The 576716-nt window shown below is 38.1% G+C and overlaps 10 protein-coding genes, 1 long non-coding RNA gene and 1 pseudogene across 33 annotated transcripts; 4 read left to right on the top strand and 8 right to left on the bottom strand.

Moving 5' to 3' along the window:
- Nucleotides 1-6388: 6388 nt before the first annotated feature.
- On the top strand, nt 6389-280197 carry MAGI3 (membrane associated guanylate kinase, WW and PDZ domain containing 3). Of its 5 annotated transcripts, none has more exons than XM_032623693.1 (21): nt 6389-7230; nt 173476-173592; nt 190029-190148; nt 198400-198609; nt 204614-204791; nt 206150-206229; nt 219202-219259; nt 223481-223575; nt 229101-229289; nt 231829-232434; nt 233654-233685; nt 235968-236124; nt 237454-237545; nt 246747-246939; nt 249279-249467; nt 254551-254736; nt 264317-264419; nt 265184-265310; nt 266249-266392; nt 272921-273059; nt 274581-280197. In XM_032623693.1, exons 1-21 carry the CDS (start codon nt 6915-6917, stop codon nt 275678-275680), a joined length of 4431 nt encoding a protein of 1476 aa, XP_032479584.1. In that variant the 5' UTR covers nt 6389-6914; the 3' UTR covers nt 275681-280197. The 5 variants fall into 5 exon arrangements, with proteins under 5 accessions (XP_032479584.1, XP_032479593.1, XP_032479612.1 ...); XM_032623702.1 differs by having other exon boundaries at nt 204617-204791; XM_032623721.1 differs by lacking the exon at nt 274581-280197 and adding an exon at nt 273870-274294.
- On the bottom strand, nt 101069-117227 carry LOC116749426. The gene is made up of 3 exons (XR_004348606.1): nt 116996-117227; nt 103950-103954; nt 101069-101079 (listed from the first exon to the last, which is right to left on the bottom strand). It is a non-coding gene; the product is annotated as an uncharacterized LOC116749426 (long non-coding RNA).
- LOC116749417 (amidophosphoribosyltransferase-like) lies at nt 160689-162245 on the bottom strand. Its single transcript, XM_032623755.1, is given in 3 exon segments — nt 160689-161579; nt 161582-161617; nt 161619-162245. Coding segments are annotated over 3 exon segments (1554 nt in total).
- Nucleotides 279522-354020, bottom strand: PHTF1 (putative homeodomain transcription factor 1). 2 transcript variants are annotated; one of them, XM_032623737.1, is made up of 20 exons: nt 353495-353992; nt 353111-353185; nt 352422-352478; nt 331894-331963; nt 331261-331419; nt 325438-325594; nt 324114-324248; nt 322762-322921; nt 321711-321884; nt 321534-321623; nt 320587-320616; nt 319344-319565; nt 316086-316214; nt 315421-315693; nt 314511-314642; nt 313910-313996; nt 287443-287598; nt 286377-286472; nt 285326-285451; nt 279522-284787 (listed from the first exon to the last, which is right to left on the bottom strand). In XM_032623737.1, the coding sequence occupies exons 2-20, from the start codon at nt 353153-353155 to the stop codon at nt 284767-284769; spliced, it is 2319 nt and encodes a 772-aa protein (XP_032479628.1). In that variant the 5' UTR covers nt 353156-353185; nt 353495-353992; the 3' UTR covers nt 279522-284766. The 2 variants fall into 2 exon arrangements, with proteins under 2 accessions (XP_032479628.1, XP_032479632.1); XM_032623741.1 differs by lacking the exon at nt 320587-320616 and having other exon boundaries at nt 284246-284787; nt 353495-354020.
- LOC116749420 lies at nt 288883-289447 on the bottom strand (annotated as a pseudogene).
- A 2010-nt stretch (nt 354021-356030) lies between the features above and the next one.
- RSBN1 (round spermatid basic protein 1) lies at nt 356031-400210 on the bottom strand. Of its 2 annotated transcripts, XM_032648745.1 has the most exons (8): nt 397916-400210; nt 386562-386787; nt 384907-385024; nt 369957-370094; nt 369500-369642; nt 362681-362848; nt 361300-361408; nt 356038-360658 (listed from the first exon to the last, which is right to left on the bottom strand). In XM_032648745.1, exons 1-8 carry the CDS (start codon nt 398619-398621, stop codon nt 360185-360187), a joined length of 2082 nt encoding a protein of 693 aa, XP_032504636.1. In that variant the 5' UTR covers nt 398622-400210; the 3' UTR covers nt 356038-360184. The 2 variants fall into 2 exon arrangements, with proteins under 2 accessions (XP_032504627.1, XP_032504636.1); XM_032648736.1 differs by lacking the exon at nt 384907-385024 and having other exon boundaries at nt 356031-360658; nt 386114-386787.
- A 50-nt stretch (nt 400211-400260) lies between these two features.
- On the bottom strand, nt 400261-450777 carry PTPN22 (protein tyrosine phosphatase non-receptor type 22). 5 transcript variants are annotated; one of them, XM_032638502.1, is made up of 21 exons: nt 450574-450777; nt 437542-437650; nt 437200-437276; nt 436976-437071; nt 436515-436553; nt 435291-435362; nt 435115-435174; nt 434366-434508; nt 433801-433867; nt 432995-433072; nt 430364-430450; nt 420399-420475; nt 419434-420251; nt 417666-417749; nt 417471-417517; nt 415543-415570; nt 412292-412375; nt 411934-412049; nt 409496-409526; nt 405342-405419; nt 400261-400962 (listed from the first exon to the last, which is right to left on the bottom strand). In XM_032638502.1, exons 1-21 carry the CDS (start codon nt 450658-450660, stop codon nt 400898-400900), a joined length of 2343 nt encoding a protein of 780 aa, XP_032494393.1. In that variant the 5' UTR covers nt 450661-450777; the 3' UTR covers nt 400261-400897. The 5 variants fall into 5 exon arrangements, with proteins under 5 accessions (XP_032494393.1, XP_032494382.1, XP_032494410.1 ...); XM_032638491.1 differs by having other exon boundaries at nt 417408-417517; XM_032638519.1 differs by lacking the exons at nt 437200-437276; nt 437542-437650; nt 450574-450777 and adding an exon at nt 436050-436239 and having other exon boundaries at nt 417408-417517; nt 436976-437053.
- A 17259-nt stretch (nt 450778-468036) lies between these two features.
- On the bottom strand, nt 468037-476522 carry BCL2L15 (BCL2 like 15). The gene is made up of 5 exons (XM_032613384.1): nt 476304-476522; nt 475519-475675; nt 475077-475198; nt 470681-470905; nt 468037-470041 (listed from the first exon to the last, which is right to left on the bottom strand). Exons 2-5 carry the CDS (start codon nt 475643-475645, stop codon nt 470024-470026), a joined length of 492 nt encoding a protein of 163 aa, XP_032469275.1. The 5' UTR covers nt 475646-475675; nt 476304-476522; the 3' UTR covers nt 468037-470023.
- Nucleotides 476523-480897: 4375 nt separating this feature from the next.
- Nucleotides 480898-491766, bottom strand: AP4B1 (adaptor related protein complex 4 subunit beta 1). Of its 10 annotated transcripts, none has more exons than XM_032648829.1 (11): nt 491644-491766; nt 490451-490640; nt 487942-488166; nt 487176-487306; nt 486420-486567; nt 485377-485877; nt 484271-484350; nt 483275-483378; nt 482327-482534; nt 481697-481978; nt 480898-481435 (listed from the first exon to the last, which is right to left on the bottom strand). In XM_032648829.1, the coding sequence occupies exons 2-11, from the start codon at nt 490561-490563 to the stop codon at nt 481008-481010; spliced, it is 2220 nt and encodes a 739-aa protein (XP_032504720.1). In that variant the 5' UTR covers nt 490564-490640; nt 491644-491766; the 3' UTR covers nt 480898-481007. The 10 variants fall into 10 exon arrangements, with proteins under 10 accessions (XP_032504720.1, XP_032504693.1, XP_032504701.1 ...); XM_032648802.1 differs by having other exon boundaries at nt 484271-484354; nt 485381-485877; nt 491644-491765; XM_032648810.1 differs by lacking the exon at nt 491644-491766 and adding an exon at nt 490961-491010 and having other exon boundaries at nt 484271-484354; nt 485381-485877.
- DCLRE1B (DNA cross-link repair 1B) lies at nt 491257-498791 on the top strand. The gene is made up of 4 exons (XM_032648869.1): nt 491257-491664; nt 492284-492449; nt 492934-493116; nt 495469-498791. Exons 1-4 carry the CDS (start codon nt 491476-491478, stop codon nt 496548-496550), a joined length of 1620 nt encoding a protein of 539 aa, XP_032504760.1. The 5' UTR covers nt 491257-491475; the 3' UTR covers nt 496551-498791.
- An 8551-nt stretch (nt 498792-507342) lies between these two features.
- Nucleotides 507343-554665, top strand: HIPK1 (homeodomain interacting protein kinase 1). 4 transcript variants are annotated; one of them, XM_032621743.1, is made up of 17 exons: nt 507740-507952; nt 517985-519062; nt 526302-526425; nt 532559-532678; nt 533459-533545; nt 534295-534479; nt 534821-534983; nt 535850-536075; nt 539882-540003; nt 540950-541084; nt 543711-543853; nt 544260-544442; nt 544934-545140; nt 546729-546970; nt 548650-548780; nt 549865-550356; nt 550567-554665. In XM_032621743.1, exons 2-16 carry the CDS (start codon nt 517987-517989, stop codon nt 550351-550353), a joined length of 3633 nt encoding a protein of 1210 aa, XP_032477634.1. In that variant the 5' UTR covers nt 507740-507952; nt 517985-517986; the 3' UTR covers nt 550354-550356; nt 550567-554665. The 4 variants fall into 4 exon arrangements, with proteins under 4 accessions (XP_032477632.1, XP_032477641.1, XP_032477637.1 ...); XM_032621741.1 differs by lacking the exon at nt 507740-507952 and adding an exon at nt 507343-507553 and having other exon boundaries at nt 549865-554665; XM_032621750.1 differs by having other exon boundaries at nt 507737-507952; nt 550129-554665.
- Nucleotides 554666-555312: 647 nt separating this feature from the next.
- OLFML3 (olfactomedin like 3) lies at nt 555313-559379 on the top strand. The gene is made up of 3 exons (XM_032621756.1): nt 555313-556788; nt 557493-557778; nt 558091-559379. Exons 1-3 carry the CDS (start codon nt 556675-556677, stop codon nt 558909-558911), a joined length of 1221 nt encoding a protein of 406 aa, XP_032477647.1. The 5' UTR covers nt 555313-556674; the 3' UTR covers nt 558912-559379.
- Nucleotides 559380-576716: the final 17337 nt, after the last annotated feature.

The following is a 576716-nucleotide window of genomic DNA, read 5'->3' on the forward strand; positions in this document are numbered from 1 at the left end:
TGCAGCATGTGGGATCTTCCCGGACTGGGGCACGAACCCGTGTCCCCTGCATCGGCAGGTGGACTCTCAACCACTGCGCCACCAGGGAAGCCCCAGCATTTATTGTTTGCAGATTTTTTGATGATGGCCATTCTGATTGGTGTGAGGTGATACCTCATTGTAGTTTTTATTTGCGTTTCTCTAATGATTAGTGATGTTGAGCATCTTTTCATGTGTTTGTTGGCAATCTGTATATCTTCTTTGGAGGGGTTCGGGACACAATACCCCAATATATGGCAATTTGGCATATTGAATATTTTAAGCTGAAGGAGTTTGAAGAAACTGGCAGAAGCAGGAAGTTCTCGCTGTCCCCCTGGCCTTCATCCTTGAAACAGCTCATCTGACCCTCAGGTGAGAGGTGCCCTCCCTATGCCTGCAGAAAAGAAACATCCTCGTATCCAAGATGGACAGATAATAGGAAAGAATCTGAGCAGACAGGCCTTGCTAAATTCCGCCAGTTTACTACACTTAGCTCATCCTCTTTGCCCTATCATATTTTCCCACGACTTGCCACTGTTCATCAATAGCATAAAAACACTCAGGCTTACCATTTCTTCTGGTCTTCATTTCTGAATATTACAAAACTTATATTACATAAATTTGTATACTTTTCTCCTATTTCTTTTTAAAGATTTTTTTGATGTGGACCATTTTTAAAGTCTTTATTGAATTTGTTACAATATTGCTTCTGTTTTACGTTTTGGTTTTTTGGCACGTGGGATCTTAGCTCCCCGACCGGGTATTGAACCCGCACCCCCTGCATTGGAAGGCGAAGTCGTAACCACTGGACCACTAGGGAAGTCCTCTATATTTTTCTCCTATTAATCTGTCTTTGCCAGTTTAATTTTCAGATCCAGCCAGGGACCCTAAGAGGGTTGAGGAAAACGTTTTCCTCCCCTACACTGTCTTCTTCCCCGTGAAAGGAGGGACCTTGTACATCTGTTCATTGCTGTAAACCAGCACCTGAAACAATGCCTGTGCATAACAGGTACTTGAAGGAATGAACGAATGAATGAATGAGTGGTCACTAAAGATAAAGGGCCCAGCCCGATGGGGGTTACACAAATGAATCAGAAAGGGACCCTGCCCTCAAGGATCTTGAGGTCTACTGGAAAACACATAGCGACAACATGCTGTTGGTTTTGGAGAAGGATGAGATGACATCCAAATGACACCCAGCTGTGGGAATTCAAGGCTGGTCTTGAGCAGGAGGTTGTATTTAAGCTGTAATATAAAAGATGGTTTACTTTGGTATTTTCTGTTTCATTCAGTGTTCTCTTTGTCCTGCTTTGTCTGGCAAACTTGACACTTGACTGCTTAACTAACCCCCCTTTCAAAGCATGTGGGCACTGCACTTGGTTCTGAATGTTCCTGTTCTGTGAATCTGGGCTGGATGCATTTGGTCATTTGCAGGTAAGCGCACTTATGGGCAAAAATGCACATTTATGTATGAAACATAGTGATACAGATTTTAACAATAAGTTAGTTTGTCTAACTGAAAGAAAATTTTCCATGTATTTGCTTTCATAAGTGAGCATATATATAGCATTAGCATACAAATTAGCCCATAGGCCTCGGCAAATAAAAATGCTAATCAAATATAAAGATACAATAGGATAATTAATCCCAAATTCAGTTAGGCTATTCATGTTAGGCTGCATTACATATATAATTTCCACAATACAGGTCAGTATGAACATTTTCTAAGGCAGTGAAAGATTTTGTGGATCAGAATTTTTAAAATTCAAGATGATTTTATTATCATCTGGGGGAATAAGAACAGGATAAATGTTCCTGTATTCTGTATAGAAGGCAAATATTTGTTTTATCTTTCCACTCCACTTCTCCCCTACCCTCTGCCACCTTAATACTTAAGAAAGACTTCATTCTTAAATATGATGATTTGATTGACTGTTACTAGAGATTCAGGTTTCCATGAAAGAAATAGTGAGAATATAAAAATAAATAAAAATTTCTCTCTACACCTGCCTCGCTTTGGCACAGTGCCACACACGACTCCAGGGGCACTATTCACAGAGACTCTGATGTGAGTGATTTCCCTGGAGCTGTCAGCACACAAACCTCAATATGATGCATCTCTGCTTGTACAAAGGAGTAACTAAGCATGGGTCATCTGAGAAAATTTGAGAATTTATACTTGCCATTCTGAAGTTTTCCACTTACAGGGTATACTTAACTCTCATTAGGAACAGTCGGCAATATTATAAAACAAAACTTTCCACCTTGTCAAACAGTGTATGTGTCTGTGAGTGTATGTAAATTAGAAGCAAATCGAGCAATCTCTCCCCTTCATATTTGCTAAAAGACCTCCTCCCCGCCAAACTGTGTTCAGGTATTGTGCAGCCATACAGCTTACGAGACACTGGATCCCCCTCTGAGCACTAGAGGGGCAAACTGGATAAAAGTATTTCATTACCCTTTGCATCTTTAGTTTAGGAAAGGGCATTTGGGCAAGTCCAGCCAATGAGCTGGAGGGAAAGTGTTGCTGGGGCCTTTGGGGAAAGGTTTCCTTGATCTACTAAAATGAAATGAGGAAGGGAGAGACACTCCTTTCAGTCATTGGATATTGTTATTGGGAGCCACTGTAGCCATCTTGGGACCTAATTCATGTGTTCTGCATATTGAAACACACCTATCTTTATCTCCATAGATTAGATGGATAGAGGTAGCCCAAAGAAACCTTGGAGATCATCATATTCAACTGTATCATTTATTGTTGTTAAACCAGGTTCCATATTATTTAGCTTATTAATATTCCCCTATGGAAATCACAACTATCAAGCCAACCATTAGGTTTGGGAAACAATGATAAATACGGATATGATCTGATTATTTGGTTAGGTGCCATTTTAGAGATAGACATTTGCAATATGACTCCTTTAATTATGTAGTAATTTCCAGAATCGTATCCTACCAGAATTAATTCACTGGGGTGGGCAGCTTATTTCTAGACTATTTTAAAACTGAACCTAAGCTTACTAAGATGAGTGAGTTGAATATTTACAGAGTTATAAAGGTGATTTAGCAATGCCTTTGGCCTTGTCACAAATATTACTATTTAGCACAAACTAAAGTCACTTGAGTGTTCGTTTATATGACCACATGTTAAGTGCTTGCTTGACTCAAATAGCGCCATTCAGTTCTCACAACTCAGGTGAGTACTCTTATTATAACCATTTTGTGGATAAGGAAACCGAGGCTAGGTAAGATTAAAGTTTACTCAAGATCACAGAGCTAGTAAGTAGAAAAGCTGAGATTTCCAGTCTGACTCCAGAGCTCAAGCTCCTGATCACTGCAGTTTTGTTAAGAGTTAATATAATGGGCTTCCCTGGTGGCACAGTGGTTAAGAATCCGCCTACCAATGCAGGGGACATGGGCTCAAGCCCTGCTCCAGAAAGATCTCACATGCCACGGAGCAACTAAGCCTGTGCACCACAACTACTGAGCGTGCGCTCTAGAGCCCGTGAGCCACAACTATTGAGCCCACATGCCACAACTACTGGAGCCCACATGCCTAGAGCCCGTGCTCCGCAATGAGAGAAGCCACGGCAATGAGAAGCCCGTGCACCGCAATGAAGAGTAGCCCCCGTTCATCACAACTAGAGAAAGCCTGCGCGCAGCAACGAAGACCCAATGCAGCCAAAAATACATAAATAAAATAAATTAAAAAAAAGAGTCAATATAACTTATTCTTGGTTAAGGCATGTGGCAGACACTGTTGGGGTGCCTACTTAACAACTATTCCCTCTTTCTCCTCTGAAACAGAACTCCTATTTTGCTTGGGCGTGACTCATAATTAATGAACTGTGGCAATACCATTTTCTTTTGTCAGTGACTGGTCTCCAATGGGCACGTGACCATTTTCTGGCCAATAAGGGAGATTCTATGGAGTGGGGGGCAGTCTGGGAAAGATTTTTCTCCTTCATAAAAATGGGAGCAGTGGTGCCTTTTCCTCCCTTCCTGCTTGTACAATGACCTCTGAGGATGTGATTTCTGGAGCTGTGGCAGCCGCATTGCAATCTAGAGATGACAAGCCTGGAGATAAAAGCCAACATGAACATGATGTTAGAGAGCAGGCACAAAAAGAGCTTGGGTCCTTAATGATATGATTGTGCTGCTGAACTAATCCCGAGACTACTTTCATCTGAACCTCATGTTAAAAGATGTAATAAATAACCCCATGCTTTAAGCTACTGTTAGATGTTCTGTTCCTCGTGGCCAAAGGTATCCTGATGGATAAAATCTGGGCAGGGAAGGTGTTTTCCCAGAACTGCTGCAAAAATAAATGAGGTGGAGGTTATCACGACTTCACCCAGGAATCTGTTAACGTAGGTAGTAGTTCAGAAAAAAATACTCCAGCTTTGCCTCAGATCTGGGTAAATCTGAGCAATCCACATGATGTCTGTGCTAGGTGTTTTCCCTTTTTCTCTCCAGATGGGCTGCTTCCTCTTCTCTGTGTGATTGACTGATAGGGACTGCTTCAAAAGGCTCTCTTGCCCTCTGGCTCCTGGTTGGATTTGGTTATTGGGATGTACCAGCAGGAGGATGGAGGAGGGAGGTGAGAGATCAATCCTCCAGCTTTGTCCTTGGGTGATTACTTAGGCTGACTGCATCCCTGACTGAAGGTCACAGGCTCCTGTCAGGCTGCCCTTTCTGTGATGAGTTTTGGTAACTGTTCCCTCCCCTTGCTTCTATAGCTCTAGGTGCTTATAGCCCCAGGGTTCCACATTTCTCTTGTGGTTTCCCACACCCTGTCTACATCTTTGAAAGTACTGTTTGTTTCCTGCCTAGGCCCTGACTGATACAATGGTGTGAACAAAATCACTGCTGCTGTTGAAGCTTGGGCCAATTTATCTGAGATGTGGTGAGATACTGTGGAGTTATTCATAGTTTAAATAAGGGCTTTCCCCAACCATTAAAAGGAGACAGGACACTACATAAATAAGTGTCATACTGCAAAAGTGAAAGTATCATAGCTCAGAGAAAACACTTTCCACCTGAGGACAAGGTATCAGAGAAGGCGACCTGGAAGAGATGGCATTTGGGCTGAGGATGGATAGAATTGTTTTAAATACAAAGACACGGGAGAGTGTGAGCCAAGTCAGGGAGGAGAGAAAGCTCAAGAACTGTTTGTGAAAAATTAGTGTTGGAAGGGATCTAAGATGTCCTTTATTCACTGTTAGTTCTCGCTCCACCTCCTTTACAGGTGAGTTAAACTTGAAACTGAGATTTGGTGAAGGTCAAACAACAAGTAAGCAGCATTCCAGGACTCCAGCCCAGGTCTGCTAGCTACTAGGCTAGTTTCTAATCCACCTCTACCCTACCCCACCCCGCCTCATCTCAAGCAGTCTTACTTGTCAGTCTCTCCTGTTAGACTGTGACCTCCTAGAAAGCAGGGCCTCCGTTTTCTTCATCCCTGAACCCCAGTATCTAGCACAATGTCTGATAAAGTCATCCTACTCCTCCTCAGCCACTAAAGGGTAAGAAGTACCCACCCCCTGTCAGGCACTACACTGATGTTTTATAGGTACCTCATGTAATCTTCACAACTTGGAAGGGTATAATTATCTCCACTTATCAGCCGAGGATACCGTGGCTCAGAGAGGTTGTCTAATATGCGTGAGGTCACACAGCAGCAGTATGCAGGACTCTATTTTACCTTCCATCAACCAGATTCCGGAGTCCTTGCCTCAATGGGCGTTCAATAACTTCCGTTGAAGAAATGAACGAACGAGAAACATCTACTCATTGTAAGTGGTCGGCTGTAACTGGCCACCCCGAGGATCCGCCACCTCTGCCTTGGGACTCAGCACTTCGTCTCCCCTTCAAAGTACACCCGCTTTTCTCTGTGCCCGGTGCAGGCTTCCAAGCTCCTCCCCTCACTCCGCCCGGCTTGCCAGCCACGCCTCCACCTCGGGATGTTCGGTTGCTCTTCCTATCCGAGTTTTTTCCTGGCTCCGGCCGCCGCACAGAGGGCCTCTCTCAGCCCTGCAATCTGGAGCTGGTCCCTCTCCCCAGCCCCTCCTCTCTCCCTCCCTCACTCTTCAAACTTCTTTTTTCCACCCTCTTTAAACTTCAGTCATCCTAGTGCCCGCCTCCTCCACTCTCACTAACCAATAGGTGGTTCTCGTTCTCGTCAAGGGTCCGCCTCTTGCCCGTCGGGGGCCAATCCCCGGCGAGGGAGTCGAGTGCGGGGCTCGTTCCCAAGCGCCTGGCCCATGACGGCAGCGCGCCGGGCGCCGCGCGGCGGGAGGGGGCGGGGCTCTGGATGAGGGATGGGCGAGGGCGGGGGGAAGGGAAGAGGGAGGAGGAGGAGGTTGCGGCGGGTTTGAAAGCGGCAGTTTCCTGGCAGCTTGGGCAGGCGTTGGTCTCAGCGCTCCAGCTCCGCAGCGGCCACGATCGATCCAGCTACGGGTATACGCGCGCTTCTGCGCGCCCCCGACGGATTTTTCCCGTTCCGGCTCTTCCCCCTTTACCTCCCCGCCCCCCTGCTTCTGCCTTTCCCGCCGCTCCGGCGCGGAGCCCGGGGGCCAGCGGTCGGCTGTGACCCCGCCCGAAACCCCTCTGGAGCCGCCCGGGGACAATCCCCTTCTCTTTTCTTCAGCCTAACCCGGCTGGCCCTCGCGGACCCCGGCCAGCCCCGGGGAGCGCCGCCGGGCGGGGCGTCCGAGGGGCGTCTCGGGGCTTGGAACGGCCCGGCCCCCAGCGGGCTGTGGTCGGGGGGGGGCGCCGGAGCGGCGAGGCCCCCCTCTCCGGGCTGCGCGGGCCACCCGGGGCCCCCAGGGTGAGAGGGGGCCGGAGCGGCGCCCCCGGCGCCCGCGCGGGGTCTCCCCCATGGTGCAGCGGGGTTCGGGATGTCGAAGACGCTGAAGAAGAAGAAGCACTGGCTCAGCAAGGTGCAGGAGTGCGCGGTGTCCTGGGCCGGGCCCCCGGGCGACTTGGGCGCTGAGATCCGGGGCGGCGCGGAGCGCGGCGAGTTTCCCTACCTGGGGCGGCTCCGCGAGGAGCCAGGCGGGGGCACCTGCTGCGTCGTCTCGGGCAAGGCGCCCAGCCCGGGGGATGTGCTGCTGGAGGTGAACGGGACGCCTGTCAGCGGGCTCACCAACAGGGACACCCTGGCTGTCATCCGCCACTTCCGCGAACCCATCCGTCTCAAGACTGTGAAGCCAGGTACGCCAGCCCTGCCTTTCTGTCGCGGGGTGGGGGGAGTCCGGGGTGGGCGTCTGTGGAGCGGCGGCCCCACCCCACCGCTTGTCGTCCGGGGTAATCTTAGACCTCCTGGGTGTGCCGGGCTCCCTGTCGAGGGGGAGGGGTGGCGGTGGTGATTCCCATTTTGCCGGTAGGAAAACTGAGCTCTGGCTTGGCGGGGCTGCTCTGCTAGCTGTCACAGGATTGCCACCAGAAGCTGGGTTTCCTTAATTTGTAGCTCCATCACCCACCGCAGTTTTTGACTAGAGGAAAAAACCAGCCTTTTTCTGCTCTCCTTTGTGGAAGAGGTCCTCAGGATTGTAGCATTTTCTTTGGAACAGTCTTAGCGCATTTTGTAATAGGGGAAAAGATCTTTACTACTAAAGGTACTTGGTGCCAAGGTTACCACCTAGTGTACCTGGGAGAGCTTAGCTGCTTCAGTGTTTCTTGCACACTAGTAATACCTCCGAGCTGACAGCCTAACTTGTCAGCCCAGGTGGTTCAGGTGTCTGGGTACCGATGGTGTGCAATATGCGATTTGTGGCAGAATGGTGTGTTCTTGCAGGGAGCTGTTGAATAGTCTGGGTTTCCAAAGAAGACCTAGGTGCCTCCTAGGAGTAAAATCTTTTGTGAATCTTTGATTTTACGGAATTTTGTTGAAGTGGTGGGTTGCAAAGGCCCCTGTTGCCCAGGTGTCTTTTATGCCAGTAAAATCTGCTGCAGAGCTCGTTACGTTTATGGCATACTTGCCAGTTTCAAAGCATTGATCAGACTGCGCACAGTGATATCTGATAGGAGGTAATAGCCCTCACGTGTTTGTTGTTGACAGCATCGCTGGTGGTTTCACCATTGGCAGAATGTGATTGTTTCCTGAGATGTTTGTAGGGGAGAGAATTATGACTACAACGTTAATAGAAATCAAACTATTTTTTCTGAATGTGTTCTACTGAATATAAAGTGCATCAAAATATAATGGTCTGCTTAATTATGATTTGGGCTAGAAAAATCAGTCCATCTCTACACTGCAAAATGCTAGAAAATTCTGGAGAAAAATTTAACATGTTGTCTCCCTCACATTTTTTTTTTTCTTTATCAGCAGCTCCCTTTAGAAATATCTCTTTAGTAGTCCTTAGGCTTAATGGGAACTGATGGTTGTGCTGCAATATCCATATGTGTGTGTATTGTGGATGTATACACACACACACTCACGTGTCCCTGCAATCTTAAGATTTTCTGCATATGGTCTATTCCATCACATTCATTTTAAGCTTATGGGTTTATGTGAGGTTTTCTTTTTATTATTAATTTAAAAAACTTTGGCAGACTTCAAACATCTTTTTCTGTATATATATATATATATATATATATATATTTTGAATTAAAAAATTCTTTCTTAATTCAAACTTTTAGAGCCATATGTGAAGGGTAGAGGAAAGGCTTTGGGGGCTATAATTCAGCCAGTCAGTCACTCTCTGTAATATGCAAAATACTGTATATACAGCATTACTGGTCTAAGTGCAATTTAGTTCAAATCCCACAAGTTAGGGAGTAATGAGAACATTTGCATCATTGCTTTGTGTTTTGTTTTGATTAGTTGGGAGCATATATGAGAGTATAACTTATTTTCAAAAATAGTTTAAAAGATGATAGAGGAGGAAGTTGATATATTCTCAAGTTATTGTGATTCTTTTAGAAGACTGGGAAAATGTGTCTTTCATTGATATTAGTCTGGTCCGCATGTTATTCATTTTCTCAGCCTTTATATAAAATTTAAGAAAATACTTTAAAGTTTAGAGTGTATTCAGTGATGTTACTTAACTGTGTTTAAAAAAAAAAAAGCCCCAAAATGTAGTTGACATTTTTGTAGTAATAAAAATTTTCCCTCTTGCATACTGTCCTATTTTAAATGTTTAGCCAAAATAAAGTGTACTGGGTATAGCACATTTTGTAATCAATAATAAAAGTTCTGAATAGTACACCTATTTTTTAAAGATACACTCTGCTTCAGTAATTCCTAAAGGATACCACTATATGTCATCTGAGACTAATATTCTTGTTTCTAAGCAAGTTGTTGATTTCTTTGAAAAATAGCATTCTTTGTTTCTTAATAGCCTCATGTTAGGCATTATATTAAATTGTTTCTTAAATGGCTTTACATAAACAACATTTGCTATAAAGTAGCAAGATTTTTGCAGGTTTAAGCACATGACTTTAAATATTAGAAACTAAGAACTTGAAGAGGTTATTTGTAAAACTTTGAGTGTGATTATAAACAGCATATATATTATCTCCAGAGGAGACAGAGATTTTATCCTGTTGGGATTAAATTTGAAAAGTATGAAAATACAGAGTAAGGGAATTTAAAAAGGAACTTGCTCTGCACATTGGAGGTTTTTTCCCTCTCCTTTTATCTAAACTTTGTGAGAGAAATGGATTTTTCAATTTAATAAGGTATTTTAAAGTGTACTTATTAGCACTCTGTCTCTTGTCTTGATTAATAACTCTTTATTAAATTATAGTTATAACATGCCATTTAGAAACTAGCACAGTGCAAGAGTAGATTCAGCCATTTCTGTAAGATGTATTATTAGTGGGTAGTGACCTCCTATTGTCTTCTGACAGAGTCCACGGTGGAAGGATGAGCTGGACTGTAGGACATGACTGGTGTAGCGCCGTTTCTTTCTTGATTTCTCCTTTCATCTAGTAGATGTTAAAGGTAGCTCAGCCAAAGCCAGTACCCTCACCCAGATGATTTAACAAGGGTTCTTTCTGGTAGTGACTATCTTTCGCTTTGACTTGGGGTTTTATTTATTTATTTTCTTTTGTTCTAATCTTTAATGGAGATTTGAAAGTAACTCTTTAAAATATGGTTCCTAATCTGAGCCTTTTGTGAGAGAATTAGGAAATTTCTCATTGAATTCTTATTATTAATGTAGTACTCAGCATTCAGTACTTTCCTGCTCCACCTAATTCTTGGCTCAAATTGTCACCTGTTTCTTAATTACAACCTTGTCATTTATTTTTCTGCAAGAGAAAAGTTTTCACTTGAATTTGAACTTTGTATGTTCCCTGTAGTAAAGGAAAATGAACTTTGGACCTCTGGTGGAATTGTTTCATGATATAGTCCTGTGACCAGGATTAGTTTCTTTGATTTTACTTCAGAGTATATTTTTAAACAATTTCTATTCTGATTAATGATAGAAGCAGTTAATTTTATTCTAAAATTCCCCAAACTATGATCGTGCAGAGTTTTATGGAATATTTGCTTCATATACCTTAAACACACATTTTCAGTGGTTGTAAATTACGTGGACTTTATTCCAGAGATTAAGTATTGACACAGTAAGTATATGAAGTCCTTGTCTACTGCTTTATGCACATAGTGCATTTTCTACCCTGTCTGATACTATATCTAGAGATAAAAATCACGAGGAACAATCTTTCAGTTTGTTTAAACAAAAGCTAATTTGAATCTTGTTTAATGTTAGTTAAATGTAGGTAAAAGTCTTCACCACTGACTGAGGCATCCAGTTTATAAGGGAATTTTGTTAAAATGAGCACATTCCTAGAAATACTTTCCCCATTGGTGGAGAAACATTACAAAATGCTTTCAAGTAAGGATTTTTTTTTTTAACGTCTTTATTTAGGTAAGGATGTTTATGTTATGCCAATAATGAATAACTCTACCCCTTTATTCTCTTAACTTTTGGATCTTTTTATTACTCTTTTTGGTTTAGCGGGTTATTTGGGACTTGTGGTGAGTTCTTTTTAGGTGGTTGTAACATTTAAAGAAGGGAAGGGTGAGAGAAATTGCTAGCCTCGGAGGTTTGCAATACAAAAAAATTCTCGATACCTTTTCTTAAACAATAGAAACAAGAGACTGGGTGAGGCAGCCCCTTTGCTAGGGAAAATAGTATCAAATTTTGATAAACCTTAAATTTGAAACTTTCCTGCTTTTTGAAAGTTTGGTAACAATTTTTGGGGTCTCAAGTTGGTTTTAATAACTCAAGGTTTGGGTTCTGGACTCTATTCATTGGCACCTTCAATTCAGATGACTATTGGGCTTATACCACAGTGGCAGAACAAACAAACTCTTAACATTTGGCTCTTTTACTTTTCAAATCATTTTTATTTTATTCAGTTTAATGCTGAAACTGATTTTGATGGAACATAACTCTGTGTTCCTGAGGAATATAAATTGTTTTCCTTCTGAGATCTTGGGATGTACTTCATAAAACCTCTTGTTATGAGACACATTTCAGTGTTTTTTTCTTTTTTTCCTGGTCTTTATACATACACACACACACGCATATATGGTAAAACAAATCTCCTTCATTTGTTCAAGTATCTGATTTATGAAGTCAGTGCATAATCTCAGGTGAATAGTTTCATATAATGTGTTTACTATATAACCCCTAAGTGCTCGTAAATTTTGTGGGCACTTAGTGTTTGGGGAGTGTGTTGCAGGAGAACTTCATTTTTATGAACCACTTCAATATTACCCACCAGTTTCAAACTCTGCCAATTTCCAAGTCAGTTTTTGGTTGGTTTTGATTCGACAAAGGATAACTTTTGGTGTTGAAGACTAGAACTGTGTCTTCTATAATTAGTTTTGTTTCTCTTCTAAAATTTTGAGAAATAATCTCCTTGCAATACTACATTTTGGTAGGGAGAATGAATGCCATTAATTTAAAACTGTTCTTAAGGGTAAGATTTTCAGTAGCTTGGAGGCTGGTGTCGTGAGAGATTTGTTTGTGGGGTAAGAGAGGCAAGTTCGTTGCTCTTCTCCTTGAACAAATATTATTCGGAATGTTTTCCCAAAAGTGTTTATTTTACTTTATAAAGAGAAAAAATAAAAGTTCTATTACTGGCGCACATTCATTCCCTTCTCATTTAGTGGTGAACCCACTGTGAGAGCTAGCACCGGTGATATAAAAACATAAAATATAAAAATGAGTCAGAAATGGCCTCTGTTTTCAGGAAGCTCTCGATTTATTGGGAGCTTCATGATTCATTGGTAAGCAATACCTGTAGTAAGGATTTTACCTTTTCCACTTTTCTCCCAGTACTTAAACAAAACTCTTTAGGTAAGTTTTAGTATGAATTTTGGCAGAAACTGGGATAATTAATTGGCTGTTCAGCATGCTGTTCTAAAAAGTGGTGTGGAGTTGCATCTTGGAGAGAAAGGGTGCTCAAGTCATGACAAAAAGAGGGAAATCAAATATAAACAAAATTATCTTTTGAAAAGTTCTCAAGCTTAAATTGCCCTTAAAATACATTGTATCTGTGTTCTATTTACAGTGTATTTTACAATACAGTTTTGTATTTTATACATTGTGTTTGTATTGTACCATTTTTAGGCTGAGTCTTACATGCCTGCTTTTCCACCTGTGCTGGAACCAATTGCTATATTTTTGTTGAACACCAGATGAAGTAGTTTGCTTGCATTAAAGAGATATATTTTATAAAAAATACCTATCTTTTAGTTCGGAGAAATTATCCTCACCTGGGTATGCATAGTGAGTTATAGAAGTTAAATGTGTACATGAAGTGAAAGAAAGGGTACATTCTTTTTAATGTCTTGTTAGAGTCTTTACCACCAGCGCTTATTTTCTGACTTGGATAGTTGGGGAGGGGGTTATGAAGAGTTTTGAACTCAGCCTGGCTTTGAAAGATGGATATCTTGGTTGAGTGGAATTAAGATCCTCTCAGTAGTAGGTAAGAAGCAGAGGAGGAGCAAAACACGGGGCGAGAATGTTCAGTACAGAAAGGTCTATGGTATAGTCCATATCAGGAGTTTTTGTGTGTGTTTCATGTGTGTAAAAGCACAAAACCCACATTATAGAATAATTGGAAAATACAGGGAAAATCATATTGTTTAAATGTGTAGGTAGTTCCGTTATGAATTGTCTCCTATAAGTTTTTTTTTTTTAATTGAAATGTTTTTTCTTCTATAAATAATGCTGGTAAGGAGCTTAATGCTATTGAGAGACTCAGTAAGGAATATAGAGGGTTAAACTTTTCCGTTATAGTTTATTTGGGGTTTGGGGTTTTTAATATTGTGTAATGGGAATTGGAAAGATATTTTGCTTCAGATTTAATAATTAGGATGCATTCTGTTTAGCAGCTTTCCTTCTTCCCGTCTTGGGTATGCAATATGAACAGTAACTGATCTACTTAATTAAAAATTTCTGGCATCTTAGGCCCTTTGCTGTATTTATTTGCAGAGAATTTAAAACACATAATTATTTTTCTTGCTTCAGGGAAGTTTGTGAGAGGTAACCCTGTATCTCATTGTTGTTCTGATTGGGAATTACCTGTGACTGTGAAAAATGGGATTTTACTATACATGATGACATTTAACAGAAGTAGTTTTATGAAATGAAAATACTCCAAAAGGGAGAAAAAATAAGCATTTATTAATAAATGCTCTATTTCTGAACTTAAATAGAACTGTGTTAAATTGGCTTTGTTTTTTATAGCTTAGATTTCAGCAGGAAGAGAAAGAAATTTCGATTCATGTCAGTTTCTGTATTGTTAAGGATTCTGTACTGAGAATCCTGACAGAAACACTTCTTAGGCTAAGAAGAAATGTATTGGCTTATGTGCATGAAAACCCAGGCATTGGACAGTAAGAGCTAAACTCATGTTCTCAAGGACTGTTTCTTGACTTTCTTTCCTCCAGGTTGGCCTCTTTCTGAGCTCCACTCTGGGTAGCAGGAAAGGTGGCTCTCAACCCCCCAAGTCATACAAAGTCCTTAAAGCTTCTCATCTTTTTTTCTGGACTCCAATAACAAATCACATCTTATGTTGAGACTTTGATTGGCCTTGTGCTCATCACAGACCCATTGTGGAGAGAGGGCCATGGGTATCCTGATTGGTCAGGCCTTGGTGACATGTCCGCTTTTGCAGCTGGGTATGGAAAGTATAGTGTGATTAATAACTGTACCAGAACTCCAAGAGATAAGGGAGGGGTAGTTCCTCAAAAGATGGATGCTGGGGAGACAGCACTGCAGGAAATGGCCTCTTTTAAAACATTTAATCTCTCCTACTTTGAAGCCAACAACAGTACACGGTTGTCATAAAGCTCTCATTTTTAAAGACCAGATATTGGCTGTAGACTGCAACTGAGGCATTTATTTTACTCAAATATTTATCATTTTTGGTATATTTTTATCAATTATGATCATTTTTGATGTTTTTATCTAAAAACTGCTTTCTTTAAATGCAGGCTCTTTAAAAAATTGAGATGTTGCTACCTTAATGTGCATAATTTAAAAGTGCAGCTTGGGTTTTTCTTCAGTTTTCTTTGAATTTTTTATATCAAATAAGATTTTCTAAATCAATGCTGCTTGCTCTTAGGTAGATAGAATACTTTGGAGAATCATTTAATTATCTTTGACATTGAGAAAATTAGTCCAGTTAATGCAGTTTTTTTGTTTGTTTGTTTGTTTTTTGCGGTATGCGGGCCTCTCACTGTTGTGGCCTCTCCCGTTGCGGAGCACAGGCTCCGGACGTGCAGGCTTAGCGGCCATGGCTCACAGGCCCAGCCGCTCCGCGGCATGTGGGGTCTCCCCGGACCGGGGCACAAACCCGTGTCCCCTGCATCGGCAGGCGGACTCTCAACCACTGCGCCACCAGGGAAGCCCCGTTAATGCCGTTTTTAAAACTTAATGTTGTACCATTTTGAAAGTGAAACCCTAAACCAGTTGCTTTCTAAGATGTTTTGCTTTTAAAACAATGGTCTTTTTTAAACATAAATTAAGACTGAATTATTATTGTGTTATTTCTAAGGGCTCCCCAATATTACCTTTTAAGCGTGATCTCATAGAAGTTATACATAAAGGAACTACTTCACTGACTCTTAAATTTGAAACACTGCTTAAGAGTGAAATATGAGTCTGTTTAATCACCAAAAAAGTTACTTGTACTTGTAGGATAAAGTCTAACCCACCTTTGTTAAGTTTTTTCCTGCCTCCACAGAGGTACTTAGAGTAGAGGTGGAGGGTTGAAAGAGAGGGGCGGGTACTCTGAATATCTTTTCTCGCTATTTTTATAGTCTAATTATGGTATTAATGTCTTCAACTTTGCCATAAAAACAATTTTAACATCCTTCACTTTATGTATGACATATACAGTAGGAGTTTTGCAGTTTTGCCAAGTGTTGTCTGATAGTTGAACCTTTAGTGAATGTTAAATGTTGGGAGGTTATTGGTAAGTACACTTACTGTGCAGAAAAACAAACATCCATGGAATTGGGTGTGATTTGTCAATAAGAATCGTAGCAGGGGCTTTGATTTTTAGGTTGGTTTATGTCCCTCTTGGAGTATCTTTAGACGATATTTGGAAAATTTCAGTTCCTACTTCAGAAGCTTGTTAGGACCAGAGTTCTCCAATATTAATTCCATATATTAAGTCATAAAATCTGTTAAACTAATATAGTCTTCCTCACAGAGCCTCTGTAGCTTTTGGCAGAACACTTTGTAAAATATTATTAATTTTAGCTAAGGATACTATTCACTGATTTCAGTGTTTGATTTAAGTTGGAATGTACATGCTAATGATTCAGTTCCCTCTGAATAGAGTTAGATTTGCTAACTAGAGCTATCTCACAATGTAATGCTGATAAGTGAAGTGACACATCAACCTCCCTTTGGTGGCAACTCTAAGTTGACAACCTTGCTGTAAGTCTAATAGGAATATTCTGACTTGGGGACTTGTCATGATAATGCTAGCTGCCATTTATTGAGTAACCATCATATGTCAGGGTGTTATACACCCATCTCATTTGGTTTATAAGAATGTGTGTGTTGGCATACATGCATTCCTGTAAAAAGTTCATGTATTGTTACTTTCCATGAGCTGGGGATTATCATCTCCCTTTTACACATGAGAAAACTGAGGTTTGGAAAGATCAGCATGTAGAAGGTCAGACAGACTCACAGGAGGACTATGAACTGAAACAGTTTTGAGTCTTCCTTCTTTGCATTCCAGATAGAATATTATTTCATTATATCTGAAAAATCTCTCTTACTTCCCTTTTCTCTATTAAAAGGAAAAACCCCACAGTTCTAAATTGTTTGAGTGGGTGTTAAATGCAGTAAAACACTGGGCAAGTACTTAAAAGCTTCATTGCTTGGTTCTGTTTCTAAACAAAGTTGTGGCAGTGCAGATTAATCTTTACAGTTCAACTGCGTGGTAAAGCAGTTGTTCCCAAGAATTACTAATCAAACAAAATCTGTTTGATAGCCTTAATTCTGGCTGTCTTTGTCAGAAAATACTTTCAGCAGGTATATGTAAAAGCTCAGATACTTTTAGGATTAATATACTTGTGAAAATTGTGTACTTGAAACTAGAAAGGATATCTTGTTCTTGTGTTTCCTGTTCACTTGCTCTAAAATTCACTCCCCAGGAAGGTGTGTGTTAGCACACTTATCTTGAGACAAGTAGCCTAGAAAATGTTCTGAGGAATGTAAGAATGTGTTTTGGAATTAGGAATTTTTAATAAGTATTTAGACTCTGTTCAAAGTATACTTGGCTTAAATAAAACTTAGCCAAGCTAGACAGAAGAATAACTCATGGTATTCAAGTCAATCTCTCTTCTTTCAGCCTTCAAGTACTGCACAGTAAGGTGGTTCCTTTGAAGAGGTAGTTAAAGCAGGCTGTGGAATACGGGCACCTCTTATTCTTCAAGTGTTTGTGCTTTATGTTTTCTAGTTGGGTTTAAAGTCAGTCACTCAACTGGAAGGAATCATAGCAATCCAGCCAGTACCCTTTGTCTACAGATAAATAAGTTGAGGTTTAGCAATGGCAGGTGACTCTGCTCAGCACGAAGCTGGCAGAGCAGGGACTAGAACTCAGGCTCCTTTTATTGTTTTGGTTTCTGGCTGAAGAATTTCTGGAAGAAATTTGTGAAAAAAAAAAAAAAAAGAATTAGCCTGGTTAAACATTTTCTGTCTCTTTATGAAATCTGCATTCTTTTGGAATTAAGTATAGCATTCTGACTCAGTTTGTTAGGCCATCAGCATGCATCAGTGTCATTAGAGAGAGTGGTAACCCAGAAGTTGGAGCGCAGGAGAGAATTGTAACCGTTACGTGCCTCAGGTTTTCAGGGCGTTTTTAGCCTTCCATAATGCTGTAGCTTATGGCTAAGATTTAAATAGTCAGAAAATTGTTAGCTGGTGTAACAGCTGAATACTTAAGTACTTTTTGCTGTTAGTTGTTTTAGCTTTGAAAAATTTTTCTTATCAGGAGGATTCTTCACAGTGCTTTCAGGAGAGTCCTTCTGAATGGGTGCTGCTGTGTGGTAGACTGCAGTTCCTGTCCCATCCTTGCCTCTCCCTGGAGGGGTGATGAATTCCTCTGATTTAGAGCCAGCTGTGCTTTGATCTTTTTCCTCCCCTTGACTGACTAGGGGATGCAGTGTGGGGGGAGATGAGTTTTAGGGCCAGGGACTGCTCAGGGATGTGGTGGATGAACCATCAGGGGCACTTCTGGTTCAGGGTCCTTGAGCTTGTCTGGCTGTAATGAAAGTTGACATAACTGCCACAACCGAGGAACTGTGCTCCTGCTGGGTACAGGGCAGGTAGATGTCTCAGGTTATGGCGAACTGGCCACAGCAGAGGAGAAGGTATCACCTGTGTGAGACAAAACTGAAGAAAGGGGCTTGAGGTGGCCGTTCTGGGGAGACTGATGGGAATGGTGACATCTTGCTTGGGCCCTTTTTATGTCTGTGAAAAAACAGCATGAGTGCAGACATGAAAAAAAACCTTTCTGTATACAGTCAATCCCCCATGTACTCCTTTGCAGTATCAGTCAGGGTTCAGTGCAGGAAACAGAAGGGATGCAATGCAGGGAATTTGTTGCTTGGGGAATCTTTGGAGGAGCTGGAGGGCTGGGCTCTAGGCCAGGCCTCTGAGAATGACTTCCAGGACACCTTGGAAGAACTCGCCATGGGAATTGCCACCTCTGCCACAGTCAGGAAAGTGGCAATCAGGAGGTTACCACTGAAACCACGGCAAGGAAATACCGCTGTCGCTGTGATCAAGGGGATCACAGCAGCCACTGCTGTTGCCATCATAACCGCTTGAAGTTTGAAATTTAGCATCTGGCCACTGCTGTGACAACTTCTCCTTGATGCCTATGAACTAGTGATTAGATGCCGGAATGATCAATCTGGCACTACTGCTTCTGCCACTGTCCCTCAACACCCTCGAAGCTGGAGACTAGAGACTGACATGTCTGTGACCTTCTTTGCTAGCTGAGAGCAGCTAAAAGCTACAGGCTGACAGGGCTCTGCCTCGCTGCTGTCTTCCGTATTTTGTGTCCTGCATCTTAAGGGTAGAATCAAATTCTCATCCTGGATACGAGCTGTAAAGGAGCCTGGAAAATATAGTTTTCAATTTCCCAACCTCTGCATTTCAGGAAGGCATTCTGTAAGGTGGTGGATGCCCAGTGCGTTTTATTAAATATAGTATGTTAAATACAATATAGCCCTTTCTTGATAACTCACTGTCATTTCTGTGAGCTTCTCTTTCTGAAATGGCCTGTAGGTGGAATGATCTAGGGCCGATGGATTTTTAACATCTGTAGTGATCTTTGTACGAGGTTAGCTTGTGTCTGTCCTACCTGCCATCTCTGCTCCTGCGACGTGTTTTATATCACTTGATCTCAACCTCCCCTTGCAAGCCACAGGCATCCAGGACAGGGAAGGCACCTCAGCTGATGCAACCAATTCAGAGGCTGGTCAGCAACGTTAAGATTTCTGTGGCCTAAAAGGATGAATGGGACCAGTAAGAATCTTTCCTGGGGATTTGAACTAAGACAAAAAGGAAAGAATTTTCAATTGGGGTTGGAACCTCAGCTGAGAGGTTTTGCAGTGACGTACTGGAGTTGGCTGTACTGTTTCGTGAGATTGATTGTTAAATTTTCAGGAATTTTGTGAGTTGGTAGTCCCACACAGCCATTAAAAAAAAATAAGTTGTATAAAATTATAATTAACTAAATTATATTTAAAACAGGTGCTACTCAAAGTTAATCATTTTCTTATGATTTTTCAGCTTCAGTGGTATAATTGACAGAATGTAGTATTTTTAAGGTGAACAGTGTGATGGTTTGATATGCGTATATATTATGAAAGGATTCTCACAACTGAGTTAATTAACACATCCATCACCTCACATATTTACCTTTTTGTGTGTATGTGGGTGAGAATACTTAAATTCTACTCTCTTAGCAAATTTCAGTTATACAATATAGTATTAATCAGCTTTCGTCACCATGTTATACATTAGATCCTCACACCGTATTTATCTTAAAACTGAAAGTTTGTACCTATTTACCAACCTCTGCCCACTTCCCCCATCCCCCAGGCGCTGGCAGTCACCATTCTACTGTTTCTTTGAGTTCAACTATTTTTTTTTAAGACTCCGCCTCATTTCCTTATTATTTCACTATATTTTACTACCATCTGTGCTCTCTACTTTCTTTATGTCTATTCTATCTGTATGGCAGAAATATTAATACTGTAAAATGGTTTGCCACTGCATGTACCTTCCCAGCCGTTTGCACTGTTGTCACTGCTGTGGTGGGAGTTGTTAGGATTTACCAAACACACCACTGATTGTGTGGGGGGCAGGCAGAGTCAAGGTTGGAAAGGCTACACTGAACCGTGTACACACTAAAATTATGGGAGAAGAAAGTATGAGTACTCAGAAAAAACTGACACCTGATGTAAGGCTGAGTGGTGTTAATAGCAGAGCACTAGAGGAAGGGCCACAGACTCCTCTTCCCAAGGTCCAGAATCATTCTGGAATCATCATACGGCTCCAGTCACCAAGAGATCCAACCCTATTTTATTCCCTGTTCTTGGAATTATGTGAAATTGTGCGCTTCTGTATGTTACCAACCTTAATAGAACATTTCTGAAATTTTATTTCATTAGAATAAGGTTGAAAACTCCATTAAGGTGTGACTATTATAAATATGTGTATTCATATAAATATATAAAAAAATATATAGTCTGTGGTATTTTTCATGTGTAAACAACGCACAGACTATTGTATTTGCTTGTATATGGGGTGGCTTGTTATTGTGTAAATGTCCTAAGCCTCAAGGCCAGAATCCCAGGACATAGGTGGTATCTTTCTCTATTTGTGTAGCTCCTGCCTGTGCCTTCAGGAACTGTTAAGATGCCAGCTGTATATCTGGACTGTCTGTGTCTGTAACTCATAGCCTCAATCTCCTCAGCTGCCTTTGATCAGCTGCTCTCTGCTCATTGTTCCAGTTTTGTTTTCTCTTTGCTCTGATTGCTTCTCCCACGCTTCTCTGCTTTCCAAAGAAAAAATGGACCTTGTATAGATCCTGCCAGCCAATTGCAGTGCTCCTTAACTTCTCCCTGGTGGATTATCCAATCTCAGGGGGTCAGGTGTGAACCTACGGTGATATTCTTCTATCTTCTGTTATGTTTGTCCTTGTTGCTCTTTACCCCTAGAACATGTGTGTATAAGGGTTGTTGTTTTTTTTCTCTCCCCTACTTCTGGATTTGGAAATATTCCAGAAGGCTGGTCTCTAGATAGATAATATTTTACTGTTTATTTGATATCCTTGTTTTAGAGGTTCAAATTGGACTGCTTTTAGTAAACCAAACTCTATCTTTTAAAAAAATCATTAAGAAAAACAGTAGCTGGAAATAGATCTTTGAAAGGCCAATAGATTATCTTTTGGGATAATCTCTTACTGAATGAAAGAATAAAAAATCGTGGGGCTCCCCTGGTGGCGCAGTGGTTGAGAGTCCGCCTGCCGATGCAGGGGACACAGGTTCGTGCCCTGGTCTGGGAAGATCCCACATGCTGCGGAGGGCTGGGCCCGTGAGCCATGGCCGCTGAGCCTGTGCGTCCGGGGCCTGTGCTCCGCAACGGGAGAGGCCACAACAGTGAGAGGCCCGCGTACCGCAAAAAAAAAAAAAAAAAAAAAATTGTGTAATTGTAGCATATTAATCCACTGTCAAAGTGTTGTAATGCAGATGAGAATTTCATCAGCACTTTTAAGTTATTAAGGAACCTCTTATTGTAAGTAAACAATATAGACATATTTTATTACTACAAAAATACTAAATGGGAATATGTATGTTTTTTCTTATTATCTGCAGTTTGCAAACTTTTCACCTTCTAAGATACTGTTTTTCTCCATCGCGGTCACTGGTAGTGATTGAAGAAGAGGCATCCGTGCAAATTATATTCAAAGCTCACAGCTCTTCTGTGATCATTTTCTAACTTTGGGGGCCTGACTAGATGAGGGGACATGATCATAATTTCTTCTTTGTGCTTATGTGGAGCCCCCTCTCTTTAAGCAGTGGTAGAGCCTCACCGAGATATTCATACGTATACTGCCCAGAATGATTTTCCTGAAAGAACAGTTGTTCTAGAGTGTAGTCTGTGTGTACCACTTAGTTCCTTTCTTGCCCAGAGTTTTTTTTTGTTGTTGTTGTACGCGGGCCTTTCACTGATGTGGCCTCTCCCGTTGCGGAGCACAGGCTCTGGACGCACAGGCTCAGCGGCCATGGCTCACGGGCCCAGCCGCTCCGCGGCATGTGGGATCTTCCCGGACCGGGGCACGAACCCATGTCCCCTGCATCAGCAGGCGGACCCTCAACCACTGCGCCACCAGGGAAGCCCTTGCCCAGAGTTTTTACATCAAGTTGTTTTAGGAATCTTTTCACCAGGGGGAACAAGAGTACCTGTTTGTTGTTGTTTATTTATTTGTTTTTTAAAATAATGTAACTAAATAGAAATACAGGATTTGATACATGTAATTTTACTTTATATATCACAGTTTAGGACTAATTGTTTTATTGTATTAATAGATATAATAGGAGGTAGAGGAGAAATTATAATACCCAATCCATCTTTTGGTCAAATAAATCCAAATGGACTTTTAGTGAAGTTTAATGGAATTTCATTATTACTTTATTCATGATACTTGTTTATAATAGGTTTAGAATATTTACGATTTGGGATCACTGACCTAATTATTTTTCTTGTACTTATGAAGTCATTAATTCACCTGTAGCGATAACACAGTCCTGGAGAATTGGTACCAGAAAGAATATGGCCCTTCTTATTAAGTATCATACTTCAGAAATATACTTGTGTCTACCTTAAAGATAAATAATACTGTGACAAGTTGAAAGTTTGTAACTTTAGGTAATAATGCAGCATATACCTAGAGGTGTATGTTAGGTGTTGAATTGTGTGCCCCCCAAAGTGTGCAGTCCTAACACCCAGCACTACCGTTTGCAGACATAATTAGTTAAGATGAAATCCTCCTGAGTAGGGTGGGCCCTTGAGAACAGAAGGGACACAGGAGCATGAGGGGAGATCACCATATGACTATGGAGGTGGATTGAAGGGCTACGGCTATAAGATGAGTGCCAAGGGTGGATGGCCACCAGCAGACACTGGGAATAGGCAAAGAGGGATACTACCCAGAGTCTAAGAGCATGGCCCTGCTGACACCTTGATTTTGGACGTCTAGCCTCCAGAACCATGAGAATAAATTTCTGTTGTTTCAAGCCACCTAGTTTGTGGTACTTTTGTAATAACTAGCCACCCTAGGAAACTAATATATACATACCTATATATATTGTAATGACGAATATATCCATGTTGTTATTTAGGAAACATCTCAGTTCATTAAAATTATCATCTTCTTTATAATATATTAAATTGTGGATTAATATGCTATGGGTAGCCAAATATTATTTATTCTTAAAACAATGAATATGATAGATAACAAAAGCTTATTATTGTATAAATTCCCTAAGGCTCAAGGGCTACAATATTATAGTGAAAGTGATGTCTCTTTCTTAGAACAGTTCCCCTGCTCATGCTCTCTACTCAACACCATCACTCCAGTTTAACTTGTCTTTAGGTGTACTTCTAAGAAAGGTGACCTGCAGATGTTATACTTTTATTATGAACAGGTGAGAGCTAGACCTCTCTTTTAATGCTTTAGCTAAGGTAGGAAAGGAAAGGAGACTGGCTTATTTTCTTTTAAACAGCTTAAAAAATTGTTTTTAAATGAGAGGAATTTTCTTGGACTGCTGTAGAGTAGTGGCAGGGGAATGAAGTGCATAGATTTGAGATGTTTTGAAGGAGGAAGTAATAGAACTTGCTGATTGTTTACAGGTGAGGGAGGAAGAGGACTTCAGGCTAACTTCTAGTTTTTTCCTTTGAGCAACTGGTACTGTTTCCAGGAATAGGAAACAGGAGTTTGGGAGGATTGATCAGGTATTTTTCTGTGGAGTAGGTATATCCACCACCTAGATCATTTTCTTAACTTTTTACTCTTCTTGCTTAATTATATATTTATCTATGACATATCATATTTTTATGCGTTTCAAAGGAAATTGCAGTCATTAATATATTTCCCCAAGGAAGACTTTTAAATGTCCATTTTCCTCATTTTACAGACGACAGTTCTGAGGCTTGGAGAAAAGTGATAAGTTCAGGGATATGTAGCTAATTACTGATGGATCTAGGATTAGAATGCAGGTTATCATTAGTCTAGGGCTATGATTTGATTATATTTTAACTTATAAATAAGAATAAAAGTGAATTTTGGAAACTAGATATGTTTTGCTGCTAACTGGTTGTGCTAAAAACACTTGGACCCAAACTTCAAAGACAAAATGCAGACAATGTGGTACTACTACTGCATTTGATTGGATTACAAAGTTAGCTTAGCACTTAGAACTTGCTGGAAAGTACAGTATGATGTTGTAGGATTGAGAACATTTTCAGATATTTGGTCTAGGAATGTAGCTTGGGGTTCTTTCAAGCATTAATCCTCTTGTTGGCAAGGCCTTTGCATTTAATTAGCAAATGTTCCTCACATGCCTACTATGCACTAAGCCCCATGCCAGGCCGAGAAATGGGAGGGAATCATTCAGTTCCTTTCTTTCAAGGAATTTAGCCTTTGACTTCTGTTTCAGTTTCCTAAAACCTCTCTCCATCTTTTGCTGTATGTTTGTTTAAAAAAGTAATAAAAGCTGAAGTTCAAAAAGATAGAGAAGCTTATTCAATCTAGGTAAATCTTCAGCCTCTGTGGTAAAAATTATATGCGTATGGACATAGGCTGCAGATTTTTCATTTGCTTTGTTTGAGTATCTTATTTTCTAAGGGGTAGGAATATGCCCTTTTAGTTTTTGTCTTATGTTATTAACTAGCTCGGTTATCCATGAAGTCAGTACCAAACCTGGAAGTAAATAATGATTTGAGTTGGTTCTGAAATAGGAGACATGCTTGTCTTTAAAAGTCAAACTAATTATTCTATATTGATGTTACTTTTATGCTTTCTTGTAAAATAAACACTTTCGCTATTTATTGACTTCTGGTCATTTGGATTTTAAGGAAATTAACCCAAGAGACCATTGTGTTCTTTCCTTGCTATGGTTTTTCTGTGTTCTAACATTTGATATCTTCCAACAACTTTCTCAACTCTTTACAAACTCTTTGCAAACTTATTTTGTTAGTACCCAATGTGGATACTCCATTATAGCCAAACTAAAGTATTTGCCATACTTGTTCAAATTCCAGTCCTAAACTTACTTCCTTCAGAGATTTTTCTAGGATCATTCTATGACCATTTTTATTTCTATGCTTTGCAACCCCAGGACACTTAAATAGTTCTGTACTTTGCCATTATACATTATTAATTTTAGAGCTCTTTAGTAATTTAGACTCTACCCAGCAGGTTATGGTGGTAGAATTGGTCTATTACCAATGTTGAGAAAATTCACATTAATGAATGAAACACTTTCTAGCCTGGAAGACAACTCTGTACCTTTGAAGAGGTTCATCTTGATGGAAAGGTTCAAGAGGAATACATGGTTAACTCTCCCAGATTTGACTTGGAGAAAGAGAAATGGGTGGAGTTTAGCTCCTTGTTAGTATGAATTAGAAAAGTATAGGGGGGAGAAGAAGCCAAAATTGATATCCATTTGAACTTATTTGGGATACATGTCTCAACTAGGAATTGACTTTTTTTTTTTTTTGTGGTACGCGGGCCTCTCACTGCTGTGGCCTCTCCCGTTGCGGAGCACAGGCTCCTGGACGCGCAGGCTCAGCGGCCATGGCTCACGGGCCTCGCTGCTCCGCGGCATGTGGGATCCTCCCAGACCAGGGCACGAACCCATGTCCCCTGCCTCGGCAGGCGGACTCTCAACCACTGCGCCACCAGGGAAGCCCCGGAATTGACTTTTTAAAACCTTCTCTTTTTAAAAAAACATAGCATGAGGGACTTCCCTGGTGGTCCAGTGGTTAAGACTCCGTGCTTCGAGCACAGGGGGCGCGGGTTTGATCCCTGGTCAGGGAACTAAGATGCTGTCCCACTGCCGCCTCCCCCCGCCAAAAAAAATAACATAGCAGGAGCATAAAATGACTTTACCCAGTTGAATTAAGCAAGTTATGCGTCTTTTTTTTTTTTTTAAACTTAAGCTTTGGAAACAAAGTCCAATAAGAGAGAGATGTGACGTTGTTATTTATACAGGTCCCCATAAACTGAATATGTACATAGTTTCATAAAGTATAAGATTATCATATATGAATTTTTTTCTTTGACATCTCTAATTTATCCCTGTGAAATATTTATGAATTTTTTACACTTAACACAGTAAGGCTGGCTAGTTTGGTCATAATCAGTACCAGTTTGGTCAAAATCAAGTAGGATGTCTGGGATAAGACTTCAATAACAGCATCATTTGCATTAGGGAGAGATAGGGCTTAGGGCTAGACATAGGTAAGATTATGAAGTGGAATTAGCATTTGATAACCCCCTCCCTTTTTTTTCTCCTATCCCATCCTCATTTTTACATCTTGATATTATTTTCCCGTGTCTGTACACTGTCTCCTGACTATCTGGTCTCAGCACCTTCTCCCTGGTTGGCACTCACCACCACTTGGCATTCTTCCATTATGTAACAGGTGTCAGGAAAGTTATCTGATTAACCTCTGTACTAAGTTATACTAAACTGATGTGAGGAATTATCACTGCTAAACCTGCTTGGGATTATTTCCCCCTTAACCTCCTGTATGACTCAAAATGACAGAATTTCAAGTGATGCTGTAAGAACCTTTCCTCAAATTACTCCATTAAACTTATCCTGCCTAATTTAACTGAATCTGGAAAGTGTAAGGAAGGTATCTGTGGTTCCTAGCTCCCTTTTATCACCTCATTTCTCAGGCAGTTCAACTTCTTTTGCCTGAGGGTTACCTCCCTCGTCTGTCTTACCAGATTGCTTTCTGTAACAGTATTTTGTTGTTCAAAATAAATTAATTGAGGGAGTTCCCTGTATTTTTTGAGATTCTTTGTAAGAATTGAAATGTAAGTCAGCTTCATCTTTTCTGAGTAACAACCCTCTTGTGGGGTTGCCAGACCTCTTTTTACAAAGAGGTCTGGTGCTTGGGTTTTGATTATTAGATCTAAATTTGAATCCCAGCCCTGCCACAATTCTGTACTCAAAAGTTCCATAGAGTTTAAAGAATAACTGGGATATTAACAAATATCCCAGCTGACAAAAAACAGCTGCTAATCATTTACCACCCAGAAGCAATCACAATAATCACTTTTTCTTTTTCTTTTACTGTTTTAAACTTTGTCTATGACATTCTTAGACATGGGTTACTTGGTCAAAAAATGTGAACATTTTTGGGGATCTTGATAACTGTCAGGTTGTGTCTTTCTGGTTCTGGAGCTAATACTTTCTCATCATACGGTATTATCTCAGTATCTGGAGTTTTATTTTCTGTTCAGACAAATGTCAGATCTTTTAGCTAAAAAGAGATTCTTTCCTCTTTTGGTTCCAAAAGTCATCCATTATTTTGGATTATTTGCTAAATTATTAACTATACGGGAAAACTCCAGCCCTCACCTCACAGCAGTATCTGTGTTATTGATAAATGATCATGATATACCAGGCTGTTAGCCCTTCCTAGGTAGTTAAATGGCTCAGAGAGGATGCCTAGTACTTGCTGGTGATTGGTTGTATTCTGTCTTCTACACCTAAAATTTTGCCACAGGTAACTGCTTGGATCAACACAAAGTATGGTCCCTTTTTCCATATGTAGACATCTCTAATTTGCATCTCTGGAACTCAAGCCCTCCTTTAGATAGCCAGATATATCTTGTTGCAGAAGTAATCTTGGCTATAGAAGCAGGTGTTGATATTTCCATTTTTAAAAATGGAATCAGTCTTAAATTTTAAGACAGTAAGTAAATTGACAACGAAAACCAAACCTGGGTAAGCTACCAATAAATTGCCAAAGTGTTTAAAAGCCCGAAGTTGACAAATATAAAACCGTAATATATAATTTGTATAATATATAACTCTCAAACTTAATCTCCTCTTTGTTGAGTGGTAATGTTTCAGTATTAAAGCTGAGCTCTTTGGGCACATTGACCTTAATCTACTACTGAAAGCAGTAGGCTTTTAAGTGGACACATACACAGCCTCCATCTTAGTATCAACAAAATGCCTTATTTTTAAATTGTTGTTTTTAAACCTTAGTTTTCACTAGCTACTTCTGATAGTATAATTAGGCGTCTCTATTGTATCTTTTGTCAGAAGGCTAATTTGTGCATAAGGCTGGTTTTCATGTGTATCCTTGTACATTTGTGAATTACTGCCTTTGATTACTTTTCCATAATCTATTCTAACCTCAAGTAAGTATCTAAAAGTGATGTTTTGAGTCACAATGGTTCTTGAAAAACTGATGAGTTAAATGAGCTATAAATTTTGTTGGGAATTAAGCAAAACTGGCTTCTTTGAAGGGAATTGATTTATTCGTTGCTTTCCTCTCTGAAACGAGCAAAAATTAATTTTTAAAGAATGAAGTTGAATGTTCTATTCTATTTAATATATACATAAAAATAAAAATATATTTACCGTTTCATAGTCATAATAGTTCTACGAATTAACTTGTTTCAATCCAAGTTAACATATGTTACTAAGGCAGATTCAAATAAATGGTGCTTATGTTTAAGACACTACCAGGTGCTATAATTAAGACTTATGAGTTTCTTTCATATTTCTAACACTAATTCCAATTGTTATGTGAAATTTGATATATCATTTTCTTAATGAGATGACATTATTATTAGGATTAAGTTTTCCAGTACTTGGGTAAAGGTGTTATTAGGCCAAATAATGAAAATCTGAAGCAAATCTTTGGTGTTTTCAGAAAATAGAACAATTTTTAATCCTAGATCCTCTTCCCTATTATGTTTTTAGGTCATTTTCTTCTAAATCCTTAGTTAGTAGGCTTTTTAGAAACACAAGTAATACTAATAGCCAGAGTATGTAATTATAATTCAAGCAGTCTTTCTGCCAAAAGGAGAAAGGAATTTTGGGGGTTTCTGAGTTATCTAGGCCGTTGCTTTCCAGATTGATTAAAATTAACAGAAAGTATTCGAATACTGTGTGGATGAATTTTTATAAACCATGCCCCTCACCCCCACACAGGTACCTGATGGGACACCTAACACTGTCTGGTTGGTTCTTTTGGGAACTTTGTATATACCAGCAATAGCTGAGAATGAATAGTTTCTCCTTGTTCCCTAACTTTCCTGCCACAATTCAAATCCTTTTCACTTTATGCTGAGACTGTTTACAATGGCTGAGATCCTCCTTTCCCTCTGCTTTCTATTTCACACCTTCACCATCACATCCTATATTCCAGCACCCATAAATAGAAGTGTTATAGAAAAACCTTTAAGACGGTAAATTATACTGTAGGTACAACGTTTATTACAGTGCATTTGTCAAACACTTATTATTATTGCTGCATCATCATTTTGCTGGAAGAAATTAATGTTGGCAGATGAAGCTATTATATAACCATTTAAATATTTTGTAAAACATTTGGCTTAACTAATACTGTACTTTTGTTTGATTTTTATCATAAATTATACAATTTGCATGATAATGAAAAATAAATGTAGACTATAGGGGGCACATTGTTACGAAACATTAGTCATACACATAATATAGGGAGCTTTTGCTTTTATTTTTAACTTCTGCAGTAGTTTTATTAATCAAGGAGTCATATGACTGGAAGTCTCAATTGAGGAGTCATCTATGCAATCTCTTAAAATCCTTACGGATGGGGAGGAATTTCAGACTTCTCCAGGTTAAATCACATTGTTAGTACTCAGTCTGGGGAGGAGAGAAGGGGAGAAATAAGGCCTTTTAATCTTCTAGACGATCAAAACTGTTGGGAGTTCTGAATGGTTGTTTCCTTTCAACTTAATATTTATTGAGCAATTGCTCTGGGAATGTGCTTGGTAAAGGCAAGTGGACCAAAAGGATGGGACTTTAGACATCATTGGTGGAGAGAAAGTCTAGAGCTATTTGGGGCCAGGAGAGTAGGGTACAGGGATAGGTCGAAGGAAACACATGAGGTTTTTGACAAAAAAAAGATTGGGCATGTCCTAAGGTGAGACTTGAAACTGTTATTTGAAGAGTGGTTAAAGAAATCTTTTAGTTTGGGAAGAGAATGAGTCTATTAGTTTCCTACTGTTGCTGTAACAAATTAACACAAATTTAGTAGCACAAAAGAACACAGGTTTATTAACTTACAGTCCTGGAGGTCAGAAGTCTAAATGTGTACACAAGGCTGTATTCCTTCTGGAGGCTCTAGGGAAGAATCTATTTTCTTGCCTTTTTCAAGCTTCTAGAGTTTGCCTGCATTCCTGGGTTCGTGGCCCCTTCCTCCATCTTTAAAGTACATCATCACTTCAGCTTCTGCTTCCTTTGTCAAATCTGCTTCTTTCTCTCTGATCCTCCTACTTCCCTCTCATAGGGACCCTTGTGGTTACTTTGGGCTCAACAGGATAATCCAGGCCAATCTCTTCATCTCAAGATCTTTAACTTAATCACATCTGCAAAGTCTCTTCGCCATGTGAGATAATACTCTGTTAGGTTTTGGAGATTAGGACATAGACATCTTTGGGGTAACCAGTATTCAGCCTACCACAACAGTCATGGGAGACTTGATAACTATATTCAAATATTTGAAGGGCTGACATGTGGAAGCTGGAAGAAGGATTAGGCCTTTTCTGTGTGGTCCCAAGGGATAGAATTAGAATTTGTGGGTGGAAATTACAGAGAGACAGATTTGTACCCACTGTAAGAGAACTTTGTAACAGAGCTGTTAGGATGGAGTGGGCAGTCTCAGAAGGCAGCATGTCCCAGACACTGGCAGTGTTGAGCAGAAGATGAAAGATCTCTTACAGGAATTGCTGCAGGTAGAATCTAAGCTTTGGCCGAATCTAGACAAGCTTTAGACCTTTGGTAGCCCTGAGATTGAGTGATTGTCTTTGCACAGTCCAGTGCTGTCAGCATTTATATATGAAACATGGTCTCTGCCTTAGCAATTCAACTTCGAGTCCATTAGTTGCTTTACTGCTTTATTGTCACTCCTTCAACACTGCAGCAAGCCCTAAAAGAGAGATTGAAAATAAGGGCTATAGATTTAGGAACTCACTGCTAAGACAGTAACCCAGTTCTGTTTGGGAAAATTTCTTGTGGATTAAATATGTTTCACTTATTTTAATAACTCCAGTTCTTTCATTCAGGTGGAAAACAAATCATTCTTAAAAAAAAACAGAATAGATGGCATTCCTAAAAACTTATATGGAAAGGAATTTGAATTTTTAATCCTGCAGTTTTCGAAATAAGAGATAAATTTTTAGAAATCATTGGTCTCATGTGAAGACTCTAGGTGAGGAATGTAGTAAGATGGAGTCAGTTTATCCGTGTTGAATATTTTATGGTTTCAATTGGAAGATCTAGTAGGTCACTTTCAGGTACACCCAAAAGCTATACTGCTGCTCAGGGAATCTAAGATAAAGGTCTGTATACTGGGGAGTAGCTTTTATGCTGGTCGTCAATGAAGATAACGTTGGGGGACCTGAGAAAGTTTGTGTACTTTTTGTTCTTTTAGACATCTCGTGTGTTTTGTACCAAATTTGTTTCCTTCATACATTTTTTTAAATGAGTGATATAGATTAAAACTTTTGGGAGGAGGGCTACTGCATTTGCTTTGAGGGGTGTTTTTGCTGGAACTGAGCTAAATTGAGCCTACTTTAGCTAGTCTGGCATAGTGCAGCATCATGGCATTTACCTTTTTTTCCTGAGGTGATTGTGCCTCGTGTTTTCTAACTAACGATCTTGTGACTGTACTAAGGATCCATAAAAGATTTCCATGGTTTCTGTAGCTTCCCCCTTATATTTCAGACCTGTCCCAGATGGTAAATATGTTTAAGGATCCTGTTAGATAAACCAAATGTTCAGTTAAAAATTCTGGGCCATTACATATGACAGGGAAAGGGAGGTAACCCTATCAGAGGGTTTGACGGGTATAAATCATTAAATTATAGCATTGGAAAGGGCTCTGAGAAATTCTTATCTAACCCTCTACTTTAAAGAGACAAATGACCTAAATTGCTGGAGTAGTTTCCTCAAGATGCACAATCTAAAACAAGGTTTCATAAATTCTGGATTTCAGGGCCTTCAAGAACCCTCTGAAGCGACATGCAAAACTTCTGTGAATGTGTCTTTTTAATGACACAAGGGTCCATAGACTTCTATTAATTCATTCATGAATTATTCCCTCCCCCCTTTCTATTCTTTAATAAGTATTATGTGTCAGGTTTGTACTAGGCATTGGGTCTTACTCTTAATATAACATATAATTCTTTCTTTTTTTAACATCTTTATTGGAGTATAATTGCTTTACAGTGTTGTGTTAGTTTCTGCTGTATAACAAAGTGAATCAGCTATACATATACCTATATCCCCATATCTCTTCCCTCTTGTGTCTCCCTCCCTCACACCCTCCCTATCCCACCCTTCTAGGTGGTCACAAAGCACCAAGCTGATCTCCCTGTGCTATGTGGCTGCTTCCCACTAGCTATCTATTTTACATTTGGTAGTGTATATATGTCCATGCCACTCTTTCACTTCGTCCCAGCTTACCCTTCCCCCTCCCTGTGTCCTCAACTCCATTCTCTACATCTGCATCTTTATTTCTGTCCTGCCCCTAGGTTCTTCAGAACCTTTTTTAATTTTTTTAGATTCCATATATATGTGTTAGCATACAGTATTTGTTTTTCTCTTTCTGACTTACTTCACTCTGTATGACAGACTCTAGGTCCATCCACATCACTACAAATAATCAGTTTTGTTTCTTTTTATGGCTGAGTAATATTCCATTGTATATATGTGCCACATCTTCTTTATCCATTCATCTGTTGATGGACACTTAGGTTGCTTGCATGTCCTGGCTATTGTAAATAGAGCTGCAATGAACACTGTGGTGCGTGACTCTTTTTGAATTATGGTTTTCTCAGGGCATATGCCCAGTAGTGGGATTGCTGTGTCAAATGGTAGTTCTATTTTTAGTTTTTTAAGGAACCTCCATATTGTTCTCCTTAGTGGCTGTATCAATTTACATTCCCACCAACACACACTTGGCTTTTTTTTTGTTTGTTTTGTTTTTTGTTTTTTGTTTTTTGTGGTACGCGGGCCTCTCACTGTTGTGGCCTCTCCCGTTGCGGAGCACAGGCTCCGGATGCGCAGGCTCAGCGGCCATGGCTCACGGGCCCAGCTGCTCCGCGGCATGTGGGATCTTCCCGGACTGGGGCACGAACCCGTGTCCCCTGCATCGGCAGGCGGACTCGCAACCACTGCGCCACCAGGGAAGCCCCACACTTGGCTTTTTGATTTATCTGTAGCCTATAGGAAGTAACCAACCTTAAAACAGGTAAGGAACTGTAGTATTATTATAATAATGGATGCCAATAATTGTTGTAGTTAAATAAATCTCACAGGCAGTTCTGATTATTTTAGGAAAGACCTCAGAAATGGACAGTATCTGTGTGCAGTAAACCAGATATAAGGGATTATTGCTCTGTAATTACTCCTGGTCCTTTGCTTTGTGGCGTGTGTCTGGTGTCCTCCTGTCTTGTTTTCTTGTTGTACTCTACTGCCTGTAACTAACTACCTTGGCTTTTTTTTTGTTGTTGTTGTTAATCTATATGTGTTTGGCTTTGGCCTTGCTTACCGATTGTCTGATTTGGTGCATTTGGTGACCTGGTTGCTGGACTGTGTGCTTCCTTAGAAGTCGTTGCTCTTGGAATTGTCCCTCCTACCAGAAGTGTGAACTGACTTTACAGCTGTAGATAAAACGTGACCTGCCCAATTCTCTCTTTACCCTTTTTATTGTCTGTAGGGAGTGAACTTAGCAATTATTGTTTTTTGATTAATTGAAATTTTTATTGAGAGAACTATAAGTTTACATATAGATTTAAGAAACAATAGAGAGGTCCCATGTACCTCTTTCCCAGCTTTCCCCAGTGGTAGCATCTTGTACAACTATAGTGCAGTATCACAATTAGGATATCAGTGTCGATCCAATCCATCAATCTCATCAGATTTCCCCAGTTTTACTTGTACTCATGTGTGTGTGAGCGTGTGTATTTAGTTCTATACAATTTTATCATTTCTGTGGGTTTGTATATCCACCACCATAGATAAGATACAGAACAGTTCCATCACAGGGATCCCTCCAATTGCCCTTTTGTAAACATACTCACCTCCTTCTGGCCCCTCCCTCTTCCTAACCCCACAACCATGACTATTTTCCATTTCTATAATTTTGTCATTTCAAAATGTTACATTAATGCAATTTGAAACTTTTGGGGGTTGGCTTTTTTCATTCAGCGTAATTTCCCGGATATTCATCCACGTTGTTGCATGTATTGATAATTCATTGCTGAGTAAGTAGTCCATGGTTTGTATGTACCACAGTTTGTTTAACCATTCACCTGTTGAAGAACATCTGGACTCATTCTAGTTTTTGGCTGTTGTGAATAAAGCAGGTATGAACATTCATGTACAAGTTTTAGTGGGAACATAAATGAAAATGTTATACTGGCCTCATAAAATGAGGTGGGAAATGTTTCTTCCTCTTCTGTTTTCTAGAACAGGGGTCCCCAACCACCGGAATCTAATACCTGATGATCTGATCTAATAATAGTAGAAATAAAGTGCACAGTAAATGTAATGAACTTGAATCATCCTGAAACCATCCCCCGCCATCTGTGGAAAAATTGTCTTCCACGAAACTGGTCCCTGGTGCCAAAAAGGTTGGGGACTGCTGTCTAGAGTACATTGACAAATTGTATAAAATTGGTTTTAATTTTTTCTTTAATATTTAATAAAATTCTCTAGTGAAATCGTCTAACCCTGGATATTTCTTTTTCTTTTTCTTTTTACAGCTTTTAAATTACCAATTCCATTTCCTTAATGTGTATAGGACTCTTCAGATTATCTATGTCATCTTAGTTGAGTGGTTTTGAGGAATTATTCATTTCTTCTAAATTGTTGAATTTATGAGTGTAAAGTTCTTCATAATATTTCCTTATATCCTTTTAATGGCTGCAGGATCTGTAGTGTTATCTCCTGTTTAATTCCTGATATTGGTGATTTGTGTCTTCTCTCTTTTTATTTTTATTAGTCTTCATAGGTAGAGGTTCATCAGTTTCAATGATTTTTTTCCCCCAAAGAATGTTTTTTGTTTATTTTCTCTATTGGCTGTTTCCAATGTCATTGATTTTTGCTTTTATCTTTATTTCCTTCCTGCTGCTTGCTTGCTTTGGGCTTATTTTTATTTTTTCTAGTTTCTTGGGGTAATAACTTAGATCATTGACTTTTTAAAAAAAAATATTTGTTTATTTATTTGGCTGTGCCGGGTCTTCCTTGTGGCATGTGGGATCTTTTAGTTGTGGCATGTGAGCTCTTAGTTGAGGCATGTGGGATTTAGTTCCCTAACCAGGGATTGAACCTGGGCCCCCTGAATTGGGAGTGCAGAGTCTTAGCCACTGGACACCAGGGAAGTCCCTAGATTATTGATTTGAGACCTCTCCTTGTTTTGTTTTGCTTTAACTTTTTACTTTATATTGGAGTGTAGCTGATTAACAATGTTGTGATAGTTTCAGTGCACAGCAAAGCGACTCAGCCATACATATACATGTACCAATTCTCCCCCAAACTCCTCCCATCCAGGCTGCCACATAACTTTGAGCAGAGTTCCCTGCGCTAGTACAGTAGGTCCTTGTTGGTTATCCATTTTAAATATAGTAGTGTGTACATGTCGACTCCCTAACTATTCCTCCCCCCACCCTTCCCCACTGGTAACCGTAAGTTCGTTCTCTAAGTCTGTGTGTAACCTCGTCTTTTTTTTTTTTTTTTTTTGTGCGATACACGGGCCTCTCACTGTTGTGACCTCTCCCGTTGCGGAGCGCAGGCTCCGGACGCGCAGGCTCAGCGGCCATGGCTCACGGGCCCAGCCGCTCCGCGGCATGTGGGATCCTCCTGGACCGGAGCACGAACCCATGTCCCCTGCATCCGCAGGTGGACTCTCAACCACTGCGCCACCAGGGAAGCCCCTCGTCTTGTTTTTGATGTAAATATTTAGTGCTACACATTTTCCTGTCAGTACTGCTTTAGCTGTATCTCACATATTTTGGGATATTGTATTTTCATTTTGTTTTGTATATTTATTTTATTTTAATTTTTTTGATTTATTTTTATTGGGGTATAGTTTTACAATGTCGTGTTATTTTCTGCTGTACAGCGAAGTGGAATTCTCCGCAATATACAGCAGATTCTTATTAGTTATCTGTTTTATACACATCAGTGTATACATGTCAATCCCAATCTCCCAAATCATGCCACCCCCCACCCCCCACCTCCCGCTTTCCCCCTTTGGTGTCCATACATTTGTTCTCTACGTCTCTGTCTCTATTTCTGCCTTGCAAACCAGTTCATCCACATATATGCGTTAATATACAATATTTGTTTTTCTCATTCTGACTTACTTCACTCTGTATGGCAGTCTCTAGGTCCATCTACGTCTCTACAAATGACCCAGTTTCATTTTGTTTTATATATTTTAAAAAGTTCCATTGACACTTCATTTTTAACAAATGGATTATTTAGATTATTTCAAAGTGTGTTGCTTAATTTTCACGTTTAGAGATTATCCTGTTGTTTTTCTGTTACTGATTTGTAATTTGATTCTATATGGTCAGAGAACACACTGTAGATGATTTTAATTTTCAAATATTTGTCAAAATTTATAGCCTCTTGGTGAATGTACCATGTACCATGCATGGGTGCTTGAAAAAAAATGTGTAATCTGCTGTTGTTGGATGAGGTGTTCTATTTGTTTAAGTCAGTTAGATCCTGATTAATTTTGGTTGTTCAGATCTGCTACAGCCTTGCTGATTTTCTTTCTGGTAGTTCTGTCAGTTGCTGAGGGTGGGATATTGAAGTTTCCAACTATAATTGTGGATTTTTCTCTTTCATTTTCAGATCTGTCAGGTTTTGCTTCCTGTATTTTGAAGCTCTGTTTTTTGTTACATGCACATTTAGGATCATTATGTTTTCCTGGTAGATTGATATTTTTATCTTTTTAAAAAATGTATTTATTTAATTTATTTATTCTTGGCTGCATTGGGTCTTTGTTGCTGCGCGTGGGCTTTCTCTAGTTGCAGTGAGCGGGGGCTACTCTTTGTTGTGGTGTGCAGGCTTCTCATTATGGTGGCTTCCCTTGTTGTGGAACACAGGCTCTAGGTGCACGGGCTTCAGTAGTTGTGGCACGCGGGCTTCAGTAGTTGTGGCTTGTGGGCTCTAGAGTGCAGCGTCAGTAGTTGTGGTGCACGGGCTTAGTTGCTTCGCAGCGTGTGGGATCTTCCCGGACCAGGGCTTGAACTCGTGTCCCCTGCATTGGCAGGCAGATTCTTAACCACTGTGCCACCAGGGAAGTCCCGATATTTTAATCTTTACGTAATATCCCTCTTTGTCTTCTGAAATTTTCATTGCTCTGAAAGTCTCCATCAGATATTGATACAGTCATTACTGCTTTTTAAAAAAATTAATGTTTTGGGCTTCCCTGGTGGTGCAGTGAGAGCAACCACTACAAAAATACATATATATGTATTCAGTCTCCTGGTATGAACATTTTACCAATTTTGAGTAAAGTGTGAATAATATGTTACACTTGTTAGGAAAGTGTGAAAACCTGACTTCCATTTAGGTTCCTTTACCTTCCTCATGTTTAAATATTAGACACCAGATGGCATTACAATTTTTGTTTCAATCCTCAAATATGATGTAGAAAACCCATGAGAAGGATAGTCTATTGTATGTACTCATATTTCTGCTCTTTCTGTTATTCTTTCTTCTTTATGCTCCAAGATTCCATTATTTCCTTTTTTATCATTTCCTTTCTGTTTTGAGAACAACTTTTAGCCCTTCTTTAAGGGTATATCTGCTCGTGACAAATTCTTTTAGAAAATCTTCTTTCTTTGATGATGTCATTTTTCCATTTCATTCCTGAGGGATAGTTTCTCTGGATATAGAATTTGTGGTTGACAGCTCTTTTCTTTGGTGCTTGATAAATGATGTGTGTTCTTTCCTTTTGGTCTCCGTGGTTTTAGATGAGAAATCCACTGTCATTCAAACTGGTGTTCCTCTTTAGATAATGCATGTTTTTCTCTTGCTGCTTTCCAGATGTTTTCTTTGTCTTTAGTTTGCAGAAGGTTAATTATGATTTGTTTTGCCATGTATTTCCTTTGGTTTATCCTGTTTGGTGTTTGCTCAGTTTCTTGCATCTGCACATTTGTTTGGTTTGCCAGTTTGAGGGCGTTTTTGGCCATTATTTCCTTGAATACTCTTTCAGTTCTATTCTCTTTTCTCCTCTCCTTCTGGGACTCTGCTGATACAAATGTTGGTTCTTTAAGAGTCCTGTAGGTTCCTGAGGGTTTGTTCAGTTGTGTTCAGTCTATTTTCTCTGTTCCTGAGATTGGTTAAATTCTACTCTTCCTTTTTTCAAGTTTACTGATTCTATCCTCTGTCATTTCCACTGTGCTATTGAGCCTATCCAGAGAGTATTTCTTTCTTTCTTTCTTTTTTTTTGTTTTTTAGAGAAGTTTTACAATTACAGAAAAATTGAGTGAAAGTACAGAGTACCCATATACCAGAGAGTACTTATTTCTATCAATGTATTTTTTTGGTTCTGTGATTTCCATTTAGTTCCTTTTTATAAGTTCTATTTTTTTACTCATTATAATTTTTAAAAATTGAGGTATAATTGACACATAATGTTATGTTAATTTCAGGTATACAGTATAATGATTCTATAATGATTCTATATGTGTATACATTGCGAAATGATCACCACAATAAGTCTAGTTAACGTCTGTCATCTTACATTGTTACAAAAAAATTCTTTTTCTTGTATGAGACCTTTAAGATCTACTCTCTTAACAGCTTTCACCTTTCAAATATGCAATACAGTATTATTAACTACAGTCCCCATACTATACATTACATCCCCATGACTTATTTATTTTATAACTGGAAGTTTGTACCTTTTGACCCCCTTTGCCCATTTCTCTGATCCCCAACCCTTCTTCTGGCAAGCACAAATCTGATCTCTGTTTCTAGGAACTTGGTGTTTTTGTTTTCAGATTCCACATACAAGTGAGATCATAAGTATTTGTCTTTGTCTGACTTAATTCACTTAGCATAATGCCCTTGAGGTTCATCTGTGTTACCACAAATGGTAAGATATCATGCTTTTTTATGACTTAATAATATTCCATTGTATATATATGCCACATTTTCTTTATCCATTCATCATTAATTGATACTTAAGTTGTTCCCATATCTTGGCTGTTGTAAATAATGCTGCAGTGAACATGGGGGTACATATATCTTTTTGAATTAGCATTTTTCTTTTCTTCAGATAAATACCCAGAAGTGGAATTGCTGGAGTACATGGTAGTTCTATTTATTTTATATTTTTATATATATATATATATATATAATGTAAATAAATAAATATTTAGTATAATTATTTACCTGTATATATATTTGTTGAGGTTTTTGCTTTTCATTTGTTTCAATAGAATATGAAATTGATTACTGAAGCATTTTTATGACCACTGCTTTACCTTTCCTGTCAGATAATTCCAACATCTGATTCACCTTTGTATGGATGGCACTTTATTGTCTTTTCTCATTTGAGTTGTGATGTTCTTGTTTTTGGAATGACGGGTTTTTTTTTTTTTTTTATTGCATTCTGGCCTTTTTGTCTATTGTGTTGGATATTCTGAGTCCTATTTAAGTCTTTTGTTTTAACAGGTAGTTATCCTGTTAAGGTTTAGAATGGCATCCTGCTTCCTTTTGTGGGCTGTGATCCCAGTGATAGCTTAATTTTTAGAACCTTTGTGGTGTTATTTTGTTCTGCTTAGTTTATCTGGTACCACTGGAGCTCCCACTGGTTCCTGCTGGTGCTGCTAGAGGAGGTGGAAAGACTTTCTCTAGGCTGGGCTACCTCATGTCTCTATGGAAGAGGGGCGTTTCAGGCCTGTGGGGCCAAAGACTGCCCCCCAGGCTGGTCACTTCTTGTGGTGAAATTTTTCTTGCCAGTGCCATTTGGACATCCAGTTATCTCTCAGTAGGACAGGGAAGTCTCAGGTTTTTAGAAGGAGATTGCTTCCCCAGACTGCTTCTTCTTAGTGGGACTCCCAGTCATACCCCTTTGCTTTTGGTGGCGGGGCTTATCAGGCACTGTTGGAGAGATTCTTGTTCAGTCCTGGAGAGGAATGAGCCTGCTGGTCTGCCTTCTATGCTAGATTGGGTATTGGGACATGTCAGGACTGGGTTGCTGTCTTCTGTTGGGTGGGGGGCACATCAGATACCCTGCCTCTGTGTTGTTTCTCTAGTCTCAGGATCCCAAACCCATATGCCTTCCTTTTACCACCTTCCAAAGTCTCTTTGGGTTGTCTTTTCCACTATTTTTAGGGTTTATAGTTGTACTTACAGGGGAGGAGCAGGGAGAAACTGGTCTAGGCCATCTTGTCTGGACTGAAAGTCCTAATTATGTTTTAAAATGTTTAAAAATTTAAATTTACGTTTACTTTAACAGAGAATACCTTTTGTTTGAAGATATCTTACTTCTTATATACTGGCTTCAACAATGACCTTATGTGATCATATAAAGGTTGATTTTGTGTACATTACTTTTACTTTGCCAACCAGGAATATATATATGGGTATTTCTACAGTGAATCAAAATTGGGTGAATAAAATTTTTGTTTTTTGAATGGGTAAACTGCCGTTGTGTTCAATCAACTCCATTTATTGAAAAGCTTTTCCCCACCACACTTGCAATATAATTTTTCTTATAAATCAGATATCTAGGAGTGAGTCTTTTTCTGAACACACTATACCAGCGCTGACAGTAGACATATAATGCAAGTCACAAATGTGAGACATACGTGTAACTATAAGTTTTTTGTAGCCACATTAAAAAAGGTAAAAAGAAACTGATGAAATTTATTTTAATAATATATTTTATTTAACTAAGTATATAAAAATGTTAACAAGTAATCAATATGAAATTATTGAAGTACTTTACATTTTTTGGTACTGTGTCTTTGATATCTGGCATATATTTTACATTTACAGCAGATCTCAATTCAGACACAAAATTGTCATCAGAAATACTTGATCTGTACCTAGGTTTCAGAAAATTTACAGTTGAAAAAGTAGATTCACATACCTCAGTTAGTCCAAACCGTGGTTAAAAGTTTTCCAGTAACTGCTCAGTTATCAGTTCTTGAATTTAAATTCATTAAAATAAAAGAAATTCAAAATTTAACTCCTGAATTGCACTAGCCACATTTCAGGTGCTCAGTAGTCATATGTGTCTGGTGGCTACTGTATTGGACAGTACAGCTCTATTCAGTTCTGTTTTTCTATTGTCTGTCCTCGCTCCAGTAACATATTGTCTTAATTTACTATAACTGTATAATAAGTCTTGATATCTGGTGGTATAATGTCTTCCAACTTTATTCTTGGCTATTATTAATCCTTCAAACTGGCATGTGAATTTTAGAATCACCTTGTCAACTTCCAGTAGCATTTTTTTCCCCACAGTTCCTGCCATTCTCAATGTTATCTGCATATATGATGACAAGAAAAATGAAGCCATATTGAGATATGGAGGTTGGCTAGTTAGTTGCCTTGGTCCTTTTCCTAGCTAAGCAACTGGTTCTGAAACATCAGCATCACTGTTCCTGCCAATTCATTATCTGCACCTCTGCAAATTATAAAATATAATATGAAGTGACATGGGCTTTTCAAGATCATTGTGAATATCAGTTATTCAAGTCATAAATCAGATATGACTTTAAAAATATAATACAGAATATGAAAAAAAAATAAATTTATGTCCTCTTATTTTATTAGAGAGTGGAACCTAATGAGGTGTTAGGACCAGAGAAGAGGTTGGAGTAGTTTGCTGGTACTGGAAATTACACACTTCTCTATACTATTTCTAGTACTAAGCACAGGGCCTGACATATAGTAGGCATTCAAATATTTGAATAAATAAATGGAGACAATATACTTTGAACTCTCCAATCAGTTGTGGAGCCATTATACTTATTGACAAGCTAGGCCCTCTACTACTGCAAACTGACCTTTTTTCATTAAAATGGCTGAGTAATATTATACAAGGTAATATATGGCATTTAAGCTTTGTGGCATTTCTTTAATATGTGAAAAGAGGTGTTTGGGGACATAATTATAATAGAATTACTATATAATTTGGTGTAACTCATGAAGCATGATGTATGATGAGAAAGTGAATTGCTCTGATTTGAATAGAACACTATTAAAGTAAATCATCTCATGTGTTTTAAACAGGTCCCAAATTGTAGTCACACAAGACCAGTTATCTGGCTAATTGTTCTAATCCAAACATTGCCACATTTGAATCTTTGATTTCATCACCACCCCTGTGAACTAACTTATTAAATTCTTATATCAAAGAAATTTTTCTATTGGAATAGAGTATCCTAAAGTAATTTCCACACAGTTCTTTTAAGTTAGAAAATGTTTTAAAACTCAATGTGGCTATGGTATTAGGTTGAGCAGTCAAGAAAACATCCACTGGGTTTCAGGTTGAGCAGTCAAGAAAGCATTCATTGGATTTCTTTTTCTGACAATATGACTGCCTGAATCTTCAAGTTATAAAACATTTAAAACATGCTTGTTTAAAAAAAAGAAAAAGCATGACAACAGAAAGTCATTTTAAATGAATGGATGAGTTTGCAAAAAGGAGCAAACAGTATATCAGGAAAGTTAAGATGGCTTTGAAGCCACTGGATACCTGGGGAACATATACAGACCTAGGTGACCTATAGCTTTATAGCATAGAGAGGCTGGGGAGTAAGATGTGGGCTTCCACAGGTTGAGAAGCCAGACTGGAGGCTACTTTAGGGAAAGGGCAAGCCAGTATAAAGCAAAAAAAAAAAAAGTACTTACCGTGCAGAAGTAGGCAGAGAAAATGTTCTCCCTGGCTTTGGCTCTGAATAGAGGTTAAAAGCAAAAAAATTCTCCCCTGAGAATTTGTGGCTGCTTATTCGCCCTCATATGTGCACTTGGAGTTAAATTAATGCTGTTTGCATGATCTGAGAAAGCCTACACAAGAATTATTTTAACACAGACCTGGGTCTTTAATGCTCCAGGTGCTTGGCAGAACCATCCTTAAGTCCTATCTGGAAGTAAACATCTTAAACCCAGTTGCAAAGCATTGCCACAGAGATACATAAAATCCAAGCACACAATCAGAACTTACTGTCATAACAAGCCACCATGAGTGAGGGTCAGTAAGAACACCATACCAAAAGACCAAACCCAATAGACTTCAGTTATTGGAATATAAGTGTGGTTTTTGAAAGGAGTATTTTAGTATTATTAAAGAAATAAAAGGAGAAATTGAAAACATCATAAGGAGCAAGTGATTTTTATTGACCAGGCAGTTTTGAAAATGAACCAAATAGAAATTATAGAAATGTAAAATGAAAAACAAATTTTTAAAAATCAATAGTAAGGTTAAATAGGAGATTAGACACAGCAGAAGATGAGTAGAAGGTAGTTCTGAAGCTAATACACAGTAGGCAGCATAGAGGCAGAGGGATGGAAATTGTGATAAAAAGTATAAGAGACATAGGGAATAAATTAAAGATGATAGAGGGAGAATGGGGAAGAGACAATATTTGACGTGATTAATGGCTGAAATTTTTCTAGAAAAAAGATCCTAATCTTCACATTTTAGAAGCCCCCCAAATACAAAGAAATCCATACCTGGACACATGGACTCATTGTAGTGAAATGCAGAACAGTAAAGGCAAAGACAAAGGTCTAATAATAGAAACCTGATACAGGGAAAAAATCAAAATGCTGAAAGAAAATAAGGGCCAGTCGAGAATTGTATTTCTAGTGAAACAATCTTTCAAACATGAAGGCAAAATATATTTTCAGATAAACAAAAACAGGGAGTTTACCTGTTTACTTAAAACCTCTCTCCTCCAAATAACTTTGAATGATTTACTTCTGATCTTAGAAGGAAGGTTTGACGTGTAAGAAAGAGCATGATGAAGTAAAATGGTAGATATGGGGATAAATCTGAATGTACATTAATGATGTAAAACAAAAATATTTAATTTGTGGAGTTTAAAAGACCTCAATAATATCAGAGTTGTTAAATACCGTGTTACAATTTGATGTAAATGGGAAGGAGATAACTAGATTTAAAACCTCTTCAGGCCCTTGTATTGTTTGAGAACAAGCTAAAAGATGGAATTTCTGTAAATATGAAAGTTAAAAATGAAAGCTTAACATTTAAAAGAATGAAAACAGTAGATGTCTTCTAAATGAGGAAAGAAAAAATATGAAAAAAGAGCTAATTAGTTTAACAAAAGGCAAGAAAAAGAAAAAAGAAACAAAATGTGAGAAAAATAAAGAGCACAAAGTAAAGTGGTAGAAATAAACCCAAATATCAGTAATCAAATTAAGTATTAATGGACTCAATTCTTAACTTAAAAGACACAGGTCAAACTGAAAAGGAAAACAAAATCTAGCTACATGCTGTTGATAAGAGAACACTTGAAGGATAAGGACAGAAAAAAGTTGAAGGTAAACAATGGAAAAAATAGGGAAGTACTAACCAAAATATTTTTTGGGTAGTGATGATATTGACAGACTGAATAGATTTTATGGCAAAATATTATTAGCATCTGAGAGGGGCTCTATATAATGATAAAATGTAGATTGTACTAGGATGCTATTTCTAAGTTTGTATGAACCTTATAGCTTAACTCCAAACTCTAAAGAAAAAAAAAATTGAATGAACTACCAGAAAATTTGGACAAATACATCATCATAGTAGGAAATTCTCATATACCTCTCTCGGTAACTCTTAGATTCAGAAAACAAAAGTAAATAAAGTTATAGAAGATGGAACATAATTAACAAATTTGATTTGGTGAATGTGTATGGAACCCTGTTCCCAACAATTGCAAAATATACTTTTTTATTTTCTGCACATATTGAATATTCATGAAAATTGACCATGCTTTAGGCCAGGGGTTTGCAAACTTTTGGTAATGGGCACATAGTATGTATTTTCTGCTTTGTGGGTCATATGGTCTTTCTTGCAACTATTCAGCTCTGCTATTATAGATTGAAAGCAACTGTAGACAGTATGCAAACACATGAGTGTGACTATATTCCAATAAAGTTTTATTTATAAATACAGGTGACTAGCTGGATTTGGCCTATAGGTCTTAGTTTGCCAGCTTCTGCTCAAGGCCATAAAAGTCTCAATAAATTTCCCTATCATGCAGACTACATTTTCTAACTGAAGTGCAATGAAGTTGGAAAAATCAATGATCTCCTCTCCACACCAACATATTCAATGCATATGTATAGGGGGAAAAGTCTTCTTAACTCCTTGATGAAAAGAAATCAAAATGGAAATTTAGAAAGTACTTAGCACTGAATATTAATGAAACTACTATAAATTAAAGTTTGTAGAATGCAGCTAAAGTGGTGTTCACAGGAAGATTTATAACCTTAAAGGAGTATAAGAAGAAAGGCTGAAAATTAATGTGCCAGTAATAAGCATGTGACATAATAAATTAAAAAAACAAAGAAAATTAGAATAAATTCAAGCAAGGTAGAAGGAACGATATAATAAAGACAAAAGCAGAAGTCAATGAATGAGATAAAACCCAGCAAATCCAAAGTTGTTTTTCAAAGAAGACATTAATAAAAAAATATTAGGAATGAAAAATGGGATATAATGATGCTACAGATATTAAAGAAATAAGAGAGTTCTGTGAACATTTTTATGCTACAGAATTTGAAAATTTAGATGAAATGAACAAGTTCCTAGAAGAATGCAGCTTATCAAAATTGACTGAAGATATTAAAAAAACAACAGTTTGAGTAAAGAAATTAGGTCAGCAATATGAGATCTTCCTAAAAGAAAATAGGCTCAGACAGTGTTTCAAACATTAAAGTAATGATAATTCTAGTGGCATACAAACTTAGTAGAAACAAAAATAAAAACCTCTTCTATGAGATTAGTATATTCTGAATACTAAAACCAAATAAGGACAATGTGAGAGGAAAATTACTGGACCATTTCATTTATGAATGTACATTCAGAATTCCCAAACAAAATATTAGCAAACTAAGCAATGGTATAAAAGAAAGATAAGTCCAGCTTGTTCATGACTAGCCAAGAATACAAAGGTATTGTAGCATCTCAACAGATATAGAGAAAGCATTTGATAAAATTCACCAGTATCCATTCAGGGTAAAAATTCTTAACAAATGTGGAATGGAAGGAAACTTTCTTAACCTGTTGTAATTCACTAAAAACCTACAGCAAGACACTCAATATTGAAATAGAGGCACTTAAAAAAAAAATCAGAGACATAACAAAGATGCTCATCACCACTGCTTCTACTATATATTGGAAGTTATAAATTATTTATAAAGTATAAATGTATAAATTAGTTATGAGTTAGGAAAAATATCTTTTTCAGTTGGAAATTCTAGCCAACTTGATGAGACAAGACAGAGAATGAAAGGTCTAAGAATTGGAAAGGAGGAAACAAAACGGTCATTATTTGTAGATGATAGCATTGTCTACATAGAAAATTCCAAGGAGTTTGCAGAAAAATTATTAGTTTAAGTTGTTAGTTGTAAAGTAACAACTGGAAATGAATAGCATTTAAATAAGCCAGAGAGGAGATTGATTGAAGATGGCGGAGTAGCAGGATGTGCTCTCACTCCCTCTTGCAAGAACACCGGAATCACAACTAACTGCTGAACAGTCATCAACAAGAAGACACTGGAATTCACCAAAAAATGTACCCAACATCCAAAGACAAAGGAGAAGCCACAGTGAGATGGTGCGAGGGGCGCAATCACAATAAAATCAAATCCCATAACTGCTGGGTGGGTGCCTCACAAATTGGAGAACACTTATACCACAGAAGTCCACCCACTGGAGTGAAGGTTCTGAGCCCCACGTCAGGCTTCCGAACCTGGGGTTCCGGCAACTGGAGGAGGAATTCCTAGAGAATCAGATTTTGAAGGCTAGCGGGATTTGATTGCAGGACATCGACAGGACTAGGGGAAACAGAGACTCCACTCTTGGAGGGCACACACAAAGTAGTGTGCACCTCAGGACCCAGGGGAAGCAGCAGTGACCCCATAGGAGACTGAACCAGACCTACCTGCTGGTGTTGGAGGGTATCCTTCAGAGGCGGGGGATGGTTCTGTCTCACTGTGAGGACAGGGACACTGGTGGCAGAAGTTCTGGGAAGTACACCTTGGCATGAGCCCTCCCAGAGTCTGCCATTAGCCCCACCATAGAGCCCAGGTAGGCTCCAGTTTTGGGTCGCCTGAGGCCAAACAACCAACAGGGAGGGAACCCAGTCCCACCCATCATCAGTCAAGCAGATTAAAGTTTTACTGAGCTCTGCCCACCAGAGCAACAGCCAGCTCTACCATCACCAGTCCTTCCCATCAGGAAACTTGCACAAGCCTCTTAGACAGCCTCATCCACCAGAGGGCAGACAGCAGAAGCAAGAAGAACTATAATCCTGCAGCCTATGTAACAAAAACCATATTCACAGAAGGATAAACAAGATGAAAAGGCAGAGGGCTATGTACCAGATGAAGGAACAAGATAAAACGTCAGAAAACAACTAAACGAAGTGGAGATAGGCAACCTTCCAGAAAAAGAATTCAGAATAATGATAGTGAAGATGATCCAGGACCTTGGAAAAAGAATGGAGGCAAAGATCGAGAAGATGCAAGAAATGTTTAACAAAGACCTAGAAGAATTAAAGAACAAACAAACAGAGATGAACAGAACAATAACTGAAATGAAAAATACACTAGAAGGAATCAACAGCAGAATAACTGAGGCAGAAGAACAGATAAGTGACCTGGAAGATGGAATGGTGGAATTCACTGCTGTGGAACAGAATAAAGAAAAAAGAATGTAAAGAAATGAAGACAGCCTAAGAGTACTCTGGGACAACATTAAACACAACAACATTCGCATTATAGGGGTCCCAGAAGTAGAAGAGAGAGAGAAAGAACCTGAGAAAATATTTGAGGAGATTATAGTTGAAAACTTCCCTAACATGGGAAAGGAAATAGCCACCCAAGTCCAGGAAGTGCGGAGAGTCCCATACAGGATAAACCCAAGGAGAAACACGCCGAGACACATAGTAATCAAACTGGCAAAAATTAAAGACAAAGAAAAATTATTGAAAGCAGCAAGGGAAGAATGACAACATACAAGGGAACTCCCATAAGGTTAACAGCTGATTTCTCAGCAGAAACTCTACAAGCCAGAAGGCAGTGGCATGATATACTTAAAGTAATGAAAGGGAAGAATCTACAGCCAAGATTACTTTACCTGGCAAGGATCTCATTCAGATTCGATGGAGAAATCAAAAGCTTTACAGATAAGCAAAAGCTAAGAGAATTCAGCACCATCAAACCAGCTCTACAACAAATGCTAAAGGAACTTCTCTAAGTGGGAAACACAAGAGAAGCAAAGGACTTACAAAAACAAACTCAATACAATTAAGAAAATGGTCATAGGAACATACATTTCAATAATTACCTTAAGCGTGAATGCATTAAATGCTCAAACCAAAAGACACAGGCCTGCTGAATGGATACAAAAACAAGACCCATATATATGCTGTCTACAAGAGACCCATTTCAGACCTAGGAACACACACAGACTGAAAGTGAGGGGATGGAAAAAGATATTCCATGTAAATGGAAATCAAAAGAAAGCTGGAGTAACAATACTCATATCAGATAAAATAGACTTTAAAATAAAGAATGTTACAAGAGACAAGGAAGGACACTACATAATGATCAAGGGATCAATCCAAGAAGAAGATATAACAATTATAAATATATATGCACCCAACATAGGAGCACCTCAATACATAAGGCAACTGCTAACAGCTCTAAAAGAGGAAATCGACAGTAACACAGTAATAGTGGGGGACTTTAACACCTCACTTACACCAATGGACAGATCTTCCAAACAGAAAATTAATAAGGAAACACAAGCTTTAAATGACACAATAGATCCGATAGATTTAATTGATATTTATTGGACATTCCATCCAAAAACAGCAGACTACACTTTCTTAAGTGCACGCAGAACATTCTCCATGATAGATCACATCTTGGGTCACAAATCAAGCCTCAGTAAACTTAAGAAAATTGAAATCATATCAAGCATCTTTTCTGACCACAATGCTATGAGATTAGAAATGAATTACAGGCAAAGAAAAGTAAAAAACACAAACACATGGAGGCTAAACCATATGTTACTAGATAACCAAGAAATCACTGAAGAAATCAAAGAGGAAATCAAAAAATACCTAGAGACAAACGACAAAACGTGACATTCCAAAACCTATGGGATGCAGCAAAAGCAGTTCTAAGAGGGAAGTTTATAGCTATACAAACCTACCTCAAGAAACAAGAACAGTCTCAAATACACAATCTAACCTTACATCTAAGGGAACTAGAGAAAGAAAAACAAAACCTGATGTTAGCAGAAGGAAAGAAATCATAAATATCAGAGCAGAAAAGAATGAAATAGAAAAAAAGAAAAAAATAGCAAAGGTCAATAAAACGCAAAGCTGGTTCTTTGAGAAGATAAATAAAATTGATAACCCATTAGCCAGACTCATCAAGAAAAAGAGGGAGAGGATTCAAATCCATAAAATTAGGAATGAAAAAGGAAAAGTTACAACAGACAGTGCAGAAATACAAAGCATCCTAAAAGACTGCTACAAGCAACTCTATGCTAATAAAGTGGACAACCTGGAGGAAATGGACAAATTTTTAGAAAGGTATAACCTTCCAAGACTGAACCAGGAAAAAATAGAAAATATGAACAGACCAATCAGAAGTAATGAAATTGAAACTGGGATTAAAAATCTTCCAACAAACAAAAGCACAGGACCAGATGGCTTCACAGGTGAATTCTATCAAACATTTAGAGAAGAGCTGACACCTATCCTTCTCAAACTCTTCCAAAAAATTGCAGAGGAAGGAACACTCTGAAACTCATTCTGTGCAGCCACCATCACCCTGATACCAAAACCAGACAAAGATGTTCCAAAAAAAGAAAATTACAGACCAGTATCACTGATGAATATACATGCAAAAATCCTCAGCAGAATACTAGCAAACAGAATCCAACAGCACATTAAAAGGATCATACACCATGATCAAGTGGGATTTATCACAAGGATGCAAGGATTCTTCAATGTATGCAAATCAGTCAATGTGTTACACCATATTAGCAAACTGAAAAATAAAAACCATATGATCATCTCAGTAGATGCAGAAAAACTTTTTGACAAAACTCAACACCCATTTATGATAAAAACTCTCCAGAAAGTGGGCATAGAGGGAACCTACCTCTATATAATAAAGGCCATATATGACAAACCCACAGCAAACATCATTCTCAATGGTGAAAAACTGAAAGCATTTCCTCTAAGATCAGGAACGAGTCAAGGCTGTCCACTCTCACCACTATTATTCAACATAGTTTTCGAAGTCCTGGCCACGGCAATCAGAGAAGAAAAAGAAATGAAACAAATACAAATTGGCAAAAAAGAAGTAAAACTGTCACTTTGTAGTATAGACTTCAGACTATACTACAAAGCTACAGTAATCAAGACAATATGGTACTGGCACAAAAACAGAAATATAGACCAATGGAACAAGATAGAAAGCCCAGAGATAAACGCACGCACCTATGGTCAACTAATCTATTACAAAGGAGGCAGGAATATACAATGGAGAAAATACAGTCTCTTCAATAAGTGGTGCTGGGAAAACTTGACAGCTACATGTGAAAGGATGAAATTAGAACACTCCCTAACACCATACACAAAAATAAACTCAAAATGGATTAGAGACCTAAATGAAGACTGGACACTATAAAACTCTTAGAGGAAAACCTAGGAAGAACACTCTTTGACATAAATCACAGCAAGACCTTTTTGCATCCACCTCCTGGAGTAATGGAAATAGAAACAAAAATAAACAAATGGGACCTAATGAAATTTAAAAGCTTTTGCACAGCAAAGGAAACCATAAACAAGACGAAAAGACAACCCTCAGAATCAGAGAAAATATTTGTAAACGAATCAACAGACAAAGGATTAATCTCCAAAATATATAAACAGCTCATGCAACTGAATATTAAAAAAACAAACAACCCAATACAAAAATGGGCAGAAGACCTAAATAGACATTTCTCCAAAGAAGGCATACAGATGGCCAAGAAGCACATGAAATGCTGCTCAACATCACTGGTTATTAGAGAAATGCAAATCAAAACTACAGTGAGGTATCACCTCATACCAGTTAGAATGGGCATCATCAGAAAATCTATAAACAACAAATGCTGGATAGGGTGTGGAGAAAAGGGAACCAACCCTCTTGCACTGTTCTTGGGAATGTAAATTGATACAGCCAGTATGGAGAACACTATGGAGGTTCCTTAAAAAACTAAAAATAGAATTACCATATGACCCAGCAATCCCACTACTGGGCATATACCCAGAGAAAACCATAATTCAAAAAGACGCATGCATCCCAATGTTCCTTGCAGCACTATTTACAGTAGTCAGGTCATGGTAGCAACCTAAATGCCCATCGACAGATGAATGGGTAAAGAAGATGTGGTACATATATACAATGGAATATTACTCAGCCATGAAAAGGAACGAAATTGGGTCATTTGTAGAGACATGGATGGATCTAAAGACTGTCATACAGAGTGAAGTAAGTGAGAAAGAGAAAAATAAATATTATATATTAACGCATATATGTGGAACCTAGAATAATGGTACAGATGAACCGGTTTGCAGGGCAGAAAGTGAGACACAGATGTAGAGAACAAATGTATGGACACCAAGGGGTGAAAGTGGTGGTGGATGGTGGTGGTGGTGTGCTGAATTGGGAGATTGGGATTGACATGTATACATTGATGTGCATAAAATGGATGACTAGTAAAAAAAAGTAATGACGTACTTGAAAAAGAAAAAAGCCAGAAACCAAAAAAAAATGTTTTAAATATAACATTTATAATTCCACAAAAAGAAATGTAGATATAAGTTAAACTGAAATGTATAAGACCTTCACAGAGACGGTAAGATTTTATTGAATGAAAATAAAAAGTCATAAATAAGTAGATCGTGTTTATGGATAGGGAGACTGCATAACATATTTAAGTCAGTTCCTCACAAATTGATTTAAAAATTCATGTAGTTTCATTCAAAATTCCAGTAGTTTTTAAAATGAAATTTTAAAACTTATGTTAGGATTTGCAAAGGACAAGTTATCCTAGAAATATGAAGAACATATTGGGGCAAGGGCTTGGTCTACACTGTGTAATTTAATAGTTACTGTCGATAGTTTGTAATTTGACAGTATGGTAGTAGTATAGCGATAGATAAATAGACCAATGAAGCAGAATAGAGGAACAGAAATAGACCTTGGTGGGAAGTTAATATATATATGTCAGAGTGACATTGCACATTAGGGGGAAAAGGATAAACTATTCACTATTTATTGCTGGAATCATTGGTTATCTATATTGGAAGAAATGAAATGGGATCTCAACCTCATACTCTATACAAATCAAGTTCAGGCAGATTAAAGGCTTAATAAAAATAGCTAACACTTATGTAGTGTTAAGTATATACTTGACCTTGTTCTAGCACTTTACATACATTTACTTCTTTAATCACCACATTTACCTTTAATGGTAGGGGCTATTATTATCTCCTTTTTTTATACGAGGAAACTGAGGCGAGCACAGAGAGATCAAGAAATTTTGCCAGGGTCACAGTAGCAGAGTTACATTTGAACCCAAGTAAGTCTGGCTCTGTTGTGTGCGTTTTTTTTGTTGTTGTTGTTGTTTTGCGGTACGTGGGTCTCTCACTGCTGTGGCCTCTCCCATTGCGGAGCACAGGCTCCGGACGCGCAGGCTCAGCGGCCATGGCTCACGGGCCCAGCCGCTCCGCGGCATGTGGGATCTTCCCGGACTGGGACACGAACCCGTGTCCCCTGCGTCGGCAGGAGGACTCTCAACCATTGCGCCACCAGGGAAGCCCTGTTGTCTGCGTTTGTAAACACTATGCTGTAGTGTTCCTTTCACTTAAATGTGCAGGACAGAATTCTAAATTTTTCAATATAGAGGCACGTCTTTATGACCTCAGGATAGGGAAGGATTTTTTCAGGAATAATTTTATGTTTATCATAAAGGAACAAAATCAAAAAATTTGGCTACCTTAAAATTAAGAATTTCCGTTTGTCAGGAGATATCACAAAGAAAGTGGGAAGCGAAGTGGAAGAAGAAATTTGTAATTCGTCTAACAAGAAAGGATTGTATAACCATAAACAAAGAATTCCTGTAGTACTACAATGTGTGAGTTTTGTTGCTCCATATTTTCTTCCATGATTGGAATGTCTTTTGATCATAGTGGCTATAAAATGGTATATTTGTGGTTTTAATTTGCAATCTTTGATTTTTAGGATAAGCATCAATTCCTGTGTTAGTGGCCATTTGTATTTTTTTCTTTAAAGAAAAGCCAGTAGGAGATAGGGCATGGGGCTGACCAGTTGGCACTCTGGGGAGTAGGTTTTACCTCCAGGTACTCCTGGGTCTGTAAATTTTATCAGAGAAGCACCCATAATCACATCTGCTTCTCTGGCTGATTTTTGATTTCTAGGATATTTTTCATCTTCCTTTCAGACTGTACTCTTAAATCATTTGATAGAACACTGAATTTACTGGTACAGTTCCTAACATTTGAAAGGATTAACATTTGATTTATTCTCTGTAAATCCACAGCTATTCGGAAATAACCTAAAACTTCAGGATTTACTTCACAGAAATGATTTCCTTCTAATGTATGCTCTTTTTAAAGGAATTCAGAATCCTGTTACATAAGAGGCTATACAGCATTAATCCCATGCATTGATATTTAGTGACCAGTTATACTTCAAAAGAAAAAGTTTAAAATTTCCCTAATTTTCAAAGTAATATATAATCATGTAAAAAAATTTTGGGAAATACAAGCATGTAGGTGATAATAAACTACAATTTAGACAACTGTGACTTAACACTTCTGGCATATTCCTTTGTAGTCTTTGGTTTTTCTATCTTTATGTATATAGTTGAGAAGAATAGTCACATTTTAAAAAAAGAACTTTAATTTCTAATGCTAAAAAAAAGTAGTAATCATGATTATTTAGAAATTTAATCACATGGAAGTTGAGTCAAAATTTGTGGTCCAATTTTATCTTTTTTGTGTGGTCTAATTTTAATTACTGTATGTCTCCCTATTTTATCTTTGGTTTTCCTGGGCAGTGATTTTTTTTTTTTTCTTTAAAGTTATGACCACTTTAAATCCTTTTGAGAAATGAACTGAGAGCGTATGCCAGTTGTCAGTTTATTGCCTCTAACTCCAAATCCACCTTCATCACACTGGTTTGTTATCCTGAAACCTTTCTCCTTTTGCCAACTGGCATATTATTAAGTTTTGTCAGTTGAGGTTGCTGGAGGGAACACAGCAGGAGGAAGGGCCTTTTCTTCCTGGTTCCCTGATGCTTTCCCCCTTCTTGCTCTTTAGCCCTCAGCCTACATGGGGCTGGGGTTGGGGGGAGCAGCAGCAGTAAGCTCACATCCTAGGGAGTCTTAGCATCGTCCCCCTGGTGGCCCTGTGCCCTAGTGGGTTATTTCTTACTTGCCAGTGAAAACCTGTGGCACTTCTGTCATCGAGAGGGGGCTAAAGCTGCACAGTCTCCAAAGAGGTTTGAATTTCAGCCAGTGAGTGGGGGGACTGCAGGGGAGGAGTTAGAGGATTGTCCTGTGCATTATAGATGTTCAGCATTATGCCTGGCCTCTCCTTAATAGATGCTGGTAGCAGACACTATCTCCTGAGCCATGACTATCAAAGATGTCTCCAGGTATTGCCAAATGTCCCTCTGGGGACAAAATCACCCCTGGTTGAGAACCCCAGGTATAGTAGGACACTTTTCCTTCCATGATGTTTTCTTCTCTTGATTTTGGGCATATCACTTCTCTTGGTTTCCTTTCTTTATACTTACTGCTCCTTTTCACTCTGCCTTGCTGGTTCCTCTCTCCCTGGCTTCTTAATGTCCACACCTCTCTCCTGAGCTCCACACTCATCTATCCAATGATTATTAGACATCTTCACTCAGATCTACAGTAGACAGTTTGAACTTAGTATGTCTACAGTTGAACTCCTGATCTCTGCCATCCTCCCATGGTCTCCATCTGCAGCCATCCTCATTTCATTTGATGGCAGTCCCTGTTGTCAAGCCAAAACCTTACAGTCTTGTGTGACTTACTTGTTTCTCTCAAGCCTCACGTGCAATCCGTGAGGAAGTCCTGTTGGCTCTACCTTTCCAATTTATTCAGCATCTGACCTTTTCTTACTGTCTCCACTGCTGTCATCATCATCTCTTGCTCAGTTTTCTGCGGAAGCCTGGTACCTGGTCTCCAAACTTCTGCCCTTCTGTCCTTAATCTCTCATCACAGCACCTGGGTGACCTTTTAAAATGTTAAATCGTATCATTCCTCTCTTCGGAGCTCTGCAGGGGCTCCTGCCTTTTATTCAGAATAAAAGCCAAGGTACCTGGCACATAATAGGTGCTCCAAAAATATTTGTCGAATGAATGAAGTACTAAATCAAATCCATTCAAATGCATTTTTTCTCCTTCCTCTTGCTGATGCTTTATACTTTTGACTACTACTCCCTGTTTCTTGAACTCTCTCTTCCTTCAGAGGCAGTTATTCTGTCTTCTTCATGGCTCCACTTCTGTATGTACAGTCATATAAATCTCTGTTAAAATCCTTGGCCCTCTTTTCCTTTCTGTACGCTTCATTCTTTCTTGATGATTTTAGTCACACCAGTGGCTAAACTTGCACTTCTATGATGATTCTTCTCAATTGCATAGTAAGATAACCAAGAAGTCTTCTTTAAAATGTTTATCCCTGCTGAGTTTGAGCTTCATGAAAGCAGGGACTGGATCTTTCTGGTCAACTACTTTATTTCCACGGTCAAATATGGCTCCTGGTACATTGTGGTCATTCAGTATACGTTTGTTGAATGAATGAACTTTAAATCTGTTTTTCATGGTACTTTTTATAGGACATCTTCGACTGGATGTCTTTATATCAATATGTAACATTTAGCATGCCCAACCAAACTTACTATTTTCCCACAATAAACCTACTCCCTCTCCTTTCCACTTTGCCTTTTCAGTAAAGGGTAAAAGGGTACTCCCATCCACACCATTGTTAAAACTAAAAATTTAGGTTTTTTTCTCTTTTTTTTTTTAGATTTCTCCCACTTGCTTTTTTAGCAAAGCTAATCAGTTTGCCAAATCCTGAAGATTCTTTTTTTAAAAACAGCTTTATCAAGGTATGAATTATATACCATAAAATTCACCTGTTTTAAGGGTACAATTCAGTAAATTTTAGTGTATTTATAGAATTGTACAGCCATCACCACAATCTAATTTTATAACAGTTTCACCACTTTGAAAGAAAACATCATACCCATTTATAGTCACTCCCCATTCCCACCCCCCGTCCTAGGCAACCATTAATCTACTTTTTGTCTCTATATTTGCCTAATTTTTAAAAAGTATTTCATATAAATGGAATAATACAATATATGTTTTTTTTCTATCTGGTGTCTTTCACTGAGCATACTGTTTTTCAAGGTTCATTCATGTTGTAGCTTGTATCGGTACTTTATTCCTTTTTATTGCTGAGTAGCATTCCATTGTATGGGTAGTTCAGATATTTCTAATCCGGTCACCAGCTGATTGGTATTTGGGATGTTTCTAGTTTTTGGCTGTTATGAGTAATACTGATGTGAACACTTGTGTGGGGGTCTTTGTGTGGACATAAATTTTCGTTTCTCTTGGGTAGATAACTAAGAGTAGAAATGCTGGGTCATGTTGTAAATCTATGTTGCAGTTTTTAAAGAAAATACCAAACTAATTTCCAAAGTGGCTGTGCCGTTTGATATTGCTACAAGCACAGGTTCCAGTTTCTTTACAGTCTTGCTGATACTTGATATTGTCTTTTTTAGTATAGCCATTGTAGAGGGTGAAAAATGGTATTTCATTTGGTTTTTATTTGTATTTGATATGACTTGTATTTGATTAGATAGGTGTTTGATAAGACTAATGATGTTGAGCATCTTTTCATGTGCTTATTAGCCATTTGTATGTCTTCCTTTGCCCATCTTAAAATTGAGTTGTCTTTTCATTACTGAGTTGTAGGAGTTCTATGTATTCTAGATGCAAGTGTCTTACCAGATATGATTTGCAAATATTTTCTCTCAGTCTGTGGGTGGTTTTTTCACTATCTTCTTTTTTAAAAACTTGAGATATGATTCACATACTGTGATAGTCACCTCTTTAATGTGCACAATTCAGTGGTTTTTAGTATATTCAGAATGTTGTTCATTCATCACCACTATGTAATTCCAGAATATTTTCGTCACCCCAAAAAAGAAACCTAATATCCATTAGCAGTCACTCCCCATTTCTCATTCCCTCTAGCATCTGGCAGCCACTTATCTTCTTCCTATCTCTATGGATTTGCCTGGTCTGCCTTTATACTTCCTTGAATACTGTCTTTTGATGCACAAAAGTTTAAAATTTTGATTAAGGTCAGTTTACCATACTTTTGGTGTCATACTTTTGATGTCATACTTAAGAAGTGTCATGCTTTTAGTGTCATACTTAAGAAGTCCTTGCCTAACTCAAGATCACAAAGATTTACTCCTATATTTTCTTCTAAGATTTTTATAATTTAGGTCTTACGTTTAGGTTTGTGGTCCATTTTGAGTTAATTTTTTTGTGTGATGTGAGACAGAGATCCAGATTCATCTTTTTCCATATGGATATCCAATTCTCCCAGCATTATTTATTAAAAAGTATATATTTTTGGACTTCAGTGTGTCACTTACAGCCAACATATAGTTAAAATCTTGATTTTTGTCCAAATGACAATATCTGCCTAAAATCTTTTGATTCTTCCTCAGAAATCCTTGACTTTTCTCCTTGTGTTCTCCTTGTTTATTCTCCCACTGCCTTTGTCCTTGTCCAGAATGGCAAAGGCCTCTCAGATGTTTTCTTAGTTGGTGTGGATTCCCTTCCACCATTTCCAGATCTATTCTTTATACCGATTGCTTCACTCAGTTAATTTACTGGCCTGGCCCATGTGGACCTTTGAGTTTGCAAACCCTGGCATAAAATGTCATGTTCTGACTCCTATAACATTCCTATTCATTATTTTATTCACTAGGTATTTAGTGTCTGCTAAGTGACATGCACTGTTCTAGGCACTAAAGATAGAGTAGTCTATCTGTAAGCTTTTGATGATTAACTCAGCACTCTTAAAATGTAGTAGCAAAAAAACCCCACCATTCATTTAGGTCATGATTGTGTGGGTTGACAGTTTGTACTGGGTTCACTGTGTGGTTCTTTTGGTCTTGGCTGGGCTCAGTCATGCATTTGCTGTCAGCAAGACAGTTTTGCTTCTGGGGATTCGTTGACCATCATCTAAGGCAAGAGTTGGATATCTGTGGCCCCTAAGCTAAGACTGGTGTTTATATTTTTGAACAGTTTTAAAATAAAAAATATGTGACTGAGATTATATAGGGCTCTCAATGCCCAAAGTTTTTACTATCTGTCCCTTTACGGAAAAAGTTTGCTGATCCCTGGTCTAAGACAATAGGTGTTGACTGGGCTGTGTGTCTCTCATCATCAAATAGACTAGACTAGACTTTTCACATGGTAGCAACAGGCTTCCCAAAAAGAGTAGAAGCATACAAGGCTTTCAAGTCTTAAATTTAGAACTAGCACAACTTGCCTCTGCTATATTCTGTTGGCAAAAGCAAGTCACAAAGACATCTAAAATTCAGCAGATGGAATAAAGGACTCCATTTTTTTAATGAGAGGAGCTGTAGAATCACATTTCAAGAGGCATGGATAAAAGGGGGAGACAAACTATGTCCATTTTTGCTGTCTGTCACAAGGTGTGGACAAACAGACAAAAAGCTTCCTGCCTTGTGGAGTGTACGTTCTATCAATAGCAGTAAATTCTCATGTTTCATTATACCCCCAAAATACGCCTTTTAATTCAGCCACACTGCCTTAGTTGCGTGTCCCTGAATACTAATTGATTTCTCACTTCCCTGTACTTTCAGTCCTGCTTTATAAATGTTTATGGAATGAAAGAATATTGTGACTTTCTTCCCTCATTTGCTTGGTTAACTCCAGTCTCCTAAAAGTCTGCTCACCTCTCGGAGGCATTTCCTGTCAGTATGCTGTTTCTGTGTTCACTAACATACTCTGTTATAGCATTGGTTCATGCTGAATTGTGATTAGTAATTTTGTGTCTCCTTACTTAATAAGGTGTTTGAAGACTAGGGTTGGTGTCTTTGGTGTTTTATTGATATATTTCTATTTCCATTCAACAGATACTTATTGTATTCCTACTGTGTGCCAAGCACTGTGCTGAGTGCTAGAAGCAAACAAAACAGACAAGGAAAATTCTTGCACTCATGTAGTATAGGTAGTATTTTTAATAATACGGCTTTTTAGCAAGATTAGTATATTATGTTTTGTTTTTTTCCATCATGTCTCCGAACCATTTTTCCATCCATACATTTTCTGTGTTTTATTTTTGCGAGATTTAATCTTTAAGGCATTTACTGCATCACTTTTGATTTTTATAGTTGCATCTTTAGTTGTTATGCAATATGTGTGTTTTGAAAACTAAGTGTACTAAATCTTTATGTTGAAATTCACATACTATTTTGATTAGTAGTTCACTCTCATCTTGGTTATTCACTTTTTAATTTTTTTTTAAAAAATGAATTTATTTATTTATTTTTGGCTGCATTGGGTCTTTGTTGCTGTGTGCGGGCTTTCTCTAGTTGCGGCGAGTGGTGGCTACTCTTCATTGTGCTGTGCAGGCTTCTCATTGCAATGGCTTCTCCTGTTGCAGAGCATGGGCTCTAGGTGTGCAGGCTTCAGTAGTTGTGGCACATGGGCTCAGTAGTTGTGGCTCACAGGCTCTAGAGCACAGGCTCAGTAGTTGTGGTGCACGGGCTTAGTTGCTCCGCGGCATGTGGGATCTTCCCAGACCAGGGCTCGAACCCGTGTCCCCTGCATTGGCATGCGGATTCTTAACCACTGCACCACCAGGGAAGCCCACCTTTTTTATTTTTGATATTCAGTCTCCAAGGACAGTATGTCTTACACATTTTAGAATGCAGGTTTGAGATTCTGAATTATTTTTCCTCAATGAAAGTTAGATTTTAGTGTTTAGTATAGTGCCAAATACATAAGGGGCATTTGTTCATGTTAATAGCCTCTTTGGTTTTCTGTTTCATTGAATTTTACCCAAGATAATTATTCTTGACTGACTTTTAAATGGCTAAATAAATTCTTGACCTTCAGTATAATAATTATAATAACTTTTTTTCATTATAAGTCACAATGATACCCACTTTTTCTTTTCCCTCCCCATTTGGTTCTTAAAAATATTAATGTGTAAATTTGGAAGTGTCTCTATTATACAATTGCTAACCTATTTGAAGTATTTTGAAAATGTGCATATGAATTTTATAAATTAATGCCTCCAGGGCTTCCTTGGTGGCGCAGTGGTTGGGAGTCCACCTGCCGATGCAGGGGACGCAGTTTCATGCCCTGGTCCGGGGCGGGGGGTGGGGGGGGGGATCCCGCGTGCTGCGGAGCGGCTGGGCCCGTGAGCCATGGCCTCTGGGCCTGCGCGTCCGGAGCCCGTGCTCCGCAACGGGAGAGGCCACGGCAGTGAGAGACCCACATACCGCAAAAAAAAAAAAAAAAAATTAATGCCTCCAGAAATGAAATTAAGGCCAATTTAAAGAAGGGATTCATTACGTTAAAAGCATTAATAATATGTTCTTCTTAAGAGGTTGTTGGATAGTCATATTACCTATTTATTCTTTCATTTTTGGTTCAGTCATTCATCCATTTAATAAACATTTTTTGAGTGCTTACTATATGTGAGTTACTGTGCAAGATGCAAAGATACAAAGAAGAATTAAACAGAAGATGTGTGGAGGGAGGTCTTTATTTCATATTTAAATCTAAGAGTTGGAATATTATAGAAGGCTAGAATATAAACATCTGGTAGAAAAGGGAGATCAAAAAAGAACTTCATGGAATTTTAACCTTTTCTAGCATCTTTCCTGACCATCCTGTAAAATATAGCAAAAGATATTCTGGATTGAAAGCATAAGACTATAGATCTTTCATAAATGAAGAATTTTTCGAAATGCTAATAGCATTTAGTTATTATTCTAAATCTTTGTCTTATATTTGTTGCAGTTTGTGAGGATTCAATTAAATGTTTGCAAATAAAGGTTGTTGAAAATATGCATATAAACATATGCATCTTATGAAAGTTGGTGTTATGAGCTTTCTCAGCTATTCAAAATGATGAATAATTGTTAGAATTATTATAGAGTAATATAAATTACTTTCATTGCAGATTTAGAGAACTTATAGTTTGATCAGAAAAGGGCTGAAAAACAATCATTTTCCTCTCTTTAACCTCTTTATAATTCCAGTGTGTTGTGTAAGACATATAGTTTATAGAAGTCAAATCACATAATTGCCTTCTATATTATATTTTGTTATGTGTAGAAGGCCAAACCAAGACATAAACACATTAGCAGGATAAAAGTAGACGATTTCTCTAAAGGCTATTTGGTTTATAAGAATGGTGAAGAGGCTACACAGCAGCTCATATATTTACAAGCCTAAGTGATTTTTATTCTGTGTTTTTATTTACACATGACTAATAAATCTGTGGATCAGCAAGAAGGTTTAATATTCAATATTCAAAAATTGAAAGTGGGGCTATTTTGGCGTTTTTTTTCATTTAGTTAAAATGGAAAGGGTATTATTTAACCATCGATCTGGGTAATATTAATAGTTCATAGAGAATGTGAAATGATCCTTTTTCCCCTTTGGTACTCTTTTACTTTAATAAACAAACATCACTTTTTTTTTTTTTTTTTAGCGGTTCGCAGGCCTCTCACTGTCGCGGCCTCTCCCATTGCGGAGCACAGGCTCCGGACGCGCAGGCTCAGCGGCCATGGCTCACGGGCCCAGCCGCTCCGCGGCATGTGGGATCTTCCCAGACCGGGGCACGAACTCGTGTTCCCTGCATGTCAGGCGGACTCTCAACCACTGCGCCACCAGGGAAGCCCTAAAGACTTTTATAATCTGTCCTTTGTTTAACTCTCCAGCCCCTTTTGTCACTTCCTAATGATTAGCCCCAACTGTACTGAATTACTTATAGTTCCTGAAATAATATCTTGTTTTCTCTTCCCTCCGTGCCTTTGCACATACTGTTCCCTCTACTTGGAATGTTTTGCTGTTGCCCCCTCCCTTTCTTACTGCCTGGCAAGCTGTTTTCAGCATGTTCACAGATCATTTCCGGGAGTCAGTTCACGACATCTCCTCCTGTCTTTGCTTCCATAGTATCCTATGTAAGCCTCCAAGATTACTACACTGTGTTGTTTGTCACCTCACTTGACTATGAGCTCTGTGAGAACACAAACGGACTCTTTCCCCTCTCTTTCTTCAGGCTTTGCACAGAATTGAATGAATTCAATTGCCACAATGATTTTGCAAGAACTTGTTAGTATCTCCATTTTATAGTTCAGAAAACTGAAGTTAATTTGCCCAGTGATACAGTTAGTAAGTGGTGGAGCCAGGATTTGACTTAGGCCTGTTTGACTCCGCAGTCTCTGATTATTTCATTTTGCCATGCTGCTTCCTCAACCATACAAATGTTAATAATTGATGATGGGCAGTAGTGTAATGTAGTGTAAAAAACATGGACTTGGACATCAGACGGATCTCGGTTTGCATTCTAGTTTGCCATTTAGCCAACTGTTGGTAAGTTTCATAATCTCTATTTTCCCTTTTGTAAAATGTGGCTAATGGCATTACCTACTTTAGAGGATTGCTGTGAGAATTAAATGAAATATATGAAGATGGTTTTGTGTAATGCTGGGCATGTGATCTACTTTATAGGTGGTAGTTGTTTCAGGTAAGATATATAGCTATGAGCAAAAGAAAGATTGACTAGCAAATGCTTAAACAAACAAACAAAAAATTTAAATGGCTTCCCATAGTACAAAGTCTGGAGATCGTCTTCAGTGACTTAAGTTTCTTGTCTTTTTCATAGTCGCAGGATATCTGTGAAGTCTCAGGTATCATGTCAAAAGCTGGAGAAAGTGAGAAGGCATGGGCTCCAATAATAGCTTAACTGCTGTTCTAACCACAGTCTTGCCATTATCCAAGCTGTGAGAGAGACTGGGAAAGTGGAGAATGGGATTGCTGTGATTAGACCAGCAATCATTCTTCATCTAGGGATGAGAACATTGCTTCCTTGTATAAAATTAGAGAAGTATCTTCCCCAGTGGTTGTGGTGAGCTGCTGCTGCTGTGTGACATAGCCCTGTCACAAGGTACGCTTATCACTTCATTAGTCCAGAGCAGCTAACAAGTAAGCATTGTGCATTGTTTTAATCCATATCAAGGAAAAGCTAAGAGTAGACTAGCTGTGTCCTTATTATCTCATTATTTAGGGGCCAGCATTTTGCAAAACTAGCTTTTCAGCCATTTTCCTATCTCATTGGCTTAAGAATGCTTACAGAATTTGCTACTGCTTCTGACTGCCCCCTCACCCCCCAGCTGACACATCAAACCACCACCACCAGGTAGACAACAACAAAACCTCATAACATCACTGGCGTCCCTCTGATAGTTTGATGGCTGCTGCTTTTTTTGAGAGAGACTCAAAGTTCTAGCTTCAACCTCCCAAAGTTCATGCTATTCTTAAAGCCACTACTTCTCCCCTAGTGTCTCATGTTTGGGATTTCCCCTGACACCCTCCTCGGATTCAGTGAGAACAGTGGGATCTCCTGTACTTTTGCCTCCTACCACCCAGCTTCCTGCTGTTGGAATCTTTCACAGTTATTAGACCTCTTTCCACCTGCTCACTCTGTTGATTTTTGGCTGTTTGGGAGGGAAAAGGGAAGCAGAACTGTGCAGCTCAGCTCTTGCTGCTTTGCCAGTGATTGGGAGGATATGGTACTCAAATGCTCATTTGGGTTCTGGAATGAATTTGGCTATAAAAACAGTGGTGTGAAAGATGTTAGGGTTGTATTCTATTTTTAGTTTTCTAGTTCAGTTACATTTTGTCTTTTGAGGAATGAGATCTCTCTACCATTATACATTATTCCAATAGGGAAATATTTTATGACTTCCAGCCAATTTAAAAACAAACATTTGGAATAGAATATATATCACGAGTTGAATGACCTATGCTTGGGTGTCACCTTTCTGTACCTTGGTAGCATGCTGAACTAACACTCATTCAAAGTGAAAAAGCAGGAGGAGAAGCTAAGGACATAGATAATTCATAGACTGGTTAATTATTCCCCCTATAATAAAAAGTAAGGTATACAGAAAATCTGAGCAGAAAGAAGTATGTTCTTTCCTGTGGATACTTCATACATTTTTTTTTCATTTTAATATTTATGTTTTGAAGCTTCAGTTATTTTTCCATTAAGTCTTCATTCAGAGAGCTTACAGATGTGTATGTAAAGAATAATATCTGATTATTGCATGACTTTTACTGAGTTTCATTCTTGGGCTTGACTATGTTGTTTTACCAATCGAAGTTAATGCCAGATTTTCTGGAACTTAGATTCACTGGATGGTTTTCAGTTATTCAGAAGCCACTGATAATTTAGTACAATAATAAACAGAATGATGATTTTCAAGTTTGGATTCCAAATACTGAGAGGCATATATGCTTTACTGTGACAACTTTTAGAAAAGGTTTTGAAGTCGATGAAGAAAAGACAGAAGATATGTTGAGAAACAGATGTTGTATGACTAAAGTACCCAGCTGTGTGCTAACAAAATGAATCTCATGCCTATTAGTTAACAATTCTTTGGCAGTCAGAGGCATATGTAAAGGCAGTAAATGCAGCATGGGGAAATAAAAAAGGTTAAAAACATTTTCTAAGCTTAAAATGTTGGCAGTGTCTAGTCTACCATCTGTATTGCTGAAGAGTTGATTTTGTTGTGGGTAAGTCATACCAAGGTCACTTCTAAAAAAAACAATTGGTTAACCCATTAGTCTTCATTTTCAGATGTTAGCGTTACGTGTCTTAGGACTTGAATTAGTGAGAAAATATTATTTCAGTAAAATAAATTCCATTTGATGTATATAAATCTAAATGCTTTTATGTTAGCACTTTGTTATGAAACAGATTTTTTTTTCAGTTCTTGTTTGAATTCTTTCTCATCAAACCTATTAATTATTTAAAAGTTTTCTATTGAAATGCTTCTTTGCCCAATTTAGATATATGACCATTTAACTACATAGTATAGTGTTATTGACCCTTACCATCGTGGTCTTCTCTGAGAAGAGGCAGAGCTTTCTCATCCTACAAGTCTTTCTTCTTTGATTGAGTAGATGGTAAACTCTTTAGGGTGGCCTATTTAGGCTAAAGGTTCACTCTTAGGTACTTAAAATGATATTCCATTCTATTTTCCCTTATAGGACCCCAAATTAAGAATTGTATACCCGTAGAGTATTTCTGTATAGTACATCAGCTCTTTGTAATTAGTTTCTTTTGGTTCAGGAATTATCTTCCTCAGTACTCAGAGATGTTGCAGACCACACATGGGATTTTCTTAGAGATATAATGAAATACCTTAGAACTTTACAGAAATCAAGGTCAGTATAATTTGTCTGAAAATAAAAATGAAAAATATAATTAAACATTATTAATGTGTGGGTCTGATTAAATTAAGCTGCATAAAATTGATAAGATTTGGTATTCATATTCCTATATTAATAGTCTGCAATAAATTGAAAACACTTCTACTTTGATTTAAAAACTAAATGAAGATAGAAGTTCTTATAATACTATGGATCAGGAAAGAGATTCTTTCACTAGAGTAGTCAAGTTTCTTTATATATAACTTAATTTTAAACTGAAACCTAGGATCCAAGGGCCTTGGCATCCTACATAATTTATAACATTGTTCTGGTTATCATGTCTGCAAAAATTTTTGCTCATTGGCTGGTCTTATTTTTGCTTATATTGCTCTGGTTTTGATTAGAGTGGAAAATATTTTATGCACATAATGTAACTTATGCCTCATTTGGTACTGAAAATCTTTCTTTTGGTTAAATACCAATCTGGCAGTACCGTATGAAGCTTAGGTAGGAAGTGGACAGAGAGGGAGGGCTGTATACAGTGAAAAGAGTGAATGATGAAAAGGAAAGAGTTAGAGGAAAGTTGTAGTCATTATTGGCATTTAGAGACTTACTACAGGGCCCTCTAGATACTCCATTAATTCATACAGTAACTTTGTGAACTGGGGTCTTACAAAGGACAATAGAAAGGAAGCTTCTTATAACTGTTACTGTCTCTGTAATTATATTTCTCAAAATAAAGGAAACATTAATTGAATTTCTGTAACATTTTAGGAAATATATTTACTTGATTAAAAACAATTTAAAAATTATCATTAAAGGTAAATTTTCATACTTAAAATCTATCATGTCATCAGTAAAAGAGGCAACCCTAGCACATGGAAGGCATTTGAGTTTTTATAAAATTCTGTAGTTGTTCATTTTTTTTAAGGAAGAGGTTTAATAATATTTGTTGAAAACCTTCATTATAACCATCACCACTAGATTGTGTTCAATCTTCTTAATTTTTACCCCAGTCATTTCAAATTTTCCATTATCTTAAGAATGGGGGTAGAAGGAAATTTTATATAAGGACTCATTTTTGTTAAGCAAAGGAAGACTATGAATATCACTTGACTTATTAGTGAGCTTATACTGTGTATGTCAGTGGGTAGTGTGAGTTTTGAGATGTTCCTTCATTCTGTGGGTCTTAGTTTCCTCATCTAGAAAGTAAAGGGCATGATATAATAGATGAGTTCTAAACTGTGTATTTAAGAGACAGTAAATTTATTATTCAATTCAAATCCTGTAGTGTGGTATTCAAGGCCTTTCATGGCTAGAAATCTTTAGTTATATTTTATTTAATTTACTTTCACAAATCCTACTGTATAGTATTCACCATTCTCCAGACTTATAAATCCTATCTGTTGGCTCCTAGCTAATCTCCACCCTTATTCCCATTTACAGTTCTTCCTGTATTTTCTATCATGGTCAGTGGGATCACTGTTTACCTTGTCATCCTATGTAATAGGCACTGTGCTAAGTGCTTTACATGCATTCTTTTCTAATTCAGTCCTCATGACAACCATATGATATGTAGGCACTATTGTTATCTCCATTCTGCAGAGGAAATAGAAACCTATAGTGTTGAAGTCATTGCCCAACATACACAGCTAGAATGAGACAGAGCCAAATCTTTAACCCAGGAGTGTGTTTTCAAAGCCTATGCAAACCTTAACCTATAGGTGGTATTGCTTACTCTATATGCAGTCACCCAAGTCCTACTGATTTTACCACCTAAATAAGACTTGAGAGTCTTTCTTCATCTGCCCTTCCCCGCCATTACTTTAGACTCTTTGTCATCCTTATCTAGACTATTGTGTTAATCTCCTAGTCTAACTCAGTAGATGGTTCAGATCATTTAATAGTTTCCCTGTTACCTATAGGTTAAACTGTAAGATCCTCAACATTTATAATCCATCCCCACATTCTCTTACCTGCCTACTTCCATCTTGTATTACATTATAAATCCCTTGAGTGTGGGGACTAGTATCTTTGTATTCCTTATAATATTGTGAACATAATAACTGCTCAGCCAATAGTTGTTGACTTAATGAATGAGGTAGGCAGGCTCTTGGCTTGACAATTAAGTATACTTTTCTAGAATTAAAATGAATTACTCTGTGTAGTAGGAATAAGAAAATTATTTTAGTATATTAATAATTTACACATTCTTATTTTATGGTAGTAATGTCATACATTCCTCCAATAATATTAATTTGAATTAATATGATTTTAAGCTATTAAAGGATTTGTTCTGAGTTCCTGTAGAATTGTCTTTTTTTTTTTTCCCCAGAAGGGAATTAATAGAATTGAGACATAGCAAGAGCAGAAATACTAGGTTTTGGACATCCGTTGTGGTACAAAATAAAAAATTAGCAGTCACTGACTCCTTGTTAGAAATTTGACTCCTAGTCAAAGATTTATAAACTTTACCTTGTGTAGATAAGTCTGTAATCATAATCATTTATGATGCTCAGAATATACCAATGATTCATGAGCCACTCTAAGGGAATCATGTAAATGGTATAAATCCATACTTGGTTTTGTTTTAATTTGCAACTTTTCTTCTTAGAGTCTTTTTTTTTTTTTTTTTAAATTTATTTTATTTATATTTGGTTGTGCTGGATCTTCGTCACTGCGCGCAGGCTTTCTTTAGTTGAGGCGAGCGGGGGCTACTTTTCATTGTGGTGCGCGTGTTTCTCATTGTGGTGGCTTCTCCTGCTGTGGAGCGCAAGCTCTAGGCGCATGGGCTTCAGTAGTTGTGGCACGCGGGCTCAGTAGTTGTGGCACATGGGCTTAGTTGCTGCGCGGCATGTGGGATCTTCCCGGACCAGGGCTCGAACCCATGTCCCCTGCATTGGCAGGCGGACTCTCAACCACTGCGCCACCAGGGAAGCCCTTTAGAGTCTTTTTTAATCTAAAGTTTTGATGGGTACATTGAAACATGGTAAAAATTATTGACAGTTGTGAAATTTTTAACAAAAATGTTTATATCATAAAAACAAGTTTCTTAGACTTATTAGAAGGGTAAGATTTCATGACAGATGAAATATTTAAGATATGCTTCATTTAATATATCAGTACGTTTCACTAGCTACATATTTTGTGCTAATTCACATACAGTGTGCTAGTTCACATACAGTAAAATTTACTGTTTTGTAGTGTACAAATCAGTGGATTTTAGTATATTTATGAAGTTGCCCAACTATTACCAGTCTGTAATTACAGAACATTTTTTATCACCCCAGAAGAAATCCATGCTTGTTAGCAGTCACTTCCTTTTCTTCTCCACCTAGCCCCTGGCAACCACTAATCTACTTTCTGTCTCTATGGATTTACCTATTCTGGAGATTTCATATGGATTTATACAATATGTGGCCTTTTGTGTCTGGGCTTCTTTCATTTAGCATGTTTTCAAGGTTCATACATGCTGTTCAGTTTCATTCCTTTTTATAGCAGAATAATATTCCATTGTGTGAATATACCACATTGTGTTCATCCATTCATCAATTGATGGACCTTTGAACTGTTTCCACTTTTTGACTATTTTGAATAATGCTGTTATGAACATTTGTATACAAATTTTTATGTGAATATATGTTTCCCACCCCTTGGGTATATACTTGGCAGCAGAATTGCTAAGTAATATGTAACTCTACGTTTAATCATTTGAGAAACTGCCAGTTTTCCAAAGTGGCTACATCTTACATACCCACCAGCAGTGTATGAGGAGTCAAAATTCTTCACATTCTCACCAACACTTGTTATTATTTGTCTTTTTGATTATAGCCATTCTAGTGGGTGAGAAATGAGCTCTAAGATAAGTGAGTTTCCTTGTAAATTAGATGAAGGAAATAATTATTTTCCAGTTTACAGAAAAGTAACTAAACTTTAATTTTTCCTTCTATAAATGTTATTAAATAATTAAACCTACTATTAATTACTTACACTAGCTCTAGATACACAAAATTATGTACTCTAAAAAAATTACACGTGTAAATGTTTCATAAGTGTTTCTGGTACTCCATCACCTATATAAGTTTGGGAACTACTACTTTTATATATTTAAGGCATAAGTACATAAGCTCATAGAACGTTGCTTTTTCTTTTATTGTTCATGTTGATTTTGAAAGAGCAATTCTCTAGTCAGTGTGTTCACATTGATTCTAATAGGATTAGAAGTGTAATTTAAATAATATTTTAAGCCTTTCCTTTCAAATATGTGCAAATGGTGCATTTTAGTAGGATCACATAAGTGGGTAGTGGAAGTTTAAATGACAAAAAATGAAAACAAGCTATAATAGGAATATGTCTTGTGCTAGTTTTGATAGTGTTCACTATATTTTAAGTAGACAGATACTTATAAAGAAGTAGCACATAATGCTCTGAATCATTTTCTTCAGTTCGGCTTGTTTAGAGCCAAGAAGCTTCTTTCAAGGCAGTAGTGCGCAGAGAAGGCTATTAGAGTCTCTTGAATGGTTCTCAATGCTGAAAGTCATACCCGGGTTTTTTGTTGATTTTTTTTCTATATGAGCATATACAGCTAATTTGACCAATTTTTCAAATATTTCTTGAGGATGTATATAAGCATAGGGGTAAGTTTTAGTATTAGAATAGGCCTTCCCTTGGGACTTCACTGGTGGCACAGTGGTTAAGAATCCACCTGCCAATGCAGGGGACACAGGTTCGATCCCTGGTCTGGGAAGATTCCCACATGCCACGGAGCATCTAAGCCGTGCACCACAGCTACTGAGTCTGCACTCTAGAGCCCATGAGCCACAACTACTGAGCCCGCGTGCCACAACTACTGAAACCCACGCACCTAGAGCCCGTGCTCCACAACAAGAGAAGCCACCGCAGTGAGAAGCTCATACACCACAACGAAGAGTAGCCCCCACTTGCCACAACTAGGGAAAGCCCGTGCGCAGCAACAAAGACCGAACGCAGCCAAAATAAATAAATAAATAAAATAAAGATAGGCCTTCCCTTGTGAGTAGAGTAACATGATTACTCTGGTAAAGAACCTTTCTTTACCTGAGCTACTGCTTGGGAGTTGAAGTAACTGGGAGATCTCAACCTATTCTTCTTTAACATTACTTATCGCCAGTATTCCTCAAGCTGTAAGAGCTGAATTGCCAGATATCCTTCTATATAATGAGTAGGAAGAGTTGTGTTTGTTGATAATCTGCATATGGTAATACATCTGTATCTTTTCCTCATCTGTTGGTAGGGATGATGTCTTGCAAACTAATATCCTAGCCCTTTGGCTCCTGTGACATGCCTGCTCAGAGTAATAGTGACGTTTCTTCATATGGGCAACGCTAGTTTCTTTTAAAGTAATAATTTATGGTATTATGACCCAAATGCATGTTTTAATGTTACACTAGTTGCTTAAAAGAAAAAAACATTTTGCAATATCAGGTGGCAATAATATGATATACTAGATGGTAAAGTATCAGTGCTGATGACATAGATCCCTAGGTAGGCTGAACAAAATGGATCAAAGGGGTGATCATAATTGATGATGAGAGTGACATCACAGTGGAACCATGGGTAATGCATGAGTCCTGCATTCCCTTGTTCGGTCTTACTTTGGGTCAGGAAATAAATCCTTTGTAAATGTTGTCTTACATTTGGAGGGTGTGTGCAGGCTTCAATTCTGAAGTCATATAATGTTAACAAGATAATTCATCTAGCAGATTTTGGGGGCTGTATCTTTATTTTTCATCATTGTAGCATTTTGGGGTTATAATTTCTAAACAATTGGAAAGGATATCCATCCAGAATAACCTGGAAATTCTGGGTAAAGTATCTGCAAATATATTATTTTTTTCAATCAATTCAGTTAATATCTACATTCAACTTGCTGAATTTTTTTTCAACACTTCGAAATTATTTAGCATCTTTATTCTCTTCCTAAACAATACAAGTCTTTTAATATACTTTACTCATTGTACACCCCCATGTACAAATCATTATTAGAATATTAACTTAAAAAAAAACCTAACAAACATAGACTGTAGTTTTACAATTTATCAACACCTGTGTTTACCACTGTTTCCCTGTGGGTTCACTTTTCTTCTTCCTGTATTATATCTTTAATACTTCATTCAGTGAGGATCTACAAACCCCTTGTATCTTTGTATGTCTGAAATATCTTTATTTTGCTGTGACTATTGAAGGATAGTTTATCTGGGTATGAAGCTGTACATTGACAGTTTTCCTTCTTCCTTTGAAAATTTGTCTTTTCTCATCTGTTCTTATTGGTGGAGAGTCCATGATCAACCCACTTGTCATTCTTTTGTAAAAATCCATCTTTTCTCTCTAGGAACTTCTTTCACTTTGTATTCTGCAATTTTACAATAAAGTATGTAGGGATGGGTTTATTTTTATTCATGCTGTTTGGTACTTATAGTGTCTTTTCAGTCTCAGGGATCATCTTTCCTCGCTGAATTTTTTTTTTAAAGAAGAATGCATCTGCATAAGTGAAATTGGTCTAACATTTGTGTTAGGGGAGGCAATTCTTATTAAGTTTTGTTATCAGGATTATGTCAGTCTATAGAATGAACTGATAAACTTTCTATAAGGATTATGTGTTATTTTAGGCTTTAACCTCTGAAAGTGATCTCATGTTAAATGACTCTGACAGTATATAGATAACTGACTGTTTTTTCCAGTCTCTGGCTTCAGGTCTCTTCAGATAGTCTTCATTTTTTTTTAATGATTTTTGATAATATATGTTCTTCTAGAAAATAGTCACATCTCTGTGGATTTTTAAATTTTGTACACAGTATTACATTTTTAAAAAATTCTTTTTTTCCACATATGCAATTATGTTACTTTTTCATTTATGATGCTCCATAAGCCTCACTTTTTGATACTAAGTGTTCCTAAAAGTGTTATAATGAAGATCACTGCAGGAACAATGTTATACCTGAGATTTGTGTCCCTCATAAAGAAATAGACATCAATTAAGGAGGGTTTTTCTGAGGTGGAGGTGGGCAGTACAGTCTCGCAGGGATATTCCTTTGGGGAAATACAGCATGAGCAGAAGAAAATAACCCCAAATATTAATAGTTTTCTCTGTATGATAGGATTGTGAGTGGTTTTTATTCTCTAGCATTTTCTTCTCGATTTTTGTATATTTTCTACAGAGAAGATAAGCATATAGTAGAGATAAACCTAATCTGAAATGCCATGGCAGTGTGTCTGTATGTACACATTCGGTTTTTTCTTTCTGCCCATCACCTGCCATCCCCAGTTCCCCAACCGGCTGAGCAAGAATGAGGAATGGATGGATAATAAATGTTTCTTCATGATTACCTCCTTAGCTCTCAACAGCAATTATAAAGTATTCCATTTCACAGAAATAGCCAATTACAGACATACTGAAATGACCACTGTTTTGCTTTGGAGGGATAGTCTCTGCTTATAGAGGGCAGAGAGAACACAGCAGTAGAAGTGTAAACTGTTGATCCCTCTTTTTCCTGTGAAGGGAGGACCTTGCTTATTTCTTCTAACTTCCCCTTCCAGGAAGGGGAAGGAATGAGAGAGAGAGCAAGGTGAATGGAGTATATTTAGCACTAACTGCAGTAATGTTCCTATCCTGGAGTTCTAGTATAATTTTTAGGAAGTCAAGGTATGTAGCCATAAGGGTATTCTATTTGGGAATTAAGATGCAGTGAAGTCATTTGGCATTAATTCATTTTTGGAGTTTTGAGACAATTGACTACCTCATTGCAGAACTTTTAATCTGAAATCTGTTGTGAAGACTGATGACCTCTCTAAATAAAAGATCTCTCTGTAACTATTCCATTAGGACATCAGATTTAGCCAAGTATTGATGCGTTAATTCTGTTGGATTAGTTTCTATGCATACACGTACACACACACTGAAATGTCATTGTTCCACGAACATTTTATTTTTAATTATTTAACCTCTTTTTATATACTATTAAGGAAAATTATGATGGAAATGCAATACTGTGAGCTTGCATGGACAACAAAAGTGTTCTCTTTTTTTTTTAATCTTTAAGAGTATGTCAAAGCCTTTTGTGGTGACTTATGATTCAGGGCAGTCTCTTAGAAGCAACTACTTTAATATTTTACAGTGACAAAAGGAGAGTCACAAACACAGTAGTTGTGTTGTATAATTTTTTCCTCTGTTGATTTGAGTAGGATTAAACAACCTCTAGGGCAAACCATCTATTTAGCAAAAAGTAAGGAGATTAAAGTAAGATGAGGGAGAAACGGAAAATAGGACAAAAGAAAAACCCAAGATTGGAAAGAGTCAATGGAGAAATCTTACTCAAGGACATGAAGGGGTTTTCTTCCTCACTACCCCCAAAGATTATGGCCAAAATTCTTACTTTGATTATTCATTTTCATGCAAGTGAAAGTGGAATCAACAGATGATTGGCAAATTGATACATTCTGCCTTGCATGCACAGTCAGGACCTTATAAGTAGGCAATTGCATGTTATAAATTATAAGTATATAAGCATAAGTATAGGTGTACGTTACGGGTTTCTTACAGGTAGGCAACCCAGCCTTGCTTGAATATTACCTGGTGCTCTCCTATGTTTATAGGATATGAGTGGAGCCAACAGTTGATTGATGAATTGAAAATGCTAAAGTAGGGAATTACCAATTGATATATATATATATCCTATAAGCATTTTGTTTTTAATTTAAAGCATATATTATACATTAATTTAAAATCTTTTGAAGTAAAGTCCAGCTTTTTTCATTGAGTATGGGTCTACTGACTGGAGACTGCTGTCATCTTTCTTCCATATATAACCTAGAATGCCTATCTACTATTTCCAGTTCCAAGTTCCATAAAGTAGAATAAGAACTTAGACATCTGCATATCAAACTTGTATGGAATCCCACTTGATTTTTTATTTTTATAATTTCTCTTTTTGTAATTTTTAGAGACTTACCTCTCCAAAGACTTCAAAGTTTTATCAAAACATTTATGTTGGTTTTCATAGAAACACCTTTTTTTGTATTCACATTTCACAATATTTAATTAAATATCATGTAATCACAACTGTCATAAAAGGGATAAGAATGAATACAGCATAATATTTTAAGTTGGGAAAACAGAATGTGACAGTATATTGCTAATGGAATAGTCTATCTGACTCAAGCATTTAGCTTGTTGTGGGCAACTGTGTTTTAAGAAGAAATGTAGAGCTAACCGATAAATACAGTGGAGACCATCCCACTTGGGAAGTGTCTTCTGTGTATGATTTTGTGTGTGTGAGTGTGTGTGTGTGTGTGTGTGTGTGTGTGTGTATTTTGGCCACACACTGAGTGGTATATGGGATCTTAGTTCCCTGACCAGGGATTGAACCCACGTCCCCTGCATTGGAAGCGCACAGTCTTAACCACTGGACCACCAGGGAAGTCCTATATTCTTTAGGGACAGTTAGCTGTGATAGGTCCATATGGTTAAGACCTTTAACAACAATCTTTGATGAGGAGAGTTGTTAAGGAGCTAAATATACACGTGTTAAGAAGACAAGAGAGCAGCAGGCAGTCTGATTTCAGAGTTCATACTTAACCACTGTGCTGTCTACAGCGTCCCCTTCTGTCCAGGATACATCAAGTAGACAAGGAAATGATGCATAGAAAATAATGTAATAATTTTGACTTATTCTCTATGTTAAATGAACTAAAAAAAGAGTTTACCATCTTTTCAAATATCTCTGGAAGAATCACTAAAACTGATCTTCTCTTAGGATAGCAGTATGTTACCGAACAGAAATTATGCAAACCACTTATGCAGACAAAATCCAAATAGAATTATGAATTAATAACAACACTTTTAAAAAACCCACTTAGTTGATAATTGTTATTTGGGAGGAATATTTTCTTATTTTAGATTAGGTATCAGAGTCTTCTTCCTTGTGGGGGGTGGTTTAGCCCAGGCTTTATTTAGCCTGTCCAGTTCCTGAAGAGAAGGGAGGATAACTACCTTTTACCCAGAGGCAAGAGTTTAGCTCTGGAGTCAAACTAACAAGTAATGTCCAGCCCACACATTTTTATTTTACTTAGTAGCTGTGAGACTGTGGGCAAGTTGTGTAACCTTTCTTGTCTCAGTTACATCTGACAAAATAGGAATTAGTGTCTGTCACACAATTTCTGTGAGGATTAAATTAATTAATTCATGTGAAGTTCTTTGAACAGTGCCTGATATAATGAAGTGCTCAATAAATGATAGCTGCTATTATCCTTATCATCACTGAAGAAGGAGAATAATGAGGTTGTTGTTGAAAATGTGCCCAGAGAGATGACCTTCAGATATGCAGTATTGGCGATTAAGTACAGAAATAGACAAGAAGTAGGAGAACCAGGGAAGGCATGAGTGAAGAATTAAGGTGTTGTCTAGGATAGTTGTCATAGTTTGGGGCTCTACCTCTTGTTCATTAAAAGATAAATACTGTATCAAAGTAGAAATGAAAAATAAGCTGAAAAGAAATAATAAAAATGACAAGAAAAATTAATAGGTTAGAGCATAGGAATGTAGTGGGATAAATATGAGAATGACCATTAAACATTTTTTCCAGCTTTATTGAGGTATAATTGAGAAAAATTGTATATATTAATGGTATACCAAATGATGTTTTGATATATATATTGTGAAGTGATTACCACAATCAAGCTCATTAACATATCCATTACCTCACATGGTTATACTTGTGTTTGCGCACGCGTGTGCGTGTACATGCGTGTGGTGAAAACATTTGAGATTTACTCTCAACAAATTTCAAATACACAGTATAGTATTATTAACTGTAGTCACCATGCTATACATTAGATTTCCAGAACTTATTCATCCTGCATAACTGAAACTTTGCACCCTTTGACCAACATTCCCTCATTCCCCAGCCCCTGGGCAGGGTACTTTTTGAAAAATCCCAATAAATACAGAAACCTGTAGCCAATCTAATTGAGAAAGAAAAGAAGAGGGAAATGGTTTTTAAAACAGAAAAGGAATGACATAATTTGGGAAGAGATCTTAAAAATTATGAGACTGAAGGGTTTCATAGTAATATATTTGGAAATCCTGGTGAAATCTAAAATTTCCTAGCAAATATAAATTATAAAAATCGACTAGAGAAGTAAAAGAATCTGATGATGTCACACCTCTGTTTGAAATTCCCTTAAATAATTTCCCATTGTTCTGAAGATAAAGATACAAACATTCAACTTGCCTTCAAGTCGTGTGTGATGTGACCTCTCCCTGCTTCTCCGCCCTTGCCCTTACTCTTTGGCTCAGGGACTCTAGCCATACTGATTTCCTTTCTGTTTATCTACCAAACCCTGTCCTCCTTCACACAGGACCTTTTCACGTCCTGTTTGTTTTACCTGGAATGCCGTTACCTTGTTTTGAACAGTTAATTTCTATTTTTCTTTAGGTTTCAACTCAAAATTTCACATCTGTGGGGAAACTGTCCCTTAATCTTCACAGACTAGGTTTGTGTCCCCAAGCCATATGTTCTCATGGTTTCCTATATCTTTTCTTCATACTTAACACTGTTAACCATGATTTCTGATTATTTATGTCTCTTTCTCCCCAACTAGACTATATTCTCTTTCAGGGTAGCTTTGAAGGCTCTTTTGCACACACTGGAACTTCAGTGCCTAGCCCATAGATGGGTACTCAATAGATCGTTGCCAAATGAATAAATACCTGCATAGTCAAATAACTTTTCCATTTCTTCTTATGAGAATTACAAACCTACTCTCTCAAAAGAAAACAGATGAAAAATCTAAATGGTTTTATGGACACATTCTTCCAAGCTTTCTAGGAAATAGTTTTCTATATTAAACTGTTTCATAGTGTACATGTATACATATGGAAAGCTATATAGTCCATTTTGTCCCAATATCAAATTTGACAGAGTACCAAAAGGTAGTATTATAGACCTAATTCAGTCATGGTAAAAGCTAATATAAAGTTCTAGCAAATCAGATTCAACAGGATATTAAAAAGCAATATGTCATAATCAGATAGAATTTATCCACTGAATAAAAAAATGGTGAGTGAATATGAGGTCAAATGTGAAAAACCACATGGTTGTCTTAACCAATGCCAGAAAAGAGTTTGATAAAACTCAGTATTCCTTCTTTATTAAGTTAATAGGATGAAGACTACTTTAGTTGGGAAAAAAAAAATTTCTATCCAAATTAATAGCCAATATCATGCTATATGATGAAATGCTAGAGACATTTCTGTGAAAATAGAATAAGACAAATACTCACTAATACCACCATTAGTTAACCTTTTTTTTGTTACTGTTGCCAAGATCTAGACAATGTAATAAAACATAACAGAAATAAAAGCAGGATTTAAGGATACAGCAACCATTACAGGCATACCTCATTTTATTGTGCTTTGCTTTATTGCACTTCACAGATATTGCAGTTTTTACAAATTAGAGGTTAGTGGCAACTCTTCGTTGTCAGATGATGCCTAGCATTTTTAGCAATAAAGTATTTTTAAATTACGGTATATGTACATTTTTTGAAGACGTAATGCTGTTGCATTTAATAGACTACAGTATAGTGTAAACCTACTTTTATATGCACTGGGAAATTAAAAAAAATTGTGACTCATCTTATTGAGATTTTCACTTTATTGCAGTGGTCTGGAACCAAACTGCAATATCTCTGAGTTATGTTTGTATTTGCACAGGGTGGTTATACCTAGAAATCAAAGAAACCAAAGAGAAAATGAAAACTTATTAGAATTAATAGATATGAATTAATATGAATGTTAACATAGGATAAAAGATAAGGTTAGTGACTTTTCTATAACATAATAAATTAGATAATGTAGTAGAAAAATTCTCCATTTACTATAACATCAGGGAACACCTTAACGAAAAAAAAATAAGGCAAATAAATGAGGAGAATTATAAAATTCTACTGAAAGCAAAGAACATTTTAATGGAAATCATACCATGATCATGAATGGGGTAACAGAATAAAGATGTGAGTGCTTTCAAAAGTGGTTAATATTCACTGTGCTAAAACCCCAAAATACTTCTTTTGATATTTGACCAGAAAATTTAAGTTTACCTGGAAAAATAAGCAAATGATGAAGACAGAATTTTCAATGAATAGTAATTAGAAGAAAATAGCATTACCAAATACATATGTTTTGTAAAATAATAATTTAAACAGTATAATACTAAAGAACAGACAAACATAACTGAGTAAGCCTAGAAACAGATTTCATTGTATGTAAGAAATTAATGCATGCTTTAAAAAAGAAACTTAAAAATCAGGCAGTTAGCTTCGTAAAACAGAATATATATGAAGGGCCAATAAGCATATGAAAAGCTGATCAATATCATTAATCATCAGGTGAATGCAAATTAAAACTACAATTAGATACTACCTCCATACACTCATTAGAATGGCTAAAGAGCCTGGTAATGTCAAGTGATGACAAGGATGTAGAACTCTTCATAAATTATGGTGGAAATGTAAAATGTTACAACTGCTTTGGAAAACTGTTCAGTAGTTTCTTTTAAAAAGTCAGACATACACCTAACAATACAGTCCATCTATTCCATTCCTAGTTATTTACCCAAGAGAAATGAAAATATATGCTTACTCAAAGACTGGTCCACAAATATGCATATCAGCTTTACCCACATCAGCCCCTATTACTAAGATATGTTTTTTGCTCACAACACTTGTGATACCAAATGTAGGTTTTCCACATCAAGCAATTCTCTAATTCTCTGTGGACACCAGATGAGTATGCTACAGTTTAATTCAATTCTGACACTAACTATTTAAAGTTAGCGCAGACCCCCAGGTTAAGGGTTCAGTCTCACAGAACTGCCCCCTACTTCAGATGCCACATGTAGTGGGTCCCCAGGTTACCCACACATCTGTCCAACTTGGCTGCAAATTGGGGGTTGTTGACCCCCTCCTCAGGTTAGATAATTTGCTATATAATGGCTTACAAAGCTCAGGGAAACACTTTACTATTACTGGTTTATTATAAAGGCTATTTTAATGAATACAAATGAACAGCCAGATGAAGAGGTACATATGGCAAAATCTGGAAAGGACCCAAGTGTAGGAGCTTCTGACCCCAGGGAGTTTGGGTTCTTTACCAACCCAGAAACTCTCCAGACCCTGTCATTTAGGGGTTTTGTGAAGGTTCCATTTTGTAAGCATGACTGATTATATCATTGGCTGTTGGTGATTGCACTCAGCCTCTAGCCCCTAAAGGTAAGGGGTGGGGCTGAAAGTTCCATGGTTGGTCACATGGTTGGTTCCTCTGACAACCAGCCCCCATCCTATAGCTGCCAAGGGACCCATGACAGTCATCTCATTAACATAAACTCAAGTGTGGTTGAAAGGGGCTTATGACTAACAAAAGATGGGCCTCTCACCCTTGTCAGTCAGGAAATTCCAAGGGTTTTAGGAGCTCTCTGCAGAACTGGGAGTTATACACACACACACACACACACACACACACACACACACACACACACGAACAGAAATGTCCATATATTTTAAAAAATTAAGATATAATTGACATATAACATTGTATTAGTTTCAGGTGTACAACATAATGATTTGGTATTTGTATATATTGTAAAATGATCACAATAAGTCTAATTAACATCTATCACCACACATAGAATTTTTTTTTCTTGTGATGAGAACTTGTAAAATTTATTCTTTTAGCAATACAGTATTTTATAACTGCAAGTTTGTGTTTTTGACCCCCTTCCCCCATTTTGCCCACCGCTACACCCCATCTCTGGCAATCACCAGTCTGTTCTCAGTATCTGTGATGTTAATGTGATCTGTGATCTTGATGTTTGGTTTTGTTTATATTCCACATATACGTGAGATCATACAGTATTTGTCTTTCTCTCTCTGACTTATTTTACTTAACGTAATGCCCTCAAAGTCCATTCCTATTGTCACAAATGGCAAGGTTCCCTTCTTTTTTATGGCTGAATAATATTCCATTGTGTGTGTGTGTGTGTGTGTGTGTGTGTATACACACACACACACACACACACACACACACACACACCACATTTTCTTTATCCATTCATCCCTTGATGGACACTTAGGTTGCTTCCATGTCTTGAAAATATGTATTTCTTATACCACAGTATCACAGCCCCAAACTGAAAACAACCCAAATGTCCATCAACAGGTAAATGGATTACAAAATGTGGTCTGTCTCTATAGGGGATATACCACTACTCAGTAATAAAAGGGAGTGATCCACTGATAACATGCAGCAGTATAAATAAATCTCAAAATCATTATGTTGAATGAAAGATGGAAGACATTAAAGACTTAATACAATAAGATTCCATTTATGTAAAATTTTAAGAACTGCAAACTAATCTATAGTGAAAGAGAGAGTAGATCAATGCTTGCCTGGGGGCTGAAAAGGAATGTAAGAAATCTTTTGGGGGGGGGGGTCAAGGAAATGATCTGTATCCTGATTGTGGCAGTAGTTTCATAGGTATATACATCTGTCAAAACTCTTTGAATTGTACACTTCAAATGTATGCAGTTTATTATGTATCTATGTTTGTATTGTACATATATGTTATACTATATGTATGTTTGTTTATATGTTTCTCTCATCTACTACATTCAGCTTTTCAGAACATCTTGTTGGCTGTACTTTCAGAAAGTATCCAGAACTCAATGACTTCTCGTTATTTCCACTGCCACACTACTAGTCTAAGTTATCATGATCTTTTGTTTAGATAGTTGTTCTAGACTTTTAACTAGTCATGCGATGCTGCACCTGGCTTCAGTTTCTCAGGTTCTAGAGTCATCCTGTTAAGTCAGAGGTCAGATCACGTCACTATCCTGCTTAATACCTTGTATGATGTACATCTTATTTAGAGTAAGTCTATCCTACTGGAGTCCTTACAATGGCCTCTAAGAACTTACATGATCTGGCTTCCTAATACCTCTCTGACCTCATCTCCTGCTGTTCTCTGCCTCATGCATTCCAACTGCATTACCTTCCTTGCCTTTCCTTGAACATTCTGGGCATGCCCTTACTTCAGGGTCTTTCACCTTGCTGTTACCTTCCCTGTGATATTCTCCCCCCCCCGCCCACATCTACGTGGCCTATCTCCTTCACATCTTTACTTACATGTTACATTCCCTGACTACTGTTTTTAAGTCACTGCCAGCTTTGAACCTCCTCCACATCTCCCTTTCCTGCCTTATTTTCTCCATAGCACTTACTACCGCTAACATACTATGTTTTACTTACTACCTATTTCTTTTGTTTATTGTCTTCCTCTATCTCCTCTCTCATAGGTAAGTTCTATGAGGTCAGAGAATTTTATACATCCTCCCACCCCAGCTATTTTCACATGGTAGATGCTCAGTATATATTTGTGGAATGAATGAAATGCTTTTACTTGTTCTCCATGTAAATCAAGCTGAAAATCAAACTCACTGAATAGGCGAAGACAGGGATAAGCTTCTGAAACAGGTTATTGTAATACTTCTGTTCCTTGCATTGTCCAGTAGATATTCTTCTTCTAAAATATGGAACTTAAAGAAATTGATAAATTAGAGAATTCATTTGATATGTAGTACTTGCTGTTTCCTTGTTTGTAAAAGGAGGTAGATAGACTGAATGATCCCTAGAGTTACTTTTTCTTTTCAAAGTCTGTGACTCTTTTAAATGGAACTCCTGTGGTTTCAGGATGCTGAGAAACTCTTCTTTTGATTCTCTTTATAGATAGGGATATGAATGCCTTTATTTACTTCAGTCCTTATTCCTTTTTAAAAATCCCTGTAGCTCTGGCACCCAGAGTTTGGCAAGGAAGAGGTTAATACTAGAAAAAGGGTGGCAATTCATGGGACCAGAGTTCATCTTAACAGCTGGTTTGGGAGGAGAAAAAAAACAGTTTCAAATTACTAAGAGTGGCCAGAATGTAATCCGAGTAGGAATCTGGACATACATTTCTTTTGTCCACTAATTGAGGTATTTAATGGGGGTTATGCCCCAGAAATTGGTTTCAAGTTATGAATGTAAGTCAGGAGAGAAAGTAGAATTTGATATACTATATTTTATAGATAACAATGGCTTTGTCCTATAAACAGGTGGATTAAAAGAATGTTAATGGCATTTGAAAAAAAGATGCAGAATATACAACTCTTCTTCCTTTGGGCTGTATCTTAAAAAGAAAATTGTGCTTAAAAGAAAGTGTTCTTTTACTGAAAAGTGAGTAAAAGAAAAAATATGGTAAGATGTTTTCATTATCTAAAAATGCAGTTCTTTTTATGGTTTTAAATTTCAAGGTAGTATTGAAAGTTGGTTTACAACTGTTAGGTTTTACCTCTGCTTGCTTTTTTTTTTTTTTAACACCTTTATTGGAGTATAATTGCTTTACAATGGTGTGTTAGTTTCTGCTTTATAAAAAAGTGAATCAGCTATACATATACATATATCCCCATATCTCCTCCCCCTTGCGTCTCTCTTCCACGCTCCCTATCCCACCCCCCTAGGTGGACACAAAGCCGAGAGCTGATCTCCCTGTGCTATGTGGCTGCTTCCCTCTAGCTATCTATTTTACCTTTGGTAGTGTATATATGTCCATGCCACTCTCTCCCTTCGTCCCATCTTACCCTTCCCCCTCCCCGTGTCCTCAAGTCCATTCTCTATGTCTGCATCTTCATTCCTGTCCTGCCCCTAGGTCCTTCAGAACCTTTATTTATTTATTTTTTTTAGATTCCATATATATGTGTTAGCATATGGTATTTGTTTTTCTCTTTCTGACTCATTTCACTCTGTATGATAGACTCGAGATCCATCCACCTCACTACAAATAACTCAATTTCATTTCTTTTTATGGCTGAGTAGTATTCCATTGTATATATGTGCCACATCTTCTTTATCCGTTCATCTGTCAGTGGACACTTAGCCTGCTTCCATGACCTGGCTATTGTAAATAGAGCTACAATGAACGTTGTGGTACATGACTCTTTTTGAATTATGGTTTTCTCAGGGTATATGCCCAGTAGTGGGATTGCTGGGTCATACAGTGGTTCTATTTTAAGTTTTTTAAGGAACCTCCGTACTGTTCTCCACAGTGGCTGTATCAATTTACAGTCCCACCAACAGTGCAAGAGGGTTCCCTTTTCTCCACACCCTCTCCAGCATTTATTGTTTGTAGATTTTCTGATGATGCCCATTCTAACTGGTGTGAGGTGATACCTCATTGTAGTTTTGATTTGCATTTTTCTAATAATCAGTGATGTTGAGCAGCTTTTCATGTGCTTCTTGGCCATCTGTATGTCTTCTTTGGAGAAATGTCTGTTTAGGTCTTCTGCCCATTTTTGGATTGGGTTGTTTGTTTTTTGAATATTAAGCTGCATGAGCTGCTTGGAAATTTTGGAGATTAAATCCTTTCTCAGTTGCCTCATTTGCAAATATTTTCTCCCATTCTGAGAGAATTCTTTTCATTCTTTTCATCTTGTTTATGGTTTCCTTTGCTGTGCAAAAGCTTTTAAGTTCATTAAGTCCCATTTGTTTATTTTTGTTTTTATTTCCATTTCTCTAGGAGGTGGATCCAAAAGGATCTTGCTGTGATTTATGTCATAGAGTGTTCTGCCTATATTTTCCTCTAAGTTTTGTAGTGTCAGGCCTTACATTTAGGTCTTTAATCCATATTGAGTTTATTTTTGTGTATGGTGTTAGGGAGTGTTCTAATTTCATTCTTTTACATGCAGCTGTCCAGTTTTCCCAGCACTACTTATTGAAAAGGCTGTCTTTGCTCCACTTTATATTCTTGCCTCCTGTATCAAAATTAAGGTGACCATATGTGCATGGGTTTATCTCTGGGATTTCTATCCTCTTCCAATGATCTATATTTCTGTTTTTGAGCCAGTACCATACTGTCTTGATTACTGCAGTTTTGTAGTATAGTCTGAAGCCCGGGAGTCTGATTCCTCCAGCTCTGTTTTTCCTTCTCAAGATTGCTTTGGCTATTCGGGATCTTTTGTGTTTCCATACAAATTGTGAAATTTTTTGTTCTAAGTCTGTGAAAAATGCCATTGGTAGTTTGATAGGGATTGCATTGAATCTGTAGATTGAATTATGATTTGAATTATGGTAGTATACTCATTTTCACAATATTGATTCTTCCAATCCAGGAAGATGGTATATCTCTCCATCTGTTTGTATCATCTTTAATTTCTTTCATCAGTGTCTTACAGTTTTCTGCATACAGGTCTTTTGTCTCCTTAGGTAGGTTTATTCCTAGATATTTTATTCTTTTTGTTGCAATGGTAAATGGGAGTGTTTCCTTAATTTCTCTTTCAGATTTTTCATCATTAGTGTATAGGAATGCAAGAGATTTCTATGCATTAATTTTGTATCCTGCTACTTTACCAAATTCATTGATTAGCTCTAGTAGTTTTCTGGTAGCATCTTGAGGATTCTCTATATATAGTATCATGTCATCTGCAAACAATGACAGCTTTACTTCTTCTTTTCCGATTTGGATTCCTTTTATTTCTTTTTCTTCCCTGATTGCTGTGGCTAAAACTTCCAAAACTGTGTTGAATAATAGTGGTGAGAGGGCTTCCCTGGTGGCGCAGTGGTTGAGAATCTGCCTGCTAGCATGGGGGACATGGGTTCGAGCCCTGGTCTGGGAGGATCCCACATGCCGCGGAGCGGCTGGGCCCGTGAGCCACAACTACTGAGCCTGCGCGTCTGAAGCCTGTGCTCTGCAACAAGAGAGGTCATGATAGTGAGAGGCCTGCGCACTGCAATGAAGAGTGCCCCCCGCTTGCCACAACTAGAGACAGCTGTTGCACAGAAACGAAGACCCAACACAGCAAAAATAAATAAATTAATTAATAAACTCCTACCCCCAACATCTTTTTAAAAAAAAAAAAAAGCCCACAGTCATCTTGATAATACTGTATGGGACCTCTGATTCTTTCATTCTTTAAAAGAATAATAGTGGTGAGAGTGGACATCCTTGTCTTGTTCCTGATCTTAGAGGAAATGCTTTCAGTTTTTCACCATTGAGAATGATGTTTGCTGTGTGTTTGTCATATATGACCTTTATTATGTTGTGGTAAGTTCCCTCTATGCCTACATTCTGGAGGGTTTTTTTTTTTTTTTGTCATAAATGGGTGTTGAATTTTGTCAAAAGCTTTTTCTGCATCTATTGGAATGATCATATGGTTCTTCTCCTTCAATTTGTTAATATGGTTTATCACAGCGATTTGCGTATATTGAAGAATCCTTGCATTCCTGGGATAAACCCAACTTGTTCATGGTGTATGATCCTTTTAATGTGCTGTTGGATTCTGTTTGTTAGTATTTTGTTGAGGATTTTTGTATCTATGTTTATCAGTGATGTTGGCCTGTAGTTTTCTTTTTTTTGTGACATCTTTGTCTGGTTTTGGTATCAGGGTGATGGTGGCCTCATAGAATGTGTTTGGGAGCGTTCCTCCCTCTGCTATATTTTGGAAGAGTTTGAGGAGGATAAGTGTTAGCTGTTCTCTAAATGTTTGATAGAATTTGCCTGTGAAGCCATCTGGTCCTGTGCTTTTGTTTGTTGGAAGATTTTTAATCACAGTCTCAATTTCAGTGCTTGTGATTGGTCTGTTTATATTTTCTATTTCTTCCTGGTTCAGTCTCGGAAGGTTGTGCATTTCTAAGAATTTGTCCATTTCTTCCAGTTTGTCTATTCTATTGGCATATAGTTGCTTGTAGTAATCTCTCATGATCCTTTGTATTTCTGCAGCGTCCGTTGTTATTTCTCCGTTTTCGTTTCTAATTCTATTGATTTGAATCTTCTCCCTTTTTTTTTTTTTGATGAGTCTGGCTAATGGTTTATCAATTTTGTTTATCTTCTCAAAGAACCATCTTTTAGTTTTATTGACCTTTGCTATTGTTTCCTTCATTTATTTTCCATTTATTTCTGATCTGATCTTTATGATTTCTTTCCTTCTGCCAACTTTGGCGTTTTTTGTTCTTCTTTCTCTGATTGCTTTAGGTGTAAGTTTAGGTTGTTTATTTTAGATGTTTCTTGTTTCTTGAGGTAGGATTGTATTGCTATAAACTTCCCTCTTAGAACTGCTTTTGTTACATCCCCATAGATTTTGGGTTGTCGTGTTTTCATTGTCATTTGTTTCTAGGTATTTTTTGATTTCTTCAGTGATCTCTTGGTTATTTAGTAGCGTATTGTTTAGCCTCCACGTGTTTGTATTTTTTACAGATTTATTCCTCTAAGTGATATTTAGTGTCATAGCATTGTGGTCGGAAAAGATACTTGATATGATTTCAATTTTCTTAAATTTACCAAGGCTTGATTTGTGACCAAAGATATGATCTATACTGGAGAATGTTCCATGAGCACTTGAGAAGAAAGTGTATCTTTTTTTGGATAGGATGTCCTATAAATATCAATTAAGTTCCTGTTGTTTAATGTATCGTTTAAAGCTTATGTTTCCTTATGTATTTTCATTTTGGATGATCTGTCCATTGGTGAAAGTGGGGTGTTAAAGTCTCCTACTATGTTTGTGTTACTGTTGATTTCCCCTTTTATGGCCGTTAGCATTTGCCTTATGTATTGAGGTGCTCCTAATTTGGGTGCATAAATATTTACAATTGTCATATCTTCTTCTTGGATTGATCCCTTGATCCTTATATAGTGTCCTTCTTTGTCTCTTGTAATAGTCTTTATTTTAAAGTCTATTTTGTCTGACATGAGAATTGCTACTCCAGCTTTCTTTTGATTTCCATTTGCATGGAATATCTTTGTCCATCCCCTCACTTTCAGTCTGTATGTGTCCCTAGGTCTGAAGTTGGTTTCACGTAGACAGCATATATATGGGTCTTGTTTTTGTGTTTTTTGTATCCATTCATCCAGTCTATGTCTTTTGGGTGGAGCATTTAATCCATTTACAGTTAAGGTAGTTATCGATATGTATGTTCTTATGACCATTTTCTTAATTGTTTGGGTTTGTTATTGTAGGTCTTTTCTTTCTCTAGTGTTTCCTGCCTGGAGAGGTTCCTTAGCATTTGTTGTAGAGCTGGTTTGGTGGTGCTGAATTCTCTTAGCTTTTGCTTGTCTGTAAAGGTTTTAATTTCTGCATCGAATCTGAATGAGATCCTTGCTGGGTAGAGTAATCTTGGTTGTTGGTTTTTCCTTTTCATCCCTTTAAATATGTCCTGCCACTCCCTTCTGGCTTGCAGAGTTTCTGCTGAAAAATCAGCTGTTACCCTTATGGGGATTCCCTTGTATGTTAATTGTTGCTTTTCCCTTGTTGCTTTTAATATTTTTTCTTTGTATTTAAGTTTTGATAGTTTGTTTAGTATGTGTTTTGGCGCGTTTCTCCTTGGATTATCCTGTATTGCACTCTCTGCGCTTCCTGGATTTGATTGACTCTTTCCTTACCCATATTAGGGAAGTTTTCAACTATAATCTCTTCAAATAGTTTCTCAGTCCCTTTTTTTCTCTTCTTCTGGGACCCCTATAATTCAATTGTTGGTGCATTTAATGTTGTCCCAGAGGTGCCTGAGATTGTTCTCAATTCTTTTCCATCTTTTTTGTTTATTGTGCTCTGTGGTAGTTTTTTCCACTATTTTATCTTCCAGGTCACTTATGCATTCTTCTGCTTTAGTTATTCTGCTGTTGGTTCCTTCTAGAGAATTTTTAATTTCATTTATTGTGTTGTTTATCACTGTTTGCTTGCTCTTTAGTTCTTCTAATTCTCCTTGTTAAACGTTTCTTGTATTTTCTCCATTGTATTTCCAAGATTTTGGATCATCTTTACTATCATTACTCTGAATTCTTTATCAGACTGCCTATTTCCTCTTCAGTTTTTTCATCTGGTGGGTTTTTACCTTGCTCCTTCGACTGCTGTGTGTTTCTCTGTCTTCTCATTTTGCTTAACTTACTGTGTTTTGGGTCTCCTTTTCGCAGGCTGCAGGTTAGTAGTTCCTGTTGTTTCTGGTGTCTGTTCCCAGTGGGTAAGGTTGGTTCAGTGGGTTGTGTAGGTTTGCTTGTGGAGGGGGCTGTTGCCTGTGTTCTAGTGGATGAGGCGGATCTTGCCTTTCTGATGGGCAGGACCACATCTGGTGGTGTGTTTTGGGGTGTCTGTGACCTGATTATGATTTTAGGCAGCCTCTCTGCTAATGGGTGGTGTTGTGTTCCTGTCTTGCTAGTTGTTTGGCATGGGGTGTCCAGCACTGGAGCTTGCTGGTCGTTGAGTGGAGCTGAGTCTTAGCTTTGAGATGGAGATCTCTGGGAAAGCTTTCGCCATTTGATATTACGTGGAGCTGGGAGGTCTCTCGTGGATCAATGTCCTGAAGTCAGCTCTCCCACCTCAGAGGCACAGGCCTGACACCTGGACAGAGCACCAGGACCCTGTCAGCCGCTTGGCTGTTTCACGATTAAGGGGCTTAATCTCTCAGGGCCGTCCTGCTTCTGTGTCTTCCTCCTGCAGCATCCTCCAGAGCCAGGGCCTTGGCTGTTTCTGCAACAAGTGCATGGGCAATCCGACAAGAAGACCAGTCTTCACTTGGGGGGTGAGATGGGGGGCGAGCAGAGCCCTAGAAACTGTTCCCAAGCTCCTCTCGACCTTTTTTTTTAATCCAGGATACAAATTCCTCCCCTGTCAGCAAATCAACTGTCAAATTATTTCCCTTCTGCTTGCTTTTGAAGATGTAATAAATAGTTTCGTATGCTTATACTTACATCCATTCTTGTTTCACTAATTTGGGGAAGCATGGAATGCTGGTGTTAATGATGGGTTTTAGTTAATGCATCACTTTTTATGAATAGGCTTCATAGGATTTATATTGCTTTCCCATTAAGAGTTCAAAAGAACATTTGAACATTTTAGTATACTAATATAGTTTGATTGAAAACACCTAGATAGTTGTAACAGCTACTATGTTGAAAATTAAAACCATAATAATGAGAATACCACTTATTCACAGTCAGTAGAGCACATGCTATAGTTCTCTTTTTTTTTTTTTGTGGTACGCGGGCCTCTCACTCTTGTGGCCTCTCCCATTGCGGAGCACAGGCTCCAGACGCACAGGCTCAGCGGCCATGGCTCATGGGCCTAGCTGCTCTGCGGCATGTCGTATCTTCCCGGACCGGGGCACGAACCTGCGTCCCCTGCATCGGCAGGCGGAGTCTCAACCACTGCACCACCAGGGAAGCCCCATGCTATAGTTCTTGTTTTCTAGTAGTACAGATGGTTTTGAGCTGATTTTTTCAAAGGCTTTCCAAGCCCTCTTGCAGTTATTGGATTGTGTTTGCTGAAATTTGGCTTTATAGCGTGCAGTCATGAGTTAAGGGAGGAGAAAGAGCCTGACCAGCCCCTACATTATTCTGAGTTATAATTGTTTTCAATGGAACTAAACCAACTGATGTTGAGAGAGATCAAAATTTGGCTGCTTTTCATTTGCTTGATATTTGTAAACAGGTTTTTCTTTAGGGAAAAGAGTTTGGAGAAGGGCAGAGATATTCTCTTTTTTCATACATGTGCAATTTCCTATTTGACCCATGCAAATTAAACATATTAATACTGGTAGACTGTTTGAGTCTGAGACCATATGATAGTGATAGATTGATATACAGACATTTCTATTCCTTGTTCAGTAAGGAAGTGGAGCAGACCTGTACATCTCTCATCTTGTCTTCAGCAAGAAGTACATGGTAACTTTCATGGATTCCCTTTTGTTGATTAAATAGCCAATGTTTACTGAGTACCTGTTAAGTTCCTGGGCCCTGTTCTTGGTGATAGAAATGCAGTAGTGAATGGATAGTAGTTTCTACTCTTAAGAAGATTGTGGGGGGTGGGGTAGATAGATCATAAACATGTACATGTATAGTTTTAATTATGCGTAAGATAAAATCGATAAATGTGGAGAAGATAAAATAGATATTAGTCAATTGTGACGGCATGGGGTATGGTGAGAGCTGTTTAGCTAGAGTCAGAGAAGCCTTCACCAAAGAGGTGATATTTGGATTGCGACCTGAAGGATGAGAGGAGGAAACCATGGGAGGACCTGCTCTAAGAGCATTGTCTGTAGAAAGAACCACAAGGTGACAGTAAATCTGGTGTGTTCAGGAATAGAAAGGAGGCCACTGGGGCTGAAGAACAGTGAGCCAAGGAAGGAAGGGCAAGAAGAGATAAGGGTGAATAACAGTGGTGAGAGTGGACACCCTTGTCTTGTTCCTGATATTAGAGGAAATGCTTTCAGTTTTTCACCATTGAGAATGATGTTTGCTGTGGATTTGTCCTATATGGCCTTTATTATGTTGAGGTAGGTTCCCTCTATGCCCACTCTCTGGAGAGTTTTTATCATAAATGGGTGTTGAATTTTGTCAAAAGCTTTTCCTGCATCTATTGAGAGGATCATATGGTTTTTATTCTTCATTGTTAATATGGTGTATCACATTTATTGATTTGCATATTTTGAAGAATCCTTGCATTCCTGGGATAAATCCCACTTGATCCTGGTGTATGATCCTTTTAATGTGTGGTTGCATTCTGTTTGCTGGTATTTTATTGAGGATTTTTGTGTCGATGTTCATCAGTGATATTGGCCTGCAACTTTCTTTTTTTGTGATATCTTTGGTTTTGGTATCAGGGTGATGGTGGCCTCGTAGAATGAGCTTGGTTGTGAAGACATTGCACATATTCAAAATTGGAAAAGTCCTCTACTATATAACTGCTCATCAACTGCCATTCATATACCTGATACACATACATCAAATAAATACTGCTCTCCGATTTCAAATACATCTCTTAACAGGCCATGGCTTATCATTACTTCTGGTTCTTGCATTTTCATTGTCAAAAGGCAATAGTTTTGAAAACTTTGTTTTTGTTGAAGAAAGGATGACCACTTTCAATTGAAAAGCATTTTCATTTTTTAGATTTATAAGCTCCAATTAAAATGATCAATCCAGTGAATTTTTTCATTTCTACATCATCTGTTTCCTTCTATACACCTTTGTATAAATACCTGCCTTCAGCCTTTATACACCTATGATCTTTTTTTTTTTATTTATTTTTGGCTGCATTGGGTCTTCATTGACGTGTGCGTGCTTCTCATTGCGGTGGCTTCTCTTGTTGCAGAGCACGGGCTCTAGGTGCACAGGCTTCAGTAGTTGTGGCTCTTGGGCTCTAGAGCGCAGGCTCAGTAGTTGTGGTGCATGGGCTTAGTTGCTCCGCGGCATGTGGGATCATCCCGGACCAGGGATCGATCCCGTGTCCCCTACATTGGCAGGCAGATTCTTAGCCGCTGTGCCACCAGGGAAGCCCACCTATGATCTTTATCAAGTAAATTTTGCTGCACAGACATCATAAAATGTGAAAGAATACTGTCACACATCCTTTTAGGTAAATGGGGTAGTCCAGGCTCTTTTATTTATGTATTTATTTCATTGAAGTATACTTGATTTACAATGTTGTGTTAATGTCTACTGTATAGCAAAGTGATGCATATATATACATTCTTTTTCATATTCTTTTCCATTATGGTTTATCACAGGATACTGAATATAGTTCCCTGTGCTATACAGTATGACCTTGATGCAGGTTCTTGCTGTAATGTATTGCACAATGAAGTCCTTCTTGTTTAATTGACTATGAATCCCATATTTTCTTTTTGTCCTTAAAAAATATATTGTATGCTCATTGCTTCTTAGATTTGAGAAAATTGATTTAAGACATTGTCATCTGAAGAATCATAATCTGAAATTTTACTAGTATCTGCCTGTTCACATTCACCATCTGATAACTGAAGTATCTTTCTCTGTTAGTTTTCTTCTCTTTGCCATTATGGGTGGAAAGCAAAATATTATGAATTCTCAACTTTACCAGCTTAAAAGTTTGTTAGAATGTGTGCAGTAAAGTGTTTCCAGTCTTACTTTCTCTAAAATTCCCTGTGGATGTCATAATTGTATATTAAACAAACACGTATATCTACACAGTTGCATAAGATTGAACTAAAAATTTAGCATGAAAAGAAAAAATAAAGCCAAGAAGAAATACAAGGATGGTATCTCCAGACTTCTTTTTGAAAGATGAGTTAATGCTTTGGGTAATGCAATAGGAAAACTGAAGGATGGTACAGCAGTGCATCATTCTTCCAGTCAATTCCATTATGCTTCCATTCTCTGACTTTTATTTTTATTTTTTAATATAGTTGGAAATAATTGACAAGTAATGATGAAATAATTTTCAGGATGATGAACTATCAGGAGATTTCAAGATAAAGGAAAAACAAGGTCACTGAGGCCACATAATATCTTAGATTTATGAAAGGGTCCACTGGGACCTATATGGTAGTTGCAAGATAAAATGACTTTTATTGTTTTTTTCTTTTTTAAAGTAAAACTTCTCTTTGTTCTTTGGAAGGCATCTAAAAAAAGGTCATAAAATATCAATCCTTACAAATAGAACTGTTCAAAAAAGATGCTTGAAAACAAAACTTGGATCTAGTAGATCCTGATGTTATTAACAAGGATTAAGTTTGAAATGCTTACTAGACATCCTAGTGGAGCTGTGTACTAGTGGTTGTCTCTCTGAGTCTGGGGCTCTGGGAAGAGAACCAGGCTAGAGATTTCAGTCGCAGAGTCATCAACACATATATGGTATTTGAAGCATTGGGTCTAGATGGGACCGCCTGGGAAAGGAGTATAAATTGAAAAGAGGAAAGAGCCAAGAATAGACATCTGTGGCACCCTAGGCTTGAGAAGCCTGGTGACGGAAAAAGTTACGGAGAGTGTGCAAATAGTGAGGTAGGAGCCTGTGGTATCATTTAGAGACGAGTGTTTTCAGTAATCAGTTGGGTCAAAGGACACTGAGAGGATTTTTGTTTTTTGATTTTGTTTTGTTCAAATGAGATCGGAGAGGTTTGACTATTGGCTTTTTTAAAAATAGGGGTCATTGATGACCTTGAGAGAGATGTTTCATTGAAGTGGTAGAGCCAAAAACCTATTTGAAATGGATTGAATTGAGAAAGTAGAAATAAAAAGTAGAGGCAGCTTTTTCAGTAGATTTTGTTGTAAAGAAGAAGAAGAGAAATGGTAGTTGGTGGGGGTTTCTTTTTAATACACTTTAGGGGATTGAGAGGAATTGGTATGTAGAGTACCTAGAATTGGGGGTGTGAGCCTGGGAGATGTTGGTACCTTAAATCAACATATTGAGGCTCTATATTAATATTTTCATATTAATACACTCTAGCAAGGAGCAGAGCAGCCCTTGCTCAGTCCCCCACCACCACCTTCGCCCCTTTCTTTTTTGATGCTAAAAAATTCTGCTAAGATTTTTACTTACCTTTTGCCTGTTAGAGGCAAAAACACTGAATATTGGCTTGCCTCTCTGACTTTGTGATGCAAATCAAAGGGAAAAATTAAAACCTTTGTTAATCAAATCCCAATTTTCTGGGATACAGTTAATACTTTAAGTGACATTTACCTGCTAGCTAGATTTCCTTATCTTTTGGGACTTGTTGAATTGTAGTAATTGCTATCTAAATGAATGATAAGATGAATTGAAATAGCATTTTATTTAGAATAGTGTAAAGTTCAAATTTAGCTATTTTTTCTTGCATAAATGTTGCTTAGGATTATGAAGAACAAAAGTTCTGAAATATATTTTATGTTTCGTGAAATAAATAGTTAAAATGGAGGAAAAGTCTTGTAAACCTTTACTGTAGAAACTGATTTACTAAATATCTATTGAATCGACCAGTTAGAACTTATGCTTAAAATACTAGTTTGAATATTATTGTTTCATTAAAAAATAATTTTTCTCTAGAGAGTGTTACGGTTATATCTAGTGATGTTGACTCTGAAGTTGACTTACTTCACAACTTTTCTTCTTTATCTGCTTTAGATTTGGAATATGATTTTAACAAAATATTTAATTTTGGGGGGTATGTAGTTGTGCCAACTTTATTATTTTATGGTTTAAGGGAATCAAAATATTTTCTTTACAACTTTTCATTTTAATATCTTATTTTACTTATTCTGCATTAAAATCTTAATCCTCTGTGTTACATGTGATAGCTCAATATTGTAAGCCTGCTTAGACAAAGACTTTCTGGAACAATTCTAAGTGATATTCCGGGAACTCAATGGAAGTTAAACAATACAGATATCTTTTGGCTCTTGAAATTTTCATGGTTGGCTTCCACTTATATGAGGTTGTTGGATGCAGAAATTATTTAGCATCATCATCAGAAGTCCCTTCAGACTAATTTCGAAACCTAGTTTCTAAAACTCTCCAAAGAAGCAAGATCTCAAAATTTCTTAACATTGACTGAAGATTCTTTGGTGTTAATGGTAAAATCCTCAATTAAAGTTACTTGAGGTAATGTTTACCAAACTATTACTTTACATGTTTATGCTCATAAATTTTGTATTTTAACATTTACTTTTAGCCTGTTAGACTGAAGATACAGCTTCTTTGATTCTCCCCTTTTCCCTCTCATTACAATACTGACTTCTTTCTTTCTTAATTTCGCCACGAGTTTAGGGAGAAAAGCCTTCCTGCAACACATCTCTAGTGTCTTGCCATGTTATAACATGGGCTGTAAACGCATTAGGGTTTGGTCCCTGCCCAAGACCTGGTCAATTTCATGTCTTCAGTGATCTTGAGCTAGTTACAGTTTTCCTAATAAATCCTCTGAAGCTCCCGGGCCGTTTCTCATAGTTTTATTATTCCTTTTACCTGTAATACTGTCTCCCAACTTGTCTGTCTAGCAAATTCCTATTTATTCTTTACATTTCTGCTGATAGTTCACCTCCTCTGTTATGTGTTTCCCTTGGGCAGACTTTGGTGCTACATTTCATTTCATTTGTTTATTTTTGGCCGCGCTGCATGGCTTGCGGGATCTTAGTTCCTGACCAGGGATCGAACCCGTGCTCTCTGCAGTGGAAGTGTGGAGTCCTAACCACTGGAGTGCCATGGAATTCCTGGTGCTACCTTTTAAATGTTCCTACTGTACTTTACAGATGCTTCCACTGTAGAAATCATCAATGTAGTTGTTGCACACTTGTTGTCTCTTTAGACCTGCAGAGTTCAATACAGTCACTACAAGCCGCAAGTGCTATTGAGCACTTAAAATGTGGCTACTGCGACTGAGGAACTGAGTATTCTTTTTAAAAATTTATTTTATTGAAGTATAGTTGATTTACAATGTTGTGTTAATTTCTGCTGCACAGCAAAGTGATGCATATATATACATTCTTTTTCATATTCTTTTCCATTATGGTTTATTACAGGATATTGAATATAGTTCCTTGTGCTATGCAATAGGACCTTGTTTATTGGGAACTGAATTTTTAATTTTATTTAGTATAAATTAAATGTAAATAGCCGCATGTGGCTAGTGGCTACTCTCTTGGACAACATAGTTCACAGCTTTTGTAGTGTGCCAATAGGATGAAAAAGGGAAGATGTGGGTAAAGATCAGTGTTTCCAATGAAAGTTTAGCTTCTGAGTTGAGATGTGCTGTGTGAATTATACTCTGAGTTCTGAAGACATAGTACCAAAAAAAAAAGAATGTAAACTTGTCACTAATAATTTTTTAATAATGATTATCTATTGAAATGGTATAGTTTAAATATAGTGGGTTAAACTAAACATATTATTTAAAATAATTTCACCTGTTTCATTTTAGTTTTTTTAAGTGTCCACCAGAAAGTTTACAGTTCTACGTTTGGCTCATCTTTGTGGCTCACATTATATTTCTCTTGGGACAGTGCTGCTCTGACAGTGAGCGCCTTGCAGGTGAGGAACTTATCTTTTCATTTTTATCACAACTATTACCACACCTTCTATATAGTAAGTGCTTAATAACTAGTTGTTGAATGAATGAAATAAGTAGTCTCTAGAAACTGTAACCATGAGCCTTTTGAGGAACTGAAGCTTTAGATTAAGGCAAGTGATTTTGCAAGTCTTTAGGTGTATGTCTGTTTCATAGTGTATTTTGATATATGATTGACACAGGATAAACACACACCTGCACATAGAAGGGAAAGACTTGAGACCTAGGAAGACAACAGTAATAACACGTGTTCTGAGTACTTTCTTTAATGGAATCATTAAGTCCTTATAACAGCATCTGTGAGCCAGGTTCTATTAATAATCCCGATTTACAGGAAGCTGAGGCAGAAAAATTAAGTAACTTGCTCTAAGACACGAAAATATTAACTGGTGGACCCATGCTATGAATCCTGGCAGTGTGGCTTCATAGTTTGTACTTTTCACCACTATGCTAAAGACATGTGAAGTCATACAATTATGGTCATTCATGATTATTTAATTGTTCTTAAAGTATGAAAGGGTTTATATGAATGAATCCTGGGCAGCATTGGATTTGGGGGACTTATGGTGTTTACGCTCCTTTGCTTTCCTGAAATGAAGAAAATTTGTTTAGGAATTGAAGTCTGCCTTTTAATTACTTTAAGGTTTATTAAAGTTCAGCAATCAAAGTCTTTGTTTTTGTCCATTCAGTATGAACTCTTATATTGTATTTTTAGTGACATTTTTTTCAGCTCACAGAAAAGCATAAAAGTGTTGTCACTGGTAGGGTATAAGTGAAAATTATCATTTGGCTTCTGGGAAACAAGAAAACACAATGGTCACTTATATATGGGTCCCAGGAATCAACTGCTCAAGTGACAGATTTATAGTACTTCTAGGAGGAAGCAAAAAAGCAAGGATATGTTTATTTTCCCTGAGCTTTCTATTAACGTTTCCCACTGAAAATTTTATTTCATATCGATTGAAAATCCAGTATGCTATTATTCTGAATAAATCTTATCAAATGAATAGTCATAAAGCAGCAGTTCATGGGAAAAGGGAATGTTCAAGGGAAAAGATATGGTTTTTTTTTTTTTCATTTTTAACTTGCTGCCACAAATTCCCATATATGCTGAGTTTGAGGGGTTTTTTTCTTTTTCCTTATTCACATGATTGTTTTCAGTAGTAACATACCTTTTGAGAATTCATACATTTGTAAGGGTATTTTGGAAAACTTAGCTTGAAAAATATGCTGTCAAGACTCAGATAGATTCTAGGTAATAAAATGAATTTACTTGTAGGCATTACCATTTTGCATGAATAAAATAGGTTTATTTCTCTTGCATGCATGAGTCTGGGTTGACAGGCTGTTGAGTTGGGCAGCTCTGTTCCACACTGTCATCCGGGGACCTCATTCTTTTCATCTTGTTCTACCACCACATAAGGAAGTTGTTGCTCTTGTCTACAAAGATGAATCTGAATTACTACCCCCACATTCACATTCTAGTCTGTGGGACAAGGGAGAAAACAAGTGGAAGGTGACCAGCTTTTAAAAAATATGTGACCTGGAAGTTACATACAACATTTCATGCCCATATCCTGTTGGCCAGAACTTAGTCACATGGACACATCTATATGCATATGAGGCCAGGAAATGTAGGTGGTATATTTTCAAAAGAAAGAGAAGAATGAGTATTGGAAGAGTATCTGCCATGTGAATAATTCCCATTTATTCAGCACCTACTGTATGCTAGACATTGTGCAAGGTGCTTAGTCTGTGTTATCTCATTCAGTCCTCATGACTGAGATGCAGAGAGGTTAAATATCTCAGGCTAGGTCATCCAGAAAGTAAGTAGAAGACCTGGAATTTGAATTCAAGGTCTGTCAGACTCTCAAAGATCATGTGGTTTCTACCACACATGCCTGAGAGATTAATTAGATTAGTTAGAAGAAGGGATCAAGATTTTTGACCCAAACAACTGGGAAGATTGTGCTGTCATTAACAAAGACAAGAAAATCAAACGATTTCTAGTGGGTTGATCAGGAATTTACCTAAGGGCATTTTGAGTTTAAGATACCTGTTTATATCCAAGTGAAGATTGGGAGTAGGCAGTTGTATATGGGAGCCTTGAATTCAGGGTAAATGGTTTGGCTGAAGACATTAATCTGGTAGGTGCCAGTTTAGAAATGATAGTTAAAACAATTAAGGGAATGAGTATAGATAAAGAGGTTCAAAGACTTTGCCCTGGGCCATTCCATCCTTAAAAGATTTGGGAGATGAAGAGGAATTAGAAAAGATGACTTTCATAGATGAATTTTTATTCCTCTCATTAGATTTCTCAGGGTGTCTTTGTCTCTGTCTTTTGCACACAAAAGCAGAATGTCCCACTCTGTACTCCCTAATGTAACTTTTTTTTCCTAATGTAACTTTTGAATCCAGTAGCAAACCTTTTATCATCCTAAGAATCATGGATATGTTTAGCCATTGTCTTTGAGGTTGGAAGCATCACCAGAAGTAACTGGCCCAAGAAAGTCAGGAAGAAGAGGCTCCATTCTCAATATACTACTATTTCATAGAATCAGAATCTGAAAGTGGGCTCTTAACCTACTGATTGATACCCGGTTTTGTATTGTCACTACCTTCATCCATATTACTTAAGTAATATACATCTTATCTCCTCTTTCCTTTTCTGGCACTGTTCTTTCTGATTGCTTGCTTGTTTTTATTTTGTTTTTAATTTTCCTAGTTTCCTGCAGTAATTTTCTATTTAGTAACGCATATTACTTTCTAGAAGTGTGCATCTCAACACAGAATATACAAGGGTTCAGATACACTTTTTAGAGGATCTGTACTTACTTTATCCCCCAAAGCTTATAAGCTTGTAAGCCTACTTAGGTCTGCCTTTGTAGTTCACCATCTAAATCTGTTTCTATATATCTTGATTGTTTAGGTAGAGGCGTTATTCTAAAATAATGAACACCACACACTGAAAGAAACAAATGGATGAGTTTCACAATAGATAAATTCAATTATGTTAGCAATTTAAATCACTTTATAAAACTTGGAGTTTTGAACTAATGAGGAATATAGGTTTTTGAAAAAGAGAAACAAACTTCTATCCTGATCATTAAGTCTTTCATTTAGTGCACCTGAAGCTGGTGGCATGCACTTTGTTATTGTTATTTGGCAAATTCCTCAATTTTATAATATATATAACCCAAATCTCTCATTCCTATTTTTTTCCAGAATGAACCCAGCGTTTTCAATAGAATCCCATTAATCACCTGTACAATAAACTTAATTCTATATTTATATTAGTTTTCAGTTGCTGCTGTAACAAATCACCACAAATGTAGTGGCTTAACACAGATTTATTATCTTTCAGTTTTATAGTTCAAAAGTCCAACACAGGTCTCACTGGACTAAAATCAAGGTGTCACAGGGCTGCCTTCCTTTCTGGAGCGTCTAGGAGAAAACTCATTTCCTTGCTATTCAGGTGTTGGCAGAATTCAGCCTCTTGAATTTGTGGGACTGAGATCTCATTTTCTTGCTGGATGTCAGATGAGGGCTATTCCCAGTTTCTAGAAACCGCCCACATTCCTTGGCTCATGGCCACCTTCCTTCATTTTCAAAGCCAGCAACAGTAGGTTGAGTTGCTCTTAGGGTTTGAAAATCTCCTCCTTCTTCAGTTTCATTTCTCTCTTAAAGTTCTCTGCTTTTACGGACTCATGTGATTAAATTGGGCCCATTGGGATAATCCAGGATAATCTCAACATCTCAAGGTTCATACTCTCTCTCTTTTTTTTTTTTTTTTTTTTTTGCGGTTCGCGGGCCTCTCACCGTTGTGGCCTCTCCCGTTGCGGAGCACAGGCTCCGGACGCGCAGGCGCAGTGGCCATGGCTCACAGGCCTAGCCGCTTCGCGGCATGTGGGATCTTCCCGGACCGGGGCATGAACCCGTGTCCCCTGCATCGGCAGGCGGACTCTCAACCACTGCGCCACCAGGGAAGCCCCTCAAGGTTCATACTCTTAATCACATCCGCAAGATCCCTTTTGTCATGTAAAGTAGCATATTCCCAGGTTGATGGAGGAGGGGGAGTTAGGGCATGAACATCTCGGGGGAGGGGGAAAATTATTCTGCCTATTACACCATTTCTAATATTTATATATTTCTAAATAGAAAAGAAAGTATAATTTGGCTTTCAGCAGTAACAGTTTAGACAAACTCTTTCTCATTTCTCTTTTTCCCCCCTCATCTCCTTTAATATGATTTCGATCCTTTGAAATTTAGTTTAGAATTTGAAAAGAGATTAATCTATGTGACAGGTACTAAATCTCAATATAACTTATTTTATCTAAGTCACAATATTTCCAATTCTCTATTTATTTAACTGTGATACTCAGGAGACAGGAGAGAAAGGCTTTAATATTGGCAGTGACAGTGATGGTGATTATGATGCTGAACCTTTGAAGGTCTCAGTTTCCTTTTCATACTTACGAAAGCTCTCTTGTAGTCTTTTGAAAATTATCTTAATTGCTAAGATGTATGAGAATTTCACTTTGAGTTCAGGTTATTCTACCCATTTTTTAACCTTATTCTTATTCTCTAACTGAATCTTGTAATTTATATGGAAAAGAATATATATTTGTGAATTGACAGCATGGTTATAAACGTGAAGCCTTTTCTGAATTGCTTTGTCAGTGTCAGAAACAAGAATATCTAGGATCTTTTTCTCATACTTTCCTTACCCTTTTAAAAGATTATTGGAAAAGTTAACTGTGCCTCATATTTTACATATGGGAATGCCACTTTAATATGAAAGCAAGCTGATACTGATATTTACATATGAGAGCTGTCCGTAGTAACTGACTTCTGATGTTATTTCTTCTTAGGGAAGTTTAGATAAATTCTATTGTACTACTAAATAAAAGTATCAGCGCCACAAAGCTCTGTTTTTTGAAAGATATCTAAAAGATCTAAAGGCATGAAATGAATATTGTTGGGGTTGGGGTGGACTTGGAATGTATTTATTTTTCTCCAACTTTTTATTTTGAAAAAATCAAACCTCACCATAGTTGGAAGAATAGTACAGCAAACTCTGTATGACCTTCACCTATATTCACTGATAGTTAATATTTTGATGCATTTGTGCACATGCTCTTTTTTTTCTCTCTAACGTGTGTGTGTATGTATATCTGTATCTAGATATAGGTACAGATTTTTTTCTTTCTGAATCATTCAGAGTTGTTTGCAGATGTTTCACTTTCAAATAGTTCAGTATGTATCTCACTCAGGAAGTTTAACATTGATGCAATACTATTATATATTATATAGTTCATATTTTAATTTCCCCAGTTTTCAGATTCTGAAGTAGCAAATAATTTTAAAAGGGCATTTATTACTTTGCAAATTGGAAAATCACTTTGAAAAATCTGTAGTTTTAAAGATTTATCGTGTGGGAACCATGGCAAATTCTAAAAGAATGTGCTGGAGTACAGTTCTAAGCCAGAGAGAATTCAAGATATGAATTTTCAATAGAGTTTTGGGCATCAAAACTATCCATAAATGATGTGAGATCCTAAACTCTGTACTTTTGATGTTTTCTTATAATTTACATATTTTATTGAGAAGATAAAAACCGGAGGTCTCTGAAGTCTTGAGATGTGGAGTAGGTTTCTTGTCAAGTTATCTTCTAACTCTAAAGTTCTATGTCTTTCAATAATTTAATAGATATTAACTGTCTATTAAACATGTAACATTGTGCTGGGTACTCTAGGAAATGTAAAGGTAACCCTTGATCTCTAAGAATTCAAGGAAAGTAAGAAGTTACACACAAAGAAGTGAATGAAAGTAAACTGTATATGAAGAACAGTAAGATATATATATATTAACAAAATGCAATGAAAATTCAGAAACAGAAGAAACTGAGCTGGATGGTAGGAAGAGAACAGATAGGTTTCACTGAGTTGTAAATATTTGTTAACAGAAATTCACGGTTTCTACAATAATTTCCTGTTTGTATAAAAATTTTAACTGGAACTAACAGCATTAATAAGCATAAGACTGTGTAACTCAGTTAGATTAACTGAACAAAAATAGGGGGAAACTCATGTGTATGCAAATAAAAGTGACCATCACAGTTTTTAATGAAAAGAATACATTATAATAAGTTTAAGTATGGAAAAATAGAAATTAAAAAGAAAACTATCATCTATAGCCACCTCATTCAAAGATAATCCTACTGACATTTCACTCTATTTTCCTTTCATAATTTTTTCTGTGTTGTCTATTTATATTTGATCTTGCCACATATAAATTGTAGTATTCTGCTTCAAATTATATAACAATCCTTTTTTAATGACTACATAATACTACATTGAGTGGTTGTGGCATATATTTACTAAAGCATTCCCTTATTGTGGAACAAAAGAATTCATTCTATGTAAGAGTAAACAACTGCAGAAATAGTAAAGTTATGATAAATAGAGAACAAACGTTGCCTTGAAAGGATCTACCTTAATTTTTTATCCTGATAATTCATCACACCAAATGTTTTACTTGTTATTTCTCTTGCTAATTTGTGGCTATTTTAACTGACCTCTATTAAATGATTTAAGCTTTTCATTAGATCTTGTCTAGAAAAGTCAATGCTTCATAGACTATTGGGAAGGATTATTTTGTATATAATTTCAAATATTTATAAATTATTTATTAAAATGGCAAAAGGCATAAGGAGCAAATGAAAAAGAAAAGTTGTTGGTATACTGGCAAAATTAGAAGAATTTTATTACAACTAGTAAAAATCTAGAAAAATTAAAACTTTGTTTTGTATTTAATTGGTAGCTCATACATATGGTGCTAAACAGAAGAAAGTCTCTTACCCTCATCACTTCTCAGTTCCCTTTTTAGTAAGTGGTTATTATTACTGGATTCTTGTGTTCTTGTCTCTTGCCTCTTTAAAGTCTTTTCTCCACAGAGACTTTGCAACTATTTCTTTTCAAAACATTAACTGATTGTCTCGTGTCCCTGCTTAGAACTCTCCAATGGCTTCTCATAACACTTTGGATAAAATATAGAGTTCTTACCATGGCTTACAAATCCCTACATGGTCTGCCCTGGTTACTTCTCTGACCATAGCTGCTACCACTTTCTCCATGCTTTCTGAGTTTCAGCCTTAACTTCCTTGAATATACAAAGAACACTCTAGCCTGAGGTCCTCTCCTGTTATTTTCCCTCTGCCAGAAACACCCTCCATATATGCACATGATTGTCCATATATAAACTCTTCCCTTGAGAGATTGGTTAAAGATGGCAGAGTAGAAGGACGTGCTCTCACTCCCTCTTGTGAGAGCACCAGAATCACAACTAACCGTTGAATAGTCATCAACAGGAAGACACTGAGACTCACCAAAAAAGATACCCCACATCCAAAGACAAAGGAGAAGCCACAATGAGATGGTAGGAGGGGCGTAATCACAATAAAATCAAATCCTGTAATTGCTGGGTGGGTGACTCACAAACTGGAGAACACTTATACCACAGAAGTCCACCCACTGGAGTGAAGGTTCTGAGACCCACATCAGGCTTCCCAACCTGGGGGTTGACAATGGGAGGAGGAATTCCTAGAGAATCAGACTTTGAAGGCTAGTGGGATTTGATTGCAGGACTTTGACAATACTGGGGGAAACAGAGACTCCACTCTTGGAGGGCACACATGAAGTAGTGTGCACATCAGTACACAGGGGAAGGAGCAGTGACCCCAGGGGAGACTGAACCAGACCTACCTGCTAGTGTTGGAGGGGCTCCAGCAGAGGTGGGGGGTGGCTGTGTCTGACCGTGAGGACAAGGACACTGGCAGCAGAAGTTCTGGGAAGCACTCCTTGGCGTGAGCCCTCCCAGAGTCTGCCATCAGCCCCACCAAAGAGCCAAGGTAGGCTCCAGTGTTGGGTCGCCCCAGGCCAAACAACCAACAGGGAGGGAACCCAGCCCCACCCATCAGCAGACAAGTGGATTAAAGTTTTACTGAGCTCTGCCCACCAGAGCAACAGCCAGCTCTACCCACCGCCAGTCCCTCCCATGAGAAAACTTGCACAAGCCTCTTAGCTATCCTCATCCACCCGAGGGCACACAGCAGAATCGAGAAGAACTACAATCCTGCAGCTTGTGGAACAAAAACCACATTCACAGAAAGACAAGATGAAATGGCAGAGGTCTATGTACCAGATAAAGGAACAAGATAAAATGCCAGAAAACAACTAAATGAAGTGGAGAGAGACAGCCTTCCAGAAAAAGAATTCAGAATAATGATAGTGAAGATGATCCAGGACCTCGGAAAAAGCATGGAGGCAAAGATCGAGAAGATGCAAGAAATGTTTAATAAAGACCTAGAAGAATTAAAGAACAAACAGAGATGAACAGAACAATAACTGAAATGAAAAATGCACTGGAAGGAATCAACAGCAGAATAACTGAGGCAGAAGAACGGATAAGTGACCTGGAAGACAGAATGATGGAATTCACTGCTGCAGAACAGAATAAAGAAAAAAGAATGAAAAGAAATGAAGACAGCCTAAGAGACCTCTGGGACAACATTAAACACAACAACATTCACATTATAGGGGTCTAGAAGGAGAAGAGAGAGAGAAAGGACCCGATAAAATATGTGAAGACATTATAGTCAAAAACTTCCCTAACGTGGGAGGGGAAATAGCCACCCAAGTCCAGGAAGCGCAGTGAGTTCCATAAAGGATAAACCCAAGGAGAAACTCACCGAGACACATAGTAATCAAATTGGCAAAAATAAAGACAAAGAAAAATTATTGAAAGCAGCAAGGGAAAAACAACAAATAACATACAAGGGAACTCCCATAAGGTTAACAGCTAATTTCTCAGCAGAAACTCTACAAGCCAGAAGGGAGTGGCATGACATACTTAAAGTGATGAAAGGGAAGAACATACAACCAAGATTACTCTACCTGACAAGGATCTCATTCAGATTCGATGGAGAAATCAGAAGCTTTACAGACAAGCAAAAGCTAAGAGAATTCAGCACTGCCAAACTAGCTCTACAACAAATGCTAAAAGAACTTCTCTAACTGGGAAACATAAGAGAAGAAAAGGACCTACAAAAACAAACCAAAACAGTTAAGAAAATGGTACTAGGAACATACATATCGATAATTGCCTTAAACGTGAATGGGTTAAATGCTCCAACCAAAAGACAGAGGCTCGCTGAATGGCTACAAAAACAAGACCCATATATATGGTGTCTACAAGAGACCCACTTCAGACCTAGGGACAGATACAGACTGAAAGTGAGGGGGTGGAAAAAGATATTCCATGCAAATGGAAATCAAAAGAGAGCTGGAGTAGCAATACTCATATTAGATAAACTAGACTTTAAAATAAAGAATGTTACAAGAGAAAAGGAAGGACACTGCGTAAGGATCAAGGGATCAATCCAAGAATATATACCAATTATAAATATATATGCACTCAACATAGGAGCACCTCAATACATAAGGCACTGCTAACAGCTCTAAAAGAGGAAATCGACTGTAACACAATAATAGTGGGGGACTTTTACACCTCACACCAATGGACAGATCATCCAATCAGAAAATTAATAAGGAAACAACCTTTAAATGACACAATGGACCAGGTAGATTTAATTCATATTTATACGACATTCCATCCAGAAACAGCAGATTACACTCTCTTCTCAAGTGTACATGGAACATTCTCCAGGATAGATCACATCTTGGGTCACAAATCAATCCTCGGTAATTTTAAGAAAACTGAAATTATATCAAGCATCTTTTCCAACCACAATGCTATGAGCTTAGAAGTAAATTACAGGGGGAAAAAATGTAAAAAACACAAACACATGGAGGCTAAACAATATGTTACTAAATAACCAAGAGATCAATGAAGAAATCAAAGAGGAAATAAAAAAATACCTAGAGACGAATGACAATGAAAACACAACAATCCAAAACCTATGGGATACAGCAAAAGCAGTTCTAAGAGGGAAGTTTATAGCAATACAAGCCTACCTCAAGAAACAAGAAAAATGTCAGATAAAAAATCTAACCTTACACCTAAAGGAACTAGATAAAGAAGAACAAACAAAACCCAAAGTTACCAGAAGGAAAGAAATCATAAAGATCAGAGCAGAAATAAATGAAATAGAAACAAAGACCACTGTAGCAAAGTTCGATAAAACTAAAAGCTGGTTCTTTGAGAAGATAAACAAAATTGATAAACCATTAGCCAGACTCATCAAGAAAAAGGGGGAGAGGACTCAAATCAATAAAATTAGAAATGAAAAAGGAGAAGTTACAACAGACACTGCAGAAATACAAAGCATCCTAAGAGACTACTACAAGCAACTCTATGCCAATATAATGGACAACCTGGAAGAAATGGACAAATTCTTAGAAAGGTATAACCTTCCAAGACTGAACCAGGAAGAAATAGAAAATATGGACAGACCAATCACAAGTAATGAAATTGAAACTGTGAAGAATAATCTTCCAGCAAACAAAAGTCCAGACCAGATGGCTTCACAGGAGAATTCTATCAAACATTAAGAGAAGAGCAAATACCCATCCTTCTCAAACTCTTCCAAAAAATTGCAAAGGAAAAAACACTCTGAAACTCATTCTACAAGGCCACCATCACCCTGATACCAAAACCAGACAAAGATAGTACAAAAAAAGAAAATTACAGACCAGTATCACTGATGAATATAGATGCAAAAATCCTCAACAAAATACTAGCAAACAGATTCCAACAGCACATTAAAAGATTCATACACCATGATCAAGTGGGGTTTATCCCAGGGATGCAAGGATTCTTCAATATACGCAAATCAATCAGTGTGATGCACCATATTAACAAATTGAAGAATAAAAACCATATGATCATCTCAATAGATGAAGAAAAAGCTTCTGACAAAATTCAACACCCATTTATGATAAAAACTTTCCAGAATGTAGACATAGATGGAACCTACCTCAACATAATAAAGACCATATATGAAAACCCCACAGTAATTATCATTCTCAATGGCGAAGAACTGAAAGCATTTCCTCTAATGTCAGGAACAAAACAAGGATGTGCACTCTCACCACTCTTTTTCAACATAGTTTTAGAAGTTTTAGCCACGGCAATCAGAGAAGAAAAAGAAATAAAAGGAATCCAAATCAGAAAAGAAGAAGTAAAACTGTCACTGTTTGCAGATGACATGATACTACACATAGAGAATCCTAAAAATGCCACCAGAAAACTACTAGAGGTAATCAATGAATTTGGTAAAGTTGCAAGATACAAAATTAATGCACAGAAATCTCTTGCATTCCTATACACTAATGATGAAAAATCTGAAAGAGAAATTAAGGAAACACTCCCATTTACCATTGCAACAAAAAGAATAAAATACCTAGGAATAAACCTACCTAGGGAGACAAAAGACATGTATGCAGAAAACTATAAGACACTGATGAAAGAAATTAAAGATGATACCAACAGATGGAGAGATATACCATGTTTTTGGATTGGAAGAATCAATATTGTGAAAATGACTATACCTCCCAAAGCAATCTACAGATTCAATGCAATCCCTATCAAATTACCAATGGCATTTTTTACAGAACTAGAACAAAAAATCTTAAAATTTGTATGGAGACACAAAAGACAACAAATAGCCAAAGCTGTCTTGAGGGAAAAAAATGGAGCTGGAGGAATCAGACTCCCTGACTTCAGACTATACTACAAAGCTACAGTAATGAAGACAATATGGTACTGGCAGAAAAACAGAAATATAGATCAATGGAACAGGATAGAGAGCCCAGAGATAATCCCACACACCTATGGTAAACTAATCTGTGACAAAGGAGGCAAGGATATACATCGGAGAAAAGACAGTCTCTTTAGTAAGCCACAAGAACTGGATAGCTACATGTAAAGGAATGAAACTAGAACACTCCCTAACACCATACAAAAAAATAAACTCAAAATGGATTCGAGCCCTAAATGTAAGACTGGCCGCTATTAAACACTTAGAGGAAAACATAGGAAGAACACTCTTTGACATAAATCATAGAAAGATCTTTTTTGATTCACCTCCTAGAATAATGGAAATAAAAACAAAAATAAATGGGACCTAATGAAACTTAAAAGCTTTTGCACAGCAAAGGAAACCATAAACAAGACCAAAAAAAGCCCTCAGAATGGGAGAAAATGTTTGCAAACCAATCAGTGGACAAAGGATTAATCTCCAAAATATATAAACAGCTCATGCAGCTCAATATCAAAAAAGCAAATAACCCAATAAAGAAATGGGCAGAAGACCTAAATAGATATTTCTCCAAAGAAGATATACAGATGGCCAAGAGGCACGTGAAAAGCTGCTCAACATCACTAATTATTAGAGAAATGCAAATCAAAACTACAATGAGGTATCACCTCACACCAGTTAGAATGGGCATCATCAGAAAATCTACAAACAGCAAATGCTGGATAGGGTGTGGAGAAAAGGGAACCCTCTTGCACTGTTGGTGGGAATTGTAAATTGATACAGCCACTATGGAGAACAGTATGGAGGTTCCTTAAAAAAACTATAAATAGAATTACCGTGTGACCCAGCAATCTCACTACTGAGTACATACCCTGAGAAAACCATAATTCAAAAAGACCCATGCAGCCCAATATTCACTGCAGCACTGTTTACAATAGCCAGGTTATGGAAGCAACCTAACTGCCCGTTGACAGAGAAATGGATAAAGAAAATGTGGTACATATATGCAATGGAATATTACTCAGCCATAAAATGGAACCAAATTGTGTCATTTGTAGAGACGTGGATGGATACAGAGACTGTCAGAGTGAAGTAAATCAGAAAGAGAGAGAAATATCGTATATTAACGCATATATGTGGAACCTAGAAAAATGGTACAGATGAACCAGTTTGTAATCAAATTGACAAAGACAAAGTATTAAAAGCAACAAGGGAAAAATGACAAATAACATACAAGGGAACTCCCATAAGGTTAACAGCTGATTTCCCAGCAGAAACTCTACAAGCCAGAAGGGAGTGGCACGATATTTTTAAAGTGATGAAAGGGAAGAACCTACAACCAAGATTACTGTAACCAGCAAGGATCTAATTCAGACTTGACAAAGAAATCAAAAGCTTTCCAGACAAGCAAAAACTAAGAGAATTCAGCACCACCAAACCAGCTCTACAACCAATGCTAAAGGAACTTCTCCAAGTGGGAAACACAAGTGAAGAAAAGGACCTACAGAAAGAAACCAAAACAGTTAAGAAAATGGTAAAAGGAACATACATATCGATAATTACCTTAAATGTGAATGGATTAAATGCTCCAACCAAAAGACACAGCATCGCTGAATGGATATAAAAATAAGACCCATATATATTCTGTGTACAAGAGACCCACTTCAGACCTAGGGACAGATACAGACTGAAAGTGAGGGGATGGAAAAAGATATTCCATGCAAACAGAAATCATATGAAAGCTGGAGTAGCAATGCTCATCTCAGATAAAATAGACTTTAAAGTAAAGAATGTTATAGGAGACAAGGAAGGACGCTACACAAGGATCAAGGGATCAATCCAAGAAGAACATATAACAATTGTAAATATTTATGCACCTAAATAGGAGCACCTCAATACATAAGGCAAATGCTAACAGCTATAAAAGAGGAAATTGACAGTAACACAGTGATAGTGGGGACTTTAACACCTCACTTACACCAACAGACAGATCATCCAGACAGAAAATTAATAAGGAAACACAAGCTTTAAGTGACACAATAGACCAGTTAGATTTAATTGATATTTATAGGGCATTCTATCAGAAAACAGCAGATTACACTCTCTTCTCAGGTGCATATGGAACATTCTCCAGGATAGATCACATCTTGGGTCACAAATCAATCCTCGGTAAATTTAAGAAAATTGAAATCATATCAAGCATCTTTTCTGACCACAATGCTATGAGCTTAGAAATAAATTATAGGGGAAAAAAACATGAAAAACACAAACACATGGAGGCTAAACAATACATTACTAAATAACCAAGAGTTCACTGAAGAAATCAAAGAGGAAATCAAAAAATACCTAGAGATGAATGACAACGAAACCACAATGATTCAAAACTTATGTAATGCAGCAAAAGCAGTTCTAAGAGGGAAGTTTATAGCAATACAAGCCTACCTCAAGAAACAAGAAAAATCTCAAATAAACAATCTAACCTTACACCGAAGGGAGCTAGAGAAAGAAGAACAAACAAAACCCAAAGGTAGTAGAAGGAAAGAAATCCTAAATATCAGAGCAGAAATAAATGAAAGAGAAGCAACGAAAACAATAGCAAAGATCAGTAAATCTAAAAGCTGTTTTTTTGAGAAGATAAACAAAATTGATAAACCTTTAGCCAGACTGATCAAGAAAAAAAGGGAGAAGACTCAAATCAGTAGAATTAGAAATGAAAAAGGAGAAGTAACAACTGACACTGCAGAGATACAAAAGACCATGAGAGATTACTACAGGCAACTCTATGCCAATATAATGGACAACCTGGAAGAAATGGACAAATTCTTAGAAAGGTATAACCTTCCACGACTGAACCAGGAAGAAATAGAAAATATGAACAGACCAATCACAAGTAATGAAACTGAAACTGTGATTAAAAATCTTCCAACAAACAGAAGTCCAGGGCTAGATGGCTTCACAAGTGAATTCTTTCAAACATTTAGAGAAGAGCTAACACCCATCCTTCTCAAATTCTTCCAAAAAATTGCAGAGGAAGGAACACTCCCAAACTCATTCTACAAGGCCACCATCACCCTGATACCATATCCAGACAAGGATACTACAAAAAAAAGAAAATTACAGACCGATATCATTGATGAATATAGGTGAAAAAAAATAAAGTTTTGCTGGGTCTGCAATCATCTGAAGGCTTTATTGGGGTTGGGAGTTCTGCATTTAGGATGGCTCATTTCTCATGGCTGGAAAATTTATGCCAGCTGTTGGCAGGAGGCCTCAGTTCTTCACTAGATGGTTCTCTCTATAGGGCTGCTGAGTGTTCATCTGGCTTTCCCCAGAACAGGTGACACCAGAGAGAGAAAGGGGGAAATCACAAATTATGTTATGATTTAGCTTTAGAAATTATACTCTGTCATTTTCGTAATATTTCAATGGTCACACAGATCAACAAGGGAACACAAGCAACAAGGGAAAAATGACAAATAACATACAAGGGAACTCCCATAAGGTTAACAGCTGATTTCCCAGCAGAAACTCTACAAGCCAGAAGGGAGTGGCACGATATTTTTAAAGTGATGAAAGGGAAGAACCTACAACCAAGATTACTGTAACCAGCAAGGATCTAATTCAGACTTGACAAAGAAATCAAAAGCTTTCCAGACAAGCAAAAACTAAGAGAATTCAGCACCACCAAACCAGCTCTACAACCAATGCTAAAGGAACTTCTCCAAGTGGGAAACACAAGTGAAGAAAAGGACCTACAGAAAGAAACCAAAACAGTTAAGAAAATGGTAAAAGGAACATACATATCGATAATTACCTTAAATGTGAATGGATTAAATGCTCCAACCAAAAGACACAGCATCGCTGAATGGATATAAAAATAAGACCCATATATATTCTGTGTACAAGAGACCCACTTCAGACCTAGGGACAGATACAGACTGAAAGTGAGGGGATGGAAAAAGATATTCCATGCAAACAGAAATCATATGAAAGCTGGAGTAGCAATGCTCATCTCAGATAAAATAGACTTTAAAGTAAAGAATGTTATAGGAGACAAGGAAGGACGCTACACAAGGATCAAGGGATCAATCCAAGAAGAACATATAACAATTGTAAATATTTATGCACCTAAATAGGAGCACCTCAATACATAAGGCAAATGCTAACAGCTATAAAAGAGGAAATTGACAGTAACACAGTGATAGTGGGGACTTTAACACCTCACTTACACCAACAGACAGATCATCCAGACAGAAAATTAATAAGGAAACACAAGCTTTAAGTGACACAATAGACCAGTTAGATTTAATTGATATTTATAGGGCATTCTATCAGAAAACAGCAGATTACACTCTCTTCTCAGGTGCATATGGAACATTCTCCAGGATAGATCACATCTTGGGTCACAAATCAATCCTCGGTAAATTTAAGAAAATTGAAATCATATCAAGCATCTTTTCTGACCACAATGCTATGAGCTTAGAAATAAATTATAGGGGAAAAAAACATGAAAAACACAAACACATGGAGGCTAAACAATACATTACTAAATAACCAAGAGTTCACTGAAGAAATCAAAGAGGAAATCAAAAAATACCTAGAGATGAATGACAACGAAACCACAATGATTCAAAACTTATGTAATGCAGCAAAAGCAGTTCTAAGAGGGAAGTTTATAGCAATACAAGCCTACCTCAAGAAACAAGAAAAATCTCAAATAAACAATCTAACCTTACACCGAAGGGAGCTAGAGAAAGAAGAACAAACAAAACCCAAAGGTAGTAGAAGGAAAGAAATCCTAAATATCAGAGCAGAAATAAATGAAAGAGAAGCAACGAAAACAATAGCAAAGATCAGTAAATCTAAAAGCTGTTTTTTTGAGAAGATAAACAAAATTGATAAACCTTTAGCCAGACTGATCAAGAAAAAAAGGGAGAAGACTCAAATCAGTAGAATTAGAAATGAAAAAGGAGAAGTAACAACTGACACTGCAGAGATACAAAAGACCATGAGAGATTACTACAGGCAACTCTATGCCAATATAATGGACAACCTGGAAGAAATGGACAAATTCTTAGAAAGGTATAACCTTCCACGACTGAACCAGGAAGAAATAGAAAATATGAACAGACCAATCACAAGTAATGAAACTGAAACTGTGATTAAAAATCTTCCAACAAACAGAAGTCCAGGGCTAGATGGCTTCACAAGTGAATTCTTTCAAACATTTAGAGAAGAGCTAACACCCATCCTTCTCAAATTCTTCCAAAAAATTGCAGAGGAAGGAACACTCCCAAACTCATTCTACAAGGCCACCATCACCCTGATACCATATCCAGACAAGGATACTACAAAAAAAAGAAAATTACAGACCGATATCATTGATGAATATAGGTGAAAAAAAATAAAGTTTTGCTGGGTCTGCAATCATCTGAAGGCTTTATTGGGGTTGGGAGTTCTGCATTTAGGATGGCTCATTTCTCATGGCTGGAAAATTTATGCCAGCTGTTGGCAGGAGGCCTCAGTTCTTCACTAGATGGTTCTCTCTATAGGGCTGCTGAGTGTTCATCTGGCTTTCCCCAGAACAGGTGACACCAGAGAGAGAAAGGGGGAAATCACAAATTATGTTATGATTTAGCTTTAGAAATTATACTCTGTCATTTTCGTAATATTTCAATGGTCACACAGATCAGCCCTATTTAATGTAGGGTTGAGGAACACTTCACACATTGAATACTAAAAGGCAGTAATCATTGGGGGGCCATCTTGGTGGGATTTGTAATAAGTGTATTTAAGTTTTGCTATTATTATAGATGGCCAGAAAATATTTGATTGAATGCACAGGGGGCATAAATATTAATTTTATTGATGTTGTTGTTAATGTTTGCATGGTATGTCTTTCATCCTTTAATTTTTAGCTTCTCTATATCTTATTATTTAAGGTGGTCTTTTGTTAGCAGCATATATTTTTGTTTTTAATTCAGTGAGATTATCTGTGTTTTAATTGAATATTTAGTCCATTTACATTTAATATGATAACATATATTTCAGTTTAAATTTTTAAATTATTTTTTATTTGTTCTACTTGGTCTCGGCCATTTTCTTTCCTTTCTTGTCTCCTTTTGGATTATTTTTTTATTCCATTTTATCCTGTAAACCTGTTATATATTCTTTCACTATTTTAGTGACTTCCTAGAGGTTACAACATGCATTTTTGATTTATAAAAGTCTAATATCAGTGCCTGCTTTTACCATTTCCTGGACAATGCAAGCACCTTGGAATACTTTGACTGCATTTATCACTCTTCTGCCTTTGTGCTGTTCTTATAGTGAATTTAGATTCTCTGTATATTTGAAACTCCACAAGACATAATTTTTATTGTTTTATATAATTGTTGAGATTTGCCCATATTTTTATTCTTTCCATTGATCTACATTCTCATTGTATTTCCTTGCTTCTCTTTAGGCCTATTTTTCTTTTGCTAGAAGAACTCCCTTTAGTGCAATTCTGCTGATCATAAATTCCTTTGATTTTTATTTGTTCAGAAGTTCCTTTTTTTTTTTTTTTTTTTTTTTTGCATTACGCGGGCCTCTCCTGTTGCGGAGCACAGGCTCCGGATGCGCAGGCTCAGCGGCCATGGCTCACGGGCCCAGCCGCTCTGTGGCATGCAGGATCTTCCCGGACCGGGGCACGAACCCATGTCCCCTGCATCGGCAGGCAGACTCTCAACCACTGTGCCACCAGGGAAGCCCTCTCCTCCATTTTTGAAGAGTATTTTTACTGAGTATAGAATTTAGGTAGGGCATTATTTTATTTCGACTCTTTAAAGATTTTACTTGGTTGTTTTCTGACTTCCACTTTCTGATGAGAAGTAGAAATTGAGTTGCTCTTTTGAAGGTAATACTCTGCTGCTTTTAAGAGTTTCTCCAACTCTTTTTAGCAATTTAAACATGGTATGCCTAAAAGTATGGTTTTCTTTGTATTGTTAGTCGTTTTTGATGTCCATATTGCTTCTTGAATCCATAGCTTGATGTCTAGTTTGGGGAAATTCTCAGCTGTTGTGTATCTTCATATATTGCTTCTGTTACAGTCCCTCCTCTTCTCTGGGACTACAGTCTTATCTGTTAGAACTTTTTACCCTGTCTCACATGCTCATACACTCATTGCCATATTTTCTAACCTTTTTTTCACCCTGTGAATTTTTTTCTGATTTTGCTTCCAGTTCACTGATTTTTTTCTCCTGTTCTGTTGAACCTGCTTGTGAACCCAGTCATTAAGTTCTTAATTTTATTTACTGTCTTTCTCATTTCTAGAGTTTTCATTTGAGTATTCCTTCCAACTTTTTATTTTAAAATATTTTCAAAGTTTGAAAATTTAAATAAGAGAACAATCAATACTTGTATACTCTCTCTCTGAATTTATCAGTTGAGTACATTTTGCCACATTTGTTTTATCTCTGTATATAAATTTTTCCCCCCGACCATTTGAGACTAAATTGCAGGCAATGTGACTATTCTTCCCTAAATATTTTATGACTCTTTTTTCCTAAAAACTTTAGCAGATATTTCACAAGAACAAGGACTTTTACTACATAAATGTAATATAATTATCACACTCTAGAATTTAATACAGATATAACATTTATATAATACAGAGTCCATATTTAAATTTTTCCAAATGTCCCAATAAAATCCTTTATAGCTGGCCGACCCCTGATCAAGGATCACACATTGCATTTAGTTGTTATGTTTCTTTAGTCTCCTTTAAATTAGAATAGTTTCCTATCTTTTTGGGGGTGGGAGGTATGATAAAGTTGGTCTTCCTTGGAATTGACACCTTTAGGTTATAGGCTAGGTGTTTTGCAAAATATTCCTTGATTTGGATTCATCTGTTTCCTCATGATTAATTTTGTATTAAACATTTTTAGCAAGAATACATCAGCAAGTCAGGATGGTGATGTTAGGTTTGATCATTTGATTAAGGTGAAAATGCTCATAAAAAATTACATTCTCTAAATTAGTAATAGTTCCTACATGTTAAATGAGGTATCAAAGTATCTTTCTCTAAAATATAAAACCTGGCAAACACTCAAATCATTTTCTAGTACTAGAGTATTTCAAAGGGAAGGATTCGTTAAGTACTGTTCACATTTTGTGTCTGAGTCACTGATAACTCACTTAACATGTCCACAAGCAACTCAATTTTAGTTAGGGTCTTTTCTCCTTTGAATTTTGATTGCTCACCTAAGGCTCTTCAGTGAGAGCCAATGTGAGTACTTTTTATACTTCATACAAATTAAATGGTTTTGTTAATAATGGTTTAAACTAGCTAGATTTTGTTTACAGTAATTCCCATACATACGAACCTTCAAGTTGTGAACTTTTAAAGATGCAAACGTGTGTTCGCATGTCCAGTCACATAAGTTAGTTCACGTGTCTGGCGTACATTGTCACATGCGTGCATCCTCTACAAGTGGTTGTGCATTTGTATACTTTACTGTACAGTACTGTATAGAGTACAGTAGTACAGTATCTTTACTTCAAGCTAGGTCTGCAAGAGGACGACTTCACTGAACTCCTTGCTGTACAACACGAGGAGCTAATTAATGAAGCCCTGACGGAATTAGAGGCCCAGAGAAAGGACGAAGAGAGACAAGAGGAAGAAGTAACTAAAGAACTGAAGAGATTCACAACGCAGGAAATGGCAAGGGGATTTTCTTTATTTGAGGAGGCACTGTTAGTTGTTGAGGCACAGGACCCTAACGTAGAATGGTACACAAAGGTTGCAGCAGCCATTTAGAATGCAATCTGGTGCTACCATGTCATCTATGACGAGAAAAAAAGAGCTACCGCCCAGACATCACTGGATCGTTTTTTCAAGACTGTAGATAGAATTGAATCCAGCAAGGGCCCAGAACCTGTGCCATCAACGTCAGGTGTGAGTGAAATTGCAGTTTGCCCTCTGTCTCCTATTGCTGACGTTCCTTCAGCTCTCCCATCTCGCACCTCCTCTCCCTCCTCCATTCAGTAACTCTTTTTGTCTGTGCACTCAATGCCAGCCCCTGTATGCTAGCTGTTGTATTGTACTACTGTAGTTTTCAAGGTACTGTGCTGTAAGATTAAAAATGTTTTATTTTTTGTTTGTTTTTTATGTATTATTTGTGTGAAAAGTATTATAAACCTATTACAGTATAGTACTATATAGCTGATTGTGTTAGTTGGCTACCTAGGCTAACTTTGTTGGACTTACAGACAAATTGGACTTATGAATGTGCTCTTGAAACAGAACTCATTTGTATGTAAGGGACTTACTACTGGTTTTTGTTATTTTTAAGAATGACTGATTTTAGTCTCCTGTGCTAGCTTAAATATATCCTCAAAGTAAGGCCATACATTAAATACCAACAGAAACCATGACAAGACATTTATGTTGGAAAGAATCTTCATAGTTTTTTGTTAGTACTCTAATTATTCCATGTTTTCATAGGACTTAAGTCTTATAAAGTACCTCTTGGACTATATTATCTGTAGGCAGATGCTCCATTTACTTAAGGAGATGCAAAACAATTGGAGCCAGTGTAACTGCTAGTGATTAGAAACAATAATAAATGCACAGACTAAGAAAATCATAGAGGATCTAAATATTTTTAGAACCCATTTGCCAGGCTCTCATATAAATGTAACACTTAATAGAGCAAGCCCCACATACTGTTTTAGAATTCAAGATTTCAAGATATTTAGCTTGTAGGTTTACAAAGAATGTGATGTTTTGTTTTGGTTTAGTTTTTGAAGGTACTGTACCTTTCTTTTAATGCTAGCTTATAATGCATATTTGAACTTGTAATTCCTAAGTCTGTGAAAGTAAGATATACATATTAGGAATTAAATCTAGGGCTACAATTTGTGTTTGTATTAGGGATATAAAGACTATTATCTCTAGGAGCTTACAGACTAACATAAGAAACAGGTGTAAACAAATACTTATAATGAAGTATCTATAATAATGCATCATAGGAAATATAGAAATACAACAGAGAGCTCAGCTAACTCTGCCATATTAAAATGGAGCTGTATTATGACTACGTATTCAAAACAGCTGACACCATTAGACTGCTGTGATTATAGAAGTCTGTCTTTGGTGAATAGTTGTGCTATCCTATAACATGCCTAGGTTTTCTTGAATATGCTAGATAAACCCGACTCATGATTTTGAAGCTTTTAGTGGTTAAAATCTTTTTGTCAACTTTTAATTTTATTTGTTTACCTTTACCTGATACTTATTTTAGCCTCGTAGTCTGATAAAGAAATTTTGCTTTAATTTGCTACTTTTTTTTCCTGTTAATGCTTTTTGTGATTTTAAAGTATTTCACCTTTAATATTGAACAATAAACATATTTTCAGGTATATATTATACTTCGATTAGTACTTCAATTTAAAATTTGCAGAAATTTGTCTTTGCCAAGGGTAAGGTTTCTGGTCAATATAAACAGAGCTGTCTTGTGTCTTTGTTCCAGAAAGGTCTCATGTTTTTGAGTGTGAGGTTTGAATTAGGAATTGGTTGTGCCAGTTAACGGATGGATGGATAAATGCTTTTGACAGCTAACTGACTATGAGGTCCTACATGTGTTTGTTAAATGTGACTGTCTACTCTGAGTAAATTGTTAAATGTGACTGTCTACTCTGAGTAAATCAGTAAGCAGGTTACTCTCTAACCCCACGTAAGGATCTGCAAAATCTCTTAGAATTTCACAGGAGCCGATCCCTGCCTTGATAGAATAGGCATTGGTAATCAGTTTCTTGTGTATTTTTCTAGCCTATTGTTTGCTTTATCTGTTTATTATCTGTTCATTTCTTACTATTATCCTTACTGCATTTTATTAGAGATTCTTTTACCCTTTTTTTTTTGTTGTTGTTGTTGTGGTACTCTCACTGCTGTGGCCTCTCCCGCTCCAGAGCACAGGCTCTGGACGCGCAGGCCCAGCGGCCATGGCTCACGGGTCCAGCCGCTCCGCGGCTTGTGGGATCCTCCCAGACTGGGGCACGAACCCGCGTCCCCTGCATCGGCAGGCAGACTCTCAACCACTGCGCCACCAGGGAAGCCCTACCCTATTTTTTTTTTATCACACTGAACCAATGTTCAGTTGTTTAAATTTTCAATATGTCTAAATGTTTGTGTTTATAGTTTTCCAAATTTTTGCTCAGTCTTGGGATAGTACTGATCACCAGAGGAAACCTGACCCTTAATGAGCAAATACATTTGCAAGCTGTACACTTTCTTTAAAATTAATTTTTATCTAGGCCAGATTACTCTTCAAGGTATGTGATCTATTGCCTGGGGCTTCTTAGATCTCTTATAAAATGTGTTATATCACCTGACATGAATATTATCTAGGTAAAACAGTATAATTAGAGCTTAATTGATTGAACCAGATTCAAGAAAACAGTACTAAATTTTAATTTTCTCAATACTGTAAATGTCTTTTTCAATCTTCAGCTTGGTTAACTTCTATAATTTGCAGTTACCCCAGTTATTACCAAATATATGCGCTAGAATTCCTTAAAATAGATCTTGAGTATCATTTTCACTGTAGTTTTTTCCCTGTACATAATTTATTTATATATTTGCAATATGCATGTATATGTATTTTATATATATATATATATATATATATATATATATGCTATTTTTCCATGACTTTAAGGTCAGAAGCTATATTTTCCTTATCTTTTTTTTTTTTTTTGTGGTACGCGGGCCTCTCACTGTTGTGGCCTCTCCCGTTGCGGAGCACAGGCTCCGAACGCGCAGGCTCAGCGGCCATGGCTCACGGGCCCAGCTGCTACGCGGCATGTGGGATCTTCCCAGATTGGGACACCAACCCGTGTCCCCTGCATCGGCAGGCGGACTCTCAACCACTGCGCCACCAGGGAAGCCCCCAATCTTTGTATTTCTAATACTTGGCATAAAAAAGATATTCATTGGAGGAAAGGGAAAAAGCAAATGAATAATCTTCAGGTACTAAGACTATCAGTTAAATTACTGAGTCTGATTTTCATTCTCTTATGTATTTGCTTAGTTTGGTTATTTCAGCAGGAATATGAAAAATATAGATGACTCAGAATGAAATGAATAGAAACTTCTGGAAAGTGGAATGGTAAGGTCTAGAGAAGTATTAAGTATCTCATCATTGGAAATAAGCAAGCAGAGGTTAGATTATTGTTTGGCAGTGGTGTTGCAGAGGAGAGTCCCTGTAATGGATAGAAAGTTCAAGGTGACATATCTAGTATCTTTTTTACTTCAAGTTTTGGTGGAAAATCTATTTACTTTAATAATTATAATGTCAAGATTTTTCAATGTAGTAACTAGAGAGTCAAAAGAACAAGGTGTGAAAAAAAAGGGGGTGGTTCTTAACAAAGTACAATTTAAACAGGATTTCTCATATTTTATGTGGAAGGGAAATTTCTCATATTTTATTTTATAATTTGATATTTAAGTCAGAATTGTCATCTAGAGAACCTTCTTTATTAAACAGGAAATCTAGAAGCTGGACGGGGGGAAAAAAGAATTTTGGCTATATGAAAGTTTAAATTTATATGGCAAAACAGAACATAAACAGAATTAATAGTCCACAGCAAATTTGGAAAATAAAGTATTTGCAACAGAGGTGTCAGATAAAAGGGCTTGTGTCGGTAACATGCAGAAAGCTCTTACAGTTTGATAAGACAAACTACCAAATAGAAAAATGGGCAAAGAATATGAATAGGCAATTTTAGAAGAGCATATTCAGATGGTCAATAATATTTCAAAGGATGGTCAGACTTATTAGTAGTCAATGAAAGGCAAATTAAAATAATGTGAAACTATCACTTTACATCCATAAGACTGGCAAAAATTAAAATGATCAAAAACACTTGTTACTTGGGATGGGGATGTGGAAGTTTATTTGAACACTGCTGATAGAAATATGAGTTGTTATTGCCTTTTTTGGAAGGTAATCTGGCAATATCTATTAAGATTGAAAATAGACATATTATGCCTTAATGATTTCACTTAAGGCAATCTGTCCCTAAGAATTAAAGCACTGATATGTACAAGGATGTTTATTTCAGCACTGTTTATAGTATCAGAAATTGCAAACTAAATAATATCTATTAATAGTGGAATGGGTAAATAAATTATAGTATATCGCAACATAGAATAAATATTGTGTTGCCATCAAAAACAGCATTGTATGAGCCAACTTTGAGGGACTTTCTGTGAGGTATTGTCGAATGAAGAAAGAAATATGTACAGAAGTATATATTAATATATCCTATTCTTTTGTAGCACAATGACCAGAAAACCTTTGTGTGGGTTTATGTATGAGTATGTGTACCTACGCATGTATATATTCATATAGTATTAGCGTATGACAACATATTGGAATGCATACTAGAGGGTTAGCATGTTTGGGCGGAGTGATAGATAATAAGGCAGCAGGAATAGGAAGAAGAAGGAAGTGGGGTGCATTACCAGGCAATTAAATGTGAAACTGGAACTCAAGGAGGGAGTCAAGATTCAAGATCTAAATTTGAGAATCCACTATAGAGGTAACATTAGATGCCAGCAGAGACCATGGCTAATCTCTTAGCATTTATCAGTGGTTTTTTGCCATGTATTTTATCACTGTCTGCTTTGCCTTAGGAAGACAAGAGCTCAGCAATAGGTTTTATAATATTTTCTGCTTCAGTTGGCTTATATAAGGATGTATTAATTGATGCTTGTAAGAAGCTTTTACTTTTTTATTATTTTTTGTAAAGTGGGATTTAGTTTCTTGCCTTTTAAGAAAAGAGGTTTTAATGCAATGAAGCAAAACTTCACAAGGATGCTTTTATTTATTCAACAAATATTTACTGAGCCCTGTTTTGTGTCAGGCATTGTTATAGGCCCTACAATGGTAAGACATACAAGGTCCCTGTTGTAATATATATATAATTCAGGTCACATAAATACTATAAAGAAAGGGGTAAAAAGAGGGAAGGGGAGGGGAGGAGAGGTGACTATGTAAGATAGGGTAGTCAGGAAAGGTTTTTCTCTGAGAAGGTGAATTAGACAAAAGATCTGAATGAAATCGAGAATCTGGCCAAGTGGAAATATGGGAGAAGAGCATTCAGCCATACAGAAGTCAGAATTTGGCTTGGCGTGTTCTAGGACCCAGAAGACCAGAGGGACTAAAGCGTAGAGAGGGAGAGGGAGGCTTGTAAATAGATGAGTTTGGACACAGTTACTCATGTAAAGAGACTGGATCTTAATCTGGTTGTGATGGGAGTGACTGGGAGGTTATGAGCATTGGAGGCTGGGCTCGTTTGGATGTGGGAAAGCTCACTCTGGCTGCCCTGTGGAAAGTTGACTCTAGGAGATAAGAGCAAAGAAGACTATTGCACTCACATAGGCAAGAGATGGTGATGTCTGTACTTCCATTACTAATGGAAGTATTACTATCTCGCTAATAGTGAGCAAGGGGTCAGATTTCAGATATATTTTGAAGGTAGAGGGAATGGAACTTGAAAATCATGAAAGGCCTGATATATTTTGAGTCCACTTTGGAATCACAGGAAATAAATATTTTAGAATTTGAATATACTTTAGTATCCTTACCCTTAATAAAGTAAAACCCTTTAGGGTATTAAAAAGCAAAGCAGATGCATTAAAAGAGGGGCAGTGATTAAAACTCCTCTTTCCTGTAAATCTCAAAGCACTCACAAGTCGCCTCCAAACTTCATAGTCTTTTTTTTTTGATAATGGTTGTAGATCACTGTCCAGTGTTTGCCATTCATATTCTTTCAGAACCTGCTTTGACCCTCAATTTTGTTGTTTTCTTGTAATGGCAGTGTTAGGGCAACCAAAACCACTTATTATTTATTTACCATGTGCAAGGTATTGATTTAAGTGTTTTTCATATATTAAATTCTTTCATTCTCAAATAATCCTATGAAGTAGCTACTATTATTGTTCCTCTTTTACATATGGGGAAAGAAGTAGCATATGTGTACTTTAATTGGCATCAGATAAACTTAGCACCTAAGCCTTTCCATCATATTATATTTTATGGTATTCCCCAATCCTACTTGTGAGGGGATAGCATTTATATTTTCTTACTTCACTAGTCTTTTTTTATTCTCATATCTTATTACATGGTGCTAAAAAACTGTAACTAGAAGATTTGAGAGCCAGGTGACATCTTATAATGATGTCAACTGTAAATTTTGCCTCTTTCTATTATACTTCCAGCTTTGGATATCATAATGATTTTTTTTTTCCTCAAACTACCCAAATGTCTTAGAAGTTACCATGTTTTTGAATGTAAACAGTGTCTCTCAGATGACATCTCACATCCAGAAGTTACATAAAAATCTTTCAACAGATAATGTCTGGATTTTTGGTTCACAAGATACAGTCACCCTACTGCTTTGTTTTTATATTCCCAGTGCCCAGCACAGTACTTAGCACACAGCAGATGTTTAGTAAATGTTAAGTGAATGACTGAATGAAGAGAAAAATGTGGTATCATTTTTATCTGCTAAAGTAAGAAAGGTTTGTTCTATGAGACAGGAAAATAGGACTACTTACTGTCCCAGTCACCCCAGTGGAAAGACAGAGTTCCTATCTCCCAATAGTTATTTACCTGTCAGCCTTACTGAAGGATCCTGGCTCTTTTGGACCAATTAATACTTCCCCAAAATAAGATATTATGACTGGCCAACCCTAGGCCATGGAGGCAGATTCCCTTACTAGAAGGAAAGGTATAGGGAGCTTGAGCAAACCAAAATGGTACCTTTCATAGGCCACTTCAAAGATTAATTAGAATTTAAATTTCCAAGCAAGTCTCCTCTCTTATAACCCCTCCTAATTTATGAAAAAGTTCAAATTTAAAAAAAAGAAAAGAAACATGGTGTGTAAACATGGGAATGTACATCTTAGTATTTTTGTTACGGGGAAAAGAAAGAGACTCTGTGAAGTGATTGAAAGGCGTAAATCTTAAGGGCAAGCACCCCACTTTCCAAGTGAGGGTCTTAATCTGTCTGGTCAGATGGCTAGAATCCAAGCTGTTTTTGCAGGCCTGGCTCATTTTCCCACTGTTTTCCTCACAGACCCAAAGGTCCATTAAAATAGTAAATAAATGCACCTTGAAGCTATCACAACTCACCTTATTTAGTTGTACTTGCTTAGGGCAGTTATCACAGTTCCTTGTCAGCCAGGCTGTTTCAGATAGCTATGGGGGAGGTGTGAGAAAGACAGAAAAGAGTTGGATAGAGAACCGTGTGGGAAGCGGGAGAGTGTGAGTGCTGGTGAGTTTCCCCTCCCTTCATCACTGATAAACATCTCAGTGTTAACTCCCTGTCCCTTTAAATGTATCTGTATCACATTTTGCTGCGTGCAGAAAGTAGTCCCTAATGGAAGAATGGAGTCAGAGCCAGAGGAACCATCTAAGCTTTATTGATCTGTGCTTCTCCTACATCACTCCTCCCCGCTGTGAAAATGATTGATGTTTTAAAAAAAACCTTCAGGACCTTTGCTGGATGTTGCCATTGCTGTTTTAAAATAGGAAAACACTTATGCATAGGTTATGTGGAGAGAATATTTTTCTTGATTTTTTTCCACCTAAAAATGAGTGGGAAGAAATTACACAAAGTGAGTAGATTATGGTATTATTTATTAAATAATTCCATTTTCCCTTAAGCAAACCCAACATTAAGCAAGAGGGTCTTTGTGAGGACTTTCCTCTGACGTTTGGGTATTTACTAACACTCTTTGATATAAGGTTTTTTCTTAAGTTACCATTTTGAGATCTAGAAATTTTTTCCCAACACAAAACAGCAACAAACTACATATACAAAGGAAAAACAAGCCAACCCCCCCCAAAACCCCAAAACCCAAAATCTGCTATTTAAAAAACCCTTAAAATGAGCAACTATCAACTCCGTGGTTATTTTTGCCTTCTTCTTATGAATTCTCTCAGCTGAAATCACAATAAAGTTTCAATTTAAGTCGTCACTAATGAACAGTATTCAGTGATCTTCATGCAAATTATGTCATTTTTGTACACATGCAGTTTCTGTTTGTGAGAATGAGTGAAAATAATTCTTTTTTTTTTTTACATCTTTATTAGAGTATAATTGCTTTACAATGGTGTGCTAGTTTCTGCTTCATAACAAAGTGAATCAGTCACACACACACATATGTTCCCATATCCCTTCCCCCTCGCGTCTCCCTCCCTCCCACCCTCCCTATCCCACCCCTCTAGATGGTCACAAAGCACCGAGCTGATCTCCCCGTGCTATGCGGCTGCTTCCCACTAGCTATCTATTTTACATTTAGTAGTGTATATATGTCCATGCCACTCTCTCACTTTGTCACAGCTTACCCTTCCCCCTCCCGATATCCTCAAGTCCATTCTCTAGTAGGTCTGTGTCTATTCCTGTCTTACCCCTGGGTTCTTCATGACATTTTTTTCTTAGATTCCATGTATATGTGTTAGCATACAGTATTTGTCCTTCTCTTTCTGACTTACTTCACTCTGTATGACAGACTCTAGGTCCATCCACCTCACTACAAATAACTCATTTTCCTTTCTTTTTATGGCTGAGTAATATTCCATTGTATGTATGTGCCACATCTTCTTCATCCATTCATCCGATGATGGACACTTAGGTTGCTTCCACCTCCTGGCTGTTGTAAATAGAGCTGCAATGAACATTTTGGTACATTACTCTTTTTGAATTATGGTTTTCTCAGGGTATATGCCCAGTAGTGGGATTGCTGGGTCATATAGTAGTTCTATTTTTAGTTTTTTGAGGAACCTCCATACTGTTCTCCATAGTGGCTGTACCAATTCACATTCCCATCAGCAGTGCAAAAGTGTTCCCTTTTCTCCACACCTTCTCCAGCATTTATTGTTTCTAGATTTTTTGATGATGGCCATTCTGACTGGTGTGAGATGATATCTCATTGTAGTTTTGATTTGCATTTCTCTAATGATTAATGATGTTGAGCATTCTTTCATGTGTTTGTGGCAGTCTGTATATCTTCTTTGGAGAAATGTCTATTTAGGTCTTCTGCCCAGTTTTGGATTGGGTTGTTTGTTTTTTTGTTATTGAGCTGCATGAGCTGCTTGTAAATTTTGGAGATTACTTACTCCTTTGTCAGTTGCTTCATTTGCAAATATTTTCTCCCATTCTGAGGGTTGTCTTTTTGTCTTGTTTATGGTTTCCTTTGCTGTGCAAAAGCTTTGAAGTTTCATTAGGTCCCATTTGTTTATTTTTGTTTTTATTTCCATTTCTCTAGGAGTTGGGTCAAAAAGGGTCTTGCTGTGATTTATGTCATAGAGTGTTCTGCCTATGTTTTCCTCTAAGAGTTTGATAGTTTCTGGCCTTACATTTAGGCCTTTAATCCATTTTGAGCTTATTTTTGTGTATGGTGTTAGGGAGTGATCTAATCTCATACTTTTACATGTACCTGTCCAGTTTTCCCAGCACCACTTATTGAAGAGGCTGTTGTTTCTCCACTGTACATTCCTGCCTCCTTTAACAAAGATAAGGTGACCATATGTGCGTGGATTTATCTCTGGGCTTTCTATCCTGTTCCATTGTTCTATATTTCTTTTTTTGTGCCAGTACCATATTGTCTTGATTATTGTAGCTTTGTAGTATAATCTGAAGTCAGTGAGCCTGATTCCTCCAGCTCCGTTTTTCATTGTCAAGATTGCTTTGGCTATTTGGGGTCTTTTGTGTTTCCATACAAATTGTGAAATTTTTTGTGCTAGTTCTCTGAAAAATGCCAGTGGTAGTTTGATAGGGATTGCATTGAATCTGTAGATTGCTTTGTGTAGTAGAGTCATTTTCACAATGTTGATTCTTCCAATCCAATAACATGGCATATCTCACCATATATTTGTATCATCTTTAATTACTTTCATCAATGTCTTATAATTTACTGCATACAGGTCTTTTGTCTCCTTAGTACGTTTATTCATAGATATTTTATTCTTTTTGTTGCAATTGTAAATGGGAGTGTTTTCTTGATTTCACTTTCAGATTTTTCATCATTAGTGTATAGGAATGCCAGAGATTTCTGTGCATTAATTTTGTATCCTGCTACTTTACCAAATTCATTGATTAGCTCTAGTAGTTTTCTGGTAGCATCTTTAGGATTCTCTATGTATAGTATCATTTCATCTGCAAACAGTGACAGCTTTACTTCTTCTTATCTGATTTGGATTCCTTTTATTTCCTTTTCTTCTCTGATTGCTGTGGCTATAACTTCCAAAACTATGTTGAATAAGAGTGGTGAGAGTGGGCAGCCTTGTCTTGTTCCTGATCTTAGTGGAAATGCTTTCAGGTTTTCACCGTTGAGGATGATGTTGGCTGTGGGTTTGTCATATATGGCCTTTATTATGTTGAGGAAAGTTCCCTCCATGCCTACTTTCTGGAAGGTTTTTATCATAAACGCATGTTGAATTTTGTCGAAAGCTTTCTCTGCGTCTATTGAGATGACCATATGGCTTTTCTCCTTCAAATTGTTAACATGGTGTATGGTATTATGTGTATGGTATTATGTGGTAACATGGTGTATGGTATATTGATTGATTTGCGTATATTGAAGAATCCTTGCATTCCTGGAATAAACCCCACTTGATCATGGTGTATGATCCTTTTAATGTGCTGTTGGATTCTGTTTGCCAGTATTTTGTTGAGGATTTTTGTATCTATGTTCATCAGTGATATTGGCCTGTAGTTTTCTTTCTTTGTGACATCCTTGTCTGGTTTTGGTATTAGGGTGATGGTGCCCTCGTAGAATGAGTTTGGGAGTGTTCCTCCCTCTGCTATATTTTGGAAGAGTTTGAGAAGGATAGGTGTTAACTCTTCTCTAAATGTTTTATAGAATTCACTTGTGAAGCCTTCTGGTCCTGGGCTTTTGTTTGTTGGAAGATTTTTAATCACAGTTTCAATTTCAGTGCTTGTGATTGGGCTGTTTATATTTTCTGTATCTTCCTGATTCAGTCTTGGCAGTTTGTGCTTTTCTAAGAATTTGACCATTTCTTCCAGGTTGTCCATTTTATTGGCATACAGTTGCTTGTAGTAATCTCTCATGATCTTTTGTATTTCTGTAGTGTCAGTTGTTACTTCTCCTTTTTCATTTCTAACTCTACTGATTTGAGTCTTCTCCCTTTTTTTCTTGATGAGTCTGGCTAATGGTTTATCAATTTTGTTTATCTTCTCAAAGAACCAGCTTTTAGTTTTATTGATCTTTGCTATCGTTTCCTTCATTTATTTTCCATTTATTTCTGATCTGATCTTTATGATTTCTTTCCTTCTGCTAACTTTGGGGGTTTTTTGTTCTTCTTTCTCTAATTGCTTTAGGTGCAAGGTTAGGTTGTTTATTTGAGATGTTTCCTGTTTCTTGAGGTAGGATTGTATTGCTATAAACTTCCCTCTTAGAACTGCTTTTGCTGCATCCCATAGGTTTTGGGTCGTCGTGTCCCCATTGTCATTTATTTCTAGGTATTTTTTGATTTCCTCTTTGATTTCTTCAGTGATCACTTCATTATTAAGTAGTGTACTTTTTAGCCTCCATGTGTTTGTATTTTTTACAGATCTTTTCCTGTAATTGATATCTAGTCTCATAGCATTGTGGTCGGAAAAGATACTTGATACAATTTCAATTTTCTTAAATTTACCAAGGCTTGATTTGTGACCCAAGATATGATCTATCCTGGAGAATGTTCCATGAGCACTTGAGAAAAATGTGTATTCTGTTGTTTTTGGATGGAATGTCCTATAAACATCAGTTAAGTCCATCTTGTTTAATGTATCATTTAAAGCTTGTGTTTCCTTATTTATTTTCATTTTGGATGATCTGTCCATTGGTGAAAGTGGGGTGTTAAAGTCCTCTACTATGAATGTGTTACTGTCGATTTCCCCTTTTATGGTTGTTAGTATTTGCGTTACGTATTGAGGTGCTCCTGTGTTAGGTGCATAAATATTTACAATTGTTATATGTTCTTCTTGGATCGATCCCTTGATCATTATGTAGTGTCCTTCTTTTTCTCTTCTAATAGTCTTTATTTTAAAGTCTATTTTGTCTGATACGAGAATTGCTGCTCCAGCTTTCTTTTGGTTTCCATTGCATGGAATATCTTTTTCCATCCCCTCACTTTCAGTCTGTATGTGTCTCTAGGTCTGAAGTAGGTCTCTTGTAGACAGCATATATATGGGTCTTGTTTTTGTTTCCATTCAGCCAGTCTGTATCGTTTGGTTGGAGCATTTAATCCATTTACATTTAAGGTAATTATTGATATGTGTGTTCCTCTTCCTATTTTCTTAATTGTTTTGGGTTTGTCATTGTAGGTCTTTTCTTTCTCTTGTGTTTCTTGCCTAGAGAAGATCCTTTAACATTTGTTATAAAGCTGGTTTGGTGGTGCTGAACTCTCTCAGCTTTTGCTTGTCTGTAAAGGTTTTAATTTCTCCATCAAATGTGAATGAGATCCTTGCTGGGTAGAGTAATCTTGGTTGTAGTTTTTTCTCCTTCATCACTTTAAATATGTCCTGCCAGTCCCTTCTGGCTTGCAGAGTTTCTGCTGAAAGATCAGCTGTTAACCTTATGGGGATTCCTTGTGTGTTATTTGTTGTTTTTCCCTTGCTGCTTTTAATATGTTTTTTTGTATTTAATTTTTGACAGTTTGATTAATATGTGTTTTGGCGTGTTTCTCCTTGGATTTATCCTGTATGGGACTCTCTGTGCTTCCTGGATTTGATTAACTATTTCCTTTCCCATATTAGGGAAGTTTGCAACTATAATCTCTTCAAATAGTTTCTCAGTCCCTTTCCTTTTCTCTTCTTCTTCTGGAACCCCTATAATTTGAATGTTGGTATGTTTAATGTTTCCCAGAGGTCTCTGAGACTGTCCTCAGTTCTTTTCATTCTTTTTTCTTTATTTTGCTCTGCAGTAGTTATTTCCACTATTTTATCTTCCAGGTCACTTATCCGTTCTTCTGCCTCAGTTATTCTGCTATTGATCCCTTTTAGAGTATTTTTAATTTTGTTTATTGTGTTGTTCATCGTTGCTTGTTTCAACTTTAGTTCTTCTAGGTCCTTGCTAAATGTTTCTTGCATTTTGTCTATTCTATTTCCAAGATTTTGGATCATCTTTACTATCATTATTCTGAATTCTTTTTCATGTAGACTGCCTATTTCCTCTTCATTTGTTAGGTCTGGTGGGATTTTATCTTGCTCCTTCATCTGCTGTGTGTTTTTCTATCTTCTCATTTTGTTTATCTTACTGTGTTTGGGGTCTCCTTTTTGCAGGCTGCAGGTTCGTAGTTCCCGTTGTTCTTGGTGTCTGTCCCCAGTGGCTAAAGTTGGTTCAGTGGGTTGTGTAGGCTTCCTGGTGGAGGGGACTAGTGCCTGTGTTCTGGTGGTTGAGGCTGGATCTTGTCTTTCTGGTGGGCATGTCCACATCTGGTCGTGTGTTTTGGGGTGTCTGTGGACTTATTATGATATTACACAGCCTCTCTGCTAATGGGTGGGGTTGTGTTCCTGTCTTGCTAGTTGTTTGGCATAGGGTGTCCAGCACTGTAGCTTGCTGGTCGGTGAGTGAAGCTTGATGTTGGTGTTGAGATGGAGATCTCTCGGAGATTCTTGACGTTTGATATTAGGTGGAGCTGGGAGGTCTCTTGTGGACCATTGTCTTGAAGTTGGCTCTCCCACCTCAGAGGCACAGCATTGACTCCTGGCTGCAGCACCAAGAGCCTTTCATCCACATGGCTCAGAATAAAAGGGAGAAAATGTAGGAAGAAAGAAAGAGGATAAAAGAAAATAAAGTAAGAAAAAATAAAGTTATTAAAGTAGAAAATAATTATTAAGAAAAAAAAAATTTTTTAAGTGAAAAAAAAAACACCAAAAGTGGACGGATAGAACCCTAGGACAAATGGTGGAAGCAAAGCTATGCAGAAAAATTCTCACACAGAAGCATACACATACACACTCACAAAAGTAGGAAAAGGGGAAAAAATCATAAATCTTGCTCTCAAAGTCCACCTCCTCAATTTGGGATGATTCGTTGTCTATTCATGTATTCCACAGATGCAGGGTACATCAAGTTGATTGTGGAGCTTTAATTCGCTGCTCCTGAGGCTGCTGGGAGAGATTTCCCTTTCTCTTCTTTGTTTGAACAGCTCTCAGGGCTCAGCTTTGGATTTGGCCCCGCCTGTGCATGTAGGTCGCTGGAGGGCGTCTGTTCTTCGCTCAGACAGGCCGGCGTTAAAGCAGCCGCTCATTTGGGGTCTCTGGCTCACTCAGGCTGGGGGGAGGGAGGGGTACGGAGTGCGGGGCGAGCCTGTGGCGGCAGAGGCCAGCGTGACATTGCACCAGCCTGAGGCGTGCCGTGCGTTCTCCCGGGGAAGTTGTACCTGTATCCCGGGACCCTGGCAGTGGCGGGCTGCACAGGCTTTCTGGAAGGGAGGTGTGGATAGTGACCTGTGCTCACACACAGGCTTTTTGGTGGCAGCAGCAGCAGCATTAGTGTCTTATGCCTGTCTCTGGGGTACGTGCTGTTAGCAGCAGCTCGCGCCTGTCTCTGGAGCTCTTTTAAGTAGCGCTCTTAATCCCCTCTCCTCGCGCACCAGGAAACAAAGAGGGAAGAAAAGGTCTCTTGCCTCTTCGGCAGGTCCAGACTTTTCCTTGGACTCCCTCCTGGCTAGCCATGGTGCACTAACCCCCTGAGGGCTGTGTTCACGCCGCCAACCCCAGTCCAATCCCTGTAAAGCCGAAGCCTCAGCTCGCAGCCCCGCCCACCCCGGTGGGTGAGCAGACAAGCCTCTCGGCCTGGTGAGTGCTGGTCGGCACCGATCCTCTGTGGGGGAATCTCTCCGCTTTGCCCTCCGCACCCCTGTTGCTGTGTTCTCCTCCGTGGCTCCTAAGCTTCCCCCCTCCGCCACCCGCAGTCTCTGCCCGTGAAGGGGCTTCTAGTGTGTGGAAACCTTTCCTCCTTCACAGCTCCCTCCCACTGGTGCAGGTCCCATCCCTATTTTGTCTCTGTTTATTCTTTTTTTCTTCTGCCCTACCCAGGTACGTGGGGGGTTTCTTGCCTTTTGGGTGGTCTGAGGTCTTCTGCCAGCGTTCAGTAGGTGTTCTGTAGGAGTTGTTCCACGTGTAGGTGTATTTCTGATGTGTCTGTGGGGAGGAAGGTGATCTCTGCGTCTTGCTCTTCTGCCATCTTCCCCCTCCGAAAATAATTCTTAAGAAAATAATTCTTCAAAGCTTGCCTATGAATAGTATTTTCTATATCTTTATCAATTACAGTACTTATTTTGTCTTAAGAAATTTAAAAAATGCAATTATGAAGTTTTTTTTAAAAACCAAGTATCTGTAAACCATACCTCCTGCATATTGTTAGTATTATAACTGCTACTTAGGTAATAGAAACTTAGTAAGTATTTGATAACTTACCTCTAAACATTACACAGAAGAGCAATAAGCTAAGATAAACAGAGATATAAAATAAACTTATTCCTAGGCCTTGACTAACTTGTTTTCTTTTATATTTGCGATGATATGCATTTCAAATTTGTAAATGTGCACATGAATCAAATCACAAATATCTGGTCTTTTCAGTATCATTCTTGCATCTATTCCTTCTGCTAATAACTTTGTCTTTCTCTAAGACTAAAAATAAACTTTAATTGTGATCTCTCCCTGAAGCGTTTCCAGTTTTTACTGTTTTGTTTCCATGCTTTTGCCAGCTTATCTTTCTAAACCCGCAGTCTTGGTCATGTCACACCCCTGCTTCAATGTCTCCAACATCTCTAATTGTGTAAAGGCAAAATTCTAAGCCCTAGCATGACATATAAGTCCCTCAGCATTATGGCCTCAGCCTAATTTACTGGTTTTGTAATCTTCACTGTGATCCTCCGCCAGTCATGAAACCATATCAAACTGCTTGCTGTTTCCAAACTTGCCTTCCTGATTCCATCTTCACATGCGTTGTTTGCCCTGAGTGTTGTTCTCTTATTTTGCCCCTCAAACGTCCTTTGATTTCTCTAGGTCTCTGCATCGTTGTAACGTGTGTCTAGATCTCTGTTATAACATTAATATATTACATTATGATTAATTGTTTATGTCTTTCCCACTAGATTAGGGCCTTTTAAAGTGTGAACTAGTCATTATTTTTGTAACCTTCCTTTCTGTGCCCATTGTGGTGCCTGTCATGCAGGGATGTTTCCTATGCCTTTGGATGTTGAATTGGGTACAGCTATAGGGCGTAAACACTTCTTTCCCGAACGAATGTTTTCAGCTGTAAAAAGGTCCGAGGAATATAGTGTCTCCTTTCCATCACATTCTTTCAAAGTATGACCTGTGCAGAATATTCTGGTAATTTAGTTGTAGGTGTGGGGGAGGTATCCTTAGAGTATGATCTATAAAACCTTGTTAAAATTTGCCTGGTAATGAATATTTAAAACTGAGTTACTAAGTTTTACAGGAGAGTGCTCATATATGGACACAAGTTGGGAAAGAATGCAGGAGTAGTCATTTTTTAATTGTCCACACTCTTAAATATGTCTAACTTTGGTCTTATCCAGGTTATTTGTGTGTTTTGTTGTTGCTTAAATAGATAATAGTGGTCAGTTCAGAGTACCAAATGTTGGTTACTTGGAAGCTTGTTAGTTGAAGCAGCTGGACTTCTTCCCTTCTAAGCATGTGTGCACACTTAGAGGGAGAAGAAAAAACCAGTTTTGCTTTATATCATCTGGTTTGTTTTTTCCCTTCTTTCAGCCAGCAACAAATCAGTTTCAAATTTAAGCATAAGTATGACTGAACTTCAGTATTTGCTATGCAAATGTTATAGGTGTGTACTTTTCATTTTACGTCTCTAGGTGATTAGTTTGTAAGATTTTGATTCATGAAATGGCAGATGTCTTCCCTGCCTCCACAAGGTAATTAATTACAGGTTGATTACGTTTTTATATCTGCATAAAAATTTGCCTATTATTGCATAAAAATTTGGCATATCACTACATTGAATAATTGTATTTGTCAGGCAAATATTTATAGTAATATTTACCCCCACTCACAAAAGAAGACCAAAACATCTTGACTTCAGTAAAATCAAGTTAAATTGAATTACACAAATAGTATTGAAGAAGAAAGGGAAGCCACCCACAGCATGCGGCCTGAAGGAGGTACTGAAGAGCTCCAAGGGTAGTCTTACCCTGTTGCCATGGACATGAGAACTAGTTGTCTTCAGTACCTATCACAGGGCCTGGCCTAGACTGGGCACTCAATACATGTTTAAATGAATGGATGTCTGAGAGTTTAGATTATTTTAATGGCAAAAATACTGTTCCCACTTAACATCAGTTTTTGCTAAACTGTAGGAATGTTATCTTATCTGAAGTCAAGTTAGAATAGTTTTGTTTTACTATAGTTGTTTTGCTCTAAATATTTTAGTTTTAGGCCTCTAAAACCTATTATCAGAATTTATAATTGTATTAAGTAGTAACAGGAAGTGGAGTGAAAATAAGTTGGTAAGAAAGTCATGTATTAACTTTCTAGGCAAACTTGAGCTGGTCCTTCATCTTCTCTGTGCCTCAGTTTCTATATAGAATTAAAGGATTGAATCAAAAATCTGAAAGATTTCTTATTGTAGTTATAAGTGGCTAGATAGTAGTTTTATGAAAATTAATAAGAAAGGATATTTAATGAAGCTGATATTGGGCTATAATTTAAATGGTTTTGACCCAACAGAAGTTGAAATAACTGAGGAAAAAAGTCACCTTTCAGGAACATTGCTCTCAGGTGGGAGCAAATTGGAGCTGTAAAAGTATTAATAGCATGATTACAGTGAAGTGTAAACTACTTTTTTACATGTTAGTTGGAATTAATGAATTACAAGCATGGAAGAAGATTGAATTACTTGAAATGTATTAGGGAAGTTGAGATGAATAGGGAAAGCATGACTTGTAAAATTATAATAGAATCATTGCAAGTTATTATCTCCATTACACCTTCCCCCAAATGCCCTCACATAACTAGAGTAGAGGTTGAAATTCCTGGCTTTGCTTTGTAATTTTAAAAATAAAAAAGTTTCTCCTTTAGTCTTTATTTCTCTTCAAATTTGAAGATCACTTAGTACTTTAAGGGGGAAGAGACAGTAACTTTAATTTGGAAAGACTTAAATGGCAGGAAAAAAATCCCACATTTAAAAACAATAAAATAATTATTCGTAAAGTAAGACAGAATGGATAAAAATGCTTCATGTATATTTGTGGGACTAAGGGAATCATAAAGAAAAAAACTTTGTCTTATATGTCAAGTGTTAGATTTCTAAATCAAAGTTATGCTATGTCTTGCAGATGTTTAAGCACATTAATCTCTCATTCTGAAAAGTAAAAGACTTAAAAATGAAACGTTAACATCTCTATTTGGCTTTAATCGTAAATTGCAGGCCTTGAAGAGAGCATAATTAACTCTATTACTGCAGCAAACACTTAAAGATATAAATACCTTTGAGTGTTCAGTTTGAAAAGATGGAGAAAGGAGATTGGTTCAAGATGGCAGAGTAGAAGGACGTGTGCTCACTCCCTCTTGCGAGAGCATCAGAATCACAACTAACTGCTGAACAGTCATCGACAGGAAGATGCTGGAACTCACCAAAAACGATACCCCACATCCAGAGACAAAGGAGAAGCTTCAATGAGATGGTAGGAGCGGTGCAATCACGATAAAATCAAATCCCATAACCGCTGGGTGGGTGACTCACAAACTGGAGAACAATTACACCACAGAAGTCCACCCACTGGAGTGAAGGTTCTGAGCCCCACATCAGGCTTCCCAACCTGAGGGTCTGGCAACGGGAGCGGGAATCCCCAGAGAATCGGACTTTGAAGGCCAGCAGGATTTGATTGCAGGACTTCAACAGGACTGGGGGAAGCAGAGACTCCAAGCTTGCAGGGCACACACAAAGTAATGTGCACACCAGGCCCCAGGGGAAAGGAGCAGAGACTCCATAGGAGACTGAAACAGACCTACCTGTTAGTGTTGGAGGGTCTCCTGCAGAGGCGGGGGGCGGCTGTGGCTCACCATGGGGAGAAGGACACTGGCAGCAGAAGTTCTGGGAAGTACCACTGGCCTGGGCCCTCCTGGAGTCTGCCATTAGCCCCACTGTAGGCTCCAGTGCTGAGTCGCCTCAGGCCAAACAACAAACAGGGAGGGAACACAGCCCCACCCATCAGCAGACAAGTGGATTAAAGTTTTACTGAGCTCTGCCCACCAGAGCAACACCCAGCTCTACCTGCCACCAGTCCCTACCATCAGGAAGCTTGCACAAGCCTCTTAGGTAGCCTCATCTACCAGAGGGCAGACAGCAGAAGCAAGAGGAACTACAATCCTGCAGCCTGTGGAACTAAAACCACGTTCACAGAAAGATAGAAAAGATGAAAAGGCAGAGGGCTATGTACCAGATAAAGGAACAAGATAAAATGCCAGAAAAACAACTAAATGAAGTGGAGATAGGCAACCTTTCAGAAAAAGAATTCAGAATAATGATAGTGAAGATGATCCAGGACCTCGGAAAAAGAATGGAGGCAAGGATTGAGAAGATACAAGAAATGTTTTAAAAAGACCTACGGGAATTAAAGAACAAACACACAGAGATGAACAATACAATAACTGAAATGAAAAATACACAAGAAGGAATCAATAGCAGAATAACTGAGGCAGAAGAATGGGTAAGTGACCCAGAAGACAGAATGGTAGAATTCACTGCTGAGGAAGAGAATAAAGAAAGAAGAATGAAAAGAAATGAAGACAGCCTAAGAGACCTCTGGGATAACGTTAAAGGCACCAACATTCACATTATAGGTGTCCCAGAAGGAGAATAGAGAGAGAAAGGACTTGAGAAAATACTTGAAGAGATTATAGTTGAAAACTTTCCTAACTTGGGAAAGGAAATAGCCAGCCAAGTTAAGGAAGCACAGAGAGTCCCAGGCAGGATAAACCCAAGGAGAAACATGCCGAGACACAAAGTAATCAAACTGACAAAAATTAAAGACAAAGAAAAGGTATTAAAAGCCACAAGGGAAAAATGACAAATAACGTACAAGGGATCTCCCATAAGGTTAACAGCTGATTTCTCTGCAGAAATTCTGCAAGCTAGAAGGGAGTGAAGCAATATATTTAAAGTGATGAAAGGGAAGAACCTGCAACCAAGATTATTCTACTTAGCAAGGACCTCATTCAGATTCGCTGGAGAAATCAAACGCTTTACAGACAAGCAAAAGCTAAGAGAATTCAGCACCACCAAACCAGCTCTACAACAAATGCTAAAGGAACTTCTCCAACTGGGAAACACAAGTGAAGAAAAGGACCTACAAAAACAAACCCAAAACAATCAAGAAAATAGTAATAGGAACATACATTTTGATAATTACCTTAATTGTGAATGGATTAAATGCTCCAACCAAAACACACAGCCTCGCTGAGTCAATATAAAAACGAGACCCATATATATGCTGTCTACAAGAGACCTGCTTCAGACCTAGGGACACATACAGGCTGAAAGTGAGGGGATGGAAAAAGATATTCTATGCAAATGGAAATCAAAAGAAAGATGGAGTAGCAGTACTCATATCAGATAAAATAGACTTTAAAATAAAGAATGTTACAAGAGACACGAAAGGACACTACATAACGATCAAGGGATCAATCCAAGAAAAAGATATAGCAATTATAAATATATATGCACCCAACATAGAAGCACCTCAATACATAAGGCATATGCTAACAGCCATAAAAGGGGAAATTGACAGTAACAGAATAACAGTGGGGGGCTTTAACACCTCACTTACACCACTGGAGAGATCATGCAGACAGAAAATTAATAAGGAAACACAAACTTTAAGTGACATAACAGACCAGTTAGATTTAATTGATATTATAGGACATTCCATCCCACAACAGCAGATTATACCTCTCAAGTGCACACGGAACATTCTCCAGGATAGATCATGTCTTGGGTCACAAATCAAGCCTTGGTAAATTTAAGAAAATTGAAATCATAAGAAGCATCTTTTCCGACCACAATGCTATGAGCTTAGAAATAAATTACAAGGGGAAAAAAACGTAAAAAACACAAACACATGGAGGCTAAACAATACGCTACTAAATAATCAACAGATCACTGAAGAAATCAAAGAGAAAATCAGAAAATACCTAGAAACAAATGACAACGAAAACCCGTTGACCCAAAACCTATGGGATGCAGCAAAGGCAGTTCTAAGAGAGAAGTTTATAGGAATACAATCCTACCTCAAGAAACAAGAACAATCTCAAATACACGATCTAACCTTACACCTAAAGTAACTAGAGAAAGAAGAACAAAAAAACCCCCAAAGTTAGCAGAAGGAAAGAAATCATAAAGATCAGAGCAGAAATAAATAGAAACAAAGAAAACGATAACAAAGATCAATAAAACTAAAAGCTGGTTCTTTGAGAAGATAAACAAAATTGATACGCCTTTCGCAATACTCATCAAGAAAAAGAGGGTGAGGAATCAAACCAATAAAATTAGAAATGAAAAAGGAGAAGGTACAGAGGACACCACAGAAATACAAAGCATCATAAGAGTCTACTACAAGCAACTATATGCTAAAATGGACAACCTGGTAGAAATGGACAAATTTTTAGAAAGGTATAATCTTCCAAAACTGAACCAGGAAGAAATAGAAAATATGAACAGACCAATCACAAGTAATGAAATTGAAACTGGGATTAAAAATCTTCCAACAAACAAAAGTCCAGGGTCAGATGGCTTCACGAGTGAATTCTATCAAACATTTAGAGAAGAGCTAACACTCACCCTTCTCAAACTCTTCCAAAAAATTGCAGAGGAAGGAACACTCCCCACCTCATTATACAAGGCCACCATCACCCTGATACTAAAACCAGACAGAGATACTACAAAAAAAGAAAATTACAGACCAATATCACTGATGAATATAGATACAAAAAATCCTCAACAAAATACTGGCAAACAGAATGCAACAACACATTAAAAGGATCATACACCTTGATCAAGTGGGATCTCAGGGATGCAAGGATTCTTCAGTATATGCAAATCAGTCAACGTGATACACCAGATTAACAAATTGAAGAATAAAAACCATATGATCATCTCAGTAGATGTGGAAAAAGCTTTTGACAAAATTCAGCACCCATTTATGGTAAAAACTCTCCAGAAAGTGGGCATCAAGGGAATGTACCTCAACATACTAAAGGCCATATGTGACAAACCCACAGCAAACATCATTCTCAGTGGTTAAAAACTGAAAACATTTCATCTAAGATCAAGAACAAGACAATGTTGTCCACTCTCACCACTGTTATTCAACATAGTTTTGGAAGTCCTAGCCACGGCAATCAGGGAAGAAAAAGAAAGAAAAGGAATACAAATTGGAAAAGAAGTAAAACTGTCACTGTTTGCAGATGACATGATACTATGCATAGAGAATCCTAAAGATGCCACCAGAAAACTACTAGAGCTAATCAATGAATTTGGTAAAGTTGCAGGATACAAAATTAATGTACAGAAATCTCTTGCATTCCTATACACTAACAACAAAATATCAGAAAGACAAATTAAGGGAACAATCCCATACAGCATTGCAACAAAAAGAATAAGATACCTAGGAATAAACCTACCTAAGGAGGTAAAAGACCTGTACTCAGAAAACTATAAGACACGTATGAAAGAAATTAAAGATGATACAAACAGATGGAGAGATATATCATGTTCTTGGATCGGAAGAATCAATATTGTGAAAATGACTATACTACACAAAGCAACCTACAGATTCATTGCAATCCCTGTCAAATTACCAATGGCATTTTTTACAGAACTAGAACAAAAAATCTTAAAATTTGTATGGAAACACAAAAGACCCTGAATACCCAAAGCAATCTTGAGAAAAAAAAAAAAAAAAAAAAAAAAAACGGAGCTGGAGGAAGCAGAGTCCCTGACTTCAGACTATACTACAAAGCTACAGTAATCAAGACAATATGGTACTGGCACAAAAAAACAGAAATATAGCTGAATGGAATAGGATAGAAAGCCCAGAGATAAACGCATGCACCTATGGTCAACTAATGTATGACAAAGGAGGCAAGGATATACAATGGAGAAAAGCCAGTCTCTTCAATAAGTGGTACTGGGAAAACTGGCCAGCTACATGTAAAAGAATGAAATTAGAACACTCCCTAACACCATACATAAAAGTAAACTCAAAATGGATTAAAGACCTAAATGTAAGGCCAAACACTATAAAACTCTTAGAGGAAAACTTAGGTAGAACACTCTGTGACATAAATCCCAGCAAGATCTTTTTTCAGCCACCTCCTAGTGTAATGGAAATAAAAGCAAAAATAGAGAAATGGGACCTAATGAAACTTAAAAGCTTTTGCACAGCAAAGGAAACCATAAGGAAGATGAAAAGACAACCCTCAGAATAGGAGAAAATATTTGCAAATGAAGCAACTGACAGAGGATTAATCTCCAAAATTTACAAGGAGCTCATGCTGCTCAATATCAAAAAAACAAACAGCCCAATCCAAAAAAATGGGCAGAAGACCTAAATAGACATTTCTCCAAAGAAGATATACAAATTGCCAACAAACACATGAAAGGGTGCTCAACATCACTAATTATTAGAGAAATGCAAATCAAAACTACAATGAGGTATCACCTCACACCAGTTAGAATGGCCATCATCAGAAAATCTACAAACAATAAATGCTGGAGAGGGTGTGGAGAAAAGGGAACTCTCTTGCACTGTTGGTGGGAATGTAAATTGATACAGCCACTATGGAGAAGAGTATGGAAACTCTTTAAAAACTACAAATAGAACTACCATATGACCCAGCAATCCCACTACTGGGTATATACCCAGAGAAAACCATAATTTAAAAAGACACATGCATCCCAGTGTTCATTGCAGCACTGTTTACAGAAGTCATAGAAGCAACCTAAATGCCAGGTCATAGAAGCAACCTAAATGCCCATCGACAGATGAATGGATAAAGAAGATGTGGTACATATATACAATGGAATATTACTCAGCTATGAAAAGGAATGAAATTGGGTCATTTGTAGAGATGTGGCTGGACCTAGAGACTGTCATACAGAGTGAAGTAAGTCAGAAAGGGAAAAACAAGTATCGTATATTAACACATATATGTGGAACCTAGAAAAATGGTACAGATGAACCAGTTTGCAAGGCAGAAATAGAGACACAGATGTTGTGAACAAATCTATGGATACCAAGGGGGTAAAGAGGGCAGTAGGGGGTGGGATGAATTGGGAGATTGGGATTGTCATATATACACTAGTATGTATAAAATAGATAACTAATAAGAACCTGCTGTATAGCACAGGGAGCTCCACTGTACAGTAGAAACTAACACAACATTGTAAAACAACTATACCCCAATTAAAAAAAAAAAATCTTAAAAAAAAGAAAATGATGGAGAGAACTACTCTCTACTAAGCCATCCATAGCTCTGTGTTCTTCTTATTCTGTCTCCTTAGAAAATTATGATTGTTATATTTGTAAGGAAGTGGAATAAAAAATATTCTTTGGGGGGCATAATGTTTAAGATATTTAAAGCCTGTTCTTTTTATTCTGTCCTCTTCAGAGTAGTCTGTTTAATGATGATGTAAAGCATTGGTACTCTTGTAGCTCTCTTAAACCACAGATCCAAATTCAAAACACTTACCTCCAGGATATGAAATATGGCAAAGAATAATGCTAAAATGTAAAATTTGAAGAACAAGTAAGAGAGGAATTTTCTTACTGTAATAAATTCTGACATCTAGTAGTTCTGGGTTAGTGCCCTAATTGCCAACGTTTGCCTGCTATTTTTAAGCATATATTATGTATCTTTATAAGTAAATCTGATGTGGATACAGTGGAGCTTTTCAGATAGATGTTGATTGGGGTCTCTGAATAAAAGTTTCTCTTCTATAGAACTGCACAGTGGCAAAATGAAAGTATGAAAAGGAGAAAACCATTTTTTCAGTAAAAGTGGCAAAGAAAATTGTGAAGTCACTGCAGCATACTCCGAAAGGCCACTGATGTTTATCATTTTGTTGTGATATTTGACTGATAAGAGTAATGTTTGGGACATGACATTTGTTGAAATGGGATCTGTAAAGTGGTAGTAGCATGGCTCGATGTGGAGTTTTGATTAAAAAGGAGAGAATGAAACCTAGAAAATAAATTTTACTGTCTCCTCTCAAATGTTTGTCTAAAATTAGTCAAGAACTTCATTACGTTAAGAAACAGTTAAATTTCACAGCCTAGCTAAAGCTGTTTTTTATTTATATATGACCTCCAAAAGTGACTTGACATTTTTCAAATGCGTTCTCTGTGATAGCGTGCCCAGCCTTTTTCATGATTATCTCACTATCTCATTTAATCCTTAAAACAACGCTATGGAGTAGGTAATATCTTCATTTATAGGTAAGGAAGTGAGGGACCAGAGTTAAGAAAATTGCTCAAGGTCACTTACCCAGCTATAAGTAAACGACAGAGGCAGGACTTAAATCAAATTTTGTCTGATTCCTCCCATTTTTCTGTACTTTACTAGATGAGTGTGAAACAGAAATTTGATCCTTCTAATGCCCTTTCTCATAACCCTTTAATGGTTCCTCATTGCCTGCCCCGAAGATTTCCCTCTCCTGTCATATCCTTCCGTACCTCCAGAATTGACCACTTTCTCTTCTGTGCCCCAAATCTATCTTACTGGCTTCTGTAATGACACCAGTAGCACACCTCCAGCATTGCTCCTGGAGTACAAAGACCACATTTTTCTGTCGCTAGTGATGGTTTACTCATGTTGACTGAATAAGTGAATGAATGAAGTTTTAGATTTATGGCTGTTGTTTTTATTCACTGTGTTTTGCTGTCTTACAATATGGCTTTATAAACTCAATAGTAGTAATTTATTTTTTATGTAAGCAGCAGCTTTCCAGTGAACATTATGATTGGCCTTATGCTTAATTTTAGTTTTGTAGTTGGGAAAAGCAGAGTAGTTAATATCATACCAGAAAGAAATTTTGCTTTGTTTTTCCTTACATGTCTAAATATAGTACAATAAAAGTCTAATTATTTAATTAATCTCTTCAGCTTGGCTGTTGATTAGATATTTAAGCATTTCACCCATAATCAGGATAGCAAATCTCCTAACACCCATCCCATTCCTATTTTATAAGTTACCTCCATTCATACAGTGATTTAAAGTTTTGACAAAGTACCTAATCTTTCTGTAGCTAGTAGAATTATTTCAAGGTGAAATTGCTGTGAAACTTGTTACGTCAAATACATTTTCCTGTGATAAATAAAAATCAGTATTGTGTATTGTCTCTAAAGGGATCTTAATTTAACCTTTTTTTTTTTTTTTTTTCGCGGTACGCGGGCCTCTCACTGTTGTGGCCTCTCCCGTTGTGGAGCACAGGCTCCGGACGCGCAGGCTCAGCGGCCATGGCTCACGGGCCCAGCCGCTCCGCGGCATGTGGGATCTTCCCGGACCAGGGCACCAACCCGTGTCCCCTGCATCAGCAGGCGGACTCCCAACCACTGTGCCACCAGGGAAGCCCAATTTAACCATTTTAATTTTAAAAGTAATTATATTTATTTAGAATGTTATCTAATGTATTTATATAAAATACGCCTATTCTAAGGGAATGAATGTCTAAGAATTCTTGTCAGTGCTTGTATGTAAATGGAAATATATAATGGAGGAAGCAGCTAAACAATTTTTGAATATATACTCTCTCCAAATTTTATTTCTTCAGAGGAATGAATAATAGTTTGTTTCCTCCATTATTATGAGCTACACATCATGATAGGAGAAAAAAAGGGGGAGTATTGATGCTTTCTGACATAACCCTAATCCTTATTTATGTAAACAGAAAGAAAAGCCTCAGGAATTTTTCTTTTTTTTTTGCGGTACGTGGGCCTCTCACTGTTGTGGCCTCTCCCATTGTGGAGCACAGGCTCCAGACGCGCAGGCTCAGCGGCCGTGGCTCACGGGCCTAGCCGCTCCGCAGCATGTGGGATCTTCCCGGACCAGGGCACGAACCCGTGTCCCCTGCATCGGCAGGCGGACTCTCAACCACTGTGCCACCAGGGAAGCCCAGGAATTTTTCTTTTAAAATGTAATCTTTGAGCTCCGGAAACCTGTTGTAAAGGTGTGTCTTTTGTGCTTTCTATGAACTTTTTGAGGGTAGGGTGAGGTGAAAATGAGATTTCTTAAGAATAATTCCATTACTTTGGAGGCTTGAGACCTGGTTCATAGCTTAAAGTATGATTGAATTTCTCATAATTAATTATCTTTTGCTTCCGTATCCCATGAGGGAAGCCTATATTAACCATTGGATAGAAGTAATTATTGTAAAATACAGTCCAAAGTAAAAATCTTGATGGCTTAAATTTCTTTTTGTTATTCCTTTTTATGGAAAAGTTTATGTTTGATAGTGTTCATTACCCCAAAATAATGAGGCTACTATCTGATGTTGCATGCCTGTGGCAGGGTCTCCAAGACCACTTGCAGGTTTGGTGATATGCTAGGACTCATAAGACCTAGCATAGTGTCCTACTTATAGCTATGATTTCCTACTGCAAAAGGAAAAAAAGCACATGGTACAAAGCCTGAGGAAAGCAGGCTCAAGCTCCCTGTGGAGTCACATAGGATGCCCTTAATTCCTCCACTATTGAGTTATGACAACACGTGTGAACTATTGTGTACCAGGGAAGTTCATTAGAGATTCAGTGCCCGGTTTTTATGGGGGCTGGTCACATAGGCATCCTCTGCCTAGCACGTACCAGATATTCCAAACTCCCAGAGGGAAAGCGGATATTCAGCATGAACCACATTGTATTCACAAACAGTGAGACATTCTTATCGGGGAATAGTGGTTACTGTCTCAAAATCCAAGTTCCCAGACGTGAGCCTAGGTCCAGTCTTGAAGTAAGCCTTTCTAAGGATAGCAGTCTCAGGTCTGCTGTGTTAACTCTTTTCTGCACACACACAATATAACTTGAGTGGTTATGTGTAAAGTTTATCTATCATAATTATTATTGCTTTGGAAGATAATAATAAATTCATGCCTGTTTTATGATAGCTAATACCTATGGTTTGAAATAAATATAAACATAGTTCAGACTTTAATGCTTCAAGCATTTCAACTTTTAGATCTGTTGTTGTATTTTTAATAGAAATAAAAATTACATGTTACAAAATGGTCACAATATGAATGAATATATTGAGACTTTATTATTCTCAATTCCTCATGTGTAAGTTCCATACACATGTTTAAGTTTAGCAGACATTTGAGTGCCTGTCGTGTACCTATTTTAGGTATTAGAGATATAGGAAAGAACCATCAGGCATGGTTCCTGCCCTGAAGAAGCCCATATTCTAGCAAAGGTGATAGAAAGGTAAACAAATAAATATACGGAATGTTATTTTGTTTATCAGATTGTATTTCATAAGAGGTTTTAAAATATATTTCCTTATGCTATTTATGTATCTGTGTATTCTTGTGGACACTACTGTGCAGACATAAAGCTTTTTTTTTTTTTTTAACTTTTCTAGTGTCCTCTTCTGAGTTCTGGATTTTTGTGTTAGAGAAGGAGGGGCTATGTTTTATTATATAGTTTTGAGCTGTGATAAAACACTGTACTGGAACCTATTTATGCTCTGCCTGGTTACCAACATTTTAGTAACTAATAATTTTAGTAATTTTAGTTTAAGAAAAACTTTGCATTTAGTGCTAATCTTAATGTCCAGTTCTAGTAGTAATCACATTTTGATTTTATACAAAATTTTATATGAAAACAAGTCAAATGTCACTGTTTTCTGTTTCAACCATGTCATCTGCCTTTTATTCCACCTCTACTCCTGCATTACCAAGTTTTAGTCAATTTTGCTTTCTTTCATGTCATTTCCCTTTTTGATTTCACCACCTTAACATAATAGGCTTAGAATTAATTTGTCTTCCAGTCTGTGTTCCTCTAAGATGGTTGTTCCAGTCTGTCTTCTAACTGGATGTCAGATTCTTCTGTCATGTCTGTAGCTCCACAAAAGGACACAAGATGGGAAACCAGGAAGCTTGGACTTGGACTTTACTAACTCTTTTTTTCCTTTACGTTAAATTCCTGCAGTGCCATACGTTCATTTTTTTGGTTTATTTTATGTTTCTTTTTAGTTACTTGTGTGCTTATCTTCACCTTCTTAGAGGCTGTTTTTGTTTGCTTTTAACCACATAGCTACAACTAGTTGTGACTTTGTGTAAATTACTTAACCTCTCAATGCCTCAGGCTACTCATCTATAAAATAGGGGTAATAATACTAAGTACTACAGTGAGACACAGGTGTCTTGTGCAGATTGAGTTAATAAATGTAAATATTTTAGAATGATGTCCTTCCCATATTAATTACTCAATAAATGTTAGCTATTTATTCCCAACTTTTTTTTATTAAGTTCAAACCTAAAAAGTGGGAAAAGAAGAGTCAATGATTATTTTTATCTTTCGCTTAGACTAATTTTTAACCAATGCCAAATTTGCTTTCTCTCTCTTTTGTGTGTGTGTATGTGTGATTTTTTTAGGTAAATTACTTAAAAGCAAGTGGCACGCATCATGCTTCTCATGATACTTCAGCATATATCTCCTAAAAATAAGGACATTTTCTTGCATAATCACAATAGCATTTTTATACTCAAGAAATGTAAGATGAAAAAAGTACTTAATATACAGGCTATGTTCAGATTTCCCCAGTTGCTCCAAAAATGTCCTTTTTAGTGTTTTTCTTTTCCTTTTCTTTCACTCATTCTTTTTGAAAATCTAGGGTCCAAACAAGAATCACATTTGCTTTACTAGTCCTGACTCTTCAGACTGTTAATTTGAAGCAGTCTTCCTGCCCTTTTTCTCTCTTTTCTTTTTCTTCTTTTTTTTTTCTTTTCATGACACTGACATTTTTGAAGAGTCAGGGGCAATTGCTTTGTAAAATGTTCTTTTGAAAACTGCATGTAGAGATTAAAAGATAGCAGATTTTGTTATATGTTCTCTATAGTTTTCACTTAACTATTATAGTTCAAAGTTTTGAGAAGATAAATGAATAATGGAGATCATTTGAGTAATGTGGAAGATTATTAAAAATAAAATATTTTGAGTAGAATATCCCAGAAGATAAGATTCATTAGATTTATAAAGGAAAAGAAATAAGATTAGACCAAGAAGGTTGTTTTATTTGATGAAGGCTTTAAGTTGTTCTATTGCATTTTGTTTATTCTTCAGTGTTTATTGAGCTTTTGTTTTCATTACATTGTCCCTGTTCTCCTAAATGCTCGCAGTTTAGGGAGTGAGACAGACAAGTAATAGACTGTTATAGTGCAGTTTGATAAAGCATATGGGTGTGTATATTTGATACAATTATTACAGGGCCCTAAGGAATTAAATACTATCTAACTAATAACTAAGGCAATTAAGAGTTGGGTGATCAGGAGATCTCCAAAGAAATGACATCTATGCACAGACATGAATGTAGATGTAAAGGTTATATAAGAAATAGCCAGACCAGGGGTTGGAGGAAGAGTGTTCATTTAGAAAAACTGACATTTGAGGAATATAAGAATTACAGTGGTGATGGAGTATGGAGAGGGAACCTCAGAGGAATTGAGGCTGGAAATGAGGCTGAAGAGGAAAGCTGGACACTCTATAAACCTCATTAAGGGATGTGAATGCTATTCTGAGTTCAGTTGGAAACCATTAAGATTATGTATGAAAGCAGAGGTGTGATGTAATCAGCTTTGTACAGTACATTGGAGAACAGGGCTGGTAGCAGGAGTCCAGTTAAGTAAGCCATTGGCGTCACCAGGCAAAAGATGATGGCGACCTGGATTAGGACAGTGGTCATTAAAATGGAGAGAATTGAATGAGTTTGAGAAATATTTGGAAGATGAAATCAATAATATTTGGTGAATGAGGGGAAGGTATAGTGTATTAGTTAAAGAAACCAGACTCTAGAGCCAAAACACCTGGGTTCAAATCCTAATTCTGCCACTTAGTAGCTTTGTGAACTTTGTCAAATTACTAAACTTCTCTGTCTGATTTCCTCATTTGTAAAATGAGAAGAAACACAATACTTATCTCATAGGATTGTGTGAGGATTAAATGAATTAATTTATGTACAGAGCATAGAATGGTGCCAGGTACATAGTTAGTAATATGTGTTAACTACTATAATAATTATTGTTGCAATTTTTTAGTAGTATTATTATTAATTTGATATGTCATTGAAGGGTGAGAAGAACCAGGATTGATGCCTAGGTTTCTAATTTGGCTGCTGAGGCAAATTATGGTATATATTTTTATAGGGGAGGAGGGATGATGAGGAATTCCCATTTGGGCTTGCTGTTTTTGAGGAACGTTGGGGACACCTGGGTGAAAACACTTAGTAGGCAGAAGAGTTTGCAAGTAGGGGAAAAGATATGAGTTGGGATATCCTTTGGGGAATAATGAGAATATAAGTGATCATTTAGAGAAGTTGTGGGAGTTGATGAGAGCACCCCAGTGAAGAGCATGTTCAATAGAGAGGAAAGGGCATAAAGACTGTGTTATCTTTAAGAATGTATTATTTAGGCCATAAGCCAAGGTGTAAAACTTGGTGCCAAGTGGAGGGTTTAAAAGGCTTTCAGCATTCAGTACAACTTCATTTACATTAACTTGGGCTTCAGAGGACTTTGAGCTGAGGTGAAGTGGCAGTCAGGTGGAAGAAAATTCTTCCTCTGTTGAGAAAAATCTAGAACTGTAGAGAAGTTGATTTGCCTAAGGTAAGGAAGATGTTTCTGACTGCTGTTTTGCTTCTGACTGAGGGAAATAAAAGATATGAGATTGACTCCTAATTGGCACAATGACAGAAAACATAGAATTTGTTTTTATGTCTTTTTGTGAATTATGTGCCCTATTGAAGTACATATTGCTAAGATTAGTTAATTCTGTGTTTACTAAAGAACTCTCTATTTTTTCAACTTTTTGTTATGAAAATTTTCAAACCTACAAAAAAACTTGAAAGGAATAGGACAATGAATACCCATGTAATGTTACCATCACCTAGAATTCAATACTCACCTTTGAGTGAATGTAGATGTTTAGCCAAACCATTTCAAAGTAAATTGCAAACTTTATGATGCTTCATTCCTGATATTTAGCATGTATTTCCTATTATACCTTGTAATATTATACCTTTCAATACCATTATCACACGTAAGAAAATTAACAATAATTTCTTAATATCACTTACTATTCAGGCCATATTGAGCGTAGCTGATTATCTCAATGTTTCATAGACTTTTTTTTTTTTTTCCCTTCCTAAAAAGAATCCAGTCAAGGTTCACGTGTTACCTTTGGGTGTTATACCTCTTTAGTCTCTTTTATTCTAGAACTTTTTCTTTTTTTTGGAGGGAAACATTTACTTTTTTAAGAAACCAGAATGTTCTAAATTCTATATTTGTCTGATTGTTTCCTCATAGCATCACTTATCTTGTTCCTTTATTCTTTGTAATTCCTGTAAACTGGAAAGTAGGTCTAAAGGCTTGGTGTAATCAGACAAAAATTTTTGGCAAGAATATGTCATAGGTGGTACTATATACTTCATACTGTATTGTATCGGAGGATGTCACACTGTTAGCAATACTAAGTTTGATATTTCCTATGTAATAATATAATTTTCCCATTTAAATTAGTAAGTAATCTGTGAGGTAATTATTTCATTGATAATCTGTCATTCCTTCTATACCTATTAGCTGGCATTCTTAGGTAAAGAACTTTTCCTCTTCTGCTGGAGATAAACAGTTCTTGCCCCAAAAGGCAGGATAAATGCTTAATTCTTTACTTTTAATGAGAAGTTTTGAGGACAGGAAGTTTGGTGTTATAGTCCCCTCCACTGGTTACAGATGAAATCCCTTTTTTCTCTATTTTTAGAGCAGTATTATGGACTCACAGATTTTTGTCTATTCAATTTGTTACAATCAGTTATAACTGTTATTCTTTTTAATGCTTAACTTCTCTCAAATGGCTGGTGAGAGACTCTCAAAGTTGGCTCTAGTACCCTTTTGACAGCCCTTCATTATTTTTTCCCTTACTTTCTAGAAAAACATAATGACCTAGGCTCACTTATATTTTCCCTGTCCCAGATCTGGAACGAGTCATTTCTCCAAGAAGCCTTGGTTCCTTTTAATGGAGAAGGGGATTTAGAAAGCAAGATACAAGCATTAGAGATGTTCATTCTGTTGGAATGTCATTGCCTCTAATGGATATAATTAGGATGTGTATATATACACATATTCTAACTATGTTTATATATGCATATATATTTTTAAGTTATGGCTTCATGTTGATATCTATACAAATTTAGCACTACAATTTTAAAATTGTAGCTTTTGCCTTCTATTGCACATCTTGGTTTCTAATGACATTTACATAATTACCTATTTGTTTTATCCTATAGTGCAAATAAAATAGGTTCAAAATTATAAAAACTAATATTAATATCACAACCATAACGTGAAGTTTAAGATTCCTTTGCAGTTTTTATTATCCTTAGACTATATCCCAGTAAGGATGCTAGTCAGAGTACTGTGTTCACAAGTGACTTGAAATATTTTTTTGTCTTCATGTGGTTATATTACCAATTTGATAGGCGATTAAGTTCATTTATTTCCATTTGTTTTCAATGTTAAGATTTAGATTTTTAAATTTAGTTTTATTCTCTTGAATGTACTTGTATGGTTCAAAAATCAAACTGTATAAAAATGTATACTTTTGTTTTGATTTTCTATGTCGACCCCTTACCTCAGTCCTTTCACCACGTCCATCATAGGTAACTATTTTTATTAATTTCTGGTTTTGCCTCCCACTGTTTATGTTTGTTATTATATAATTGTCCCCATTTTTTCTTCCACACTGTTTGTATCATTTTGTACCCCACAGGGACATAGCTAGTATATTTGAGCTTAGAGCAGGTAATTTTTTAATACATCCCTCTTTTATATGATAAAATTATTTTCAGAAATGACCATGAAATAAAATATAATGATAGAAACAAAATATATACATTAAATATTTCCTTTTATTGAACATTTGAATAGACAATCATACTGGTAAAAATAAATTTTAAAATAAAGAGTACATAACAGAAAATTTTGCTAAAATATCTCCACCAGAAAATTCATCTTGAATTTTTATTATATTTGGTTAAAAATAAAAGAAACTCCTGAAGTTTTTCTTTTTGTACAAAGTCAAGAGAAAATGATGGAATGATAGTGAACAGTAACACTATTTGATCTGCTAGTTAATAACCAGGCATTCAAATAAACATTGCCCTTTTGGTTTCTTCTAATAATGTAAGAGCAGCATCTTTTGTTGTCTCTCCTAGGTTTCTTCAAAATTTGATTCTTTTTTCTATGTAAGTGTCCATTTCCTTATGTTTTATTGTTGTATAATGAACGACCTTAACCACAGTTTCCGTGCATTGTTCTTTAAATAACTGTTTTTAAAGCTCTGTGTTTTACTAGTCATTGTTCAAGGCTAATTCTGGCTGTCTGCAAGTATTTTTGTGTCTGATTAACTCATCTAAAACTTCCCACCAGAAAAAAAGATAACCTAGAAAAGAGAAATAGCATACAGCTGTCATTGTTTATTTTGAATCTATTGCTTAAATGCAGGAGTATGTAGTGTAACACAGGGGCTAGAGGCAAAGTGTGCTCAAATGGAGTTTGAACCATTTCAAAACATTACAGACTTAACTTCTGAAATGAATGTGTAGAACTGAGTCCATGTATATCAGGGGCCAAACTGGGAGTTCTCCAAATTAACTTCCATGTATAGTTCAGTGTTTAAGAAATAAGTAATAAAAGTGTCGAATTTGAAGCTTACACACATGTTATTAAAACTCAACAACAACCGCAACAATTATTTGGAATTTGGAACAATGAGAGATTTTTTTCAGAGAGCATTTTATTGCTGACATTTAGAAAAATTGCCATCACATGATGATAAGGAACAGATCAAGCTTTAGTTTTAGTTCATAAATTCTCTGTGGACAGTGTACTTCCTTATTGTGGGCATCTGGCATGGTCTGTTTACATCACCCCCCCTCTTGGTATACTACTGCACCCACCAACAATTTATACAAAAGCCTGTTTCTTTACAACCTCACCAACGGTGTTGAATGTTTCATTAGTCTGATGAGTGAGAAGAGGTATCTATGTTGTTTTAATTAGCATTTATCATATTATGAGTGAAGTTGAATATCTCTTTCTATGTTTACAGGTCATTGCATTTCTTTTTCTGTGAACTGTCTAGTCATTAATTTTTGCCATTTTTTTCTAGTAGTTTTTCCTCCTTCCTTTTCAATTTGTAGAAGAAGAAGTTACATTTTAACAAAAGTTGTCTTGGAAAAAGAAAAAGGAGAAAGCAGGGCACTATCACTGACTAAATTAACTATACTTTTGGGAAGCCTTAATATATAACATTATATTAACAGAAATCCCTGTTTCCCCCTTTGAGGTGGCTGATGCATATTGCAGCCATATTGAGGAACTAAAACAACCTCCTATGTTTAATCTGATAAATCTATGACTGGTGAAGCAATGTTTTTCAAACTGGACTCAGCAGTTTTATCTATTTTTGTACATTTGAATTCCTCATAAAATTTCTTTGAAGGTGGAATTCTGTTCTTACAACATTTTTTTAAACCTCTGCTATAAAGTAAGAGTTGTTATTTTAAATTTTATAATATAGCATTGTTCAATGACAGATATATAATTATAACCCAAACAATTAGTAATCATTAATTTAACAAATAAAATCAGTTAAATTGGTTCTTCACTGAATTGACTAGGTAATTTAATTAAAATTATTATCACATAAATATACCCTTACTGCTTAAAGATCATTCATACTTTGTAAGAAAAATTATGTACAGTATGTCATTTTTGTAGAGTCAACTATGAATCATTTTGTATCTCAGTTTTTCATTAAATTTTTACATTATAAATGCACACAGCTGCCCAGAAATAGAACTGAACATTAAACTTTATTTCCATGTCTGCGGATTCCCTTTCAGTCAGTATTAATATGTATATCTTTGTCTTTATATTTATAAACAAAATATACCTATGTTTTTGTGTTTGGGAGTTTTCTAGTTTTGTTTTGAATTGTAAAAATAGTAACAACATTTACGAAAAAACTTAGGACAGAGTAACCCATGATCTTATTACTAGCAAGTGTTTAATTTTTTGCCAATTTTTCTTATTTTTTAAGATCTTGTCTAAAATCCTCACATCTGACTCTTTAAAAGCCCTTGATAACTAAGAATACTTTTTAATGGTGCTTTTTGTCATCTACTAGTCCCTCTTTTAAGTAGGATAGTCTTCTTAAGAGCAGCAAAAGTGCTCTGTGGTTTTAGTTTTATTTTTTTTTAATTTTTGAATTTTTTGGTATTAATTTTAGATTTAAAATTTAACAAAGTATATTATATGAAGTTTACTGAGGTTAAGGTACAAAATGAATCATATTTTTTCTTGAGAGTTTAATCCTAACTGTGTATTATAAAACTGCCTCATAAAGAGTGGCATAGACATATATACACTACCAAATGTAAAATAGATAGCTAGTGGGAAGCAGCTGCATAGCACAGGGAGATCAGCTCAGTGCTTTGTGACCGCCTAGAGGGTCACATGGGGATGATATGGGGATATATGTATACGTATAGCTGATTCACTTTGTTATACAGCAGAAACTAACACACCATTGTAAAGCAATTATACTCCAATAAAGATGTTAAAAAAAAAGTGCCTCATAATATCAGTAACAAGGTGATATAATCATATAATATATGAAGGTGTATGTTTTTAAAGAGCTACAAAGAATTGATGTTAGTCTTGAACTTACCACAAACTTTTTCCAACCTGATTGTGATTAATTTATATTTCTCTATGAGGCAGTAATTTCTGACTTTTCACCGTGAAAAATAAGGTAGTTTGGATTGTGCCTGCTTTCTGTATCTGTTGGTCTTGTTACCTTGCCTGTGTCTCTTATTTCTTTCTCATGTGTCATTTGTTTATTTTTTCACAGTAATAATATTATATAGTATTTGCCTACAGCAGCTCTAAATTACAAGGCTTTCTTTAGCTTCAGTCATAGAGCTCTGGATTACTCCTTCCATTGTTTGCTGAAGAAAAGATAGAGGAAACAAAAATTCTTTTTAAACCACCACTACCACCACAATTCTGAAAAGACTTTTCGTTGTCAAGCAGATGGAGCACAGATATCACTTCATGTCTTTCACCATGGAGTTATCATCTTAATCTCTCTTGATTTTGACTCTTTAAATAATATCTAGTCTTTCTTTTGGGAAACTTAGAGATTGCACCTCCACCCCAAAACCTACAGAATTTAAATTTGTGTTTTTATGATGCTGTTGTTTTTCTTTTCCTTCTTTTTTTTTTTTCCCTTCTTTTTTTTTTTTTGAGACATGGTAAACCTTTCAATTTCCAATTTCATTCCTTTAAAAATTTTCAGTTTTCTTCAGCTGCACTCCTTGTTTATTAATTGTTTAGTTCATTCTTTTTTTTCCTTCAAGGACTCTTATCATTTGAAGTTTGGATTACAGCACTCTGCAAATCTGTGATCATTCATTTCCTATCTTGCTTAATTTCTTATTATCAGTGTATGTTTCTTGAGTTGCCTCCTATTTCACCAATCCAATTTTCTGCTGCATTGATTCTTCTATTACTGCTTCTACTGCCAGTATTAATGGGTTTGTGGCTAAATTTATTCTGTGCTGGTCTTGGTATCCTCCAGCTGTTTTCCTTGTCTTCGTAGTCCACAGTGTTGCCAGAATGATCCATCGAAAAAGAAGTCTGGCTATGTCATTCCCCTGGTAAAAATTTTAGTCACTTCTTCACTAGAGTCATGTTCTGACCCTTCAGTGACATAAGTAAAACCTTCTGTTACCTGAGCTTTCTGCATCTCTCTCTAGTCTTATAATCCAGCACTACCCTGCCACTGTGCATTCTCTTCCCCTTGCCTGGAACGCCCACCGTGGTCCTGATCCCATGCACCCCATCCATACTCCCAGCCTAGATTAACTGGTTTTCCCCACTAAACACAATTATTATTTTTTCTTAGCTACATACTCTCATGCACCTTGTACATGCTTTCTCACTGGTTTTAGCAGTTATTTGCTTATACTTGTCTGTGACACCCTAACACCAGGGCAGGTACTATATTATGGTTTCTATAGCTTCAACACTAGTGTAGTGCCTGATGTTTTGTATTACTATCCTTCTGTCTTTTGGTTTTATTTTCTTTAAGGGAGAGGCTGGCCTCTATCATATAATCTTTCTATTCTTTTTTCTTTTTCACGGGAAATATTTTTAGTGGAGTCAGGCTATTTAATTGCTTTTTTCCAGTCTGTGTTTTCATATACATAATTTACTAATCCTTAAGATGTGGTCTTACAGTAACTTGTCCTAAATCACATTATCCTTGGGTCAGGGTTCAGGAACCAGTTCTGTGAGTGACCTGTTAAACACTCAGTCACTATTCATTTCATTAATCAAATTACAGGCTTAGGTCAACCAGGACTGACTTCTCTAGCCTAATTGTTCGGTCCCAAGCCTGGGGTGGTGCTCCAGTTTTGACAATATGTTCCTAGTTATGCAGCCCTGAAGTCGGAAAGCCAGTTGTACAGTCAGAGTGGTCTTCCTCTCCTGTTTCTTTTGTTTTTGTTTTTTTGTTTGTTTACCTCTAAGATTATGTTGTGCTTTAATTCTTAAACACTTGAGAAAAAGGAAAAAAATAAGCTTTATAGAGTTCTAAAAAATGGTATGCTTTTGTTGTTGTTGTCTTTAGCCTCTCAAACAATATAGAAAATTACAAAGCTGAGGGTAAAATACTTCAACATCTTGCTACTCAGAGATAAGCATATTTTAGAATATATTTTTGCATAAATATATGTAAGAAAAGTGTACCAATTTCATAAATGACATTTTGCACTAAATGCTCCCTTCTACAACTCCCTCTATTTTGCTCAACAACATGTTTAAACTCCATCATACCTCAGTAATTGAAGATATATTTCATCATTTATAATTTACTTACCAGTTACCTATAGTTGGACATTTAAATTCCTTATAAATAATGCTGTGATAAACATTCATCTTTTATGTTTTTTTACATTTTTGTGTGAATATAACTTCAGTAGAGCTCTTCTGCCAGAAGACATGCAAGTATATGTTGATAGATATTGCCATAATGCCTTTCAGAAAAGTTGTTCCAACTTACATCACCCCACATCTCTACCAAGGCCAGATATTTGTTGTGAGCTAAAGACTCCCAATTTACAGCTCTAAATTCAGATCTCTTGATATTTTCACATGGTATCTGTTTCACTGGCATCTCAAATAACATACCCCAAACCTTACCCTGATTTTCTGCCTCAAATCCCAAACTTGTTTCTTCCCCTTTCTTTTTAAAAAATTTTTTAAATTAATTTATGTTTTGGGCTGTGTTGGGTCTTCATTGCTGCGTGCGGGTTTTCTCTAATTGAGGCAAGCAGGGGCTGCTCTTTGCTGCGGTGCGCGGGCTTCTCATTGCGGGGGCTTCTCTTGTTGTGGAGTACCGGCTCTAGGCATGTGGGCTTCAGTAGTTGCAGCACGTGCGCTTGGTAGTTGTGGCTCGCGGGCTCTAGAGCACAGGCTCAGTAGTTGTGGCGCATGGGCTTAGTTGCTCCGCGGCATGTGGGATCTTCCTGGACCAGGGTTTGAACCTGTGTCCCTGCATTGGCAGGTGGATCCTTAACCTGCCAACCGTGCCACCAGGGAAGTCCATTTCTTCCCCTTTCTATGTCTTTTATTCAAATGGAACTTAAAGTTCCTGGTTATTCAAGTTAGAAGCCTGGAGTGATCTTTTCTGTTGTCTCTTTTCCCCTGAATCTTCCTGTCAAATATATTACTAAGGCTAATGGATTCTATTCACAATTTCATGAATATCCAAATAGGAGGAGGCCCTGTAGTTAAGCTTAAGCTATCCCACAATTTTTTAAAAGACACTTTAAAAAAATAACATATCCTTTTGATTAGGCAGTATGAATGTAAACTTTTAGGGATAAAATCAGATTTCTACCTCTAAAATTTAATTTAATTACACATATATTTAAAATGAAATTTAGAAATACTACTTTTCCCACTATTTCTTGTAAAAAGTTTGTGCAAACTCTTCAACTTACACCTTTGGTATTGTGTCAACACTGGAATGAGTTACCTAACACAGTTTCGTAGTTCACCTCCTCCTCTCTTCCATCTAAATTGTTTGAGATATTGTAGTTTTTAAATCTGTGTATAGTGCTGTCCTAGCCACAAGTAAAATTAGAGCAAAAATTTTTCCCTTCACTTTTGTTGTTGACATATACTTATGGTCTTGTAACCTAAGTATGGACTGAATTGCTTTTTTCCAGAAGTGATCATTGAGGGAATTCCCTGGTGGTCCAGTGGTTAGGACTCTGCACTTTCACTGTCAAGGGCCTGGGTTCATTCCCTAGTTGGGGAACTAAGATCCCACAAGTTGCGCGGCAGAGCCAAAAAATAAAAAAATAAAGGCACCTCTTCCCTTAAACAAACAAACAAACAACCTATCGTTGAAAGATTGCTTGACAGTGACATCTGCCACATGCAGTTGTGTAGTACCCCAAGGAATAATTACTAAATCTTCTCATTTTATTTGCTCCCTGCCCGCCCCCACCGTCACGTCTCCCCAGCAATTGTGTCAGATTGTCTCTTAAACAGTTGTTGGTTCAGGGTAACATGCTTTCTTCCAGACAGTACTTTGTATTTTTTCAAAATAAAATAACTTATAAATCATTTTGTAATCTGAGACTTTGTAAGGTTCAAATATAAGACAACTTCCTCTTGTAAGGACAGTGTTTGGTATTGAAAAACTTTACTTATATATGGGCATATACAGTGAATCTCAAATCCATCTGCTCCTCCGTTCCCATTACTGATCTACTGATCTAAATCATCTCTCACCTGGACAGTGGCCCTCACTTTTTTTTTTTTAAATGTACTCATTACATATATTTGTCACCAACGCATCACAAGGAAGTCACAAAAAGTAGGCTTAGTTTAGTTCACAATATAGATCCTGTGAAAACACATTTCTCATTTGCTCTGCAGTTTACAATACCTATAAAAATTTAAAGCAGTTAAACAACATTTGAGATTACACTGGTATAAAATTGTAGTTCACACTTCAGAAACTTGTGAAATAAAAGGCCATGATGGAGAAAGAGTAAGAAATTTGTAGAATTACCAAACTGTCACAGTACCATTTTCCTTTATAAAAGCATCTCAATAAAACAAAATAAAAACTATGGAAAACACGAAAGTCAAATCAGAGATTTTGGTTTAGTACTTTCCCTGAGTCTCTTGTTTTTAAAAAAATCAAAGTAAGGCTGGTTCAAAACTGACCCATAATGTCTTGCCTCCTCCATATGCTGCCATGAGGAATACATTTAAGGCAAGAGGCTATACACACAAATGGTCCCAGGGCTTTATTCAGATGCCAGTTTGCTTGTGGTACCACTACAGGGTTATCTGACCCACTGCTGCCTTCCGCACATGGGCTTAAAGAGCTGTCAACATTTTCTCTTGGCCTGCCATGATACAACACATGAGACTAAATACCAAATGAAGACAAAATATTATGGTTATTAATAAATATTACAATTATAGGTGGATTTGGACACTAGGTACACCAAATCATGGTAATAACACAGAAACAAACACTTCTATGTTTTAAAAATCTTACATAAACAAGGGTTGAGGGCAAGTCATTTTAAAGTTTTAAATCTCAGATGTTAAAAAACAAACAAACAAACAAAAATCTTTAAAAAAATCTCATTCATTAGATACCAATAAAACAAAGTAGAAAAAGTGATACGTTGATGCTCGGAATTAGATGAGCATGCTAAGTGAAAAAAGTTGTTGTCTCCTTGTTCCGTAAAATTGGCCCCTACAATGTTTCTACTTGATCATCTCATTGCATACACAGTATATTTGCAAGTGATCAAGCACTTCATTAAAAAAGCGTATAATCAAATTAAGGATAAAAGGTTTGTTAGAATCTAAAAAATTATTTTTTTACCTCAAATGTACCAGGTTACTTGCTGGGCTTCTACTATAAGGGCAGTACGTAGTATGGATCATACTTTCTAGTCAAATGTAGGAAAATATTTTGCACAGCCATGTTTTTACAGTCATTCTCAGAGCATCTCAAAGATAGGTTGCAAATTACTGCTGTATGTCTCCCTCTTGAAATCTCAATTGCAGACCAATGGCCAACATGTCAAAAGCTAATAATCATGAACTGTCTTAAAACTGAGGGGTGGAATGATGGCTCTAACCACCAAAATAACTGCTGCAAGTTATTTAATTTAGTAATATAAGCACCTCATTGCACAGGTGGGGAAAGTGAGGCACAAAAAGGTGTTTCTTCTGTCTTTTGTTTTTTTAAAGAGAACTCTTGATGCTAGGTAACTTTGGGATATAATGGATTCAAGGTTTGCATGAAATGTTATACTTAACTCACATGTCCTGTTTGCATCACAACACCTTAGTCTAACCTCTTGCAAACTCTTTAAAGCATGGACCTGGCAAATGCCACTGACCTCCTGCCTTCTCTGACCAGGTGAAAAAGGCTAGCCAATGCTTGAGCAAAAAAAAAAAAGAATACGACATATTGTTGTATTATATGTAATTAGCAAGGTTCAATTATGAAAATATTCCATAACTGAATTTCCATAACTCTCAAACATTCCACAAAATTCTCTAAGAACCTGTGGGAGAGTAGAGTACCTGGCAATCCTCTCTTAAACAGAAATGTACCGATTTGTTGCATTACTGTTGATGATCTGAAGTTAAATGTATATGATTTCTAAAAATAAAAGTACTGAACTACTAAATAAAACTGAAAGGATCATCCAAGTTCCTAGATAATACCAAAATATTTATCTAGGATTACTAAAGAAATCATAGCACTTTGGTACCCTTTTCAGAAAAAAATCTCAAAACTTATAACACAAGCATGTGGCATTTCACACTGTACTAACAGTAAATGGAGGTGTAACCACTATAACTTCTCCACTAACTTTGTGTTTTGAAACATCGTGTCTGCCCCTAGCACCTACCATTCCAGTTCCACAGGGTATTTTCCAGTCAGACAAGCTGTACAATGATCGTTCTTTTCAAAACATTCCAGACCATTCCCATTTTCTCGAACCATAATATCTTGCCTTTTCACTTTCTGTTTTTTAAATGTTATCCCTTCTTGTACAGATGAAACCAGTTCTTCTACTGACAGATACACAGCACTGTTTGCTCCTAGATGATCTGAGATATGCTCAAATTCTGGTTTATTGGCAATAAGCTCTTCTTCTGTTGGTATGTTTATTCGCATGAAGCATGGATATCTAATTGGTGGTGAAGCTACGCGAATGTGTACCGCTTTTGCACCAGATTCTTTGAGCAATTTGATTATGGGTGAAATGGTATTGCCTCTCACAATTGAATCATCTACAAGAACAATTCTTTTGCCTTTAAAGTTGTCTGACAATACTCCAAATTTTTTCGCAACACCAAGTTGTCTTAACCTCATGTTTGGCTGAATGAATGTTCTTCCTACATACCGGTTTTTACATAGCACCTCCACATACGGAAGCCCACCCTTTGCTGCATAACCAAGGGCAGCAGGCGTAGCAGATTCCGGGACAGTGCTAAGTAAATCCGCATCCACAGGGGCTTCAATTGCTAGCTGCAGACCACAATGGTATCTTACTGTGTAAACCATTTGGTCTTCAAATATACTATCTGGTCCTGCAAAATAAACATATTCAAAGATACAGAAAGCCATTGGGTTTCCTTCAGACCTTGGTATAATATCAAGAGTTTGGAAATTATGTCTGGATATTTCCACAATTTCTCCAGGCAAGATTTCACGGTAATATCTTGCACCAATAGATAAAAAGCTACAAGATTCTGAAGACACCACCCATCCTTCTGTTTCTGAAGATTTTTTTTTTCTTTGTCATTTATATCAGATACAGGAATAAGAACAACCAATGCACAGAGGACGATTTCCATAATGATCTCGTACTGCATAAATCACATCTCTGTGCATTATAATAAGAGAGTATGCCGTGGGTGCTTCCTTCATTAAGTTTTTAATCCTTGCCACCCAGTCTGGGGTGTCATCTTGTTCCTGGGGAGGGGTATACTCCAGTAACTGGGTGATCATTTCGCTATCAGAACTTGTTGACAGACCAATACCGTGACGCAGAAGCTTTTTCCTTAAGCCAGCAGCATTTACCAATTCGCCATTATGCGCCACAGCTATTTTCCCATGAAGTGTTTCAACAACAAAGGGCGGGCAATTTTCTAATTCACAGTTTCCTGTAGTGGCGTACCTCGTGTGTCCAATTCCAAGATTTGAAGTATATAATTTCTTCAAATTGTCTTCAGTAAAGACGTGATTTACAAGACCCATTCCCTTGTGTGTTTTGAATGTTGGTATCGAATTCCCATCACTGGTCACAATACCAGCACTCTCCTGACCCCAGTGCTGCAGCCCCACGAGTCCCAGAGTGATCACATGCGGCACATCTAGCTGCGTGGGCCACTCTCCTGAGGCGATGCATCCGAACATGCCACGTTCCTCTCGGATCCCCAACTCCTCCAGCTCCATGTCACCGCCGAAAGCACGTGGAGGGATCCGCCGCTGCAGCAGGGGTCTAAGCACCAACCAGTTGTTCGTTCGGCCTGTAAGCCTCAGAAGCATGGGCCAGCTGCAGCTGCTTCCTAACCAGCGGCTCGACCCGGCCCTCACATTTTAACTACATGCCCATAGCTATTCTTGGCTCCCTCCTCTGTTTATTCTACACACAGAGACGTTAACTTTTTAATATGCCAGTCTAATTTTGTTACCTTGCTTAAACTCATTAATGCTCTTTCTTGACTACTTTTCCTATTTACCTGGGTACCACTTACTGTTACCATTAGCGCATAAACTCTCCAGCTTGATGTAGAGGCATATAGCCTCTGTTTAGTTTTTCTGATGTCCGAGGAGGTGTAGGGGGTTAGTGCCAAAGGCAGCTACTTTTTGGGAGTTTTGTCACTATTTCTGTCTGAACGCTTCTATCTCCTCTCCTAGGGATTGGGAACAGCAACTTATATACCTTTTGTTTTGTAGATCAACATATACATTCAACATGTATCAATATTTTGTACTCAGAGTCTGCAAAATGTGCTATGCTTATGAGCTAGGGTGTTGTATGTCAGTTTCGGGCATTTTCTTAGTGTAGTCTAAATTGTTTTGTATTCTTTGGAGTTGATATTTGAATGGACAGAGATTAACTCTTTTTTTCCTTCTATTTTTGATTATTTCTCCTCATTTTGTTCTGTATTAGAGAGCCTTTTGTAAAAGTGACTTATATTGTCATGTTGCCCAGAAGACTCCCTTTCAGTTCTTAAACCTAAATTCAGACTATCAAGCTAGTAAGACCATTTGGTACCCTTGATTGTGGTTCTTACTTTGCAGTTTCTTAGTTCTCACTAATTGATATTGGAATTTATAGAAATTCCCATTGTCTTTTGAAATAGATTCTTTCCTTGCTATTGGTTTAGTTTAGGGGTACAGATTCCTTCCTTCTTCCCTCCCTCCCTCCCTCCCTCCCTCCCTCCCTCCCTCCCTCTCCCTCCCTCCCTCCCTTCCTTCCTTCCATCTCACCCTTCCTCCCTCCCATCCCTCTTTCTTCCCTGCCCTCCCTCTTTTTTTTTTCTGTTTTTCTGTTTTGCTGGTATTCTTTTGTTTGTTAAGACCCTTTAATGGGAAATGGGAGACTGGAGATCTTCTGACACTTTCATTTATGTTGACATTTTCTGAAAGGTCCTGATTCACTCAGACTTATAGTTGAGGTGAGTCGGGAGGGAAATGGTTTTTAGTGGAGGAATCTGAATAGGAGGATATACATAGAAATGGCCATTTATCTCTAAAAATGTTTCTTTGAAATTTTGACATTTTTTGTAAGGATGATAAAGAAATCCTTTTAAATATGTTCCTGATGAAACATAGAGATTAGAAATGAAGATGGGAAATAACAAATTATTTTTTAACGAATGTTGACTCTCCCTGGAGTCAGATCAGTTTTGATGTGTAATATAGTTTTTAGGACCTTTAAACTATCTACTTTGGAAAATTTCTAAGGCTTGGGATAAATTTCTATTTTTAAAAGATATCAGAGAAAAAGAAGCTATTAACTTCCTTTTTTAATAGTGGTTAATTATATCAGCCTACTGCCTGAACCTAGAGGTTGAGATTATTTACATAATGATGCATCTTAAAATGCAGTCTGAATTCTGTAATAGTCATTTTTTTTTCCACTCAGACTTCTAATCAAGCACATCTGTATTCCCTTTCAGCTATCTTTTTATTAGCTGCTACAATGAAATATCAGTAACAGATCTTCGACCTCAAGTCCTGGACATTCTGCTGAAGCATATAACTTTGATTTGCAGAAAACCCAGTTTTCTGTTTTCAGGGAAAATGACAAGGCACAATAGACCCTCTTGTCAAAAGGATGAAGCATTAATACTATGATTCAGATTTCGGTGTGCCATCCAGCACTGGTTGTCTGGCATTCTGACAGGTTTGCTAATGATTCCTGATGTGAGTGCCACAAAGAAAAAATTGTAAATAGACTCAGGATAGCATTTTAGAAAAACTGTTTTTAAGAACTAAATCTACATGATCCCATCAAATAAAAGCTTTGTAAAGAAAAAGACCCACTTTTGATGATTTCTTATTTTTTCTACTGTTTTCTGCTAGGAAGGTTCATCTTACTTTGCTCTTTCTGATGTATGACTTTTAAAGGGAAAATTGTGGTGATTTTGTTGTGTCTTTTCTAGAATTGTGATTTTCATCTTACTTTTCAAATGTAGATTTTAATATTCTATAGCTTATTTATCAATTGAGAGTTTCAGTTAAAAGCAAAATGGTTGGAATTTAACCTCGGTATGGGGAAAATACTACTTATTAAAAACAAATGATTAAAGGAAAGCCTAGACAAATAGTATCAGCTTTTACATAGAACTTTTGCAAGTTTTTTGTCATAATGCTCCACTGGGTCAGGCTTCCTTTTCCACGAATGACCTTTGAAGGGCAAAGGTTTTGAAAATGTGGTTTCTAGTTGTTAAAAGTTTTTTCTCATTATAGTAATAGATGATCACTATAGAAAATTTGAAAATACAAAAACCATGAAGATAAAAGTTTTTTTAAATCACCCAATAATTATACCTGCAATAATGTTTTAAGTATTGCTAATGTTTAAGTATGAGTTTATGTATGACTCTTACATTTTAAAAATTTGCATATCCTCAGGTATGTTACAATTTGGGGGTCACACTGAATATTCTGTTTTGTGACCTGCTTTTTTCACTTAAAATACCTTGTGAGCGTTTGACCACATTGTTATAATCAAAACTTACTTTTAACAGTGCTGTTTAATGAAGGGATTTCTGTGACGATTACAGTAAAAGTGTTTGTCGGAGATGAATTCCATTTAAAACTGTCAGTATAGCAATCACATTATCAGGTATCATTTTGGTGTGTTTAAGAGAGTGTTTACTCAGAGCTGTGCTAGGTATTTTGGAGGGTAGATACAGAGATGAACGAACCATAGTTCCTGGCTTCACACAGGCTTAAGATCCAGTGAGGGAGGCCAACATGTACCTCATTGTTTGTAGTAAGAACGAGCTGGGAGGAGAGATGAAAACAGAAGTTCCTTAATGTGGACTTCAGAGTTCTGCCTGGGTGTTGGCTTCAAAGAGCAGGTGAACAGGTGGTCAATGTGCAGGCCTTTTGCCCTAACAGTATTTATGTGTATATAACACTGTGGGTCTCCAGGTGGAGTAGACACAAAACTGAAACCAGCAGGGGAAAGAGTTGGGTGTGGAGGTTAGAGGGTAGGGCAGGGTGTTAGCAGGACTGGGGTAGTTGCCTCAGAAGTAAGAACAAATATAGATACAACAGCATTCTCTGGGGCACCAACTTTTTATAATATTTATAACTTGAATTCCTGGCCACGCATCAGATTTTTTTAGAGAAATGATTGTTACTTGCAAATACATTCTACACAGAAATACTTGCTTTATTTAAGCAAATAAAAACCATAAAAAACTTTCAAAATGGGTTTTATTTACACATAATTTGAATATAATGAAGCAATTTCAATGCTGCATTAATACTGAATTCTACATGTAGTAAACAGTGTTAGGCTTTTAGGGATGGGTATATTTAGTTTGGTGTAGTTCAGGGATTTTTCAGATTACCCAGACCAAAGAGTTCTTACTTTATCTATGCTTCCAGTTCTTCTGATGGTAAATGCATTAAAAATAATAATCAAGGAAGGGAGGGAAGGAAGAAAGGACGGAGAGAAAGGAGGGAGGGAGAAAACATTTCTAGGGTGTGCTGGGAAAGGACCAGATGTGCAGCAGCAGACTTGGCCTTAAACTGCCAGTGATGTAGGACCCAGGGCAGTAGATGAAATCTGACCAATGTGTTTATGATAGCTGCTTCTAGGAGTCAGTGGAGAATGGACACTCATTTTAATCTGTACTACTCCCTAATTTGTAATAGAGACAAAGAATGTGACCTCCAGCAGACAAAGACAAATACTGTATCTTCTCATTTACATGTGGAATGTAATAGAGATAGAAATAGAAACTCATATTCTCATAGAAATAAAGAGCAGAATGGTGCATTTTCTTCAGGGGCTAGGTGTGGGGGAAATGGGGAGATGTTGGTCAAAGGGTACAAACATACAGCTCTAAGGTGGATGAGTTCTGGGGTTTTAATGTACAGCGTGATGACTGTCATACCAGATTATATACATGAAAGATGTTAGAGTAGGTCTTAAGTGCTATCTCCACACATACATAAAATGGTAATTATGTGAAAGGATGGGGTTACAAACTGACCTTAACTATGGTAATTGTTTAACAATATATACATGTATCAAATCATTGCATGCATAGCTTAAACTTATGTGTATATTTTATGTCAATAATATCTTAAAAGCCTGAGGGGAAAAAAAAAAAAAGAACGTGACCTCTGTTAGCAGGAGACTTTCTCCTGACTGGTGAGGTGGCAGCAGGATTCTGCGGAAGACAGCAACACCGCTTGATCGCTTCAGTCTGTGTTTCTTCACACTGTAACTCAGAAGAATACTGAAAACTGGCCAGTTTTAAACACTAAGTGGCTCAAGAGATTCCAGAAGATTTAGCGCTTTTCAAATTTGGGACAGAATAAGAATCTAGTTATATAAATTATTTAAAAAATTCATTAGGTTCCACTTGCCTATAATGAGAGTGGAACACTTAAAGAGTTATGTTGATAGGGGTTGTCTAAGTTTATAACCTTGAATATCCTCTTACACCTTGAATATCCTCTTACAGATAAAAGACTGAATAGAAATAACAAGGTGGCATTTGAACACAAATATGAAATATAGATGTGACCAGTAAGAATATATCCATAGTTGCTAGCTTATAGCAATTATGGAGGTCCTTGGTGTCATACCTGAGTTAGTTGAAGTTCTTTTAAATTATTGTCACAAGGTTCTACTCAACCCACTGGCCCTTGGAACTCTTGTCTCAGCTTGTGTGAACTCTTCCTCACTTCCTAAGAACCAGCTATACTGGATTTCTCTCAGTTCCTGTCAGCACTGTGTTCTTTCCCACCTCAAGTAAGTGCCTTCGCATGTACCACTCCCTCTACCAATCCCCCCACCTTTTTTTTTTTTTTTTGTCTAGTTGGCTTCTATTTATCCTTCAGGTTTCAGCTCCAGTGTGATTACTCAGTGACGGCTTCCTAGACTCCCTAGACTTAGGATCCAGATTATAGATTCCCACAGTGCTCTATGCTTCTCTTTCATAATGCTCTCGAGTTTGAAATTTCTTTCTCAGTGTTCATCTTCCCTGTGAGACTTTTAGTTCAGTTGGGTGCACTCTCATTCACTGCTTTACCCGCAAGAGCCTACTATTCAGGACTCAGTACATCTTTTTTTACACGATAGACGTAACTTTCATAGAAGGGTGGGCTCTTATGAAAGATGGTGTTCTAAGCTTGTTTTCTTGTAAGCTTAAGCAAGAGAAGAAATTCATGGAAAGGAGGGAGGGAAGGAGGGAAGAAGAGAGGGAGGTATTCTAGTACAGTGCTTAGTGCAGGTTCTGGAGCCGGATTAACTGGGTTCAGATCCCAGGTCTGCTACTTTCAGTGATACAACCTTGGCCGAGTTACTTAACCTCTCTATACCTCAGCTCCTTACCTAGAAAATGGGAATAATAATATCTACCTTAAAGGTTTTCATGAGAAATGAGTGAAAACATATAGCATATATGTACAATATAATAATTATTATTATAAAATAGCAGTCCTAGTCATCAGTGTTCTGATGAACAGAATTTGAGGAATTGGCATAAAAGCTGTAATTAAAACTTACTTTTAAAGACGTAGAGCTTGCTGTGTCAATGAAGAATTTACTGTAGCATTTTGACAGAGTCCAAATAAAGTTAATTTCATTGTTTAAGGAACAGTTTAAAATAAAGTTTTGTATAGGGCTTCCCTGGTGGTGCAGTGGTTGAGAGTCCGCCTGCCGATGCAGGGGACACGGGTTCGTGTCCCGGTCCGGGAAGATCCCACATGCCGTGGAGTGGCTGAGCCCGTGAGCCATGGCCGCTGAGCCTGTGCGTCCGGAGCCTGTGCTCCGCAACGGGAGAGGCCACAACAGTGAGAGGCCCGCGTACCGCAAAAAAAAAAAAAAAAAAAAAAAATATATATATATATATATATATATAGTTTTGTATATACAAAGAATACTGTATCAGTTAAGTGAGTATTCTAAAATTTCCTGCATTAGATGATGTAGAGGGTGAAAAGAACAATTAAAGATACAAAATTAAGCTGACTCATTTGTTCTGTGTGCTAGATCCTGGGACTAAATCTGTAAAAACAAACCATGACCTTGGTCCTAAGATAGCTGACAAACTTTTATGTTTAACAACTGTATAAGATATGTTAAATAACTTTTGTGCCATAGAATATATTTTACTTTGAAATGTGTAGATACTGATTATCTAGAAAAGCCTTGTTCAAATACCATTTACAGTTTCACAAACAAGTGGACTGCAGTTTGGTTTATTTTGTCTTAGGGAACTCCTGCCTTGAACCAAGGAGCCAGTTTGGAGTTAAGCTTATATATATCTTTTTCACTAGTTTCATGGAGCTCAGGATGTAGAGGAAGCAATAAAATGCAATGCTCTTCTGAGTCTAGGTCTAATGGGAAATGACTAGTTAGTAACATCAGTTGTGTTGAACTAGTTAGATTGAACAGTTTGCTGGGGAACTTCACCAGGCTATTTACAGTCATCATAGTAAGGAAGAAAAGTGGGACGTGATTATGCCTGTACTTTGCCTTTGAGGAAAACAGATTTTTTTTTTTTAAGTTTATGACATCTATAGGTGTGGTTCCAAGACTAGAGATTTCTAAAAAAAAAGTTATGTGACGAAATTCTTATGGGTACAAAGAATGTTCTGAGCAGCTCAGGATTTTTAAAAGATGTATGTGATTGATAATTGGATGGAATGCAATCACATTTGTACAGTGCTAAGTAGACTGTAAAAAATAAACATTGAAGAATTTCCTTTACTATCGGCTAAAGCTCAGAAGGAGTTTAGATACTTCATAGAGCTCAAAGAGCTTTTAAGGTTGTGTTTGAAGCGAGAGCAGTGAGAAGGAAGAGGTAGACTTACTGTGAGAAGACGTTATTGGTAGCAGTTTACAGGCAGAAATCAGTTCTGTACCATTCTTACTTTGCTTCCATAGTCTTGAACTGGAAGAATTACTTTTCCAACAGTAAAAGATAAAACAAACAACCTCAAATGAGGGAAATTAAATTTTAAAAAGATAAGATCATAAGAGTATTATTCACTTTAAATGAAATTAAGTTTTCAAGACTCAGCTGAATTGCCCCCCAGGAGTTAAAGGGACTCTCAGGTATGATCTCAGGGTTATTGTCAATATTCTTTGTGAAATCGTGGAGAATGTGGGAAGTACCAGGAGACTGAGGCAAGACAAATGTCGCAGTTTCCAAAAAGGCATAGATTGAGAAAAACGCAAATCCACTTCCCTAAGTTTAAACTGCGACATTGGAAGAGATTGTAAAAGATAAAACTAATAAAATATTGAAAGTGTTTAGAAAAGAAAGGGGTGGTCTCCATGAATCAACGTGAATGTATAAGAACAAGACATGCCAAACTGACCTTATGTTTTTCTTCTTTTCAATTGTATAATTACTACTGGATTAGACAATAGTAAAGACATGTCATATCTTGACTTTGGCAAGTGGTTGACAAAGTCTCCTAGACTACCCTTACAGAAAAGACAATGAAATGTTGGCAATTCGGTTGGTTTACAGCTGCTTGCATGACCACACCTATGCCAGCATGCCACAATGTTTACCTAAATAATAACCAGTGATTCTATATACTGATTCCTTAAAGAGAAATGGTAGTGAATATTAATTGGCATACACTCAGAAAGCATGAATTTGAGTTATGAGTTCTTTTGACTGAGGATTTGTATATTGAAACTTGAGTGTCTGAATTTATTCATATGATTGAGATTTCAGTTATAGACTTTTCCCCTCCTGAGCTGTGTATGTAAGATTTACAGATCTCTTTTTAAGTTTCATAAATCAACTCGATTTATAAATCACTTAAAAGTCAAAGAATAATCTTAACACTTAAAAACAAAGGCTGGCTGGGTAAGAATGCAATTATGAAGAATCTTTTTTCTTATTTGTTTAACAACTGCATTAACCCCAAGTAGATGTTTTCATACTCTTGAAATGTCAAGTTTCTGTGAGACTCTCCTTAAGCAAAAGCTGGAAGTTCATATACAATTCAATAATATAGATAATCTCAGTGGTGTCTCTGTGAGCTAATGTTTCTGTTGGCCTTCTGGTAATTCCACAGCCATCTCCCTATTCAGGATATTTGTACTTTTTTTTTTTTTTAAATAAATTCCCTGGAACCACATTGAAGTGGAAAGCATAATATTCTGTCCCCTTACGAAAGTTGTTTTTGGTTTCTTGAAGCAAAGAAGTCCATGATGACTGCTGTATCCAATATATTCTGTCGTTAATTATTATTAATCTTAAAGAATGCCAATCCATATAATTTGTTAATCTTTTATAGTTGACATTTCATTGATATTTGTAATATTTTGTCCCCAGCCTCGGAAAAGTGTGATGATTTCTTTGAATAGTTGCGCACTTTAAATATCCCATTTATGAAATTGTACTTCACCCTCTTCTTTGCAACTGTTCATCTCAGCATTGCATCCAGAATCCCCATAGAAGTTGAGCGTGAAGATAGAGTGCAGTTCCCGTCCTGATAAATCTAGGTGTTATTCTTTAAATCTAATTCTTTCCGCTTTAATGATTCTCTGTCTTAAGGTCTCGTGCGCCCTTGAAACAGGAATTGAGTTGTTTACCTTCATTTTCCCTTAAAAGAGCCCCCCTCATGTAGTAATTTGTGATCTATGATTTTTATTATGGCTTTGTCTTGTTGTTTTTATAGATTAAAATCCAGTGTGGGTTTTTAGCATTGTATAGTTATCCCTGTGAGTTATGCCGTATTTTATAGTAAAGCTTCAAATTAAAAAATTTGACAAACCTTGAATTAAAAAAGTGTTGATTTAGATTGTCTTCTTTAATAAAACAGGCGTTAGCCTTTATCCAGATTAAAACTGATTTTGAAAATACATTGGATAGCAGGTTTTTGTGGAGCCTATATAGCTTATTTCAAATAGAAAAAAATGATGCATTCTCGGTCTAGTCAAAAACCCTAACCAAACTTCTGCAAGCATCGCTTAGTACTTTCGAGCACCTATGTAACAGTCCACAAAAGCTTTTGTATACTGATTATTACAATGCGTTTGAAACACTCCTTATCTGATTCTTAAAATACATAATGAACTCATTGGGTATGATTTTGTTCACTAAGCAATGAGACTGTACAGTATTAATTATGAATTGGGTTTTTCTTCTACCCAGCAATGAACAAGTTCCATAATATAAATAAAAAATGAAATAATATGATTCCATTTAAATTGGTGTTGGGTTGGTGGGGCCCCGAAGTGCCTGGCAGAAGCAGCCTCTGGGACCACACATTGTTCTGTGTTATTCCTGTAAATATCTTTCAGGTTTTCTTCTTTGATCACAAGATTCTCCCCTTCCTCAGCATCTATTTTTGACAATGCAAAACAGGGACTTTTTGGTTTATGTTTATTAGTTTAGGATCTGAATGTTATCTCTAAACTTTAGAAGCTCTCTGATTTCCTGCTTATTTTAATACTCTCTCATATAGGTTATGTTTATTTATATATGTGAGAAAAGACCAAAAGGAGGGATTAGAAATGCTGTGTTACAGAATAATAGTTAAAAGAATGAACTGATCTGTAGTAACCTTTGATTTATCTAATCTGGTCATAACTATGCTGTTTCAAATAAAATAAAGAGTATATTTTAATCAACTATTCATTTCTTATTCAATAAGATAATCTATTTTGATTTAGCATTGCTCTTTTCTAATTATCTGAAACCTTGTCTAATGAAAAGTGTTTGGATTGCTTTGATGTTCATTTTAAGCTCAACCCTTATTATAAATTCACTGCAATCAGATTTCTGCAGTCCTCTATTTTTCTGCTTAATATTCTTTGAGACCCCTAATATCCCTCTTTTTAATCTCCCATTTTCCCCACAAATAAGAAAAAACAACCTTTCACTCCTATTTACTCACATTGTATCTAGGAGTCAAGCAAGTGGACGGAAAATGCCTGTTCAATCTAGTGATAGGCAGAAGGGTTTGCGTAGGACCCATTTGGTCTGTTAGAGATGATAAAGATGGCCAGTGTGGGTGGAACGTAGTTTGAGAGGGTGAAGGGTGAGTGAGTTTGGGTCAGAGATGGCCAGAGCTGAAACATGTAGGGCTTTTTAAGGCCTGTTTAGAAGTTTGAATTATATTCCAAGAGCAGCAAGAAGTCATTTGTGGCTCTAAACAGAATAGTGATTATCTGATTTATGTTTAAAAATCTCATTCTGGCTTCTTTGTGAATGGTGGGAGCAGGAAGGAGCCAAGAATGGATGCAGGGAAACCGATTAGAAGGCTGTTACAGAATTCCAGGCGAGAAATGATGGTGGCTTAGCTTAGATGGTGGCAGTAGAAGTGGAAGGAAGTGGGCAGTTATGGGATATGTTTTGGAGGTAGAACTGACAAAAGTTGCTAATAAATTGTGTTGAGGGATAGAAGTAAAAAGGAGAAATTGAGGATGACTTCTAGGTTTGGGGTTTGTTCTGTTGGATTGGTGGTGGTAATTTTCCAAGACAGGAAGAACGAGAGGAGAAGAAAATAATGGGAGAGGATAGAATTAAGAGTTCTGTTTTGGTCATCTGAAATTTGAGGTGCTTATTTGACTTCCAAATATATCTGCAATATATAGAGAGTTTGATGAGTTTGGAGCCTGGTGGAGATCGGTCAGGGTTAGAGACGTGATAAGAATTTGGCACTTACCAGGGTATAGATCGTATTTAAAGTCATTGGATATTTGTCATGTTCTGTGACTTATATGTCCTCCCTCTCCTTCCATGTAAAATTATGCCTACGTTGTATCTTAAAGTTGTGTATTTTAATTATAGTACGTATAATAGTTTGGTACAGTTATCTTGTTTTGGATAAAATATTCTGATTTCTTTTTCCTATTTATGGCTAAATGGTTTAAGGGTATTCATTAACTAGCATTGATATTTAACTGGAGATCTAACAGTTATGTGTTTTGTCTTGTGTGTTTTTTTTGTAGGCAAAGTCATTAATAAAGATTTGCGACATTACCTGAGTCTTCAGTTTCAGAAAGGATCAGTGGACCACAAACTGCAGCAAGTGATTAGAGATAATCTCTATTTGAGAACTATTCCATGTAAGTATGAGATGGAATAAAAGAAATGCAGCCAAAATATCTTTATTTAACTAATCAAATGTCTAGAAATAATTCACTAGAGTATCTCATATGAAATTGTGGAGACTAAGTTGGGGCATTGGAATGAAACAAAAATTGGATAAAGAGAAAAATTTTCAGAAGACTTTTTTTTTTTTTTTGCGGTACGTGGGTCTCTCACTGTTGTGGCCTCTCCCGCTGCGGAGCACAGGCTCCGGACGCGCAGGCCCAGCGGCCATGGCTCACGGGCTCAGCCACTCCACGGCATGTGGGATCCCCCCGGACGGGGGCACGAACCCATGTCCCCTGCATCAGCAGGCGGACTCTCAACCACTGCGCCACCAGGGAGGCCCTTCAGAAGACTTTTAAGTGCTTTGTTTTAAAAATAGAAAAACTAGAAGATTCTATATTTTGACTTTTTAAAAAGCCATTAGACTTTAAGATTTTAAGAATATAAATGTACATGTTGCTAACTAGATGTTTTTCCTATAAATCAATTTCTAAAGCCTATGCAGTAAGAAGACTATTTTGCTCTCAATGCCTGTACACTGAGAACAAATATTTTTTATTAATTATTAGGATACTGCTAATTTTAAAATCTGCCTCTTCCCCAAAGGAAAAAAGGAGGAAGCATGCAGTGCCACCTTTGTGGTAATCCGCTTTGAATTTTTATCTAGATGTTGGTGTATCTCTTCTAGTCTTAATAGTTTTCATAGGACCTGATTGTTGTTGTAATGATAGTTTTGGCTTTTCATTGTTTTTTTTAACACACAACAAATCATGTATGCTTGGTTTAACTAGCGTAGGTCTGGGGAAGAATAAAAGCAGTAAACAATAAAAGGGAATAAAAGGACATTCTGGTTTGTTTTACTTTTCAGTATATTTGTAATTCCTTGTGGATACTAGCTTTTATAAGGCCTCTGGAATTCTTGATTTCTTTTTCTTGTTATTTAATCTCACACAATGTCCAGTTCATCACCAAACCTTCCTGATTATGCTTCTTACATACCTATCTCTCTGCACTACCATAGACCCTCACTCTTTCTTACTTGGATTTTAAAAAACAACCACCACAACAACAAGTAGCATTATGTAGTTGCAAAGAGCTAAGTAAAACTGACTTCAAAATCTTGATTCTGACGTTTTACTAGTTGGTTTACTTGGGCAGGTTACTTAATCTTCTTAAGCTTCAGAATCTCCATGTATAAAATGGGAATCATAAGGCTCACCTGATATCATTATTAGAATTAAAGTGAGAACATAAATGTAAACCACTTGGTCTAGAGTAGGTACTCAAGCAGTGTGTGGCCCCTTGCCCCATTCTAACTGTATCCCCTGACTCCAGTGTCACCTCAGTCTAGTCCATCTTTAAAGTGCACGTCTGATTCTTTTCCATTTGTAGTTTATCCTTCAAAACGTCCTGTTGACTGCAAGTCTAGACTCCTTAACATGGTATAAAGTATTTGTTTTAAAATCTGACTACTTATCTATGATTTCCTCCCATAAATCTACCTTGTCACATTTCAGAATTGCAATTCCTGCCTTCTTTTCTTTGCATTTGCCTGATAAATCTTTGTCCATCTTTTTATTCTTTTATCTTTCTGAATCTCTTTGTTTTACAAATAGTGTTGAACTTTGTAGCCAGTGTGAAAATATATTTATTGATTAGATCGATATCTTTAGTCTCAGTTTTGTCATGTTTTTCTATTTTGTAGCCAATGTGAAACTTTATATTTATTGATGTGATTGATATCTTTAGTCCCAGTTTGGTCATGTTTTTTTCTATTTTACCCATGTACAAGTATTTTATATAAAAAGCCTTTCACTATGTAGTCTATTTTATTTGAGCTCTCTTTTTAGGAAGATTTGTATCTTTATTCTACTGGTTATCTCTGTACCTTTATATAATACTCTGTGTTTCTCATCCCTTTTTTTTTGTTCCTACTATGAGTAATATTAAAATTATCTAGTCATTTCTTCTTCCTCCTTACCTCTCCCTCTCCCATCATCTGACTTGAAGTAATATCTTTTTATTCCCAACACATATAAGGTAATCAGCGAGCTCATTCTGCTTTGCATATGCTTTCCTCATTCTGACCGTTTTTTTGATGCTTGATCTGTATCTATATTGGCAATGCAAGCAACCATTATGTATTGTACTCTCTCCTTTATAATCATCGTTTATTCTCCATTCTTTGGGTAGATACATATTTAATCAAGCTACCAACCCTTATGTTGTTGTTTCTTCAATAATTCTGGTTGTCTAAAGCTTGTTGTCTACCAGATTTCCATGAAAGGTTCACAGGATCATTATAGCCGTTTCTCTGTGGCCTTTATACTTTAAAGTTTGTTTGGATGGATATGAAATTTTTGGCTCATAATTTCTTTCCCAGACTATCTTAATTATCTAATTGTTTTCTGGCATAAAGCATTGCTCTTAAAAAAGTCTGAAAACAATCTGATTTTTATCCCCTTATAAGGAACTTGGTATTTTGCCTGCATGGGGTGTCTCAGGGTAGCATTTTTAGTTTCATAGCTCTAGAGCTCCCTCCCTCCTTGTTAAAGCAAGGTAATAAAAATATGTACTTGTACTTTTTGCTGCCCTCTGCCGCTTTTACGTGATCTTCTTTTTAACTTACCTCTACTGTCCTAGTTTTGCAGTTTCTCCCCAGTGTGAGGTTTTGCCTTAGAAAGGAGCTCTACGATTTATTTGTTTTAATTCATAGTTTCCAAACAGCTACAGCTACTTCAGATCCTAACAGGAACTCCTAACTTAAAATTGAACTGCCCAGAACACTTCCAAGAATCTAGAAGCCCTGATGCATCAGTAGCAGTTAGCAAACTGAATGGTCACATCTCGTCTCTAAATGTAATTCTTTACTAAAAGATGCCAGATTGGGACTTCCCTGGTGGTCCAGTGGTTAAGAATCCACCAGCCAATGCAGGGGACACGGGTTCAAGCCCTGGTCCGGGAAGAACCCACATGCCGCGGAGCAACTGAGCCTGTGTGCCACAACTACTGAGCCTGCGCTCTAGAGCCTGTGAGCCACAACTCCCGAAGCCCATGTGCCTAGAGCCCATGCTCTGCAACAAGAGAAGCCACCACAATGAGAAGCCTGCACACCACAACAAAGAGTAGCCCCTGCTCGCCACAACTAGAGAAAGCCCATACACAGCAACAAAGACCTAACGCAGCCAAAAATACATAAATAAAAATAAATTAATTATAAAAAAATAAATTAAAAAAAAAGATGCCAGTTCTTCCTGGAGAAAATTCTGATTCTCTGTCTGGGGCAAGGAAAGTACAAGGTGAACTTGGAATAGCCAATTGTATCAGAAAGTATGCTTAAAAAATTTGGGGGACATATCAGAAGAACATAAAGGAAAAAAAGCCACCTAGGTGGGGTGCCCACTGACAAAATCTGAGACAATTTAAACAACAAAATTAATAAGAGAGAAAGAGAGACTTCTACTGTTGTCAGACATTGCACTATAGATAAAACACAACTGTGACCCCTAAGAGAAGAGGAAAGGAGACTGCACACAGAGGAGTCCTGTAATTTCCTCAGCTTTCTTCCTGGAGGCACTTTTGAGGCTACAGCACAGTAAGGAAGAGCCCAGGCAGAGTTTAGCAGACTCTGAGTTGAGGGGACATATGAAATATGAGTTCAAGAAGTCTGAGGTGTTTGGAATTTGTAAGACAGGGTGTCAGAGAGGAAAGAACTATGAAGAAAAGGAGTTCAGGCAAACTGCATAGGTGCCTCCTTGGGTCTATTGCTGAATACTAAGCTGAGAATGTGTAGGATGAGACTTCACATAGCAGGGCAGAGAACTCTCTGTGAGCTGTAAGAGTAACAATACCAGAGCTTATACAGGACCAAGAGAAATTTGAGTTCTAACCAGATTGAGTGGAGAGACCCCGTAAGGGTCATGGCTTACTAGTAGGGTTAAAATGACCATAGATTAAGCTCCTTGAGGCCCATTTTAACAAAATTAAATTTAAAAAGTCCCAAAAGGATCAAGTGAATATGCATGTAACTTAACTGTTAGTAACAATAAAGGAAAGGAGGGAGGGGGGGAAAAGGGAATAATCCACACTCTTTAAAGGAAGTCAACAAAATCTGGACACTGAATAACATAATATTCACAATGTCCAGTGTCTAATAAAAAAGTACTAGGCATACAAAAAAACAAGGAAATGTGACCCATAAGAGAAAAGTGAGCTGATTAAAGAAAAGAATAATAATTTTAAAAAAACCAGAAGGGACACAGATAATGACCATACCAAGAATTTTAAAGTTATCGTAAATATGCTCAAGGATTTAAAGGACAATATGAACAGAATAAAGAGAAAACAAGATGTATACTTTTAAAAAGAACTTAATGGAACTTCAGAAATTCACTGGATGGGCTTAACAGCAGATTAGGAACTGCAAAAGAAAAGATCAGTGAACTTGAAGACTTAGCAATATAAACTAATCAAACAAACATGGAGAGGAAAAAAAGTAAAACAGTGAACTTTTTAAAAGCAACCAAATAGTGAGAGAGACAGAGAGACTTCTACCTTTGCAACGAAGGACTAACTGGTACTGGATTTACCGTCTTATCATAAACAACCAGAAATTGGGCAAGATATCTATAACAGCTGTTTTCAGACATTAGATTATAAGCAGAACAGGACTGTGATCTGCTCATACTGACCTATGGCACACTATCAAGCCAAAGTGGGGGAAGCAGAAAAAATATTTGAAGAAATAGTGGAAATATTTGAAATATTGAAATATTTGCAAATTCAATGGAAACTATAAACCCATAGATCAAAGAATCTCAACAAACCCCAAGAAGAAGAAACCTTTAAAAAAAAAAAAAAAAGATCAACGTACATAATAATCTAATTGCGGAAAATCAGTGATAAAGAGAAAATGTGAAAGGCAGACAGAAAAAGAGGTACATGCTGGGAATATAGAATGACTGCAGAGTTATTAACAGAAACAGTACAAACTGGAAGTCAGTCAAATGTCATCTTTAAGATGCTGGAAAGAAAAAATGCCAACTATATAAAGTAAAAATATCCTTAAAAATAAAGAGAAATAAAGAAATTTTTGAGACAAAAAAGGATGAGGGAATTTTTCTCTAGCAGACTTGTACTATAAGAAATAGTAAAGGAAATTCTTTAGGTGGAATGGAAATGATACCAGAATGAGAACTAAAAGGAAAATAGAAAAAACTTCATAATTATAGTTCAAGATTTCAATACCCACTTTAGAAAAAGTAAGCAAAAAATCAACAAGATTATAACATGAATAACACTTTCAACCAACTTGACCTAATTGTTATTTGTTAGAGCATACTACCCAATAACATAAGGATATACATTCTTTTCTAGTGCACGTGGAACATTTACAAATATAGACCATATTCTGGACCATAAAACAAGACTCAGTAAATTTAAGAGGATTTAAATCATACAAAATATGTTCTCTGATCATAATGGAATTAAATTAGAAATCATTTATAGAAACATAACTGGAAAATCTCCAAATATTTGGAAATTAAATAGCACACTTCTAACTAACTTGTGAGTGAAAGAATAAGCCACAAGGAAAATTACACAGTATCACACATATCAATACAACATATCAATTTGTGGGACGTTGCTAGAGCAGTACTTAGAGGGAAATTTATAGTATTAAAAACTTATATTAGAAAATAATAAAGATCTCAATCAATGATCTAAATTTCTACCCTAAGAAGAGCAAAGTAAACCCAAATTAAGTAGCAGGAAGGAAATAATAAAGATAAGAGCAGAAATCAATAAAATAGAAAAGAGAAATGATAGAGAAAAATCTGTGAAATCCAAAGCTGCTTCTTTCAGATTAATAAAAGTGATAAACAACAATGTTGAGAATGGGAAAGGTGGCATCACTGAAAATCCTACAGATGTTAAGTGGATAATAAGGAATATGCTAAACAACTTTATACCAATAAACTCAACAACTCAGATGAAATGGATAAATTCCTTGGAAGACAAAAACTATCAATGCTCACTCAAGAAAAACTAGATGAACTGAACAGCCCTCTATCTATTAAAGAAATTAAATTTGTAGTTTGTAACTTGCCCAAAGGGAAAACTTCAGGCCCAGATGGTACTGGTGAATTGTTCCAAATATTTAAAGAAGAAATAATGCCAATTCTACATAACCTTTTCTGAAAATTACAACAGTTCCCAACCTCACTCTGATCTGAGCATTATCCTGATTCTAAAGTGAGATAAAAACTAGATCAAAATTTTTCATGAACACAGACTCAAAATCTTTTAAATATTTTAGCAAATCAATATATAGCAATAGAGAAAAAAGATAACACACTATGACCAAATGGAATTTGTCCGAGGAATGCAAGGTTGGTATAACATTTGAAGATTAATATAGTAACAGACTAGAAAAGACATGTGATCTTCTCAATAGGTGCTGAAAAAACATTTGACAAAGTCCAACACTAGTTCATGATAGAATCTCTCAGAACACTAGTCTGCCTGTTTATTACTCACTGCCTCTTGGCTTCAAATCTGCTCTTTTTGCCTGCTTAAGATACTGTCACATTTTTCCCTTACCACCTGACACAATGTTAAGCTTCCTCCGTAGAGTGTGCAGGAACGATACTAGAAAGAAGAGGCTTCTTTTCCTGGTTCCAGTGTGTCTTTTTCTTTTTGCTTCTGCCTGCAAAAAGATACTCAGTAAGTTTTAGCAGCACTCTACCAGTCAGCTACCTAGTGGCAAGTTCAGTAGTGCACCTGGGCAGGTGTGGGGAGGGGGATGAGGGGGAGGGGTGGGGGTGGGGGGAGTCCCAGCAGCAAGTTCAGGAACACCCTCATAGGTGGCTTCATGAGTTCCACCAATGCACCAGCTGAATTCCTCCCAGTTTCCTGATGAGTTCTGTGGGGACCCCAGCAGGCTTCCCAGATTTCAGCAATATCTCTTTGTAAGTGTTTTCCAGTGGGTTTCTAGCAAGCCTAGCCAGTGTCCCAGCTGGTTTTCTAGTAAGTCCAAAACACCCCCTACATCATCCCTACCACTCAAGGCAGCTTGTTGGTGAATTTTATTGGTACTCCAGCAGACAGTTCCCTGCCCACCAGCCTCAGCCTACTGATTGTGAACCAGCCCTGTCCCAAGGCAACCCAGTAAACTTCTCTACCATCCAGTGGGCTGCTACACACCTTCTCCAGCAAGGTCTGAATCCCAGACTTTGAGAGCATCTCTTCGAGGATGGTACTCTTTAGAGTTCTCTTTTATTCCCTCTTAGTTAATTCTTTATAAATAGTTGATAGTTCTTTACATTAAGCTGTCCTTGTTCAAGTTACCATCTAGTTTCTTGCTCCTCTTTGGACCCTGGCTGATACAGAATTGGTACTGGTGGTAGTTCCAGGAGACAAACCCTCCAAGAAGGGATTTTAGGATTGGTTTTGGTTGTGTACTTGGGCTTGAGCCCAGAGCCAGATTCCTTCCAGTGGGAAGTAGGTTGCTGGTAATTCGTGACAAGTGGCATCACAATTTAATCATAGTATAACCTGTGGCTGATGGTGATGAAGTACCAGCTGAGCCAAGTACCTTGGGACCCAACTGACTGCTACACTTGACCGTCATAACAGTAATAATGGCTATAAACACTGAGGTATGGGATGGATTCTCCTGAGTGCACCAAGCAGTTAAAGAGAGAAAATGACAATATAAAATCAAATGGTTTATTATTATTAGAAACTAATATAACAAGATTTTAATAACACTTTTAAATGATCTCAACCCGATACAGCCATTTGCTAACAGAAAACCTTAAAATAAGGGAACATTAACACAAAGTAAATGCCAAATAAAAATCATCGAAAAATTTGAAAAGTAATACCATACATACTTAATATTTGAATTTTTCACTCCTGAAAGAAATGAAAATTTAAAGCACACAAAGTATCAATTGCATTATCTGATGGTCTTAATTTTTGTTTGGTAACAAATATTCAGACATAGAAAAAAATATATTTCATTTTGCATTGACATTCATAGAATTGTTGAGTATATCCAAAAGCATCTTCAAATTGGGTGTTAGCCATTGGTCATTCATATAAGCTTGTTTCCTTTTTTTTTGTTCACGACCCACTGTTCTTTTTTTTTTTTATCATCTTTATTGGAGTATAACTGCTTTACAATATTGTGTTAGTTTCTGCTGTGTAACAAAGTGAATCAGCTATACATATACATATATCCCCATTATCTCCTCCCTCTTGCTTCTCCTTCCCACCCTCCCTATCCCACCCCTCTAGGTGGACACAAAGCACCGAGCTGATCTCCCTATGCTATGCGGCTGCTTCCCACTAGCTATCTATTTTACATATGGTAGTGTATATATGTCCATGCCTCTCTCTCACTTTGTCCCAGCTTACCCTTCTTCCTCCCCATGCCCTCATGTCCGTTCTCTACATCTGCGTCTTTATTCCTGTCCTGCCCCTAGGTTCCTCAGAACCATTTTTTTTTTTTAGATTCCATATATATGTGTTAGCATACGGTATTTGTTTTTCTCTTTCTGACTTACTTCACTCTGTATGACAGTCTCTAGGTCCATCCACCTCACTACAAATAACTCAATTTTGTTTCCTTTTATGGCCGAGTAATATTCCATTGTATATATGTGCCATATCTTCTTTATCCATTCATCCAATGATGGACACTTAGGTTGCTTCCATGTCCTGGCTATTGTAAATAGAGCTGCAATGAACATTGTGGTACACGACTCCTTTTGAATTATGGTTTTCTCAAGGTATATGCCCAGTAGTGGGATTGCTGGGTCGTATGGTAGTTCTATTTGTAGTTTTTTAAGGAACCTCCATACTGTTCTCCATAGTGGCTGTATCAATTTACATTCCCACCAACAGTGTGAGAGGGTTCTCTTTTCTCCACACCCTCTCCATAATTTACTGTTTGTAGACTTTTTGATGCTGGTCATTCTGACCCATGTGAGGTGATACCTCATTGTAGTTTTGATTTGCATTTCTCTAATGATTAATGATGTTGAGCATCCTTTCATGTGTTTGTTGGCAATTTGTATATCTTCTTTGGAGAAATGTTTATTTAGGTCTTCTGCCCATTTTTGGATCGGGTTGTTTGTTTTTTTTGATATTGAGCTGCATGAGCTGCTTGTATATTTTGGAGATTAATCCTTTGTCAGTTGCTTCATTTGCAAATATTTTCTCCCATTCTGAGGGTTGTCTTTTTGTCTTGTTTATGGTTTCCTTTGCTGTGCAAAAGCTTTGAAGTTTCATTAGGTCCATTTGTTTATTTTTGTTTTTATTTCTATTTCTCTAGGATTGTTTCCTTTTTTAATGATGAAAATATTTTTTCTTGCCCTGATTTTGTTTTTGCCATTGAAATCTATATTGCTTTTACTTCAGATTTTAAACCAGTTTCTGATTTCAGGTTGAAGTGTTCTGCAACAACATTCACTTCTTGCATTTCTTCTCTTCGAGTATTTACAAAGCACTGAAACTCACAGCTAATATCAAATGGTGAAAAATTCAGGAGAACTTTGTTGGATAGTGTTCAGGTGACATTCAGATCTCCCAACCAATGTCAAAAACATTACACAGAATCATATAATGAAACTGACAATTTAAGGTCTTATCTAGCCTTCAAAACTTGTAATATTTTTGGAACATCACTCACAGGATTTATATAAATATATATAAACTTATTAACATTATATTTGCAAGAACAACCCACCATTAGCAGCAGAGCCCTGACTACACACTTGCTGCATGGGAACAGCTGCAGGTATGACTGACTGAGTAGATTGTGACTGCTGCTCTCCTCCAGGCTTCTGCCCTAGTCCCTGAAAATATCGGCTTTAACATTTGATTCTACTTTTCAGTGTTTCTTGCTCTTACTTTCAGTCGAAACCAGTAACATCTCTATCTCAAATTATTACGCTTTAATTCTCACAGCAGAACTGTAATACCTTTTGTTCCCTCATTTTCCCCATCAACTGATTTTTCTTGGGATTTAGAAAAAGCAGATTTGCCGAGAAGCTCCAGAAAGGAATTCCTACATGGAAACTATAATGTAAATCAACTATAGCTCTCATATATTGTTGGTGGGAATGCAAAGTAGTGCATCTACTTTGGGACTTTTTCTTATAAAGTTAAACATACACTTATCATATGACCCAGCAATTCTACTTCTAGGTATTAACCTAACATAAATTTAAATATAAATCTACCCAAAGACTTGTAAATTTACAGCTTTATTTATAGTACTGTCTTAAATCTGGAAACAACCCAAATGTCCACCAATGGTGAATGCATAATCAAATTTTGGTATATCTATACAGTGGAATACACCTCAGTGATAAAAGGATATTTAACAACAAACTGGATGAATCTCAAAAGTGTCATACAGAATGAAAGAAGCCAGACACAAACCACTACTGAAATCAAATTAATGTATGATTTCATTTATATGAGATTCTGTTAAAGGCAAAACTATCGTGACGACAGATCAGTGGCTGCCACAGGGTGGGAGACTGCAAAAGGGCACAAGGAGACTTTTGGGGGCAGTGGTTCCCAAAATTCATAGAACTGTACTGTTAGAATTAGTGACTTTTATTATAGGTAAATTATATCATGATAAAGTGGCCAAATAAACTCCCCCAATTATATTCTTTTATATTATCAACAATTAGAAAATGAAAATTTACAAAAAGATATCATGTATAGCATAAAAATATTTGAAATACCTAGAAATTAATCTAAATAAGTATAAAGTGTAAAGATCTCTATAAGGTCAAATTAAGGGACATTAAGGAAGATCTAAATATATTGAGATCTAAATATATTGAAGATCTAAACATATTGGCATTCTTGTTCATGGATTAAAGACTCGATATGGTGAAGATATCAGGTCTCCTCAAATTGATTAATAGATTCCGTAAAAATCCCAGCATTTTTGGCCTGATTCCAGAAGTTATATAGAAAGGCTATGAATAGAAAAAACAAGGTAAGTGGAATTGCTCTGCTATATCTCAAGATTTATCGTGGCAGTATAATAATTACAACACTGATAATGGTGCAGGAATGGTCAGTGGATAAACGGGATGTAATAGAAAGCCCAGTGATAGACACCCAGTCTTATATGGGTGTTTCTATATAAGATTCCCGTGACAGAAGTGCCATGGCTGATCAGGGAGGAAAATAATTGACTTTTCAATAAATCTTGTTGAACAACATTTGGAAAGAAAAGGAAATTGGACTACTACCTCCCATCAAGTCCAAAAAAAAATGTTTTAGTACATTAAAGTATAGATATGAAAGGCATATGAAAGGCAAGGCTGTAATGCTTTTCAAAAAGAATATGGAATATCTCCATGGCCTTGGAAAGGATTTCTTCAACAAGACACAAAAGCCATTAGCTATAAAGGAAAGGACTGATAAATTTGACTACATTAAAATGAAAAACTTCTGTCATCAAAGGGCCATTTATAAAAAAAAAAATGAAAAGAAATCACAGAGTGGGAGAAGATACTGTCTGTTCTGCAACATTTGTTTCAATAATGCAGGTAAGTTCATATGTGATTGGTAAGTAGGTAGGAGAATGATGTCGACTGAACCAAGGTAATATTGGTTCTTATTTCATTTGCCCCAGCGAATGTTTTGTATCATCAAGTAAACACAGAATATACAAACATAGCTGAATGTTGTATCTACTATGTACGATGCCTATTCACCTCAATTTCGCCTCTTTTCTCAATTTGAACTTGTGCTTTATCTTAAAATTGTTGATTGCACCTTTTGCCTTATCTTCGTTATTCAGTAGCCTCAACCCTCCATGTACCCCTTTCTGTCAAGCTACCTTTTCCTTTCATTTCTTTTTTTTCTTATTGTTTTTAAAGACAAAGTATTTTATTTACTCTAGTATTTTTTTATTAGGAATATAACATATCTTTTAAACTGTACTAATATTTTTCATTGGGATTATTACTGATTTTACCAAGTGCTCTGTTTACAAAGTTGCAATAAGTTTTCAGAGATCAACCCTATCCTGTTTTCTCCATAATCTTCTCTTATTTTTGGTGCATGATTTTGCAGAAAGCACTCTCTGAAGAAAGCATATTTCACATTTTAGCAGAAATACCTCATCTGCAACACATATACCTGGGAAAAGGTGCAGTGCTTCAATACTGACACAATTATTTCACATTTTAACCTCTCTACAATTGGAATACATCTTACAATACATGAAATCTTTCAATTATAATTGCCAGTTTTTTTTTTACTTTTTAGGGATAAAATAATGGTGCATTTTAGAAGCTGTTGATTACTTAGATTTGATGAAGTAATGTAGTATCCAGAATGTAAAGAACTACAATTTTAAAAAGGCAGGCAACCCAGTAGAGAAATGGCAAAAGACTTGAACAGCCACTTCACAACAGAAGAAATCTCTGTGGCTAGTAAATATATGAAAAAGAATGTTTAATCTCATAAGGCAGCTGCACATTAAATACAGAGTGAGATGCCTTTACATACTTAGCATGTTGGCAGAAGTTTAAAAACCTGATGACAAATATTGATGTGGACACAAAAGGATGCATATGATTTCCTTCATATGAAGTTACAAAACAGGCAACACTAAGCTGTGTTGCTCAGAAATGCATTACTTAGTTGGTAAAAACATTTTTAAAAGGAAAGGAAATCATCACAAATGTCAAGATGGTGGTGACTTTGGGGGTGGAGGGAGGGAGAGATTTATGATTAGAGGCACACAAGGGGGCTTTTGGCACCCTGGTAATGTTCTGTTTCTTCACCTGGATGAGTTTGCTTTATTATTACTTGTTAAACTTTATACATATATATGTTTTATGTGCTTTTCTGTATATTTCAGAATAAAGCAAAAAGGAGGGAGGGATCAGTTATATCAAAGGTTGTTGATTGGCCAAGTAACATGAGGACTGAGACTTGACCATTGGGTTAAGCAAAGTGGAGACTGCTGATGCACATAACAAATTGTCTCAGTGGGAGTGGTTGGGGCAGTGATCTGATTGGAATGGGCCCACGAGAGAATGAGAGGAGAGGAATTGGAGACTGAGTAAGCAGAACTTGGAGGAATTTTTATGTAAAAAGGAGAAATATAGTGTTGACTGGAGGGGATGTACAAAGCTTTACATTAAACATATAGAGTATCAGGAGAATAGAAAGGTAAATTTTCTGGAATGCTGATGGCAATGTGGTAGGGTAGGGGAAGGTAGAGAATTTTTTATGTGTACGAGAGTACATGTTTTGAGGGGGAAGAAGTGAAAATTTATAATACGTTTGTAAAAAGAATGAACATTAAAGCTACTTTGTGAATCTTGGAAATATATATGTTGGAATCACACATAACATTTTATGTCTGTTAATGGAAAGAATCATGAACACCATCTTGCTCAATGCCACATTGCAGAAAGAGAACAAAGCCCAGAGGGATTAAGTGCTTGCTTGAAATTGTACCATTAATAATCATCCCAGACTAAAACGCAGAGTTGCTCCTGCCCCTCGGGTCAGTGCTTTTTTAAATAGTATTATCTATAATATGGTTTGCTCTTAAATTGGGTTTTATGTAGTCATTATGTTTTATAGTAGAGTTTATTTAGATAATATTTAAATTAGCCTCTGCTGCATAACAGACTACCCTAGAACTTAATGGCTTAAAACAACCATCATGTATTATTTCTCATGATTTCATGGGTTGGCTGAGCTCAGCTGGGCCCACTCATGTTGCTGTAGTCACTGGAGGCTCAGCTGGGGTTGGAAGGGCTAAACTGGCCTTACTGACGTGCCTGGGGCCTTGGTGCTGTTTGTTGGTTGGGACTCTCGGCTGGACATGTGTACATGGTGGTGGGACTATTCCAAGGAGGCAAAGATGGAAATCTAGACTCCTGAACTTGCACAGCATCACGTTAAATTATTCAGAGCAAGCTATAGTCCAGTCCAGATACAAGAGGTGAGGCAACAGGCCCCATCTCTTGATGGGAGGAGGTGCAAAATATGTGGCCATGTTTTTCCATCTATCACAGCTGCTAATCATAAATTTAATTGCTGAATTTATTTTCTAATGTTAACTTTTACTTAATATGGAACTAAAAGCTGTTGATTTGGGGAATCTAACAATGTAATTTTAGTCAGTATATGAGAAACAAAAATTTGATAATGAAAAAATGTTAAGAAAAAGGGAAGTTATGTTTTCCTAATTAATTTCATATCCTGTGTGATGTAAGACAAAGAAATGCTCAATTTTATAAAAAGCTGGGTAAAAATAAGGGAAAAATTCATTGATTACAGTCTTTATTGCTTAGAATGTTGGCTTAATCATTATTTTCTGAGATCATCACCATTAATATTTTATCATCATCATTGTGGGTTTTTTTCACATGTTACAAAATGTAATAGAATGTAATGCCACTAAAAAGTAAAAGCAGGGCTTCCCTGGTGGCGCAGTGGTTGAGAGTCCGCCTGCCGATGCAGGGGACACGGGTTCGTGCCCCGGTCTGGGAAGATCCCACATGCCGCGGAGCGGCTGGGCCCGTGAGCCATGGCCGCTGAGCCTGCGCGTCCGGAGCCTGTCCTCCGCAACGGGAGAGGCCACAACGGTGAGAGGCCCGCGTAACGCATAAAAAAAAAAAAAAAAAAAAAAAAAGTAAAAGCAATTAATAGTTTCCCGTGAATTTATAATAATGTTAACATATTGCCAGGCCCTGTGCTAATTACGTTTGTAAAATTTCACTTAATTTATTTGACAGCTCTCTATATTGAGTACCTACTGTGGTTCTTACATGGTGCCAAGACTTGGGGCTATTGCTCTGAACCAAGTAGACGTGGTCCCTGCATATTGCCATACCCTAGATGGGAATCAAGGAAGGTTCTCTAAAGAAGCTTTCTAGGCCAGGACCTGAAGGATGAGTAGGAGTTAGCTGAGGTAAGAGAGAAAGGGAATACGAAGTCTTCCAAGGAAAAGAATGGCTTGGACAAAGGCCTTGGAGTTAAGCGAGTGCAAGGAAGATTAAAAGAACTGGGGGAAAAAAAAATCTATTATGACTAAAGCCTAGAATGTGAAAGGCGTGAGGCAAGAAAGAAGCTGAAGAGGTAGCGTCTGGATTTTATGCCAGGATCATGGGAACCATTGATGGGTTTGGAGGTTTTTCGCTCAAGATTGTTTCAGAAAAGTCACTGGCTGCAGTTTGGGTAAGGGGTGTAGCCAGGGAGAAGAAAGGGTTGACCCTGGGAGGCCACAATACAGGCCATAGATAATGATATGAATTAAGTGAGTGTGAGAATGAAGACAAGTATATAAATCCTACAGGTATTTAGGAGATGGAATCAACCAAATTTGGTGACTGGATGTAGAGCAGAGGGAATAACCCAAGGTGACTGACAGATTTCTGGCTTGGAGTGCTATTAGCAAATAGGGAGCATAAATAGAGGAATAGGCTTGGGAAGGCATCCTTGGCAGGACAATATCCCAACCCTATTTCCAGGCTAAGTACCTGGATCTCTTTTTTGTATTCTCTAGTATTTGAAATATTTCCAATATCAGTTGAAAAAAATATTGATTCTTGTTCAGTGAAATTCAGTAAAATATAGCAATGCTGCCATAACCTGAATTTATATCTTGGACCTGAAAAACATTTTACTTTGGCATTAATTCCTTAATAGATAGAAATTTAGTGCTCTGTTGCTGTAGTGAATTTCATTAAGCAATTTACTGCTTAATGTTTTGAAATTACTTGAAGAGAATAATGGCTAAGAAGCAATATGTGAATTCCTATCTTAAGCCCTAAGCCCTTTATTCACTAGTCTAAAATAATTTCATAATTAATACTTGTTCAAGTTTTTTAAATGGAGCTCAGTAAAGAGTTTTTAAAAGTTGTTTTTCTTTTTTTATTGTCCTTTAGTAAGTAGAATGTTAGTTTACATTTATGCTAAGGAAGTAAAAATATGTAAGGTAGCTACATGAAAATGAAGCCTATCCTTGGTGGACTTATCTCTCCTTCAAATGTTAAGTAATAATAATTGAGGTTTAAAAGAAGAATTAACTGTTGTGTCTTGGAAAGTTAAGTTTTCTTGGACACTAACATTTTAATCTTTGTAATTTTGAATTTCATAGCCATCTGTAGCTTTTATTAAAGTATATTTACTCATCCTACATTATTTATTGTCCTACTTTCACCTAGGAATGTTAATTTGCCTAAAATTCTCTGATCATCACTCTAGAAGATACAATATATTCAATAGTCTGTTTCCCATGTGTTCTCTATAAAGTGAATTTTCTATTATTCTCAATGTTTTATAAGTTTAAAAGCACTTTACAACCTATTTTTTTCTTGTTTTTTTTTTTTTTCCTTAGGCACTACAAGGGCCCCCAGGGATGGGGAAGTACCAGGGGTGGACTATAATTTCATTTCTGTTGAACAGTTCAAAGCACTGGAAGAGAGTGGAGCATTATTAGAAAGTGGAACGTATGATGGTATGTCCTCAAATATTGACAACAGCAACCCAGAAAACTATCTGATTGATTGGAATTATTTCAGAGGGAATTTGGTCAGTAAAATACCATTTTTTAAAAGTTTTTTCTATCAGTCTTTGGGAGATTTTTCTTTTGATTAGGCTATTTGTAATTTACTAATTAAAATGGGATTAAACAATAAGCAAACACATTCTATATTATAAAGTTGATTGTGAACAATATACTAAAATCATTCAAGCTGGCCAGTATGCATATTTCAGTGGTAATTCACATTCATCATATGAACTCAACAAGTATTTGTGAGTTCTATTTGTGGTTGGAAATAAAAATACTGTACAATTTTTAAAATCTATTTATACCTTGCCTCTCTTGGAGAAAAGAGAATATAGATTTGAGGAGGAAAATAACAAAGACAGAAAAATTGGTTTTCTTTTCATAACTCTTTACTCACTTGATTCTAGGAAGTACTGATTTAAGATCAATTTCAACTTTTAAATGATTCTTTGTTAGATCTTTTTATTTTTTATCTAACTCTTCCCTGGCAAGCTTATGTACTCCCAGAGCATCCGGTACTTTTCCATCATTGCTTTATCAGCTATTATAATTGCCTTTTTCAAAAGCTCTGTGAAAGCAGATATCATGTCTTTCTTACTCAATATTATCTTCAATGCCTAGAGATGGTGTTCAATAAGTATCTAACCATGAATTCAGCATATCCAAATATGCCTTTGTGCTCTATCCAAAAGAATAATTTCTCTCTTTAGCTGTACCAAGAGCTCAAAACAGAGGAGTCTTCATTTACTTCTTTCTTTTTCTCACAGTTTTCATCTAGTGTGTTACCAAATCTAGTCATTTCTTCCTTTGTAGCAGCTTTTGCACTGCCTTCTTTTTTTTTTTTGATTTACAATGTTGTGTTAGTTTCAGGTGTACTTCTTTTTTTAACATCTTTATTGGAGTATAATTGCTTTACAATGGTGTGTTAGTTTCTGCTTTATAACAAAGTGAATCAGTAATACATATACATATGTTCCCATATCTCTTCCCTCTTGCGTCTCCCTCCCTCCCACCCTCCCTATCCCACGCCTCTAAGTGGTCACAAACCACCGAGCTGATCTCCCTGTGCTGTGTGGCTGCTTCCCACTAGCTATCTATTTTATGTTTGGTAGTGTATATATGTCCATGCCTCTCTCTCACTTTGTCACAGCTTACCCTTCCCCCTCCCCATATCCTCAAGTCCATTCTCTAGTAGGTCTGTGTCTTTATTTCCATCTTACCCCTAGGTTCTTCATGATCTTTTTTTTTTTTTTCTTAGATTCCATATATATGTGTTAGCATACAGTATATGTTTTTCTCTTTCTGACTTACTTCACTCTGTATGACAGACTCTAGGTCCATCCACCTCACTACAAATATCTCAATTTCATTTCTTTTTATGGCTGAGTAATATGCCATTATATATATGTGCCACATCTTCTTTACCCATTCATCCGATGCTGGACACTTAGGTTGCTTCCATGTCCTGGCACATGATTCTTTCTGAATTATAGTTTTCTCAGGGTATATGCCCAGTAGTGGGATTGCTGGGTCATATGGTAATTCTATTTGTAGTTGTTTAAGGAACCTTCATACTGTTCTCCGTAGTGGCTGTATCAATTTACATTCCCACCAACAGTGCAAGAGTGTTCCCTTTTCTCCACACCCTCTCCAGCATTTATTGTTTCTAGATTTTTTGATGATGGCCATTCTGACTGGTGTGAGATGATATCTCATTGTAGTTTTGATTTGCATTTCTCTAATGATTAATGATGTTGAGCATTCTTTCATGTGTTTGTTGGCAGTCTGTATATCTTCTTTGGAGTAATGTCTATTTAGGTGTTCTGCCCATTTTTGGATTGGGTTGTTTGTTTTTTTGTTATTGAGCTGCATGAACTGCTTGTAAATCTTGGAGATTAATCCTTTGTCAGTTGCTTCATTTGCAAATATTTTCTCCCATTCTGAGGGTTGTCTTTTTGTCTTGTTTATGGTTTCCTTTGCTGTGCAAAAGCTTTGAAGTTTCATTAGGTCCCATTTGTTTATTTTTGTTCTTATTCCCATTTCTCTAGGAGGTGGGTCAAAAAGGATCTTGCTGTCATTTATGTCATATAGTGTTCTACCTGTGTTTTCCTCTAAGAGTTTGATAGTTTCTGGCCTTACATTTAGGTCTTTAATCCATTTTGAGTTTATTTTTGTGTATGGCGTTAGGAAGTATTCTAATTTCATTCTTTTACATATACCTGTCCAGTTTTCCCAGCACCACTTATTGAAGAGGCTGTCCTTTCTCCACTGTATATTCTTGTCTTCTTTATCAAAGATAAGGTGACCATATGTGTGTGGGTTTATCTCTGAGCTTTCTATCCTGTTCCATTGATCTATATTTCTGTTTTTGTGCCAGTACCATACTGTCTTGATTACTGTAGCTTTGTTGTATAGTCTGAAGTCAGGGAGCCTGATTCCTCCAGCTCCATTTTTCGTTCTCACGATTGCTTTGGCAATTTGGGGTCTTTTGTGTTTCCATACAAATTGTGAAATTTTTTGTTCTAGTTCTGTGAAAAATGCCAGTGGTAGTTTGATAGGGATTGCATTGAATCTGTAGATTGCTTTGGGTAGTAGAGTCATTTTCACAATGTTGATTCTTCCAATCCAAGAACATGGTATATCTCTCCATCTCTTTGTATCATCTTTAATTTCTTTCATCTTATAATTTTCTGCATACAGGTTTTTTTTGTCTCCTTAGGTACGTTTATTCCTAGATATTTTATTCTTTTTGTTGCAATGGTAAATGGGAGTGTTTTCTTAATTTCACTTTCAGATTTTTCATCATTAGTGTATAGGAATGCAAGAGATTTCTGCGCCTTAATTTTATATCCTGCTACTTTACCAAATTCATTGATTAGCTCTAGTAGTTTCCTGGTAGCATCTTTAGGATTCTCTATGTATAGTATCATTTCATCTGCAAACAGTGACATCTTTACTTCTTCTTTTCCGATTTGGATTCCTTTTATTTCTTTTTATTCTCTGATTGCTGTGGCTAAAACTGTCAAAACCATGTTGAATAAGAGTTGTGAGAGTGGGCAACCTTGTCTTGTTCCTGATCTTAGTGGAAATGCTTTCAGTTTTTCACCATAGAGGATGATGTAGGCTGTGGGTTTGTCATATATGGCCTTTATTATGTTGAGGAAAGTTCCCTCTATGCCTACTTTCTGCAGGTTTATATCATTAATGAGTGTTGAATTTTGTCAGAAGCTTTTTCTGCATCTATTGAGATGATCATATGGTTTTTCTTCTTCAATTTGTTAACATGGTGTATCACGTTGATTTATTTGCGTATATTGAAGAATCCTTGCATTCCTGGAATAAACCCCACTTGATCATGGTGTATGATCCTTTTAATGTGCTGTTGGATTCTGTTTGCTAGTATTTTGTTGAGGATTTTTGCATCTATGTTTATCAGTGATATTGGCCTGTAGTTTTCTACTGCCTTTCTTTTTACTATCATCACCTCATTGTAGGCTCACTGGACTAGCTCATGCTGGCTGTCGCAGTTGATCTCATTTGTTCCAGTGTCTTCCCTCTCACCAGTCCCCCCCTGCTCGTTGCTACTATGCTAGTCCTCCTCAAGTGCAGTTCTGGTCATATATCTCTCCTTCAGAATCTTTAATGATTTCCTTTTGCCTGCTAAGTTTGACCCAGCCACCCTTTCTGGGCCTAGCTCCCATGACTCATTCATTCATTTATTAATTTATTTGATCCTTCTTTCATACTATGTGCCAAGCACTATCAGCGGGGCTAGAGATGCTGTGCTGAGCAATATTGAAATGATACTGCCTTCATAAATCCTGTATCTTAGTGGGAAGGCAGTCAAAAAACAAACAAAATAACCCAATCGAGATGTTATGAAGGAAAGGAAACAAAAACAAGGGATATAAAGGAAATAATAGGAATATCTTATTTAGATAAGATGGCCAGTGGAGACTTTTCAGAGGAAATGACAGCCGCTTATTTTTTATTTTTATGCAAATAGCCTGCTCTCCTTCACCTCCCTCCTACAGGCAACCATTCTGATGTGTTTAATGTATATGTTTTTGTTTGCATGTGTTCTTACAAAACGTATATTGTGTCTTGTGTACATGTATTTATTATTTACATCTGGGCCATGTTCTAAATGTATCTCATTAGTTATTAACTGTTTTCACGTATTACTACTGTGTTTCTTAGATTCATCCATGGTGCTGTACTGTATTTGCATGTAATTCATTGTTTTTTAACTGCTGCACAGTACTCCATGTCGTGAATCCACTACTTAACGATTCTCCTAGTGACAGACTTCCAGATTGCCTGCAACTCCTCATCACCACAGATAAATCTGCAACATCCTCACACACGTCTTCTTACAGACCTGTGTGAGAATGTCTGTGGAATATGTATCCAATTGTTGGGTTATAAGGTACACCTATAGTTAATGTGATAAAGTAGCTCTGGGTAGCTCTGCAGTCTCTATTCCCGTCAGCAGTGCCATAGGGATTTGGTTCTGTAGCAGATGTAGTAATGACTCCACATACTCCTCAACACTTGGCATCATCCAGCTTTATAATGTTGTCAATCTGATGGTTGTAGAAGTGGTATCTCATTTTAATTTTAGTTTCTCTGGTAGTCAGAGAGTTTAAGCATCTTTTCATATGCTTGTTAGTTTTCTTGGACTGATGCAAATTGTCTATTCATTTGCTTTGTCCATTTTTTAAAAAGTGGGATCTCAATCACATTCCAGTTTATAGACATTCCTTAGTTATTTAGATATTAATCCCTTATTGCATATAGATATTTTCTCCCATTCTGTCACCTAATAACCTTGTTCTGTGTTTCTTCATTAAACAGAAATCCTTAACTTTTGTCTATCAAATTTATCACTGTTTTCCTTATGATTTATACTTTGAAGTTTCGTTTAAGAAGTCGTTCTCTGCCCTTAGATCACAAAGATATTCCTCTACATTTGCTTCTGTTACGAACATGAACAGTCATCCACCCTTTCACAACCATAAGATTGACAGAAATTTTAAAGACTGATAATTGTGGGAAATGGAAACCCCCATACACAGCTGAAGAGAGTATATAATGATACAGTCCCTTTGGAGAGCATCTTGGCAATAGCTAGTAAATTCAAAGATGCACCTGACTCTGACCTAGCAGTTCCCTTTCTGGATGCCTACTATAGAAAAACCCTTGTCAATGTACATATGCAGACATGTACCCGAATAGTCATTATAGTGTTGTTTGAAACAATAAGGGAATGCAACCAACTCTCTTTTAGTAGAGGAATTAATAAAATACCTTTTAATTTGTTCATAAAAATGGACTATTGTATAACAGGTGACTAGAATCTACATGTATCAACAGGAATAAGTCTTAGAAATACAGTTGTATAAAATGAAGATTGCAAAAGGATATGGACAGTATACTGTCTAGAAAAAAAGATACGTAATGTCATAAACACTCCATGAAGCTTTTATTAAAGCAGTAGTATTTATATATTATGTATGCATATACATATGTCCTAGATGTACATAATATGCAGGGAAATGACATATACCAACATAAGGATAACTCAGGGAGAAAGTGGGAAGAACAGAGACAGGAAATTAGGCCGTTAATTATATATGTGACTGTATATGTGTGTCATTAAAGAGGGGAAAAGGGGAGACCTGAAAGGAATCTGGCAAAAGTTAGTATCTGGGGATGTGTAAATAAATAAATAAATAAGTTTCTAATACTATTCTAACACTATTGTATATGATTTTATATAGGTTTAAAATATGTAATGGTTGACTGTTCTATTGTAAAAATGAAAACCCTTCAGAAAATAAAAAAGAGAAAAAGAAAAATCTCCAAAACAGCTTCAAAAAGATGAAAAACTTTTTCTGTGAATAACTATAGTCAAGGTTCACAAACCTTGTAATTCTTTACCTTCCAGTGTCTGAAATCTTGATATTTACCAACAATTCAAGAAAAATAGATCCAATTTACTTGTAAGCAATGCTAGTTTTCTTTTTTAATCTAAGTCAATAATTTTTTTAAAATAAGGAAACTGCCAGAATTTATTATGAAGTTCTAAGTTCTTATCAGTGATTATGGATATAGCAATCACAATATCCTGAATTTCTCTAATTTTCACCCTAGGGTCATATAATAATTACTAAGTATACACTGTAAAATGTGTTTCTAGTACTCCCTGTAAAACTAACATCCTTAGAAAAACTGGAAAAAAAAAAGTAAAAGTGGACTTTTAACTTCTTCATGGTACATCAAAATTTCTTGGATGATTATTGGACATCATACAGGAAAAAATGAGATCCTAGAGCATCCTATTCCCCAACCAAACCTCTGTTTGTAGCATTTCTGTGCCGTCTGTCCCAGAGAAATGTGAACTGACTTTTTCATTGGTCGTTGCTTTACTTATGGGCCAGAAAGTTTGCAGAGATCCTCTTAGTCTGTTTTAGTATGAAACTTTCCATCCATCTGCATGACAGGAGTAACTCCATTTCAAACGTGGATTTGGAAGCAAGGAAGTAGTTGAGTGGGGAGAGGCAAGATATGGTTGAAAAGTCTTATTATTTTGATTCCATTGTCTTGAGTATTTTAATGACAGTTACCTCCCAAAGTCAAATTTGCAAAGAATTTATCTTAATACTTTCCCCCTCAAAGCAAGCACGACTTAAGGTAAACCATGTTACTTGTAGATTTGCCTCACTGATGTGGTGAACAACCTATGTTGTTTTTTTTTTCATCTTGGAAAAATAATCCATTATATACCCCATTAATTTACTGTATATGAATGAGCATCTTAATTACCTCCTTAGGAGCCAAGGAATTTGGAGACTTTTTTTAAAATAAAAGAAGAAGATGATGAGCATTTTATTCCCTGTCCATGTTTATCTTTCTATAACATCAGCATAGTGGTTGATATATAAGGTCAAAACTAGCAGGAGCCACAAACTTTTAAGGTAGCTAGACCCACTGGACATTTTCCATCGTACGTGGCTGCCTATTGGGGACTACATGGAAAACTGAGCAGATATTCAGTTGTTTTCATTCTATTCTGGGACATTCATTTTTACTGCAAAAATTACTGATTTACAAAGGCACAGACCTACTAGAGAATGGACTTGAGGATATGGGGAGGGGGAAGGGTAAGCTGTGACAAAACAAAAGAGAGGCATGGACATATATACACTACCAAATGTAAGGTAGATAGCTAGTGGGAAGCAGCTGCATAGCACAGGGAGATCAGCTCGGTACTTTGTGACCGCCTGGAGGAGTGGGAGGGAGGGAGGGAGACACAAGAGGGAAGAGATATGGGAACATATGTATATGTATAACTGATTCACTTTGTTATAAAGCAGAAACTAACACACCATTGTAAAGCAATTATACTCCAATTAAAAAAAAAAGAATCTTAAATTTTGGTTAGAAAAAAAATAGTTATTGATAAATAATAAAAAGGAAATATAGAACTAGACAAAAAAAATTACTGATTTACAAGACAACATATTAAAGTATTTCTTGCTTTCCTGAGTATAAGCCAATATTGAGTTATGCTAATAAATTCTCTGTTTATTCAATAAATTGCCAGATAAAATAACATAATTAAAATGCTCAGAAAAACTTTTAAAAAATTAACTTTTACATAAGCAGCCTACATTTCAGAACAGACTGGTTGGTTCTTAGCTTTATCCTTTGCCTTTATGTTTCCTTATTTTACCAAAATAGTTCATTATGTTACATATCAGAACAAAATTATTTGAATTAGTTTTCTCCTCCTTTACTCCCACTTTTTATGCCGGTTAGTCTTACACAATAGCATTGATGCATTTAAATTCAGAAATTAGGCCCTAATATAGAACTCATGCAAAGCAAGCCCTGTAGGAATAACTAACCTACATACGTAAAGTCAACCTCCTGGCCTTAGTACAAATAGTCTTAAAGTGTTAGATAATGTTAGATAGTATATAGTGTTAGGGCACTTGAGAAATAAGTTCTTCCTGGTCTTTCTACCTCCTCCTCTCCCAAGAAAAAGTGCTTTGGCCTCCTTTTGGCCAACGGTGGGTGTTCAAAAACTTCCGTATAAGATAACAGGGCAGAGACATACACTAGATCATTTTGTTCTGACTCTCAATTCAGCATTCAGCACTTTCAGCAGCTGTTATTTTGTCCACTTCAGGAAACTTCTATGGAACTCCCAAGCCTCCAGCAGAACCCAGCCCTTTCCAGCCAGATCCAGTTGATCAGGTCCTCTTTGATAATGAGTTTGACACAGAATCCCAAAGAAAACGAACTACATCTGTCAGCAAGATGGAAAGAATGGACAGTTCTCTTCCTGAAGAGGAAGAAGATGAAGACAAGGAAGCTGTTAACGGTAGTGGAAATGCAGGTTCGTCAATAGATGAACAACTTCTGGCTGATCCTTAAGGTTGACTTTAATATGACACTGAATTGGAGTAGTAAAATTTTCCACAAAGCACATGCAGAGAAAGTGATGGGATTCTCAGGGTTTTTTTTTTTAAGGTTTTGCATGAAACAGTGTATTTCTGTTGACTGTCTTGTAAGCTGAAGTGAGTTGCTCCAAGTGGCAGTTTTGATAAATCAGTTATAAACTATCATTAGTATTGATAATAATACAATATGCCATTACCCTGCTGCCTAAAAGATTTGAGATTCATTTCTGGTGCTTGAATATGGGAATCTTGTTGGCCTAAGTCCTTACTTTACAGAATTTGAACAAAATGTAGACGTGTTAAGATATAGCCTTCAACCAAAACAAAGATTTAGAAGTATGCTAATAAATATTATCTGAAAGGTTTGTTAGCAATATTTTGAGTTTAAATTCTGAATCACTCAAAGAAAATTTCCAAACTTGACTGTCATATTTTTCATTAAATGCAAAACCAACAGAAATTTAGTGGTGGAGAATCTTCTCCTTTTGGGTACCCCTAAATAGTGTAGTGATTGCTTAGGACAGCAGTCCCCAATCTTTTTGGTACCAGGGACTGGTTTCATGGAAGACAATTTTTTCACAGACTGGGGCGGAGTGGGGGGATGGTTTCGGGATGGTTCAAGTACTTTGATTTATTATGGGCTCTGTGCAGTCAGACCTCTCTGCTAATGATAATTTGTATTTGCAGCTGCTCCCCAGTGCTAGCATCACCGCCTCAGCTCCACCTCAGGTCATCAGGCATTGGATTCTCATAAGGAGCGCTACAACCTAGATCCCCCTCATGTGCAGTTCACAGTAGGGTTCGCGCTCCTAAGAGAATCTAATGCCACTGCTGATCTGACAGGAAGCGGAGTTCAGGCGATAATGCGAGCGATGGGGAGCGGCTGTAAATACAGATGAAGCTTCGATCACTCACCTGCCCCTCACCTCCTGCTGTGCGGCCCAGTTCCTAACAGGCCACGGACTGGTACCAGTCTGAGCCCCGGGGGTTGGAGGTTGAGACCCCTGGCTTAGGAGATTCTTATACTGCTAATTAAGAGTATAAATAGGAAACCACAGAATCACAGCAGAACTGATTTCAGTGCTATTTATGATAATAATTCCATTCAAAACACTAGAATATAAGCTTCATAAGGGTTGGAATTTTTGCTTGTTTTGTTCATTGTGGTATTTCTTGAGCCATAAACCATGTTTAGCACATAGTAGAAGCTAAAAGAATATTTTCGTTGTACTAATAAATGAAAAAATTTGATTATATCTTCAAATTTGCAGAATCCATTACCATATCATTTTCCCAAAGTATCCTGTTGCTTTCCTTTATCAGTTATTAAAATTTGCTATTATCTGTTGTTTTAATACATTCATTGCTTGTGTCCCCCTCCAGAGTGTGAGTCCTGTTCTATGGTCCTAACATTTCACACGGTTGTGTTGCAGATACGCTCAATGAATTATACCAATATATTTTGGTGAAAACGGGTCTAAAAAGGTTTAGGTGAATTCACATCTAATTCTTTAGAGTTGTTAAGGGAAGTCATCATATCCTAGAGACTTCTGATTTTGATGTCAGCTTTACTCTCCCACAAAATTATGTTAACATTTTTAAATGCTTAAGACTGGGATTAGAAACCATGACTCTGTCCTCAAATGGGAATTTATATGTTCTTAATTTGAAGGAAAAGAAAATGCCCTTTTTTTAAACTTCCTAATGCAGAGCCTTTCAGTGAGCACTGCAGTTCCCTTAGAGGTAAACCCATCTGTAAGCTCCATAGTTTATGTTTGTCATGTAAGACAGCTGTTAAACCAGGTGTTCCAGACTCTTCACTGTTAATATTTAAAGGGAGTGTATCCAAGAGTGTGTGGGAGGCAGTTTGTACACTCCTTCTTGTGTGTAGGGACCATAGGACTCTTCCACTGGAGCATATATTTCTTTGTAACAGAATATATGCAGAATATTTTAAGGAAAAAGCAATAGAAGACATGGCTAAAAGCCCTTGGTCTTTTCTGAGTAAGTACTAACCGTGCTTGTTAACTTATTCAAAGTTGCTTTGTGTATTGCTTTGGGGGACTAGAATCCCTGCCTTGAAATATCAGTAAATTGCTGGGGATGGAAGTAGGAGAGGACAGGTGGAGGTTTATTTGTATATACCAATATGTATATTATTTTATATCTTGATGAGAATTAACGTAAGAATGCTAATATGCTGCAATAGGATGACACATGTTATATAATAATGCTAAAAGTTTTCCCAAGAGTTGGTGTTATATAAAAAACATTTTCAAATCATTGGCTATTAAGCAAACTCCTTTATGCAGTCTCTTGAAACTATATTCAGAAAAGTATTATTGCTCATATAGTTGCTTCTACTTTCCTCCAGTATATATATCCCAAGAATGTAACCCCATTCCAGATTGACTTATACATTGGGTGCCTTTTAATTTCTATCACTTTTTCTGCATAGAGAATAAATCATGTGTTTCATTCATATTATTCATTTAGCAAATATTTATTGAGCACCTGCTAGGCTACTAAGTGCTAGGCATTGTTGTAAAAGCTGGACATAAAGCAGTGAACAAAACAGACAAAATTCCCTGTCTTCATGAACCTTACCTTCTGGTGGGAAAGACAGAATTATCCAACATAAATGAATAACATATAGTATGTTAGATGGTGCTAAGGAGAAAAAGCAGAGGAGGGGAAGGATAAAAAGTAGCGGTGGCCAAGGTTTGCAATTTTAGATAGAGTGTTAGAGAAGACCTTACCAAGAAGGGGACATTGCAAGAAGTGAGGTAGTGCTCAAAATATCCTGGGGAAGAACATTCCAGCCAGAGGGAGTTAGAAGTACAAATGCCCTGAGGTGGGAGCATCCCTAGATTATTCAGACAACAGCAAGGAAACCAGCGTGGTTGGATACAATGTGGACAATCCATTATATGTGGTTGGGGCAGAGTGCTGGAAGGGAATAGACTAGAATAGTAACAATGAAGTCCATCAGATAATGATGGGGGTGGTGTGGTGGAAATGTGTATTATAATAGGATCTTATAGATCATTGGAAGAATTTTGCTTTTTATTCTGAGATGAGATTTAAGTAGAAGAGTACCATGATAAAACAGCTTTTAACTTAACAGGCTCATTCTGGCTACTGTATTGAGAAAAGGCAGTAGGAGGGCATGGACATAAACAGGGGTACCAGTTAGGAGGTTATTGCAGTAATTTAAGTGAAAAATGGTGGCTTAGACCCAGTGAAGGCATGAGAGGTAAGAAGTGGCCTGAGCCAATAACATTTGCCAACAGACTGGATATAAGGTATGAGAGAGCAGAGCCAGAGGTCACTCCAAGGGTTTTAACTTGAGTATCTGCAAGAATGGAGTTGCATGTATTGAGATGAGACAGGTAAAAGGAGTCAGTTTGGGTTGGGAATGGGAGCTATGGTTGGGATATTTAAGTTTGAGATGTTCATTAGATATCCAAATGGAAATGTGCTTGAAGTTGGATTTAAAAGTCTGTGTTCTGGTCTGAAAATCCATATTTGGACACCATCAGCATATAGCTTATATAACAGTGACACAGTGAGATCACCAAGAGAGTGAGTGTAGAAAGAGAAAAGATCCAAGCACTGAACCTTGGGCAGGCACTCTAATATATGGGGATCATGGAGACAGAAAAGAGGTAGAAGGAGCACCAGGAGAGTGTAGTGTCCTGAATGCCAGGGGAAGAGACTGTTTCAAGAAAGAGAGGTCCATCATGTCAGATGCTACTGATAGCTCAAGTAAGATGGGCACTGAGAATTGATCATTGGATGTAGCTATGTGGAAATGACTGGTGATCTTGCTAAGAACAGTTTTATTGATGAGAGATCAAAAGCCTTGTTGGAACGAGTTCCAGTGGCAAATGGAAGAGTGGAAGTGGAGGTAGCAAGTATAAACTCTTTCAAGGAGGTTTGGTGTAAAAAGGAGAGAAATGGGACGGGGTTGCTAGAGGGGAAAGAGAATTGCTTAATTTCCTTTTAAAGAATGGAGAAATAACTTGTTTGTTTGTCTTGAATTTCTGTCTTTAAAAATGGCAAAAGTTTCAACTATCCCCAAAGAAAGTCCTCTGAGGCACATTTTGGATAAGGAATCTGATTACAGCTATGAACCAATGGGTGAGAGGAAGATGATATTTTATTGTAACAATGTGTGGCCACAGTACCTGTTAGGATATACACAGGGGGTTTAGGCAGGGTTATCTTGGGACCCTGTGCCCCATATACTGCTACCCTTCCTATTAGTTATGTCATTTATGGTCTCCTGTGTCGTTGGTATATGTAAAACCCTAAGACTAAACTTGAGGGTTTATTCAGGATCTTCTGTTTGTTCTTTGGGTTTTTGGTTGTATTTTGTTAAAAAAAAAAAAAAAAAAGATGGATGTGACCTACTACGTAAGAAAGATTGGTGGTGAGAGAGAGAGAGAGGGAATTGCTATAGGCAAGAGGGGATGGAGATATCTGCTTAGAAACACAGTTCTTCCACTGTAACAGAAGGTAGAGTAAAATGGGCACAGTTGCTATGTAGATATAATGGTGGGAATTTGTGGAAGTTCTGTTTGCTTCTGTTTTCTCAGTGATATAGGAAACAAGGTCATCAAATGAGATTAGGGATAAGGCAGAAGTAGGAGAAGATTTAAGGAGAAGGAAGGTATGAAATTGTTATCTAGGAGAGTCAGAGCGAATGGACTAAAGAAATGCCCTATGATTGTCATACATCATTAAATGCCCTCTTGAGGCTACTGATCATGAGTTAAAAGTGAAGTAGTTACTATCGCCTGCGTTCAGCTACATATACTGGCAAGGAGTATGTGGAGAGTAAGATTTAAGCAGAATTATAGTTCAGCCAGTCAAGTGTGGTGAAGTAAAGTAGGGAAAAAGGAATCGGGAGTATTTACAAAGGAGTGATTATAGTGGTTGATCATGGAATTTAAGTTGGGTAAGTAGGGCAGTGAGGACATAGCTAGGGGATGGATGGGGGTGAGGAACAGTGAAAGGCAGTAAGTAGTAGGATTAGTGGATTATAGAACTTGGTTGGATAAAGGATGGTTGGAGTGGAAGTACTATAAAGAATGATATATAATGATATCTAAGGCCTCTTCTAAGAGTCTCTGATACTGAAGCATTGCCCAAAGTTTGGAGTTATTACAGTTATATTATCTTTTAAGTTCTAGAAACAACTTTTAAGTGCATGAATTGTGAACTCCCTAGAGAGTTATCAAATTTTAGTATTCTTACCTACTTTGTGGACTTTGGAACTCTAAAAGGATTTTAATATTACCAACAGAGAATTATATTTAACAACAGTAAGTCTTTTGAGTTTAATTTTTAAAAATTTGTATTATTTTAAAGGCCTGTGTTAAATGTGCACAAGGCAGCTTGATAAAGCAGTTAAGAACATGGACCCTTTAAATTCAAATCCTAGCTTTGCTGTTTATTAGCTGTGTAACCTTGATTAAAATAACTTATTAACCTTGCTGGGCCTTAGTTTCCTCTGCTATAAAATGGCAATAGTAATAATGTATACTGACAGGGTTGCTGTGAGAATGAATTATGGGTTAATATATGTAAAGTGCTGAACATAGAGCCTGGCACATAAAAGGACTGTATAGGTGCTGCTGTGGCCATTGTTTTAGTATAATATTGATTGATCTGTATTTAGTATATACGGAATTGATTCTATTGTTGTTTTTTTGCTTCTTTCCCTGACTAGCATCAGAGGTGCTGTACAGGGTTAATGTCACTTAGCAAATGAAAAGAAAATCAGTGTGTTTATTTGTTTTTTCAAAAGTTATAGCAGAATGTGGACATAGTAGACAAGGAAATTTGCAATATATATTTGGCATTTTGTTAGAATTAAGGCTGTTTGAAGAGAATGTAACTTTACCTACTTTTCATGCTGTTCTGTTGGAATAGCAGAAAACAGAGAGAGGCATTCTGAGTCGTCTGATTGGATAAAGACTGTCCCAAGTTACAACCAAACAAATAGTTCCATGGACTTTAGAAATTATATGATGAGAGACGAGAATCTGGAACCGCTCCCCAAAAACTGGGAAATGGCCTACACTGATACGGGGATGATCTACTTCATTGAGTAAGCACATGTCTGTATCTTTTCTAATGTGCCTTGCCACTGTGAGACTTGCCTTTAAATTTTCTTAACCTCATTTCACAAGCCTTGCATTTCTTTTTTCTTTCTTTAAAAATATTTTTCATACAAGTTACAATTGATTCATAATCTGATTGTTTCCCTGGATGATATTTCATTTTTATTTGATTTGGATAAAGGAATATTGTATTTGACGTCTGGTTTTATAAAAAACAGGAGGATTAAAAACAGATTTATCACTAATAATGAAAAATGCAAGGAATAAAGAATATTTTGCTTTGCCTTTTTTTTTTTTTAACCTTTCGAGTAGAGTGTCCAACTTAATGAGCATTTCACAAATTACCATCATTTGGAAGGGGGCCATATTTATTAACTGAGCTAAATATTTTCAGACCTAGAGATCAACGTAGAGGTTAGTGAATTAATCTCAAATTGGAAACACAAGAAAAGATCCTTTGATCACATTGTTATTCTCCCACTGCTTTGATAATAACTTTATGTTTTATTGTCTTCATATATATTTTCTTCCAGGATATTTCTTTCTTTAAGATCCTCATATTTCAGATACTTAAAACTATAACACTGTCTACTCAGCAGTGTGATGGCTTTGTTTTAGCATTAGTATTTACTGCATGGTGACCTGGGTCTGACCTGCTCCGGGTCTTAGTTGCAGCACGTGCGCTCTTAGTTGCAGCATGCAGGATCTAGTTCCTTGACTAGGGATCGAACCCAGGCCCACTGCATTGGGAATGCGGAGTCTTAACCACTGGACCACCAGAGAACTCCCAGAAACAGACACTTTAAAACATTTTATTTTATTTAACTCTTTTATTTTTAAAGCGTCCCAGTGAGGGCAGAGACTCTATCTGATTGTTTGTTCATCTCTATATTCTCGGTCCTCAGCACAATGCCCACACATCACAGGCACCTAAGAAATATAGTGTTTTTGGAGGGAGAGAGGAAGGAATTCAGCCAGCAAGTAAACAGGGTTTTCAGGGCAGCTCTTTTGGCTAAGATAATGCACAGTATGGAGCCATGTGCCCACCCGCTGAAACATTTTTGACTGCTTAGATAAGAATCTGTTATTATGCACTTAACATTTTATCCCTTCTTTAGAGTCTTCATTCTCAAATTAGTGCCTGTAGCATTACCTTTCCTCTGTGGCAGTTTTGAAGTAATAGACTGAGAACAACAGGACTATTGAATCAGAGGTTTACAAATGAAGCCTGTAGGAAATAAATGTTCAAACATCATATACCTTTTATTCACTTTTCATCTTTGCTTTTGAAATACTTTTCTCCCTCTTTATTTTACTGTTTCTAATTGAAATCTTTGTTCAACAGCCACAATTCCAAGACAACCACCTGGTTGGATCCTCGTCTTTGTAAGAAAGCCAAAGCCCCTGAAGACTGTGAAGATGGAGGTAGAGATTCAGAAACCTTTTATACCATACTTATTCTCTTTATCCCTTCTTGCTCTTCTTGCTTAGATAATAAGTCTTCCAAAATCCTAAACAAACCATAATGTGCATAAGCACATAAGGAGTGGGTGGATATCATAATCAGCTGATTCTGGTCATTATGTCATTGCATCTAATTTTGTGAGAGTCTTTATTTCTCTTTTCTTGAGAAGTATACAATTAAATCCTTTTTAAAAAAAAAACTTAATAGAAATGAATTTGCCACTTTTTAAACTTTGTTTTAAAACAAACTTTTAAAATTCTGAATAAATAGTTTAATAAGTTAGGTGCATTCTCAACCACAGGGTAGCCTCATCATGCCTGCTAATCTCAAAAATATATTTAATTTAGTATCACTAGGATAGATATGCCAGTATTTATAATCCTTTGCCATTTACAGCAGCAATAAAAACTCAGTGAAAGTCTTTAATATACCTCTCACCCACACACAATTTTTACTGCTTGGTAGAAAAATTATCTCTCTGAGAATCATTAGATAAAAATGCTTGTCTGTCTTGTATGTTATAGGTTCTATTTAATGGTATAGTCTTACAAATAAGTATAGAATTTACCCCAACCAAAATGTTTGCTGTGCCTTCTTGAATATAGCGTGTAGATGAATAAAATTTGCATTGATTTTGTATGACTCATCAGAAATTATTTACTTTGGTTAAAAAAAAATGAATAGATTAGAATGAAAGTCAGATAGTCCTCCTATAGATTGATTCCAGTCTATGAAAAAAATTTAAGCAGAATTGATACATATTTTGTTCAGCATGATAGAATTTTTCTAGGACTAAACAATTGGAAAATGAAATATTTAAAATTTATTTGTAATGATATTTTAAAAAAGATACCTTGGAGCAAATCTACTGAAAGATGTGCAAGTCCTCTACACTAAAAACTACAAAACATCACTGAAATAAATTAATCAAGACCTAAAATAATTGAAGAGATATACTGTGCTCATTGATATACTATGTAGATAGGATAACACATATTGTTAATGATGTTCATTCTTCCTAAATTGATATCTAGATTCAATACAATCCCAATCAAAATTCTAAAAGTCTGTTTTTAAGAAACCGACAAACTGATTCTAAAATATACATGGAAATGCTGTACAAAGACTCTAGTTGGCCAAACAGACTTTTAAAAGGACAAAGATAAAGGACTTAGGCTGCCAGATTTGAAGACGTACTATAAAGCTACAGTAATCAGGAGTGTCTTCCATCCATAGGCTAGAACATGGATCAGTGGAACGGCATAAGAGAATCCAGAAATAGATGCACACATATGTGATCACTTAATTTGCAGACAAGGTGCCAAGTCAGTTCAGTGAGGGGAGGAAAATCTCTAACAAATGGTGCTGGAACAATTGGATATTCATAAAGAGAAATGAACTTCAACTATATCCTTACTCCATGTACAAAAAATAATTTGCGATGGCTCAAAGCTAGAACCCTAAAGCTTTTGGAAGAAAATTTAGGAGAATATCTTCATGATTTTGAAATTAGCAAAGATGGAGAAAAACAATAACCCGTGTGTATTGCTGGGCAGAATGTAAAACAGTGCAACTGCTTTGAAAAGCAGTTTGGCAGTTTCTTAAAAGGTTAAATATAAACTTACCATATCACCCAGCACTTCCACTCCTAGATATCTACCCAAGAGGAATGAAAACATGTCCACACAAACACTTGAATGTAAATATTCATAGTAGTGCTATTCATAATAGCTAAAAAGTAGAAACAACTCAGATGTCCATCAGTGAATGGATAAATAAAATGTGGTGTAATCATACAATGGAATATTGTTCAGCAATACAAAGAAATGAAATACTATGCATACTACAATACGAATGAACCTCAAAAAATGTTATGCCAAGTGAAAGAAACTTGACATGCAAGTATTGCATGATTTCATTCATATGAAATGTCCAGAATAGGCAAATCTATAGAGCCAAAGTAGATTAGTGGTTGCCCAGTGCTAAGGAAGGGAATAGAGATTAATTGTAAACAGCACAAGGGATCTTATTGGGGTGATGGAAATTTCCCAAAACTGGATTGCGGTGATGGTTGCACGACTCAGTAAATTATTAAAAATCAATGAATTGTACATTTTTTCAAGCAGAACAATTTTATGTGATATGTAAATTATATCTCAATAAAGTTGCTTTTTAAAGTGGCCAAAGAGGACTTCCTTGGTGGCACAGGGGTTAAGGATCTGCCTGCCAATGCAGGGGACACGGGTTTGAGCCCTGGTCCAGGACTATCCCACGTGCTGCGGAGCAACTAAGCCCAGGTACCACAACTACTGAGCCTGCGCTCTAGAGCCCGTGAGCCACAACTATTGAGCCCGCGTGCCACAACTACTTTAGCCCGCGCACCTAGAGCCCGTGCTCTGCAACAAGAGAAGCCACTGCTATGAGAAGTCCACGCACCACAACGAAGAGTAGACCCTGCTCACCGCAACTAGAGAAAGCCCACGCACAGCAATGAAGACCCCATGCAGCCAAAAATAAATAAATAAAAATAAAATAAAATGGCCAAAGAACTTGAACAGACATTTCACAAAAGAAGATAAAGAATAGCCAGTTAAGAACATGAAAAGGTGTGTACATCATCTATACCTCAGTTTTTTAAAAAGCATAAAAAGGTGCTTATCATTAATCGTCTCTACAGTGTGATGTCATTCACACCCCCTAAAAGGGCTAAAGTCAAATACACTGACAATACCAATGATCGGTGAGATTGTAGAGCAACTGGATCTTTTACTTGTTGGTGGGGATGTAAAATTATGTGAACACTCTGGAGAGATGTTGGCAGTTACCTATGAGGTGTTATGTCAAGAGAAATGAAAACACATGTTCCCCAGAAGACTACCTGAATGATCATGACAGCCTTATTCATAATAGCTCCAACCTGGAAACATCCCAAATATTCATCAACAGGAGAATGGATAAACATTCTCCTGTTGTGGTATATTCATGCAATGAAATACTACTCATCAATAAAAAGAAAAAGCTGTTGATGACACTCAACAACATGGATGAGCCTCAGAAACATGTTGTATGAAAGAAGCCAGACACAAAAGAATGGATACTTAATTATCCATTATTTAAAGCCTAAAACCAGGAAAACTCATCTATGCTGATAGAAGTCAGAAAATGATGGGGGTGGAGGGGAGAATGGTGAATTGAAATAATTCTCTGGAATGATGGATATATTCTCCACCTTGTTTGGGGTGACGGTTATATAGGCACATGCAATTGCCAAAACTCATTTTTTATACTTGAACAAGCACTTAAATCAATATTTTAATCATTGAATGAGCACTTAAGATCTGTGCGTTTTGTTGAATGTAAATTATACCTCGAAATAATTTTTAAAATAATTTTTTATACTTCCCTTGTCTATAAGGCTCTTCATAGTAAGTTTCTTATGGTGAAGTCACCCATTGTGAAGGTAAACTAGAATATGTAATACTATAGAATTGGACTTTTTTTTTACATCTTTATTGGAGTATAATTGCTTTACAATGGTGTATTAGTTTCTGCTTCATAACAAAGTGAATCAGTTATACATATACATAAGTCCATAGAATTGGACTTTTTAAAGATTGTGAATGTGGTATTAGTCTTCTCAGGCATGTCTCTTTTGCTAGGCTCCATTCCTTTCCCTCCTGACTAATTGTTTCAGCTCAATTCTCTGCCTTTTCCTGTTTCCCTTGTAGAATGTATTTATTTTCATAGCCTTAACTATCAATTTACTGTAGCTGGGCTCCTTATCTAAACCTCTAGTATTGTCCTCTGTTCTGAATGCTATTTCTGTATTTCCCATTACATTTGAGACTTTCTTTTTGATTGCCCTACTAGCACTTCAGATAAACATATTTAAAACTGAATTTAGCATCTTTCCCCCATAGTCACCCCATTCCTCTTTCTGTCATAGGTACCACCCTCATAATCATCTGGGCCAAAATCCTTTGAGTCACTTTTGCTTCTTCCTCTCTGTTTGCTCTATTCCCTATATAGTTTCCAATCCCTGCTGCTCTTTCTTTTTTCTATATTTTGCCAATATATTATTATGAAAATTTTCCAACATAGAAAAACTGAAAGAGTTTTTCAGTGAATACATGCATTATAATGAACATTTTGCTCTGTTTGCTTTTTCACATAGCTACCTATGCCTCTATCTATTCATGCTTTTTTTTTGTATCTTCCTCTCCCTTCCTCTGACTACCACACGCTTGGATTTTTCTTGGTCTTTTTTTCCTACAGTTCTCCTCCAGTGTATCTTTTATGCCAGTGGTCTGTAAAATGGTAGTGTTCCAACTATCTGTTCGGGTACAGGAAGAAAATGTCAGAACTTTTCATAATGTTTCTATTGGGAAAAAATAAATTAAGCTTCTCTACTGTTTTATATACAGATTGGTAATGGCATTCTACCTCTTCTATATGTCAGATTATCATGTACACTCCCCAGAGTGTCTTGAGGGAAGAACATGGGTGGCACCCTTACTCTTGCCAAGAGCCCTGTAAAGTTTTGCAGTTACTTGTGCACAGTTAAGTGGATTTATAGACTATGTTATACGGTTTTTAATCTACACAAAATTAAAATGTGGCTTAAAAGGATGTCTACAAAGACACTGCTGATTGAAGATAATACAAATATGCAAGCCCAAGCTAACAGTGAGAAAATGCAGAGCTGACACTTCTCATACTTTTTAAAACCACATTGAGGTAAACTAGAGATAATTGTTTACTTAGTTTTCATCTCCTTTTTATTTTTTATTTATTTATTTTGGCTGTGCCCCGTGGCACGTGGGATCTTAGTTCCCCAACCAGGAACGGAACCCATGCCCACTGCATTGGAAGCATGGAGTCTTAATCACTGGACCGCCAGGGAAGTCTCCCATCTCCTTTTTAAACTTCTGTTTTGTGTATGCTTTATTATGTAAATACATGTTAGTAGAGTAGTATGTATATGTTTATGAATATATATATATAAATCTCTTGGAAGTACATTGTCACATTTCTTTACTGATAAGACTACACGATCAAAAAACTTTAGCTACATTGTCCATTAATCTTGCTAAAATATAACTGCCTTCATACCTCTCCCTTGCTCAGGTTAATGGCCATTATAGTTAATGGCTCCCTACTGTCAGCAGAATAAAGTCGAGACTCCATGGGGAAGTATTGAAGATCTTTTGTAATTGAACTATATTCTATATTTCTCTCTCACAGTATTATCATGCCGTAAGTATGACACATTTTTCTCTTTGCCTTTGCCACAGGCCCATTTCTTCTGCCAGGAACCAGCCTTTTTCCCTGTGTCCACCTAGCTCATACCTACTTATCCTTTTAAGCTCGGATGTAAAGTATAATTTTTTGTAGCCTCCTCTGTCATTCTCTTCCAGGTCAGGATTAGGTGTTCTCTCCTCTGTGCTCAACAGTACCACTGGATATTTCTATTGTAGCACTTACTACTACATTGCATTGTTACTAGGTGCCTACACTCTATAGGAGCAAGGATTTTGTCTTATCTATATATCCCTTCAGTAGAGACTTAAATGTTTGGATGTAAGGAAGGAAGGAGGAAAAGAAAGAAAGGAAAAGAAGGAAAGAAGCTACTCTATGCACCAGATTATTTTGGTCATCCTTCTTGAAAATAATGTTTAATCTCTTTAAGGTTCTGAGGGAAGAAATAAATAACAATTTTGTCTTGGGACTTTCCTGGTGGTCCAGTGGTTAGGACTCCGTGCTTCCAATGCAGAGGGCGAGGGTTCAATCCCTGGTCAGGGAACTAGTATCCCAAATGCCTCATGGCCAAAAAAAGTTAAAAAAAAAAAAAAGAATTCTGTCTTCATTCACTAGTGAGCAGTCAATAGAGAAATAAGACACAGGAAACAGAGATGAGGTTAGAATACCATCTGCTGAGTAAACATAGCTTTAGCTCTGCACCTCTATTGGGCTTACTAATATTTCACCCCTACAGGAGGCAGACTTAAGCTCTCAGTCTCTGGTCTCTGTGTTCAGCTGTTTGACCCCTCCCACAAGGCAGACATGGTGAAAAGAGCAGATTGCACCCTCTCTGCAGGCAGGCTAGCATCCAGAACAGCAAGAGAACCCAAGAGGCCCTGAGCCAAGCACGTAGAATTCATTCTGTAAAACCCAACAGTCAGATAAGACATTCTTTCTTCCTTGGAGGACAAAGTAAAGGGGCTCAGAGAAACTGGAAATGTTTCTCTGGGTGAGTGTGTTCCACTAATGCTCTTTACATTCTGGGTGACCATATGTCTTGGTTGGCCAAGGACTAATCCAGCTTATTCCTGCTGTCCCAGCATAATTAATAACAGTGTCCCCTTTTACTCTCAAAAGTGTAGAATACATTATATGGTCATCTTAATTATATCCTTCTTAAGATAGAGCGACCAAAATTGCACTCAGTATTTAAGGATGTTCAAAACATTTTAATCTAAGAGTTACTCTCCCACCCCCATTACTGGGTGTGCCTTTCTAACGTCACCTGTACTTCACTATGGGGACCCCAAAATTTGGAACCTTCAACGTATTTGTTTTATGCTCGGCCAACCTTTATCACTTTTGCTGTATATTTTGTCTCCTCCCTCAATAGGGGAGAAATAGCCCCACAATAGGCTATTTCCAGACTAGACTGTATCTGACTTACATTGGTAATTTCCACAATACTTTGCACAGAGTAGATGTTCAAAAGGGGATAGTAATAACAATATTTTAAATGTCAGTTTTTATAGTTTAAGATATTGTTTGCATTCTGCTGAACTTTTAAGATCTTCTAGAAAAACCTCACAGTTTCTAAAACTTGCCCTTTTCTCCCCAGTCTTGTGATATTCAGAACCTGTGTTTTTATACCATACCTGATGGTTTAATCAATGTACATATTTATCTTCCACTTAAAATAATTGTTTTAGGGCTTCCCTGGTGGCGCAGTGGTTGAGAGTCCGCCTGCCGATGCAGGGGACACAGGTTCGTGCCCCGGTCTGGGAAGATCCCACATGCCGTGGAGCAGCTGGGCCCGTGAGCCATGGCTGCTGAGCCTGCGCGTCCGGAGCCTGTGCTCCACAACAGGAGAGGCCACAGCAGTGAGGGGCCCGCGTACTGCAAAAAAAAAAAAAAAAAAAAAAATTGTTTTAGTTAAATTTAAATGGTTTTATCTTAAAAATTCAACATCAGGAATCCATTTTACTCTTAACCCACTCCTTTTCTCTTAAGATGAAAGAAAGATTAAATTTTTTACTAAAGACATTTTTACTAAAATATATTGAATGTCGATATCATTTTTCGAATTTAGAGAATGGTAAAAGAAAATTATCAACTGAATAGAGCTCCACAATGAGAAAACAATTGTAATTCATATATTTAAATAAGAAAAATCCTATTTGGAGAAGAGGAAAGATAAATTCATGGGCTTTAGAAACAATCAACTGCTTGATATGCCAGAACTAGTTTTGCCTTTTGAGTCAGCTTTTGGGGGGAATGCTTTAGCTTCTAACACAGAAAAATACGGTTAGATCTTTCCTATCTCAAAAGTAAATAAACACGTTTTCTCTTGACCCTACTTCTCCACAGTTCTCACACTATGTTTTTTACAACCAAGTTTCCAAAAAAAAGACAAAGAAAAAAAAAAGGCTCTCTTCTTAAGGGCTCCACCTTTTATTTTACTCTTTAATACTGCAATATGCTGAATTTTGCCCCTTACCTTTCTAGTTAAACTGGTTTTCTTAAGGTTACCAATAACCTCCAGCCTGATTGCCAAACTTAGTGGACTCTTTTTAGCCCTTATCTTGAGTCCTTACAGCTTTATAAAGCATTTGTTAGCGTTGACCATGCTCTCCTCTTCTGTCTTCTTTGACATCATTCCCCCTGACTATTCTCACTGTCTCTGCTCCTTAAATTGTTAATGCTCCTAAGCTTCTATTCTCCATCTTTTTCTATTCACAATTTATCTAGGTAATCATGTCCACTGCCATGGCTTTAGCTACAATGTCTTCCAAATCCTTATCTTCCTACATTTCTCATTTGAGGGCCGGGTTCATATTTCCAAGAGATTGTTGGATATCTCTATAAGGATGTTGCATAGCCCCTCAAATGTAACACCTTCCAAACTGAGTTAAATATTCTCTATACCTGAGCTTCCTACCATCACCAAATGACATTACATCCTCCCAGTTCCGTGAGCCTTAAACTGGCTATCATCCTCAACTTTATCCTCACCCTGTCTTCTTCAGTGCAGTTAAGTACCAAGTTCTATCAATTCTAACTTTAAAAAACCTGCCATCTCTTAAGTGTCCAATGGTGCTAGGCACTTTTCCCATATTATCTGTCTCCTAAATGCCTCTAAATCCAAATTAATACCTCTTTCCTCTTCCCACAGCTATTTTCATCATTGGTATCCAGTAAATATTTGATAATATATCATCTTCATGCCTGAAGAGCCATTAACCTTGGGATCATCTTGGCTTCCTCCTCTCTCTTCCTCCTTCAGTCTTAGTGTTAGTCATGGAGTTCTGTTGCTTTGACTTCCTTGTCTCTATTATCCATTCCTTCTCTGTATTCCCACTACCGGTGTCTTAGCTCCAACCTTCATAATTTCTTACCTAAGCTATTAATGATTTTCTTGTTTGTCTGCTTTTATTCTCACTCCACTCCATCTATTTCATCCTTTATTACTGCTGCCCATAATCTTTCCCAAATATAAATGTAATCATGTCTCAGTCCAGCTTAGTCAGTTTCATCATCATCAAAATAAAGACCAAACTTCTTAACCTGGCACTCCAGAAATGTGTTTTGGTGCTTGCTTATAAGACAAGCCCCCTTGCATACATCCTTCACTCTAACCCTATCAAATTATTTGTAATTACTGAAAATTGCCAGCCATTCTTAATACCTCAGTGCCCTTTGATCTATGGAATGGCCTCCCTCTCCCCAATCCCAACTCATCCTTTACGACTGCTCAAACATCACCCTCTTTTAGAAGGCTTTTCTGATAGCTGCTTTACCAAGCAATTGGTGTCATTCCTCTGCTCTCCCCAAAAGCTTGCGTTTACCTTCATTATATCATTTCTCTCTTCTGTCTTCATTTTTAGACTATGAACTCTTTGATGTCAAGAACTATACTGTTTCTAATTTTTATTTTTGCATAAAGAAGGAGAGAGGAGGAAGAGAAGGAAGGGAGGGGAAAAGAGAAGGAAAAGGGGAAGAAATTCAGTAAATGAATCGACCCACTGGATGGTGTATAAAATTGCTAGGTATTTTAGTCTTGCTTGTATTACCTTTATTTAAGTAGGCAAGTAATAACCACTTCTTTATCTGCATGAATCTGCCCTGCATAAACCTAGCTAATGTTATCATGTATGAGGGTTTAAAGTGATTGCTAAAAGTAATCTGGAAGATAAATTACCAATTTGTTTACTCTCCTAAAGAAAGGGCTATACTTTATCTGTTAGTTGCTAATTTCTTTAAGTACTAGCTAAAATGCTGACTCAACTTCCACGTCAACACTGAAATATATTTATTTTGCTGTTTTATTTTTATTAGGCATTAATACATCCTTTTTAGTGAATTTTTCAGATAGCAAATGGAAAGTTTCAACTATCTCTATAGTTGCTTCAATTCTCCAAAATTCTCAAAGACAAAGCATAAATCCAGGGCTTCCCTGGTGGCGCAGTGGTTAAGAATCCACCTGCCAATGCAGGGGACACGGGTTCGAGCCCTGGTCCGGGAAGATCCCACATGCGACAGAGCAACTAAGCCCGTGCACCACAACTACTGAGCCTGCGCTCTAGAGCCCGTGAGCCACAACTACTGAAGCCCGTGCACCTAGAGCCCATGCTCTGCAACAAGAGAAGCCACCGCAATGAGAAGCCCGTGCAACCGCAGCAAAGAGTGGCCCCCGCTCACTGCAACTAGAGAAAACCCGCACACAGCAACAAACCCAATGCAGCCAAAAATAAATAAATAAATGTTTTTTTTTTAAAAGCATAAATCCAGTTGTGGTGCAGTTGCAGAAGTCACCCTTACACAGCACAACTGAGTTCCTATGTTATTTCAAGAAAATTTCTATTAAAGAAAAATAGCTCATGAAAGATCCTCAATGATAATGCTTTGGTAATATTATTATAGAGCATTTTTTTACAGATATAATCCAATAGATATAATCCATGTTATACGCATGTAACAGTTGCTTAGTGTCGACTTAAAGGAAAACATACATGAGAGTTATGAGTTTAAGCTTTGTTCAGGGTCTTACTGAGGCCCATAGCCCAGGAGACAGCGCCTCAGGGGCTCTGAGAACTGCTTCAAGAGGTAGGAGAGGAGCCAGGATATACATGAGTTTTTAGCTGGGAAATTCATGCAGTCAAGCATACATCTTAGCAGAAGACCGCTAATCACAAAGAACAGACATCTCTAGCTAATGGTCTTAGTACTTTCTATATATGGGAAGATGCAAGGATCTGGGATCATTGAAATTCTTCCTGCGATATGCATCTAATTATCCAGGGGCCCCCGTTTGTCCAAAGCACAGCGTGCCTCATCCTGTTTTGTTTGATTTTCATCCTGAATTCCTTTCAGGATGCACTGTCCTGGGTGACTACAGTGGGTTGCATCTTAACCCCTTGATGCTCTTTGTCCTTTTTTTCTTCACGTGGGTCATAAAATATTGTACCTACTTAACTGATGATTGTTTCCTAGCTGTGGAGGCTCAAAGTGAGCTAAAGTGTATCCCATTCTTTTCAGTTGTTTTGACCTGTTTCATATAGTAGTTACTTTTCAACTATTCTCATCTTTTCCACCTCAGACATTTCAACCAGGTCCTTCAAAGGAAAACCACAAAAACTCACCAAGCTTCAAAACCATCAATTAATATATATACATAGGCAGGAAAAATATGCTGGAGAAAAGGGGTGGAGGTGATTCAGAGCCTTTCATCAAGAGGCTAGTCATTTATTCTCTCCTTTTGTTCTGAATGTGGAATAATACTGTTTATTAGAGCATAACAGTTTGTATTGTTTATCAGGTTCATTATAATGGAATTTTTATTTACAAAGTCGATATACTACAGCTTAATGATATAAAATGAATAAGTACTTTGTTATTTTCTAAGCCTGTTTGGTGTCTAGCATATGTCATTTGTATGTGTGTGCACATGTGTACATGTTTTTCAGCATAGCAGAAAAAGTCTAAAAGAAATTGAAAATAAAAGGGTGGTCAGGGTGGTCCTCATAGTGTACAACTATAGGTTTTTTAAAAAATTCCTTCTTGGACTTCCCTGGTGGCGCAGTGGTTGAGAGTCTGCCTGCCGATGCAGGGGACCGTGCCCGGTCTGGGAAGATCCCACATGCCGCAGAGCGGCTGGGCCCGTGAGCCATGGCCGCTGAGCCTGCGCGTCCGGAGCCTGTGCTCCGCAACGGGAGAGGCCACAACAGTGAGAGGCCCGCGTAACGAAAAAGAAAAAAAAAAATCCTTCTTGCTGGGCTCCTGTGCATAATTGATAGCAATAAAATCCACCTGGTAGGAACACTCCTGCCAACTTAATCCATGTCTGACTAATAAAATGATTCTTCAGCAGCCTTACCTTGGAAAACAGAGTGGGAGGGAAAGGGGATTCTTTCTTTTTTTTTTTTTTTTTTATTTTCCCCATAGTATTTTTTTTTTTTTTTTTTTTAAACATCTTTATTGGGGGGGGATTCTTTCTTGACAGGGCCAGTTTACGTTGCAAAGACCAGACTTTTTTTTTTTTTTTTTGTGGTACGCGGGCCTCTCACTGTTTTGGCCTCTCCCGTTGCGGAGCACAGGCTCTGGACGCGAACGCTCAGCGGCCATGGCTCACGGGCCCAGCCACTCCGTGGCATGTGGGATCTTCCCGGACCGGGGCACGAACCCGTGTCCCCTGCATTGGCAGGCGGACTCTCAACCACTGCGCCACCAGGGAAGCCCCAGACTTTTTTTTAACTATCAGAAATTCAACTACTTTCAGTTTTTCTGGTTATATTTTATTGGTCAGTTTACTTGCAATAACACATAATAATCCCACGTAAGGTATTTCTTTGTAACCATACATAAATATAGAGTCTACACAAGGCACTGTGTAGTTAAATAAATTTTCCTTCAGATACTTAGATCAAGCTCTTGCAAGGGACAGTAAGTATTTTCTTAGATTTTAAGCAAATCTAGATTGCCCACTTGAAATGGCAAAAATCCGAGGCTGGACTTTCCCAGGGGGAGAAGTGGGTCAGAATGTGATAACAGAAATAATTGACAAATCCTTTGTCTGATAGTGAACAAGTTAACATGCAGCTGCTGCTTGTATTGAACTACAGGGTGTGTCTCACGTCATTGTTATCAGGCTTTTTAAATGAAAGAAATATACCAGGTGATTTCTTAAATAATTAGCATTTTATGGCTTCTGATTCGAATAAACACCTTTTTTTTTTTTTTTTTTTTTTTTTTTTTGCGGTACGTGGGCCTCTCACTGTTGTGGTCTCTCCCGTTGCGGAGCACAGGCTCTGGACGCGCAGGCTCAGCGGCCATGGCTCACGGGCCCAGCCGCTCCACGGCACGTGGGATCCTCCCAGACCCGGGCACGAACCCGTGTCTCCTGCATCGGCAGGCGGACTCTCAACCACTGCGCCACCAGGGAAGCCCCTCGAATAAACACCTTTGAGTTTAATGTCTTCTTTTCTTCTGTGCTTCTGATTACTTGCCGAGATACTCACTAGCTATTGAAGAAACCACTCAAACTGTGTTTGTTCTTTGAAAGTGAGCCCTCAGTTTTCCGTCTGTCTCCCAAATTTTAGTGTAATGAAATAAAAGACACAAATTCATTCTGTAAATTCTTTTCTTGTTGGTTATGAAACTGGCATTTCACTCAATTCTGTTTTTTTTATTTGCAGAACTTCCTTATGGCTGGGAGAAAATTGAAGACCCTCAGTATGGGACCTACTATGTTGAGTAAGTTTGTTACCTCAGTTAATGTTCTCCCAAATGTTTTCCTTTCATTACACAACTTTAGGGAATGAATGAAATACTTTATGCTTCTGCAATCCAGCTTTCAGGTTTTGCCACTAGGGGAATGAGAAGGTAGGGACAGTGGGCATTTACTTCACTGACTAGGCTCCCTAGAAGTTGGCTTTGAAGTAAGTATAGAGAGACAGGGGGAAGTTGTCCAGATGAGTAATGGCTAGAGATGTTATCAGTACTACTGTGGCCTCTAAAGAGAGAAGTAGTAGATAGAAGACTGAAATAAGGTGAACTATTAAGGTCACTTTCAACACTATACTTGCATGTTTCTGAAAGCAATGAAAGGACTTTAAGGGCATTGTATCATAATGATCCAAACCTTTGAAGTATATCATTAAAACTGTTCTCTCTTTCAAGGAGTTAATTAAGGAAAACTTAGTATTCTCTTTGGGGGGGTGAAAGTTGCTTCTCACACAGCTGTTATGGTTAACTTTAACATAAATCTGTGTTGGAGTAGAGGATCAAACACCTGCCTATATTAGCCAGAGAAATTAGGATAACATCAACATCTAATTTTTTTTCCCTTTTCTTCACTTATCTAATTGCTGCATTATTATGATCGTTGGGATTGCTTTCTCTCCAGATGGTATAGATAGAATTTTGACCTCAGGCATCTAGTACCAGGCAAATAATTGCATCAGAAAGGTTACTATTTACCTGGGAACTAGGAGTCTGCACCAACTGCCAAGGTAGTAAAGGCAAAATATTATTACCTGGAAAAATAGCAAACATGAGAATCTTCTAGTTTTATGATTGCTAATTAACTTTTCATCACTTGTTGGCACAAACCAGTGCCACTTCCCTAGTGCAAGTAACTCTGAGTCCTGTTATAATGCTAGTCTTTATCCTAGTGTGTCGGTTGTTACTCGAGTCACTGTGGTTAGAGGGATTTTTGGAATGATTTCTTAAAATCTAACTTGTACCCTAAGAAAATGAGTCATTTTGACCCTCCGATATGTAACTTAACAGTGTCAATATTTTGGTTCCATTGAAAGGTTATGTTAATTTTATTTCCATTGTGTTATTTCATATCTTTCTAATACTGTGATGTGAAAGGTTCACAGCAGCTCATTATTTTTTTTCTAAAGCATATTTAATTAGAAGAAAAAAACTAACCATTTTTCTAGTCAAAGAAATATTTGAAGGCTAGCTGAAAAGGAATTGTGAGATTTTTTCCCCCTAAGAGTTAGTCTACTTAAATTGGGCTTCAATCAGTCATTATTTGCCATTAACACTACTGAACATTTCTGAGATAATAATTCTCATTCTCTTAGTATCCATTCCAAGTGAATTTGAGTACACGGTCAAGAGGTGAAAGACATTTGCCTGTTATAAAATCTTGGGCTAAATGATCAGGTTCTCGTTAAGCAAGGATACACTAATATTGAAGCAACTTTAGGGCAAATCCTGAAGTGACCTGCTCTCAGCTGCATGGAGGTATGTGAAATAGCCTGATTAGAAGCAACAGCAGTGGCAGCAATGTGATTTTGTATGATTGCTCCCAGACGAGCTCATTTTACCGGAGGGTAATTTATTAGATTAAGAGCGAGCAGGCTGTACTCAAGATGCACATTAGTATGGAATCAGCTGAGCTCTGGAGTGTGGCTTGATTCCCAGATTAGTTAGGCTTTGAATCTCGACTATAGTAATCTGCAGTGAGTTTACTGATGGAGATAAAAAGCTGTTAACTTGAATGGCTACTCTTTGGCTCTCTTAGTTTGTCAAACCAGATGGCACAATGATTGCTCTTGGCAGGAGCCTTATAGTAGTAACACCAACTGCAATGGCAGGGTTTTTTTTTGGTAAGTATTTATTTTAGAAGATGAGATTCTGAAATGGATTAATTTATTTTTGAAAATAAAATTGTTCCCAAAATTTAATGGTAGGCCTTCCATAAGAATGCTTATATATTTAGAAATGTTGTCTTAACGTATTGCTTTAACTGTCTTGATGCAGTCAGGTGACAAAGTCAAAATATGTCTGCTTTTAATATCTTAACCGTTTGTGAAGGATAATGATTTTGTTTGTTGAGGTGAATTCTTAAAATTCTTATATTTCAAATTATTTATTATATATTTAATTAAGCTTGTTTGCTACCCATGTTTAATTTTTCTGATAATCTGTCATATTCTCCTCTCTTACTTCCTATAGCTGGTTTTATAGAAGACAAAATTTGTTATCTTAATAATATTATGGGTATAAGTAACTAAATGAAAAGGAGAGTTTTTTACTGTTTTGTTTTTTGGGTGACATTTTAATCTAGATAGTCTAAGGTTACAGATGCAGTTACTCCCTTCACTAATATCTTACATTATTTGTCAAAGAATTTTCAGGAAAGGGATTACTCATTCGCATACTTCTACTCTCTTCTACCACATATAACGAAGAGTATACTACCACTGTTTATGTTCTAATACTTGGGTGGCAAAGTGAGTCATTCTAGCTGATGACATTAAAGTGAGCCAGGATTCTTTCCAAACAGGTTTATTCTTTCCTAAGTGTCAGTTTCTAGTTTTATTTTATCAAGACTATGTAAATTATCAGTACCTAAGAGATAACTTTTAAAATGGTACCTAACTTAACACCAAAGTCTTCATTTCACAGTAACTCAGTTGATAAGGTCCCCCTTCATAGTAAGAAGCAGAAGCATACCTGAGTTTTTGTGAAATCGGAACCCGAAGGGTGTCAAGTAGAACTTGCCGTATTTAGAGCTCTGAAACTAAATACCTACATCTGTTGCAGGGTTAATAATGTACTAGAAGCCTAAAAGGCATAGAGAAGCATACTCAGAAGCTAGCATACCTTGCCATAGGGTGGTTTTTTTTCCCTGCTGCCCCCTCCTCCATCACCATTAATGTTCACAAATGGTAAAGAAAATATCCAAGTCATATGACTATTTACATATAGATTTTGTAACAGCCTATCTAAAGAAAATCATAATCTGAAATTCTCATGATTTGTTGTTTAATTGTTGGTATTTACTAATGTCACTTCTCGTTAAAATGGATTCTACTAGAAAATGCATTTCATTTGGCTAAAATATATTTGTACTATAGAAGTACTAGAATATAATCCCCCCTTGCTTCTGTATTAGACCTATTTGCGGTCTTAAACATCTTTTGTACAATAGTTGCATTCTTAACCAAGTTACACTTAACTGACTTGCCAGAATAACCTATGCTCAGTTCCCTCTGTAAAGAGGGTAAGAGTATGCTCTTACCCTTAGTATATTGAATACTATCGGCTAATGGCCTACCTCTAGTCTCCCCATGCTTTTCTGCTTTCCCCCACAGACTTGTATGCTTTCAGGGGTCAGTTGTGATTGCTCCTAAATCATAAAAAACAGTTAAACTTTTGTTATAGTTATGTAACTAATTATTATATAATTTTGAAGAAATTTAACTGTGAGAGTTGTTCTGTGATACAGTTTGATAAAAGCAAGTCACTTGGGCTTCCCTGGTGGTGCAGTGGTTGAGAGTCCGCCTGCTAATGCAGGGGACACGGGTTCGTGACCCGGTCTGGGAAGATCCCACATGCCGCGGAGCGGCTGGGCCTGTGAGCCATGGCCACTGGGCCTGCGCGTCCGGAGCCTGTGCTCCGCAATGGGAGAGGCCACAACAGTGAGAGGCCCGTGTGCTGCAAAAAAAAAAAAAAAAAAAGAGAAAAAAAAGCAAGTCACTTGCTTAGTTGCTGCTAAATTGATGTGGGTGAGTCAGTTGGAAAAATAATAGTAAAATTCTAGAAGGCTTCTACACTCAGATTTCTTCAAATGTGTCTTTACAGCTGCTTCACTTTAGAGAACCTTAAAACCCTCCTACCATTAACTGCCTTAAAAAAAATTAACTGATTAATTACCAACAGTTCGAGTATATCATATATGAGGGCTTCTACTGTAGTTTTGAAAACTGTTATTAGCTATATTAGAAACGTTTATAAAGAAGCTATAGTGAATACTTCAGCAGCTTTGACTTCTAGGCATCTTCTGCGGGCCCTTCTTTAGTTGCCAGAAGGCTCTTCCTCTGTGACCTGTCAGCATATCTGGGTTCCATAGCGTAAAGGGTACATATTTATCCCTTAACCTATGATAGTCTATTTAAAAATATGTAATTCTTTCATATTAAACTGAAATGCATGTTTTTCTACATTTTACAGTCACCTTAACCAGAAAACCCAGTTTGAAAATCCAGTGGAGGAAGCCAAAAGGAAAAAGCAGTTAGGACAGGCTGATACTGGGTCTTCAAAACCAGGTAGAACTTTTACCTCTATCTTCTCTTCTAAGAATAACTTGTGAAACTTATATGCTGAAATAATAAAAGTGAGTTTGAACTTTTTACTGTCGGGGCTTTGAAATTCAACAGAGAATGTCTAATTTCCGTCATTGTAAAGGTATGAATAATCTTAATAAAACATCTGGACAGTTTGAGAATCCTGAGGCTTTTCTCATGCTGCTTATATAGAAAGTATGAAATTGTTGGCAGAAGGGACTGAATAGCTTTGTTATGGGTGCAAGGTTTTAATTTGAAGATTGGATTGTTTCCTGGTGTTTAAGGCCAAGCCAGTATTAGATCTTTAATTCATTCTGAGCTTCTCTCAAGTTAATTGCTTAGATCTAACGTCAGTAACCATTCAGGATTATTCATTAACTGATATGAACAAATACTAAGTAAATCCACTGTATTATTGCCTACATCATTGATTCTCAAGTGGGATGGTAGGGTATTAGTAATATCAGGACCATTTGGGGAACATTTTAAAAATACATAGGTCCTGAGATTTTGATGAACCTAGCCATGTGTATTTTGAAAAAGATGCCCAGAAATTTCTTACATCCAACTTATCCCTGCTCATTTCCTCCCCCTTCTCTCTCTGTCATTAATAAGGTCTATATGGTCATATCATAATAATCTACTAGATTCTTCACTTCTGTTGCCAGTGAGAGAAACAGTTTTTTCTTATAACTACTCTTCCAAAACATAGTCTTTTCCCTTAAGATTTGCATTTGATTTAACAAATATTTTTAGTTTAACAAATATTTTGGGGCACCTACTACATGCCCAGTGCTTTGCTAAGTACATGGTATTAAAAAATGATTAAGAGTCAGATAGGTCTTGCCCTCAAGAGTTCACAGTCTAAAATAGGAAACTAATAGTTCCACTGTATGGTGATAGGTGTCATCCTGTATTAGTAGTTGAATGAGCAGGGGGCGGAGCGGGTTTGAATCCCAGCTGTGTAACCTTGGTTGAGTTTTTAAATTCTTTGTTTTCTCATCTACAAAACAGGAATAATAGTAGTCCCTACCTCTTAAGGTGGTTCTGAGTATGCAAATTAATACATGTAAAGTGCTTGCAAATACAGGTCTGGCACATGGTGACCAATAAACAATAGCTTTCATTGCTATTAATAGAGATGTACAAGGTACAGTGGTGGCATAAAGGAGGGAGTGCACAACTTTGCTTTGATGGAGGAAATCAAGGGGGCAGGGGAACCTTCAGACAGAGGACATATGTGAACTGGGTCTTGAAGTGCCAGGAAAAGTTAAGTCAGGCAGATCAAAATTTTAGAGGAGCAACAAGGCATACCAGCTAGAAGGAACAGAATATATAAAATCAGAGAAGCATGAAATGGTGGTCCAGGGGGTCAGAGAACAGATACAAATGGCCAGCGCGTAGGGTATTTTAGGGGAGTAACAAGAGATGAGGTTGTAAGGATAGGCAGCCATGAGAAGAAACGAGTTTCAAAGAGAAGCTGAGTATTTGTGTCACATGGTGCTGAAAAGTCGAGAAAGATGAAAATTGAAAAGTGTTTTACATTGGACTTAAAAATGTGGAGGTCATTTGTCACTCTAGCAAGAGCAAGGGGAGAGTGAAATAAAACTGCAGTAGAATAAAGAGGAAATGGGAGGTGTAGAAGTGAAGGCAGTGGGTTTAGCCAACTATTTTGCTAGCTTTGAGTGTGAAAGGGGTAGCCAGAGGACATTAACTACAGAGGAACATGAGTCCCCATTTTACACATAAACAGACTTCAGGAAAGATTAAGCCTCTTGCTTAGAATCACAGTGAGTGATTTGGAGTCAAGTCTGGATTTGAACCTAGTTTTACTGACTTTGAATTCAGAGTTCTTTGTATTATAACATGTAGTTCCTGAATGCCCATGTCTTCCATGGCCCATAGCAAAGATCTTCTCTCCTTTACTAAGCTCTAAGCTCCTCGAGGGCAGGACCTATGTGTTTCATTACTTTAGATAACCAGACACTCTCTTATGAGAGAGTAATGACTCAGCATCTGTCTTTCAGGAGCCCACAAGTTAGCCAGGGAAACAAACATATAATTTTAGTATGGTATGATATTAACAGATGTAAACAGTAGTGTTGGAACAAAGGAGAGAGAAATTAAATCTCACTGCGAGAGGAAAGGAAAGGCTTCCTAGAAGTGATGGAAGTTATGCTAGTCCTTGAAGAATAATGGTTACCATTTATTGAGATAGAGTCTAGTGCTAAATTGGATGCTTTGTATTACATCATCTCATTTAAGTCTCAAAATATTGCTGCAAGGTTGTTAATATTATTTTCCCCGTCCAGATGCCTTGATGGCATCAAGTTACAGTTGTCTGATGCTTCCATCCCAGGGATATACTTGCCACAGGGACAGAAGTACTCAAGTTTGTGAGCCTCCTTCCTTAGGCAGCCTGTATGGGTTTGTGTTTATCTACATTTATTGAGCACTTACTGTTTGTCAAGCACTGTTTCTTATGCTTTCTGTGCACCACCTAGTTTAATCCCTGTAACAACCCCATGAATTAGGTACTATTACCCCCCCTTTTATAGATGAGGCAACCGAGACTTAAAAAGGTTAAATTATATTCCAAGATTACTCAACTAAATCACAAAGCTTGGATTTAAAATCAGGATTGTTAAAAAAAAAAAAAAATCAGGATTCTTAGACTCAATGATAGTTTCTTTGTGCCTTTCTTATTCTCACTTTTCTATATCTAAATTCTGATAAGACCTACTTTTGACCAATTTCTAATTGGCTTTGGCTGTTTTATTACTACTTTCCCAAATTAGGTGTTAACCAAAACTTTCCCTCCCACTTTAATGTTTGCACATCTTGGAGCTCATATATTATATGCTGATTTTCTGTTGGAGCCCTCAGATGCCAGTCTTATTCTGATATTTATGGGGACTAGAGCATGGGATAGCTGACCAGAAATATTTCAATATTTGACATAAAAATGAGAAAGGTACATTTCATCAAAGATATTTTCCTCAAGTACCTGTACACAGTACTTACATGATCTTATCTATGATCTGATAGGCAACACTAGGGGGCAGTCATAATCAGCTTACATAACTAAATAGGCTTTGAGCATGTCAAATAATTTTTTTAAGTAATATTTTGTTCAGAGATGAGTTGCTACTTTGAATGTCAGAGGCTCATCAAGAGCCAGCAACGCACTGAGGTATTGCCACAAGTAGCCTGACTGGCCAAACTCAGAGGCCTCACAAAATAGTGTTTACTGTGGTGAATACACTCCTGTCTGGAGTCTAGTCCTCTCCTTTGAGAGGCCCAAAATAGCCGATTTTTTTTTAATGTCAAGTGCTTGTATTTGTAAGAGATTAGCAAATCTGGGAAGAACATAATGAATAAAGTACACCCACTCCTATCCCAGACCTGCCTTTGTCAGTATTTGCAAGGCAGCCCTACTTCTTGCAGGAGCCATATGCATACTGTACAATCTATACAACCATACAGAGCAGCCCCAAGGATTGTTCTTTTCTAATTGCCAATAAGTTTACTGCATGCCTCTTAGAACACTTTGCTAAGAGGGGCAGCAGCAGATACACACAGATTAACTCTGGGCTTGATATTAGTGCTAAGTGTGATCTAAATATGAAACAAGTCACCCTTGTTAATTTGAGTCATTAGGGAAATGAGCATCAAAACCACAGTGTAAGACCATTCCACGCCTACTAGAATGTCTATAACCAAAAAAGCAGACGGTAACAAGTGTTGGCAAGGATGTGGAGAAGTTGGAACCCCCATACACTGATGGTGGAAATGTAAAATGGTACAGCCACTTTGGAAAAGTTTGGCAGTCCTTCAGAATGTTAAACATAGTTATGATATGTTTATGGTAACTGCTGCATTTCCATTCACAGTATGTAACTAAGAGGAATGAAAATACTTGCCCACACAAAACCTTGTACATGAGTGTTCATAGCAACATTATTTATAATATCCAAAAAGTATAAACAATCCAAATATCCATCAACTGATACATGGATAAATAAAATGTGATATATCTGCACAGTGGAATATTATTTGGCAATAAAAAGGAATAAAGTACTAACACATGCTACAATACAGATGAACCTCAAAAAAATTATGCTAAATGAAATAAAGCATTCCAAAGACCACATATTATATGATTCCATTTATATTAAAAGTCCAGATTGGGCAAATCTATAGACAGAAAGTAGACTAGTGGTTGCCTAAGACTAGGATGTGAGGGCAGGTTGGGGAGAAATGAGGAGTGACTGCTAATGGACACAGAGATTTCTTTGGTGTGTGTGTTTGGAGGGAGAGAAAAATGTGCTAAAATTAGACTGTGGTGATGGTTGCACGTCATTGACTTGTATAATTCTGTCATTATTGGATTATATCTCAATAAAGCTGTTAAAAAAGAGATTTGTGAGAAAAGCTTAAACCGTATTTTAAAAAGATAACTTAAACAATGCTTTGTAAATTATGAATCTGTACAATTTGATCCCCACGGTTTTCATAAGTGCCCTAATGGCAGCCGGTGGAAGAGAGGAGCGAGAGTTTCTGGGGAAGAGGAGAGAGGTATTACTTGCAAATATAGATCACTTTTAGTTCTAGGATCATCTGGGGAAACCTCTTAAAATAGGCTTTTCAGAGGAGCTGTGCTTTTTGTCTTCCTAAAGTTTCCACTAAATATGAGTAAAAGGGAAAGACGCATGGAGCTATATACTGATAGTGCAGGGATTTGCTCCTCTCATCAGATATAGATTAAAGGCTGCAGAAAGCCTGAGTCATAAATTATAAAAAGTTCTCGATGTATTCGCTTTTATAAGTTTGTGACAGTTGCCTTCATCTTCCTAGTATAGTGTTTTCTGCATAGACCTCAGTAGCTGCTTACTCAAATGAAATATACATCTGAATGAGTGCTGAAGGCTTTCAGGAATTTAATAATAAAGTTTACCCTTCAGGAGTGTCATTTTGACTTCTAAATAAAGGACTCTTTGGGATAAGAAAAAGTAAGTACAGGGCTTCCCTGGTGGCGCAGTGGTTGAGAGTCCGCCTGCCGATGCAGGCGACGCGGGTTCATGCCCCAGTCCGGGAAGATCCCACATGCCGCGGAGCGGCTGGGCCCGTGAGCCATGGCCACTGAGCCTGCGCGTCCGGAGCCTGTGCTCCGCAACAGGAGAGGCCACACAGTGAGAGGCCCGTGTACCGCAAAAAAAAAAAAAAAAAGTAAGTACAAACAAGGCAGTGAGGAGGGGATAGAGTAGACGTTTTTACCTTTCAAATGACATAGAAGAGTCCTATAAAAGGTAAATGATTCATTAGCTAAGTTTTTTTTTCAGTGATTTAGTTTATGAAATTAAATTCCAACTGTTCTATAATATTAGATTCTTATTTTTTTCCTGTTATGTTATGGTTTGTTATATTTAAGTTATATAGACTATCTTGGAGATTAGCTTCAAGGGCTATATTCATTGTAATTACTCTTGTTTCTCATTTTTACACAGATATGGAAAAATCACACTTTACTCGAGATCCATCCCAGCTTAAAGGCATCCTTGTTCGAGCATCATTAAAGAAAAGCACAATGGGATTTGGTTTTACCATTATTGGTGGAGATAGGCCTGATGAGTTCCTACAAGTGAAAAATGTGCTGAAAGATGGTCCTGCAGCTCAGGATGGGAAAATTGCACCAGGTAACAGATTTTTCAGAAATACTGAAAGAGGGACTTCCCTGGCTGTCCAGTGGTTAAGACTCCACGCTTCCACTGCAGGGGGCGCGAGTTTGATCTCTGGTTGGGGAACTAAGATCCTGCGCATGCCGTGAGGCGTGGCCAAAAAAAAAAAAAAAAAAAAGAAATACTTAAAGAGTTATGATACTATAAAAAAAATTATAGTGAAAGAGTTATATATATATTATATATGTAACGTATATAACAAATATTATATAGTAGCTATGTAAGTATATATAAAACTTCTGTGTATATATTTATATAAATAAAGAGAGAACTAAATTATACAACTGAAGAGGGAGATTCCTGTATTAAAATAGTTTATCTTCTAAACTAAGTGCATGCTAGTTTTGAAGGAGGGTCATTTTTACAAATAAGTGGAAACAGTCAAAACATTAAATTTATTAATTTTTTGAATAGTTTGCATATTTTGAGATAACTCTTTGGCTGTACTAAGCTAAAGATTTATTAACCATCTCAGAAAACTATTTGATAGTTTGATTTTCTCTGATTATGTTGGGTACTTTTGGAGTTATTTAACATTAACCTGTAATCTTTTTTGAAAAATGATTCATTGTGATGTTTATAATGATACTGAACAAATTGTTATATCCCACAGTTTTTTTCCAAGTTGCGGGTTTTTTTTGCTTCCTTAGTAGCTGTTAGTAAAATTAAACTGCTATGTTAAGAATTATAGACAATAATATTACTATTTTTACAGAGCTGTATAAATTTGTCTTTTACGTAGTTTTCCCAACATCTTTACTTAGTGATTGTTAGATATTTTTATACGGCTGACAGTGTTTATGGCTGAGTGGGTTAGAGGAAGTTTAAGACTAGTTACTGATTATGGGGAAGGTTTAAGTACTTTTTTCCAGAAAGATTTTAGTAATCCACTGAGGTTGCTTCTTACACAGTTTGCTAGACTTTTCTAATCCTTTGTTATTTCACATACTTTGTGTAAATATGTCCCCCATTTGGGCGATTCAATTGTCATTACTTTTGATGGCAGATATCAACTTATTTTCAATTGGGATATGGGCTCTCTCATGTTATGCTTTCCCAATTAGGTGATAGAAACGTAAACAAGAAAACTTAAAATAATCAAATGTTATATTTATAAAGAAAATTATTTTTAGCTCTCTTTTATTACTTTATAAAATTAACAAACTCTAGAGATTAAAATTAATAGTAAAGTTTTTTCCTAAGTCCTCAATTTTGACTTTTTAAATATTTTGTCCATGAAACACATAGATTCAGATATGTCTAAAACTGTTATTAATTTGTATAACAATATAACACTTCCATTAAAATTCTGGGAACTTTGACCAGGGGAAGAAAAGTCAAAACTTTGTTTCTAATTAGTCTAATTTCTATAGTTTCTTGAATTTTGCAACAAATTTCCACAGACTAACATTAGTTTTTAAATACCATTCATGTTGATTTTTTTAAAGCCTACATGCAATCAGAACAAATTAAAGCACCTTTATTTGGCAATAACCTTTTAAATAATCGTATTCAAATAAAAGCAGCAAATGGATATCAGAGGACAAATTTTAAAAGCTAAAGTTGCATTAAGAAGAGGGAAGACATATGGGAACATATGTATGTGTGTGGCTGATTCACTTTGTTATAGAGCAGAAGCTGACACACCATTGTAAAGCAATTATACCCCAATAAAGATGTTTAAAAAAAAAAAATAAAATAAAAAAATAAAGTTGCATTAAGAAAAACACACAACTGATAAATGTCAAGTGGTAATAATCCTGCAACCAAAGTGGTCATAATAATGTTAAATCAGAAAAGCAAAACCAACTTTTACAAGGATTAATTCGGCTGAATTTCCAGCATCTTAAATAATATATTCTTTGCTTCTGTTGAATTCTTTTGTTGCTTACTTTTGCTTTTGAAAACTAAATTACACTGAATTGAAAAAAATCCACAAAAAAGAAAGATGCTAAAAGAAAATACATTCATAAGTTATTATTCTAATCTCCAGCCTTACATTGTTCAAACTATAATGAATTTTTCAGTACATTGTAATCAATGGCTACTTAAAATCAAGAAATAAGGTGATATTTAAAGATTGCCTGTTTGTACAAGTAGCCAATGGGGTTATTCACTCCTCTTCTATATACTGAACACCTACTACAATGTGCCTAGTTTTGTTTGACCACTTAGGTGTGACTCAAAGGATATACTAACAATGATAATATGAATTTGCAGTTAATTTTTTAAAGATTCACTTTAGCTTGAGGTCATAACTCTTTGCAACTAAGATAATTAAAAATTTATACATTTATATATTCTTTTTAGAGAGGAGTCACAGAAGGGAGAATGACATGTCGATGTTCAAAATCTATCTTTTCAGTAGTTAATGAACAGTAAGAGGTTTCCAAAATTCAAATTTAGATGCTAAACTTCAGTTATTTTCATCTCCCCCAACAAACAATTAACTTATTTGATGGTTTTAATATTTTTAACATGACTTATGTTTTACCAGGTGATGTTATTGTAGACATCAATGGCAACTGTGTCCTTGGTCACACCCATGCAGATGTTGTCCAGATGTTTCAACTGGTACCCGTTAATCAGTATGTAAACCTCACTTTATGTCGTGGTTATCCACTTCCTGATGACAATGAAGATCCTGTTGTGGACATTGTTGCTGCTACTCCTGTCATCAATGGACAGTCATTAACTAAGGGAGAGACTTGCATGAATACTCAGGATTTTAAGTCAGGAGCAATGGTTCTGGACCAGAATGGAAAATCGGGGCACACCTTGATCAGTGATCGTCTCAATGGACCATCAGATCTGAGTGAGCAGAGAGCGTCTATGGCATCGTCAGGCAGCTCCCAACCAGAACTAGTGACTATCCCTCTGATCAAGGGCCCTAAAGGCTTTGGGTTTGCCATTGCTGACAGCCCAACGGGACAGAAGGTGAAAATGATATTGGATAGTCAGTGGTGTCAAGGCCTACAGAAAGGGGATATAATTAAGGAAATTTACCGTCAAAATGTGCAGAATTTAACACATCTCCAAGTGGTAGAGGTGCTAAAGCAGTTTCCAGTAGGTGCAGATGTACCATTGCTTATCTTAAGAGGAGGTGAGTAAAAGCGCAACAAGGAAAAATCTTCATTGTTCATGCATTTGTATCTGTGAATTGTCCTTCCTTACAGGTCAGAATATCTCTTTTCCCAGCAGACTTAACTGGTAATTAGTATGCATTTTCCTTATGTTCTGTCTGACTGCTTCCATAAGCAGTATCTTTTGTAGCAGTTTGTTTAGTTATTTGCGGTTTCATTTGTGTCCATTGTGGATTTCTTTCCCTCTATATTCTTTTTAAAATCTGATTTATGACTTTAATGATTAGAGAGAGTCACAGCATTGTGCTACTTCAAATGAAATATATCCTCTTAATTCCATTTTCTCTGTTGATGGCAATAATAGAAATGGACTCTTTCAAGCAGTGGTACTTCATCTGGACCTCTGTAATGTACCAAGGATGTTTTGAAAGAGCTAGCATCTCTGTGAATAAGCAAAATGTTGGATGGTGTGTTAATCTGTTCTGTAAAAGCAATCATGATAGCTTGTGCTCATAAAGCTCTTATCTTAAGCTTTAGTATCTGTCCGTAAATGTTAATTAAACCCCACAGTGCTCATGTGAGATAAATATAATTTTATTTTCCAAGGTCATCAACTGACTTGAACTGCTCCCAGACATAAATGCAGTTCCAAGGACTAATCACAAAGTCGCGCTTTAATGGGCTTTCTTAAATCCATACCTATGAATGACTAGTATTTTAAAGAATAAAATTTAGCCCTTCACATATATCTCACTGGCTTTTAGTTTTCATTTTTGAGACAAATGAGCAGTTTAACTTCATTGGGGCTTTTTTTTATTATTCTCATTTCTTTGAACTATTTTTGTTTCTCCTCTGTGTGGTATGGTACAATGTGCTCATATCTCTTCGTGAGGGCTGGAGAATTATCCAGAGTTCCAACAAATATGAGAGTCCAGGGTTTGGTGTCAAACAGGTTGGATGTCAATTTCCTGCCTAGTTGCTGGTTGGTTCCGCAGTACAGGAAAGTAATGTTAATCTATTTGAGTCTTTGTTTACTTTATCTATAAAATGGCAGTAACATTTATGCCTTAGGATTGTCATAAAAAATGAAATATGTGTATAATGCCTGGCACGTAGAACATATTGGACATGATTTACTAGCCTACTAAAAGTCAAAGCTAGTTTTGTCATAAACATTAGCAGTATTTGTGATCTGGGAATGCTTCCTCTGTTTTTAAAATGTGGCTCATTTTTTTTAAGGTCCTCCTTCACCAACTAAAACTGCCAAAATGGTGAGTATACTGTGGTCCTCAAATGCTTCTTCTGAACACACGGAGAGAGACGCTGCGTTCCCCTCCCTGAGGGCAGCTCATGGGGGTTGCGTTTACAGACAGGCAGGAGCCAAGAGGCAGACTGCCCTGGGCTTGTATCAGAAACTCAGAGGGAAGCATGTGAGTTAGAAAAGCTGCCCATAGAGGAGGTGTGCTCTGCTGGTTAAGTATTTCTGCTGGAAGAATATTAGAGGCCTGTACTACCAATAGTCCTGTCTTGTAAATAGTAAAATGTGGACACACTGAGGTGCCTACGGATGGGTCCTATTATTTTCTTTGTGTTTCAGAGGAACAAGGGTAAGGAGTAGCTAAATGTTCGAGCAGATGTACTAAGGGAAGATGTAGTAGTTTCACATAAATTCACGAGGACTATAATTTACCCACATTTAGATAAACTTCTGACATTTAGCCCTAAACAGGACTTTCTAGAGCAGTTGTGGCCTCTGTGCTCAATTTGCTTGTTATCAGAGTGAGAGGCTGTCAGACTTGGAACAGTTTTCTCTGGCATTCTTCTGAATAACTGACTAGCCTATTTAAAGACCTGTGTAGAGAATAAGACCTAAACAAAGGACGCACCAAATAATGGTATGAAAGAAACAGTGCTAGGTACATGTGTAGCTACTTAAATATCCACAATTATATGGACATGGATATAAAGACAATCGTGTATAAAATCCTAATTTGCTCTGTTTTGCTTGATTTGGAGTGTGTCATCTTATAGTTGAAAGATGGTCTTCCATAACCATAAACCCTGGGCTGCTAAACAAAAGACCATCAGATACAAAATGGATTAGTTCTCCATAGCCCACCAAATAGGATCCTCAGCAAATTGGCCGTTTTATGGATCAGGCAGAAAGAAACGCTCAGCACTTTTATAGAAAAGTGGACCAGTTAGGTCCAATGTGAACAGTGAACAGAATTTTTTTTTGCCTACTCAGTTAAAATTGCACTGTATTTTTCTCCATTTCTCTGGTCCCTCTAGTACTCATTTTTTTTTTTTTTTTTTTTTTTTGTGGTACGCGGGCCTCTCACTGTTGTGGCCTCTCCCCTTGCGGAGCACAGGCTCCAGACGCGCAGGCTCAGCGGCCATGGCTCACGGGCCCAGCTGCTCCGTGGCATGTGGGATCTTCCCGGATCGGGGCACGAACCTGTATCCCCCGCATCGGCAGGCGGACTCTCAACCACTGCGCCACCAGGGAAGCCCTCTAGTACTCATTTTTAACTTCTGTGCTACCGTATCTATTTTGTAACGAATGCCAGTGCAGTCATGGGGACCCTAATATTTTAGAATTGATGAAAGTCTCAGACGACCTCCCACTGCTTCTGACAGGCTCCTAGGACATGTGGGAGAAAGAGGAAGAGGCTGCTCTTATCTCCCGGCCATCTGACGGGGTCTGGGTCAGTGAAGGGTCCCTTCTGGCACAACGCTTTATAGCGACTATCCCCTCACTCCTACCTGACAAGCTGCTGCTCCGGCATCCTAGTCACATTAATTATCTTATCATAAATGTCTATAATCCCCCTCTTCTAACCGTAATTCAGGATAACAAGCTGTTCTCAGAACCATAGTATTTATTTTCTTAGGCTATTTATTGGATTTCATTTTTTAATTTTATTAAAGAAGTCATTTTACTGAGCTATTCTTTTGGGAAAGTTCTATCTGAATAGGAACATTTGAAAATATCCCTTGTCTGATTCTCAGGCATGGTGCATTTTTTCGTGATATATTTGGATTGGCCATGAAGGTTTTTACACTGTTATCTTTATAACCTAAATTAGTTAACACTTCCTATTTCATTTTCTTAGAAAGAACATTACCTTAAACATCTTCACTGAAAATTAAACTCAGTGAGTGGGGAGGATGGGGTTTATCAAGAATTACATGGACATATTCTCTTAGAGTCTCCCTCTTGCTTTACTTGGAAGTGCTGCCCTGTGTTGTATCCTTATTTGTCTTCTGAAAGTCAATTTGTGTCTTGGTGGTGGAGAAAAGGGCAAAATTGCTTAAACATAGGACTAATTGATTGATATCATTATCAACTTTTTCTAATTTAAGTGAAATATGTTTTAATCAAATACAGCTCTGAAAGTGAATTCCTATAAGACTGCAAATATGCTGTGGCTTTGACCCTGCTGCTTACACAGCTGTAATCAGTTGACATACCCAGTTCAGACAACAGTTTTATGCACTGATCAACCATCTGGCTTTTCGAGATACTAAGTAAGGCCCTTTTCCATTTCAGAAAACAGATAAAAAGGAAAATTCAGGAAGTTTGGAGGCCATAAATGAGCCCATTCCCCAGCCTATGCCTTTTCCACCCAGCATTATCAGGTCAGGATCCCCGAAATTGGATCCTTCTGAGGTCTACCTGAAATCTAAGACTTTATATGAAGATAAACGTAAGTAGTTGTGGAATATTTCAGGAAAGCATGCAACAAAATTAATTTGAATTTTCTTAAAAACTCGACTTTTCCATCTTTCAAAACCATGTTGAAGTTATTCCTTCATTCCCATTTTAATATGACTTTGGGCTTCTTCCATTTATATTCAACATTCATTCATTTATTTTCTTCAAAACCATGTATTATTAAGGGGCTTCTGTCTACCCAACATCGTAGTAGGTAATGGGAATACAGAGGTAATAGGTTATATAGGCCCTGAACCCCAAAAGATGATTAAGCCTAAATGGAAAAGACAAAGAGGTAATCAAATACATATACAAATAAGTGCAGATAAGCCCCTAACAGGTTCAGTAATAGAAGGATGGACTGGATGAATTGGGATCCAAAGTAGAAAATGGTCAATTTTACGGCTGTGGCTAGTAGGAAGTGTCAGATACTGCTTCATATAGGAAGTTAAGCTTTAACCAAGTCTTTAAAGACAACGAGGTAGGTGTTTATGAGACAGATAAAAGGGAAAGAAAGAAGGAATAGCATGTGCACATTGACCTTGTATGGGCTGGGTTCTGCACGGAATTCAGTTTAGCTGCGTGTGGTTGGCAAGGGAAACCAGAGGGGGAGGGAAGGAGCAGCTTGCGGAAGGCAGATTATGCCATTCTGAGGAAGCTGGAGACAGTAGTATACGTGATAGAGAGCCACAGAATGGTTTTAACCATAGGGATGAAATTGTCGGACTTGACTTTCAGAAATATTTTCCTGGCAGGGATACGAAGGATGATGAATCAGAGGGGTGTGTAATCTGAGGAGGAAACCAAAGGGTAGAGTAGATTCCTTTGAGGAGTCCAGCTGAGAGACGATGAGAAGAGAGTGTGCATAGGGTGGAAATTCATTTTCATACTAATTTACCTACTAATGATAGATCTTTTCCAAAGTAAAATCATAGATTTAAGTAGGTTTAATTTTTTTAATTTATTTATTTTTAGAAATAGATTTAGGTCTACCTTGGAAAAGATGTACGCAAGTGGAAACATTATATATAATTGCCTTCATACATATTTAACCTGTTACAGATCTTTGTCTTGATAGTCCCAGGCCATATTTAGGAAGATGAAACATTGATTTGAAAGCATCAAGAATTAATGGACGTGTAATACTGAGAGCATGGAAGTGGAAGCAAATATTCCTAAGCAGTCTTGATTCAAAGTTTGGGTTAGAGCACAAAACAGAGATTTATGATTGAATTTTATTGTATTATTAATCCTTTTAAAATAAATCAAAGTGTGTATTATGTATGTATGTTTGTATTTATTATTTTCTGGTTTTCCTTAGCGCCAAACACCAAAGATTTGGATGTTTTTCTTCGGAAACAAGAATCAGGGTTTGGCTTTAGAGTGCTGGGAGGAGATGGACCTGACCAATCTGTAAGTTTAAATACTTTGGAATTTGGCTCTTCCTGTTAAAACTTTTAAGTAGCGATTTGGTAGAATACGGTGTTTTTGTTTTGTTTTCTTTTTTGTTTGGTTTTTTAAAAGATTTTGTTTTCTCTGACAATTTCATTAATATGAGGAAGAACTTCATTTCTATTGGTGTCATAATACCTCAGTTAACTTGGTGTAGCTGAGGTTAAAACTATAGGCAAAAGCTGAATATGTCAGCTGTAAATTAGAGTAATAAATGGTTATACTAGCAAAACATTTACATCTAGAATTTTATTTATACAGGATTCTCACTCAAACTTAGAGAACAAATATAGTGGGTTTATTTTTGTTTTGCCATTAGTTTGATAAAAGTAATGTGCTTCTTAGAATTTAAGAACATATTTAAAGTTCTTTTGTATAATATCAAGAAAGACTACGTTATTATCATGCTTAGAAGTTAGGTGAATAACAATATTCTTTTAAAATGACGGGCTTCTTTCTATTTCTGACTAGAACATTTGATTTATAGAGTATAAATGTGTTCTAATTCGTCATATCAGTTACGGTTAAAATAATCATCAGGGACAGTTTAAGGCAGGTTGCGCTACATAGGGCAAATATAAAATACCTTGATTGTTTCTTGTTTTTCTTTCTTTTCTTTTTAATTGAGCTATGATTGACATATAACATTATATTAGTTTCAGATGTACAACATAACTATTCGATGTTTGTATACACCACAAAATGATCATCACGATAAGTCTAGTTACCATCCGTCACCAAAGTTATAAATTTTTTTCCTGTGATAAGAACTTTTAAGATTTTTCCCTTGGCAACTTTCAAATATGCACTATGGTATTACTGACTGTAGTCCCCATGCTGTACATTACATCCCCATGACTCATTTATTTCATAAACGGAAGTTTGTGCCTACCTCCCCCCAACCCCCTTTCCACTGTCAACCACCATTCTGTTCTAGGAGTTTTGTTTTGTTTGTTTGTTTATTTATTTATTTTGTTCTTTGTATTTCACATATAAGTGAGAATACACAGCATTTGTCTTTCTCGGTCTGACTTATTTCACTTAGCATAATGCCCCCCAGGTCCATCTGTGTTGTCGCAGTTACCAAGATTTCATTCTTTTTAATGTAGTTTAATCTTCGCATCTGGTGATTTTCTCAATTTTCTTCTTGTAATTGATTTCTAGTTTTATACCATTGTGATTGGAAAAGATGCTTGATATAATTTCAATCATCTTAAATTTATTGAGACTTGTTTTGTGGCTTAACATGTGATCTGGCTGAGTAGTAGTTGTGTGTGTGTGTGTGTGTGTGTGTGTGTATGTGTGTATAAAGAAGACATCATATGTATATTTCTTTTTTTTTCTAATTGCTATGGCTAGGACTTCCAATACTATGTTGAATAAAAGTGGCAAGAGTGGGCATCCTTGTCTTGTTCCTGATTTTAGAGGGAAAACTTTCAACTTTCACCATTGAGTATGGTGTTAGCTGTGGGCTTGTCATATATGGCCTTTATTATGTTGGGGAGTATTCCCTCTACACACTTTGCTGAGAGTTGTTATAAATGGACACTGAATTTTGTCAAATGCTTTTTCTGTACCTGTTGAGATGATCATATGATTTTTATCCTTCATTTTGTTAATTTGGTGTATCACATTGATTGATTTGTAGATGTTGAACCATTCTTGCATCCCTGGAATTAATTTCACTCGATCATGGTGTATAATCCTTTTAATGTACTTTTTAATTCAATTTGCTAATGTTTTATTGAGGATTTTTGCATCTGTGTTCATCAGTGATGTTGGCCTGTCATTTTCTTTTTTGGGGGTGTCCTTGTCTATTTTTGGTATCAGGGTAATGTTGGCCTCATAGAATGAGTTTGGAAGTGTTCCCTCCTGTTCAATTTTTGGAAGAGTTTGAGAAGGATAGGTATTAAATCTTCTTTAAATGTTTGGTAGAATTCACCAGTGAAGCCGTCAGGTCCTGGACTTTTGTTTGCTGGGAGGTTTTTAATTACGGATTCAATCTCCTTACTGGTAATTGGTCTGTTCAGATCTTCTACTTTTACATGATTTACTCTTGAAAAATTGCATGTTTCTAGGAATTTATCCATTTTTTCTAGGTTGTCCAGTTTTTTGGCATATAATTGTTCATAGTAGTTTCTTATGATTCTTTATATTTCTGGTGGCATCAAGGGTAACTTCTCTTTATTTCTGATTTTACTTTTGAGCCCTCTTTTTTTTCTTGCTGAATCTAGCTAAAGGTTTGTCAATTTTATTTATCTTTTCAAAGAGCCTGCTCTTAGTTTCACTTTTCTATTGTCTTTTTAGTCTCTATCTCATTTATGTCTACTCTGATCTTTGTTATTTCCTTCCTTCTACTAACTTTGGGCTTCTTTTGTTCTTTTTCTAGTTCCTTTAGGTGTAAAGCTAATTGTTTGAGATTTTTCTTGTTTTGAGGTAGGCCTGTATTGCTATGAACTTCCCTCTTAGAACTACTTTTGCTGCATCCCAGAGATTTTGGTAAGTTGTATATCCATTTTCTTTTGTCTCAAGGTATTTTTTTATTTCTCTCTTGATTTCTTCATTGATTCATTGGTTGTTCAGTAGCATGTAGTTTAATCTTCACATTTTGTGATTTTTTCCCAATTTTCTTATAATTGATTTCTACTTTTATACCCTTGTGGTTGGAAAAGATGCTTGATGTAATTTCAGTCTTCTTAAATTTGTTGAGACTTGTTTTGTGGCTTAACATGTGATCTGTCCTGAAGAGTGTTCCACTTGAGAAGAATGTGTAATATGCTACTTTTGGATAGAATGTTCTATATATATATCTGTTACGATTATCCGTTCTAATGTGTCATTTAAGGCCCACATTTCCAAGATTGATCTTATGTCTGCATGATCTAGTCATTGATGTAAGTGGAGTATTAAAATTCCTTACTATTACTGTATTACTGTCAGTTTCTCCCCTCAGATCTGTTAATATTTGCTTTATATATTTAGGTGCTCCTATGTTGGGTGCATAAATATTTACAAATATTATATCTTCTTGTTGGATTGACTCCTTTATCATTATGTAATGCCCTTTTTGTCTTTCAGTGCAGTCTTTGTTTTAAAGTCTATTTTGTCTGATGTAGGTATAGCCACCTCAGCTTTCTTTTGGTTTCTTTTTGCACAGAACATCTTTATCCATCCCTCTGCTTTCAGTCTTTGTGTCTCCTTACATCTGAAGTGAGTGTCTTATAGGCAGCATATAGATGGATCTTGTTTGTTTATACATTCAGCCACTCTAAGTATTTTGATTGGAGAATTTAGTCATTTACACTTAAAGTAATTATTGAGAGGTATGTACATGTCATTTTGTTAATTGTTTTCTGGCTGTTTTGTAGTTCCTCTCTGTTCCTTTCTTCTTCTCTTGCTTTCTATGTTATGCTCATATTCTATTTTTGTTATCTTTTGTGTGTCTATTATAGATTTTTGTTTGTGGTTACCATGAGGCTCACATATAACAGCTTATATATATATATCAGTCTATTTTAAGTTGATAGCAAGTTAAGCTTGAATGCATTCTAAAACTCCCCCCCATCACATTTTACGTTTTTGATGTCACATTTCACATCTTTTTATTTTGTGTATACCGTTACTGATTATTCTATAGTTATTTTTACTACTTTTGTCTTTTAACGTACATACTAGCTTTGTAAGTGATTATATTTACCTTACCCATGAGATTTATACTTTCATATGTTTCCTTGTTGCTAATTAATGCCCTTTCTTTTCAGCTAAAGTAGTCCCTTTCACATTTCTCATAAGGTCAGTTTAGTGATGAAGAACTCCTTTGACGGTTTCTTGTCTGGAAAACTCCATCTGTCCTTCAATTCTGAATGATAATTTTGCTGAGTAGAGTATTCTTGGCTGGAAGTTTTTTCCTTTCAGCACTTTGAATATATCATGCCACTCACTTCTGGCCTGCATAGTTTCTGCTGAAAAATCTGCTCATAGTCTTTTGGGGGTTCCTTTGTATGTAACAAGTTGTTTTCCTCTTGCTGCTTTTAAGATTCACTCTTTAACTTTTGACATTTTAATTATAATGTATCTCTGTGTGGATCTTTTTGGGTTTGTCTTTTTGGGAACTCTCTGGGCTTTCTGGATCTGGATGTCTGTCTCTTTCCCCAGGTTAGGGAAGTTTTCACAGCCATTATTTCTTCAGGTAAGTTTTCTGCTCCTTTCTCTCTCTCTTCTCCTTCTGGCACCCCTATAATGCAAATGTTTTTCTGATTGAAGTCATTCCATAGGTACCTTGGGCTATCCTCACTTTTATTCATCTTTTTTTTTTCTTTTTGCTGCTCTTGTTGGGTGAGTTCCACGGCTGTCTTCTAGATCACTGATTCTTTCTTCTGTTTTATCCAGTCTGCTGTTGAATCCCCCTAGTGTAATTTTCGGTTCAGTTATTGTATTCTTCAGCTCCATGACTTCTGTGTAGTACTTTCTTATATTTTCTGTCTCTTTATTGAAGTTCTCACTGTGTTTATGCATTCTTCTCCCACATTCAGTAAGCATCTTTATGACCATTACTTTGAACTCTTTATCAGGTAAATTACTTATCTCCATTTCATTAAGGTTTTTGTCCTTTGGTTTTATTTTGTTCTTTCATTTGGAACATATTTCTCTGTTTCCTCATTTTGCTTAACTCTATTTTTGTTTCTATATATTAGGTGAAGCAGCTACCTCTCCCAGTCTTGAAGGAGTGACCTTGTTTAGGAGATGAGCTTATCTTTCAACTTTGCCCTAGCTCTTGGTTGTCTCTCCAACCTTTGTGATTGTCTAAGCAGCCTGATTTATTCTCAGTAAGTCCCAGTCACTGAGGGTGTGCCAAGACCTCTCAGTGTTCCAAAGGGAGGGACCTCAGTCAGCATCTAGCTTCAGGCTGATTGGAAGCCATACCCTCAGGCAGCAGCTTTTAAAGTATGTCAACATACACAGTCCTGTGGGACTGCAGTTGTAAACTCTGCTGGCCTCCAGACCAGGAGATCTGAAGGTATCACCTGGGTGACAGTTGCAAAAATCAGGACTTCAAGCAAGTTTATAAGCTCGTTTCTGGGAGGTGCCAGAGAGCCATAGTGAAGCCAGGGAAGAGTGCAAAGATGGCATCTCCAGCCTCTGTTCCCTGAAAGCACCTCTGTAGCCTCTAGATGTGTGGCAAAGCTGAACCCTGCCCCTCAAGCTAGAACAAGTAAATAGGCCTTTTTCACAGAAAGACTGGGGTTGGGGGGCAGTGTTTCAGTCTGCAGTCTGTGTAGTGCCATGGGGGTGGGAGCTTGTCAAGAACTGTCTCTCTTATTGTTACAGTCTCATGGGACTCAAGAATGCAGGCTGCCCTGGCCACCAGTGCCAGGCAATCAAGGAATGACCCCTGTATAGACTACATGTGCCCACCAGCTTTAGCTAAGCAGCCAGAGAGTTCAAGGCCAGGGCATACCCAATAGCACTAGCGGGGCAGTAGGAGAGTGTAGGGCCAGGGTGCATCCACTGGCACAGCAGAGTAGAGGGAGAGCACAAAAATTGGCGCCTGCTAGCACCTCTGTCCCTGGAGAGAGTCCCAGTAGAGCTCCAGCCCTTCGGCAGATGCTTTAAGAGTAGCAAATGAATCTTCTTCACATACAGTCTAGGCAGTTTTCAAACTGCTGCTTTTGCGCTGGTCCCCGGGGTGAGTGAGTCTGTGTGTAAACCCTTTAAGAAAAGTATCTCAGTTCCCTATAGCCCTTTGGGTCCCCTGGATGTGAGGCCCTTTGGTTTTCCAAGCCAGACATTTTGGAGGTCCATCTCTCCATTGCAGATCCAAAGGTTAAGTTGTATGATGTGAGGCACGAACCCCTCACTCCTTAGGGAGAAGCTCCAGATTTGTGAGATGCCTCTGATTATAGGTCACTGTGCTGGGGGGTAGGGTTTGGCAGACCATGTCTTTGCCTTTCCTACCCATCTCAGTGTGGCCCTTTTACCATTTCTTGTGAAGGAATTGTTCAGCTAATTTTCAAATCTTTTTCGGAGGGAATTGTTCCATATGTAGCTGTAGATTCCATGTGTCCATGGGAGGAGGTGAGTTCAGGATCTTCTTACAACAACATGTCAGACTGTACCTCCTCCAGACTAGTTATATTTCTCTTGATTGTTTCTGATGGTAGATGTAGTTTCGTAGATATAGTTTGTCACTTCCTATTTTGTTGATACTCATAGTGTTTGTTCACTTAGGCGTTTTAAGAATTTTTCTCAAACAGCTTGGGAGAAACCTTTCTCTTCTCTTCTCTCCTTTTTAATTGAAGTATAGTTGATGTGCAATGTTATTATAAGTTACAGGTGTACAATATAGTGATTCACAATTTTTAAAGGTTATACTCCATTTATAATTATTATAAGATATTGACTATATTCCCTGTTTTGTACAATATATCCTCATATCTTATTTCACATATAATAGTTTGTACCTCTTAATCCCTTATGCCCATATTGCCCCTCCCCACTTCCCTCTCCCCACCGGTAACCACTAGTTTGTTTTCTATATCTATGAGTCTGCTTCATTTTTGTTATATTCACCAGTATTTTGTATTTTTCTACATATAAGTGATACATTCCATGTATAAGTGATATCATACAGTATTTGTCTGACTTATTTCACTTAGCATAATGCCCTTCAAGTCCATTCATGTTGTTTCAAATGGCAAAATTTCATTCTTTTTTATGGCCTAGTAGTATTCCATTGCACATATATGTATGTATATATAGGTGTGTATATAGATATAGATCACATCTTCTTTATCCATTCATCTGTTGATGGACACTTAGGTTGCTTCCATATCTTGGCAATTGTAAATAATGCTGTTATGAACGTTGGGGTACATGTATCTTTTCGAGTTAGTGTTTTCATTTCTTTTAGATATATACCCAGGAGCGGAATTGCTGGGTCATATGGTAGTGCTATTTTTGTTTTTTGAGAAACCTCCATACTGTTTTTGACAGTAGCTGCACCAATTTATATTCCCACTAACATTGTAAAAGTTTTCCCTTTCCTCCATATCCTTGCCAACATTTGTTATTTGCAGACTTTTTGATGATAACCATTTTGACAGGGGTGAGTTGATACCTCATTGTGGTTTTGACTTGCCTGATGATTAGCAATGTTGAGCATCTTTTCATGTGCCTGTGGGCCATCTGTATTTCCTCTTTGGAAAAATGTCTGTTCAGGTCTTCTGCCCATTTTTTAATTGGGTTGTGTTTTTTGGGATATTAAGCTGTATGAGCTGTATATATATTTTGGATATTAATCCCTCATTGGTCTCATCATTTGCAAATATTATTTCCCAGTTTGTAGGTTGTCTTTTTGTTTTATTTATGGTTTCCTTTGCTGTACAAAAGCTTTAAGTTTAATTACATTCGATTTATTTTTGTCTTTATTTCCATGACTCTAGAAAATGGATCCAAAAAAATATTGCTGCGATTCATGTCAAAGAATGTTTTGCCTATGTTTTCCTCTAGCAGCTTTAGAGTATCCCATCTTACACTTGGATCTTTAATCCATTTTGAGTTTATTTTTGTATATGGTATTAGAGAGTGTTCTAATTTCATTCTTTTGCATGTAGCTGTCCAGTTTTCCCGGCACCACTTATTGAAGAGACTGTCTTTTCTCCATTGTATATTCTTGCCTCCTTTGTCATAGATTAATTGGCCATAAGTGTGTGGGTTTATCTCTGGGCTGTCTGTTCTGTTCCATTGATCTATGTGTCTGTTTTGATTAGTGTAGCTTTGTAGTATAGTCTGAAGTCAGGGAAGTCAGGGATTCCTCCAGCTCTGTTCTTCTTTCTCAAGATTGTTTTGGCTATTTGGGATCTTTTGTGTTTCCATACAAATTAAAAAAAAAAATTTTGTTCTTGTTCTGTGAAAAATTCCCTTGGTATTTTGATAGGGATTGCATTGAATCTGTACATTGCTTTGGGAAGTATGGTCATTTTAACAATATTAATTCTTCTAGCCCAATAACACAGTATATCTTTCAGTCTGTTTGTGTCATCTCCAATTTCTTTCATCAGTGACTTATAGTCTTCCAAGTACAGGTCTTTTACCTCCTTAGTAGGTTTATTCCTAGGTATTTTGTTCTTTTTGATGCAATGGTAAATAGGATTGTTTCCTTAATTTCCCTTTCCAACAGTTCATTATTAGTGTATAGAAATGCAACAGATTTCTGTATATTAATTTTGTATCCTGCAGCCTTACCAAATTCATTGATGAACTCTAGTAGTTTTGTTTTATGGTGGCAGGAATTTCTACATATATGTAGGATTTTCTACGTATACTATCATGTCATCTGCAAACAGTGACAGTTTTACTTCTTCCTTTCCAATTTGGATTCCTTTTTCTTGTCTGATTGCTGTAGCTAGGACTTCCAATACTCTGTAGAATAAAAGTGACAAGACTGAGCATCCTTATCTTGCTCCTGATCTTAGAGGAAATGCTTTCACTTTATCTTCTCTTAAATGTAGGGTTCTAGCAGCTCTGAAACTAGCCCAAACATTTAGGATTACCGAATTATAGGATTCTAATTGCTGGCAAACAGAATGAATTAGATGTGTTCACCTAGATGCAAGTGAATCTTAGGTCACTCTGTTCCCTTAAAATATTTACTGCTTTATAATTTAGAAACAAGACATATTTCTCTTTTGCATATATGAAACTTGTACTAATAGCCTTATGTAATGGGAGTATTGTAAGCATTATTCCAGTTGCTATGAACAGTGTACAAAATAAATCTTTCCTGATGACATTCAGTGGACTTTACTAGTAGCTACTCCACAAAATTGCGTTTTCTGAGTTTAATGTTTTTGTTTTATTATAGTAACGGAAGCAATAGTAGTATTTTTTAAGTTATTGAAATACTTGGTATTTTCTGTCTTCCTTGTCCCTAACCCAGCAAATCCAGAAGAGGTTATGTGGTGTGGTCGTTTGAAGTGCCGTTTTGGAGAATGGTCAATTTCTAAGATTTCACCTTTCTAAAATATGACAGTTTTCATGTTGAACTGCAAAAATCTGTTGGTTTGCACAGTTCTGAGTCAGGAAGTACTTAACTTGGTAGTTAAGGATCTTAGTACATCTTAGTAGACTGTATAGACCAACCTACACCTTATGTCTTATCAGATATACATTGGGGCCATCATTCCTCTGGGTGCAGCTGAGAAAGATGGTCGTCTCCGTGCAGCTGATGAGCTGATGTGCATTGATGGAATTCCTGTTAAAGGGAAATCACACAAACAAGTGCTAGACCTGATGACGACTGCTGCTCGGAATGGCCATGTGTTATTAACTGTCAGAAGAAAGATCTTCTACAGTGGTATGTGAACCTGTTCCCATTCTGATAGGTTAAGAAAGAAACAAAGAGACTCAGTCCACATTTTGGGGGAGTTTTTTGGGTTTTTTTTTTTTTTGCAGGTTATTTTATTATGTTTAATAGTGTATGAGATAACTCATTTGGTGTGATCCAAGGCCTCATTGTGGAAGGTCATGTAAGGTCAAAAGGATTCAGAAATAATACTACTACTATCAAAAAAGAGAAATAAATTTGGGGCCTCTATATTAAGATTATATTAATATATATAGATGAATTTGCCAATGTGGCATTGTAGATCAGAGTATCAGCTTTAATCTGTTTTCTGAAAAACAAAGTTATTTAGTCATACCAAGATATCCCATTAGCTGAATATCAAAAGATTTTGGATCCTGATGATCCTAAATATTCAAAGAGGACAGAATGTGTCTACTTGACAAGGTTTAGTATAATATAATTTAACATTTGAGTGCTTACCACGTCCCAGACATATTGATTTTTTTACTTACTCTTTAGAACACTATGATGTAAACACTATCATTATTCTAGTTACTCACAGAAAGGTTGAGAAACACATAGGTGGTAGGTAGTAGGACCAGGATTAAAACAGGTCGTTTAATTACAGAGCTTGGGGTCTAAACCATTACACTAGGGTATGAAAATCTCATGTGTTTTCTCTTCAGTAGTTTTGTGAATATTAAGTAGAAATTTTTAAAAGTGAATTCTTGCCACTTAAAAATTTTTAAAAGACAACCCTGTGGCACCACAAGAGTGTAAGCCTCATGTAGTTTGGGAGTTTCATCCATTTAGTTATGTGCTGTGTCCCCAGTATTTAGAAAATGCCTGCCTGGCACAGAGTGGACATAAAAAAATTTGTCGACTTGATGAATAGTTGCATTGCTCTTAAAAATGAGGCACTGTGTTTTTGATTGCAACATCCAAAGTAAAGGCCCAGGGACTTCCCTCGTGGTCCAGTGGTTAAGACTCCCTGCTCCCAATGCAGGGGCCCGGGTTCGATCCCTGGTCAGAGAACTAGATCCTGCTTGCTGCAACTAAGAGCCTGCATTGCTGAAGCTAAAGATCCCTCATGCCACAACTAAAAGATCCCGCGTGCTGCAGCTAAGACCTGGCACAGCCAAATAAATAAATAAGTAAATAACAACAAAGTAAAGGCCCACCTCCCTTCCTAAATATCAGGTATTCCTTGATGCATACAGATTTTAATGCAGTGTTGCCTCCATTTGGTTGTGCTGAAGTCAGAACATAACTACATAGAGTAAAAAATGTGATGCTATACAACTAGAGGTTGGCTCCCTCCTGGAAAGCATCATGAAGTTTCATAGTAGTTTGATATTACTGGAAGCATTTTAGCTAATTCATTCTAACCATGCATTATATCAAAAAGAACCTTTCTTTTTATTAATGATTGGATGTTGGTGACACTTTGTCGAGGTGCAAAAACGTATTCTCAGAATCACATAGATTTTGACCCAAAGAGACCTTGTAAATGCATATTCATCGATAGCAGTGTGTTGTGGTTGTTGTTTATGATGTTTTGTATCAAACTATGGCACAAAACTTGCTCTTTTTTTGAAATCAGTTAGGACTAACTTGTGTCATTCTTTCTCACATTCTGATGTTATCTTGAATAGGAGAAAAAGGTGTAGGTTAACTGCCCATTTGTTAGGAATTCCGTATGACCTAATCTATGCCTAGGAGAGTTTGCCGTTCATGTGGACAGCTTGTTGTATGCCTGAGAACTGCTAATGGTTAACTCATCTGGTATCACCCATCAGGAACCTGCAGTTGTAAAACACATTGTAAAAGATAAATTCTGTGTAGATGGCAAACTGTTCTCAACCTGTAATGGGCAGCCTCTCTATCCTGATGCAGTGACCTCTCAGACGTCATGAGTGTCAGTCACTGCACTAAATTATATTTAAAGTTGATTTTAAAAGGAAGTTTACTATGTTGTTATTCATTATCAACTTTTTAAAAAATTACTGGTCCAGGTTAAAAACCTTGCTGGAATTAAAATAATTTCAAGAAGAATTTTTTTACTATCAAATTTCACAGAAGCTTTGAAAAACTTCCTTTAAAGTGAGGTAACGTTTTGCATTTTTCCAACTATGTACTTAAAGAGCATTTAAGAAGTCAGCTGGACTGCTGCCGCCTACATCTGCACTCAAATTAGGTCCAGAGCTCACGTGGGTGGAGGTGCTGCTTTTCTATTCTTTATGTTATTAGAAACTAAATTTTCTTGTGAAAGGCTTAGCACAAAAACACTTTAATTATCAAAAGTTATGATATTCCAGAAATATCAAAATTGATCATGTTTATTATAGAGAAACAACCTGAGGATGACAGCTCTCAAGCCTTCCTTTCAACACAGAATGGCTCTCCCCGCCTGAACCGAGCAGAGGTCCCAGCCAGGCCTGCTCCCCAGGAGGCCTATGATGTTGTCTTGCAACGAAAAGAAAATGAAGGATTTGGCTTTGTCATTCTCACTTCCAAAAGCAAGCCACCTCCAGGAGGTAAGGGCTCCTATGTCCTGTTATCCTTCCCTACAATTCCAGTTTTCTGAGTTGCCTTCTGGGGTTTATGAAACTAGTTAGGAATCATGTATGGATATAAATTGCCTCAGAGAGTTATCTTCTTTTAAATGCTGAATATTTTCTTTATTTTCAAAATTAGGTAATCTGGGGACTTCCCTGGTGGTCCAGTGGTTAAGATTTCACCTTCTAATGCAGGGGGTGTGGGTTCAATCCCTGGTCGGGGAGCTAAGATCCCACATGCCTCACAGCTAAAAAGTCAAAACATGAAACACAGAAAATTCAATGAAGACTTTAAAAATGGTCCACATCAAGAAAAAAATTAAAAAGTTAAAAAAAAAAAAAAGGAAATTGACTGTATTAGAAAAAAAAAATTAGGTAATCTGAATCAAACCTTCCAGGCTTCAGGTTTATCTATCTATCTCAGATTCCATAAAATAAGTCTTATTAGTAGCTTGGCTTGCATCAAGATTATATTGTGGCAGTATATCAGGGATGTGACCTAATTGCTTTAGTGAAAGGACAATGCTGAATTTTTAAAATTATGGGGGCATAGGGTTTTTTTTCAAATTAGGGGAAATTGTGTATGCAGAAATGAATTAAATGCTAGAAACAGTTGAGAAGAAGTAAAACAGATTACCAGAAAAATCTTGACCCAAATATGTCTTAAATAGTCCTTTCATGTTATTTAATAATAATTGCCATATTCCAGCTATAAAGCGACCTTCTTGAATGATAAGAGGCATTCTTACTTTATATGCTTCATTGAAAGGTAAAAATTTTGTCAGAACCTTGAAAAATTAAATATCCTGAACCCAGCTTAACAGAATGTTGTCATCTGAGAAGGATGAGTATGTGTATTAATTCCCTCAACAAAGGAGGAATTACCTCTAGTATGTTCAGGGCTGTTATGATTCAGCAAATTAAATATTTGTCATGTCTTTATGTTTCTAAGAAATAATCATCTTTAAATATAATTGTAAAATCCAAATGAATATAAGATGAGAACCAGCAAATTAATATTTATGTATTATGCTTGTCTGGTAGCTTTATTTTTCCAAGTCAAGTGATAAAAATCTTTGACCACATGAAAATGCATTCTTGCCTTTGCCAGTGGATTTGATTATATCTTGGGTAGTGAGATCCTTTCAGACTAGATGGTCACTAAAACCTTAGTAAAAAAGAAAACACTTTCAGTAAAGTGTTGTGAGCCAAACCAATTTGCAAAAATCTTGCTAGAATTAATGCAGTTGTGTAGAGGAAGAAGATTCCGTGACATGGATGGGTTATTACTATAGTATCAGGTCACTGCTCACTGATACTAGTTTCCATTTTCCAAAAGCCGTTGCTATGGTAACGCTTGGAACTGGAACTGTCACTGATGCTTTGAGGATGGTCATGTGGCCTGTGTCAGAAAAATAAAAGGAAGCAGCATTTAGGTGGAGTTTATTTTGTATCATTGGTTATTTGTTTTTCAAAATACTGATTTCCATTTTAGATAATCATATTCTCATTCTAATACCATGCAATAATCCCAGGCATTCAGATTAACAAAAATAGTGAAAGATTACTCAGCATGATCGATGCTAACCACTTTTCATATTGAGGATACTCCTTTTCTAGCACCACAAAAATTAGGTGACAGCCTAGTGTTCACCATAAAACTGGGAGATATAGAGGAATTCAGTAAAATAAATTAGAGGAATTCAGTAAAATAAATTATGTTACTTAAATATGTTTAACATATTTTTATACTTGTTTGTTTAAAATTTATATTATTATACTTCAATACATTATATATTAAATATTTTATTTGTGTATATTTATTTGTTTATATTTAAATTTTTAAAATCTTTTTATATGTATTTGTTAAATTTCTTCTTACTATTTTGATGGTTTTACATACCACAGATGCTAGATCTCTGTATAAGACAGTGTCATCAAGTGCTGGGCTTTGTAATCAGACAAACTTGGATTCTAGACCTGCTTATGTCTTTTAATAGCTGTCTGATCTTGGGCACATTACTTAGCCTCCAAGAGCTCCAGTTTCCACTGTGAAATGAGGATGATGATAACACTTCCTGTCTCGTGTGTTTGTGAGGATTAAAGGAGATACCGCATGTGAAGCCCTTTGCCTGGACCTTCAATAAATGCTAGCTGCTGTTGCTTATTGTAGTTTCTGCTACCATTGTCATCATCATTATTTATAAAATTGTCACTGCCTCTTGACCTTTTTTTTTTAAAGAAACGTTAAAAAGTTTATCAATATTTGAGTAATGAGATGGGAAAGAAAGCCCAATTAAAATGTAGGACCGAGGCAGCAACTAATGGTGGCAGGAAATGAGTGTTGCTGCAAACTGCATAACAATGAAAGTTTGGTTTAGAAAAGAGTTAGCACAGGTGAAAAGGCCAGAAACCTGTCTGTCAGAATAGATCATTCTTTATGGATCTTGTCTTGGTATAGATTGGTATTCTGCACAGTGTAGATTGTTGGGGTTTTTTTCCCTTTTGCCGAAATGTATTTACTGCTGACATTTGTTCACAAGACGAGTTCCCAGTAGCACCTCTAATACCAGTTATAAAATTCTAAGATTCTCTACTGTTGGCTTTTTCAAAGATCAGGGATGCAGGCCCAGCATCCTTCTTGCCCTGGACCCAGTTTGTGTCAGAGCCACATGAATGAAGCACTTAGAAAAGACCTCTATTGAAGATGAAAAGGACTTGGCTAGTTTTTGCATTGCCAGTACTTCAGAGGTTTCAGTGTTTCTGTTATTATATACTTTTCAGTTCTGGTTGCAAAGGATTTCTTTGGGAAGGGGACATTTCCAGTTACTGTCCTTTCTTTTCCTGAAAAGAAATGTTTTAAGAGCACTGAAGTGATCCCAGCAGCTGGACAAGCCAGTCTGTGAGACAGATTTAGGCCAAGATGATTGAAGACGGATAAATTGGCTTTATGGCAGATGCCTGTAGAGTTTGTATATACCAACAACAAGGCAGGACTTAGACGTTTCCTTAGCCATGCAGTTACTTAAAAAACTTCCCAGTCTATTCAGAGAATGTTCAGAAGTTGTCTTTCTACTGGTCTGCTATTTTTAGCTGTTTTGGTGGTGCTGCTATAAATGTCAAGAAAATAAGGATCTGACTACTTTTATCTTCTCTCACCTCGACGATTAACCCTTTGTGAAGTTCTGTACCAAGATTTGCCAATTCCTTTTGACCACATTGCTCACAGGATGAGAAAGGAAACCCTGAGACATCAGAGATTCATGTTGTATGATGCTTTCCCAAGTCTGAACAAACCCCTTTCAGTGTTCCAGGGAGCTGAATGATTTTCTTCTCGGGGGATCTGGATTGAACACTGTGTACAAGTAAATCTCTTCTAAGAAGGAGAGTAACTAAGATATTGATTTAGAAGGTCACCACAGGGCCTCTGTGTGATTCTCCCTATGTTTCTGATGTGTCACCTGTTGTACTATCAGGGCAATCAACTCATGCTGCCTGGCACAGGACATGGCCCATGCTGCTCTGGAGCTTTTCTAATTAGTTTATAGGGAAAATGGCATAATAAGTGCTTGATATAATTCAGAGCTAAAAGGCACTTGCTTCCAACAGTGACTTACTCATTTTTAAGATAAAGTCTCTCAATGTATAATCCTAGAAGAGCCAAGGAATGGCATTCACTGTCCATGGGGATATAAATCATGGCCGAGAATAACTTCCAGTCCAAATGAAGGTCTATTAAAATGGCCCTAGGGCTTCCCTGGTGGCGCAGTGGTTGAGAGTCCGCCTGCCGATGCAGGGGACACGGGTTCGTGCCCCGGTCCGGGAAGATCCCACATGCCGCGGAGCGGCTGCGCCCGTGAGCCATGGCCGCTGAGCCTGCGCATCCGGAGCCTGTGCTCCGCAACGAGAGAGGCCACAGCAGTGAGAGGCCCGAGTACCGCAAAAAAAAAAAAAAAAAAATGGTCCTAACATACACCTAGATGTAATTCAGAAATATTAGTAAGGAGCCCATTTTACTATGGAAATTAAACATAATCACAGTGCCATTTTAAAATATTAAATTATCCTTATTCATAACATTAAGGCTACATATTCAGCAGGAGCTCAAGTACCTGAATACATTTACTGACCTAGGCAAAGAAATTCTTAGAGAACATAGAAGGAACATTGTTTCGCAATACGAATGCCCCTTATTAAATGGTGAAAGATATTTTGACAAGATTTCCTGAATGTCTGAGAACTCATTTTAAGGCTTAATAACAGTGAAGTGTCGTAATAGTTACTCTAAGAAAGCCTTTAGCATTATGCTAGAGATATAATAGAACTGCACAGAGTGTCTTTGCAAACGTCTTAGATTCAGCTTTGTGCATTCAGGGTATGATTTTATCCGTAAGCCAAATAATCTTAATGTTAAACATTAATGTTCTAATTCCACTCCGCTTTTCTGATTTTTAAAAAAATCTAAAGGCATTAAATAAAAGGAATTAATTTTGCCCTAGAAATAAGTATGATTCATTTTAACCATCAGTCATTTCACTGTAACTGGATTTCTGACCAATCTGAGTCCTAAACTTGATTTTGAACTGCATTTATTTACAAGATTCCTTGTGGGAGTAAATGCCCCTTCAGCAAAACCAAAGATGATCTCATTGTAGCCGTTTCTAAAATAGCCAAAAACATGATGCAGCCTAAACAGCCAACAGCAAACAAGAAACATGAGATATTCTCATAAGTATCACTGAGGTCGGTAGCCTTTAAACTGGATCATTAGGATGACATTATAAAAATTGGAAAAAGGTTTCTGGTAAGTGGAAAAAGCAAAAAGGTTTATATGCTATGATTGCAACTGTGTAAAGAGTATCTATGCCTGTGGAGAAAGAGTGGAAGATAATATGAAAGTAGTTGCATTTGGATAGGATGATCACAGGTGGTGGTTTTTTGATATATCTTTAAAGAATTTTCTTTGATGTTGTTATGTTGAATTTTTGATGATGATGATGATAAATCCAACACTCCAAGATATGTTAAATAATTGAAAAACCTGGGGATTTTTTTCCCATAGTTATTCCTCATAAAATTGGCCGAGTCATAGAAGGAAGTCCAGCTGATCGCTGTGGGAAGCTGAAAGTTGGAGATCATATCTCTGCAGTGAATGGGCAGTCCATTGTTGAATTGTCCCATGATAACATTGTTCAGCTGATCAAAGATGCCGGTGTCACCGTCACACTAACAGTCATTGCTGAAGAAGGTAAGGAACCAGTAGACCTGCCTTCCGCAAACTGATCTGAGGGACACAGAGCCTGTAGAAGGCAGTGGCTTCCTCCAGCATTGCCAGAACCATTGCAGTGATAGAACCATTTATACGCTCGGGAGTCTCATTTTTTACCTTTTCCATTTAATGAATTTAAGAGACAGTTTATTATAAAGTTGTCAGTAGCTCAAGAAAAATAACACAGCTAGTGAGTGGTGGCCATTTATTTATGTGCTGGAGGAGCAAGCACGCAGAACAAACGACATTGGTAATACTTTTCAGATCTCATTTTCTTAAAATAATGTCTTAAGTCTCTGCTTGAGTGAGAGAAAATCCTCTAAAGAGTTCCAAGAAAGTCACTGTTGATATCAAGCCTTTCATGTCAGGCCCGTGCCATAGTGTGCCTTGCCTCGCAGTCAGGGCTTCGTTCTGGTAGCTGCTTTACAAATGGGGGAAGGGGAGTGCATCGGAATGGCCAGTAAATAGGGCATAAAATGTACTTAGTGTCTCACCTTGCTTTAAGGCTGCCTTTGATCATTAAGAATTTCTAATTAGGAACCATTTTTGAATAGCACCGGTTCATGGTCTTTGCTTATGAATTACAAGGTAACCGTTAAATAATGCTCATCTCATTTTTCCTGATCTTGTAAAATTTATGAGAAGCCAAAAGCAACAGAATTGCGAAGGGTCAGTCTTTCATGTTAAAATTCCTTGTACCGTAATGTGTGTTCATGTCCCCCGTGCCCCCCATGATCCTCTAATCTAGTCAGTTTTCAGGTCTTTTAAGTTTTGATTCTTCCTTTCTTTTCCCTTCCTCCTGTACCACTCGCATACCTTTGTATCTAAGGTACTACATAAATCTCCCCTCTGTCCAAGATTCTGTAGGGGGATTTCTTTGTGGACACGAGTTCGTCTGGCTGCTCTCGGAGGCCCCTTCTCATTCTAAGACACTGTGACATCCCTGCCTCTGCTCTTTTCCCTTCTCTAGCCTGTTCTGCACTCTGCCCAGACTCTGTCCCAGACGCTGCTGATTCTTCCTTCTAAAGTCCTCTTCAGTGCAAGCGCCAGTGCTTCCCCGCTCTCTGCACAGAAAGTGTTTTATGATTTTGTTCCCAGCCTGCCTGTTAAATTTACCTCCCAGTTCTTTCCAAATTCTCTGTCCAAATTCTCAGATCTTTCCAAAGATCTGTCTCTTTTTCCAGATCCTTCTAGAACTGGTCCTCATTGGCCTCTGTGCACATGGGCTTCCTCCCGCAGTCCCATAGCACTCCTTACCTCTGCAATTCACTGAGCACTATTACATCACTAACTCCCTATTAAAGGGTCTGTTCTTTGAATACAAAGAAAATGTTACCAATTGACTAGGATACTTGCTAGGCACTCAGTAAATATTTTTTTGAATGAAGGAATGAGTAAATGGATGAATGAGCGAATGAGCAAAGTAAGAGTCAGGAGATTTTCAGTTCTATGCCAATACCTAGCAGAGGCAATGTAAGCCTAATAGAAGAAGTAAGCTTTTGACTGACAAGAGTTCACTGACACCTATTAGCTAGTTGTCTGACCTTAAACAAGCCACTTAACATTTCTAACCTTCAGTTTTTAATCTGTAGGGTGGGAATAATGATATCTATTTCAGAATCACTGTGAAAATTAAAGGTGAAAATGTACATAATCTGCATAAATACCCTAAGGTGCTCATCTAGTGATAGCTGTCATTATCTTACCACGTCTTTGCATGGCTGCCTCCCTCACTCACCGCCTAAGGAAATAATAATATTTAAGAAGCACTTACTATGTGGCAGCTATTGTCCTAAGTACTTTACATCTGCTAAATCATTTAATCCTCACACTAACCCTAGTTTGGCACTATTAATGTCCCATTCTATAGGCGAGGAAATGAGCCACCAAGCAGTTAGAGAACTTGCCCCTGGTCATAAAAGTAATGACAGAACAAGTATTTGAATACAGGCTCTAGGCTGTAGAATCTGTGCTCCTAACTGCTGTGCCTTCCCTAACTAATCACAGTGTCTAAAATAACCCTCCCCCTGCCTGACCCAGTCTTCCCTTACTCAGCTTTACTTTTTTTTTTTAATTATTAATTAAAAAAATGTTTATTGAAGTATAGTTGATTTACAAAATTGTGTTAGTTTTACAGGTACAGCACGGTGATTGTTGTGTGTGTGTGTATATATATATATATATATATATATATATATATATATATATATATATATATATTCTTTTTTAGATTCTTTTCCCTTATAGATTATTACAAAGTATTGAGTATAGTTCCCTGTGCTATACAATAGGTCCTTGTTGATTATCTATTTTACATATAGTAGTGTGTATATGTTAATCCCAACCTCCTAATTTATCCCTCCCCTATCCCCTTTCCCCTTTGGTAACTCTAAGTTTGTTTTCTATATCTGTGAGTCTCTTTCTGTTTTTCAGCTTTACTTTTCTTCATTGTACTTATCTCTACCTGAGGTTATTGAACTATGAGTTTATTTGTTTATTGTCATCTCCCCTACTAGAATGTAAAGTCATAAGATTCATGAAGTTAGAGAATTTGTCATGTTTGGTGCTAAATCCCAAGGGCCTAAAACATTGTTAACCACATAGTAAGTGCTCAATCAAATTTTTTGAATGAAGGCTTATTGTTACTTAATATGATTTTGGTACGATTTCTTTATCTCAGTTTCTTTACCATGATCTCTTTGGCCTACTTTTTAGCCTTAAATTTTGTTCCGTGACCCACAAAGAAAAGCAGGCCTCAGTGCCACAGGGTTGTGACATTTCAGGGTTGTTCTGAGAATGATGTATGTAGTACACTTATATCACCATGCTTGGCATGCAGTAGTGATAGAAGCTACTAGAAGTAGTGGAACTAGCAGTAATATACATCAGTGTTTCTCAAACCATATATAGAAGCATCAGTGGGTTTTTTTCCCAGTTCATCACAGACCAGCATTTTTGTAAAATTCAATAACAATTAAATGAAAAATGAAAATTACTCTGTCGAATCATTATAAAATTAAAAAAATTTTACTCTCAGTATCAGTATGCATCTTATTGCTGACTGACTAACGGACCACACTTTGAGTAGTCTTGAGATGGAGAAAGAAGTGGTCTTTCTACTGCTGAATGATATTAGTATAATTTTTTTTCAGAATTACCCTTTATTGTTGATGGTGTTTTCGAGAGGTTGTCCAAAATTACTCAGTTGTTTTTCTTCCGTTTAAAAATTAATTTTGGAATTCCCTGGCAGTTCAGTGGTTAGAACTCCGAGCTTTCACTGCCGAGAGCTGGGGTTCAATCCCGGCTCTGGGAAATGAGATCCCACAAGCTGCGTGGCACGGCAAAAAAATAAAATAAAATAACTTTGACATTCTGGCCCAAATACTTCTGGACTTGTCTTCTGGACAATCTTAAGATTTCTTATATAATGCCAATCAATGTTTACGAAAAGTGGAAGGGGTGGTGGGAAGCACCCTAGCAGATCCATGCTTTAAAGTGTTATTTCATATGTAGGTGCAACCTCTTAAAATACAATCACATTTGACATGTAAAATCACATTTCAATGATTACACCTTACTTTTACTATACTCTGAGTTTTATTAAACTGTGGGAACATTTAGAATCTCTTACTTTTCTCAGGTAAATTAGAAAGTGTCCCTTCTGTCCCATTCATGGAGTTCGTAAGACGTCCAAGCTTCTCTGAAGTCTGTCAATTGCACTAAAGAGTCAAATGAATACTTACAGCTCTACTGCTGTTTTCAGAAATCACACATTCAGAGCTGCATTACATCCCATGTGATACTGCTCCCCCCGCCTCTCCATAAGCCATTCACTGTAAATCAATAAAAGACAGTTACCTGGAAAAAGAAAACTTGTTTCCTTCACCTTCTTTGCCCCCTTTTGCTAGATATGGTTCAGTATCTGTTCTTATTTTGCCAAGTTCCCAAGTCAAGTGTCGTGTGTGGTATAAAACTCTCAAACACATTCAGGACTCGGGATTCCCCCTGCTGTGTGGCATTCCCACGACACTGCCACCTCTTCACCAGGGCAGCTCCTTCTCAAGTCTAGAGCATAAACTGACTCAGCCTGCTTGTTCTTGCTTATTGGAAAGAAATCTTTAAATTGTATGATTTTTTAAAATTGATTCCTAATGTTGTGTCAGGTCTTGTTCATTTCATTTTCAAGAGTGGACGCAAGTTCCCAAAGGCTACCAAGGGCTATGTTAGAATGGCTCTGGTAGTGTTGCCATCATTTTCGTTTTGTTTTGCTTTCCATTGATTTATCTGTTTATTCTCACTTGTCTCCGTTTTCCACTCTCATTTCTCTCACTACTCCCACTGGCAGTTATGCCAGTGTATTTTATGTGCCTCCTTTTATTTATGTCTTTTAAAATACATGTTTGTGTGTGTGTCTGCCTTTATTTTTTGAGTTGTATAACTGGTATTGTGTTATAGATTTTATGCTGGTTTTTTTTCTCAGAACCATATGCTTTCTTTTTTTTTAATGTCACTTTATTGTTACAGAATCTAATCCAGGATCTTACATGGCACTTAGTTGTTGTATCTTCTTTTTTCTTTTTAATTGAGACATAACTCATGTGCTATAAATGTCATTGTTTTAAAGTATACAAACCAGTGGTTTTTAGTATATTCATAAGGTTGTGCAACCATCCCCACCAATTCCAGAACATTTTATCACCCCTATAAGAAACTACTACTCTACCTTCTTTCTCTATGGATTTGCTAGATATTTCATGTAAATAGAATTATATCTGACCTTTTATGTCTGGCTTCTTTCACTTAGCAAAATGTTTTCATGTTTCATCTGTGTTGTAGCATGTCCTTTTTATGACTAATGAATAATATCCCATTATGTGTATATACATTTTGCTCATTTAGTCATTATTTGATAAGACACTTGGGTTGTTTCTGTTTTTTTTCTATTATGAATAATGCTGCTGTGAACATTGGCATACAGTTTTTATACAGATGTATGTTTTCATTTTTCTTGGGTGTATACCTAGGTGTGGAATTGTTGAGTCATATGATGTCATGTTTAACGTTTTGAGGAACTGTCGAACTGTTTTCCACAGCGGCTGCATTGTTATATATTCCCACCAGTAATGTATGAGGCTTCCAATTTCTCCACATCGTCACCATTTATTTTCCTTTGTGTGTGTGTGTGTGTATGTATGTGTGTGTCTTAAGCCATTCTAGTGAGTGTGAAATACAATAGTATCTCATCGTGCTTTTGATTTATATTTCCCTGGTGACTAATGATGTTGAGCGGCTTTTCGTGTGCTGTTGGTCACTTGCATATCTTCTTTGGAGAAATGTCTATTCAGATCCTTTACTCACTTTTAATTGGGTTGTCTTTTTTATTGTTGAATTATAAGGCTTCTTTATATTCTGATTTTAGATCCTTATCTGATATATGGTTTGCAAGTCTTTTCTCCCATTTTGCGGGTTGTCTTTTCACTGTTTTGATATTGTCCTCTGATGCACAAAAGTTTAATGTTGCTGTTGTCTAATTTATCTATCTTTTCTTTGGTTGCTTGTGCTTTTGGTATCGTAGCATCAAGTGCCTTCAAGATTTATCTGAGTTGCTGGGTGAATACAATCGATTGCTTTTAACTACTTGACCATTTTCCATACTGTATATTTACTGTGTATTACCTGTCTCCTCCCCCCATAAACAGCCACACCATCTCCAGCTCCACATTATCACAAACTATCCTCTATACCTTCATATATGTACCTTATAAAACAGTGTGAGAATTTATTGGAGTGAAATTGCTTACTTTGACCAAGTACTATCAGATTGTCCTCTGTAATTGCTGCAGCCATCTACACTCCCACCAACAGAACACTGAGGATTCTTTATCTTCACATCCCCGCCAATACTCAGCATTATCCAGCTTTCAAGTTGGCTAGTGTACAGCAAGGAAAGTGTTACTTCATTGGTATATAATTTGCATTTCTCTGATTATGCATGAATTTGAGCATCTATTTGGATGCTTGTTTGGGGTTGTTTTTTTTCTTGTAAATTGCCTCTTCATATCCTTTACTCATTTTTCTTGTGGGATTGCTGTCTTTTTCTTGTTGATATTTAGAGATTCCTTGCAAATTATAGGCATTAGTCCAATTTAGTTTTAGAAAGCATAAATACCTTTTCCTGTCATCTGTATGTTAACTTTGACTATGGTGCCCTTTGTTATACAGAGAGTCTTAATTTAGATGTCACCAGATTAGTCAATTTTTATTCAGTACCTTATGGCTTGTGCTTTTGAAGTTTTATTTAAGATATCTTTCCCCACCCCATATCACAGAAATTTTCTCTTATATTATCATCTATTGGATTTCTAATTTTGCATTTAGATCTTGAATCCATCTGGAGCCTACCTTTATATATAGTTTTAGGAGGGATCCAGTTTTATTTTTTATCCTTACAGTGAGGCAGTTTTTCTAGTACCATCTATTAGATAGTACTTCTTTTCCTCATTGATTTGTGGAGCCATCTCTTCTGTATATTAACCTCCCCTTTAAACATGCATCTCCGTACCACAACGTTCATTGCAGTACTGTTTACAATAGCCAGGACATGGAAGCAACCTAAATGTCCATCAACAGATGAATGGATAAAGAAGATGTGGCACATATATACAATGGAATATTACTCAGCCATAAAAAGAAACAAAATTGAGTTATTTGTAGTGAGGTGGATGGACCTAGGGCCTGTCATACAGAGTGAAGTAAGTCAGAAAGAGAAAAACAAATACCGTATGCTAACACATATATATGGAATCTAAAAAAAAAAAAAAAAGTTCTGAAGAATGTAGGGACAGGACAGGAATAAAGATACAGACGTAGAGAATGGACTTGAGGACACGGGGAGGGGGAAGGGTAAGCTGGGATGAAGTGAGAGAGTGGCATTGACATATATACACTACCTAATGTAAAATAGCTAGCTAGTAGGAAGAAGCCACATAGCACAGGGAGATCAGCTCGGTGTTTTGTGACCACCTAGAGGGATGAGATAGGGAGGGTGGGAGGGAGACGCAAGAAGGAGGGGATATGGGGATATGTGTATACATATAGCTGATTCACTTTGTTATACAGCAGAAACTAACACACCATTGTAAAGCAATTATACTCAAATAGAGATGTTAAAGAGAAAAAAGAATCTCCAAGCTCTTTATTCTGTTCTGCTAGTTTATCTATTATTATCTATACATACCTATTGTATATATACGTATAATTTTAATATATATAAATATAATTTTTGAGTGTGTGTATATATATATTCACACAAACACACACACGTTTTTTTTAGTCTGTAACTTTGTGGTATATTCTAGTATCTGTGTGTTAAGGCACATCTTTCTCCAAGCCCCCACCAAATCAACTAGGTATTCATGAAATTTCTCCATGTAAAATTTTAGAGCCAATTATTAAGCCACTCTAAAAAATCCAGCTGCAATTTTTATTGGGATATATTGAACATATATTAACTTCGGGAAAATTTATACCTTTAAATATTAAGTCACCCCACCTAAGAGTATGGGCTATCTCTTCAATTATTCAGGTCATCTTTTCAATAGAATTTTAGAAAGTTCTTTCATGAGATTCTTATTTATTCTTGGTAAAGATGATTCCCAATATATTATAATGTTTGTTGCTAAAGTTTAACTGTGGGATTTTGTGTTTATCCTCTGATAATACACTTTCTCTTAAGTAGTTACATACAGAAACTCCAGCAAAAGTTTAATTCTCATTGAGGGAAAGATATACTTAACCCATTGCTTTACAAGAATCTTCAGATAAAATTCAGAGAGGCTGCTGCGGCAGCCTAGACAGATACCACTACTCTCCTTCCGCCACTGTTTATACCCTGGCCTGTGTTTTCAGAGTACTCTCAGTTACTTTCAGTTACAAGAAGTTCTTAAATAAGAATAAATTATTTATCTATGTTTTTAGTCCCAAGAACTTTGAAGAGAAACAACTTAATCCAAGCGATAAAATAATGATGTATTTAGTGACCCTGAAGTCCCAGCTCTCTCAATAGAAATTGCTTCCTAAACATTCATATTCCTTGTTTTTCACATCAGTCTTTCTGTGTTTTCATTATATTTGAGATTCAGATTTTATCAGTTTCTACATGTTCTAACCTAAAAATGTCCTCTTACCTGGAACATTTTTGCTAAGTTAGGTAAATATTTCAGACTGTACACCTTAAGAGAAATATAGCCCCAAATAAGAAATATAGCCCCAATCATTTTGATGATTATGATAACCATAATGATCATTTTAATAGAAACATTAATATAGTGATTATGATATGCCAGGCACTGTTCTAAGCATGTTTATCTATACAGTAACCCCACGAGGTAGCTGAAACCCCATCAGTCTTGCTCCAGAGTTCATGGTCTTAATCATTAATCTATGCTCTCTCTTTGATATTTTAAAATATCCTATGTTTTAAAATTTGGGCGGGATAAAACATTAGAAAGTTTCAGCTTTTTTTTTTTTTTTTTGGCTGTGTTGGGTCTTCGTTGCTGCGTGCAGGCTTTCTCTAGTTGCAGCGTGCGGGCTTCTCATTGCGGTGGCTTCTCATTGCGGAACACGGGCTCTAGGCATGCAGGCTTCAGTAGTTGTGGCACGTGGGCTCAGTAGCTGTGGCGCACAGTCTTAGTCGTTCCGTGGCATGTGGGATCTTCCCGGACCAGGGATCGAACCCGTGTCCCCTGCATTGGCAGGCGGATTCTTAACCACTGTGCCACCAGGGAAGTCCGAAAGTTTCAGCTTTAAAAATAAATATGAGTCTGACAACCTCCAGAGTGTCTTTTAACTGTCATCTCCCATGAATTGGCATCTAGTTCTAGATGCAAGCAGTTACTTTGCTTAGTTATGAAATCCGCCTTCAAGGAACAACAGGAGTTCCGGAGCTGTTGAGGATGATACGAGGCAAATGTTCCTTTTTTCACTTACATCTGTGCTCTTAGAAAATAGAATCAGTAAAATCTTTATAAACATTTGTCAGTACTCAGGATGATTTTATAAGTTTCTCTTCGATACTAGAGTCAGGTGAAATAACTACTGCTACATTAAAGATGCAGGTTAAAGATACGTGTGTAATTTCCAGACTGGCCTCTGTGCTCCAGCATTCCTAAGACCTGTCTTTGTCATCTAGAGTGGTTTACCAGTTAATGGGCAGTACACTCTGGAAACCCATAAATAGATTACAAGGTAGTTCCCAGAGCTCAGTCCTCTAGATAATAGTATGGAGTGTGTTCACATCTGATTTTCATGTTGTGTGGACGACCAAAACAAAGGTGAAAGAGGGAAAGCATGTGCAGTAAGAATGATTCCTGTTCTCTTCAAACATAAACATCGATCAGAAGCCACAGGGAAAAAGACGTTAGTTCCAGTTGCAGGCAGCTGATAGCAGTGCTGCTTGTGTAAAGTCACTACCGTCGGGAAAGTGACAACCACGTGTTACTGTCTCACTTTCACATTTTTATGTACAAATTCTTATTTCTCTTGTTTCGCCTTTGAACAGAGCATCTTGGTCCACCATCAGGAACAAACTCCGCCAGGCAAAGCCCAGCCCTGCAGCACAGGCCCGTGGGACAGTCACAGGCCAACCACATACCTGGGGACAGGTGGGGCTGCTCTTCTCAGGTTTTGGTTTTTAACTCTGCTCATCTCCCCACTTTTCATCACCCACCCACCCCCACTCACCTCCACACAGTTATGCAGAAGCCAGCCGGTTAGGTCAAGATGAGATGTCTACTCCCTCCGGTCCCTTTGTCCCTTCCTCCCCATCTTCCCAGCCCCAGCCCAGGGTGCAGCGTAACAGGTGGGGATTAGAAAGAAGTGACAGTAGCACCTACTCTGCTGCTCTAGGTCCTCACGGTTTTGGTAGGGAAGCCCCAGACCCACATCGATTACCATCTTCTTAGACTACCCGAGCAGTATCTGTGCATATTTCTTTCCTCTTTCGTTGAAAATATAAGTCATGAAATAAAAACTAAATTTCCAGAAATTCAGCGTTTTCACAGGCATTGGTACTGCAAGAGAGCCATTTTTCACTGTAACAAGGTCAGCTTATCTGCCCTCCGGTTCAGTGACTCGAGTGCAGTTTTCCTTGATGTAAACTGTGCTGAGACACCCTTGAAACAAAACAACAAAAACAAAACAAAAAAACAGCATGGGGGTGTTGACAGACTTGAAGCCATGCTGGAGTTAATAGCTAGTTTTTGCCTGGCATCTCTCTGCTTCTAATACAGCCTGTCTTAATAGCAGTTTGTCAGAGGGAGAATGGCAAAATTCAGCTTTTAAAGGAAAAGAAATTGATCTGCTTTTACTTTTAGGCTGTGTTTCATATTCTCAGTTCAGAGAGTGACTTGATTTCTCTTTCCTGTAGAAGTGTCACAGAAGGTGAAATTGGAAAAGACGTCCTCACTTCCTACAGACACTCGTGGTCTGACCACAAGCACCTCGCACAGCCTGACACTGCAGTGATTTCAGTCATAGGCAGTCGGCACAATCAGGTAACAGAGATTCCCCCCAGATGCAGACTGTTCTTTTCAGTTGCTGAATCACTGACACTGATGAATTTTAACTGCAAATCAGTTCAGATAAATTTGTTCCCAAAACTGATCGTTCTTAAGGACCTACTCTGTGTTTGGCATTCTCTTAGTGTCCACGAGACAACGTAAAGAGTGAAAAAGAAGTTTATCCTCTATTGGAGAAATTTTAACCCTTAGTTGAGTACCCAGAAATAGCAGTGTTTTAGTTAATCAAAGAAAGATTTGGGGTGGGTTTTTTTTTTCTTTTTTCAGGAAAATTAGTCAAAATCTGCTTAAAGGAAGCACGGTTCAAAATTCTGTTCTCTGTTCTGTTGCATATTGACCAACTAGTAGAGAAGACATGTAATCTTCAAATTAATTTAGGCTGCATTTATAGAAATTAAGTAGCCCTTCGACCAAAACGTACATTCCTTCCTTATGATATAGAAATGCATACTGATATTACATGATAGCACTTACATGTGGAATCCCCAAAAAATGATACAAATGAACTTATTTACAAAACAAAAATAGACCCACAGATATAGAAGACACTAAGGTTACGAAAGGGGATGGGGGATAAATTCGGAGTTTGAGATAACATATACACCCTACTATATATAAAATAGGTAATCAACAGGGACCTACTGTAGAGCACAGAACTATACTCAATGTCTTGTAATAAACTATAATGGAAAAGAATCTGGAAAAGAATAGATACATATACATGTGTAATTGAATCACTTTGTTGTGCACTTGAAACTAACACAACATCGTAAATTAACTGTACTTCAGTTTTCTTTTAAAAGTGTGTATTGAGAGTATAAATCATTTCTTCTGGCCATAAAAGGAGTCTTTCTTCAAACTTTAAATAAAGCAGTCCATGTAAACTTGTTTTTCTTACACTTCTCTCTCTCTAGAGCCTTGGTTGTTACCCAGTGGAGCTGGAGCGAGGCCCCCGGGGCTTTGGATTCAGCCTCAGGGGTGGGAAGGAATACAACATGGGGCTGTTCATCCTGCGTCTGGCTGAGGATGGTCCTGCCATCAAAGACGGCAGAATCCACGTGAGTTGGCTTCTGTCTGCAACCTTTGGTTCTGGCTCCGGACTGCAAACTTCTGAAAATAGTTGATTAAAGGGAATGCAGAAACCTCCTGAATCTATGAAGCGAGATTTTGCATCACTAAAACCTGAAAGGCAGATGCTTGTCATGAGCTCGTTTCCTCTTTGCAGGGTGCTATACTGTACTGCAGTTAGGCTGCTTGCGCTGGCTTGACTTCGGTCAGTAAGAAAAAATCAATTTTACTTACGTAGTCAACATTCAAGGGCAAATGGATTAATAAATAAAATATACTTTCATCTTATTAAAAGTCTTGGGAAAGCCAGGATGAAACAGAATCATCGACTTCTTCCAAGAAACAATAATCCCAGGATTTTTTTTTTCCTTCTTAGCTACTTCTAGAGGGAGCCAGAGGTCGAAAAGCATGACTCTCCCAACCTTTATTATCATTTGCAGGACTAGAAATCACATCGGCAATGTTCCTGCATAGGGGTTCTCAGCTCTGAAACACTATAGCTTTGTCAAACACGGCGTTGAGGCCAGATGGTTTATGGATCTGCAAAAGATATTTTCCTTCCTTCTCTAGATGTTACTTAGAGGATTCTTATATTGAAGACATTTGCTGGGCTCAGTTTTTTTTTTAAATAGTTAATTTACTGGTATTCAATTATATGCTAAAAATTTTATATGCTAAAAATTATAAAATCCCTTACTATTCAAGAGAACTTTGGACTTCCTCCCCCTGCTACCAGTAGGCATCAGGGAAAGAGAAATTTTTCTTTTTCTTTTTCTCCTTTTTATTTTTCTCTTTTGCTTTTAACTAAGTAAACTAATTAGAAAGGCAAATGACCCTGGCACATTATTAGATGGTAAATTCTAACAATGATTAGAAAAGTCTTCTAGGTGATTGCAGTTTTGAATTATGCACATGACTACTCCACTCCCATTACTCATTTCATAAACATTTACTAAGTGTTTGCTTTACCCAAGGATTTATACATGATCCTGAATGAGCTGGGAGAAAGAGTGACCCCCCCCCCCAAACAAGATACCATCCTTTCTCTAAAGGACTAGACTTTTGTACAAGTTCAAAGTAGGTGAATATGAGTAGAGAAGATTTCATAGAAGGGGTGGCATTGGACAGTCAATAGGATTTCAACAGGGAGAGATTAAGAAAACATTCCAGGCTGAAGAAATGAGCAAAGGGGTAAAACGAAGGAAGTACACGTCATATATAGGGAACTGCAAGTGGTCAAGTTTACCTAGAGTCTATTTAGAAAATACATAGGAAGGTAGAAGAAAATGAGAATATGAAAGTAGGATGAATCACCAGTGTGTAGGTCCAAGGCAGTGGAAAGTCACAGAAGGCTTTTGCGCCACGAGTTCCCCCTGAGAGCAATACACTGATAAAATCAGTCTCTTGGTGTGTAGGATGGATGAGGGGATAGGGCTAGCTATAGTTTAGGCATCCAGTCATGGTGGTGGGAGTGTAACTTGGATGGTAGTACTTTGGGTGGACGGTAAGTGATGCATGTGGGATCAACCGTTAATGAAGAAAAGACCAGTTTAGATGACTGACAAGTATTAAATGAGTGAAGGATGAAGGGAAAAAAAGAGTAAAGGATGGCTTAGAGGCTTCACCCTGCCTGTACTATGGAAAAAAAAAAAAATGTGAGGGAGGCCAGTGGGAGAAAGGATTTGGCAAAGACTGATGATGTACTAAGTTGTAGTCATGTTGAAGGACCAGCTGGTTGAGCAGGTGTAAATATGTAGCAGGCAGTTAGGACAAGAGGTAAAGTCCCAGATTGTGACATTACCCAGATGGAAGTGATAACTGATGCCTTTGCTGTGGATGAGTTCACTGAAGGAGATTTAGAGAGTTGTGGGCCAGGGGCAGGACTCTGGATAAGGCCTGTCATTAGTGGACCATAGAAAGTAGAGAAAATGGGGAGGGTGAGAACGCAGAGCAGCAGAAGCAGAGCTGGAGGGTGTTGATGGCAAGGAGAGGGGCTGATGGCCAAAGTCCATTAGCGTGCTGAAGCTGAGCTGTTTGCTCTCGCCGCAGTTCACTTTCTTGTAGGGACAGTTTAATAAAGTGGGGAGAACATGGGTTTGGAAATCAGGCAGGACAAGGATCGAACTCTGGTTGTGCCACCTTGTAGCTGTGCATCGTTGGGTAACTACTCTGAACCTGCACAGAACGCAGAGCTATAATACATGTAAAATACATGGCCCAAGTAAACTTCTTAAAAGTTTAGTAAGAGCAGTTTGAGGCACTGTTTATGGGGATGGCATACTTATTTCTGGTTTTCTTGGTCCTTTTTCTCCTCTACCCCTCGCCTTTTAAAAAAAAAAAATCTCTAAGTCATTTAAACTTGGAGTTTTAAAAAAAATCTCCCATTGTATATATTATATGACAAAACTCCAGTTAAACCAAAAACTAGGATATAATTGAAATGTTGGTTTCAAATATAACCCTCAGATGCACTAATCTCACCAAATAAAAGGCAAAGAGGCCTTAAAGGATTCTATTTCTAAAACATGTTATTCGTTTTTTTTTTTGTTTTTTTTTTTTTTTTTTTTTGCTGTACACGGGCCTCTCACTGCTGTGGCCTCTCCCATTGCGGAGCACAGGCTCCGGACGCACAGGCTCAGCGGCCATGGCTCACGGGCCCAGCCGCTCCGCGGCATGTGGGATCTTCCCAGACCGGGGCACGAACCCGTGTCCCCTGCATCGGCAGGCGGACTCTCAACCACTGCGCCACCAGGGAAGCCCTAAAACATGTTATTCTTAATAATGAACAGAAACTTTAGAATTATGTGATTAAATCAGCTTTAATATAAAAAAGAAACTCTGAAATTTGAAAGCAAAAGCAAATAAGCTATTACTGCTATGCCCAGGTTTGGTCTAAACTCTAATAAAATAAATCAGCTTTTCAGAGAATAATTTTTCTGGCTACTAAATTATCAAAATCTTGACTTGGTGTAGGGATCATGGGAGCTTTGCTATAAATGACAACTTACTCAGGTGGCCACTGTCCCAAAAGATGAACATTTTATCTCCAGCTGACGCTTGTGCATGGAGCCAGCCACCTGAGCATCCATCCTGTCTGCCTTCCCCCCTTGCCTCTCTCCTCTTCTCCCGAGTCTTTTCTGTTAAGCTGACACTGTACTTTTTGTCCTGTACCTATTATTCCAGTATCTTCAGCACCTGAGGTAGTGCCTTGAATATTGATAGTAGATGCTCCATAGATATTTGTTGAAAGAATAGAATGCATGGTTAATATTTCTAGATAATGAGAGAATTTTTTTTTAATATTTAAGATTAACTCCCAGAACTTATTACTGGGTAGACAGGACTTGGGCTATAGGAAGGAATAAGCAAACAGTGTAATCGTATAATTCACTAAAACAAGAAAATGTTAACTTTTAAGATAGATGGAAAGGTGTTGAGAGGATCTGTACATTTAGTGAGTCTTCATCTGGTCCTTAAATCCTGATTTAAAGAGGAAGGAAAAAGGTTCTGGGCTAAGGGAATGAGAAATCAGCTGAATGGAAAAAGTCCGTATTAGGTAATAGTGTCAGACTGAAATATTTGACAAAGAACAGAATCAGATTTAGAAACTATTAAGAGTCTGTTGTCTTCCAGACCACATGTTTTCACTTGTATTAGTTTTAGTCTCACAAAAACTCTGTGAGGTAGGTGGCATTATCCCCACTTGCAGATTAAAACCGAGGCTCAGGGAGACTGAGTCACAGCCATAGAGGGACCCAGGTCCATTATCTCTCAGCCTGGTCTGTGTGCTTTCACATCAGGCCATGATTATGTCATTTGGACTCAATTCCTTTGGGAGGCATAAAGGGTCTTAAGAGGTTGTAAGATAATGTAAACAATGTGTTAGAAATATTGTTTAGTCATTTTAATACATTTTAGTGGATGTTGTTTTAAAAACTGCAAGACTGACTTTAAAAAGTGACTTTTTTAAAGGAACACAATTTTTCTCTATCGTTCTTCCTACTTTCCCCCTTTTGGTTCTCCTGTTCTCATTTTTTTCTTCCCCTTTCATTTCTTTCTTCTCTCCTCTCTCCTCTGTTCCCCACAATTCTATTTTGCATTAATACAAAAACCTGACCTTGAATTTTTATTCTTATCAAAAAATATATTCCCCATTTTTTGTATTTTTATCACACTTAAATTTTTTAAAGTAACACACTTTTTTTTTTTTTAAAGAATGTTTACATTTTCCTCTCAAAGGTGTGATTTTTTTATCTTAAGCTTTGTGTAGTCCAGTTTAGAACTTTTTCCCCTTTTGAGGGCCTCTCTACCGTAAATCTTAAAACCATGGCTTTCTTCTCCTTCACCCTAATTTAGTTTTTAAGTTAAACAAAAGTGACACCTGGTGGCAGATCTGTTCAATTACAAGTTTTTTTGCAGTTTACTTATTGTGCTGAAATGCAGGTTTGGACAGAGAATTTAAGCCAAAGACTACAATTGAAATGAATTATAACCTCAAGCACGTTTTTACAAGATGTACCCAAAGCATGCTCCAAGTAGTATCTATTTTAATATTACTTTCTCTAATTACCAGAGGGTTTTATATCTGGTGCTAATTTGTCATCTGTGTTTCCTCATGAAAATGATTTTTCTATAATCACTTATTAAAGAAAATCTGGGTACCGACCTTTGTTTCACTTATATACCTATTCTGATTATAAGGGTTTTTTAATGAATTGTGTTTATTACTTTTTCTCCATCCTATTATGTTTATTATCATCTTACTGTGGTTTCTATTTTAGATTTTTTTTCCACTTTATTTGTTAAATCCATCTATTTTGTGATATCCTCCATTTCTTCACTCATTTTTTTCCCATAAATATGCAGTAAAACTTGTTCTGTTTTCTTGGTTTACTTGAAAAAGTTTTGCATTGTATAGAACGGGGTGCAGTCTATAGTTAAATCTTCATCCTGCTACGCTTTTTTTTTTTTTTTTTTGGCTGCTTGGGTCTTTGTTGCTGCACGTGGGCTTTCACTAGTTGCGGTGAGCAGGGGCTACTCTTCGTTGCGGCGCATGGGTTTCTCATCTCAGTGGCTTCCCTTGTTGCGGAGCACGGGCTCTAGGTGCGCGGGCTTCATTAGTTGTGGCTCGTGGGCTCTAGAGCACAGGCTCAGCAGTTGTGGCGCACAGGCTTAGTTGCTCTGCGGCACGTGGGATCTTCCCAGACCAGGGATCGAACCCGTGTCCCCTTCACTGGCAGGCAGATTCTTAACCACTGTGCCACCAGCTTTAAATCTTTTTTTGGAAAACCAGAAAATAGATCATTTGAAAATTAACATTTATTTGTGCTTGGTGTATAATCCTGTTTTTAGCTCATTAATTCCTCCCAACAACCCCAGGAGGTAGGTAGGTACTAATGTTATCCCCACTTAACAGAGAGGAAAATGAGACCACTCTGCTAGGACGAGGTCGAGCCAGGAGTGAACCACAGACATTATGACTCCAAAGCCCAGCTTCCAAGCCACTGTGCTCTGCTGCAGCTGTGGATACAGAGCAATCCTACTCTCCTCTGTTAAATAATTACTGCGTCCTCTTCTGTTATTTCTGCATTGTTTTAGTAAGCTCTGCAAATATTGCTTTTTGTAATTTCAGTAATTGTCCATTGTTCAGTTTTTCTGTTTTGAAGCCAATACCCTTTAGTTGTTTGTCACCTTGAAATGTTGTTTAAAATCTGGATATATTTTTAAATCACTACCATCATTCTCTTTAACCAGGTCCTTTGCAGAAGTTATACTTCACTCATTCACGTTTCCTTTTTCTTTTCAAATAACTACAGACAACATTTCTAGTAAATAGCAATGGTACTGAGGCATTTTATTCTGATCCCTAGCTTTTGTTTGTTTTCTAGGGAAATCACTACACACTAAAGTCATTTAGTGTAAGCCAGCTGTTGGTTTTACATAAGTATTCATAGTAGTATGAATTTCTCCAAGCTGAGTTTTCTTAGAGTTTTAGTCTATAAATATTTCATTTAGGTAATGCCTCATATATGTACAGGGCGTAGCAGCAACACAAAGGAAGGAGTAGGCAGTTCTCCCTGGAGGCCAGGATAGGCTTCAAAGATGAGGAGCCACCTGCCTAGGATTTAGGATACTCAGCTCGAGTCGGAAAGTACCCTTCACAGGCGGATTAATCAGAGGTAGCTCTGTGGTATCATGTGGGTCATAGAGCCTTCACCCTCTCCCACCACTTAACGTTTGGTTGAAAACTTAGAATTTGATTCTTGACTTCAAGATGCCCAGATGCTGCTTACTAGTTATATAAACTTTTATAGCGTAAGTAAAACTGGACATTTTCTCTTCCTATTGCTACCACCTGTCCACTCCTCGTCAACTCTAGCGTAACAGCACTGTGCACAAAAGTTAAATATTTTACAAAGAGAGTCATTCAGCAGAGTTGGGTGGCTCTAGGGATGACAAAACAGAACCGAAGGAGGATGTGTAGTTTCATGCTGTTTCTGTGAATGTTCCCTGTCTAGGTTGGGGACCAGATTGTTGAAATCAATGGGGAACCTACACAAGGCATCACACATACTCGAGCAATTGAGCTCATTCAGGCCGGTGGAAATAAAGTTCTTCTTCTTTTGAGGCCAGGAACTGGCTTGATACCTGACCATGGTAAGTTAAGTAGCTCACCTGTAGCTGAAAAGCTGAGAATGTGTTAGGGAGGGGGCAGCAGAAGGAAAAGGAATATCAGTTTGGAGGGGACAGATATTTTACTAGCTAATTCAGAGGTAACCACCAGAACCATCTAAAGTTAGTTACCATAAATAATAATATTACAAAATAAGTGATTCATACAGAACTTTTGTTAGACTAGAATATATGTGTTAAGCTAGTTTCAGCAGAAAACACAGTTGCTTTTGCAGAGAAAAGTGCCTATAAAAAACGAGAACATTAGAGGCAAACGATTTTAATGTCATGAAAAGCATTTGAAATCTCTTCAAATGTTATTTTTTTTTCCTTATAGTAAGATGAGTTTCTCTCTTAATGAGCAGCATAAGAACTTTAGGCTTTTCTGGTCATTTGTCAAAAACAAGTTACTTTAGCTCTACCTGGAGACAAGGAGTTGCACTTGGGACCATTTCCGTAGTCCTGTACTGATCTTAAATTTCCTTGGTTTCATTGTATGCTTTTGAAATATCACAGTATTTGAAAATCACTGTTTATCAACTGAGTGCACTAGTCTAGAAGTACAATACCACACCACTTAGTCCTTGTCCGTTCCAGTTTCCTCCCTTCCCCCCATAGAGCTTTTGAGGGATAAGTATAGACATGACCTCCTACAGTCCCCTTCCAGCCTATAATCCTCTGACTGTATTACCTTCCACCATCTGCTTGTAAACCATACGTCCCCGGTGACATCTTTGCTAACTGCGCTGTGATGTTTTTTTACACAGTCCTAGGCTTTTTCTCTTCCTTCTTCAGGTTTGGCTCCTTCCGGTCTGTGCTCCTACGTGAAACCTGAGCAACATTAAGGCTTTCAGGGCTTTTCTTGGTCTTTCCTTAAAAAGATTTGGTAAATTTGCATGTCTTGTAAATCACTTCCTTCTCTTTTTTTCTTTTTAATTAAAAATGATGCTATTAAGTACATCTACTTCTATCTTCTGCACTTTTCAGTTTCCTTTTGACATTAAATTTGACAGCTTAAAGCAAGAAAATTATTTACAAATGCCCATGAACTCCATTCTGATTACCACCGTTTGGTCTCCTTTATTAGTGATTTTGGCAAATCCTGAAGCTATATCCATCAATAATAGCTAAATTAGTAAGCTGCTTGGACCAGGTAATTTGGTCCAATTTTATTATTTATTTCTTTTAAGATGTGTATTGGGCTTTTGCTAAAGAATTTACACATCATATATTATCGTACCTATTATACAAAAGTAACTGGAAAAATGAATACTATTATTTTGTATATATAAAACAACCTACCCTTCAGGTACAAGTATAGCTGTCTGTATACGTCTGCATTTATAGAGAGATCTAAACATACATGAACTTTATTTATAAAATACTCAGGCTGTTTGTTTAAGCAGTCAGTAAAATCCAAATGGCTATCAAAAAATTCAAAACTTAATTGTTCCTATTTATAATTCTGAAATTTCATAATTTTCTACTCAAATCGCTTTTTTTTAGGTGATTGGAATATTAATAACCCTTCATCTTCCAATGTGATTTATGATGAACAGTCACCATTTCACCCATATTCACATTCTGCTCTCATATTTGAAGAGTCTCGTGTGCCAGTAACTGAAGAATCTTTGATGATGAGAGTTCAGATATGTGAAAAGGCGGAAGAATTAAAGGACATTGCGCCTGAAAAGAAAAGCGCTTTAAATGAAAATCCGTCTGATATAAAACATCAGTCTCTTCTCCATAAAAATGTGAATAAAAGGGATCCACCCAACAGTCATGGGCACAGTGATAAGAAAAATCTCTTGAAAGTAGATAATGGTGTCACACCAAGAGGCAGATCTGCTAGTCCCAAAAAGTCAGCCAGTCGATATTCAGAGGAACATTTAGAAAAGATTCCCAGTCCCCTAAAAAATGACCCCAAAAGAAGACCCAGAGATCGATCACTCAGCCCCAGGAAAGGAGAGAATAAAAGTAGTCAGATCAGCACCAGGGCAGCTTCTGGACAAGACCACTGCAGAAAAAGCAGAGGACAGTCTTCAAGCCCAAAGAAGCAGCAAAAAACTGAAGGAAGCAAAGACCAATCAAATGTGAACCAAAGAGTAGGGGGCTATGCTAGCAACAATGCTGAGCAGATGTCAGATGGGAAAGAAAGATCAGGTGTTATCAGGAAAGATACAAATCAGAGTCAGCCTGGAAAAAACAGAACCAGGTCTCCAGAGAAAAAAAGCAAGAGAATGGATGAAAAGTCTCGTCCATCCAAAAAGACAAATAACACTACTAGTAGAGCTATATCGGAAAATGAAAAAGGAAAGAAAGCAACCTTAGTAGAAACAAGTTCTAGTAAAGATAAAATAGGAGAAAATGTCAAAATATCAGAAAAGAAGCCAAAGCAGGAACCTGAAGAAAGAATGGTTTTAAACAAAATAGAAGATCACAAAAGAAAAGAACTAGAGGCAGCTGAGAAAAACAAAGAGAGCGGAGGGTTCAAACCTGAAAGCGGTTCTCCAGCTAAGAAAACACCAATAACTCCAGGGCCTTGGAAGGTGCCAAGTGCAAGTAGAGCCACAGGCACTACTGGTGTGGCCGAGAAGCGACTGTGACCTTTAGTATAAAACAAAAAAACAAGTTGTAATCTTTTCCTACTAAAAAGCAGTGTTCCCCTCCCCCCCAAAATCATTTTTTTCAGGAATTCTGAAACACACATCAGAAGTACATTTTAATTTGAGTATCAGGTTACCTAGGCTGCATGAAGGGCCTGCAGGATTGCTAAGAACCCACTGTCCCCCTGGCTGGCTGCCCACCTTGCGCTCAGGAAGGAGCCGCACCCACGGGCTCATCAGACACGCCCGGCTCAGGCCGCCCAGCTCTGTCTTCATGAGTGTCTGAACAAATGACATGTTGATATTCACAACGTGGTCACAGCTCACTTTATATTTGTGCCAAGTTATCTACTGTATCATGTCTATTTTATCCTTCTCACGCAGATATTTCCACAGTAATGAAAAAACTAGGTTTGGCTTGGAAGTTGATATTCTCAATAGCATGTTGCATGTTTACAGAGAGAAATATTTGAGCCCTTGCAGAAGAAGAGATTGTTAACTCATCATTAAAGATGGCAGTTGCCTCTCCTAACAAACAGCTTACTGATGATGTCCCCGTTTAAAAATAAAACTCCCAAATATCACTACTGGAAAGAAAAAAAAATGTAGTCAAATACTGACTTTCTTATGGCTGTTTATTTTAATTCGGCCGGATAAGGTATTTCAAATAACTGTTAAAGATGTTATTTACAAATGAACGTTCAAATGAGAAAGCACTTCAGTTGATTAAGAGTTCACCTCCTGCTGTGTTATCCAACTCTAATGTGTTATAGCAGCTCAGATCACCCTTTTATTTCATTTATTTTATTATGAAACCACAAAGAAGCATGTGGAAATATTGCTTATTGCTATCTGAAGAAAAACTACCAAATTTCTCTTTCTGGATATCTTGGTTGAACCAACTACTAAGTCATTAGTCATTAATACATAATACATATTTGAAGAGGGACTTAATCATGAAACCAGTTTCACGGTCCGTTGCCAGATGAGGTACCAACTCATCTGGCAGCCGCTGTACAAGTTCGAGTGTTGAGAAGCAGAACCTGTGTGAGACTGGCTCACAAGCAAGTGAGGACAAACGTGCTGGTAGACAGTCCTTGCTAGATCTTAATTTTAATATCTAGCTACATTAACCTATTTGCAAAGAAGAAAGGGAGAGTAAACATCTGCTTAGCTTGTACAGATTTTCAGAATTCTTTTCTAAAGTCTAATTAGAGATGTTTGTTGGAAGGTAGAGACAGTTTTTAGCTCCATAAAATAGATCCGGGTTTCTCAGCCCCCGGAAGCAGCATTCAGTAGCATCTATAAATAAAGGAACATTCTCAGAATAAAACCATTTTCTGGAGTATTTGAACACACTTGTTCTGTCGCCCTGGGTTCATCTTGTTATTGTGAAACACATCATGTCCAGGTCCTTCCCTCTCAGAGTCTGACTGTGAAATTCTTTAATATAACAACTAAATCAGCCCCTGTAGATAAGACATGCTTCCCAGAGTGAGATTTCTGAAATCCCCTTTCCATCCAGAACTATATTTACCCACCTATTGTAACTACTTGAATAGAGAAGAATTAGAAGGCTTGATAAATGCTAAGAATTTAGTATCACAGAAATGATTTACTTTCCCTATAGTCCACAATTAGTGATAAAAATCCAATTTTTGTTAACTGCGACATAACTTTGATGTCATCTGTTGTCAGTCTGATGTGGCTCTTTCCTTTCTAAGTAACCTGTCACTGTACTGATTCTGTACTGACTTAGCAATGTGGCCTTGGAATGGTAAGCAAAATATGGATGTACTGGTTGTAAATGTTTATATATTGTACAGTACCTTTATATATACACTTGAGGTTCTGATTAGAGAAAGAGACCTGTAAATCGCTCGTTATTTTTTATATAGATATTAAAAAAAAAAAAGAAAAACAAGAATCAGTTCATGGCCTGCATTTCTTTTACCGTCAGCTTTATGTAATGTTGCTTTTTCTATTTGTGGAGCTAATTCTCATCATGGTCTGAGTCCTCAAATAGATTTTTATCCCTACAAGTAACAAATATTCAAAGTCCTACAATCAGAAAGACTCTTACAATGATGACTTTACCTGTATAGCTATACTTATCTATATGTAAAGCTCAAAATTAGTTTGAGTTGAATATCATTATACCTACTTAATACCTTTCACTGTAAGGAAAATAGCTTTGCATAAATAATTTGCTACCCACCCCCCCCAAATCCTTTCTTACACTGTCAGGGAAAGAAAAGGACTTGTCTTATTGGAAATTGTCATCAGACATTTCTAATGGACATAGCTGTGTAAGTCCAGTTACCACAAGGTCACAAACTCTATTTCATCAGACCGTGGCATTTCACATTATTTTTAAATCATTTTATTTACTCTAGGTTGTACTTGTAGAGTGAAGTATTTTGACTTGATTTCACTGAAATTCTTGGAATGAATAATGCCTAAAACCTAGCTCAAGACCATGGTTAACTGAATACTCTTGAGGAGAAAAATTAATTCCCGCCTGCCATTACTGAACTCACACCGAAAATAAACTCCAAACCCCGAGCCCTACCATGGAGATGTGTGTTGTAGCAAAGCCTGCAGAGTGGCAGCAAAATCATTTTGTCGCTGTTTCAGTGGACATATTTTCTTATTGGTCGTAACAGCAAAAAAGTGCTGGGATGCTATCACGTTGTCTCCCTAGGGAGATTAGTGAGTAAGAGCCTGTAATATTGTCTTCTAACCCCCATACATTAAATTTCTGGGGCCCAGTAGCTTTTGCACAGAGTCAACTCCTATTTCAGAAGTCTTGGACACAGAAAAGCATGTGGCTTTTTATTTCTACCTGAGCATACCTTGGTTATTTCCTTTTTTAATAGTCAGATATTCTCATGTAGAAAAAGTCAAATGCTTTTCAAGGTGAACTAATGAAGAGCTTCATGTTTAATGTGTCCAACATTCAAAAAGAATTGGGTTTTAAGAAAGCAAGAACTACTCAAATTAGTTAAACGGTGTGACAGTCTTAACTACCGACCTCCACAGAGACGTGTTTAAGCTTGAGCTTAGTCCAGAGTGAGCTCCAGGAACTAAGGAACTCTGGTGTAAACAGACTTCAGTCCCGAAACGCGATGATTCAGTCTGGCGTGAAGAATATATCAGAGCAACTTCTTACATCATCCTGGCATGCTCCAGCGCTAAGAACTACTTGTGCTTTTTAAACAATAACAGATTTGTTTATTTAGGCAGCTCTTTACTGCTTATGCTATTAAGGTTTATCAGCAATACAATGACTGGTTTAAAGCACGCCATAATTAGGACATGAACTCTATAATCTTTGCTTCAGTTGACTGAATTAGTTTAAGATATCCACTAACTTGGATCTGTTTTCAAAGTTTCTGTGCAAGTAGAGCCTTAAGTGTAAGAAGCGAGTATGAAGGCTTATTGAGAGTAGAATTTAGTAGAGTTCTGCCAAAGAACTCTGAACCTTTCTCACGTACACATTAAAATACAAAAACATAGCCAAGTGCTTTAATTTAGCCCGAACCTGTATTTTTCCAAAGAACCCTGGGGGTATTTGTCTATTTTACAATGTTTGCATTAAAGTCAAGCAGAACTATTAGCACATTTTTATAGCAAATCAAGAGGCTTATTTTGTCCTTAGTAAACAACTATTTGTTACCTTGAGTAATACCTTACTACAGCATATAGGCTCAGGGTGTGCTGCGGGAAAGGAATGGCATTATTTCACACTTGTGAAATTCAAACTTCATTATTCAGGATGGGCACCAATAACTGCAACGAGCCAAGGATTACTTTAAATGACCAAACTAGTCAACAGCTGTATCGATGAGATTAAGTTTAATGAGTTTACTTCTTGGTAATTCCAAATCATACACTGTATTTGGGAGTAAGACCCATTTGGCCCGTGATGGAGTGTGTAGACTACAAAATTCTGAAAAGGAATTTCATTCATTTGAAAGAGGGTTATTTTCACAGTGCACAGGTTCACTTACCTCTAGATACAATGAACCAAAATTAAAAACACAGAGCCGTAAGCTTACACTTTGGAGGACATCCTGGTACTTAGAACTTTTCTACTTGTCTCTGAAAGTTAAGAAAACCATACCCCAATTAGGCAAGTATTTGGTTATTCAACTTTTCAAAGTGTTTATATTATACACGAGGCATAATGTACATATTTAGGAAGCCTGAAGTCATACCTCCATAGCGATTTTAGGAGACAGAATTTTTCCCAATACAAATTATAAAAGTAGCTGAACAGGTATTTTTCTTATCCATCTATGGTTATTATTATTTCAATTAAATGTATGTATGGCCTAATCTAGTTCTATTTTTACATCTTGGTTTATTTAATTTCTCAGTAGCAGGTAAATGTTAAAGTATCACTCCTTTTGGGAGATCAAAAGTCCAATCTCCTAGAAATTATTATACAGGAATAAATGAAGCACTGACAGTACAACTCTTCCATCCTAACAGAAGAAAAAAGAAAAAAAAAACTACAGAAACAGTAGATTACTTGAGGTCTATTCATTTATTCTATGCATTTATATTACGTACCTATTATGGGGTCAGGTACTCTTCTGCATTCTGGGGACCTAGGAGTGAAAAACAACAACAACAAAAATTCCTGCCTTAAGGGACTTATATTCTAGTGGGGAAGGACAGAAACAAGTAGGCAAAAAATAAGATAATCAGGTTCTGATAAGTGCCGTGAAGGAAATGAATGGACCATATATAACTGATAACAAGGATAAGACGGGGAACAACTTTAACTCAGAGAAGGTCCTGCTAAGGAACTGACAGCTGAGAAGCCATTCAGGGGAGAACTGAAGAAAACACATTCCAGGCACAGTCTGAGATAAGAAAGAACTTGGTATAACGGAGGAACACAGGGAGGCCAGTGTGGCTGTCAGGTACTGAGGAGGGGAATTTGGAAAGGGAAGCAGGCGTGATAATGAAGGGCCTTGGAGGCCAGCATAGGGAAAGCCAGGAAGGATTTAAGTAGGAATGATAGAGTCTCCATGTTTTTAAGCTCACTCACGTGGCTGTGGAGAACCGACTGCAGAGGCAAGAATGGGAAGGGAACAGTGGGTCAGCACAGTAATCCAGCTGAGCGCAAAGGAGGCTCAGTCTGTTAGCGGTGGGAACACAGAACCAACGTGACTGGCTGGTAGGTTAGATATGGAGGGAAAGAGAGGAACCAGGAATAAACCCTAAGCCTTTGGCTTGAGCAGTTGAGTAAACATTTTTCTATTTACTAAGGTGGGAAAAACATTTACTCTCCCACCTCAGACAACTTAAAAAAAAAAAAAGGAAAAATATATATGAAAAAATGGGTGTTAGATGTTGGACAACAGGCAGTGAAAGATAGTGGAATTCAATGAGGTGAGCCCCATGTTTGCCCCAGATTACTTAGAGGCAGTTTCTAGGCTGTGGTGTAGGAAGGGGGTATCCAAACTGAACCAAGCAGCCTTGCTGAGTTGAGGAGAGAGTTAAGAATCTGGGGCGGCCAGGACAGCTAGAATTGGCAGGCCGAGTACCAGAGAGAAGACAGCTGCAGAGAGAGGAGAGCACAGCTGCACAGAGAGGAGAGAGCTCCAAAAATGTGCAGAGGTTTCCTTTCAAGTTTTCAGGTATTGATGAGCACAAGGAAATACTCAACAGGGAAAGAACCACCAAAAAGAAGCAGGCCAAAAATTCTTGAGCTGGGAAGAGTTCACGTTCCTACAGTTAAACTGGAAAAACCTGATCATGAACAGGGTTATCAGGTAGAGTACTCAGGAGGATTTTGCTTCAGTTGTGGAGAAAAGTAGCACCAGAGTAAAGGCTGCTCTGGCCCACCTAACAAAGCTTAAAAGCAAGCCTTGAAATGATCAAACTGTTTTCAAGTATCTTAACTGCATTCTAAAACAAAGCTCAAGAATATTTAAAAGAATACACACACACACGAAGACCCAACACCCAACAATGTAAAATTCACATCCATTAAGAAATTACTAGGCATGTAAAGAAGCAGGAAAGTATGACCCAAAATGAGGAGAAAAATAAATCAACAAAAACAAACCCCCAGATAACACAGATGATGGCTGTTATAATGTTCTTATTTACTATTTCTATTATAAATATTATGGAAACAAGAGAGAGAAAAGAAACAGTACGTTAAAGAGAGACATGAGGATACAAAAAACTGAAAAAGCAATATCAAAATTCTGTAGACAAAATACATTGGGTAGGATTAACAGCAAATTAGTGCAGAAGAACAGGTTAGTGAACTTGAGGCACAGCAATAGAAATAGTTGTGCCAGTCTTCTGTCTTGAATAGAAATTAAAAACAGAAGACTGGGACAATGTACAGAACATCAGTAAGGTGTGGGACAACTTCAAGCAGCCTAATTAACATGTGGAGTCTCAGGAGGTGGGAGACTGGGGTATAGAAAACTTATTTTAAGAAATAACAGTCAAAATTTTTCCAAATTTGATGCAAACTAAAAATCCAGAGACCCAGTAAGTGCAACAAATCCCAAGCACACACACAAATAATGAAGACAACTACACCAATGCACATTATAACTAAATAGCACAAATTCAATGAAAAAGGTAAAAACCTTAAAAGCAGCCAGAGTTAAAAAAAAAAAAAAAACGCAGAAGAACGAAGATGACAATGACAGCAGACTTCTTGTCGGAAGCAATGCAATCCAGGAGGCAGTAGAGCAGCAACATCTTTAAAACTAGAATTTTATGCCCAGAAAAAACATCTTTCAAACATAAAGATTCAAAAATCTTTCTCAACAAAGTAGGCCTATACACCTTGCTAAAAAGATTTTGGATTTTTACCTTCAAAGTAATACTAAGCCATTAATAGATTCTAAACGATGAGACTGAGGCTTGCATTTCAGAAAAGACACATTCGCTTTTGAGATGAATAGGTGGGCATGGGGGAGAGGGGCAGAAAAGCAGAATCTTGTTCAAAAACAAAGGATGTTGACTTAGATGAGGGTGATGAAAGTGGGGATGGAGAAGAAAGGACTGATTAGAAAAATATCTAGAAGAGAATTCCTCACAGACTTGATGACTGGATGTGAGGTATGAGAAAGGCAAGAGTGAAAAATGATTCCCAAGTTTCCGACACGAGCAACCACCCATACAGTTAATTTTACCCACCTGAAAAATCATTTAAACCAATTATACACCATCAAAACTATAACCGAAACAACTCACGGGAGTAAACTATTCTGAATACTGCATTTACGCTAAAGAATTCACTGTGTAAAAAATTCAAATAAAAATAGAACAGTGGTGTTTTTTTTGTAGGAGAAAAAGATAAAGCTTTCTTCATCCGAAATCTGCACTGAGCGGTTCAATCCTGGATTTGAGATAGCTGCTATTGTCCCTTGTGGAAAACAGTTAAAGCATGATTTCTATGAGCCATCTGCTGAGATACTGAAGTGCCTTTACAGATCAGTTCCTTCCAAAGGTAAATCACTATAATGGGGTTTTACTTTTTAAAAAGAATTGTAACTCTCACGCAGTATTTGGAATGGCTGCAAATTTTTGGTAATCCACTTCTAGTTCAGCAATCTTGCCCCCTAGGTTTCTATCTTCACAGCTAGGAATCTATCAGCAAAAGATTTTTTAAAGGGTTTTAAACAGTAATTACAAATGTTTATTGTGGATTTATGAAGGGCGACGTACTTTATGCTATGTTAAGTACCTTACTTGATAATCTCATTTAACCTTAACAACACTATTAGGTAGTTATTATCCTTATTAAGCAGGTAAAGAAACTGAGATGCAAAGATGTTAAGTAACTTGCCTTAGACTATGAAGCTAATAAGTAGCAGAGCCAAGGATATGAATCCAGAAAGGTCTGACCTCAATTCCTGGACTTAAGAAATTCATCTTTAAACCTCAAAAATCTTCCTGCATATTAGGGTATGTGTAAATGACACACTGATCTTGCATGTACATACTTCACATGTAATAACTAAGTTTCCTAATTATTTCCATTTAAAAATTCACAAAATCTTGTCATTAAAATGTGGGCTTTCAATTTGCCTCGAGAGATTCTTCAAAGTGGGTAACAATGAGCAGGAATTAAATGTAGCCTATTAGAGTTTTCATTAACATATGTATACGCATGTATGTGCAATCGGGGATACTGATAAGAGAATCCCAATCATCAGTGGCATAGCCTGGCTCAGTACAGACACCGAGGACATGAGATTATACTGAGGGTTAAATACATTGAGTCTCACAACAGATAAACTATGAACACTTCACTTAGTAGTGTGATGGGAAACATAGCTCAGATGATTTAAATGGAAAACATGTTTTATGGTGGACACGGGTGGGTGCGCATAGACTTAAATTTCTCATGCTGGATCACATGCCATATTACATGCATGACTCTCACCAACACCTATACAGTTATTAGGATTAACTTCAAAATTATAAACTAATTAAAATTTTCTCCATAGTTTAACAGAAAATCACAGTTTAAAAGGTTATTTTTTTCTTTCAACAACGACAAAAAAGCCTAGAAACTGAAATTCTCCAATAAAGTTCTTTTATTCAGGCTCAACCTAAAATAGTTTAAACTTGATCTCTCTTTGCTAGAGAAATGAAATCTCCAATTCTATAGACTGTAATAGAAAAGTACTGAATTTGCATATTTCCAATAAAGGATTTTGCTTCATGCTTTGGGCATCTGCCATAGTTACCCAAAAGACTATTTCCAATAAATACAACTGTCACAGCACTGAAATGCCCAGAATAAATTTCCTAACTTAAAAAGTTGTCCTTAAGTTACTATAACACAACAGTCTTCAGTCTCCTGACTAGTCATACTATTTGAAAACCATGAAAATACAGGTTTTTAGCATGCACACCCAGTTGGAAAAGGCTCTGTTCCTCTGAAAACACCATTCGTTAGATTAGGTAGAGCTGAGGGCACCTCTCCGTGTGAATAAGCAGGTGGGTGTCTCATGGGTTTGCAGTCATCTCTTTCCTTAATGGGTTAAGCACTGATGCCAGCAAGGGGAGAAAGTCCGGGCACATGACTCAGCTTATGACTTAATTTTCCACAGCTAAGAAAAGAAAATCACCAAAATAGTTAGTTTTATGACAAATAGGTGGGGTTGATAGGTACACTTACATGTAAACCAAGAACCGTTTACATAAGAAAAAAGTACCAACTGTGACAACAGCAACCATAGAACATCATAGAGAAAAAACCGTTAACAATTTCCAGGATCAAAAAAGATATACTGCAGTTCACGGGTCTTTGGTTTTCATTCATTCTGCCTCTGTACATTTCCCTAGATCAGAGGCCAACCCAGCCCACGCTATTAAATTGACATGAGATTCAAACTTGATTTTTTTGTTCCATTCAAGAGCACGATCTATTGTACTTGCATAAAATGAGAAAACCTAAGCCGAATGTCTATTTCAAATGTCTATTCCTCTACCTCAGGAGTTATTTCCATGCCAGTCCCTCCCTCCCTCCTTCCACCCTCCCTCTCTCGCTCGCTCTCTCACACACACACAGTGGGAAGAACAAAGATTACTATATACAAGAAGTTTTAAGACTTCAGGCAGATGCTACAGAGTGATAATCACACTTACTCTTATATTAAATCCTAGAAGATCGCTTATAACACCTGAGACAGCAGAAAGGATAACTACTCGTGTGATATTGTAGATCAAGGGATTCATTGTCAGTCCATAGAGTCTAAATGGTGTGTCCAGCTCCTACAAAAACATGAAAGAACTGAGATGAAACACATGGTTTCATAATAGCCACCAGTGATTTCTCGACTGTTCTTTTCAGTCTTGGGAGAGGAGGATTGCTTAAAACCTCTTCCCTTAATGTTCAATAGCTACATTCAAAAAACCTGTAATGAGGGGAAGTGGGGGAGGGATAAATTTGGAATTTGGGATTAACAGATACAGACTATTGTATATAAAATAAACAACAAGGACCTACTGTGTTGTGCAGGGAATATGTTCAATACCTTGTAATAACCTATAATGGAAAAGAATCTGAATATGTATGTATCACTTTGCAGTACACCAGAAACATTGTAAATCAACTGTACTTCAATTAAAAATAATAATTTTAGGGGCTTCCCTGGTGGCGCAGTGGTTGAGAGTCCGCCTGCCGATGCAGGGGACACGGGTTCGTGCCCCGGTCTGGGAGGATCCCACATGCCGCGGAGCGGCTGGGCCCGTGAGCCATGGCCGCTGGGCCTGCGCGTCCGGAGCCTGTCCTCCGCAACGGGAGAGGCCACGGCAGTGAGAGGCCCGCGTAACGCATAAAAAAAAAAAAAAAAAAAAAAAAAAAAATAATAATAATTTTAAAATTAAAAATTAATTAATTAATTAATGCCTTAATGGACTCTCACCTACTTTTCCACTAGCTAAGTTTTTAAAGGTGGATTCAAGCAATATGCTATTTGTTATTTTTTAATGTAATTTTAAAATGTGACAGACATCAGCAATCACAGAACTTGGGTAGTAAGTTGGGAAACTTTCTCTCATAGAGTCATTAAACCCAAACTATCAAGTTGGTAGTTTGAATCTACACAGCATCTATCTGTTACTAGGGTCCTCTCCAAGAAGTACAGCATTGATTTAATTAAATGGTAGTAAAAATGTATCACAGGGTATTACTTACTTTCAATAACTTGGTGGATAGCTTTAATACATTGTTTACTAGAGTAAGCTGTTCTTTCTTATTCGGCTTTTTTTCCATTTTAAGATATAAATTAATCTAAGGGAAGGAATAGAGATTAGGGCAAATGTCATGGAAAAGATAGATATATATATTGCATTCAACATGGCAGATTTTGAGGTCAATGTTTTCAAGTAAAATAAATTTCAAAATTCCAGTAGCTATTTCTTCAGAGCACATATGCCACGTACCCAAACCCCCATCCCTAATCAGTCACATATGGCAAAGAAAAGCTATTTAGTGAAGAAAAAATAACAATGAAGCAATTTATCAAAACAATGCAAACTTTTATATTAATTATAGCAATTAAAATGTAAACTCCTTGAGTTCAAAAACTGTATCTTATTCATCTTGGTATCCCCCAAATAACCTAACATCCTCATTAAACATTCATGGAATGGAAAAAGATCGCTGCTTTTAATTTACTAATCCCTTGTTTTTCCCCTTCTGGTAAGAATTCTCCACTATAATTCTAAGGCCAAAAAAAAAAAATCTAACGATATTAGGTATTTTTATTTATAACTTACGGATAAACATGAAATTAAAAACAAAAGAACCCAACTCTATACTACTCTGTATTTATAAGAAACATTTCTCAATTGTAATATCTTCTCACGTACTAAAGAGCAAATATTTTCCAAACACTGAATGTATTCAGCATTTGACTGATAGAGAAGAAAGTCAAGAAGCTTATTAAACATCCTTAAATGAGAGGTACTCTAAAGATCTAATACTTGACACAGAATATGAGATTAAAAGCATGCTCCATTACCACCAACAAAAATAATTTTTATACTATGAAGTAGCACCCAATCCTGGGAGCAGGTGGGAAAGATAATATCCTCATTTTATAAAGAGGAAGCAATTATATAGTAGTAAAGTGACTTGTAAGGTGTAAGGTCATATAGCTAGAAAGTGACAGAATCTAGACTCAACCCTGAATCTTCTGCAGAAATCTTATTATACCATCTCTAACCACTGAATCAAACTGTCAAGGACCAATCAATACCTGTTCAGTAAGTAGTATTGAGACATTGCTGTATTTCTTATTGGTTTCAGACCCCAGTGAGGCTAAGCGCAGTAAGAAAAGTAGTAAAGCTGATTCCCAGATCAAAAACTCCCAATTATAAGCATCATTTAGGAAAGTTTTATGTCCCCGGAGAACCTATGAAAAGGACCAAAAAACAGTTAAGTTTTTCACTTGTCTTAAAATCTGTAATTACTCCTTTACTCTAGAACTTTAAAAACATTTACAAGATACCAATATTTTAATACTCAAAGTAGGAGACTTTTAATACTTATAAAGTATTTTCTATTCAATTAGTGATTATGTATTTCTCTAAGTTTCCTAGATTTTCTTCTTTGCATGAGAGACAGCAAGGGTCTGGAAGTAACAAGGGAAGAAAACATAATAGAATAAGTGAAATAAAACAAATGTATTTCCAAACTCTTTAACCACAAGTGTGCCCACTCACAATTATATGGTGACCATTTTTCAAAGTAGGGTTGGCCAAAAAGTTCCTTTGGTTTTTAAGTAAAAATAAACGACACATTTTTCATTTTCACCAAGAACTTCATTGAACAACGTATTCACCCTTTTGTTCCACTACCTTCTGCCATTTTTCAGGCAACTTCATAATTCCATCTTCCCAAAACTTTTTTATCTTTTTGAGCAAAGAACTGTTCCAGGTGCCTTTTACAGTCTTGCAGGGAATTGAACATTTTTTCCATTAAGAGAATTTTGTAAAGACCTAAATAAATGGAAATCCGAAGGTGCAATGTCTGGTGAATGTGGCGGATGAATCAGAACTTCCCAGCCAAGCTGTAACAGTTTTCGCCTGGTCATCAAAGAAACATGCAGTCTTGCGTTATCCTGATGGAAGATTATGTGTTTTCCGTTGACTAATTCTGGATGCTTTTCGTTGAATGCTGCTTTCAGTTGGCCTAATTGGGAGCAGTATTTTTTTTTTTAAGAATTTGAATATTTTATTATTAAACTGTTTCTTATTTTCCTGCAAGGCTGTTGCTTTACTGTATAAAAATAGCACCAGCAAACACAGTATATTGCAAAATTAAGATAGTAATGTTCTTTACTGGACACTATACAACTAACAAACTTTTCTCCACTGCCATTTATGTCCAGTGGCAAGTTCATTGAGTATTTTGACCCAAATCCAGGGATGGCTGTAAGCAAGTTACAATATTATAAAAGGTTAAGATAACAATGTTATCCTTGAATTGCATCATTTTTATAACTAGTTTTACCACAGATAATTTCAGGAATTCTGAGTATTATAACTGGAGACTAGCCTAAAAATCACAGGGTGTTGTGAAAAAGATGCATGTGTTTATCTGAAATCATTAGGAAGTTAAGGGGTATTTTCTTCAGGCAACATTGTTGCAAGTAGTTTATTTTGCTAAAAGTTGCTTTTTAAAAATCTATCCACCACTAATTTAAGACAACTATGCTAGATTCAGTTGTTTCAAACTAATTTATTTAGGGGTTCCATTTTCACTCCTCAATAGATTTTATGTATTTCTCATATGCTTCTTCACTCATTAGTTCATCTAGTTCTGACGGATTACTGAGTGTCATCTTGATCAGCCAACCATCATCATAACAAGATCTGTTGACAAGTCCTGGATTTTCTGCTAGGGCTTCATTAATTTCAGTTACTTCTGATAGAGGAGAATAGAGTTCACTAGCAGCTTTCACCCTTTCCAAAGCACCAAATTCCTCGTTTGTTCAACTTTGTCCCAACTTCAGGCAGACTACAGTAAACAACATCTCCCAAAACTTCCTGTGCAAAATTGCTGATTCCCACTGTTCCAACACCATTTTCTGCTGTTACCCATTCATGTTTGTCTGAATTTACAACCCGACAGCAGAGTGGGTCCACTGTGCAGCACCCGGACGGCACCCGCCCGCAGTCCCCAGGGCCGCGGCAGGCAGGGCGCGTTGGGCGCAGGCTGCAGAGCGCAGCCCGCACACTCCATGCCACTCGCTGTGCCATGTTCTCAGGGGCGCTGGGAGCAGTATTTGTTGGAATTAATCATTTGGTTTTCTGGAAGGAGCTCATAATAGAGGACTCCCTTCCAATCCCACCATATACACAACATCACCTCCTTTGGATGAAGACCGGCCTTTGGTGTGGTTGGTGGTGGTTCATTTCGCTTGCCCCACGATCTCTTCCATTCCTCATTATTGTACACTATCCACTTTTCATCTCCTGTCACAATATGTTTTAAAAATGGAACATTTTCGTTACGTTTAAGCAGAGAATCGCATGTGGAAATACAGTCAAGAAGATTTTTTTCGCTTTACTTACGTGAAACCCAAACATCAAAGCGATGGACATAACCCAGCTGGTGCACATGATTTTCATTGCTCAACTTGGATATCGTGAGTATGTCGGCTATCTCCTGTGTGCTATAATGTTGATTATTCTCAATTAATGCCTCGATTTGAACACTATCAACTCCAACTGGTCTACCCGACCACGGAGTAACGTCCAGAGAGAAATCTCCAGCACAAAACTTCACAAAGCACTTTTGACACGTTCGATCAGTCACAGCACCTTCTCCATATACTGCACAAGTCTTTTTTGCATTTCATTTGTGGTTTTACCTTTCTTGAAATAATAAAGCATAATATGCTGAAAATGTCGCTTTTTTTCTTCCATCTTCAATATTCCATATTCAATATGGCTACACAAAAAATTCACCAGTTTTGATAAGTTTTTTTTTTTTAAATGCAGGCTGACATGACAGCTGTCACAATACAATCTAATGAAATTGTTTCAAATGAAGTTAGACAACTAAGCACTACTAGAGCCATCTTATGGAAAAAAACCGAACAAACTTTTTGACCAACCCAATAATAAATTTGCATTTGAATAACAGAGCCCCCTAAAACATGCGGCCCATCCCACTGGCATGACTAGAAAATCCTGAGGACCAGCTCTTTACTCCACTTTAGGATCTGAATAACAACAGCAGCAGCCACCAATTATAAAATGCCTATTATGTGTCAAGTTTTCAGGTAAAAGTTCTTGTTTTTTACAAAATTTTTTTGTTGATTGAAATGTAAAGAAGTTTACTAAAGCAAGCCCAAGGTAAAATGAGATTTATTGAAAAATATACAGAGACCCCTCACAGAAACTAAATGCGGGCCTTTGAAAATCAGGAAGTCAGCAGGTAGCTGCCCTCGCCATCTCCCTTCCACTAGGGCCATTCAGGCTCCCCCCTCCACTCCTCTCAGCTAATTCCACTGCCTTGTAAGACCCTTCTTTACTGCTCCCCCCAACTCTGACTTGGTTTCCAATGCTACTGGCCCCAGTGATCCCTTCTGACCTTTCTTCTGCAAAGTCCACCACTGATACCTCAGGTTTTCATTTCTAATTTGCAAAAGAGGGAATATGTTTAGTTTAGTCTGGGTCAGGTATTCACCCCAGCAAGTTACTTACAACTAAGGGGTGGGGGTGGGGGCGGCAGGGGGGAGGAAAGTAACAACTAATAGCAACCTAAAAGTGCTGAAAGTAACTGGCAACCTAGAAATCTCTACCCATTAAAAATATCCTTTAAACATGAAAGTGATAAAAGACATTTTCAAACAAACAAAAACTGAGAGAATTCATCACCAGCAGATTCTTCAAGCAGGCAGGACATAATCCCAGAGAAAAACACAGAAATGCACAAACTAATGAAAAGTAATGGAAAGGGTAAATATGTAGGTAAATATAAATGAATAATTAACTACAAAAAGCAATAATAATTACATCTTATGGGTTTAAGATATATGTAAAATTAAAATGAAGGACATGTGTAACACAAAAGTGAATGGGTAAAAAGAAAAAAAAAAGTGAATGGGTAAATGACATAAAGTGTTGTAAGGTCCTAGCATGGTAAATTAATAATTTTGTTAGACTCTAATAAGCTAAGGATGTGTGTTGTAATCTCTGGGGTCAATAGTAGTAAATATATATATATATATAAAGTTAACAGAGAGGATTAAATGAAATATTTTAAAATATTTGATTAATAAAAGATGGCCAAAAAAAAGAGAAAAAGGAAAATTAACAAATAAACCAAATAGGAACCAAACAGTATTTGTAGTTATAGTAATTAAGTTTAACTGGGTCAGACATTCCAAATCACTAAAACTGGGAGGCTGGATTAAGAAACAAGCAAACAGGAGGACTGGAGACAACAAAATGGAGTAGAAGGACCTTGAGCTCACCTCCTCTCACAAGCACATCAAAACCACAACTAACTGCTGAACAACCATCAGTAAAAAAGACTGGAAGCTACCAAAAAAAAAAATATTCTACATTCAAAGACATAAAGAAGAAACCACAGTGAGAGGGTAGGAGGGGTGCACTCATAATATAATCAAATCCCATACAGCCTGGGTGGGTGACCCACAAACTGGAGAATAATTATATCACAGAAATTCTCCCCAAGGAATGAGAGCTCTGAGCCCCCACACCAGGTTCCCCAGCCTAGGGGTCTGGCACTGGGAGGAGGAGCCCCAGAGCATTTGGCTTTGAAGGCCAGGGGGGCTTGATTGTAGGAGCTCCACAGGACTGAGGAAAACAGAGACTTCACTCTTGGAGGGCATATACAAGGTCCTTGTGCACTGGGACTGAGGGCAAAAGCAGTGACTTTATAGGAGCCTGAGCCAGATCTCCCTGCTGGTCTTGGAGGGTCTCCTGGGAAAGCGGGGGGCAGCTGTGGCTCTCTCTAGGATCATAAAAGCTGGTGGCTGATACACTGAGGAGTGTTCATTGATGTGAACTCTGGCTGGAGGTAGACGTCTCGCTTGGGATCTTGGCACCAAGGCCTGGCCCCACCCAACGGCCTGTAGGCTCCAGTGCTGGGACGCCTCAGGCCAAACAACCAAGAGGGCAGGAACACAGCCCCACCCATAAGCAGACAGGCTGCCTAAAGACTTCCTGAGCCTACAGCCACCTCCAGACATGCCCCTTGACATGGCCCTGCCGACCAGAGGGCCAGCACCCAGCTCCACTCACCAGTGGGCAGGCACTGGCCCCTGCCACCAGGAAGCCTGGACAAGCCTCTAGACCAGCCTCACCCACCAGGGGGAAGACACTAGAAGCAAGAAAACTGCAATCCCACGGCCTGTGGAACTAACTCTGAAAACACAGGTCAGAACCCACCCTGGGAATGGTCCCTGGCCCTTAGGTAACAAGATGGGAGTGTACTGTTGGGACACATAGGACATCCCCTACAGAGGACCACTTCTCCAAGGTCAAGAAATGTTAACTATTCTACTACATACGTAAGAAAACACATAGAAATTTAAACAAAATGAGACAGCAAAGGAATATGTTCCAGACAAAGAAACAAGATAAAACTCCAGAAGAACAACTAAGTAAACTGGAGATAGGCAATCTACCTGAGAAAGAGTTCAAAGTAATGATTGTAAAGATGATCCAAGAGCTCGGGAAAAGAATGGATGCACAGAGCAAGAAGTTATTAGCAAAGAGTTAGAAAATATAAAGAACAACCAAACAGAGTTGAAGAATGCAATAACTGAAATGAAAAATACACTAGAAGGAATCAATAGCAGAATAAATGAGGCAGAAGAACAAATCAGTGAACTGGAAGACAGAGTAGTGGAAATCACTGATGTGGAACAGAATAAAGAAAAAAGAATGAAAAGAAATGAGCACAGGTTAAGAGACCTCTGGGACAATGTCAAATGCACCAACATTTGCATTATAGGGGTCCCAGAAGGAGAAGAGGGAGAGAAAGGGCCTAAGAAAATATTTGAAGAGATAACAGCTGAACACTTCCTAACATGGGAAAGGAAACAGTCACCCAAGTCCAGGAAGCATAGAGAATCCCACACAGGATTAACTCAAGGAGGAACAGACTGAGACACATAGTCATCAAACTGACAAAAATTAAAGACAAAGAAAATATGAAAACAACAAGGGAAAAGCAACAAAAACATACAAGGGAATCCCCACTAGGTTATCAGTTGATTTTTCAGCAGAAACTCTGCAAGCCAGAAGGGAGTGGCAGAAAATATTTAAAGTGATGAAGGGGAAAAACCTACAACCAAGAATACTATACTCAGCAAGGCTCTAGTTCATATTTGATAGAGAAATCAAAAGCTTTACAGACAGGCAAAAGCTAAGAGAATTCTGCACTACCAAACCAGCTTTACAACAGATGCTAAAGGACCTTCTCCAAATGGAAAAGAAAAGACCACAACTAAAAATAAGAAAAGTATGAAATGAAAAGCTCACCAGTAAAGGCAAACATATAGTAAAGGTACAAAATCATCCACATACAAATATAACATCAAAACTAGTAATTGTGAGAGGAGGAGAGAGGGTATAAACGCAGGATATTTAAAATGCATTTGAGGGCTTCCCTGGTGGCACAGTGGTTAAGAATCCCCCTGCCAATGCAATGGGCATGGGTTCGAGCCCTGGTCTGGGAAGATCCCACGTGCCACAGAGCAACTAAGCCCATGCACCACAACTACTGAGCCTGTGCTCTAGAACCCATGAGCCACAGCTACTGAGCCCATGTGCCACAGCTACTGAAGCCCGCGTACCTAGGCCTGTGCTCTGCAACAAGAGAAGCCACTGCAATGAGAAGCCCACGCACCACAACAAAGAGTAGCCCCCGCTCGCCACAACTAGAGAAAAACCCACGTGCAGCAATGAAGACCAACACAGCCCAAAAAAATTAAAGTTAAAAATAAAATGCATTTAAAATTAAGAGATTAGCAACTTAAAACAATCTTGTATATATATAGGCTGCTATACCAAAACTCATGGTAACCACAAACCAAAAATCTATAATAGATATACACACAAAAAAGGAAAAGGAATCCCAACACAACACTAAAGATAGTCATCAAGTCACAGGAGAAGAGAACAAAAGAGGAAAGGTAAAAAAAATGACCTACAAAAACAAATCCAACACAATTAACAAAATGGCAATAAGAACATAGGTATCGATAATTACTTTAAATGTAAACAGATTAAATACTCCACCAAAAGACACAGACTGGCTGAATGAATACAAAAGAAGACCTGTACATATGTTTTCTTTTTCTTTTTTTTTTTTTTTTTTTTAACATCTTTATTGGGGTATAATTGCTTTACAATGGTATGTTAGTTTCTGATTTATAACAAAGTGAATCAGCTATACATATACATGTGCTCCCATGTGTCTTCCCTCTTGCGTCTCCCTCCCTCCCACTCTCCCCCTCCCACCCCTCCAGGCTGTCCCAAAGCCCCGAGCTAATATCCCTGTGCCTTGCGGCTGCTTCCCCCTAGCTATCTACCTTACTACGTTTGTTAGTGTGTATATGTCCATGACTCTCTCTCACCCTGTCAAAACTCACCCTTCCCCCTCCCCATATCCTTAAGTCCGTTCTCCAGTAGGTCTGCGCCTCTATTCCTGTCTTATCCCTAGGTTCTTCATGACATTTTTTCCCCTTAAATTCCATATATATGTGTTAGCATACGGTATTTGTCTTTGTCTTTCTGACTTACTTCACTCTGTATGACAGACTCTAGGTCTATCCATCTCATTACAAATATCTCAATTTCATTTCTTTTTAAGGCTGAGTAATATTCCATTGTGTATATGTGCCACATCTTCTTTATCCATTCGTCTGATGATGGGCGCTTAGGTTCTTTCCATCTCCGGGCTATTGTAAATAGAGCTGCAATGAACATTTTGGTACATGACTCTTTTTGAATTTTGGTTTTCTCAGGGTATATGCCCAGTAGTGGGATTGCTGGGTCATATGGTAATTCTATTTGTAGTTTTTTAAGGAACCTCCATACTGTTCTCCATAGTGGCTGAACCAATTCACATTCCCACCAGCAGTGCAAGAGTGTCCCCTTTTCTCCACACCCTCTCCAGCATTTATTGTTTCTAGATTTTTTGATGATGGCCATTCTGACTGGTGTGAGATGATATCTCATTGTAGTTTTGATTTGCATTTCTCTAAAGATTAATGATGTTGAGCATTCTTTCATGTGTTTGTTGGCATTCTGTATATCTTCTTTGGAGAAATGTCTGTTTAGGTCTTCTGCCCATTTTTGGATGGGGTTGTTTGTTTTTTTGTTATTGAGCTGCATGAGCTGCTTGTAAATTTTGGAGATTAATCCTTTGTCAGTTGCTTCATTTGCAAATGTTTTCTCCCATTCTGAGGGTTGTCTTTTGGTCTTGATTATGGTTTCCTTTGCTGTGCAAAAGCTTTGAAGTTTCATTAGGTCCCATTTGTTTATTTTTGTTTTTATTTCCATTACTCTAGGAGGTGGGTCAGAAAGGATCTTGCTGTGATTTATGTCATAGAGTGTTCTTCCTATGTTTTCCTCTAAGAGTTTGATAGTTTCTGGCCTTACATTTAGGTCTTTAATCCATTTTGAGCTTATTTTTGTGTATGGTGTTAGGGAGTGATCTAATCTCATACTTTTACATGTACCTGTCCAGTTTTCCCACCACCATTTATTGAAGAGGCTGTCCTTTCTCCACTGTACATTCCTGCCTCCTTTATCAAAGATAAGGTGTCCATATGTGCGTGGGTTTATCTCTGGGCTTTCTATCCTGTTCCACTGATCTATCTTTCTGTTTTTGTGCCAGTACCATACTGTCTTGATTACTGTTGCTTTGTAGTATAGTCTGAAGTCAGGGAGCCTGATTCCTCCAGCTCCTTTTTTCGTTCTCAAGATTGCTTTGGCTATTCGGGGTCTTTTGTGTTTCCATACAAATTGCGAAATTTTTTGTTCTAGTTCTGTGAAAAATGCCAGTGGTAGTTTGATAGGGATTGCATTGAATCTGTAGATTGCTTTGGGTAGCAGAGTCATTTTCACAATGTTGATTCTTCCCATCCAAGAACATGGTATATCTCTCCATATTTGTATCATCTTTAATTTCTTTCATCAGTGTCTTATAATTTTCTGCATACAGGTCTTTCGTATCCTTAGGTAGGTTTATTCCTAGATATTTTATTCTTTTTGTTGCAATGGTAAATGGGAGTGTTTTCTTGATTTCACTTTCAGATTTTTCATCATTAGTATATAGGAATGCCAGAGATTTCTGTGCATTAATTTTGTATCCTGCTACTTTACCAAATTCATTGATTAGCTCTAGTAGTTTTCTGGTAGCATCTTTAGGATTCTCTATGTATAGTATCATGTCATCTGCAAACAGTGACAGCTTTACTTCTTCTTTTCCGATGTGGATTCCTTTTATTTCCTTTTCTTCTCTGATTGCTGTGGCTAAAACTTCCAAAACTATGTTGAATAAGAGTGGTGAGAGTGGGCAACCTTGTCTTGTTCCTGATCTTAGTGGAAATGCTTTCAGTTTTTCACCATTGAGGATGATGTTTGCTGTGGGCTTGTCATATATGGCCTTTATTATGTTGAGGAAAGTTCCCTCTATGCCCACTTTCTGGAGGGTTTTTATCATAAATGGGTGTTGAATTTTGTCAAAAGCTTTCTCTGCATCTATTGAGATGATCATATGGTTTTTCTCCTTCAATTTGTTAATATGGTTTATCACATTGATAGATTTGCGTATATTGAAGAATCCTTGCATTCCTGGAATAAACCCCACTTGATCATGGTGTATGATCCTTTTAATGTGCTGTTGGATTCTGTTTGCTAGTATTTTGTTGAGGATTTTTGCATCTATGTTCATCAGTGATATTGGCCTGTAGTTTTCTTTCTTTGTGACATCCTTGTCTGGTTTTGGTATCAAGGTGATGGTGGCCTCGTAGAAGGAATTTGGGAGTGTTCCTCCCTCTGCTATATTTTGGAAGAGTTCGAGAAGGATAGGTGTTAGCTCTTCTCTAAACGTTTGATAGAATTCACCTGTGAAGCCATCTGGTCCTGGGCTTTTGTTTGTTGGAAGATTTTTAATCACAGTTTCAATTTCAGTGCTTGTGATTGGTCTGTTCATATTTTCTATTTCTTCCTGATTCAGTCTTGGCAGGTTGTGCATTTCTAAGAATTTGTCCATTTCTTCCAGATTGTCCATTTTATTGGCATAGAGTTGCTTGTAGTAATCTCTCATGATTTTTTTTATTTCTGCAGTGTCAGTTGTTATTTCTCCTTTCTCATTTCTAATTCTATTGATTTGAGTCTTCTCCCTTTTTTTCTTGATGAGTCTGGCTAGTGGTTTATCTATTTTGTTTATCTTCTCAAAGAACCAGCTTTTAGTTTTATTGATCTTTGCTATCGTTTCCTTCATTTCTTTTTCATTTATTTCTGATCTGATTTTTATGATTTCTTTCCTTCTGCTAGCTTTGGGGCTTTTTTGTTCTTCTTTCTCTAATTGCTTGAGGTGCAAGGTTAGGTTGTTTATTCGAGATGTTTCCTGCTTCTTAAGGTGGGCTTGTATTGCTATAAACTTCCCCCTTAGAACTGCTTTTGCTGCATCCCATAGGTTTTGGGTCGTTGTGTCTCCATTGTCATTTGTTTCTAGGTATTTTTTTATTTCCTCTTTGATTTCTTCAGTGATCACTTCATTATTAAGTAGTGTATTGTTTAGCCTCCATGTGCTTGTATATTTTACAGATCTTTTCCTGTAATTGATATCTAGTCTCATGGCGTTGTGGTCAGAAAAGATACTTGATACAATTTCAATTTTCTTAAATTTACCAAGGCTTGATTTGTGACCCAAGATATGATCTATCCTGGAGAATGTTCCATGAGCACTTGAGAAAAATGTGTATTCTGTTGTTTTTGGATGGAGTGTCCTATAAATATCAATTAAGTCCATCTTGTTTAATGTATCATTTAAAGCTTGTGTTTCCTTATTTATTTTCATTTTGGATGATCTGTCCATGGGTGAAAGTGGGGTGTTAAAGTCCCCTACTATGAATGTGTTACTGTCTATTTCCCCTTTTATGGCTGTTAGTATTTGCCTTACGTATTGAGGTGCTCCTATGTTGGGTGCATAAATATTTACAATTGTTATATCTTCTTCTTGGATCGATCCCTTGATCATTATGTAGTGCCCTTCTTTATCCCTTTTAATAGTCCTTATTTTAAAGTCTATTTTGTCTGATATGAGAATTGCTACTCCAGCTTTCTTTTGGTTTCCATTTGCATGGAATATCTTTTTCCATCCCCTTATTTTCAGTCTGTATGTGTCTCTAGGTCTGAGGTGGGTCTCTTGTAGACAGCATATATAAGGGTCTTGTTTTTGTATCCATTCAGCCAATCTGTGTCTTTTGGTGGGAGCATTTAGTCCATTTACATTTAAGGTAATTATCGATATGTATGTTCCTATTCCCATTTTCTATATTGTTTTGGGTTCGTTATTATAGGTCGTTTCCTTCTTTTGCATTTCTTATCTAGAGGAGTTCCTTTAGCATTTGTTGTAAAGCTGGTTTGGTGGTGCTGAACTCTCTCAGCTTTTGCTTGTCTGTAAAGGTTTTAATTTCTCCATCAAATCTGAATGAGATCCTTGCTGGGTAGAGTAGTCTTGGTTGCAGGTTTTTCTCCTTCATCACTTTCAGTATGTCCTGCCACTCCCTTCTGGCTTGTAGGGTTTCTGCTGAGAGATCAGCTGTTAACCTTATGGGGATTCCCTTGTGTGTTATTTGTTGTTTTTCCCTTGCTGCTTTTAATATGCTTTCTTTGTATTTAATTTTTGATAGTTTGATTAATATGTGTCTTGGCGTATTTCTCCTTGTATTTATCCTGTATGGGATTCTCTGTGCTTCCTGGACTTGATTAACTATTTCCTTTCCCATATTAGGGAAGTTTTCAACTATAATCTCTTCAAATATTTTCTCAGTCCCTTTCTTTTTTTCTTCTTCTTCTGGAACCCCTATAATTCGAATGTTGGTGCGTTTAATGTTGTCCCAGAGCTCTCTGAGACTGTCATCAGTTCTTTTCATTCTTTTTTCTTTATTCTGCTCTGCAGTAGTTATTTCCACTACTTTATCTTCCAGGTCACTTATCCGTTCTTCTGCCTCAGTTATTCTGCTATTGATCCTATCTAGAGTACTTTTAATTTCATTTATTGCGTTGTTCATCGTTGCTTGTTTCATCTTTATGTCTTCTAGGTCCTTGTTAACTGTTTCTTGCATTTTGTCCATTCTACTTCCAAGATTTTGGATCATCCTTACTATCATTATTCTGAATTCTTTTTCAGGTAGATTGCCTATTTCCTCTTCATTTGTTAGGTCTGGTGGGTTTTTATCTTGCTCCTTCATCTGCTGTGTGTTTTTCTGTCTTCTCATTTTGCTTATCTTACTGTGTTTGGGGTCTCCTTTTTGCAGGCTGCACGTTCGTAGTTCCCGTTGTTTTTGATGTCTCCAGTGGCTAAGGTTGTTTCAGCGGGTTGTGTAGGCTTCCTGGTGGAGGGGACTAGTGCCTGTGTTGTGCTGGATGAGGCTGGATCTTGTCTCTCTAGTGGGCAGGTTCACGTCTGGTGGTGTGTTTTGAGGTGTCTGTGGCCTTGTTATGATTTTAGGCAGCCTCTCTGCTAATGGGTGGGGTTGTGTTCCTGTTTTGCTAGTTGTTTGGCATAGGTTGTCCAGCACTGTGGCTTGCTGGTCGTTGAGTGAAGCTGGGTGCTGGTGTTAAGATGGAGGTCTCTGGGAGATTTCCACCGTTTAATATTATGTGGAGCTGGGAGGTCTCTTATTGATCAGTGTCCTGAAGTTGGCTCTCCTACCTCAGAGGCAGAGCCCTGCCTCCTGGGCTGGAGCACCAAGAGCCTTTCATCCACACGGCTCAGAATAAAAGGGAGGAAAAGTAGAGAGAATTATTAGAAGTATGAGGAAAGAAAGAAGGAAAGGAGGAAAGGAAGGAAGGAAGAAAGAAGCAAAGAAGGAAAGAAAGGAGGGAGGGAGGGAGGAAGGAAGGAAGGAAGGAGGGAAAGAAGGAGAAAATGTAGAGAGAATTAGTAGAAGTTTGAGGAAAGAAAGAGGGAAAGGAGGAAAGGAAGGAAGGAAGAAAGAAGCAAAGAAGGAAAGAAAGGAGGGAGGGAGGGAGGGAGGGAGGAAGGAAGGAAAGAAGGAGGGAAAGAAGGAGAAAATGTAGAGGGAATTAGTAGAAGTTTGAGGAAAGAGAGAAGGAAAGGAGGAAAGGAAGGAAGGAAGAAAGAAGCAAAGAAGGAAAGAAAGGAGGGAGGGAGGGAGGAAGGAAGGAAGGTAGGAGGGAAAGAAGGAGAAAATGTAGAGAGAATTAGTAGAAGTTTGAGGAAAGAAAGAAGGAAAGGAGGAAAGGAGGAAAGGAAGGAAGGAAGAAAGAAGCAAAGAAGGAAAGAAAGGAGGGAGGGAGGGAGGGAGGAAGGGAGGAAGGAAGGAGGGAAAGAAGGAAAAAAGACAGAAAGAAAGAAGATACAGTAAAAATAAAATAAAGTATAATATAGTTATTGTACTAAAAAATATTTAGAAAGAAAGAAAAGAAAAAAAAAAAAAAAAAGAACAGATAGAACCCTAGGACAAATGTTGGAAACAAAGCTATACAGAGAAAATCTTACACAGAAGCATACACATACGTGTTCACAAAGAGAGGCAAAGGGGGAAAAATCATAAATCCTGCTCCCAGAGACCACCTCCTCAACCTGGGGTGATTCGCTGTCTAAAGGAGGGAAGGAAGGAAGGAAAGAAAGAAAGAACGAAGGTAAAGTACAATAAAGTTATTACAATTAAAATTAATTATTAAGAAAAAAAAAATTTTTTTTTTTAAAAAAACCATGGACGGATAGAGCCCTAGGACAAATGTTGGAAGCAAAGCTATACAGAGAAAATCTTACACAGAAGCATACACATACACGTTCACAAAGAGAGGCAAAGGGGGAAAAATCCTAAATCCTGCTCCCAGAGACCACCCCCTCAACCTGGGGTGATTCGCTGTCTAAAGGAGGGAAGGAGGGAAAGAAAGAAAGAAAGAAAGAACGAAGGTAAAGTTCAATAAAGTTTTTACAATTAAAATTATTAAAAAAAAAATTTTTTTTTTTTAAAAAAAAAAAACCATGGACGGATAGAGCCCTAGGACAAATGGTGGAAACAAGAGTATACAGACAAGATCTCACACAGAAGCATACATGCACACATTCACAAAAAGAGGAAAAGGGAAAAAAATCACCGATCTCGCTCCTAAATTCCCCCTCTTCAATTTGGGCTCACTCCCTGTCTATTCAGGTATTCCACAATGCAGGGCACATCAAGTTGATTGTGGAGCTTCAATCCGCTGCCTCCGCGGCTGCCGGGAGAGACCTCCCCCTCTCCTCCCTGCTCTCACAGCTCACAGGAGCTCAGCTTTGTACCCGGCCCTGCCCCTGCGCGCAGATCGCTGGAGGGCGTCTGTTTTTTTGCTCAGACAGGACGGGGTTAAAGGAGCCGCTGATTCGGGAGCTCGGGCTCACTCAGGCCGGGGGTTGGGGGATGGGGGAAGGAGGGGCACTGCGTGCGGGGCGGGCCTGCGGCGGCAGAGGCGGCGTGACGCTGCGGCAGAGGCCGGCATGACGCTGCACCAGCCTGAGACCCGCCGTGCGTACTCCTGGGGAAGCTGTCCCCAGATCCCGGGAACCCGGCAATGGCGGCCTGCACAGGCTCCGCGGAAGAGGGGCGCAGAGAGTGACCTGTGCTCGCACACAGCCCCCCGGTGGCGGCAGCAGCAGCCCCAGCGTCTCCCGCCCGTCTCTGGGGCTCGCGCTTCCCGCCGCGGCTCGCGCCCGTCTCGGGGGCTCGTGCCCTCAGCCGCGGCTCGCGCCCGACTCTGGGGTTCGCGCTTTTAGCCGCGGCTCGCGCCCGTCTCTGGAGTTCCTTTAAGCAGCGCTCTTAAACCCCTCTCCTCGCGCACCAGGAAACAAAGAGGGAAGAAAAAGTCTCTTGCCTCTTCGGCCGGTGCAGGCTTTTCCCCGAACTCCCTCCCGGCTAGTCGTGGCGCACCAACCCCTTCAGGCTATGCTCAAGCCACCAACCCATATGTTTTCTACAAGAGACCCACTTCAGATCTAGAGGCACATACGGACTGAAAGTGAGGGGATGGAAAAATGTATTCCAGGTTAGAACTACCTCCCCAGAGATCAGGCAAGGGTAAGGGAGGACTTGGCTGCTGTTTTTAAACGCAGCATTTTTTGTTCCCTTTCTAGAAACCAGCTGCAACGTTAGGTCAGAGCACATTAAAATGAGCCACTTCTGAACCAACAGCGCCAGGCCCCAGGCCTGCTGTGAAGGCCCCAGCAAACATCAGGGCTTGGTCCGCGTGATGTTCCTTCCCATGCTTGTCCAAGTGGTGCTCTGCCTCAGAGTTGAGGTAAGAGAGGCATCAGGACACCTCACATTCGGTCACCTAGCAGAGATCAGCAATTCCTGGGCTCAGTGAGGAGGTTTGCCATGTGTCTGACAGGGTCTTGGTGCTCTTCCTAACACTGGGTGTCAGGACTGAACCTCTGAGGTCGGAGAGCTGAGTTAAGGACATTGGACCACCAGAGACCTCCGGGCCTCATGTAATATCAAAAGGCAAAAGCTCTCCCAGAGATCTCCATCTCAGTGCTAAGACCCAGCCCCACTCAACAACCAGCAAGATACAGTGCTGGACACCCTATGCCAAACAACTAGCAAGACAGGAACACAAACCCACCCATTAGCACAGAGGCTGTCTAAAATCATAATAAGGTCACAGACACCCCAAAACACACCAGCGGATGTGGTCCTGCCCATTAGAAAGACAAGATCCAGCCTCATCCACCAGAACACAGGAACCAGTCCCCTCCACCAGGAAGCCTACACAACCCACTGAACCAACCTTAGCCACTGGGGACAGACACCAAAAACAACAGGAACTACAAACCTGCAGCCTGCAAAATGGAGACCCCAAACACAGTAAGTTAAGCAAAATGAGAAGATAGAGAAATACACAGCAGATGAAGGAGAAAGATAAAAACCCACCAGACCAAACAAATGAAGAGGAAATAGGCAGTCTACCTGAAAAAGAATTCAGAGTAATGATAATAAAGATGATACAAAATCATGGAAATAGAATGGAGAAAATGCAAGAAACATTTAACAAGGACCTAGAAGAACTAAAGAGCAAACAAACAACGATGAACAACACAATAAATGAAAGTTAAAATTCTCTAGAAGTAATCCATAGCAGAATAACTAAGTCAGAAAAATGGATAAGTGACCTGGAGGATAAAACAGTGGAAACAACTACTGCAGAAGAGAATAAAGAAAAAAGAATGAAAAGAATTGAGAACAATCTCACAGACATCTGGGAGAATGTTAAACGCACCAACATTTGAATTATAGGGGTCCCAGAAGAAGAGAAAAAGAAAGGGATTGAGAAACTAACTGAAGAGATTATAGTTGAAAACTTCCCTAATATGGGAAAGGAAATAGTCAATCAAGTCCAAGAAGCAGAGATGGTCCTATACAGGATAAAACCAAGGAGAAACACGCCAAGACACATGTTAATCAAACTATTAAAAATTAAATACAAAGAAAAAAATATTTAAAGCAGCAAGGGAAACACAACAAATAGCATACAAGGGAATCCCCATAAGGTTAACAGCTGATCTTTCAGCAGAAACTGTGCAGGCCAGAGGGTAGTGGCAGGACATATTTAAAGTGATGAAAGGGAAAAACCTACAACCAAGTTTACTCTACCCAGCAGGGATCTCATTCAGATTCGACGGAGAAATTAAAACCTTTACAGACAAGCAAGAGCTAAGAGAATTCAGCACCACCAAACCAGCTCTCCAACAAATGCTTAATGAACTTCTCTAGGCAGAAAACACAAAAGAAGAAAATGACTTACAATAACAAAGCCAAAACAATTAAGAAAATGGTAATAGAAACATACATATTGATAACTACCTTAAATGTAAATGGATTAAATACTCCAACCAAAATACACAGACTGGCTGAATGGATACAAAAATAAGACTTGTACATATGCTGTCTACAAGAGACCCACTTCAGACCTAGGGACACATACAGACTGAAAGTGAGGGGATGCAAAAAAACATATTCCATGCAAATGGAAATCAAAAGAAAGCTGGAGTAGGAATTATCATATCAGACAAAATAGACTTTAAAATAAAGACTATTACAAGAGACAGAGAAGGACACTACATAATGATCAAGGGATCAATCCAAGAAGAAGATATAACAATAGTAAATATTTAGGCACCCAACATAAGAGCACCTCAATACATAAGTCAAATGCTAACAGCCATAAAAGGGGAAATCAACAGTAACACAATCATAGTAGGGGACTTTAACACCCCACTTTCACCAGTAGACAGATCATCCAAAATGAAAATAAATAAGGAAACACAAGCTTTAAATGACACATTAAACAACATTGACTTAATTGATATTTATAGGACATTCCATCCAAAAACAACAGAATACACATATTTCTCAAGTGCTCATGGAACATTCTCCAGAAGAGATCATATCTTGGGTCACAAATCAAGCCTTCGTAAATTTAAGAAAATTGAAATCGTATCAAGTATCTTTTCCAACTACAATGCTATGAGACTTGATATCAATAACAGAAAAAAATCTGTAAAAAATACAAACACATGGAAGCTAAACAATACACTATTAAATAACCAAGAGATCACTGAAGAAATCAAAGAGGAAATAAAAAAATACCCAGAAACAAATGACAATAAAAACACGACAACCCAAAACCTATGGGATGCAGCAAAAGCAGTTCTAAGAGGGAAGTTTATAGCAATACAATCCTACCTCAAGAAACAAGAAACATCTCAAATAAACAGACTAACCTTACACCTAAAGCAATTAGAGAAAGAAGAACAAGTAAACCCCAAAATTAGCAGAAGGAAAGAAATCATAAAGATCAGATCAGAAATAAATGAAAAAGAAATGAAGGAAGCAATAGCAAAGATCAATAAAACTAAAAGATGGTTCTTTGAGAAGATAAACAAAATTGACAAACCATTAGCTAGACTCATAAAGAAAAAACATGAGAAGACTCAAATAAATAGAATTAGAAATGAAAAAGGAGAAGTAACTGACACTGCAGAAATACAAAGGATCATGAGAGATTACTACAAGCAACTATATGCCAATAAAATGGACAACCTGGAAGTAATGGACAAATTCTTAGAAAAGCACAACCTCCCAAGACTGAACCAGGAAGAAATAGAAAATATAAACAGACCAATCACAACTACTGAAATTGAAACTGTGATTAAAAGTCTTACAACAAACAAAAACCCAGGACTAGGTGACTTCACAGGAGAATTCTATCAAACATTTACAGAAGAGTTAACACCTATCCTTCTCAAACTCTTCCAAATTCTACCAGAAGGAGGAACACTCCCAGACTCATTCTACGAGGCCACCATCACCCTGATACCAAAACCAGAGAAAGATGCCACAAAAAAAGAAAAGCACAGGCCAATATCACTGTTGAACATAGTTGCAAAAATCCTCAACAAAATACTACACACAGAATCCAACAGCACATTAAAAGGATCATACACCATGACCAAGTGGGGTTTATTCCCAGGAATGCAAGGATTCTTCAATATACGAAATCAATGTAATAAACCGTATTAACAAATTGAAGGAGAAAAACTATATGATCATCTCAATAGATGCAGAAAAAGCTTCTGACAAAATTCAACACCCATTTATGATAAAAACCCTCCAGAAAGTAGGCATAGAGGGAACTTACCTCAACATAATAAAGGCCAAATATGACAAACCCACAGCCAACGTTGTTCTCAATGGTGAAAAACTGAAGCCATTTCCACTAAGATCAGGAACAAGACAAGGTTGTCCACACTCACCACTATTATTCAATATAGTTTTGGAAGTTTTAGCCACAGCAACCAGAGAGGAAAAAGAAATAAGAAAAAGAAATAAAAGGAATCCAAATCGGAAAAGAGGAGGTAAAACTGTCACTGTTTGCAGATGACATGATACTATACATAGAGAATACTAAAGATGTTACCAGAAAACCAATAGAGCTAATCAATGAATTTGGTAAAGTAGCAGGATACAAAATTAAGGCGCAGAAATCTCTTGCATTCCTATACAGTAATGATAAAAAATCTGAAAGAGAAATTAAGGAAACACTCCCAATTACCACTGCAACAAAAAGAATAGAATACCTAGGAATAAACCTACCTAAGGAGACAAAAGACCTGTATGCAGAAAACTATAAGACACTGATGAAAGAAATTAAAGATGACACAAACATTTGGAGAGATATACCATGTTCCTGGATTGGAAGAATCAACATTGTGAAAACGACTATACTACCCAAAGCAATCTACAGATTCAATGCAATCTCTATCAAAGTGCCAATGGCACTTTTCACAGAACTAGAACAAAAAATTTCACAATTTGTATGGAAACACAAAAGACCCCAAATTGCCAAAGCAATCATGAGAATGAAAAACGGAGCTGCAGGAATCAGGCTCCCTGACTTCAGACTATACTACAAAGCTACAGTAATCAAGACAGTATGGTTCTGGCACAAAAACAGAAATATGGATCAATGGAACAAGATAGAAAGCTCAGAGATAAACCCAAGCACATATGGTCACCTTACCTTTGGTAAAGGAGGCAAGAATATACAATGGAGAAAAGACAGTCTCTTCAATAAGTGGTGCTGGGAAAATTGGACAGCTACATGTAAAAGAATGAAATTAGAACACTCCCTAACACCATATACAAAAATAAACTCAAAATGGATTAAAGACCTAAATGTAAGGCCAGAAGGCCAGACACTATAAAACTCTTAGAGGAGAACACAGGCAGAACACTCCATGACATAAATCACAGCAAGATCCTTTTTGACCCACCTCCTAGAGAAATGGAAATAAAAACAAAAATAAACAAAGGGGACCTAATGAAACTTCAAAGCTTTTGCACAGCAAAGGAAACCATAAACAAGACAAAAAGACAACCCTCAGAATGGGAGAAAATATTTGAAACGAAGTAACTGACAAAGGATTAATCTCCAAAATATAGAAGCAGCTCATGCAGCTCAATGTCAGAAAAACAAACAACCCAATGCAAAAATGGGCAGAAGACCTAAATAGACATTTCTCCAAAGAAGGTATACAGATTACCAACAGACACATGAAAGGATGCTCAACATCACTAGTCATTAGAGAAATGCAAATCAAAACTACAATGAGGTATCACCTCACACCAGTTAGAATGGGCATCATCAGAAAATCTACAAACAATAAATACTGGAGAGGGTGTGGAGAAAAGGGAACCCTCTTGCACTGTTGTTGGGAATGTAAATCGATGCAGCCACTATGGAGAACAGTATGGAGGTTCCTTAAAAAACTAAAAATAGAACTACCATACAACCCAGCAATCCCACTACTGGGCATATACCCTGAGAAAACCATAATTCAAAAAGAGTCATGTACCACAATGTTCACTGCAGCACTATTTACAATAGCCAGGACATAGAAGCACCTAAGGGTCCATCGACAGATGAATGGATAAGGAAGATGTGGCACATATACACAATGGAATATTACTCGGTCATAAAAAAAAAGAAATTGGGTTATTTGTAGTGAGGTGGATGGACCTAGAGACTGTCATACAGAGTGAAGTAAGTCGGAAATTCAGAAAATACCGTATGCTAACATATATATGGAATCAAAAAAGAAATGGTTCTGAAGAACTTATGGGCAGGACAGGAATAAAGACTTAGACGTAGAGAATGGACTTGAGGACATGGGGAGGGGGAAGGGTAAGCTGGGACAAAGTGAGAGAGTGGCATTGACATACATACACTACCAAATGTAAAACAGAGAGCTAGTGGGAAGCAGCCATATAACACAGGGAGATCAGCTCGGTGCTTTGTGTCCACCTAGAGGGGTGGGATAGGGAGAGTCAGGGGAGACATAAGAGGGAGGGGATATGGGGATGTATGTATATGTATAGCTGATTCACTTTGTTATACCGCAGAAACTAACACACCATTGTAAAGCAACTATACTCCAATAAAAATGTTAAAAAAAAAAAGGTATTCCATGCAAGTGGAAATGAAAAGAAAGCTGAAGTAGCAATACTTATATCAGACAAAATAGACTTTAAAATACAGTTATAAGAGAGAAAGAAGGACACTACATAATGATCAAGGGAACAATCAAAGAAGATGTAACAATTGTAAATTCATGTGTCCCCAACATAGGAGAACCTCAATATATTAGGCAAGTGTTAACAGACATAAAAAAAGGAATTGACAGTAACACAATAATATCAATAGACAGATCGTCCAGACAGAAGATCAATAAGAAAATCCAGTCCTTAAATGACACATTAGACTAAATAGACTTAATTGATATTTATAGAGTATTCCAACTGAAAGCAGCAGAATGCACATTCTTTTCAAGTGCACATGCAACATTCTTCAGGATACATCACATGCTGGACCACGAAGCAAGCCTTGGTAAATTTAAGAAAACTGAAATTATATCAAGCATCTTTTCTGACCACAACACTATGAGATTAGAAATCAACTGCAAGAAAAAAACATGAACACATGCAGGCTAAATAATATGCTATTAAACAACACTGAAAAAGTCAAAGAGGAAATTAAAAAAAAATAGCTAGAGACAAATGACAATGAAAACATGATGATCCAAAACCTATGGGACACAGCAAAAGCAGTTCGAAGAGGGAAGTTTATAGCGATACAAGCTTACCTTAGGAAACAAGAAAAATCTCAAATAAACCACCTAACCTTACACCTAAAGCAACTAGAGAAAGAAGAACAAACAAATTCCAAAGTCAGTAGAAGTAAAGGAATCATTAAGATCAGAGCAGAAATAAATGAAATAGAGACTAAGAGAACAATAGAAAACATCGATAAAACTATTAACAAAAGCTGGTTCCTAGAAAAGATAAACACAATTGATAAACCTTTAGCCAGACTCATCAAGAAAAAAAGGAAAAGGGCCCAAATCAATAAATTAGAAATGAGAGACTACTCCAAGCAACTATATACCAATAAAATGGACAACCTAGAAGAAATGGACAAATTCTTAGAAAGGTACAATCTACCAAGACTGAACCAGAAGAAATAGAAAATATGAACAGACTGATCACAAGTACTGAAATAGAATCTGTGATTTTAAAACTCCCAGAAAACAAAAGTCTAGGACCAGATAGCTTCACAGGCAAATTCTACCAAACATTTAGAGAGGAGATAATACCTACACTTCTGAAACTATTCCCAAAATTGCAGAGGAAGGAACACTTCCAAACTCATTCTATGAAGCCATCATCACCCTGATACCGAGAACAGACAAAGGTATCACAAAAAAAGAAAATCAGGCCAATATCATTGATAAACATAGACGCAAAATCCTCAACAAAATACTAGCAAACTGAATCCAACAATACATTAAATAATCAAGTGGGATTTATCCCAGGGATGCAAGGATTTTTCAATATCCACAAATCAATCAGTGTGATACACCACATTAACAATTTGAAGAATAAAAACCACATGATCAATAGATGCCGAAAAAGCTTTTGACATTTAACATGCACTAGTGATTAAAAACTCTGTAGAAAGTGGGCATAGAGGGAACATACCTCAACATAATAAAGGCCATATATAACAAACCCACAGCTAACATCATACTCAACAGTGAAAAGCTGAAGACATTTCCTCTAAAATCAGGAACAAGACAAGGGTGCTCAATATCTCTTATATTCAATATAGTCTAGGAAGTCCTAGTCACAGCATTCAGAGAAGAAAAAGATATAAAAGGAATCTAAATTGGACAGGAAGAAGTAAAAGTGTCACTGTTTGCAGATGACATGATACTATACATAGAAAATCCTGAAGACACTACCAGAAAACTACTAGAGCTCATCAATGAATTCGGTAAAGTTGCAGAATACAAAATTAATACACAGAAATCTGTTGCATTTCTATACACTAACAACAAAAGATCAGAAAGAGAAATTAAGTAAACAATCCCATTTACCACTGCATCAAAAAGAATAAAATACCTAGGAATAAACCTACCTAAGGGGGCTAAATACCTGTACTCCAAAAACTATAAGACACTAATGAAAGAAACTGAAGAAGACACAAACAGATGGAAAGATATATATATATACTGGTTTCTTATGCTAGAAAAATTAATATTGTTAATATAATCATACTACTCAAGGCAATCTACAGATTCAGTGCAATCCCCATCAAATTACCAATGGCATTTTTCACAGAACTAGAACAAAAAAGTTTTTAATTTGTATGGAAACACAAAAGACCCCGAAGAGCCAAAGCAATTTTGAGAAAGAAAAACGAAGCTGGAGGAATCAGGCTCCCTGACTTCAGATTATACTACAAAGCTACATTCATCAAAACAGTATGGTACTGGCACAGAAACAGAAATATAGATCAGTGGAACAGGATAGAAAGCCGAGAGATAAACCCATGCACCTATGGTCACCTAATCTATGACAAAGGAGGCAAGAATATACAATGGAGAAGAGACAGCCTCTTCAATAAGTGGTGCTGGGAAAACTGGACAGCTACATGTAAAAGAATGAAATTAGAACATTTCTCTAACATCATATACAAAAATAAATTCAAAATGGATTAAAGACCTAAACATAAGACTGAATACTATAAAACTTCTACAGGAAAACATGGGCAGAACACTCTTTGACATAAATCACAGCAAGATCTTTTTTGACCCACCTCCTAGAGAAATGGAAATAAAAACAAAAATAAACAAATGGGACCTAATTAAACTTAAAAGCTTTTGCACAGCAAATGAAACCTTAAACAAAACAAAAAGACAACCTACAGAATGGGAGAAAATATGTGTAAATGTTGAGACTGACAAGGGATTAATTTCCAAAATATAGAAACAACTGAATAACAATAAACCAAACAGCCCAATAAAAAAGTGGGCAGAAGATCTAAGTAGACATTTCTCCAAAAAAGACATACAGATGGCCAAAAGGCACATGAAAAGATGGTCAACATCACTAATTATTAGAGAAATGTAAATTAAATCTACAATGAGGTATCACCTCACTCCAGTCAGAATGACCATGATGAAAAAGTCTACAAATAATAAATGCTGGAGAGGGTGTGGAGAAAAGGGAACCCTCTTGCACTGTTGGTGGGAATGTAAATTGGTACAGCCACTATGGAAGAACAGTATGGAGGTTCTTTAAAAAACTAAAAATAGTTACCATATGATCCTGCAATCCCACTCCTGGGCATATATCCAGACAAAACTATAATTCAAAAAGATACACGCACCCCAATGTTCATTGCAGCACTATTTACAACAGTCAAGACATGGAAGCAACCTAAATGTCTATCGACAGATGAATGGATAAAGAAGATACGGTATATATATCACAGGGAGCTATACTCAATATTTTGTAGTAACCTATAAGGGAAAAGAATCTGAAAATAATATATATTCATATATGTGTATAACTCAATCACTTTGCTGTACACCTGAAACTAACACAACATTGTTCATCAACTATACTTCAATAAAAAAGAGAGAGAGAGAAAGGGGAAAAGCTCAAAAAGAAAATATATTTTGTAATAAATACAGATCTGTTACCAAAATAAATTAATAAAATAACCTTTCAGCATTGAAAAAAAGAGATCACTAAAGATACTAAAGCACTTTGATAGTTTAACAGCAAAAAAAAAAGAAACAAGCAACCAAAAAAGGATATGCTGATTACAAGAGATAGAACTATACAAAGACAAAATAAATGAAAAAGGGTAGACAAAGATATTGCATACAAAAACTAATCAAAACACAGATGGTGTAGTTAAATTAATATCAAATAGAGTAAACTTTAAGTTAAGAAACATTAGAAATAGAGACATTTTATAAGGTCATGAAAGGTAAAGAAAGCCTGACACTGTTTAGGATTAAAGAAGATTAAAGAAACATAACAGCTAAATGTAATAACTGATCCTGGATTGAGAAAAAAAATAACTATAAAGGACACAAAAGTCTATCCACCAAGGAGACGGATAACAATTCTAAATCTGTATGCACCCAGTTACACTGCTTAAAAACATATAAAGCAAAAATTGACAGAAATAAAAGGAGAAAAAGATAAATCCACCATTGGAGCAGACTTGACCACACCTCTCTCAGTGGCTGACAGAATAAGCAAACCAAAAAGATGAGTAGGGACACAGGAAGTTTCAGCAATACAACTAATAAACTTGGGCTAATTTATATAGAGAGAACGCTGCTCTCCAAAACAGTGGGATACAAATTCTTTCAAAGTGCTGATGGAAGATTTAATAAAACTGACCATATACTGGATAATAAAGCAATTCTACATATTTCAAAAGACTGAAAACATTCAGAGCATGTTTTCTGACCATAGCAGAATTAAGTTAAAATTCAATCAATAGAAAAGTACAGGATAAGGCTGTAACTTCTTGTAATAAAGAAAACACAGAAGTACCAAAATAAATAAAGAAAGAAAGATACAGGGACCTGTCAAAAGAACACAGGAAGGGACTTTAAGGGTCTCCCACTGGCCAAATCTGGGACAATTTAGGAATCAAAACATAGTAATAACTTATAATCCACTGGATAAAAATAAGAACACAGGAGTCCATAGTGTAGTAAATGAATGAATGAATAAACGGGAAAAAAGAAAAAGTCTACGTTAGAGTGACAACTAATAAAATTAGAAGAAACGATGGAGTTGGAAAATCACCATTTTGTATCCATAATGGTATACAGCTTTATTAACAATCAAAAATTGCCAATTAAAATTAAATTACCATGATCTTAGAGTCTTAAAGGACTAAAAATTATCTTTATTCTCACTTCAAAAGTTAGAAGAGGACTTCCCTGGTGGTGCATTGGTTAAGAATCCACCTGCCGATGCAGGGGACATGGGTCTGATCCTTGGTCCAGGAAGATCCCAAATGCCACGGAGCAACTAAGCCTATGTGCCACAACTACTGAGCCTGCGCTCTAGAGCCTGCAAGCCACAACTACTGAGCCCACGTGCTGCAACTACTGAAGCCCGCACTCCTAGAGCCCATGCTCTGCAACAAGAGAAGCCACTGCAATAAGAAGCCCGCACACCGCAACCAAGAGTAGCTCCCACTTGCCACAAATAGAGAAAGCCCGCACGCAGCAACAAAGACCCAACGCAGCCAAAAATAAATAAATAAAATAAAATACACTTTTTTAAAAATTAAAAAAAAAGTTAGAAAAATTAACAAGTATTCAAACTAGCAAAAGAAATGTAGACACATTAAAAATATATATACTTCAACATAACCATGCTGGCACCTCGACCTTGGACTCCAGTTCCCAGAGCTGTGAGATACAAATGTCCATTGTCTATACATACACACACACACTTAAACACACACACACACACTTAAACACGGTGAACTGATTTAAAACAGAAAGTGAGCTCTATTTTCCATTTTCCACTGAAATAGATCTGAAACTCTTACCTGGGCACAACAAATGAAAGCAATGGAAAGTGTCAGTAGGAAGACAGAAGACACAACCACATCCACTGATCGCTGTGGGCCCCGTCTCTGTGGAGTGAGATGCGTAGGTTAGCGTTTTAGGTCACCACCGGAGATGGCAACAGCCCTCACATCATTCACACTCCCAATCTTACTGTATTGGCGTGAAAATGAACATTTATAAGACGTTTCTGACACAGGATTTTAATATATTTTGGACATATTTGACTTTAATTAAGCTCTGAGATCCATGCCATTCAAATTAAGGGTGTGATTGATTCATGAACATATTTTCAGCTGGAATATTCCCCCCAAAAGTCAGAAAAAGATGAGACAATCAATTGATCACTCTGCCCTAGGAATTTAAATTTTCTTTTCCCTTTTTAAGGTCTTATTTACTTAGCTCTACCAGCTCTGCAGATAGATCACTCCTAACCTGGTGTCCAGCAAGTCTGTCAGCCACTGATATCTGTCCAGTATATAGAACTACCCTGCCTACTGAGTATCTAGCACCAGAAATTTCAGTGAACATGTTTTCTGCGTATTATTGCAGATATTCCATGGTTAGTCAGCTAAAACTCACCTTTAGAAAGGAACGCAGTGATAACCATATCTTAATGTTCTCCACCTTTTTAAGTCTGAAATGAGGTATTTCATATTTCCTAGCTTTCCTGGCAGAAGTAATATGGCTGAAGAGTTTTGCAAATAAAAATCTCTAGAGGAGGTTAAAAAAAAAAAAAACACAAAGTGAAACGTACACATGTGTCACTGTGTGTATATTTACATAATTGTAAACAATATTCCCAGCATATAAAAAATATTAAAAGGATCAAGTTCTAATCAGTGGTCACTAAGACAGGCAGTGAAAAAACATTGTTAATAGCTCATTAACCTGTCGCTTGCAAAGCACATTATGTAGTAATATACTTCTTCACAACATGCTACACTCTTGGCATTTTCAAGGAATATACCTTGGAGACCTTTGTGAATCCCCACCTTCACAAACTCAAATGTTTATACAAAATTCTAGCTTACTCCCAAATTACATTTCTATTCAAAACCACATTTTTTGCACATATCACCAATATATTAAGCCCTCAATCCCAAACTCTTATCAAATTTCAGTAAGTTTATTTCTCACTTGGCCATTTTTCACAGAAACATTTTCACTTTGGTAATTACTACATATGCTACATATACAAAACATCAAGGGCACATTGAGGTGCAGGTGCTAAGCAATCAGCTAGGCTCACTCACTGGCTCAGCCACTTACTCTTGCAAGTAGGCTCAGCAAAATTTCAGATTATAGCATGTCATTTGTGAATAATCAGTATCACAAATGTTAAACCCACAAATACCAAAAGTTCACTTATCAAGCCTCCATTGCCCACGTTAACTTCTGGAGAGAGAACAAATCAGGGGAACAAAAGCAACTCAACAGAATACCATATACAAAAGCAGAGGTAAGAAATTTTACTTAATTGTCTACTGACCTGTTTGTATGTTCTCTCCGCCACACACATCATGAAAAAAAACATCCAAGTAAGACACAGTCGTTCAAAAAAATTAATTATAGACAAGATAATAATAGGTGCAACAGGTGGTGCCCCACAAAAGAGAGTCAAGATCTCCTCAGCTGAGATGTACTTTAGCTGGTCAAGACTCTTCTCTCGGAACAGTCGATGTAAAAAAGGGAAAAATGCTAATCCGATGGTGACGACATTTCCCAGCATCTGATAACCTACTCCTTGCTGATACGCATTAACCTGGGAATTAATTTAAAATATCCATCATTACTGCACAGCTAAATGGAGTTGTGAAGCAGTATTTATCAAATACTATTTAGATTATTAAAAACTAAATGCTTTAAATCTAAAAGAAATACAAATAAAAATGATGTACAGATTTATGACTTTTAGGCTTGACTGAGATAAGGGATATTTGTAGAGTCTACCTGAACAATTGATCATGCTCACAGAGACCTCTGTAACAAATAAAAAAATATACTACCTAGTGAAGACTGACTACAAAATTTAAGATACACATACTTGTGTTTCAAAAGCAGAGTCAAGGTTTTGATCATTAAATACATTCTATGAAATAGCTGCTGATCATTAAATAGATTTTTCTAAAAATCCAAAAACGTATTAAACCTTACCCTGCTCATGATGATACCACTTATTTCCAACACAGACATATCCATCTTTTTGCACTCATTCCCTTCCCAGATTATTGCACTAACTCGATCAGAGGCAGGACTTGAGTTCTGAAGCCAGAATAAATGGTTCTGAGAAGAAAAAATAAATATTTCCATCCACTCCTTCTTTATTTCCTCCATTATATTTTTTTCCCTTTGTCTAGCTCCTGGGCCACATTTGCCAGGGTTCAGCCTTGTCATCCTATTCTCCCCCTCACAAAGCTCATCACACCAATTACCACCTCCATGATGCTGGTTTCTGGTTTTTGTTTTTGTTTTTTTCCACAAAAACAACTTCTTACCTGGAGAGAGGCTAAGTGTCTCCTATAATGATGGGAGGTAGGATTACATGATCTCCAAGGCTGCTTCCCTACTAAATGTATGGAAGTGAGGATAAGCTTGGTGTATTAATGGGATATCAAGAAGGAAAGCATTTCTACAGCATCATGACTAGACCAGGGACAGTAGGAAGTTACACGGGAGAGGTACTAACAGGCCTTAACATCACAGGAATGACTGAGAAGGTAAACCTTTCTCTGGTCTAATCAGGACACAGAAAAGCATAGTAAGCTCAGGAGGAAAAGGTCGAGATAGAAACAGCCCCGTATTTTCCTCTGCCGTATCATGTCTTATTCTTCGAGTACCAGCTCAAGTCCCATTTCACCAACATGTCCTCTCTGATGGCCACAAGCCTCACTCATGTTACCTTTCTCTGAAATTAAAAACCCTTACAGTCTATATCAGATAAATTTGCATCTAATTATATGCTGCTTTTATTGTGTCCTCTATTTCCCATAAAATCATCTTACTCCCAAACAAATATATAAGTTACTAAAAAACAACCATCTGGTGTATTTCTTCTCCTTCTACAATAATGCTTAGCATAATGCTGATGTACATGTATGGATTTATTAATTGATTTAGCCAAAAAAATATTTATTAAGCAGCTACTACGTAACATGTACTATGGATATAATAAAGAACAAGACAGATGTAGTCCTTGACATCACAGAGCATACAGACTTATGGAGACATGATTAAATAAAGTTATGGTGCAGCATGATAAGAGAAGGAAAGAATGCTTTAGGAGCATATAGAAAAGGCTTCCTAAGGGAGTATCACTCAAGCCAAGAGCCGAAAAGTAAAAAAGAGTGAGACGAAGGAATAGGTATTGGAGAAAAGTGTGTGCCAGGCAAATAAACCAGTTTGTGTAAAGATCCAGAAGTACATGAGGAAACTGAAAGAAGTTTAGTTGAGTTAAACTATACCATGCAAGACTGTTATAGGGGCAAATAAAGGAACAGAAAGAAATAATCCAGAATGGGAAAAAAAAAAGCAATTAAAGGATTGTAAGGGGAACGGCATCAGATTTGCATTTTAGAAAGATCATTCTGGCTGCAGTGTGGGAAACGAAACGAAGCGGAGCAAGCCTAGAGAAGCTGTTGTAAGGATCCAGGCGAGGGCTGATGGTGGTCTGCACCAAGCAGTGTGGACACAGGTGGGCAGATGTATGTATTATACAGCAGAATCAAGACAGTGTGATGACTGATTGGAAACATGGGGGACGGGGTCAAGAACGGCCCCAAGGTTTCTAACTTGGGTGGTTAGTGGTGACATTTAGAAATATGGGGAATAAAAGAAGAATAGGTTAGGCGGGATAATTGGGAAATGATGAATTCCGTTTAACATACTGAGTTTCATCTTACCTAGTTATTCTTACATATGCCTTAAAATTATCCTATAAATCCCAAAAGTGCAAAGGAGGTGAAAATCATCATGACGCTTTTCATAATTACCAAGGGCTAAGGTAATTTAGATGAGTCTTCAGACGGAATGCAAAGAATATTTAGATACAAACTTTGATAGCAAAATTGGAGGAAAAAGCTTAAAACTTTAATAATAAAATGTATGTTGTTCCTAGTTAGTTTTTGAAAACTGTATACATTTAATGAAGCAGAATTTTTTTCATTAAAATGTGTAACCTAAATCAATGGTATCTTAGAATCAAGAAAATTCAATAATTAAACAAATGAATATCCATCACCCACTATTTATTAAGTCATTGTGGAAATATTTAGCCTAAAACAAAATAAAACTAAGAAGAATCATGATCGTCGGCATTAAACATATGAAAGGCTGATATGAGAACCGTTTCTTTTTTTTCTTCTTTTTCTTTTTTTTTTGCGGTACGCAGGCCTCTCACTGTTGTGGCCTCTCCCATTGCGGAGCACAGGCTCCAGATGCGCAGGCTCAGCAGCCATGGCTCACGGGCCCAGCCGCTCCGCGGTATGTGGGAATCTTCCTGGACTGGGGCACGAACCCGTGTCCCCTGCATCGGCAGGCGGACTCTCAACCACTGCACCACCAGGGAAGCCCAGAACCGTTTCTTAATCATTTAATCTATCCAGCAGTGGAAAAAGCTCAGGAAATAACAATCACTCCAGTTCCACAAGTATTTAAGCAGAGACTAACTGACTGTCTGATGTGGATAGCAATAACCATGCTAACATGTATTGGGTGCTTACTCTTTGCCAAGCATTGTGCTAAGCACTTTGTATTATCTCATTAGATGTACCACAATATTTCTAAGAAGTAGGAACTTCTTAGAAATATTGTTATTGTATTGTAACAATACTTCTCATTGTTACAAGTATTGTAACAATACTTCTTGTTGTTACTACATGATAGGTAGTAAAATAATTTCTGCAGATGTAGAATGAATTCCTATATTGATTGTAAAGTTGAAATAACCTTCTAAAGAATCCCCATTTCCAGGTTATCTGATTTTATGATATTAACAGAAAACCTAAAATTAAAGTAATCACTTGCTTTATACATTATTAGACAAGTAAGCAATGCCATCTCCTAGTAATTCATATATAATACTGTTATGTCTATGAAAATATAATATCAGGTTACTGCACCAAACAATGTACCCTGCTCATATAAAATGAACATTAAGGATCATTCTAAGGAAAATAATGAGAAAAAGTCCTAGGAAGAAACATTTAGGTTAGGGGAATTCAAGAGTGCTTCCCCCTGAGTTCTAATTCCAATATCTTCACTTACAACTATGCTCAATTTCCTCATCTCTAAATCAGGGATAATAATAGTGTCCACCTTACAGGGTTATTGTAGAGTTAAATGAGATAATACAGTGCCTGGCACATGGTAAGTACACAGTAAACATCAGCTATTATTATCATCACCTTTACAGACCTGCTGAAAAACATCCTCCTTGGGGTCACGTTTGGTCCCTGAGTGAAGGGAGTTCACGTGGGCCCCCTCACTGTCGCTGGTGACAGACGACCGGCACTCAGGGCCGTGCAGCAGGTCATCCCATAACATATCCTCTGTCTCCGAGTCATGACGGGTGCTCTCCGAGTCTCTTCTCAACATGTTGAGGCTTCGAGAGCCACCACTCATGCCAGATCTACAGCCCTTTAAGGGAAAACAAAAACAAATTTCTTTTATATTTCTTTTTAAAAACAACTATATAAAATTTCTGTTGTTTAAGCTACCCAGCCTGTGGTATTCTGTTATGGCAACCTGAGTGGATAAACCCAACTATCTACAAGGATTTTTCTGAATGGCTTTTAATAATGAAAAACTGGAAACAAATTAAGTAGTCATAATTTTACACATTTTAATAAATTCCTTCATAAACTGGAATATTCTGCAGATGTTCAACAGAATGAAGTATTGTCTTATGTACTGATAAGGCAAGCCCTACAAGATAAAAAAAAAAAACTCAGAACAAATTTTCCTATTTATGTTTTTTAAATGATATGTTTAAATATATAGTATGCTCTCTTACTCAAAGGAAAATAAATATGTGGAACTATAACCACCCTCTGGACAGCATGGATTCAATCTGGGGATGTGGGGAACAGTGAGGGATTCATTATACTGGGAAGGGAGGCAGTAAGTGGAAATGGTTGCTTTTTATTAAATATACTTCTTCATTTGAATTTTTATAACATCCTTACCTTAATTTTACAACTACAAAATCTGTAAAGCCTTAAACTTTTTTAAAAAATGAAGTGACAGTTTTTGGGTCATGAAATTAATTTTTGTTTTTTAGTTTTTTTCATTGTGATTTCTGTGTTTTAGATGAATATGTTCTTATTTTAACAGTTTTTGAAATACAGCATTCTTAAATATGTGTGCATAAGTTTATAGGTTGATAAATTTTTCACAAATGAAACATGTCTGTGTCATCAGCACCAAAACCAATGAACAAAGCATTACTAGCTCTCCTGCTCCTATTTCTGTGCTATTCTCTTTCAAGGAAAACAACCATTATGACTACTAAGAGCATAGATTAACTTCAATTTTGTACTTTGTTAGAGGTGAAATCTGAAAATAGCTATTTTTTATGTTTGACTACTTTTACAACATTATATTTCTGAAATTCATCCATATTGTTGCAGTAAAAGGTATTTTACAATAAAATATTTACCTGTATTTCAAAAACAAAACAACTATATATCTGAAATAAAATGAAAACAAGTTACCTATGGTGATGGCTGGCAAGCTTTCACACACCGATCACTAGGTTGACAAGGCTTCACATAACAATAATACATTTTCATGGTTAAATGTGAAACTCTGATGACTCTCTAACAGACTATCAAAGAGGACTCCCTCTGAGAAGTTATTGCCAAGTCATGGGGTTGTTCAAGTGAGGTGCCCTGGGATGGGGTGACTCCTGCAAGCACATCGAGAGGACCCACTCTGGGTGCAGGTGTGGCTGGGCCTACTGACAAAGCCAAGTGTCCTCTACTCTAAATGTTGTGAGCTTGACTGTAGACCTAGTCACGTCTGGGGCCCAGCCAAACAGGGAAAAGGGTAATCAGGCTGAGAAAAGGATGGACATTGCAGCTCTCCTGCGGTACAAACATAGATATGAAAGTTTTTCCACAACCCCAGCTGCCTTGTCAATCAAAACAAAAGCTACCACCATCTACTCTCCTCACCTCTGAATTATAAGGTCCCAAATGTACAATATTCCCATTAGCTTTCATGATGAGATTTACTGCTCCCATCTCTCAGGGGTCCTTTCTCAAATAACTGTCCCCATCAGCATCAATGCCATTTACAAAGGAACAATGCTTAAGAATAAACTGCATATTCCAAGTGAATATTAAGTAGCCTTCTCATCACCTACGGATTGAGGAGTCTCTCTCTGGGCATCATCTATGATACTTTTAAGATTAGATCAAAGACAAAGAGCTCGTTCTCTTTCTGGGGGTGAGCAGTCATATAAAAGCTTCTAGACAGGTAGACACGTAGTTGGGGGCAGGGGAGGGGCAGGCAAATATACACACAACTTTAGGACAAGCAATAAACAAAGGAATGGATACAGTTATTACACTCAAGAATACGCTTTGAAAAAGGATACGTTACCTGACTGAAGGCTGCCGATTCAAACTCTGATTCAGCCAGACTATCTGAATCCCGCACAACGGGACACCACTTGGAAGTGGTCTTCTTTACCTGCCAACAAACGATAGGAAAACGTGTTAAATACCTTGTGACTTGGGAGTTAATGCCTATCCTTTTATAAGCTAAAATAAAAATTACCTGAGTGTTTAGGTGCCTTGAAAGTATTGATTTCCTATTCTTAACTTCACAGCCGTTGTCACTTGAGGCCCCTTCCACGCTCCTCCGCAGTGTCATCATCTGTGTCCGGGCTTCACCATCATCCTCACTTGACAGATCATCTGAAATCCCATTGCCCAAACGTCCAAACGGCTCCTATAAAGAGAACAGCAGTTTCCTCACAGGGGACAGCCCAAAATACTCCAGTTAGCCTACGTACAAAAACTAAGAAGCAGTAAAAGTAAACTAAACCAAAACTGAACAAACCTACCTATTAGTTGGTCTCAATAAAGAAAAATATTAAACTTTCTTGAAACTAAATAGCTTAAATGATGAGGCAGTATTATGTAGAGGTTAGAAGCACAGGCTTGAGTCAAACTCAAGTCTGAATCACAGCTCTTCTACTTATTAGCTATGTAACTGTAGGTAGGTAATTCAATCTCTCTGGGCCTCAATTTCCTCATCTGAAAAGCGATGATAATAAAAGCACCTATCTCACAGAGCTGTTGAAACAATTCAGTGAGTTACTACTTGTAAAGCACTTAGAATAGTGCTTGGTTACAGTAATGGCTCAAAAATATTAGCTTTTTGTAATTCGTAAATGCCAGTCTAACAAATAAGAAAATATTTCAAGACTATAAAGTAAGAGTGTAGTTAGTTTTAGACGTAAAGCAGAACGTCTATACCTAAACCTGGAAAATAGGTTCCCAAACCTTAACACACTATCACCACCTCTCTGGAAGACGACACAGCAGCCCCTACACTAATCTGTTTATTGAATCTACCAGTCTCCTACTAAGGCTGGACCAGGGGCAGATGCAATAACAAGTTCTGGTCCTAGAAATTAGAAGAATAAGGGACAGTCTTCATGTTATTCTTCATGATGTTTTCCTTTTCACATCCTGTAGTTTTACATTTCAAATGACACAAATCTATTAGTACCTATTTTGTGTTTCTAGCAGAGTCTAAGAATAGAAAAATGTTACACAGGAAAGGAAAGACCTTGTAATACTTACTCTCATCTAAATCTTACCCTGCACCCCTTTTCTCCATCTGAAAATTTTGCTTTCTCTCTTGTTTGCCACATTCTAATCTCTGGTCGACACTGTCTCTTCTTGATGATAGGATGCAGACAAGCTGAGTCATTGTCAGTCTCTGTCCCTTTGCTACATATTAATTTTACTCTTTTCATCCTATTTTTAAAAAAGGAAAAAAAGATTACTGGTTAGTTTTTTGAAAGTAATATCTTTCACGAAGTCACTTTCTTCTGAGGAGTACAATATATATTATTCTGGAAATCAAGAAGATTCAGAAATTGTACGTTTCAGGCTTCTAGCTTGCCTAAGGGCGTAGGAAGCCAGTTCTCTCTCTAGTCTCCAAAGACTTGGGTCAGTTAGTTGAGAGGAAGCCTGTTCTTTTCAATTTTGCAAGGAAGTGGGTCCACAGTCTTCCCTCTCAAACGCAATGCCAACCCCGCCCTCACATTGCCTGTTTGTGCCACTTCATAGAATGTCTTCCCCTCTCCTGTGCTTCAAAGCCCAGCAACTCTCAGCTCCTCCCTGACTCCTGCTGACTACTTCACCCCAGAATACTCACTCCTGCTGAATTGCATGGCCTTTAGTCAGCATGATATCATTTATGATATTTTTACATTTTTGTGACTGTATCATACCTGCTACTCTTACCTTCCTAATTAGACGGTAAAATCACTAAGAGGAATGCCCAGTGCCCAGCACAATGTTCAGCACAAAGAACTCAAACGCTTCAACTAAAGAGTGTCAACTTATCTTTAGAAAAATTTGTGAACATACTTCGTCTTCAAAAACAAAGCTGCAAAAGCACTTTACTTTTGAGTCACAAACATTAACATATGATAAAATAAGGATTTCTTCGAGTCATACTAGCGCTGCTACAACCTACAAAATCATGAAGGAGGTTGAATGTGTCTTGGACTCATTTCCCTTTCTGTCCTACAGCCCATCGACACCAGCCTCCTGTCCTGCACCCCACATCTAAAGAGGAATCAGCTCTCATACCGAAAAATACCTCATCTTTTAAAAACTCTTCATTCTCTCAAGATGTTGGCCAATATGACTTAAAATATTTACCCTTCAAGAATATTTATATTTCCATAATCTTGTGGTCTAAAAAACCATTAAAGATCAAACAGAATGACACTTTTATGGTAGATTACTGGACTAATGGGTAACATGACAGACAGTGGTGCCATTTCAAATAAGCAAATCATTCCAGAACCTTTAAAAATCTCACCACAATGATAATATGCTTACACTGTGTATTCCTAAAACCTAATCAGATTATACACTATGTAAATACTAATGCAAACACAAAATCAAGTAAAAATTCCAATGTAAGACTTCCCACCTGTTGCCAAAGACAGTCCCCCAAAAACCACCATTAAAAGGTGCAGATTCCAAAGTTTCTGTTCCTCTGGCTTTATCAGAGGAGTTATTTCCATTTTCTCGGCTCCCATCACCATTTACAGTTTTTCGTAATTTTCTACAAAAAAAATATTTCAACAACTTTAGATTATTCAGGACCTTTTCTGTTTCTACTCAGAATATCCCTACTGACTACTACCTGAAATTAAGTATAATGAACTTCATATAATGAGGATAAATTATACAGGAACATTTCTGACTTAAGGGCAAAAACAGGTTCCAGAACAAAGTGCTAAGTTACCATTTTGTTCATTCATTAAATAAATAGAAATGCCATTCAAAAACATAACTAGAAGGAAAATTTTCATATGTATGACCAATAGTCTTTTCAGGAACCACAGAAAGAATGAACAATTTCTTTAAATATGGATGCCAGAAATCTACCCATTTGGCACATTTAATCATGGGAACACAAAATAATAGCAAGTGATCAATTTTTTGATATTCTATGCAGTGAAAAGATATATCCTGTAAATACCAATGAGACACAGCACAGTATTTTATTTCCTTAGAAAACTTTAAATCAATTAAACTGAATTTTCAAGGAATATTCTTTCCTGGAAAAAAAAAGTTTTGAAAATAACATTCAAAAATAAGTATAAATATATTGAAATTCTTTGCACCAAATGAAAAAATCTTATATAGTAACTCCTTGGGGGAAGAAAAATCTACAGATACTCTGAGAAAGATGACTTTTGTAAGATAATACCATGTATATCTAAGAAACCTTTAACAGTTCCAAACCCCACAAATGGCACATAGTCAATAAAGACTAGACATGAATTCAATGTGTAGAAAAGTTAAATCTTTATTAAAAGTTTAGAACACTTAGAAATCCATTCTTTTTACATATTATTGAAAAAAGGTAAAAATTTTAGTAGCACTAACCTAATGTACTAAGATCCTTGTTTATAGTGAATTTTCACCAAATTTTGAGACAATTATGAAGAAGAATGTTTTTCATTAAAATCATTATTTAAGGTAAATTTTGATAAGGAATAATACAGTATAGAAATTTTCCTTTTAAACAATGGTACTGAATGACAAACCCCCATACCCCTTGGATTAAAAGTTCATGACAAGGTTTCTAAGCGTCAGGGAGAAAAGTAAAAGTAAAGCATTTGGGGTTTTTTTTAAGCCAAAAAAAATGCAAAAGAGGAAGATTTTGTATTAATTTACTCAAAGATTTTGTTCTTCAGTGCCTCTCCCAGAAAATACACAACCAAAAGTGTAATTTCTCATCTCACCTTCTTCTCCGATTTCCATTGTTTCCCGACGGCCTTGTTATCTGAGTAGACACAATTTGACAGTGGACAGTTCCCATGAGTAACATAAGGCACAAGGGTCCAAGTACTTCACTTACATTCACAATAGGCATCATAAAATAGAACACGAGTGCTATAACTGAAAAGAAGAGATTTCAAAGTGGAAAGCATTAGGGCTTATCTTTAAAACCAATTCTAATAACTCTACAGATTATTTCTCTAAAAATCTATCATTTAAAGAAGTATACAAATGAAAGCACATAATTTTCTACAATACAATCCACCTGCACATTAGCTGAGTGAAAACCTGAAGCCCTAGATCACAGAGCAAGTGAAGAATGATGTGTCCAAAGGATCTGCCTTTCTGGAAATATGACAATCTAGATATTCTGAAAGACTTTCCAGCACAAAACAACTAGATACTGTATAACCCTCTGCAGTACTGCTCTGCTCAGAGACCCAGTATTCTCCAGGGCCCAGAGTTATATGTAGCAATTAACACAGCTGCGATTTGAACCAAGGCAGCCAGGTTCCAGAATCCTTATTCTTTTTTTTTTTTTTTTTTTTGGCCGAGGTGTGGCATGCAGGATCTTAGTTCCCTGACCAGGGATGGAACCCATGACCCTTGCAGTGGAAGCATGGAGCCCTAACCACTGGACTGCCAGGGAAGTCCCAGAGTCCTTACTCTTAAACGCCACGCTACGTTGCCTCTTTGTATGTGAGTATGAAATGTCCAAAGAAAAAAGTAATGAAAGAAACAGAAAGATATCACAAATTATCTCCCCAAACTTCCAGATACAATTTTACAGATTCGTTCTTTCAGACTTTGACATAAAGATAATTCTTGTGCTATACAAACTTTTCTATGTGGAGAAAAATTAATTCCATTCCCTAATACCCTGATGCCCAAACATAACAACAATAGCACCAAAACAATAAACTATAGACCTTGCTGACTTGTGAACATGGATATAAATTTACCTCTAAAAAGTAACACCATGAAAGCAGGGATTTCTGTCTATTTTGTTTACTGCTGTACCTAGATCAGTACCTGGCACATAGTAAGCACTCAAGATTTGTTGAATGAATGACTGAAATACTATCAAAGTAAATTTGACAATACAGCAAAAGAATAATTCACCAAGATAATATAGGGTTTATGCTAGTAGGATAGTAGGAAATCTTTCTCAGAGCCTAGAAGAGTACCTGGCACAGACATGTTAGGCACTAAAGGAATTGTTGACTGAGACTTAACTGATGTAATTTAATAACTTAATACGATGTAGTTTTGACCGCATGCATATGTATCATCTCAATTGCCAATTGTGTAAAAGGTCTGTGTTCCTGATTCCTGGGAGGTAACCCTAAACCCTTGGAATTTTCCAAATGATGAAGTATCTTTGTTATTCATGGTGGGTCCCTTGGACCACAGAGGATAGTTTATGCCAATAAAATGACTAAGGATAGGAGTAGCCACACCAGAAAGACCAACTATGGAATTAGAGGGCTGGGGCTTTGAGCCACACTGTATCAGCCTGACCTCTGGGGAGGGAATGGGAGCTAAAGACTGAGTTTAACTCCTTGGCCAGTGACTCAATCAAACATGCCTACATAATAAACCCTCAATAAAAACTCTGGATACCAAAGCTTGGGTGAGCCTCTCTGGTTGGCAATACCTTGTGCATACCGCTATCCATCATGGATGGAAGGGTAACACATCCTTGAGGATGACAAAAACTTCCTGATTGAAGACCTCCCAGACTTTGCCCTATGCACCCCTTCTAATTTGTATCCTTCTGCTACAATAAAACTATAACGACAGCACTTTCCTGAGTGCTTTGAGTCATTCTAGTGAATTATTAAGTCTGAGGGAATGAGTGGGGGACTCTCAAAACTGTAGCCAGCTGGTCAGAGTAAGGGTAGCCCTAGGCACTCCCAAAGTAAGGCTGGTGTCTTGGGAAGGGATGTGCCTTTAACCTGTGAAGTCTGGTCCAACTCTAGTAGTGAAAAAGCATTCTATAAAAATAGACATTTGTTCCTGATTTGTAATTAATCTTAAATGCCCATCTTTTCTAAAATACTAGGAATATAAAAATATGTCCTTAACATGCTAAAGAATATAAATAAGTAGTGCTCGCTTTGGCAGCACATATACTAAAGAATATATAAGTAAAATCAACATGCATCATATAATGAAAACATTCTGAATAGGAACAAAACATTCTGATCACTCTTACTGTTACCACTTAACATTGCTCTGAAAATGCTGACTAATTCAATACAAGTAAATGAAATGTATGAAAAAGGAGGAGACCAACTTTTCATTATGCCAACAATATGGTTGTATAATTGGAAAATCTGAGAGAAGCACTGAAAAACTATTAGAAATAATGAGAGTTTAAAAAGTGGCTGGTTATAACAATCTTAAGTATAAACTAAAGGCTTTCAAATGTAACAGCAATCACCAGTTAAAACACATAAAACAAACCAAAAAAGCCTCATACCTACAGCAGCAGCAACAAAAATAAAAACATAAAATATTTTTCTTTAATGTGGAAGCCCCCAAGCGTCCTCTGATGGATGATACATATAAACAAAATGTGGTATATACATACAGTTGATTATTATTCATCCTCAAACAGGAAGGAAATTCTGACACATGCTACAAATGGATGAATCTTGAAGACATTATGGTAAGTGAAATAAGGACAATTACTGTATGATTCCACTTATATGAGGTACTCAGAGTGGTCAAATTCATAGAGACAGAAAGTAGAAGAGTGGTTGGCTGGGGGTAGGAGTAATTGGAGAGTTATTGATTTATGGGTACAGAGTTTCAGTTTGGAAAAATGAAAAAAGTTCTGGAGATAGATGGTGGTGATGGCTACCTAACAATGTGAATGTACTTAATGTCATTGAACTGTATACTTAAAAATAGTTAAGATGGTAAATTTCATGTATATTTTACCAGAATGAAAAAAATACTGAGTTTAACAAGATCTATGCAGGCCTTATAAGACAAAAAAAATTCCTACAAAGCTTTACAGAAAGATATAACAGAAGACTTGATTAAAAGGAGAGATATATCAGGCTTCCCTGGTGGTGCAGTGGTTAAGAATTCGCCTGCCAATGCAGAGGACACGGGTTCGAGCCCTGGTCCGGGAAGATCCCACATGCCACAGAGCAACTAAGCCCGTACAACACAACTACTGAGTCTGCGCTCTAGAGCCCGCAAGCCACAACTACTGAGCCCCCGTGCTATAACTACTGCAGCCCGTGCGCCTAGAGCCCCTGCTCCACAACAAGAGAAGCCACCGCAATGAGAAGCCCGCGCGCCGCAGCGAAGAGTAGCCCCCACTCAACGCAACTAGAGAAAGCCCGTGCGCAGCAAAGACCCAGTGCAGCCAAAAATAAATAAATAAAATTAATTAATTAAAAAGGAAAGATATATCAATTTTCTCCCCATTCCCTCCAAATATATCTATATCTATATTTTGTAGTGGGCAGTGGTGAGAACGGAGTTCCAATCCAAATTCCAATTTTTTTTTTTTTGGTCTTTGATCATGATAAAATAATTCTAAATTATTTTGCAACGAATAAGCAAGTAAGAACACCTAAGAGAAAATGTTGAAAAACACAGAATAATAGAGGAATGCTTGTCCTGCTCAACGTTACTACTCATTAAATAGCTACAGTAATTAAAGAAATGTGACACAGATATGAGAATAACCAGACAAACTGATGGTGCAGAATATATAGTCCAGAAATAGACCATGGTGTATACGAAATTTTAATATATATAATTTATCTCAGTAAGAAATTCTTTAATAACAAACATGTGGAAAAATATTTAACTTCACCCTTACAAGTGACCAAAGAAATGCACATTAAACAAGTAAAATACTAATTTTCGTATATCAAATTAGGTAACAATTTTTAAAATTATGATAACGCTAAGACTGTGGTGAAACAGAATCCACTGCTTTCCAAAAGAATTGTGTCACCAGCAATTTCACTATATGCACTAAAAGCCTTAAACCGTTTACATTCTTTGATCTGTTAATTCTATTCCAGAGAATAAATTCCAAAGAAATAATACAAAATATGAAAAATTTTGTTCATGATGGTATTATTAATAAGAAAGAACTAGAAACAACTTAATGCTCATTACATGGGAAGAGTTATGTAAATTATGGTACTTTTATATAATGGACTATAAAGCAGTTATAAAAAGTGTTTATGTTAAATCCTTATGATAGACTCATACAGACATTAAAATGATAGTTTGAAATGATGGTGTGTCCACATGATGTAATATTATGCAGCAACTAAATGACAGTTATGAAAACAATTCAAAAAAACTGACACAGATAAAAGAAAACAAAAATCACCCCAAATCCTTTCACCTTAACCCAACCTTCACCTTTCACCTACTCTCTGTTCTAAGTCATGTCTGTTTGCTCAGGTATAACCATATCTATGCTGCCCTCTTTCAGAAAGTGTTCCTGGTAGGCAATGGAGTATATTAAAGAGCATACACTGGGCCCCTGCACATAGTGAGAAGAGAAAAAACATCAGGTAGTGACGTGTAATACAGAAATTAACACAGACTCCTGTGACAGTGACTGAGAGGTGGTACAACTACTTAGAAAGTATAGACAGGGATGGCCTTTCTGTGAAAGTTACATCTGAGCACAGATCCTAAAGATAACAGAAAAGATAGCCACATGAAAAGCCTTACAATTGTTTCAAACAGAAAGAAAAGCCCTGGGTGAGGAATAGAAAAAGGCCTTATGCCTAGAGTAAGCAAGGAGGAGAGTGGTAAGACATGGCATCCGACAGGTTAGCAGGGGACAGATAATGTAGGGCACTGGAGGCCCTGGTGAGGAGTTTGGGTTTCTATTCCAAGGGCAATGAGAAGTCACTAAAGGGACTTTTTAAAAAAAGCAGGAAAATGACATGATAGGGTTTCCATTTCAAAAGATTTCTCTAATTGCTGTGAAAAGAGTGATGGGCAGAAAGAAAGCTCAGAGTAGATGCTATTCCAGTGATCTAGGTGAAGGGATGGTGGTGCTGTGGACTATGATGGTGGCAGCAGAGACTGGGATAAGTAGCCAGGACATATTCTGGAGGTCAAACTTACAGACTTGGTGACAGATGGAATATGAGGGTTGACGGTAGAGTAGAATAGGAAGACAATTTTTCGCTTGAAAACTGGGTAGCTGATGGCATCATTTAATGAAATGGGATAAAACCTAAAGGGGAATAAGACTGTATAAAAGAAAAGATTGTAAAAAAAAAAAAATCAGGAGTTCCATTTTGGATATGATTAAGTTCAAGATACCTATGAAATCTCCATATGGAAATGTCAAAAAGGCAGTTGTATTTACAAGCCTGAAGTTCAGCAGAGAGATCTGGCCTGAAAACATAAATTTGAGAATCACCAGTATATCAATTATATTTAAAGGTACAAGGCTTGATGAGAGTACCTAGAGAAGAGAAGAGAATCCCAGTCCAACCTAGAGGTAATCCAATATTCAAAGGTCAGACACAGGAAAAGTTTGAAAAGGCCTGGCCAGTGAGACAGGCAGAAAGAAATTCAAGAGAGAGGAGTTAGACAATCATGTTTGCTCTCTCTGAGCAAATGAATTTGAGGTGATCTCCAAATGGTGTATGTCCCTTCGTTTCTTTGTACGTGAAACCATCAAATGAAAGGGTAGATGTAAGAACTGTAAGGTCTGCATGATCTGATAGCAACAGCGGCAAAAAGAAATGGTCATAATTTATCCCAACTCCTCCAATTACCTTGCATGAGGTAAAGCAGTAGCAGCCAGACAAAGATTCTTAAAGAGGTAACCTGAATCCACCAATTGCTGAAGAAGGGAAAAAATACAACTCGAACAAGCCCCTTCCGAGTCAGAGATGTCCAGGGAATTTCAGGTTTGGCTTTGGCAAATGTTGAGCCTTTAAATACACAACAAAACAAAACATCAAACATTTATGTACACTAGACTAATGCCCACTTGTAACACTATATTAAAAACAGGTGAGAGCAAAAATCAGCACATAACCTGTTCAGTGAAAAAGAATCCTCTTCGATGTTCATTATATATACTGACTTCTTGCCTCAGTCACTAGGACAGGAGCTCAAAATAAGTCAGGCTTGTTTGAACGGTATACAATATATTTTTCTTCATTACACAGCAGCAAGTCTCCAAGTTCATCTCTTTCACCCTCATGGAAACCATGTACTTTACATAGCCACACAGTATAAAGCAAAGGGGAAAACATGCTAAAGCCTGAATGATGCAGGAAGAACACTACTTTGGGAAATTAAAGTATACCATCATATAGGGAAGATATCCAAAAAGAATCTTTAGTACCACTATGAAATAATATAATGATATACCTAAGAAACAAGCCAACTTTAGAACTCACCTCTGATTAAGTCAACATCAATCAAGTCTGCCTTTATGTGACCCATCTTTTTTGGTTTGTTTTTGAAGCCCTAGAATAAAACAAAACAAAAACCAGAAATAAACAGCATTTTAAAAGCCCTTTTAAAACAAAAGGTAAATTTACGTTTCTTTTTCTCTACACCTGACTCCCTTTTACTGAGTACACTTTAATCCTAATGCTCCTTAAAGGAACCTGTCATTAATATTTGTTTTAGTTTTTAGTTTTATCAAGTAATGCATGCACATACTTTTATCACCTTTAAAAATAATCAAACAGTACCAAAAGGTCAGTAAGTGAAAAACAGGTAGTCCCCTGACCCACCTTACCTCTCCTCGCAATTTCATTCATTAAAAACAAATGCTTTCATCTTTTTTTAGCTGTTTCTCTTGGTATTTACTTACATAGGTCTAAATAATATGTTTATACTGCTATTTTTTAATTTATTGATTTTAAAAATCACCTATGGGGCTTCCCTGGTGGCACAGTGGTTGAGAATCTGCCTGCTAATGCAGGGGACACGGGTTCGAGCCCTAGTCTGGGAGGATCCCACATGCTACGAGCAACTAGGCCCGTGAGCCACAGCTACTGAGCCTGCGCGTCTGGAGCCTGTGCTCCGCAACAAGAGAGGCCGTGACAGTGAGAGGACCGCGCACTGCAATGAAGAGGAGCCCCCGCTCGCCGCAACTAGAGAAAGCCCTCGCACAGAAATGAAGACTCAACACAGCAAAAATAAATTAATTAATAAACTCCTACCCCCAACATCTTCTTTAAAAAAAAAAAAAAAAATCACCTATGAACTCCTAATATAGTATATGAGAATTTAGCTTTCTTACACTACTAATTCTCACCTCCTCACTTCCACCCCAAAAACATATATCCTCACAATATAGTCAATTAATTTGTGACAATAATAATATAATAATAATCAGTAGAGTATGATCACTATGAAATATCATTCCTTGTTCACTCTATTTATATGCTTCCTTTTATATGCTTCCTTTTATTCTATGAGGTCAGTGAAAATATTTATCAGTTTCCAAATACTCAAATGCCAGAAAATTAATCAAAGTCCTTTTTTTTCCTTAAAGAAAAAAAATTCCTGGAAACCCCCTTCCCAGGACCCTCTTTCTATCTTGCTGCTGAAATTGGACTAGCTGCTCTCTGGGCCTGTTGCATGGCTGTAATCCCAGAACTGCTCACTCTCATCCTGACAATCCCCTTCCCCCCTCTCTGTGGTAAGTCCTTATTTGCTGTATCCATATCTTCTGGGAGCACATTCCTTCCGTAGTTTCCTGAGAAAGGGGTCACAGAAGACAGTGTTTTCAATCCTTGCATGTCTGAAAATGATTTCATTCTACCCTTATACTTGATTAAAAGTTACCCTAGATGCAGAATTGTAAGTTGTTAATAATTTTCCCTCAGGAATTGAGACACTGTTCCATGGTTTTCTAGCTTCCAATGTAGCTGTTGCAAACTCCAATGCCATTCTGATTCCTGATCCTTTGAATGTGCATTGTTTCCTTCCTCTTAATCCTCACTTTATTCATGGTGCTCAGAATGATGTGCCTTTTTTTTTGACAGAAGTGACATTTATGATAAAACATGTATTTTGTTTTATCACATAATTATATGCCTTGATTATGAGTCTTTTATCATCTATTGTGCTGAGAATCCCTTCCATATAGAAATACATGTCTTTCAGTTTTAGGGAAGTTTTCTTAAAATTTATATTTAAATTTCTTTCCTTTTAAGACTTTTGACTTTTCTCTCCTATTTTCTACCTCTTTTGTCTTTCTATTCTGCTTTCTAGAAATTTCTTCAAATTCTTCTATTACATTTTTCATTTTGATTCTTTGGGTTCATTCCTTTCTCTTCTCTTTCATCCTGGAAGATTTCTTCAAATATCTAGTAATCATTGGCTGTCCACTTATATATTAGAATGAGGAGTTAAAACCTGATGGACATTTTATTTCAAGGTCTATACCCAAGAGAAAGATATACAAATTTCACTAAATAATGTGTACAAAATGTTCCTGGAGGAATTATTTATAAAAGCCCCAAATTGGAAACTACCCATCAACAGCAATCAGAAATTGCCCAGCGGTAGTAGAATGGATAATAATTGTGGTGCTATAGTGAATAAACTGCAATTATGCAACAACATGACTGGATCTCACATACATAATATTGAACAAAAGAAACGTAACACTGAACAAAAGAAATTAGACTCAAAAGTGTATGTATTGTATAATTTCATTTATGTAAGCCTCAAAATAGGCAAAACTTAACCTATGGTGCTGCTATAGTAGTAAGGATACAGGTTACCTCTGTTGGTAGCAGTGACTGGAAGAGCATGTGATGGGGAGCTTCTGTGTTACTCCTAATGTTCTAGTTCTTGATCTGAGTGTTTATCACATGGTTATGTTCAGTTTGTGAAAATTCCTCAAGCTGTACTCTTATAATTCTGGGGTGGGTGGGTGTGTGTGAGTAGAAGTCCCCCACTTTTCAAAAGTTTGCTTTACACTATTTCGCTTTTACAGAAGTCCTACATTAGTTATCTGTCTTCGCTAACCGAAAAAAATCCAAAGAGGATTTTTACTTTTCCAAACAAAGATGAAGAGCATAAACAGCGTTCAGTGCTCTCAGGGAGCTCTTACGGAGGCAGCACACACCCGAGCAGGGAGAGCAGCACCACCAGGCTCCTTCCCCAGGAACACACTCAGCATCTCAGCATCAAGTCCCCATAGCTTTGAAAGGTGTCTGTGAGCATCTGTGCTGCATTTCGATGTATTTTGTGCATCTGTTAGCAAGATGTGTCCTATGGTAATTGCTTCTTCACAATTGCCATTTCGGCTTACGAAAAGTTTCACAGGAACACTCTACTTTTGGATAATGGGGGAAACCTGGTAACTCATATTCACTGAATATGTTTTATTTTATTAACACATAGACAATGGTTTTACAGGAAAAACTCGGGATTTGAAAGTCATGATAACCTTGCTGTATATTATGACTCAAAAGCAAATTTGTGAATTATCTTTTGTGTTTAAAAATCCTGGTTTGCCTAACAGTTTTGTTTCATTACGATAAGTATAACTGTTTTAAAAGATGAATTTTAATTTCGTGCTCAATCAACACTTGTACATGCTAGTTCCTGATCAAGTTTTTAAAATTAGATATTTAACCATTAAAATTATTGTAAAAATTAAACGTTAGAGTAATTTGCTATTTCTCTAGTCTAGATATTGAGCCAATATTGATCTTTGGTTCTGTTTAACTAAAAGATGCAGCCAAACAATTTCTTTAAAGTGAACCCTATGTTTCTATCCAATTAACTGCAAACTGTAGATTTTAACAAAAACAAAAAAAAAAGTTCTAAAACTCTAAATGTAATAAAATTCAATCTAAGAAGGAATCAAATTTTGATAATTAGACATTTCAGGGGCAAAAATAACCCTTTGGAAAAAATATGTGCACTAATTTTTGAAATATGCATATATTCATGGAAATAACAATGATCTTGTACTACATTTGAAATCAGAAATGAAAATTTTAGGGCCTTCCCTGGTGGCGCAGTGGTCGAGAGTCCGCCTGCCGATGCAGGGGACACGGGTTCGTGCCCCGGTCCGGGAAGATCCCATATGCCGCGGAGCGGCTGGGCCCGTGAGCCATGGTCGCTGAGCCTGCGCGTCCAGAGCCTGTGCTCCGCAACGGGAGAGGCCACAGCAGTGAGAGGCCCGCGTAACGCAAAAAAAAAAAAAAAAAGAAATGAAAATTTTAAAAGTAAAGATATCACTGTATTATATTCTAACAGGCATAGGCCTTGTGGACATTTGCAGCCGTACTATTCTAACTAAAGAAGCTTAAAGTGCCTTAACTTTAAAGCCACATTAATTTTTCTACTTTCTTTGCTTTCTAGACTTTTCACCTACAATGTTATAGAATCAGAATTAGCATTATCTAAAGGTAAACACCAAATTAGGAAAACCTCCCTCAGCAATAGAAACACATTCACTTAGTCAACAAATATGCAATAAGTTTCTTCCGCATGCCAGATAAGCTACTTGAGCTAAGCACAGAGCAATAAGGAAGTCAAAGCACGGCTCTATCTTCAGAGTGTGTACGCACAGAAGGGAAAACAGACAATAAAGCCAAATGTTTGAGGGTTCCTCAGGAAAACACCCCCTGAACTTCCCTCACCATTTTTTGGACAAAAATCATTAAGAAATTTATGACCACCGTTCTTGAGCCAGATAAGACAGTCACTAGATACTTTTATATGTGTCTGTGCTGAGGAAGAATAAAAAACACATGCCATGCTTTTGTTTTAGGATCCTTCTGCTTGATCCTACATATTCTACAGTATGTATAGTAAGAGGCAAAATGTGCACAGCACTACTCTAAGCACTTTATATAAACTTATATTAATTTGTTTAACTCATTTAGTCCTCACAACTGTCCTGTGAGACAGGCACCTTTATTATCTTCACTTTACAGATGAGGAAAACAAGGCACAGAGACTCTAACTCGTTCATTCTCACTACAAACCACTACACATCCTGTCTCTCACTATACAGTACAAAATGCATTCCTAATCAATGTACGGAGAGATTTTGAGATAAACAAGATTGCATGCCTCTGAAAGGTTCCATGGGATTAATAAACCCTGGGAGCTGTGAGTGAATTTCCTTATTGGCCACAACCCAGGGCCACAACCTAGCAGCCCACAATAAAACTGTAGGAGAAAAGTGGGATACCCCTGTACTAGTTGCTAGAGCAGTGGTCTGGACATTTTCTGCAGAGCCCAGCTACTGGCTGTATTCAGCCCTCTCTGTTGTTTGCTCCCCACAGAGCTGTGAAATATCTTCAAAGCTCAGAACCACCTGACTGATGTAGTTCCTACTTTTAGGTAGAGGGACTAAAGCACTGGAAATACTGCTGCAGTATTGTTGGACTCCATGTTTAAAAGGGAATAAAAGACAAGGGAAACCCTGTAACACATCTCTCTCTCTTAGTGTGCTGAAATGTCCATTTTAATGCCACTGATTCTATACTACTGTATAGTAGTTGGGCACAAAGAGAGAAGTCACCTGATTTAGGGCAGATGACGAACAACAAAACAATTACAAGGCAAGTACAGCACTATAGGAATATGTGTAAAGGACACCTAACTCAGATTTAAAAAGTCAAAGAAAGATTTCCAAAGGAAAATAATACCTGATCCGAGACCTGAAGGGTGTATAAGAATTTGCAAAGAAGGACATGGGCTGTAGCAAAAGGGGAAATTAAGAAAAGTATATGAGGGCTTCCCTGGTGGCACAGTGGCTGAGAGTCCACCTGCCGATACAGGGGACACGGGTTCGTGCCCCGGTCCGGGAAGATCCCACATGCCGTGGAGCGGCTGGGCCCACGAGCCATGGCCGCTGAGCCTGCACGTCCGGAGCCTGTGCTCCGCAACGGGAGAGGCCACAACAGTGAGAGGCCCATGTACCGCAAAAAAAAAAACAAAAAAAACAGAAAAGTATATGAGAAGACCTCGAAATAAGAGATAGCATGACAAAAACTAAAGTTCAAGGAGACCTAAAGCAGAGTGAAAGTGAAAAAGGGGTTAAGGTATGAAAGAGAAACTGGAGAGGTAAGCAGAAGCCAGATTTTGAAGACTATAATCATGCTAAGAGTGTGCATTTATCATAAGGATAACAGGAAGTCAGAGAACAGTTTTAAATATGAGAAAAACAATCAGATTTGTGTTAAAACAAAAAGAAAATAACAATAAGCCAGCTTCAGTGATTATTGAGGGGTGAAGGGGGAAACGGGGGCAGAGAAAACAGAGAGTTAAAAAAGTGACTCCAGTAACCTAGATCAGGAGTGGACAAACTTTGTCTGTAAAGGGCATGTAGTATTTTAGGGTTTGTGAGCTGTACCACGTGTGTGCTAGTACTCAACCCAGCCACTGTTGCACGAAGGCTGACTTAGACACAGACAATAAACATGTAAAACATGAAGCCTGCAGTGCTCCAGCGAGTCTGGCTGCAGGCAATAGTTTGTGGACCAGATGAGTGCAGACAACAGGTCAGTCCAGGCCATCAGAAGCATGACCTAGGAAAAGTATGCATAGTCAAAAAATACAAGAAGATAGAATCCATAAGTCTTGGTAATTAAAAATGTGGGATCAGTGTGAAAGTGAGGCCACAGAAGAATTCCAAACCCCAACTTGAGCACTCTAACTGCTCACTGAGTAGGAAAGGTGAGAGAAGGCACAGGGCTGGTCAAAGTAGGGGAGCTCACATTCTGCTCAGTCCTCTGGCCAAGCTGGAAACCTGTGGGGCAAGGAAGGACTCTCCTCCCACAGGAAGGCACTGCGAGTCACATGACAAAAGGTGAAGACATAACAATCTTCTTAACAGTTGAAGATGAGGAGATAGCCTTCTAACTTAGCCTTTCTGTACTTCAGTTCCTTCACCTGTAAAATGAGAATGATAATACATCTACCTCATGGAATTGTTGTAAGGATTGATTAAGAAAGCGAGAGAGACAGAGACAGAGAAAGAGAAGTTCTTAAAATAATACAAGACACATTCTAAATACTCATTATCATTATTATTATTACACCAGCAAAAACACATACACATGCCCTCCTGCATGCACTATAGTTTCCCCCATATAGTTTTCTCACAATTTTAGTTAAATCAATATTTGATGTTTAGAGTATTATGATTACATAAAACATGTTCCCACCTAAGTCAAGTAGTAACCAATGATTATATTTCCTTTCTTGGAAATGTTGTTTGCCCTGAAATTGTTAATTGCCTCATTTTCCCCCCTACCTTTATAAATAGGAATTGTATATACTTAAGATATACAATGTGAGGCTTTGATATACATTGTGAAATGATTACCACAATCAAGCTAATTAACATATCCATCACCTCAGATTGTTAGCATTTTTTTGCATTTTTGTGTGTTGCATACATTTAAAATCTACTCTCAGCAAATTTCAAGTATACAATACAGTATTATAAACTATAGTCACCATGCTGCATATTAGATCTCCCAAATTTATTCATCTTATAACTGCAAGTCTATTACCTTTGACCAACATCTCCCCATTTCCCCCACACCTCAGCCCCTGGTGACCATTCTACTCTCTGCTTCTATGAGTTTGATTTTTTTAGATTCCACTTATAAGTGAGATTTTGCAGTATTTGCTTTCTGTGTTTGTTTTATTTCACTTAGTGTGATACCCTCCAGATCCATCTGTGTTGTAACAAATGGTAGGATTTCCTTCTTCTTAAAGGCTGAATAATATTCCACCTCATAAGATAGACAGAGAGATAGGGCACATTTTCTTTACCTATTCGTCTGTCAACAGACACTTAAGTTGTTTCCATATCTTGGCTACCATGAATAATGCTGCAATGAATATGAAGTGCATATATCTCTTCAAGAAAGTAATTTTATTTCCTTTGGATAAATATCCAGGAAGAGGGATTGTTGGATCATAAGGTAGTTCAATTTTTATTTTTTTGAGGAGCCTCCATACTCTTTTCCATAACAGCTGTACCAATTTACATTCCCACCAACAGTATACAATGGTTTCCTTTTCTCTGTATCCTCACTAACGCTTATTATCTTTTGACTTCTCTGATAATTGTCATCCTAACAGGAATGAGGTGATGTTTCACTGTCGTTTTGATTTACATTTCCTTAATGATTAGAGATGTTGAGCACATATTCATATACCTGCTGGCCACTTGTATGTCCTTTTTAGAAAAATGTCTATACAGGCCCTTTGCCTATTTTTTAATTGGATCAGGTTGCATTTTATATTGTTGATGTTTCCTTTGCTGTGCAAAAACTTCTTAGTTTGATATAGTCACATTTGTTTATTTTTGCTTTTGTTGCCTGTGCTTTTGGTGTCAAATTCAAAAAAATCATTTCCAAGACCAATGTCAAAGAGATTTTTCCCTATGTTTTCTTCTAGGAGTTATACAGTTTCAGGTCTTACATTTAAGTCTTTAATCCATTTTTAGTTTATTTTTGTGTTTGGTGTAAAATAAGGGTCTGATATCGTTCTTTTGCATGAAGATATCCAGTTTCCCAACACCATTTATTGAAGAGATTGTCATTTCTCCATTGTGTATTCTTGGTGCCTTTGCCAAAGATTAGTTGACCTTATGTGCATGGGTTTACTTCTGGGCTCTCTATTCTGTCCCACTGCTCTATGTGTCTTTTATGCCAGTACCATACTGTTTTTATTACTATAGCTTTGTAATATAATTTGAAATCAGAAAGTGAAATGAGATGTCTCCAGCTTTGGTCTTCTTGTTCAAGATTGCTTTAGCTATTTGGGGTCCCTTTGTGGTTCCATATGAATCTTCAGATTATTTTTTCTCTATCAGTTAAAAATGCCATTGGACTTTTGATAGAGATTGCTTTGAATCTGTAGATTGCTTTGGGTAGTATGGACATTTTAACAATATTTTTTTCCTTTTCCAAATAATAGATTTTGTTTTCTCTTCCCATTTTATTGAAATATAAAGACATAGAGCACTGTATAAGTTTAAGGTGTACAGCACAGTGATTCGACTTACATACATCATGAAATAATTACAAGTTTAGAGAACATCCAATATCTCACATAGATACAAAATAAACAAAATAGAAAAAAAAGTTTTTCCTTGTGATGAGAACTCTTAGGATTTACTCTCTTAACAACTTTCATATATAACATACAGCAGTGTTAATTACATTTATCATGTTGTACATTACATTTTAACAGTAGGAATTCTTCCAATCCATGAACATGAGCTATCTTTCATTTGTGTCTTCTTCAATTTCTTTCATCAATGTTCCATATTTTTCAGTGTACAGATCTTTCACCTCCTTGTTTAATTTATTCCTAAGCACTTTATTCTTTTCGATGCTATTGTAAATGGAACTGCTTTCTTAATTTCTTTTGCAGACAGTTCATTGTAAGTGTATAAAATTTTTCCTTTTCACTTGTCTCAAAATTTTTAATTGACTCTTTGACCCATTGGTTGTTCAAGATTATACTGTTTAATTTCCACATATTTTTGAATTTTCCAGTTTTCCTCCTGTTATCGATTTCTAGTTTAATAACACTGTGGTCAAAAGATACCTGATATAAAGTCAATCTTCTTAAATTTGTTAAGACTTTGTTTCATGGCCTAACATATGATCTATCCTGAAGCAGGTTTCATGTGCACTTGAGGAGAATGTGTATTGTGCTGCTGATGGATGGAATGTTCTGTATATGTCTGTTAGGTTCATTTAGTCTGAAGTGCAGTTCAAGCCCAACGTTTCCTTATTGATTTTCTGTCTGGATGATCTATCCATTGTTGAAATACTTCAGTGGATACTGAAGTCCACCACTAGTACTGCATTGCTCTCTATGTCTCTCCTTAGGTCTGTTTATATTTGCTTTATATATTTAGGTGCTCCTATGTTGGGATGTAAGGACTGTTCAACATCCACAAATCAATCGAATACACCACATTATCCAGACGAAGGATAAAAATCATATTATTATCTCAATAAATGCAGAAAAAGCATTTGACTAAATTCAACACCCATTTATGATAAAAACTCAGCAAAGTGACTACAGAGGGAAAGAAACTCAACATAAGAAAGGCCATATATGACAAGCTGCATTTTTTTCATTCACTTAACTTTCTACATATAGATTACTAATTCATTTTGAAACTCCCTATAAGTGTTACAAATCTGCTCCCAGAGTGCTCAAACACAACAAACACTGGTTTCTTTTTTTTCCTCCTTGAAGATGTCTACATACCACAGTTTCCTGTCTGCCTGCTCCTTTCTGGTCTTGTTATTTTCTAGCCTAATAAATGAACTTCATCTTGGGACATCTCTTAAGAATCCAGAATTCTTTTTGTGTCAGCCATCCTGTCTCCTGATACTATGGATTCCTCTTTTTTGGCTTACTCACTCGTATACAGTGCATGTCCTCCTCTGAGGGGAGACATGAGTGACACACTTTTTAGACTTTGAGGGTTTGAATATATCTTCATGTGATGCCTTTATACTTGGTTAATAGTTAGACTGGGCATAAAGTTTTAGATTGAAAGCCATTTTCTCTTAGAACTTTGAAGGTTCCATCGTCTTCTAACTTCCAATGAGCCAGAAGTTGCTGCTGAGAGGCCCAATGTCATTCTGACTCCCAATCTTGTATAAGATCTGTTTTGATCCTTCTCTCTATTCCCTGCGTAACACAGGCTCTAATTTCAAATGTTATTGTGATGTTGTGATTTGTAAAAATAATTTATTTTGGTCTCTGTCCCCAGTTTCTGACACAGGGCTCCTGAAACCCTTGTAATTTCCTGGGAGACAAGAGTGCCTTTTGTTCTAATGAGGCAACTCTAGGTGGGGGCTCCTGGATGGCTCCTGGATGAGGGCTGGTCACCAGAAGGAACAAACTATGATTAGAAGCTTGGAATTTTCAGGCCCTCCCTCTCCCCCATTCTCTTGCAAAGGGAGAAGGGCTGAAAACAGAGTTAATGATTGATCATGCCTACTAGATGAGCCTCCATGAAGTTCAGAGAGCTTCCAGCTTGGTGAATACATCCACTCCAGTAGGGTGACATACCCCAAACTGCACAGGGACAAAAGCTCCTGTGCTCTGGACCCTTCCAGACCTCATCCTATGTACCTCTTCATCTGGCTATTCATCTGTATCCTTTAGCATATTCCTTAATAAACTGGTAAATGTTTAAGGAAGTGTTTCCCTGAGTTCTGTGAACCACCCTAGGAAATTAATCAAACCTGAGGAGAAGGTTGTGAGAAATTCTGACCTGTAGCCAAATTGGACAGAAGTTGGGGGTAACCTAGGACCTACTTCTTGCAGTTGGCATCCAAAGTGGGGTAAGGAGCAGTCTTGTGGGACCAAGCCCTTAACCTGTGTGAGCTGACACTACCTCCAGGTACACAGTGTCAGAAATGAGTTGAATTGTAGGATACCCAGCTGGTGTCACAGAGAACTGCCTGGTGTAGGGAAAAATCTCCACACATTTAGTGACCAGAAGTGGTGTTTTGTGTGAATAAAGGAGACTCACAGGAGAAACACAAGAGGCAGATTGAACTGAATCTTTCTAAAATTTAGTTCTGAAATTTCATAATAATGCTGATCACTCAAAAGATCCTTTTGATCTGTAAATATGTGTATTTCAGCTCTGGGAAATTTTAAAATATTATTTATTTGATAATTTCTTCTCCTCCACATATTTCCGTTTCCTGGAACACCTACTAGTTGGATTTTAGGCTTCCTACATGAACTGCACTCACTTTTCTATTTTTTTTTCCTCATTCTTTCATACTATTTTTCTGGGAAATGGCCTCAACTTTATCTTCCAACTTTTCTACTGAATTTACTTTGGTTATTTTTATTTTCTGGTTCTCTTACTTTTTCATCTATAGACTCTTTAAAAAATAGTACACAGTTCTTTAAATATATTAATTATATCTTTAAAAATAGTATTCTTATAATTCCTGTATTATTTTTTAAAATCTCTTTCCTTCCTTTTCTTTAGGTCTCAAATATTTGAGCATCTTCAATTATCCATTTATACTTAAGAGTCAGGCACTAACATGCTGAATGCCCATTCAGTGTGCAGTAGGGGAAGCTTATTGAACAGTGGCCTCGTTGTAGAGAGTAGTCAGCCATTTCACTTCCAGTATCCTTAGGTCTTTTCAGTCAGCTTATGCAAAAAGAAATTCCAGTCTTCTGTTTAGAGATTATAAGCCTGGCCACCAGACTTTTACTTAATCTCCTTTATGAGTACAGTATTTCACCCCATTCTCATTTGTGTATGGTATTCCAGAATCCAGAACTTCTCTGTTTCAGCCTCTCCAGAGAGCAAACTTCAATCTTCTGTCAGAGGAAGATAAGGTAACTATGAGGCTGTGTAGAATAAGGTGGAGGATCTGGGGGCAGGTCTATTGCCCCTTATACATATGCTCAAACAATCCTATTTCCAGTTCCACCTCATACCTGCAGATATACCTGATGCATCTAATTCCTGAGTCTTTCAGAAATTAAGTACAGGGGTCGTTTTCCTCTAATCTTTTTTAAATTTAAGAATAGTTGATGTACAATATTATAAAAGCTACAGGTGTACAATATAGTGATTCACAATTTTTAAAGGTTATACTCCATTTATAGTTATTTATAAAATATTGGCTATATTCCTTGTGTTGTACAATATATCCTTGTAGCTTATTTTATAGGTAATACTTTGCACCTCTTAATTCCCTACCACTATATTGTCCCTCCCCACTTCCCTCTCCCCACTGGTAACCACTAAATACAGCTGTTTTAAAACAGGGAATTCACTTGTTTCCCACTGGCATCCCCTACTATAGACACTTAACATTTTTACTTTCTTTACATCCATTTTCCAACTTTCAAAATTGTGTTAACAGCTGTCTTTTATAGTAGTCTTCTCTCCCATTCTTTCACTCCTATTGTAGGCCGATTTCTTTCCTTATTTATTATAATTTTAGAGAATTTTCAGAAGAAATCAGATGGAGATTAATGCACATATTCCAACTGTCATCTTTAATGAGGTGTCTCATCTATCATGTACCCACTATCCAGTTCAAGAAATAAAAGGTTACAAATACAGCTGAAATCACCTGTGTGTTTATGATTAGCCATTTAAAATTTCCTAGGTGTAAAATCATATCATTTTCAAACACTGATTTTTGTTATTCTAATATTAATTAGAAAAATAAAAGAACAAATATTTTAAAAGCAAAGATAATATTAATTAGAATGTTTTGCTCATCTTAGCAAATATATCTCAAACAGCATGTTAAATAATAGTAATAGGGGCTATTCTTGTTTTATTCTTTTGTGGGGGGGGGGACTAAGTTGAGCTTCATTACTGAAAATAATGTTAGACCTTAGATTTAATATATTTTCTCAATTAAGAAATTTTAGAAGACAATTTTCATTGGGAATATATATGAATTTGTTGTGTACTACATTATGATTTCTCCTATTTTTTTCTATTGATGTGATTTAAGAAAATAGCTATATTGAAGTATAATTAATACTCTGTAAAACTCACCTATTTTTAGTGTAGTTTTAGTAGTTAATTTGGTGGATTTCTGGTAAATTTATAGAGTTGTGCAACCATCATCACACTCAAATTTTAGTACATTTCCATCACCAGAAAAATAAGAATGGCAATATATCTCTGTTCCTATCCCCCAGCTGTAGGCAAACACTGATCTGCTTTCTATTTCTATAAACCTGCCTTTCCTAGAAATTTCATATAAACTGGATCACAGAATATAGTCTTTTGTGTCTGGTCCCTTTCACTTAGCAGAACATTTTTGAGGTTCATCCATGTTGTAGCATGTATTAATAGTTTTTATTGCTGAGTCATGTTCCATTGTATGGATATAACACATTGGTTTACCTACTCACCAGTTGATAGACATTTGGATTTTTTTCCTAGTTTTTGGCAATTATGAATAGTATTGCTATGAATATTTGCATGTGCCCATATGTTTTTATTTCTCTTAGGTAGATAACTAGGGGTGGAAATGCTGGGTCATATGAGAAGTATATATATTTAAATGTTTCTACTTTCCATTCCCACCAGCAGTGTATGAGAGTTCTGGTTCCTCCATATCCTGACTAACAAAGATCTTCTACGTTTTCTTCTAGAAAACCTTAGACTTTTAGTGCTTACACTTAAGTCCATGATCCTTTTTAAGTAATTTTTGTGTACAGTGTGAGGTAAGAATCAAAGTTCATTTTTATACATGTAGCTATCCAATCGTTCCAGCACCATTTGTTAACAAGACTATCATTTCTTCATTGAATTATTTTGGCATCTTTGTCAAAATCAATTTATCAAAACTGTAAGGATTTATTTCTAGATTTTCTATTCTGTTCCATTGATCTATTACTCATGCCAATACTACACTATCTGAATTACTTACAGCTTTACAGTAAATTGTGAGATCCAGTAAGTCCTCTAACTCTATTCCTTTTAAACTTATTTTGAATATTTTAGGTCTTTTACATTCCTTATCAACTTTAGAATTAGCTTATCAATTTCTACCAAAAGAAAAAAGTCTGCTGGAACTTTGAAGGGATTATAGTGAATCTATAGATACATTTGGAGAGAACTGCCATCTTAACAATGTTAAGTCTTTCAGATCACAAGTGTGAAATGCTACTCCATTTCTTCAGATTTTTAATTTCTCTTAGCAATGTTCATAGTTTCCAGTATACAGCGGTTATACATACTATGTTAAACTTATTCCTAAGTATTTTACTCTTTTTGATGTATTGTGAGTGAATTGTTTTCTTAATTTCATTTTTGGAATACTCATGGCTGGTATATAGAAATACAAATAATTTTTGTATATTGATCTTAAATCTAGAGGCCTTGCTAAACTCATTTATTGTTAGTAATGCCTCAGGAATTTCTAAATATGGGATCATGTCACCATGAATAAAACCAATTTTCATTTTCTTTTCTCAATGCCTTTTATTTCTTTTTCCTTGTCTTACCACACTGGCTAGAATCCCTAGTACAACGTTAAATGGATGTGGTGAGAGCAGACATCCTTGCTTTGTTCCTGATTTGAGGGACAAAGCACTCAGTCTTTAATCCCTAACTATAGTGTAAGCTGTAGGTTTTTTGTTTTTTTTTTTAAATACATGATAACTTATTATTATTATTTGCTATACAGCAGGTTCTTATTAGTCATCTATTTTATACATATTAGTGTATATATGTCAATCCCAATGACAGGTTTTTTAATAGACACCCTTTGACAGATTGAAGAAATTACTAGTTTATCAGTAATGCGCATTGAATTTTGTCAAATGTTTTTCCTGTCTCTACTGAAAAGACCATGCATGTTATCCGTTATTAATATGATATATTACATTAATTTATCTTAAACCAACAACATATTTCTCAGATATCCCACTTGGTCATGGTAGATAATCCATTTTACATGTTGTTGAATTTGGTTTGCTAATATTTTATTAAAGATTTTCACATTTATGTTTAGGACAAATTTTCTTTCTTTTTAATAAATCAGTATGATAGTTTATTAAAAGCTCCATATTATGCCTCAGGTAGGATTTTTTTTCTTCCAGTTTTATTGAGATATAATTGACATACAGCACTGTATAAGTTTAAGGTATATGGCATAATGATTTGACTTACATACATTATGAAATGATTACCACAATAAGTTTAGTGAACATCCACCATCTCATAGATACAAAATTAAAGAAATAGAAAAAAAATTTTTTTTCCTTGTGATAAGAACTCTTAGGATTTACTCTCAACAACTTTCATATATAACATGCAGCAGCGTTATTTATATTCATGTTGTACATTACAGTCCTAGTACTTATTTATCTTATAATTGGAAGTTTGTACCTTCTGACTGCCTTCATCCAATTCCCCCTCCTCCAAACCCCCCGCCTGCTAACCACAAATCTGATCTCTTTTTCTATGAGTTTGTTTTTGAAATTCAATTGATCTAAAATAGTCTGTTAGTTCCTGTTATACAACATAGTGATTCCATATTTCTATACATTTCAAAATGACCACTAATATAAGACTAGATATAATCTGTCCATGCAAAGATATTACATAATTACTGACCATACTCCCCACACTGTACATTTCATACTGGTGACTCATTTATTCTGCAACTGGAAGTTTGTACCTCTTAATCTCCCTCACCTATTTCTTCCCCTCACCACTCCTCTCTGGCAACCACCTGTTTGTTCTATCTGTAACTCTTTCTGTTTTGTTATGTTTGTTCATCTATTTTTTTAGATTCCACATATAAGTGAAATCATACAGTATTTGTCTTTCTCTGTGTGACTTATTTCACTTAGAATAATATCCTCTAAGGCCATCCATGTTGCTGCAAACAACAAGATTTCATGCTTTTATGGCTGAGTAATATTCCATTGTATATAGATACCACATCCTCTTTACCCATTCATCTGTTGATGGGCACTTAGGTTGCTTCCATATCTTGCCTATTGTAAATAATGCTGCAATGAACATAGGGGTGCATATATCTTTTCTAATTAGCGTTTTTGTTTTCTTCAGATAAATACCCAGCGGTAGAATTGCTGGGTCATATGGTAGTTCTATTTTTAATTTTTTGAGGAATCTTCATACTGTTTTCCATAATGGCTGCACCAATTTACATTCCCACCAATAGTGCAAAAGGGTTCCCTTTTCTCCACATTCTCACCAATGCTTGTAATTTGTTCTGCCAGGTGTGAGGTGATATTTCATTGTGGTTTGGATTTGTATTTCCCTGATGATTAGTATGTTGAGCATCTTTTCATGTGCCCACTGGCCATCTGTATGTCTTCTTTGGAAAAATGTCTATTCAGGTCCTCTGCCCATTTTTTAATTGGGTTGTTTGGCTTTTTTGATGTTGAGCTGTATGAATTTTTTTGTATATTTTGAATATTAACCCCTTATTGGATATTCCATTTGCAAATACCTTCTCCCACTCAGGAGGTAGTCTTTTCATTTTATTGATAGTTTCCTTCACTGTGCAAAAGTCTTTTAGTTTGACATAGTCCTATTTGTTTATTTTTGTTTTTGTTTCCCTTGACTGAAGAGACATATCCAAAAATATTACTATGACCAATGTCAAAGAATGCACAACCTATGTTTTCTTCTAGAAGTTTTACAGCTTCAGGTCTTACATTTAAAACTTTTAATCTATTTTGAATTTACTTTTGTGCATCATGTGAGAGAGTAGTCCAGTTTGATTTTTTTGCATGTAGTTTTCCAGCTTTTCCAACAGCATTTCTGAAGAGGCTGTCCTTTCCCTGCTGTATATTCTCGCCTCCTTTGTTGTAGATTAATTGCCCATATAATACACTGCCCATTTCTGGGTGGTCTATTCTGTTCCACTGATCTATGTGTCTGTTTTTGTGCAAATACCATACTGTTTGGATTACTGTAGCTTTGTAGTACAGTTATGACAAATTTTCTTGTGCTGTCTTTGTCTGCTTTGGAATCAGGGTAATACTGGTCTCAAAAAATGAGCTGGGAAGCATACTTCCTCCTCTGCTTTCTGAAAGAGTTTTTGTCAGATAAGTATATTTGTTCTTGACCTAATTAACTGCTATTCATCCTTCAGATCTCACTTGAAGCATCAATTCTTCAGGGACGGCTTCTCTGACCTCCTTGACTAGGTCCATTTCCCTGTTATAATAGCTTGCAAATAGTAGCTCTCCTTCTTAGCATTTATCACAAAGTAATTTTTATTCATTAGTAGGATTAATTTTATTATTGTTTGTCTCCCACTTTACCATAAGCTCCAAAAAATGTTGAGTGTTTCTGCTCATCATTATATAGATATAGTGCCCATCCTACTGCCTGACACATGGTAGGTAAGTGCTCAACAAATATTTGTTAAATGAAGAATACATGAACACTGTTTTAGGTTTTTTTGTTTTTTGGGGGTTTTTTGGCTGTGCTTGGTCTTCGTTGCTGTGCGCGGGCTTTCTCTAGTCGCAGTGAGCAGGGGCTACTCTTCCTTGCAGTGTGCAGGTTTCTCATTGCGGTGGCTTCTCTTGTTGTGGAGCACAGGCCCTAGAGCACACAGGCTTCAGTAGTTGCAGTGCGTGGGCTCAGTAGTTGTAGCGCACGGGCCCTAGAGTGCAGGCTCAGTAGTTGTGGCGCATGGGCTTCACTGTTCCAGGGCATGTGGGATCTTCTCCGACCAGGGATCAAACCCGTGTCCCCCACATGGGCAGGCAGATTATTAACCACTGCGCCACCAGGGAAGTCTCTGTTTTAGTTTTATTTTTGATATTTCTTCCCCTTCTTTACTTTGACTTATTATTGTTTTATTTCTCAGATTCTTCGTATGTTAACTTGAATCATTGTAACTCTTTCTTCCTAGTCAATCTAGACATTTTTTGTTAATATAGACATTTAGAGTGATATAATTTCATCAAGTATTATTTTGGAAGCATTCTACAAATTTTGTTATATCTACGTTTTTATTTCTATCCTTCAAAAATACAGATATGATGTGTCCCCTCTACTTAAAAATACAGATTTTTTCATTTTATATAGTACAGTATCTAAAGTTCTTAGTAAAGCAGTCAGCTCAGCTCTAAACTGATTTATGACCTATCATCTCATCTGCTTACCTTATACCCCAACCGGATTGGGCTACTTATCTTCGCTTATACAAGCGTTGTACTTCTGTGCTCAGCACCAAGCAAAATGCCTTAAACATAGTAGCTCAGTAAATGTTTGTAGAACAGTTCCTACCACTTTTCATGATCCAAGTTAAGATTTTTTTAATTTATATTTTTTATAATTTTGAATTATATTTTTATTATGTAATTTCTAATTTTATTGTATTGTGATCTGATGTTAATATTGTTATTCATTTTGGTTTTTTAATTTTCTTTCCTTTTCTTTTTAAATTTGTTTTCAAAAACATGTATATTTGTGTAATCTGTTTTAAATTGCATTAAATACTTCTTCGTGTCCTATACTTTGGTCAGCTTCCATCTAAGACTTAAACATACTTAAAAAGATAACTTGGCTTTTCTCCCACTACCATTAGACTGTAAAATTCATGAAGGCAAGAACCATGTGTGTCTTGTTGACTGTATTCTTCGCACCTGGGAGGCCTTGGTACATTAACTCAGTAAATTTTTAGAGTTCTCTTTAATTTTATTCTTTCCACTGCTAAATTAAAAAGTATACATTAAGGAGGTATTAGATACATTACCTTTTGAGAAAACAATGAATAAAAATATACATAATAGTTGGAGTTTAATCAAATACAGAAATACTGAGTTCCTAGTATGACTCAGAATGTTCTAAGAGTGGGATACAAATGCAATGCCTGCCCTTGAGGTCCATGAAAACACACAGGTTAACAAGTAACACAGGAGATGGTGTACAAAAAGGAAGGTATGTATAAAATGGCATGGAAATAAGAGTTGAGGAAATATTTAAATTGGGTACGGGAAGGAGGTAGGTAATGAAATTCTATAGCAGGAAGTAAAATCCTTTTAAGGATAAATAAACCAAAACCCAGACAAACTACAGTGCTTGTTCAAGATCACAAGGCTAGACAGAGGTCACAAAAGGAGATCCAACGCTCAGTTCTGTGCTCTTTCCATTATACCAGACTTACTACTACCCATACTTTTCAGAGCTCACAAAAGAATAACAGGACAGGACTTAGAGAGTTACAAAATAAAATTGGGGGATTTATTCATCCTAATCCCATCTCCTATTAATATAAAACATCAAGGACTGTACAAAATTATGAAAAGCTAGCCAAATATCATGCAGTTCAAACAACTTTCTAAGTGAGTGCTTACAAAAAGAATTTGCCCTAAAAGTATTTCACCCGAGATTTAAACATCCCAGTCCAATCAATCTGACTTGGAGATAAATAGAACTAAGTTGTATTACACCCATACATACATTTTTTTAAATGTTAATAGAGGGTCTATGGAAAAATCTTTTAAAAAGAAAGGTCCAAAATCAAAAATCTGCCAGCCATTATTCAGTACTTTCCAAGGAGGTAAGACCCTGGAATCTGTAGATCTAAATATTAATGTCAATAGAGAGACATTCTGTAAGGGCAGGATGCTCTTTAGGATTTTCCGCATCTCTCAAGACTAGGCAATTACATTTGGCTACCAAGCAACCTTTCCATGACTAATTTGCATCCCCCCCCCAAAAATGTTGATCCCACAACCTTGATTTTGGAACATTAGATTATTTAACCCTCCCCTCCCCTATTATAAATTAATAACCTGGCATTCTGAATTACACATCAATTTTTGGTTGCCTGGCTAGCATGCAATAACTCCAAGAATCTGCTCAGTTCCAAAAGCAGTGTAGAAAAAAGTTTAAGAACCTGAAATACTTAGGCCCATACTCTAAACCAGTAATTGAAAAAGAGATTCGGGCAACAAATGGATTTTATTTGACTTGCAGGGAAGAAAAAGAGGAAGAGGAGGTAGGGGAGGAGGGGGGAGGAGAGGGAGGGGGAGAATAGGAAGTAGAGGGGGGAAGGAGGAGGAGGAGATGCTCTAAAAAACCGGGATATTTCACATAAAAATGCATATTCACAGCTTCTCTTGAGAACCCTGAAGCTGTGGCAATACTGGGCCTGCGTTACCACAACTAACTCTACCGCCAGAGTCAGCCATAGCCCCATTTATATGGGACATTTGCTTTCAAATTCATCATAGACCAACCACCCCTTTCTATTTCCCTGATACGGAGGCCAAATGTCAATTGTCATTTATCATCCCATTTGCAGTGTCGTTTTCCTTATTCACCTCAAAGAACAAAGAACGCCATATTTGGTGGATAAGTGCAGAATTTTTAAAAAGTAAATACAATTCACTCTTCATATTAAAGCAGTAAAACAAAGCGAAAAAATCAAAGAAATCAATTTACCTTAATCTGAGTCTGTTCGATTGACTTTTCCCATATCTGCTGATCATATGCTCCAATCTGAAATAGGAAGCAGGCTATTTAAGTGATGCAAAGGAAATCCTTTTATTTGGGTCAAGTCTCACAAAAGTCATGAAACTATTAAGTATCCATATGATACCTGGGAAATTTCTGTGCTTCTCTGAGGCTAGAATAAATTATTATTTCCTAGGACTATTTCCTTCAAAATTCAAGTTAGCTGGATCTAAAAGTAAGTTGAAAAGCAATGTCCAAAATATTTCAAATTAAATATCACCTTAAAAGATACTTCCACTTAAGAAAAATATCAGTAGGAAACTAGAGAAATAAAAGGTAATGGACAGCTCATTAAAATTGACAGTACCAATCTGAGCTGTGCAGATAAAGTTTTATGCCTGAAAAAACAGCAGTTTGATTAGAAGCAAACTCTCAAAGCATTGCTGTGACACTGTGAATGCAGCCTGGAGATGGGAGGTTGAAAATCTTATTCGGGGACCTGGAACTGAGTTCAAAAGACCTAATGACCTTGTCCATCAGTTTTTCCATTTATGTTGAGAGATATCATGTAAGAATACCTGCACTACCAAGCTCAGGGAAAATTAACATGATAGGTATTCTTTGTGGGACCTTTCTGCAGGAAGCATGCTTTACAAATAAAAATACATTGATATTACCTTCTTTTGGTACCACGATATAGCATCTCTCTCATTTGAGGCCATCTGTGTCTCCAGCCAGAGAATGGGATTTCACTGAAAATGAAGGAAAACCAGTCAGTGAGTCCAGATGCTGAAAGGTACTCTCCCAGTTTGGGTAGAACTCAGAAAACGCTTCTCTCAGCCTCTCCATGCGTTGCTGACCGTCTCGTTCCCCTGCTGTTTGCCAGAAAAAAAAACAAAAGCATACCAAAAAAAAAACTCTGGCGCAGTGGCGACCGGAGAAGCCTCTCTGCGATATTTTGTGCGAGTGTGTTCAGGGATGCAGGGAACTGGAAGAGAAGGGGAGGTCGCTGGAGTTGACCTGCACCCCACCTCCTCCGCTCCCAGGAGTCCTGCTCTCACCTGGTGCACGCTGCCCCGCAGTCCGGTGGCCGGGACCTTCCTCCTCAGCGGCCCCGGCCCGGCCATGAGGCCGGGGGCGAGGCGGCGGGCCAGGCAGGCCTCATCTTCCCCCCGAGGCGGAGACGCCGTCTGGGCCGTTACCATGGAGACTGCGGAGGCCGCCCCAGCTTCGGAGGCAGCCGGCCGCCCAGCGCCCAGAGGAGGGCAGTCTGTTGCCAGAGAGCCGGCGCCCTCCAAGCCCGACCTATAGGGTCATCGGACAGACCCTAAAATAAGCAAAGAACGAGCTAGGAAAGGAGGGGGATAGAAAGTGAAGGCGGTCTTAGCTAGGCTGCCAGTCGCTACGGCAACGGCAAACGGCTTTGTTCCGCTGGAAAAAGTCAAGTGCAGAGGTCCCAAGGCCCGGGTAGCAGCTGCTTCGGGGCGGTGGGCGCGCGTCCTCGCTACGCCGGGCCTGGAAGGGCCGTGACTCAGCCGGCCGAGAGGTAGGCAACAGCAGCTCCGCAGACCACAGTGCAGCGAGGCCGCGGCTTCCGCTTTCCGTGTTTCGCTGTGAAGTTGGCTCCGCCCCCGGCCCGGGGCCTTCCCGCCGAGTCTCCGCCAGGCTTCGGGACCGAGGGGCTGGGGAGCTACACGGAGATCAAGGCCAAGAGCAGCTCCCCCAGATCACCTTTCAGGTCACTTTCTCACAAATGACTTTCCCAGCCCTTCATCTAAAGGAGGTCGGTCTAGATATTCCAATAGTTCCCCGTTCATTTCTTTGCAACGCTTATCTTGTGTTTTCTGTTTCTTTGTGCTTCATTATATTCTATCGGTCTTCCTCAATGGGCTGGGGGCTCCATGAGGTCAGAGACTAGGGCCTGGCAGGAGCCTGGCACACAGGTTCTCAACCTTTGCTTAATGAACGAATGTTTATATGAATTTATGCCGTCCTGGGACGAGTCCTGGCAGGCTGCGCCTTATTAATTCCTTTCCTCTCCCGTCCCTCAGCAGCTCTGGGACTTAAGCCTTCTGGGTGCTCAAGGGTAAAGGAAGAAGAGGGCCAAGGCTTGGGGGGCAGGTTCCAGGACACTTTCCCAAATTAGGGTAGGGGAAGGTAGCGGCGGGAAGAACTGTTTCTAGGTTAAAAATTCAAGCAGGCTGCTAGAGGTCAGGAGAAAGGAACGGTAGCGACCTCAAATGAATATTTAAAGATACATTAAGAAGATTTTAAGCCTCTTTCCTCCTCTATACTTTTTTGGCCATTAATGGAACACTGACCCCTAACGGCCATTCTCACCTCACTTGAAGCACTGACCTTGCTTGCCCAGCATTGTCGCATTTGGGTCAAAGCTAATGAGATAACGATTAGACCACTGCAGAAAGCCTAAATGCAGTTCTAAATGTTTTACATCATTATTTTTGATTATCTATCAAATCGACATAAGGTGGAAGTTATTATCCCCGTTTGACCGATGAGGAAAATCGACTAAGTTAAAGTAACTCCCATAGAACTAATTTAAAATTATTTCACCCAGGCTTGATTTTTATATTCCACACATTGGCAGTGGTTTCCTTTCTGCTTTTGCTTCTTGACAGCTTTTCCCATCCTTAGAGCTGAACATGACAATTCTGTCTGGTTTCAACACAAATGGCTGACTTTAAAAAACACACACACACAAAAAAAACAAAAACACTGGAAAAATGAAAGCCATTTTTTGTATATCTAAATATTTGCTTTAAGACATAAATAACACTAATTAAACATTTTACTTCATTGCTTAGCACACAAAGAGGCCTTGGGGGGAGTTCCTGGAAGAACTGAAATCAGGTAAGGCTCTCACTGAGCAAAGTGTGGGCTTTGAACCCAGAACTGCATTCAAATCCCTGCTCCCACTAAAAGCTATGTGATTTCGGGTAATTTATTCAACCTAACAAGCCTGTTTTCTCACCTGTATTATGGAGATTGTATTGTTACCTTCCTACTCAAGGCTGTGAGGATTAAATGAGCTACCTTCATAAAAAGTACCTGGCCCTCAACAAACATTCGTTCCTTCCCTCTTCCTTTCCTAATCATAAACAAGAGCTATCAGTGCTTAGGACAGGTACCTCAATTACAGAGAAGTTCACACAAATAAAAACTGATGAGGAAAAAATCCAGTGAGTTATGTCACTTAATACATCAATGGTATCTGAAACATCTATAAACCACCTTCATTAACTAACACTGTATGCATGTACTTTCAAAAATATCGACATCCCCAGAACAAAAATTTAAGATTATTCTCATAGGGATAAATCAATTTATGCAGCGAGGAGTTAACTGCCACAAATGCCAAGCATAGTTTTTCTTCTTCCCTCAAACTAACTGCCTCTCAATATGGATGAAATTGTCCCCCAGTATCTATGAACTTTCTTTAGGAAAGTCAAGATTTTCTAATTTTGTAATCTCTATTAGTAAAAATTAATAGGGGACAGAGAAGGGACAAATACTTTAAAAACAGGTTCCAGGTAGCTAGAATTCACATGTGCTATTCATTTTGTCATGAAACATCAGTAAAGGACAAATCAGACTTTGTTTATTAAAAAAATACTTTACAGGAAAAAAAAAAACTCTATGCATTCCATTGTCCTATTTTACAAAGAAATAGCTTAACAATTTAACACACTTAGACAGCTACAAAAAAGCACTGTGTTAAAAGGATTATTATTCACACAAATTTAGATTTAAGACTATTCATTAAAAACCTTTTTAAAACACTCATTAATGTCAATAAACAAACTAAGGCCACAAAACGCAAATAGTCCGCCAGGCAAATTATACATTTCATCTATATGCAAAGACCTCTTAGATAAATTAAAGCCACAGGAAAAAAAGTCTTAGCTGCCAATCAAAATGGAGTTTAGTCACAGAAAACACTATTACATGAAAATTTACAACATGTGATAGAAGTAGTACATTAAGTATTTCTTTAGAGAGAATTGAAAAGTGCTATATTAAGAGACAGTGGTCTCAACTACATGCACAAGTGAATCCTAAAAGATGTATGAAGAAAATGGAAGGCCATAATATTTATGGAGAGATACTTGCTTTTAAAGCAACAAACTTTCAGGATGAGGATAGGTCCCTTATGTGCTAAAGAAAAACATCTGTCTTGTACATTTCCTCTACTTACTGCATGACGAATAAATACAGCTACAACCTGTTTTTTAAAAAATAATACTTAGCAGAAATATGAACCTCTGGCATGTACTAGTGAAAGTTTTTTTTTTAAAACCTGTAGCAATGATAAAACAGATTTATCAGACACAAACTCAATTATTCTAAAGATATAAATGCAAATAAATTTTTAATGGCAAATATAGATGAAAATAAATGATCTAATAATGAACTAATAATAATAAAGAATACATGCAGTAAGGGGTTTTTTGAATTTTGGTATCTTGTTCCTAAATTAGCTTTCATTCTAGACAGTAATTATAGAGGGAAAGGCAATAAGCAAAAGTTTCTCCAGTCATTAAGCATGAACTTTATGCCTATTAAGACTGATGCAAGACACCTTTTCCTAAGGTTTAGTAAATAATTTTATATGATAAGCCCCATTTTCCCCCTACAAGAGCTTTTAATATTAGTCTACTGTTATTCCAACTATCTCTAAGGGGAAAGGGTACCTTTCAAAAGTCTTTAAATTCAAAATAATAAAGTACCAGTGAAACAAATTCTAAGTACTAAATTAGCAAATTAAAAGTACAATTAAGCCTAGGAATTCATTTTTAAAGAGTTAAAAACTTTGGAAGGGAAAGAAATATGTAATTTTGATTATTATTGCTTTATGAATTTGGGATACTTCTTTGAATCATAATCCTACTCCTAGTGTATCCTGGTAATTATAGAATGACTTCTGGGGCAGGGGGAAGACTTTTCTCCTGATTAATGAATACCATAAAATCGTTCTAGTTACTAAGTTTACTCATTTACTGGGTCCTTTCCATAAGCACATTTAAAAAATATCCCTCTGCTCCACAAAATACTAAAACTTATAGCCACATTCTGCAAGTAATCTCAAAGAGCTGGCACAACAGGTAACATACCAAAAAAGGAAGATCAGCTTACATTTCAGTTACAACTTCACTGCCATCACTACTTTACAAGTCAGAAGACGCCAGATTGTTCCATGCCTCACTCCACCAAACCAAATAATTTAATGATTTTAGAAAAGTTGCTATCATTTGTATCACTAAACTAGGATACAGCTTTAAAGAAGTAAGAAACTCAAAACTTGCGCTTTTATATTCATCAGTCTTTAAAGCATGCTATTAAAATCTAATACTCACATAAGACATTCAGTTTCCAGATACATTACTAGCTAAATGTTTCTCTCTCAGTTCTATTGCAATTCTAACATACAATGAATTTATTAGTACATGATTTTAAACATTTTTATACTCTTTTAATATGTTATATTGGAGTTGAGGGTAGAATGTTTTAAAGAAAATGGGGATTTGCTTTTGATTGTAGGTCTTTGCAGATCCGCTGGTTCCTGAGTGATTATACACAGTGATGGCTGTCAGGAGACAGTCTCCTTGTTTATTAGCAATGACCAGCTTAGATGACAGATGGCATCTGCTGGATGGCAAGTGGGAGATGGGGAAATCGGATCTTGGAAGACAAGAAAAAAAATTAAAAGTTTTTGCTTTAACAACCTTGTTCTTCATGATTATTTTAAAAAGCAAATGTTGCCTGAGAAGAATTTTACTTTGCACAGCCTGGTAAAGCTCTATGAAATTCTTCTGGACAGAAAAACAAAAATGAGAAATAACCCAAACCCACATACTTTGTGATTAACCCCTTCCCCCTAAAATAACAAAATAACAAAAAACACCCTCAAAGGCAGGTCCCTTAAAAACTAGCCTTGATAAACCAGAATTTACCCTAAAATTTATACCCAAGATTTTAAAACACCCCTGCAATAATCACATTACTGTTCATACCATTCTAATTACCTTATTTACAAAGATAACTAAAACCAACATCACTTCCAATTCATAAATGGTTTACATTGAAATGTTTCTCTATTTGTCTTCATCCTTTTTAACAGAGAATACATACATATACATATATATAAGGAATAATACAGATTCTAACTAATCACTGCAGTATTTGCTGATGGTTACTTTTCTATCGGTTTACACAGTGACCTCTATACTTTGCTAATATGCATTTAACTACACAACAATATTGCACAAAGTAATATTTATATAAGATTTAACCTATTTCAGAATATTTTAGAGAAAATTCATATTTGATATTTCAAAAGATGCAGCTAAGTTTTCATGGTGACAGACATAATAAAGCAGCATCTTTTTTTGCCTATGTTAATGTAAATATTCCAAATCTCAACCTCCAGAAAAAAAAATCTCCAAATTGCACTATAACCAGGTAGATACAAGAATCTGGTCTTAGGTGTGGGGAGTACTCTTCCTTTAATAAACAAAAGGCCTATTGTATTATTAACTAAGAGAAAGTGAAATGTGTATCCCATTAACATTCTAAAATAATAGAAAGTTAAGACTACACTAGCTATATGAACTGTGCCTGTTCGAAAAAAAATGGTTAAATACTCAGGCACTAATAAGGATTAGGCTACCTGAAACTCTAGGATGAAGTCTAGTGCCATATTCTTTATTAGACAGTAGCAACACAGAGTAATAATAAATAAACCCAGGTATTCACCAGTTGAAACTGTGAACTGAAGTATCTCAACAGATCTTTATGATGAAGAGGTTGATGCCAAGTGACAAAAATAGTTTTTCCTAAGTTTCATGCACAAAATATGGCAGCCTCATCTGAAAGATAGGTATCATTCTCTAAGTTTGATACTCGTGATCAGTTTAGGAAGCAAAAGTATCCACACAGAATGTGAGGATGCTAGGAAGCAGAACAACAGAGTATCATGTCAACATTATCTATTTTACCCAAAATATCTTCCACAGTTACCATGTATTCTAGAAGAGATTAATGAACCATGGAGAATGAATGACCAAGGACTATTCATCTTTAGATATTTTTAATTGAAATATCCACTGGGCTTTAAATAACAGATACAAAAAAAGACAGTTTGGATCAGAAAGTGCTGTGCTTTCTCTTTTGTTAAGAAATCAGAGAGCCACTGAATTCCTTAGAAACTATCGGTTCTTTATGGTTGGAACTAAATAACTGACTTGCCCATGTACAAGATGCAGGAATTCTTTCCTACGACCTACGCCATTTTTACTGTAGAAACTGAATCTGTGCCATAAAAGCACAAGTACTAAACCATAAATCTGATCTTCTATCATAAAAACAGCAAATATGGCAAGAGACAAGGCAAGATAAAATGAAAGGAAGTGAATTATTTACCAAATAAGAATCTGTTATTCCAGAGAATTCTCATTTTGATTTGAAGAAGAGATTGAATTGTTACCTCACACCTTAAAACAGAAAGTAGCAGCAGACCCACTATTACATACTGTACTAACGGGATAAGATACAACTCTTAACTTTGCATAATCTGTGTAAAAAAGATATGCTTGACATTTGTGGAATGTCATTTCTCTTTATAGAATTATAGGCAAGATTTCTCCAATAAAACTTAACTTAAGCCAGTTATAAAACTATAACTTCACATCAAAATTTAAAAAAGTTAAAAAATGTGTTTGAATATGTACATATCACACAGGAGTGCTTGAATGTTCCTGTAGATTGTGTTGCTGGTCAGAGTCCAGTCTACTTTCCACCTTTAAAACTGGAATAGGCTGAGTCATCTGATCTTGCTGTAGATTAAGTTCAGATGAAGGTGGGAAGGACGATGAAGCAGTTGTCAAAAGTTGCATCTCTGTGCATGTTTCCTCAGATTCAGTTTTTATTCTCACACACTGGGAGTCAACTTCTAATTCTCTCTTTCCATTTAAATCATAGTCCACGTTAGAACTGCTTTCTGTGTTTTGAGAGGCTTCCACAACAGGGTGGTACTGTTTAAGCCTTATATGCCAGGCTAAGCTGCACACTGCTGACACTGTTTTGAACTGATGAATGACATTTCTAGGGATGAAGTAGATATCATTGTCGCACAGCTGAATTCTAGCATAACGAATGCCTTCCCGCCTCATTTGGTTTAGTTTCGCTTCATCCACCCACTGCACACACTGAAGAGAGGAAAAAAGTTGCATGAGATTTTAAAGTAAAATATGTAAAGATGTAGTCAAATAAAATATTATAATTAGCACAGGAAAACAGTAGGATCAAATTAAAGCTAAACAACACTGTATGATATACAACTTTCTAAAATTTCCTACAATTCTTGAGACACATTTTTCCTCATATTTTACTACATTTCTAGTAAAAAAGTACAGGTTAAAATTAGGATGGCCTAGGGAATCACTTAAATAAGTATTTCAAAATGCAACTAAGTATCAATATTCTTTGACCCACATAAGGGCAACATTTGTCTGCTCCTTCAGTGTCTTTCAACCTTTTGCAGGTGAGGACACGCAGGGCAATGGGATTAACAGCTGAGACTGCTCATGGCCAGAACTGAGTTATCCTGGGCCCTCTGACCATCCCAGGCCCACCTGGCATCCCAAAGACTGAAGGATTTTAAGCATTCTGCTTGGGAAGCTCCGTTTTAATGATTTTCAACACCCTCCACAAACAGCCTTTAATAGTAATAAAATTAAATTCACTATCCCATGTATCCAACTATAAGATAAAATGCAAAATTAAATAGGTACGGATACTTATTTCCAAAATCTCACTCAAAGAGAGATAAAAAAGTAAACGTTATTACCTGGGAAACTGGAGGTTCATGAAGGTCCAACTGAAGTCTCTGTACAACATCAGTAAAATCCTCAGCATGAAAACAAATCACATCTTTGGTTATGCGAGGTTGGTCACTCCTAAGATTAACAAAATTAAGCTTTAGAAACAAGCATCTCATAATGGAAAAAGGTGACAAATTTCAATCTTCCCGTTCCGGGAACTGCTATACTAGCAAAGAAATAGATGCATAACTCCTAAGGACAAGGTATACATTTGTTTCTTTAGTCAATTAAAAAAAAAATAAAACACCAATACAGCATTTTTTTTTCAAAATTAAAATTAGTTGTTATAAAACTAAAACATCGATGACTAAAAACAGTTTTATTCTAAACTAGATGCATTTGAATCCTCTAACCACTTTGCCCCACCATCTCCATGCCACCCTATAATGTCATTATCAGGATGGAAAGAAATGGACAGAATACATCTCAGCCACACAACTGTCACACCTTCCAGCTTTCAAAGTAGAGAGGGGAAAAAAGCTAAATGATCTTTAACTTGAAATACTTAACCTGTGATTGAACTATAATTCAATCAAACTCTAACGTCAGATCAAACTCTACAGTAATATCGAAGGCCCTGAAGGCATAAAAACAAAAAACAAAGTAAAATAGTTTTTAAATATGTTCTGAGCCTTGTTTAAACCAGGCCGCAACTGAGTGTAAAAGGGTGCAACCTCTATGAAAAACAGTATAGCAGTTCCTCCCAAAATTAAAAAACAAATTACCATATGATCTAGCAATTCCACTTCTGGGTATATATCCAAAAGAATGAAAGCACGGACGTGAAGAAATATTTGTTCATAGCAGCCAAAACGTGGAAGCAACCCAAGTGTCCACTGACAGATAAACGGACAAACAAAATGTGGCATATACATATAATGGAATACTATTCAGCCTTAAAAAGTAAGGAAATTATGACACATGGTACATGTGTACATGGTACAATATGGATGAACCTTGAGGATATCATGCTAACTGAAATAAGTCAATCACAAAAAGACAACAACTGTTTGATTCCACTTATATGAGGTATTTAAAGTAGTCAAATTCATAGAAACAGAAAGTAGAATGATGTTTACCAGGAACTGGGGGAGAGGAGAAAAGGGAGTTATTGATTAATGGGTACAGAGTTACAGTTTTGCAAGATGAGAAAGTTCCAGAGATCTGTTTCACAACAACATGAATATACTTAACATTACTGAACTGTACATTTAAAAATGGTTGATTTTAATTTTATTTTATGTGCATTTTACCATAATTTTTTAAAAACTGTCCCCAACCTTTCAAATTGAGTCCACATTTTCTTAAGACATTAACCAATCTTGCAGCTGAGTTCCATTAACTTACCATTCACCAAACTGTACAGCTTTCAAAACCCCAACAGCAGCCGTACTCTGCCAGTCAAACCCCTGACCTACATGATCAGCATGAGCTCTTGTCCTGTCTTCAAAGAGGACTTCACGGGGTTCACTGGTCCGAGGTAGGTACTGGAGATTTTTTATTTCATTCATTGATCTGTAGTTGATTTGGTTTTGAAGCAAAGAGGGGAAAAAAAGTATTAACAGCAGTAAGGCAAAAAGTCTATTAAAATGCCAACTTTTAAATAAGATGAGGGCTGAAAAGGGTTCAATGATTTCGATCATCAGCATTTAACACACTATAGTGTAATGCTGAATGTGATTACCTTCTTCTCTCAGTATGTCACAATAATATAGAAGCTGTATCTTTGATTTGGCACAACTGTAGTGTTTGAATATATAAAATTTAGTTGTCTAGCAACAGAAAATACAACTCAGAGTTCAAGGCTGTATGCCTCTTTACCCTGAGTCATTTTTAAGTCTCAAAGCATTCTACTAGACTTAATTCAAGATGGCAACCTGAGCCAACTACATGACCTCCTTTCACGTTAAAAGAGAAGTAAAAGGCTTCAAACTAATGTGGTAGGGGTGGGGGAGAATAGTGGGAGAATGGATGGGAGTATAAGTGAAACAGAACTGGCTATGAATTGATAACTGTTGATACTGACTACATGGGAGTTTATTATATTATCTTCTGCTTTTTTATGTGCTCAAATATAATATGAATATGAAGCAACAAATGAAAGGCATTAGTGAATGAACAAGAGCAACACATTTCTGGAAGGTGAAAAATGATTAAAAGTATCTTGGACTAATGAAACTGAGCAGAGAAAGCCACAGGCCTAGACTATACAAGAAGGGAATGGCAGCTAAAGAGGCTAGTATGATGATAATGGACAGAAAGGAAGTAAGGTTGAGAAGGGAGCAAATAAAGTGAAATCTGCACATAAACCTGTCACATGCCACCCTAGTGGTAGAAATTTGGACAGTCAGGCATTTACCCTCATGCAGAAGACTGTGGGTGACCCACCAGCAACCATCTCTCATCTTAATTTCTCTGAAAGAACTCTGATTTTTATTAGCTATCTTCTCCTACCCTATATGGAACCCCATTCACAAGCTCCAAAGGTAGATCCTGATGAGTTCTGGCAAACTACACTAAGCTCATTCCCCTTGCCAGTGAATGATTTAGGAATGAGCATGAACTGATCGAGTCTGGCTAGCAATATGAGAGGAAATCTGCTAAGAATTCTGCAAAGCTTCCTGGCTCCTAAAAAAGAAGTAAAGGACAATCTCTTCTTCTTTTAGATATAACCAGATCCAGATGTGATACCTAGAACTGCTATAGCCATCCAGCAACCATAATGGAAGCCACTGTAAATACAAAGCCTAGGAAAGAGAATGACAGAGGAGAGAAAAGGAAAAGATCTGTTTCCTTGATGACAGCACTCAGCCATTTGACTATATGGTACCTAGAGTCAACCCCTCTGAACTTCTTGAAATACAGGATAACATTTTATTTTATGAACCAGTCTGAATCAATTATGTTGCCTGTAACCAAAAGCATCTTGATAAACTTTCAGCCAAAAAAACCCTGCATGTTCTTCTCTAAACACATTGAACTTACCATATGAATAGTACTAACATAATCCTCTGGTATTTGGACATATCCTTTAATGCCCACTTCTATGCCTGTTAACTCTGAAGTGAAACCTATCTACTGACAAGCCTCACTGAAATATAAATAGAATGCCCAGTAAGCCCAATGCTGTGTTCCTAAATTCGAATGGGTCAACCAAGAATCACCAGATATGTGAAAACAGCCTACAGCAGCCTGACAAAGACCAAAAAATGCAATGCTGAAATGTAAGGATTTTGTCAGAAGACAAAAGTCAAGTAAATGTCCCAGAACTGAAAGCAAAAAGATAATAAGAAATACGAGGATAATCAAACTGAGGGATCTATTATTCAGCCAACAGTAGTTTCATAAAGAAGTAATAGTGAAAATGAAGAGATTACTGAAGGTACTAAGCAAGAAAAATTCCCAGAAATGAAAGGAGATGTGAATCTTTCAGTTTAAGGTACCCACCAAACAACAAAAAGGATTAAAAAATAAGAAAAGCCCGAAGATGTATCATTATGAAATTAAGCTTCCAGAGAGGAAAAGAAAATAGGTTACTTACAAAAGAAGAATAATTACACTGGCATTAAGACTTCTCATAAACAATATTAGATACCAGAGGACACTGGGGCAATGCTAAAAAAAAATCCTAAGAGAAAATACATCCTCTGGACTACAGCTAAACTATCAATCATATTTAATGACAGAAAAAGATATTTTCAGACATATGATGACTCAATACCTTCCTTTTCGTAGAATATAACTTGAGTATGTGGTCAAGCAAGGAAAAGAAATAAACCCAGAAAGAAGACAACCACAGCTTAAGGCAGAAAAAACATCAAATGGTAGATAACTGTGAAATAAGCTTTTCACACTGAAGTAAGAAAACACAGAGCTCCAAAAGATTTCCAGGTAAAAAGTGATGAGTTAGAGCAGACAGTATGATTGAAATTCTGCATTCTTGAGGGTACGATAAAAGCAAAGAATGCAATGTAACTACCAACATTCTCCCCAAAAAGAGGCTATATAAAAAAGCAACAGCCAAAAAAAAAAAAAAGCAATAGCCAAAGTCATAGAGAAGGTCAGTGTGATTCTAGAAAAAAGTAATGTATCTTAAGCAATAAACAGAATAGAAGATAATTAGGGATATGGTCAAGAGAAGTGTATGGTATCACCTCAAAATAAGGCAATCAGAAACTACAAGGACTTTCCTGGTGGCACAGTGGTTAAGAATCCGCCTGCCAATGCAAGGAACATGGGTTCGAGCCCTGGTCTGGGAAGAACCCACATGCCGCAGAGCAACTAAGCCCGCGAGTCACAACTACTGAGCCCACATGCCACAGCCACTGAAGCCCGCGTCCCTTGAGCCCATGCTCTGCAACAAGAGAAGCCACTGCAATGAGAAGCCCACGCACTGCAACGAAGAGTAGCCCCCGCTTGCCGCAAACTAGAGAAAGCCCGCGTGCAGTAACGAAGACCTAATGTAGCCAAAAATAAATAAATAAATTTATATTGAAAAAAACAAAGGAAACTACAGGAAAAACAGAATTTTAAAAAAAATCAGCATGATCCAAATATGAACCAAGCTAAAAAGTGGCACGATTTTCAGTATCTAGGTGAAATACAGAAAAGAAAGATCCTTTTGTATATTATTCCTTTGAGTGATAACAAACCATTGGAACCTTAGAATATGAATATTAGCCTACTAGATGGATCTGCAATAAACTTACCTACCCATAATATTTTAAATGCCATCTGTTGGCTTTCAAATATTAGAATACATCTATTGACAAAGCATATAAAGCCTAATTATGGTTTTAAAGCAGAATATGAATTAGCCTCAACAATGTATAAGCACAGCTGACAAAATGTAGAAGGGAGAGGAAGAGGATAAAGTAAGGCTCATTTAACTATTTGGAGAACCCATAAAGGGAATAAATCCCTATCTATTATACCAAGAAACTGACAAATTTCCTGTCAAACCCTTAAAACAAAACAAAAAAAGGCATTAATAACAGAAATTGTTTTTGCCTCTGGTAAAAAGGTATTTGCTTCTGGAGAGAAAGGTGGCCAGGATTTTTCATTATAAACCCTACTATACTGTTTGATGTTTTAAAACCCTGTGCATATATTTCTTTAACTCTAGAGTTCATAAATTTAAAGATCATCTTCATTAGCAGTGCCCTGGATAACTAGACAGCTTCTCACATTAACTCCATCATTTTCAGCAACAGGGCATTCTCATTAACGCAAAAAGATGACATTACTTTTTAAGTTTTGATGTATTCACTCTAATTCGAAGTGCTTGAATGCCCCTCTTAAGAACATTTAATCCCAACAGAAATAAAATTTGATAGCACCTCAGATTAGTTGAGAAATAATAAATTATTAAACAAATGATGTTGCTACAACCACCTAATTACTTGGAAAGAATGTTAAACTAAATTTCTCCCTCTATACTGAAATCAATACCAGGTAGATAAAATATGTAAATACTGAAATCACAGATGTACTAGGAGAAAATGTAGGTATTTTATAACACTAAATGAGAGAAGGCCTTTCTAAGTTTGCCACTAAAAAAGAAACCTCAGAGGAAAAGACAGATCTGACAACACATAAATAAAACTCTGTGAGTAAAGAAAAAAGAAACTGAAAAAAATTATGAGTAAAGAAAAAACATAAGCTAAAAGAAAAAAATGAGAAAAACCTGTAACGTAAGAAAAACAAGTTAATAGTTACAATACATAGGGATTTTTACAAACAAAAAACATCCCAATAGAAATATGAGTAAAGAAAATTAAGAGGGAATCACAAAAGAAGAAATACAAATGCCTCAAAGAAAAACAAATTAGAATAACACATTTTTGTCCAATCAGATCAACAAAGTTAAAGAGAATGTTAGTGGAGAGTATGGGGGAAAGGGTACTATTTTATTATATGGGTGGGAATATAAATTGGTACATTTCTGTAAGTCAATTAGAAATGTATATATACTTTAAGCCTTTAGTAATTTCCACTAAGAAATAAACATGCACATGGCACAAAGATATTATCTACCTACCTACCTATCAACCAACCACCCAGCCAGCCACAATCAATGATGTGCCATACATGTTTAACAATTGGCTTTAGCGGAGGAGATGGCTCATTTGTAGCTGATATGCTGATTTGTGTGGTATAAATACTCACAACATGGCCAGTTTCAAGTTACTAATGTGACCTCACTCACTGTGGAATTGCGAGGCTAATAATGCCCTGTAAGCTGGTACAAACTGGCTCCAGCATACCACTGTCATGTCTGTCAAAACACCATTTATATTGAAAAAAATGCAAACAATTTACACTAATAAAGAATTGGTTAGGGCTTCCCTGGTGGCGCAGTGGTTAAGAATCCGCCTGCCAACGCAGGGGACACAGGTTTGAGCCCTGGTCCAGGAAGATCCCACATGTCACAGAGCAACTAAGCCCTGCGCCACAACTACTGAGCCCGCGCTCTAGAGCCCACGCACCACAACTACTGAAGCCTGCATGCCTAGAGCCCATGCTCTGCAACGAGGAGCCACCACAATGAGAAGCCCATGCACCGCAAAGAAGAGTAGCCCCCGCTCGCTGCAACTAGAGAAAGCCCACATGCAGCAATGAAGACCCAAAACAGCCAAAAATAAATAAATAAATAAATTTATTTAAAAAAAATTAAGAATTGGTTAAATAAATCTTGATACAACCATACAGTCAAAACTATATAGTCATTTAGAAATGATATGGTTGCATCTTAAATGATGATTGGCTGCATCTTAATAACATGTAAACCTAAGGGGGGGAAAAAAACAAGTTTTAAAGTAAACATCATGTAAAGAATGAGTTAATCCGTGTAAAAGGAAAATTTATGAGATATATATGGACCAAAATTTGAAAGGTTAATGTGCCTAAATGGGTGGGATTATAGATATTTTTTGCCTTTTTACTTTTTTCTATTATCATTTTTTTTAAGTTAATAATAATCAGGAAACAAACAATGGTCATTTCCTTTTGGGAAGGATTATAGAATAAAAAATGTATGCAATACTTCAGAATATCAACACTCATCATCATGATGTACAAAAACTGCTATGGTCTAGCAACGTACAGAAGTTTTGGTTTACTGCCATGTTCTACCATGCCACCACCTTGCATTCATAAATAGTTTTTACAAAGTATTTTCATGATTATCTCAAGTACCTAAGGTTATTCCATACTTAGCTCTAAAGGTTATTCCATACTTAGCTCTAGTATTTATTCTCCTGAGCTTTAAGGTAAGGTCTAGCCTAGTCCATTAAAACTCACTCTTGGGTACTTATTGTGAGTTGCTATTTTTTGAGTTGCTAATTTTCAGTCCCATTAAATGAGATTTTTTTCATAGTCCTAGAATAAGTTAATCTACATTTGTTTTAAACAAAATAAATTTGTCTGAAACAATGTTAGGCCAATATGAATTGCTGTTAAGAGAATACATCATTGGTTTCATTCAGTAAATACTGATCACTTGCTATGTTAATGAAGACAGAGAAGAATTAGACTGTCCTCAAAAAGGTTAAAATGTATAGTAAAAACCAAAAACATGTAAACTGATCATTAATGAACAGAATGATGTGTGAGCACAGAGAAGAGAATGACTAAGTCTAAGGGAACAAAGAAAAGCTTCACAAAGGAAGTGACATCCAAGTTCTGAAAATTCGTTAAGAGTTTGCCAGGTAGAGAGGAAGATGGAGGAGGGGATGCCATTCCAAGTAAAAAGAGCAGTGCAAAAGCACAGAGTTGTGAAAGACCATGGTTTGGAAACTGAATTCAGCATGACTGGAGCAGACTAAAAGCAGATACACCTAGAAGAGATACTGTCAGGGCCAGATTAGAAAAGACCCTTGTAATCCACACAAAGGAGTTTAGACCTTTATCTTACAGGCAGTTAGGACCCAGGTTTTAAGAAAAGAAGTGAAAATTAAATTTGTTTTTTTGGAAGGATGCCTCACTCTGGTAACTGTGTAATGAGTTCACTGGACTAAGGAACTGACGGCTAGAAGATTTACTTAAGATAGCTCTTCAAATAATTTAGAAAAATGGTTTTGAAACTGTGCTCAAGTCTCAATCATCTCTATAAGCAACCAACTAAAAAAAAGTGCTTCTGTTTATTTGAGAAAAATAAATGTTTACCGTCGTCTTTTGAAGGGTGACTTTGGCATATCTGCTGTAGGGATCATCTGCTCTCCTGGCCTTACCCACATGATAGGCCCATCATCACTCTGGGACCTACACTGGAGTCGAAGGCTAGAAAGTGTACCCCAGGGCAAAGTCATCTGGAAGTCAGAAGAATAAGTCACGTTAAAAAAAAATTTTTAGACTATTTACAAGTTAAAACCCTCACACCCAAAAGACAGCTCTAAGGAGGTTATTTTGTGTGTGTGTATGAAGAAAAAAATGTATTAGACAGTAATTTATATGTAAAAAAGAATAATTGAAGTTAAATATTTTATACCAATAAGTTTCTAAACATTTCTACTCAAAACATTGGATAAAAAAATTTTAATAGATAAGATTAGCTTAAAACTTTTTAATGGAAAGTGTCCATTTAAGTAATGATCAGAACTTTAATAACCTGAAAAACACTCACTTTCAGAAATGGTGATTCTTCTAACATATCAAGGAACTCTGGGAAATAATCACCAACTTCTTCATCTACTGCTCCAACAAGACTTATCTGCCGCATAGGACCTGCTCGGTAGGTGCCACAGCAGTATGTCCTGTTGACCTGAGATAAAATGAAAGAGGGAGGAGAAAGGACTGAAGTACACTATAACATAAGAATCAGGATAGGGTATTATTTCCAATGTTGCTATTTCTTCTACATACTAAGAATTCAACAGTCAGTACCTTGGATAAAGTCAATAGTTACAGAAAGGCACCCTAGCACACTGACAAATACATTGATATATGAACCATAAACAGAAATTTCAAGGTGAAAGTTAGTCCATGGTCCAACGTCTCAAGGAAATACTGAAAACATTAAGATAAACTTCTCTGAGAATGATGATTTTTGAACTTTGTAAACACTTTCAAGTGATCTTTATAAGGAAAAAAAATCAGTAAATAAACAGTTAAACTGACAGGGCAGGGAAAAAAAATAGACTATTGTCAAATTAATCTTCCATATTCATTTTGTACTCCCTAGCTTGAAAGCCTTCACATCAGGCCAGATACCAGGTTCACTGTTATTAAATCCAATCTCCCAGTACTTCCATATAAGATCCTCCACCCTAGGCAGGCTGATATTTTTCTCTAACCAACTTACGCCATACTTGTATCTATCTGTAGTGATTTTTCTCTTGAATCTGCCCTTCTTGGAATGTCCTCTTTTCTGTCAACCTAAATCAACTTTCAAAGATGAGTTCAAGATTTTTCTTCTGAAAGCCTTCCTGATCTCCCTTGATAATCTAATGTTACCTGCAAGCATAGACGTTTTCTCTGTACCAACTCTAGTAAACTTAGGGCATATTCTATACAAATTTGCAGCCCAGGGAATCTTAACTTTCAAACAGAATCTACCAAGTGATTCAATACAAGCTGATATTATTATTCTAGTCATTTTCATGTATGTTCTTAATATTCCTACTCCAATTCAGAATGAATGTTTCTCAAATGTAGAGACAGATCCTGTGCATACAGATGACTAGACTAAAAATGCTGGATTCTAACCAGGATTTCCACCTTGGATCAGTAACCTAGCATTTTCTACCTCAGGTAAGATGCAGATTAGGTTGAAAAGCCTAACATACAATTATACATTTAAATGATGGGTTTCTATTGAAGAGTCAAAAAAAAATGTTTTTTTAAGAATCACTTCTTATTGTTTCAAATACCACCTCTTTTGCCTCAATAGAAAGCATAAATGACCATCTAGTATTTCTTACACAGTTCTTTAGTGCTAGTTTTTTAGCAGCATTTTCAGAATCATCCCACTGTTTTTTTTTCATAGACAATTTAATGTCATCCCACACACACACTCACACCAAAAAAAGGTCTGAGATCTTGTTATCAAATAGCAGAGATTTCTTAATTCCTTACAAATCTTTCCCCCAAAATCTCTTTAGGTGATCCTTAAACAGCAACCGCCCAGGCCAGAATTACCTTGCACATATTTGTATGAATTACCTTCCATTTGCTTGTATGATCATCATGCTGTTAAAAGCCAGGGGAGGCAGTCTGGGAAAGAGGATGATTATGGGATATAGAGATAAGGAAGCTTTTCTAAGTAAGCATTATTCTAACCTTTCTAAGCCAAGCACCCTAAAACAACTAAAGCAGAATTTAACTTTAGTACAAGTTCTAGGAATAGTATGCTTTCAGGGCTAATAAAAGAAATACCAGTCTCCTCCAAATACCTCCCCCCAACTATTCCCAATTATCAGAAATTCCTTCCAACAAAGGCTTTCAAGCTATGTGGTAAATGTCCTAAAGATGTGTCACAATTTAAATCTCACATAACTTAAGAGACCAATCTTTAAGAAGTACACTGCCATGTGGTAGTTTTCACCAACTTATGTGGCCTACTAGCTTTGAGACTATACAACTCTTAATGCATTATTAATTTGAAGAAATTCACATTACTTTAAATTCTGCACACAAAGTGAGACTGAATAAACATTTTTATACAGTACTCCGAGATTACCTAATTTAAGTACCACTAAATTCAATAGCACTGAACTCGAAGACACGTAAAAATGCAAACACCTAGGATAATTAATATGTGACATGAATAAACATAAAGCATCCTTTCCTATTTGGAAAGAGAAAGTAAACCTGAAGAGGAGAAACTGCTGAATTTATGTCTGCTGAGTCTAAAAATAATCAGCCATTCAATTGTGGCCAAAAAACAGGTAATAGTAGTAAAGCTGATTAACAACAGTATCTATCACTTGTATAAAATAATTTAACAAATGTTAATGTTTGTGATATATTTAAAAAACTAACAGCACAACTTAGAAGATGGACAACATTTATGGCCAGAAATTCAACATGTACCAACAGTGTGACACTAATGCCAAACAAGCAAATTACTAACTATCCCCAGTATCTATTCTAACCCCCCCCCCTTTTTTTTAAGTAACAGAACTTCTTGGGCATATAGCTGCTTGGCAACTAAGTGTGGTCTATGACTAAGTTCTGGCCAATGAGATGTTAGCACAAGTCACATATGCAATTTCTAGAGCATATGTAATTAAGTGGCTTGCTCTCCATTTCCTCTTTCTCTCTTCTGAGGGCCAAGTTCAACCATGCACATGACAACACCAAAGGAAATGGCAAAACTTAAAGACAGAAGGAAAGGAGAATCCAAGATGACATCATGGAACAGAGCTGCTTACCTCTGCACTTGTTACTTGAGAAAGAAACTTATTTTGTCCTAGCTACTGTATGTGTGATCTCTCTGTTACGGTGGTTTAGCCTATATCTTGTATACTTTGTACTAAAGGAGGCAATACTCCATATTGCACAGATGACATCTGGAGCATTATCTCCTGCTCTGGGCTAAAAAAAAAAGTCTATTACAAGAGCACACCCGAAAGAGAACAATCAAGATGATTAGTGACTTGGAAATCGTACAGATTGGAGGAAGAGTGATGAAATTAAAAATATTCCAAAAGTATTTGACTTGAAATGATTAAAGTGGGGACACAATAATCTTCAAATACTTGGAAGCTTATCACAGAAGAGTAGACTTATATAGCCTTAAATAAAGAACAAGAATTACAGGAAAGCCAGTATCATTCATTTAATAAAAGTTTACTGTATATTATATGCAGACACTGTCCTAAACACAGATACAGCAAACCAGACCCATCCTTGGCCCCTGGAAATTTACAGTCTAGTAGAGAGAGGCATATACTAAACAAATATTTAATTATAAACTGTGACAAGTCTTCAGGCACTTGTAGGACACTATAAAAGAGAACATGGGATGCTAATCTAGGGGATAAACTGTTCCTCAAAGTAACACTGAATTAAAATCTGTAGAACAAGTTTAACGGAAATAAAATCCCTTAAGCATCACCCTTTCCAGGGTCTAGAAAAAAGCTAGTGATGCTAAACACAGAAAACAAAAGAGAAAAACGAAGATGAGACTGGAGAAACAAGCTGTGGCTGGATTATGGAAAGCCTTGAAGACCACATTAAGAATTGGGGGAATCATTGAAGGATCTAAAGTAGTAAAAGGAAAGTTAATAGATTTGCCTGTGTGTTTTAGGGGGTGTGGGGGGCTTGGGGTTTGTTTTTGTTTTCTCAACGGGACACTGAAAGAGAAATGACTAATTAGGAGGTTTCTGTAATATTCCAAATAAGAAACAACCAACTAAGCTAATAACAGTGGAGTTGATTTTTTAAAGATTTGAAAAATAACCATAAGAAAATTGTAAGGACTTGGAGAAAGTTAGATATGATAGAGAAAAGAAAGGAGTGTCAAGGATGTCTTGCAGGTTCTGCCCTTTGCAACCACATAGAGAAAGCACTCTTCCTACTGGAGGAGAGGACCAAGTTTGGGTGGGGAGGTGGTATCTTCAGTTTGGGACATAATGAGCTTGCAGCGTGTAGTAGGCGAAATAATGGCTCCCAAAGATATCCAGGTCTTAATCCCTAGAACCTGTGACTGTTATCTTATATGGCAAAAGGACTTTTCAGCTGTGAATAAATTAAGAATTTGGAGATGGCAAGATATCCTGGGTTATCCAGGTGAGCCCAAGCGTAATCACAGTTGTCATAAGGGAGCAGAGGGAGATTTCACCACAGAGAGAAGGTGACTTGGTGATAGAAGCTGAGACTCTATTGATGCACTTTGAAGATGGAGGGAGGGAACACAAGCCAGGAAATAAAGATGGCCACTAGAAGTGGTGGGGGGGGGGGGCACAAACAAACAAAAACCCCACAAAACAAAAAAACAAGCAAACAAACAAAAAGATTCTCCTTCAGAGCCTTCAGAACTGTAAGAGACTAAATTTTTGTTGTCTTAAGGTACTATGTTTGTGGTAATTTGCTGAAATCAGAAGAGATGGGTACTGAGGTTACAAATCCTAGTCATTGTCAGTAATCGGAACTTTAGTCTTAAGAGAGACCTGACTAGAGAAAATATGAAGTCCAAAGAACAGGGGTCTTGGAAATCTCCAAATTAAAAAAAAAAAAAGGGAAAGAAAAGTTGACAAAAAACAATGTAAAGGAGTTGTTAAGTGGTCAGAGAGGTTGGAAGAAAACCAAGAGAGCACAGTATCATGAAAGTCAAAGTAAGAAAATACCTCAGGAGGAATTTGGTCAAAATGCTGCTGAGACTTCTACTACGATGCAGATATAAAATGCCCACTGGTGACCTTAGCAAGAGATGTTTCAGAGAAATTATGAGGGCAGAAACCAAACTGATGTGGAGATATGAGGAAATGGAGACAGCAAGTGTAGATAATTCTTTCAAGAAGTTTGGCTGTGAAAGTAAGAAGAGTTTGTAGTTAGAAGGGGAAATAGGATCAAGGGAGAATTAAGATGGAAAGACTGAGCAACCCTCCATAGGTTGTATAAGCTTTCACCAGCAATATAAGAAAGTATGTATTGCCCCATAACCCCATTAACAGGATGTTATAAAATTTTTGGAGTTTAACAAATAAGTAAAAACTGTCATCTTAGTAGTTTTAATTTCATTTTCTTAGGAATGAAGTTGTATGTCTTTTCAGATAAGAGGATTAAAGGGCCATTTGTATTTCTTTTTCTGTGAAATGTCCATTTACAATGCTTGCTTATTTTTATACTGTGTTGCTAGTATTTCTCTTATCTATTTCTAGAGCTCTTTACAGTTTAGGAAGGTTAATTATCTGTTGGTGATATGAATTTATCTTTTGACCTTGTTTACAGTGATTTTTGTTTCTGTTTTGGTCATAGTTAGAAAGACCTTTGCCACTTAAAAGTTGTAAAAGAATTCCTTCATGTTTTCTTACATTTATGTCTCCATTTTCTACATTTAAATCTTTGATCCCATTTGGAATTTACTGCGGTATACAGTGATATGAATACTAAGATAAATTCTAGATATCCTGATGTCCCAACACTACCTTCTCTTGCCACCAATGATTTGAGATGCTATCATTTTTATATATCACATGCCTATATGTATTTGGGTCTCTTTCTGGACTTTTCTGCTTCACTGAACAATGTTCATAAATAAGTATACACTTATTTAATAATTAAATCTTTAGAATGTATTGGTATCTGATAGGGCACTCCTCCATAATTGCTTTTCTTTTTCAAAGTTTTCCTGGCTGTTCTTGTCTGTTTATTTTTTCATACAAACTTCCAAGTCAGGTGACTGTCCCAGAACAACTATTGGTATTTTTATTGGGGTTATGTTCAATTTATAATTTAGGGGAAATCGTCATTTTGATGTTCGTTCTTCTTAGTCCAAGAATGTGCTATATCTTTCCATTTATGTCTTCTCTTGTGTGATGTTTTAATGCTAACACAAAGAGTTTGGTAAAGGTGAAGAAGACTGCTAGTTAAACAAGGCAGACGGAACATATGATTTATTTATATTCCTTATCAAAACCCCACTCAAGTGAGAGTAAAATAGAAAGCCTATAAATTCCAGAAGCTCAAACAGAACAGAAGCAAAAATGATAGATACAAGCTATCAAAACATTTTTTGAAGGTTAAAAAAACGTACAGGGGAATTAGCAGATGGAGAACTTTGAACACTGAGTACCTGTATAGAAGATACCCAAAAAGTAAGTTCGTGCTACAAAATCATGGAAAGGCTAAGTATCACAGAAGGTGGGTAACCAGGCATAGAACTAAAACAAAGGAGATGGGTCTGAAATCTGTTTAAGAGTCAGTCAGACCCCTCCACTTACTTACCTTCCACCTCCCCCTCCTATACTCTTTCTTATCCTACCTATTTTGTGGAGAAAGTTAACCAGAAGACTATAGAAACAAAAATACCAGGCACAAGTATGGAAGAGACCCAGTATACTGAAAAGAGGGAATTAAAATGCCACATATTTTAACGATGAAATCACCTACCTACTTTCATAGTTCACCTCCAAGAATTCTAGCAGACAAGGATATAAGCTACTCTGCTCCTCTGGCAAAAATGTGGTGGACTCTCAGCTGTAAAAATTAAAAGCCCCGAAGAAAAGACCTCTAAATGCTGATACTGGGAGCTTTTCTACAATGATATGGCCAGATTCCCTACCCAGTCATCAAATGATAAGTCCTATTATAAGTCCTACAGAGTTTCTAATCAGTTTTGTACTGACTCATGTTTAAATATAAACAGATCACCAGATGTTTGAAGAAAATAACTAACATAAACAGAAGATTAAGACAAGCAAAAACGAACTTGATGAAACAGAGACACCTTAGAGCATAAAAGAAAATTTCAAAACAAGAATAATTAATATCATCAGAGAGATGAAAGAAGACATTGCATCCATGAAATAAAAACAGGAAAGTTTTTTTTTAATGAAAAAAACAAAAAATAAGAACAAGCTCTTAAATTCAAAGTATTACAGCTGAAATAAATCAACAGGAGAAAAAGAAGATAGTAAAATCTCCCCAGAAAGTAGAATAAAAAGACAAAGAAAAATAAAAGGAACGATAAGAAAATTAAAGGTTTAGCCAGGAGGCCTAACACCCAACTCAAAAGTTTTAGAAAAAGAAGACAGGAAAACTGAGGTAAGGAAATTAACAAAGAAATAACAGAAAATTTACCCAAATGGAAGGATATGCATTCCCACATTGAAAAAACCTAAACGTTCAACAGAGTGAATAAAAAAAAGACTCATTCCAATGAGATTTGAGAAAATCACAGAGGTTGCAGGTAGCTTTCAACTACACTGGTGATGCTTTATGCCTTGGGCCAGGTGGCAAGAACACAGGTGTTTGTTATTATTCTTTACCCCTCTTTATATGTCTGAAATATTTCATAAATTAAAAGTCAAAAAACAACAAAAAAAAAGACCCATTTAAAGACACATTATTCTCAGTGTTTTGAAATTTTATAGGAAAGAGATTTTGAAACTTCCAGAGAGAAAAAAACAGGACAACTTGACATTGGATTTCTCAGTAGCAGCACTAGAAGCTTAAATAAAGACAGTGGAGTAACACCTGTTATCTGCAGAAAAATGACCTCCAACCTAGAATTCCACACCTATCTGAATGACCAATCAAATGTAACGGTAGAAGAAAGTCTTTTCAGACATGTGAGGTCTCATCTGAGTCACTGAAATGAGGCAACAGAATAGTCATGGAATCCCAGAAGAGGAGAAAAAGGCAAACAGAAATCCCAGGATATACATGTATAGGATACGTGGGATATATACAAGATATACCAATACATCTCAGGATAGACCTCTAAATATATTCTTACTTCAACGCAGTAATATTACAAAACTGTAAACATGTTAAATGTCCAAATACAGGAGAATAAAGTGATATAGTCAAACAACAAAAAAAATATAGTGGTTAAAATGAATGAACTAACTAGAATTACATGTATCAACATAATTCTCAAAAGCAATGTTGAACCAAAGCAATCTGTAGAATGATACATGCAGTATACTATTTATAAAGTGTTAAATCACACAAAATTGTTATATACAGTTTATACATTCATACATGCATAGCAAACTATTAGAAGATATATAGAAATGATAAACCTCATATTCAGAATAAAGACTGACTTCTGGGGAGAAAAAAACCATTCTTTTAATAAAAATAAAGGAAACATATAAAGCAGGAATTCACTAAAAATCATGTGCAATTTTCTTTGTATGGGAATGTAAGGGGTAAAAATGGGATGGGGGTGAGTTAAGGTCCTAAGCAAATGGGTATAGAGTTTCTGTTTGGGATGATGAAAAAGTCCTAGAAATGGATAGTCGTGATGGTTGCACAACACTGCAAAAGTATTTAATGCCCGTGAATACTTTAAAATAGTTAAATAGTAAATTTCATGCTATGTATACTTTGTGACAATTTTTTTAAAATCCTAAACAAGGTGAGGGATAGAATCCAGAACACAGGCAGAAGGATTAACTTCTGAGGAGGAAGTGAGATAGCTTCTCTATCATTAACAGGAGGGAATGCAGAAAAGATGTATACAGACAAAAATTCTAAACAATCATCATGAAGAAAAGGCAAGCAAGTTGACCAAAGAAAAGAAGTTGCCTACACAATGTTGAGGGCCCACTGGAGGCCTTATGAAATGTTATGAAGAGACAAGCTCCTGAATAAATATCAATCGGAAACTGATTTTCAAAAACATTTGCACTAGGTAGAAGTTAGACAAGATTATCTCCAAAAGCCCTTGGTTTATGATTCTATGAAATTCTAAGAGGATTGTATCTACTGGTCAAATGAACGGAATGTGAGTATTGGTAGATGGCATACAGCTTAAAACAGTGTTTCTTAAACTTGCCTGATCATAGGAATTGAATCACTTGAGGTATTTATCTCAGGTGTCACTCCAGACTTAATGAATCAAAATTTCCAGGAATGGAACCTGAGATTCTAAATATGTGTTTGGAACTAGCAACCCCAGATTATTCTTAGGATCTGGCATATTTGAGAAACTCTGGCCTGGAAATGGCACTGAAAGCAAAGAACAAATTGAGTTCTACCACTTCCCAAAGAATGCGTTGGGGGCACAGTGGAGGAAGAAGTAAGTGTAATGAGGATTGGAGGGAGGTAAGTAGAGAGCAAAAAACAAAAAAAGTAAGGCTGCTGTGGAAGCAAGAGACATAATGCCAAACAGGGAAAACTCAATCTTGAGTAAAATCAAAAGGTACAGTGGGTAGGGGAGGACAATTTGTACATAGGGGGACAATGACTATAAGAAAATAATCATTAGCTTTGCATGTGTTAAATTTTTAAATTTATTTATAATATCTATAAAAGTTTAAAATTTGAATATATATATTGCTCTGTGTCCATACATATGTAGTCCTTTAGATTAGAAACTAAACTTTACAAAGTTATCCTATAACAATTGCTGAGTGTTAAATAAGCTCAGCTGTGCTCCCAATAATACACCTTTTAATAAGGATAGCCATAAATCAGTTAAGATAGCCACTCTGCTCACAATTGAAAAAACTTGGAATCAACCAACATGTCCTTTAGTAAGTGAATGGATAAATAAACTGTGGTACATCCAGACAATGAGATATTATTCAGCCCTAAAAAGAAATGAGCTATCAAGCCATGAAAAGACATGCAGGAACCTTAAATGTATATTACTAAGTGGAAGAAACCAATCTGCAAAGGCTACATATTATATGATTCCAACCATATGACATTCTTTTAGAGTTGAAACAATGGAGACACTAAAAACATCGGTGGTTGCCAAGGGTTGGGAGAAGGGGAGAAAGAGAAGAATTAGGCAGAGCACAGAGGATTTTTAGGGCAGTGAAAATACTCTTTATGTTAGTATAATGATGGACACATTATCACTATACGTTAGTCCAGACCCATAGATTGTACAATACCAAGAGTGAATTGTAATGTAAACTATGAACTTTGGGTGATTACGATGTGTCGGTGTAGGTTTAGCAATTGTAATGTATGTACCATTCTGGCAGGGGGTGTATGTTGATAGTGGGAGGAACTATGCATATGTGGGAGCAGGGAGTATATGGGAAATCTCCATACCTTCCTCTCAATTTTGCAGTGAACCAAAAACTGCTCTAGAAAACAAACAAACAAAACTTCTTTTTAAAAAAGAAAAACTTAGAAGAACACCAAGCTAGAAATACACAATACGGAAGAACCCTGGAGGAGGAGTGGCAGGTGGCGGGGGTGGGGGTGGGGGGTTAGTAATTATTGTGCAGGACTCATGTTTCAGGAAGAAGGCTTTTCGGGCTGATTGTTTAAAAAACAGAAAGGAAAAAGCTAGCCAGCAATCTTCCTAACCTTGTGACCTGTGAACAGAAAGACATTCCCACTTTAAAAATATAGCAGTGTGAGTCAAAATGAGTTTATTATAAGCTGTACTTAGAATGAGAAATAAAAACCCAGAACCTACCATTTTTATACTGCTTTATAAAGTCAGCTACCTAAAATATTTATTTTTCCTTTTATGTAACACACTGATGTGCAGCTCCTTAAGAGTTTCAAAGTTATTTACCAAGCTACAAAGCATCTACTAGTTCTACTCTCTTAATTAGTAGTAGCAGTACACTATAACATGTTAATTATGATACTCAAAGATGGGGAACACCTAATAAGCCCGTTTTAAGCCTTACCACAACACACAATGAAGAAATAACATTTGCTGATTTTCTCTGGAACAGCAGACATTACCATTTTATAGCAGTAACAGTAACAGTTGTAAGAACTTCAACTACCACCTGAAGTTAAGAGTATGAGCCTCGGTAAAAGACTTCAATATTATACATATGGAGACATTTTTTTTTTAAAAAAGCAGAACTTAAAATACGCACATCTGCTAGATAAAGAGAACAAAATCCTATTATGCTAGACATATTTGTAAAATCAATCCCCTCCCTCCCCTACCACATACCCTTCATCTCCATATACGACCTTCAATTACTTAAGATACTATAAGGTGAAATCAGTCTCAGATGGTGATACTTAAAACAACTCCCCATTTAACTTCACATATATTTTAGTGTTGTTTGTTGCTTCTATTTGCAATTCATGTATAGAATCTAACACTTATAGCCTTGCTGATTCTTGGACCAGCAACATCAACATCATCCAGGAGCTTGTTAGAAATGCAGACTCTAAAGCCCCAATCCAGACCTACAAAATCAAAATGTGCATTTTATAGGCACATTAAAATTTGCTAAACCCTCACCTACAGGATTAAACACCATCCAAAGGCAGAGGAAAAAACAATTCCTCTTTGAAGATCTGCCACTATTTAACCTTGGGAAAGGTCAACCAAAATGTGACCTTCCTCATCTATAAAACAAAGGCTTGGAAATGGCCCCCACCTACTCTAAAATCCTTTTAGTCCATAAAATCACCAGAAGAATATCTGAATTTTCAATCCGTTTATCAGCTGCCACAGGATTTTTATAAGAAGAGCTAAGGATTGCATATTTATTGCAGAACTATCACACTTCAAAGTTGAAAACCATTAAAAAAAGTTTTCAAGTAGCCAATAATTACAAGATATAACAGCTAAGCAAAAAAAAAAAAATTTCTAAGTGAACACTAATTTTTCTCTATTAACTGACCAAAAGATTCCACAAACACTTAAAACTTTTTGGTCAAAATTGTTATTAACCAATGACTATTTAAAACTTAATTAGACCTGAATAATCCTACAGAATTATAAAAATACTATACTGTATCAATACATATGTAGTCCTTTAGATTGGAAACAACTTTACAAAGTTATCCTGTATCAACTTCTGAGAGAGAAGAAATCAAATTTGAGGATCAGCTCGGTGCTTCAATTGCTATTTATCATGAACTTACCTCTTTTGGTGTTAAAACAATTGAGTTTTATAGAACAGTAAAAGAAAAAAAAACCACCTCTATGTGCATCCTAGCTTTGTTACTACAATAATTTAAAAATATAAAAGTAACAGAAGCTGTAATTTTTCTTGCACAAAACAAACTTACATTTTACTTCCTCCAGAAAGAACAGGTGAGTTCTCAAGTAGTACTTCTCAAACCTTAATATGCATATGAATCACCTGAGGAGCTTGTTAAAATGCAGATTCTGATTCAGAAGATCTGGGTAGGGGTCTGAGAGTCTGCATTTCTAGCAAGCTGCCTAGTGATACCAAATTTATTCATAGAGCAAGTAGCAAGCTTCTAAAAAAAAAAAGCATAATTTACAGTATTTAGATGGTCATTGTTTGCAAAGCACCAGTCTTGATAATGTGTCCAATTAAATTCCTAATTAAGCAACATAACACTTTTCTGTCCTCACTTGACCCGTAATACGGACATGATATTTAAGCCCTCCATCATTCTTAATATCTAGAAAACTTATCCGTAACCTTCCTTCTACCTCTCTTTCTTTTTGATCTTTTCCCATGCTCCTCATACATGTGGGTGCATCACAGAATTCCATTCATAGCTTCATCTCTTCCATTTCTAATGCTTTCCCTGGACCACCTACATGCCAATGGTCCAACTTCTGCATCTCCGGCCTAGATGTCTCCCAGTCTTAGATCCATTTACTCAACTACCTGATAGACATTTCTGTTAGTCTTCACAAGTACCTCAACATAAAATATCTCAAACTGAACTCATCAATACCTTATACTCCAACTTTTCAACCAACTTTTTCAACCCTGTATTGACTTTGTGACCAGCACCACCATCCACCCATTTTGTCCAAACCACATTTTTTTAAGACTCCATCCTTCTCCCTCATCAAGTGCAATTAATCCCATGTTCTAATTATTTCTCAAATTTCATGTCTTCCTCTCTAATGTCAATATCAATCTGGACATGGATCATTTCCGATCTAGTTACCACAGTAACTGGTTTAACCAGTCTTCTTGCTTCCAATCTCATTTTCCTCCTCAATTCCACCCTTCAGACTACTGTGTAATCTTTGCAAACATAACTTGATAGCTTTTCCCTATTAAAATTCACCAATGATTCCCCATTACCTTTGGGAAAAATAACTTTTTTTTAGCACATCATACAAAGCTCTTCACAATTCTGATTTTGTCTCTCTCTCCAGTGTTAACTCCCCTTAACAGTCAGCATGTACTCTTGCCATGTCAAGCTATTTGCAGCTCCTTGAAAGTGCCACATTCTCTAATGACTCCATGTGTTTGCATAGGCCATTATTTGCTTTGCTTAAAATGCACTTATTATGCTAAGTAATCTTCTTTAAAGACTCTACTCAAGCATCACAATCTTTAAAATGCCTTTTCCAATCACTTCAAGTCTGAGTTAGGTAACACCACAAACTGTGCTCCCTCTATTATAAGGTTTTGCCTGTATATACCTCTATTCTAGTATTTATCAAACTATATTATAATTGCTGGTTTATTCATCTCTTCCACTAGACTGAGCTCATCAATTAGTCCTTTTAAGAACAGATTGTGCAGTACACGGTAGGTTCTCAATATATGTTTGCTGAATAAACTGTCTTGAACTATAGTCATGAATAATTATCATGGCTACATATTTAAACTATAAATAACTTCTATTAACTGTGTCTATAGCGTAATAAACTTACCTCGCTTTATATACAGGCTTAACAGAACTTCATAAGACTTCACAAAACACAGAATTCCTAACGTATTCACTTAATTCCCAACAATCTAAAGTTATTTGTGAAAAATAATAGAATAGCTTTCTGAATATTGTGTTAAACTGAGTTATTTTAATTTCACTGACCAGAATGTTTAGACAAATAAAACATCAGTCTCTTCTCCAATGTTCAGACAAATAAAAGCACTAGTCTCATATTCCAATGAGGGAAGGAGTATGGTAAAACAATGTATCAATTGTTCAGGTGGCTTAGGTTTGCATACTATTTCTTTTTCTTTTTGGGGGGTGGGTGTACCCCCACGGCTTGTGGGATCTTAGTTCCCCAACCAGGGATTGAACCCAGGCCCTTGGCAGCGAAGCTCTGAGTCCTAACCACTGGACTGCCAGGGAATTCCCTATTTCTATATACTAGCTACATGACCCTGTATAACAATGAACACCTCCAAGCCTCAGTTTCTTCAATGGAAAACAGATAAAATTGCATACCTACCCCACAGATTATTTCAAATATTAAGATATGAATGTGAAAGCATTTCTATAAACCATGAAGTGCTAAACAAATCTGAACTACTGTATTAGCTTCCATCCCAACGTATGCCGAAGATTCCAGTTGCAAAATAGTTTCACGGGCTACAACAACCTCCTATACGCACCCCGTATGTCTCTCCAATGACTAAAAATTCATAAATAAAATTAAGTTACCGGATCACCAGAGCACAAGACTTACTTAATAGTCCTCAATATTCTTATGTGGTTGAAGTAATTAATGATATTTAACTTAATAATAAACTGATATGTTCTTAAAAAGTGGTTATTTTATAAATCTCAAAGTAAATCTCAAGGTAAGTTGTTGGTACAGTCATTTAAATTTCAGCTCCATTAAAAAAATTAATTGGAGGACAAAAATCAGCAGGGAATATTTAGAGATATTTTCTTCTATTAACTATTTAGACTGGGTACTGTCTATTGACATATAAGCTTGATCCTCTAGAGACTAATATGAAAGTTAAAAGGTCACCATTACAAAACCAAGACTTTCTTTCCCCCCAAGTTTCTGGCTTATTTCTCAGATATGCTTGCTGGTCTATCAATTAGAAGAGAAAATTTGCTGCATTTTTCTAAACTAAAAAAATGATAGAGCACATTAATTCTGCTCTCAGCAATATCTTTCTTTGTTAAATAGGGACTTAGGAGGATTATGGACTATATTAAAAGAACTGTTTTCAGTCCCTTTTCCAATATTTATAAAAATAGGATTCCTTAACTTTCAAAGGGCAAAACTCCTTTAAAAAAAGAAAAAACAAAATCTACTACAAAAGTCAGCACTTCGGTACCTGATTGTGGTAACAAGGCCAAAATCCAAGACGAAGCCCTTTATTGCACATCGTGTTCCAACATCTTGGGCAGCCCCATCTTGCGACCTCTCCAGATTGGCTGCTCCTGCTCTCTCTACTGCAGAGAGAACTTCAATTAGAGAAATTCTGAAGCTCGTAAATCTAAACTGGATACTCCCCTCATTGGAGGTAAGGATGGTAAGAATCACTAAAGAGATTCAAATTAGAGAAGGTTTCATATATATCCAAGTGGCTTGAAACCACTGTAATGCAGGCAGCTGAGAGTCTTATTATGCAAGTCTATTCACCTAAAAAAAAAATCTTAAGGAAAAGAATGGCAGCAAATTATTAGATAACCTGAAAAAACAGGTTATATAATCATAAATCTCTAAAGAGGAAATATTCTCCACTAAACCTGTGTAGAATTTATATCTTATAATACAAACTTATAGCTGACCATTCATGTTCATAATCCTTATGAGAAAAGCAAGCAAGAAAAAAACTAGGACACATTATCAACCACTTTTCATGCCCTAAAATAACTTCATTGAAAAAATGATTGGTTAAAAACCACTGGTTAGGAAGGAGAGGTTTCCCTGCTGACTTAAGCCTAGCTGCCTAAGCAAGGCTTTAGAAAATGTCTTCACCTACAACAGTGCAAAGGCAGAAGGAGCAGAGGCTATGGCGGTCTTCCTAGTGACACTTCCAAGTCACATAAATGGGGTATGTTTCTGGGACAGACTGCCAACAAGTTACTGAAAGAAGAGAAACAAGAACAGCAAAAACCTGACAAATAAACAGGCCAATGCCCTCATGTGTTTTATTATGACATAAAAGGTAAGTCTTAACTAAAGTTACCTTGAGGCTATCAGATCGAAATCACATCCTCCATACTAACATTATCCAATTTGTGAAAAACTGAATTGGTTTTCAAGCTGATTTTCCACAAAAATTTGTTCCACAAAAAATGACATAAAACATGTATAAAACATTTCTTAGACCAAGCAAGTAAGAAGCCACATCCCAAAGAACTTCAGGAATTAAGATTTTTCAATCAGAGTTATAAAAAAACAATTTTAACCACTTTTACCACCATGAATTTTAATCAAAAGTGTTCTGGTATGTGCTATGCAACAGAATGAAGTTAAAACTTTTGAGATACTGTAACCTGTATTTACTAAATAATTTAACAATGATTTTACCTTACCTGAGTGTGAAAATTTGAAATGGTGGTTGTTTCAATATCTTTCTTGCCCAGAATTTCCATTTTCACTGGAGTGTTGGGGAAATTAAAAGCAAAGTAGTCCAAGAAGTCTGGGAGATAAGCGGCCGCTCCATGCACTATTGCTAAAGCATAGTAAGCAGCATTTTTCTCATTTTCACTGAATGTCAAAGCAAGAAACTCCTCAGAAAATCTCTCCATCTCCATTGGAGACAAAAATGAGAGTTCATCCATGTAAGCATGAAGGACAAGAGCACCACCATTGGACTGGTGTTCCTCATGAATAAAGTTGCTAAATTTAGTACCTGTTTTTAAGAAATTTCTACGAATAGAATGTTCCTGGTGAGTCATAAAAGGTGTTTGTACTCCCTGGGGTACCCGATATTCTTGCATGCCCAAATTTAATCGACACAGCTGTTCATCTTTCAGATACCTGAAGGACTCCTTATTAACTCCTGAAGTGCTATTTATTTGTCCTTGGGTGAGGATTTCCTTACTGATGCGGGTCAGGCCAGCACAGATGGTTTGTACTTCCTTATTGTACATTTTAAGGCGTCTTCCTCGCATATCTTCTCGGTGTTTCTTTTTCTTTTTCTTCTTTATTTTCTTCAAGACAAAATCATCAGCTCTCTGGGTTTTACCATTTTCATCTGGTGTTTCTGGCCACAATAATTAAAAAGAAGTTAGTTGCTAGGCCTTATGTCAACATACAAGCTTCTTAAGGTATGCAATCTCAAATTAAATAGCCTATTCTCAGTTTCTCTGAATTTGCCACTATAATTTACATGTTTATAAAATGAATGAGACAAAGATCTTAAAATACAAAAACATTCTGGATTGAAAATTATGCTAAAAAGTAGGTAATGCAAAGGTAAGCATATAACAATATGACTTACAATCAAAACTAAAGATAATATCCAAATAATTTCACATATGCCATACTGTATGGAATATCTGTTCAGGAACCACTGTAAAATCTAAATTAAAGCTCACCATATTTTGCTGTTTGTCTACAAGTTACTATGATATATACAGGCGAATCAAAGACAAATTAAGCTGTTAAGACACCATTTTGCTTAACAAATTGGCAAGACTGGGGGTGGGAAAGAATTCTTATACACTGTTGCTAGAAATATAAACTGGTACAACCTTCATGGAGGGCAATTTGGTACCCCCAAAATGAATATGCACCAAAGCCTTGGAAATATTTATAATTCTTGGTCCCATAAATTCCACCCCCAAGTAAAAATTACCCAAGAAAATAACTAAGAAAAGTTAACATAAAGATATCCACGACAGTGTTATTTAGGGAATCCCCTAAATGACTAAAAACAGAATATGGATTAAACTCTGGTACTTACATACATGATAAAATACTACCCAGCCATTCTAAATTATATTATAGGTAAAAAGAACTGACAAATTACAAGGTTATGAAATGTTTACATTGTCATGCTTCCAGAAAGCCTTCTCTAACAACTCTTTCCCACCCAATTTGGATAGCTACTCCTACTATGTGCTTCCTTAATACTGTACTTCCCCTATTACAGCACTTAACACATTAATTTTCCACCTTTCCTCTAGACTGTAAGCAATCTAAGGTCAGTGGTATATATCTTACCTTTCTTTCCAGAGCATCTAACATATGTATAATCTGATCTTACTTTTATAATATTAAATATCCATTCAAACATTATTAAGTACCTACTATATGCCAGAGACACTGCTGAGCACTAGAGATACAGTGTTGACTGAGACAGATATGATCCCTACCCTCTTGGACCTTATAATCTATTTGGACTTCAAAGAGGAAGTATCAGTATGCTACTCTAGATGCTGGGGAAGCTCTCTTTAGGAGATGACATTTAGGCTGAGTCCTAAATAATAAGACAAGCCAGGCATGTTTTCTAGGGAAAAATATTCTAGAGAGAAGCAAAGGACCTAAAGAGAAAAACGTATGACTTATCTATTTCATATATACACAACACAGAAAACTATCTGGAAAAATATACACCAAGGTATTAATGCTAGTTATCTAGGCCGGTAGGATTATAAATGTCTAGCTTTCTTCTTTTTTGCTTACCTATATTTTCTAATTTCTACAATAAACATACATTACTTTTATAATTTAAAATATTACTTTTAATTTTTAAAGGATTATCACAGATTGATAAACCCAAAATAGAATGGCATCTTTATTTACTAGTTGGGAAATAGTCCCAGCAATAAATATTCAGGATTAAATAACAGGTATAGTCCTCACCAACCTTCAAGCTTGGTATGGTATTTATTGTATAGAATTTATCCACCCAAAAACAGTACTTCTGACATGATTCAAGTAATTCAGTGTTAAGACAGATACTCCAATTAATCCTATTACTACATCTGGGAAGAACAAGTTCAATAACTTTTACAGTAAAGAATTTACTTGGTATAATGTGTAAATATATGACAAATTGCACCACTCAATACAAAATCATTCCAAGTCACCAGACATTACAGAAATTATAAAACCTTCTAAGGAAAATATTTAAATGTACAAGTCAGACTTTAAAGTGAGTGTACAGATACCAGATGACTTTCATTCTGTTTAATATTTGATTTTAAACAACAAAAAGAAAGCCCTTCATTTGCAAGCATCACTTATAGGTAAACTGAAATCATATACCAAAATATAATGTAATTAGATTGTTTAAAGTGGCAAGAGGAAAAGCAATCTTTTATTTTATATGTAACTAAATCTTTGAGAATTCTTAAAATACACAGTAACAGTAATTTGTATTTCTTACCAGATAAAATTAATCTAAATACTTTTCCCATATATCAAATCAGTAATTTGGGCAATTCTCCCAAGCAACTAAATGTTAATGCAATTAAATATAAAGGTTAGACCAATTTTAAAATAGTCATCTAATTACCCTCTGCTAAATGTTTTGGCAATTTCACAGGGAAAAAAAAAAAAAAGCAAAGAAAGAGAAAAAGAAAAAATACCTATGAATAGATAGGTTATTTTAAGCTTCAGAGGAGGTATTTGGTATGCAGAAGATGAATTGTGACCTAGATCTGCCACTGAAATTAACACCAAGAAGGAGCTGCCTTGATTGTAACACATTTTCTATACTACTATCAGCTTACCAATGGTATTTCTATCATGGCCAAGGCTCTGTGGGTTTCATTCCAAAACTCATTTATATGAGAACCATTTAATTAGTCTAACACAACCCATCTCAAAAAAAACACTGCACAAGGAAATGAAAAGGGCCTTAAATTGATTGTAATCTCATATTTCAACATAAAAGTCTAAAATATGAAATAAATTTCAATCTCCTCACTAATCCTATTTTTCAAATTTTGATTCTTATCTAAGGCTGAGATAAAGCTTGCCTTTGTTTATACAGAAATTTGAGACTACTTGTATCACACTAGCTAATGAATTTCCATGAATAAACAAAATTTATTTTTGAATTATTGTGATGGCAACTAATTGAGAATGGCATACATACACAAAGTTGTTAAAGGTTATTACAGTAAGTTAGTCACCGTTGCTTTAGAAGAATGATACTGGGGTTGTCTTTCCTAGCATTAAAAATATTATTTAAAAGAAAGTCTTTGCAATAAATATTTCAAATCAATGTTGTATACCTTAAACTTACATAATGTTGTATGTCAATTATATATCAATTTTTTAAAAAAACCAATGTCTCAAGTCTTCACAATCTTTCCATTTCTGGTAGAGTGTTTTTAGCTTTCCAGAGAATGTATTCAGGAAGTAATATTTTGAGTATTTCCCTACAGTGCAGAAGTGAATATTTATTGACATCAGTTCTTTTATAGAAAAAGAGCCAAGATACACTATATCTGTGATTAAGGAAAGCTTTCACATATCAAACTGTGAAATTAAATATAAAGAGAAGTATGTAACTCTACAGAGGAAGATACAAACATTTGAGAGATAAATTGCTGGCTGTCTTAAAAAAGGTCATTATAACTATAGATTAATACATGACACTATCAATAAAATCCTCATATGTGCTAATACCATTAATATTCTCAGCTATTAAATAGTATCATTTATTTAACATCACTATTGAAAGCTTTCATTAATGAAAAAAAAAATTACCTTTCCACATTACAAAACTTAAGTTTATTAACACCATTCTTATGTTTGAATTACAGCTTAGAACTGAAAAATACGTAATATCCTCACTTCCTAAAAATTATGGTGGATAAGCAAAAGCAAAACAATTATAATTTTTTTATATTTTATTAATCATAATAAAGAATAAAGGCTAAAGTTTTATTTTCTGAAAGTAAATTCTCTTTGGTCTTATTAAAAGTTCTTCCAGCTCCACATAACATCCTGACTAAAAAGGAAAAACAAAAAACTGCAGATCTGGAAGCCATCATTTTAGTAAATCACTGTACAGTTACAACACTGCCTTACTTTACCTGCCACCCCTCTAATTATGGTGTTTAAGAGTGATTGGCTAGATTTGAATCCCTGTCCTACCACTTCCTAGCAGTATTACCTTTTGCAAGTTAATTTCTTTGTACCTTGTTTCTCATTAGTAAAATGGGGGAAAACAACAGTACCTCCTCATAAAATCAGTGTGCAGAGTAAATGAAACAAAGCATATAAGTATTTAGAATAGTCCCGGAACATGACAAATACTCAACACATGTTAACTGCTATTATTACTGCAAAAAGTTTAATTGTAGAGGCAGTAGAGTATGTTATTGAAGAGCAGATGCTTTTACGGTTAGACACACCCAGGTTAATGTCCCAGCTCCACTACTCACTAAGACCTCTGGGCAAGCTCATAAATCTCCTTAAACTTTTACCATCTAAAATGTTATTAATGCTAGTATCTATTTCAGAGTTATTGTAAGAATTAAATGAGACAATGAATATAAAGCCCTCATCTCAGTATTTGACACACAATTAAGTCCTCCCTCACCATTTTTATCATTTTCATAATAATAATATTTGATAACATTCCTTGAAATAATTGGCAGTAATTCTGGGATATCAAAACTAGAGCTAGAGGGACTTCCCTGGTGGTCCAGTGGTTAAGAATCTGCCTTCCAGGGACTTCCCTGGTGGCGCAGTGGTTAACAATCCGCCTGCCAATGCAGGGGACACGGGTTCGAGCCCTGGTCCAGGAAGATCCCTCATCCCACAGGGCAACTAGGCCCGTGTGCCACAACTACTGAGCCTGCGCTCTAGAGCCCACAAGCCACAACTACTGAGCCCACGTGCCACAACTACTGAAGCCTGTGTGCCTAGAGCCCGTGCTCCGCAACAAGAAGCCACCACAATGAGAAGCCCATGCACCTCAACGAAGAGTAGCCCCCACTCGCCACAACTAGAGAAGGCCCACACGCAGCAACGAAGACCCAACGCAGCCAAAAATAATTAATTTTTTTAAAAAAAGAAAAAAGAGGGCTTCCCTGGTGGCGCAGTGGTTGAGAGTCCGCCTGCCGATGCAGGGGACACGCGTTCGTGCCCAGATCCCGGAGGATCCCACATGCCGCGGAGCGGCTGGGCCCGTGAGCCATGGCCGCTGAGCCTGCGCGTCCGGAGCCTGTGCTCTGCAACGGGAGAGGCAGCAAAAATGAGAGACCGGCATACCGTAAAAAAAAAAAAAAGAAAAGAAAAGAATCCGCCTTCCAATGCAAGGGACGCAGGTCCAATCGATCCCTGGTCGGGGAGCTAAGATCCCATATGCCGCGGGGCAACTAAGCCTGCATGCCACAACTGGAGAGAAGCCCACACCCCGCAAAGAAGATCCCGTATGCCACAACTAACACCCGACACAGCCAAATTAATTAATTAATTTTAAAAAAAAAACTAGAGGTAGAAATTATCAACCTAGAGTACAATGAGGTGGACCACAGAGAATCACATTAAAAGGGGAAAAATCTCTGAAAGAGGGAAGAAAACTATTATTCATCAAGTGTCTGCTAGGGATCATGTATGTTACCTCATTTTAATCTCCAAACAAACCAGTGAAGTGGATATATAAATCCTTTTTACGGAGAAAAAAACAGAGCTTGAAACAAGATATGTTACCTATATTAGGTCACAAAGGTAACAGGTGACAACCTAGATTCAAACTCTTACCTGACTCCAAAACTCTTCTTTCTGCCTTCTCTATCTACTCCCCTTAGGTGATCAACTAAAATTATCTAATTACAACTAATGGACTTGAGGTGGCTTGGAAAAGCCTCCAATAAATGGAGCATCACTACATTCAACAAATAATTTACTGAGTGCCCACAACAAGATAATCCTACATAATCACAAAAATAACATTATTTAGGTTATGCAAAAAATGTCCTTAAAGGCCTGTTTGCCTCTCTCTAGGCGGGTAAAGTAAAATATCAGTCCCTGAAGGTGTTGCTCTGATAAATGAGATTATCTGTTTATCTCAGTCCTCTGTATAATCCCCCAATAATTCCCTACTCCTATCACTGAAAACAATAAACTATTTCTAAATTAAAATTCCTGCCAATAGCTTTTTGACATCACAGAAAATTTCAATTTGTTGTGTGACTTAGGGACTCTTTCCCTGTGAGAGTAGTTGGGCAGTTGGTCAAAGATGAAAAATGTGAGAAAGGAAGGCTGACTCACTAGAGTATATAAGAGCAATCCTGTCATTTTAATGACAGTGGAGAAGAGAGCTATGGAAATCAACTTCCTCCTTTCCTTTTTAAAAAAAATATTAAAATACTACTAAAATCATTAATTTATTAGCCAAGAATAATTAAGAAGAAGCATTACTTTTTTTGATGGAGTTTTTTTTTGAGGAAGTTTGTTCTAGGCTTTTATGAGCAATAAGAGGGACAGAAAAAATTAAGATTTCAAAAGACACAGGTAACTATCATTTAATTAAGATTCAAGCCTGTTGCTTGCAAGAATCAAACAATATTTTAGTATCTCTTTATTAACAATGCAAATGTGTTTAGTGGAAAGTGAAAAGCTAACTGGACCATGAGTCAAAAAAACTGGGTTCTAGATTCAGTTCTATCATATACTAACTAGAAAAGCTGAAGTGTGACACTTCAGCTCTTCAAAAGTCACTATACTTCCCATTTTACATATAAAGCAAGTTTACCTTAGCATTTACAGATTAAATTTTTGTTTCAACTATTTATGAGCAACTCCAAATGTCTGGAATCAAAATTTATAATTAACCTATACATGAATTTGGATTGAGTACTGTCGGGTTAGTGTGCAGGAACAGGTCTCTCAGTTGAATGATCTATCTCAGGGATCAGCAAACTTCTTCTACGAAGAGCCAGATCATATGCTTTGCAGGCCATATCGTCTATCCCACCCAACTACTGTCTATACTGCTGTAGTGCAAAAACTCCCAGAGACAATACAACTGAATGAGTGGAGTGGTGTCCCAATAAAATTTTATTTCTGGACACTGAACTTGAATTTCATATGATTTCATATGTCATGGGTTTTTTCCAACCATTTAAAATGTAAAAACCATTCTTAGCTCAAAGGTTGTACAAAAATAGGTAGTGGAACTTGATTTTTGAAAAAGGTACAAAAGTAATTTGATGGAGGAAGGATGGTCTTTTCAACAAAAGGTGCTGGAGCAGTTGGATATCATAGGCAAAAAAAAAAAAAAAGAACCTCAACCTAAACCACACACATTATACAAAATTAACTCAAATGGATCAGAGATTCAAACGTAAAAGTTAAAGTTAAATAAAACTTTTGGGAAAACAACAGGAGAAAATCTATGGGACCTAGGTCTTAGGACCTCAGACATGACACCAAAACCATAATCTATAAAAGAAAATCAACAAATTAGACTTTAACAAAATTTAAAATGTTTGCTCTCTGAAAGACCCTGTTAAGAGGATGGAAAGACAAACAACGGAGTGGGAGAAAATATTTGCAAACCACTATTCTGATAAAGAATATACATATCTGTAATATATCAAGAATTCTCAAAACTCAATAGTAAAAAAGCAAACAATTCAATTAGAAAATGGGCAAAAAACTAAAGAGACATTTTACTGATGAGACTATATGGACAGCAAATGATGGCATGAAAAGATGTTAAGTATCACTAGCCATTGGGGAGATGCAATTTAAGTCCATGATGAGGTATCATTACACATTATTAAAACAGATAAAATAAAAATAGTAACAATACCAGACACTGGCAAGGATGTGGAGAAAGTGGATCTCTCATATATTGCTGGTGGGAATGTAAAGTGGTACAGATATTCCAGAAAATAGTCTGGCGATATCTTCCAAAAACAAAAACAAAACATATACTTAACCACATGACCCAGCAATTGCATTCACAGAAAAATGAAAATTTACATCCACACAAAAACATGAACATGAATGTTCATAGAAGCTTTATTCATAATGGCCAAATTGGAAACAACCAAAATGTCCTTCAACAGGTGACTAACCTGTGGTATATCCATACCATAGAACACCACTCGGTAATGAAAAAAAATGAGCTGTTGATACATACAACTTGAACAGATCTCAAGGACATGCTGAGTGGGAAAGAAGTCTCAAAAGATCACATACCATATATATTCCATTTATGTAACATCCTCAGAATGACTAAATTATGGGTTGGAGAACAAATTAGTGGTTTCTAGGGGTTGGGGAAGGTGGGGAGACACAGGAAGTTCTAAGATTACAAAGAGACAGCACAAGGGGCATCTTTGTGGTGATGGAATAGTTGTGTACCTTGACTGCAGTGGTAGTTAAACTAATCTACAGGTGTTAAAATGGCACAAAATTATACACACACCATTGTACCAATGTTAATTTGTTAATTTTCTGGTGTTGATATTATACAATAGTTATGTAAAATGTAACCTTCGGAGGAAATTAGTGAAGAGTAAAGACCTCCCTGTACTATTTTTGCCATTTCCTGTGAATATATAATTATCTCAAAATAAAAAGTTAAAAGAGTTTCTGAAAACCTGCGGATAAGGAAAGGGAAGACATAGTTCTGTAAATAACAAGGGTCTAGCCACTCTCCTTATTAATCTTAGAGTTGTTTCAAGGATCAAGCATGATAAAATAACAAAAAGCAGTTTTAACAGTACTTAATAACAGCCAGACACTTAAGTGCTTTCCACATATTGTCTCACTTAAGCCGTAAACAATCTTATAAAAGAAATACCACAACCCCATTTTACAGACAGGAAAACTGGAACTGAGGGAGCTTAAAGTAATTTGTCCATGGTCACACAGTAAGTGGTAGAGCCACGATTTAAACTCAGATTGACTCCAGAGGCATGCCTCCAGCACATCACTATAACAAGTATAAAGATATTTAGTGGAAAAACAAAAGGTATCCATCAAAGTGTAGTGCAAAACCGTGGATTAAACAAAGGTTAAACCAGTTTATTTTCTGTAAGATTCTCAGAACTTTTAAAATGCCAGTGTGTGTCATATAGCTAGGAGGCTATGGTTTTTTCCCCAACATATTTGACAAGGGAATCTTTCCCTCCAGAATATATAATCCAACAGTCTCTCATTCAAAAGTCAAAATGTTTACACTGGAGTTATTGTGGTGATCATTTTGCAATATATACAAATAATGAATCATTATAATATTAAAAATAATATGTGTCAATTATATCTCAATTTTTTAAAAAGCTAAAATGTTTAAATGACCTAATCTTAACCCACTTTCCTCCTTCACATACTAGCAAACCACAAATGTTTGGACTGCACTGTCCACTGTGGTAGCCAAGAGCCAAAAGGACTATTTAATTATAAATTAATTAGAAATAAAATTTAAAATTCAGTTCCTCAGTCACACTAGCCACATTTCAAGTCTTCAAGATTTGTTCAAGGGCCACATATGACTAATGGCTACCATACTGGACAACACATTTATAGAAAACATTTTCATCATCATAGAAAAGTTCTGTCAGGCAGCACTGGGTTAAAAGTTTGTTTTTGTTTGTTTTTTAAAGACATGGCCTCTGCAATTTTCAGAGACGCACACTGTGTTATGAACTATTATACATGTGTTTGCCGCTATCCTCCCATAAAAGGGGACTAGGGCAGAAATTCTTAATAGGACTGGCTACTGTCACTCTGATGCCAAGGCACAGGGAAAAGATAAGCAAAAAAGTGGAAAACATGAATAGCAAACAGAGAAAGCAACATCACGCAGCTGGAGGATGAAGCTTGAACTTGGATTCAGGAGACCTGGGTTCTACTCCCTATTAGATCAATGATTTTTTTTTTTTTTGGTACCTGTTACTAATTAACTGTGACTAGACAAGTCTCTTCACTACTTTAGGCCTCAGTTTTCACTCTTCAACAATACAAATTTGACTTAGATGATCTCTAAGATTCCCTCTAGCTCTGTACAGTTGAAACACACAAAAACACATGCACACATGAAATGAGAAGGTGAGAAATGAAGGCACAAATTAAAGAGAGCAAGATCATTGCATATTAGTGGTGGAAATTGGCATTCCTGTCAGTTTGGCACAAATTCTACTCCTGAGGATAAGACTTGGATACCACCAAAGGAAGAAAGATTTAGTTCAATTCAATAAAAACTTACTGAGCAATTATTTGCAACAAACTGCACTATCTGGAAGTAGCACCACACACACACACACACACACACACACACACACACAAATTAATTAGCCCTAGGTTAAGACCAAATATGTGGAAGAAATCCAAGACTCACCAAACTTGAGATTGAAAGACTAGTTCATTAACACGTAATAACTGCCCCAGCACTAAGAAACATAGAAGTATTTTAAACTCTTGAGGAGACAACTCTAACAAATTATATAAAATCATATACAAAGTACAAACACATGGCATACTCAAAATTCTTATCCCTCCCCCCACCATACCCTTCTTCTAAAGAGAAAGTAAATAAATGCTACAGGTACTTGGGAATATGAAAACAGCAATTTTGGTCAACCTAACTTCTCTAGAACCCACACTCAGATAGTCCTACATTTTCTGGGCTAAATATTCTTGACTTTAGTGAGTTTATTGGAAATAAATAAATTCTCAATCTGTTGCACCGGGCAGAGATGAAAAAGCAACTGAAATTCTTGTCTCTACTATCTCCTACTGAACTTTTCAGAGGCTTGGTTGGTCCTATTTTCTAGGATCAAAGGGGAGAGAAATCCTTCCCCATCCCTTTTCTGAAAATTAAGATTTCATATGAAAATTAAAAATGAGTTTTACTTCCACATAAAAAAAGAACCAAGATAAACTGCGTTTGATACCTCACCTTGAAGAAGCTAAGGCAACCAGTGAGTCGAGCCTAATCTCGGTACAAATTCAAACTCCTTAAAGCCCCAAACCATACTCGTGAATATTGTGGAGCAGAGGAGAGTGAATATTCAAGCTTTCCATCAAAGAAAACAAGGAAAAAAGGGATTTCAGCGACAAGCCTTTACTTTAGACAGGCAGTTTTCAATACCCCACCTACTAATCCCACGCCAAGGACCGCGCGGCGCGGAAACCCTGGCGAATTTGAAAACAAACGTTGGTAAAGGCTCGGGGAGGGGGAACTGGTAAGGGGGTTAGTAACTGACAGCTCGGCCTCGAAGCGAGAAGCTTCAAGTAGGTCAGACGGTGTCAACGGTTTGAAATCCAGGATCCACCCCAGTGGGCTTAGGGGAGTAGAGCAGCAGGAGGTAAGCAGGGAGCTGGAGTCTTTCAGGGCTAAAGGGGCGGGATATCGCAACAGAGAGAGACCTAGATAGAGCCCAAGCTCGGGGCAGTTCGGCTGCTCTCACCTCTCTTGGGGGCCTTGATTAGAGGCACCCCTCCAGTCCTCTCGCCGTTTTCCTGCTTGTCCTTGTGCTTGAGCTCTCCCGGAACGCAGGAGCCGGGGTCACCATCAGAGCCGCGGTGGTGATGGTGCTTGTGCCGCTCCTTGTGGCCCTTATGCTTGGGCCCGGCCGCGCTCACCGTCAGGGGCGAGAAGGTGAAGAGGGCCGAAGTGCCCGGGGCCGGGAGCGGGGCAGCAACAGCGGGCCCGGCGGGTGCCAGCGAAGGTGGCGGCGGAGGAGGCAGGAGCAGAGGCTCAACAGGGCCTGGGACGGCTGGGGCTGCATTCGTAGGCGGCAGCGGCCCGGGATGTTGGCGGCTGCGACGCCGCCGGTGAGGGGGAGCGAGAGGGGGGTCCTGGCTCGGCCGCCCCCGCTTCTCCTGAGACCCCCCACTGCTCGCTCGGCGCTGCCGCTTCACTCCCCGCGGCGAGACCCCAACGTGGGGTTTCTCCTTCCCCTCTTTGTCCGGCTCCTCCTGCCCCGCCACCGCCCGTACTATGCGGACCGCTCCGACCTGCGCAGCCATTTCACCCACAAACACACATTTAAATGGCCCGACCGCCCCCCCGTCCGCGTACCGCGCAAGCGCCGCCCGCGCACGGCCCGCTGGGCATTGGAGTCTCTCCCCCACTCTCCACTTCTCGGCCATTCTTCGTCCAGAGCTGAACATGGCCGGAAGCAGTACTTACCGGAGCTTCTCCGCAGGGCCCTCCAACCGAGCTCTATTGTAAAGCACTCTGGGCCGCGCAGAGCCTCACGGGAGCGGTAGTTCTCCGTGACCCCGCCGCGTCGCTGGCTCGGTGAGCAGAGGAGCCGAAAGGGAGCGTGCGCCGAGTCACGCTTCGGGCTGCGACGCAACCGCCGCTGGGCGGAGAGTTGCCGCCAACCGCTTTAACGGCCGAAACAATGTTAATGGCTTTCAGTCTGTCGGCGCGTTCCCATTATCGTCTCCGTGTGCCTCTTCGTCATTTTACACGGAGGAGTTGGTCTCCATAGTTACTTTTCAATTTCCTATTCCTCTCATAACCTTTGTGAGGTACAAGAATCCCCGGCCTTTTACCACTGGACAAACGATGAGATGCAGAGGAAAAAGGAACTTGGTAATATGTCAAATGAGGGCGATTTTGCTTTAAAATCGAACGGAGCTGCAAATCAGACATTTCTGAACCTCTTCCTGGCCACTGATTGCCATGGTTACAAGTATAGGCGCGACAAGGCAGGTGCAAGAACTGCCTGGGAGCCTGGTGAGCGCCGCCCACCTCGCCGTCGAGCCACATCCCCTCTAGTGCCTGGAAATGTATAGAGTTCATCCATTATTTTGAATCCTTCCCTACAATTACGGGAAAATTCTAGATGGAAAAACATGTTTTGAAATTTCTTAATAAGATTTTTTTCAAATCGTAAGTATACGATTGCATAAATTTGAGAAGTGTGTCTACCAGAGAACACTCCAGAAATCGTCACTACTCACCAAGGTTTCCGCCAAGAAATTTATTTACAATTTGATCGTCACTTTACATTTTACCGCCTTGATAAAGATATTTGGAAATAATTGATTACAATAAAGTACTCAGATAAAATCTCTGTGGTTTGATGACACTAGTACCTGGAAAAGTACTCAGCTCGATGAACACTATAAAGTTAGTTTAAAAACCAAAAAGTTTATTGAGCACCTCTTGTGTACATTACACTACAATAAACAGGTAATATTTCATCCAGTGTGTGCCTTCATTGGGATTCCTAATGAAAAATATTGAAGAACAAATGCTGCTTAAATATTTCATTTTTTAGAAAGTTATGAACACTTAAGTGAAGTCATTAGGATGTCAGAGGAATCCTTTGTAATAATTACCCACTAGTTACATAAAATTAGATTTGAAAGATCAACTTTAAGATAAGGCAGATCCATATTCATATAGAAAAAAATTTTTAATTAGTAGTGCCTCTAGTTAGTTGGATATAAATTGTACATGTTTATATAGGACCTTTGAAATGAAAAAAAATGCCACCAAAAGATAGCTACTTTGTTGATTATTCTTCTAGATTTGGTAAATGAATAACATTGGCTAAAGCTTGTCAGGAATGTGCTTGAACATCTTGTTATTTGGTATATCCAAACGAAAAACTCATTACTGTCATTACATATATTTATTATTTTTATTTATTTATTTATTTATTTGCGGTACGCGGGCCTCTCACTGCTGTGGCATCTCCCGTTGCGGAGCACAGGCTCCGGACGCGCAGGCTCAGCGGCCATGGCTCACGGGCCCAGCCGCTCCGCGGCAAGTGGGATCTTCCCAGACTGGGGCACAAACCCTTGTCTCCTGCATCGGCAGGCGGACTCTCAACCACTGCACCACCAGGAAAGCCCTGTCATTACATATATATTGTATTCTCTTTAAATATAACTTCTTTTTCTTACTACTCTTGTTTCCCACAACACTTGGAAAGATGTATCTCCATTTAGGCAAAAATAATTCCCAGGGAATAATCATTGTCACAAGCAATAATTTTGTACTGTAACCACAAGGTAAGATTTTTCAAAACATTTTTTATGGTAACTTCTGACAATATAGACATTTAATTGAGATCCAATTTTTATAAATCTTTTAAAGTTTATATTTATGTAGGAAAGTAAAGTAGACTAAAAATAACTTCCAAAAATGGAAAATAAGTCCATTGTAAAAGTTTCTCATACAGCATTCTCTATACATAGCTTAAATGACAAACTCCTATTTGTGCTTTCCAACCCAGTGTAAATGAGATGAAAATGTAAAACTTCTGACATTTATTTGCATATTGCTTTTAAATGCTATTAACACATTACCGTATCTTCATGGTAGATATTATGAATATACATTATGAATATACAGCACTTATTCTAGCTAGCAGTATTCTAGTAGTTTCATTTGCAGATTCACTTGCAGCTGATTTTCCAAAGTTGTGTTAAATATTCCAAGTTGATGGTGGGTTCCTTGGTCCTTTGGGTTTTGAAAAACGATTTGCAAAACCTGGGAACAAAAATAAAATTGAATGAAAAAAGAAAGATTTCTTATACAGAAATGAACACTTGGATTTTAGAGTGTATTATAATATGTGCAAATACATGGATTTTTTTTCACAGCATCTTTGATCAATTTAGTAATTTTTTTGTAAAAGCATTCTAGTAATTATGTTAGTGCTTAAATGATAACAACAGAACACTAATAACATTTTAAATTTGTAGAACACTTACAAATTTAATAATGGTAATGATTAGATGATTGTAATAGCCTTTGGTAATTCAGCATATAGTATTCTTTTTTCCCAGGTTTATCGAAATATTATTGACATGTTTGTTTACATGTGACATGTAAGTTTAAGGTGTACAGCATGATGATTTGATACATGTATATATTGTGAAATGATTACCACATTAAGGTTAGTTAACACCTACATCCCCTCACATAATTGTCTACTAGTGTGTGTGGTGATTTTTTAAGATTTTTCTTTTCAATATAAGATTTTACTTTTAACAGCTTTCAAGTATATAATACAGTACTGTTAATTACAGTTGCCATGCTGTACATTAGATCTCCAGAATTTATTCATCTTATAACTGGAAGTTTGTACCCTTTGACCAACATTTCCCCATTTCCCCCACCTCCCAGCCCCTGGCAACCACCATTCTACTCTGTATTTCTATGAGCTAAACTGCTTTAGATTCCACATGTAAGTGAGAACATATAGTATTTGTCTTTCTCTGATTTATTTCACTTAGGGTAGTTCCCCCAAGGTACATCCATGTTGTCACAAAAGACAGGATTTCCTTCTTTTTTGTGAATGAATAATATTCATATATATATATATATATATATATATATATATATACACACACAGTCATATACATAATAATTCAGATAGTAATGTATGTATATATAGAGTCAGCCCTCCCTATCCTCAGATTCTGCATCCACAGATTCCACATCTGCGGATTGGACCAACAGTGGATCAAAAATATTCAAAAAAACAATTTACAAAAAGTTCCAAAAAACAAAACTTGAATTTGGCACACATCAGCAACTATTTATATAGCATTTACATTATACTGGGTATTATAAGTAATCTAGAGATGATTTAGAGTAAACAGGAAGGTGTAGGTAGGTTATATGCAAATACTAAGACATTTTATGTAAAGGACTTGAGCATCCTTCGATTTTAGTATCCACGGGGGTCCTGGGACCAATCCCCCTTAGGACTGGTACGACTCTACGAGGATTCTTCACCGTGCAGGGGGTTGCACCGCTAACCCCATGTGTTGTTCAAGGGTCAACCGTATACATATATCTCTCACATCTTTTCTATCCATTCATCTGTCAGTGGATCCATAGGTTGTTTCCATGAATTGGCTATTGTAAATAATGCTGAAATGAACATGGGGTGCAAATATCTCTTCTGAGATAATTTCATTTCCTTCAGATATATATTTGGAAGTGGGATTGCTGGATCATATGGTAGTTCTATCTTTAATTTTTTGAGGAACTTCCAGACCGTTTTCCATAGCGATTGTACCAATTTACATTTCCACCACAGTACATAAGGCTCCCCTTTCTCCATACCCTTACCAACACTTGTCTCTTGTCTTTTTGGTAATGGCCATTCTAATAGGTATGATGTGATATCTCGTGGGTTTGGTTTGCATTTCCCTTATGATTACTGATGTCAAGCATCCTTTCATATGCTTGTTGACCATTTATATACCTTCTCTGGAAAAATATCTATTCAACTCCTTTGCCCATTTTTTAAGCTGATTGTTGGGGTGGGTTGTTTAATAATATCCTTTATCTATGTCTTTTCACCCACCATCCATTTGTCAGAAAAACAAAACTGGGGAATTTAAATTTCAGAAAAATAAGCGCTATTGCTTTAGAAAATTATTGTATTAAATTCAGTTGTACTTCTAATTTGACCCAGAAAGCCCTCAATTTACTCAGAGATTACGTTTGAAAAGATTAGAAAAAATAAATTATTAAACAATCCTGAAAAACTAATAATAAAACTAAGTGGTTAATTATTTTTATTTCTCTCTCTCCTCAAACACTCCCCTCCAGGTCCGCCACACACACACACACAGAGAAGGAGGATGAGGAAATTTTGCATAACCAATGAAGGCTATTTCTGGATGCCTTCAGAATATATGCAGGTTGATGACGTAGGTTCTTAATCACTTTAGCAACATATGACTTTTCTTTGATAGCGCTATATTTTCAAGGTACTCTTACACTTAACAACTTTAAGGGCTCAAATTGAGCAATGAAAGAATCGAAATACAAAGGGAAAACAGAGAATGGAAAACTCAAAGATGATTAATTTCATCATCTTATAAAATTGTGGGAATTATATACCTTATAGAACTGATGAAAATGATCAGATATTTGTTAAAGCACCCAGCTCAATGCCTGGCACATAGTAACTACTCAAGTACTGCCTAAATCTGAAACACCAAAAACTATGCCAGAACTAGAAGACAAGGAGATTAGGGAAGAGGGAATGAAAAGAAGATAAAAACAAGAAATCCTCTAAAATGTATTAATAGCGGTGGTAAAAAAAAAAAATTAGGGGGAGGGGGCGCACAGCCTAGTTCCTGCACATTTCACTCCTCTGAGTGGTAAATAAGAAGATAGAAGGAAATATATTTCAGGTTCAATAGTTTCACACAATAGTCACAAAATTATCCATTCAGTCCAGATAGCTTGATAGTAACCAAAGTGGACTGAGAATAGAAGTAAGAACATAACACATAAGTACTAGGTATCTGAAATTTGAGGAATAGCTACACTCAGTGTTTTTCACTGATCAATACTCAATAGTTTAGAACAGTAGTGAGCTACCTTTTTTGCATGTAGGACAATTCAGGAAAAATAAAAATAAAAATGTTTATAAACCACAAAATTTTTTCACTCACATTTAAGTACTTTTTGAATAAAATACCCTTATAATGCCTCTTTTATAAAAGAGAACCAATGAAAAAATTAGGTGCTGCTTTTTAAGTAGATAAAATATTCAACTTTGAGAAGAAACAACATGGAGGCAGCTGTACAATATTTTATCCTCGTATTATATCACAGACTGTTGTAAAGTTAGATGGGCCATGAGTTATTCAAGTGGTGTCTCTGACTGAGAGAAAAGAAGGAAGCAAGGAACATTTGTGTTCTAGGTAAAGTTTGGTGCTTTTTTCATAGGTTATATAATATTCTACATGAACTTTTTAACTAAATGATTTCATAAGAATAACTTTTTTCTAATTATAACATTTTAAACCTTAGAGTTAATGTAATCCAAGTAAAATTTTAAAGCCCAAGAAACAGATCCAGAGAGTCTAGTTGAATACTTTGCCATGGTGAGATAGGAACCATAACCCCAATTGTGGCAGAGATTGCTACCTGTCTACTAAAATTTTTCCTTGCTTCTTCTTCAGGAATAGAATAGTATATGGGAAACTGTCTGCCCAGCATTATTGCATTTCCCAGTGTCTTTTACAGTTTGGATATAGCACATGTATAAGTTCTTTTCAAGGGAATGTGAGCTGGCATAATGTTGCCTCTTCCAGGCCAGTGCCTTAAGACCAGAAACGAAGGCCACACCTCTTCCACATTTTTCTCTCATCTTCTTGCCACCTGCAATCTGAACGTGGCAGCAACAATTCTGATCATTCAGATAAGAACAATACCATAGAGCAACTGTTCTCAGGATGTGGTGCCTGGGACCACTGGAGGTCCCCCAGACCTTTTCAGGGGGTCTGCTTTTTGGTTAATAATAATTTTTAGTAGTAATATCCTACATTATTTGCTATACTCCTTATAAAAATTATAGCATACATAATACTACCTTAAATAGTATCATGAATTTATGTTATATAGAATAATAGAATGCTTAATATGAAATTATTTTAAATTTATAGCTTTACTAAAGAGCAATTGGGCAAACAGTTCCTTTAAACTGTCAGAATTGTGCTTCAGCGCCTAATGTTGCATGAGTTACACAAGATTAGATAGCAGCATCTTCTGTTCTTTTCATCACACTTGTATATTTTTTATAACTTTGCTTAGATATGAACTAGAGTATTATGGCATTTCAGAATTTCTTCATTTGGCTTTCACATTCATTTACTACATGCCAACATGATCATTTGGTACCTAGTTTTATTTTCCATATATGCTAGGCAATTCAGGCCTGTGTAAGATGTAAGAGTTAGCTGAGGTCAAAAATAAAAAGATAAATGGCATGAAAAAGAATATACACATAAGGACGTATACATGCAAACTTAAATCATATTAAAGTTGTATCTCTTATACTGTAAATGAATAATTAAGATAAATATTTTTTTAACTCTGGGAAGTAACACACATACCAAAATTCAAAAAGGAGCTGGAGTTATTTGACTGAACAGAGTCTGCAGGATTGTTTGATGGGGAAGAATTACAGATACCTAGAATCAAAAGAAAAAAATGTAAGGGAAAGAATGGATACAGACTCAGACCACATAATTGTTGAGATTACACATTCCCTCCAAATTAATTAATACTTCCAGATAAACATATCACTATCAAATGTAACAAAATATAGATGTTTACAAATGGGTTGACACTATAATTTTCTCATTTTTTTGTGCATTTTTTTTAAGTTTTCTTTTCTTTGCAAACAGATTGTATAATAAACCCAACACTAGAGAGAATCACCAAAGGATTCAGGAATACAATCCATTTTACTGTGAATCAACTTTTTCTGGGATTTACATTTTTGGCTTTCAACTGCATCTTACTTTGCACTCTGATCACTCTTAAGTACACTTTTAAATAATTTATTCTCCACATTAGCTCAACCGTGGCAAGTCTGTGATATTTCTTCCACCATCCTCTACGCCTGGAATATCTTTTTTCACTATCCAGCCTACTTTTTTCCCATTATGGATGATTCTAGTTAGGCCCAGAATCTCCCCAAAAGCACTGTTATGTTGCTTTGTTTTGCTGTTTTAGCTACCTATAGGCAGACTTAAAAATATATTTCTCTTCCCAGCACCTTAATATATTCACGTATCATTATCCGCCCAATTCTGAAAACAATCCATTGAAAACATGGTCCATATTTTGCACTAGCAGCAAAAAAGGATAATTTCAGGCTTGTATAAACTTTCTAAGAAACAGTACATAATTGGGGAGAAATTACTAAATATTCACCTTTTGTTGTTCTCATCATTTCCAGAATGTAGTGTGAGGACTGCATACATGTTTGTACACACATACCTAATACTAAGATTCTAGAAAGACCTCCCCCTTCCTGGAGCTACTTGAGTATGAATCACTAGAGTAAATCATGAATTTCAATCAGATTCAGTTAAAATATATATTTATTGAATACCTATTATGTGGCAAGCATTGGGCTAGCCACTGATGATAGAGACATGGAAAACAAGTGGGTGAAGGTGAGAAAGTTCAGGAGATAGCAATCATCTCTATACTGCACATAAGCTGAGAGGTATATAACATCCTTCAGAAAGAAAACAATTGTCCCAAAAGGGAATACTGGTTTTTTATAACTGGAGACAAAGATTTTGCATATATGTATAGTGAACTACTATTCTGCATCTAGCTTGTCATAGATACTTTTATGCTGTCTGCTCAGCATTAATTCCTTCTTCTGATAATAGAACTTGAATTTTCCTTTAAGAAACCACCCCTCTCCAATGTTCAATGGCCATACTTCTCGTGGAGCTCATTCAACCCTTAGATGAAGGAGCTGACCTATGACTAGGGCTGTCAGTTGGTACTTTGCCATGGTCACACCAGTTGTTTAGGTCTGACATCATTCCTTATTGGTCAGCGTCCACATGTAACAATTGTCAAATGTTAGGTATGACACTATCTTCTTAATCCAAGCATTAAATATACTGGCAATAATTGGTTTAGGTTTAGCCAAGACAATCAGGCCCAATCAACACTAGTCATCAGTCAGGCTGTTGCTTGAGCAACCAGGAAAAAGCTCATTTTTTTCATCATAAACCTGAAATCACATGGTAAAAGCCTGCTTATGAGTGAGCTAACAGAGCGAAACAAAGTTAGGAGATATGGAATGAGATTTTACATCTTTAATTCCATCATTTGAACTCTTGGTCATAAGCTGATAAATTCCCCTTTTCTGCTTAAGCTAAAGTTGGGTTTTCTGTCACTTGCAAATGAAGGATTTCCTAGCAACCAAAATTTCCCACCGAAAGTAGGCATCAGGTGTCATAGCTGACAGCTTCAACTCTTGTCACCAGCAGCCAGAATGATCTTTTCAAAAGACAGATCATGTAACATCTCTGTCTAAAACTCTTCTGTGACTTCCCATTGGGTCATTAACATGACCCATAAGGATCTAACTACCTCTCATCTCTACCATCTTTTTTTTTTTTTTTTTTTTGTGGTACGCGGGCCTCTCACTGTTGTGGCCTCTCCCATTGCGGAGCACAGGCTCCGGACACGCAGGCTCAGCAGCCATGGCTCACAGGCCCAGCTGCTCCGCAACATGTGGGATCTTCCTGGACCAGGGCATGAACCCTTGTCCCCTGCATCAGCAGGCGGACTCTCAACCACTGCGCCACCAGGGAAGCCCTCTACCATCTTTTGGACACACCTTACTCCTTTCTCCTCTTAATACCCTGCAGCTATGATGGCTTCCTTTGAGTGCCTACAACACACCAAATTCACACTGTTCTGTTCACCATCACATGCCCACTGCCTTGCAGAATGCCTGGCACATAGGAGGCACTCAATACATATTCATTGAATGAATGAATGAATGAAAAAGCCTGACACCAGGCTTAGATGTTAACTTAAAACAACAGGTGAAGAATCCTAATTTCGTTAAAAGTAGGACCAGTAAGGCATCCAGGCTAAAGGGAGAACATATAGAACCCAGGAGGCATGGACCATCTAGAAGGGGAAGAGAACACATGCAAGTAAAGGTAGATAAGTCTAAAGCTTCAGGATCAACTTTGGGGACCAGATTTTGTTCTTAATTTAAAGACAGAAGACCAGAGGGTGAAGGCAACTGAGAAATAGAAATTAGAAATAAGTCTCAGAGTCTCAGACAGTCATACCATATCTCACATCTATGTCAACCTAAATCTTCCTCAAGTTTCTGTATCTTTGTTTGATATCCCCAAGACAGGGTTGGAGCTAGAGAAAGAAACTTTTTTGGGTTAGTTTTCTGCTTTTTTTTTAGAGAAAGAAAACTGTAGGGACTTCCCTGGTGGAGCAGTGGTTAAGAATCCGCCTGCCAATGCAGGGGACACGGGTTCCATCCCTGGTCCGGGAAGATCCCACATGCTGAGGAGCAACTAAGCCCTTGCGCCACAACTACTGAAGCCCATGCACCTAGAGCCTGTTCTCTGCAACAAGAGAAGCCACCACAATGAGAAGCCTGCGCACGGCAACCAAGAGTAGCCCCCGCTCGCCGCTACTAGAGAAAGCCCATATGCAGCAACAAAGACCCAATGCAGCCAAAAATAAATAAATAATTTTTTAAAAAAAAGGAAACTGGGTGTTTCATAAGCTAAGCTGATCAAATCAATCTTTGGCTAGCTATTCAAGTCACTCATTTCTCTGCTTTTAGCTGTTTTATTTCTTATGTTATATACTATAATTTCTTCTTGCAGTGTTTAAATTCTCTTTTGACTGACTTTAGAGGAAAGAGTATATTTTCCAGTCATGCTTTAGCCCATCATAAGTAAGAAATCAGTTCACTTCAGAGATCAGGTGTGGTGGCAATGAAAGCAGACTAGCACAAGTTTATGGAAAGGGAGATAGAGTGAAAAGAGTAAGATTCAGCTATAAACCTTCTTACTTAGATTATACCTTAAATCAAGTTTTCTCAGTGCTCTTTGTTTCTCCCTACAATACCAGTATAGTACCAAATAGCTGTTTGGTCCTTGATGACTAACGCAATGGATCAAATTTGTAAAAAATATACCACAACGTTTTATATACTTTGTAGTTATAAATAGGATTTCGAAGATAATCAGTTTCCCACAGTTTCAGGATTCTGGGTTTTGTTTTCATTACAATATAGGAAAAACAGTAAGCAACAGACTTTTATTGCTAATAATACTTGGTAAAAATGGAAATGTGTCAATACTTTGCTTATTTTATTAAATCAACACATTTGTTTCACAATATGCTTTGCTATGACTACTTTCAAAGAAAGTACATCTGAAGTTAGACTGCTGGGAATTTTAAATAACACACTTGTATGACAGCATCTTAGCATGGGTAGAAAATGCCAAACATCATACTATTATTCCTGTGTATCAGACAAACTTTCTTTCCCCTTACTCCCTACCTAGTATTAGCATTGTGGAACCTAGCAGAGTACAAGGCCTAGGGGTGATTGTTCTGATACATAGGACTGTAACAAGGTTCTGTTTAGGAATAATATTGTTCATTTTTTCAGAGTGGTTATATAAGGAAAAATTACATAATATTGAAAGTGGTATGTGTATTCCAAAAATAAGTAAAAGAAACTTACTCTTTTTCATGTTTCGCAAAATTTTCAAACTCTACAAAATGAAGAAAAGGAAAAAGTGAGTTTTTTCCCTGTGAAATCCAAAATACTTTAATCAACTAGAAATATAGATTTCAGTCAAAAGGATTAATTTCTTTAAAAATGGATATCAAATGTACAAAATTATTTTTCTATCTTGCCATTTTTTAATTCAGTGCAAAGTCTCCACTTGATCTTATCTTGCTACATTTTCCACCCATATAAGAATCACACTATTTATTTAGAAATAGTGCTATTGTTGTGTCAGGGGGAAAGATGGAGTCCCTACTTGTCTTCTTTACTAGGCGACCATTCCAGGACCCACAATGGCTTCTGAAGATAGCTGTGATACATTGCCGTTCCCATTCAGGCCAAAAAATTTTGCCAGTCATTTTCTGTACTCAGTTTACTGAGGTTCACTTCATACTGTTAACCATGCTACTTTCTTCTCCCTCTTTCAGCAAACCCATGTCTTCTGCCTCCTTTATGGTGAAGTCTCTAACTTAACCTCTTCTAGAAATCTACCCAGATTTCTTCTTTTCTTCACATTTCCTCAGGGTGTATGTTTTCAGTTTGTTCCATAGTATTTTACTTTTTGATAATTTTCACGTTGTTTCTTACATAGGCATTCTAGTAGATCGACTGTACTCTTCTCAAGGACATTTAGATGTCCTTTATGACATTTCTATTTTCCTAATACTTAGAAATGTAATCTTCTATATAATAGGTATTTAATACATTTTTTGAAAAATTTTATTTAGTTTTTAAATATAGATTATTTATAATTCAAAATATCCTAGTAAAAATGCTCCCATCTTTGATCTCCATCTACCTAGTTTCTGACCCTCCCCCTGCAGGTAACCATTGTTGTTAGTTTTTATGTATCCTTCCAAAGTTACTTATGAATATATAATATAAATATAGATCATATTTTCACCCTTTTAAGCAAAAGTTAATAAAATATATAAAAGAATATTGAGAGAGTCCTCATTCTTTTTTTAGCTGCATAGAATTCCATTGTATGCATACACCATTATTTATGATTTATTTAATCAGTTCCCCTAATGATTAACATTTACGTTCCCAATTGTCTACCCTTATAAATAATGGTATAATGAATAACCTGGTATACATTTCATTTCATGTATGAGCAAGCATATTTGTGGGATAAATTCCTAAATGTGGAATTGTTGGGTCAAAAGATACATGCATTGGTAATTTTGATAGGTATCGCTAAATTGTCCTCCATAGAAGTTATACCACTTACATTACCACCAAGATTGCAAGTGTGTGCTTATTTTCCCATAGCCTGACTTTGGAATTTGCCCTTCTGAAACATGAAACACAGTATGTGACTGTGGTTTTAATTCGTATTTCTTTTATTATGAGTGAGGTTGAACATATCAAATGTTTAAAAGTCAGATCATACACATTTACTTATCTTTGAATTATCAGATCATGTATTTTTGCTCACTTTTTGGGTTATTATTTTCTATGAATTGCTAAAGAAATATATAATATTAAAGAAATATAGTCCTTTGACTATGATGCCAGTTGCAGATATTTTTTTCTCCAATTTGTTCTTTGTCTTTTGATTTTTAACATGATTTTTTTGTTGTTGTTTTACCATGCAGAAATTTTCTGTTTTATTTAGTTAAATTTATAAATCTCCCTTCTTATGGCTTCTGGATTTTGAATCATAGCTATAAAGATCATTTCCACTCCCAGGTTGTAAAGTAATCTTTCCAGGTTTTTTTAGTACTTTGATGGGTTGGTTTTTTGTTTTTTAGCATTTAAATCTTTTATCCAACTAGAATATATCCCGGTATAGCTGTGAGGTATGGATCCTACCTTTTTATCCCTCTAGGTTGTTATCCAGTTGAACCAACAACAGTGATTAAAACATCCATCTTTATTCCCTGACTTGAAAGGTTCCCTTCATCATATACTAAATTCCTATACATTTTTGGATCTATTTCTGAAGTTTTCCTTCTGCTCTGTTGGTATGTGTTTCTTTTCATACACCAATATCATACCATTTTAATTATTGAGGCTTTACGATGTTTTAATATCTGATAAAGCTACCCTTCTTTCATTGCTTTTACTTTTTTTTTTTTTTCGGTTTACTGACTATTCTTGCTCTTTTTTTCCCCCCATATGAACTTTGGAATCAATTTGTCTAGTTTCAGGGAAAAAAAGTTGATAGTTTTATTGGGTCTGCTTTAAGTTGTTGGGTTATTTAAATTTTTGATTTCCCTCCATTAATTTTGATCATTGTGAGACCAACAGTGAATATCAGTGAAAATATTTAGTCTAATTTTTCATCTTAATGCTGGTGGCCCGGGGTTGGAGTGGCAGGGGTAGGGACACTTTCAGTAATGGAAAGCCTCTGGCATATTTCCATAAACTCCTATCTTCTTTACCTTACTCCTTGTGAAACATTTTCCAGGAGTCTTCAATATCTGTTTTGAAGATGTTGAATTTTCCATGGTGTTAGGACAGCTAGTAGAATAAGTCTCTATAGGTTGAGTCTGCATACCTAAAAAAAAACGTGTTTTGTTGCATAGCTTCTTAAGCCTTCAGATTGTATACAGGTATATATTCAGTAATTCTTAGCCTGACTTTTTTATGCATTTTTCAATGCATTATGGGATTTTTAAATGTATTATTTTTATGTTATTTAATCATTCTTTGTACCTTTTCCATTTAGATCCTACTTTATTGTTAACCTTTAATGGTCTCATTTTTATAACTTTTTTGAGAGAGAGCACTGCCACTTACAATCTTCATCAGCAACAAGGAAGGACTCTAAGGTTCTTTCTGGCAGTGGAGGTGGCAGGGAAGAAGAATGATCTTGGTGTCTATCTATGAAAAGAGTATACAACAAAGCAAAAAAAAAAAATTCATCAATTAAAAGTCCTAAGTCAAGATCCCTTTTTGAGACAAATATCATATGATATTGCTTATACATGGAATCTAAAAAATGGTACAAATCAACTTATTCACAAAATACAGAATCACAGATGTAGAAAACAAATTTATGGTCACCAAAGGGGAAGTTGGGGGAGGAATAAATTGGGAGACTGGGATTGACATATACACATTACTATATATAGAATAGATAACTAATAAGGACCTACTGTATAGCACAGGGAACTCTACTCAATACTCTATAATGGCCTATATAGGAAAAGAATCTAAAAAAGAGTGGATATATGTATATGTATAACTGATTCACTTTGCTGTATTCCTGGAACTAATACAACATTGTAAATCAACTATACTCCAATAAAAATTATTTTTTAAAATCCCTTTTTGGTTTTGTATAACTTTTCTAATTTTTCAATATTAACCTACAACAGCCAAATAAAAAATTATCTGAACATTGACTGGAGCCTCAAGAACTTTGTTATTCTAGCTCTTTCACCAATGAGCCTATGCTTCATCACAAACTTGTAGCTCACTTACAAAAGTATTCTTCAAAAGAAATTGAACCTGAATTTAGTCAAGCTTCTAATCTTACTACAATTTTACAGAGAATCCTGGAGATAGAGGAACATGTTAAATAAAACCATGAGGATACAAACATCTAAATCCAGAATATTAGCAATCTTAAGGACAAATGGCCCATTCCCTCAACAAATAAATGGCATGAGAAAACATAAAAAGAAGAATTGTTACAAACTTTAAAAGGCTTAAGAAACATATAAACCAAAGGCAATGTGCAGACTTTGTTTGAATCCAGCTTCACATAAACCAACTGTAAAAAGACATGTTTGAGACAGTTTGAGAAAATTGAACAAAGTCTGGATATTAGATAATATTAAGGAATTATTATTAATTTTATTAGTGTGATTACTGTTATTATGGTAGATTTAAACTGTGTGGTTGAAAATTTCCATGATAAAGAATTTTAAATAATGGAGCTATTTTCCCATAATGTAAGTACTAGAGACACAAATGGTGTTCTATTGCTGTATGCTTCTCATTATACAGCGCTAAGTATAATTATATACTTTATTAATGTCTTTTATTTTTAAAAATTTTTTGGCCACACCGTGTGGCAGGTGCCATCTTAGTTCCCTGACCAGGAATTGAACCCGCACCCCCTGCATTGGAAGCGCAGAGTTGTAACCACTGGACTGCCAGAGAAGTCCCTATTAATGTCTTTTGAAAATGAGTATGTGGTTAAGTGCTAGAGTTTTATCTGTCATTGGTCATTGGGTTTTTCACGTCTTAGGACTTACCTATAAAGAAAGTTCTCTTGTTTATTCCTTATATGCTGGGTAATATGCAAAAATTAAGTGCAATACTTATTTCCATCACCTAATACAATAACTGGCATATAGTAGGCATTTGATAAATATTTGATAACTACTCTGAAGTAGCTTATCACCTTCCCGTTTGGTTTTAGGAAATATTATGAGACTATAACTTTCAGGTAGCGATATCCTGCCAAATACCTTCCCAAAACACCATTTTCATCTTAATACTCCCCTGACGAAGAACCTACAATGTTTATTACTTACTGAATTAAATTTAAATTCTTCTGCCAAGCTTCGTGTGTGATAAAATACACGTAACAAAATTTGCCGTTAATGACATTTAGTACATTCACAGTGATGTGCAATCATCACCACAATCTAGTTCCAAAATTTTAATTGTCCTGAAAAGAAACTCCATACTCATTTAGCAGTCTCTCCCCATTCCCTCCAGATTAGATTGGCCAACCACAAATCTGCTTTCTCCGTACATAGATTTGTCTGTTGTGGATATTTCATCTGCCTAGCTTTTAAGTCCTTTGGAATTTTCCCACATTTTATCTATCCAAATTTATTTTCCATATTTCCCTATAATAGAACCTCTGTTGCAATTAAGTTAACCTACTTACCATTTCTCTGTACCCATCATGCTTATTTTTACCTTTGAGTCACTGTTACTCTGATCCCTGCTCCTGGAATTCCCTCTTTTTTCCTCTATCCATATTCTTAAATTTCTTTCACCTACTCAAGCCTTTCCTAACCACTCCAGTGATACCTTTCTTTATTCCAGATTCCTGTTGATGATAATCAGTGCCACATAGATTATCACTGAATGGTTCCAAGTGAGTGTTAATTTTGTCTACCCAATTTGAATACATATATAATCATTAAGCAGCACCCTTTCTTAAATATTCTGCCTATTCTAACACTGTATAAGGCACACGGAACTTGCTTAGGAAATGTTCATTTAATAATTACCTAATAAAAATTATAATAGGTAACATTTAATGAGAGTTTATTATTTGACAACCACTGTGCTAAAAGCTTTATATGCTTTATCTCACTAGATCCTCACAAAAATCCTCTTAGAAGGGGAGTTCTATTATCCTCATTTTATAAGTGAGAAAAATCGATAAAGTATATAATGTAACCAAGGTCATAGATTTTGATAACTATTGGTAGGCTGGGGATTTGAATGAAAGTCTACCTGACACCAAAGCTCACGCTTTTTAACCTCTATGTTATACTGCTTATTTACGTATTTGAGCAATATGTTAATATGAATAAATGTGTTAAGGGCAACTACTACCTGTTATAATGTATGTAAAGTACCTATCAGTGTTCAAAGGATGTTTGCTGTTGATGTTGTTATTCAATGTATAAAACAAGCAAGAAAGTACTAAGAAGCAGTGACAAGTTAAAGACCTAAGTGACCAGAAATAACTTTTTAGAATCACACTGTTAACAATGATAAAACCAGTAAAATGGAACTGCTGCAAAGTTTTAAGAGATTGTATCTAAAATAGTTTGGTTTTTTTTTTTTTTAGGGCTATATATCAAGGAGCAGAATTCTAAAATCCTGTCTTCCTTTTGTCCTTGACAAAACAAAACTACTAGCCTAGGAAAACCAGAAATAAATCAATAAATGGTGGAAGTTATTATGGAAACCAAGCCATCTCCTGAGGTAAATTACTCTAAACTTAATGAGCCATTCTTGCAGTACAAATTCTTAGGGCTAAATGTCATCTAAAGCCAAAGAAAATTTTTTACCTGATTTGGGACTCTGGGGTTTTACAGTCTGAAAAAGAAAGAAAGTCAAAGTGAAAGAAGAACATGTATAGAAATCTATAAACTCAAAGCAATAAATAGCATTTTAAAATTACATTTCATATACTAATAGAGAGAGTTATGAAATGTTGACACTATTTTTCCTAATTTATAAATGTGCTGAACTGTGAAGAATCATCCACTCCTACAGTGATTTGTATATGTCATGAATATTGGTCCTAAATTGATCCTTTTTATAGTTATTTCCTTCCTACTTGGAACATTTCCCTGAAAATGTAATTCCAGGTAAGGTTGTTGCCACTGAAATTACTTCATGACACTGAAAAAGTAGTGATTGTTCTTTACTCTGGGAGTTGTTACGATAATGACCATTAGCAATAATAGTAACAGTTACTAGCACATTAAAAGTGTAATTTAAGGGCTTCCCTGGTGGCGCAGTGGTTAAGAATCCACCCATCAATGCAGAGGACGTGGGTTTGAGCCCTTGTCCAGGAAGATCCCACATGCCACGGAGCAACTAAGCCCGTGTGGCACAACTACTGAGCCTGCGCTCTAGAGCTTGCGAGCCACAACTACTGAGCCCGTGCACCTAGAGCCCATGCCCTGCAACAAGGGAAGCCATCGCAATGAGAAGCCCATGCACCACAACGAAGAGTAGCCTTCACTCGCCGCACCTAGAAAAAGCCCGCATGCAGCAACAAAGACCCAACCCAGCTAAAGATAAATAAATAAAATAAATTTTTTAAAAATATGTAATTTAAAAGGCAGGGAATATTTGCCCACCAGCACTGCAATTGTAAGCGTGTTTAAATGTTATAGTTAATTACTTTTCTGATCTATGAAATTTTAAGATAGTTGATTCATAGTTGGTTCATATACTAATGAATAACAGATTGTTAAAGGTATAGGTTTTTCTTCTAGAAGCAGGGAACATTATTCCAAAAGGTTTATCTTAAATAATATAGACATCTGTTATTTTTTTTAAAAAACTACTCTCTGTGTTATCACAGCTCACAAGAAACAGCCTACCAGATGACTGCTATGAACAAGCAATCTACTTATGAAACAATTATTTTGCCTTAACTGTCCTTAAAGAATAAAGTCAAATGTTTCTTCTTTCACTGTCTTCCTTGATCACTTCCAACCTGAAGGGATCTCTCACAGTTTCAAAGTTCTTATCTTCCATATGGTACTGATTATATTTGCCTTGTTATAATAAATACAGACAAAAATAAAGACTTGTGTACACATGCTATATCCCCATTACTGAACTATAAGTTTCTTAAGGGTAATAATTGTGTCTTATACATCTTTTTATCCCCCACATCCTCTAGCACATTGTTTTATAAATAGTATCCGCTTAGGATTTACTAAGTGATAGGTGTTTAAAATAAAAGGAAGGGGCTTCCCTGGTGGCGCAGTGGTAAAGAATCTGCCTGCCAGTGCAGGAGCCATGAGTTCGAGCCCTGATCCAGGAAGATCCCACATGCTGAGGAGCAACTAAGCCCGTGCTCCACAACTACAGAGTCTGCACTCTAGAGGCCGCAAGCCACAACTTCTGAGCCTGAGTGCCACAACTACTGAAGCCCGTGTGCCTCGAGTCCACGCTCTGCAACAAGAGAAGTCACTGCAATGAGAAGCCCACGCACCACAACGAAGAGTAGCCCCCGCTCACCGCAGCTAGAGAAAAGCCTGCGCGCAGCAACGAAGACCCAATGCAGCCAAAAATAAATAAATAAGTAAATTTATGAAAAAAAAATATATATAAGGAATAGGACTATAGTCCATTGAATCCAAGTGAGTAGAATCAGAAAAATGTTATTGACCTTGCTTGGTCTAAGTCTTACCAAATCATCAAATTTCTTTGATTCAGATGTTCTACTACATTCTAGTGATTTTCCAATTTTTACCTTCACAGCTGAAGTTAAAGAGTTGGGAATATCCAGGGGGAATTCTCCTGTAAAAAAAGTAAATATGTTTCAATTTTAGTGCTGTAGTTTTAGAGAGCAATTGTTACTCAGCAATAGCACACAGAATATTGAGAGGACCTAGGAAGTAATATAGTTAATCCACACTTTATTTTACACTTACTGAACTGTACTTACCAGCTTCCTCTACCACAATAAAAGATTCAGGTGTCCGTTCAGGAAGTGGAGGGGGAATTTCATCATCTATTCTTAGAGAAGTTGCTATCCAAAATGCCCGAAATACAATAAAAATGTTTAATTAGAAAAATCCAAAGAAAATTCTTATATTCTAATCTTGATACAAATTATGTCAAGCATCATTAATATATTTAAGCTGGTATCTGTTCACTCAAGGAGAAAACAACATAAATTCTCTAATCCTAAATTGGAAACCCAGGAAGATTTTGATTCTTCTTCAAGATTTATTGTTTCTTTTAAAAGCTCAAAGGTATTTTGATTAAGTCACTGAGTATCAGTTAACATAAGGTAACATCTTATATTAATTTAGGAAGCTTTGGATTGTTTTCTCCGTAACTCTTGCCTTTTGTTTTACATCGAATATACAACATCATAAAGCACGTTGACATGCCAAAGATTCAATTACAGAGCAGGTAAAAATCACAAAGGTTTTAGTGTCTCTTCTTCATTCTTATAGAATTAAGAATATTGATATTTTTCCTGTTTACAAAAAAATGGTATAACACGGTTTTCTATATTTCTATAGAAGTATTCAGAAGTTTTATAGAATTTAAATGCTATTATGAGAAACTGCCACCAGATGGCACACATGTCAATGTTGCTACAATCCTTGAAGATAAGGATTTGGTTCCTAATGCTGACACTCAGGGAAGTTTAAGGAACTATAGGTATCTAGAAAAACAAAATTTCTTTAAATCATAAAACAAGATCAAAGTATGTAATCCTTCCTTCTAACCAAAGAAGAAACTAGATCCAGATGGAATATTTTTATAACAAAACTAGGCATCTACATATCTATTGAGGAACTCTGTACAGTAAATAATGTCATAGAGAAAAAGCTTTCTCTACTTCCTATCTAGGTGAACCGTTCTTTATAAATTTCTGATGACATATCTAAGAGAGTTAAACTTGCTTTAACTCTTCTTCCACAGCATCTTCTTTCATATCAAACTATTATAATTATCTAACCAAGTATTTACTCCTACTTTCAAACCACTCAGTAATATGAAACAATATGCATAATATGCAAAAATACAGAACTATAAGATATAAAATATGAAATTAAAGTCTTATAAGATTAAAATATCATACAGAATACTGAACATGTATCCTCATCTATAAAGTTATTATAAAAGGACAAGAGGAAATCAAGTCCTCCTCTTCCAACTCCTGCAGGAAGAGAATTCAATTCTTAGCAATCTGTTCAATTTAGTATAGACACATGATTCTCCAACAAAAATTCTGAGTGACCATGTGGTGCTGTTGATCAAATCTTTTCTGATGTTCTTTTGGAAGTTGCTTCTGCATGCTAAGGATAAATTGTGGACTTTTTTTTTAACATCTTTACTGAAGTATAATTGCTTTACAATGTTGTGTTAGTTTCTGCTGTATAACAAAATTGTGGACATTTGATAGACACTTCTAGGAATGAGGACTGCTGCCTTTAGAAGCACGCCGGCTGGCATAGGTCTTGTACCAGATCTGATTGCCTCCACTATTGCTTGTTTCATGGAATGTTATGTATTTGTTATTGCTATTTTCAACTCATAACATCATCAAAACACTCATAGAATTTATTTTTTTTTGAGAAGAAAAAGGAGAAGGAAGCAGAGAAGGATAAGAGGGTGAGGGGGGGTAAGATAAAACCAAATCTTATAGAAACAAAGTCAAATCTAAAATGCTGTACAAACTTTTTAAAATAACTTACCTACTACTGCTGTCTCTTGGTTCAGTGCGGGGGGGAAATTGGTCGGAGGATTCAGTGCTGAAGAATCATGTGAATTGTAATAAGGAAAGAGGGTTGTAGAAGGTTTTGGCAGTGAAGAACAAGGTACAACAGTTTTATCTTGCTTCTCAGGTAAATCAAGAGACATCTTAGAACCAGCACTACTTGGAGACAATGACGAAAAATAAGGATCTTCTACTAAAGACATGTAAGAAAGTACTTTAAAAGCACCAGATTCATGCTGCTTTGCTTTAGAGGCATTGCACATTTGATGCTTAGAGTCATATGATGGTGAATAATTCAGTTCTGCTGAAGAAACATGCATCACTTTTTGAGCCTGCTCAAGATAAGAATTGTGTGGGTGAGATTCCAAATAAAAATTTTCCTCGACGTCCAACTCTTTGGTGTCTCTCTGTTGCATCAATTCAAAGGGAGTTGATTTGGTCCGCATTATTGGCCTCTTTAAATTAAAACATCTTACTGCTGCATTTACAAGTTTTGAGTTAGGACGTGCTCCAAACAAAATGGAGCTCAAGTCCAAACTTTGATGCTTCTGAAGAGGCTCCCCAGCTATTGGGAATACCTTTCTCTCCCATTTCATGGTTGTGTCAGCATTTTTGTTACAACCACAATTTAGCTCCAAAAACTCTAAAGAACTGCTCTGTTTAGAAGGGTGCATTACTAACCCTTCCTTTTCATTTATTTCAGAAATCCTGAGGTCAAAGGAAGAAGCTTCTGCACTTTTCACCCTTATCCTTCCTTTGCTCTGCTGGTTCATCACTTTTGCTTCTTTTATGATGCTGAAACAAAAAGAAAGTAATGATGATACCATATCCCAAAGAGGTCTCTTCCCATATCCTCTTCTCAGCATCACAATGAGATATAAGCATGAGATTTTCCTCCCAGACACAATTAGACAACATTTAGGTGTGTAAAATTATACTCACCTTTTTGGTAAATTAGGAGAATAAGAATCTGCTTCTAGATTGGGATTTTGCTTAGAAACTGAATACTTTGCTTGAATCTTCAAGAGAAGTAAGAGATTGTTTTTTAGTGAAGCAATGACCACGAGAGATGTTAGCATTCATAAGACTAAAAAGTTATTTTTCAGAAAATATAAAGATTTAAAATAATTCATGAAAGAGTCATATGAGTTTCCAAAATATTGAACCCAGCAATAACTTGGTCACATACTGAAATCAAAAGGATCAAAATAAAGGATTAAACAGTGTTATAGAAATTAAGAAGGATTTGCTTATAGCATCATCTTTTCATATGTGGAAGTTCTAATATGTTGTTTATTTAAAATACAACTTTATTCTCAAGAACACTTTACTTTCAGAACTTTCATCATCTCAACCTTTTATGTTATGTCCTCATACTTATCTTGTTCTACATTTTTCTTCCTTACTGTGCTCCAGCTATACTGGTTTTCTTGCCATTCCATAAGCATACCAAACTCGTTACCAATTTGAGGCTTTTACTCTTACTATTCCCTCTGATTGAAATACTTTTGCTCCAGATTTTGCATGGCTGGCTCTTTCTAAGTAATTATTCTCTACTTAAATACCACCTACATAAGGAAACCTTCCCTGACCACTCAACCTAAAATCACACTCCCACCCACTTGCCCAAACATTCTCAATCTTTATTTTCTTCATAGGAATTATCACATTATGAAATTTGTTACTATGCCTCATGGAATCCAAGCTACCATCAATTGTACAATATATCCGGCCTTCGGGGATGTTTCAATATGTTTTTTTAAAAAGTCAGCAATTATAAGATTCCACCTGCAGTGGGTTTAATTGTGACTCTCAAAAAGATATGTTGAAATCTAATCCCTGAAATATGTGAATGTGACCTTATTTGGAAATAAGGTCTTTGCAGATGTAATTAGTTAGGATGAGGTCATATTGGATTAGGGTGGGCCCTAATGCAATGACTTGTGTCCTTACAAAAAGAGAAAAGAGAGACTCAGAGACACACAGGGAGAATGTGGTGTGATGATGGAGGCAGAGACTGGACTGCAGTAACGTATCTGCAAGCCAAAGAACAACAAGGATTGCTGGAAAAACCAAAAAATAGCAATAGGCAAGGAAGATTCTTCCCCTAGAGCTATGAGAGAGATCATGGCCTTGCTGACACCTCAATTTTCGACTTTGTGACTCCAGAATTGTGAGAAAATTAATTTGTTGTTTTAAGCCCTCCTTAGTTTGTGGTACTTGTTACAGCAAGCCTAGTAAACTGATACAGAGACTTTAATACTCCACATTCAATAATGAATAGAAAAATCAGATCAACAAGGAGACAGAGGACAGACATGAACAATCATGTAAACAAATAAGAACTAATAGACACTCATAGAACACTCTATCCAACAAAACGTACATTCTTCTCAAACATATATGGAACATTCTCCAGGATAGACCAGATGTTAGGCCACAAAACAAGCTTTAATAAATTTTAAAAGAGAGAAGTCATACAAAGTATCTTTTTCAATCATAATGGATTGAAACTAGAAATCAATAACAGAAGGAAACCTGGAAAATTCACAAGTATGTGTAAATTAAACACTCTTAAACAACCAATGGGTCAAAGGAGAAATCACAATAGAAATTAGAGAATACTTAGAAATGAATGAAAATACATCATACCAAAATGTATGGAATACAGTGAAAGCAGTCCTTAGAGGTAAATTTACAGCTGTGAATGCCTGGAAGAAAGATTTCAAATTAATTACCTAACTTTATACCTTAAGGAACTAGAATAAGAACAAACTAAACCCAAAGCTAGCAGAAGGAAAGAAATATTAAAAGATTAGAGCAGAGATAAATGAAATAGAGAAAACAATGGAGAAAACCAACAAAACCAAAATTTGATCCTTTGTAAAGATCTGTAAAATTCACAAACCTTTAGCTAGAGACTGACTAAGGGAAAAAGAGAAGACTGAAATTGCTAAAATCTCAAATTACAGAAATAAAAGTGGGGATATTTCTACTAATTTCACAGAAACAAAAAGTATAAGATTATAATATGAATAATTGTATGCCAACAAATTGTATAACCTGGATTAAATGGACAAATTCCTAAAAACATATGATCAACCAAAACTGACTCAGAAAGAAATGGAAAATCTAAATACACCTACAACTAATAAGTAGGCTGAATCAGTAATAAAATATTTTCCTAACAAAGAAAAGTCCAGGACCTGATGGCTTCATTGGTGAATTGTACCATTTAAGGAAGAATAAACACCAATCCTGCACAAACTCTTCCTAAAACTTGAATGACACTCCTAAGTCATTCAATGAAGACAGTAATTCCCTGTTGCCAAAGCTAGACAAAGATGCTACAGGCAAAAGAAAACCACAGACCAATATTCTTTATGAATATTGATGCAAAAGTCCTCAATAAAATACTAGCAAACTGAGTTCAGCATAGAAAAAGGATTACACACCATGACCAAGTGAGATTTATTTCCAGAGTGCAAGGATGGTTCAACATTCAAAAATTAATCAGTGTAATATATCATATTAATAGAATTAAGGAGAAGAAACCCACATGATCATATCAATTGATGCAGAAAAAAATTTGACAAATTTGACAAATGATGAAAATACTTAATAAACTGGGAATATAAGGGAACTTCCTCAACATGATAAAGCCATATATGAAAACCCCACAGCTAATATCATACTCAAAGGTGAAGGACTGAAAGCTTTCCCCCAAGATCAGGCATAAGACAAGGATGCCAATTTTTGCCATTTTTATTCAACATAATACCAGAAGTTCTAGCCAGAGCAATTAGGTAAGAAAACAAACAAATAAAGGCATCAAAATGGGAAAGGAGGAAGTAACGTTACCTTCATTTGCAGATGACATAATTTTATACGTTGAAAGATTCCACACACACCCACAAAAAAAAAAATGCTAGAGCTAATAAACCAATTCAGCAAAATTGCAGAATATATAATCAACACACAAAAACCAGTTGCACTACTATACTGTTTATTATTGTTTATCAGCAATAAACATTCTGGAAAGGAAATTAGGAAAGCAATTCTAATATATATATATATATATATATATATATATATATATATATATATATAAAAATATACATACTAAGGAATAAACTTAACCAAGGAAGTGAAAGACTTATATACTGAAAACTACAAACCATTGCTGACAAATAAAATAAATAGAGAGACATTTGATGTTCATGAAGTGGAAGGTATTATATTGTTATGATAACATTACCCAAAGTGATCTACAGATTCAATGCAATCCCTATAAAAATTCCAAAGGTGCTTCTGCAGAAATAGAAAACCTCATCTTAAAATTCATGCAGAGAGGGCTTCCCTGGTGGCGCAGTGGTTGAGAGTCCGCTTAACATCACTAACCAGGAAAATGTAAACCAGAACCACAATGAGATACTACTTTACACCCATTAGGGTGGCTATTATCTAAAAAACAAACAAAAGCAAAAGCTAACAAGTACTGGTGAGGTACCTAGAGTAGTCAAATTCATAGGGAGAGAAAGCAGAATGGTGGTTGCTAAGGGCTGGGCTTAGGGAGGAATGGGGAGTTAGTGTTTAATGGGTATAAAGTTTCAGTTTTGCAAGATGAAAGGAGTTCTGGAAATGGATGGTGGTGATGGTTGCACAATAATATGAATGTACATAATATCACTGAACTGTACACCTAAAATTGGTTAAGGTAGTAAATTTTACGTATATTTTACCACAAAGAAAACCTAGAGAAAAAAAGAGCAAAAGGACTTGGATAGATATTTGTCCAAAGAAGATGTACAAAAGGCCAGTAAACACATGAAAAACTGTTCAACATCACTAATCATTAGGGAAATGAAAATCAAGGTCGTAAATACCACTTCACACTCATTAGGATGGCTATTATCTTAAAAACCAAAAACAAACAAACAAAAAAACCAGAAAATACCCAGCGTTAGCAAGAAGGTAGAAGAATTGGAACCTTTGTGCAATGCTGGTGGGGATGTAAAATTTTGCAGCCACTGTGAAAAACAGTGTGGCAGTACCTTAAAAAATTAAACATAGAATTACTGCATGATCCAGCAATTCCACTTCTGGGTATATACCCAAAAGAATTTAAAATAGGGACTTGAACAAGTATTTGTACACCAATTTTTATAACAGCATTATTCACAATAGCCAAAAAGTGGAAACAACCCAAGTGTCCATCAACAGATGAACGGGTAAGTAAAATGTGGTATTACACACAATGGAATATTATAAAGCCATAAAAAGGAATGAAATTCTGATATATGTTATAAAATGGATGAACCTTGAAACATTATGTTACATGAAATAATCCAGATAAAAAGAGTAAATATATGACTACACTTATATCATGTACCTAGAATAGGCAAATTCATAGAGACAGAAAGTAGAATAGAAACTATTAGGGGTTCAGGTACAGGGGATGGAGAGTTTCTGTTTAGAATGATGAAAAATTTCTAGAAATAAACAGTAATGATGGTCACACACATTGTGAAGGTACTAAATGTCACTCATATTTTAAACTGGTTAAAATGGTAATTTTTTCCATAGTGGTAAAAATACTGTAGTTTTACCACAATAAAAAATATGAATGGAGAATTGTCTCCTCCTCATCTATTTTCTGGTAAAGATTGTGTAAAATTGGTGTTAATTCTTTCTTAAAGATTTGGTAGAATTCTCAAGTGAAACTATGTGAGCCTGGATATTTCTTTTTGGGAAATTCTGAAATTATGAATTCAGTTTTCTTTATCATTATGAGGCTGTTCAAATTATTTCATGTTGAGTGAGCTGTGGTAGTTTGTGTTTTTTGAGGAAGTAATACATTATTTTATCTAAGTTATCATATGTGTATGTGTTGAGTTGTTCATACTATATCCTTTATTATCCTTTTGATACCTGTAAAGTCTGTAGAAAGAGCCCCTTTTGCATTCCTGATATTGGTAATTTTTATTTTTTTCCCTTTTTTCCTTTATATTGTTCCTAGAAGTTTGTCAATTTTGCTGATCTTTTCAAAGAACCAGATCATTGGTTCACTGATTTTTCTTTTTGTTTTCCTGTTTTCAATTTCATTGATTTATACCCTTTAGTATTTCCTTCCTTCTGTTTCTCTTGGGTTTATTTCACTCTTTTTTTTCCCCCTAGATTCATAAAGTGGGAGCTCAGATTATTGATTTGAGACATTTACTGTTTTCTAATGTATGCATGTAGGTGGCTATAAACTTCCCTCCCAGCGCTACTGGAGCTCTGTCCGACAAATTTCGATATGTGGTATTCTCATTTTTATTCAGTTCAATGTGTTTTTTAGAAATTTCCTTTGAAACTTCCTTTCTGATTCAATGAATTATTTAGAAGAGTCTGGTGTAGTTTCCAAGTGTTTGGATCTTTTCTTGTTATCTTCTGCTATTGACTTCTAGTTTGATTCCATAGTAGTCAGAGAATACATTCTATATGATATCAGTTCTTTATATTTTTGAGATTGTTTAATGGCCCAGGATATGATCCATCTTGGCATATGTTCAAGAGGCACTTGAAAAGAATGTATATCCTTATATTGTTGGGTGGAGCATCCTATAAATAATCTATTTGATCCTGTTAGTCGATGGTTTTAAGTTCTCATATATTCTTGCTGACTTTCTGTTGAGTTTTTTATCAGTTCTTGAGAGAGCAGTTTTGAAGTCTCCAACTATAACTGTGGGGTTTTCTATTGCTCCTTTTAGTTCTATCAGTTTTTGCTTCACGTATCTTGCAACTCTGTTTGGTCCATACACACTTAGGATTGCTACATCTTATTGGGGGATTGACCCTTTTATCATTATACAATTTCCCTCCCTAACTGTGATAATTTTCTTTACTCTGAAGTCTATCTGGTATTAATATAGCTACTTCTGCTTTCCTTTTATTAATGTTTACAGGATATATCTTTTTTCCAATCCTTTATTTTAAACCAACCTATATATTTGAAGTGTGTTTCTTATAGACATCATATAGTTGGGTCATGTTTTCAATATACTCTGCCAATCTGTTAATTGGTGTATTTGTACCATTTACATTTAATTTAATTATTAATATGGTAGGGCTTAAGTCTCCAACTTTATATTTTGTTTTCTGTTTTTTCTCTCTGTTTCTCATTTCTCTTTTCTTTTTCCTGCCTTTTTCTCTTTCCTGCATCTTTGGAATTTAATTTTGATTTACCTATAGTGTTTTTTAAGATATATCTTTGTACAGTTTTTGTAGGGGTCGCTCTAGTTATTATATTATATATTCATAACTTATCAAAGCCTATACGTGTTATCATTTTACTAGTTCAATACAGAAGTGTTACTCCCTTTACATGCCTAACCCTTCCTTTTTTTTACAGTATAATTGTCTTAAATATTTCCTCTAATACATTTAGAACCAGATCAGTGTTATAATTTTTGCTTCAATTATTAAGCAATTTAGAAAACTCAAGAGGAGAAGGAAAACCTATTTTATTTACCCATGTTGCTTACCATGTTCTTCCTTTTTTCATCATTTCCTTTCTATTTACAAAACTTCCTCTGCCTTTTTTTTTTTTTTTTAGGGTAGGTCTACTGGCAACAAATTCTCTTAGTTTTTCTTCATCTGAGACTGTCTTGATTTCCCCTTCATTCCTGAAGGATGTTTTTTTTACTGGGTATTGGATTCTGTTGACAGCTTTTTTCCTTCAGCACTTGTAAAATACTGTGCCACTTCCTTCTGGCCTCCATGGTTTCTGATGACAAATTCACTTTCATTCTAATTGTTTTTCCCCTAGAGTTAAGATCATTTTTCTTTGGCTGCTTCCTAGAATTTTTGTATTTAGTTTTCAGAAGTTTAATTATGATGATTCTTTCAGTAATTTTTTAGACACGTCTTTTTTCTCCTTTCCTTCTTGGACGTCGATGACACTAATGCTAGGGTTTTTGTTACAGTCACTTAGTTTCCTGTGGCTCTGTCTACTTTTTATTTTTATTTTATTTTATTTTTTAGTCTATTTTATTTCTGTTGTTCAGATTGGGCAATTTCTATTGTTTTGTCTTTCAGTTCATTAATTCTTTCCTTGTACCCTGTATTCTACTGTTGAGCCCATCTACTGAGCTATTTTGTTTCCATTACTGTTATTTTTCAACTCTAAAATTTCCTTTTGTTTCTTCTTTATATCTTCTGTTTCTTTGGCAGGTCTTTATCTTTCTTTGATGAGCCTTTCTATTGTTTTAAGCATGCTTGTAATTGTTTACTGAAGCATTTTAATCATGGCTACTTTAGAATCTTTGTCAGATAATCTTACACCTCTGTCATCTCAGTGTTGTCATCTATTGACTGTCTTTTACTCATTTGGTTTACAATCCTCCTGGTTCTTGGTATGACAAGTGATTTTCACATGAAACCTAGATATTTTTGTATTGTTATAAATCCCTGGATCTCAGTTAAACCTTCCCTTTTAGCTTCTCCTTTTTAAATCCATTCTGACAGGGGAAAGAGGAGGGAGGGGGTGCTGCCTCATTAGTGCCTTTCTATTGCCAAGTAGATTCTACCTCCACCAGTTTCCTCACAGTCTCTGTTGACACCTGAAGGGAGACACCTTGGGAGAGGCTCTCCATGTGGTCTCTACTGACACTGTGGTCGGGGTGGCCTCATTACTGCTGGATGATGGTGAAAATCCTGACTCTCCACTAGGCCTCTTCTGACACTCCATCAGTGGAGTAGCATGGGGGCACTGGGTTACTGCCAGGTGGAAAGTCAGGCTCCCCACATGGTCTCTACTGACACTGCAGGGAAACCTCATTGCAGGCCAGTGGGGATGAAATTCCTAGCTCTTTACTTGACCTTCTCTCTTTTTTTTTTTTAAACAGATATATGTATTTCTTTATTAGAATGCTCACAAGAATGACATATTAGCACTGTCCTTCTGATGTGACAGAGAATACACATATCTGACCCACTGACCTTCTCTTTATCACAGTCTTTGTGAGGGTGGGAATCTAGGTTCTCCACTTTGCTGGCATAGTTAGGGTTGGGGGCCATTTTTTTCTTTAGTGTTGACTGAAGTAGAGTAATTATTATCTAAAAATTCTCTGGCTTGCTGGGCTGTCCCTTTCCTGGTCCTTTGGCTAGAGAGAGCAGGATTTTGTTGAGGTTTTTTTGTCTGCACTTTTGGCATTTCCAAGTTGTTGGTTCCTTCAGTTCCATATCCATGATATATGAGGAAAAAGAGCTCACCATCATGTCATTCCTCAGGTCTCAAGGTCCCTAGTGGTCTGTCTTCTCTCCATCTTTCAGAGTCTTCTTATATTTGTTTTGTATATATTGTCCAGGGTTTCTAGTTATATTTAGTATAAGGAATAGGGAAAAGTATGTCTACTCGATCTTCCCAGAAGCAGAAGTCCTCCTTGGCTGGTGTTAATCAATTCCCTATGTGGGAGGTTGAACCATGTTCCTATGTTCCCATTTATTGACTAAGGGCACACTCCAAACAACTCAACTGCCTGGAGCCATGGCACTACTACTGGGCTAAATCTGAGTACTGACATTTCCTGGAACCTAAATAAAATATTAACCCATGTACTCCAGCAGCACATTAAGAGAATATTCTTTGTTCAAGAAGGTTTTATTCTAAGAGCAAGGATGGCTTGATATTAACAAATCCAAGGATATGACTGTTTCAATATGTCAAAGGAGAAAATCCATGTGATCATTCTATAAATGCAAAGATATGCAGTTGACAGAACTCAACATTCTTTCCAAAAAAAATTCTTAATAAAATAGAAGTCAATGAATACTTTCTTAAACAATTAAAAAATATATCTCCAATCAAATCAGCACCACACTTAGTAGTGAAACATGAGAATCTCTCCCATTAAAATTAGGGCATGCATATCACCTCTATTATTTAAACTTGTCCTGGGAGTACTAGCCAATGAAGCAGGCATGAACAGGATATAAGTAACAATGTCTGGCAACTATATTCTTGTTTCCATCTCCTTCCCCTACATTGTTTCTCCGGAGTTGACATTAACTATAGGATTGCTTAGTTCATTCCCTAACCTCAACAGTTTTTTGGCTTTCTTTCACTCCCTGTGCTTCATCATTCAAGTAATAGGAGTTATGATATTAGGGTTATGTCTTATATACTTTGTATTCCTAGTGTTGTGGAAACAGTAGGTTCTCAGTGAATATTTTCAGATTCATAATACAAAAATGAGATATTAAAAATTAAATTAATTTGTATATGTTACATACACCCTGGAAAGTAAACCAATAATTTTGTCTTATTAAGGTTTGCTCAGAATCTAATACTTTGTGATTATACAGTAAATATTTGACATCAATTTTTGTGATGAGATCAACATAACATATCTAGAATGCTCAATATTTTTAAATTAGAATTTGGTCAAATCATAATTGTTTTTATACCTAACATTTTCGGCTAAGAATCCTTTAGCTATTCTAAAATATTCTCAAAATTTGATGACACATATGCAATCAAAATGAGGCTAGAGTAACCTGAAAAATCACATCAGTACTCAACTATAATTTCACTTTGTAATTGTCACTCTCACTTCTAAATTGCCACACAACTGTTTAAAACATGGAAACAGAATATATGCTTACCCTTTAACCCACTCCTATTGTTTCTAAATTTAGCTGAAAATGGTATGCAATAGGTTAACCAAGAGATTAATTTTCTAAGTTAAAGTACTTCAATTAAATTGTCCTCCACAGGAGATTTATAGTGCAGCCCCATGCACACCTGATACTCCAATTTAGTTGTGATGATAAAGTATAAGTTGTCCTGCAACTAATCTGAAATCCCTTGACCAAAATCAAACATGAAAAAAACTGTTTTACAAAATATCAAATTTAAAATGTACCTCTGTTCCAGAGTGTTTATCCCTGATAACATCCATCTGTCTCTTAAATAGTTCTAATACAGCATTGTAGACCAGTTCATACTGTTCCTGAAGAGCATTGCAAACCAGAACAAACAAAAACAAAAACTTCGTGAACTAACCAGATTTCAGGAATATAAACACCAATCAAATCATAGTATAGCAGATCTGAAACATTAGTTTAATTACAGTGCCTTATGTCTGTGTAGCCCATGTCAGATTTCAAAGCATTTTTAGGCTGCTAGAAACAGCTAACTATTTTATCTACCTCTAGCTAATATACAATGACCTTGCAGCATGCTTTTTATGCTCTAACCCCACTTTCTTACTTATCTCTCCTTCCACCCATAATCTCTCTAATCCTGTTTTCCTTGCTCACACTTTAAAATCTTTATTTCAGGAACTTCCTTGGTGGTCCAGTAGTTAAGACTCTGTGCTTCCATTGCAAGGGGAACGGGTTTGATGCCTGGCTGGGGAAATGAGCCATGGAGCCAAAAAAAAAATTGTTTTTTATTCCATCCTGGATGCATTTTCTTTTTTTTTTGTAATTCACCTCTTGCGGGAAAAGGTAGATAGACGTGGCTGATGGCTAAATAGATAGTTTCAAGATGTATTATTTAACATGGCTCACGATCGATCTATAAAGTAGCTAGATTGTTATCCCTGTTTACAATTTGTCCGAGATCATTCAGAAGTAATTTCCATGTCTTCGGTTAGAACCTCAATCTTTTGACTCTTACTTTAGTGCACTTATATCAAGCTGCTGAAATTCTGTCTTAGCAAAGATACCAAAAAAAAGTAGACCCCTAAATAGAGTTTGGAAATTTGTGGTTATAAAGGGATTTCACTGTAGAGAAATGAGACCTCTACAAGGTTCATGGGTTTTTACCACTCTGTTTTTGCCTCTGTACCTGCTTGAGCACTTGATTTTGGATCTACTTTTCATCTGAATGGGCCTATTCAGGGTCTTCTATGACACTTCACACAATTTTATACAAACAAAATATAATTTTTTCCAAAAATAATCGTAGCAGGAGAACAATGCAGAGTCTATATCACCCAACACAGCCATTGGTACACTCTTCAATTTTTTTAAGACGAGAGAAAAATCAGACAGGAAGCACTCATCTGGTTACAGTGTTATCTATCTCCTGGCTAGAGCAGTGTCATAAAAAGCAGCTATAACTGGTAGATTTGTTCAAATAGTTGTTGATAATGCCAAAATGTGAAGGTTAACTTAAAATTGTTTCAGCTGTCTTCCAACTCTTAAAAGTAGGTCTGAAATGGACTTTTTCTGAAATGGAGTATGGCTTTATTTATTGATTCAGTATTATAATTTAATGTTATACAACTAGGTTGCATACTTCCTGGAATCTTTATACATCTACATGGATCGGCCTTCTTTTAAGTCTGACAGCATTAAACCAGCCAATACTTTCATTTCACATAAACTTTCCCCCCTATACGTTGAATATAGAAAACACCTACAGGCAACAGATGAAAAAGAATTCTTTTTTTCCACTAACTATTAGTGGAAAACCTGTGTGGGCCAAACAGAAGCTTTATATTATAATAGCTCATAATTTTTTCCCCTCAATTTACAACTTCTAGATGAAAATATCTGAACTGCCATTGTCAATTGTTTTACTTCTAAACTTATGTGCAAGTTCATTTGTAAGTGCTTTAAACATGTTAATTTCTTGCTGTTTAAGCAATATGAAGCAGTTCTAACAAATTATGCAAAAATGCCTCTTACCTAATAAATACCTATAAATGTTTGATGAAAGAATGAATGGGTGAATGTTAAACTCTATCTTAAAGATGGAGACCATTTAGAAATATAGGTAAAGTTATTGGTGTAGAAATATGGGTGGAATTAATACTGTAGAAAGTGAGAGATCTGGGCTGGGAATGTTTTACCTAGGAGGTAGAACGTGAGCTGGAGAGGAGAGAACAGGGGAAAAGCATTTCCAATGGAATAAAACTGTGAGCAATCTGGGGTAGGTTAAAATACTGTGATACATATATATAATCACATATATAATATGATTGTAATTATGGGTTTTCTGGTAATATTTTTTAATATACAAAGAATAAAGACCAGGAGAAACTACAGAAAAATAGTAACAGTGACTCCCTCTAGGCGACAGGATTATGGATGATTTTTAAAATTTTTTATCATTTTCTAAAATGAGCATATAGACTTCATTCTGCAGATTCTGTTACCACCTCCCGAAGAAGAAATTACAGATCTCTGATTTTCTATGGTTTCAGAAATGAAGTACCACTACAAAATTTCAAGTTAACCTGACCCAGCTATTTCTTTCTAATAAGTCAAACAGCTTGTTGAATTTTTTCAACATCCTTTGTAAGAAATATTATATTGTTTTCTTAATATTTTCTGAACAGGCTATAAAATATAAGGAATGAAAGGAATTTGGTCCAGAGCAAGGGATACAGGAAAAATATTGGGATATTCAGAGTTAGAGGAAATGGAAATGGACTAAAACCGTTGATAGTAAAGTAGTCAGCTGTTTGTGGAGGCCTTATTATTATTAAACAGAGATACGAAACCAGACTCAGACATGTTATATTATTCACCACAGTCCATACCTGAGTTTGAACTAATGAAGGCCTCTGTGTCCGCATTTCCTGGATCAAACTAAAAACACTGAAGTTCTCAGGAATTATCTACCAAATAAAAGGAAAAAATATCTTACTCCTTTATTGCTATCTAGAAAAAGGAATGCATTTTTTAAACTAATGGGGTTTCTCATCACTTGCACCATGATTTAGAGCCTACAAAATACTGAAGAAACTCTGCAAAATGATTTCACGTGAGGTGATCAAATGTCTGAAGTTAAAAATATGAGGGAGAACTCTCAGTAGGTAAGTATGAGAGTTTAATGAACTAAAAGAAGTTTGCAAATAGGTCTAAAGCCCATATTTTAAACTTCTCATTTCTTGTTAGACTTAAAAAAAAAAAATTTACAGGTTGGAACACAAAATTTGCAGTAAATTGAGTTCAACTGCTAAAGGAGCGTGTCTAAAGGAAGGGTAACTGTGATTCAGGGCTGCGGTTCTCAAAACTACTTCTCTCCAGAAGCACCTGAAGAGCTTGCTGGGCCGTCCCTGCCCGCCCCCCCCCACAAGAGTTTTTGCTCAGTTCATCCGAGGTGGGGTCCCAAATTTTGCATTTCTAACAAGTTCTCGGGTGATACTGAAGCTTCTTGTCTGGGGACCACATTTTGAGACCACCAACTTAGGAACTAAATTAATCGTCTGACAAAGCAAATCTACAAGTGAATATTCTAGAAAAGATGAATGGTGGAGATAGCTGTTTTGAAGAACCAAACAATTTCTGAGTCTAAAAGTAGCAAGGTTAAGAAAATGACAAGTGCCTGTTGAGAGAAACTCACCCCATCTTTTAGTAACATCCACGTATAATCAATAGCACAGATAACACCAGTCCTTCCACAACCAGCACTGAAATGAAAGATCACAGTAGCATGTATATTTGCAGAGAGTGGATCTTTGACAGTAGCTGGAAATTTTCACTGGCAGATTTGAGGAAGAAGAAATCTAGAGCCCATGAAACTTTCTAAACCCTACCATTTCTCAGAACATACTTCAATTGCCACATGCTACACCGAGCCTCAGGACAGATCCCAGGCAACTTCTCACAGCAAAAAGTCTCTAGAGCTGTGCTGTTCGCAAGTAATTTATCAGAAAAGATATTAATTTAATGCTCAGGTTGAATTTATTATAGTTTCTGCTATTGACTTTTCTCTTTCAATCGTTCTAATTTTAAGCTTCATTCCTTTCTGACTGACTGGAAGAAGTGAGCCTAGAATTAGGAGCCTACATCTCATGCAGACTTTAAATTCCAACAAAGTCAGTCTTCCTTCAGTTAAAGCAGGAGTCTTGGCCAGACAGTGACATTTGGTTTATTCTGGGTAGAAGGTTCATCCAACAGCATCATACCTGCAGTGAATGCATATGGGAACACTGTTATCCTCTTGGTAACAACGTACATCCCAGATGAGCTCAAGAATAGGGTCTATAGATGAAGGCACATCGTGGTCTGGCCAGTTCTTGTAATGGAACTGGTAGATGGTTCGAGTTTCCTATAAAAATAGCCAGAATAAAAGGAGAGTTCAAGATTAGGGCTTCACTTCATTCTATCACAAGATTACTCTGACCTACAAAGTAGCATCTATCTATATATTTTTTGCAGTTTATGGAGATTTCTTCCCTATAGGCCTCTGGGACCATATGCCCTCTAAGAACAATTACAAGTAATTTCGAGTCACTTACTATTGGCCTGTCTCTATCTGCCCCACTCACAAGAGAATGCAGATATGAAAATGGTCCAAACCAGAACTGCCCAACTGGTGTGCTTCAAATGGGTCATAGGTGCATTGATGTACTAATCCCTTTGCCTTAGAGAAACCAAGCAGCTTGAGCTCTCAAGTTGGTTCCCAGCCTCTACACACTATACACAGCCTCTATTCATCCTAGAAATATTGTCATTTCATATTGTGCCATTGGTGTGGAGTAGGTTGGGGAACACAGATTACACCAAAGATCTCTTTTGGTTATGATGATTTATCCAGAACATCAAAGGCCCTACCACTTCCTATTATCTTATGCCCAGACTGCATCACATACATATATATTTACTTGCCTGATCTCTGTAGGCTTTGAGGTTACCTCTGGTGTTCTATACTTACACAATTGAACTTGACTTGTAGAGTCCTGATTGTATAATCAGATTTTTTATTTTCAGCTTCCTAAGAAGTAAATTAAAGTATTAGTTATTTCAAAGACTAATATTCAAAGACTACTCTCTATAAAGTAGGTCCTGAAGCATTTGCTCAGCCATAATGGAAATAGACATCATACTTACACAGGATATGGAGAAAGGGCCAAGTTGCAGTTGCATTTCTCCTGGCTCAGCCCAGTAGCGCTCACATTTTTTCTGTTGCACAAAGCAGAATGTAGTGATTTCCCTCCATATATGCTAGTCTTTTCTGGGTAAGAAAACCCCCTCCCTCATTCAGAAGCAAATTCAGCTGTATCCTTCTCCTTAGGTTAGGAATTTCTAACCCCCTTGGGCTTCAACCCATGTCTGGATTCTCCAAAGATGGGAAAACAAACACTAAAGGATATACAAATTGCAGACTTCCTGGAAGTCCGACAAAGTAGAAATAGGGATCTGACATTTTCAGTGTTTCAAAAGGATTAAAACAAAGCCTCACAAGCTAACTGAAACCCCAAGTTCCCTTGGTTTTAACTGGAATTGTATCAACTCAGAATGGCAACAGTAGGTTTGAAGAACATTGTTCAATAGAAATATAATACGAGCTACATATGTAATTAAAAATTTTCTAAGAGCCACATTCAAAAATGTAAAAAGGTGGAATTAATTTTAATTAATTTTAATAATATATCTTACTTAGCCAAATACATTAAAAATTTTTTCAACATGTACTCAATATAAAACTCAAATATCAATATAGATATTTGACATTTTTAAACGGTCATCAATATCTAGTATGTAATTTATATTTACAGCACATTTCAATTAATATGCTAAACTTTAACTGGAAATATTTAATTTCCATTTAGATTTCATAAAATTTATGTTTGAAAAAGATTCACATACCCAAGTTGTTCCAAACAAGGTTTTCCAATAACTGAATTGAATATCAGTCTTTAAATTTAAATTAATTAAAATAAAATAATTGAGTTCCTCAGTCACACCAGCCATATTTCAAGTGTTCACTAGCCACACGTGGCTAGTAAAGGACATTCTGGGCAGCACAAAAGAAGCTCTGACTGGCAGTTTAAAATATCTGATTAAAAACAACAGGAAAATGAATTGTTACTTTAAAAAGTATACCTTATTTTTATTTTAAAACACAGAGTCTACTGGGAAAATGGGCGAAAGAGGTTCTCAGAGGTTTAATAAAAAAAGCCTTGAGAGTCATTTGGCATTCCCAAACTGAAAACTAGGAACATGAGCATAAATGTTTACCAAGTCACTTAAGTTAAGGAAAGTTCTGCTACCAAGTCTCCCCCTTCTTTTTCTTCTTTCCTTTACCTTTAGGTTTACTAGAAAGCAACTCACCTTCCCCATTTCAAACTCCATGCATGCCATAACAATGATCTGGGGGGATGAAATACATGGAAACTTAAACACTGATATAGTTTAAAAAAGCAGCTAATACATGGGTCCCAGAGTCAAAAAGTGTTATTTTATTGTTTTATAACCAAAAAAGAAATCCTAATAGATTATAAAATGTTGCTCCTACCCTTCCTTCTCTCTGTCCTCACTTCCCTTTTCTCTATTCAAATCAGTAAATTCTTGTTAACAAATAAGACTGTCGAGTTGAGAACTTTTATTTTCTTGAACAATAGTGACATTGTGATTTTGACTAAAAGGTGACTGAACACCAAAATTCTAGTGACTGACCCCGAAAAGCACTGATTTTAATGCACATAGGAAACTTCAGTCACATATCCTGACACCCTATCCCCTTCATCCCTAAAAACTAGAGAGTATAGTAACAAAAGTAACTCTGCACTAACCAGGACGCTGTATTCCCAAATCATCCGCCAGAAGTCCAGGACAGTTGTAGGCAAAGGTCCCTGGGTGGCAATATAAGCCTTGGGTCCCAAAACTCCCTAAAGGGGAACAGAAATTACATGGAGTGACTACAAATAATATACTCTCCTTCTTGTCCAGTATCCCTCCCTTCCCCCTCTACCCCATTTTTTTAGGTACCTAGAGAAATATGGAATCTTGGATGTACCTTAATGAAGTTGGCATTGATGTAGCTGGAATCCTCATCAGAGGTTATCATGGACAGCTCTACTCGACTGTGGTCATCTATAATATAAAAGAAAGACAGACTAATTAAGAGGGTTTGGTTAGAGGGCTTTCTGTAAGTCAGGAAGCAGCACTGTGAATAGTGGATGCTCATTAGTGTTTGAAGACTGAATGAATGAACGAATGTTCTTTTGTAGTCATATACAGTACAACTAATTTGTCAAAACCATGGTCTAGGATTAGGAACAGCAACCAATGGGTAAAAAGAGATAAGATGATTGAATTTGAGAGAAGGTACAAGTTTAAAGGGAGAAATGAAACTTACAGGGCAAGATATCCTTATATCTGTTTTTCTTGATATTCTTGGGCCTCTCAGCCTCAGTTGTGGGATAGGTTTTATCTGCCTTATACTTGGTGGATAGTTTTTTCAGCGTCTGTAATAAAATTACAGTAATTAAATCAAATCATCCTAGAGAAAAGAGGTAAGAAGCTATCTCCAGAGAGCTTTCCTTCTCCACTGTCCAAACATTCCACTTCAGCTGTTTTAGTATCCTCTAGGGCTGGTTGCATTCAGAACAGAGCCTCAGAGCATAAGGGCAACAGAGCTTAGTGACATTTGGAGAAGTGAAAAGGTCATACTTAATGCAGCTGAGTTGCAAATAGCTAAAACTTAGAGGTAAAACCAGTGAATATTTTAAAAATAACATCTTCTGAACACACCCTGTGTTCCACCCAAAGAGTCAGATATTAAAAGTTTGACTTACTTTCTTTACAGCTATTACAGGACTACACTGAGGTAGTCTAGAACCTGAGGTGGGGCTTAACCTGTACCGTGATCTGCACCCCATGACTTAGTCAATGGCAGTCACTGGAGGCGGGTGGGCATCTGCATTGTTAACCAGCTCTGTGGTTTATTCTGATGTATATTTTTGAGTTGGATAAACTAGGGTTTGAATTCTGACTCCCACAGTTACTGGCTGAATGAAGCTGGGCAAGTTAGTTAATCTTTCTGTGTCTCAGTTGCTTTGTAAGTAAAATGGAGGGATAGTTACCTTAGAGTTGTGGGTGAATTAAGTGAGTTATCGTATGTGAAGCACTGGTACAGAGTACATGTTTAATAAAGAAAAGGTATTGTTACTATATAAAACAATAAATAAATAAAATTATTCTCGCTTGCCAACATTATAGTATAGAGCAAAATTTCAGGTCAGAGTAAATGATAGTTCCTCTTTAGCTCCTTCTGATAAATCAACCTTGTCCTAGATTTCAACTCCCTTATCATTCGAAGAAACTGCATTTAGTAGATCTGACCTTTATCGACCCTTACTCAATTTGAGAAAGATAAGGGAAAAACATCTCTGATAGCTAATAAATATTTATTGAACTGAACTACGGAAAATAATTTTCATTATCTGCCCACTATTTAATAGTGACTTGGTCACATGAAGATCATTAATTACTTCCTATTGGTCAGATGCCTCAGCATCTTCTCAGTCTTCATTCTCTTTAACTTAACTTCCTTCTTGAAATTCCCTCCTCCCTTTGCCCTTATTAGTCTACATTATTTTGGTTCTCCTCTTTCTTCTCTGACTTCTCTTTCCCTCTTCTCATTCATCCTTACTGCCTCTATGTCTGCTTCTACCTTCTAATTGTGAATTATCCAAGGTTCCAAAGTTAAGTCCTCAACTCTCTGCTCTTCTCACTAAATACATTTGCTCAGAGATATCATCTCTTATAGAAGACATACCAGTTTTTTAAAATTTATTTAACTAATTCAAATTGAATTATAATTCCAACTCCTATCAGATAACTCTCAAAGTTCTTCATTAAGATTTGACTATTAAGTGCCATTCCTGAATTTCCAACCATACCCTAGACATTTCCACCTGGGTGTCTTACTTCAGCCTCAAACTCAGCACATCTAAAACGAAAATTATCACCGTCCCTACAGTTAATGCCAATGGCACTATCTTTACCCCAGGCAACCATACTCTAGAAACTGAGAGTTACTTTAGGTTCCCCACTTCCCACAATTCCCACCTCTAACTCAGTCAGCAAGTGTAACTGATTCTTCCCATGCAATATTTTGCATCAACTTTCCTTCCTATGCCCCTACAGATACTTCAATTCAGGCCCTTTCCCTTAAAGCTTGAACTGTTACAGTTGCTTCTTAACTCATCTTCATACTTTTCTCTTTCCCTGTTCAAATCCATTAGGCATAATTATGCTAACTTAATCTTACTAAAGTATTGCTTTTCTTATCTCTCTCATGCTAAAAACTACTTCAGTGAATCCCCCTTGCTACCAGGAAAAAGTCAAAACTCCTTAGTCAGGTACTGAAGATTCTTCCCAGTTGGACCCAAGCTAATTTCCCCATATTTGCTACTGTCCCACAATTATGAGCCTTCCAAAGATTGATTTCTAAGTTCCTTCAAGATTGTACAAACTGATGTCACTGACAATTATATGTAACATCGCTTCTTTAAAACTATGGGTCCCTTTTCCTTTCTCATAAATATATACCTGGTACTGTTTTTGCTTTTCTCACCCATAATTATGATCTATTTTGTTCCACAGGGTAAACTAATAGAGAGAAATAAGGAAATAGAAAAAGAACTTTTCTCATGTGACTGGCAACAAGAAAAACTTAAAAAGAAGGGAATTGTTGATTATTTTACTTAGTTGTTTATATTTCATATAGAGTTTTCACATAATTAGGATGTGTGTCTATCTGTAGGAGTCTACTTAAGGACACTCATAACTAAGTCATAAAAAAAAATGGGTGAGGAAGGGAGAGCCTAAAATAAAGGAATGATGACACAGAGAGACAGAGAGATAAAAGAGGTAGTTGGGAATAGAAATTTGTTCCAACAAATCATCTAAACTCATCATTAGATTTCAAAATTAGCTCAGGATAACCTGATAACTGAGTCTGCAAGGAGAGAAAAAAAGTTGGGGTCATGAAAGATTTGTTAGCTGGGAGTCCAAAATACAAAGAATTATCAAATATCTAGAATCTAATTAAAGTGATACTTTCCAAATAATAAATAGATCATTAATTATTATAACAATTCAAAGTATAGGAGTGTAAGCTTTTTCCAACTAAGGATGACAACTGGAACAGACAGCCACTGCCTGTTTATCTGCTGGACCACAAATGCCAGCATGTATTGTTCTAATGACCATTTTTTTTCTGTTTCTAGAGTTAGATCAGACACAGGCAACCTATTTAAAAACAGGTATACAGTTAGTTCTTAAATCCTAATTTCTTACCATGGTTTGAATTCTTGTGGATTTTCAGAATTGGATTTAGGAGGAGAGATGCTGAAATGATCATTATACAGCATATTTTTACGCCAAGATGGATGTAAGTGGCCTAGTTTGGAAATTTAGGGATGTGGCACAAATACATGAAAGAATAGAAAATCTTTCCAGTTCGTATCAATTTCCAAGTTATACCAATTTCTCAGCTCTCTCTGCTCTTGTGCACCTTCAGAATGATAATTTTCAGGTTGCCGTTGATTCCAGGGCGGCTGAAAAGATGTCAACTCCCAGAGCAGTTCATTCTAAAAATGTCCAGAACAGAGTATACTCCCTGTTACACTGTTTTTATCTGTTTCACTTTGCTTGCTTGCGGAATGCTTTCCAGGGAGAATGTCATAGGCAAAGCTCTTTTTGAAAGATATGCCTAAATGAATTGGGTAAAATTTCACAGATAAAAGTTGTGTGTGTGTGTGTGTGTGTGTGTGTGTGTGTGTGTGTGTGTGTTTAACCTATGTTTGTTTAGCTGTCTTCACTGCCACCTTCAACAATGGGAGAGAATGGCTTTTTATTTCCTACTGTTCCTTCTTCCAGAGTTATCTGGCTGGATGTTAAATGGGGACATTCTTTTAGCAGAACATCACATAGAAAATGCCTGTAGAATTGTTAATTTGGAAAGCGTGAAAGATTTTTTTTTTCAGATATCTTACCTAGAGGTCAAACCACTGTGAAGATCTTTTTCTCATTCCCCTTCTCTCCCTGCTAGATGCCCCAGGCTCCAACACCCCAACAGAGAAAAAATCAGAGCCAACTTAGGACAGAGAACTGATAAACCTCACCAGAAAAAGAGAAACTCTGAGGGTAGGAAGCAAAAGGGTATAGAAGAGAAAGTAAGGCTATGGGGGGTGGGCTGGGATTGGGGGAGAAAGGATAGGTTAAAGGGAGAAAGTATTTCTCTACCAACCACCAAGTGGGTGTGAGTTCCCTAGAGGCAGCACCAACAAGAACAATTGGGGAATAAGGAAAAGTTGCTGAGGGAATAAAGAAAAGGGGCCTCCGGAGCCCCTGATAAGTTGGAATGTATGAGAAACCAGATTCTGTTCATGCTTGATAAGCTAACAGTAAGCTGGTTTGGTTTGTGGGCTATGCTACCCCTTTCCTTTCAAGACAGGAAAACAGAACCGAGGTCCTGGCCATGAATCTCTAGGAATCAGGACTGAACCTATTGCATGTTCATCTTATTGACTAGAAAAGTAATTATTAGTAAATGAACTAAGGTCACTCCCAAAAGAGAACAGAAAGGAAAAAGGAAGCACAATACCTTTGCCTTGGAGGACCACACTATTGTATAGAAAACAGCATAAGTTACATTCGGGTGTGGGAAAAATCAGTCTTGGCCCTCCTGTGCCAGGCGGAAGAGGGGACTCAAAGCTGGGCTGTCTCCAGAGTTTCTCAAGATAGTTCCTCAATGCCTTACAACTGCAGGTCAGTACTATCTATTCCAAGCCTCCAACGGGATAGAGAAAGCATGAATGCTAAGAAACGGAATTAGGAGCTCAGGCCTCTCCATCCAGTAAACAAGGGTACCACTAGTAGGAATGCGGGACGAGACTGAACTGGCCCTGAGTGTGCATACAATCATCTCCAGCTAGACAGGCAAACTTATGGGGATTGCGCGGCCATCCAATAGTCAGGTAAGTGAGCAGGTGGGTAGCAATAGCTAAACTGGGGTGAGTAAACCAAGAGGTTCAGCTTTAGATAAATACAATGTGAGGATATGGCAAGACATGTATTTAAAATGTATTTTAAATGTCCTGTGAATAACTGAAAATGTGGGCCTGGGTGGTCCCTAGTGAAAGACTGGAGATGCAGTTGGGAGAAATTAGCTTTAGAGGTAATGTGATATATTTATTCCAGTGGAAGCAGCAAAAAACTACACATTAATGGGCACAAAAGTCAGGAAATGCTGATAAGTATGTTCAAGTGACAGGCTGATTCACATAAATGAGTCATTTCGATTCAACAGATGTTTGGGCACTTGCTAGGCAGGAGGTACTGTGTTCGTGACTGCTTGGCTAGTGTTGTTACCATAAATAAATATAGAACTAGGATGTATCTAGATCTTCTCTATAGAACTAAGATGTATCCAGGTCTTCTCTGGTCTGTCTATGATAAGTCTCCAGAAGTTGCTATAATACCAATCTGACTTCTAGTGCATTATAAACCGTCATTAGTACTTGACCTTCACAACTGGATACCTTCTTTCTATTAGGGTTCATTGAATCCTTCAAATTTAATAAATACGCCTTTGTATTTAATTAATACAATATTTACCTTTTCTACAAAAGCACCTCATCTCCAAGAAACATAAAATTCCTTTTTTTTGGGCTTTTTATTATTTAAATGGATTCCAACAACACTGAAGGAAAATTTTTGATATAGATTTTTAAGTTAAAAAGTAATGCATATTTTTTAATAATGTATATTAATTGGAGAAATTTTAGAATATAGAGAACCCAGAAAAGATGATTAAAAATCACCTATAGCCCCACTACTCAGTTAATCATTCTTAATATTTCAAAATATTACATTCCAACTTTTACCTATACATGTGTAATGAAGATGGAATCACACGGCATATAGGGTTTTGTAACTTGCTCTCTTTACATATCAATTTGTATTATTCTACATAATTTTTAATGGTGGCAGAGTATTCTATTGTATGAGATGCAACATGAGTTACTTAACCCACTCCTTTATACTATTGGACATTTAAGTTGCTTCCAATCTTCCTAAACAATAATTATGAACAATATTACAATAGGTGGCCAAAATCTATATAAATATCTTTCATTATTTCCTTCAGATGAATTTTTTGGAGTGATCAAAGAACTTTCTCATTTTAAAGACTTTTGATACATATTACTAAATACATATCAGAACCCATATACAAATTTTGCCTCCAGAAAGTTATACCAGCAATGTAGGAGACTGCATATTTCTGAATGCTGGTCAACATTAGGATTATAATGTTTTAAGTATAGGTGCCTTTGATAAGTAAAGTGTTATTAGCGATGTTTTTGTTATTTGTATTTCCCTTTGTGGTTTCTTCACTCCAAAACATTTTTTAGAAGGAAGAAAATACACCATACTCAAATTACTCTACCTACATGAAGCTGTGTTCATATCTCTGTATTCATATCCAGCTTTTGAACAAATACATATAGACATCCAGTGAGCTCATATATGCATATTTAGCACACTTGTCATTAGCTAAGCTCTCACTTTTTCTACACAATTCATACTTTTACACATGCTTTCTAAATCAAGATGCCTCAACTACCTTCAATGTAGAAAAGAAAAAAAACATCTAAGGAGTTTTAAACATAAAGATATGCAGCAAATTGACTAGCATAAAAACACATAACCAAGCCTTAACCCACATTTAATACAGTGGCTAAAATGTACATGACATAAAACCACAATCAGTTGCAGTAGTTGACCAAAGTGAATACCTATTCCTCTGTAAATTATCGTCAATCGGATAAGAAAAATACACTAATGGAAGAGGATGGTCCTCATTAAGCTTAGAAAAAGGAAAGTAAAGTCCCTAGTGTTGTCCAGAAAAGAGTGGTGGCCACCAACCTGAGGGTTCAAACAGGGAGATGAAGACTTCATACCATCACAGTTGAGGCCATTAAAATCACTATGCTCTTCAAGCAACTTTCTGATTATCATTGGCTTCTCATGTAAGTTTCTCTCCAAATTTAGAGAATATGCTGGCCAGCCAATGCAAACTTCTACTCTGTTTGATAGTGATTTTTCTCTGCCCAAAATTAATAAATTGGTATTCTTGTTTCTGGTGAATTTCTTTTTGTTTTGTTGTTGTTGGTGGTTTTTTGTTTGTTTGTTTGTTTTTGTGGTACCCGGGCCTCTAACTACTGTGGCTTCTCCCTTTGCGGAGCACAGACTCCAGATGCGCAGGCCCAGCGGCCATGACTCATGGGCCCAGTCGCTCCGCGGCATGTGGGATCTTCCCGGACCGGGGCACGAACCCGTGTCCCCTGCATCGGCAGGCGGACTCTCAACCACTGTGCCACCAGGGAAGCCCTCTGGTGAATTTCTTATGTGTTTGCCTGATCCTGATCACTCTCAGCATACTGACAAAATTGAATTTTTAGATCAGCAAAGCTAAAGTCGAGACGCGGGACTATGGTGATCCAAAATAGTTAATATCACCCTAAGCGACTGCTTGGCCTCTCTCCATGCGCTCTGTGATCACAACAGTAATTGCATATATTGAACCTTGACAGAATTCATAAAAATAATTAGAAAGAATTAAGACCCAGCTACATGCAACCAAATGAATTTTAGAAACACAATGTAGAGTGAAAGAAGGAAGATATTAAAAATGTATATATAACATGATTTTATTTACATAGAATTCAAAAACACGTCAAATTAATCTCTTTTGCTTTGTGATATATATGCCTTGAAGCTATGCTGAAAAACAAAGAAAAAAGTAATCTCATGATAGTGTTTACCTCTAGTCAGGTGGGAGTTGGGGGAAGTTGTGATCTGGAAGGACACCCAAGGGATTTCTGGGGTGTGGGTAATGTTCTACTTCTTGATCTGAGTGATGCTTATATAGATGCCTGCTTTATTACTAATTGTTAAATTTTATGTTTGCGTTTAAAGCACTTTTCTGTGTATGTTATATTCTATGATTTTTTTAAGTTTAAGAGGTTAAGACCAATGGATAAATTGGAAGCAATAGAGCAGGGTGGCGGGAGGGGACCAAGAGCACAAGCTCAAAAGTTAAACAGCTTTATTTCGAATCTGAGTTCTACCACTTATGAAATCCATGACCTTAGGTAAGTTGTTTAATTTCTCTGACCCTCAGTGTCTACTACACAGCAAATACTATGCTGGATGCTGAGGATATCAAGATAAGAACTAAATCTGAGCCTTGCCTTTGTGGAGCTACAATCCGATGGGAAAGCAGACATTAATCAAATAATCAGACAAATAAATATGAAACTGGAACTGTAATGAGTGCTATGAATACCTTCAATTCAGCTGGGGTGAGGTTGGGGGAAGAAGAAGCTTTTAAAAAATGACACATGGTGCTGAGAACTTACTCGATATATTTAGGGAGGTCAAGGAAGGCTTCTCTGGGAAAGCGGCCAGCAAACCGTTATCTGAAGAATTATGAAGTGTTAACTAGGTGAAGAGGAGTATGGGGGAATATTCGAGGTAGAGGTAACAGCACGTGTGCAAAGTCCTGTGGCAGAGGAAGCATGACAAAGACAAGAAAATGAACATGCTGTAAGAAGCTGGAGAAGCACTCAGCTGCTGGTCCGTGTGGGACTTTGTTAGCCATTCATTATAAAGGGCTCTTTGGGAATTAGATGAGGTTCTGTTCGTGAAGCACTCAAGCACAGAGTCTGGAACATGGTTCCATGATTAGCTATTGTGGAAAGTACATGAACCGAAAGTTCATATGAGGAAATGCAGATTGAAAATAGTCATGGAAAATTGGCAGGCTCAGAAATCAAATAAATCAAATTAACATAACAAAGTACAATTTGACACTAATTAAATTAGAAAAATAAAACATGCTATGATTTTGCTTGATGCAGTTTAAGTATCGTGGCTAAGAGGCTTTGGAATCAAACATACCGGAGTTTCAAATCCTGGTTTTGCCACTTCATGGGTAAAATGAAGATAATGCTTGCCTCCTGGGGTCGTTGTAGTGATTAAGATCATATATGGTAAACCACTTAGATTGCCTAGGATATGATAGGCAGTCAAAAATTTTACCTATTACTATCTTTTTTAGATATTAAATTGAGACTATCAAGGTGGTAAAGAAGACGATAAATTCAGATATCTCAAGTTTTAAAAACTCTGTTGGAAATATATTTGGCAAAACTTAACCAATTAGATGCTAATACTCTTTGGTCCAGGAATAATAACACTTGTGGGGATCTAGCCCCAGGATATAATCCCAAAGGAAGGGGGAAACCACATGGAAACATTCATTGCAGTTTTATCAATAATCAGGAAAAATGAGAAATAACCTCAGTTTCCAAAAATAGAGAAATAATTAACTTATTTGGGTGCCTACTACATGTCAGGCATTTTATATATTCATTCTTTTATCTTCACAGCAATTCTACAAAGTGAATATTATTTGTTACCACTTTTTAGTTACTCTGTTCAAGGTCACATAGCTAATTATAGGCAGAAGGAAAATTTAAACCCAGATTTATATGACTCCAAAGTTGTTACAAGTACAGATGGTAAAGCAAGACTGCCGGAACTGGAAACTCAGTTCCACCACTTACTGGTATGTGACCCTGAGTGAGTCAGTTAACTTCTCTGTGTCTCATTTTCCTCATCCATAAAATGGAGATAATAACAGTGCCTTCCTCAATAGATTAAATGAGTTGACATACAAAAGGGTTTAGAACAGTTTCTATAAGAGATATAGAAGTGTTAGCTATTACTTTGATTATTATATTTTCATCATATTATCCTGCATTAAAAGTCATTAATATCGATTTTAACCAACATGATAGTTTTGTTACAATGCTAAGTGAAAATATGAGGATACAAAATTTTAGCTATGCTTATAATTACAGCAATATAAAAGGCATCCTATCAATATAAATGGACAAAAACTAGAATTTCTACACCCCCCAAAACTGTATTTGTTGGGATGTTGGTACTATGGTGAATTTATTTTACCTTGCAATAATATTATTTTATTAAAAAAAATAAGGCTTTATTTTCTTAAAGTACTTTAAGAAATTTTCAATAGTGTGGTTGCACACTGCTATTTCTGTTGTATAGAAACTATGCTAACTAGAGACTTACCCTCATGCTAGGCCCTTCAAGGGACTACAGTTAGTGGCTTAAGCAAGACATTATTGCATAGGGATTAATTTCACAGGCTCTGATATGACAGATCCAGGTTAAATTTCATGTCTATGGCTGAACAGCTGAGTGAGCTTAGGCCAATTATTTACCCTCTCAGAGCCTCAGTTTCCTTATCTGTAAGTCAGAGATCAGAGCTACCTCATAGGGTTTTTTGTTTTGGGGTTTTTTTTTTTTGCAGTATGCGGGCCTCTCACTGTTGTGGCCTCTCCCGTTGCGGAGCACAGGCTCCGGATGCACAGGCTCAGCGGCCATGGCTCACGGGCTCAGCCGCTCCGCGGCATGTGGGATCTTCCTGGACCGGGGCACGAACCCGAGTCCCCTGCATCGGCAGGCGGACTCTCAACCACTGCGCCACCAGAGAAGCCCTAGGGTTTTTTTAAAATGAGTAATAAATAAGATAATGAATGTGATGCTTCCTTGACACCCCACCAAGACTATCACAGTTATAATTAAATATTTAATAGAGTAATTGGTTGTTTAATGTCTGTCTCTCTAAGACGTCCTCTAATGTCTTAGAAGATAAGCTCCACCAAAGCATGGAGTATTGCACTGCAGAACCAGCATCTAGCACAATGCTTTGCACATAGTACGCACTCAATAAATATTTGAATGTATGCATGAAAACCTTATAGGAGTGGTCAGTGGCAGTTTCAACTACAGAAGAATTATTGAGTTTAGTCTTGGCATTGGGAAAAGACCAAAGCAGCATGGTATTGGCTCTAGCTATCATAGTAGGGCTTTGTGCTCTGCACAAAGATACTTGGCCAAGGGGGAAGTGAGGACTGAAATCTAAGCCATGGACTCAGTGGCGGGGCAGGGTGTACAGAATGTCTACCTGTAAGTAGAGATGACTTTTGATAATTCCCACAGAGGCACCACCATTCAGGCCAGCAGTGGCCTTGTGTCACAGAATCAGCCCTCAAACCTCAGAAACATCAAATCCTGGGAGAAGATATTAAGGGCTGAAGGTGGAATGTGGTATATGACCAGGTGGAAAGCCTTCCAGTTTAAGGGTGGTATTCACCTTGTGAATACCAAGCAAGTAGCCTGGCCTCATTCACTGCTCCCCAACTCCCCCAAAGCTACTCTCTCTTGTATTTCAGCTGAACCATTAGGTGGGGCTGAGGGAAAGACTCTGTTTTTCCACTGGAGGACATGAGTCAGTGAACAGTGAGGTTCCACTTAATCACCACCCAAAAACAAGGTCCTTAGAATTAGGAGCTAGAAAAGCAAGGAAGTGATTAATATAAAAGTCAGGATAGTGATCATTCCTCGGCAGGGCAGGACAGGGTGGGCGTGGGGATGAGGACCTGATGGGAAAGGGACATGTAGAGGTCTTCTGGGGCTGACAATGTTCTATCCCTTGACCTGGGTGATGGCTGCTTTACAGTTATACTTACATTTTATGTACTTTTCTCAATGCATATTATAGTTCACAGTTTTAAACAGCTGGAAAAAATACAAACTATAAAAGGTTTTTAAGCAGGGAAGAAATAACCAGACCTGTAGTATTAAAAGATCACTTGGCTGTTAAACAGAAAATTGATTGAAGGTGGGGCAAGGCTAGAGGCAGAGAAAACAGGAGGTGAGGTAGCTGCTATATTTTGGTGAAAGACTAATGACTGAGCTAAGAAAAGGTAAAATATTAGGGATGTAGTCTATATTATTTTTAAAAACACAACCAAAATAACAGAGGCTGCCACTGCCCCCTCACCTCACTTTTTACCTCTCTGCATTGGGGAAATTTGGCTCAGGACATATAGCCCAGGGGAAGGCACACGTCTAAGACACATAGGCCATGCTTTCTACTTTCCCTCCCTCCCTGCTAACTCTACTTAGAAGGACTAAGACTGCCTGGCTAGTGGCAACTAGAGTGCATTTTTCATGACACCACGGCATTATCCAAGTTGAGCTGACACAGGGGTTTCTACCATAATATGCAATCACTCAATCATAACATCTAATCACTCGGGACTTTACAGAGTGTTTTCACATCTACTATCTGGTACCAGAATGTTAGCTCCATGAGGGCAAAAAGGTTCTTATTTTGTTCACTGCTATATCCTCAGTGCCTAAAACTAAACTTGGTACATAGAAGGTGCTCAATAAATATTACTGAATGAATGACCACATTTAAGGATTATTGATATTTAGTCATCACAATAAGCTTGTGTAGAGAGGTAGGAAATTCATTACGATCCCCATTTCAGAAGGCAGGAAACAGAGACTTGGTGAGATTAAGGAACATGGCAAGTAGTTGATAATTTGGTTGATGACACTGTCATGATTTAATTTCAGATTTTATATTTAAATTCCCTTATTTTTCCCATTTCCTCATAGCTGAAAAGGTAAAGTTTGAAGTTCTTATAACTCTGAAACACCAGCTGGAAGTATTCCCAAATACATGATAGGTACTATCAGACATCCTACGTCATCTGATGTGCTGGGTTATAGGATGAGTGAGTCCTACCCAGCTGTCACTGCATCTGTAAGCACCGTTCCCCCCAGAGGAGATGCAGTGTTCCTCTAGGTAATCAAATCCAGTTGACCCCAGGCTACCTTGTGCTTATGTTTCTTTCCATCCCTCACTTTTCTCTACTCCCCATCCTAGCCATTCCACCCCTCCATGCAAAAGAAGATTAAGGAAACCCTGTTACTGCAAACACTCATGTTTTCATATTTTTTTCTTCATAAAAAAAAAAAGAAATATGGCGGAAAGTAGTTTCGGTGCTCTTCAAGAGTTTTTGTTATCCAAATGGAACCCACGGGAGGCTAAAAGCATAAAAAGTTAATCTTGATCTCTTTCCTCTTTATATTAATTAAAATTAGTCATTTGAAGCCTAAACCACAACTCAGATACCTGGGAACTACAGATATTCAATTAATATTAGATTTATACAACTGGAATTTTGTATATCATCTGTAGGATTCCTAGTCAAACTCTAAGAACTAGCAAACAAAATATTTAAAACTATATTTTGGAGAGAACATCTAAAATACACAAAAATCACTTAGAGAAGTTAAACTTTTAGGTTACCTTCTTCCCCTGAAAGGTCAGTTTATCCCAAGAGCAAGTTGGTCTAGGAGAGTTGGACCACTGTCATCGAACAGTCTACGTAACTACCCTGAGAATGTCACACATAGGACTTACCAGAAATTCATTGGCAAACTCCTCTTTGTTACTTTTCTTGTTTTGGGCCTCATCCAGGAACTTCTGCAGAATCTCTCTTTGGTCCATGCTGCAGGGCAAGACAGACAGTCTACAAGTGGTTTAAGGGAGGGCATATTAGATGTGTGTCATGGCCGAGACAGCACTGAGAAGCCACTGCTGCCACCTGAGCAGAGCATGTTGAAGGTTGTGGTTTACTGACTTCATCTCAAGCCCTAGAGGAAATTAGTACGTAACCAGACTCTGTGGTCACACAACAAAGCCAGCACCTCACTCCTGGGCCCTAGCGCCTTCCTTGTCAGGAAAGGAACCTGGTTGCCATTCAAGTTTTTAACAAACAAGAGGCTAGCCAGAATGTAATGTGTGTGTGGGCTGCTTAGCTCTGAGACTATTCCACTCCATCACCCTTAAGCAAAGTTCACAATTTTTCTTGCTTCCTAGGGAAAAGGCAGAATTACAGGTCTCATGGATGGTTCTGCCTCTCCTTATATCCCCAATGAGCACAAAGGCCCTGCTGACACCTTCTGTTTCCTCATGTCCCAAATGAACTCTGTAAAAGTTCATTTAGGCCCAGTTTGGAGACACTGTTTGGAGTTAAGACATCTTCTAAAAGGTTTCTTGTCAGTGTGATCGGTGGCAAACTTCTGTTCATCAGAGAAGGCATTTTTATTTAGAACTTTTGATTCTGCCATATAGACCTAACTCTCTCTTGGATGAAGCAAAGTCAGCTGCTTCTGAGAGTCTGGGTTTCTCCCAGAGCTGGGGAAGTGCTAACCTCCATTAAGGGAAGTGTGATTTCAGGACCCCACCCCCACCTTCCAGTACTTTTTGAGCTTCATTTGGGTTCTGGCTATAAAAACTGAGAGCACTTGGTCTATAAGGGATCCAGGGGCACAGTGGCCCCCAAGAAGGGCACCTGACCAGGAATCTGGCATAAAATCCCCTGTATGTAATGCTAGTAAAATATGGAGGAACAGAAAAAGAGTAAAATCAACCACCTAGCTGGCAACAATACACCTTTTAGGGCAGAAAGCCTGAAGAACTATTTCTAGAGAAGGTAGTTCTACTCTTCAACCAAAGCCTCAGGAAAGGCCATTGTTTCTGGAAGCCACACTCTGCATGTAGCATTTGGGCCCTGATAGCGAGGCTGTTCTAGAAAAAGCTTGCAAATCTCAGCTTGCATAAGTTCCCTCCCCAATGGGTACAAACCTACCCAAGCGTGTCTCATTTGGTGTGAGAACGAGACAAAAATCAGCATAACACCTCTGTTCGAGGACAGAAGTTCAATAAATACGAGAACAAAATTAGTCTGAGATAGTCATGAAGAAAATTTGGAAATGTGCTGTTAGAACTTCCTCTATTTGCTATGAGCAATCCTTTCTGTTTTGCAACATTATTCAAACTTCCTTTAGGAAATGATTCTGAACATCTTTGGCTGCATCTACTTCATTGAACCTTACCACAGGGAAGGGAAGGTCATGAGGTATCTTGCTTATAAGCAGTGTGAAGCCAATGAAGAATTTCAATCCCGATCCACATAATAAATTAAAATGAACCATATCCTCAACAATATTTGATGAGAGTAGAATAGTAGTTCTCAAACTATTCCTAACTATCATTAAATTTAGGAGAATTTCTTGCTGCTCTAAATAATGCAATTTAATTTGGCTTTTTAAAAGCACAAAATATGGGAAAAAATTTTTAAAGACAAAATTTCAAGTTCACAATAACCAAAACCACGTAAAAGTACGCGCATTGTTAAATGAAGACTAAAAGATGCAAAACAGAATCAATTGCAGAAGGGGTGGGATTAAAGATTTTTTTTTAAGTTCTTCTTTTAAAATTATTATGCCATTTTTAATTAGAAAAAGACCTACAATAATGCATTAATTTGTTCAACAAATTTATTGAGTATCCCCTGAATGCTAAGTACTATGTTAAGGGCTGCATATACAATAATGAACAAGCCAGAACATGGTGAAAAACACTCTTAACCAGTTTATAAGGCATCTCAGGACTAAGATATAGACTTAATTACTGATAAAAATTAAAATATTCCAAACTTATTTGCAAAGTAGCAAAGCATAACCCTAAAAGGAAAGTGATTTTCTATATTTGGACAACTAAAAGACATATAGTTTCATAATCTGTCACCTTAGAATGACTTCACTTCCATCAAAACAAGAAATTTACTAATGAATAAACAAAAGGATAGCTAATAAAATAAAATTCAAGTCTACTTTCCTCAAGCCTATATTTCAGAACAATCTCTCTCTAAGTTTATTCTCAACTTAGGGAGGGATAAGATGGAGATAGATATTAGGTAAGAAAGAAAAACTTGCTGAGATCCAACATATGAGGATCTGAAAATAGTGTCTTAGCAGAAGTGCAGATCTTTAAAAGCAAGCAGCAATGCTTAGGATTCTGTTCCACTCTAAACCCAAAGAATATAGAAAAACCGTGAAATAACCAAACCTCAAAAACCCACTTAGCTGAAAGGCCATTTCCTGAGCAGACGACTCAAGCAAGCAAAAAACAAACTGAGGGTGAAAACAAAACACTTGTTTTATGTTTAATTACCACTTAATTTTTCACACTTCTTTCTACAGATACTGGAGGACAATAGGAGCATAATTCTTTTTTTTTTTTTTTACATCTTTATTGGAGTATAATTGCTTTACAATGGTGTGTTAGTTTCTGCTTTATGACAAAGTGAATCAGTTATACATATACATATGTTCCCATATCTCTTCCCTCTTGCGTCTCCCTCCCTCCCACCCTCCCTATCCCACCCCTCCAGGCTGTCGCAAAGCACCCAGCTGATCTCCCTGCGCTATGCGGTTGCTTTCCGCTAGCTATCTACCTTACATTTCGTAGTGTATATATGTCCATGCCTCTCTCGCGCTTTGTCACAGCTTACCCTTCCCCCTCCCCATATCCTCAAGTCCATTCTCTAGTAGGTCTGTGTCTTTATTCCTGTCTTACCCCTAGGTTCTTCAAGACATTTTTTTTTCTTAAATTCCATATATATGTGTTAGCATACAGTATTTGTCTTTCTCTTTCTTTTTGATGAAGATTCTGTTGACTCATTTGTATCTTGTGGGAAGATCAAGAGCTGGGGAAGGGAAACAAGTCATTCAGCAAAGACTAGCAAAAACCTAAAAGAACTGAAGAATTTACAGTGAACCATTTAAACCAGTCTGACATAAACCCTAAGTGAACACAACAATTCCATGCAGTAAAAGACTCATAAACACTTTATCAGAACCATCAAGGGTGAGTTCTACTGGAAAGTAAAACTGTAGTACCTGAAGAAGAGTGAGGAAAGAACATCTCACTGCTTTCTCATCTGGCTATGGTGTTTGTTCAGGAGGAAGATGACAACAGGGAGGAGTGCTGAGTACACTGTCACCTGTTCCAGCAAGAGGGAAATGTGCCAGTTTAAGAGGAAAGATCAGTGTCATGGAGGTTGGGAGTTCAATGACAAAGAATCTTTAACCAAAAAGAACGCGGGGGGATTATTAGGACAACATAAACTAGTTAATAGGAACGACATTCAGTTTTCTCAGAACATCCTTCTTCCTGCGGAGGCACGTTTTACCCTTGGAAAGCCACCTACCAATCTTTGCCTCGGTTTCACTACTCCTGCCTTCCCCTACATCCCCACGGTCATTGATTTGATGTGGCCTTTGTGTATTATCCGTGAAACAGTCAGTACTTTGTAAGCATCCTCTTGGTTACCAAGGTCTCTTGGTCCTTTCTCTTCAATGACTCTCAAATTCAACCTGTCTTTTCCGTTCCCATGTTAACCACCATCCCCATTTCACAGCTGGATTCGTGCAGCGATAAGCTCTTAGTCATCTTCCTATCTATGTACCTTCCAATCTAGTCTCTCCTGGTAACTAAGGCTGGATAAAAGTTCTTAAGAACTTTTTTCTTTGGCCACTTCTCGTCATTTCCCCAATTTTCACCAGGATAAAGCCATAAAAGCTAGTTACTCTTTTCTTCAAAAATCCTGCCCCTAACTCCATCTCACTATGACCTGAATCCCTTCAATATAAATATTTATATTCAGCTATAGAAGTTTTCTTAGTTTCTGCACATGTTCATTTTCTCTCGTAAGTTTATATAAAAGAGGAATTTATTCAAAAGAAAGCATATAAAATGCCCCCCACAGTTTTAAGCTTATCCAGGGCAATGATAGTGTCTTCTATACATTTGTGTAACCCACAGTGCTTCACATGGTTTTGAGCATACCTAAAATAGCTCTACTGTGATAAATAACTGGTTAGGCCTTGGTGTGAGAGCCACTCTGACTCACTCCATCAGTTGCTCCAGGTCTCCCGCCTGGCACAGTCTCTGCTCGTCTCTGGCTGGGCACCTTTGCTATGCCAGGAGCAGATGGTCCTTTCCTACGAGGAGGACTAGGAACCTGACAAACAGTACTTCCCTGAATGCTGCTGCCCAAGCAGCAGGGCTATTATTACAAAAGGAATGGTGCTATTACTGAAGCAGAGTCCATCCCCAAAGGGCTGCAATGGCTGGGAAAAAATGATCTCCTTTATCTCCAGAATCGACTGCTTGTCCTTTTAGAAATGGACACAGAGGAGGCTTATAAAACACTTCTAACACAGCTTGTTTGCTTTGCTCATGTTTTCACATCATCCACAACAGGAAAATCCCCTACCCATTTTCCAATCGGCTTCTTGTCACTACAGCATTCTGAGACCTCATCATGCTCTTCAATCCACCCGTCGTGAGCTTCATAGTCAGCTTCCCGCATACCGCACAGGGAATCACACTCTGCCTTTGGTTTCAGAAACAGTCCTCAAGAGGCAAAGGTCAACTGATACTTGCAATTGAAGCGATTTACCTTTTTTTTTTTTTTTAAAAATAGAGAGTTGGAGCTCTTAGTGAGGCTTGGAGTCTTGTTCAAAATATAATCAAACCTGAATTCTCATCTTTCATTTGATTGTTTATTTAGTTTTCCTTCATTTGTTCATTTAATGAATATTTATGAGGTCTGTATACATGCAAGAGAATGGGGAAGAGGGGAGATACAGTAGTGAACAACAAATTGTCCTCATTCAAGGATCCTTTATTCTAGCAGGGAAGGTAAGTAAACAAAAAACTATAATTGAAGACCATTTGTGATAAGACCATAAATGTGGTGCAACCAAAATTATGAGAAGGCAGTCAGGGTCAGAAAAACAAAAAAACGAGAAGGCAAAGATCACTTCTTACTTGGATTATCTGGATAATCTTCACGGAGGAAGTGACATTTGAGTTGGGTCTTTTTTTTTTTAGGTTTAATATTAATTTGTTAATAGGGAATTCTATGCATTTTTATATCACAAATATTTAAAAATACTTCAACAACTGTATTTCCATATATTTTGCTTTCTTTTTAATCCTTATGCCTTTTCCTTTACACTTTAAAATTTTAATTTATTTTTCCCCAAACAAAATATAAAAGGACTCAACTCATGGAATGATTAGAATGCTAAAGTAGGAAACACAGTTTAAGTTTGTAACACAATGTGAGTATTGAAAGAAGCTATTCACTAAAGCTCCACTCCACTTTTGTTTTTTGTTTGTTTTTTTGTTTGTTTGCTTTTTGTTTTTTTTTGGTATGCGGGCCTCTCACTGCTGTGGCCTCTCCCGTTGCGGAGCACAGGCTCCGGACGCGCAGGCTCAGCGGCCATGGCCCACGGGCCCAGCTGCTCCACAGCACGTGGGATCTTCCCAGACCGGGGCACGAACCCGTGTCCCCTGCATCGGCAGGCGGACTCTCAACCACTGCACCACCAGGGAAGCCCTAGTTACCTATTTTATACATTATATCAACAGTGTATATATGTCAACTCCAATCTCCCAATTAATTCCGCCCCCTCCCTTCCCCCCTTGGTATCCAGACGTTTGTTCTCTGTCTGTGTCTCTGTTTCTGTTTTGCAAATAAGATCATCTGTACCATTTTTCTAGATTCCACATATATGCGTTAATACACGATATTTGTTTTTCTCTTTCTGACTTACTTCACTCTGTATGACAGTCTCTAGGTCCATCCACGTCTCTACCAATGACCCAATTTCGTTCCTTTTTATGGCTGAGTAATATTCCATACAATGTGATGTATCACATCTTCTTTATCCATTCCTGTTGATGGACATTTAGGTTGTGTTCATGTCCTGGCTATTGTAAATAGTGCTGCAGTGAACACCGGGGTACGTGCGTCTTTTAGAATTATGGCTTTCTCTGGGTATATGCCCAGTAGTGGGATTGCTGGGTCATATGGTAGTTCTATTTTTAATTTTTTAAGGAAGCTCCATACTTTTCTCCATAGAGGCTGTATCAATTTACATTTCCACCAACAGTGCAAGAGAGTTTCCTTTTCTCCACACCCTCTCCAGCATCTATTGTTTGTAGATTTTTAAATGGTGGCCATTCTGAGGTATATTCTGAGGTATATTCTGAGGTAATACTTCATGGTAGTTTTGATTTGAATTTCTCTAATAATTAGTGATGTTGAGCATTGTTTCATGAGTTTGTTGGCCATCTGTAGGTCTTCTTTGGAAAAAAGTCTATTTGGGTCTTCTGCCCATTTTTTGATTGGGTTGTTTGTGTTTTGGATATTGAGCTGTGTGAGCTGTTTGTATATTTTGGAGATTAATCCTTTGTCCATTGCTTCATTTGCAAATATTTTCTCCCATTCTGGGGGCTGTCTTTTTGTCTTGTTTACAGTTTCATTTGCTGTGCAAAAGCTTTTAAGTTTCATTAGGTCCCATTTGTTAATTTTTGTTTTTATTTTAATTACTCTAAGAGGTGGGTCAAAAAAGATCCTGCTGTGATTTATGTCAAAGAGTGTTCTGCCTATGTTTTCCTCTAAGAGTTTTATAGTGTCTGGCCTTACATTCAGGTCTTTAATGCATTTTGAGTTTATTTTTCTGAATGGTGTTAGAGTGTTCTAATTTCATCCTTTTACATGTAGCTGTCCAATTTTCCCAGCACCACTCATTAAAGAGGCTGTCTCTTCTCCATTGTATATTCTTGCCTCCTTCGTCACAGATTAGGTGACCATATGTGTGTGGGTTTATCTCTGGGCTTTCTATCCTGTTCCATTGATCTATATTTCTGTTTTTGTGCCAGTACCATATTGTCTTGATTACTGTAGCTTTGTAGTATAGTCTGAAGTCAGGGAGCCTGATTCTTCCAGCTCCATTTTTCTTTCTCAAGATTGCTTAGGCTATTCGGGGTCTTTTGTGCTTCTAAACAAATTGTAAAATTTTCTGTTCTAGTTCCATGAAAGATGCCATTGGTAGTTTGATAAGGATTGCATTGAATCTGTAGATTGCTTTGGGTAGTATAGTCATTTTCACAGTATTGATTCTTCCAATCCAAGAACATGGTATATCTCTCCATCTGTTTGTGTCATCTTTGATTTCTTTCATCAACATCTTACAGTTTTCTGCATACAGGTATTTTGCCTCCTTAGATAGGTTTATTCCTAGGTATTTTATTCTTTCTTGTTGCAATGGTAAATGGGATTGTTTCCTTAATTTCTCTTTCTGATCTTTCATTGTTAGTGTATAGGAATTCAAGAGATTTCTGTGATTAATTTTGTATCCTGTGACTTTACTAAATTCACTGATTGGCTCCAGTAGTTTTCTGGTGACATATTTAGGATTTTCTGTGTATAGTATCATGTCATCTGCAAAGAGTGACAGTTTTACTTCTTCTTTTCCGATTTGGATTCTTTTTATTTCTTTTTCTTCTCTGATTGCTGTGGCTAAGACTTCCAAGACTGTGTTGAATAATAGTGGTGAGAGTGGACACCCTTGTCTTGCTCCTGATCTTAGAGGAAATGCTTTCAGTTTTTCACCATTGAGAATAAAGTTTGCTGTTGGTTTGTCATATATGGCCTTTATTATGGTGAGGTAGGTTCCCCTCTATGCCCACTTTCTGGAGAGTTTTTATCATAAATGGTGTTGAATTTTGTCGAAAGCTTTTTCTGCATCTATTGGGATGATCATGTGGTTTTTGTTTTTTTTTAATTTACTTATTTTTGGTTGCACTGCATCTTTGTTGCTGTGCATGGGCCTTCTCTAATTGCAGCGAGCGGGGGTTACTCTTTGTTGTGGTGCACGGGCTTCTCATCATGGTGGCTTCTCTTGTTGTGGAGCACAGGCTCTAGGCACACGGGCTTTAGTAGCTGTGGCATGTGGGCTCAGTAGTTGTGGCTCACAGGCTGTAGAGCACAGGTTTAGTAGTTGTGGTGCACGGGCTTAGTTGCTCTGCAGCATGTGGGATCTTCTGGGACCAGTGCTTGAACCTGTGTCCCCTGCATTGGCAGGTGATTCTTAACCACTGTGCCACCAGGGAAGTCAGATCATGTGGTTTTTATTCTTCAATTTATTAATATGGTGTCTCACATTGATTGATTTGTGTATATTGAAGAATCCTTGCATCCCTGGGATAAATCCCACTTGATCGTGGTGTATGATGCTTTTAATGTGTTGCTGGATTTGGTTTGCTAGTATTTCATTGAGGATTTTTGCGTCTATGTTCATCAGTGATATTGGTCTGTAATTTTCTTTTTTTGTGATATCTTTGTGTGGTTTTTGTATCAGGGTGATGGTGGCCTCATAGAATGAGTTTGGGAGTGTTCCTCCCTCTGCAATTTTTTGGAAGAGCTTGAGAAGGATAGGTGTTAGCTCTTCTCTAAATGTTTGATAGAATATGGCTGTGAAGCTGTCTGGTCCTGGACTTTTGATTGCTGGAAAAAATTTTTTTTTAAAGGACTCAACTCTTTATTTTTTTGTTTTCTTATTTTTGGCCGCGTTGGGTCTTCATTTATGTGTGCAGGCTTTCTCTAGTTGCGGCGAGTGGGGCTACTCTTTGTTGTGGTGCACGGGTTTCTCATTGCGGTGGCTTCTCGTTGCAAGCATGGGCTCTAGGCACGCCAGCTTCAGTAGTTGCAGCATGCAGTCTCAGTAATTGCGACATGTGGGACCTAGAGCATGCCAGCTTCAGTAGTTGCAGTGTGTGGGCTCAGTAGTTGTGGTGCACGGGCTCTAAGGTGCATGGGCTTCAGTAGTTGTGGCTCGCGGCCTCAGTAGTTGTGACGCACGGGCTCTAGGAACAGGCTCCACGGGCTGTTACGGGCTTAGTTGCTCCACAGCATGTGGGATCTTCCTGGCCTAGGAATTCAACCCGTGTCCCCTGAATTGGCAGGTGAATTCTCAACGACTGCATCACCAGGGAAGTCCCTGCTGGAAGATTTTTAATCAATTTCAATTGCATTACTTGTGATTGGTCTGTTTATATTTTCTATTTCTTCCTGGTTCAGTCTTGGAAGGTTGTACTTTTCTAAGAATTTGTCTATTTCTTCCAGGTTGTCCATTTTATTGGCATATAGTTGCTTATAGTATTCTCATATGATCCTTTGTATTTCTGTGGTGTCAGTTGTAACTTCTCCTTTTTCATTTCTAATTTTATTGATTTGAGTCCTCTCCCTTTTTTTCTGATGAGTCTGGCTAAAGGTTTATCAATTTTGTTTACCTTCTCAAAGAACCAGCTTTTAGTTATATTGACCTGTACTGTTGTTTTCTTTGTTTCAATTTCATTTATTTCTGCTCTGATGTTTATGATTTCTTTCCTTCTACTAATTTTTTTGTTGTTGTTCTTCTTTCGCTAGTTGCTTTAGGTGTAAGGTTAGGTTGTTTGAGATTTTTCTTGTTTCTTGAGGTAGGATTGTATTGCTATAAACTTCCCTCTTAGAACTGCTTTTGCTGCATCCCATAGGTTTTGGGTTGTCGTGTTTTCATTGTCATTTGTTTCTTGGTATTTTTTAATTTCCTCTTTGACTTCTTCAGTGATGTCTTGGTTATTTAGTAGCATATTATTTAGCCTCCATGTGTTTGCGTTTTTTACAGTTGTTTTTTTTTTTTTCTGTAATTGATTTCTAATCTCCTAGTGTTGTGGTCAGAAAATATGCTTGATATGACTTCAGTTTTCTTAAGTTTACCAAGGCTTGATTTGTGACAGAAGATGTGATCTATCCTGAAGAATGTTCTGTGTGCACTTAAGAAAGTGTATTCTGCTGTTTTTGGATAGAATGTCCTATAAATATCAGTGAAGTCCATCTTGTTTAATGTGTCATTTAAAGCTTGTGTTTCCTTATTTATTTTCATTTTGGATGATCCATTCATTGGTGAAAGTGGGGTGTTAAAGCCCCAACTATAATTGTGTTACTGTTGATTTCCCCTTTTATGGCTGTTAGCATTCGCCTTGTGTATTGAGGTGCTCCTATGTCGAGTGCATAATATTTACAATTGTTATATTTTCTTCTTGGATTGATCCCCTGATCCTAATGTAGTGTGCTTCTTTTGTCTCTTATAATAGTCTTTGTTTGAAAGTCTATTTTGTCTGTTATGAGAATTGCTACTCCAGCTTTCTTTTGATTTCCATTTGCATGGAATATCTTTTTCTATCCCCTCACTTTCAGTCTGTATGTGTCCCTAGGTCTGAAGTCAGTCTCTTGTAGACAGCTTATATATGGGTCTTGTTTTGGTATCCATTCAGCCAGTCTGTGTCTTTTGGTTGGAGCATTTAATCCATTTCTATTTAAGGTAATTGTCAATATGTATGTTCCTATTATCATTTTCTTAACTGTTTTGGGTTTGTTTTTGTAGATCTTTTTCCTTCTCTTGTGTTTCCCACCTAGATAAGTTCCTTTAGCATTTGTTGTAAAGCTGGTTTGGTGGTGCTGAATTCTCTTAGCTTTTGCTTGTCTGTAAAGTTTTTGATTTCCCTGTTGAATCTGAATTAGATCCTTGCTGGGTAGAGTAATCTTGGTTGTAGGTTTTTCCCTTTCATGACTTTGAATATATCCTGCCACTCTATTCTGGCCTGCAGAGTTTCTGGTGAAAAATCAGTGATTACCCTATGGGGATTCCCTTGTATGTTATTTGTTGCTTTTCCCTTGCTGCTTTTAATATTTTTTCTTTGTATTTAATTTTAGCTTAATTAATATGTGTCTCAGCATGTTTCTCCTTGGGTTTAACTTGTATGGGACTCTCTGTGCTTCCTGAACGTGGGTGGCTATTTCCTTTCCCATGTTAGGGAAGTTTTCGACTATAATCTTAGAGACAGGTCTCTCAGATTGTCTTCATTTCTTTTCATTCTTTTTTCTTCATTTTGCTCCGTGGCAGTTATTTCCACTATTCTATCTTCCAGTTCACTTATCTGTTCTTCTACCTCAGTTATTCTGGTATTGATTCCTTCCACTGTATTTTAAATTTCAGTTATTGTGTTGTTCATCACTGTTTGTTTGCTCTTTAGTTCTTCTAGGTCCTTGTTAAACATTTCTTGTATTTTCTCGATCCATGCCTCCATTCTATTTCCAAGATCCTGAATCATCTTTATTAACATTACTCTGAATTCTTTTTCAGGTAGACTGCCTATTTCCTCTTCATTTATTTGGTCTTGTCAGTTTTTACCTTGCTCCTTCGTCTGCAACATATTTCCCTGTCTTCTCATTTTGTCTAACTTACTGTTTTTGATATCTCCTTCCCACAGGCTTCAATGTCATTGTTCCTCTTGCTTCTGGTGTCTGCCTCCGGTGGTTGAGGTTGGTCCAGTGGCTTGTGTAGGCTTCCTGGTGCCTGTGCTCTGGTGGGTGGAGCTGGATCTTGTCCTTCTGTTGGGGAGGGTCACGTCAGGTGGTGTGTTTTGGTGGGTCTATGAGCTTAATATGACTTTAGGTCTGTCTGCTGATGGGTGGGTTTGTGTTCCTGTCTTGCTTGTTGTTTGGCATGAGGCATCCAATACTGGAGCCTGCAGGCAGTTAGGTGGGTACAGGTCTTGGAGTTGAGATGGAGACTTCCTGGAGAGCTGCTGCTGATTAATATTCCCTGGGGCCAGGAATTCTCTGGCAGTCCAGCGTCCTGGACTCGGGTGCTCCCACCCCAGAGGCTCAGGCCCAACCCCTGGCTAGGGAACCAAGATGCTGCAAGCTGCAAGGCAAAAGAATAAATAAAATAAGGTGGGGGGAAGAAAACAGACTAACAAAACCCAAGACAAACAGCAAAGACAAAAACAAACAAACAGTAACAACAACAGTTTAAAAAAAAGAAAACAAAGGAACAAATAAAACCCAAGACAAATGGTAAAAGCGAAACCAAACAAACAAAAACAAAAACTAGAAGCACACACACATACAAAAAAAGAAACAAAAACAAAGGAAACAAAACACAAGAGAACAACCAGACAAATAAAAGAACCCAAAAAACGAGATCAAACAATTAAAAACAAAACTAACAAAAACAAAAAACAAGAAACAAAACAAAAGCAAATGCACACACACACAAAAAGCAAAGCAAACATAAAACAAACACAAAAATGATTTTAAAAAGATTAAAAACAAAACATAAGAAGGAAAAAACAGAAAACACCAAAAAAGAAAAGTAAAAGCAGAAAAGTAAAAAACATAATAAAAAAATTTTAATAAAAAATAAAATAATAATTTTAAAAAACAGAACAAAACATTAAAAAAAATAGTAATATTTTCCTGGGGTCTCAGCTGTCAGTGTCCTTGCCCCCACCATGAGTCACAGCCAACCTCCACTTCCCTAGGAGGCCTCCAGTACCTCTGGGTAGGTCTCTGGACCCACTCTGGGCACAGTGTCAGTAGCTCAGACTCTGACCTGGCCCAACTGTCACTTGTATTTGCCCCCAGTCTCAGTTGTGGGAACACTCACTGCCCATTCAGATATTTCATACATGCAGGGTTTACCAAGTTGATTGCGGGGATTTTATCTGTGACTTGTGCAGCTGCATGTAAAGATTTTCATTCCTCTTCCTTAGTTGCCCCACCCCTTGGGCTCAGCTCTGATTTTAGTCCCAGCTCTGCACATGTGCCACCCACAGGGGTCTGCTCCCGAAGCTGCACTGGAGCACTCGGGTCTGCCCTGGTGACGACAAGATGTAGAGGTGGCATGGCTGCTGGGGTTGTGGGAGCCCCGGCAGTGACAGGTGCGCAGGGTTTGGGGGTTGGCAGCTGTGAGAGATCCAGTCCTGTCAGTGAGGAGGTGCCCGGGGAAGCCGGTGGCCATGGGCATGAGAGATCTGGGCCTAGTAGGAGACTTTCCCAGCACTCAGTGGCCATTGTGAGAGGATCAGCCCTGGTGGAGGCCCTTCCTACTGCCCGGGGGTAGGCACGAGAAAGCCAGCCACAGTAGGGACTTCTCCTAGCACCTGGTGGCAGGTGTGTGCGTGCAGCCTCTGTGGGGACCTTTCCTAGCACTTGGGGGGACAGGGGGTGGCGCATGGGAAGAGAGAAACTGCAATGGCGGCTCCACCCCCTGCATGTCACTCAACAGTGGCACCTTGCTTCTGTGGCAGTCCAGGTTACCTCCATAAGCATTCCGGTTGCCACTGCCTCCCTCCCGTCCCCTCAGGCTGTCTTCTCACAGCCAACAGCAGTCTTCTCCCTGGGTTTGCTCTCCAATACCCACATTCCAGCTCCCAGCCCTTGTGCACACCAGCAGACACATGTCCCAGTCTGGGGCACGCAGGGATGTGGCACAGACCATCTGTGTAGGTCACACTCTGTCCTGTCCTGGCTGCCACAGACCAGCCATTTCACCCTCCTCTGACAGCCTCAGATGTTCCCCTTCTGTCCCAACTGATTTCCATGTTGGTGAGGGGGCTTCCCCAGATGTAGGAACCTCTCCTCTTCCTCAGCTCCCCACCAAGGGGCACAGGCCCCATGCTGCTTCCTCTCCTCTTTTTCCCTTCTTTTTTCTTTCATCCTACCTGGTTATGTGGGGATCTTTCCTGTCCTTTCCAGTGTCCAAGGTCTTCTGATGGTGTTCAGCCGGTGCTCTGTGAGAATTGTTCCATCTGTAGATGCATTCTTTTTTTTTTTTTCAGTTTAAAAATACTTTATTGCCAAAAAATGCTAACCATCATCTGACAATGCAGGGTTGCCACAGACCTTCAACTTGTAAAAAACGCAGTATTTTCAAAGCACAATAAATTAAGAGCAAGAAAATGAGGTATGCTTGTATTCCATTAGATTTCCTAATAGGTTCAACTAGTTAAAAACAGACTTAAGAACTAACTTGGTAACTGGTGAGAGCAGAAAGACATAGGCATAATAGAGAGTAGACCTGCAGTGTAGAGTACGCTTGATGTTATGAGCACCTGTCTATGTTTTTTTTTTAATTTTTATTTTATATTTGAGTATAGTTGATTCACAATGTTGTGTTAGTTTCAGGTGTACAGCAAAGTGATTCAGTTATGCATATACATATATCTATTCTTTTTCAAATTCTTTCCCAATTTAGGTTATTGCAAACATTGAGTAGAGTTACGTATGCTATACAGTAGGTCTCTTTTGGTTATCTATTTAAAATATAGTAGTGTGTATATGTCAATCCCAAACCCCCAATTTATCCCCCCCTCCACCTTTCCCCTTCAGTAACCATAAGTTTGTTTTCTAAGTCTATGTTTCTGTTTTGTAAACAAGTTCACTTGTATCATTTTTTTTAGATTCCACATTTAAGTGATATCATATGGTATTTGTCCTTCTCTGTCTGACTTAACTTCACTTACTATGATAATCTCTAGGTCCATCCATGTTGCTGTAAATGGCATTATTTCATTCTTTTTAATGGCTGAGTAATATTCCATTGTATATACGTACCACAATGGATTTTCGTTATCCATTCATCTGTTGATGGATATTTAGGTTGTTTCCATGTCTTGGCTCTTGTAAACAGCACTGCAGTGAACATTGGGATACATGTATCCTTTCCAACCATAGTTTTCTCTGGATATATGCCCAGAAGTGGGATTGCTGGATCATGTCCTCTGCGTGTTCTCTCTTCCTCTCCCTTTGTAGGAAATGTGACTGGAAACAGTAACTCCACGTTTATTTCCAGCGGGCAGGTGATGAATTTCAAGGGCAACATCATCGTGGTCTACATCAGAACTCGCAGGAGGGTCAGGTGGGGCTGGGCAGCGGCACGGGGGAGCCGGTGGGCTGCCCGGTGTAGGAGGAGAGCCCGCCGTGCTGCGACTCGTTCGCGGCCTCGTGCCGTGCTTCCCGGATACGTGCGCGAGCCTCGAGGTGGGCCCAGGACTGCAGGAGCGAGGCACCCCCGGGCCCGACAAGGCCTTGCGGCAAGTGCAGGAGCAGGGAGAGGCTGAGGCCAGCGTGCCCGAGATGCAGCGCTGAGCAGCCGAGAACCTGCTGTGGTTCACAGCGCCCCTTGGAGCCTCGATGCAGCCAGGCAGGCGCAAACTTGCAGGCCTTCCAGCCCACAAGTTTGGAAGTGCTGCACACGTCGGGAGCCTGTAGATGTATTCTTTTTTTTTTTTTTTTTTGCGGTACACGGGCCTTTCACCATTGTGGCCTCTCCCGTTGCGGAGCACAGGCTCCGGACGCGCAGGCTCAGCGGCCGTGGCTCACGGGCCCAGCCGCTCCGCGGCATGTGGGATCTTCCCGGACCGGGGCACGAACCCGTGTCCCCTGCATCGGCAGGCGGACTCTCAACCACTGCGCCACCAGGGAAGCCCTGTAGATGTATTCTTGTTGCATTTGTGGAGAGGCAGAAACTCCACATCCTTCTACTCCTCCACCATCTTGAAAAACCCCCTTGAGTTGGGTCTTGAAGATGTGAGTAGAGCCTGAGAAAAATGCTCTACACACATGTAGAGCCATAACAATAGAAAGGGCAGTTGCGGCCAGACCCTGGGGGAACTTGAATACCAGGCTGAAAAGTCAGGCTCTATTTGATGGGAAATGGAAAACCATTGTTTTTTTAAAACAACTTTATTGAGGTAGTATTGACATACAATAAACTACACATTTCAAAGTGTAGGTTTGATAAGCTTTGGCACGCGTACACAGTCATGACACCATTGCCACCATCAGGGTCATGAATATAACCAATTATCTTCAAAAGTTCCACTGAAAGATTTTAAGAGAATGATAATCAAAGCAATGCTTTGGGAAAATGATAGTTTTTAAAAAGTAAATGCCTCCTTCTGATACATTTTTTTAAAGTCTCAAAATCTCCTTCAGTGGCATGTAAAATTTCAAAATGAATTATACCACATCGAAAACTGAATCAGAACAAGGGACAAAGAAATCCCAGCTTTGGCCAATTTGGTGGCAGTATATGGGACAGACTGGAATGGGGCAAGCTTGCAACAGGACAATCAGTTGAAAGCACAACTAGAAGGCTTCGCCAGTAGTCCAAGCAGGGACAAGAGTCCCTATAAACTCTTGTAGGGAGAGTCAGGACAAAAAGGAAGGAATAAGTGAGAAAGACTAACTGGGGGAGTAGGACTGGAGGGAGGGAGAAAGGAAAAATGACAGGATTTGAGCTAGTTGGATGGCAATCTGGGAAAGTGTGGGGATAAGAAAGGTTGATAGAAATAAAGAATTAGAGTTTGTGGATATGGATTTAGCAAGAAGGAAAATAAGTCAGACATAGGAATCACTCACATTGAGGTGAAAGGTAAAGTAAGATTGGCTTGCCTTTGTGGGAGACAGAGTTAATGGAGAGAAAAAAGTCAAGCTAGAACTTTATGAATTCCAAAGCACAGGAGCTCCAAATTGTTTAAGCAGTGCTTAAAATATTCCAGGCACTGGGCTAAGCCCTTGACAAAGTGTACTGTATCTTTTGTCCCTCACAATAACCCTATTGTGGAAACATAGGCACAAAGAAATTGGATTACTTGCCCAATGTCACATGATTTGTCTATAGTGAAACTAAGTTGTTAAAATCAGACAACCTAAATGCCTTCTTGATCTCTGGGCTACAGTGTCTTCTTCTTGCAGCCCAAATCACTTCAGCATTCCTAGGATAAAGGGTGGCCTAACAACAAACACAACACCCAGGCCAGAGCTGCTTCACCCATTTGCCTGGTATACTCCCCAGGGGCACCATATCCTCTATCTCAAGATACTACAGTATAGGGGAGTTCCCTGGTGGTCCAGTGGTTAGGACTCTGTGCTTTCACTGCTGTGGCCTGGGTTCAATCCCTGACTGGGGAACTAAGATCCTGCAAGCTGTGTGGCATGGCCAGAAAAAAAAAATACTACAATTTATTTTTTTTCCAGTTTTATTGAGCTATAACATTGTGTAAGTTTAAAGTATACAGTGTAATGATTTGATATACATATATAGTAAAATGATCACCATAACAAAGTTAACATATCCATCACCTCACATAGCTACAATTTGTGTGTATGGTGAGAACTTTAAAAATATACTCTCTAAGCGACTTTTAAATATACATTACAGTATTGTTAACTATAGTCACCATGCTGTACGTTACATCCGCAGAACTTTTCATCTCATAGGAAGTTTGTATCCTTTGACGACCTTCACCTGTTTCCTCTACCCCATCCCCCCCCCACCCCCTGCCCCTGGCAACCACCAATCTGCTCCTTATTTCTATATCATTCAATTTAGATTGCACTTGCTGAGAATTAGTTCAAATGCATAGAGAGAAGAATTTTATTTCATGAAGAGAACAGCATTAGTCAAAGTAAAAATAATGATTTCACTTAAGAGGTCAAATACCACAAAACTCACCACGCTGAGTTTACAGTAATGTAAGGGACAAAGGAATACATCAAGTGTCTTAAATTGGTAGCAAAAACAGATAATTTCTACTAAAGAGAAACATGAAATCTCATTTCTGGATTACTAACCTAATTGTGATTTATCGAAGAATAGAGGAAATAGCATAACTTGAAAAAGTCAGAATACATTAACAGCACTACAGCTTTATTTCTGTGTATCTAGGGGAGCCAGATCGCTGGCTGGGTGAAGGGAGGGGATGTGGTTAACTTTGTTAAACTTTAGCCAAAGCCATTAACGCCTCTCTTAAAAAAATAGGTATAGTAATGCTTTAGTAGTGATTTTCTTCTTGATGTTCAGGTAAATCGTCTGGTTTGGGGACTTACAGATGAAGAAGTCTCTATTTGATGACTGCCTACTAATCTATGAGATTATTAAGAACTGCTATGAGATACACAGACCATAGAAACCATATGTTTTACCTCCAATCACTTGTGGCAGGGCCAGGGAAATGTATACCTTCTATCGAATACTCAGGAGTCACAGAGCTCCTTTTGCCAAAGGTTCTAAAGAAAGTGTGGACTATGCAAAAACTAACAAACACTCAGACTAAATTTTGAAAAAGGAGTTATCCTATCTACAGCTCTGTTTGGAATTATCATGATTGCAACAGAGTTTAAATTACACAAGGAGTAATGTTCATTTAGCTTTAGAGCAGGGGTCTGCAAACTTGAAGGGCCAGATAGTAAATATTTTAAGCTTTACAGGACAGGCTATATGGTGTCTGCTATAACTACTCAATTCTGCTGCTGCGATGCTAAAACAGCCATAAATAATATGTAAACAAGTGAGTGTAGCTGCATTCCAATAAAACTTTCTTTACAAAAAAAATTTTTTAAAGCGGTGGGCTGATTGGGCCTGTGGGCTCTAATTTCCCAACCCTTGCTCTAAAGTGACGGTTCTCAAAATTTATGTGTATATTAGAATCACCAGTGGATCTGATTAAAAAGTTAGGAACCTGGGCCCCAGCCCTCCCCTACAGAATCAGAATCTCTAGCGGATGGGGCCTGGAAATCAGCAACATATAAGGTCACATGCAAGTGGTATGTAAACTGTACTTTGAAAAACACTGTGGTAGGTAGCTTGCCTCATCTAAGCTGTGATGGCCCTACTGTCCCAGAAGTGGGCCAGCACTTCCTGCATCCTGTGGCAATAAAAATGCAGCAACTGTTTTATTGCTCTTTGGCCTTCCTAGTAGAAGAGCAGATGAACAAAGTGCTATTTTTTTTGCTTCCAGCCTTGAAAATACATAAAATAAGTTGGCTCAGGTGAAATTAATATGAGATTTAGGTTATGAATTTAAAAGAAAATCCTCAACTTAAAATAACAAGGTTTTCTAACCAAAGATCTCCCTGAAACCCTTTAGACTGCAAAATTAGTAGACAAGATCCTTACCAGAGGACAGGACTAAATCTGAAGGAATGGTTTACTGTGTGTTCCCTTTTCCCCACAGTATCTCCAGCAAATGCCTGCCCTGTTGCCTGGAATTCCACTACTGACGAGTCACTACTTTAAGTCTGGAGGTCTTTGCTTCAACAAAACCTCATTAAAACTCATGTAAAAACAGAAAGTATAAAATCTCTACAGACCTCTGGGAGCTGCTCCTAACTTTAACAATCAGTAGAAAACAGGTTATTCAGCTAAGTTCAGTTCTGTCCAAGAGAAAGAAGGTTTTGATTTGGTTGTTTCTGTTTTAATTGCCAGAGATCAATCACCCGATCAGTCAAAGAAGATCAAAGTTTTTCAGGCTGGAAAACAGCTCCACCTCTTCTTCAGCTCTCCAGGTTTTCCTAGGAAGGACAATGAATATCCTACAGTCAAAGGAATGGTCTTCAGGAACTCCCTAAAGAAGCCAGAATGACCCACAGATAACTCCAGGGAAGAGAGCTCTTACTAAGGCTTCTGCTGATCTTGGAAATGAAGGGGAGTGCTCTAAGAGAGCAGATGTTCTAATGATTACTAAGACATGGACTTAGAATGCCTCCTACCGTTACCACTACAGCAGATGTCACTAACCGTTTTTTTGTTAGATAATAGTAAGATGATTCTGAACTTCCTCAACACACACCCAAAAGATGTTAGGGAAAAAAGACCCAGAAATTTACCAGTAGAGCAAAGTCACACTGAGATTAGAACTCCACCATTAATATACTTCATAGATGATTATGTACAGGAAGTGGAAATTAGCTTGACAAAGTTAGCAGTCAACATTTTAGGTAGCCTGGCTCTGGGGTCCAAGACCCACTGGCTGAGCTTCTGACTCCTCCCCTTTTCCATGGCAAAAAAACCCCGGCATTTTCAGCAAAGTTGGAAGGCCAGTTTCCCTGCATGGTTTCCAACTGATGGAAAGAACCACGAATTGGAGTCCCAGAGATTAGTACAAAAACGATGCAAATGTCTAGCAAAGCCAGGGGCCCCAAAATACTTACCCAACCTCCCTGGCCCTGGATATACTCTCGGATGGCAGTGTTCCCAATGATCATATTTGTCATGGGCGTAGCCACCTGTCTTGCTATCTCAGGAGTCATGCGGACCACACGTTCAAGAAGTTTCACTGACACTGCCAGAAAGGCTCTCTCATAAGCCAAGCTGGAATCCTGGGCACACCAGGCCTTGCTGAGAGAATTAACTGTGTCCTGAAGTATAGCTCCTGCCTGGGGTAAGATATGGGATCTATCAGTGGAGTATCACTGAAAAAGTACAGTAGGCTGCAGGTGTAGGAATCCAGTAAAGCAAGTGTTTCTCAAAGAGTGGCAAGTGCACATTGGTTGTATCTAAGGTAATCTTAAGAAGTAGATGGATATAATTCAAAAAGAGTCATGTACCACAATGTTCATTGCAGCTCTATTTACAATAGCCAGGACATGGAAGCAACCTAAGTGTCCATCGACAGATGAATGGATAAAGATGTGGCACATATATACAATGGAATATTACTCAGCCATAAAAAGAAACGAAATTGAGTTATTTGTAGTGAGGTGGACGGACCTAGAGTCTGTCATACAGAGTAAAGTAAGTCAGAAAGAGAAAAACAAATACCATATGGTAACACATATATATGGAATCTAAAGGGAAAAAAATGGTCATGAAGAACCTAGGGGCAGGACAGGAATAAAGACACAGACCTACTAGAGAATGGACTTGAGGACATGGGGAGGGGGAAGGGTAAGCTGGGACAAAGTGAGAGAGTGGCATGGACATATATACACTACCAAACGTAAAATAGATAGCTAGTGGGAAGAAGCCACATAGCACAGGGAGATCAGCTCAGTGCTTTGTGACCACCTAGAGGGGTGGGATAGGGCGGGTGGGTGGGAGTGAGACGCAAGAGGGAGGAGATATGGGGATATATGTATATGTATAGCTGATTCACTTTGTTATAAAGCAGAAACTAACACACCATTGTAAAGCAATTATACTCCAATAAAGATGTTAAAAAAAAAAGAACAGAAAAAAAAAAGAAGTAGATGGATAAACTTTTCTTACTTTAGTATTTTTAATTTATTGTAATGGGTATTAGAAAAAACCTAAGCAGCCAATCAAACCCATGATTTGCTCAGGATGAACAAAATGATTAAAGGAAAAACAAAATGATTTGAAAGAAAAATACCAAGTACATCATAGCAGAGTTGGTCAAATTCTAAAGGTATGGCTTGAATGACTGAAGTCTGGGAAACTCTAAAGTAAAAAATAGATTAGCTTTTCCTCTTTCTCTTTCCTTCCCCAAAAGTTCGATCCAAGAGTCATTAGATGAGGCTGAGTAAGGTCTATTGTGGTGTAGTGTAGGGGACCCATGGTGGTCAAAGCAGGGTGTCAGAACCTAAACAAGCAGAGAAGGGCATCCACGGTGAGAGTACCTAGATCCTGGCTTCCAAATAGCATTCTCCATTAAAAGAAACTAGAGCTCCCTGGCGAATGGCTAATTTCAGGCTGGGGCTTGGAAAATACAAGATCTTCTGTCAGAAATTAAAGAAGTACTCAGAGAATGATAGGGACATGCCAAAAAGACACAGTCCAGGTTGAAAGGTGGAAGCTAGGGCAATTTGAGCATACAGATAAATAATAATAGTAACAGATTACAACCCACTGAATAAAGTAGGAATTCATGGGTCCACGTTGATATAAAAAATAAATAAATGAATAAAATTTTGGTGAGAAATGGGGCATTTACATGGTTTCAAAGGACTTCCCTACAAGACACTTACTAATTAAAGGTGAAAAGATTAACTTGACAGTGAAGAAGCCTTGCAGACACTATTTTAAGTGATTAACGTTAACACCAGTACTGGGACAAATTGAAATCTGCACCACTTGATAGGATGCAGTGAAATGAACACAGCAACACTTCTGTGCAATTCCTACCAAAGGTACATATCCTGTATCGATTCAAGAGGAAATATCAAACAAACCCAAGTTAAGGGACATTCTTCAAAATAATTGGCCCATAATCGTCAAGGTCATGAAAATCAAGGAAAGACTGAGGAACCATTCCAAATTGAAGGAGACGAAAGAGACATGACAACTAAGTGCAATATCTGATTCTGACCTAGATCCTTCTGCTATGCAGGTGACCCTTGAACAGCTCAGAGGTTAGGGGAAACAATCCCCTGCATAGTTGAAAACCTACATATAACTTTATGGTTGGCCGTCCGTATCTGCGGTTCCACATCTGCAGATTCAACCAAGTGCAGAGCGTGTAGTACTGTACTATTTATTAAAAAAAAATGCATATAAGTGGGACCCATGCAGTTCAAACCTGTGCTGTTCAAGGGCTAGCTGCAAGTGAAAGTCTGAGAAAATCTGAGCGGGATCTGAGGATGAGATGATAATGTATCAATGCTAAATTCCTGGTAATGATGGTTAGACTGTGGTTATATAAGAGAATGTCCTTGTTTGAAGGGGGTGATGGAACAACATGTTGGCTACTTACTCTCAAACGATTCAACTTTTCTGTGAGTTTGAAGCTGTTTCCAAAATAATTTGTTTGTTTGTTTGTTTGGAGTTTTTTTTGTTTTGTATTTTTTGTGGTACACGGGCCTCTCACTGTTGTGGCCTCTCCCGTTGCGGAGCACAGGCGCTGGATGCACAGGTCCAGCGGCCACGGCTCGTGGGCCCAGCCGCTCCGCGGCATGTGGGACCTTCCCAGACCGGGGCACGAACCCATGTCCCCTGCATCGGCAGGCGGACTCTCAACCACTGTGCCACCAGGGAAGCCCCAAAATAATTTTTTTTAATTAAAAAGTAAAAGTAGATCCAGCTACCAGCTACCGAGGAAAGCTTCAGTGCAAGCAATTAGGTGTGATAAGTCCAGTTCTGCCTGAGCTGCATTCAGTAGGAAGATAAAGCATAATGGTTAAGGGTGTGGTTCAGCACAGAGATACAGAGAATAGATTGGTGGTGACCAGGAGATAGGGCAAGGTCAAAATGGGTAAAGGAGGGACTTCCCTGGTGGCACAGTGGTTAAGAATCCGCCTGCCAACGCAGGGGACATGGGTTCGAGCCCTGGTCCAGGAAGGTCCCACATGCCACGGAGCAACAAAGCCTGTGGGCCACAACTACTGAAGCCCGCACACCTAGAGCCCGTGCTCCACAACAAAGAGAAGCCACTGCAATGAGAAGCCTGCGCACCACCATGAAGGGTAGCCCCCGCTCACCACAACTAGAGAAAGCCCACGTACAGCAACGAAGACCCAACGCAGCCAAAAATAAAATATTAATTAATTAATTTAGAAAACCAAAAAGAACCAAAATGGGTAAAGGGGGTCAATTTTATGGTGACAGAGAGAAACTAGACTTTTGGTGGCAAGCATGCTGTGGTGTATACAAAAGTGGAATTATAATGTTGTACACATGAAATTTATGTAAAGTTATAAAGCAATGCTACCTCAATTTAAAAAAAAAAGTGTGATTCTGGAATCAGTCTGGGTTCAAATCCTAACTTCAACACTTACTAAATAATCTAATTACTTATTTCCCTATTCTTCAGTTTCCTTATCAGCTTAAATGGATACTAAGTCAGAAAATACTTTTTGAGGGCCTATTGTATATCATGTTCTGTTCTAGGTTGTGTGAATATAGCAGTGGACAAAATGGGTTAAATGTTTGCTCTCACAGTGTTACACACAGATGAGAGAGGTTGCACTGTGGATAACAGTTTCTATAATGCCTCATAGAGTGGTGTAAGGATTAAATGAGATAATAAATGTAAAGCATTTAGAATACTGTCTGGCACATGGTAAGTGATGAGTTAATATTAGCTGTCATTATTGATATTAACCAGCAACCTCTTCTAGAACATTGCCTATGGTATTTATATCCCATACAAAGTCCAGGAATCAGGACACTGATGAAAAGCCAGATACGCCCTAGTGGCTGCTGTACTTATCCTTTGTTGCGTCGGATTTGTCAAATGTCTATCCTTCCTGTATATAATTTTATTGCTGGACCTTGAGGAAAAAAAGATGTCCACTACCAGCAAAATAAATATTAAAACAGGTGCATAAAAGAATAAAATGCTTTACGAAGAATAAAATGCTATATATATGCTCTATGCCATTAAGCACAGCTCTGATGAAAAACAAATAGGAACAATCTGAAGGCTGATCAGCCTATGCCAAAAGCTCTCCACCTCAATACCACCTAGGCTTTGATTAACTGCTAAAGAGTCGGCAGTTGAAGAATTCCTGCTGTATCTCCTTGGATGCATTAAGCCCCCAAATCTTTCACAGAACATTTCTAGTCACAGTCATATAGGAGTAGTAAGAGAAGGATATCTGAAATAGAAAAAAAGCAGCAAACAATAGAAGGAAGTAGCAGAAACTTGACCTGTCCCTGAATGGTTTCTGCGATGATGTTTTTGGCAGAAGCTTCCAATTCTCCATTGAACTGGTCACCCAACATCCGAAGGCGACCAGCAATGATGGCCACATCAAAAGAGCAGACCTCTCCTAAAACAGAGGGAACACAGGCACATTCGTCACAATGCTTGAAGGGATGGCAAGTCCCAGGAATCTGGGCATTGAAAAAAGTTCTCTAGACTTTTTAAACAATTTGGGCATCATTCTCTCCGAAGAAAATCTTCAATATTCTGTCAACACCAATAGAAGACAGAAAATCTCCCTTCACTGGGAATCTCTTTCCCTTCTATAAAGACTTCAGATATTGCTGAAAGCTTAGAGCTTACCTTTTGAAACTTAAGAAGAAATAAGTAAGAATATTCAGATTCTCTTGTTGACCTGCAATTACCACCTCAGGCCAGGAGCCTTACCTGAATCTAGTTCGTCTGCACAACGTAGGGTCCGGTTAGCAACCTGACAAGTGGGACCTAAGAAGTCTGTGAGTAGAGAGTCTATAATGCATTCCGTTTGCTCCTCAAAGGTTCGGGGGCTCTTCATTTTAGGTGTTTATGGCCAAGTTTTGCTTGTCTACAAAACAAAGCAGTTTTCAGCTCAGAAGGAAGTCAGAAACACTGGTAAACCAGATGTGTCCCTCTTGTAAAGTTTCTTAATGGGACATGGAGTCCTGGAGCCTTTCCTACCACCTGTCTTCAAGACAGCTGCTCAGAAAGATGGGACTTCTCTGAAGAGCTCACCCACACACAGCTAGGGAGGTTTGTTGAAGACTTTCAGTTCCTTATCTCAGATCCACACCCAAGCTAGTACCTAGGGTTAATGAATAACTTTAATAGTTAGATAGCCAATCTAGAACTGAAAGAGTCAAGGAAGAGCTCTTGGGCAACACTGAGAAACTTCCTGCTGGCTTCTGGGTATGGTGTAATTTAAAGAAAGAAATTTTGAAGTTCTATTACACAAGCATTCAACTCCTGACATTCGTTTGCCACTATCACACACCGATTACTTACTGAGTACCAGTGTGTAAGAAACTACACATACTTGGCACTATAAATAACCCAGAAAAATGACACAGATACAGTTCCCATCCTCATGGGGTCATACTTCAGCATGAATGACAGATATTAAATGACTAATCATATAATTTCTTGTGCTTATTAAGATATAGTGTGTTACTACAGTGTATAATAAGGAAACAAACCTGGGGGTAAGGAAGGCTTCCTTGAGTAGTAACATCTGAGACGAGCTCTGAAGGACAAGCAGGGATTCATTAGGCAAAGAGTAGGAATATGACCATTCCAGATGGAGGGTATAGGATATATAAAAGCTGAAAAGATGAATAAGAATTTGGGCATTTGAGGAATTGTAAATGGGGACAACACAAAGTATTTCACAGGGAAATAACAAGGATTAAATAAGATAATGTTATGTGGAATGACCCAAGAGTATCTGACACACAGCAAGTGTTAAATATCTTCCTTTTAGCCCAAGGTCTAATGACCAGGATTAAAAGGGATCTGGGATTTCTCTAATAGAATTAATTGGGATTTTCCTAATAGGGTTGGACTCCATTGTCGTTTTACAGGTTCTCAGGATTGGACACTTCATAGTGGCTGCCTTCTTAATGTAACTACACCTAGATTCTGGGTTTGTATCTCAGAAGCAGCACGCAAACCTATCAGCCCTTCCAGGTATTCTGACCTGGTGAACTAGTAAGAGATTCAAGCATAAACAGTAAGTTAGTTGTTCAAAGTGGAATTTCTAGCTTGCAAGATAATCAGAGCCAATCTTCTGCTTTCTATTCCATTCTAAAAAAAAAACTCATAAATTCCTTTCAGACTAGGAACAGGAATTATGTAGCTGAAGGGCCATTTTTATTTGTCATTATCAATCATTAGGGCTGAAACTTCAGTTTCTACTAAATAGCCTTCAGACCTCTAATGTCAGAGGTAATTCTAGGTCAACCTCCTTTCACACTAGAGTGAGCCACTGACAAGTTAAGGATTCCAACAAGTACATTTATGACATACTCCCAAAATAATATACAAAAACAAAAAATTATAAGATACTATCCAACTGGTGTTAAATAGCTTGCCCAAGGTAAGTGGCATCAGTAAGTGGCAGAATAGAAATTTAAAACCAAGTGTGTCTTACCATTAATAGTAAACCTTTTCCCACAATAATAAACCACCTTCCTCATTTCACTACTGATATGCTTATGGGCAAATGCCATCTTGGGAATCTAATCTTTGCATAGTCTTATCTATCCTTTGCATTATCTGTACTATCAATGTTGTAAGGCTACAGAAACAGTATACCCTTTATGAGCAATGTGGGGTAAAATTTCCTCCTTTGTTTATTTCTCTCTAGGCCTTCAATGTAGCACCCTCCCAACTACCCCTTCCCCTCCCTACCAGCCCACATACCCTTCACTCTTGCAGTTCAAATACTGTACTCTTAATTATTACTGAAAAATGAGGCCAGAATTTTTTCACTATCACTTGCTTTTCTTGCTGTTCTGGCGATAACAACTAATATCCCTTTCCCAAAGCCTCATCTCATATCATTGGCTCAAAATCCAGGATCTTGTCATCTGCACCAGGTCTGCATGTGAATGAGGATCTTGGGGTACAGCTCCTCTCAACATGAAGACCTATAACTAAGAAAAAAAGTTCTTTGTCTCCCCTCCCCCAAACACCCAATATATGAGAAAGGGACAAAATAATTGTAACAGAACTCCCATTCAAAAAGGAGGAGGGAATGGAGACATTTAACAGTCGCTGGTCCATAGCAGTAAAATGATCATCAGGAACTATGCAAATGATTGCCTCTGTAATGTTCCAAAGCACCACTGTCATTGGCGGGCACTCATTGTATGTGTTACTATTTACCAACTAAGACAGACATTAGAAGGCCATTTTTCTAAAAGCAGAGTATCAACTACCCTCATGGATTTTAAAGATAAGCATCCACTTATATTATCAAACCATGTATCTGCAGAGGCTAGAGAGCTCCTAGGGAGAAGGAATATTAAATAATTAACTTCATGGTATACTTAAGCTTTAGTCATTTTGCTTGTAAATTAGTAAAGCCAGACTACAGTTAAGAGAAATCAGTTCTTCATTGAGATCATTTTAAAATTACACTTTTCAAAAGCAACAGTTTCATATTCTGCTATGCCCCTACTTTACAGAAAAGCAACCAGGTAGGGCTTAATCTTCTAAAGGCTCCAATAGTTGGGATCACTTTAGCAACATTCAATTGCTGAGCTGTACCTAATTTTCTTTAGGTCAATATTTCAACTATAGTCTTTAATTTTTTAAAAAGTCAATCAATTTACTCAGTTTCTACCACTTACATTCTGTTCCCTTGTAACACTTAAAACTGGCAGCACTTAGCACTTCGATTTTGTTTTAATACCTAATTAAACATTCACAGTTTAACTGAACAAGTCAAAACATGGAAAGCAATTCTGAAGCTATTCTGATCCCCCTACTTCCAGTCCCTGGGGATCCATGGTCTAGATCAGACTTTTTCAACTGGGGGTGATTTTGACCCCCACAGTAACTTGGCAATGTCTGAAGACAGTTTTAATTGTCACAACTAGGGGTTCTACTGGCATCTAATGGTATAGATCAGAGATATGGCTAATGATTATCCTACAGTGCATAGGAAAACCCCCTACAGCAAAGAATTATATGGCCCCAAATGTCAGTAGTACCACTTTTGAGAAACCCTAGTCTAGATGGAATTCCATCTATTGTCCTCTATGTGGTCAACACAATATAATAAAACACACTTCAAACACCAACCCCCAAACACCATCAGAATCTAATTACTTACAGCCATTCGTTCAATGCTATTTATTGAGTAATCACTATGTGGTCGGCACTGTAGAGATAGAAGGAAAGAAAGATAATCACTGTCCTTAGAAACTGTCTGGTTGAGACAGACAACTCACAAACCCAGGCCCTTGCCAGAAAACTCAGCAATGTTATCTACTCTTATTAAAAGCTTAGTTGACAGAAATGATGGTGAAGCATTATTTGAAGGATATGCAGTCCATCTATGTATCTAGGTAGAAGAAGTCCTTAAATTAAGCTGGATGATTATTTGGGTCACAGTATCTGTAGTCCTTGAAGAAATGCCCTCACTAAGCTCTATACTAAAGCTATGCTCTGTTTGTATTGAAGAACACCATAAGAAAACCATGTGAAACTCTTTACTAACTTCCCATAAGAATCTTCTGCAGGGCTTCCCTGGTGGCGCAGTGGTTGAGAGTCCGCCTGCCGATGCAGGGGACACGGGTTCGTGCCCCGGTCTGGGAGGATCCCACATGCCGCGGAGCGGCTGGGCCCGTGAGCCATGGCCGCTGAGCCTGCGCGTCCGGAGCCTGTCCTCCGCAGCGGGAGAGGCCACAGCAGTGAGAGGCCCGCGTAACGCATTAAAAAAAAAAAAAAAAAAGAATCTTCTGCATATTAACTTAGCGCCATCCATGTGAAACTACATGTAAATTTCTCTTCGAAATTAGAATTGAAATGTTTCTTCCTCTCTGGTAACAACTATCCAACCATTTCTCTTTATTCTGACTGCCAAATCACTTACAGAGCTAAATCTGAGGCTCAACGATATCAACTATGTAGGCCCTTTCAGCCTGAACATTTGTATATGTTCCCATCCCTGGCCCAGCTGGTTTTCACAGGTATTTTAATTTTTCCTGTGCTGGATTATCTGGTTATTTATACTTTACCATCATTTTATTACACCTGTTTTTGCCATAAGTTGTCTCAGTGATTAAAACGTGGTCAGGTATGAATAAAATTAAACGTGAGAAAGAATGACAAGAAAACAATTACAACAGTTCTGCTAGAAATGTGCACTGACTGCTTCCACAGCTTGAATGAGACCCCTGATGAAGGCAGGAGGGTCACAGAAAACTTCCTGAAAGAGCTCGTGCCTGAGCTGAACACTGAAAGATAGACTAGGTGTTATTTAAAGAAGACATGAGGGTGAGGAAATGGTCTAGGCGAGAAGAAAAAGCAGGTGCCAAGGCACAGAGGTGAGAGAGAGCCGAGTGTATTCAGGGAACTGCAAGTGGTTTGCTTGTGCCAGAACAGAGGGTATCCTGGGGAGTGCTGAGACATGGCACTGAAGAGGTACTTTAGATGCCAGGCTAAGGCCTCAACTCTGGCCTAAAAACCATGATTAGAAATATGAGAACAGGGCTTCCCTGGTGGCGCAGTGGTTGAGAATCTGCCTACCAATGCAGGGGACACGGGTTCGAGCCCTGGTCTGGGAAGATTCCACATGCCGCAGAGCAACTAGGCCCGTGAGCCACAATTACTGAGCCTGCACATCTGGAGCCTGTGCTCCGCAACAAGAGAGGCCGTGATAGTGAGAGGCCCGTGCACTGTGATGAAGAGTGGCCCACACTTGCCACAACTAGAGAAAGCCCTCGCACAGAAACGAAGACCCAACACAGCCATAAATAAATAAAATTAAAAAAATAAAAACATTAAAAAAAAAAAAATATGAGAACAGTCAGGAATTTACTGCAATAATCCAGGGAAGAAAAGATGACCCCCACAAATGATGACCCAGTCAGTTTCCAGACACATCAGGCATCTTTAATGAGTAAAATAATCCCTTAAACTGATTAGGAAAGAATCCAAATCCTACCCTCACCCCATTCCCACCCCCTTACCAACAACATTAACCTTTACCACATCACCTGGAAAAATGGGGTCATTCACCAATGATCTTTGGACAAGAATGTAAGAATTCTCATTCCCAGATTCCCATTCTCCTTTGCATTTGATATTATCTGGACTTACAAGCAGCTACAATAAGAAAAACTAAGGAACTCTGACAGCTATTCATCTCACTCAGGATAGGCAAGAAGCTGTTATGATTTTATGTCTCCAATTGTTCCAATCACAGTTTCTAATACAGAAATAAAACTGTTCAGTGTCTCTGTCCTCGCCTTGTTTTGTTTTACTGAGATCTGCATTTGCAAGTTCTCGGGCTCCAACAGCAGTTCTGTCAGGAACAGACAGCCAGTGTCATCCTGAGCGCTGAGGTAAGCTTTCCACGGCTGAGCCCCAGCCCTGTTCATCGCGATGGTCTGGATGTTCACGACTTGCAGGGCCATCTGAAGGGTGTCGGGATGGACTGCTCCCTGCCACGGGAACACTTGCTGATGAGCAACTTTGAGGCTCAGCCAAGTTTTCTCAAAACACTCAGCAGTAAGCTGGTGATTGGGGACTAGCATGAGGGCTCTGGAATCAGGGAGTTCTTGGACCCTCTCCTTGTTCTCTTCAGGAATCAGGGGTCCTACAAGAGTCAGAAAGCTTGTGTAAGAGATGTTTTTAATCTGTAGAACTACATTTTTAAATCTAGATTTCCAGTAGTACACAATGTGACTCTCATCTTCAGAGAAATGGCTTAAATAACCAATGATGAACTTCCTTCTTGCTCACAGAGACAAAATTCGGCCAACAGTCTGAGGTTTAGCTAGGGTACTCTACTCTCTACCAGTCATTGCAAAAGATAAAGATTTTTCATGACAAGGTATAAAGTAAGGACTATTTTTACCTGATGTGGCAAAAGATGCAGTGTTAGGGAGCTCTGGGCCATGACGTTCTACTCCCTGGCATTTAGAGATGGTTGCCCAGCGGGCTTTGCCATATACTGGCACCAGTGTGTTGAAGTCCGAGGCCCAGCTGTTCACAGGTCTTTCTGCCTGATCCTCCAAAAGTCTGAGAGAAGGGTCAGATTGAGGGCTCCGTAGGATCCGCTTCACTTCATCAATGCCAGCTAAGAGGAGGCGATAGTAGAAGAGACCTCGGTCCCGTACTGCCATATCCTTTTCTTCCTCTGAGGTAAGACAACAGACTAAGTTAATTAAAAACAAAAACGAAAACACTCTTTCTACCCCTGTGCCCACCAGAATAGGAGAACAAAATGAAGGAGGGAGGAAACCCTAGAAAACGTTGACATTTTCTTCTTCGGTCCCAGATGGCTCACCAAACAATGAAAGCTGTGAGAACCTCTATGACTGGTCATGGCAAGTACCATTTCCTTCTTCTTTTTTTTTTAAATTTGATTTTATTTATTTTTTTATACAGCAGGTCCTGTCCTCATTAGTTATCCATTTTATACTTATTAGTGTATACATGTCAATCCCAATCTCCCAATTCAACCATTTCCTTCTGAAGAGCCTACCTATGCAGTAGTACAATAAACGGCCCAGCATGTCCTGGCACTCGGCGGGTCGAGAGAGGAAAAGGCGCAGCAGAGCCGTGAGCAGCTCCATCTTGACAGCTGGAAATGTCTCCGACTTCACATTCTCTACGAAGTCTTCCAACACATAAGGAGCGTTGGGGATTCTCTTCCCGTGGACACCGAGTAGCCAAATAAGTGCCTGCTTCCCCTAGGTAATAAGGGAGTAAGAACAGGTGCTCAACATTTGGCTGTCCAGAACACAGGCCAGAGCAGGCAGTAGATAGCAGCAGGTTTTGCTCTTCCCCTAGAGTCAGTAGAAAAGGTATAACATTTTATTTACTCCCACTTGCATTTATTAATTCACCCCCTACTAAACTCTCTACAACAAATAGGAATGAAATTCTACCACACAAAAGGAGACTTAAGACTCTCACAGCCTATGTTGCTTAAGCAATAAGGCTTCCTCACCTTTGAGGCTTCTTCCCCAATTTGGGGTTTAAAGCTTCAGTGGAAGCTATTGGAAGATTCCCCTAAGTTAGGGGAACCTAGTGCACACATCAGAGTCACCTGCAAAGTTTCTTAAAACTCTGTGTGTCTAGGGCTTCCACTCTTGAATATTTGAGTAGATACTGGAAGCCCAAATATTTGTAAAAATTCCACAGGCGATTCTGATTTTCATGCCAGCTGAAAACCCTATGGTCTAAATCTCTGACTCAAAACTGTTCACAAGAACAATGGTATCAAAATATTTGTAAGAAAACCATAGCTAAATCCTAATGTTTTTATAATTTATATCCCACCTACACCCAAAACAGAATCGGAGGTGGCAATCAATTCTAAGAATTCCACTTCAGACACTGGGCGGAAAGAATAATTAGATTCCATTTCACAGAGCAGGGTCCCAAGCACTCCCCCTCTGCCTAGAAGTAAAGGAGAATTACAGCGTACCTCGCTATCTTGAATGCTCTCCTCACAGCCGGGCAGGGCCTGACACACAGCTTCTGTACACTGAGGACACAACCAAACCAGGTCTCGGAAAGTCTGCACAACCACTAGAGCACAGCTCAGGACACAAGAGCACAGGATTAGAGCCTCCGCACGGGAAAGAATCTTAAGAAAAGTCACATATTCAGGCTAGATTACTGGGGCAATTTCTGTAAAATGGGTGTTTGGTGGGGTGGTCAATAATTATCTGAGAAATGTCTCACATGGGCAACAATTTCTTAATAAGTGTTGCTCATCAGATTGCCATGAGGATAAATGAGTTAATGTATGTGAAAGCACTTGGCAAACCAGAAAGCATATACAAATGTGGGGGAGTCCTGCTGTCGAATGATGCTCTGAGGACAGTAGAAATGGAGCCACCAGGGCTGGAGCTACGGTGAAGCAAGCAAGGTGCCAGGGTGTAAAATTTAAGAAGACTCACAGAGTTAGCATTTGCACAAACTTGAGAGCGAGTGCCCCTTTATATATATTCTTTTTTTAAAATATATATTCTTTTCCATTCTGGTTTATCACAGGATATTGAATATAGCTCCCTGTGCTATGCAGTAGCACACTGTTGTTTATCCATTCTCTATATAAAAGTGAGTGCCTCTTTAAATGTTTGCATCCTAGGCGATTTGCTTGCCTCACCCTAGTCCCAGCCTTGGAAGTCACTGCTTACAGTATGCTGCCATAAAGCAAAAAGAGGGGTAAAGGTGGGGAAAAAACAAGCAAGGTCACCCTCGCGCCCTTCATGATCTATACAACAGCCTTGTAGACTCATGGCAACCTGAAGACTCCCTACTCTGTTAGATCTATATGTTTCTCTGATGGCAACAGATGATGATGCAAAGAAGAGTTTAAACCTCTGTTACTGAACAACAAATATGTTTTGAGCAAATACTATAGGTCGGGAAATTGACAAAAAAAAAAAAAAGATACTAGAAAGGTAGCCATTACCTGTGGTAATGTGCTCTTGTCGAAGCCCCAGCAGCTCTGTTAGAATCTGCACACACTGATCCGTGTAGGTCCTGGCGATGCTACCTACAGAGGAAGGGAAAGCAGAAAAATGTGTTAAGTCAAATACTAGCACCTCATTCTAAAATAATTTCCCACCAGCCAAAGAAAGACCAAGAGGACCAGAAATATCTAAGAAAAAGAAAAAGAAAATCACCCCTTGCTTGATGAAATAAGAATCTAAGTTTACTACAAAGGGAACTTTGGTAAAATGAATTTCCCATTGAACAAGGTTGAAAACTTTTAGTCACAAAGGTATTTATGTGGCAACCAGTTTGTTGCAGCACACCTGTACAGGAATATTCCTGCTGGGAACACTGTGCAACAGCCTCCAGACTGCAGGATTTCTACTCCCCTCTTTGTGCCCTCTTCTCTGCCTCTAAAAATAACTATACTTTATTCTACATCCGAGGGTTCCTTCTCCTCCTCTACTTGAAGTCCTCCAAAACTTAGCTCCCCAGCTGCTTGCATTTGACTCACTCTAGCCCTTTAAATTCCAGACAGAGTAGCATGAAAAGGTCTGTAAGTCTTATGTTTTACTCTGTGCTGGTCCACTCATCATAATGCATAGCCCGGAGCAGAAGCTTGATAAAAGATTGCTAAATTTTCAAAGGACTTTGAGGCAGGAAGGCTGGGTTCCAGTCCCAGTTCAGGAACTATATGACCTTTGGGCAATTTAAGAAACTTTTTGTGCCTGAGTTTCTTCATCTTTGAAACGAAGTTAATAATAACACTTGTCCACTCTTCTTGACTGCCTCACAAGGCTGTGGGAAGATGATATACAGAAAAGCATTTTGGATAACAGACGACAAAAGGCAATATAAATTGTGTTACAGTTTGCATCACCTATAGTCTATATCCTAGAAGATATGGAAACACCAGTGTTGACCAAAAAAACCTTTCTCCCCACCTTGTTTGTAGTCACTGACCCAACTGTTTGGTGCAAGATACTTTGCCTCTGAAGCAAGATTCACTCCCTTTCCTCTCTGTGGTTCCACAGCTTTCTAGCTGGTTGGTCTAGGCTCTCACAAAGGAAAAGGAACAGATACCTACCTATGGCAAAGATGGCAGCCTGCGCGAAGTCGGCGGACACATCAGTGCAGTACCCGCGAAGCTCCTCCAGCACCTGCTGCACGTTCTCGTCGTTCACCAGCTCACACAGCACCTCCACCTTCTGGAGCTTGATGTAGTGGGGCTCCGAGTAGGAGCAAAAAAACTTTTTGTAGTGGCTGCTAAAGTGACCCGGCAAACTGTGCAGGACCTGGCGCACATGGCAGAGGGCAGCAAAACAGAGCTCGCGGCTCTCTGAAGAACAGGCAGCCAGCAAAGTTCCCTTGACTTGCATGAGCACGTCAGTTTGCACATGGGGGAAGTTTTTTGCCAAGATCAGAAAGAGTTTGGTGGCTCCCATCACCACACCTGGGCTACTGCTCTTGAGAAAACTGTCCAACAGGTTGAGAATGTCAAACAGCTCCTCCTCACTGCGGGGTTGGTAGCGTAGCAGAAAGTTCAATACTTCAGCCTGGCCCCACTGGTCCAGTTTTGACATTCTGTTCAAAAAAGAAAACGAAAGTGCTATCCTAGCAACAAAATTAGGACCACCTCCATGCTACTGCCATGTCACCAGTCATCTGTTCATCACAACAAGGGGAGAATTCTTGAAAATAGGTTGTGCCATAATCAAATTATTCTTCTGATGTACTAAAGTTTACACAAAATAAGGCTTTAAATTCCAAGATGAGTTTACGGTACAAATGCACACTCATCGAAGGCCAAAGACATGATCACCATATCCTAGATCCAGATTCTCTACATTTTAAGATAGTATGAATGGCTTAGTTTGGAGGACATAACGACTGCAGAGGACAGAACCCTGAAGGATCCTTCTGCCATCTCTCTATATCACCAAAAGAAACTAAGACAAATTAAAAAAAAATTCTCTCAATGAAACATGAGGAAGTTAATAGTTACAGTTAACTTTCTTTACTACGCTACAGAAGTTGTTCAAGACCTCTCCTTCATTCAATACATCAACAAGATCCCATTAGGATGTAGATTTGATCATGATAAAAGAGCACAGAGGCATCCAAACCGATTTAAGAGATGGTGGGCGATGGGCTTATTGATGACAACACCTCCTTCCTGTTTCAAAATTTCCTCCAGAGACCTCAGGCAGTTCACAACCACAATTGGATCCTGGTCACGCAGCAAACTATATAATTCGTTTACCAGGGCACCATCTATAAAACGGAACAAACATCTCACATAAAGAAAAGTTTCAGAGTCAAGGTGATAGAGCCAGAATAACAGTTCCAGGCAGACAAAGCTGAACTTCTCTGCCACAAAAATAACAAAGGCAGTAACAAAGTGCAAGGCCAAAACAATGGCCATTTCCAGACTGTTCTAAGCAGCTAAGGCACAGGATCTCACGTGGGCACCAAAGAAAGGACTTCTCTAATCTCAGAAAATACCAAGCCCTGCATCCTACATAAAAGAGACATACAGGGCTTCCCTGGTGGCGCAGTGGTTAAGAGTCCACCTGCCGATGCAGGGGACACGGGTTCGTGCCCCGGCCCGGGAAGATCTCACATGCCGCGGAGCGGCTGGGCCTGTGAGCCATGGCCGCTGAGCCTGCGCATCCGGAGCCTGTGCTCCACAACGGGAGAGGCCACAACAGTGAGAGGCCTGCGTACCGCAAAAAAAAAAAAAAAAAAAAAAAAAAAAAAAAAGCGACATGCAGAAGTAGGGTCACATTATTATTTTCTACCAAAGCTACATACTCTTCTACAAAGTCATATAATGGAAGTACAAATAAATACTGATCATGGTAGATTACACTGAAACTTACCCACTTCAGAGTCTCCATGAAGAGTATGCATCTTGGCACAGCCAAGGACTGCTACCCTCCTGACATATGAAGCCTTATCATGCAGACCGTTGAGAACTGGCTGTTGGAGATATTCCTGCACACCAGGCAACCTAAGCAACACATCCTAGAGTCAGTCAGATCCTAAGGTACTAGTTTTGACATAATTTAGCCCCTCTTCACTTAACAGAGGGTTTAGTAGATGTTTGAATACGCATCGGTCAGATTCTTCTCCAACAAAGTGGAGAAAGCTGCTGCCAAACTTAAAAAGCCTCACTTGACTTTTCACGTGGAATAATGCCACATAGGCAGGTTAAAAAAAATACACACACACACACACACACACACACACAAACACACACACACATTTAGAAATCTTTAACTATTTCAGGGACTTCCCTGGTGGTCCAGCAGTTAAGACTCCGTGCTCCTAATGCAGAGGGCCTGGGTTTGATCCCTGGTCAGGGAACTAGATCCCGTGTGCCGCAACTAAGACCCAGAGCAGCCAAATAAATGAATAAATAAATATTTAACTATTTCACTGAGAGTAAGGATAGAAAAATTCCTTAATGAAATCACATATATAGTTTTTTTAAACCAAAGCAATGGCCGAAAACCTGAGTTCAGGTTACAACAGTGTCTTCCCCATTATTAAGGAGCTCAAATAAATTGTCGTCATTAAAAACCTGCCCCATGACCACATGAACTTATCAACCACTGAGATACAGGAAGGGAGGAGAGTGCTCACCTGAGGCTACACATGCTCCGTAGTGCCAACCCTCGCACCATCGGGTTGGGGTCCGAACAGTCTTTGCACAGTGTATTGATGGCCAGGAGAGCCAGATCTGGTTTCAGGGGGGCATAGGTACACATGTAGAGATAAACCAACTTCTTCTGAACAATATCTATAGTGGCACTGGCCTTCACCATTTCCATGAAAACACCAGACATGTCTGAGCCCTGAGTCATGTGCCTGAAACCAACACACACAGCAGGAAAAAAGTAAAATACATAATCCCCAACCTACAACAGAAAGCCTTTTACTTATACATGCCCTGGATATCCAACTAGATTGTGATCTCTTAGAGCGGAGCAACCAGGTCTACTTTGTCTATCATATCACACAATACTTCACAACGGGCCTGCAATAAACGTTCTTCTATTCATTCAAGAAACTAGTACATTCCAGTCACATTGATTTTACATTCCAGGGATATGTTCTGGGGAGTAATCTTGAAGAAGGCATGGTCTCAGATCTCAAGGAACTCAAAAGTCTACCAAGGAGGCAGACAAGAACACCGCTAATTACAGAATGATAGATTGGTATTATAACAGAAGTAACAGACAAGGTGCAGTGGGGATCAGGAGGTCTAACACTGCCAAAGAGTCATAAAATGTTTCCACAGAGGAAGAAATACTTGAGCGGAATGAGCAGGAGCTCCAGGCAGGTGTAGTAGATAGGTAACGATATACACTGTGATGCATGTGGGCATGAGCAAGAAGGGTACATTCTTTTCAGAGTATGCAGGTAGTTAACTGGGTGTTCCTTGGGTGCTATGATAAGAAATTTGGACTTTATTCTGTAGATCACTTTTTCTCAAACTGTGATCTCCTATAGCAATTAGAGGGGATGTCTGTTTAAAATGCAGATTCCTGGGTTCCATCCTACTCTACTGAAATCAGAATTACTGGATTGGATGAAAAATTTACATTTTCTAAAAAAGCACCCCAAGGGGGCTTCCCTGGTGGCACAGTGGTTGAGAGTCTGCCTGCTGATGCAGGGGACGCGGGTTCGTGCCCCGGTCTGGGAGGATCCCACATGCCGCGGAGCGGCTGGGCCCGTGAGCCATGGCTGCTGAGCCTGCGCGTCTGGAGCCTGTGCTCCACAACGGGAGAGGTCACAACAGTGAGAGGCCCGCGTACCGCAAAAACAAACAAACGAACAAACAAAAAAACCACCCCAAGGGACTTTTGTGCATACTGAAGTTTGTGATCCACAGCTATACACAAGAGTTATATTGTCAAATTCATATGCTGGAAAATCAATCTGGCTGAAATGAGGGCCTAAGGTGACCTACTACTAAGCTACTGCAATTGCTTTAAAAAGGGAACCAGAACAGCAGTGCCAATCAAAAAAAAAAGAGGATGGACCACAATATTCATTGCAGCTCTATTTACAATAGCCAGGACATGGAAGCAACCTAAGTGTCCATCCACAGATGAATGGATAAAGAAGATGTGGCACATATATACAATGGAATATTACTCAGCCATAAAAAGAAACGAAATTGAGTTATTTGTAGTGAGGTGGATGGACCTAGTGTCTGTCACACAGAGTGAAGTAAGTCAGAAAAAGAAAAACAAATACCGTATGCTAACACATATATATGGAATCTAAAAAAAAAATGGTTCTGAAGAACCTAGGGGTAGGACAGGAATAAAGATGCAGACATAGAGAATGGACTTGAGGAGACGGGGAGGGGGAAGGGTAAGCTGGGACGAAGTGAGAGAGTGCCATGGACATATATACACTACCAAACGTAAAACAGATAGCTAGTGGGAAGCAGCCACATAGCACAGGAAGATCAGGTCAGTGCTTTGTGACCACCTAGAGGGGTGGGATAGGGAGGGTGGGAAGGAGACGCAAGAGGGAAGAGATATGGGGCTATATGTATATGTATAGCTGATTCACTTTGTTATAAAGCAGAAACTAACACACCATTGTAAAGCAATTATACTCCAATAAAGATGCTAAAAAAAGAAAAAGAGGATGGATACTTAGAACCATGAATCCATACCATCTGACTTGAACAGTGAAAATCAGGTGTCACCAAGACTGACTCCCACATTTGCTCAGCTGGGTGAAGACGTTCATCAACACAAATACAAGTGGAAGAGCGGGTTTGGGGAGGGCGGAAGGATGTAGGTACTATTTTGCATGTCTTTGAAGAAATATCCAGGTGGAAATGCCAAGCAGGCAGTAGGATCTGTGGGTCTGACGATATAAAAAAGGAGGTCTGTGCTAGACATAGATCTGGAAGTCAGCAGTACAAGATCAAGACATGGATGAAACCACCCAGCTGAGTAAAAGAAGCAAAATATGTCCCACAAGGGAGACTTAGACGGCAGTCCAGAGAAGCAGGAAGACCAAATCATACAACTGCCATGGGTGCAAGTTCACTTAATCTTTCTAAGCGGCCAGGGGTAGAGAGCCCTGATGGGGATGGCAATGGGGGAGTTAGAGCGTTAGGTGATACCTAATCACTCGCTGGATGACATTCCGATAGCGCAGCCTATCAGCCTGAATGTGAGGGTTACACAGAGCCTTCTTCAGGTCCTTCACCTCGTCCTCGGAGCCCAGGTACGGCATCTTCTCGAACAGTCACGGGGCAGTTCCCAGAGATCCCTAGGTAACTCGTGGGCTCCTTCTAGCCCTGATGTGGGGACCTGGGTAAAGGAAACGTCAGTCAGTGAAGAGACGACAGGCGCTATCTGGCCCAGCCTTGGCTTCCCCCAGGGCCGGCATCCGGGCCCTACCACACTCGAACTTCAACCCTCTCGCTCCCTGGCGAGGCCCACCCTAGGCTCTGCGGATCCTTCCGGGGACCTGCAGGCTCGTTCGCTCCGCCCACAGAGCTCTCCCGCAACCTCTAGGCCCTCGGCCCGACTTCCAGCCCGGCAGCCAACAGTCCGTGGACCCCTCCCTCTCCAGTTCCAGCCTTTCTTTCGCCTCCACGCGGTTGCCGTCACCAAAAGGCCCAATCAACCTTTCTGCGGAAGTCCCGCCTCCTCCAGGGGGACCACGCAGAGCAGCTGCCAATCACCCTCTCCCAGTGAGCGCCGAGCGCAGCCTGGATCACGACCTTAGGGTGCCCTTCCCCCAACCTCTCACCTCCCGGCGCCGCCGCGCGGCTACCTCAGGCAGAGCGGTGGCGGGCAATCGGAAATCGGCTACTTCCGCCTGTCTCCGCCCAGTAGCGCGCGCTTTGAGACCAGGGCCTCGGCGCCTGGTCCCGCGCGCCGGGTACCGCGCGCCTGGGGGAGTGGCGCTCCGTTGGGCGCCTTCTGTGGTTTGCGATTCCACCCCCAGACTCCCACAGCACGGTCACTTCCTTCTTTCTGCCCAGTCTAGTCACTCATTCCCCACTGAGCTGGCTTTCCTTACGGCCTCTGGCCCTGTTCTTGCCCCAGCATGACTTTTTTCAGGGCGCCGTTGTAGGAGCCTCCCGCAGGAGCTCTGTTCCCATGAAGATCCCACTGGTGACTCTCCAACCCCGCCACCATGAACGGGGTCTTGATCCCTCAAACGCCCATCGCTGTGGACTTTTGGAGCCTGCGCCGGGCTGGCTCCGCCCGGCTCTTCTTCTTGTCCCACATGCACTCGGACCACACCGTGGGTCTCTCTAGCACCTGGACCCGGCCCCTCTACTGCTCCCCAATCACCGCTTACCTCTTGCACCGTCACCGACAGGTATGGGCGGCTGGAGTCGGCCTCCGAGAGTTGGTCCCGGCAGCTGGGTGGGGACTTCCGATCTGTCACAGCCTTGGAGTCATAGAGTTGGGGCCAGGGAGACTGATTTTTACAAAAGCGAGAACCCAGAATGCATCTTTAGCCCAGAATAGGAGTGTGGTTTCTAACTGGCTGGCTTGGGATGTTTCAGTGATAAATTGGGGAGGACTTTTAGTCCAGCCAAGGAGATTGTTCCTACCTCTTCACATAAGCTAGGCCAGTGTTTCCCAAACTTGCCTCATCATAAGAATCCACCCAATGTGCTGAGTAAAATACAGATTCTCCAATGCCTCCCTTCTCCCCCATCTGATTCAGTAGACATAGATAGCACAGGTCGTGGAAATCTGGTTGGAATTTTTTTTAACAGGTGCCCCCCAAAGGATTATTATGATTTGGAAAGTTTGAGAATCGCTGACTAGACTTGTTTTCTGCACTCTTAATTTAAACTTGTACGAAGGGTGAGGTAGAGGGTGGGAAGAGGAAGGGAGGATTGTTTGGGAATCCCCATCACAGCTTCTGATCCAGGGAGGTATCAGGGAGGGGAGTCTGTGTTCCCTGGGATGACCAACTGTTTCCTCAGGTATCTAAGCAGTGGATCCGAGCCCTGGAGGTTGGTGAGAGCCATGTCCTGCCTCTAGATGAAGTTGGGCGAGAGACCATGACTGTAACCCTCATCGATGCCAATCACTGCCCTGGCTCTGTCATGTTTCTGTTTGAAGGATACTTTGGAACCATCCTCTACACAGGTGGGCTTCCGGAGGGGTCCTTTCCACTTTCCCAGCCTAGACACTACTTTTTTGTGTGTGGGGGGGCAAGCCCCGCGGTTTGCGGGATCTTAGTTCCCCAACCAGGGTGGAACCTGCCCCCTCAGCAGTGAAAGCGCAGGGTCCTAACCACTGGACCGCCAGGGAATTCCCAACACGACTTTTCTTGAGCATCTTTGACTTATAGTAGAAGTCTGGAGACCTCCTAGCTTCATGCCACATGAGCACAGTGACCCTTTCTCAACTGATTTCCCACTCTTTAAGGGTATGAACTTTGCAGAGAATCATGAAAAAACAGGAGCACGATGGAGACGTTTCCACAAAGAAGCTGTACTACATTCATCATTGCTAGACTCCAGTTTTTTCCAACAGGCCAGTAGGCAAATGCCCGTTGTTGGAATTGGGAGAGGCTTGTCTTCTATACTTTTGTCTCTGACTGTCTGCCTCCCATATATTCTTCTTCCAGGGGATTTTCGGTATACACCGTCCATGCTGAAGGAGCCAGCCCTGAGACTGGGGAAACAGATCCATACCTTATACCTAGACAACACCAATTGCAACCCAGCCCTGGTTCTTCCTTCCCAAGAAGAAGCTGCCCGCCAGATTGTTGAGCTCATTCGAAAGCACCCACAACATAACATAAAGATTGGTGAGGGCTTTCCTTTCCTTTTTTTCTCACTCATGGAGCCAGTGAATCTAGGTTCTTTGGAGTGTCTCACATCTTTCAGGTCTTTGTGCAGATGTCCTTTTCTCCATGAAATCTACCCTGACCTTTTTATTTAAAATTACAATCTGCACTCCCACATTCCCAACTCCTGATCTCCTAAACCGATTCAACTTTTTCGTTTTTTCATAGCACTCATCAACTTCCCATATACTCCATATGTTTTAATATACTGTTGCTTATTGTTGATTGTCTATCTCCACTTTCTCTGACACACACACACACACACACACACACATTCCTTGAGGGTGTGGATGGAGGTGGGAAGAAGTCTTATGTGTTTGTGGAACAGAGAAGCAGCAGTATGACAGGTGCCCAGTGGTTGAGGAGGCTGTAAAGGCTGGAGGGGCTGAAGTGCCTGTAAGCCATTTTGAACTTGATCCTAAATGCAACCACTGCTCTTAGGACAAAGAGCTATTGAAAGGTTTTAAGTGGAGAGGGACACTATTGCCCTTATCACCTTACAGTGTATTCCATAATTTATGTATTTATTGTATTTAGCTTTTATTATCTGTCTCCCTGTGCTAGAATGTAAATTTCACAATAGACAGGCTCTTTGTTTCACTTTTGGATATATCCCAGATGCCTAGGTTAATGTCTGATAGAGGCATCCGGTAAATATTTGTTAGCAAGTGAATGAAGTTTATCAGAATGTAGATATTCAGGTGAGTGTTGTTCTTGCAGTTAGATACATTGAAAACCCAGCTGTCTGCTTGTTCTAGTGACTCCACAACAGTACAAAACATTTTGGGCTTCTTGGAATTGCCTTTTGGGATAGTTTATGAAAATCCATTTTTATTTTTTAAAATGTAATAGATTTAGTTCCAAATGATTTTTTTTGATTGTTTCCAAAATTGTAGTAAATCCACAAAAGGAAAAAAATTTGCCACCATGATGAACATTTTAAAAGGATATGCCCCAACTCTGAAAGGAGTTTCAAAATAGGTTTAAACAAAGGCATTGAAAAAAAAAATTATGTACCTTCCAGAGTGACTACCAAGTTGATGGAGAGATTTTCCCTCTCAGGATTGCTTGACTACTCATGAAGAAATATCAGTGCTAACTATTCTTGGAGTTTTCAATGCAGAGTTTTCCCAGAGAAGCACAGCTGGCTAGTAGGGTACTGTAGTAGGGCTTGATTAATTTTGCAGATATACAATAATCCCCTACTGTGTGCCAAGTATTCTGATAGGCAGTGGGAATAGAAAAAAATGAATAAAATATGAGGGCTTACAGTCTAGTACTAAAGGGCCTAGAAGAGGTAAAATAAAAGGCGGAAGGACAGGGAGAGAGAAAAGAAAATCAGCTACCTTTGTGCCCAAAGAGTGAGATTTTGAACCATGATGAGGAATAAGGTGGATATAAAGGAAATATAGATTCTTTAAAGGCGTTCACAGTCTGGTTGTAGACTTGAAATACACCTTCAGAAAAGGTCTGAGAACAACTACTTAAACAACATCTCCCATATCTGTTACCATAACCATTACCCAAATTCAGGCCTCCATTTCTTTCTCTATACGTACTGTTCGGGCCTTCTAACTGGTACTTCCGCTTTCAGTATATTCTCATGTAGGTCTTTGAATAATACCGCTGCCACTTTTTTTTCTAAAGCCCTGCTCTGATCCTATGAATCCTATAATTAGAATTAGCCATTTTCCTGCTTGCAACTCCTTAATGACTCACCTTCACTTACAGAATTAAAAACAAGCTCCCTAGCAGTACATACAAAGCCCCCTATTATATGGCCCTTGCTCACCTCTCTAGTGTCATTTCTTACCAGTTTCTTTGTACCTTAGTAACACTGAAACGACCTCTCTTAAAATGCTCTCTACCATCCCCTTCCCTTGCCAGATTAACTTGTACCCATCATTTAGGACTTATCTAACTTGTCATTTTCAGGAAGCTGTCCCTAACTCTATCAACTGGTAGATGTTTTTCTGTGCCCTCATAATGCTGTGTGCATGTCTGTAGCATGCATTGTTTCTGGGTCCCCAAATAGATTACACTCCTTGAGGACTGAGATTTTTGTTTGTTTTCACGGTGCCTAACACCTGATAGATGCTTTCCTTTGTTGAACTGAATGAATGAGTGGATTCTGTGTTAAACTTCTCCCCACCCCATCCTCCATATACCTCAGCTCAAATGCCACCTCCTTCCCAATAGACAGTCAGGGGGTAGTCCCATTAATTTTGTGTATTTCTATTAAACATTTGGTTGACTTATTAGCTTCATCCTCTTCCTTCTCTTACTTTCCCCAAACCCTTGAACATTATTCAGGACTCTATAGCCTGGGGAAAGAGTCACTGCTGGAGCAGCTGGCCCTGGAGTTTCGGACCTGGGTGGTATTGAGTCCTCGGCGCCTGGAGTTGGTGCAGCTGCTGGGCCTGGCAGATGTGTTCACAGTGGAGGAGAAGGCTGGCCGCATCCATGCCGTGGACCACATGGAGATCTGCCATTCGGCTATGCTGCGTTGGAACCAGACCCACCCTACCATTGCTATCCTCCCCACCAGCCGGAAAATCTACCGTTCCCACCCCGATATCCACATCATCCCTTACTCTGACCATTCCTCCTACCCTGAGCTCCGTGCCTTTGTCGAAGCACTGAGGCCTTGCCAGGTGGTGCCCATTGTCAGGCGACAACCCTGTAGGGACTACTTTCAGGACAGCCTGAGCCCCAGGCTCTCTGTGCCTCTGATTCCAGACTCTGTACAGCAATACATGAGTTCCTCCTCTAGAAATCCAAGTTTTCTCTGGCTATTGTTAGAAAGGAAGCTAAAGAGACTGAGAACCCAGGGTGTCGTGTTTGAATCCCTTGAGGAAAATGCTGATCACTCTCAAGCTGACAGGGACTTGAAGAAGACCAAGAATGAGAACCTTTCTGGGGAGCTTGAGAAGCAGCCCTCCCACCATCCTTTGAAGATCAAGAAGCAGCCGTTCCTGGACATCCGCAACAAAGAATGGGAGGGTGCAGTCCCTTCCTCCGAGTCCCAGAAGATGGTGACTGTATTGACTGCCCCTTCGGGTTTTTCAGTGCACTTAGGGTCTACAGATAAAGAATTTTCCTCTCCGGAAACTGGGGAGGAAATCAGTGTAGGGCCCTACTTGGTACCCAGGGGAGACAATGCGGGCTCAGCAGCCACAGGGAACCCGAGAGCCTGGATGGGCCAGGATTCTCCCCAGTCTCACAGCAGCAAGGCTGCCCCTCTTCTGGCTCCTGAGTACAGGGGCCTGGCAGTCAAATACCTTCTGACTCCAGTGAACTTTCTCCAGGTAGGGTTCTCTTCCAGGGGCTTTGACCAGCAAGCGGAAAAATACCATCAACTCTTGCTCAAGTACAGACAGGAGAGTACAGAATGACAACCTTGTTTGATCCAACATTGCACTTTTTTTTTAAATTCATCAAGAGTTGTTTATTTTCAAAGTTAGCACTCTTTGTATTTCTACCACTAACAAATGGGCAGTGCCACATCAACACTTCACTTTTTTTTTTTTTTTTGTGGTATGTGGGCCTCTCACTGTTGTGGCCTCTCCTGTTGCGGAGCACAGGCTCCGGACGCGCAGGCTCAACGGCCATGGCTCACGGGCCCAGCCGTTCCGCGGCATGTGGGATCTTCCTGGACCGGGCACGAACCCATGTCCCCTACTTTGGCAGGCAGACTCTCAACCACTGCGCCACCAGGGAAGCCCAACACTGCACTTTTGAAGATAGTGGCTGATGGCTTACTTGGGGCCTTACTTTTCTGTGGTACATGCCCGCCCTGTAACAAGACTTCTCAAAGCGTGTTCATTGGAATCCTAGTGTCTATGGAATCCTTAGTTCTATAATTGACTTGTGTTTAAGAAACACTTTACATTATAACCCCTTTACAGTATATGTGAGCACATTAAATGTTCTGGGAAGTCCTGCAGTAATTTAATCTGTTTAACTTTGTTTAACCCAGTATTTCTCCAAACTTTTTTTTTTTTGGCTGTGTGGCATGCGGGATCTTAGTTCCCTGATCAGGGATCGAACCCGCGCCCCCTGCAGTGGAAGCAGAGTCCTAACCACTCTGCAGACTTTGTGAACATGCAGTCCTCTTGTGTGGCTGCAGAAAGAGATAGAGTCTGATCAAAAAGGACCAGTTTATTCCCAATGTTTTGTGTGTCATGTGTCATTCCCCATGTCCCCTTCTGTCTCTTCCTAGATAAAAGTCCCTAGGTAGTTCTGTTTTTTAATTTAGGAACTGTGGTGCAGGAGGATAAAGTGACCCAGGCAGCATGTTCCAATCCTGAAGGTCACTGATTTGCTGTGACCCCATCCAAGTCACTTCCTGTCTCTGCCTCTGGGAGGGAACAGGAAGTGATGAAGATCCTTGAAAAACTGGAGAAAATTTCCACCTCTGCCTCCGTGAGAGTTTGCAGTTAGTGTCCCTGAGGACCTACCTGGAAGACAGCCAGCTTGGGGACTGGGCACCCCTCATCAAGGCAGTATCTGGAACCCAGCCAAACATTAGGCTTAGGGTAAGATGGGCCTCCCAGCTGCCTAGAGGCCCTGACTATTTGGCTGAAATAAGGTTACAAAATATCAAATGTGCTGCCAGATAGTCTTGATTGTTCACACAGCTGGGATATTTGCTGCCCCCCTCCACCCAGTATCCCCCCCTTCCATCCTTGGGTTGAGTAGGGAGCTGGAGGACATAGACTGTTTGTTTCAGTAACCAGGGCAGAGACGAAGGAGCCAGCTGGTGGAAGGGGTGAGGGTGTGCAGTTCTGCCCTGACCTTCTGCTCACAGCCTGACAAAATGCCAAACCAATAAGCAGGACAGCAGATACCACAGTCACAGGGGGCACAGGCATGTGGAGCTGGGCACATGGATAAAAACTGTTTCACAATGGAGCTTCAAGCCTTCACAATGAAGAAGCCTCTGATTCTTGTCCAGGGGGCCGGAAATTGTCTACTTCTGGAGGAAGATATGAAGAGTTTAGAAAGCAAAATAAGGCCTTTCTCTTGGGCAAGCTGTATACAGCTCTGTTTTGTCAGTGACCTTCACTGTAAGCCTCCCATGGGCCCACTAGGAGCCATAGCAGGTGAGGCATGTGGGGTAGCAGGGGACATGGGCACTGTCCTGGGCTTGAATCCAGGGTTCCTGGGCAAATAGAGATATCAGGCTTCCATAGCAGAGCCTCAGTTTCTCATCTGTAAACCAGGGACTCTCCTGATTGCTTTGGAGGTTAGAGAATTGGTAAAATTCCTAGCTCAGTGCCTATCACATGATGGATATTTTAAATATTGGTTCTCTCAGCCTCTGGTTCTTTAAAAAAAAATTATTCCCTATATAAAATAAGAAACTTTGGAAGTCATACAAAATATAAAGAAAAAATCAGAATTCCTCCATGTAGATCAATTGTTTTCTTCTAGTCTTTTTCTGTGCATGTAAATATATTAAATATATAATTTTTTTTCCAAATTGGGGTAATACTGTATATAGTTTTATATCCTGCATTTTACTCTTAATATTTTAAGCATTTTCTCATATCATTAAATATTATTCAAAATGTCATTTTAATAGTTGTATAATACCCTATCATATGGGTATACCTTAATTAAAACTATTTGTTTTATTCAACATTTTGTGTGCTCTTTTTTTCACAATTACACATACTACAATGGACATTCTTATGCGTATATCATGGCATTTGTGTTTATTTTCTTGGAGTAAATTACTGGAAGTGGGATAACAGTTTTAAGTTTTTAAAATTTATTTTATTGAAGTATAGTTGATTTCCAGTGTTGTGTTAATCTCTACTGTACAGCAGAGCGATTCCGTTATACATACATATACATTCTTCTCCATATTCTTTTCCATTATGGTTGAATATAGTCCCCTGTGCTATATAGTAGGACCTTGTTTATCCATTCTCTATATAATAGGTTGTATCTGCTAATCCCAACAGTCTTAAGTTCTTGATGCAAATTGTGCCCAGTGCCCTCCAGAAAGGTTTCCTTACTATCCTTTCTGCAGAAGAGGATAGCATTAAAATACCTTGAAGACTCATTAAGTTCAAATGGTGTCATTAGAATGGTACATAGAAAATCATCTTGTGTGCTACATTAATATTTACTAAGCTGTGTGGGCAAGGCTTAGCCTGACTTCATCTGGGAGCCTCTAGCTGTCTCACTTCTGTGCTACTCGAAGGTGGCTGGGAGAGATAAGGTAGTCTTCAGTACAAGGGCCCCCAGATGGGAGTTATCTTCTAGCAACAAGGAAACCTGTCAACTCTTGGCACGTGCTGTGTCACACGTATTCCTATAGAATACCTTCCATATAGAGGCGGGATCTATATGAATTCAGATGGGGGGGTGGGAGGTAGAAGCAAAGGACTTTGAGGAATTTAGTTGTTGGTGGCATGTTTCTGTATTAATAATGGGAAGGGACTTCCCTGGTGGCGCAGTGGTTAAGAATCCGCCTGCCAATGCAGGGGACATGGGTTCGAGCCCTGGTCCGGGAAGATCCCACATGCCGCGGAGGATCCCACATGCCGCGGAGGCTCCCACATGCCGTGTAGCAACTAAACCCGTGCGCCACAACTACTGAGCCTGCGCTCTAGAGCCCACTAGCCATAACTACTGAGCCCGCATGCCACAACTACTGAAACCCGCACTCCGAGAGCCCGTGCTCTGCAACAAGAAGCCACTGCAATGAGAAGCCTGCACACCACGACGAAGAGTAGCCCCCACTCACCGCAACTAGAGTAAAGCCCACGCATAGCAACGAAGACCCAATGCAGCCATAAATAAATAAATAAATAAAAATTTTTAAAAAAGAAATAATGGGAAGATTTCATACTATTCTAAATTAAATTTGTCTGGCTTACAATAGAGATTGGCAGTTGTCTTATTTGTTTCATTTCTCAACACTCCCTCATATAAACATGGTGCTTTGCTACATCTTTAAGAAGCCAATTTAATTTATTTTTAGAATTTAAGGATGACCCCATAGATCTATGAAGATCTTGCAATGAAGCTTGAAGTTACTGGGAGACAAGAAGTTCCCTAGAGATCAATTAGTTATTTGCTTCATGATCTGTGGGAAAACTTGTACTTTTCCACAAGGAGACTGAAAGTGATTTAAGTCCCTTTAGGGAAGAAAATCTGCCTGACTGGCCTTGGGGAACCATCTCTTACTCCTGACCCAGACTACCCTTTGTGGTAGGAAATAGAAGATAAGTGAGTCCACTTGTTCAAGAAAAGGGATTTAGACCTGGGTTCTCTATCTCAAGTCCACCCCCAGGGAGACAGTTCTCTCTGCATTCTTGGAGTGGTTGATAAGCAGGAGAAATTCCATCTGGAGGTCCATTTAAAAGAAAAATTATTTTACTGAACTATAACTGATTTTCAATGTTGTGTGAATTTCTACTGTAGAGCAAAGTGGTTCAGTTATACATATATATATACGTATATATACATATATATGTACATATATGTGTATATATATACACACACATATATATATACACATATATATATACACACATATATATACATTCTTTTTCATATTCTTTTCCATTATGGTTTATCACAGGATATTGAATATAGTTCCCTGTATGTGCACATATTTCCGATGCTATCACTAGTGAGTAACTGTCAGTCCGTAACCTGTTCCCACCTCTCACCCTCTCTAACCACCACCACCACAAGCTGTTTTGTCTTGGGTTCATGGCACTTCTCCCTTTCTCTTCCGTAAGATATCCCACCTACATCACTACAGAATGATTCTGCTTGCCCTTATTAGTATCCGTATCTACAGCTGCTCGTGGGGGATTCTCATCCTCAGAATGGTTAAGCTTGTCTTTATTTTGGCCACAATGCTTTTATTTAGATACACCCTTCCACCTTGACTATCTCATTCCTGGGTAACTTCCTCTTCTTTGACCACATCCTGGACCCACCAGATCACAGAAAGCTCCCAGATTCTTGGGCTTGGTTCTTTCCCTAAACAGATAGCTTATTGAATCATCTTTCAATCACACAAAACTTCTGGTTAGCCTTGGGTTAGTGTTTCCCTTGCAGTATCCACATATTTAAACCACTATTGTATTAGGGCTATCTAACCAGTCCTAACTCCTCCCACCAATTTATAATAGCTTTGGGGAGTGGAGGATGAAGTCTGTCTCCAGTGCTACAACCCCATCCTTAATGTGCTCACTGAAAGGTGTGCTTCTAAGAAGCCGAGAAAATTGGGTCAGGCTCACTCACCCTACTAACCAGGCTCTGTAGAAACAAAGCATGAGGGTGAGACCAGACGCCTGGTGCTTAGGAAGTTGGGAATATAAGGTTTGGAGAAAACCTGCTAAAAGGTCTGAGCACCCAAAATTCCAAAATTGCAAGCAGGGGTTCCCCTGCCAGCCAACAATGCTCTAACACCAGTTGGGTGTCCTATAATTCAACTCAGTTATGACACTATCTACTCGGAGAGGACATCAGATCTCACAGACTAAGGCTTCAGTCTCACAAGCCTGCCCCCGCCACCACTTGAGATGCCCATCACAAGTCCAGGTTATCATCTGTGCTTCTGACTGATCACTATAGATTGGAGGTTTCAATGACCCCTCTTTGGGTTTGATTAATTTGCTAGAGCAACTCACAGAACTCAGAGAAACATTTTACTCACTAGATCATCAGTTTATTATAAAAGGATGTAACTCAGGAACAGCCAGATGGAAGTGATGCATAGGGCAAAGGATGTGGGAAAGGGCCAGGAGTTTCCAACCTCTCTGAGTGCCACTCTCCCCATATCTCCACCTGTTCACTTCCTCCTTCAGAACTCTGTCTTCATCCTGGATGACTTCAACATTCTGGCCTCTCAGTTTCTTTGACCTCCTCATCTCCAAAGACCTTATTTCCCTCTCTCTACCTTACCACCCTGTCATTATCATAAGTTGTACTACATCTGAAATCTCAAATTTAAACCCTCTTTTCTCCCAGCTTATCTGCTCAAGTACCCTCATTGCCAATGTTTTACTGTTCATAAGCTCTCTCTGAGCTTCACTTCCTACCTTGACTGGACTGTATGCTACAATCCATCAATATAATATCACTCCCTTGCTCTCTTTCACTCAAACTTACCTCGAAAAACTTCAATTCTGGATAAATCATAATATCTATCTACTCTTTGCCTGCACTAGAGCAGCTAGATGTTGCTGGAGAAATCATTCAACCAGGCTGACTGGTTTCATTTTAAAGTCATGATCTCATACACTAGCATGGCGTTCCATACTGCTGAGTAACCCTATTATGTGTCTCTAGTAAGCTTGGTTTCCTATTCTCCCTTTCCTGTTTCTTTCCCCTCCTACCCACACTACCATCTGTCAGTATATCCTGTTGACTGTACCTTGAAACATATCCTGAATCTTATTTCTTTTCACCATCTTCACCGCTATCACCCTTGTCCAAGCAAACTTTGTCTCTTGTCCGAGTTCTTCAGTAGCCTCTTAAATGTTCTCCCTGCTTCCAACACTGCCCCCCTCCTCTCCAAATACACAAGTAGAGTCCCCACAGCAGCCATGACATAAATCATAGCATGTTACTTCTCTGCTCAAATCCTCCGATGGTTTTCCAGCTCACTCAGAATAAAAACCAAAGTTCTCCTGGTCGTCTGAATGGTGCCCACCATCTGTTGGTTCCTCTCCTCCTCGTCTCCCACACTTCATTGACTCTGCTCCAGGCACACTGACCTCCTTGCAGTTACTGCGATGTGCCCGGTAAGCACTCACCTCACTTCTTCCCTCTCCCTACCATCTTTTCCACCCAGGATACCCACATGGCTCCCTCACCTCCTTCAAGGTTTTGCTCAGCGAGGCTATTCCTGGTCATCATATTTAAAATTACAACCACCTTGCCTGCCACTCCCTCTTTCCCTGCCCTGCTTTTTCTCCATAGAGCACTTCACATATGATATCATTTACCTATTGAGGTTAGTGTGTGCCTCACTGTACTAGGATGTAAACTCCAGGACTCTTTTTTTTTTGTCTGTTTTGTTCACTATTTCATCCCTACTGTCTAGAACACACAACACGTTCTTAATGATAAACATCGGGTGAATGAATAAATGAATCAATCTGAAGGAATGGATGGATTGGATTGCACATCCTTTAGGCAATCCTTCCTCAATAAATACTATTTCTCTCCAAGAGGGAATAAAGCAGAGTTCATAGCCCTCAAGGGGCTGACAACCATTGAATGCTTAGTTCAGCAGATACTGTATAAATATTATCTCTATAACTGGCAACTACCCTATGTGAAAACTAGTGTCCATAAATCCCTTCATTCATTTGTTCATTCAACAAATATTTATTGAATGCCTACTATGTGCCAGGCATGTGTTCCAGACATTGAGGATATAAAAGAGTGAACAAGACAGAAAATGTCCTGCCCACATGGAACTTAAATTCTAAAAGAGAGAGACAGGCAGTATACATGAATAAATATCAGATAGTGATACGTGTTAAGAAGAAAATAAGACTGGCTAATGGGGGTAAAGTGCAGTTCAGATAAAGGTCAAGGAAGTGTCCCTGTGGAACAGAACAGAAACAGACTCACAGACATAGAAAACAAACATGTTTAACAAAGGGGAAATAGAGAGGGGGAAGGGATAAATTAGGAGTATGGAATTAACAGATATAAACTACTATACATAAAATAGATAAGCATCAAGGATTTACCGTATATCACAGGGAACTATATTCAATATCTTGTAACAACCTATAATAGAAGATAATCTGAAAAAATATATATATATAACCTAATCACTTTGCTGTACACCTGAAAACTAACACGGTATTGTAAATCAACTACACTTCAATTAAAAAAAATATTATCACCCAATGCGGGACAGAGACATTCATCTAACTTTGGGTGTGATACCCTGAGAAGAACGCAGTGTCATTATTCTGGCCGGAAATGGATAACTTGAACCTAGTAATGAAGAAACATGAGATAAACATAAATGACAAAACTAAAATGAGGAGCATTGTGTTATTTTAAAGAAGGATTCTGTATTCTTCAAAAATATCAAAGACAAAGAAAGGCTAAGGATCTCTTTCAGATTAACAGACTGAAGAGACTGACAATTAAGTGGAATATTTGATTCTAAACTGGATCTTGGGCTGGAAGAGGAAGAGATGGTAAGAAAGACATTATTGGATTGACAAATTTGGAATACAGATGGTAGATGAGATAAAAGTATTTTATCAATGTTAAGTTTCCTGGAATTGATAATTGTATGGATTGTGTCTGTAAAAGAATGTATTTATTCTTAGGACATTGAAATATTAAGCGATAAAGGGGCATGACGTATGCAATTTACTTGCAAATGGTCAGATAAAAACGTGTGTGTAATCTATTTGGCTGAGAATGCAAATGTTAAAGCAACAGGCTCAAAATGTTAATAAGTAAATCTGAGTAAAGGGTATATGGGTGCTCCTTTTACTATTCTTGCAACTTTTCTATGAGTGTGAAATCTTTTCCAAATAAAAAGTTTCCTGGAGTCTAGATTTGAAAAATCAGTGAGGATTCTCTCTTGTTGATTCAAAGGATTTGCCCACGTTCTGCCTCCTATTCTTTACTTCAGGCCTTCACTCTCATCTGGTTTTCCCAGTTTTAGAACTGTTGGCTTCTACTTGAATTCTCTTTCGCTTCTGGGTCCCTTGGATTTACTACTTGTTTGGATAGTTTGCCTAGCTTTCGGACTCAATTTCTCTCAAGACACAGCCTTTTGGTCAGCTTCTCCTACTTGGCCTTAAACACTGCAGCTCCTCAGTGACTTCTAGTCTACAACGCTGAATCTAGGCCCTAGAGGGATATCACACCCTAGATGACACATCAATGCTTCCAACTGGCAACAGCTCCATCTCCCTCTCCAGCTGCCCCGACTTTGGGAGGAAATAGTTCACATATCTTCTCCCCTCTCTCCATGCTCCCTGCTTGATCAAACCCTCATCACAGTTTTCTAATTAGACTCTCTTTGTCCAGTCTTTGCCCACTCCAGCCTGCCATCCTCCTCACTGCTACCAGTTCTCTCTTTAAAGCACAGATTCCTTCATATTACCTGTCTGATTAAACCTCCACTAGCTCCGCATTGCCTTTCAAAATCTGACTCGGCCTACCTTACTGTTTCCATATTCTGCCACTTCTCTGCTGAACTGTATGCTCCTTCAGGGCACAGACCATACCCTTTGCTTCTTTGTTATCTTTAATTCTAACACAGTATCTGGCATACAGAAGATACTCAATAGATACTTGCTGAATTGACAAATGAACTCTAGTTACACTAAACTCTGAAATTTCTTTGAGCGTACCATGTTTAAACATCACCTTCTCTGAAGATCTTCCCTGACTCTGTCATTCAAATCTTAGATATATGTCCCCATGCATTTTTTTTTCCTCACTAGACTGTACTGTATGCTTTCTGAGGGAAAAGATCATGACTTATTGATCTTGCATCTGACTCAATGTGTAGGAGAGTACCTGGCATCAAGCAGGGAGAGTTTGTTGGATGGATATACGAATACTGGAGAGAGGAAAATACTAGATTTTAAGAAGGTCTCAATGAAGTGAGACAGACTGAGGAAATGACCAAAGAACAATGAAAATAGAGATCAACAAGTATAAATAAATAAGGTACAAGAAGTAAATGAAGTAGTCAAATGATGATGCAGAACTGAATAACCAGAATCAAGTGGGAGTCAAAGAGGAAAGTCTTCCTAAAGGCAAATTTTTTTTTTTTTTTTTTTTTTTTTTTTTGCGGTATGCGGGCCTCTCACTGTTGTGGCCTCTCCCGTTGCGGAGCACAGGCTCTGGACGCGCAGGCTCAGCGGCCATGGCTCACGGGCCCAGCCGCTCCACGGCATGTGGGATCTTCCTGGACCGGGGCACGAACCCATGTCCCCTGCATCGGCAGGCGGACTCTCAACCACTGCGCCACCAGGGAAGCCCAAGGCAAATTTTGAGATGCGTTTGAAAAGAGGAAAGGGACATAATGTGGGAGAGTAGGAGCTTAGAGGCCTGTCATGGAGTTGGGTTGAACCAAGGCATGGTAAGCAATTAATGTTTTGGAAGCCTGCTTTTCAAGCAGGATCTGTTCTACCCCAGAGCTCAAGTTCTGACTTTTTCCTGGCTCCCCAAGCAGGCATGTTCACCAACTCTCCATGTCTTGAGGTTTCCCAGGTCAGTCCATCGTAGGACTTTATGTTCTCTAAGTTTCTGTGAAAATAAGCAAACAAACCTGCCCTGTGGGATTGAATACTCCTGCTAACCCTGGTCTTCTAGAGAAATAAAGTTCCCTGTTCCCAACAAAAGAGAACTGCTCCCAGTGCTGTTAAGCCAGGAGAGAAACCCAAAGGTAGCATAACCACTTTAGCACATCTTCACAAAAATTATCTCTTCCATCCAAAGAGGTCAAGGATGTATAATGAATGACATCTGAGAAATATAACCTGATAGCAGAATCTTGTCTTAGCCACATCTGCCCTCTCCCTAAAGCGTATATGCAAATAAATACCCATGGTGCTGCACAGCCACTTTCTAGGGCACAGATCCATGTCGCCTCCAGCACTTGTGGGATGGAAAAAAATATACTACCATCTCCCTACAAATGTCCCACACTTTAGGAATCAGCAAGAGGTATATCTGAAGTTTTCCAGAATTTCTTGGCCCAGGGAGATGGCAACTGTCTTTCTATTAGGATAACCTAGTTTTCACGCAGTGTTTATTTTTCCAGAATGTTGTGTGCCCAACGCATTCCGTTTCCTGAATACCCGGTTTTGCTATCTCGTGGTAGAGGAGAGAAAATTATGTATTAGCTCACTGCAGGTTTTGAGGGGGTTGCGTTCAGAGCACAGCTATTCTTTCTCACCTCCTAATGCAAACCCAGGTTCCCAAGGAGGCAAGGGAAGAGCCCGCTCAGGGGCTCCTCATGTGTGTGGAGGCTACGGATCCTATACACCGCTGTCAAGCAGCTAGAACGTCCCTAGGTTGCAACGATACATCAAACCTAAACTGAGGTAATTCCTCACCAGCAGGGGGCTTCCTCGGTAAGCACTGCCTCCCCGCGCGCTGTCCAATCTCTGGGGGTGTCACGCTAGGCGGTGGTGATGTCACACTGGCGGGGATGACATTTTAAAGCTGGACCGCCACACCGCCACCAAGCACCTTTAAATCACCGCGGAGTCGGCCGTGAGGAGGGGGCGGGGAGCCGATCCCCGCACTCGATCCACGCTGGCTCCCCACGGAGGCCCACCCACTCCCACTCCCACTCCCCTCCCCCTCCCACCAGTACTATGAAGTCATCCTAACCCGCCAGCTCTCCGACACTTCCGCCTCAGTAGGTGTCATGGCGCGAGGCTGGGGACTAGTTCCCGCGAGGAGGGGCCGGCCGGATGGGGGCGGCCGCTCGGCGCTCAGCTCGTCGAGTCTGGCGACAACGGCGGCTGCGGAGCCAGGGGCCCGGCGGTGGCCCCGGACGGCAGCGGGAGGCTGAGGCGGGAGCGCGCGGTGCAGAGGCGGCGGCGGCGGCGAGAGGCCGGGCGGCGGCGCTGGGGGGAGGCTGAGGGGGCTCCCCCCGTGGGACGGGCGCGGGGACGGCTCCGGGGGGCGGGGGCCGGGGCCCGGGCCGGCTCGCGCGGGGGGTATGATGACCCGGCGGCGGGGCCCCGGATCTCGTCTCCTCCGCCGCCTCCTCACTGCAGCCCCAGCTCGCGGCTGAGAACCAGACACACCGGCGGTGAGTCGAGGCGGGGGGGGGCAGTGGCCTTGGCAGGGAGCGATCTCCCATCGGCTTCCCGCGGCGGGGCCGGGCCGGCCACGGGCTCTCCGGGGCGCCCGGCCTGCGGGGGGAGCCTCCCTCAGCGGCCCCCACCCGGGACCAGGCGCCGAGCCCTGCGACCCGGCCGGTGACGGCCGCGGAGAGGATAGCGTTCCCAGGAATGTGGGGAGGCTGCGGGCTTGTTTTCGGGGCAACTCCCCCGTGTCCTGCCACTTCTCTCCTGGGCGTGTTGTCCTCAGATGACAGGGGACCGCCTGGCGTTTTCTCACCCGGCCGGTTTTTTCTCGGCTGTCGTGGCCGGTTCCCAGTGTGTGGCTTGTGCGTGTGAATTTCACAGCTTTGCTTAGTGCCGTGTTTGGGGTTATTTGTGCTGTTGGGGACCAGGAAGCGGTGTTTGGAACGGACGGCCGCGGAGATGTGGGTGTGGGAGTCCTCCTATCCTCTCCACTGCTGTTATTTAATCGTTAGGTTGGTAAATTGTAATGATGGTGGAGACTGCGTGGGACCGGCCCACCTAATGTATATCTATGCAAGGCAGATCTAGATGTCTGGCTCGAAGGGAAACTTCTGCTGTTTGACGCCACTTTCCCAAAGCTTTCGTTTAAAAAAAAAAAGGGAGGGGGGCGAGGAAACAACCAAAACGCTTGGTAAGGCCCCCCGCTGTTCACAGGTCTGTGGGAAAGAGGCCGTTTTTTGTGCCTAGCAACCAAGACCTGGGGCTCGGTCTCCAAGAGCGCTGTTCTAACCTCCAATTTGTTGTGGTGACAAACCGTGAGCTCTGGCCTGTGTTTACGCTCGGCGCGCTTTCTTTCCTGTTTAGGTGGGGGAAGGGAGGAGGGGCTAGAGGAGGGAAAAAAAAACCACCCCAAACTCCAGTGTCTTTCCTCCACTTAACCCCCTGACTCAGTTGTAGATACTCTTTGAGGCAGCCCTAGATGCTTTTTCTTAGTGACACTTTGGGAATTTTCAGTCATTGCATCAAAATATTAATTTCAGCTGTAGACTCTTCTGCCCAATCTGTCCTTTATCTTATTTGTTTCCTGGTAACTGATGAAAACAGCAGCATGGCTTCCTTCTTCCGATGAAGTGGGGTTTAAATTAAGTGGCTGATGCCCTCAGTAGAACCTACAGTTTTGCCCTTGTTTGTGTAAAGCTATTTTTGATTCCTGGTCTGTAGTGGGTTCTTTTTTTTTTTTTTTTTAAGATTATAGAGAATGCAAATCTTTACCAGCTCTTTTTCATATGTAGGTCTAAAGCTTTCTGTAAAACATCTAAAAATCTACTAACAAGTCATATAATAGTTGTTAATTCAGCTGGTGATTTTGGAGATACCTGTAATCATCTCAGGGTCCTGTGTTATAAAACTTGTACGATGGTATGATGAAAGATATCACTGACTTTAAGATACTGTTCCAGGCTTGAAGGATATTTTGGTAAAGTACTTGTGGCTGGAACTGGAGGCAGCCACGCCAGTAAAACATCTTACTAGTAGAATGGTGAATGAGATGTTGTAAACATACTGAGTCTGATTAGTAAGTAGGACTTTTGCTGGCGATATCTTCATGAATAGTTTATTCTATCTTTGGCATTGTAGTTTTTTGGATTGCAGAGCAAGTTGATTGGTAATTTGAGATTGAAAACCAAGCCAGAACTCTCTCCTAAAAGAAAAAAAGATAATCTCAACATTCACAATTCTCTGCAAAATAGACTTCTTTTATTCTCTGGTTTTGTTTTCATAAGCACAGCTTAGTCAGTGGTTGTGTTGGTAGAAATCAGTGAGCCAAAACTGCCTTATAAACTTCTTACAGTTGGAACTTGTGCAGCTTGTTGTTAGTTATATATCGTAACTGGTTCTTTTGTAATTTGAAGTAATTTTGCAAACATGAACTTCCTGATTGGCCCTTTTATTTTCATTTTCATGACTATATAAAGCAATCCATTTTTAAAAACGTTACAGTTATTAATTTTTCCCCAGTTTCTTCCCTTAAATGTTATGCCATTCTGAACACAAGTCATCAAAATAAATTTTCTCTCAAGTACCACTTCAACAATCACTGATTTGCTTTTCGCTTCCTTTTTTGTTTTTTAGTTTTTGTTCCTAATCTCCCATCTCCCTAAATGCCTTACGTATTTTTGTAGAGCATAATTTGGCACTTAAAAAATTTTACATCCTGTTTTTATATATATATTTTTTGTGTCATATCACCTAAGCAACATTTTAAGTTCTTTGAAGATAGGGAAACTTAGGTGTATTTCTTTTGGATTCTTTAAGAGCGCCTTGTACAGTGCTTTCCCACCATACTTAATGAAAAAGAATCAGAAAACCTGAATTCTTTGCCAGCATTACTACTCATTAGCTCTGTGTAAAACTTGTTTGGCTTTCTTGGGTCTACTTTTTCTCATCTTGGAATTACAGGGTTTTAGAAAGTCTTTTAAGGTCCATTTTAGCTGTAAGAATCCCTGTACTTTTTTTGCCAGTGTCTTCTGCTCCAATCAAATGCATTACTCTAAATGGTTTTTCATTTTTCCATATCCCCTGGCATACTGGCAAAAGTTATTCATCTAAGACCTTCTACCTTCCCTCTGCCAAACTGTCGTTACCTTAGTTGAGTCCTGTTTTCCTTAGGCCTTTTCTGGCTGATCTAAACAGGGTTCTATCTTAGTGTTTATGTTTCATATTGATTTGCTAATTTGTCATTTTTGTTAATTTGTCATTTTTCTTATAATTGAAACTCCGAGGTATAGTTTTCTTTGTTCTAAACTTCATAGACCTTATAGACTGTCCTGTGCATATACTAAGATAGTGCCATTTTACCAAATACAAAAAACACTTTTCTTTTGTTCTGTTGCTATAGATTCTTCATTCCAAATAAATCTAAGAGAGCAATTGAAATTTAGGAAAAAATATCCTGCCTAGAAGGAAAACACCACTCAGCCAGTTTACCAAAATATTACAGAATTGGTTTAAATGGCTGTAAATTACATAGAATTGTAGAGTTCCTTCTTTGTCAGCTACCACCACCTATTTCACACCCTATTTTTGCATACTAGTTGAGGAACTGGCTCTTTCACATGGTTCCATGTGAAGGAAGTGTTACAGGAAAGGGGGTGGGGAACTTTGATTCAAATGCCGTCCTCAGGGTTTCAAGCTTATTTTTTCCTTCTGTATCACTATACTTAGAATAAGTATTCTCTTGTAGACAACAGACTATAATTTCTATCTCATGTGAGTATTTCTCTAATTTAGTGAGAATGACTTCTGAGATCCCCTTACATTTATATATGGAGCAGTAATGTGATCTCTTTATAGTCATTCATTCTAGCAAAAATTTGACACACGCTGTGTGCCAGCCATTGTGATTGATGCCGGTGATACAAAAGAAGAAGATATCTATTCTGCTGTTAGGAATTGCCGTCATGGAATTTGCAGTTTAGAAGAGAAGTCAACTTTTAAATAAGTATTTATTTATTTATTCTAAGTATGACTACAAATAGTCATACTTAGAATAAAAATCCAGAGTGACCGCAAGTCAGTATGTATTCTGGCCCTTGTCTGCCTTTTTGGGTTCTGCTTCTACTATTTTTTCCCTTGTTCCGTTCCATCCATTCTGGTCTCTTCTTCAGATAGACCAAGAATGTATCTTGGCACTAACTGTTCTCTCACTGGGATGGCTTCTTCTTGTCAATTAGGTCTCAGCTTTAAGTGCCACCATCCTACAGTGCCTTCCCTGACCACCAAAGAGTATCTCTCCCCCTCCCACCATCTCTATCATGTCATTGTGTTTGTTTTCATCATAACATTTATCACTAGCTGCCATTTTCTTGGAGAAGAGGTGTTTATCTCCCCAGTAGAAAGTAAACTCCAGGAGATAAGGGATCTTGTCCATCTGGAACCACTGTTATCCCTGGGATCTAGAACAGTGCCAGCAGACATACTAGATGCTCAGAATACCTTTGTTCAATGAATAAATGAAATAAATAAGTACAAGTGTGGTAAGTGCTACTACTTCTGTAGTAGAGGATCCTGTGGGAGCCTTTATCAGGAAATCTAACCTAGTGGTCTGGAGAAGGCTTTCCTGAATGTATTTGTCAGCGTAGGGCTGGCTAAACAGTCTTGCTGAAGGAAAATTGTTTTTCTCTCATGTAACAGCCTAAAGTAAATGTTCCAGGTTGAAGTGAGCATTCCTGCTGGGCAGGTTACTCTGCTCTACATGATCATTCAGGTACCCATGTTCTTTCCATCTTGCTGCTCTGCCAACCCTTGAGTGTTGTCTCAGGGCAGAAACTGGATCTCCATGGGTTCCTCCTGGTGGAAAGGGAGTGGAACACTAAAGGCTCATACGTCACTTTTTATTGGAGGGAGGGACTGGTAAAATGTTGTCTAGCCTTGTGCCTGGGATGAAGGAGAATGTAGATTGTGGTCCAGACCAACAGCCTATGCCACATTGAAAAAGTGAGCTTTAAGTGAAGGCTAAAAGGATAAGTAGTAGTTAAAAGAAGAGAAGACAGGGTAAAATGAAGTTCAGAGAGAGAATGTTATGTATGAAGGAACTGGGGCAGGAGAAACATTTGGAATTACTAGAAAAGAGAGTGCCTGGGGGAAAGAGTCAGTGAAACGAGGCTACAAAAATAATCAGGGTCCAGATCTTATAAAGCCTGACAATCCAAGTTAGAGATTTTGGACTTTATCTTAAAGTTTTTATTTTATTTTGTTATTTTATTTAGTTATTTATTTTTGGCTGCGTCGGGTCTTCATTGCTGCACGTAGGCTTTCTCTAGTTGCTGTGAGCGAGGGCTACTGTTTGTTGTGGTGCACGGGCTTCTCATCACGGTGGCTTCTTGTTGTGGAGCACAGGCTCTAGGTGTGCGGGCTTCAGTAGTTGTGACTCGTGGGCTCTAGAGCGCAGGCTCAGTAGTTGTGGTGCAGGGGCCTAGTTGCTCTGTGGAATGTGGGATCTTTCTGGACCAGGGCTCGAACCCGTGTCCCCTGCATTGGCAGGCGGATTCTTAACCACTGGGCCACCAGGGAAGTCCCTATCCTAAAGTTTTAAATGAGGGATAGATATGCATTTTTAAAAGCTTCAGTTGTAAGGTGAAGAATGAATTGAGAAGGGCTAGAGAGTACCATTTGGGGAAAGTTAGGCTGTTGAACTAAGTAGTGCAGGATTGTGCAGTAGGTGGGAGATATTTGGTGTTCCAGTGAGAGTTTTCTTCCCAATCTTATCTTTTTCCAGAATGTGTATTCTTATTTACCCACTTTAATGATATGAATACTCTTTATATATCAGTGTGCTGGAGAATACGTACATCTGTGTACATGTCAGCTGAGGACAAGTGCTAGAGTAAGAAATCAATATGCAGTACTGATGGTAGGTTATTTAGATCACCAATTGTTAAATGGTATCAAAAAGTCAAAGATGATTCCAAGCAAAAGCATTAGGAATTTATTATTGGTATGTCCGGGAAAAGATGGAAGTTAGTCAAGACTAAGGGCAAAACACTGATAAATGATTACCTCCATTGTCATACTCAAGTATTTCATTCATAGTTATAATATTTGAATTCTTTATGGTAAGATTATCTAACTGTAGTGCCCAGAGGATGGGGCACCCAGTAAATGTTGTTAAATAGATGTGCCCATGGCAGGGAGTGGAGAAGCTGTTAATTTGACTGTTTTTGAAAGCCTTCGAGTCTAGGAAGACTCAATTCTCTTTTTACCAACATGTACAAGTACCAGTAGCCTTTTGCCTTTTGTTCTAGTTTGGGATTAATGCAGTGGGAAAGTTTGTCATTATATTTAGACGGTTAAATCCTTGGAAAGTCAGGTTTGAAATGAAAAGACTAGTTTATTGCTAGAGTCAAGAGGGGAAACATTTTCAGGAAGTTAGCTTTTAATTTATTGGGAGCTGTTCTCATGTGAATTGAAAATAGTGTAATGTGCTTAACGGAGTGTGATACATTTTAAATTTCCCACAGATGTTAATTCTATTCCATGGTTTTGTTTGGGAAGTCTCAGCCTAGGGAGAAAACTGTCTTTCACCCCCCCACCACACCCCCTGCAAAAAAAAAAAAAAGAAAGAAAAAATTTTGGGGGGACATAGTATCTTTATTTCGTGTTTAGAAATGGCTGTTTTTAGCTGAATTTCAGAGTGTTATATAAATAAGAGTATAGATTTCTAGGCAATTTTGATTCTGTATTTTCTTCTCACCTAGTGCTTGTTGAGGTCAGGCTGAGTCTCAGCCACACTGTAAGAGTCCTGGTGGCATGACATTGACTTCAGTACCATACACCCTTGCTGGGGGGAAGGCCAGTGAAATTCTGGGTTGTTATTTCCCTATGGGTGGACTTAAGTTTGTCTTACTGAGTAAGAATTATTATATTTATTTATATACTTAAACTTTTGGAGCAGTTTCCTAGAACTTGTGCTTTTTGCAGTACTCAGTGTGAATTTGAAGCCATCAGTATCTGTTATTTTGTTCACTGGGTGAAAGGTTGTCATTAACATTCCTCTGGTAAACAGAATACTTTTGAAAAGTGTCCAGTTATGATCATCATACTTCTAAAAACTTGGAGCTACATTTCATGAATTCTTTTCAGTATAAGCCCCCATATTCCTATACATAGCTACAAACTGCAAATTTTGTATAGTATTCAAATTTTTTACTAAATACTTTTAGGTACATGAAGGTTGTGCTTATGTATTTTGATAGATTGTTAAAAGTAGTAACTCAACAAATATACGATGGAAAACAAATTTCAAAAATTTGCTTCCTTTTCGTTGTTCAGAAATTGGTTTGATACTATGACAAGAAAGATTTTTGCATATATTAATAGGTAAATTTTGTAAAGGCACTACTTGATTGCAGTTTTTCTCTTATTATAGTTTGGTATTATGTCAGTGATGTAGGTAGAATAAGATGATTTGTAAATCTGTAACCTAGGAGTTAAATTGCAATAACATTTTTAAAAAATATTTATTTATTTATTTTGGTTGCTCCAGGTCTTAGTTGTGGCTCCAGAGCCCCTTAGTTGCGGCATGTGGGCTCCTTACTTGTGGCATGTGAACTCTTAGTTGTGGCATGCATGTAGGATCTAGTTCCCTGACCAGGGATCGAACCTGGGCCCCCTGCATTAGGAGCGCTTAGTCTTATCCACTGCGCCACCAGGGAAGTCCCGCAATAACATTCTTTTAATTTATACTTTTTTTTCTCTTCAAGGTTCATATAAATTATAGAAACTCTTGTTTAAAGTAAATCCAGACAGCATTTTAGAAATTGAAGGTTGAGGGTTTGTTCTTCCTTCTAGCTGTCTGGTCCAGTGCAGATAGTTTTTAGTTGCATTCAAGCACAAAGAAATGTATACTTTGTTTTTTTATGTTCTGTAACATCCCTTGTCATGTTTCCTTCCTTTCTAGTTGTGTGTGTTTATTCTTTTATGACTAATAAAATTACACTGTGTGTACTAGAGTGGAGACTTCCCCCATATCTCAAGGACTGCACAGATAAAAGAGAGGAACGTCAAAAAACCAAAACAAAAGAAGCATTTGAGAATCCTGCAGTTTAACATGAGTAGTAGGAAGTAGAAATGAAGTTGGTAGGCAGTGGTCAAATCACCCAGGAAATACTGAGTGTCTGTATATTGTCAGAGTCTGTGGTAGGTTCTGGTGATAAAAGCAAAAGAACAAGACAGATATGGTACCTGCTCTCATGGAACTTTTACAGTATCTGGGGATGTAACATTAAATAATGTTATAGGTACAGGGTGTTGTGGGAATGCAGTGGTGGTGATGATTGTGGGGAGTGTGTGTGTGTGTGTGTGTGTGTGTGTGTGTGTGTGTGAGAGAGAGGGAGAGAGAGAGAAAGGGAGGGAGGAGGGAGGGAGGGAAGGAGGGTGGGAAGAAACAGTTTTCCTAGCAGAGAGTCTCCAAAATAGAGGGCCTCCCAAGAACTGAAAGAAGGGGCAGTATGGCTGGAGTGGTGGAAGAATCGAGGTGGGGAGATTTTGGAAGACAGCAACTAGATTTGGGGGGAGCTTTTTAAGGCAAGTTGAGGATTTTGGATTTTATCCCTAAAGCAATGAAAGACCCTGGAGGCAGAAGGAGGGAGATGGTTAACAAAGAGCAGTCCTCCAATATATAATACATAATTTAAAAGCAAAGGTCCCCTGAGTGCATTCAGGATGAGTTTGGAGGCTCCTGGCAGTTTGAACTAGAAAGGTTCCAATAAGGGTAGAGAAAAAATGGCTGATTTGAAATATGCTTAGGAAGTAGATAAGATTTGTTATAGGTTAGATATGGGGATTAAGGGAGGGAAACAAGGGAGGGGAATGAGTCAGGATAATAATATTAAGTGAGTTTTTGGCACTAAGCACGTCATGTGTATTAAATCATTTAATTTACCATTTTATAGATGAGGAAACTGAGACTCATTGACTCCCTGATTTTTTAGCTTGAGGTGTTAGATGCACGATGGTGTCTCATAATTGAGGTAAAAAACTGGGCGTGGGGTGGAGGCTCAGGAGTTTAATTCTGGACATCTTGAATTTGAGATGTCTCTGAGATATCCAAGTTGAAGTGTGGAGTGGTTATTTGAAAATAAGGATTTGGAGTTCAAGAGAGAAGTCTGGGTTAGAGAGGGAAATTTGTTAACTTTTTCGCAGATGACTAATGCTGGGAAGTAGTGAAAAGAGGGAACATGTGGAGCAAGAGAAGAGGGATTAGTGTGGAGCCCCGAGGCACCTGAGGGTTATGTGATTCAGAAGGAAGAAGATAAATATGAAATGGCTTGTATGCTAGGTCAAATGTTTGGACTTTATTCTGAAAATATTAGCTTTGGGATTAGTCTTTGGGCTTATTGAGCTTGAGGTGTCTGTGGGACATTCAGGGACAGAAAGGTGGTTAGTTCTTATTACTTTTCCCCATATTTTTCTAAGGATGACTTCCTGAGGTTCTTCAGAAGATCCCGTCTGGGCTTTGCCTCATCCTGATTACTTTCTTCTGGTCAGTTTATCAATGGCCCTTTTACAACATAGTGGGCAGAGCTAGACACTGTTTTATTTGTGATCTGAGCAGAGTGGGTTGCCTTCACTTTGCTACATTCTGGACACTACTTTTTCTGTGAATATAGTTTAAGATTGAATTAGCTTTTGAGGGGAGGGGAACGTTATTACATAATGTTTCTCTTGCCAACAAAGTGTTTTTCATATATGATCCTGTGAAACCTTGTATCTCTTATCCTTGTGCTTTGTGCTAGCCAGATTTTGGACCTAAGTAGGAAGTCAATATTTGTGTTAAATGTCATCAGCTAGATTTACCTTATGGTTTCTGTTCTTTGTGATCTTTTTGGACCTGTTACTTAGCAATATTGAGTATCCTGCCCAAATTTGGTCCATCTATGAATTTTATAAGCATGTCATCTATGTCTACATTTAAATAATTGATTTAAAAGCTAAGCAGGGCAGGAATGAAGGCAGCTGTGGAATGAACTCTGGGGCCAAAGAGCTTGGGTTTGAATTCTAGTGCTGCCACTTAAGAACTGTGTTATTTTGGGCAAATTCTTTTAACCAGTCTGTGTCTTAGTTTCCTCATCTGTAGAATGGAAATAATGATAGTATGTTTTTCCAAAGGTTGTGGTGAGAATTAAATGAGTTGTGTGTATGAAGTGCTTAGACTACCACTTGACACATACTAAGTGATCAATCATCTAAGCTATTGTTGTTGTTGTTTTTATCTTATAAACCATCTTAGATGTTCATACTCTTTTAACAGTATGTCCTATTATTGCTGAGTCTCAAAAAAGTGATTCAGGATGTGTAATTAGACCAAAAAATTTATCCTTCTATAATAGGAAACATGTTTTGGAAAATGTATAAAATAAAACCTCAGCCAGATACACGTTTACTTGTTTTTTTCTAAACTGAAAGTTTTCTGATATACTAATTGAGGGGTTGTATAAAATTGAGGGCCTAATTCTTCCTCTTTCTTGGTGTAGGTATGGCATCACAGCTGCAGGTGTTTTCCCCCCCATCAGTGTCGTCGAGTGCCTTCTGCAGTGCAAAGAAACTGAAAATAGAGCCTTCTGGTTGGGATGTTTCTGGACAGAGCAGCAACGACAAATACTATACCCACAGCAAAACCCTCCCAGCCACACAAGGGCAAGCCAACTCTTCTCACCAGGTAGCAAATTTCAACATCCCTGCTTACGACCAGGGCCTCCTCCTCCCAGCTCCTGCAGTGGAGCATATTGTTGTAACAGCTGCTGATAGCTCTGCCAGTGCTGCTACATCAACCTTCCAAAGCAGCCAGACCCTGACTCACAGAAGCAACGTTTCTTTGCTTGAGCCATATCAAAAATGTGGATTGAAAAGAAAAAGTGAGGAAGTTGACAGCAACGGTAGCGTGCAAATCATAGAAGAACATCCCCCTCTCATGCTGCAAAACAGGACTGTGGTGGGTGCCGCTGCCACGACCACCACTGTGACCACAAAGAGTAGCAGTTCCAGTGGAGAAGGGGATTACCAGCTGGTCCAGCATGAGATCCTTTGCTCTATGACAAACAGCTATGAAGTCTTGGAGTTCTTAGGCCGGGGAACATTTGGACAGGTGGCTAAGTGCTGGAAGCGGAGCACCAAGGAAATTGTGGCTATTAAAATCTTGAAGAACCACCCCTCCTATGCCAGACAAGGACAGATTGAAGTGAGCATCCTTTCCCGCCTAAGCAGTGAAAATGCCGATGAGTATAATTTTGTCCGTTCTTATGAGTGCTTTCAGCATAAGAATCATACCTGCCTTGTGTTCGAGATGCTGGAGCAGAACTTATATGATTTTCTAAAGCAGAACAAGTTTAGCCCACTGCCACTCAAGTACATCAGACCAATCTTGCAGCAGGTGGCCACAGCCCTGATGAAGCTCAAGAGCCTTGGTCTAATTCACGCTGACCTTAAGCCTGAAAACATAATGCTGGTCGATCCAGTGCGCCAACCCTACCGAGTGAAGGTCATTGACTTTGGTTCCGCTAGTCACGTTTCCAAAGCTGTGTGCTCAACCTACTTACAGTCACGTTACTACAGGCAAGTGGCAAATGCTAAAGAGCATGTCTTCAACTAGAGATCTGTCTTTATATTTAACATATATTACAAAGGGCTACATATAACAATGAATTTATTTACACATTTCAACACAGAATAGGATAATATATTTTAGTATTATCCTAAATATATTTAGTATTTAATATTCCATGTGTGTGGCATTCCTATATGTAACATTATTTTATTTCTGAAATTTTAACTCTAGAAAAATTAATTCAGTCTGATTCTGAAGGTTGTTCTAGTTGAATTATAGTAGCATCTGGTTCCTTCTTTACTACCGTTATACCTAATTTTCCCATTTTAAAGTATCTTTAAATATATAAGATGTTTACTTATATGTGATGAATTTGGGCATATGCTGCTATTTTTCCCAGGTTCCTCTCTTGGCAGGTAAGATGCCTTGGGAATAATTCCAAGTTTAACTCTAGCAACGTTTTATTATTTTACATTTTCTTTCTTGCATAATAGAGAGAATTGGATTAGATGATTGCTAAGGTCTCTTCTCGTTTTAATATTCTCCATAGTCCTTTGAACTTATTTGCATATGAACTTATTTGGTTCCATAGTCCTTTGAACTTATTTGCATATGAACTTATTTGGTTATCCTAAAATGGCCTTGACCCAAACACCTTATACTTTAGTGATTTATATTTCCATACTGATACTTCTAATAAAGCTACCTTTTCAATATATAATAATTATTGGGACAGAACTTAAATGCTGGTATATAGAATTTTGTCTGTACTGTAATCAAGGAGCATTACTGAAAGAGAGAAGACGGGAAAGTCTTTAAATGAGCTTTCATTTCTCAGTACATCATTTATCTGTCTAGTTATTAATTTTAAAGAATCTGATATTTATTTTAATGGTCATGCATTAAACACAGATTGTACACTCACCCAATCACGAAGTGAAACAATAACAAAAGATAACCCACAAAATAAGTTTTATCAAGAGATATGTCCAACATGCCAAATGCCTATAATAAATTTTGAGGAAATAGAAATTCTGAACTAAGAATTTTATAGTATGTGTGAAAATAATGTAAGGACATTTTAACCTGTATAGGGACTCAGAAAATATGCCATCTACATATTTTTGTTTTTCTAATTGTGATAAAACCTACCTAACATGAAGTTTACCATTAACATGTACCATTCAGTGTTGTGAAGTATCTTCATAGTGTTGTATAGCCTTCACCACTATTTCCAAATGTTTTTTATCACCCAAAACAGAAACTCTGTAACCATTAAGCAGTAACTACTCCACCGTCCTACCCCCTACCCCTGTTACCTCTATTTGACTTTCTGTCTCTGAAATTGCCTATTCTAGATATTGCATATAAGTGGAATCATACAGTAGTTCTCCTTTTGGGTCTGACTTACTTCACTTAGCATAATGTTTTCAAGGTTAATCTCTGAAATTCTGTAGCATGTATCAGAATTTCATTCCTTTTCAGGACTGAATAATATTCTATTGCATGTATATACCACATTTTATTTATCTATTCATCTGTTGATGGGCACTTGGGTTGTTTCCACATTTTTGGCTATTGTGAATAATGATGTAATATGAACATTGGCATTCAAGTGTTTGAGTCCCTGTTTTCAATTCTTTTGGGTATAAAACTAGAAGTAGAGTTGCTGGGTCATATGGTAATTCTTTAACTTTTTGAGGAACCACCAAACTGTTTTTCTCAGCCATTGCATGATCTTATATTCCCACCAGCAATACATGAGGATTCCAGTTTCTCCATATCCTCACCAGTACACGAGCACCTGTTATTTTCTTTCTCTCTCTTTCTCTCTCTCTTTTTTTTTGTTTTTTTTGGATAATAGCCATCCTTATGTATGTGAAATAATATCCCATATAGTTTTGATTTGCAGTTCCCTAATGTTTAGTGATGGTGAGCATCATTTCATGTGCTTATTGGCCATCTGTATGTCTTCTCTGGAGAAATGTCTTAAGTCCTTTGTCCATCTTTGAATTAGATTGTTTTTTGTTGTTGCTGAGTTGTAGGAGTTCTTTATATATTCTGAGTATTAATCCCTGGTCAGATATATGATTTGCAGATATTTTCTCCCATTCCATGGGGTTGCCTTTTCACTATATTGATAGTGTTGTTAGCACAAAAGTTTTAAATTTTGATGAAGTCCTATTTGTCTTTTTTGTTGTTGCTTATACTTTTGGTATATTCAAGAAATCGTTGTCAAACACATGTCATGAAGCTTTTCCCCATGTTTTCTTCAAATAGCTTTAGCTCTTATATTTAGGTTTTTGATCCATTTTGAATTAATTTTTGTATGGTATAAAGTATGGATCCAATTTCATTCTTTTGCATGTGGATATTCAGTTTTCCCAGCACCATTTGCTGAAAAGACTGTCCTTTCTCCATTGAATGGTCTTGACACTCTTGTCAGAATCCTTTGGCCATATATATGAGGGTTCATTTCTGGGCTCTCCCTTCTGTTCCATTGTTCTAAATGTCTGTCTTTATGCCAGTACCATGCTTTTTTGATTACTGTAGCTTTGTAATAAGTTTTGAAATCAGGAAGTGTGAGACCTCTAGTTTTATTTTCTTTCAAGATTGTTTTGGCTGTTTTGGAGTCTCCTGAAATTCTATATGAGTTTTAGGATGGACTTTTCTATTTCTGAAAAAAACATCATTGGTGTTTATAGCGATTGCACTGAGTCTGCAAATCACTTTGTGCAGTATTGACGGCTTAACAACATTGTCTTCCAATCCACCCTAATCTGTTTTTATCTATTCTTTTTATAGTTTTCTAAAACTCTATCACAGTAATACTTGATGATGAGCCTAAGGCAAGTGGAATAGCAGCTCAGGCATTCCTTCTTTATATAAATTTTATCCACAGTGGTCCTGTGCATGTTGCATTGTTGCTTTATTAGAGTCCATTAAATCCTCACCCTCTTGTCTTTCAGAAAACCTCTCTGAAATCCTTTTGACCATTGAAGCATTCTGGCTCCAGAGCCAGCCTTCCTCTTACCCTCCTTTTTACATTGCATTGTTTACATTGCTTCATCTTGCTGATAACATGCCAAAGTACTATCAGTTGACATAAATTTTTGCCACCATGCTGTCTCTGTTGGCCGTGGGCACAGCTAAATGATTCAAGCAGTTAAAGTAAAGTACTTTATTTCCTAGCCCACTGTAAATGTAAATGTAGACTAATTCCAAGAAAAGTTGCTGTCTTTGGGGCTTGAGTTTTAGGCACAAAGGTTTGTCATGCTTATAAGCTCAATGCTTTTCCATTCTGAACAGGCTAGCTGGCCTTAAAGCTGAGATCACTTTGTTATGTACGGAAGGACAAGATCTAGATAAGGAAAACATATTTTCAGTTTATCCTAGACAAACAAACAATCCAGTTTCATCTGACACTGAAACCACAGTTAACACCTAAGCCACAGATGTAGGAAGTTAGACTTTATGTAACATCTCTTATTTGGTTTGATGCCTCTGAGATGGGTGGGAAGAAACAAGAGTGTTCATGAAGATGAGCAGAGAATGATTTGTGCTGTTAAGTGATTCCAACCTTAGCTTGCTCTGGGTTCCAGTGAAATAGAGCTTTATGACTTAGGTGGAAGTTTTCAATTTAAAGGAGTTTGAAGTTGGGAAATCGAAACGCAAGCATTGCTATTTCTACCTCCTGGTTATAGCAGTGAGAGCCTGTTTAGTATTTGTTCTCAAAGGATGGGATGTATCTTCAAAGAGGAGAGTCACCATGTCCAAAGTACAATTAATGCCATTTTCCTACTAAAGGGAAGACTGCTAGTTTTGTTTTCCTTTTTCCTGTGCTTTAATACGTAATCTTTTTTACTGCCCAGTTGTTAGGATGTCAGAGCTGGAAAGGGACCTAGAAGAGTAATTAACTTATTATATAGATGAAGTAGAACAAGAATTTCAGTTTATAGTTTATATTGAGGGATTGAGAAATATTGGAGGCCAAGGGGAAAGATGATATAGTAATGAAAATATTATCAAGAATTTGATCTGAATTCAGAGGTTAAAACATTCAGTCTTTAGAGGTGAACCTGCTCTAAATGATGTTCAGTGAAAGAAGATAACTTAAGTCTTTTTGCTTCCTGGAGTTTACATAAGTCTAACATTTTTAGGCTCTAATGAAAGTGAAAAGTCCTCAATAGACTGAGCAGCCTTATTTTATTTTACTTTATTTTTACTGCTTTCCCTGTTTTTCTTTTGATACTTACCTTTTTGCATGGTAGATGTGGTAGAGTTAACTGTTTTGAGTGAGCTTTTACTTGAAATACTTAGCTGCTTTTGTTACTTCAGAAGCAGAGCAAGACCAAATGGAAAAACTGATTCCAGTCAGTCTTCAGGGTTTTTTTGTTTAATGGGCTTGGGAGATGGAATTAGTGTTTTTCTTAATTTCCCTTAAACTTTAAGCCTTAGAAGCCTAACAGTTACCACATCTTATGGCTACCTTTTTAAAGAAGTAAGTTATTGGGTGGCCTGGCCCCTCCCTGTGACCTGCCTTTTGGATTTTAAAATGTCTTCCTGGTATAGTAGGAATGGCAAAATCAATCTGCTGCTCTTCAGTTGATGTTTAGGAATGTTCTAAGCCCAGTTTTTATTTTGGCACAGAGCCATTTGCATTCTCCCTGCCAGCTATTTTTGGCACTGTCATGAACTTAGAAATTAATGAGTCTGCTCAGTGAAAGTAAAAATTGTGTTCCTTTTCAATTTTAGAAAGGCTTTTACGTTTCTGGGTACTCTTACCCTCTAGTTTATTAAAGCTATCAAACATGCCACAGTGGTTGTATTTAATTGAACTCTGAAATTCCATCAGTAATATGGGGCTCTAGCCACCTGCAATAGGAATATCACTTTTTTGTTTTCTTTGGCTAACAGAACCACAGTTCACATCAAATAGCCCCAAAACTGATGGTATTAGTGGTTCCACCCTTAGCTGTCAAATAGTGTAAGTCCCAGCAGGCCTGGATCTTCTGCTGTTTCTATGCAAGGATCAGGAAAGTTTTTAGACCCTTTGGAGTCCTCTAATTTACCATTTTCTAGGGGCTACTTAGAAAATTACTCTGGGAGGATATTCTTATTTAGGGAAATATCTTTATACCCTCCCCACTCAGTCTTTGTCTGCCCCCCTCCCCCATACACACAACACAACAGTAAGCACATACTACTTAAGAATAAAATTTGGAAAACCTAGGCACTTCATGAGGAGACATGGCCAATGGTTCCTAATGGAGAGATCTGCTTTTCCATTTAGCTCCTGATTAATGAGGGATCTGGATCTGGAGTGTCCTTACAGATTCAAATTCTGTGACTTGTAAGAAGGAAAGGAAATTATTTGGAGATGATAAAGTGTTTCAGAGCTCAGACCTTGGATCCAGACTACCTGGGCTCCAGCCTTGGGCAAGTTACTTAACCTGCCAGTGCCCAGTTTCTACATCTGTAAAATGGAAATAATACTTTCTTACATAGAATCTAAGGTGCCATTGATTATAAGATGAAATATAATATTATTTATGTACCAATAAGAAAGTAAAGGCACTGCCATTAAACTAAAATATATCATCATTTGCAGGAATCTTCTTAATTTCAGAGATGTTAAAATGTGAAAAATGTGTACCTTATAATTGATTACTTAACAGTGATAAGATCTACTTTCATAGGATTGTAAGAATTAAGTGAACCCCACATTTTAAAGAACTTAGTGCGTGGCACATACTAAGTACTATATAAATGTCATCTATTGTTATTAATATAACCTATTATTATCATCCCCCTTTTGAATCCATTTATCTCTTAATTTTAGTTACAATTTGAAAAATACCATGTATACCACCATGCCAAATAGATGAGTATAGATGGGTATGTATTTAACTTTTACTTATTTAGAGACAGTATAATGTACTCAACTTCAGAGCTAGGCTACCAGGATTCAAATTCTAGCTCTGCCACTTATTAACTGTGATTTTGGGCAAATTACTTAATCTATTTGCCTCTGTTTCCTCCTCTATAAGTATAACATAGAGGGGCTAATAATTTTGCCTTGGATATATTCATAAAGAGAGAGCTCTTAGTTTATGGTATTACCATAGTTTTCTCTTTAATGTTTCGTAGGGTTGGGTTTCTCACATGGAGCGTTAGTGGAAATGAATATTTCTGAAGGCACACAGTTCAAAGTTTTAAAAGAATGATGGTATAATAATAGTCATTGTTTTATCTAACACTTACATAATGCTAACCATGTGCCAGGCGCTGGTCAAGAGCTTTAATATTTGAACTACATCATTATTTTTTACTTATTTATTTTAACCTTACCACAACCTGATGCAGTAAGAGGTACTCATCTCCATTTTATGAATGAGGAACCTGAGGCTTATAGTGGGAATCAGCCGCATAGCACAGGGAGATCAGCTCAGTGCTTTGTGACCACCTAGAGGGGTGGGATAGGGAGGGTGGGAGGGAGATGCAAGAGGGAGGAGATATGGGGATATATGTATATGTATAGCTGATTCACTTTGTTATACAGCAGAAACTAGCACACCATTGTAAAGCAATTATACTCCAATAAAGTTAAAAAAAAAAAAGAACCTGAGGCTCAGAAAGATTAATTGCCTACAGCTGTTAAATAATGGAATTAGGATTTGAACCACTGTGTCTCTACAGAAGGCATTTCTGTCATAAAGGGGTATTTATTGATCAGGCCATTTAATTGATTTTTCTGTAATTAAAAAGTTTCTAAGAATAAAAAGAATAAGTCCATAATCCCTTATCTGTAATTTCTAAATTCAGAAAGCTTTCAAAGCTAAAAATCTTTTTCTAAGTTTGGTATAAACTTATTTTTTGGCAAGACCTGGCTTGAATCAATGTAAGGCTGTTTAAAGTATTTGTCTGGTTTAGTGTGATTGCTCATATGTTTTGTTGCAGAAGTATTAATGTGTTTGATTATGGGATGCTTCCCTAAACTCCATTGGGATTATTATGAAGTATGTAGTTTATGCATGGGTAATACCTTTCTGAAATTCAAAAAGCTCTGAATTTCAAAACACATCTGGGGCCAAGAGTTTCGAATTATGGATTTTATACCAAAGATTGTTTTCATTTTCATTAAATCAATGTACCTTTACGTGATACTAAAACAAGACTTAATCAACATAGTTAGTTTCCCAAAATAATGTGTAATTTTTTTAATTTGCTATTTTTGTTTTTGCTAGAGCCCCTGAAATTATTCTTGGATTACCATTTTGTGAAGCTATTGATATGTGGTCATTGGGCTGTGTGATAGCTGAGCTGTTCCTGGGGTGGCCTCTTTATCCTGGTGCTTCAGAATATGATCAGGTAAGAGTGTTTATTTGGATGGCAATAGAAAGCAAGTAGTTACTGATGAAAGATTCTAGAGGAATAGAAGTACTAGTGAAGTATTTATTTAGGTTGTAGGGAAAGAATAGTCCAATTAAAAATAATTTTTTAAAGAATAGAATTTTCTCTACCTGCTTCTTAGTCTGAAGTTATATTTGCAATTCTAAACTTTAAAAAGGATTTTATTTTATATTACTTTAGGTTGCTACTTTTCCAGGTCTGTAATGATTTATTAGAGACTTAACTTGTCAGCCAATGTGTCTTGTGAATTAGGATATGAAAGTAGAGTAAGGATGTGAAGTTGGAATTTTAAGAGCAAACTTTGGCTCATTCAGTGCTATTTATTCCTTTTTATACATGACACACACTGAAGTAATTACTCTCTGCATACTGAAACACATTGGACCCTAGAAGTTGTGATGTGTATTAGGTCTCTGTAACATAGGACTTAGGAGGGAAATCTTATGAGTTGAAAAGTATTGTAACAAATTATCTATGTTTCAAAACAGACAAGCTTCAGAAGATATGCTACAACTTCCTAAGAAACTGGTCCTAAGGAAAAAAGTTTTGCCATGGAAGTAAATTGTGAATTCTCATTTATTGTTCTTTAAAAAAAATGGTTCTGTGGTTATTTCGAACCATTAAAAGAGAAAAGAGCAAAATAGTGGTTTTCCCTATTCAACCTGGCATTTTGACTCCTCAGTCCATTTTACAGTAGATGTAACATTTACCAACTTCCAAAAATTTGACTCTTTGGATTTGTCTCTGAGTGAGACATAAAAAATGAGTTGTTCATATGATAAGTAACCAGTTACATTGAGCTTTGTAATTTTTCAGTCTTTCATCCACCTTGTGAGACGTGAACCACCTTCCTTATTTTAACAACAACAACAAAGAAGTGTGAGGGAGATTAAATGATGCAAAACCACAGTTACTTGAACCAGTCCATTGATTCTCCTCTTTCGGTTTTAGACTCTTGAGAATATGATAAAGCTATGGATCTTCTCAGAAAAATATGCTCACAATGTTTTATATACAAAGTTAGGGAATTTGTGGACCCCCCGATTAAGAAACCTTGCTCCGAGCAATTATAGCCTCTAAAGTGCCATTCCTAGGCCAAATGTTTTGTGGCATCTCTTCAACCTTAGTAAACAGATTGCATTGTAAATATTCCTAGGAAGTGGAACCAAATAAAATTAGATTTAGAAGCTAAGGTACAATGCGGGGGTTACCTTGTAAAGAAATGATATAGTAGTTTTGAGAATTTTTGCCTCGTGCACAGATGTGAAAATGGGTTGTAGGAGAAAGTTGTTTTTTTCCCATGCTTAATAATGAATAAATAGGGTGTTGCTGTTGTAGAGCAGGATTGGGAATACTTTATCTTGATGCATCTTTGCTTATACAGAAAGGTTCCTGTGGCAGGATCCTTGTTCTTACAGCTGAGTTTTTTTAAAAACAACTTTATTGAGATATAATTCACATACCGTATAATTCAGCCATTTAAAGTGTGCAACTCAGTGGTCTTTAGTATGTTCACAGGGTTGTGAACCATAGCCACAATCAGTTTAGAACATTTTCATGACTCTAAAACGAAACCCAGTACTTACTAGCAGTCGGTACCCATTCTTCCCTAACCACCCAAGCACCACACTGGGAGCCAGTAATCTACTTTCTGTCTGTATAGATTTGCCTATTCTGGCATAGCATATTCATCACATACAATATGTGGTCTTTTGTGCTGGGCTTCTTTTACTTAGCATGATGTTTTTCATCCATGCTGTTGCCTGTATCAGAACTTCATTACTTTTTATGGCTGATCAGTGTTTCATTGTGTATATGTCTGTGTGTGTGTGTGTGTGTGTGTGTGTGTGTGTGTGTGTGTGTGTGTGTATATGTATATATGCCACGTTTTTTTATGTGCTCATCTGTTGATGGAAACTTGGGGTGTTACCACCTTTTGGCTGTTGTGAATAATGGTGCTATGAATATTGGTGTACCAGGGTTTAAGTCCCTGTTTTCTGTTTCTTTGGGTATAGAGCTAGAAGTAGAACCGCTGAGTGTCTTGCTAATTCTATGAGTGTCTGAGAAAGTATATGAATAGATTATAGTTGAAAACTTCCCTAACATGGGAAAGGAAATAGTCAAGCAGGTGCAGGAAGCACAGAGAGTCCCATACAGGATAAATCCAAGGAGAAACACTCCAAGACACATATTAATCAAACTGTCAAAAATTAAACACAAAGAAAAAACGTTAAAAGCAGCAAGGGAGGGCTTCCCTGGTGGCACAGTGGTTGAGAGTCCGCCTGCCGATGCAGGGGACATGGGTTCGTGCCCCGGTCTGGGAAGATCCCACATGCCGCAGAGCGGCTAGGCCCGTGAGCCATGGCCGCTGAGCCTGCGTGTCCGGAGCCTGTGCTCTGCAACGGGAGAGGCCACAACAGTGAGAGGCCCGTGTACCGCAAAGAAAAAAACCAAAAAACAATGACAATAATACTTTCTATTTGCATAAAGGTGGGGCCTTTGTTGTTGCTTTATTTTAAGCTATGTGAAAAGCAGTATCTGTATGATAGTTCCCATTCTACTTTCACAGTTTAACTCTTTTCATTCTATAATATTAAACATTTTTAATGTTTTAATATTGTAAGTACATTATTGTAGAGAAATTAGAAAAGATGCAGTAAGCCAAGAGACAAAAATTTCAACCTTTAGTGGTTCTATCCCTCAAAGGTAACCTGTTAACATTTTGGTATATTTTGTATTTATTTATATATTTAATTTGTTAATTTTCTTTATGTATTTATTGACTACTGTCATAGGTACTCTGGTTACTGGGGATACAGTGCTGAATAAAACATTGTCCTTGCCCTCATGGAGGCTATAGTTTGGTGGTGGGAAATAGACATTAAGTAAATAATCACACAAATAATAATATAGTACAATTGAGATAAATTCTATGACGGGAAATGTAGTTTTGCAGTTTGTGTGTGTGTGTGTGTGAGAGAGTGTGTGAGAGAGAGAGAGAGAGAGCGGACATGCGCTCACACACGTGCATATGCATGTATGGACATGCATGTATCTCCTGACCATGTATATCCTAATGCCTCTTGATTATACTCATTTTTTCCTATTGCTATTACCCTCGTCCAGGCTGTCTTCATCACTTACATGGGCTACTAGACAACCTCCCTTTTATCTACTCTGGCATCCCTCTAGTCTTTTTTCCAGAGTGATTTTTTTTTTTCAGAACACAAATTTGATCGTGCCACTCCCCTGCTCTTTAATGGTTTCCCATGATTTAGAATTAAGGGCTAAATCCTTAATATGGCCTCTGAGCCTCTACCTGGGTTGTTCTCCTCTTCCTCTCTTCCTTTCAAGATTTGGTCTTATACCATTTCTTCTTGCTTTTCTTGCACTAGCCCCACTGGCATCATTTCAGCACTGGTTAAGAATATTTCCTTCTAGCACAGGCCCTCACACATACTGTTCTCTTAGTCTGGAATGCTTCTCCACCACCCATTCATTTCGTTTAGTCAGTCCCTACTCATTTATTAGCTAACGTGTCACTTCTTCAAGGATGTTTTCCTCACCAGTCCCCAGTCTAGGTCAGGTTCCTTTGTTATGTATTTTTATAGAAGCCTGTTTATTTTCTTCAGGATGCCAATTCAGTTTGAATTATGCATTCAGTGTCTGTTTCCCTCACTTGACTACAAAGTCTATGAGAGCAAGAACCATGTCTATTTTAACAATCACCACTGCCTGGCTCTATAAGTACTTACTGAAAGAATGAATATGTGCTACATATAGTTATGTTTCATATATAAACTTATGGACATAGAGGAATACATATACTATGTTTCATCAAATCTAAGACACCGTTGATTGAGAGATGAACTACTTTTCTGTACCTCTAAGAAAGAATGCTTCCAATTAAACCATGATTTATCATGGCTATCGGCTTTAAGACGTATCCTAATTTCAAAGATGTTAATGTGAAAAAATGTGCCTCTTAGAATCAGTGAAGTGTATTTTTTTTTAAGTGAGGTCATATTTAATTTGTAATCTGCTTTTTCAGTTAGTATATTATGAAATATCTTTCTTTACAATGTCAATAAATATACTTTTATCCTATCATTTAAAATGTCTGCATAGTATTTCATTGTACAGATTTTATCCTGGATTTTAAATTCCCTTTTTGTATGGAAAAGAAGTTCACATTTTAAATGTTCTCATCCACATTAATTTTTTTTTTTCTATTTCGCCAATGCTGTATTTTGGCTTCCAGTTAGGTACCTCTCACAGATTCAGAGTAATATCCTGCTGTTTTCTAAAATTGTCTTGTGACGGCCGGTCAGATTTGGCCTGTAAGCCATAGTTTTCTGACCTCTGCTTTATACTCTTAAAAAATTGTTGAGGACCCCAAAGAGCCCTGTTTATATAGCTTATATCTATTAATATATATTGCATTAGAAATTAAAACTGAAATTTTGGGGGAGGAGAAGTGAGAAGTAAGATTTCCTTGCTTAAAAGTTTCTTTCTAATTTCGTCATTAAATATAGCCATTCTTATGTGAAGGGGGGGATGGTTAAAAAAATTACCTCTTGTTTTACTTTCAGTAGGTCAGGAAAGAAGCAGATTGCTTTTTTGGATAGGGAGAATTGTGAAAGCAAACAGAAATGTGAACAATAAAACTGGGAAACTTTTATTTTTAAAAATATTTATTTGGTTGTACTGGGTCTTAGCTGCGGGAGGTGGGCTCCTTAGTTGTGGCACGTGGGCTCCTTAGTTGCAGCAGGCGGGCTCCTTAGTTGTGGCACACAGGCTCCTTAGTTGCGGGAGGTGGGCTCCTTAGTTGTGGTATGCAAACTCTGAGTTGTGGCATGCATGTTGGATCTAGTTCCCTGACCAGGGGTCAAACCTGGGCCCCCTGCATTGGGAGCGCAGAGTATTATCCACTGTGCCACCAGGGAAGTCCCAAAACTGGGAAACTTTTAAAACATAAGAATATACAGGCACATGTCTCATTAGCCATCAGAGCAATGACATCATCACACATCACCTCTGGAAATCTCTATACCCATGAGAAAGAAATGAAAAAGGCAAATAACTCTTAGTATTATTATGAAAATAGTTTATATTTCATAGACTCCCTAAAAGGATCTTGGGGACCCCTCAGTGTTCCCCAGACCGCACTTTGAGAACTGCTGGTCTAGTTCAAAGTAGGTGTTCAATAAATATTGAATGGGGACTTCCCTGGTGGCACAGTGGTTAAGAATCGCCTGCCAATACAGGGGACACGAGTTCGATCCCTGGTCTGGGAAGGTCCCACATTTCTCTAGGCCATGGAGAAGGTAAGCCCGCGAGCCACAACTACTGAGCCTGCGTGCTACAGCTAGTGAAGTCTGTGCGCCTAGAGCCTGTGCTCCACAACAAGAGAAACCACCGCAATGAGAAGCCCGTGCACTGCAGCAAAGAGTAGCCCCTGCTCGCCACAACTAGAGAAAGCCCATGCACAGCAATGAAGACCTAATGCAACTAAAAATAAAAATTGAATGAATGAACATAGTACCTGCCCTTTATTGATGTGGGGATAGAGAAACTAAATTGTTTAATTTTATGGTATGAGCAATTTAGAGTGGGGACAATTGACAAGAGCTAGAGTAGCCAAGGAAGGAAGAGGTTTATGGAAATTTTTTCCTAATCTCTTAAATTTGATAATGTATGAACAAACAAACAAAACTTTGGTAATCCATGAAATAGTTTGTTGGAAACTATTCTGTTCTGTCCTAGAAATTTCTTAAAGTTTTTTGAACTCTGTATCAGAAATCTACAAAAAAAAAGGTCACACAGAAAATTTTCAAAACTGAGTTTTCCTTGTAAATAACAGGTATAGTAACAAGGAAGTTACTGAATAAATATTTGGGAATTATCTGTGAGTGGGTTAGCATATATATCTACAGATAAATTTCATTTGTATTGATCAAATAGTTAATTTCTTTGCAGTACCTTTCTTTTTTTTTGACTAGAGCTAATATTTATAATATTTTAGTGTAAAAGTTTTTAGTAATTTACCTTTTCACTCCAAATCAATGTTTTGATGGTTTTGACATTTCAGATTCGTTACATTTCACAAACACAAGGCCTGCCAGCTGAATATCTTCTCAGTGCCGGAACAAAAACAACCAGGTTTTTCAACAGAGATCCTAATTTGGGGTACCCACTGTGGAGGCTTAAGGTCTGACTCCCTTGCTATACTATACTATTCATTCCTGTACTCCTTAATTCCAATTTGAATTCAAAGTTTAGTTATTAAATTCTTGAGGTGGAGGGGGGCAAAAGGGGGGACAGTGGGAATTTTCGTTTGCAGGAGCAAATACTTTGAGAAATTATATCATTGTACCCGTATGGCCTTATCCTTAGTTAAAAAAACAAAACATTAAATGCCAGTTCAGTTGGCTGAGGTTATTTTATATATTTGAATCAGCAGCTAAGAAGGGGGTATGGAGAGTAGTGCTTATCATTAAGTGATAGGAAGAACTAGAGTAATTTAGTAGTGGCTGTTTTTTAGAGAATTCTCAATAAATATGACAAAACAACACAATTTTATAACTGCCCATATTAAGACCTTACATATTTTCTGAAAACAAATAGATGTCTGAGTAATTTGATTAACCCAGTGACTCTGTCTCTGAGCCTATTGAATAGTTAGTATTTGAAATATTGTTTCATTTGAAAGTAGCTTTTAGAGAAAAATGGTAATGTCTCTTCTTAACTGACATTCTTCAGGAACTGTGCTACATCATTGCTTGCACATTTATTTTAGCATTGTTGAAAGGGTGGCCAGGTATCAAGGTCCCATCTCTCTACCAGAAGATTTTCTTGTTGTAAATTACTTTCACGTTTGTGATCTCTGGTTGGCAAGGTGACAACGCTTGTATCTCTGTATTCTGACTTTAATTTAGAATAAGAGGTGAAAACATACAGATGGAATTTTTAAAAAATCTGTATTTTGTAGACACCTGAAGAACATGAATTGGAGACTGGGATCAAATCAAAAGAAGCTCGAAAGTACATTTTTAATTGTTTAGATGATATGGCTCAGGTAAGTATGGAAAGTTTCAGAAAGCCAGACATTTATGTATCTCTTTAATCAGAGATACACTTCCATTGGTTATACGAAAGATAGATTCAATTTGTTATCGTCTAATATATGTTTTCATTTTTTACATAAATACATTAGTATTCTTCCACATATTAAAAGAATGTTTGAATCCTAGCAAAGGATATTTTTAGAATTATATATTTCTCCTTTGCTTTTGCTTAACTAGTCTTTTGCATGTCAGTATTTTGAAATATTATTTACGAAGTTTCCCTTCTTGTCCATTTTTTCTACTAAATAAACACTTACATAAGAGCTAACATTTATTTAGTGCTTTTGTTCCAAACTCTGTTTAAACACATACTATGTTATTTAATCTTTTCAGCAATAGAAACTATATTTAAGTAATAACAATCATTTTTACTTAACTTCTTTGATTTGGATTTTGAATGAAAAGAGCTTATTCAGCTTTATTCTACCAACAAACTGTACCAAATTGAAGATTTTAATTAGACAGTGTAAGAAGAGCTTCCATTTGTGAAAAAATTTCCTCAGGTTTTTCTCTTGAGATATATATATATATATATATATATATACACACACACACACACACACACACACACACAAACATACACACATATATTATACATATGAATATTATATATATAAATATGTATACATAGTGCACATGTTAAATGTCAGCATTAAAGGCTGAGTGATGAAGTATAATATTTCTGAATTTTCCTTGTAAGGTGAACATGTCCACAGACTTAGAGGGAACAGATATGTTGGCAGAGAAGGCGGATCGAAGAGAATACATAGATCTGTTAAAAAAAATGCTAACAATTGATGCGGATAAGAGAATTACTCCTCTGAAAACTCTTAACCATCAGTTTGTGACAATGACTCACCTTCTGGATTTTCCACATAGCAATCAGTGAGTATAGTATGGTCTGGGGCATTTTGCCATGATGTGGTTTTCTGTTGAGTTACCATCTTACAGCTAAATGGAAGTATCACAAGAGTAGTGGCTTTGATACTTGCATATTTGGCTTACTGATGCTTTTCCTTCTCATTGAAAAATCATGAAATTAAAAATTAGATGTGTAAAAAAAAATTAGATGTGTATTTTTCCTTTTTATGGTTATAAAAACTCTTGGTTCATTTTCTCTGAAAGTACTCGGGTAAAAAACCATTAATCTGTATTTATCTTGAGTTATTTGCTATCTGTTTAAATCTCGGCATTTATTTCATTGAATTTTTAATCTCTTTTTTCAGTGTTAAGTCTTGTTTTCAGAACATGGAGATCTGCAAACGGAGGGTTCACATGTATGATACAGTGAGTCAGATCAAGAGTCCCTTCACCACGCATGTTGCCCCAAATACAAGCACAAATCTAACCATGAGCTTCAGCAACCAACTCAATACAGTGCACAATCAGGTATTCAGTAAATGATTTTGGGAACTCAGACCTAAGTGGGATAAAAACTAGTAAGAGTACAGGGTGAGCTAGAGAAACCAGTCTTTGCTTTGGTGGTCTTGTAGCTTCGTAAGAATTTTCAGACTGATAATACCTACACATCATGTGCTAACAAAAATTAAAAACAAAGGTCTAATCCATGCCCTCATAGTCTTAGCATAGCCAAATAAGTGGAACCTGGCTTCTATACGACTTACTGCTGTTGATTGTACTGACTTCAGCCAAATGACTCTCTTTTTGTTAGATAGCTCTCATTACATGTATCGAAAGGTGTTCCCAATAATTTTTTTCTATGCTGTATATTAGGTCCTCAGAACTTACTCATCTGATAACTGGAAGTTTGTACTCTTTGACCACCTCTCCAGCCATCTCCTACCCTGCCCCACCAACTACCGATCTACTCTTTGTTTCTATGAATTCCAATAATTAACTTTAAGAGTGGTTTTGCATTTGTTTGCCAAACAGTGATATTTACATTGAAGTTTGTTTCTGAAGATGTAAGTTTCCTAATTTCTTAGCTAGGTCTACTTTCTAAATGGAAGATCATATGAGATTTGGTGGGATCTCACATCCAGTAACTTTTTGCAAAGAAAGAAGAAGTAGGGGTTTATTTATATAGCCTCAACCAGAGCAGGACTGTTTTTTTTATTCTTTGTTTTCTTTTTCAGCTTTATAATCTACCTTAAATTTAACAGATAGGGAGGATTTCTTAAGCAGAGAGTTATTTCAAAGACAGTTAACATTACATTTTAAAACTTCATTGTTAGTTTTTCTGGATAGAATCTATGTATGTAAAAATGTTTATACCAGTATCCTTTTGTTTTTAGGCCAGTGTTCTAGCTTCCAGTTCTACTGCAGCAGCTGCTACTCTTTCTCTGGCTAATTCAGATGTCTCACTGCTAAACTACCAGTCGGCTTTGTACCCATCATCTGCAGCACCAGTTCCTGGAGTTGCCCAGCAGGGTGTTTCCTTGCAGCCTGGAACCACCCAGATTTGCACTCAGACAGATCCATTCCAACAAACATTTATAGTATGTCCACCTGCTTTTCAAAGTAAGTGGGGAAACTTCTATATCATATGGTATATATCAGACCTACCTGCTTTAGGCAGATCCTAAGTAAGTATCTAGTTGTTTAGTTTTGATCTTTGACAAGTTTAAACTCAGTCTTTGATTATGAAGATAAATGAAGTAGGTTGATCTTTTTTACGTTGGTTATTTGTCTAATTGTGATGCTATCTGACACATAGGCATTCAATTAATGTTTCCTTATTTGAACTGCCTGATAACCAGTTTTCTTGCCCATTGAGACCTTGTACTGATGTCCTATATCTAGCATAAACACGTATCTCTCAATGTGCAGAGTATATACATCTTGAAAAAACTTGTTGGAAATAGAACTGCTGTATATTGAATCTTATTCCCTGTATCATTCCATTATAAAATAAAATTAGTATTCCAAATAAAAGGTAATTCTATTAAAAAATGTAAAAATCATGTTTAAGAATGTAGAAACCTCTTAAGTTACATTCAGAAGTAAAGATCATTATTGAACTGAAAAATTCTACAAGCTGAGGTATTTGTGTGGGTAAGGCATTAAGATTATCTGCTTCAGCTTATGAATTATATTGTTCCTGCAAACTCCTATCAGTAGAGGAACAGAATAGCTGAAGAAGGGGGCTCTCACCTGATGTGTTGCAATAAGATTTTAATTTTTACATTTCCATCCTTCCTCATTTTCTCATTGTTGTTCCATGTTTATTGATCTGGTGAGCTATTTAAAAGGTTAAATAAATTATTTTAAGGATATATTCTGATGACATCTTGACTTTCCCAATAGAAAGTCAATGTCATGCCCTCTGGGAATAAACCAGGATTCAGGCTTCTCATAGCAGTTCACACAGAAGCAGTTAGCATTTTTATCTTTTTACTTCAGCTACTTATTGACTGTGACTCTTGTTTGTTTGGTTTCTGACAGAGTCAGAGCAAACAGAAGGAAAAGAGGGGCTAGGGGAGATTGAGAGATTACCGGGAGTACTGGAGAGCAATAGCAATGTAAATCAGGGAGAAACCACAGGGAGAGAGGAGGAGCAGATTCAAAACCTGTAAATGCAAATTTAGCCTAATTTACCCAATTATTTTTTTCGTATGCTTCATAATAGTAAATTCTGTACTTTGGGTTGTCATATGTTGAGTGATTCTTCTACTGAACTTAGCAAATAGCCACCCCTCTCCCCTTCACCTTTCCCAAAGTGAGTTTCATTGGAACAGTTTTCAGATGTGCAACTGAAGTTTTCTGCTGCTTCTCAGATGATATTTAAGAGATGAGGCAGAAGAACTTTTAGTTCCTTTAACAAAACAAAATGTAAGGAGAAGAGGTAGAGGGGAAAAGTGGTTTAACCCCTTTTGGTATAATTAGGGAAGTATAAGCTTTGGAAATTTTTTTCCTATTTAGGAAGTCTAAATAACCTGAGGAGCTAGATAGAGCAAATTTTAAAATTTACAAATGAAAGGGAGTTTTAAAATGAAAGTGATGACAGTAATGAAAACTGATATGTATTAGTTACTACATGCCAGATAATGTTCTAAGTGCTTTTACATGTATGTATTCATACTCACAAACAACCCTGGGAAGTGGATAATGTCATTATGCCCAATTTATAGGTGAGAAAACTGATCGTGATTCCCTCATTTGCCCAGTTTTTATGCCCAGTCAGCGGTAGGGCCATGATTTTGAACCTAGGCAGTGGGCCCATAGCTTATACATCTTGAAGTGTTATACTCTGTACTGCCTTTCAGTGTCTAAACTCAAAGAGCTGTAGGGAGTTGTCAGTTCATTTGCCAACCACAGCCATATGCTGGTTTCTGCCCAGCAGGCCTCTGTACCAGGTTGCCTACTTTTCTTTCACCATCTGCTCTTTCACAAGATGCCTACACTTAGAGGAGAATAGACCCTCATCCATTTGACAGCTTTACTCTTCTTGCCATACTTTCTTGTTTTTTTTTAATTTAAAGGGCTATGTTCAACAAAAACAAAAAACAAATAATAAAAACAAAACTTTAATCCAAGTTCAGGGTTCAGGGAGAACCTTCCCAAAGGGTTGCCTTTTGTTAATTCTTTGTTTCCACTTGGGGTTCCCTGCAAAAGCTAGTTTTAAACTAGCTTGACTGCTGTGGCTTAGCCTAAATTACTATAGCAATCTAATACTTATTTAGAGTCACATTTGTGGGTCAGTATATAAATACTACTTTCTGTAGTATTCCAGTTGACCAAAATAGACATTTTGCTCAGTGGAAACTATAATTCTGTAATTTTGTCCTCTTTTATTTCATCATCCTGGGACACAAAGATGAGCTTCTATAGTGAACATTTCTTCCTAAATTTTGCCGTAGGAGGCTATTGCAATAATGTTGTCTTGTAGTTAGCCGTGGAAATATAGACAAGAATCCTTGATGTTACTTAGCTTTCTGATTAGATAGCATTGCCTTAGGAAGAATGGCTGGCATTTTTTTTTTTTAATCTGGATACCTGGATTTGTTTCCATTTCTTTTTATGTTAGTAGCACTTTTAAAAAAGTTATTATTAGAGTGTTGTAATGCTGATTTTACTAGTCTCTTTTACTTTGTACATTTCTGGATTATGTTTTCCTATGTGACAATTAGTTACTAAATTAAATTACTGAAATGCAAAATTGGAAGACTTAAGTTGCTGAAAACAACAATATTAGAGTTTATGAGTTATGTTCATTTGATACCTCCATAGTAATATTCAGAGAAATTAGTTGGTGATAGCCTAGAAAGTGTCACTGAAGGAATATTCTAATTAAAATGGCTGTATCCTCACTTAACAAAATGCAAGCATCAGTGAATCAAGAGGCATTATAGAAACTTAAATTCTTTACGTTGAAAGCTTTGATAGGGTAGGTTTAAAAGAAAGTTTTGAAGGTTCTCTTCTCAAGTCTTGGCAAAAGGGAGAACTATCTTGAGCCCCTCTTTTCCCCAGAATGAGATACTCCTGATTGCAGGAAACATTTATTCAACATTTGTGCCTAGAGGATAATGAATAAAATGATAAAGAGACATGGTCACTGTTCTAAAGGCAGCAAAAAGTTCTTAATTTTCCTAGCTTTCCATTAGCTAGAGAAGAGCTTTAGAAAGCTGTCAGTGACGAGAGCAGATTTCTAAAATAAGTACAAAAAAGTGTTTCTGTAAACCACAATGTCTGCTTTTAAAATATTTTTATCCTAGGCATAATTCCTTCAGTTCACATACTGGTTATAGATAAAATATATGACTAAATTGTGAACTAGGTTACATATTTTTGAGGAGTTGGGTAAAAACATCCCCTTAAAATAGTCTAAATAAAAGGGTAACTAAGATAATAAATTATTGAGCTTTTCATAATGTTTCTTATCTAATTAACCAGAAGTTATAAAGTCTTTGCTTTTAATAGATTACACTTTTTAAATGCTTAAGGTTTTTTTTTCCCTCTAGGATTAAAAGCTGAACATAACTTACTAAGTGAAGGTTTTTTGTTTGTTTTTGCCTCTACTGTTAATGGGAGTGGGATGAGTGTTGTGTTTTAAGCTTTGTTGGATAAAAAAAAAAAGTTTTGAATTTCCTGAAGCCAGCCCTCCCTCTGTCAGGCATCTTTCCATTAATCCAACCTGAAGGGAGTCAAGTCTCCCTTTTCTTAACTTCCCAGACTTTGGTGAAACGCCTTTGTCTTAAGTGTCTAGAACTAAAACCTGGGTGGTAGATTTTTCGAACCAAAAAGCTAAAAACAAACCCAAAAACCCCCAAACAAGCAGTACCCCCAGACCTAGCAAAGCAATATAACTGTGATGTTACTTTTTACAGCTGGACTACAAGCAACAACAAAGCATTCTGGATTCCCTGTGAGGATGGATAATGCTGTGCCAATTGTACCCCAGGCACCAGCTGCTCAGCCACTACAGATACAGTCGGGAGTTCTTACACAGGTAAAAGACAGAGCAGCTTGGATACTCAATAGTGCTGAAGTTCTCTGAAGCACTGTTGAGAATCAGATATTTTGTCCTAGAAAATGGTATTTGCTTTGACTGTAAGATCTTTCTTGGTCACGATTCAGTGGACTTAAAATGAAACATCTATAATGGAATGACATACTCATTCCTAACACTTATTGCAGCTCTGCCAGTGACTTCCTTAGACTTGGAGACATAAATATCCAGACTTTGAGAAATTGTCTACTGAGTAAATTTAATTTTGTGGGATGAAGTTAATTTTTTATCTTGATGCTCTTAAAGGTATAGAACACATGTAACAACACTTTGATTCTAAAAGTAAAAGGTTCCCCTTTTGCTCTCTTAGTGTCCCCATTACTCACTCTTTGAGAATTTCATCACAGTTGAGAGGCTGGATTATATCAGGATGCCTCTTCGAGTATTACATTCCTTCATTCCTTGTGTTTAACTAGGCTGTAGAAAGGTTTAAAACTTTATCCCTGCCATGCAAAACGCAGCTAAGATGGTCAAGAAACTCATGAAATATTCATATAAGCAACAAATACTATATTTTTAATTCTGTGTATAAATGTTTGTGGCCCGTGACACATAGCAAATCTGAAATCCAAAACCCTGATTTTGTGAGTAGGAAGAGGAAGAGTTCTTAATACATGCCTTTGTTAACTGAGTTTTTTAGAACTGATCCTCTGAATCCAGCCCAAGAAGGATTCCCATACTTTTTTGCTTTAGGCCATTGACGTTTGACCTAGTGGTCCAATGCTGTGCGGAGTTGAAGGGGAAAGTTGTGTTTGGTACATGCATTTTAAGTGATATGAAATTACTGCTTATTGTTGGTAATAACTTGGGGGGAATGAAAACCCTTCTGAATCCAGATAACCTGCCTCCGTGTTTGTTTCACTCACCTGCCTAATCTACATTTCAGGGAAGCTGTACACCACTAATGGTAGCAACTCTCCACCCTCAAGTAGCCACCATCACACCGCAGTATGCGGTGCCCTTTACTCTGAGCTGCGCAGCCGGCCGGCCGGCGCTGGTTGAACAGACTGCCGCTGTACTGGTAATTCCCCTCACTTGATTGTGTTACTAACGGAGTTTCTTTGGTTTCTTTCTTTTTTTTTTTACTTTTTCCTGTTTGTTTTTGTTCTGTTTTCTTCTGGTTTTCTCATTTTTCCAAAAAAATTTTTTTAACTTAGTCTTTGCAGAGGGCATGGAAGCATGTGCCATCTTGTGGCTGTGTTCTTGCTACATCTTTAATGTCTCATTGTTTTCCTCCCCAACATTTGCTGAAGCACTGTTTGACTCTGATGTTCAGTGTGGCTCTGAAAGGGGTCAGACCCCTTGATTCTTCTTTGCCAGCCTAGTGTGATAAAAGCTCTTGGTGTAGCCTCAGAAGAGCTTCAACACTGTTATCTGTTTCTCTGCCCTTTTACCCTCTGAACCTTGAGAATGAAGGAAATGGCCTTTAGTTTGACTCTGCTACAGGTACCGGATGGCCAAAATTGGAACTCCTTGGCAAGTTAGCTTCCTTCTTTATTGACTGTTTTAAGCTTCTAAAACTTTTGTGTATGTAGAAATGTTTAAGATGCTCTTACTTTATTTCCTTATTAGTTGACATTAACTTTCCATCTCTGAACACATGAAGATAACTTTGCCACTTATGATCAGTGATAGCTAATATCTTCCATTTAAACATCTTCCCTTTAGAGCCTTTTTAGATCATATTTCATTTGTTGGTTGAAATCAAAGGTGAACTCGTTTATAGGGGTTTTGGAGAAATTAATTATTTTACAAATAGGTCTTTATACAAAAGACCTATTTATACTGAAAAACCTTATGTAAGAATATCTTTGTTATCAAAAGTCATGGGGAAAATTTATTAAATATAGCAGCAAATGTAGTGTGGGTTTTAGAGATAGGAAAACAAACAAATAGGACTTTGAGGTATATTTCAGCATTTGTAACCTTAATAGTGATTTTTGGATGTGTTTGGTTTATTTGGGGGAGTTAGAATTATTTATTTGACATCTGGCATTTTATCATTTAAAATTTAAAATTAGATAAGCATTTGAAAACCTAATTGATACTGTTGACCCCTGATATTTGTTCATCTTTCAGAGTGGCTTTAAATTTCTTTTGTTGTTTCTCAAGGACTCGTGTGAGTGAAAAACACTTTCAGAATACATACTTTAGTTGCTGGAATTTCTTTGGTTTTCAATTTAAGAGTCTTTGTCACTGCCAAATTAATTACATCATAAGCATAAGCCCTGAGTGTGAGGGAGTCAGATATATTTCCAACTTGATTGATCCAAGCCACTGGTTTTAACTTGCACACCTATAGTTTTGAGGTTGGGAATGTTAGTTGACACTTCTCCTTTGCTGCTTCTCTTAAGTTTGCACTAGCCATTTGCTAAGCTTTGCATATTTTTGTTCTTCCTCTGTCAAAACAGTTCGTCGCTTGGAACGCCAGATTTCTGCCTCACGTTGAAATGTTATTTCTTGCTTTGTATTAAACTACATGCTTTGTCTTGTGCAGGTGTTGGCTTATGGAAAGACGCATGGTGTGACTTAACATACTTCTCTTATTTTTTGTTTTGTTTTGTTTTGTTTTGAATTCTGCTTATGGTAGCAGACATGTTTGCAGTTTCTCTGATTTGAAGGCTTCTTGTTTGGAACCGGTATTTGTAACAAGTGGATCTGTTACTTGCAGAAATATTTTTAAAACAGTGTGTTGATGGCCTTGCAGTTTGGAATTCCAGAAACAGAACCATATGTACCCAAGCATTGTAGGTGATTGTACTGTGGAATTCAGGTTTAAAAAGCAGACTTTCAAATCTGTTCCCATTTTTCTAGGAAATGCCACAATTTCCGTAAGAAGTACAGAAAACATATTTGTTGCTATTTATTGCAAGTGGCATGGCTTGTTAAGAACTACAAACAATGTATTTTCCTTTAGTGATTAGTTTTTATGTCGAGTTATGTTTCTACAAATGATGCATATTTAGGAAACTACTAAAAACAAAATATGGTACTCTCCGCATCTATTTCCTAAATATTTTTCTTATTGCATTTTAAAAAAAATGCTATCACATGGCTGTAAATGATGAAGTTAGCTTTCTCTTGCTGGCATTAAGCTTGTTTGCCAAAGGATTTTGGCCTTTGGTCATCCACATCTGGCTCCATTTTCCAAGGACTACCCTTTTAAAAAGGAACAATTCTCCTCTTTGTTTTATGGGTTGAATTGACCTGATGTCTTTTATCTGATTGGCACTCAAGTTTTTAAATTCCTATTTTTAATCTCAAGGGAGTTGTCTTAACTCTTTCTTGGGATGTTTTTAGACTCTTTGCAAAAATGTTACTCCAGCATTTAACTAGAGCTTACTTCTGAACTTTCAGATTCCTTTACTCTGCAGTATAATAGAAACTCTTAACCACAGGGATCTTCTTTTCTTTAATACCCTGGTGGTCAGGTTATGGAGGTGGCCAAGAGAAGGCAGCGTGTTCTTTTTCCCTGTTCATAAGACTTGTAACCTTGAGCCCCTCTGACCTTCCTTTTTTAAATCTCTGCAAGTTAACAATCTACAAGAAACTTCTTTTAAGCTATGAATTTTTCTTTCATCTAAAAAACAGAAGAAAAAGCCAAGAGTGAGTCAAGTCTGGATCTTTTTGTGTTTGTTTCCTTATAGCAGGCTTGGCCTGGAGGAACCCAACAAATTCTCCTGCCTTCAACTTGGCAACAGTTGCCTGGGGTAGCTCTACACAACTCAGTCCAGCCCACTGCAGTGATTCCAGAGGCCATGGGCAGTGGCCAGCAGCTCACAGATTGGAGGCAAGTGCCCTGTGTTCCTCTCTGGGAGAATTTGCAAGGGCAGATCCCTTAGGGAAGGACCACTTGACGATTTGGTGAGACAGGAAGAAGGTAAAGGAGAGGAGAGATTTATCTCTGTGAAATCCTTGAAGAAAAGAATCCACATCAGGCTAGGAGACGGAGTTACAAGAAAACTTTGAATGCAGGAAAACAGTAGGTTCTAAGTTCAGAAATTATTTACTTCAGATTTAAAGAAAGTGTTATGCAATAAACCATACAGTGAAAACCCCTAAAGCCTTATAATCCAGGTGCCCAACTATAAAAATAAAACACAGCTTTATTTGGTTGTTTTAATTGCTTTTAGTACCTATTTGGTCCTGACTTCCCAGTGTTTTCAGTATTCATACTTCTCTTTCTGATGATACAGGAATGCCCACTCTCATGGCAACCAGTACAGCACTATTATGCAGCAGCCATCCTTGCTGACTAACCATGTGACATTGGCCACTGCTCAGCCCCTTAATGTTGGCGTTGCCCATGTTGTCAGACAACAACAATCCAGTTCGCTCCCTTCAAAGAAGAATAAGCAGTCTGCTCCAGTCTCTTCTAAGTAAGTCTCTGTTAGGGCTGATAGTTAAAATTGCCAGTTTGAAAGATATGTCGCCTGGCATTTAGAGTGTTGGAGTATAGACACTTTTGGTATGAAGCAGCAAGAAGCTGCCAAGTTGAAAAGAGCTAACCTTCGGGCATGCACACAGAGGTGTTCTGGTTATGCTAATCCTTTCTCTGCTGCCACTTTGAATCCAGCCTTCTTTTGGCTGATGTTTTTAGTTTTCTGCCCACTTCACAGAGTGAAATTTAACCACGGGGTAAAGGGCATACAAAAATAAAATCTATATTCTAATTTTGGTGTTCTTGTCCTGGAAACCCTGGCTAGAGTGGTTAGTTTATTTTTTTATTGGGACTTTTATAGTTAAGTGTATTGATTTAATGATTTGGTAAGAAGGAATCAAAGAGCAAATTGGAAAGAGGTCTGGGGAAAAGATATCTAGTTTGGGGGACCAAGCACTGAATGATCTTTCTTGTGACCTTTTCCTACAGGTCCTCTCTGGATGTTCTGCCTTCTCAAGTCTATTCTCTGGTTGGGAGCAGCCCCCTCCGTACCACATCTTCTTATAATTCCCTAGTCCCTGTACAAGATCAGCATCAGCCAATCATCATTCCAGATACTCCCAGCCCTCCTGTGAGTGTCATCACTATCCGCAGTGACACTGATGAGGAAGAGGACAACAAATATAAGCCCAATAGGTAAGACAGGTGAATGGTTCCCTAGCTCTGTGGCTCCTGCCCTTGGTCTTAGTCTGTTGGCTTCACACAAGTGGCTCAATTTTGGCTATGAAAGGAAGGACTAAAAAGGGGTATTTAGGAAGCATGGCGATGGATGAGTGAGCCAGAACACTCAAGTTTCCATAACTGAGCATTGTCAAGTTTTCTGTAATATTATACATGTTCATCAGTTAAATCAGTCGTTCAGATACATTAGATGGAAGGTATAGATTACGTTGTCAGGCTGTTCTGGCTTGGAATGCACATTATGTACTACAGACATGATCCCCTGCCTTTAAGGAACTTTAGAGTCTGAAAACAGATACTATAACAGAAGCATGTAAAAAAACAATTAATTGGAACAAGTTGGTAGATATGAGATTATATGAAATTCGTGTAATTTTTTAATCTGAACAGACCTCTTTGGAAGAGGTAGAACTTTAAGTAGGGCTACCTTCTTTTCCCCCCTCTGCTATATGGTCATTCAGTTTAAGAATTTAAGTACCAGATTATTTCCTCTTATCCCGGCACCTTAATCTAAGTCCTTAATTGGGCAGTTAACTAAGAGAGATAGGATACATTTAAGAACTGTGATACACACCTCTCTTGGTGTGAACATAGTTGCCTTGATTGTTCTGTGTTCTTCTTCATTGTGTTTTTGGTGTTAGGCATATAGAAGAAGCAATAACTCTACTTTTACCTGAGGAGGAAGGATTCACGCATGAAAATAACTTAGGAGACTTAACAGAGTCACGTGTAAATGAAGTTTAAATGAACTTGAAAGAGTAAATTTAGAATGAAATACTTCAAAAGGGCTATTTACAAATGGTATTTACAAATGGCTATTTACAAATGGTAAATAGACTTGAAACTAAGTTTTGAAAGTGGTTATTGAACTGATTTGGGGAAGAAAAAAGTTAACTTTCCAGTGAAGAAAAGGGGCCTAGTACTGGCAAAAATTATATAACCAGCAGGATTGCTTTGACCGGAGGCAAGCCTATTAAAAATTAAGGAAAAGGTAAAGTTAGTAAGGTAGGGATCATTTTGTGAAGAAACTTTTTCTAAAAACACCTATAGTGAGAAGTTTGATTAGATACGGTAAAGAACCATTTATAGTCTAGCAGGGTGATATGAAAATAAAGTGGTGTTTGAAGAATACTGTTGAAATAACTGCGAATGGGAATGGCTAAGAGGCAACATAGAATAGTTGCTAGAGGTGTGTACTTTGGAGTCATTCTGTCCTGGATCTGAATCCTGTCTTCACAACTTATCACTTGTGTGACCTTGGTCAAGTTTCTTAATCTCCATCTGCCTCTGCCTCAGTTGCCTTATCTGCAAAACAGGGATAAAGTACCTACTTCATGGAAGTGTTGTGAGGATTCAGTGAGATATGTGTAGAGTGTAAGAATAGTGCCTGATGCATAATAAGCACTCAGAAATTTGTTGCTGCTACTGTTGTTATTATTACTATCATCATGATTATCATCATTTTTATTATGGGAAGACCAGAGACCAGCAAAGAAACATTGCTAAAAGGGGGTTGAATTTTCATGTATTTTCTTCTCCTCAGCTCTGGCCTGAAGGCAAGGTCTAATGTCATCAGTTATGTCACTGTCAATGATTCTCCAGACTCTGACTCTTCCTTGAGCAGCCCATATTCCACTGATACCCTGAGTGCTCTCCGGGGCAATAGTGGACCCCTTCCGGAGGGTCCCGGCAGAGTCGCGGGGGATGGCACTGGCACCCGCACCATCATAGTACCTCCACTGAAAACTCAGCTTGGTGACTGCACTGTAGCAACCCAGGCCTCAGGTGAGTTTGTTCACAGCTGGAGTTGAATGCTCCTTTGATGTGTGTATCTTTAGTATTTTGCTATAATCTACTTTTGCCAATGGTGCAGACCAGTGGTGTAGATTTTCCTTAAAATTGCCTAGTTCAGAAATCAGTTCCTTGTGATATGAAATTGTTTTTGGCCATCAGTTTATCTTCCTGTGTTTATTTTGCTTGGATCAATATAAAAGTGAGTTTGTAGACTCAGTAATACACTCACTGTTGATGGGAGAAGGTAGATATGACTTTTGTTAGATGGCAGGGAGAATTAACAGGCAGGTTTTTTTGCCACAGGTGATTCAGATTTGACAATCCAGAAATGAATGGGAACTGATAATATTAAAAGTGATTGCAAAAGTTTTTTTGGAAAACAATATGTACTTTAGATCTTTTCTCGCCCAGTGGCATAGCAGTGATGCTTTTGTGGGTTGTATTATCAACCAAATTACCTCCATCTGTTTTGCTCTGTGAGCTGCTGGGTTTAGGTTCCCTGGTTCAGTTATTGGGTAATGAAATGCTAACTGCAGTAACAAGCCCCAGTTTTCGTGGCTTAACATAATAGAAATTTATTTCTTAGTCACGTGAGTTCCCAGTGCAAGTGCTCCTGGTTGGTAGGCCTGGCAGCGAGTTAAGGATCAGAACCTTGGAATCCTCGGCATCCAATCAGAAGGAGAAGGAAAGTATGGAGGAGGCACACACAGATTTTAACCTCTTTAGCCCCGGAAATAGTGAAAACTCATCACATGGCCCCACCTAGAGGCAAGGGGGCCCAGAAAAATGTAGTCCTTGTCTAGGCAGCTCTTTTCCAGTGGCAACTCTATACACCAAAGGCGAGGACTGTGAAATTTTGGCATCGATATAGCCATCTCTTCGTACTTTTATGAATTAGTGTTTTACCATGAATTATAATACTGCCGAAGACATAAACAGTGTTCTAGTTTTAGGGTGACGTGTGGTTCTCCTCCTGAGAAGTAGACAACTGTCCATTGCAGACAGGGCAAAACTTCCTGATGCCAGGCTACTGAGAAACATTATTAGGAGCTCTGTCCACTATTGGGTCCAAAGAAAATAGGTTGCTCCACAAGTTACTGAATAAATGCTCCAGTTTTCCTAGTGGGACCACAGAAGGAAGCAAAATTTTGAAAATTGATCGTGCTTATATTCAGCTGCACTTTCTGCAGTTTCTTAGAATTTGAAGACAGTGAATTCCCAATGAGATATAATCTTGTCTTCCTTTAAACCCCTTTGACACCTGAATGTTCCTAAATATTACCAATATCTTACTCAGCTTCACATTGTCATTTCTGTACTTGTTTAATCCCTTCCTACATAAACTCTAGGCTCCTTGAGAGCAGGGACCATGTCTTACTTGTGTTTATATTTCTAATAGTACCTTTCACATTACTGGAGATTAGATAATATTTACTGAAGTGAACCTTTTGAAGATCTTTATGGAGCTTTGTAGAAAGACAGAAAAGAAATGGATAATACAGTTTTTGTTCTTCTAGTGTAAATGTAATTGAGGAAATAAGATACACATGAAACCTTAACTCTTGCAAACCTCATACAAACATGGACTGATTAATATGATGCCATCTGAGGTTTAGCTCAGTGATACTGAGTCCATGTCTGCTCATAACTAAAGCCTGACCCTTTCTTAGGTCTCCTGAGCAGTAAGACCAAGCCAGTGGCTTCAGTGAGTGGGCAGTCATCTGGATGCTGTATCACCCCCACAGGATATCGAGCTCAGCGCGGGGGGACCAGCGCAGCACAGCCACTCAACCTTAGCCAGGTAAGCACTAGGGGCTGCTGCCTTCTCTTTGGGGCCCCCGCTATTGTTACTCTCTGGAGAACCCTGCTTCTGGCTGGACTGCTGAATAAAGCCAAATGAAGCCCCTTTTGTGTCAAACAATTTGGTGTTCCATGGCCTGTGTCATATCTGTATGTGTTGTGTCTCTTCATTCCCTCTGTAAGTGTGTTCAGAATGTACGTTCCAGGTTTTCCATCAGACCTCCCTAGTCTATCCTGGAAGATTAGAGAAATGTGTGGAATTTAGAAAGTGCCTAGGATGCTTTAGTTCTTGCCTCGTTCTGCACCACCACGTGCATTGAGACTAGATTCTCTTTCTTTATCTCCTGGGTCATAAATAACCTGAGCCTTACTCTGTTTACTTGAAGCAAGAGACAGTGAAAAAGCTTTCTGGATACTTAATCAACTGGTTCTAGTCTTACATGGTGCTTGAGTCTGGGATTTGGGGCTTTTTTCTCCCCATCTGATCCTCTGATGGGGTGGGGAGGGTCACTATTCTATTTGTGTTCACTTTTTCCTCAGCTGAAATTCTGGTGCTTGTATGATGTCTACTAGTAGTGAGAAAGTGTAAATATGAGGGTGTAACTGTGTGGTTGTGTGTGTGTGAGAGAGAGAGAGCACATGCAAGTGCAAATATAAGTTCGAGTTAGTGCATGTGTCTTGGGCTCCACAGTTCAAGAGGGATATGAAAAACTTAGAGGAGAGCAAGAGAAAACAATGGCAAGGAAGAAAGGTTAGGAAAAATTCAGTCACTGATGCCAGAATAGGGTGAGTTGAGTCGACAGTTATTTACTTGCAGGAGTGAGTAACCCTATGAACTCTTGATTTCCCCCTTTCCTCTGTCATACTTGAGAGCAAACTGCTGCTGTCTGGGCTGGGTTAGGATCTATTCTGCCAGGAGGCAGAGGGATGGGTGGCTGACTTCTGACAGCATTGCCAGTCTGAGAGATTCTATGCTATGGCAGCCCAGAAGCAGTATGAGTTAGAACCTCAACTCTCAAATTGGCCTTTCGTGCCCTGAGCCAGGGTGACCTCAAGATTCCTCACTTCCTTCTTCCTCCTTCCAGAACCAGCAATCATCATCAGCTCCAACCTCGCAGGAGAGAAGCAGCAACCCTGCCCCCCGCAGGCAGCAGGCGTTTGTGGCCCCGCTCTCCCAAGCCCCTTACGCCTTCCAGCATGGCAGCCCACTACATTCGACTGGGCACCCACACCTGGCCCCAGCCCCTGCTCACCTGCCAAGCCAGCCTCACCTGTATACATATGCTGCCCCCACTTCTGCTGCTGCATTGGGCTCCACCAGCTCCATTGCTCATCTCTTCTCCCCGCAGGGCTCCTCAAGGCATGCTGCAGCGTATACCACCCACCCTAGCACTCTGGTGCACCAGGTCCCTGTCAGTGTTGGGCCCAGTCTCCTCACTTCTGCCAGCGTGGCCCCTGCTCAGTACCAACACCAGTTTGCCACCCAGTCTTACATTGGGTCTTCCCGAGGCTCAACCATTTACACTGGATACCCACTGAGCCCTACCAAGATCAGCCAGTATTCTTACTTGTAGTCGGTGAGTATGAGGGAGGAGGGGTCAGAGTTCTTAATGGGCTGTGATGAGCTCCTCCCTCACCCTCTCCTGAAACTCCTTAGCCAGCAACTTGCTCTGCAGGGGCCCACTGAAGCAGAAGGCTTTTCTCTGGGGAACCTGTCTCAGTGTTGACTGCATTGTTGTAGTCTCCCAAAGTCTGCCCTATTTTTTAATTCTTTATTTTTGTGACAGCATTTTTGGTATTTGGAAGAGTTCAGATGCCCATCATCTGCAGTTACCAAGGAAGAGAGATCATTCTGAAGTTAACCTTTGAAAAATATTTTCTCTCTCTGACTTGATTTCTATAAATGCTTTTAAAAACAAGTGAAGTTCCTCTTTATTTAACTTTATTTTATTGTAATTGCTGGTCAGAGGAAAAATGCTGATAGAAGGACTTGAAATCTGATAACAAGAAAAGAAAAATCATTACTTTCTGCTCGTTTAAAAACCAAGACTTAATTGCTTATCTTAAGAGCAGCTTGCACAAGTCTGTATTTTACTATCTTGCATTTCTCCTCAAAATTTTACCTTTGCTAATGGGACATTTAAGCTTACAGTGTTTTAATTTTGTTTTCATGTCATGTTATATTTAGTGGGAAATTGTTATTTTTGCAAAACTGGTTACATACTACTCTCTGTTACTGTTGGGATTCTCTCAGTTGCTCCTGTGTTTATTATTAAAGTAGTGTTAAAAAGGCAGCTCACCATTTGCTGGTAACTTAGTGTGAGAGAATCCATACCTAACCGTGAAAGCACCAGGTATTCTTTCTAAATGAACCCTGTGCATTCTTTTTAAATTATTTTTAAAAAGTCCTTCTCTCTCTGATTTAGCTTAAATTTTATTATTGGAAAAGCCATTAAGGTGGTTATTATTGTATGGTGGTAGTTGTTTTATTATATGCAAAATCTCTTTGTATTATGCGATACTGGCATTGATGAGCTTTGCCTAAAGGTTGTTGGCATCGATGAGCTTTGCCTGAATATTAGTATGAATTTTCAATAATACACCTCTTTCTCTCTTTGCCTCAGCTCTCCCTTCATTCTATGTGATTTATTTGGGGAGAAAGCTAAAGGATCTGAAACCGGATAAGAAACGTTGTGTATAGCTTTTATACTTTAAAGTAGCTTTCTTTGTATGCCAGCAGCAAATTGAATGCTCTCTTACTAAGACTTATATAATAAGTGCATGTAGGAATTGCAAAAAATATTTTAAAAATTTATTACTGAATTTAAAAATATTTTAGAAGTTTTGTAATGGTGGTGTTTTAATATTTTGCATAATTAAATATGTACATATTGATTAGAAGAATATAACAAGCAATTTTTCCTGCTAACCCAAAATGTTATTTGTAATCAGATGTGTAGTGATTACACTTGAATTGTGTATTTAGTGTGTTTCTGATCCTCCAGTGTTACCCCGGAGACGGAATTGATGTCTCCATTGTATTTAAACCAAAATGAACTGATACTTGTTGGAATGTATGTGAACTAATTGCAATTATATTAGAGCATATTACTGTAGTGCTGAGTGAGCAGGGGCATTGCCTGCAAGGAGAGGAGACCCTTGGAATTGTTTTGCACAGGTGTGTCTGGTGAGGAGTTGTTCAGTGTGTGTCTCTTCCTTCCCTTTCTCCTCCTTCCCTTATTGTAGTGCCTTATATGATAATGTAGTGGTTAATAGAGTTTACAGTGAGCTTGCCTTAGGACGGACCAGCAAGCCCCTGTGGACCCTAAGCTGTTCACTGGGATTTATCAGAACAGGATTAATAGCTGTGTTGTGTATATGCATTGTTCTCAGTTTCCCTGCCAACACTGAAAAATAAAAACAGCAGCTTCTCTTTTTTACCGCCACCTCTACCCCTTTCCATTTTGGATTCTCAGCCGAGTTCTCACAGAAGCATTTTCCCCATGTGGCTCTCTCACTGTGCATTGCTACCTTGCTTCTGTGAGAATTCGGGAAGCAGGTGAGAGGAGTCAAGCCAATATTAAATATGCATTTTTTCTTTTTTCTTTCTTTTTTTTAAGTATGTGCAATCACTTTTAGATGAGATTTATTTTTTCCTTTTCCCATGTGGCAGTCCTTCCTGCAAATAGTTGATATTCCTAGTAAAATATTTGCTTGTTGAAAAAAACATGTAACAGATGTGTTTATACCAAAGAGCCTGTTGTATTGCTTCCCACATCCCCAATACTATGAGGAGGAGTTTTGTGAAGCCGCTGGTGACAGGGAACTCAAAGAAAGGTTTCTTAGCCGGTGAAGAATATTTAGAAGGAACCAAAGCCTGTTGAGCCATCGGGCTTTTGAGGTTTCTTTTTAACAACTTGTGTATTCTTGGGGCCCTTCAAACTGTGAAAGTGTCCTTGTACTCTCAGCTCCTACACGGATCTGGGTCAAGTAGAGAGTACTGGGGATGGCAAAGTTCCTGCCCATTAAGATTTGGGGGAAGAAGGTTAACCCTAAGATGTAGACATGTTCCATCTGAACTGAAAATTATGTATTTGAGGGATAAGTCTAGGACTGGTTCTTTGTAGAGATGGTGTCAAGGAGGTGCAGGATGGAGATGGGAGATTTCATGGAGCCTGGTCGGCAAGCTCTGTACCAGGTTGAACACCGAGGAGCTGTCAAGGTATTTGGAATTTCTTCATTGTAAGGAGGAAGGGCTTTCAAGATGGGGCAGATAGTCAGTATAGCCTACCAGGAACATGTTGGTGTTTTCTACTTTTTTTTTTTTATCATTATTTTGTGTTTTCAGCATTATATTGATCAAGATACCCAAGCAGTTTGTATAGTTTCTGTCACTAGTGTTATACAGTTTTATGGTCAGCGTGTGCAATCTTTGTGTCTCTTTTTGCCAAGCGCATTCTCATTTTCATGCTCAAAGGCAGATCTAGTTTCTAATGGAAATATTTTTTGTTCCTTATCTTTACAAGGGATAAGATTTGTTGTTTTTGTAAGAAATGAGATGCAGGAAAAAAACACTCCACTCCTGCGCACCCTACCCCCCACCCTCAGTCCAGTAAGTGGATACCACTTAAGATAGGAGTCTTCACGGGGAGAAGACAATACCAAGAGCTTATATTGTTACCATAATCACCTTACTAGCAGTGTGTGGCTTTAAGAATTTTAGAGATCTTCAGTATTAGTTTTGCAAATTGGCATTTCAGATTTACCAAGATAAAAATCCATCTGTGTCTGCTGAATGTGTATGTGCTCAGTGTGGCTTTAGATTCTGTCTCTGGGGCTTAACATTGCTGGCCCTGACAGGATTGGGGAAGCTCCAAGAATAAAGTGAGCAGCTGGCCCAGGTCACAGTGGCCTGACCTCAGACCAGCTTAAGGCTTTAAGTTCTGTCAGAACTTGTATTTCCAGCTTCTCCCCTTCAGGGTGAGAGAGAAAATGGGAAGGGTTAGGTACAGCCACTCTAGGCTCATCAGGACACTTGATCACTCCGGAGTTTTTAGTAGCTTCCAGGAAGTGATACTATGGTCAGTGCTCAGCTAAAATCCCAGCCCCAGGAATGAGAACTTCATTTAAACAGTTCTGACCATCCATCGTCCTCCACTAGAGGGGCTAAACTTGACTGCCCTTAGCCAGGCAAGCGCAGTAGTGTGTGTTTTATTCAGCATTATTATGCAAAAACCCACTGGTTAGGATGGTTTGTTTTAGGATAGGAAATGAAATTGCCTCTCAGTGACAGGAATGACCCAAGCCTGCTTCCTGTTTCAATTTTTTTTTTTTAACTGATGGATGGTGCAGCATGTCTACATGGTTGTTCGTTGCTAAACTTTATATAATACGTGGTTTTGATTCAGCTTGAAAAATAATCTCACTACATGTAGCAGTACATTTTATGTACATTATATGTAACGTTAGTATTTCTGCTTTGAATCCTTGATATTGCAATGGAATTCCAAGTTTATTAAATGTATTTGATATGCTAGTTATTGTGTGCGATTTAAACTTTTTTTGCTTTCTCCCTTTTCTGGTTGTGCGCTTCCTTTTATGACAAGCCTCTAGAAACAGTTTCTGAGAATTACTGAGCTATGTTTGTAATGCAGATGTACTTAGGGAGTATGTAAAATAATCATTTTAACAAAAAGAAATAGATATTTAAAATTTAATACTAACTACGGGAAAAGGGTCCATTGTGTAAAAACATAGTTTATCTTTGGATTCAATGTTTGTCTTTGGTTTTACAAAGTAGCTTGTATTTTCAGTATTTTCTACATAATATGGTAAAATGTAGAGCAATTGCAATGCATCAATAAAATGGGTAAATTTTCTGATTCATGTGGCTGTTCTTGACTTCTCTTATAGGGGTACAAAGGGGATCAACAATTGGCATCCTTGGAGTGGCTAAATACATTGCATCTGAATGCCAGTAGAGTGTTAGAGACAACTTCATTCTTCATACAAATCTCCGCCCCAGAAATAAATAGGGGTCGGTAGGGAATACTTCCCAAGAATGGAGTGTCCAGGGCCCTAACTTAAGATCATCTGGATCTGGCCCTTTGAAAGATGCAGAAACTTCTGACACAGGCTAATTAAACTTTGCTTCCTAGCACGCTCCACCAAACATCTAAAGTACCAGAATGCAAATAAGAATAACCACAAGATGATGCTATTTTCCCCTCCTTTCAGAAAGCTGCACTGTTAGAAGAATCTTTTTTTTCTTTTTATAACATCTTTATTGGAGTATAATTGCTTTACAATGGTGTGTTAGTTTTTGCTGTATAACAAAGTGAATCAGCTATACATATACATATATCCCCATATCTCCTCCCTATCCCACCCCTCTAGGTGGTCGCATCTCCCTGTGCTATGCGGCTGCTTTCCACTAGCTGGCTGTTTAACATTTGGTAGTGTGTATATGTCCATGCCACTCTCTCACTTCATCCCAGCTTACCCTTCCCCCTCCCCATGTCCTCAAGTCCAAGGAGTAGGTTTTTTTTTTTCTTTAGAGGAGGACTTTGGCTCAGATTTCTCTTAAGTGAGTGATTAAAGTAAAATTTCTCCTGATAAAGAATTAGAGATTTGTCTAGATTCATCACTGCGGGGCTCTGAATAAATGCTATGCTCATTTGACTTCTTTTGACGCATGTGTTTCAGGACGAGTCTATCTTACAGCGGCCATTAATTTTTTGGGCTCCTGTAGTCATAGTTGGGATATGGAAATGAGAAACATTTAGAAACACCCTTTTGGGCCATAACCAAGAGAAGTTATATCTGTTCTCTCCCATTAGTAGGGAAGTCAGAGTACATTTATTTTGATTTAGACTGCAACATATATATTTTTCATTTTTTTTTCCTAAATAAATGAATGTAAAATTAGTGTGAACTCACTGAACACTCCCCAGTTTGGGTAAGAGAATATGCCTAGAAACTTTCGGGCAAAGAAAAACTGTATATAGAAAGACTGCAGCCAGTCTCACTTCCAGATAATCAAGAATTAATTTACTAATTTCTCAATGACCTCTTTTGGGTTTTGTTTTTTAGTTTTAATCTCAGATACATTCTCTTTCTTAGGCTAAATCAGAGAGAGATTGGGATAGCCCCATAAGTAATTGGATAGTCCGTGGGGAAAGCTGCATTTTAATCATGAAAACCCCTGTAAATTCAATCTACTTGGCTTGCTTTGCGGGAAATTTTCCACTGGAGGTGAACTTGGTTTCCCTATTAATTCTGAGATGACACCAGGTGCTTAGCACAAGATGGCGCCAGTGAGCTGTAGAAGAAGGTACTACAGATTTGACCACTGTGGCCTTTCTTCCCACCCCTTCCCCTCAAACCTCATCTCCCCTGCTTCCAGCTTCCACTAAAGGCAGAAAACAATCCATGCTGTTATTGCTGGGAAAGGAAAGGATTAACGAAGGATGGTTCTTAAGTCAGCATTGGAAGCATTCTAAAGCAGGAATAGAGTTTGCTAAGTTTCCTCCGAGGCCTCTGCCTCCCCCTACTAGCTCCTTTTCCTGGGTGACTGCCCAGAAGGCCTTTGCCCTAGGGTTTCCAATCTTCTCCTCTCCTGGGGAGCCCACGGCCTAGGCGGGAGGCGGTTAAGCCTTCTGGCTGCTCTGCAATAGGGCCATCTGTGTTTGATCAATCCAAGCGGAAAGGAGGGGGTGGGGCCCGTAGAGGGACTGTGAAAGCATTCCAGAGTAGTGAGAGAGCCCCGAGATCCTGCAAGAGAGAAGGCACTGCCCCCAGCCCGGCCTCCAAAGCTAACCCGCCGGCTTGAGTGGAAGAGGCCGTGTGCACACGACTACACACTTGGTCTACCCTGGCCCTACTCTCCCGCAGCCATGGGGCCCCGCACCCCGCTCCTTATCTTGTTCCTTTTGTCTTGGTCGGGACCCCTTCGAGGACAGCAGCACCACCTTGTGGAGTACATGGAACGCCGACTAGCTGCCTTAGAGGTAGGTGTCTCCTTTCTCTTCTGGCCCAGCCTGGAAGGATTCCACATCTCCTGTTGATTCAACCAGTTTGTCAGGGATGTGGGGATGACAAATTAGGGCTCTTGTAAGAACCTACAGAAAACTCCATCTTTTAATAAGAGGGTCCTCAAAATTGCAAGTCTCCCTCTTTCCCCACATACAGAAAGCAATTCCAAAGCACATAGACCTTTGTGTTTCACCCCTGGGATTAGATGGGATAAGGGAAGAGTGGAAATTGAGAGCTAGAATTATGGGAATGCATCTCAGGATGAGCTGATGATTCTTTTAAAAGCTGGAAGTTCTCAGAGAATCTGCAACTTTCTGCCTTTTTAACAGCTTGGAGTCTGTAGCATCCTAATTCCCAAGAGGAGGATCATATAATGGAGCAGAGGTCCCTTCTCACCCTCATGCACTTAGACTGCCCTAGAGGCTCAGAGAAGTCAGTGGCACTGCTCACAGCACGGCCGGAGGATGCAAGGTCGGGATTGGGGCCTAGATGGATCTTAGCTGAGCTCTTTGCACATTTTAGCATCTTGAACATTTGGTTTTCTCTCTGTGGAGGTGGAAGGGGTTGCTGATGTCTGGCTGAGTTTTGCTTTTTCCCATTCCTGACTCCCTGGTTGGGCCTCTCCCTGCCTGAGAGTTGTAACCCTTAGGCCCTCCTTCCTGCTGCCCCATCCCTTTAGGAACGGCTGGCCCAGTGCCAGGACCAGAGTAGTCGGCATGCTGCTGAGCTGCGGGATTTCAAGAACAAGATGTTGCCGCTGTTGGAGGTGGCCGAGAAGGAGCGGGAGGCACTCAGAACTGAGGCTGACACCATCTCGGGGAGAGTGGACCGTCTGGAGCGGGAGGTGGACTATCTGGAGACCCAGAACCCAGCCCTACCCTGTGTAGAGGTTGACGAGAAGGTGACTGGAGGCCCTGGGGCCAAAGGCAAAGGCAGAAGAAACGAGAAGTACGATATGGTGACAGGTAAGCAATCTGAAACAGACCCCTGTATTCTTCCTTGGTTCTTCCCCTTTTTTCTCCTTATCCCAGTCCATTTGGCTCTGTCTTCTAGAATCTGTTTTAGGGAAATCTCTGTACTATCAGGTTCATTAAGGAGAGTTTCTGGGGACCCAGGCCTCTGTGGTGCTCTTTGCCCCAATCCTCCATGAGAGTGGAGGCGTCCACTGGGCAAAGGCCCAACTGTTCTCCAAATAGACCACCCTGGGGGGTTCCTGCAGTGAGCATCTAACTCTTGCCTGTTTTCCCTTGTCCTGTGCTTTTCTCCTTTCCCACCAGACTGTGGCTACACCATCTCTCAGGTGAGATCAATGAAGATCCTGAAGCGGTTTGGTGGCCCAGCTGGTCTGTGGACCAAGGATCCACTGGGGCCAGCAGAGAAGATCTACGTGCTGGATGGGACCCAGAATGACACAGCCTTTGTCTTCCCAAGGCTGCGTGACTTCACCCTTGCCATGGCTGCCCGGAAAGCTTCCCGAGTCCGGGTGCCCTTCCCCTGGGTAGGCACGGGCCAGCTGGTATATGGTGGCTTTCTTTACTATGCCCGGAGGCCCCCTGGAGGACCTGGAGGGGGCGGTGAGTTGGAGAACACTTTACAGCTCATCAAATTCCACCTGGCAAACCGAACAGTGGTGGACAGTTCAGTATTCCCAGCAGAGGGTTTGATCCCCCCGTACGGGCTGACGGCAGACACGTACATAGACCTGGCGGCTGATGAGGAGGGCCTTTGGGCTGTCTATGCCACCCGGGAGGACGATAGGCACTTGTGTCTGGCCAAGTTAGACCCGCAGACACTGGACACAGAGCAGCAGTGGGACACACCATGTCCCAGAGAGAATGCTGAGGCTGCCTTTGTCATCTGTGGGACCCTATACGTTGTTTATAATACCCGCCCTGCCAGTCGGGCCCGCATCCAGTGCTCCTTTGATGCCAGTGGCACCCTGACCCCTGAAAGGGCAGCACTCCCTTATTTCCCCCGCCGATATGGTGCCCACGCCAGCCTCCGCTATAACCCCCGAGAGCGCCAGCTTTACGCCTGGGATGATGGCTACCAGATTGTCTATAAGCTGGAGATGAGGAAGAAAGAGGAAGAAGTTTGAGGGAGCTAGTCTTGTGTTTTGAATCTCTTTCACCTCCATACATTTATATCCCGACTAAATTTCCTGCTCGTCATTCCGGGCAAGTTGTGATTCACATCTCATATTTTCAGCCAATGGAAGCCAAATTCTCATTGCCCCTTCATTTCACATGGGACTCCAGATCTCGAGGAATCCTTTTAGAGCTAAAAGAGAGAAAGCCCTAAATGTTCACTCCTCTCTTGCCCCATGTCAGCAGATTTCAGGCCGGTGAAAGATGAGCCAGTTCCAGAGCTCTGACCCTTATACATATGGAGGCGACCCCAGTGAACAGGCAACAGAATATTTCTTGCCTCAGTGCGAGTCAGGGGAGAGAGAGGGCTAGGAGGAGATGTTAGACTCTGCCCTCTCTCCCTTCTCCCTTCAGTGCCCTAGAGGATGGAACTCGTTCTGTACTGCAGCGTTTTGCATTAAAAGGAAAATCCACTGCTCCTTGCCTGTGTTTGTTTGGGGTAGCCCTCAGATCAGATTTCTCCCCGTGATCATCCATCTTCTCCTCTGCCACATCCCCGCTCCTTAAACCGCATTAGGGACTTGGCTGGGCTCCCTTGCCTAGCGAGAGGGGCTTCTCCAGTTTCAGACTTCACTGGGAGGTGCCTGGGGAGGCGGCAAAATCCCAGGACTTCCAGAGGCTGGGGCAAAAGCCCCCGGTGCCCACCGTCCTCCGCAGCAGCCCTCCCAGAACCACCAGCAGCACCACGCCTCCGGGAGGTTTTGATGCAGACAATGGGGTTTAGTCGAATGTGGAAACCAGAGCCCTGAATGCGTGCGGGTTCTGTAAGAACTTTAAGCCTCACCTCTGAAGTGGAGTCTGCCCCCCAGGACCGAACCCCACTCCCATCTCCAGCATCAAGCTCATCACCAGGGCCAGGTTGCACAATCGCGCTTGGTCTGAACCGCTCTGATTTTCCTGCTGCCACGGCGTCTGCGGTTTGGGCGAGGAGGAGGGGCAGTGACCACGTCCCAGATGTTAGTCTTACCAGTTTCCCAACACATCCCTCCCGCCACCCTCCTCACCCCCACTTACCTACCCCAGTCCTGGAACCTGGCTGAAGTCTGTCCAGAAGTCCCGGAAACTTAACCCTTTCCTGCCTAGCACTCTGGCCTCTGGGCTGCAATTGCGGAAGGCCATCTGGGGAAGGGAGAAGGGAGAAAGGACAGGAGGAGACCGTGGTTTCGGACTCCAGTCTCTAGGCATCTGCTGAGCTCTGTACCAGGCCCCGCTCCAGCCTCATCCTCATGTCCAACTCTCCAGAGCAAGGCCATCTGATGGACAAGATCCACTGCTTAGACTGTGAAGTTGACCTCAAGCAGCCCTGGGAGTCCTCCTGGTTATTTACCCCTTGGGGGGGGAGGAGAAAGGGACCCGGTCTTCTCCCCCCACCCCTCCCCCACCCCCGAGGTAGGGTGGATCAGTCAGGACCCTGTGATCCTCCTTTTGTCTTCTTCCCTCCCCAGGCAGAGCTGCTCCTGACGTAGGTTGGCGAGGCAGGGGAAATGAAAGGCAGTGAAGCACCTCACAAAGACGCTATTGTGGGGAGCCTGGGCGGGCGGAGGCTTGCTCCCATTCAGTTGTCTCTAATATGGGGCTGGCAGCAGTAATCACCGCCTGTCAGCCCACAGAGGGGTCTGCCCACGGAACATCTGGCTCTAGCAGCGCGCGGTTCGCTGAGGAGGGCGTGGAGGAGGGAGGGAGTTCTCCGTGGGGGCCGGGCCCCGAGGAGGGGTGTGTGGGCACGTGCACACATGGGGGGAGCTCGTCTCCTTAGTGTGACACCACTGTGTGAGAGGGTGAGGCCCTGTCTGTAGAGGCATCTTGATCCAGCACCAGTTGCCAGAAACAGCTTTTTGACGACCCTGGGGAGGGAATAGCTCGGAGACTCTGTGTGTAGATGACATCAGTGTGAGGAGTGAGTACCAACACCGGGTCCTTCCACCTCACAATGTGTGTGCCTGTCTTTGTGGCATCTTTTTTCCCCTGGTTCCTCAATGAGGGAAGACGCAGCTTTTTTTTTTTTCTTGCTTAAAGTTTCTTTGGAAAAGTTCACTCAGACTTTTCTGAAAGGGCAGAAATCTCTGGGGCCTTGTCACTTACTACTTTTTCCTTTTTGTTTTTCTTTTTTGGCTTGTGTACAATAGCTGGGCTATTTTGGAAGCGTTTTAGACGGTGAGTGGAACTGTGTGGGCAGATCCAGTGAACTGTCCAAATTCATTAAGCTTAATTATCTGCTGGCAAGGACAGAGCCTCTGTGGCTGAATCCTATCATCAAAAAGCAGCCTCACTGCTCCTTCTCAGACCCTCCATAACATGTCACTTGACAGAAACGGGTTATGCCCTCTGGTTTGAGTTGACAGTGGGAAGACAGTGGGAAGCAGAGGCCCTATGGGGTAAAAAGGCGCGAAGAGTCCAAAGAGAAGTTCCACGTGTGTCCCCAACACCCGGCCCTAAGACAGTAAAAGCCGGGGATGGGGTTGTGGGAATAACGTCAAGAAGCAGGAAGGGCCTCTGCTGTGGAGACAGCTGTCTGCCAGATCTCTGGTCCAGGCACTGCCTCTCTATCACAAGGCAGGGTTGAGAGGGCTCCCTTTACCCCTATTCTGCCTTCAGAACTCCCCACCCTAACTTCCCAGCTCTCCTCTTTGTTCTCAATAGCCTTTCCTCCCTGGTGCTGGTCTTTGTGTCTGCCCATGAGAGAAACGAACGTGTTCACCTTGTCATTTTCATCAGGGAGCCTGAGCCAGTGTTGTCAGAGCCCCAGATGGTGGCGGAGGGAGAGGGCAGAGGTATATAAGGAATGAAGTTGTTGATTCAGCTGACAGTGCTTCCTCTGGAATCGGGCTCTGAGCTAAACAGGAAGCAGAGGCCTTTCCCTCTTCCTCCTCCTCCAGTCTCAGATTTTCTGAATTCCTTCTCATCCCTCTCCTTGTACAGGCGCCCTTCCCCGAGACGCCTGGAAGCATCCCCTTCTACTGCTCCACATTTCTCTACCTGCTTTAGGTCAAAACATGCCCATTTTGAGAGCTCTTGAGACTGTTCTGGTATTTCTCCCAGCCTGCAGGATTGGTCTCTTGAGCCTCTCTGTGGCTGCCTCGGCAATGCGGTCTCTGCTCCAGGAGGGCTGTTTTCGACCTTCAGCCAGAGGGCAGGGGCCGTCCTTCCGCCCTTCGTCCTGCTCTGCAGCTGCAGCCTCTCCTGATCCTCTGCCCCAGCAGCCTGGACGTGTCTTCCTTTGCTACCCCCGGCCACCAAGGCTGGTAAGCTTTCCTCTGCCTGCTTTTTAACTTCTGCTCTCACAATGCAGAGCTTAAAAGATTAAATCTTTATTTATGGATTTAATAACTCCACAGAAGAATTATAAATGTGGCAGACAGTGTATTACTTTAGAGGGCAGAATGAGAAGGTAAAAACGAAGACCTCTCAGCACCCTCTCTCCAGAACATGGGTCTGACAATATCTGGAGTTGGACACATCTCCAGAACACTCCAGCCTGACCTCTGGGGTCATGACCTCCAGCCTCCCCAGCTCCACCTTCTCTGAGAACGGACACCCTTCCTTCCCATCCATAGCCACGTGGCCCAATGGGAACAAATCAGATTCTCTCTCCTGGGGATTTAGAATTGCAGATCAGAGATGTTAGGTCTGAGAGAGTGTCTGGAAGCATCTTTTGCCCTGCTACGGAGAGACAGTGAGAGCCAGGCTGCAGAGGGAAAAGGATAAGGAGACACCAGACAGAAGCAGAGACAGGAGAGGAGTGAGGGGTGACTGATCAGGGCCAGTGTGCATGTCTGATCTCAAACCAGCTCTCCTGTGGTCCCAGTACATTGCTAGCCCTTGGGTTCTACAAAATGCCTGAATCCTTAAACTAAATGCTCCCTTTTCTTGTTTGTTCGTGTTTATTTTTTTGCTCAAGTTAATATGAGTAGGTTTCTGTTTCCTACAATCCAAATCCGACTCCTCATCTACACCTTACCTTCCCACCAAAACAATCACCCCATCCGCTGGACGGCCGGGCACATGGCCTTCAGCCTTTAGAGCGTTCCTCCCTGCCCATGACCTAGAGGACTCACTAGAGTGATGAAGAATCTGTGCAGGCCTGTCCTGAATCATTGTACCACGGCTCGCCACACCACTCATCCTCCGTGACGCCCCACAGACCGCAGCTCACTTGCCCTCTCCTGTTCTGGCGTCTCATGGTGTGGCGTTTCTTTCTCCATTGTAGCTTGTAGCACAGTGTTCTCTGAGGCAACCTGACATAACTTTAGGGTCCGACAAGCTTGGAGTCAGAGCTCCTGGGGTGAGAGTCTGCCTCTGCTACTTACTGCTCTGATACCTTGAGCAAGTTACTTAATACCTTATCTATAAGGTAATAATATCTGCCAAACAGGATTGTTGCTGTGAGGATCAGAGATGGTATATGCCAACTCTTTGGCAGTGCAGACAATCAGAATGTAGTTCTCAAGCCCCACTTCCTTTGGGATGCTTTTCTGGCTGTTCTCAATCCCACCTGGCAGGGTCAGGGGCCTTTCCTCTGGGCCCTGACTTACCCTGTGTGCATCCCAGTTGGAGCCAGTACCACAGTGTGTTGTGTCTTGCTCATTTTTGTGTCCCCAGATCCTAACCCAGAGCCTGGCTCAGAGACGGGACTCAATAAATACTTGTATCGTGCTCCCCCAGGAGACTGTGAACCCTTGGAACTCTGGGCAGATTTGTCTCCTAACTCAGGGCCTAACTCAGACCAGCAAGCAGTAAATGTTCTTGGTGGCATTTTTCAATTCAGCTGGACAAAGACAAGCTACAGATAAAAACAGAAAGCAGGGCTACCCTGGTGGCGCAGTGGTTGAGAGTCTGCCTGCCAATGCAGGGGACACGGGTTCGAGCCCTGGTCTGGGAGGATCCCACATGCCGCGGAGCAACTGGGCCCGTGAGCCACAACTACTGAGCCTGCACGTCTGGAGTCTGTGCTCCGCAACAAGAGAGGCCGCAACAGTGAGAGCTCCGTGCGCTGCAATGAAGAGTGGCCCCCGCTTGCCACAACTAGAGAAAGTCCTCGCACAGAAACGAAGACCCAACACAGCCAAAAAAAGTAATTAATTAAAAAAATAATAAAATAATAAAAACAGAAAGCAGTATCTCTTCAACTGCAGAACGTGTTGGCCTTCCCACAGTGGCGATTTCTAGCTCCTACATCTAAGGGGAACGTCTCAAAGTAGGCCGGCACAGCTAAGCCCTGTGGCCGCGGGGGAGGAAGGCAATAAAACTACGGAAGGAAGGCAGTGGGAAGACCTTTGTTGTTCAGCATCTGGTTCACAGCAGGGGTTGTGGAGTAGTTAAGTCTGTTCCCACCCTGGCCCTGCCACTTGCTACCAAGTTACTTCTCTGTGAGCCTCAGTTTCTTCATCTATGTATGATGTAGAGAATACCAATTCCACAGATCGCTGTGAGAATTAAGCGAGGTAATCCCTGTAAAGCAGTAAACCGGTGTCTGGCACATAGTAGGTGCTCAGTAAGTATTGTTATCAATATCATCTTGATTGCAGGAGTCTTTTCAGATTAAGAAATGCTCATGCTTTTTATCTCCTCGGATCCTTTCAACAATTCTGTGAGACAGGCAATTCTCAGGAACCCGAGGATTATAAGAGATTTAATGATTCGTCTAAGGTTGCAGAGCTAATAAAGGTAGTGGGGCCAGAACCTAGTCTTGGAGGCTGTGTGGAGGAGTGGGGAGAACTGGAGCTCGGAACACAAGCTGAGTTCAAATCGTTGCTCAGCCGCTCGCTGGCCAGGTAATCCTGGGCAAACCAATTCTCTGAGAGTCTGAGCGTCAAAGACTTCTTGTGAGGGATGGGCGGACTAGTGTGTGTAAAATATCTAGCAGAGCATCCAGAACAATAAAGTTGCTCACTACATGCTCGTTCCCAGGACTGTGACTTGCTGTCTCATATTGGACAGTACGCTGCTGATTATCTCTGTTTGGTGATCAACCCTCTGTCTTGATCCAGTGGCTCTCTGGCAGCCTCCTCTCTCCACTTGTACATTGTCTACAAGAAGGCAGGACCCCTGTTTCCCACCGTAATCTGTACATTATCAGTAACAGCGGGGTTGACAGGTGTCCTGTGCCAGGGGTGAGGGAAGAAAGCAGGCTGTGTGGGAACATCCCCACCGCTTCTCTGTGCCTGTACCAACTCCACCAGCAGTGTTTGGTGTTTGGTTTTCTTTTCTTTTCTTTTTAAATATAGTGCTCCCAAGCTGCCTTTTTCCTTCTACCACGTTTTCTCTCTCAGAGATATTCTAGTTGTTCAGCATGTGTCCCTAGTAGCCATTACTATTGACTTTTTGGATTTTTGATCTTGCTGTTGACTTTGCCAGATCCTTCGATGCCGTTTTGGTTGCACTTGGTCTTACAGATATTTATTGGTGTCCAGTTGCACATGAGTTTTGTTTTGTGGCTGCTGAGTATTGTGTTCCAGGCCTGTAAATCCAGGCAGCTGTCAAATGCATGAGCTGTTCTCCATCTAGTCTGCTTGCCCTTTTGGAGGAAGGAACACAGTGTGGAGAGAGCACAGGGGTGGGAGGAAGAAGACCTTTCTATTTCAGTGTGACCGGTTCATGTGGCTGAGTGTCCTGGCTTTGCTCCTCATTAACTGTGTGACCTTGAGTCAGATGCTAACCTCTCTGAGTCTCAGTGCTCATTTGCAAAACAGGATTATGTTACCTGGATTACCATCTCGTAGGACTGTGCAAGTTCAAGTCGTAATGCATAAAGCTTTTAGGACCTCCGGGAAGGAATCTTAGGAATCACTGAGTTTAGCTCCCTCATTTTACAGTTGAAGAAATTGAAGTCCAGAGAGCCTTTTGAGGGCAGGGACCATGCCTTATTCATCTTTCTATCCTGGGGATACAGACAGAGTTAGGCGCATACTGGGTGTCCAACAAATATTCTGTAAATGAGCTGAGCAATCAGCTCGCAGTGACATGTCTATGATTTAACCTCTCGATGACTCGGGTTATCAACATCAATTACTGTACTGTACCCCTGTGCCCTGATGCCTTCAGAACCAATTATGCTGTGTAGGATGTGGCTATGATGCTTTTCTTCTTTGTGTGTCTCGTCTCTCCTCCCACACTGTCACCTGTCAGTTTACCTTGTAGCCTTTGGATCCATTCTGAGAAATCTCCCTCACTGTTTCTAATTGACTGTCCATTCAGGCTGGGACAGAACAAGAGTTAAAGGGCTTTGAAAGACGTAAAGTTGGCACACAGGCCAGGTACTTTTACTGGCATCACGAAGAGTGTGGCCGAGTATTCCACAGACTAGAAGCATAGCCTATTTTAATCTGGAAGAGGCCTTAATGTCATCTGGTCTAGGACCCTCAAGTCATGCAAGTGTTTTCTAACTCACCGTACACTTCCAGAGCCTTCTAGCATGGTGTGATCGGTTTACTCAGTGACTTGTGAAGCAGGTGCATGTTTTATGCTGGCAGTGACTGAGGATTCAATGGTTTCTACCCCCTGGAATCTCTACCCAATGACCTGGATTCTTGAGCATTTTTCCCTCCCAGCAGAGGGGAGGTAAACACACAGATGTGGATTTCTCCTCTCATGCCTGATTATGACCTAGAAATTCCCTTCTCTTCCTCTCTCTGTCCTTTCCAGCCCTCCTTAGTACTTTTTACTGTTGTATACTGTTTAGATATCTAGGGGAATCTTTAAAGACGTAAACTAGAAACACTAGCTTAATAAGTAAGTAAGGGGAGACATAGGGGAAATGTTTCTTTTATCAGTGGATTTTTTTTTTTTTTTGGCCGCACCTCGTGGCTTGCAGAATCTTAGTTCCCGATCAGTGATTGAACTTGGGCCCACAGCAGTGAAAGCGCAGAGTCCTAACCCCTGGACCTCCAGGAAAGTCCCTATCACTGGATTTTAAGTTGAGGTAGGAGTAATCTCATTTAAACAGACTTCAGTATTCATCTGAAAGCCTGTAAATTGCAGACAAATTATCAGCCACAAAGTGGGATTTTATGTTCTGTGAGTTTTTAATGAGGGCAAGGGAGGCAGCTCCACACTTATTGATTCATGGTCTGGGAAAGATCAGCCTGGCTTACCCTCTCCCTGAGGACGGGGCAGTGGCAGGGCACAGAGCAGACATCTGAGGTTCAAGTTGTAGTTCAGCTCTTTTCTGCCTGTGTGATCTCAGTTTCCTCATCTGTAAGAGAACAATAATATTTATATCTTCCTCACAGGGGCAGTGTGATGACTGAAATGAGATAATGCATGTGAAAGTGTTTTGTAAATCATAAAGCCACACAAGTACTCACTGCTCAGATTACTCAGGTAAGAGTCAACGTAGAGCGTCTTGTGTATGTGCTGGGTTTCGGGCAGCCAAGGAATGGGACAGGCTGAGGAGCCCGTCCAGCAAGGAGGAGCAAAGGGTTGCTGCACAAATGAAAAGTCATCATTAGGAAAGTTGATTATTACAAACAAAAGGAACTTCAAAAAGGGGGATATGATGCCTATGGAACCTGGACCCTGTTATGGGATTGAATCGCTGTGAGTGGTCATCAGCAGGCAGAAAATGCAAAGTCAGAGACGGTGTTCAGACGGCAAAGTCAGAACACCATGACTGTGTAGAATGAGACCCAATGCCTAGTTATAGAGCAGGAAGCAAATCTGGGGGTGAGACGCACATCCACGTCTGGGAAGGTCACTGAGGGATGTTGAAGTCTGAATGGAGTCTGTGTGAAAGGCAGCATCGGTGGGGACCCTTCAATGTCAAAGCCAACTTGGACAGACAATTGATTAATGAAAAATGTAATGGCTATTGGTGAAGTATTTACTATGTGCTAAGTGCTTCCTCACAACAGTGAATAAGACAGTCACGGACACGTCTTCCCAGCTCCTGGACTGGTGGTTAAAAAGATGAATCAATAGGAGCCACACTGCAGTGCGGTAGGGCTTGTTCTATAGGAGGACCTTCTACCCAAGCCTTTCCTGCAGTGGGGGATGGTCAACTTCTGGAGGGTCCTCAGCCTGGCTGGAGGGACACCCATCAGGACCGCTCTGCACACCATTGCCACTGCTGTCATCATCACTCAGCTGGGCCACTGCAGGAGGCTCCCAACTGACCTCCTTGCCCCAGGGTCTCTCCCAGCTCCAGCACCCATGTCATTATGTCTCGCTCTATGTCATTGTTTGTTAATGGACCCCTCTCCCCAGACTAGACTATGAAACTCTCCCTCTCTGGGGAGATTCAGAGAACGGAGAACGGAGACAGTGACTTCCTCTTTATAGCTTTGGTACCTACTTCTCGGGTTCAGTGGATGTTTGAGGAGAACAGGGAGAGGAAAAGGCAGGAAGGCACAAAGGGAGGAAGGAAGGTCCAGGGCTGTCCTCTCCTTCCAAGCTCGTTCTCCATGAGCTTGAGAGGTGAGTGCCCCGGACACTGGGAGTTTGCACAGGTGTAAGCTCTCCCTGAAGCAGCAGCTTCCCTCATGGGACGGCCAGCAGCCAGAACCCAGTTTTCTTTGCAGGTCTCCTGGGAACAGGACCTTGTTGCCAGCTTTGCGTGCCCTGGAGCAAGTCTCACTGGATTCTCCCTCGAATTCACCTTTGCCTTGGGCTGCAGCCTCTGCAGGGCACTCACCTCCGGGCCCTGCCACCTACAGAAATAATAAACGGCAGCACTGTTTATGGAGCCTTTGGCACTCACCCTACACGGCACAAATGCAGTGGTTTCAGCCTTCAAAACAATGATTCCAATGCATTTAATGAGAGCCAGGCTTTGTGCTGGGGGCTGAGAAGACATGGTAATGACTTCTGTGCCTCAGAAACTGGCTACTTAGTTGGGGTGGGGCAGTGGGAGGCGGCCAAGGGTAGGGTGATAAGACAGGCATACGTCTCTCTCTGCTACCCACTGCCTGAGGAGTTTAGGATAAGTGCCTTAAGAGAGGGGTGCCTCATGAGAATTCCAAGGAGGAAGCGGTCATACTCCAAGGAGGGGGCTTTGAAGAGGCGCCATCAAGTGGTAGCATTTGAGGTGTCCTCAGAGGAAGGGCTGGATGGAGAGGGTGCTCCAGGAGGGGGACTGGCAGGACCCCAGGTGTGGAGATGGTCAGGTACAAGTGCATTCAGGAAAGAGCTACTAGGTTAGTTTCGTGAGAATATAAATTGCCTCTAAGGGTGCACAGGGAAATAGAAGTTAAAAGACCCCGATCAAGCCATATTGCTGAGGGAGCTCTTTTGAGTCGAGGTAAACTTGTTGAAGCTGTGCAAGTAATTGGTAACATTTATTGAGCTAACAGTACAACAACCCTGCAGATTAGGACTGATGTCTCCATTTTACAGATGAGGAAACTGAGGTTGAAATACACAATTTGTCCAAGGTCACACACCTAGAAAGCGGTAGAGCCAGAACTTGTACCAAAGTCTGTCTGGCTCTTGTACCAAAGGTCATGCCCTTGACCTTTGTCACTGAGGTGATGGCATGAAAGTGGATGAGCCTGACGAGGGAGACAGCACAGATGGAAAATGTCTGAAGTTCAAGGCGGCATCACCGCATACTCAGGGGCTGGGAGAATGAAGAGAAGCCAGTGTAGGAGAGAGACTGAGTAGAACTAGGAAAAGTCCTCATCTCTAAATCCGAGAGAGGAGGATGGACCAAGAAGGAGGGGGCAGGCAGGACCCTCAAACATGCAGGGGGGTCGGGAAGACGAGGGAAAGAGCTGGAGTGGGGCTGGGAGTCTTTCGCCATGGAGCACAAGTCAGGGAGGGGAGGGGAGGTCATGAAACAAGGCTGCTCACTGAAGACTCTGCGTGCTCAGCAGGCAGCCGGGGTGGGCAGGAGGCAGGAGGGAGAAAGAGAAGCAGGGTGAAGGGAAGGCTTTTCTTTTTTCAGTGTATTTTAAATTATGAAATATTTTGAATGTACAGAAAATAATATAATTGGCAACCATGAACCACCACTCAGACTTAAAACGTTAACATTTTTGATGCTTGCTTTAAAGAAAGATCTTTCTTTCTTTCTTTAAAAAAAAAAAGACATATAAGCTTACAGATTTGGCCAACCCTCCCCTTTCCCTCCTCACAGGTAATTACCATCCTTCAGTTAGTATCATCCCCTTGTGTTTAAACCAACATGTTTATTGCACATATCTGTACCAATGCAGCTTGTAGAATTCTTTTGTATGTTTTAAAATTCACCTAAAAGGTATCTCCTATAAATACATGTATGCAATCTTTTTAAACCCCAGCATTATTTTGGAGACTGCCCAGGATGACCATAGAGCTCTGGTTCCTTCATTTTAACTACCACTGTATTCATAAGCCATGACCCTCCCCTCCTGAGGGTTGTTTCCACTTCTCACTCTTACACACAGTGCGGGGGATTCTTGCTCAGGCCTCCCTGTGGCCACGCGGGAGGGTCCTCGACAGACCCCGGAAGTGGGGCAAGCTGTGCATCACGGTACGTCTGTTTTCAGTTTCACCGGGCGCTAGGACTCCTCAACGCGAGGAGTGTGTGTGGTGTGGCTGCCCCATTCCTGATTCTCCTCAGTGTTTGTTTCCAGAAGGGGAAAGATAGGCATCTGGGCAGAGGCTGATGGTGTGATGGAGAGAGAGAACCAGCCTATTTAGGATGAGGACAGACGTGTGGGGAGGAGAAGGGACAGGGCTTCTCGGAGAGGAGCAAGGAGACGAGATACCAAGTGACATGGAGAGCGTTGGCTTTAGAAAGGATCCCCGTCTTGTTGGGAAGGTGAGGGTGATGGGCTGGGAAGTAGCTCCGAGTTTGAGAAGGAAGAAGAGGGGAATAGACAGCGCTAAAGGGAATTTGGCATGAAGGCAGCAGAGATGGCGGAGATATATGGCTGGGAAGTGAGGACCAGCTGAAACTACCGGGGTCCACAGCGAGTCGCCTCACGGCCAGCATCCCCTATCCTCCTCCTCCTGGATGATATTTGTCCACTGCTAACAGCTAACAGCTCCTCACTTTTTTGATCCCTTACTATGCTTTAATTAATTAATAGGAAGACAGGCATCTTCCTATTTCACAACCATCTTTAATTGCATGATAGGCTTAAAGCCAAAAGACTTCGGGGTTTTGGTTGATACAAGGTTTATGGTAGTAGGTGCTGTGTGTGTGGAATGGCTGCCCCCAAAGATGATACTCCTTAGGCCGAGTGAATAGAAGCACAGCGTTAGCAGGAGAGGAGGGGAAACGGTCTGGCCACTCTGCTGTGGTCAGGTCTGAGAAGCAATGTTCTTTTCTGTCCCAGGTGAAGAGGACAGTTAGAGCTGCTTCTATTTGTTAGGCACCTACTGTGTGCTAGCCTCCTGTGAGATGCTTTGCATGCATTCTTTTTTAATCCCAACCACAATTCTGAAAAGTTGATGTTATTATCTCCATTTTACAAGCAAAAAAATTGAGCCTCCTGTCACAGGCCAAGATCACTGGGAACTGGTGTAGTTAACACCCACTGAAAAGAAGACCTATGGGAAGTAAGAACACTCTCTTCAAATATCAGAAAGGTCATCATAATAATTGTTTTATCTGGCCCAAAAATGTAGAACAAGGCTCTCAACAGAGGTGAGGTAAGTTACACAAAGAGAGGGAGTTCCACTTAACAAAGGGAAGAACAGTCAGCCCTGTGCCAGAATGTTTTGCGTTACCTGTGGTGGTAGTGAGCTCCCTGTTTCTGGAGGTGTTCAAGTAAAGTCTGGATGAATGTTGGGTGGGGTTTTATGGAGGATGCAAGTGTTAGAGGAGTGGAATAGATGCTCCTCATAATATTTTCCAACATTCAGATTTTGTTCCAGTTTTCAGCAAGATAAAAAGAAGAAAATTTATGAGGGAAGAGGTTCAAAGGCCTTGGAATGGCTGGCCATGGGTCAAAGCTCCACGTGCCATATTTTAGAGAATGAGAGGGGTTCTTCTGGCCACTGGGTCGAGGGGTAGAACTGGAGCCCTGCCCCACCCACCTCTGACCTGGTGAAGTCTCCTGGAGAAGTTAGAGGAAGAAGTTAGTGTGTGCTTTTCTGCCTGAGCAGCTCCCCATCCATTTTTCACAAGCTCTGTCTCAGGCAGGTGTCTGGCTATGGTTTGAATCGGATTTGTTTGCATTTCTGCAGCAGGCGGCTGCTGCAACTGACTGCAGAGGGAGAGATTGGCTTTGCACGTAATTTAATCCAATGAGTTTGCCTGCCGCCCCGCCCCAGAAGGGGAATCAACACGCTTTCTTCCAACCTTGCCTTCGCTTGGTCATTAGCAGGGATGCGGCTCTGTGCACCTTGTTAGATTCATGGGATCACAACTCAGGGGTGATTTACTGTAACTCCTGATATTAAAAATCGCTGAGTGAGACATGCGGAATGAATAATGCTCTGTAGTGAATTTGTTAATGAATTTCCTCTCTGCTCTCAAAATAAAGGGATTGGGGAAAAAAAGGGGGGGGGACTGGGACCAGAAAAAGACCATGAAACTGTGCAAATAGGGGTTCTTGATGATTCTGGAGAGAAATCAATCAGAAATTGCTGTTTTAAAAAATTCCACTTTCTGTTCTCAGTAGAGACTGTCAATAATTTCAGGGTAGAAGACAGCTTGGCATCTTTCTGGTATGCTTTTTTTTATGAATTTATTTATTTATGTTTTATTTTTGACTGTGTTGGGTCTTTGTTGCTGTGCGGGTCTTTCTCTAGTTGAGGCGAGCAGGGGCTGCTCTTCGTTGCGGTGCACAGGCTTCTCGTTGCGGTGGCTTCTCATTGTGTTGGCTTCTCTTGTTGCGGAGCACAGGCACTAGGTGCGCTGGCTCCAGTAGTTGTGCATGTGGGCTCAGTAGTTGTGACACACAGGCTCAGTAGTTGTGGCTCACGGACTTTAGAGCGCAGGCTCAGTAGTTGTGGTGCACGGGCCCAGTTGCTCCGCGGCATGTGGGATCTTCCCGGACCAGGGCTCGAACCCGTGTCCCCTGCATTGGCAGGCAGATTCTTAACCACTGTGCCACCAGGGAAGTCCCTCTGGTATGCTTAAAATGGAATAAATAAGCAGTTACCTGCAAAAAAAAAAAAAAAAAGAGATTATGATCCAGGGTTCAAGTCATCTTCGCTGGCTTCTGATTTGCATGTATGTGATGAAGTATGCCACTGTTCCAGAGGTTGATTGATGAGAAGCTGGACTCATGAAGAATGAAATCTGTTTAGCAACAGGTGAGGAAGCAGTGGGACCTCCTGGCAACTCATCCTGGCTTGCTGCCCACCTGCAAGCCCTCACCGGCTGGGCCATTGTGTCCTGCTCCAGGCTAATGACCGGGGCCAGTTTCCTGGGCGTGTGACCCCTGAAGTCACACAGGACCCCATGTTTGGTTTAATGCTCTGCTATTGCTGTATTGAAATTCTTAATTTTGAAAAAGGAGCCCCCCTCGCTTTCATTTTGTACGGGGCCTTACAAGTTATGTAGACAGACCAACCGACCGGTAATTCTTTCATTGATCCATCACCTGCCCTGTGTCTTCTGCCCTTTCCAACTCTGACTTTTCTCAGAGGACAAAACGATAAGATGTTTGCTCTACAAATATGTGTATTAGGTAAAACTATGTGTCTGTGTTTTAGAAAGATGGACAATTTATTGCTTTTTACACCTGATTAAAATATAATACATGTTAATTGTGGAGAAATTGAGAAGTACAAAGAAGAAAAAAAAAATTATCCATATACCTACCACACGACAATGTAGCTTTCCAGTCCTCTTTTGTACATATTTTTGTTTTCCTCTATCTTTATATCATTGACAATATGTGGAAATAATGTTTTGGAAAATGCTTTTTAAAAATTCCCAACAGAGCAGGGGTTTTCCCCATATTTTTCCCCCCAGATTTTATGGTACTCTAGTGTACAAGGATACTGTCATTTACTCAGTCCCTTACTGTTGGGTCATTTCATGTTTATTATAAATAACACTCCAAAGAGAACACACAGATATAAACAAAACAAAACAGATCATTTTCTTGGGACAGTTCCTAGAAATCAGACTTAGACCTCTGGCACACATCACAAATAGGCCTCCGGAAAACGGTTCCAGTTTCCAGTGGGGAAGGGAGGAGGGAGGGGGTTAAAGGAGGGATAGAAGAAAATAGAAGACAAGGGAGCTCTGCTTGGGCCTTTGGGCTCTGGGCCAACAGCGGAGTTTCTCTTTCAGGTTCAGATCGTGGTCTACACTACAGTGATTTGGAACAGAGCTAGTTTTCCACTAATCCAGAACATTTCCAGCGTTCTGATCCTGGTATTTCCTGCCTCTGCCAGTGCTGTCACCGGCGATCTGACAGCTGGCGGAAGGAGGGCTCCCAGGAGCTGTGTCACATTCGGTTGCTGTAGGACAAGGGCACTGTCTGCCCCTGCAGTTGCTACTGGGGACGTTTTAGGGAGCTAGGCTTGGCTTCACATCTGTACTCCTTCCAAAGTCTCCTGAGCGGAGGAAAAAAGCATTCCAAACTTGATAGCCTCTTCTGATTGAGAAATAGGAGCCTGGAGAGGCCGCTGCCCTCTGCAGATTCATTCCGAATGTAAAATGATCTCTGTTTGCATTTGCAGAATGAGTCTGCCAGTCGCTGTCTTGATCATTTAGACTTTTATTTAGGTTTGGGGGAGGGGGAATGGTGCGTGGTTGGTCTGTTTACTACAGAGGCCGAGGCCTGTCTGACTGTGTGGGAGAAGCTGCCATATGTTGCTGGTGGGGAGGGAGCTCTCGCGATCTCATTGAAATGCAAGTTACGAATCTCTGGATGTTTCCACGCTGGGTCTGTGACCAGGGTAAGTCCCAGAAACTGGCTTCTGCTAGGGGAGAGGGGAGGTGAGGAGTGTGTTCTGGGCGGCGTGGGGTTGAGAAGTGCCTGTAGAGTCCAGCAGTGCATCAGACCCCAAAGGCTCCTCAGCCCCTGCCCAGTCTGGGGCCAGGAAGGAGTGGGGACAGGGGTCTGGCTTTCTATTTATTTGCCGTGGTTCTTCTTGGCTTGGATGACCCTCTCTTGCCTAGGTGATTTTTCCCATCTGCTGCAGATAAAAGGTTTCTGAGTTAAATCATTTTCCCTGGACTTCTTTCTGCCTCTGTCCACAGTTTATCTCCACTCAGTCTTCTGCAACGTGCTACTGGCTCCAGGGCTCTGGTGGGAGGTCACTCACTCCCACTGGCCAGCCCCACAGCCGGCTAGAGTCGCCAAGGACAAACCACTGGCCTTCTGGCTCCTCCTCCCTAGTCTCCCCACTCCCCCCACGGGAAGAACAAAGGGCTCCCAGCTCTGCAGACCAACACAATGAACACCTTCTGGAGGGAAACTGCTCCGCAGGCCTCTGCCTTTGGTTCTGCCCCAAGGCCACTTAGTAAACAAAGGCTCCTCCATTAGAGTCTATGGACACAGTCTGAGCTTCTGCAAGTTCTCCAACAATTGCTTGAATTTTGATTTTTCAATCATATGGTAAGCTTTACAAAAGTTCTGACACCATTTATAAAGATACAACTTATTTTTAAGTCGATGTCTTTGCACATGTGTTCTAAGGGATCTTAGGAAATTTTTTCTCCTTTAAAAGGGCCATAATTCAAAAAGAGTCATGTACCAAAATGTTCATTGCAGCTCTATTTACAATAGCCCAGAGATGGAAACAACCTAAGTGCCCATCATCGGATGAATGGATAAAGAAGATGTGGCACATATATACAATGGAATATTACTCAGCCATAAAAAGAAACAAAATTGAGCTATTTGTAATGAGGTGGATAGACCTAGAGTCTGTCATACAGAGTGAAGTAAGTCAGAAAGAGAAAGACAAATACCATACGCTAACACATATATATGGAATTTAAAGGAAAAAAAATGTCATGAAGAACCTAGGGGTAAGACAGGAATAAAGACACAGACCTACTACAGAACAGACTTGAGGATATGGGGAGGGGGAAGGGTGAGCTGTGACAAAGCCAGAGAGAGGCATGGACATATATACACTACCAAATGTAAGGTAGATAGCTAGTGGGAAGCAGCCGCATAGCACAGGGAGATCAGCTCAGTGCTTTGTGACTGCCTGAAGGGGTGGGATAGGGAGGGTGGGAGGGAGGGAGAGGGAAGAGATATGGGAACATATGTATATGTATAACTGATTCACTTTGTTGTAAAGCAGAAACTAACACATCATTGTAAAGCAATTATACCCCAATAAAGATGTTTAAAGAAAAAAGGACAGAACTTCACACAAATTTGAGAAATTCTGCACAGGGCCTCTAATGATCACAGCTGCCTTTGTTGAGCCCTAGATCAGTGGCAAGCCCTGTGCTCATTTAACTCCTTCAACAGCGCTAGGAAACAGGCATCCCCATCCTCATCACCGTTTCCCAAAAAAGGAGAAAAAAGCTTAGAGGTAAAATGGCTGGACAAGGCCACACAGGCCTGGAAGCCAAGAATCAAATGCCAGTCAGATCCCAAAGCCTGTGCTCTTAATTCTATTAGAATCTCCCTGTGAGAGGCATCATTCTAGGTAGTGTGGGGATGAGGGTGGAAAGTTTAATTAATTAAACAAAAATTAATTCCAATGTTCCTGAACAGTTAGTTTATATCCCCGGAGGGGCTATAGTTATGTACACACATAACTAATGAAGGTTGGATTGTGATAACAGCTAAAAGTCAAATGCAAGAAACTGCTGAAGAGCAGAGGAAAGATTAATTCTAGCTTAATGGGTTGGGATTGAAGAGGGTAGGAAAGAGATCACTCATTTTAAAACTAAAATTTAATTGAGC

This window comes from Phocoena sinus, chromosome 1, assembly GCF_008692025.1.
Source record: "Phocoena sinus isolate mPhoSin1 chromosome 1, mPhoSin1.pri, whole genome shotgun sequence".
Classification (NCBI taxonomy): Eukaryota; Metazoa; Chordata; class Mammalia; order Artiodactyla; family Phocoenidae; genus Phocoena; species Phocoena sinus.

What these genes read in the sequence shown, in the direction of transcription:
- BCL2L15 (XM_032613384.1), bottom strand. Translation starts at nt 475,645, where the DNA reads ATGAAGAGCCCCCGAACCTTTGAGGAGCAAACGGAATGCATTATAGAC. An exon ending in TGCAGACGAACTAGATTCAG is followed by an intron (nt 475,199 to 475,518) that starts GTAAGGCTCCTG and finishes CCTCTGTTTTAG; the next exon opens with GAGAGGTCTGCTCTTTTGAT. An exon ending in CAGAAACCATTCAGGGACAG is followed by an intron (nt 470,906 to 475,076) that starts GTCAAGTTTCTG and finishes ATCTTACCCCAG; the next exon opens with GCAGGAGCTATACTTCAGGA.
- HIPK1 (XM_032621741.1), top strand. Translation starts at nt 517,987, where the DNA reads ATGGCATCACAGCTGCAGGTGTTTTCCCCCCCATCAGTGTCGTCGAGT. An exon ending in TTACAGTCACGTTACTACAG is followed by an intron (nt 519,063 to 526,301) that starts GCAAGTGGCAAA and finishes TGTTTTTGCTAG; the next exon opens with AGCCCCTGAAATTATTCTTG. An exon ending in AGCCACTCAACCTTAGCCAG is followed by an intron (nt 548,781 to 549,864) that starts GTAAGCACTAGG and finishes TCCTCCTTCCAG; the next exon opens with AACCAGCAATCATCATCAGC.
- PHTF1 (XM_032623737.1), bottom strand. Translation starts at nt 353,155, where the DNA reads ATGGCCTCAAATGAGAGAGATGCTATATCGTGGTACCAAAAGAAG. An exon ending in ACTGCTTTACCTCATGCAAG is followed by an intron (nt 325,595 to 331,260) that starts GTAATTGGAGGA and finishes TCTTCTTTTCAG; the next exon opens with TTATAGCACTCGTGTTCTAT. An exon ending in AGGAGGATGTTTTTCAGCAG is followed by an intron (nt 316,215 to 319,343) that starts GTCTGTAAAGGT and finishes TTTTCTTCTCAG; the next exon opens with AACCATTTATTCTGGCTTCA.
- AP4B1 (XM_032648829.1), bottom strand. Translation starts at nt 490,563, where the DNA reads ATGCCGTACCTGGGCTCCGAGGACGAGGTGAAGGACCTGAAGAAGGCT. An exon ending in TCATGGAGACTCTGAAGTGG is followed by an intron (nt 486,568 to 487,175) that starts GTAAGTTTCAGT and finishes TCCGTTTTATAG; the next exon opens with ATGGTGCCCTGGTAAACGAA. An exon ending in TGCATCTTTTGCCACATCAG is followed by an intron (nt 481,436 to 481,696) that starts GTAAAAATAGTC and finishes TGACTCTTGTAG; the next exon opens with GACCCCTGATTCCTGAAGAG.
- DCLRE1B (XM_032648869.1), top strand. Translation starts at nt 491,476, where the DNA reads ATGAACGGGGTCTTGATCCCTCAAACGCCCATCGCTGTGGACTTTTGG. An exon ending in TCTTGCACCGTCACCGACAG is followed by an intron (nt 491,665 to 492,283) that starts GTATGGGCGGCT and finishes CTGTTTCCTCAG; the next exon opens with GTATCTAAGCAGTGGATCCG. An exon ending in ACAACATAACATAAAGATTG is followed by an intron (nt 493,117 to 495,468) that starts GTGAGGGCTTTC and finishes AACATTATTCAG; the next exon opens with GACTCTATAGCCTGGGGAAA.
- PTPN22 (XM_032638491.1), bottom strand. Translation starts at nt 450,660, where the DNA reads ATGGACCAAAGAGAGATTCTGCAGAAGTTCCTGGATGAGGCCCAAAAC. An exon ending in GGATGTTACTAAAAGATGGG is followed by an intron (nt 433,073 to 433,800) that starts GTGAGTTTCTCT and finishes TTTATTTGGTAG; the next exon opens with ATAATTCCTGAGAACTTCAG. An exon ending in CAGCTCCTTTTTGAATTTTG is followed by an intron (nt 400,963 to 405,341) that starts GTATGTGTGTTA and finishes TTTTGTTCCCAG; the next exon opens with GTTTTGCAAATCGTTTTTCA.
- MAGI3 (XM_032623693.1), top strand. Translation starts at nt 6,915, where the DNA reads ATGTCGAAGACGCTGAAGAAGAAGAAGCACTGGCTCAGCAAGGTGCAG. An exon ending in TGAAGACTGTGAAGATGGAG is followed by an intron (nt 206,230 to 219,201) that starts GTAGAGATTCAG and finishes TTTTATTTGCAG; the next exon opens with AACTTCCTTATGGCTGGGAG. An exon ending in TAGGCAGTCGGCACAATCAG is followed by an intron (nt 265,311 to 266,248) that starts GTAACAGAGATT and finishes CTCTCTCTCTAG; the next exon opens with AGCCTTGGTTGTTACCCAGT.
- RSBN1 (XM_032648736.1), bottom strand. Translation starts at nt 398,621, where the DNA reads ATGTTCAGCTCTGGACGAAGAATGGCCGAGAAGTGGAGAGTGGGGGAG. An exon ending in AATCAAGGCCCCCAAGAGAG is followed by an intron (nt 386,788 to 397,915) that starts GTGAGAGCAGCC and finishes TATTGTGGCCAG; the next exon opens with AAACACCAGATGAAAATGGT. An exon ending in TTTCAAATTTTCACACTCAG is followed by an intron (nt 370,095 to 386,113) that starts GTAAGGTAAAAT and finishes ATTTTATCTCAG; the next exon opens with GTCAACAGGACATACTGCTG.
- OLFML3 (XM_032621756.1), top strand. Translation starts at nt 556,675, where the DNA reads ATGGGGCCCCGCACCCCGCTCCTTATCTTGTTCCTTTTGTCTTGGTCG. An exon ending in GCCGACTAGCTGCCTTAGAG is followed by an intron (nt 556,789 to 557,492) that starts GTAGGTGTCTCC and finishes CCATCCCTTTAG; the next exon opens with GAACGGCTGGCCCAGTGCCA. An exon ending in GAAGTACGATATGGTGACAG is followed by an intron (nt 557,779 to 558,090) that starts GTAAGCAATCTG and finishes CTTTCCCACCAG; the next exon opens with ACTGTGGCTACACCATCTCT.